The sequence below is a fragment of the Tinamus guttatus genome, unplaced genomic scaffold (assembly GCF_059628265.1).
Source record: "Tinamus guttatus ecotype Peru unplaced genomic scaffold, ASM5962826v1 Tinamus_guttatus_pri_ptg000497l, whole genome shotgun sequence".
In the NCBI taxonomy this organism is placed as follows: domain Eukaryota; kingdom Metazoa; phylum Chordata; class Aves; order Tinamiformes; family Tinamidae; genus Tinamus; species Tinamus guttatus.
The window spans coordinates 1,113,455-1,690,170 of record NW_028289031.1 but is presented as its reverse complement, the minus strand read 5'-3'; the positions used below and the strand labels follow the sequence as shown (position 1 = coordinate 1,690,170).

General features: G+C 40.2%; 3 protein-coding genes across 6 annotated transcripts in view; all 3 read right to left on the bottom strand.

Annotated features, from left to right (window-relative positions):
• The window catches only part of SOX4 (SRY-box transcription factor 4), a 1,350-nt gene extending 1,176 nt beyond the window's left edge, over positions 1-174 (bottom strand). Inside the window, exon 1 of the mRNA XM_088533370.1 lies at positions 1-174. This exon is cut by the window's left edge and continues 1,176 nt beyond it. Coding sequence (XP_088389496.1) covers positions 1-163 — 163 coding nt within the window. The 5' untranslated portion in view covers positions 164-174.
• Positions 175-141,508: 141,334 nt separating this feature from the next.
• CDKAL1 (CDKAL1 threonylcarbamoyladenosine tRNA methylthiotransferase) lies at positions 141,509-504,005 on the bottom strand. Of its 2 annotated transcripts, XM_088533392.1 has the most exons (15): positions 503,973-504,005; positions 499,706-499,873; positions 497,355-497,467; positions 444,188-444,272; positions 394,340-394,436; positions 385,167-385,215; positions 372,846-372,966; positions 347,154-347,257; positions 281,412-281,578; positions 264,405-264,550; positions 238,870-239,050; positions 224,652-224,714; positions 165,443-165,526; positions 163,924-164,088; positions 141,509-141,722 (listed from the first exon to the last, which is right to left on the bottom strand). In XM_088533392.1, the coding sequence occupies exons 2-15, from the start codon at positions 499,870-499,872 to the stop codon at positions 141,534-141,536; spliced, it is 1,731 nt and encodes a 576-aa protein (XP_088389518.1). In that variant the 5' UTR covers position 499,873; positions 503,973-504,005; the 3' UTR covers positions 141,509-141,533. The 2 variants fall into 2 exon arrangements, with proteins under 2 accessions (XP_088389518.1, XP_088389519.1); XM_088533393.1 differs by lacking the exons at positions 497,355-497,467; positions 503,973-504,005 and having other exon boundaries at positions 499,706-499,864.
• A 6,853-nt stretch (positions 504,006-510,858) lies between these two features.
• Positions 510,859-551,747, bottom strand: E2F3 (E2F transcription factor 3). Of its 3 annotated transcripts, none has more exons than XM_088533396.1 (7): positions 551,393-551,747; positions 520,857-520,968; positions 518,389-518,608; positions 517,700-517,858; positions 515,115-515,229; positions 512,207-512,345; positions 510,859-511,579 (listed from the first exon to the last, which is right to left on the bottom strand). In XM_088533396.1, exons 1-7 carry the CDS (start codon positions 551,717-551,719, stop codon positions 511,314-511,316), a joined length of 1,338 nt encoding a protein of 445 aa, XP_088389522.1. In that variant the 5' UTR covers positions 551,720-551,747; the 3' UTR covers positions 510,859-511,313. The 3 variants fall into 3 exon arrangements, with proteins under 3 accessions (XP_088389522.1, XP_088389520.1, XP_088389521.1); XM_088533394.1 differs by lacking the exon at positions 551,393-551,747 and adding an exon at positions 550,812-550,862; XM_088533395.1 differs by lacking the exon at positions 551,393-551,747 and adding an exon at positions 550,812-550,862 and having other exon boundaries at positions 512,207-512,342.
• Positions 551,748-576,716: the final 24,969 nt, after the last annotated feature.

Genomic DNA, 576,716 nt, shown 5'->3' with positions numbered 1-576,716 from the left:
TCTTGCACCAGCTCGGGTCGTCCGCCTTGCCGCCCGTCGAGGCGGTGGAGCCCGGCGTGGGCGAGGAGGCGATGCCCAGCTCGATGCCGGCCCCGGAGTCGGAGGTCTCGGCGGCGGCCAGCAGCGCCTCCGTGTTCTCCGCCGTGTTGGTCTGCTGCACCATCGCGGCGGCGGCGGCGGGCGGCTCGCCGGGGCTCAGCGCCGCTCCGGCGCGGGGCAGCGCGCGCGACTTCTCACCGCGGCACCGCGGCGGCGCCCGCGGCCGCGCCCCCGCCGCCCGCACCGCTCCGCCGTCCACCCCGGCGCCTCGTCGCCGGCCGCGCGCTCCGTTCCCCCGCGCGGCGGCGGCGCCGCGGCCGCCCGCACGCCCCCGCCGCGAGCCGCCCGGCCAAGTCTGCTCGGGGGTGGGTTTGGGGCGGGGGGGGGGTTTCTTTATCCTCCGCTCTTTGGCTTTTTCTGCCTTTTTCTTGCACGGGGGGCGGCTCGCTCGCTCGCGCCTCTCCCCCTCGGGGCTCCCCCCCTGCGGTCCAGTTCACAAACGCTTCCCGCCGGCCCCCGGCGTTTCAGGAGAGCAGCGCGCCCGGCGTGGAAAGTCTCTCAGCGCCGGGCACGGCCAGCGTGCTCAGCGAGGGGAGGAGGCGGAGGAGCAGAGCCGCCCGCAGCCCCGAAAACCCCGACTCCAGCACTCGTGGTGGCGGCGGCGGATTCAGCGCCCAGGAGTTTGTGCAGGTAGTATTTGGCGGTTGCGAGGTAATGAGCAAAAAGAAAATAAAGCAAAAAAAAAGAATAAAAAGAAAAAAAGCAAGCCCAAAGGAAAAAATAAAAAGGAAAAAAGGCGCCCGAAATAAAATGAAAACGGAAAAGCCGCTCGTGCGTTCAGTGAGTGAGTATCCCCGCGGCTGGGAGCGCGGCGCCGAGTCCCGCGCGCCGGCGCCCCGCGCGCGCGGAGCCGCCACGGGCACGGGAGCAGCAGCGGGTGCAGGAGCGGGCAGCCCCCACGCGCGCGCGCGCGCCCACCCGCAGACACGCAGGGAGTCACGCAGGGCCCCGCACCCGCCGCTGCCACTCGCGCGCGCGCCGCCGCCTCCGCCGGCCGCAGCTGAGAGCGGAGCCCGCGCCCGGGCCGCGCGCCTTTATGTCCTCGCGGCGCGCGGCGCGGCCAATGGCGCGCTGTATCCAACGCGCCCGCGCGCCAAGCGCCGCCCGCCGCCCGCCGATTGGCGCGCGCCGGGGAGCAATGAGCGGCGCCCGCGCTGACCTCATTCCCGCCGCCGCGGAGAGCGCTTTAAACGGGGACGGCGGGGAGCCCGCGGACACGCCCCCTCCCCGCGGGACACGCCCCCCCGTGGGCGGGGCCTCCCCGGGAGACACGGCCTCCGCGTGGGGGGGGTGGGGCACCCCCCCCGCCCCACGCGTGGGGGTCCGCACGCGTTGGGGGGAGGGGAGGAAAGGGGGCGTTCCGGCTGGAGGGGGAAAGTGGGGCGGCGGGTGGGAAGTCGGTCACGGGGACAGCGCGGGGGGGTGGGGAGTGGGGGGCTGGCGGCACCTGCCACCGCGCAGGAAAAAAATAAAATAAATGTGTGGTCGTGTCTGCATTGCAGGCAGCGGTACCTGTGTATGTGTGTGCGTGTGCATATGTATGTTATGTAGAGGTGCGGAGAGGAAGTAATGCGGGAAAATACGTAAAGGATGCAAAATAATCATCTATAAATAATGCAACGCATAGATATAATAATGCAAAAACACGTGTGTGTGTGTGTGTATACATACATATATGCGTGTATTTTTGCACTGTTTTGCAAAACTCGCGTTGCAACGGATTCCTCGAAACCGCCTGCCGAGGTCACTCCCCCCGCCACGCTCGCCAGCCCCGAGCGGGAGCCGCTCCCCCACGCGCGGCGGAGGCTCCGGCGGCTGCAAGGGGGGCGGGGGCGCGTGTCCGTGTGCGTGGGGAGGGGGCGGCCCGCGCGCCTCCCGCGGAGCCGCCGCCCGCGGCCCCTCGTGGTGACCCGGTGCAGGGGGCCTCGCAGGAGGACGCTTTTTAACCCCTTCTTGGGATTTTTTTCTGCCTTTTTGTTTTGTTTTCATTTTTCCGCTCACAGTGATAAATACTGAGTGAAGGGTGTACATATGTGTATATATATATATAGAGAGAGAGAGTGGTAGGGGTTGGGAAGCATTCCTTAAGGCCCTGCAGCATCATAAAATAAAATAAAATAAAATAAAATAAAATAAAATAAAATAAAATAAAATAAAATAAAATAAAATAAAATAAAATAAAATAAAAACAATCACACCACGCAGCAGCAGTAAGGCTGTGAAAGATGCAGCATGCTGCTCCCCACATAGCTATCCCTCCTCTCATCAACCACTGAGGTGCTGAGGCGGAACAGCCCTGACAATTGTGCTGCCATTGCCCATCAGTTGAAAATGCTTTTTTTTTTTTTTTTTTTTCCCCAGCCTGTTCTGGTCGGCAACACCTGAAATTTCTGAGCCTAACAGCAGCCTAACAGCGAGTTGCGGGTTTTGTGGGAAAAGTCTGCATGAGGATCCCGCAGCGACAAGTCTGAGCACCTTGAGAACCAGCTTTCAGTGATAAGGTCCCGTCCCGCACTGAGCTATGCTCAGCTCTTACAAAGCACCGAGAAAAATCCTCAGGTCTTAACATCTCCCTTCCTAGGAAACTCGCCTTACCCGGAGCATTTGCAGATATGACCCGAATTATCGTTTAGCTTGCAAAATTAGTACAGGGCCTTTTCTGTTTCAGCTTTTCTAAGCATTCTCTCCCGAAGGTAACGTCACATCTGTGGCCTCGTATACCATCCACTTCCACAGAAATCAAGAAATAAGTGTTTTTGGAACCATAAGTACTACTGGTTTTATTTACACTCTTGGCACTTACGTGTACCGTTCTCAGAGACTGTGAGCAAAAGCAGCCAGTAGCAAGCGGTGCCGCTCTGCCTTTTAGCAAGGGTATCTGAAAGGATCCCAGTGACCAGCTAGCATATTTTACATATGGGTATGAATTTGATTAAACTGCAAAGCGAGTAAAATATTCTAATGTTTCCAAAGACAGGTTAAAGCAAAACAAATACAAACCAAAGCAACAGATAGAAACAAAACCAATAAACCGATATGTAGAGACATAGAAAACACTGCTGAGAGTTTTTTTTTTCACTCACTCATGTTACAATGTGCAATGTCTTGACCACCTAGAATAAAAGTTACCTCAATGTGAGTTCATTTTTACTGTAATGAAAGCAGTCACGTCATTTAATCTTGGTTCAAAACGTGTGTACATGGCATGGATAGAGGAATATTATTTCCCAAATCGACAACTGCAAAATTTACCAAAGCACCACTTAAGACTGTTTAATAACGCAAATGTAAGAATACGATGTGAAACTCTGTAAAAGCCTTTTATTACAATTTCTTGGCTGTTCCTCTGACATTAATTGCCTCCACCCCCTAATCCTCCCAAGTGAGACTGAAAGTGCATTAAATCTCCCCAAATTTAAGCATGGGTGTAAAGTGTGAGCATTCAGCTTACATGAGAAAGGCACTTTCAGGAGCCTTGGCAAGGGACCTCTGTGTGTTACAAGTGAAAAAATAAAAAATAATAAAAAAGAAAAATAGAAACTTCATCCTATTTCTTGCAGGCCTTTTTTTTTTCCAGCCCGGAGGAGAGGGACGGGACGCGAGGTGGCAGCGCTGAGCCTCGCCTTCCAGACGTGGGAAAACGTGGCGCTGACAGCCCCGGGATTTTATTTTTTCCGTGCTCTGCTTTGTTGTTGTTGTTGTTGTTTTCCTGCTCAGCAGCACCGAGCCGTAGGTTTCTCCCCGAAAGCCGGTGGGTTTCCGCGGAAGAGCCCTCACAGCGGCAGGGCCCGCACTTCCACCTGTACTCTGCTCTAACACTTGGCCGCTGACCAAGAATCTCGTCAGGTCGCCGGGAGAAATAAAGGCCATCCCTAATAATAATAATAATAACAATAATAACGCAATTACGATGCCTACAGAGCAGAACCGAGGGTTCACTTTGCGCGTAAAGCGCCAAGAGCCTTTCCGGGGCGCTTATTTATATATTTTATTCCGCACTGGCGTGCGCGGCCCCCGCGCGGCCCCGCCGCTCCGCGAGTCCCAGCGCGGCCCGACGGGGCGGGCGCCGCGCGGGGGGCGGGAACGGGGGCGGGGAGAGCGGGGGGCAGGACGCAGCCCCGCCGCGCGGCCCTCGGGAGAAAATAAAATATAAAATAAAATAAAATAAAATAAAATAAAATAAAATAAAATAAAATAAAATAAAATAAAATAAAATAAAATAAAATAAAATAAAATATATATATACATATATATACACACATACACACACACATATATTTTATACATATATATATGTATACATATACTATACATACATATATATATATATTTTCCCTTAAAATGCTTTTAGTCCTTCTAAGGGTATTTCTGCCCGCCATTGTGATTCACCATGACAGCATAGATTTTGCCCCCACATTCTCTGCTGGATTTTAAATAGGGGCATCCTTGTGTTTTATTTTATTTTATTTTATTTTATTTTATTTTATTTTATTTTATTTTATTTTATTTTATTTTATTTTATTTTATTTTATTTTATTTTATTTTATTTTATTATTTTCCCTGCTTGGATCATAAATCATGCGCTAGAAATGGCAGGAACCAATTTTTGACCAAAGGTGTCTTGTTAAAGAGCACTTTTCCCACACCTTGCTCTTTCCTGTTTTGATGCAGAGAAAACAGAGTTTGTGATATGAGTAAAGGATGGGAGGATATAAGGGGAAGGAAGAACACTTTTTTGTTTTAAAATAACCTGCTCATAGCGTGCATCCCTGACTGAAGAAGAGCGAGGAGCAGAGGTGTAAGCTGAGCCCTCCTTACTCATGCCACCTGCAAGAAGGAAATTCCAGCCTAGAGTTGCATCACTCCCGTGCACAAAGTGCCTGTATTCAAAATGATTCACAAGCACTTTGAACTCTCTAATTTCTTTCTTAAGAAGAGCTTTTATTACTGGGAAGTGTTTAATGTAAGACGTTATTTACCTGTGCTTAGGAATGAAAGTCTTTGGCCTAAAACGGTACAGAACAGTTTGCTTCAAAGATGTGTATTCACTTACTTTTCACTTAAACACAAGGCTTCATATAGATACCCAGTACTCATTATGAGAATGAGGAAATCTTTCTAGGTCATTTAATACAGTAAATAGGTAAGAAACCATTTGCGCATACATATTTATATTAATTCAGATATTAATCACTTATATGGAAATGTTTGGTTTGGGAAGGGAGAAACACCTCCCCAGAGATTTTTAATATGAAAATATGATAATGACTTCTATCCTTTATCCACTTTGGTGACTTTCTACGTTTAAACTTGTTCTCTAAGGATAACATGAGTTCAAAAGCTCTGTTAAAAAAAAAAAGAGAAACTTGGAAGACACATTGTATTTACAGAGGGGAGAATAAGACATCTTAAGTATTTTAAATGTAACTTCATAGAAGAAAAGGTTCTACATTATTTTTAAAGCCCTTTTGGCCTTTCCTTTTTTTTTTTTTTTTTTTTTTTTTTTTTGTCCTTTTTCCTACAAAGGGAAAAGCAACATAACCATAAGGCTGAAGAATAATCACCGGGCTGCTGCATATGTATTAGCAGGTTGCATATTCATGAGATAAGGCTGCTCTTAAGGCCACGCCATGAGGACGTAGATGAGAGCCAGTGGCGGGTAACAGACCCTGCTCAGACCGGGGTGACTTTCTCCCTCCTGCGAGGTCGGGCAAGACCCTCTGGGCTGCTTTGAGCTGTTGGGCTTTTTGGACATGCTCCCCTGGGCCTCCTCTCGTGCATTTGTGCCCTTGCTCCCTGTGCACCCTCTCCTTCTGCTCCTCCATGTTCATCGCTCTCCTGCTCTCAACACTCATCTCTTCTTCTCCCATCGTCCTGACAGGCGAGTGAGCAGCTGCAAGGAGACAGTGCAGAAGCAGCCCATGTAGTAGCAAGGATGAAGTCATGTTTCCACCCACTTCCACAGTATAAGCATGTCACCCAGTTTCGAGCATCATTGATAAGATGGAGCTATAAAACCCCCTCAAAATGATTTAAATTTGATTTATATATATATATACATACTTATTTAAGATCACTTAGTGGGGTGGTGGTGGCTATTTAATTCAGTGTATGATTTGTTTCTTATATTAAACAAAAGACTGTTTATATATAGCATTCCTCAAAAGGAAGTGTTCGGTAACCACTGTGCACATAGAAAAAAAGTTTTTTCTTATAATTTAAGCACCTTAGTATTTGTTAACCTGTTTCTTGCGAGACCATTTATTGAGTGATATAATCAAGATAAGTAAATAATAATAAAAATCCTTCATAGGGTTTTGTCATGATGATTTTCTATTCTGGTAAACACTTCAGATGATTATTTGTGGATGACAATCCATAGGATCCAACCCTATGCAAACAAATTCCTTCACCATCCTCCAGACAGCTTGGGTTGTCCATATGCTCTATGAGCGGGTGGATGGAGGCATAGATGCCTTGGAATATGCACCCGGCTTTTGACTCACCAGGGGAAGAAAAGCGCTTGAGCTAATGCCAGAGCCTCCACCAGAAGAGCCTGTCACTAAAGAAACACTGTTTTCTGGTCAAAACAAAATGGTATAATTCGTAACTGTGATTATTTTAAATGTCTTGAACTTTAGTAGCTCCCAAAGGGTGGAAATAACGGTGACTAAAAACAGCCATATTGTGGTATTAAGATTGGTTTTAAGATTAGCCTATCACTTTCTGATGTGTCTGCTTCACACAGCTTTTAGTGGCTGGTGTCAGAAGATTACTCCTGGGATCAGAAATTCAAGTACCGCTGTTCAGCCCTATGGTCTCCAGAAGTAATGGATTAATTTCCGTGAAACAATTTTTCCCTTCCCTTAATTGTTCTGATTTGGCTTTGCAGTTAAAAAAAAGAGCAACAGCAGGTTGTGGTGGGAAGAGGCAAAATACACCGTAGTCTAAAATAAATGTCAGAAAAAAAGCAGTTTTATTGCTTTTCCCCTTTGTGCTCAGAATAAATGCAACAGTCTGGCTTTCTTCATGGTTTCTGTCCATATAATTGCTCCTAATGATGGTGGTGGTGGTACAATTAGTAAGTAGATTTTTTTTGTGTGTGTGTCTTTTCTGAATAGATTGTTTAATTGACAGCACTCTGCACTTGCCAGGGTTTATTTGTTGTACAGTCTCTGTCATCTACCTTGCTTATGCTGCTGTGCAGAATACTCTGCTACTTGTGCAGAATGCCGGGTTTAATATTAAATGTGAATATTTATTTTAAAAATAAACATATTTGCAAAAACTTTCTGTAAGAATTGTGTTTTTAACAGAATATCAGAAAAAATGGTAGCATTCTATACTGCTTTCTATGTAATATTGATCTAACTGTCACATTCAAGAACATATATATGACTAGTCTGAATGTGCAGGTGTGCTTAAACGAGACAGGATGTCTGAATTTGCAAATTTGCATTGCCTTATATAATCTATATTTAAGTTTTGATTAATTGCGATCAGAAATAGCAAATTATCTGGATGGAACACCAGCAAGATCAAATACTATATTTTGCTTAGCATTACAAAAAAAAAAAAAAATCAGGCATTTTTCATGTATTCTTGCAGCTTCCCTTAGCTATGGGTTTTCCCAGCCCCTTGAAGGAGCAGTGCAATTAGGTGCTAACCAAAATGCTCTAAGATGGCTTTACAACCAAAGCATCACCCAGATGAAACAAAAAGGCTCCATTTAGCCCGATTTTGCTGCAAGAGGCTGAGACTCCTTCACACGCTCATCCTGCGACACCGCTCTCTGCAGAGACAGCATGTGGTTCCCAGGGGAAAGGTTCCGCCCGAGGTGGATGTAAGCGAGGTACAACATTGAACGTCTCTTATATCGTGTGCATCTTGTGACCTGCCCTTTGCAGGTAAGATGCGTTCATACTTTGTTTGTATGACTGTCAGGAAACTGCTCTGAGGCACCGCAGCCTCTCACTAATACCAGCACAAGGATGTAACACCAACATCCTGCTCACTGTCTCCAAGGTGGCTCCAGTTTGCCGAGGCACTGCAGTAGCAGCAGGGGATGGATTTGGGATGGATTGCAGTGCAGATACATGCTGCCTATTCCCAACTTCACAACCCACCTCCCACTTACGGCCCCTCTGCTTGCAGCTCCCCTCTTCAGATTTGCTCGCAGCAAGGCAGGCGGCAGGAGATGCTCGGTTCCTTTGCACGGCTCCACCGGCCCAGAACTTGTCATGTCTCAGATTTTCTGCTTCTCTGCTCATGATCTCTGCATTCCTCTAATGTAACATCTGCACTAATTTCTTTTTAATCAGATGAAGAAAAGTGAAATAAAATTCACCCAGCACATAATTCGCTTTTGGTCCAATTTTGCAAAAGTGCACCTATGGGAAGTTCACTGATTTCATCTGCAGAATCACATGTAGCAAATGAACAGGTAAATTGTCCACCTACTCATGCAGATAAAAATCATCCACCATTTGAACTTTGCTAAGTAATCTATTTTCTTTTTTTTTTCATTTTCTTATCCCCAAAATAAAATACCATCTTTACTGCTATAAATGAAAGAAGCTGTACTGGTCATATGCTGATATATTTTGTAGACTTTAACATTTCATTTGTATATTCAAAAACTGCTTTTTTTCTTTTTTTTCAAAATGTGTCCTGAATTTTATAGTAAATTGTTAAGAGCTTAATGCTGCTTCTTGGAAAAAACTATGTGTGTAATGCCCAAATTATTATAAATTAGGGGAGCATAACTGATGTTTAGTTGCTCTTTGGATGTTCACAAATTTCTAAGCAAATATACTCATGAAAGTATTTATGATATTCAAGTATCTCCCAATTCACCTTTTTTTTTTTCTTTCTTCCTGTAATTATTCTTGGTTAGAACATAGGACAATAGCACTATATTAAGCATATATTGACATCAGTAGTAAAGTTCATTGTTTAATGAGGACTCTAATATTGCATGCATATTTAAACTGCGGCTGCATGCAAAATGCTAATACTTAAAGGAGAGACTTGCATAACTGAATGCTACTGTCATTTATAACAATGATGGATTATAATACATAGCTATATTTTCAGCAAGGGAGTAGAGCAGTTTCTCATATGTGTTTGATACAGTGCTGTATAGTATCTATTTGAAATCAAAAAAAAAAAATCCAATGACTATATTCATAAAGTTGCTGTTCACCAACCTGGTTTTCAGTTGTCCAGATCCACCCATGCACATGCAGCCATCTTACAGATTTGGGAGGTCTACCTACTCCTGGTGATCCTTCAGATGATTCTCCATCAGGAAGGCCGAGTCGCATCTTCCCACAGTAAAGAAGGGAAACCAGCAAGGCTACCCAGGCAGTGACAAGCAAGTAGAAGTGATCAGTGACTCCCCAGCTCACCCCTCTGGTAGAGGTCACCTTCCCCATGGACTTGTAGCTGGGATCTTCTCAATCCTCACCAGGTTCACCTAGCTCTTTTGCCCAAGATACCACCTCTGCAAGAGGGAGACCTTGGCAGAGGCAGCTGCTGCTGTTTTGGGGGGGATTTGCTCTCTGCCCTCTCCTTTGCAAGCCAGTGAGTGGCAAGTCCCTGTAGAGAAGCTGCTGGAAATCTTGCATATGTTGGCCTGAGCCAGTGCTGGATCATGCTGCTCTTCAGGGCCACCTGCCATCCTGGAGAGTTTTTGACTATGCTGTGCCCATAGTCAAAGCCAGCCCAGGCAGGTTGTGGAGAGTTGCCTGATTCTATGGTTCCTCCAGTCTAAAAATAAAGAGAACTGTTACTCTGGAACTGTAAATGATTCCCTTGAGGCAGGAGGGAAAGCGAGTGCTGTAGCTGTTGATATGTCAACTTATATTCCTATTGCATTTTTGCTTAAAACTGTAGAAAGGCTGGCAAGAGCTGCACGGTCCTGAAGGTAATTTCATTATGAGGTATTTATTGTCTCTCTCTTTATCTGAAACAACCATATTCTGTTGAGCTGTTCAGTCTGTGCTGGTGAGATATATTCATGTTTATTTAACTTAGTTCTTCCCTCTTGTAAAGCAGGAAAATACCAGGGCAAACTTTGTGCAAACCACAAAAAAAAAAAAAAAATCCGCTGCATGCAAGTTTTTCTTTATTATTTTCTCTATTATTTACTAAAGGAAAAAGAGAAAGTTACTCCTCATTTATCACAGTGTCTAGTATAAAGCACGTGATTCTCATGTTAAGTAGTAATCTACAGATGGCCAGGTGCAATCAACATATCTAATCTTATCGTGCATTTGTTTTATTCGCAGCTGCAACAGTTGGTGTCAGTTAATAGTTTACTAACCATGAAGTATATTTATTTCCTTTTATCCTGCTTTGAGGCTACAGAAGTGATTTGTACACTGTCCTAGCTGTTGAAATTGTGTTTAATTTCTGTGTGGGGCTTTTATTGTTACTAATTTATACCACCAAAGAAGAAAATTAGAAGACTGAGAATCCTTGTTGTTGTTGTAACTGTCTTCCATTTGATCTATTTCCCCTCCCTAGGGGTTTTAAACCTTTAAAATGGTATATTTTCTCTATGGGTTTCTAATATTCTGAAGTAGAACAAGGAGTTAGCTGTTAGGAGTATTTTTTAAGTATAATCTATTATTGATGAGGACTTAGGTTTGCCTATCAAGCCATGCAGTGGATTTGCTAACAGTCCTTCCAAATAATCAATCACGATCTGTATAAACTGAACTTTAAGCTGTAATCTTAAAAAAAAATCACAGGGATTTAATTCTCCTCTTAGCTTTATGGCTCACACTGTACACAATGGGGTGTATAGATTTATAATAGATTCATATATACCCCAGCAAACCAACAAAATATCCTTCAAGGGTCTCTGGTATTCCTCTGGTATAAAATTTAACAACCACAAATACATTTTCCTGTTTTTTTTTTTTTTTAATGGAGTGATAGTCACAGAATCACAGAATCACAGAATAGTTGAGGTTGGAAGGGACCTCTAGAGATCATCTAGTCCAACCCCCCTGCACACGCAGGGTCACCTAGAGCACGTGGCACAGGACTGCGTCCAAGCGGGTTTTGAAGGTCTCCAGAGAAGGAGACTCCACAACCTCTCTGGGCAGCCTGTTCCAGTGCTCTGTCACCCTCACAGGAAAGAAGTTCTTCCCACTTGTGTCATTTTTTGCTCTCACTTAATAAAGTCACTTTACTGTTAGATAAGTGGCAATACTGTAGTGATCCCTTCATAACTTATGTGCTTATCCATTTTTATCTGTTTTGCTTATGCATAATCTCTAAGTATGCTCTTTCTAATCATAGCAGTTTTAATAATAAAGAGTGCAGCAATTATCACACGCTTATGTGTTTATAAACAAGTTATAAACAAGTCTTCAGAAGCAATGAAGTTGTCTGTCTATGTGCTTGACAAAAAGAGAAACAAATAGAAAAAGATTTCACAGCTGAAGCTGAATACAGTCTTAAGAGTGCAAGGACTTGTACTGTCTTAGCACTGAATACATGTCTAATATTTCCCAACTGTTAAATGCATGAGTTTAATGAAACTGAGCGAATATTACAGACAACAATTTGCCTTTTCAGAGTAGCATCTTAGCGTGAACACACGATTTTCACATAGATTGGAATTCCCTCTGACTTTTCATTCCAAATGACATTCTCAATTTTTAAAGCATTTTTGCTCATGTCTGATACTTAATCCTAACACTATATTTGCATTGCTGTATAAAACATTTACAAATACAATCTTTGTTTGAATAGCCTGTTAGTAGTTGTTCTTAGATTGAGGATCTAAGCTGAAGGTTTTAAAATATTTTGTGATTTAATATAAACAGTGACTGGAGGCATGCCAATATTTTGCACAAAAGCATAACCCTTCCTTCTGGCCTGCCTTTGAAGACACTGGTGCTCACACTTCCCCTCATTCCTCATTATATCTTAGTAGATGGGAAGACTCTTCTCCAGGGCCTCATATTCATTGGTGGACATAATGCTAAAACCTTCTCAGCTCAGGTCTTCCTATACAAGTCACTCTGTCACTGAGGCTGGAGACAGGATTATCTGGATTGATTAATACATTGCAGAATGTATGCACATATAATTAGGTGAACAAGACAATAACAGCCATTTTTAAGCTTCCAGCTTAAGAAGCTGTTGTTCTTGGGAGGGGAAGCTACTGCATTACCTGGTTTGCTTGCTAAATATGAACTTTACTTTCGGAGGCTGAGTGTCTGAATAGTTCTCTGCTTATATTTGGTTAAACATGCTAATTCCAGTTTAATGTAGAAGACACTAATGCATGCATGCATGCCTACCTGCTGTAACGTTTTGTACTTCACACTGAGCTCTTTCATTTCAAGGTGGGACTGCAGGTGCATGTGAACTGTGTTGCTCACTTGGGTCTTGACCCAGCCTGGCAGTCTGCACAGGGTTCCGCGCAAGCTGCCGGGGCTGCTCCGAAATCCTTGAGCCTGTTGCACTCAGCGATTCCATCACCGGTATTGCACTTCAACGCAGCAGCACCGGGCGTTTCATTTGCAAGGCAACTAACCCTAAATCCAGACACATCAGCAGCCCAGCCCAGCGCTCCCGTTTGCCCGGGGGTGGCGGTGGTGGCAGTGCAGGCATCGGGGCTGGCGTTGCCTATTCGGCCAGGCAGCAGGCGCGCGTGCTGGAGAGGTGCCAGCAGCTCTGCTCCTTGTGAGTGGCCATCTGGCTCGTGGAGTTGTAGAGATTTGTTTCTGATGACCTGTGCAGTTACAGAATACAGTTTAAACAAACTTTAAACTGCAGTGCGTTACTGCCAATAATATATATCTTTTAACAAGGCCTTTTTTTTTTTTTTTTTTTTTTTGATTATGAGCATTTGTATGGTGGTCACAGTAACCCACGGAAGCCCAGCTGCTCATTCTGGATCCTACTGGCTGCGAGGTTTGAACTGGGTGCTTTTTGCAGCATCAGAGAAGCCCACTTTCATCAGCAACGAGGACTAGAACACACTCTTTTTTTTTTTTTTCTTTCTCTCTCCAGCGCTGTCTTTGCTGCCTGTTGATGTGATTTCAGGGTTGATATTGTTAATGCTTTTACTGCTCACCAAGGCAGAGAAGAGGAAGCAAATGAGCAGTATCCCATTTTGGGGCCATGGCAGGAGGATGTTGAGGAGATGCTGCTGGTCCCTGCCCAGGCGACTCTGCAAAGCGCTGTGCCCAAGCTAGAAAAGGGACTCACCAGGGGTTCATTCTCCAACCATAAGAGTGAAGAAGAGTTATGACTGTCAGCCAGTCAGCTCCCCCCATGAGGAGCCTATTCTTTGCTGGTGGGGTCAGGATGAGATTTTTAGGGTCTCCTGATTTTTGTGATTTCTGTTTGCTGACTCAGATTTCTGTTTGCAGCCTCTTTTACACTAAGCTCAGCGATCCACTTTTTCCTTTTTCTTCCAGAACACAGACAGCAAGAACTTTTGGGTTGTTTACTATGCAAATGCTGATACTCAGGGTGGCCTCACAAGTCCTTGGGCATTAGATCTCTATGCATGTGCTTATTGTGTCTTTATTTTTGATTGCAGAGTCTGCAGATTTATTCCCAAAAAAGCTACCGAAGAACGATTTAGTTTTAGGAGCAGCAGAAATTTCTCCTTAGATACAGAGCCAGGAGAAGACTGGAAATGGTGCAGCTTTGGAGAGGAGCACTGCTCTCCTCTCCCGACAGGTTCTGCACGCGATACAAGCCCTTAGGTACTAAATTTGGTATCAGCCAATTTGTGCCTACATGTCCTTTCGCTACCTGAACATGGGCAACTTTCTGATGTGAGCCAGTACTTTCTAAGACTACAGAGTCTGAAATATTCTCTAGGGAGTGTTTTGTTTTGCTTTTGCCTTCTACAGTGCATACAGAGCAAGGTCCGATGCCCAGTATCATCTGGGCAACCCGCATACGATTGAGGCAGTTGGCTCTGCTGCAGCGCTGACCTTGGGCTCACCTGGAGCTTCCTGTGTCATGTGCGTTTTGGCTTTTGCTCCTTTGCTGCAGGAATCTGGGGGTGTTTTAGCCCCGGGAGTTCGTCAGTTCAGATGTATCGTATTTCTTGCATAGGACTTCCAGGACCTGGATTCAGTAATCTTCTCTAGTCACTTTGCAGGTTTTCTGCAAATTCTTCAGTTTAAAGCTTCATTTTTTTTTAATAACCACAACACTATTTTAATATTTTCTCAGTCATCCTTGTAAGAATGTATCCAGCTAAGAGATTTTTAAATGCACACTCTGGCAGACGTCAGTGGCAAGCAAATATGACCGATTGTTTTACTCACCCAGAATTTTATTTTCCATGAGGAATCATTTTGCCGAGGTACAGCATGCAAATTTGATAGGTAATCTTTAGAGACTTTTATTTACTCCCTTATTTTGGGGGGCAGGTTTATGGGAAAGGGTAAGAAAACACTTCTTGTTACCCAAAGTACCTACATTTTGAGCCTTAAAAGGAGTGTTACAAGTCCCAGATACCAGTCTGAGGTGAGTGATCATGAAATCAAGCATTGGCACTAACTGCCGGCCTGGGGAGAGAAATGAGCACTGTCATTGGAAGGATGCAGCAACTTCACCTTCCAGTCTGAGACCATTCCCCTCCCACTCTGCACCATTTGGTGCCCATAGGTAATGATATACTGAAGGGACAGCAGTTATCATCGGTATTTTTGGTGCTGTTCATAATAACAAAAAGTTTTCTGAACTAGATTAGATAAGAAATCACTTCAGGCCACATCAGATCACACAGTTTCTTATACAGATGGAAATAAATAGTAAATGGGGCAAAAGCACTCTTGGTTTACGAAAGGTGTATTGTGCCTGATTAACTCAACAGCTGTATTAGATAAGATAAATGATTCCCTAGAAAGGAGAAGATTTGAGAGGTCAGTTAGGTATTTGATATGGTAACACATGGAAAATTATTAATTCAGCTGGAGAAGATAGCAATTGGCATAAAGTTTATGAGGTTGGGCAGGAATGGGATCAGAAAGATCCGCTACAGGCTGTGCTGAAAAGGGGAAGTTTGGGCCAGAGGGAAGCGAGAAATGAAGTTGTGGAAGGATGGTTCTTGATGTTTCTATTTAGCGCTCTCACTGATGATATGTAAGAGTATTGAGGAAATCTGCTAGCACAGCACTGCTGAGGCACTGCTAATGGAGAAGAAGACTGGAATTGCACCCAGGAAGAAGTGGATTGCCTTGTGAACCGAGCAGGAGAAAAGGGATGAGGAAGTACAGAGCTCAAGTCCAGGCTTTTACAGGCTGCATTTTGCTGGGAGATAAGTGTTCACTGGTTAGAAATGGCAAAGGCAGGGCGAGCAGTCGGAGGTTGCAAGTCGGTCACGGGAAGACGGTAAACCAGCAAGGTGCTGCAGCCACAGCACATCATAAATTTAATAACTTAATAAAGTCATAATGATTCTAAAATCAATTTAGATCTTTTCAGTAAATCCTGTGCAACCTATTAACACCCTTATATAAGGCCCTGCTAAGACACTAGTGACCCTGGGATACTAGTCATTCATTTTCAGGAAAGATGAATCCAAAATAGCATAGGAGTTATTATCCGAGGGAACTGAGAGAGTTAATGAATGTAAAGAAGCTAAAAAACATTGGCTTCTTTTGTTTATCAGACGTAAGGTTGAACTAGTATTTGATTTCTGCCTAACTATAATAAAGAGCAAATAGGGAAAACAGCTTAAAATAGTTAAGCTAAAGAGCAGGTTTATCACAAGAATACATGGAAATAAAATAACCATGAGCAAAATCAGAAGTCACTATTAAATTCAAAGTTCTATATAGTGAAATTCTATGGAGAAAGCAAGATTATTTAAAATATAATTAATATGTCTGCACAGCAGTCTTTAGATTACATTACTAAGGTATTCAATATATTTTAATATTAATCTTGGCACACCGTAGAAACACTTTTTGGTCTTATTTACACCAAATACATATTTTTATTATATAAGAAAAAAGACTTTTCTCTTGTTGGATAGTATGCCTCTATGCTTGTCTTTGCAGCAGCCCTTGACAGTCAGAAAGTGCAACAGAAGTACTGGTAAATGTTGCTGTCCCGAGTTGGAGCATAAGTCTTAGGCAAGTCCAGCTGTGAAGGGAGGAAACACATTCAGTCGTTCTGGAGGTAGAAGAAGCAAAGGCTGCTTGGCAGATCCTAATCTTCCAAAATGCCAACAGATAGACCTTAAACTTCTAGCGTACATAAACTCGAATATTTCAGAAACTCATAACTCAATCACATTACGGAAAATTTCCATAAAGATGCTAAGCAGCACTTCTTTGGGCTATCAGATCTCCAGCCCCTGCTTCAACAAAGCCGCTTCCCAGAAGAATGATAAAATGTGGTTGTGGTGTTAATGTGGACAACACTTGGTTTTCCTGGCTCATAATATCAACATAGGTTTAACCAAAACTTATAAATCAGTTCCAAAACTTATCTCTAGCTATAGCCACAGAAAAAAATCATTTGTGCCATGGAAAATTTTAGTCTATACAGTTTTAAGTTTTGCAAAATTAGCTAAAGAAGGAAAAGAGTTGTTAATTCATAAGTATTGATACCCCTTCTCCTTTATACAGATTCAGATTAATTTCATAATACAGTAAATAAACTTTTTTTTCATATTTTCACTGATGTATATTATGTTACATTATATTGCAGATAAAGAATTTTGAACAACAAATAAAATACATGGCATTTCTTAGACTTATTATTAAATAAATATTAACCCTGCAGCAAACTCACAGACCAAACAGCTGAGACCCATCCTGCTAGGAAGATCAAACTGGGGAAACAAAAATCCACCCGGTTTTCAAATGCTCAGAGTTCTAAATTCATGAGAATTCTGCACACAGCAAGCTGCACCTCAGAGGATATTTGATTTATGCCCATGCACCGGCCCGCACAGGACTGGGGCCTCAGCTGTAACCCTTCTGTTTCAGACATTATGAAATTAATCCATTGGTACCAGAAACAAGATCGTGTGGTTTATGAATAACAAGATGGAGAAAAGGGAATGAGCTTTCTGGAAAGTGCTTAACATAAATCAGAAAAACTTCAGTTCAGAGTGTTTTAACACATATCATTTTAAGTGTGTGTTTAAACATGTTTAAAATGAAACATGAATATAAAGATTGCACTTCTCTTGATTAAAAAAAAAAAACCCAAAAACATAAGTTAGGGCTCTGTTAGTTTTGAGGCAATTTAATTCAGTTCTTAAACTAATCCAGAAAGAAAAAGGGGATAAATTCAAAATGAATGCTAAGTGCACCTAAGAGCTCAACCAGAAGAACTGGTTGAACTTCATTTACTATTTTTTTAAATCATTCATTATATTGTTGTTTAGCATAACAGCACCTTATAGTTTCAGATAAGATCAGAGATACCCTGTATTTTGTGTGATGTTAAAGATACACAGAAACGCCGTTCCCATCCTCACAGTGTGGAGCAGAAATACTGAACATAAAATGCTGTCATGGTTAAACCAAAGGGAAAAGACATCATTCATTTTAGGGTCTCGAAAAAGAACAGGACATTTTTGTTTCCCTCAAAAAGAGGTCTGACCTTTCTTCTTTTTCTCTTTTTCTTTTCTTTTTTTTTTGTTTCTTTTTTTTTTTCTTTTAGAATTAGCTGTATCTTACATAGATAGAAAGAGAAACAACCAATTTGCAAGAGGCATATAAAACTACAGAAACTAATGAACAGAATGATGCTGAAAGTCCAAAGCAATGACGGCCATAGGCTAAGTGTGACCGTGGAGACTTTAACGTGGCTCGCGAGAGAGCTCTGGATTTCAATGTACATCTGCTACCTGAGGTGTGCTTGCTCCGTGCTTAATTTGCTTGCGTGAGCGTTCCTCTGAGTGGGTGAGAGTCCATCAAGCAGTTTCCTGTTTCCCAACAGCAGATGCCTATGAAAAGCAATGCATGAGAAACCGGGTCAGCCTGGCGTGGTATTTCCATGCGTGCATCCTCCCAGTCCCCGCAGGCAGCGCTTTGGCCATCCTGCACCCAGAGCAGTGTGTTTGCCTGCTTGCGTTTGTGTCTAGGCATAAAATGCAGATGTGTTTTTTTCCCTCAAAGAGAAGGTGGAAAGTTCCTGGGATAAGGATAAAGATAGAGAGTGGGGTCACAGGGTGCACAGTCCTTATCTGCACAGTGTTCTGTGCACTCCCGCCCACGCTTGTTTGAATTTTTACACTGTAACCCATGAAATGTGTGTGATGGACATGTCAAAAAAACATGTAGATATGTGGAAATTGATCCCCTAGAAACTACCTTCAGGCACACTTATTAAAAAAATAATTTCCTTTTAAGATTTTTAAGGAATTTAGCTGTGCAGTTCTTCTAAGATACTACATCAGTAAATAGCAAAAATTGCACAAAACATGACATTTACTTTTGAAGTTACATGGTTGTCTCAAGTGCAATTAGGATGTAATTTGCAAGGCATGCATTTGTTCTGTATACACGATAATTGCCATGTACTTACTAAGGAGTAATTGTGACCTGAAAGCAAAATACTTCCCTGAGCTGGGAAAATATTCCATTTTTGCACACTCTCTTTTCACATGGGTGCAAGACCTGCATGACTTCCCGTAAGTAGTCCACGCATTAAAGCGATCTTTCAGCTCTGCATGTCTCTACACCGCAGTAAATATTTATATTGGTAATTGTTTGACCTCTGTTTAAAGCAGATTTGCTTGAGTGCTCAGAAAATGTTTATTCTTTTTATATGGAAGCTTATGCACACCACCTTCTCATTCCTTACTCTTTAAGCATATGAAATTTAAAATTAAATGAAAGTAGTTACCTCGAGCAGCTATACTGGGGTGAGTTTTCATGACCTTAATTATTTTTAGTAATAGTACTTTATTCCATAAGTAACTACATTACCTTAGGAGACAGAACTACACTGTCTGTAGAAGTGGGATAAAACCGTGAGTACTCTCATGGTTCAACAGTAAAACAAATTACAACTCTGCCTGTAAAATGATTTCCATTTAGCAAGCGAGTGAACTAGTGATTTGGTTAATTCTAGCTAAGTGACTACGCTGCCACAGTTTCACAGATCCCAGCAGACTGAGCACGAAACCGGCCTTACACTGTGATTTATTGCTCTACTTACTCTAGAGTGTCGGGAAGATTATTTGCAGAGAGAGGCTGCTAAACCTCATTAAAAATATGCATTTCAGCATCAGGAAAGCTGACCCGTGGGGCACCTCCCTTTGCCCGCTTGGGTCTTTTCCTCTGAGGAGATGGGGATTAGCTCCTGGCAGCTGGAAGCTGCTCGTGATCCCGGATCCGCGCGCACGGGGGAGCAGGCAGCGGTGCTGCACGCTGGGGCTCGCCGGAGCCGCACGCCTGGCGGCGGGGGACGCAGAGCCCAGCGCGGCCCCGCTGGCCAAGGAAGCAGGGTCAGGGCCAGGCGCAGCCGGGCCTGAGGGCCGGGGCGCGAAGCAGCCCCGCGCGGCCACCAGCGACGCCGGGGAGGAAGGGGAGGTAAGAGGGAGGGGAAATAAAGCAGGTTTTAAAGCAGTTATTTAATGATCCGGAACAGGAGAAAAAAAAAAAAAAAAAAGGAAATAACTATGATAACTGTGCTGGATGTAGTTATGCAATGAGGGCGTTAGAAGGACAGACCCTCAGTGACCGTTTCACCGAAGCACCTCATGCTTCCTGCCTGAGCAAGGTGAGAAGGGAGGTTTTGTCTGTGGCTCTGCTCACGTTTCAGCTTGGATGCCGAGGGTACATCTGAAGCCAGTCTTTCCGGAGCCTTCATTCACGTTGCTGTATGTGTTCCCATTGCAGAGCCCTTAGAAGACGCAGACCAGATCTCTTCTGGATTAACCCGAGCTGGGAGATGTGCACCCAACATCCATCTGCAGACCAGTGCTACTACGGAGGAAAGCCCCAGAAACACATATGAGATCCTTGGTTTCCAACTGGTTGCTCTGCAACTCAGCTGCATCTCTTGCTCGACATAGTATTCTTCCATTGCAGCCTTCATTGCACGTGTAAAGAAAATACTCTAGAAATTGAGCAAGTTCCATCTCAAAGGGTTTTTAGTCCTAGTTCTTTTGACTGCAAGACTCCCCCAGGCTCTTGCTGCTCCATTGACTAGGAACACACCACCATCACCTCAGGAACCTGCTTCCTAGGGGTATATTTTGAAATTTATTGCACACTGTGTAGAAAATTAGGTTAGTAGCTCTGTTTCTTCCCATTCCTAAATGAGTGAAAGTAGAAGTCTGAAATGACTCTGAAGAAAACCACTAGTAACAGCCATCAGTCCATGACCACCCAGCAGTGGAGATTGCAGGGGAATGGAGCTGTTTTAAATCTGGAACTGATTGCATTCACTTTGGCATTTCCCTGCATGTTTGTTTCTATTTATTTGCGATCTTAATTCCAATTTTTATTTTTAGTTGAGTGTATTTTAATGGCTTAAATGTATAAATTGGGCCTTTATTCTTATTGTATGGAACATTGATTTTTGAAACCATATCTATTAGGAGCAAGGCATTCTTAAATAAAATAATTATATATCAAACACACAGAAAAATGTTCGGCCATGTAAACACTGAGCTTGAGGTTCTGGATACAGGTGTGATTTTTATTTTATTAGAGAATTAGAGTCCTGCATGTCTAAGGAGAAAATCAGGTTTCTGGGTGGGCTGTAACATACTGATGGCTTTTTATCTGCAGGCAGCTGCATTTGGTCAATACATCCAGCGTACTCACTCAGTTTTGCCCTGTTATAGAGGTTCCCCTACTTTATGCCACATTTTTTCGCTTTTCACTTCTCTGCAGGATTGTTTCCTCATTCACCCCTGGCACCATTGCAGTCTTTCTTTGCAAACAGAAATGCAAGCAGAAGCACAAAAAAAAAAAAAAAAAAAAAAGAGCTGGAAAAACAGAGGCCCCGAATGGATAATCTCATAGATTACTCCATGATTAATTATCCCAGATTTATCAAATGCCACATCCAAGGTCAAACATGTAATTGTAATGGTCCTCGGGACACATAGCTGCCCTTCTGCACAAGCCCTGATTTCTATTTCAGAAAGTTTAAGCTGACTTCTATTAATAATGATAGAAGAAGTCAATGTTGATACATTCTGAGCTGTGCACTCAACACATCAAGGAGACCATTAGTGACTGACATCCATGACATGGCACAGACAAAAAGATGTCTCTTTTGTGCCTCTCCTTTACTGACATTCCTGTCACTTTCTATTCACCAAGCTCACGCATGATTCTCTCATGCTTCGGATTAGAAATTTCCCCCATATTGTTAGTGGTTTATGTATATCACTATTTTGTTTTTTTTCACAGTTTGTTTGGTTTGTATTTTAATTTCTTGAATGGAAAAGTTTATTCATAGCATAATAATCAGCCTGCACACACACATATGCATGTATATATAAAATTTGGATGAATATCATATTTTCATCAGTTTATGAGCCCAGAGTCCCAGAGGGAGAGTCACAAATTCACATCATGTCCCTGATTTCACATCTAGATCTCCATGTTAGCTATAAATGTGTAAAACCACATACCACATGGAGGTAGTTCCTACTTACTACATATCTGAGGAGGCCCAGAGGTTTTTTTTTTTTTTTTCCCCTCTTTTCACCATATGGCTGCAGTAACTTGCACACAAGCAATTTGTTCTGATTCAGCTGTTTCAGCAGGAAGGATTTGCAGAAACAGGATTGGGAAATGCACAGGATTTTCTCTCACTTCTGTGACAAGAGTTATATTTTTAATTAGCCCTTGCTAGTCTTCCAAAGGCAGCATGTAAAGGTTTAATTCTGTATCTTAAGTTTGATCTCAGTTGATAATGCCATTTTTATGTGTATTTACGGACTAATTATGAGACCATTTTCACATTTTTAGAAAAGTTGGTTCTTTAGAAAATTCTGTTGAATAACAGTTTTAGATTCTTTTACTCCTATTAGACTTGACTTACACAAAACTTATTGCAGATATAGGGAGCAAGAGATGGAGGTGAATATTCTACTTCATTGAAATCCTAAGAGAAGCAGTTGTTGGGAAGATGTTATATATGTGTATATTATTATTTTTAATGCTTGAAGATCCAAGGTTTATACACTGGAAAAGAATAAAAAGATAGCAAACAAGGGGCAGGAAAAGCACGTAGACCAATGTACTCCCTGTCACTTGTTTACAGAATACTATCAGTAAGAGTGATCTGAAAAAGCAATTGGGTTCACTTAATATCTGAGAAGTAAAAAGAAAAATCAAAAGGCCCATTTAAAATAAATAAAACTAGAGTAAAAATTAACCAACTGAAGAAACAAATAGGAATGCCCAGAACATAAAATATAATCTCACATACTATATGGCTATGTTTGGCGATGTCTTAAAGTTCGGCTACAATACAGTATCTGTTGGGAGTGCTGTGGTTAAGAGCCTGTGTGAGAACTTCACTTTAATATCATTGGCCCTTAGATTTTCAGTTTAATATTTAAGCTGTTTCTAATTGTGTTCAGCTAAAACTTGGCATACAATTTATGGACTTGGATGCAATTTTCATTTAGTAAAAAAAACCACTAAGGGAGGGGGAGAAAAGAGGCAAAATTTGAATCATCTGCACTGTTCCCTGAGTTATAGAGTGGTATACAAGGCAAAGCTTTCACTATTTCAGTCAGTTTCCCCCATATTTTCCAAGACTATTTTCCTACTCTAAATATAATGTAATTTAATGTAATACAGTATATGCATGTGCACATGTAGCCAAGAGCTAATCAAAACAATTGAACTTTGAACCTCCTGCAGCATGCTCGAAGAAAGCCAAATCAGGATTTTGTTCATGGGGGTTGGGGTTTTACAGAGTGGAAAAGAAGCTCTTCCTACATTAGAGCAGACCACATTATCCTTTGTCAGCACTGGAAAGCTAAAGAGAAAGGTCAATGTCAGAACCAAAACGCAAAGCATTTTTTTTAGGAAAGTTCCTGCAGTTTTGTCAGTGGATATGCCCAGTCCTGTGTTTCATACGTCATTGACCCCCCCAGGGCCTGCCCACTCCTTGCACTGCTGCTGGAGCCAGCTGGCTTCCTTCACCCTTTCATCAGCAAAGATTGCAAGATATACACTCCAGCCTCGCAGAGCTTTGGGGGAATAAAATACATCTGCCTATCCCAAAAGAGACAATGGGATTACAAGAAAGAAAAAGGCTTGGGAGAAATTTTCAGCCTGTGATTGCGCTATCTGCAGCTGGCCCTGGAGAGGTGGTGGTGGTTCTGGAAGAGGAGAGAAATGCTCCTTCCCTCCTAGGCTGTCATGATTCGTGGAAATGCATTTTCTGCCATCTACAGACAAGCTTTTGCTTGGGAAGAGCTGTTAATTAAAGCCCCTGTTGGAGGAACAGCCATCCAGCTTCTCCTGAGGTCCAAAAGAGACACGAAGCACAGTCATTTCAGCCCAGGAGCTCAGCCAAAAAGGAGAATCATGACCAGATACAAAAAGCATCCCTCCTGAACACTTTTTTTTTTTTTAATCTGCATCCTCTAAGCAAACCCCGGCTTTCTGGCTTAAGCTTCTGAAAAGAATCAATACACACTGCAGGAGGTTCATTAGCACCCATTAAGAAATCACTAGTCATCCAGCAAATTCATAACAGCAGGAAAAATAGCATCCTTGGCTTGCTTTAGTCTGCCTAGACTTCATGATCTTTCCTTGCTTCTATCAGAGTTCTCAGAATAACAAATGAAAACAATATTCTTGAATATCAAGTGTTTGGCACCACGGAGACACAGCAGGTTACTGAGGAGTGCAGTTGTTTATTTGTAAAGGGAAGGAGAGAGCACAGAAATCTCTCCTTTAGACCTCTGTGCTCATTTTGCTGATTGCAGGAATAGCAGCCTTTGGGGCATTTAATAAAAAAAGATTAAGGAAGAGACAGGACTGTAGCTACATTACTTGTCCATTAACTAGATGCACATGAGAACAGACATTTCTATCCCTGAAGCAATACAGCAATGGGCATGCAGTTCCTGCATGGGTGCCCTACTCTTTGGACCGCCTAACAGAATTTCAGCTTAAGGATACCATGTAGCCTTTACCATTTTAATGGTTTTATTATAGCTTGTTGGAGTCTTGGTGCAAAGCACTGGTTTGTAACAGAATTTTGCATTATTATTTCCACTGTGATGCAATTTAGTGTGATTATGGTTATTACAGGGAATACCTGCTTAGTGTAAAATGCTTGCTTGCTTACTTGAGTGTTGCCAAATTTTAGGCAAACACTTCGTGTATTTAGTACTTTCTGAGGAAGTCACAGGATGTCTCACTGGAATGCACAGTCTGCCGCAGGAACTGTGAGGTCTGAGCCAGCAGGGCCATTCCCCTGAGATCTGTGGGAGCTCATCAATCCTAGGCCAAGGCTAATGCAATATAACGTAATATAAATCCTCCCATTAACTGGATGAAACTGCGCTAGCTTTAGGTATTATTTAAATATGTGGTGAAGTTTTTCAAGAGAGTGTGAGAAGTGCCATGAGAGAATCTCAGAGTCGCAGTGAGGCACTGGACTCCCTGACCCTGACCCACCATAGGTTCCCATATTTGTCAGCTGTAACTTCACGTTTCTCCTCCTCAGGAGGCGGCCTGTGTCTTCAGCTGTGTGAGCAACCAAGTGTTCTTGGTGAATGAAGCTGGGAGCCAACGAGTGTCACAACGAGGTCATTAGATGCCAAGCTGCAGACTTGGAAATGCATCTTTGCCAATTGAGGCTTACTTTTCAAAGGTGTTTCACCTGAGTATCTTCTCTCTCCTAGAGCAAGCCTATACTATGGGGCATTTTTTTAACCGACAAACTCTTGTAGAAATGTGGTTTGCAAGGAATACTTCCTAACTTACTTACTTATCTACTGTCATTAACAGTAACTTTCGCCATTAACTGGATATTAGCACATTACTTACTACATGGCAGAAGGAAACCTGCCCACTAAAAGACAAGTTCTGTTTTGCGCAGAAGAAGGAAAGGAGGAAGGGAAAAGACATCACTAGAGACCTGTAGACTCCTGATGAAAACAAAGTAAAAGGTACGTATCACCCCAAAATCTCTTGCAGGTGTATGTGAGCAATGCTACCCTCTCTAGCCAAGTTTTTGTATGCAAGGTCATCCTTCTGATGCTACCTTAGAAACTGGCCTTATTCTATAGAGGACATTGAATGATAACACTGCAAGTCAGCTGACTGCTGTGTCACAGAGCTGCTGCTTTCTACATTATCGCAACTGCCAGAGCTCTTAGTGCTGCAGTTTTCTAGTCGCAGTGCGGCAAAGCAGACGCAAAGAACCAGACACAGAGCAGCATAGATTTTTCATCCTCATCTTTTTTATACAAGGGGAGTTCTGCTGGTGGTAGCGTAGGAACAGACGCACAGCCTGGATGTGTTGGCTTCAGCCTGGCAGCGTTTTCAGCTGAGCAGGGGGTGCTCGGAGCTCAGATCCCCTCTGAGGAAGAACGGATGGTTTCCCACTTTGCGTACTAAGAGTTTTTCGTTTTATGCCGTGCTGCTAAACCTGCAGGAATAGGACAAAGGAGATGGCACCTGCCACTGCGTGTTGGACTGGGGCCTTGGCGGCGCTCCGCCGCCGAAGCTGGGGCAGCGTCCCAGCGTCGCAGCCATCGGTGGTGCAGATTGCCGCGATTTCTGACAACGGCTAGAGCAAAGCTCGAACAAGAAGCCAGACTCTCTGACCTAAATCAATCCCAATCCTTCCGGATGCAGGGCAGCAGTCGACGGGCAATGACACAGCCAGCCATCAAGTGGAGAGTCTCTGGGATTGCAATCGCTGTCAGATGGAGCCTGGGAGAATGAAACACCTTCCGTTATCCAGCCGCTTCTCCTTCTTCTAATATTGCGATTATTACAACTACTACTGCTACTACTATATTGCTGCTGCTGCTGCTACTACTACTTCTTTATTTTCTCGCCCGTACGGAGCTGTGGATGGTGCTGGGTCTCTGAGTGAATATCCATGTGGATTAGACTGTCTATAATGCAGCCCTTATCGGCTCTTGCTGGAAATCAGGGCACAAAGTCAGCCGGCTTTAACAGTTGTTTCTTTCTGCGTGATGCTATGCAGCTAGGACGGGTTGCACTGACAACAAAGAAGCACACACAAAGCATCACTTTATTTTCCGGACTGTTATGGGAACATAGCTCTTCTTTGAGATGACGCCCTCTTCTCTTTTCTTCTCTCTCTCTCTTTTTTTTTTTTCTTTTATTCATCTTTTTGAAGAGCCTAGCAGACACCATCGTGGATGTGGTTTTTAATGATTTGGAAAAGACAGCCTGTGGAGACTACGATTTGAGACAGCAACACATTTAGCTTATTGCCAATTTGAAATACTTGGTTTGTGAAGCACAGCCCTAAGGGACAAGCTCAGTAGCTGAGAAAGAGATTGTAGATAAAGAAATAAAAATGACAAGCGTAATGGAGGTTCTGCAAAAGAGACTGTCAGAGAATCAGTTCATGGATGGCAATTTCACCAGTCTGAATCTGAATAATTCATAGATTGAAATTACCCTGCTTTCACCTTTCCATTTAAACCGGCATGATCTGAATCTCTAATAAATTTTCAAGATAAAGTAAAATGCCAATCTGAATCTGAAGAGCTTTTAAAACCAGATGCTACACCCTGAATCTTTCGATACCTTTCACAATTATGCTGTGAGAACCGCACTTCATCACGAAGCACCACTACCAGTGAAAATTACTGTGATTACAATAGCAACAATAGAATACCATCAAATGATCTCTAATTTACCTAATTTACCAGAGCTGACTGTGTGCCCATTGTGTTTCACAACGTCTGGCATGGGATCAATATCACAGTGGAACAAAAATGCCTTAGTACACATTTCCTTTTGGTACCTTTAACTTTGACAGCACAGGAAAATCCATCTCCCGTTAAATATGTTTTTTTTACAGTCAGACAGCCTATGTGCCTGCTGTAGGATGTGATTGATTCTCCATGATTTTCCTTGGTATCGGATGTCGCTGCAGTCCTAATTTGTTTATAACGTATACTCGGGCACAAAGGCTGCAGCAAACGGGTAACAGCAGAGAGAAATCTGCGCTGCTACAGCGCTAGCAGCGCTCGCCCAGGGGAAGCCGACACGAGTTCTGCGCCTCGTGCGAGCGATCGCGGGGGTCTGAGGTAGAAACGCTTCCCAGCACCACCGGTCTCGGTTGTGCTGCACGGCAAAGGTACGCAAAAGCCACGGCCAAGGGGAACGGTGGCGTGTGACACCAGCAAGATCTCTCCTGCGTTCGGCAATTAGTACGTGATTGCGGGAGACAGCGCTGGGCTCGCTGCGCAAGCGGCTCCGTGTGGGTATATGCACATATGCATATATACATACACATATGCAAGTGTAAAGATATCATGCTTTGTGACTATGTGCTGATCTTGGAAAGTAACAACTTTTTTTTTTTTTTTTTTTCCTGACAAGCCAGGCATGGTGCTTTGCCACAATCTGCTCGGTTGTAACAAATCTCTGCTTTGGAGGTGTAAATTCTCTATAGGATGATGCCGGACTTCTGGAATAGTAAGTAGCATTTATGCAATATGTTGGTGCTTCTAGGCTACAGAACAGCATTTTAAGCATAGTTAAGTCAATCTATCATAATCATGATGGGGGAAGTGAGAAAAATGTACAGAGGGCTAGAAACAGACATTCTTCTTGGAGACGTCTGTAGCTGCTGCCTGTCTGTGTATAAGTTGGACACTTCAATTTTGTTTTTTAATTTTATAACCAGATCTACTCTGCCTTCAGGGAATATTTTCTGAGGAAGGAAGGTAAGCAGTATTTCCTCTCATTTATATGATTGTTTTCTTTCTTTTAGGGAAAATGCAGGTTTATATCATGTCGCTTTGTGTAATACAGTTCAATCTCATAACATTTTATTAGATATTTTAGCATTTGCTCATGTTAGGACTAGATAGGAAAATATATTTAAAAGTAGCTTGCTTTACTCAAAACACACTTGTAGAATGGCTGCGCAATCAGAACTAAAAATTGGTTTTGTATTCTGCTTTGACTCTTTAACATTATTATATAAGAACCTACCATATCTTTAAACCTTTATATTTTGGATAATCTGTCTTCATGATTTATTGGATTTCTAAATATCCTGCATGTGAGTGGAGACTACAGGTGTAAGAAGCAGAAGGTTTTACAGCTTAAGCTGTGATAACAAAGGGATTTGAAAGAGGCACAAGATATAGTTGCCCCAAAATCTTGAATTTTAAAATATCTGTGTGATTTAACAAACTGTTTTTCTTAGAAAACACACTCTGAAGTTACTGCACTATCTATCTGGAATTAATTAGTTCATTCAGTGCTAAATCTATTTCAAGTACTTCATATGGTATTCAAAGATCAACAAAGAAAAACCTTTGTATAGAGCAAAGACTGAAACTGGTGAAAGTGCAAAACCTACTCTATAGCACAGTAGTAATAAAACCAAAAGATTCAACCCAATTTCTTCTGAAGATGGATGTTCTGGTTTGATTGCTCTACGTTTCTGTATCCCTAAATACAAAATATACTGATAAAATTATTATATTACAAGGACCATGCAAACTGGAATTTGAATGCTTTGAAAAACACAATATCTGCTAGCGTTTATATTATTATTATTACTACCACTGTGATCTTCTAGTGTGATATCCTGCTTTGAAATCGTGGGCTATTAACCATTTTGATTCTATATAGTGTTTGCGTTCACGTTTTTTAAATCAGTCTTATCTTTGCTGGTAGTCTGTAAAGAGATGGGATGCTAGATCACAAACTGCAGAGCAGTACTGCTACAGAGATGATGTGTTCTTCACGTCATCGTCTTAGGGCAGACTCCTGTGTCTCACTCTGGAGTCTTCCCACTTACATTGCATTTGAATTATGGAATTCTCATTACATCACTGGCTTGCTTTCTCTGCTCCATATTGGCCTCCTGCTTCAAAATATGCAGTGTCGATCAGGCCTAATATTGTTTTTCCCTGTACATTGCTGCAATAGACGCCAGAGGAAGCTAGGAGAGTGCCCTCAGGAGGCGAGGTTGTCTGTGAGAATCACTCTATTATAAAGTCCTCTGAAAAGTTTGCAAACCACAGAAAGTAAACTCTGTATTTGGGCTGGCCTGTGTTTCAAAGATGGCAGGACAGAAGCTACATTGCTTGTGCAAATAGTGAAAAAGCATTAAAACATTTTCAAAGCCAGGATCCTGAAGTGAATATTAGCGGTATTTTTTCATGAAGAGCATCAAAGAACAGCCAGCTGAAGCACAGATGTATTTCCTGATATGGCAGGAACTAAACAGTTATAGCTGAAGAATTTAAGCTGTGTAATTGCATGGACTAAAATAAATGGCAGACTGTACAGCATTCGTTTTTTAACATAAAGCCACTAATTTTTAGCAATGATGATTTAACAGTTAATCTACATTATAGAATCATAGAATCATTGAATTATTGTAGTTGGAAAAGACTTCCAAGATGGAGTCCAACCATAAACCTTCAACCCCAAGCCTTCTAAACCACGTCCCTGAGTGCTTCATCCACACATTTCTTGAACACTGCCAGGGACAGTGACTCCATCACTTTCCTGGGCAGCCTGTTCCAATGCTTGACTACTTTTTCCATGTAGAAATTCTCCCTAATATCTAACCTGAACCCCTCCAGTGCAATTTGAGGCCATTTCTTCTTATCCTGTCTGTAGTTTTTATATTTCAAGATATATTAATATTTGATTTTGTACTTACACTTTTGTTGTATTATACTTGTACATAAATGAATCTGCAGTGGCAAAATAAGGCCCAAAATGCTTCTTTACATGAGGTACCAATTAAACAGAATTATTCACTTGAGTAAAATTCCCTATATGTGCTCGAGTGAAACCAACCCCTCAGCTACACTTAGACATTGATCATGATTTAGTCGCACATGGAAAAAATGCATTGGAGCCTGTTCTACTGCCACTGAAGTTAATGGCAAAACTCCCTGTGACATCAACGGCAAAAATGCATTGATTCATTTGCTTCCATTACAGACGTTTCGTGAAAGGTGTTTCTGTTTTCCCTTTACTCTAAGAGTCAGTATAGTTGCCATAATGTTAAATAGAAGATGTGTTCTCTTCACCAGGGCAGAAGCTTAAAATAGTACCTCAACAGGTACCTCAACCTTAGCCATTAAAGAGAACTTCCTGACTGTAGTTTTTCCTAGTAGTAGTTAAATGTGCTCACTAGCTTGTCAGTTCTTCATTCTTATTAACTACTGCAAAATACACCACTCTGATTTGTAATGGGCAGACCTATTTTAACAGGAGCCCTGAGAACAGAAATTGTATGTGTATGTGCATGTGTGTGTGTACAGCTTTACAGCTGCTTTGAATTAATTGTAGCTTCCTATGGGAATATGATCTCTTAATAATGTAGAAAACTGCATTATTGATAAGTATATATGCAGCATCTCTAGATTCCTCTTCCCTTTGATGCATACGAAACTCATTCCAATACTGACAGAAAAAAAAAAAAGCAAAACCATTAGGACCAAAGTAAGACTGACGTAAGTTAAAATCATAACAACAGCATTCTCAAACTAGTTTAATTAAGAATATTCACAGTTAAAATAGAAAACAAATGAAATGAAGTTTATAAAAACAATTAAAATGTCTAAACAACAGCTTACCCCTTTTTTGATGCCATGTGATAGAGGTAAACATTTTCTTCATTTCAGCTTATGTTATACAGATACTTTAAGAGAGACCTTTAGCAGTGTTTATATTGCATTTTACAGTATCATTTCTCTTTATTTGTGGACTATATACATACACCTGCTCTATGGTTTTTATCTGAATAGGTGTTACATAACCAAAAGTTCTGAAACATTTTTTTTGAACCAACAGAGAGGGCAACATGAATTCAAAAAAAGGGGGTTGTAGTGAAGGTAAGGGGTTCCACAGCTCCTGTACCAATAGAGGGATAGTGATTTTATTGGCTTTAGACTACATAACATCAGAAGAAATAAAACATCTTCTTTACCTGAATTCCTCCTTCTGTGGAGGAGTTAAGGTGAAGTGATAAAAGACAAGTGTTGTTTGTTGTGTTCGACTATGGAAAATCAAGGATTATTCAGTTCCTCAAATCAATTTCTTCAATGTCAGATTTTTGTAGACCACTGTCTAAAGAGAAGAAAAATCCTAATCAGATATTATTATCCTCCTTAAACATATCAGTGTGGCAACAGCAGCACAATATATTTTAACTAATTCACAATGGTCTCAAGACTTAAAAAAATCCTACAAAGGTGAGTGGTATTTTAGCAGACCAAGGAAATAATTACTATCCTAGCAAGGCTTTATAAAAGTTTTTCAAAAGTGGAATGATGTTTTTCAGCCTCTGTATTGAATTATCCATATTCCTTACTGAAATAGAAGCTATGCATCTGCTTGCATTAGTTACAAAAATCCTCAAATTACAGTTGTAATCACAAGAGAAGAAATGACTCCTGAGAAGTGCAGTGGCAACAGTTCGAAATGCAGACTATAAACCAACACGTCCTGGTGGACTGCTGTGTTGCCTGACCACAATTTTTCCCTCAATTTTTCACAACATCAGCTCTCCTGTTGCATCAATGCACGTGGAGGATGTGTGCCTGCATCCACCATGTGCAAGGGGCATCCTGTGGCTGGTCAAGACAGAGCGAGGGAGACATAAAAAACACAAGCACAGGGCATTACCTGCTTAGCTACATACTCCTGACTTCTGTGCAAAAATACTTAATGAACCAAACAAGACTGGGAACATTTTTAGTTTCCATGTTTTCTTGACAGATCTACTATGAACTAGCTGATTTTATACCTAGCATAAGGGTCATGTATCAAAACTCTGATTCATCCAGAAAACTTAATTTGTCAGTCAAAATATGGCTGGTGAAAAACAATTTCCACAACCCAATACACTATAATAATGACTACTCACCTACATATTCACAGTCACTGCATTACTCTTCAAAACCAATGTAAAGGCATTTTTTGCATGCAAATGTACCTACATATTCCACTGCACCTGTCATATGCATAAGCTAACCATAAATTTTGTGTGAATATAAACAACTTTGTTCCATTTCCATTATCATCCATTTAAACAACTATATTCTCTCAACTGATGAGGCTAAATTGTTATTCTTACTTTTTCTTTAACCGATATTACATGGCCTCTATTCATAGATTCAGCATGGATTATTGTAATTCCTTTGCTGAAATAGAATTATTTCCTTTAAAATCTTGTCTGTATTAAATTTATCGTTTATTTCTGTATGAGAGATGTTCTTTGCCTCTGGCAAGCTGAAAGTCTGGTCTGGCTAAGAACTGTTCACCATTTCAGTGAACCATTTCACCACTGCCCTTTCTGTTTGTTTCCTTAAATGTAGTGGATGGAGCATACGCTTTCCTCTACCACAGAACATGATGCCAGGTAAATTACTTAAAACAGATAAAATGTGCTTTCATGACATTTCTCTCGAGCAGAAAGCATCCCTCTTCCTTCTCCATCTCTACTAACTACTCCAAGAAGCACAGGCACAAGAACACTGCACTTATCTTTTTACCATGGGAAAGGCCAGAGGCTTAGAAACAACACAGCAATGATGACAGCAGCAGCAGCAACGGTAGCAACAATAGGAACAGCCAGGAAAAAATCAGCCTCATTCATACAAATGCCTGTATGGAAAACTCCACCTGACCAGATGAAGTCTGGCAGGATTGTAAACAGCAGCAAACAGAGAAAATGTTTAAGTGTTTAATGTGTGTAAATGAGAAGCAGTGAGAAAAAATAAAACAGTCCTATGTTATACAGATTTATATGTGTACATTTGCAGATGAATGGGAAAAGAGTGACTTTATGTATAGCTTTTCTGTAAGCACGTGCTAGTTCTGTGTTTGGGGGAAAACAAGGGGTTATATTGGAGAAGATGATATGGGTGAATTTTGATAAGCATCCAATACACATAGGTTATGAGATAAAATCCAAAGGATTTTACATTTCAGTGTTACTGTAGGAATGAAAGAGGCAAAAAAATATAAAGTTGTCGGGGCTATCATAAATGCGGGTAAATGGTTAGATGCTCAACTGCAATTATCACTCCTGTTTACCTACAGAGTATCATAATGTCACATAATTTGGTATAGGAACATTTCCATCCTTCCTCCTGTCTTGTTCTTGGAGAGGGCCTTTCGTCTTCTACTAGAGCAGTGACCCAGGAGCTCTAGGCAGGTAAATGCCTCTGAACAAATAGTTTATCTAATTCGTGCAGATGTGAGTGTTCTGAGTTCTTCATATTCACAACAACAGTCTGAAGAATATTTCCAACGTTACTTATTTAGTCACAGTTGCTATCAAGATTTGGCTGTCATTTTGGAAGGCATTGTATGAAGGGAAAACAAAAGATCTACAGTTTGGTGCTGTTATTTATTTGGTCGAAGAACAGACATAAAAAATTTGAGAGAGCAATGTACCATTTTGAGAAGTTCAGAGATAAAATAAAGCTATAAACTATACCCACAAGGATTCATATTATATAGGCAATTCAGTTTTCAAATGACCTTGTTACAATTCTCATCTATTTTTATAAAAAATGCAAATTTAATCAAGTGATGAATTGATTATTGCATAAAAAAAATATAAATTTGATAAAGTGTGAATCCCTCACTCTTTCAGAATAAGAATTACAGTTTCAGGCCAAATTCTTATCAGGTGTTACAAAGACTAAGGACTTAGAAAGCAGAACACCCTTCGAGCATTCTACTACATGGCTAACTATTAGAATGCAATTTAGTTTGCATATACATCATGAACAGAATCCCACCTACCAGTTTTAAAGTTCTTGCATTGGCTATAAAAATCTAAATGTTTCTCAGGCCCAGGTTGAAGTGACCCCTACAAATGAGGTAGCCAAAATTCTCCATATTTACTAGTTGTTTCTTCAGTATAATGGAAAAAGATCTTTAACGCTCATGTAGCAATCTATCATCTAGACAGAGATGCTTCTAGAGGTCAGTTTAAAAAATAACATTAAGTTACTTATTTTCATTACCTTCACAAAAACTGAATTTCACACTGAATGTTTAACGGAGACAGGTTTTCAAAGGACAGATTTTCAGATAAGAATTTTAGAAAATCAAAGAGTGTTTTCTAGAATATCATAACCAGAGAGATTTGTTGCTTTAGACAAACATATCATTGATACCACGGGAATTCATGGCTGTTCTGATTATATGTGTTTGCATTATGTTATTGAAATTGTAATCATAAAGGGATTTCTTTAAAGATGTGATTATGAATGTCATCAGAGTCATGAGCTCACTTAAATTCCCTCATAATCCAGTGTTCAGTCAGTATTGTCATGTCCGTGTTAGAAAACTGTTTAAATGAGTGAGCCGAAAGTTAGGTGAAGGCATGTGGCATTTTTTGCACAATTAGCTGTGTAAATGTCATTGACAATAAACATGTAGCTAGGCATTTTATAAGTGCATGCCACTAAGTGTCTAAATAATATCATACATTTACTGTTTTCCCCTATCTTTACAGATGAGTCATGGCTAGAATCTAAGGGACAGCCTTAGACACAGAGAATGTGAGGTTGCTGTATCAATTGTTAGAACTCCCTTTATTCTTAAAAACATATTGAAACCTTCATGCCTATAGTTGCAGTTAGTTGTTAGTTGAAAAAATGACTGACTCACCTGCTGGCTATAGCTAGCAACTTTGGGCAAGAAGGGGTTAAAAAAGAAGCTGAGAAAAAGCACTTTCATACAACGCTTAATTACTGTGAACAGAGAATTCAGTTTCATACTTTCAGTTATTTAGCATTATTTTTACTGCATCTTTACATAGTTTGGCTTTAGTCAACAGTAAAAATGGAAATATGGGAATTGCTATTACTGTTTTATTACCAACAACTCATACTGAAACCTACTCTATAGCTCTCAGTAAGGCCCATTATTTTCCAAACAAATACTTTGGTCCTTGATTGCTTGAGAAAAGATACACACTCAAATCTTCTTTGGCAAAGAAACAGGCCATTTCAATGAATAGATATGCAACATTAAACCATTGCAGATTTTTTTTTCTGAGAGAACTTGTATCACTAATCAATTTTTCATTATAAAATAATGGTGTGTATATGCATGCACATGTTTTTTCACTTGTATATCTATATTTTTTAAATTTGATTCTGTGGCCATTAGTAATGAAAAACCATTACTGTTTTTTCAACAAATGGAGTGAGGCCTCTTATAGCTGGCTCACCTAGCTGTGCTTCTCCTTGCTTAGCAGGGTCAGGAGTTTGTACGTGCAGCCAAATTCGTCCACTATCTGTTCAAGTACACTTACAAATGTGTATTTTGACATATTATCATAGTATATTTTGAAATATTTTTGTAATATTTGATGAGCAACTATCAACTAAAACCTAATAGGTATACATACTGCAGTGGATAAAACAGTTTTTGTTGTCAATTATTCAATGCAGTTTCTTCCATAATGAATCGTTTGTAAGTGGACTTTCAAAAAGAATATAAATCATAACTAATTTGTGATGAAAGTACATTTATAATTATTTACATACATGTACACATACACTTGCAAATATATCATGACTTCATAGAATCATAGAACGCTTAAGGTTGGAAGGGACCTCTAGAGGTCATCTAGTCCAACCCCCCTGCACACACAGGGTCACCTAGAGCACGTGGCACAGGACTGCATCCAAGCGGGTTTGAAAGATCTCCAGAGAAGGAGACTCCCACAACCTCTCTTGGCAGCCTGTTCCAGTGCTCTGGCACCCTCACTGTTAAGAATTTTTTCCTTAAGTTCCTGAGGAACTTTTGATGCTTCAGTTTGTGGCCATTACCTCTAGTTCTGTCAGTGGCCACCACTGAAAAGAGGCCAGCACCATCCTCCTCACTGCCTCCCTTGAGGTTCTTACAGACACTGATCAGGTCCCCTCTCAGCCTTCTCTTCTCCAGGCTGAACAGGCCCAGCTCCCTCAGCCTCTCCTCATAGGGCAGATGTTCCAGGCCCCTGATCATCCTTGTAGCCCTGCGCTGGACTCTCTCCAGCAGCTCCACATCCCTCTTGTACTGTGGGGCCCAGTACTGGACACAATACTCCAGATGTGGCCTCACCAGGGCTGAGTAGAGGGGCAGGATCCCCTCCCTCGACCTGCTGGAGACGCTCTTCTTGATGCACCCCAGGATCCCATTGGCCTCTTGGCCACGAGGGCACACTGCTGCCTCATGGTCAACTTATCATCCACCATGACACCCAGGTCTTTCTCTGCAGAGCTGCTCTCCACAAGGTCGGTCCCCAGCCTGTACTGGTGTCTGGGGTTATTCCTCCCCAGGTGCAGAACCTTGCACTTGGCCTTGTTGAATTGCATGAGGTTTTTCACCGCCCAGTTGTCCAGTCTGTCCAGGTCCCTCTGGATGGCAGCACAGCCCTCTGGGGTATCGGCTACTCCTCCCAGTTTCGTGCCATCAGCAAACTTGCTGAGGGAGCACTCCGTGCCTTCATCCAGGTCACTGATGAATAAATTGAACAGGACTGGACCAAGGCCTGACCCCTGGGGGACCCCACTAGCCACAGGCCTCCAACTAGACTCTGCACCGCTGATCACCACTCTCTGGGCCCTGCCATCCAGCCAGTTCCTAATCCATCTCACTGTGCACTCATCTATCCCACACTTCCGGAGCTTGCCCAGGAGGATGTTGTGAGGGACGGTGTCAAAAGCCTTGGTGAAGTCGAGATAGACGACATCCACCGCTCTCCCCTCGTCTATCCAGCCGGTCATTTCATCATAGAAGGCTATCAGGTTAGTCAGGCAAGATTTCCCCTTGGTGAATCCATGCTGACTACTCTTGAGCACCTTCTTATCCTCCATGTGCCTGGAGACAACGGCCAGTATGAGCCGTTCCATTACTTTTCCGGGGACGGAGGTGAGGCTGACTGGCCTGTAGTTGCCTGGGTCCTCCTTCTTGCCTTTTTTGAAGACTGGCGTGACATTGGCCTTCTTCCAGTCTTCCGGCACCTCCCCCGTTCTCCAGGATCTTTCAAAGATGATGGAGAGCGGCTTAGCTATGGCATTTGCCAGCTCCCGCAGCACTCTGGGGTGCATCCCATCAGGGCCCATGGATTTGTGGGTATCGAGGTTCCTTAGGTGCTCTCTGACCCAATCTTCCTCTACCCAGGGCAAGTCTTCCTCTCCACCAGCTTCTTCTCTTGTCTCTAGGGCCTGGGGCTCTAAAGGGCTGCCCTTGGTAAACACCGAAGCAAAGAAGGCATTGAGCAACTCTGCTTTTTCTCTGTTATTTGTAACCAAGGTGCCCATCCCGTCCTCCAGCGGACCCACGTTTTCCCTGATCTTCCTTTTGCTGTTAATGTATTTGAAGAATTTTTTTTTGTTATTTTTAACGTCCCTTGCCAGCTTGCCTTCCAGACGTGCCTTAGCTTTCCTTGTCGCATCTCTGCACTCCCTGACTACGTTCCTGTATTTCTCCCAGGGGACCTGTCCTTTTTTCCACCTTTTGTATACCGCTGCCTTCTGCTTGAGCATTGCCACAAGCTCCCGGCTCATCCACGCAGGTCGCCTGCCCCCTCTGCCTGCCTTCCTACACACAGGGATGCACCGTTGCTGGGCGTGGAGGAAGTGCCGCTTGAAAACTAACCAGCTCTCTTGGGCCCCCCTGCCTTCTAGAGCACTAGCCCATGGGATTCTACCGAGGAGGTCTCTGAAGAGGCTAAAGTTGGCCCTCCTGAAGTCCATTGTCGCAAGGCTACTTACAGCCTTGCCTCCTCCTCGTTGAATCCTGAGATTTAGTCTTTATAAATGATATGACACAGAGACTGAACATATAAAGGGCAGAAGTAGATGACTTGATTTGCACCTCTCAAGAACCCCCAGACACCCTCTGCATAGGGGTGGTCCCACAGGGGCAGGTGTGTGTGTAGGGGAAGGGGTCTCTCAGCTGCGGGACCCTGCTGGTCTCTGAGCCTGTCTGGGAGCACCGTGGAGGCACAAGTGGGCCAAGGGCATGTGCTGCCTCTCCGACAGGAGCTCTTGGCTGAGCCAGCATCACAGCAACCCCTCAGGGCCAGGAGGAGCGCTGCTGCTGTGAGGGCCTCATGGGCTGGGGGCCCATGGTGGGGGACTGGAGGTCCCTGCTGGGGGCTGAGCAGGAGCTGTGTCTGTGGCACCAGTCCCCTGAGTACAGGAAGGGCCTGTAAGAGCCGCTTCCATCCTGCTCTACCCTGGACAAGGAGGGTGGAGGAAGCCAAGCTGGGGAGACAAGCTTCAGCATGGCCCTGCACGCTGGACGCCCGGAGGCACTTTGGAGGAGGTGAGGAGCCAAGCTGCTCTCTGCTCTGCTCTGAGCACTAGCACTGGGCTGACTTTCTAGGGGAGGCTCTTCTCCTCTGGTTTTTGGGACCTTCCTTGGGAGCTCCCTCTGGACCTTCCTTGGGAGCTCCCTCTTTCTTTTGGCCAGGCCTTGTGCTTCAGGGCAAGGGGAGCAAAGTATTCCCTGCCTAAAAGAGAAAGAGAAATGTGTCCCAAAGCCTGGGTGATGCTGGTGATGGGAGGGTGAGTGGCTGTGTTGTGGCCTTTGCCTTCCTGGTGAAGATACATATGGACAGAAGGTGGCTGTGGCTTTGCAAGTGCCATGCTTGGCTGTTCCAGGGATGACAGCTGCATGTCCTGTGCAGATGTGGGCCAAGACAACTCCCCAGCTGGTCCTGGAAGTGGAGACCGTGAGCACCTCTGGGACCTGTGGCCATCCAGAGGTCCCTGTTGTGAGCCAGGCTGGCAGCTCGAGACCGGATGCTGCTAGGGAGAAAAGTTCCCACCTTCCCAGGAATAGTGAAGAGCAGGACAAAAGATGCAGCCCCAACCCTGCTGAATGCTCTTGCAGGGTGTGATGCCTAAGCCTGCACAGGGAGGATGTTGAGAAAACGGATCCTTATACAGCCCTCTGTCTTGGCCAGCAGAATGACCAGCAGAATGATTAAAGTTGGAAGGGTTCAAAACCTGAGAGGATGCAGTCCTGTGCAATGTGGTGACCCAGCTAGATGACCCTGCTTGTGCAGGGAGGGTTGGACTCAGTGATCTCCAGAGGTCACAGAATCACAGAACGATTGAGTGGCCTCTGGAGATTACCTAGCCCACCTCCCACCCTTCCCCTCACAAACAGGGTCGGTTAGAGCACGTTGCACAGAATGGTGTCTGAGCAGGTTTTGAATATCTCCAGGAAAGGGGACTGTACAACCTCTATGACCAGCCTCTTCCAGTGCTCTGTCATCCTCAGAGTAAAGAAGTTTTTCCTCATTTTCAGGTGGAACTTCCTGTGTTTGAATTTGTGCCCATTGCCTCTTCTGCTGTCGTTGATCACCACCGAAAATAGTCGGGCCCCAGCCTCTTGACACCTTCCCTTAAGGTATTTGTATGTACTGATATGATCCCCTCTCAGCCTTCTCATCTCTAGGCTGAACAGCCAGACTGAACAGGTGCAGCTCTCTCAGACTTTCCTCAGAGGAGAGGTGCTCCAGTCCCCTAATCATCTTCGTAGCCCTATGCTGGACTCTCTCCAGTAGCTCCATGTCCCTCAGCCCATCACCAGGGCTGAGTAGATGGAAGGATCACTGTCACTCAACCTGCTGAAAATGCTCTGCCTAATGCGACCCTGCATACCATTGGTCTTCTTGGCCACAAGGGCACCTTGCTGGCCCATGGTTAACTTGTTATCCACCAGGACTCCCAGGTCCTTCTCTGCAGAGCTGCCTTCCAGCAGCTCAACCCCCAACCTGTTCTGGTACATGGGATGATACCTGCCTAAGGTATAGGTCCCTGCACTTACCTTTGCTGAACATCATGAGTTTCTTCTCCAAACACTCTCCAGCCTGCCCGGGTCTCTCTGAATGGCAGCACAGCATGCTGGTGCATAAGCCACTGCTTCCAGGTTTAGGTCATGAGCAAACTCACAGAAGGTGAGCTCTGTGCCTTCATTCGGGTCACTGATGAATGAGTCAAACAAGACTGGATGCAGTATTGAGACCTGGAGGATACCTATTAGCCACAGGTCTCCAACTAGACATTGTACCACTAAAGACTGGTCTCTGAGCTTTGCCAGTTCAGCCAGTCCTCAGGCTGCTTCACTGTCCACTCACCTAACTTACACCTCCTCAGCTTTCCAATGTGGACATTATGGCAGAGAGTGTCAAAAGGCTTCCTGAAGTCAAGGTAGACAACATGCACTGCTCTGCCCTCATCTCCCCAGCCTCTCATTCCATCACAGAAGGCTCTCAGCTTCATTAGGCAGGATTTCTGCTTGGCAAAAAAAAAAAAAAAAAAAGGCAGACCACTCCACATGATGACCTTCTAGTCCTCCACATGCTTACAAGCGACATCCAGGATGAGCTAGCTGCTGCATCACTTCCCCGGGCATGGAGGCAAGGCTGACTGATCTCTAATTCCCCTGGTCCTCCTGCTTGCCCTCTTTGAAGACTGGAGTGACATTGGCCTTCTTCCAGTTCTCAGAACATCTCTCCTGTTCTCCATGAGCTTTCAGAGTTGATGGAGAGTGGCCCAGCAATAATATCCACCAGCTCCCTCAGCTCTTGTGTGTTTCAAGTCTGCCTAACTGATCTCCAACCCGATCCTCCTTAGCCAAGGGAAAGTCTGCCTTGCTCCACACTTCCTCTCCAGGGTCCAAAATTCCTGAGGGCTGACCTCAGAAGTAAAGCCTGAGGCAAAGAAGCCAGTCAGTCACTCTGATTTCTCTGCATCCTTTGTCATCAGGGCCCACACAGCCCACTGAGCATTCAGCAGACCCACATCATTCCTAGTTTTCCTTTTGCTATTCGTGTACTGGGAGAAGCCCTTCTTGTTGTCCTTCACATCCATTGCAAGATTCATTTCCCAACAGGCCTTGGCATTCCTCGTTGCATCCCTGTGCCCTCTGACAACATTCCTCTAGTCCTCCCAAGCAGCCTCTCGCTTTTTTTTGTATACTTCTTTCTTCTGTTTGAGTTTAGCCAGTTCTTTTCTCATCCATGCAGGTCTCCAGCCCCTTTGCCTGAGTTCTTACTCACAGATATGCACCAATTTTGAGCTTGGAAGAAGTAACATTTGAATCTTAACTATTTCTCTTGGACCCCTCCTTCCTTCTAGGGGCCTAACCCATGACGTTCTTCAAAGGGGCCCAAAATACACAGAGGTAAAAGGGAAGTCTGTGGATCATCTGAAAGGAAGCCGCCTCTTGGGAATGCTGAACGAGCCCAGGTCCCTCCACATCCCCTCCTGTGCCACAAAGGTGCTGCAGCACCTGAGCACCTCTGTGGCCCTGTGCTGGGCTCCGCCGGTCTGTCAGGCATCTTGGTGGCGGGGAAAGCCCAAAGCCGACACTGCAATCCAGAGAAACTCTGCCAGGTGCCAAAGAGGGAGGCAAATAAAAATCTTAGCCGTTTGAGCAAGCTAGCCCTAAGGAAGCCGTTAGGCAGGAAGGCACTCCCTGCCGGAGGCCAGCACATCTTCCTGCTGGAATGGAAGCCCTTTGCTTCTCCAGGGGAGCACAGCTCCTTCGATCGATACGGTGCTCTTATCTGTGCACCTCCAAGGAGGGCGTTGCACCATGTTCAGCCCGGCGTTAGGTAGCTGAAGAGCGAAGGAGCTGGAGACAGCTACTGCCATCCACCTTCTTGACCACCGACCGAAAACGCCCCCTCCGGGCGCTCAGAGACCTCGGCACCCCCCGCCACACTGCCCCGTCCCCGCGGCGCAGCAGCCCCAAGGGAGCCAGGGCCTCTCATCGCCTCTCCCTCGGGGCTCAGGGCTGAAGACAGGCCACGTCTTCAGGTCCCAGGAGTGCGGGGCAGGAAAGAAGGGCTCGCACAACACTCGATACTCAGGAGTTCTTTTATTTAATGTTATTTATTGGTCCATGGTGGTTGGCTGGTCTTGGTGAACAGTCTGCAGATGGCTCCTTCTGCAGCCCCTTCATCATGACGATCTGAGAAAGGGGTAGGAGAGGAGGAAAGGGGAGGGGAGGGAAGGGGGGAACCGGCTGCTGCATGCTGCGCCCATAGGTGTTCTTTGGCCACGCAGTCCCTCAGGTTGATCTTCTGCCGAGGGACTGGTGGCCGGGCGCAGCTGGGTGGCCGTAGGGGGCCCAGGCTCTCCTGGGATGCCTCTGCCGAGGTGTTTTGCGGCAGGGCATCCCAGGCGCCAGGGCCTTCATGCAGGATCCACCTCCATCGGCTCCTCGTCAGACAGAGGTGGATCCACCTCCATCTCCTCGGGGTATTCTTCGGGAGCGTCAACTTCCATGGGTTCTTCTACCATTCTCCTTGGCCACCTGCTGTTACCATGTACTATTCTCAAGATCTTATCCAAGAATTCTTTCCTTCTCGGTCTCCTCCTTTGAACACCCCTGAGGGCAGCCACCGGTTTCATCTTCCAGAAAAAGGGTATCAACCACCACGCGCTAAACCACCACCACCACCAGAGCCAGAGCCTCAGCGAGCTCGGGGCCAGCGCCAGCGCTCCCGCTTTTATAGGGGCAATGGCAGTGTTCTGGGGGTGCGTCACAATGATACGTGACGTGACATCACAGGAACCCACCTCCAGACCACCACTGTTGATGTCACGTCACGTATCATTGTGACGCACCCCCAGAACACTGCCATTGCCCCTATAAAAGCGGGAGCGCTGGCGCTGGCCCCGAGCTCGCTGAGGCTCTGGCTCTGGTGGTGGTGGTGGTTTAGCGCGTGGTGGTTGATACCCTTTTTCTGGAAGATGAAACCGGTGGCTGCCCTCAGGGGTGTTCAAAGGAGGAGACCGAGAAGGAAAGAATTCTTGGATAAGATCTTGAGAATAGTACATGGTAACAGCAGGTGGCCAAGGAGAATGGTAGAAGAACCCATGGAAGTTGACGCTCCCGAAGAATACCCCGAGGAGATGGAGGTGGATCCACCTCTGTCTGACGAGGAGCCGATGGAGGTGGATCCTGCATGAAGGCCCTGGCGCCTGGGATGCCCTGCCGCAAAACACCTCGGCAGAGGCATCCCAGGAGAGCCTGGGCCCCCTACGGCCACCCAGCTGCGCCCGGCCACCAGTCCCTCGGCAGAAGATCAACCTGAGGGACTGCGTGGCCAAAGAACACCTATGGGCGCAGCATGCAGCAGCCGGTTCCCCCCTTCCCTCCCCTCCCCTTTCCTCCTCTCCTACCCCTTTCTCAGATCGTCATGATGAAGGGGCTGCAGAAGGAGCCATCTGCAGACTGTTCACCAAGACCAGCCAACCACCATGGACCAATAAATAACATTAAATAAAAGAACTCCTGAGTATCGAGTGTTGTGCGAGCCCTTCTTTCCTGCCCCGCACTCCTGGGACCTGAAGACGTGGCCTGTCTTCAGCCCTGAGCCCCGAGGGAGAGGCGATGAGAGGCCCTGGCTCCCTTGGGGCTGCTGCGCCGCGGGGACGGGGCAGTGTGGCGGGGGGTGCCGAGGTCTCTGAGCGCCCGGAGGGGGCGTTTTCGGTCGGTGGTCAAGAAGGTGGATGGCAGTAGCTGTCTCCAGCTCCTTCGCTCTTCAGCTACCTAACGCCGGGCTGAACATGGTGCAACGCCCTCCTTGGAGGTGCACAGATAAGAGCACCGTATCGATCGAAGGAGCTGTGCTCCCCTGGAGAAGCAAAGGGCTTCCATTCCAGCAGGAAGATGTGCTGGCCTCCGGCAGGGAGTGCCTTCCTGCCTAACGGCTTCCTTAGGGCTAGCTTGCTCAAACGGCTAAGATTTTTATTTGCCTCCCTCTTTGGCACCTGGCAGAGTTTCTCTGGATTGCAGTGTCGGCTTTGGGCTTTCCCCGCCACCAAGATGCCTGACAGACCGGCGGAGCCCAGCACAGGGCCACAGAGGTGCTCAGGTGCTGCAGCACCTTTGTGGCACAGGAGGGGATGTGGAGGGACCTGGGCTCATTCAGCATTCCCAAGAGGCGGCTTCCTTTCAGATGATCCACAGAGCCTTCTCTTTTACCCCTTTGTGTTGCATTTTACAGTGTCACAGCTACAGAGAAGGATGGATGACATCAAGTGCCTTGATGGTGTTGCCAGTGCTGCGAGTACTGCCTGTCTGGTCACTGCTTTGCTTGAAGATAGACTAGGAGAGATCAGGGGAAGCAGTAATTTTTTAAAAAAAGTGGAATATCAACCGGGGGAAATGGCAGTCTCACAAAGATACTGATCTAAAGATTAGAGCTACTAGGGTGTGCGCGCAAATCCATCAAGTTGTGACCTCTACCTTTGTCACAGCTACCTTAAAGCTATTGGCTGTCATTAGACCTACCAACAATGTAAGCAATCCTTTTCTCTCTGACACATGGAAAATTGCTTTCAAATTAAAATTAAAATGCTTTAAAGATTTCTGGTTAATAAGACCGCAGAAGAGCAAAATAATTCTTTTCTTTACTGTCCCTTTTCATATGTCACTGAGAGCAACACCAGCGTTGCGTTGCTTGCAGTTACCAGATGTCCTTGCACACATAGAAAGTTGCATGTATATGGAGAGACACGCGCATGAGTGCACAGCTGGGTGCGCGCGCAGATCCATCAAGTCGTGAACTTTATCTTTGCCTCGTCTCTGGCACTATTACCTCTATTACTGCGGCTGGCGGTGAGATCTGAGAAGTTATAAGGCTTCACTGAGACTTGTGTGTGTTCACTTTCTTGTACACAATAGTCTAGTTTATAGCCTTGGAAAAGGAAAGCTTAAAATGTGCGTGATTGCTATTTAATTCTTTTCTGAACGACTGCCTCTTCTGGAAGGACCTCTTTGCGTTCTTTGCTCTTTGCGGTGAACATTTTTGTGTGGGAAATAGTGTCTTTTTCATGCAGCCCACCCTTCTGTTTCAATGTTTGTTTTTGTCAGACCAGACCACAGCTGTAAATCTCCAAGAACCTAATCTGCCACCTCCTTAGTGTCTTATTTGCAGTGGTTGATACCAATCAGACGGACAGTGTGGCATAAGTCTCCTATCTGAGCTGGATAGTTTCATAAAGCACACTTCCCTGGTCTCCTTCTGAGGCCTGGTTGTGTATGCCCACACATGGGCAATGTGGATTGAAGCAGCTCTCTTCTGTACACGAGCACCTGTCAGGGTAAGTCCGTGGAAGAGTGGTCAAGAGAGCCGCACATTGCGCAAATGCTGAACGATTGCCCTCAGCTTTGTGGAGGCATGCAGAGCAGAGGAATTGGGGCACTGAGAGCACCATTTAGCAAGAAGGTGCAGCAGTCCAAATGTCAATCCTGTCCCATATAAGCTTCCCAGAAACCTGACACCTTGTAGGTCTTAAACTGGTTTGGAAAGTCAGCAAAATCTACTGCTTGGGCTGGTAAAATAATTAGAGAAGCATGAGCAGAACTCATTGCTATTTATCCAGTTTCTATACCTCTAATATTTAGCTTGTGCTAGGGGCTGCAAGCATGAGCAGTTGGTTGTCTATAATATACCCAGTCATTCCTGAAGCAGTTCTTTACTTTTATTGGGTGTGTTTAGTATTCAGCTTAGAACAAAGGCAATTTGGTATTCAGAAAGGGATGCTTGTTGTTGTAGTAAGCCACGACAGTGCGGTTCCATGGTATTGTATAATTCACCTCTGCTGCCCTTCTCCCTTCTCTTCTTAGCAAGTCAGGTTGGCAGCCACTGCGTCTAGTGGCAAAGGGCTAGTGGTGACCAGTTTTGCAGAGAGTGTCTTGGACCTTCCTGCCTAAACAACGTGTTGGAAGGTCTCTTTGGAGTTCATCTCACCCAACTCCCAAGATAAAGCAGGGTCTGCTAGAGCAGGCAGTCCATGCCTGTGACCAGTCCAGTTTGGAATAGCTGCCAGGAGGGAGAATCCACAAGCTGTCTGGGCAAGCTGGTCCGGCCCTCAGTCCCCCTCTTCGTGAAGAAGTTTTCCCACATTCAGGCGGACCTTCCTGTGTTTCAGTTTGTGCCCAGGGCCTTTCTGCCCTGTCACTGAGCACCACTGAGAAGTGTCTGGCTCTGTTGTCTTTGCTGCCTCCCATCAGCAGGTATTTAAACACAGGGGTAAGATTGCCCCTGAGCCTTCTCTTGTGCAGGCTGAATGGGCCCCGCTCTCTCTTTCTCTCCTTGTATGAGAGATGCTCCAGTCCCTTACTCATCGTGGTGGCCTTTCTCTGGCCTTGCTCCAGGAGCACCCTGTCTTTCCCGTACTGGGGAGCCCAAACTTGCACCCAGTTTTTTTGATGTCAGATCTTTTGGACCAAGCAACCTAGAAACTGTATTATTTTGTTTAGTTTGTGTTCAAGAGCTATAGAAAGGATATTTATGTTAAAGCAGCTTGTAAAAGCAGTATTTGAAACAGCTTTTCATTTATTCCTATCTCTTCAGATTAGTAGACGATTAAAAAAAATAATAATGTTAAGAAGATTTTAAACACCTGCATTTGGATAAGATATTCTCTCAACCTGTCGTAATGTTGAAGGATGACTTACTTTGTCTGAACTGGGGTCCTGCGTATTTTGGTATGATGGAAGGTTGTCATTCCTTAACCAAGGATACCCTGGAACTGCAAGGCCATAAGGAGACATTATTGGATACATTTTTTACATGTTGCAAACTTGGCAGGAAAACCAAAGCCCATGAATCCTTAAGTGAACTCTGTTTTAATACTAAAAATCGCATCTCTAGGTCAAAAAGACCCTCACCCAGGTAAAGACTCTTCCCCTGAGCGTGTGTAACAGTGGCTATGTTGACTAAGAAGTGTGAGAACTGCATGTAAACTACTAACCAAGCAGTGCAAGAGGGATGTACTTGGAAAGATATCGAATATGAAAAGAGGAAATTGGAAGGTTGGGAGGGTGCGTTGGGACGGTGCACCCAGCGTTGTGCAGCTCCAAAATAAACGAGCAAATCACAGAATCGGAAGCGCAGAATCACAGAAGCAAAGTTTCTCGGAAGCCATTTCTGAACACGTGGAGGATAAGATGGTGGTTTGGAGGAGCAAGCATGGATTTAGCAAGGGCAAGTCATGTTTGAGCTACTTCCTTACTTTCTCTGATGAAGTGACAGGCCCTGTGGACCGGGGAAGACAGTGGATGCAGTTAGTATATCTTGCCTTTAGCAAGGCCTTGCAGCTGATGCTCCTTATTGCCAAATTAGTGAGATTTCAGCTGCCTGAGTAGACTCTAAGAGAGGTGGAAACCTAGCTGCACTGCTGTGCTTGGAGTTGTGAGGAGTGCTGCAAAGTCCCCGTGGCAGCCAGTAAGTGGGAGTGTCTCTTGGGGATCAAGGCAGGGAGCAGTTCCCAGTTGAAGGTTGTCTTTAAAGGCCTGGAAGGTAGGGTGGAGGGCTGAGTGGGCAGGTTTGCAGATGTCAGCAAGCTGAGAGGGAACAGTGTGGAGGACAGTGGCTGATGTTCAGAGGGAGCTGTGCAGGCTGGAGAAACGGGCTGAGAGGGACCTCATGAAGCTCAACCAAGGGAATGGCTGAGTCTTGTATTTGAGGTGGGATACCCTACAGGCTGCTAGGAGGCTTCTCTGTCCAAAAGGATCTGGGGATTGAGGAGGACAGGAGTCAAAGAATCATAGAATGCTTAAGGTTGGAAGGGACTTCTAGAGGTCATCTAGTCCAACCCCCCCGCACACGCCGGGTCACCTAAAGCACGTGGCACAGGACTGCGTCCAAGTGGGTTTGGAAGATCTCCAGAGAAGGAGACTCCACAACCTCTCCGGACAGCCTGTTCCAGTGCTCTGTCAGCCTCCCTGTAAGGAAATTTTTCCTTAAGTTCCTGTGGAACTTTTGGTGTTTCAGTTTGTGGCCATTACCTCTAGTTCTGTCGGTGGCTACCAGTGAAAAGAGGCCAGCACCATCCTCCTCACTGCCTCCCTTGAGGTACTTATAAACACTAATTAGATCCCCTCTCAGCCTTCTCTTCTCCAGGCTGAACAGGCCCAGCTCTCTCAGCTTCTCCTCATAGGGCAGATGTTCCAGGCCCCTGATCATCCTTGTAGCCCTGCTCTCGACTCTCTCCAGCAGCTCCACATCCCTCTTGTACTGTGGGGCCCAGTACTGGACACAATACTCCAGATGTGGCCTCACCAAGGCTGAGTGGAGGGGCAGGATCACCTCCCTCGACCTGCTGGAGACGCTCTTCTTCATGCACCCCAGGATCCCATTGGCCTTCTTGGCCACGAGGGCACACTGCTGCCTCATGGTCAACTTGTCCACCATGACGCCCACGTTCCTCTCCGCAGAGCTGCTCTCCAGAAGGTCAGTCCCCAGCCTGTGCTGGTGTCTGGGGTTATTCCTCCCCAGGTGCAGAACCTTGCACTTGGCCTTGTTGAATTGCATGAGGTTTTTCACCGCCCAGTTGTCCAGTCTGTCCAGGTCCCTCTGGATGTCAGCACAGTCCTCTGGGGTATCAGCTACTCCTCCCAGTTTGGTATCATCAGCAAACTTGCTGAGGGAGCACTCTGTGCTTTCGTCCAGGTCATTGACGAATAAATTGAACAGGACTGGACCTAGGACTGACCCCTGGGGGACCCCGCTAGCTACAGGCCTCCAACTAGACTCTAGACCGCTGATCACCACCGTCTGAGCTCTGCCATCCAGGCAGTTCCTAATCCACCTCACTGTGCACTCATCTATCCCACACTTCCGGAGCTTGCCCAGGAGGATGTTGTGAGGGATGGTGTCAAAAGCCTTGGTGAAGTCGAGATAGACGACATCTGCCGCTCTCCCCTCATCTATCCAGCTGGTCATTCCATCATAGCAGATCATCAGGTTAGTCAAACAAGATTTCCCCTTGGTGAAACCATGCTGGCTACTCTTGAGCACCTTCTTGTCCTCCATGTGCCTGGAGGCAACAGACAGTATGAGCCGTTCCATTACTTTTCCAGGGACGGAGGTGAGGCTCACTGGCCTGTAGCTGCCTGGGTCCTCCTTCTTGCCTTTTTTGAAGACTGGCGTGACATTGGCCTTCTTCCAGTCCTCCAGCACCTCACCCATTCTCCAGGATCTTTCAAAGATGATGGAGAGTGGCTTAGCTATGACCTCTGCCAGCTCCCGCAGCACTCTGGGGTGCATCCCATCAGGGCCCATGGATTTGTGGGTATCGAGTTCCCTTAGGTGCTCTCTGACCCAATCTTCCTCTACCCAGGGCGAGTCTTCTTCTCTCCAGGCTTCTTCTCTTGTCTCTGGGGCCTGGGACTCTAAAGGGCTGCCCTTGGTAAAGACCGAAGCAAAGAAGGCATTCAGCAACTCTTTTCTGTGTTATTCGTAACCAGGGTGCCCATCCCGTTTGCCGGCGGACCCACGTTTTCCCCGATCTTCCTTTTGCTGTTAATGTATTTGAAGAAGTTTTTCTTGTTATTTTCAACATCCCTTGCCAGATTGCATTCCAAAAGTGCCTTAGCTTTCCTTGTTGCATTGCTGCATTCCCTGACTACGTTCCTGTATTTCTCCCAGGGGGGCTGTCCTTTTTTCCACATTCTGTATACCGCCACCTTCTGCTTGAGCATTGCCACAGGCTCCTTGCTCATCCACGCAGGTCTCCTGCCCCCTCTGCCTGACTTCTTACACAACGGGATGCACTGGTGCTGGGCGTGGAGGAAGTGCTGCTTGAAAAGTAACCAGCGCTCTTGGGCCCCCCTGCCTTCTAGAGCTCTAGCCCATGGGATTCTTCCGAGGAGGTCTCTGAAGAGGCTAAAGTTGGCCCTCCTGAGTCCATCATTACAAGGCTACTTACAGCCCTGCCTCCTCCTCGTTGGATCCGGAACTCCACCAACTCATGGTCACTGCAGTCGAGGCTACCCGCCGCGTTCACATCTCCTACAAGTCCCTCCCTATTTGATAGCATGAGGTCCAGTAGCCCACCTCTCCTCGTTGGCTCCTCCACAACCTGTGTTAAAAAGTTATCACCGATGCTCTGCAGGAACCTCCAGGACTGCTTGTGCCTGGCTGTGTTGTCCTTCCAGTTGATGTCAGGGTAGTTGAAGTCCCCCATGAGAACCAGGTCCTGTGACCGTGAGGCAATATCCAGCTGACTATAGAAGGCCTCCTCAACCTCCTCGTCTTGGTCAGGTGGCCTGTAACAGACACCCACCACAGTGTCTCCCACATTAGCCTGCCCTTTAAGCCTTACCCACAAGATCTCAACTCGCTCATCCTCCACTCCATGCACTCCATGTTGAGCTCCATGCATTCCAGTTGCTCTCTCCAGTTGTCCTTCCTAAAGAGCACATAGCCTTCCGTGGCAGCGCTCCAGTCATGTGAGCTATCCCACCACGTCTCCGTGATTCCAATGAGATCATGATGCTGGGACTGCACACAGATCTCCGGTTCGTCCTGCTTATTCCCCATGCTTCACGCATTGGTATACAGGCATTTCAGGGAAGTAACCGAGCCTGCAGGTTTCCCAGGAGGGGTGAAAGAGGACCCTCCGTGATCATTTCCTATCCTCACTTCCCCACTAGCATACTCCTGCTGGAAGCTGAGTGAGAGTTAGCAGTATGGCCTTGCAGCAGGGAAGGCCAGTGCAGCACGGCTGTGGACACGATCCTTCCCTTGGCTTTGGCAACTGGCAGTGAAACTGCCTCTGAGTACTGTGTCCAGTCTGGGGAACCACAGAGCAAGAAAGGTATTGACGTACTGGAGCAAGGTGCAGGGCCAGCAGGATGCTCAGGAGGCTGGGGCACAACGACGTGCAGGGAGAAGAGGCTCTGTAGAGGCTGGAGCAGAGAAGGCTGAGGGGAGACGTTATTGATCTTGCCAGCTACCTGTCTGGAAGGTACAGGGAAGGTGGAGCCAGACTGTTCTTGGAAGTGCCCAGCAATGGGATGGGAGACAACAGGCAAGTTGGACAATGCGAATTCCCCAAGTTAGTCCATGGGTAATTCAGATGAGGTGTCAGCATTTCACAGAATCACAGAACGGTTGAGGCTGGAAGAAATCTTTAGAGATCATCTAGTCCAAGCCCCCCGCTCCAGCAGGGATGCCTGGAACATGTAGCATAGGGTCACATCCAGGTGGGTTCCAAGGAAGGGGACTCTATAGCCTCTCTGGGCAGCCTGTTGCAGGGCTCGGTCACTCTCATAGTAAATAAGTTCTTCCTCACATGCAGATGAAACTTCCTGTGTTTCAGTTGGTACCCATTACTCCTTGTCCTATTGCCGGCCACCACTGAGAAGAGTTTGCCCCATCCTCTTTACATCCTCTGTTCCTTTTCTCAAGAGCTCCTTGCCCATCCTTGCAAGTCTCCTACCCTTCTCGCTTAATTTCTTTCTTATAGGGATGCACTGACCCTGAACTTGCAGCAAGTGGTTCTTTTAATGTAAGCCAACTCTCCTGGAACCCCTTTCTTTCCAGGGCTCTTTCCCAGGGGATTTCTCCAAGTAGGTCCCTGAAGAGACCAAAGTTCCCTCTCCTGAAATCCAGGGTCACAATCCTACTTCTTCCCCAGCTTCCTGCTCACAAGATCTTGGACTCCAACATCTCGTGGCCACTGCAACTAAGACTGCCCTCGACCTTCACGTTTCCAACCAGACCATCTCTGCTTGTCAGTACAAGGTTGAGCAGCACCTCGTTGGCTTAGAATCATAGAATCATAGAATGCTTAGGGTTGGAAGGGACCTCTAGAGATCATCTAGTCCAACCCTCCTGCATACGCAGGGACACCTAGAGCACGTGGCACAGGACTGCATCCAAGCGGGTTTTGAAGATCTCCAGAGAAGGAGACTCTACAACCTCTCTGGGCAGCCTGTTCCAGTGCTCTGTCACCCTCACTGTTAAGAAATTTTTCCTTAAGTTCCTATGGAATTTTTGATGTTTCAGTTTCCGGCCATTTCCTCTAGTCCTATCAGTGGCCACCACTGAAAAGAGACCATCCCCGTCCTCTGCACTCCCTCCCTTGAGGTATTTATATACACTGATTAGATCCCCTCTCAGCCTTCTCTTCTCCAGGCTGAACAGGCCCAGCTCCCTCAGCCTCTCCTCATAGGGCAGATGTTCCAGGCCCCTGATCATCCTTGTGGCCCTGCGCTGGACTCTCTCCAGCAGTTCCACATCCCTCTTGCACTGTGGGGCCCAGAACTGGACACAATACTCCAGATGTGGCCTCACCAGGGCTGAGTAGAGGGGCAGGATCACCTCCCTTGACCTGCTGGAGACGCTCTTCTTAATGCACCCCAGGATCCCATTGGCCTTCTTGGCCACAAGGGCACACTGCTGCCTCATGGTCAACTGGTCGTTCACCATCATGACTTTAAAATATGACTTTAAAATATGCCTTTACAATGATTTATTTTTCTTTATATTCCTTGGCTTTGCTAATGAGAGAATGTAGCTTAGTTTTTAAACACCTAAAATTCCTCAAATGGCATAGCGATATTAGCACAGTTTTGAATTTCAAGGGCAATTACATGGTAGGTGAACTATATTTACCAGCTATTAAGAGGGAGCTATTAATTATGGGCATCAGACAAGAAAACCGTAAGCACCGCTTTAATTTTAGGTCTCTAGGTCTCTGCAGTGTCAGCAAATTCTTTCTGTTTTTGTGGAAATAGTTTCTCAACATTTTTCTTTATTTTTTTTGGACACTCTTCCCAATTTGAAGTTTTTTCTAAGTCAAATATTATTTTAAACTTGCTTCTTTCTTTCTGATATTCAGTTTCTATCTTCTCATAGTGACCACAATAATGTTTCTTTTCCTTAATACTAAAACAGTAGTTTTGGACTAACAGCACATTCTCCTCTGAAGGAGTGAGTGGCCAAATTTGGCATATTGGGATACATTAAATATAAATATAAATAGGGAGACATTATTTTCCAGTTGTCTTCCATTGCTGTCCACATGTGCTGATACAATAATTTTCTAGAACTGAAGATGAGGCAAAATAAAAATAGTAGAGAGGTACACTATAAATAAACAAGAAAATTAGCACATGACAAATTGCACCTTTCCTTTAAAAGGAATTAGCTTCTAACCACTGAAGAACAATGTGATACCTATTTATCAAGTTAAACTGTTTTCTTGTTGCAAAGCACAAACTTAATTATGGAGATCATTTACATATGGATGGCATTTGCCAAAGCAATATTTCTAACACTGCATGCATAAAGAAAATTAATTCCATTTTTTCTTACCTCTACTTTCAGAAAATAGCAAAACACAGTGCTGGAAACTATCTCATGGATCATCAAAATGCAGTTTTTTTCTTATAAAGGTAACCATGCCTATAGCATTTTCCACCATCAGCAATATTAAGTAGCTTAAGTTGTCTTTTTTTGTTTCTGCTAAGCTTAAGAAGTTGTTGGGTTTTTATTCCTGCTATTTGTATTAGAAAACTACTTTATAACTAACTACTTTATAACCTCATTGCTTCAATGGCCAGAAACCTTCTCATTTCCAGCCTAAAATTTATTCAAGGCCAAATTATACCCATTTGTTCTTGCGCCAGCATTGTCCCTTAGAGTAAATAGCTCCGTTCCCTGCCTACTGTTTATCACCCTATTGTGTTTTTGGAGAATGATTGTTTCCTGTATCAGCTTTTGTTTGTGCTAGACTAAACAAGTACAATTTTTACAGCCTTGCTCGTGAAATGACTTCCCTCCGATAATCTCGGCAGCTCTTTCCTTCACTTGCTTCACCTTCCACAACCGCGATGACAAAAAGAAAAAAAAAAAAAAAAAGACCTGTGAAATCTTCTCATGTGCCTTAAACAGCAACACAGGTACTTTCCTGTTCTAAGAAACACCTTCACTGGTTCCACCTTGGATTGCAGGATGCATCCTTGTATCCCACTGGCAAGCTAATATGTATACCTAGATTCCTCTTCTCCCTTATTTGCAACCCATAAGCTCCCAGGTTATAGCAGATTTTGATTAGTCCCTGGGTGCATGATGCCTCTCCATGGCCAACATGATATGTTTAAGAGATAGCTGAATGATGTGTTTTGAATGTGCTTTTTTTCTAAGGGCAGCACGTATTTTGGATAAGGTGATGCCAAAGACAATAGGGAAACAAAAACAAAAATGTATACTTAGCACACTAAGTGTGGCATGATGTGCGCAGGTCCTTAGGAACTTTTCTTTGTGGCTCGTATACTCATGGCTTCTTGAACATGGCATTTTGGATTGGTTGGGGAAATTTTCCGTGAAAAACGCTATGAAAGCAGCATGGGGAAATATGCAGCCCGTTACCACCTCTACACCAGAGAAGCTGTGGAAAAGAGCTGCAGGAACTGCGCTTGCTGCCCAAGCAGCCCAGCGTTTTGTTCAGTGTATAGCTGAAGCCTGGCACACAGCTAGGAGCCACTGCTTCTGCTACTGTAATGTAAAAGAAAATTACGGTGATACTGCAAGTAAAATACTGAAGTTTTGGTTTGTTTGTTTGTTTTTAGGGAAAAAAGACACTAAGACTTTCAGAAATATCTTAGCAAATTTGGATTGCAAGTTAACGAGGAATGTGGACACTTCAAATCCTTGAGAAAAACATCAGTGCTTAAATTTCCTGATTTTGTCATGGATGCCAGAAATTTATAAAATACTTTTAGTTGCCTAATTCTAGAGAGTGGAAGGCTTCTGCTTTGTTAAGCTTACTAGCAGGGTCTTCACCATTCATGAGAAAGATGAGCTAGGTTTCTGAGGGATATTTTAGAGGGAAAAAGATTAATCTTTAACAACTTGCACAATAGAACTTTTTGGCCTTTTTATTTTTTGAATAATAGTTACTTATTTTGTATAAAAGACGAGTGCTAGGATTAGAAAATTTATTCCAAAAAAGTGTCATCCACTCAGGTCTGCAGCTTTACAGAATTCTTGAAAAAATATGCCCATTTTAACTCTGATGGCAACCTGCTTATATTCAAGATTTATTAAGTTATTAAAAGGTAATTTTACTTAGTGTGTCCTCCTTGACTGTTGCTGTAATGCCTTCTTTGATGTTGCCATGGTTAACACGAGAATATTAACTTTCGGCTCATTTTTAATAACGCTTTAATTTGTTATATTCTGTTTAGGGAGTCCCTAGTGGATTTGATAGCTGTGGTCTAACGAGGTGCATGCTAAGCAGGTAAGCTCTGCACATTTTGCAATGTTAACATAATGACTTTCATCAAAGGAGGAAAAGGCCTTGACATTTTTTTTAAGCTGAGTTTGGAAGGCTTTGATTTTACAACTAATCCTCAGATCGCTGACTTATATAAATGCAACATATGCAAATAGTAGCTTAGAAAAGTGAGTGAGTTGATATTCCTGTCAGAAGAGATTAGTTCCCTTGACCTTAATTCATTACCTTTGTAGAAATATTTGAGACAAGTCCAGACAGCGGAAATCTGCAGGCCCTCACTGCAGCAGGGGGAAACCAGCTGATCTCTCTGAGCTGACAAGATTGATTTTAAAGCAATTCTCTCCACTCTGCTTTGCTGGTTGTAGTTATCAGCAATATCTGTCAAACTGTGGCAAAGCTTTGTCATTAGTATCATTAGTCTCTTCGGCTTGGACAACGATAGACTTATCGTGCTGCTAAAGGAAAGAGATTTGCAAAGTACCTTACGACGAGAAAGAAGTGTGTCACAGAAATTAAAACATACAATTCATGGTAATATTGTACTACTGATTTTAATCTGAGAAAGGTGTTAGGCTAATTAAGAAGGCATTAAACTACCCATCACAGGTGTCAGGCACGTTGCTTAATATGCTGCTGGAGAATACACAGAACCATAGGGCTGAGGGAAGGATTGCAATAACATATATAAAACAGAATATAATTGCTACCTGCAAGGGCAGTAAGTATTCAAGGTAAATCACAATTATGGTATTCTTGTTTGACAAGATTTTCTTTCTAATAGTATGATTATGTTAGCAATACAGTTTCTACATAGAAAACAGTTGTTAAACCATTTGAAATAGATTGAGGATCCTCAGTGAAGAGCAGAGTCATTTTCAACAGTTATTCATACAGGAAATTCTTGCATTATTCTTTTAACATATTCTCCTCTTATGTTGTACAATCTGGTGACATTTTAAGATGAAAATCAATAAAAAATTTCCAAGGTAAGAAAATGTGTATATTTATGCCTATCTTGCCTGCTTGATAACAAGTAAATCTAAAATAAAAATCAGTTTAACATCTATATAATAAAATTCAGCTTACCATCTATATGAAGAAGTATCCAGAAAATATTTTCTAGGCAAACTGGGGAGAGATCTTTTTCAGACATCAACTCTCTGTTTATTGCATTGCGTTCTTTTCCATTAGATTTCTTGAAGCTCTGACTCGGATCTGTTGTTGCATCAAAGAAGGTTTGTTAGTAGGGGAATGAGTAGATAGTCTTTGGTCTTCTCCACCTTCTGATACTATTTTCTTTTCTTTATATGCTCAAGTTACATAAATCTGTTAGAGCCCCTAATTAAATATCTCTATTCCCAAATATCCAGGAGATTAACCTGATTTAAGAAGACAGATAAAGGTTTTTTTGAAGAGAAAGAAATATGTGCTGCACCGCACGTACAACAGAAGGGAATGCTAAATTGCAATTTGTCCTTGTAAAGGGAGCTGTAGCAATTCGGGGACAAGAATGCCCATGCCATGGGCATGGATGGCAGTGAGGAGGGATATGGAGGCTGCTGTGTCAACCTCGTGGCAGCCTTCAGCCTCGCTGCCAGCATCTGATGCTGATGTTTGGTGAGAGCTGGAAGTACCTTGAAATACTGATACTTTCAATACAGGACCATTGGAAATTTATTCCTGAATCTCTACGGCTCTTTTGCAAGGAGAAAATGCTATTTAGAATACCCTTCTGTTGTACACGCAGTATTTTTTCCTTGTCGTTCTAGTAACTCCTTAAAACCAGAGGTTTCAGGGCATATCTCCACAGGCAACAGGGGAGCATTTTATGCAACTAGCCAGTGACTTGCGGATTAACGAAAGGTAAGGCCGCGTGAACGTCACGATGGTTTCAAATATCAGAGGTTCCTGTAATTACTAAAAAAACCCAGAAAACAAGCAAGCGGTTCCTCCCGTCGGTACGCTGCATCCAACGCAGCTGCACAACGGCGGGGCCGGGAGGAGATAAGGGCATTCGCATCCCGCGCTGGAGCGGGATGCGGGTAACTCCCTTTCAGGTGTGTGGTCTGAGCTCCGGGTGATGGGAGCGGTTCCACAGGTTTTGAAGCTTTTCTTTTTCTTCTTTATTTTTTTTTCCCATCTCCTTCTGGCATATCGCTCTGCTTTCTCAGGAGTGGTGTCATGAGCGGAGCAGCAAGCAGATGTCTCAGCAGGACTGTTTCCATTTTGCTACCACAGTATATACTTACCCCAGGTCACCGTGCTTTCCTGTGCGCTCTGTGTTTTCCCCTCTACATGAGCTTCAGCTGAGCACACTGACCTGCTGCATTCGATTTTGTTTCAGAAAAATGATACCAAAAACAAGAGAGAGCTAAAAAATCCCTATCCTTACAAATCATCCCTAACTTCACCTCCAGTTTAGAAGCTGCTGTTTCTTTTTTCCAGTCTTGCAAGTTTATTTCCAGCTTTGCTGAGCCATTGCAGGCTCTTCTAGAGTGGTGTAAAGCAGATTAGGATAAGCAAGGATAGGCTCTTAGAGGATTTCTTTGTGAGATTCCAGATTGAAAGTCCCTTTAAGAAATTTAATTGGTTTAACTAAGAAAAAAAGGAGTCTTCCAAATAACTTTGCCTTTAGTAGCCACACACACACAAATACTCAAGAAAATAACAAAAAACACTCATTACTTAAGTGTATATATCATTAATAGAAAAGGCACCGTGTAAGTAGTGTGTTTAAGTACTATATAGATGAACACTGAATGTACATTCCCTTGAAACCATCTAGTAAGGAAATAAAATAACTATTTGCATTTTTCTCTTGCACATAGGTTTATTAAGATAATGTATGTATCTTTTTGTATGCTGAGCCATTGCTTTGCCTCTGTCTCAGCCTGTTCAAGGTGTATGAATATTGACTGTTTAATGTACACCCTGTGGTGTATTATTGCTTACTTAAAGCATAATACGGCATGACCTTGTTTTTTCTGTTAATTATATTTTTCCCTTGTAGGAAAGTAAGTTTACTCATTCTGAATCATGCCAAACCACATAATCTGGAAAGGAATATTGTGGCTCTACTTGGAAAGTACTAATTGGGCTACAGCCATCACTGGGAAAGTTGTATAGTCTTTTATTATTTTAACTGGCCAAATGCCCTTTGTTCCCACATTAACAGCCTCCCTCTGGTGCCTGTAACTTTGATATTATTTTCACTTTTACGCTAAATTTCACCAGATGAAAGACACAAACCCTCCAATTCTGAAATAAAAAAAGCATGTTTTGCTAATCCCGTATTTCAGACGGAAAGCCTGTGAAAATGATAACCTATGTCTGCTGGCTAAAGTTCTGTTCAGTAAAGCCTTTTTGCCAGCTGTTCTCATTGGCAAGAGGAAACATAATATTTTGGTATCTTTAATTTCTCCATTTCAGAGCAGAAGTTTTGCTTGTGTCATCATTTAAATCATGCATGTTAACAACGGTCTGGCAAACAATACAGCACTTTGTAAGGACCCGGGGTTGGACGCTATCACTATAATGTTGCAATAAAGCTGTTCTAGAATACTAAATCCAACTTAAGTTACTTACTGACTATGAAAGATTGCAGGTGCTCTGGACTGTGTTGCTGGAAAATTGCTCTGGAAGTCCTAAAGAAGACAGTAAAGCAACGTATAGGTGCATTTTAGTCTGACACCACTGGGAGCCAAAGATGCCCAGTAACACCTTGAAAGATTGGGCTCTCTTTTGGCCACGTCTGCTGAGATGGCTGGAAAGGACCAGCAAAGAGTAGTTCTGGTCCAGCTCTTAGAGGAAGATGAGAGGCAGCCTTGGAGAAACAACATGCAGCAGGTAAGCTGAAGCCTGTGTGGTTTTGGGCATATCCGATTCCACACCTTGACAGAGAATTATTTCTGCATATATTCCAGCACTGATATCTTCTAAGGAAAAAAAAAAAAAAAGGAAAAAAAATGTTGATTCTGCAACCTTTTTTTTTTTTTTTTTGATTCCTTGAAGGTTTTAGGGATTGCTTAAAATGCTTACGGGCAGGATGGGTGAACTGAATGGCTAAAGCGAGGTTTCAAGTCTTTGCTTGTCTAGACATAAACCTCTCTCAGTAAAAAGGAGCATGGAGGAAGACAGAAAATTCTTTTAAAACAAGAATGTCATTCATTTATGCGTTATTGTAATTAAATGCTCATAATGCTTATAACCTTTCCAATAGGTTTCATATGGGCATAGTATAACCCTTCTGTTGAAACAGAACTGGGTCCTTCCATCTATTCAAGTTGTCTTAGGTGGTTCAGCTAACCCTACAGTGGCTCCCTTATTAGCCCCTGTTTTGCACATAATAGTGTAGGACACATTCCAAGGAAAACGGGAAAGTTCCTGTGTTTTGCCTATTCATCTCTGTTGGAACAGCTAGATGTAAGAGCTGATAGCAAAACAGATGGTACATTTTTGTTGCCAGGGTTGAGCCTATCAACTTTGCTAAGGATACCACAATTATACCAGGCATGCAAGTTCACTCTTCATTACGTTTTACCTGACCTCCTTGATATGTGAACTCAGAAGAAACTTTTGTCCAGGTTTTAGCTGGACTTTTCTTGATTGCTGAACTGCCAGAGCCTTTCTGAGTACATTTCAGCAGGCAAGCAAAAAGCACCGGAAAATATGTTTTAAAATGATAAATACACCTTGGTGGCATTATTAAAAGTTAGTTGCCTGGATCTGGATTGTTCAGAATAACTTGAAATATTTTAGACAATCATATAATTTTAAATAAAATGAAAAATAATTAGACAAAAAGTCATTCACACATATACTATTTGAAGTTGTCAAGAAAAGATATCATAGGTCCAGAAAAGACCTATCAATTCAGTTCTTCTCTATCAAAAAGTTGCATTGACAGTAGTGTAATGAAATTAGACTTTTATCTATACATGAGTAAACAAGAAATCCACTAGTGATCAAGTTTAAGGAAAAAAATGGTAACAGGTATCTTGAAAAAAAAATAAAAGTGACAGCCCCAAAACAAACTATTTCTCTGCAGTATGAAGCCTCAGAGAAAAAGTTTTAGTAAAAGGTGCTACAGTTGAATGGAGGGTAAAGAGGCTATAGAAAAAAAAATACATCCTGCAATAAGCTGAAGATGAAAATAGGATGTAAAACATAAACATGTCATTTACTACATATAGAGTCATTGCAGGCCATTAAAAACGTCTTTTACGGAAGCAGGAAGGTCAGTTGCACCAGTAGGTTACTAAAGGATAAAGGATTACACAGAAGAGAGAAGGGCATGACAGTAAAGCTACATGAAATTTTTACATTCCTGTTTTTTTATCAGAAAAACTTAGGAGGATCCCATTTAGATCACTGAAAATTACATGTCAGTAGTTTTATAAGAAACCGAGATACCGAACAGTAACAATTTTCCATGATTAAAAACACCTAGACCTGGGATTTCTCAGAAAAGGGAAGATAAAGAAGAGAGCTCTTTAAAATCTTGAGTATATGTCTTCCTTGAGAATGGAAGTTTTTGTATCATGAAAGACAGTGAACAAGAAGGCATCAAATCTGTGGTCAGTTCAAAACATAAAAATTGAAGCATTTTTTTCCACATACCACATTGGACTTTTGATTTCCTTGGCACTCAGTGTTGTGCTTCCCAGAATTTTACATAAATTAAAAAAAGCTCTTGGACAAAATTATCCATCAGGAGCTATTACATACAAAGACACTGCCTCTGACTTAAGAAGTCATGTCGCTGGAAACTGGGAAAGCAAGGCAAAGAGCGATCATTGAATGATTGCCATTTTATCTTATGTAGTCATTCACTTTTCACTACTCTTGGAGCCAGAATATTGGGCCAGATGGATCTTTTCTAGTCTCAACTGGGACAATCCTTCTTACATCTGTTTTTAAGTACTTCTCGTGCAAAGCCTTCTGTGAATTTATTTGCATCAACCTAAGAAACAAGAGTCAGTCTCCAAACTGAATTAAGGCTGAAAATACTAGGAAGAGTAGTGTTGTAGGGTGAGCAAGCAAAATAAAGAAAAGATAAGACAGGATTAAACCTGTATATGGTCTGTAACTCTTAAAGTAAAAAGTGGCACCACACATATGACATAACAGAAGATAATTCATCCCATCTAAGAGGAAAAATCCCTTTCTTCTCAGAGGCAGAACTAACAGAAGAATGGCAATTTGTCCTTCAACCAGAAGTAGTTTAATACTCACATAAAACTTCCTATATTAAGATAACAAAAAAAAAAAAAAAAACTTTAAATGGATGAGTAAGTAGGCACAGAAAATGGGAAATACACCAAACTATAAAAATCATAGAAACTGCTATTATCAGTTAATAATAACAATAATAATAATAATATCTAACTTAATTCCGTAGCTCCTTAATACCTAAATACAAGGGTTTTGGTCATGCCTATCCCCTGTTATGAAAATGACTGGATATAAAACCTTCTTTTCATGCTCATTATATAAATTAGATCCTCACTTGATGTGAATTGCTCCAGCCTCACTGACTTTCACTAAACTCTGGCAAGTTATAGCAGCTGAGACTCTGCCCAACACCTCTCCCAGACACCAGTACAGGCTGGGGACCGACCTTCTGGAGAGCAGTTCTGCAGAGAGGGACCTGGGTGTCATGGTGGACGACAAGTTGACCATGAGGCAGCAGTGTGCCCTTGTGGCCAAGAAGGCCAATGGGATCCGGAGGTGCATTAAGAAGAGAGTCTCCAGCAGGTCGAGGGAGGTGATCCTGCCCCTCTACTCAGCCCTGGTGAGGCCGCATCTGGAGTATTGTGTCCAGTTCTGGGCCCCACAGTACAAGAGGGATGTGGAGCTTCTGGAGAGAGTCCAGCGCAGGGCTACAAGGATGATCAGGGGCCTGGAACATCTGCCCTATGAGGAGAGGCTGAGGGAGCTGGGCCTGTTCAGCCTGGAGAAGAGAAGGCTGAGAGGGGATCTAATCAGTGTCTATAAGTACCTCAAGGGAGGCAGTGAGGAGAATGGTGCTGGCCTCTTTTCAGTGGTGGTCACTGACAGAACTAGAGGTAACGGCCAGAAACTGAAGCACCAAAAGTTCCACAGGAAGTTCAGGAAAAATTTCTTAACAGTGAGGGTGACAGAGCACTGGAGCAGGCTACCCAGAGAGGTTGTGGAGTCTCCTTCTCTGGAGATCTTCCAAACCCGCTTGGATGCAGTCCTGTGCCACGTGCTCTAGGTGACCCTGCGTGTGCAGGGGGGTTGGACTAGATGACCTCTAGAGGTCCCTTTCAACCTTAAGCATTCTATGATTCTATGTTGATTCTATGTGCACCATGTTGGCCTGACATAGCAAAACAGTAAATTCAGCCTTAAGAAAATAGTAATTTTCAGTGAGTTCATTGCACAAAAGATCGGGAACTGGCCATTAATGGAGATTTTCACACCCTGTGATCTACAGACCAAAGAGGAAGAGAAGGGAAAAGCAGTGGTACAGGGAGGTTCCTGTTTGCTGAAGCCCTTTGCTCAAAGGGGACCAAGTGAACCTGGTATGATAAAGCTGTGGTTGCAAGTCAGTGCTGCTATGGGACATGCAGCTTTCCACCTCATGGGTACCAGCACACTCCCTAACTCTACCTCCAGTGACAGGATGCTCTTGTGAAGTTCATTTGCTTCAAAATAACCAGACCTTGGATCTGTCAAAATTTTAGAGCCTTCTAAGAGGTATGGCCTCTAACCGTCTTTCTCAATTTGTCCAAGAAATTCCATCTCCTGTATAAATTCCTTGGTCAAATTTAGTAATCCTGTCAATTTCATGTCCCCATTTCCTCCATTTTACACTGGTGAAAATTTTCAAGGTGCTCTTTCCCCAAAAGAATGGAAACCTTCTGTTTGCTTTCCACGGCCGCAGGAAAATTCCCTTGCCCATACATATGATAGAAACTCTTTCTAGCACCCAGACTGTGAAGTACTTGAGCCACTTTTAAAACTGTATCTCTCTTTCAAGTTCTAGGCCTATGAATTACATTGTGTATATTTAAACTTGAAAAAGTGGTTTCAAATTTTCCACTTTATAAGTAAGAAATTGCTTCATCCCTGCAAGTGATTTGTTCTTCTGTAAAAGGTAGATCTACAAATTGTAATTTGAAAGATGACTGTGTCTAACGGTCTTGTGTTTTCTGGTTCTGCTTTGGAGGATTTTACCCAACCTTCATTGCCCAGTTTCAGAGAACTTCCCAACTAGTCAGGAAAGAGCTTTGTAGTGGTACCAGATAGAAACATTAACTACATTTTGGAACATTAAAAAGTGTTAATGGCATCAGCAGAGACTTGATTTTGCAAATTAGCGTTATTAGCACTCAGTTACCTTTGCAGGCAATAGGAAAGGAGGTGCAAAAGGCCAATGCTCCTCAGCCAGAGGAGCTTTATGAAACTGGCAGCTCAAGGGATACTTTCTGCCTGTCAGAGGGAACGCCAGCCCTCAGCTGCCCCGTGGCTGGTAGTAGTTCAGATAGACATCGACAGCACAGGAGACGTGTGAGCAGAAACAAGCGGATGGGACAAAACCTGCTCAAAGTGCTCTGGCTAGGGTCACTGAGAAGAATACTTGTCTGTTCTCAGACTGGGGCTTCAGTGACCCCCCAGCTACAGCTGGGAGGCAAAAGCTCTGCGGTACGTTCTGATATTTCAGAAATGGAAGTTGAACAAAGCCACAGATAGCTGAAAACTTAATTTGAAAAGGCTTATGTTGGGCACCTGTGACTGCATTATCCTTTAGTAGAACAAGTCATTGAGTCTCTTCTCTTTCTTCCATCAAATCCTAGACAGACCTTTTTTACTTCTCCCCTCCCCACCTCAGTAAACGCTGGATTCAGCATACAATGATAAAAGCATATAGAAACAACTAATATAAAAGGGCTGAATGAAAGGCATTTTCAAATAATCCAGAAGTACAAAAGTAAATCTTTACTTAAGAATAATTGTTTTGTTTCCTTGTCATTAGACATCTGTTTGCAGACACCACAAACATTCCCTTTTGTATCTGTGTTTAATAGTAAGAACTTTTGCAGCAATGCCTGCTTCATTCTCATTGTTTTCACTTGGTTACTAAGGCAAACAAACCCTTTTTTTTTTTTTAAGACATTTAATAAATTAAAGCTGTTCCAGGGTTAGAAGTAAATAACTTCATAATATGGAAGTTTAAGCACATCAAGCCCCAGAATGTATTAAAGGCCATTGTATGTGTAGTATCAAATTCTTTTGGACTCACTCCCTGGTAATCCTGAGGACCTCTCAGAGATGACCACGTAAAATTCAGGGCAAGACTTAACCTGAAAAATGCGTTGTTAGTTCTCCTCTTCCTCCTCTTTCCCAGTCATCTGTTAACGCCTGTAGACAACAAATAACACAGTGAATCTGAACTGTTTTGCTGGGAATGCCATCTGCATGGTGGGAGCAGGGGCAGAAGGGGAGCCGTATATACCGATGAACAGCAATAAATATGGACAGTAGGTAGAATTAAAAGCTCTGCTGGTTTCCAGTGCTTTGGATCTTTGCATGCTTCCTTCAAAGCATGATACAGCTACTCTTAAACTGCTGTCGAACATCTGGATTATTTAGCAAAAAAGCAACTTCAGCACAATGGAAAAGAGATGTCAAGCAAGCCAGTTTGGGCAAAATGCTAAGGCTACTGGAAATGCTGAAGTCATTTATGGGTAAATTCACTTTATAACATATTCCAGAATACTGGAATCAACATGAGGAAAAAAAAATCACAGAAAGTATTGTTAAAGGGAATATATCATAAATAATCCAAAATGAAAAATTAGCAAAAATCTAGTGAGAAATTTCTTGTTCACCAAAGTTAAAATTACCTTCTAGATCACTGACTACTCTTTTGGCACCTAAATTCTGGAAAGATTTTTCAGGCGTAACATTTGAATTTCCCATCGCTATTCAAAAGACTACTACCATCTGAACCCTTTCATTGCATTTCGCTGCAAATAAGATGACAGGAGAGGAAATTTTATAGATTGAAAATTTGCTCATATATCTTCATTAACAGATTGCTAACAACATGCTCTTGCACACAATCACAGAGGCTGGCCGAGACCTCTGGAAACCACCTAGTCCAACCTCATGCTCACAGCAGGGTCATCTAAAAGAGGTTGCTCAGGGTTGTATCCATTTGGGTTTGACCACTTGGGTCGGAGGATGGAGACTTCACAACTTCTTGGGGCAACCTTCTTCCAGTGGTCAACTACTCTCACAGAAACACTGTTTCATCTTATGTTCAAATGGCATTTCCTGTGTTTCAGTCTGTGCTTCTTGGCCTGTTATTGGACACCACAGAGAAGACTCTAGCTTCTTTTTTGCCTTCCATCAAATATTTGTACACACTGATAGGATATCCCCAAGGTTTTTCTTCTCAAGGCTAAGACATAACTAAATATTAATAAAATATTAATAAATGCATCTACCTATTTTGGAAGCTCTTCTGTATCTTCCCTGATTTTTCTACAGTTTCCACATTGACTACAGGTCCCAGGATGAAGAGATATGCTTTAAGCAAGTGCCATTGCTGCTAGGAGTTTCGTCTAATGCAGTGGGAAGTCTTATTTCGATATATTGAAGGTATACTTCAGTCATATATTTTAAAACCATACCTAGTCAAGTTATTTGACAAGACTTCCTTCTCTTCCTTGGAATGTGTCAAATTACAATAGACACACATTCGAACCTTCGTTATCTCCTCTCAGGGTTTGTCTAGAATTCATAAATTTTAAGAGCAATCAATCGCTGCAGGTAACATGGTTGCATCTTCATCTTTGCATCGACTTTGGCAGTCCCTTATGAACAGCCAATACTACCAGTCTTCTATGGGAAATACATCATAGTCATTGAACTAATTACTCAGGCACTAGCCTTTGTGTAGTCCTTTTGCCTGTCCTTTACACCTCACCTTAAAGTCTTTTAATTTTATTGATATCCTATTGGAATTTTTCTCGAGGAAGAACTTGGAAACACAGATCATCTTTAGTGAAAAGTCACAAGATTTTCTACCTGTCACACCGAGTAGTTCACAGAACAGCAAATAAAGTACAGACAGATTATATTATTATGATATATCAAAAACACTTAATCTCATTGTTTTATATGAACTTATGGAATGGAATTATGGAATTTGTAAAGGTGCTGAGGTAGCTTCTGAATTCTATTTAAATAAAACCAGCCTGAAAATTTTCTGTTGTTAGTCTCATGATATTTCAGATATCTTCAGATTTAAGACCTTCCTTCAGCCCCAATAAAAAGTTCAAAAGCATTCATGATAGCTGAACGTTTATCAGCCATAAGATCACACAAGAAAATGGAGAAAATCAAGTCTTGATGTTTAACTAAGGGAGAACTATTTGTGTAACTTCAACAGTGCGCATACAACTATTTGAGCAGCTTGGGGTAGAAGTGCATAAACTCCCAGTAATGAAAATGAGATCAGTGCGATGCATAAGGAACTGATTTTGATAATCCAGGACCATTTACTCCACGCTAGAGAGTTTCATCAGAGAATCAATTACCTACCTTAACTCCAAAAACAACTTCAGCATTGCAATTTCATATTTGCAGCACAGGATCTATGACAAAGAAAAATACTGTGTTAATCCTATTTTTCTTAAACTCTTCTCTGAAAAGCTTTGCTCCTCAACAGTCAGACACTTTGATAAATTTTGGTGTTTGCAGCTATTTTATTAAAGCAGGAGGTATTATACACCTGTTCTGTTCTTCAGGAATCCTGCCAATTTAGAAATGAAGCAATGGTCAAGCTGGGTGACCAGTTTAATAAAAAATGTATTTTGTAACAAAACAAGTTATGCACGTGGCCACAGAGGTTTCCATGGAAGTCCCAAAGACCTTTGGAAGTGTCTTCTCTACTTGGAGTGGAGTAACTCATGCTGGATGTCTACAGTTGAACGCCTCAGCACCACTCTTCCTGGCTTTGAACTAAGTGTGTAAAGTGCAGCCCTGTATGAACTTTTATATTAGCTGAACTTTACATACATGTGAACTTTTGTTCATCCTGCTGACACAGTTGTGTGCTGTAATTGCGAGTGCAGACAACACAGCTCACCTGTACCTGTTTTGATCCTATGTGAATAGGAAAGTGTGTATAATGTGCTAGCAGTAATTATGAAGTAGTCAAATTAGTAATGAATCATACTCTCAAAGACTGTTTTTTAAAATATCATATTCCACTGTTTAATGTGACCTGAGAAACAGGAACACCAGAAACTGGATGATACCAGAAAGTACTTCTAAGTTCAATTTATCTTCCTCAGTGGTCACAGATTACAGAGAAAGAAAATATATGTGTTGAAAGAGAAAGGATGACAGTATGAATAACAACAGCGAAAAAGACCAGCAAAAGGCAACCTGTGATTCACAGGTTTCTTTTTTTGTTGTTCTTGGGGAGCAGCCAGCCAACTCAGGCAGAGGTGCCTCAGTTTTGCCTGCTAATTAGTCTCCTCAGTTTTTCTCTATAGTGAATGCAGAGAAATAGACACAAGCAGAGCAGGAGCTGGGGTTAGATGCTCAGAGAACTCTCCAGGGAAACCCTCCTCATTGACTACTGAAGACTGGGATACTGCCTGGTTTTGTCAGCTACTTCATGTTGGGTACTCCACATTAAAAAGATTAGTTAGCATTTTAGAAAGCAGGATATCAGTGTTTGTCACAGAATAATAATTGCAGAATAATGTAAAATTCATCTTCTTTTGACTACTATCTATGAACAAAGCAATCGAGTCAGGTTTTGCATTTGCACAGTAGCCTGTGTTGGACTTCAAGTGGGACTGCTTTGTTGTAAAAAGTCCCAAATCATGACAGTTTGTTCAGATGAGATTTCAAAACTCCTTATTAGTATTCAGTTTTAGCAATACAAAAAGCAATACTGCCAAATGCTCCATAACCATTCTACTGCAGTCACTCACATCCTGATTAAAAAATTCTCATAAATACCATTTCTTATGGGTGTTGTCACTTGCACTTGAAAGATACATAATCTCTACTGTGCAACTAGTTATGTAAACATCAAAAAATGAGTTTATGATACAGAATGAAGTTTTGATAAACCCTTCTGAAGACATACCTGAAACATAGCCCAGGAGAACCTGCAGCAAATACGGATGATTTATGTATCATCTGTGGAAAGTCTCCAAATAAGCCGAGGACCTGTCAGGGGCAATGGTAATTCAGTATCTGTTTTAAAAAAGAGAATCTAAAGGAGACCATAACTGAGGAATGAGACAGTGAATCCTTCAGCTGGTGAAAGGTAAGGAGACACTAATAATTTGGGGGATTTCCAACAACGCTGTGCTTACTGATGTGTGAAAGGCAAGGAAGAAGAGCAGAACAAGAACGGTCTGGAATATAGCTGTGGAAAGCTGTGCGGCAACAGTGCTCTGCAGTTGCCTTTCTTATGTAATTTAGGCTTGACCTTCTGAGTCACAGGTCCACCTCACCCACCACATCAGCTATAGAGCTTTAGCAAGCATGACCACAGGATGTGCCTTTTGGGGCTCCACTTTTGCATCAGCTCTCCATCCACTCATTGTCTTGCTACCACTGTGGAGCGGGACCATTCCCATTGCACTCGGGACAACCCGCTGGTTCTTCTGTGGCTTCAAATTGCAGCTAAGCTGTTGTAGCAATGAGCTCCCTTAAACAGGGGCAGCCCCACGTTTCCTCTGGTGCATGTTGTCACCACCTCGGGTGCTTGGAGCTGCTTCAGGGAGCTAAGAAGCAACAAATGAAACCTACCCAAAGACAGAGCCCTCTCAGTCTGGTACTGTCCTAGCCAAGTCAGTTAAATAGCAGCATTAAATAATTAAATAGCAGCATGCACAAGCAATTAGTAAAAGCTATCTGAAGTTTTTTTTTTTTTTTTTCACATGGTGGCTGGAAAAGAAATGGGCTGTGGTATTGCTGTAGGAACCAAGAGACCCAAAATATTTGGCATTGCGAGCACTATTCTGAAACCATGATAATCTCTTATTCCTTGGAGCAAATCACTGGGTGCCTCATATTGCAAAAGAAATGCACTAAACAAACTCAAACAGTAGGTTAAGAACAGACAAACAAAGCCAACTCAGCAAAAATAAATTACGGACATCTAGTAACATAGTAAAATTTCTGGGCATTATCATCTGTTGCTTATTACAGTCTCATTTACATTGGAATTTTCTTTGTTTCCATGCAACGCTAGTGTATCCAGATAATCACAGTTGTATTACTGTATTATTTTAATCTAGTCCGTGAAGTAAACAGAAAAGTCTCTCTCTGCATTATTCTAGCCAATATTACAATCTATTACATAAGAAATGGGGATTAAATCATTTTTAATGCACCATTTTAATAAAACAACAGCCACAGTTCTAGATTGCAATTATGGAGATAATTACAATTTCATTGGTACTCCTTAAGATTAAGAATATAAAATTTACTTTGGATGAATATTTCATTATCTAAGATAAAACCAAGTTATTTTTCTTCTAAATCATATCTTTGCTTGTTTTATTTCTTAACTCTGACTGTTGAATAAAAGCATTAAGAATTTTAGAGGTAGAGCATATCAAAACAGGCTAACTGGTTCAACATCAAATTACTGTACAGTGCTTTGAGAAAAAACATGAATTTTGAAACAGCTCTGGAGGCTGAGCACACAGATTATTAAACATAAGTTTTATATATGCAGAAATATTGCTTTTGCATGAATTCACTTTTAAAATATTAATATATGCATAAGAAAATTGTGTTTCTTAATCTCTGAAGAAACACTTATCACTAAGAACCGCTTAATTCTTTTCCTGTGCTTGATTTATTAGCTTATGAAATTATGCTAATAGTTTGCATGTTAATGGTTTGGGGGCTCAAATGACCTGATTTTAATAATGAAGTAATTTATGCAGTGAGTGTAATCAGCATCTATGAATCTCACTTAAGAGAACATATCAGTGATTACCTACGCTAAAAACGCATGATTGTCGACATGTTATGTCAGAGAACTGGTATGTGATCAGCTCAGCACACTCCTTAAGCTGGTTGAGTCCTATGCCAATGAACCACACAGGACCCAAGACTCGCTTAACTGCAGATCTTCACCTGCAAAGCTTAGAGTTAACTGATTTTCCTAAATGCTTACCCTGTAAGGAGAAAGACCATGACAGGAAATAGACAACACCAAAACTGAAGTCTGACTTGGAGCCAGTAAGAGTTAATCTAGGAGCAAAGGCCCTCTGTGACGTGGGGATATCACAAACCTGGACAAAGATTGGTAGAATGGAAAGAGTCTGCTTGGAGGAGATGATATTCGTAATGCAGAAGAAAAACTGCACTTTTATTAAAGACATGCAAAAATACATCTTCGTGCATCATTTGGGAAGCCTACCTGAAACTGATCCTTCACAAGGATCCTGCGGTCCAACATCTTTATTTACAGACCTGATCAATGCCAGAATGTGCTGGAACCATGCAGCTGTTTCACTGCATCATTAGCTGTGCACTTCCCCAAGATGAGAAGAAATTCGAGATTGTGCTCTGAAAAGTAAACAAAACCTTTTCTTTGCAGGAATGCAAACTTGTGTTTTGGTAACCTGCTGAACACTGATATTCACTTCTATTAAAAAACATCAAAAATATATTACTACATGCCAAAGATGATCTAACTGTTCAAACACTCAGACAGAAGCTGAGGGAGGTCAGATTGGACATTATCCAAAATGCATAAAGCAAATGGAAGCAATCTCATTGATTTGATATAGCTGGATCACCCCCCCACAAGGAACTTAAATGGCTAAAAGACAGAATCCTCCTCCCCTTTCAAGGAGCAAAACTGAATAACTGTATTTTGTAATTAATATAATACTGTGCTTGCAGCATCTCAAGTCTATTATATAAAACTGTCTTCAGATAGCTTTTTTAGTGTTGTTGTTCATTTTACAAAGCAAAATCATGATACGTTTGGAATGTGGCTCATTTATTCCAAAATTCAGACTTACAGCTTTATGCAATTTATTTCATGATGTCACTCTACATATCAAGAGGAAAACTAGCTGAAGTCCCAGATCCCTCAGCTTTTTTATGTTTTATTCCAGTCATATATTGACTCCATGTAAATCTAGGACATATGCAGATTGTGCAAAAACACCTCATCAAAACTTGTTCAAACTCTGTTTCTTCTGTACTGTAACACAAAGGTCTTATTACATATTCTGGTGCACATCCGCCTTGGAGTAGGGCTTCTGAGATCTTCAGGAAGGGGGTCTTGACACAGAAGACAACCTAAAGCCTGGACCTGCTGCCTATACATCACTTGAGAGGACAGCCAACATGTTAGCCCGTGACTGGGGTTGCACACAGCAACAAGAAGCCCCCAAAAAAGCATCCTTGTAGAAGCTGGGACTTTTTCTGAAAGGTGTCGAGTTCCCCACTCAAGAGGAGACCTGGCTGGGCTCCATTCCAGCAGTATCACAATAAAGAGCAAAACTGGTCAAAGCTGGTGTGTTTGCTTTAGATGTGGGTGGCACACACTCTGTTACCACAGTGCCGAGACAGCTTAATGAGATGTCACCCATCAGCAGAGCTGCTTTTACCATGTGCATGCTCCCACCCTGCCTCCTTTCTCCGGAGGGACGATCTTCTGAAATCTCAGTGAGTCTCGTAAGGGATTCCTTGTCACACGAAGCTACCCAAACATCTGCGTCTCATCAACTGGGATTTATGAATGTGAAAAATGCCCGTCTCCTTTTCCACATATGGTGCCTGGAGAACACTCCTCTGACATAAGGGACCTGCTTTTGGCCGAGGCCAAGTCAGAAAGACAGACAATAAAAGGTGCATTTTTCCAAATTCACACATAGTTTTTTTGACAAACCGAAATGGCCCAAAGGACTAAGCCTCTGCCTCCTGTTTATTTGGAGGTCCTACTAGAATAACTCACCACTGATGAACGAGATGCACAGCAACCATGGGACAAAGCCACAGACCCCAGGCGCGGGCACGCTCTTCCCATCAGGCGCGCACAGCAACACTCGGGCACTGGCATCAGCATTTCGAAAGCAAACAGGAAAAGCTCGACGGGCTCTCTCTTCTTCACTTGTGGGAACCGTGGCCTCTCTGGCTGGGTCAGGACCTGGGGCCCTGTGGTTTGAGCAGCTGAGCGAGGCGAGGAAGCGCGGGAATAGCCGCCCTCCGCTCCAGGGCAAGGCCGGCTGCTGGAAAGCCGGCTGGAGCGCTGCCCACTGGCAGCCTTGCTGGCCGAGCTTCAGCGCTCGAGGTCCAAGCAAAGCACCACCACGCTAAAAACACAGTATTTGCAAATGGACTATCGTGCTCATTACCCAAATGCCACAACTCCAGAAATTAGCTTGGTAGAAGCCATTATTTTGTTTACTATTTCCATTAAAGCAAAACAGAAGCATACCATGGTGCGGATGAAATGCTGCATGACTTGAAACTATCAAATTATTTATTAGCTGACTGAAAGAACAGCATCCTGTTAGTGCTGTCATCTTCATTTCATGCTACTATTGTTTCTTATATTGTGTCTTAATTTGATATTAGGCTTGAAATACTTCTGGGAGTAGATTTGTTTCCCTATTACCCTTAGTAAGTAGGCCTCCATTCCAGCTAGTGTCTCTAGTTTCCAAAATACAATCAGCAATAATATTTATTGTGTTCTTGTGTGCCTATTCAAGAAAAGAAAATTGCTACCAGAAGAGCATCCAGCATAATAACAGGGTGTAAATATGCACCCTGTTCTTTAAAATTGCACATCTCACACTAGCATCATGCCAGTTCATGTGAGAATCTGACCAAATGGGAACCTCTGATTTGTGTCCCAGGGATCACTTCGCTGGGTTTATCACAGATCATTTATTTTGTCTCTTTTCACATGTTGGTAACCCAAAATGCTGTATCTGCACCTTTGGTGAAAAAAGTTACTGGGATTTCAAAAATGCCATGTGAAAAAAATTCACACTGCAGCTGGAAGTTGAATAAAAACATGGAATTCAATGTATTGATGACTTTCAAAAAGAAAGGAAAAAAAAAGGAAGAAAAAAAAAAGAAAATCTCCATTTCCAGTGTCACAAGAGAGCCTTTCCTGAGTCTCATCACTGTTTCATTTTTATTCCTGGAATCTCAACAGCCCGATCCCTTTCATCAGCTGGCACCCTGCAGAATACTCTGGTCCTACCTAGGAATGATTGACCACATAGATATGGGCCTTTGCAAGGTGTTCCCCTCTTTCTCTCTCTCACCTTCCCCTTCCTCTTTCCCCATGGTTTCACGGTGCTTTCCTCCTCTCCTCCGTGACCTGCCCTCAGGATCTTTGGTGGAGTTTTCTGTGACAGCACAGAGTGACAGGGAGCAGAATCTCTACGCTAGCACTTCCCTAATCAAGCAACGCTTACACCGCTTGCCCGGCTGCCCACAGGCTTCTTTCTTTAATGTGACATTGATCATCATGACATAAAATGGTCACGGATATCACTTCCTAAAATTCAGGAATGTGACAGCTAGAGACAGAATCACTATTTCATGGCCCGGAGACTATATGGATTATTCAGGTCACGATAAATCAGGATGGATATTTGCCCTACTTCCATATTCTAGCTATTAATAACGAAAAGCATGCCAGACTGTGGCTTGTTCTGTGTGACTGCACAAGGCAGCGGCGTTGCCTCCCCCACACACATGCACAAACTACAGTTTCTGGCTCCTGCTTAAAAGCCATTCGCAAACCCAGGCTTTGAGCTCACAGGCAAAGCTCAGGCAAACGCAGGCCTTCCTTCACCAGGCAAGCAAGGGCGGCCTACAGAGACTGTGGAAAGATACTGGTTCCCTGCCCCAGAAACCCTAAAGAATATAAGATGCTGTTTTCTTTAAAGCCCCAGCACAGTCAAGGAGCACCCCCTGCACAGAGCACGCTGGCCCAAAATTAGCTTCCTTCTGGAAAGACCCAGCAGAGAAGACAGTGAACACCCACATGAAGGACCCTCGTCACTCTGCCCCTAGAAAGCTCTCCATGCTGGGGAGAAGCTCATTGTGCCCATAGAGGATCTGGGGGTAGAGAAGCAGAACTGCTTCCTCAGTACTAAGACAGACATCAAGCTGCATCTTTCCCTGATCTAAAACAACAAGGGAGTTCTCCTTCATCTCAAGTCAGCCTTCACCTGACTTGAAGGATGCAAGAGAGGAACAGTAGGATCTCTTTGCAGAATATTAGGTTTCAGAGGCCATCACTACATTTTTGCAGATTAAACCTTCAGAAGCTCTTCCACTTTTAAAACAGTCCTTCAAAAGCCAGCTTTTGCTTCTGATTGCAAAGGGAAAAATGAAGATATTTTTCAGTCCACTGATGTGGAAGAAAGAACTGCCCTGAAAGCTGAGACAGCTTCCCTGAATAGGATCCCTCTGTTCTTGGGAGTTGGAAAGCTATTCTCTGTCATCCCTCTTGGGTCACTTATGCAATCTGCCTCTGCAACTGGTGCCAGTTCAGATCAGCTACAGACCAGACACCCTGGACTGCTTAAATGTCATGCCCTGAATGTGCCTGGGAACCCAGGCACTTCTCTCGACATCCATATTCGTGGCCTGTTACATAGCCATTTACAGGCCATAAAGTGGTACCAGCTTCCATTAGCTGTACTTTTAATTCTAAAAAGATAACTGCACTGCATAGCAGCTATGCAGGTAGTTGAACTCTCTTTTGTCTTTCTGGAAGCTACTTCAGAGCTTATTTATCAGATAAAAGCAAAGTAAAGCAACAATAATGAGAACAGGTTGAGTGCCAAGAACAGCATACAAGTCTCAACAACACTCATCTTCCCACTCTTGGTTCTCCTGCAGTGCTCCCTCCACTGCTGATTCTGGTTTTACTTAGTCAATGTGATGCCTCAGTGACTGCAGTTGCTAATCTCCACTTCCTTCTCCCTCTGCTGAGTGTATTGCAACAATTTCTAAACAGTTTCAGGCTGCTCCTGCTCTGGATTTGCTAGATCTCTTTATGCTCTCTGCAAAATAGCAACTAAGCTACTTCCCAAGTCCTAACTTGGGTAACTCTTCCAGAGATTCTTAAGTTTGTGGATATAAAGGTTGACTTTCTCTTTGTTTCTGAAAGAAAACCAGATATTTTCTGTTTCATTTTAATCATAATATTATCTTAGACAGAGTCATCTTCAAGCAAATGCCCATCAGAGGTTTCTTGAGGACCTGAACTGAGCGTAGGTTAATAAAATAACAGAAAGCTCACTTTAGTCTCCCTGCATTGGTTTAGGGCGCACCTAAAATAACTATACTTTTGCTTACTAAGGCACAAATGAGACCGAAGTCTTCACAGATTTCAGTAATCTGAATGTGCTAATAATTATTCAAAGCCATGCTCTGATTAACATGGGTTCCTCCATTTCCTTGAGGTTTGGAGCCTGCCCACTGAAAACAAGAAAAATTTTCATGCTTGTTATGTTAAAAGAGTAAGACGAGCAACCTGGGGAAGGGAAGAAAAAAAAGGTGTAATGCTCCTGTGCCACAAACATTATTTAAAACAGACTTTTGAGGGGTTTGGAAAATGAAAAGAATGGGCGTTTCCTTTTATACAAGATAAAGCACAGCCCTGGTAGCTGAACTTCCTAAATTCAGGTCTGAAATAGATCATTATGGATGGCAGAGAGAACGGCCTCTCAATGCAGGCATAAGCAAAAAGGTACTCACAGTCCAACGAAGCAGGTGGAGTCCAAAGGCTTTGAATGGCTAATCTATGAGAAGAGACAGAAGGTGATGAGTGGGAGATGGCTTCATTGCCTGTCAATATCACTCAAAATCTGAAGGAGGAGATTTGATGTACCCAACCCATAGCAGCCTGCAATATCTCACTAAAATAGACTGTGACTTAACAGCTATACTAGAGCCTGACACTCCCTAGACAGTGAGTTTCAAATCTATGTTGCGTGAGTGAAGAAGGAATGCTGGGCCAAAATTCTAACTGAAACAAGGAGTCAAATATTTTGGAGAGCAAATGAAGAAAAATGGGCCCATATCCACAGCTTGCTGTAGAGCTACAGCGAGCCTCAATTCACTGTAGAGGCTTTTGCTGCATTGGATCCCACATTATAATTAGCAAATGTAGCATCAGATGAGGAACATCTGATTTCGTTTGCAAACACATACATACACAAGATGATGTCTCATCATTGCAAAATACAAAGGCTTAACAAATTATGTAATTATACATTTTCAGCAGATTTTGTGATTCTTTTCATATAGTGTTTGAACATTGCTTGGCATGTTATCAGCAGCTTTTCATTATTTAAATATTTAAACAGCTGATTGCCATATTTTTTCACTATAGAGCTATGAAATTCCGTTCTCATATAAAAGATATGGGTATAAAATGGACATTGTATTTGAGGGCTTTTATCTCAAATATAGTATTGGCCTTATGAGTAACAAAATCTGTTTTCACAAATAATATTCCGATTTATTTTTATTATTCCCTGTAACACACAACATATGATAATATTTAGGGAGGCATGCTGGAGCTCTTAAGGAGTTATTTTTCCGTACCTGATGTTACCAGGGTTATTTTTCACTAAACTTATTTCAGAGAAGGACCAGTTCAATAAAAACCCTAGCTCCCAAGGGAAATTTCCTTGCAAAACACCATCCACAAGACCTGATATCAAGTAAACAAGGCTAAAAGACATTGGAGTCCATTTCCCAGACAAAACTAAACTCACCCTCTACTCAAGAAGCCAACAGCTCTCAGCCTGAAGGATGTGCAGGAGAGATGCAAATGTACTAATGCTTTTCCTGGAGGCTTACTGCAACACAAGCATCAATTTTGCAGCAGCATACGATACGCTTACCAAATATGTACACATATTGATCAGAGCAACATTAAAACAGCAGACTGCTTCTTGCACATGTCTGTGCAGCTTGTAGCACAACAGGAGCCTCTCTGGGTGTTCAGCGTCTCTGGGCACAACTCCCTGACTTGAAAAAGAAGCAACAGATTTTCCCTCCATCTCCCCTCTCGTGAGTATTTGAGATTACCAGAGGCTTGTTTGCTTTGCTAGGAAAAAAAAAAAAAAAAAGACTAAAAGTAGGTTTACAAACCCACAATTTGGTCTTTTGTTCTTACCAACAGGTAATATCTACCTCTCTAAATTTTATTTATTCATATAGCAGGAGGTAGAAAGGACTTTGGAGGAAGGACACAAAATTAAATTTGGTTTTGCAGAAGTAATCAAGAAGAGTTCTCAGAAGATGATTCAGGGCTATCAAAAGTCAGTTTAGCTCTTGGAAACAAGTTGGGTGTTCTTACAGACACACATCATCACCTAATTCCTGGGAGGATTTCATCAGCGTAAAAAACAGCAGCAGTAATCCCACTTAAAATGCCTTCCACAAAATACTGCGTTCAGTAAGGGACTGATTCCGTAGGGAAGTCTCATTTATCTAATCAGTACCAAAAGTCCAAGCCCATGCTTGTCTTTGATTAGTGTCCATAGAAGAGGTATATCTGACTTTTGCATGTGGGCACTTACTTGTTGTAACTGTCCATATTTGCCAGACCAGGAGTAATTAATATTTCCGTTAGACCAGCCAGGAAGTTGATTGATGCTACATGGAACCCAAATTGTACAACTGCTGCGGAGCAGCCTCTGGATCCTATCTGGGACATTATGCATACTTTGGCTCTTAATCATGAGCATGTTCAGGGAAGAAATTTCTTACAAGAGAGAAGAAAAAAAAATAAAAAGGATAAGACTCCTTATTAAGCATAAGTCATGTCACTTGACATGTCAGTCAAGTATTATGACAGTAACTCAACTTACAAGACTTATGTAAAATCTTCTATTTAATTATCACTGCTTCGAACTTGCAAGCAATAAAAACATTTTTCTTAAATGCACGATGACCTATTTTGGTCACAGCACGATGCCCACCAGGCAAAAATAGCTCAGACATCAACTGCCATTGTGTAGTGGAACAGTGTGTACATTCGGATTTACAAAGTGGGATGAAAGTTTGGGAGATGAAATGGAATGGAAGTTAATATCTCTGGATAGATGTCATTTTTGGTTTTGTTTTTGCTTTTTTTTTAGACCACATCAATCATCACTAGCAATTCAAGCATCGACCTTTACTGACCGAATGACTACAGATTACAAATGAGAAGCAGCAATACATTTTTGGAGACTAAATGAACACACATATGCATCTCGAAGATCAGAGATGAACAGTATACAGCAGAGAAGCTGTTTAACTGCTTTTCTATGGATAGTTCTGTCCTTTTTCAGCCCTAAAATCTCCATTTTGCCTGCCATGCAGGAGGCAAGAACAATAAAAGCTTACATCAAACTTTATAGATTAAAAGACTTTAAACTGCTTCTTCTCCCTTCTACTCTGCCCCACATGAGGTACAGTAGAGTAGAAAAAAAAGCAAATATTTACCAAACCTTCGGGTGAACAACCTCAGCCTTTGAGACTGCTGTGGCCTAGAAAAATAACATTATGCCAAGCGTGCAGATTGTCCATCCTGAGGAGACTTCTTGCATGGAGAAAGAGATCATACCTTGTACCATGAAGCCATCTCTTAAGTAGCTGAGGCTGTATATCAAATGGCCTATCATCCTGAGAGGCAAACTGGGTAATCTGAAGGGGGAGTCAGGTGTTCTTTGACCGTCATAGCCTTGTAAGTAAGGACACTCGACCTTTGGACCTCTTAAGCCCACTACACTCCAACTCCAGTGTTTCATAGTATCTAGAGATGCGGTTATGGCCCATCCATTTTACAAAGTGTAATCACACTGTCGTGGGGTTAGTTCACCATTAATCCAGTGCAGAAGGGGATAAATGGTAACAACATCCAGTATATCCATGAGAGAACTATAACAGTATCTTTTTTTTTTCCTAAAAGCTTCTTGGTCTCTACTTTAATTCCTGGAGTAACTAAAAAGAATCAGAGACACACAGGTACCTACTTAATCATATATAAACCTGCTAGGACTTTTATGTTAACACTGGATTATGGCATGCCATGTGCTAAGGGTGAAAAGTTTCAGTCTGAGCAAACAGACCCTCACGATCAAACTCAGGATGTTTTCATTGAGCAGAAAACTCCTTGCAGGAGAGAAATCTTCAGACCAGATCTGGAGATGTGATTCAAGAGAAGCCTAGACCGTGGAGTGCCAGCACGAATGATATCTCCTAAAGCTTTGGAGTGCCTGTGAGTATTTGGTGCCCAAGCCGATGTTTGGATTTTCTTCTAGAGATAAATTTTAACTGCAGATGTGAAAATTATATAGGGTCAAATATACATTGAAACAAATATGCTGGAAAGGGAATAGGGAAAAGAAGACAAAAATATGACTGGTGCACTTGAGAGCAGGGAGACAGGACACTAGAGAAAGCTCACAAGGTAGGCAGAAAGTCTCCATGGCTTCCAGCCAGGCTGAGCATCCTGGGAAGTCCTCTTCAGACCTGTTGTCTGTTCCTGGTACTCTGAACTGCAATCTCTAACAACAGAAATAATGTGAAAACCCAAACTCTCTTTCTGTATCTCTCCATTCCTGAGGTTTGGTTCAGGAGTCAAGAGTCAAACTTCCATAATTCTAGTTTTTTTAACTTGGTGCATGAAGACTGACCAATGCACTTAGTGAGGTCAGATGCCAGATTGCATCATACCATGTCCCACCAAATCAACTGTGACACAGTTTGCAGCCTCTGTCCTGCAGATATCCAAAAACAGGACAGCAGAAGCTGCAGTAGGTGTCCCAAGAGAAATGACATCTGCCGTCTCCTGTGTTAAGATAATACTAGTTACTGTCATTTCATCAGGACTAGATTACTAATTAACTTTATTACACCCACACACAAACCCAAGAAATAATAATAATAATAAAATACAAATAAAGAATGGAAAAAAAATATCTCCTGTTCACACAGTGAAGATGGAACAAGGACAAGTCTGTTAACAGACGTTTCAGTCAAATAGTACAGGAGAATTAAATAGATGGCAAGAAATTTATACGAAAAAGCCTAACTTAGGAAATGGCCTGCATAGCAGAATTCAGAGGAGTATTTTTCTATGACATATTAGCGACAAATACTGATGAAAATTGACATTGTTCACAGTGAAAGGAAAACATTGGTTCTTAGTCACTGTTTTGCCTTCAATTTAATCTTGCCTCTATATTTTAATCTAAGCCAATTTGAGATGTTAGCTGCATACAAATATGCTTTCCATATAGGCTGCCGGAGAAGGGCTTTTGAGCAAGAATTGTGGTAAGCTGATTACTTCTTTTAATTTCTTCTTATCAATACAGCATTTTTAATTGTTTGAATCTTAACAGCCAATGTAACTGTTCGGAGAGGGTCAGGGAATGCAAATGAAGACTAAGAAATTATTTCAGTATAAAATCAGAGCGCTCTCTATGCCATGGCAACTGCAATTTTTCATTAAATTACAGATTCTTCAGGGTTGCTCTCCGTATTGACAAGATCATTTCACAGGGAGAGGAGGTAAGGGAAAGGAGAGATCTTTCTGAAGAAATAGAATTATTATGATGAGCAATTAAGAACCTATATCCTAGAATGTCACAGTGGGTCTTCTCCTTTCATCCCATGAAATAGACTGATTATAAAAACACCTTCCATCTGAGCACCTCAACCCTAACACAGTTTGTGTTAGGCAGCATTTTCCCTTGGGCTGAAAAATACAGATATCAACAGGACTACCAGATGTTCAACCTAACATCACCAGCCTGAAACCCCCCTGTCCTCCCTATTTCTCAAACAGTCAAGTGAATGGCCGTCTTGCTCCAACAGAGCTAACCCATTTACATTAAGTTTGCTGTCACAGCGATTCATGCTTTTCCATTTCCTCCCACTATTTCTATTTTTCACATGCTCTTTCTTTGATCTCACCTCCTCCCTTTAAAATCCAGGCAAATCAGTTATACTCAAAAACAGAGACTTTTTCTTAACTTCATCACGTGCTGAATTGGTAGTGCCTTTCTATCTGAGCTTTGGTACAAAATGTCTTAATGGAAAACTGAATGAGTCTTTGTTATGTTCTCTCCCGTTCCAAAATCCTGAATCTGGTAGTAAAGAAGCATCCTTTACGCTAATGCTTAGAGTGAAGATTTTTCTCTTTCAGATATTCCAGAGAAAGAAACAACATTGCACGTGACATCATAGCAGAGCAGCAGGTTCTCTAAAGCAGTTAGTTGAGTCTCCTCTGAATATTAGACATAGAAACCCAAAGAAAACTGCCCAAGGTCTGGATTTGAGCATTAAGTCTGGATCCAGGCACAACTTGCCTATAAAAGCCCCAAAAGTCACATTTGCACATAGTGAAATGGTCCCCACGCCTGTGGGGATCACAGCAAGGGGCTGTTTAGCATAGGCAAGGGTTGGCCTGAAATCACAACATACCCACATGCTGAAGTAGTGAGGGATTTTAAATCTGCTGTTTCCAAATATTTAGACTTTATTAAATCTAGTTCTAAAGTTAGCTACTTCTTTCGGTACTACGCTCTCCTGACTTCTCTCACTTTAAGCCACTTCCTACCATCTCTCAGCTTTTCCCAGAAAATCTGATTGTAAATTTCTCCATCACAGTATCATAACTGTAGTACTTAGCACAACATGGCTTCTTTAACTCAAAATACTTACCTTTAAAAACAAACACACAAAGAGAATCCAACCAGACTGACCCAGTTCAGTAACCTAAATACCAGTTCAGTAACCTAAATACCAGTAAAATACCAGAAAATGCTAGCAGACTGATGTGGATATTCATTTAATCACTCTTACTTCTGTTTTGGAGTGGAAATATGAAGACACAACAATATGCTGCTGTAATTTTCCTACAAATTTCTATGAATTATGCATAGCAAGGAAAATAATGTAAATAAATCTTTCTTTCTTCCATGTGCTTTCCAACTGCAGTTCTTTCCCTCTAACTAAGTATTCAACTAAAACCAGTTTATTACCAATGCAGAATTTAGTGAGAACGTTTAGAAATTATAAATCTGTCACAGAATGAATTCCCCTCTGTGTTTTACAGCCAGTAGGTCAATTATTTTATCTGAAGGTTTCAATTGACTTCAGGAACAAGTGCACGAGAGCACAACTTGAGATGAAATACTGGCTTTGCCTCATATTATAGGTCACTTTGAGTACTTCAGCCTAACAAACACCTAAACAAAATGATATGCCTCGTTTGTGCTGTAGATTATATTTGCTCTATTTTTTCTATGCAGAGTCACTCACAAATTTCTGGAGGTATTGTTTGGTGGTTGTCTATTCTAACAGTATGTATATATTTATGTATATGTATTTATGAGCTATTTACCACATAAACCATTCTCAGGAAGGCCCACTGACTAAAATGACAAGAGCCAATAAAGCACACTGATATTTAGACAACAAAGCTGGTGGAACATTTCTCTGAAAGAGCCACTTCTAAAAACTGTTTTCCACTTTTCCAGAATGCAGTATTTTGTGCTGTTTACACTAAAGGTTGTATTTAATGCTCCAAATGCTGAACTGAGCTGGGAGCACCGACTCACCTCCACTGTGGCATAGCAGAGCTGAGAATGCCCAACATGGAAAACCAGAGCAGCAGCTCTCTTTTAGTGTGAAATCTGAAAAGCAATGAAAGAAAAAGCATAAGCCCATGCCCTTTTATAGATTTCTTCATCATGGAGAAAGGTCACTGAAAAGGGAGTGTGTATTTTTCCAGAATATTTGACATACAAAACAGGAGCCCTGTCTGCACTGGAAAATTCCATAGTATGTGGAGGCCTAGATAGGGACAACTGGTCATATCACAAGAGATTGAAAGAAGTGACTTGGGGGGAAAAGGTGCATGTTTTAATCAGATTCATTAAAGCTCACTGAACATTCAGAAGATCCTCCAGAAAAATCAGGGAAGACAGGTTTTATTTTGCCTGCTCTTTCTAAAATTCTGGATACTGCCAGCAATCCAAAAATCCAACATGTCTCTCCACCTGTCATTTATCTCCTTTCAGACACTCTCCATTCAGACACTCTTATATAACAAGCTTTTAAAAGGAAAAGTTAGAAACTTTTTAACAATTTTAAGTTGTGGACAATGATTTCAGTAAAAACTGACTGAGCTCAGCTCCTTGCAAAAATCAGTGCCTAGTCTGATCCTTCCTTTAAAAAGGCCTCTGTCCTATCCAACAGGAACAAAAACTTTCAGTGCTGGATAAAGCTATATTACTGTGGAGACAAAAGTAACCTTATAAAAAGCTTTGTGTAAAAGTAATGTATACATGCATTCAGTACTCTAATGCTTTCCATAAAACACATTTAGCATAATACATACACACGCACAACCTGTCCATGCAGAAAACATATTCATTATGGTTATTCTGAAAAGTCATTAAAAATTGCAGGGGGTGTACCACAGCCTCTAAGCCTTTTGATTGTTCCTACAATCCAGATGCTAACAGCTGGAAAAAAAATAATAATAAAAATAAAGAGCTATATAAGCATTCTGGGAAGTAGACAGAAAGCTAACCAGAGCTTCCACCTTGCTTCTAGAATAGCCCTGTTAAGAAAAAAATATACTTAAAGAGCCTTTCCAGATGTAGCTAGATAATACTGAACTCTGTTTCCACTAAGAGCTTTAGGAATAGTATTAGCTCACATGGAAATAATTTTTTAACTAGCGGGGAGTGGTTCCCTAGCAGTTCCTGAAGCTGTTCCCCCATGCCCATATCCCCTCCTCTCTGGCTCATTTTCAGAGCTACACCCAGTGTGCAACATGACCTATGCACCTAAAGAGGCATGAACTGTTTTATTCATGGAAAGAGAGGATTATCAGAACTGAGTGGTTAAAAGCACTATGAGAGCACTGTATAGTATTTATCTGATAACAAAAGTAATCTGTATTTCATGATGCTATGATAAAACACAATGACATTAACTTTACAGAGTCCCAGTACCTTATAATGTCAGAAAGCTGAGAAGATTAATAAAACAGCATGTATTTTTACACGTAAATGCTGAAGGTCCTGTTCACATGTATGAGAGTAAAAGACTGGAGGATTGTATATAAAATAGTGATGGCGTGAAGGGATTCAATTGTATTTGAACATGACAGTAAAAAATCAGTGTTTAACACTCTTAGGCTGAACCAGTAGGCTCTTTTCAGTAGAGCTTTCCCTCCTCTTCTCCTAACTTACTAGGATCCTCAACCTGTTCACTTAATCCTTTTTTTTTTTTTTTTTCTACCCTCTATCTGGGTATATTTCTGAGATGCTAGAAAATCCAAAATATCAAAGAAGCCAAAATAGATTATTCTTGGAATAGCTTAATTCTTTACAAACACTCACATAAAAAGTGTGGAAAAGGAGAGATCGAGACCTTTAAACTCAGCAGTCAAGGACAGCAGGTGCATGACAAACCTACTACTGCAAAACAGAAGAGAGATAAGGATGAGGATCATGCCAAAAGAATAATTTCCTTCCAAACAGTAAATAACTGGAGTTCTTTGCTAAGTAACCAACTACTTAATTAGATAATGTCAGTTGGGAAGAAGAGCAGAACAAATTAAAAATAATAGAAGAAAGAAAATGGGACCACATTCTCCCTTCAGTCTAAGAGCTTCTTGACTACTTTAAGACCCAAGAGGGCTCAGCTGGTCAGTCACACACCAGCCACTTTCATGTTTGTGGTTGCTTATGCAGCCATCTCCAAGCTGAAAACTCTTCCTCTACAGAAATAACTAGCTCAAATTTTTCCAGTATAATTCCCCTTATTATATTTCTATGTGAATTAAAATGTCACAAAAAAAAGTTTTTTTTTTCCAATGATCTGAAAAAGGAGTTTGCTGTTCTACCTCTTTACGAATAAACCTCCACTTTCAGGATGAATGGATGGAGAGATTCAGTCTGTGCACGTTATCAATAATTTACATTATTTTCAAAGTATGTTAAAGCTGCTCGATGCCTAGTCTGTACTCAGAAGCTAAAATAGCATATTAGATTATTTTCTTAATTTTCTGCAAGATACTGCACCAGCTTTGCATTTCAAAATGAGACTTCATTACATCCATATGTTGGTTGATTATCCTCTATCTGGACAGTGATTCCAGAAATTTCATTATTCTGTACTAACATATAGCATTAACACCTATTTAAGCCACAATTCTCAGTGCGCAAATAGAGGAGCCGACACGGTGATTTAATTGAATTTTATACATGCCAGTCTGGACTCACAGTCATTTAAATCCAACTTAGATGTGGCTGACAGTTAGAATATCACTACACTGAAAGCCAGGAAGACAAACCAGTCAACCATGGCACTGCTACCTATATGGATTTCCCATTTTGCTAATGTAATTCCCTCCAGCTTATATGACTTGCAACAATATCCTCAACTGCACGAAGAAAATACCAGATTCAAATAAAGATGACTTTGAAAGTGTAAAAACAGCTTATTTTCAGAATCATGTCTTTGAAACATCTATATTGCTTTCAGTCACTTAAAAAAACAGCCATCTGGAGAGTTAAACAGCTAAAACAAAACACGAGCTATCGCAACACTTGACAACACTGCATCTGCTACCAGCCTTCCCCCTGAGGAGAGAAGATCTTCATTCCCTTCCAGGAGCGAATTTGGTCTGTCCAGGCTTTTAGCAACAAGGCCACCAGTGTCCCCTTGCCATCGAACATGCGGGGTCCCTTGGTCACATGTCTTGGTCACATGTCCTCTTTCCCATGAAAGGGCCTGTGGGGAGAAGCTCCCTCAGAGATTGAGGCCACCGGGTGCTGTGCGGACACAAGCACCAAGCTTGGAGCGGTCAAGGGCTTGGCTGCAAGGGGCAGCGAAAAATTCTCCTCCCCACAACCTGCCGTCCTAGGTGGCATCTCCTATGGGGACCATAGGAGATCCCTGGGGCAACCAGCACAGTTACCCCTCCAGATTTCCATACTACGACAGGGCAAAGGTGTTGAAAAGTGCCTGGTGCCATCCACAAGTCCCACGAGGAAGCTGGTGGGCTGGTTACTGCAGCCTGAAGTGGGGGTCCTGCAAAGCCCTGCCAGCACCCAGTGCTGCCACTCACTCATCCCACTGTCCTTGCTGATGGGCACGTTGTGCCCAGATGGGTCCCCGTGGAACAAGGTGACAAATTAAAAAATCTGGCACTGGGTCCAACAGATACAATTTACAGAGAAACACTCTGACAGATGTGAGACCTTTATTTTATCTGGATCCACCGCTTATTTTTTTGCGACTTCCTAAAATATCCTGAGCTCCAAAGCAAACAAATACAAGTTAGTGCACCCTGCTGCCCTGTAACCATACCAGCCAGTGATTATGAGACTTGCGGATGGCTATTCTGCAGCCCCCAAAACCCAGAAAAGACTTGCCCATTTACTTTTAATTATGAAAGTGGTTTAATTATAATATTGGTCGTACTCAGTCTTTTAAAAGGACAGGTCATTCTTCGCACAAGACGGGGGAACTAACTAGTCCTTCAAATTTACGTGTGCTGGAATAACCTTAGCTGCCAGTCCTCCTTTTTCCTCCTCTCCTCCTCATTTGAGTTTCAAAAGCTCACTTTTTATTTTTATTTCAGCATATGAAACAGCTGCTTCATAGTAAGGCAAACTTGGCACATCTGAGGTATCAAAGCCTGACTCATTTTTGCAAGGTTTGCATTGATTTATAATTCCCTTTTTCTTGTATAGTACCTGGGGAAGCCAAGACAGGAAGCCTTTAGGGAACCAGGAAGCCAAAAGTCCTAGCAATAACCAGCATGAGGCAACTGGCCCAAACACATCTTTGTCAGATTTTGGTTATATCATTTTTTTTCAACTTGGAGTGATTACAGCCTATTCCTACTTTACACAGTCGGTCTGTGGCATAAGCAGTTCACAAAATGATACCAATTTAACAGATGAAAATAGATTTCTTAAAAATAAACCATTCTTATTTTAAAAATGAAACCTGGAAATAGTAACTCGCACATAAACCTGAATTCATAGGTAAAAATTCTCATTTGGAGTAGATTTTTATAGCTACTTATGTTGAGATTTACTAGCTAGTTATGTTTTATATAAAATAAGCTGACGAGTATTTATAAGAGCACTAAATTTATAAGAGCTCTTTCATTATGACACACAAAGTCCAACCCAAAAGCTAAACTTTTTGCATTCTTTTTTCTTTGCAAGAATGTCCTCGTTCATCTATTTTTTTTTGTGCTGGTCATAAGCAGCGCAAAGGAATTAGTGATCTTGGTCAAAGAGATCAAATGCTTTTTACTCTATTTCCGTATATTAAAAGAGGGCATATTTTAAACCCAAAGCCAAACAAATCAGTAGCTCCACTGCAAAAACACATTTAAAGTGACTGAAACCTGAGCTTTGAAACATGGTACTGGTTACTGTTGGCACCAGGTGACAAATTTATTTGGGAAAGTGCTGTAACTCACAGGTGTCACTCCCCCGGCTCCGCCAGGGCCAGTCTTGGCATTGATGCCCAGGGCTCCTCATCACTAGTCTAGCAGGCGCAACGTGATCCACCTTGCACACAGCATGCAGGAGGGCACCACTCGGCGTGAAAACAAATACATTAAAAGTCGTATGGAGCTGAAGCCTATTCTGAAAAATACCTGAGCACAGAAAATGGTTCATTTTCGTGCTGTCAATAGCATTCCCTGCTCTGTTGAACTGTAAAGGGTGTCGTATTGCTCAGGGAGATCTTCTTCAGTCTATCTGAAATCCCAGGATTTAATCATGGGGAGGCATGTGCAGAACTGTTCCTCACAGTCCCGCAGTCAACTCTGCAGCAAATCATTTCTTGAAATTCAGAGTGTTTGGATCGATTTTAGTGCTCTGTTTGTTTGGATTTAAGAGGCTCACTCTCTACCCAGTCCTCTCCCTTTCACTCTGATCCTTGCAGAGCTCTTGAAAAGAGCCCAATTTTCAGCTTGAGTGAGAAGAAATTTTACACTGCTGAAACAGAAATCATCAGGTTTTCTCTTTATTAGTAGCAGCTCTTAAAGTAAGCCTGCCTTACTGGTGACAAGGAGAGGGCTGGCACCTGCAAGCTGGACATTCAGGTGTGAATTAAGAGTGAGGAAAAGGGCAGCAAAAAGCTTTGGCAATTCCCAGAGAGAGCAGAGATTCACAGGAAGAAAAAAAAAGTAGATTTTGTGTGCCTGTATGGATGTCTCTACACATACCGGGATCTCAGCTGGAAAAAAATAATGATCATCTTTTAGCAGACTGAGCCTGTGCTCTGTCTCCATGGCAATGAACCGGAGACCTGGAGGAAAAGAGCTGCACCATCCACGGTGGATGCATCAACCTGAGCTGACTGTGTGAAGGCTAATGTCTAGTTTAGTGTTTCTAATTTCCATGTTACTCAGTGCTCAATAAGATCAAATTATCAACCCAAAAATCTTTATGAAACAAGCCCCTCCTAAGGTAAGAAATATTTTAAAAATAACATTTTCTATATGATGAAACTCTTTTTCTTCAGTAAAATGAATTTTCCTTAGCAACTCAGGCCTCATGGAAGAGAGAAAGTCACTAGGATGGGAAGGAAATGTAAAAATTGATCAGCAGGGGAATTGCTCTTCGGTCGTTATTTTCACTGATCTTGAATAGGGTTTTACACCTTTTCCTGCCAAACATTTTGCAGGGGATCTGGCACTACTACAATAAAGACAGCCCCTCCATTTGAACCTGCAAGAAGCGCCTGTTGAGCATGTGGGAAACAAAGAGTATATGTGTTGAATATGTATGTATGTTGAATATGTGAGAAATAAAGCCCACAAATAAAACACATGCAGCACTTGACAGGAAAAGAAAGACACTCCTTCTGTAATTTAGTTAATAATTATGAAAATAAGTAGTTAGCTTCTATATCATAAAATTATTTCTCGACTGAAGAAAAACTAAGAAAAGGAAAAATAATATATATGTATATATATAGCTAATCAAAAAAGAAAACTAGTAAAGATCAGGAAATAGGAGTTTGTTTCAATCTATTTGATGTATAAAAATTTGCGGAGGGAGAAATTAAACTAGTTGAGAGAGCCTTCAAGTCTCAGAAGAGAATTAAAAAAACATAATATATCACGTTGGAAAGATTGAGCCTTTCATTTGGTTTAGGCAAAATAAAATTTATAGCTTTGTTTGGCAGTAATAAGTATTTTTTTAAAGGATAAAATGCACACTTAGTCTTCGCATTTAAAGTTTTTGTACAAGCAAATTCCTTCTTCCATCTGATGGGAATACTTGAAGCAATAATATTGCCCTTCATCCTACAGGTACACAGACAAACATACAATTGCACTGTCAGCAGCCGCCCATTTTTCTCAGACTTATGAAACCAGAGTCATCAAAACTGCCCCACAAAACCACATAATTAAGGAACTTCTCAAAAAAATCCTCAAAAGCCAAGAAAAACAAAACTGCCCCAAAGAAAGATAAGGGCACTAACTGCAATCCTTTCTACTTTCTGTATTTGGAAGGTTCATAAAATCTCATGAATCCACCCTGTTTAAACACAATGACCTGATGTACTGATGCCAAGATTTTTTAGACCCCGACAAGAGGCAGCAGTGGCAATAATCAAATTCTGCTCTTAAATTAAGACCCCTTATAGGAGAGCAGCGTGAGGTGGACTTGGTGCAAATGAGAAGGCCAGTGAAATAAGAGACACTTTGCTATTTCTGAGCCAAATCACTGCTGAGAAGTCATCAGCAATGTGCAATAAGTGGAGAATGGTGGAAGTGGTTCTATACCTCGTATGATATACACATCTTTAATTATGTTTTCCAAGCATGAGACACGGCAGTCACTGGCTAGATACCACTGACTTCTTAATAAATATTTAAAATATTTATTTTAAATAAGAAGTCAGTGGTATCTAGCCAGTGACTGGCTATTTAAATAAACATATTTATTTAAATAAATAAGAAAAGAAGAGGCTGGCACAACTGAAGTTTGGTAACAAAGAATTTCTGCATGCCAAAAGAAAAATGCAAATTTCCTCCTAATCAGTACTGCTTGGAAATATGTTCTCTTCCACTAGGGTAAGGCTGTGGGGAGGATGAATACACTGCTCTTTTCCACAACCTTTTTCCCAATGCCATTGATCTGTGCCCCAAGATGTGAGGAATGTGTATATCTGATAGGAAGACAGATGAAAACCAAGAGGATCTGAAAAAACACTGAATTCAGACACTGGATGAACAGAAAAACATCATCTGTAAAAACAAACACATAAACAGTCCAGAACCTTGATATTTACTTTTTGTAAAATATCAAATAATGAACAAGAGGCTATTAATGAATATATACTTTCGATGAATATATACTTTTTAATGAACATTATTTTTGGCTGCAGCTTAAAATAGGACCAAGGGGTTTTTTTTTGTTTGTGCTGATAAGGAAAAACAGCTTTTTCCTTCAGTGACTTGAATGTACTCCAGCTACAGAAATCAATAGCTTCAGAGGTCAACCATTCAGAGGTGCTGAGACTGAATCCTGAGTGAAAAGGCAGCTAATACTGGAAAAATGCCAAAGCTACTCTGACATTATTGGTGGCACCCTGACCTGACCCAGCAAACAGAGTAGGAGATGTTGGTTAAGCTTTTCTGCAGTACTGGAAAAATGCACTGCAGTAGCAGGAAAAAGCAAGATATTATTAGCAGTTTCAGTCAGAATATGTTCTGTCAGGGCAATTCAGCTGCTATAGATAGATAGAAAGGGCATTGCTTTTCTTGGCTGATATGATCTTTAAAGGGGAGAAACAAGAAATATGGAGCAGTTAAGAATTATTAGCTAGAAAAAATGCAGAAAACCATCTGGGCCAAAAAGCAAACAAGCATCTCCCGTGCAAAAAAGCCTGTATTTACTCAGGAAAATTAAAAATTGGAGGAGCAGAGAAAGATGGGTAGCTGAAAAGGAGAAGTGAGGACAAAAGAAATGAATTAGAGCAAGTAGAAAAATCCTTCCTTTACTGTAGGATACCTAGACTAAGACCTTGAAAGAAAGGTGGGTCAGAGTGTGGCTATGCACCACTCCATTTCTACAGAGTCTGCAGTGGGATAAGGCTGTCCTATTCATTTGGAGTTGATTCTCTTGCTGGAAGATCCTCCCAGTGATGACTCCTTGAGGCTAACTCTCATGTCAAAATAACTGATCTGCCTTTTGGACTGGACGGACCCCTTACCTTCACTGAGAGCAGGGAGAGGGACAACGCTACAACCCTGCCCCTATGTCATGACAAATCCTGGGTGCCTGCATACGGTGGCTTTTCAATGTCCACCAGGTCACCGGCCTTCCCTGGGAAAGCTGAGTCACATGCATGCACACAGAAGCAGTGGGGCAGACAGCTTGATATCCGGAAGATGCCCAAGAAAAAGGAGAAGGACTCATCCAATTCATGTTCCTTCCCTCAGCTACCACCTTTGTAGCTGCTCCTGAGACCTCCACAGGGAATGTGAGTTTCTTCCTCTCAGCCAACATCTTTCCCAAGCTCACTTGGAGCAGCATGACTGGCTGCATGTTGCTCGAGCACTGAGCAAAGGAGTCTCTAGGAAGACGATGTTGGTTGGAGTACCTGCTGTCACTGAAACATTGCATTTAATCATGTGAGGAAGAACTTCTTTCCTGTGAGGGTGACAGAGCCCTGGAACAAGCTGCCAAGAGAGGTTGTAGAGGCTCCTTCTCTAGAGATCTTCCAAACCCGCCTGGATGCCACCCTGTGCTCTGGGTGTCCCTGCTGGAGCAGGAGGGTTGGACTAGATGATCTCTAGAGGTCCCTTCCAACCTCAACCATTCTGTGATTCTGTGTGATTCTGTGATTTGCTGTGGAAAGAAGGCCACAAGGACAGGAGGCTCACCAGGAGGCCACACTGATCACACAGGACATAAACTAGACCCGGCTGCTGTAGAAGGTGCCTGCAATTGAGAAGGAATCTTAGGAAGCTTTTGCCATCTTTTATCCATAGTTTGCTGAGTATTAGTAGACTCCTAGGTCTTGCTAGGATTTTCCTAGAAGATAGGTAATGCTTAGTATCAGAATGATGGAAAGAAAGAATTAGGATGTCTTAGTCACACAGGTTGTAATAATATTTTTGGCCACATCACAGATCAAAGCCACATTATACTAGGCACTGAACAAACTACCACAAAACAAGCCCTGTGAGCCTGCTACTTGCACATTTGCAGAAACATTGGTAAATTTTTGCTTTTATCTTAACAGAGAAAAATGTTAATAATTCCTGATTTCCTTTAAATGCATATCTCTTCAATTATTTTTTGTTGCATTGGGTTATTTTCCATTTTCAACCCAGTATTTAGTGCATTTCTTTGCCCAGCCAGGTCCTCCCTATTCTAAATTCTCTCTTTTCCTCCTCACCTCCTCTCAGAAAAACTATCTTTTATTGGGAAAATATTGTGACAATATTTGAAGTGTTCTTTCTGGTTCCCCCCACTAGCATGCACAGGGACCCCCTCAGAGCAGCTCCACTTCAGGATCTGACATTATCCCCTCCCAGATCACAGTCACAATAACTTACTTCATAGATAAAAATACTAAATTTGTCTTATATAGTATGGTACAAAGTTTGCTCTGTTTAATAAAAGAGGTATTGTTGCTACTGAATACGCAAAGGCTTATTTTCTAACTTTTAAATTCTATGTAATTAAACAGAAAGGTTAATATTGGCTTCCCAAGTAGCATAGCTCTGCTAATGTCAATTATTCTTTCTAAACACAGAATGACTTTTGATTAGTGAAACAAATCAGTTTAACCTGCACCAGGACATAAGGCTATTGTACTTTATATGACCTTGAGGTGACTGGGTGACTGACTGCATGTTCTCCCCCTTAAATTTCCCCCTCTCCGCTTCTTTTTCAGCTTTTTGATAACTACAAACTGCAGACAGTCAGTTGGAACAGTAAAAATTCCACCCCCCCACCAAAAGAAAGCAAAAAGAAAGTGCACACACAGATGGCTGTTAGCTAATGCATCATGGTCCAGCCTTCACTAAAAAAGAAAAAAATAGACTTTCCTGAAGCAAAAATCCTCAATGTCAAAGAAGAAAATTATGTATCCTCCATGCTAAGATGCAAAGTGGGAGGCAACACAGCAGAGACAACACCTGTTTGTTCTTCTCAAGCCTTCAGACTCCTTGATTATCCTCTCTGATCCTGTTCCTATTTTCCCTAGGGGAGTTGGTGCTTGATGTCTATTAAATTCATCATCATTTTCCTTGCAGAGTTTTTACTACACAAATAGGTCTTGCTGCTGAAGTGCCTTGAGCAATAGTTTGAGGTAGGTGGCTGCATCCTGGCAGTATTTTCAGCTTTACCCTACTGGGTAGGAAAGGGGCACATCCACTCTCTTTCAGAGGATATCAGAATATAGCACTATTCAACAGATATTACATGATATTATTATTATTATATTGTTATATTATTATTATATATATTATTATTACAGATATTATTTTCTAGATACATGGTCCATCAGATTTAAGAGATGCTTTTACTGAGGACATTAGCATTTTCCACACTGAGTTCCCATCAAAGCAATGCCACGCAGAGTTAGAAGAGATCTTTAGTTTGATTTTCTCCACAAAGTTCAAGGAAGAAAAAAAAAAAAGGCCTTGAAAAACAGATTAGTTTCTTTCACAGAATAGTTATATTTAAATTGGAGAAATGAAGGCCACTTGTGTGACAAAGCTTTAAAATAAGCCTGGTGCCATACCATCTGTGGCTACCTGAACTGCAATATTGTGGGACTGACTGGCTCTGCAAGATGCAGGACTGGCAAGGATACTTAATGTTTTTCAGGGGCACGTAATTTTACTGATTTTTTTCAATGTTTTATTTAGCTGATTGTATTTGAAACCTCCAGGCAAAATGGTCCAGCAATTTTTGGAAAGGTGCTGAGGAAAAATATACCAGCCTCACTGCTTTCCCAAGGGAGAGGAGCACTAAGATGGGTATGCCCCAGCCAGCTATACTGGGTCTCACCATGCACCAATACAGATATGATTCTGCTCAGGAATGGGCCCAAGGTCATACTTCCATTCGATTAGTCGCAGGACAAGGACATGTTGCAGGAGGGTAGACAGTGATGACCTGATAGTAAGGCAAGCAGTCAAAATACTAAGTCTTCAACCATTTTGAACAGATTTGAACTGCTAGCGTGGGTTCATACTATGTCACACCCTGCATTACGTGGTCGAGGCATTTTTGACCTAGAGATCTTGAAACTAGACTTACTGTCAAAACACAGATCCATATTTAACCCCTACTGCTATTTCTCTTATTGACTCTCTCTTGTTTTCTGGCTTGAAAAGGCAGGAAGGGAAGGCTTAGACATTTCTTCTGACTTTGCTGTCCACCAGTGTGCTGGACATGCAGCTGAGCCAGAGAACGGAGTTGTGCAGTTCCTCTCATCTCAACAGCTCCTTGTGCCATTGGAAATGTGTTTGACGGTGTAATTTAGTTGAAAAATGCGTGTGCACATTCACAATGCAAGTTGTGTGCACAGACTACTGCTTTGTTTCCTTCTTCACAGTCCCAGGCTACAACATTTCTGAAGCACACAGGGAAGCCAAATTAACCTGCAGGTAAATTTGGCTGAGTGACACCACAGATGAACACGGCTCAGTCTTTGCTGTTCTCTCCTCCCCTCTCCAAGCTGCTATAAAAAGCCAGCTGGGCTCAAAATGATACAGTGAGACTTTCTTGGCAAGTTTCTTTATAACATGTTCAAGAAAACTAATTATTAGAAACACAGCCCACCTGGTACATATGCTCTTGCTCACACCACAACTAGTTCAGGTATCAGGCGGAAAGGAAATAACAGTAGGATCAACTTTTGACTTACAGGTAGTAACAGCCTCATCAAAAACAAGGCAGCTAACATTACCATGGGTAATAATAGGAACTCAGGATACCCTAGTAAAAAATCACAAAACACATAAGCCATAATCTTCCTAAATATTTGTTTCCCACTGAAATAAAAGCATTTGACTTCTAAGTGGTAGTTTAAAATAAAGGCAATAATTTGTTTCCAGCTGGTACAATCGTTTAATAAAATGCCTGCTGTGTCTCCAGGAATAATATTCTCCTTTCCCTGGCAACACACATAATTGCCCTGCTTTTGGACCACCAATTTGGTCCATCCCCAAAGCGTTCCTGCTCAAAGTACAAGATAGTCAAAGACAATAACTTGCCAGATGGAAGACAAAGAATAAAAAGCCAGCCTGAAATGTGCATGTGATATGAGGAGAAAAAAATGAGCAGAAGGCTGAAGCTGCTCTACTATTATAATAATTATGCATCTAATGTTTTAATAATAAGAAAAAAAAAAGCAGTCTGTCTCTCTTCTCATCTAAATTCAAATGCCACACTTCATAGGTGTTAATCTTAGCACCTCCAAGCTGTAAGGAGGTAGGAGCAAAGACAGCCTCCCAACTGCAAGAGATGGATGAGAATGCTACCTGGAGCTGGAGTTAATTATCTTGATTATGTTAATTGACATTGTTTGTCAACAGCCAAAGAAGAATGAGGTGCTAGGTGTTGCTGAGGGGTTATTGTAGGGCTGTTCGTAAGGCTGTTTTTTTTACAAAGGTGTCATTTACATAATGTATAATAATAATTTCTCTTCTCCAGGCTCCAGTACAAATATTTGAGTAATAAAAATAAAAGTGATTATGTTGTTTTTCTTTCCCAAAGTACAAGTAAGGGAAGAAAGAGGAATAAAACTCTGTATGGCAGAACTGTCCCAGTGGTGCAATACATTTTTCAACATTTTGATGAAGCAGTTTGTTTGGACCAAATAGCGGTGCGTCTGTGAAAAATTGTTATTTAGTACTTGGGGCCTGAAACCAACATGCATTGTTCCCAAGCAATGTGATCAAGTTTGAATAGGAAAAAAAGCACACGCTTTGCTTTCCTTTTCCCCACTTGCTTTTAAAAATGAAACTTTATATCAGGAGAGATCTATTTAATGGTATTTCTTGGAAAATCAATCAACAGCAGCTTCGCAGCGGCTGACACGCAGCTGGGTGATCATAACTCAAGCACACGTGCCTGATGGAGGAAAGGGAAGGTGGGAGTAGCTGTAGGTTCTGCAATTCAATGAGACAAAAAAAATCTCAGCCTTCAACAAATGGATCCATCACTCCTCTATGAGGACGTAGCAGCAATGGGAAAGCGTTGGCAAATAAATACTCCAGGAAATTCTGTTTAGCAACAAAGAACTGTGCTGTAAAGTGACATTTATAACACCACAAAAACATATTCAAAACCCAGCTAGGAACTCATTTATTACAGATTGCTGCTTTTGCTAGAATAAATGACCATTGGCCTGCTCACAACGATAGATAAAGCTCTTGACTAAATAACAGGTCCGACTTTTTTGCCCCTCCATCAGTCAAGAAGAACAGCGACCATTTAAAAATTTGCATATGTTTTCCAAAATGAGTAATATCTAAGTTATCTAATGGTTCTCACTAGCCCCGTTAATGAGATGATACCCCTTTATAAGAGTAGCAATAATTCCCTCAGCACGTTAACACTGTGGAAAGCTACGGTTCCTGGCCTTTTTTAGCCAAGACTCACCGGGGAACACCAATATCGCTGTAGCCCTGGCAGCACAGAGCCCCTCAGCAGGTTGGGTCAGGGCAGTCCTATCCACACTACTTGAGCACATTCACTTCAAGAGGTTCAGAGCACAGAAATTCCCTCAAAATCCTGGGCAAGCTCACTGCGACCTCAGCTAAACAGATATTTATCAAAGCATCTTTCCCCCGTCCCATCCCTCCCTCCTCAATTTTAAAATTGCACTTGTAATAGACCTACATTGCTTTCTTTCTTGTCTATAGACAAGGATCCATGCATGCATCCCCTATTTCTATGTTACTGTAATTTGAACTTCCATGAATATGCAGAACTCTAAGTGATAGAACTTGGAATAACTTTTAATTTAAGATAGAAAAGTCAGCAAGAAAGCAACACTCCCACCATTCTGTTCATTCCAGTGACTTAGTGTTCACCACTAAATATAACCTGAAACCTGATCTTTAGAGTAAGGCTGGAGAAAGGGAAAATACTGATGGGACAAAACTGAAGTATGTCATGGAAATATATGCATTTTGTCTAAAAATCAGAGGATTTTTTTTATATAAAGGAATATTCTTATAAAGACCAAAAAGTTTCCTTTTGAAATTTCAGTTTAAACAACTTATGGGGGGGGCGTGGAGGGGGAATCACAGCCACTGTACTTTGTACATATAAAGATGTCATTCTTTCCCAGGGAGCTCAGAGTCCAAATGGACAAGAAATGGAGATATAACATCCAGACATAGATCTAGACTGTAATACTTTCACTGGCACTAATTTATGGCATAGATAATCCCGCTGATGCTAGGATAGCTGATGAAATACTGAGGAAGCTTCTCTGTTTATGCACTAAGCAGGCGTAGCTAGCTCCAGCCTGCCTGCCTGCTGGGCCCGGAGGCGAGCGAAATGCAGAACAGCAATAATTTAGCTCTTTAAAGAATTCTTTACACTTTCACATAGTAAGAAGGAAGCTCAAACAAGTCATAAGGCCATCATGTCACTAAGACAAATCAGCTCCTTGACTTTGCAGGTAAGTTACCAACCAATTTCCAAACGAATGCTGTTTGGGTAAGGATTTCTGTTCAGAGGAAGTAAGTATATTTATCATCAGCCTCCTTCACAGAGGTCTAGCAGCTCTAACATGGCAAACAAATGACCATAGCTGACATTCATCAAATCCAAACCTGGAACAAAAAGAGTCTTTCACATCTAAATTGCTCTTCCTCCCTGGCCAGGATTGACTGACATCAGCACTCTCTCGGGACAAGATCCCAACTCAGGTGGCTGATATTAGACATGAAATTTCTCACTGCCGTGGAGCAGAGATGTCACCCTCTGTGTTCAAAATCACAGAAACCAGCACAGTCCAAGTTAGGAGGCACTACCCAAGGTCGGCTGGTCCAGTTCGTGCTCTGAAGTCAACATAAAATCTCTGACAAACTAAAATAAAAATGGGTTGCAAGAGGCTTTTCTTCCTCAAAGAAGAAGACGCTTTCAAATTAAAGACAACCCTCTAAAGGAAATTCTGGACAAAAACCTGAAGTAGTAACCCCTTTCTATTTCTTCTCAACCTATTTATTAATACATTATATGCTATCTTCCTTTCCCCAGAAATCACTTGCTCTCTCACTGTGATACAGCCACTTTCTAAAACAGAAGTGCCACTATACATACATACATATATGGCATATATGGCATATCCTCCTGCCTCTGACACTCTCAGAAGCTGCATTTTGCCTTCAGCCCTCAGCAATCAAGATCCCCCCTCTCTGCCTGCCCAGGGCTGACTTTCATTTCTGTCCCCATATTCTTCCCTTACTCCCCCCAGAGAGCAGCTGCATCACAGCAAAGCCTAAACTGGCAGCAGATTTATTGGGCTGGCCTCTGCTCTGCTCAAAATTTCACCTCTAATATTAGCACGTCTTGCTGGTGTGCACCCATCATCGGTTGAGAGCCAAAATAAGCACAGAAATCATTCAGAATCACTCACATGAACGTGGCAGCTTTTTAAAAATTTGCTTTAAGCACAGACATTAGGGAGAGACTAAGGCATTTTATCTGTGCCTGAAGAAATTGGAGGCAAAATTTGCCTTGCCTAATCTATGCAGCACACAGGTCTCTTATCTACTGGAAAATACAAGATAAAACAAACAGCCCCCAGAAGCAATGCAGCAAAGAAACCCTCCAGTAAAATGTGCCACCAGAAACCCAGCAAGAAAAGCATTTTCTTGAAAGGTTTTTCCCTAGCTGGGGGCAAGGACAGAAGTGCACAAAACAGAGGTTGCACTTCCTTTTTTGGGAATGGTTCGCTGCGGTTTTAAAGAACAGAAAATGTGCTGTGTCAGCCATTGGCAGAGGAAAAGAGTAAGTTATACTATTTTCAGCGATAGATCTAAACCTTTGTTTGGTCTGGCTGCTTCCTCAATGAGGAAAGGGTTACTTCTTAACCTCCTGTCCTCAGCGGCATTACTCCCACCTCCTTTATTCTTACACAGTCAGGCACTTAAGAAAGCAGAACACGTCCTCCGGGTGACTCACTATGGCTCAAAAAAAAACCCTGTTCTTTTAAAAGATACCCTAAGATGCGGTTGAGTACCACCTACTGCATGCACTTGAGGAATCTCTTCTGATAAGTTATACTATATATACACATATGGCAGGAAATGCAGAGATTTTTCTGCAAAGGGCTGCAGGGTGATGCCATATTTGCACTGATTGATTTTTGAGCCCTGATGCCACTAACTTGTCACCACAAATGGCAGAAATTAGCACCTCTGATTTTTTGTATTCTCAAGCTTGGCAAGTATATTTTTAAGATATTACTGATTGTTCCACAGGAGCAAAATTGCTGCCTGTGGAAATTATAGCTAATTCCAGCCTAAACCTAAACTTTCCTCTTTGTAGGAAAATAAAAAGGAAAAACTCAATAGAGAAAATACTGCATAAAATCACCATTCTCTTGTACTCTTCCCTGTCACACACGTTCTCCTCCAGCTTTAACCATGTGCTTAGATTCTGATGACACAAAAGAGAAGAAATTCTGCTTCTTACATCTGCATGTCAATAGCACTAGTAACATTGCAGTCTCATTGCTGTCTGTCTTGTCTCACTGATGATACCAGAAGTCAGTTTTATGTGAGTATTCAGTTAAGGTTTTATATTCCACGACATTCTTATATTATTTTTTCTTTATGTTACATACATTCTCTACAAATTACTTTACCTGCTTTTATGACTGTTTTGAAGCTGTTTTTATTGCATGAGCAAAAAAGTGTTAAAGACTAGCCGCATCTAAACAAAGCAAAGCCTACAGAAGGACTTTGGCATTAACAAAGCTCCTATTACCACATTTAAGCTCTGGCGTGCGGCCTTCCCCGTGGAGCCTGCCTGGCCTCCAAGTTGCGTGCCATGCTTTGGGCCTTGGCTTTGGAACCAAACCTCCAGTCCTTTGGGAGAAAAAAACCTCTGAGAGCAATGAGTATCCTGGAGTGACTTTCTTCACCATTCCCATGGGAACCTGCTTTGAAAGATTTAGTGGTGTTGAAGTGGCAGCTCTCTCCTGCACGGCATGGTCTGGTGTTCAGCTGTTTCAGTAACAAACTGCCACCAAAAACATGGGTCCCATTTCTCAACCTTCTGCTCCTTGCACTGAGCAAGTTTCTTAGAAATGTAGGCCATCAAAAAGAGTAATTTTCTGTAAGTTTAATTCTCAGCCCTGGTTCATTGTGGAAGCAAAGGAAGTGGCAGCGAGGTAACCATCTTTTTTGAAGACAATTAGCCTTTGGATTGGTCTGACATTAACCATGAAGTGAACCCTCAGCCTTTTGTGGAGTTACTACTTTTCCTCCAGACAAGGTCCCTGGCCCAGGAAGCCTCTGCCAGGTCTAGCCGTGTGCTAGAAGAGACAGCTATCCAAAGGTGGAGCCATCCAGCTCAGAAGGGGGTTTTGTTTGCTCTTCCCTGATTTTCTAGTTCTACATTTTGAAACAGGAAATCTATTTATTCTCCATGTCCAAGTAGGAAAAAAAAAAAAAAGGGCAATTACTAAAAGCAAGGCTTTTTTATTTTTAATACCACACACCTATTTAGACCACACACTTATTTAGAGAGAGGCTTACCATCCTCCATACCTTTCCTTCTTTGCTCATTCACTTCATCCACTTAGCTGAGTATCTAGAATAGGTTCTACGTTGGCTCCAACTTCTTCCTAACCCACGGTTCACTCAGTTTCTTTAGCCTAGGCTTTTCCCTTGTCTTTCCTGCCTGCAGGGCTGGTTTCCTCGGCTGCTTCAGCAGAGCACTTTGGTGTCACGCAGGAGACAGATCCCTATCTGCCCACAGTGAAAAGGACGTGGAGAGCTTTCTGCTGCTGCCTCAACACTCTAAACCTCAGCAGCATCCTGTCCCTGTGGGACCTCCATGAAGATGACACGTAACTGGCATTCCAGACAACTTGCATTGGAGACTGCCTCCCACGGAGTGTGCTGTGAGTCAGCTTTGTGTGGCCACCATCAGAAATGATGCATGGCTCGTGTTAACATAACCACGCAGCACAAGCCAGAGTGCAGCTTCAGGCAGGCCACTTGCGATGGCAACTCTTGTGTATCTGTCTGAAAAAGTCCCTACCAGTCCTAGTTTGGAGATATTTTTTTTTCCAGGCAGAAGTAGGTTCTCTTTGGAAGGGGAAAGCTGTCAAAAGAATATACACAAACTGGATTCTAACGTTGCATAAAAAGAAGATATGATTCATAAGACCTTGGACAGTAATTCTCTGGATTACTGGAGGCACTCCTCCCTTCAGGACCAGATATCTCATGGTGTTTGGGGGAAGGTAGCCGTCATGCTGATGGACATGCATCATCTTATTAGCAAGTTTGCTGATGATACCAAACTGGGAAGAGTAGCCGATAGCCCAGAGGGCTGCGCTGCCATCCAAAGGGACCTGGACAGACTGGACAACTGGGCAGCGAGAAATCTTATGAAATTCATCCAGGCCAAGTGCAAGGTCCTGCACTTTGGAAGGAATAACCCCAGACACCAGTATGGGCTGGGGACTGACCTTCTGGAGAGCAGCTCTGCAGAGAGGGACTTGGGTGTCATGGTGGACAACAAGTTGACCATGAGGCAGCAGTGTGCCCTCGTGGCCAAGAAGGCCAATGGGATCCTGGGGTGCGTTAAGAAGAGCATCTCCAGCAGGTCGAGGGAGGTGATCCTGCCCCTCTACTCAGCCCTGGTGAGGCCGCATCTGGAGCATTGTGTCCAGTTCTGGGCTCCACAGTATAAGAGGGATGTGGAGCTTCTGGAGAGAGTCCAGGGCAGGGCCACAAGGATGATCAGGGGCCTGGAACATCTGCCCTATGAGGAGAGGCTGAGGGAGCTGGGCCTGTTCAGCCTGGAGAAGAGAAGGCTGAGAGGGGACCTGATCAGTGTCTATAAGTACCTCAAGGGAGGGAGTGAGGAGGATGGTGCTGGTCTCTTTTCAGTGGTGGCCACTGATAGAATTAGAGGAAACGGCCACAAACTGAAGCACCAAAAGTTCCACATGAACTTAAGGAAAAAATTCCTAGCAGTGAGGGAACAGGCTGCCCAGAGAGGTTGTGGAGTCTCCTTCTCTGGAGATCTTCAAAACCCGCTTAGATGCAGTCCTGTGCCATGTGCTCTAGGTGACTCTGCGTGTGCAGGGGGGTTGGACTAGATGATCTCTAGAGGTCCCTTCCAACCTTAAGCATTCTATGATTCTATGATCCTATCACTGAAAAGTGGAGCAGGGAATCTCCTTACCAGTGGGATGAGGGGTGCACCAGCAAGAATGATGTGAAACACCTCACTAACACCACCCCTGAAAGGACCTCTGCTACCATGGTCTACACCCTTGAACCACTAGTTGCACTTGAGCCTCTGCTACCATGGTGTACACCAAACGTGAACCTGATACATCCTTTACCTCCTTTGCCTATCCTCAACCCATAACGTGCTTTGCATAAACTGAGGACATGGTTGAACTTTCTGCAGTCACCAGACTAAGGCTGCATCTGCAATGAGAAGGCAGGAGGGGTATCACTATCCTGACACTGTAATAGCGGGTAGTGCATGGGGAAAGGATGGTATCTTGAAAAGGCTGGACTTCTAATCATACTGCAGTGGTGCAACCAGCACCATAGTGTATATATAATTCATTTTTATCAGCAAGAATTCAGAGTTTGATAGAAAAAAAAAGTGGTTGTTAAAAATTATGTCCATTCTCGAAGTGCCCTGGAGCACTACATGGATTCCCTCAAGGACTGTGACAAAGTGCAGCAGTGATCCTGTCCTGCGCATTAAGGCGATGACTAGCTGCTAATCTGCAAGAGACTCATCCTGGTGCCAGGGTTATCAAGTCAAGTCTCAAAGATAAAGCTGTTGAGTGGCCCTGCAGCAGCCTCACAGTACAGCAACAAACTTGGGGTAAGCAGCATGATGTGACCCAAAGGGGCAGCATGCACCTGCATACTGTGCATCTTCACTTAGTGTGGTTCAAGAAGAGGCTCTTGTCTCTCCATCTGCCTGTGTTCCTTCATCTGCTCAGCCACTCGCTCCATTCAGTCCAACTCTCTAAGTACACTTATTCGTAGAAAGACTTTGCTGTGATAATGCAATGGGAAAGGTACATCTCAGTCACAATTGACAGGAAATACACTGGACAAAACATAAGGACTGAAATCAAGACTCGGCTGAAAAATCTGCAGGATCACTCACACATTCATACTTTACTCAAGGTTAGTTTTCCCCTTCTCTGCCACCCTTTATTCATCTTCGTTTGGTTCTGGTGCTTTACAGTCTATTTACATTTTTCCAGACAGAGATGATGTTTTTCTCACTGAAAAGTGCTATTGCTATTTCACTAATCAGTTTTACCCCCTGTGCTGTACTTTCACTATCACAACAGCAGCAGCATCTCAGGTCCTGTGTGTAGACAACATATACTAACAGATTTAATGGTCTAAACTACCCCAAAGACAAAGGTTCCCTCACACAACTACCCTTTTTTAGTGTTTGTTCCATTTGCTATCCAAATGTCAGTGTTCATTGTCTGCAAAACGGCTGTTGAACCAATGATTATGATGTGGCGTATTTCCTTTGAATGACAGAGCCTGCACAATGACTTTTCTCCAGCACACTCAGCAGTCAGCATTAAATATTCTTGGCACATAGCCTGTATAATAACACACGTACTGAGACCTGCCAGCATTGGAAAGTCCCTAAGTCTCAGGAGCTAAGATTCATTGCCAGCTATTCTTAAAATTTTCTCACCACTCCACCCAGTTTCTTGGGTCTTCCCACCCACTACAATCTTAAAACTGCCTTTGTGGAGTTTCATAAAACTTCCCGAGACAGTTTTGGATGAGTGGAGAGCACTCGAACTCCCCCTTGAATTGAATGACTCTGTGGGCCAACAGAGCTCTCCTTGCCTTGGCGGATGGGGTTTGAGTGGGTACCGTTTTGCTTCTCTTTGGTACCACTTAGGTGCTCCTCCTGGGTGTGTGAGTCTCTGAGATGGGAGATGAAGGGTGCAGGAAAAGTCAGAAGAAAGAACTGCTCTAATCCACCCACTACCCCTTTTAAACCAGGGGATGAAGGCAAGTCCTGTGAGATGCTTCACATCATTAACTTCCCTTAAGTCTAAGGGAGAGGAGGGCACTTGTGCAACTTGTAACAACTACAGGCTTAGCACTTCTCAATACTAAATCCAAATTTAACTGCTGGTGGAGGAACACATAAGAAATAAGAACATCACCTACTTCTTAGCACGGATCACCCTTTTTCTCATGTCGCATTGCGCTCTGCACAACAAAGAGATTTCACAATCAGGAACCACAATTCCCTTTTCACTAAGGGCTCTGAGCATGATGAGAAACACCAGGGGAAACAACCACATGGGAAATAAGAGAGCCCCTCTTGTGGCATTTCCAACTCAAACAAAATCAGAAGGTATGAAAAATCTCACATACTTTTCACTTTGGCTCTCTACCCACAGTGGTTAGGATCAGCTTTGAAGAACCACCAGAGTGTTTGATCAAAGTTTTCTGGATAAGGCTGTTTGGCGCATTAATGCAGAATCACATTTTTTTAAATGAAAGGTGTGGGTTTTCCTTAAACAGATGCCTGTAAAGGCATCTAACTCCTGAAGGCTTGAGTATCCTGGTTTAACCAGTTTCAGTCAGTGAGTCAGTTCTAAGATAAAGCTTACTAAGAAAAACATAGTTCATTTGCTCTTTCTTAGAAGCTTTTCTCTACAGTTCCCTGGCTCACCTGTTACAACATTTAGGATTTATCTGAGGAATGAACCCTAGCAGAGGCCTCATATGAATCACCAGAAAAGATTGTTTTGTTGCCCATTTCTATTTTAGACCCTTGGCTTCAACATTCGGCCTTCAGTTCTTGCAGTGAGCATTGCCAGACTTTGGGTTTTTTTTTTCTATTAAATGGCCTTTTTCTTTTTTTTTCTTTTTTTTTTTTTTTTGTCCTCTCCCCATAGGTATATAAAAAGTACCTGCAAAACATTTCAAGCAACTGCCCATGCAAAACTTATTTCTCTAATGATTCTGCGTGTATCATTTTGCCTGCCTAACTATAGTCCTTTTGACTGTCCTTTCTTACATAGCCTGAAAAACTGCTCTATTAAAAACGAACAAGCTGCAAGCTATCATGAGGCTGAGCTCCAAAGAGTTTTCCAGCACAGTTTCCATAATGGTCTGTGTACGCAAGCAGATGTCGATCTTTATTGTTGAATTATCTGATTAAAATACAATGCCTTTTTTAAAAAACAGAAATGACTGATCCAAGGAAAAAAGAGATAGCCACCTAAACCAGTCTCTGTTGGTATTTGCTGGTGTTTATGAATACCCTATCAAAAGTACCAAACCTGCTTTCATGCTCTAACATTTTAAGCTAATGTTTTTTTTTTTTTTTCTTAAAGGAAAGAACTATCTAGAAAGAATTCCGGTTATAAGATATTATATCACCATAAATATTAAAGCAACTGGGCATTCGTTAACATGCTTTTTAGATATTCAGCTGTTAAGGTTAAGTTAAGGAAACAAATTTCTTCTTGTCTTGCAACAAACTTCAAGAATTTTACAAAAAACTACCTATGGAGATTCTTTTTAAAGTAACAGTAAAAATGATTTACAAAACATTCAGGGCTTGGAAGGCTCTCAGGTTGAAACACAGCAAAAAAAAAATTGTCAAAAGCCAACAGTGTAAGTGGAAAGTTTAAAAATAAAACACCTCAAATATTAGTGACCTGATGAAGAAGTCAAAGGTATCACAGCCGTTCAAACTACTGAGCACATTTGGGAAATTGAACACATTTCCCTAGCAAACTGATTAAATGGATGTTGTATTATCCATACCAAAATTTAATACTGTTGTGTCTATTTCCGCAACTTCTATATTTTGGAAGAGCCATCTTGGCAGTCTCCTTTCTTCTCTCCTATCCAGTTTAAGGTTTCAAGGTAGGAGTAGCACCTCCTTAATGATGGGGATCTTTAATGATGAGGATCAAAACGAAGGATACAGAAAGCTCCCAGCATCCCTTAGGCCTATCTTCACACACACTGCATAGCAACAGCCCATAACATCCACCATACATTTAAATTCATATTTCACTCTTCCCTAATGCAGAAACGCCCCTGTTGTCCCCTGCCTTGTCCTCATCTGCTGAGGAGATCAGTGGGTGCAGGAACTCACTGGGTGGTAGCAGCAGATGTGGGTACTCGCTTGAAGGCTGCATCAGCTGCCCCTTTTTTACCCTATGTGGCTGCAGCTTCTCTGCTATCTTGTGAGTTGAGCCAAGACTGTCCAATGCTGTTAAAGAGGGGAAAGAGAAATGTAAAAAAAACTATACTTCCATATTTGTACAAGCAGGGACAAAAAATTTTCTTTTGCAGTTTCATTTTAGTGGTAATTATTGTCTGTCTACTAATTACATGACAGATGTTTTCAGACCTATAGACAGAGTACATATATAGGGTCAACTGATGTATGAAACACTCATTTCACTCAAAATATCACTGTTGTCAACCATGAGTTCAGGAAACTGGGGGTCATTTCTGTAACATAAGATGAACACAGTCTTTCTTACAAAAGGAATCAAATCGAAGGCAACTTGCCACCCAGAACTCCAAGAATATGTGAAGGGAGAGGACAAAAAATGTTGTTCACATTCAGTCAGAAATAAAGAATACCACAATTACAAGCAAGGTCACCTTCTCCCTACTCAGACTCTCTGTCAGGAACACAAAGTGAGAAGAAAGTATAAGATGTTAGAGTCACTTATCCTCTGGCTCTATTTTTTTGTCTAATTAACTAAATGAGTGAAACCCAAGGAGGAGTTCAGGGCCTACATACCAGCATCATGCATTTCATAACTGCACCAAGAGAACAACTCTGAAAACCAATCACAGGATACTTATTAAAGAAGCCTTCTGATGTTGTCCCTCATAGCAAAAACCTGCTGGATGCCCCAAATTACTCTTTCACATCTCATTAAATTATATCAGCTGTTTGTTGCTAGCATATTCTCCCTGCAGCCTGATGGCTTGGTAACCAAAGCTGCTGGAAACCTGTTTAATTGCTCAATTGTTTATTTTTTTATTTTTACTTTTTTAAGAACATCTTAGGTAATGGGTGGAATATTGTAATTTGTTAGAAAAGGCGCACAGATGATTAAAACAGAAGAGGAAAAATAGCAGAAAGTACAAATCAGAAAATCAATGTTGCATTAAGGTTTTCTTCTTCTTTTTTTTTTTTTCCTAGGTTCTTTTCAGCTCCTTTTTTTTTATGTTCTTGACCAAAGACCTCTCGGGTAAGGAAATGTCCATAAGGTGTTTCCTGAACAAGTCTCCTCAATTACTTTTCTGCCTCTGCAATTCAAACACTTAGAGGATTCTTTCGAGCAGCCCCAGCAGCAGCATTAGCTGAGCAACTGGTGTGGTCTCGTTACTCTAAACCGCTTTGAAAAGTCACAGCCTGCAATCATCTCACATGCCACTGTCCACTCCGGCTTAAAGGCAGAGGGAAGGAAAAAAAAAACACCCTTGGAGAGGCCTATTAAATAAACTTGCTTTCACAACAGTAAATTCCTAATAGATTTGATTTACTAAAGCAGCGCTCCCAAACAGTCCCGTTTGTTTTCAATCACTTTTATAAGTCTCAGACTAAAAAGCCTGGCCAGGATACCTGTGGGTGTACACACATATAAATTATCGTGAGAGACTGAGTTTTTTCAGGACTTCTTGACAGCATGCAGCTTTTTTTTTTTTTTTACCTTATTTTTCACATTTCAATAAAATCTATTTGGCTGCATGTCCATTCTTAATGGCCCTCTTTTGTTAGTGTTTCTATATTACTGTGAAGACACGTGTCACTTAATAAAAGACACAGACATGAAGGGTCTTGGATCTGTATCGATGTAGATGCATGATCAGCTAGACACTCACTTTATATTTATTGCATTTGACTGGGGAAAAACAATCTCCTTTTCACTGGAAACTCCAAAAATATTCTTCGCATAAGAAGAGATCTTTAAGGCATTATTTAAAATGGATGGGCACTGAATGTGACACATTCAGTTTCTACTCTCATGCTTACCAGTCTCCAGCTAAAACATTAAACACTTAACCCTGAAGACCCCTGAAGGGATTCTGAACAACCCCTCCTCGGGGATAGAAATAATTATCTCCCAAGCTTTAGGTACCAAGGGTTTAGAAGTGGGACTCTAAAAAGAACCAATTAAATGAGAAACTGCACCAGAGCGTGGTCTGCTGAAAAGCTGACCTGGTGGGCTGCAATGCATTGCTGGGAAGGAACAGGCATGCAAAAATGAGAGTGATCACTAAAAGGTGACAGATTCATAGACCCAATCCTCAAAACCGCCAAGCTCAGGAACATATCTGCTGGATACACAGAGGGGAACTTTTGGCATGAGAAGGCCTAATTTGATGGGGTCGGGTCCAGCCCTCCCTGAAAGGTTATGCAGAGCAGCCAGGCTACAGGAAGTCTAGAAAGCTCTGCTTTGCTTTGCTAGGCTACAGCTGGCTCTTCCGAATTTGTCTTTCCCACCCTCCAGGTTAGATTAGCGCAAAGGAGACATTCACATAGTTGGGAATATATTGTTACCAAATTTATAAGTACATTTTCAATGAGGGAAAAAAGGAAAGACAGGTATTCAATAGAATGCTTTCTACATCCTCCTTCAACTCTGGCTACTGCTTGTCAAAAATTACAACATAGCACACTGAACCATATCTCTAACTCTTCAGATATATGTGTGCATGCAACATTTGTCCTTTGCTATACCTACACAGTGAGGTAATAAATGAAGGAATTTCTTTCTGCTTTACAGAATGGGCCAGATCCATAGCTGCAGCATCATGAGGCTCATTCCCACAGGCTTCAATATCCGTTCTCTACCTTTACCAAGCTTTCCAGAATCCCTGCTTTAGTGAAGCTTGACAGGCTGGAGAGAGGAAGCTTCCACTCATCAGTGCAATTGAGCGGCACACTGTTTAAGTCAATGAAAACTAAATAGAAATGAGTCTGGAATAACACAAGCCATAAATTCACTAAAGATCAGTCAGCTATCCTTAGTAAACATCTAATAGGAAGAAGCAGGGAAGGAAATAGAAGCTGAAAAAGAGAGACTTTTTTATTTACATTTAGACTTTAAGCTATTATTCATGGCAAAACTTTAAATATTTACAGAGAAGTTAAGTAATAATGCTTGAAAATTCTGAGGGGAAAACATTGCAGATAGTTACACACGCATCCTGCTAAGTAAGTATTTGAGTGGTTTTCATGTAAGATTTCTATTAAGAAAAGAATAAGAGAAAGAACGTGTTTTCAAGTATGATTCTGCATGCAGCAAGAGCTTAGGTGTTGGTAGGAGAGTCAGCATCAATCAATTTACCTTCCAGTTAGATGAAGTCCCAAAGTCAAATTTAACTAGAAGTAAATAAATTGTACTTTTACTGAAACAGTGGGCCACAGCAGTTGTGTAAAATCACACACTGAGCATACAGCTATAACAGATGCAAATAGCAATTTGCTATCAGCTGGAGAGTAGCCACGACTTTGAGTCCAAAACATTCAAAACAATTCTGTCTTCAAGGTTTCTCGGAAAGGCAAAGCACAGCAGGAAAGGCAGCTAACAACAACAGGGGTGCTACCGTTATAGTCATGTATATACGTCTTGCAAAAGGCTGCTCCCTTTTAACCTGTACATCTAAGGTTGGCCATGGACTGAATGGAAACATCGCTGTTGAAGTGGATGGTGCTCATCTCAGCAACTTGATTTATCCTCTATACTGAACCAAAGCAGCCCACCATTTGAAGACTAATTGGTGTCTATTATTTGTCTGTATGCACCTGCTTTCAGACCAATTTACTCTGCATGACATTTATGCTGTTATTTACCTCACTATCAAACAGACTTTCGGAGTTTCAAGGGTCAGCAAAAGTTTGCAGGAAGTGATTAAAAATTGTTTGACTGAAGCTGATTGCCAGCTCTCCACCCATTCAAGGCCAAACAGCTGCCAGAGTGCATGTGGTGCAGTTGTTGTGTCTTTACTTCTTTTCATCTATCTGTGCGTGAAAATTTTGCATTTTTCCTTTGCTGGAAAAAAAAAAAAAAAAAACCACCACATATGTATTCTGTCCTTCCTATCTGGCACAGTAAGTAAATATGGATAAAAGATAGTTGCCAGATTTGGGGCATGAATGTGACAAGATACCATGAATAGTTCATGCAGTGACAAAACCGTAACTCTGACCTTTCAGCTGAAACAAAAGAGGAAAGACTCTTTAGGGCAGTGTAACCACCGGCTTCTCTGAAAATGAGAAGTGTTGATTATTATCCTAGCCTTGGGGGAAAATTGCAATTCAAAAAATGCTTGTTCTTGTCACAGTAAATCTTGAACGCTTTTAATGAAAGTTTCTCTGCTTCATGAGTATCTCCTGCTAAAAAAAGAGGGCAGCACATTAATATGGTGCTTCAGATATCCTTAAAGTCAGGTTTAATTGGAGCAATTCCCTCCAGTGAATCGAAAGATGACATTCGTCTTCACCGCCTGGTTGGAATGTTAAACTGAAAGCAGGGCTGAAATGTCAAGGTAAAATAATGCTAATAATTATTCTGAATGTTACACTCCCCTTGACCTTGGAATTTAAGAGACTGAGATGGAGGCTTTGTCAAAAGTCAGGAACTCATCTGGAGATTTCATTGACATTTATGATTAATGTAATCTGCCAGCATTAGGGAGGAGATGTAGAATATGCTATTAGTTTTCAGCATGAAGGTAATTTCCTCTTATATTGTTGTGTGATCTATAGATAAAGAGTACAGAACAACATACCACCTGTAACATTGCTGTCATCTTTGGAGAGGACATGAAAAAGCTTAACATAATAACTATAAACATCTGTAAAATAAAATTAATATCAATGCCATGAAAGAGAAGAAAAAAAATCTGCATTTTTTACAAGCATGATTTCTGTTAAGACACAAAAAAATAAGGCACAAACCAGCCTGTTGCTTCACTCACTCTAACATCTTGTCATCACAGAAGATTTTCCACTTCATTTGCAACTTAACACCAGAAAGATAACTCTGTGGGACGAAGATTTTATATATTAGTGTCCTGAAGCAACTCTTACAGCCTTTATTTGCACCTCATGTGACAGAGAGAGGTCTCCCCCACTGACGGCAAATGCAAGGCAAGGAAAGCCTTAAGTCTTCTTTGGAAACGTCGGGGGAAACTCAGCACTCGCAGCTCCCATAAACAGCAGTGGAAGAGGACAGTGCTCTTTTGTGCTCCTCCTTTGATCACATCATACTCCACAGAAATGAAATGCTGCATTTGTGGACAGAGGCGAGAATGAATGCAAGTGTTGGCTACCACCCTTGCTGGCACTAGCAGAGCCAACTTTTCCTGCAAGTTCAGTCTCCTAAAGATCAAAATGATCTGTGATATCCCAAACACGTCAAGTAACTCTTTTTAAATTCACCCATCAAGTTTGACCATTTTAAGTTTATGCAGTTAGGTACCTTTAAAAGTAGAATCCTATTGAAGATTCTTATAAGAATGTCTCAAAAGCAATGATGTATCCTAAAAATGACATTGGTGTAGCTCATTCTCCATTTTGATTCAATGGTAAACATTATCTGTTGGGACTAAAAATAAGATATCAAAGCGAAAGAAAAGGCAACACACGTATTAAAACTGCAATTTTCCTAAGTTAGTTTGGTACTAAAATAATGTGAAACAGTGGAGATTCTTTGCTTTAGGGCCTGCCTAGAAAGCATTTAAAATATCAAAGCATTTTCTGTTGTTACATTTTTAATTTTGTCCCCTACAAATCATGGACACATATTTTGAACTCTTACAGATCTTAAGGTCCATTTTAGACTATTCAATAAATGTCAGAACTTTTAAGGATGGTATGACTAATTATTGCAGTCCTTAAATGGATTGTTTATAGACTTTAGCTCATTAAGTGCTTTGTGCGAGTTTCCTAAACCACATCTGAAAGTCTCATTAATAAATTTTATTAAAAGGATTTTGGAATTATTCCGGCCTATTGAGGACTTTTCCATTTAATGTATTCTTTCTGTGTTAGAAATCTTTACAGACTTCTCTTGCTAAATACTTATCTCTCTGAAAACTTCAGACTCAAACTCGTTTCTATCAAACACAAACAAAATGAGATCATAGACACAATTAGTGCCTTAACTTCGGAAACTGAATGGATGTTTAGATATCATATAACATACAGCACTCTCCAAAAAAAGAATGATAAATATTGCCTGAAACAGACAGATCAGATCTTTCAGATGAAAGGAAGCATACTGTATGGTAGGTGGCTCTCCTTTTTTAATATTCAGTCACTGTGACACATATGCACATGAAGCAGCTATTTGCATACACCAATACAGAGACAGACACTAAAAATGGCCATCTGTATCTTATACGTATCCTGTATACATGAGCAAATACGGTAATTGCCTGCTTATCCTCTGGGAATAATTGCATGATTTCTCACTTTTTTTTTCTCCAGGTGTGTAGCCACTCAGGAGGTATCTAGACAAGAGAAGGATCTAGACATAGAGTCACAGTGAGCTCCCCCTTCCAGCCTTGGGAGCCTGAGGTTTTGAAGTAGAGAAGCAGCTAACTGCACTTTCACACGTCATCCTCTAATAAAGCGAGAGAAAGCATGGGATAATGAAAAGATGAGATTAAGTGAACCTGTCCAGAAAATGCTGCAAAAGTCATTAAGCGCAGAAAAGAGCTGGCAAAATATATGAACTCCAGAGAAAACAGTCCACCCAGACCGTTCTGCTGGACATGGAAGACATCCTGGAAGCAGTGGCCGAGTTGTTTCTTAACCTTCCCATCTGGAAAACAGCCTGCAAGAGGCTATGGACAAAACCCACAGACTCATGCATTTTTTCCTTCAACAGTTACTGCTATCAGTGCAGCACTAGTGGCAGCAATGCCAGAGGCAGCAGGGACCAACGTTAGGAAGAGAGCATCTTCAACCAGCCATGTAGCATTTTGGACATGTTTGTGTGCCCCCAGCAGCCAACATACCACAGCTTGGAAACACTTAAAGCTCCAATCAAGGCTAAACAGTAGATATTTGAGCCAATAACCAGTGCAGTAACTCAACCATTGCCCTGATCAGCACTCCTTCCAAGATGTGTAGGGGAAACGAGGTGGGGAAATGAAGGTTTAGTACCAAGGGCTCCCCAGCCTGGCTCCCCCAATTACTGCCAGACACAGTGGCTAAAAGTCTCCATAATCTCAAACAACTCAGGTGTTTTGCAAAACTTGCACACAGACATCTTACTGGCAAATTGCTTCAAAACAGACAGAACAGTATCATCCCTACAGTTTGCAGGGATGAGAGAGGGAGATGAACTATGAGGTCAAGGTATTCTGTGTGGCAAGTGTGCTGGTTGGGGTTAAAATCTGAGGGTCTGAGGGTATGTGATAGAAAAGGACACCTCCTCATGTACATGGAATAAAACAGGAGTTCTTGGGAAATCACTGCTGATGGCAGTGACTGAAGAAACTAAGTTTAGGGCCTCCTGCCTTGAACTTTCACAGGCAGAAAATTTTGCACATCAACAATACTACTGAAGGTGACATTCAGAAATTTCTTTCATTTGTGAATCTTACTGAATTTCCAAAATGCATCAGGATTGTGCTCCTGTAACTAACTAATGCACCTATTTCATGGGGGTCAAAAACCCTTCAGGTATTCTCAGAACAGCAACACAAAGCAATTCAGTGAGAGATGCTGGTACTAGATCTTGAGAGCTCTGCTCACAGACATGCAATTCCAGTAGAAATAGGATATTTCTATAGCAAGCAACACGGTTAAACATCTGCAAATATGATACTGAAACAACTCAAAGATTAGTTAGGTGGCACTAGCCCTGAAAAGTGCCTGCAGCTAATAAACCATATCTCGCCTTAACACCTTCAGCTAACACAGAAAACAGCACTTATACAGAACGAAGTCAGGATTTCAAAAACTGAACTTTTTTTTCAGTGCAACCAATGTCAGAGCATGTAGACAAGCAGAAAAAAAATCAAAATAGTGTTTAGCAAAAAAATCAATGTTAACAAAGGTGTGAAATTCTAAAGAAATGTAAACCAATTTCTGAAAGACACTGCATCTTCTAAGCCATATCTATCCTAGAGGCAACCCCCTGAAACAATTAAAAGTATATGAGAAAAAAAATTCCAATGCCTGAAGGGCTTCCCTTCACATATGCCCTCTTCCATAGTCTCCTCATTTCATCTCCTCAACTTAAAAAAAAAAAAAAACACCATATCTCTTCACCAGTCCTCCTGGGAACTTCCAAGATCCTCAGTGTTTATCCACATAGGTCTGACATCATTCAGTACTTTTGTTTCTTCCCTCTGTTCTCCTGTCAAAGACCAAACACCAAAGTATTGCCTGCCTGAACTGTAAAAAGAGAACAAAGCTTCAAAGACAGAGTTTTAGAGCCATAAAGGGTCTCTATACAGAAATCTCCTTCTTCCTTAGGAAAAGAGTTAAGGAGGACCAAGCTCTTCAGACCTTTCAATAAGGTTTTCACATGGGGAAGTAGCTTCATAGCAGTTCCTTTGCCCTGATCTGAAAGACTTTTAAAATTCTTTATAGTCCTTCTGCTTTCCAATAAAAACAACACAAGCCGTTCGACTTCGTTGCTGCAGGACAGTTAATAGCTCCTGCATTGTCTCTTAATCACACTGAAATGTCTGCTGAAGGACCTATCATTGTTTCAACTTCCTGTAAGGTTTTTTCTTACACAGCCTGCCATTAGACTAAATTAACTTAATTCATATTGTAACCATAATTTACAACTTATTAAAGAGGCATGACACAGATCTTTAAAATCACGAGTGGCAGAGAAAGAAGGTGAATGCAAGAAGTATTACTCTCTCTCTTCCAAAAAGGAAGCAGAGGAACATCAAAGGAAAAGGCAGGTAGAAATTTCACACAGACAAAAGGAGACCTGACTGACCACTCTCCTCCACCCCAAAGCCCCGTCCTGGACTATTCCAGACAGAGAGCAACTCCCCACAACCATAAAGTTATCAAATTGAAGATGTACCTGGTATTAAGTTGATAAGAACAGATACTACAGTTGGTCTTGGGGCGAAGGGGTTGGAGGTAAGATAGCAAGTCGCTCTGACTCAGCTCTATCCCAGAGCATAGTCCATCCCATTCATAACAGAAATCAAAACAGTGTTTCTCTGTGGAGTAATGTGAAGACTCCAACACACAAAACACCTGTTCTACACTAAAATCTTTAGCAGTATGATATACGAGTAAAAGAAAGAAATACGTTACCTTCATTTTTCCCCTATTTTTAATTATACTGATTTGTATTTTATTTGTTGTTGTTGAATTGTTCTACCAAATCTTGTTTCTGTCCTAATTTCCAGTCCTTTATTCTCTTCTTCCTTATTTTTCCCCTAGTTCCATGACATTGCAGTATACCCACCCATGCCCACAAAGAATCTCTCTTAATTATTAAAAAACAGCTCTTCTGTAATTCCTTTAGTCTTAGAATCAACTTGGCTTAAAATATGAATATATTGAGCCTCTTGACATGCCAGTGAGATTTGAATTACTTCAACCTGACTTTATAAACAAAAAGTGTTCAACCAAGCACACTGCATCCCTTTTGGGGAAATAAATAAATAAATAAATAAAAAGTGGAAATAAAGCCCTAATTTTGAGAAACTGCTTAGAGAAATATTATGCATTTCCCAACTCCATTGGTCACAGCAATAAAATCCAGCATCTCTTTCCTACAGACCCTCCCAAATGCCCCTGCATTCTAGGTCAAGAAAAATACTCAGTTAAGGCTAGATTGACACAGAAACCAGCAGAGTCTTTACTATGCACCAGTGAAAACATGAGCCATAGTTGGCTGGCACTACAACTGCCATCCACTGAAACCCATCTTTTGGAATTTATATTATATATCTCTGTGGCCTGAGAAACCTGTGACGCAGAAAATGCTCTAATGACATCGGTTCATCTTTTCATATTTGCAGTACACACGCCACCAACTTTTGTATCAAATTTGCCTGCAAATATCACCTAGATGTCCCTTTTTGAGATTCTTCTCTACCAGACTGAGTAGGAACCATCTGCAGATGGCAGTTACACTAGAGAAATCTTCATAGGTACCAGGTATCTGTGCCATTTTAATTAACTGAGAAAAGAGAAACATCCCCTTTAAAAGAAGACTAATAACTTTTGAGAAAAAAAGGGAAGGGCTAGATGAGATGATACTATACCATATGCTTTTGTTGTGGGCAAACAGAATCCTATAGCTCAAAGTAATTATCTCACCTAGTTCCATCTCATTAGGATTGAAAGTAGACATCATAATGAACAGTGGACTAATAATCCACCAATGTGAACTTGGTTTTAGTCCAGCTTGCTATCTTTTCTGTAATATACTTGGTGGTTTCAGCTCATCATCCCCAACTTCACCGGACAAGATGACACACCTCTTCATTTTCTATTCATCAAAAGCCTATGGGTGAATTAGTAAATCAGATTAAGTTTCCTTTCCCAGTGCCAGAGGGGCACTGGGAAATTTGCATGAACTCCCTTCCCAGGACACAGCGCGGGGAAAAGAGGGAGAAGCAGGAATTGTCAGAGCAAGTTCAGTTTTGCCCCCTGGACCTTCTGCATTTTTGTGGAGGAGGGCAGAATGCAACAACACACCCTCTCTTCCACTCCATAAAGATAGCGCTCTGACGATAAGTGGGAGATCACTTCACAAATTAAAGGTGGCTATTTTGGGATATAAGGACTATTCGCAGCAGGACGATTCTGTTGCAGCAGGGAAATGGCCTGTAAAGTTTATGGAGTGATTAGTCATGCTATCACTCAGACAAAAGATTAAATCTTAATGCTGTCTTTTCCTTACCACCCTTCTCCCAGTTGTGACTTTTTCTTTCACCCCTGCACCTGTCCCCTAGATTAGATAACCCAAACACAAAAGGAAAGAAGCTTCTTGACAGCAACACAGAAATTCTCCTGTTTTGTCAAGCACTAAAATGGGAATCAGATCAGCTGAATCCTGACCTACTTACCAGACTGAAATTCCTGCTGGGAAGTATCAATAAAAAGGCCCACTGGGAGGCCATTCAGACTGGCCATGGTTCTTACGGGAACTGTGAAACAGAGGGGAGCTCTCTTACCAAAAACACATTTTGACATAGTCCTACTTCATAAGTATTTATCTATCACCTAAGGTGTGATAACTTTTCATTGCAGTCTCCCTTTAAAATAAGCTTCCAGGGCAACTTCCAATGACAATAAATAAATTGGCTCCATAAATCAGACTAGAGGATCACTTTATGGATCACTTAAAAGAAAGGGTTTCTCTGAGGGTGGCCAGGGGTCTTTACTGGGAATAAACACACAATGGTTGAAGGTCTGCAGAATCCTACCAGCTTTACCCTAATCCTTCAAACACATAAAGTGACTACAGGCTGGAGGGGAGGCAGGTGATTTTTCTGTTGTTGTTTTTAAACCCAGGTAAGGCAAAGTAAGATAATCTCAATGGAGCTTTCATGGAGAAGTTTTCAGGGTAGAAGATATCCCCCTGCCCACAGCCTCAATCGAGCACGGACGCAATGGGTAGCAGAGGTGGCAGCTCCACGCTTGGTCCTCAGCTGCAGGTTTCCACACCCAGCCTTTTCCAACAGGAGGCAAAACGGAGGAGTTTCCATGTTCCCTACAAAAGCCTGTCTGACTGGCCTGTTTCTGCTGGTTTAAAATAAGCCCCAACTGAGAAAAGTCTGTCCTACATTACATTTTTGGCAATTTCTTCAGGGTGAGGCAAGTTGTTTCTCTGCAGGCTTCTAATCCCTCCCTATCCTGACTTAATGTGAAGTAGAAACACTTTACCAGAGAGGCCCGTGATGAATTGCATGTGAAGGTCATGCTACCTTCTGCCGTCCCTTCCGTCTCCTCATTTTCCTACGAGTGTATATATCCTTTTAAATCTTAGGTCATCACTATGGTGGTGCCAACTATGATTTCAAACGCGAGCCATTTTAAATATGTGTCTATACACACACCTATGCACATACACACTTGTGTGTGTATGGAAATATATATACACGTTTTTACTTCCAGAACAAATACATCATATATGCTGAAGACAAAAATGCATAGCCTCTTAATTGTAACAAAGATTCAGGCAATTGAACACATTCAAAATCAAAATAAAAAGAATAAAATTTTAAAAAAGGAATAAATCTCTCTCCACTTTTGAAATCCAGCCCAAGGGCAGAATCAGTGGAGTTAAATTCTCCAGTCTGTGTTATGCAGAAGGTCAAACCAAATGGCTGTAATGGCCCCTCTTGGTTTTAAATACCTATGAAGAATCATGGCACAGCTCTGCCTTTGCAGCTGAAAGTAGGACATTTGCTTCATTCTTTGTGCTCGGAACCTGTGTATGAGGTCTGTCAAGATCTGTCAGAGCAACAGATATTTTTATTAGCAATTTCAGATTAAAAATATTAAACACAGCAGGCAAGAAATTCAAAGAATCATTCAGAGTTGTTTTTAAAGCCCTCATCTACGAGCTCATCCTTGCTACTAAAGCTGATGCTGTTTCCATGGCATTTTAGATTAACCAATGACCCAGCTTCTAAACTGTTTAATTTTTTATTAATGTAAATTGAAATATATGAGTGATTTACACCTTTAGCACCCACTTATGCCAACTAGAGCTTACTTAGAAGACTCTTCCATCAGTTTATTAGCTGAGGGCATTAGCTGCATGCTCTAGGCACAAAACAGCTTTCATACCTAGAAACCAGCTGTGCATATCACACATGTAAGTGCCATACACATTACAGTTTTTGTGTCACATGCTTTCTAAAAATACAAAACAGACCTAGCTGAAAATGATCCAATAGCCCCAGATAGTATTTACTTTGCTTTAAAAATCAGAATAGATATTTTATGCTATGACCAGAGGGTTATGTGATCTAGAAATACTGAGGAAAACTTCCATAAATGAAGAGCTTTTCACATGGCTCTGATGACATGAAACACTACTGCTGGCTTTTGATTTGTCATCATTATTTCTTCATTTTGAGTGATTTAAAATATATGCTAGCTAAAGTTTTATCAGTGTTTTATCAAAGATTTATAATTTTGCACCTAATTCTAAACATCCTCTTCCACTGAGCTCTGCCCCAGAGGCATAAGCATACCACATAAAGGTAAAACCAGTAAAATAGCAAGACAAAATACCACAAGACCATACAGAAACCACAAATATAAAAGATTTTTGTGCTTGGAGGGAGGAGGAAAAGGGGCAACTGATAAGACCTGCACAGGGGCCAGTTTAAAATATTTCTGTCTTACCTTTGGATTTTTAGAAGTGAGAAACAATATCCAAAGCGGATGAACGTGGCTCATGTAATTCGAGCAAAGCTATTTAAAAGCTATTATTCTTTCAAGTAGTCTTCTGAGGCACAAAGCGATGGACAACATTACTGCAATATAGTATCAGCTTGAAAGAGATGCTCTAACATACTTTTCCGTGAATCTTGGAAGATAACATATGAGTAGCTATTAATAAATGAATTTGAGGGTCAAAATTATTTAATGGCCAAGACAGACCACTTTGAGTATCTTATAATAACATATTTGCACTAGCTTTGCTTTTTGATTACATCTGTTGTCTCTTCACTACTGTCTGTGAAATAAAGCTGACAATCAGGGCAGACCTTAAAGTCATTTAATTCTCCACTTTTAACTGTATTGCCAGATCCTGGTATTCAAATGTCAGGAGAGAGTCTCTCTAAAATCATAAGGTTTTATTAAATGTGAAAAGTAATTATATTGTGGTTTTGTTTTATTTTCTGTTAATTTACTTTAAAGGAATGGAGAAAAATCTTATGTAGACACTTAGACTGCATTTCTAACTATTTCTTGGCAACAACAAGGCAAAGAAATCTGCTCGAAGAGTAATAAAATTAAGATACATTAAGAGAACATAGACTGTGACTTCGTGAAAATGTTTCTGCAGGAAAGGAAATATCATGCAGTTAACGGAAGAACATGACCACACCATTCAGCATTGCTAACACCACTTGTCTAGCAAGCACTTCGCTTTCCTTTTTTTTTTTTCTTATCCTGCCTTAGCAAACCCCAAACTCACCCCACAGGTTTTGAAACTTCTGTGCTCAAAGAAACACCCACAGTGTTGAGAGTCAAGCAAGTGGAGATGTTCCTGATCTGCCTTTCAGAAAGTTCACTCATCCTTTTAAAAAAGTATTATAATAATTTCTGGGAAATAGGAATTTAAAAATTGAGCGCATAAACCAAACCCATACGAAGCTTCTCAATTAGAAAGGTTAGCAAAGTACCTGATCTGCAAACTCATGTTTGCTAGAACAGCCCCTGAGATGGGAGAGAACAAGTGAAGACAGCAGGCTACGTTAAACCTTAGCCACTTGGCAGAGGAATAAATAATCAATGACGCTTCAGACCTGCTTATTTGGGAGGTCATAGCAGCTCTCCTGAAAGTGCAGCATATTCACACACAGGGAGCATCTTCCTTTTTCTAGTCAGACTCACTGAATTTTCTGAAGAGCCCTTCCAGAAATACCTGAGTTTTGTTTGTGTTTTCAAACTTCCACTTATTTTAACCATGTTTTAGCAGCTGAAGAGGCAGGGCAGGAAGAAAAAAAACAACAGATAGGAGCATTACAGACTGTAGTTTAGGGGTATTTTTTATTGTCATGGCTTGGTAGGTTACTTTATAATCCTGAAAAAGGTCAGTGGGCAGGCTGTTTTCCAGTTGATATTGCATATTTTATTTTAGAAAACCTCACAATGCAGCAGGGAATTTCCCCTTCACTGGGAGGTCCCACAATCCTTAAATGTAACAGGCTGCTGCTGCAGATTTTTCCCACCTCTCTGGAAGATACTGCTTCCATGAGCAGGACTTCTGCTCCCATACTGGCGGAGGTGAGGAGGCAGGGTAGGCAAATTCATTCTTTCTCTTCATTCTCTTCATTTAAGAGTTATTGGACACTGTAACTGCTGCTGCCTGTTCAGAACTACTTTTTATCCCCCCTGAACTATTAGGGAATGAAAAGTAGAGGAGGTCAGGCTATTCTTTGTTCCTAAGTTCATGGAAGAATTTGGATAACACCACTGTGAGGTTTTCAGAGGAACAAATCATGGTCTATTCTGCTCTCTGGAGAGGAGGGCTACAAGACTGAGTCACCTTTCTTGCAACAGAAATCATTCCTTTCGGATGTCAGAGGAATCTCTGCAGGAGCAATACTCCTTCATTAAGTCTAGTGTCGGCGGAATTCCCCCGGGGAAAAATGATCCATCACCAGCACCTATGTAAGACCATGAGCACTTCCTCAGTGCTGCCCTGCTGAATTAAGTAGGTGAAAAGCAGGGTTCTGCGGGGAACCTCGGCATCAACAACCAGGAGCCTTCATTTGGCAAGGGAGCAAATGAAACATGGGGATGACAATCCAAGAGGCTTCACGGCACAGGGAAGTCATTGTCAAAATGCCACAGGATAACTTTTATACTGACCATGATATGTGAGTGATTGTAAAAAATATACAAATATAAATCTTAAGGAAAAGAAGAAAAGGAGCTTTTTTAAATGATTATTTTCAGAAATCTGGTTTACAGTATTGAACCACAAACCACTAGTTCAGGTCAGCTGATGGACTGGAGGGATAGATGGAGAAAGCAGGAAATACTTTAACCCAGTTTCGCAGTCAGAGAAAGCCTTGGCTTCTTCTACAAAGAAAAGAAACATACGTCACGTCTCAGGCCAGAGAGTATGAGAAAAGACTTGAAAGTACAAATCTTTAATACTCAAAATCTAAATAAGGGCAAATCAAAAAGAAAAAAAAAGTTTCCTTTTAATGATATTTGTTTGTAATTACCCTAAAAAAAATCAATACATCCAAGCAAATTATTTCTGAACACAGAGCAATGGCACAATGTTGATTTTAAAAATAAGAAAGGAACAAAAGTAAAGTGGTGACTTTTCCCCCTTTCCTTTTGTTCTTTCTCCTTATATTCAAGACTATACCTACTTGCTAGCAGAAAAAAAAAAAAAAAAAGGAACACACACACACTCTAAACACCCCCCAAATGCCTCTCCTGTTGCATCCCCACGGCTTCCCCACAGCAGTGGGCAGCATAAGGACGTTGGGTGTGCATGTCATCTGCCAAGGACACACACTACGGTCAGTCATACCAGCCCTTGATGTGCTCTTCTTAGATATTACTCCTTCATACTCTTCTATTTGTTGATTTGGCCTACTTTTGGAGTATATACGAAGGGCCTCTGCTATATAAAGCCTGGCTCTTCTGCCAGGCCTGTTGCTCGTTTCTCCCGCCCCATGGGTTTTCGGTATTTATAACTGCAGCACTCATTTACAGTCGCAGAAGTGCAAAGTAGGGTGTCTTCCTGAGTTTTCACGCATCTGCCCACGAGAAATTACCACATTAGTGATTACCTCAGAGTCAAAACGCAGGGAACAGAGATTGCTTTTGCAACCTCCAGAATGCCTTCAGACTGCAGGAAAGGACCCATACCAGTAAAACATGTTTGCTGGAAAAGGAGGCTACCTTGATTGTTCCTTGCAAGAGCTTTATGCCCTCCACCACTTAGCAAATTAATACATGCCAGGCATTTAGTCACCTACTTTTTTTAACATATCCTGAAATATTGCATGAGTGTTTTACCTTGAGAGCAAAACATATATTTTTTAAAGTACACAGCTAAAATGATTTTAATTATTACTTTTGTCTATTCTTTTTCTCAGAGGATTTTTTTAGGCCCCAAGAAGCCTAAAGTGTTGCTATTCCACTCATGCCCAGCCTGGCTGCAGGGATTACACAGATTCTGATTTCTAACTTGCTTACACATATGCCACAGAGCAGGAATCTGAGGAGGCAGAAGTAAATAATGATTTTCCATGGTCGCAAAAGCCAGCCATAGAGGCACAGCTGGGTGTCAGATCAGGATCTCTTGGCAGTGGGACATAAAAGACGGGCAACAGAGAAAAGGCATTTCCTGTAAGGAAGCATTTGATTTTCAAAGTTGCGTGAAATGTTGGGGAAAAAAAAAAAAAAAAAAAGGAAAAGCCCACTGGAATTGGTATTTCATTAGAAACCTAAAACCTCTCGGTTTACCAAAAGGTTTGCCCGTCATAAGCATTGCCAGCTGGCCTGAGGTGATTTTTATGTTTTCTATCAAAACCAAGCACCAGCTAACAGTCTGCAGCAGTTTCGATGCAAATCGGCTTTGAAGTTCCCTTTAGAGCGACTCTAGTTGAAACTCCCCGGATAGCAGAGGGTTTTGCTCCAGCCAGCAAGAAGTCTTTTCTTGGTCTCTGCAAAAGGAAACCCAGCGTTTTCCTGGGTGCTGGTCATTACAGCAGCCGCTCCTCCTGTCCCATCTGCAACCTCTTGCCACCACCCCTTGCCAGGAGCTGCTGTCCCCAGCACAGCCCCAGGGGCTCCCTGTGCATCCCTGGGTGGTTCTGGTGAACACCCAGCACCGAGGGTTCGGACACCAAAAAAAACCTTTGAGACAGCCCAAAGGTGCTGTTATTCAAACTCGCATCCTCAGGTGCCTCCCATACATAGATGCAAGCATGGGGGTAAAGGTAGCAGCAATTTTGCTTTCTTCCTCCTCTTTGCCTGTACACTCCTACTGCAGAAGCAATTGTTATTAAAGCAGGCAGGAGCCCTTTTCTGCGTCCCCATTTGCCCTGTGGAATGGGCTGCACAAGGGCAGAACAGAATGGCATTCCCAGCCCCAAAGCATAAGCTGTTTTGCAGGTCTTCTCAGGATCTCTTTCTCCTTCCAAGGATGAAGGATATTTAGAAAAGGCACAAGGGCTCAGAGTAGGCCAGCACTGTGACTTACTACCCAGGGAAACTAGCTCTTCAGTACTGAGGAGGAAACGATGGTTGGTGAGAAGACAGTCCACGGAAAGCCCTGATGTAAAGACAAGTAGCTTAAGTTTCAGGAGAAAAGAAATGAGAAAGCCGAAAGAACGCAGTAGTCTGGGTAAGAGAAAAAGATGCAGAACGAAACTATAAGACTGGGCTGTGAGTGGAAAGCAGTGTCAAAAAGGGTGAGTCTAAAAGAAGAGCTGGCTCCATGGGCACTCTGTGCCACACAGACCATCCAGCTGGACAGCCCTGGTACCTTTGTGTCTGTGAGGACTGAATGTTCCTCTGAGATGGGGCTGTGAACCACAGATTCAAAGGACAAGACGGAGTGAATAGTGCCCAGAATGAAAGTGGGGAAGAGGAATTCTACACAGAAATAATTAGAGGCATTTTCAATCAGTTTATATTCTATTAAAATTTAAAGAAGAGAGAGGAAAGTGCACAGCACCTTGAATAGCCTATTTAAAATAGCTTGAGGAGCTTACTTAAAAGTGCTTACTTTTAAGACACGCATATATTTTTTCTTGTGATTAGAACGAACCAAGGAAAAGCAAGTGTCAAGGAGAAGGAGAAGGGCAGGGAACACCATGACACACATGAGTAGGGGCAGAGGGACACATGGAGGGGCTGTGGAGGAGAGCAGGTCAGCAGCCCACTCTCGGGCAGAGGGAGGAGGAGGAATTTCACCGGAGAGGAGCCAAACGCAACGTAGCTTCGTTACATACCTCTCAGGCAAGGGGCTCTGCAGGGAGACCCGGCTTGCAGCTCCCTGTAGGCGCCCTGTGCCTTGGGAGTTTGCCAGGGCTATGACTAATTAGGGCACTATGTACATAGGAGCCAGTTGCAGCAACATCCAGCTGAGTGCTGGGGACTTGGTTCCCTGCTAAGAAACGGGGCTTCCAGCAATTCCCCCTCTCCTGCTCCGCTGCTGCTCCTGTTTTACGATGCTCCCTGCCCAGTGCTTACTTCAACATGATCATCGCTAGAGAAAACAGAAAAGGGAGAAGAACAACAGCTTCAATGACTAAATAGTTTGGATGCAAAATAAAGAGGTTGCACAAGATTTTACCTCTTGGTTAAAAAACAAACAAACAAAAAACCCCACAAAACAAAACAAAAACTGCCTCCTCTCCCCAGCTGAAGGTCTCAAAGTTTTTATATTTTAGAAGGATTATTTCTTGACTAACCTGAAGCTGCACTGCTCTTGGACGGAGCACACGAATACCTGACAAGGTCTCACCTGCCCCTTGGCCCCTGCTTCCCCAGCAGCCAGAACTGCACCCCAGGCCCTCCTACTGCCTCCTCCAGCAAAGCCAAAGTGGCAGCAGAGGACACCTGGTTCTGCCCAAGCTGCTGCTCCTGCAGCCAAAGCCTCCTGCAGAACAAGAAATCTTTCTCTTGATTGCTATGGATTTCATTCTATTTTATTTATTTGCTGGGGTCTGAGACAGCAATCTGCCTCTGCCTGCTCGGCTCCCTGCTGTCAGGAGGCTTCTCCATCACTCGTTGTCGCTCCCCGTGGAGCTCTGCTGGCCGGGGACTCGCTCAAGCCGGTCACTGCCGCTCAGCTGCGAAGCCTCCGGTGCCACAGGGCTCCCGGGGCCCCTCTGGCACCAGCTCTGGCCTATTCCAGCAGCAGGCAGCAGCTCCTTAACTCCTCAGCACCCAAAGCTCATTATCAGTTTTATATAATTAAAACCATGCGGCTGGTTCTCCTCGCGAGGTTATCACAGCAAATTGATGGTTATTTGAAGGAGCTGCCACAATAGGAGACAAAACACTGGCAGCAGATAAAACAAAAGGATGCACAGAAAGCTCTTTAATTAAACTCCAGGAAGGGATATGAATTCTAGCAGAGATTTTAGTTACCCTGCTGAGCCTCTGTCTGATTAGCTGCAATGCATCTGCTAGGTTTCCTAGGATCCATCTGCACTGCTAAAGAGAAATTCATTCTGGCTATTCCGGCTACACAAGATGACCTCAAAGACGTCAGTTGTGGATATTCTAATGGTTTATGTATGTTGACAAAGTATTTCTAAGCTCTTCTTGCTGCGTTGACACGAAGAACTACATTCTTTATATTTAACACTGCACTTAATACACACATGCACACATATGTGTGTACACATGCACAAATAATCTTGTCAGGCTAGCATGAAGGCCAGAAGTGGCTTGAAAACTGTGAAGAAAAGGATTCTTCTTCCAAGTCCTTCAAACTCTGTATCACCACAGTCTTTTTTGGTAGCTCCTTGGAGGCGCACTCTCTGATCCCCTCTCTTCCCTTCAGCATCCAGATGCAGAAGATAGATAGACTAATGGAGGACAAGGGGAAAAGGTATACACACACATGTAGATGTATATATATTTATAGTAATTTAGGCTGTTATTTTGGCATTTGATTTTCTTCAAAAAAAAAAAAATAAAGAAAAAGAGAGAACAAAAGCCAAAAACAGATCTGTCACAGAGTTGGTAAGAGATACTGCTACAGAGCCCTCAGGGCTCTCCATTAAGATCATAAGGGATGTTTAAAATCGCATCAGTTCTTAATTAATCCACAGGTAACTGACAGCACAGCTCCCGGTGACTCACTGTGGTATATTACATCACTGTTCGTTACTATTGGAGACCTTTATCCAGTGTATTTTTAGCCACATGCAGCCGGTTGGTTCTGCACAGCCTATTGAGGCAATACAGAATTTGCACATTTATCATAATTCATCACCAGCTGACACACTAAAAATTGTTACCGCCTAGTGTCCAATTTGGAGGAATGTGTTTGGTGGAAGGAGGCCAGGCTATGTGATGCACACATACAGCTCCAAAACACTCATGAGAAACAGTTGTTCCCTGTGCTAAAGGCCATGTGGTGCAGCTTTCTGCTTTCCCCAGAGCTCTAGGAAGTTTGGTGGATGGAAGACCTCGTCCTCATTTCCTATGGAGCTCTGAAAATATCACAACCCTGGCCTAATTTAAAAACCCCCAACCTCAGGGTCCTTCCCTGTTGCCAGTGCCCCACTGTGAAGGCTCCATTAAATCTTCTGTTTATTTGTCTACCGAGGCCACCGAAGAATGTCAAAAGGTATTTCCTTTTCCAAAGGAGATTAAGCTAAACATGAAGAGGCCCTATATTATTCTAGAATAGGGGTGTGCACTCTTATTCTGCCAGGCTGTCGACAGTCCTTGGGAACTAAGTGAGCCAGAGCCCGATTCTTGGCCTCTTTACTTACAAAAGGGCAGGTAGGTGCAGATTTGTTATTTGCTACATTCATGATCTGGCTGTGTTTTACATTCAGCTTTGTAAGGTCAGATGCAAATGAACACGAAGCTCAAGACAAGTGAAAAAAAAATTATACCAAGTGTATATCTCAGACTCCGTTGTCCCACGGAGCAAGCTGAAGACTGCAGTCAGATCTTTCTAAAATTATAATTAAATTACGAACTAAAAATATACCCACACGGAGTTCCAGCACAGGGCTGGTGGTGTGATTTCATTTTAGCATTAAACAATTGGTTTACTGGTGTTGCAGGCAACGCTCCACCTCTGCTCAGCTCAGCCATCCCCAAGGAAGCTTGTCCTGAGCTACATCCAAAAAACAGCTGAACAAGTGAATCTGGCCAATAACAACTACCAGAACAGAAGATAGGACTAATATTTTCCCAATATGCAAAACAACTGAGCAGGATCTCCATTTTTTTTTAATAATCACATGCAACCCTTATCACTGAATTAAAGTTGTGTTTGTATTTAGCTCAGTCCTAGTAGGAAACAGCCCTTAACTGTAAAACTGGTAACCTGTAAAGTTGGTAACGCTTCAAAACCTAGCAATTCAATTCAGTATCGCATATATCCAGCAACTCCACCTCATCCCCAAACTCCCTAAGTGCATTTAAAGCATTTAGTTGGTTGGAGCTGGCTTTAAACCTTGCCTCCTTTGCAGTTTGTATCTCCAATTTCTTTATGTTACTTCATTCTCGCACCTCCTGCCTCATTATAGGCACAGAAGTTCAATGTCTGAAGGGGAGAATTTGGGTATTACTACTGTAAAGGCCTGGAAGTCACCATGATGAGCAGTTACTTGTATTTACTGAAAAGTGTTACTGCGTAGCATCCAGAGTCTCTTGACAGGAATCAGCATCCCATTCTACCAGACTCTGGACCTGCAAGCGGAGGGAAATCTTCTGTTGCAGACAGCTTCCAACCTTGGAAAGCTCAGCAGCTCCTCTCCAGGTTACAGCAGCCTTTTACAACGGCATGAACTCTGAGCTCGATCTTCCCACGTCAAGCAGGCTGAGGAAAACGAGCTTGCTTCTTCCTCATCTATTTTCAGTGTTAAGAAACTATCATATAGAAATAACCGATATAAAATATAAACGTACACACTCGTTAAATATGCCTGTAATCTGGAGCAGCTGAAGTGCCTGATAAAAGCATCTGATGACTTATGCATAGAAAAGTAACACAGTTGCCATTATAAACTTTAAAAACAAGCCACATCATTGCTGAAACCGGCGCAGATGACGTGTGGAACCAGGTCAGGCTGGAAGCGCGGCCTTTGCCTCACACCAACCTCATACCGCGGGCGGGTGTTGCAAAATCCCGTGAGCTCTGAAGGGCAGGAGCTGCCCCCGGTTGTGACCTCTGGTTCTGCGGGATGCTGCTAACAAGCTAAATACATTAGGGTTTGCAAACCCTGAAAAGTGGCATTGCAATATATTAGCCCGAGAGGATTTTCCAAAAGGAGGCCCGAGTGTCGCAGCGCAGTGGGATCAGAAGAGAGGGTTGACCCTGTTGTACTGAGGTTGCATGTCTTCGTAAGAGTGAAAGGAAGGGGAAAACGACATCAGAGATTATATGATATGGTTAGATTCTTCAATCTAAAGCATTCCAGGTCTGAGTACTTTAGCCAGGTGAAAGACAGCCTGAAAAAGCACTTTCAAGAAGCTTGTTCAGTAAATTGCTTTTCCATGTCTTTTTAAAGAAGAGTTCCTAACATTTCTCAAAAGTTAGCATGGAAGTCCCCAGGTACATGGATACATTTGGTATCTACAGCTGTATGCGCTATGGGAGGCTTTTTTCTTTTTTTAACTCTCTCCATAGAAAGTTGACTACCTAAGGCCACAACTGCTCTCTAGTTTGGAAACTAAGCAGACACTTCTGTCTGTGTTTACTCCTGCGGGAAAGTAATGTGACCATCATAAGGCTACCCCAGTTTAAAAAGATACTGCTTTGAATTAACAGTAAACTGAGTAGGAAAATTCCTCCTTCTGGAAATCTAGTTTTCAGCTGATTATTTATGTGTTGATATTCATTCTTTCCTAGTAAACAACGCAACAAGCAGCTCTTATGAGCCAAGTGAATCAACATTAGTGGAATGAAAATCATTCTCTTACATAATTGTTCTCCCCCTATCTCCAAAGCCTTAAAAAAGAGAAAGAAGACAACAACAACAAAAAAAACAACCAACCACCAACCTCCCCCAAAAGTCCTTTTAAAAAATTTGACAGCAATTGAAACAAAGTAAGTTAACACCATCAATGGCAGCCAAAGCAAAGACCACCAGTGCACTGGCACTGCTCTGCTTTCCTGTAACATCTGCCCAGCCTACTGTACTAGCCCTTACACCAAAAGCAACTCTTGTTTTCAGAAGAGAAATTGGCATTTTTATAGCACTGGAAAAACACAAATCTGTATGCACTCCACAGCTTGCCTTCACGCTCCCGTTAGGCTCAGCTTCTCCCAAGCTTTTGCAGAGCTGTGAAGTTCCCTGTGAAGCGTCAGAGCCCAGTGCCACACAACCCCGTGCACAGGCTCTGAGCACATGCTCTGTCCACCCTGTCTTACGCAGTCTCACGGCCCAACTCCACAATATTGCTACCAAAACTGGGAGCGATTGCCCCAGGCCTGGGCAATGTTTAAACTCTGCACAGCCTCATCCAGAGCCCTGCAAGATGGATTTGAGAGCTTGCCAGCTCCGTAACAAACTCTGCCAACAGTTCCTGCCTTCCAATGAGTAACCTCCCATCCCCTAAACTCCTGAACTCTTCTAGATCCCACTGGAAGTCTTCCTCTTTGGGATATAAGGAGCAAATCATTCGGATTTATATTGGACTGTGTTAAACTTCTATGATTTTCTGTTTCTGCTGCCACATCTGCAAATACAAACGCTGACCTCCCAGAGACTCCAGGTGCCTCCACGCACATCTGCCTGCCGGCTCCGAAGCGGAGCCTCCGCTGGCGGCGCTTCCACGCTCCCTACTCCCACACTCGGGCGCTACTGGATCGCTTACAACACACGTGGATTGCATCAGGCGGCCTTACATAATTGCTTTTCGGTACAATTTGCTAAAGCAAAGGATAGAAAGTGTTGTTAGGCTTTTAGGTTGGCCATGGAGGAAAACACAGCACCTCGCCTGGCACAAAGCCTAGTGGAAGAAACCTGACCCTTCAGTGTATTTAGTGAGTAAGTTTATAGGAGATCAGTGCCCGGTGTTCTTACTTCACCACTGAAACACGGTCAGAGCGCACACAAGTCCTATCATTACAGGCTCCTTATCTTCAAAATCACCTGCACTTATCTGACGGCAGCTCTTTCAGCAACCACCTCACCGCGTGCAACCCGGGCCGCCCAGGGCTCGTGGTATTTACACCCCAGGGAACAACGGCCCCACTTGTCTCGCGAGCGGGGAGCAGGGGAGGCAGCTGCCTCCGTCCCTGAACGGCTGCTGCAAGAAATCAAACGGCCTGAACTGCAGGGCCTTGGAACAAGACACCGTCTTGTTCCTAAAACCTTATTTCCATTCTCCTAAACCCATGCCAGCCTTCTCAAGTCACCGGCTAGAGGACGAAGACACCAACCCACCGTAATACATAGCCAGGAAATGTATATACTCACACAGGCGCATTCTAAAATAATAAGAAACTATTTCAGGGTAATACTTTGGGAAACAGAGCATTTGTAATATAGCAGGATGTCCAGAATACATGGTCAAGAATAATATTGATAAACTGCTTTTATCTAATAATTCACAGATAAATGTATAATCACTTGCTTTCTGCAGTACTCTGGGAACAGTGCACAGGCAGCCTAGCTAAGACGATTTCTATTGTCATACATTTCTGTTAAGCTCTCACTAAATGTCATTGTTTTCCTAAATTGATCCCAGAACCCTAATTTGCGTTTAATATCAAGTACAGCATTTCCTCCTTTACCCCCTCCTCCTCCCTTTTTTTAAAAAAAAAAGATGTTTTCATCAAACACACGATAGAAACTTTTGGAATGCATCCCTTGAAATTTCCCACTGAGTTTTTGGTAACAAATTTCTCGAGGGCCTTTCATGGAAGTTAACATTTTCTGCATGTGTCACACTGCAAGTCTTCAAAGCAGGAGTTTATAACAGAGTCTTAATGCGACTTTAAAGTTCCAAGTCCTTTTCTAGATATCTGCTTTATGTTTGCTGACATTGCTGAGTGCCCAGAACTTAGCTGGCTCTGACCAGATCTAAGCACAAAGGCAAACTGAAATGACGCAGAACTTACTTTTTCCTCCTTTGTACTTCCTTAACAAATAGAAATGCAGTAGCATGTGCATAAGGAAAGTAACGCAACAAAAGAAAAGAATCCCCCCAAACCACAACCAACCCAAACCGCCCACTCACATGCCAGTTGTTTTTTCAAGTGGATTCTGCAGCTAACAAAAGAGACAGATTTGGAGTCCTGAGCTATGAAGTCTGCTCTACCCACATAAACAGGACTTCCTGGGAGGCAACAGCAAGTTCTGCTTCAAGCCTGCTTTTGAAAAAAAAAAAAAAAAAAGAAAAGAAAAAAAAGTCTTATTACGTACTGTACCTCTAGAGAATCACAGCAGAGGACATCTAGGCAAATGGAGAGACAGGGTGAGGGCAGCTCTAGGTGTCCTTTCAGATCTACTCGCCCCGAGCTGATGAGGACAGACCACTGGAGCACTGTGAAACTCCCTGGTGCCGGTTGCACGGTGGGGGTGACCCACAGCTCGGCAGATCCCGAACGTGCTTTACACCAGAAGCTGCGCTGAGGTCTTCCCACAACAGCTTCATGGCTCCGCTCCAGAGCGCTTGCACAACAGCGCTGTTTTCAGTCATACATTGGACTCCCTACAGCCACAGCATGCTGCTGCAGCCCTCTAACTGGAGCAAAGGGGCAGGGAAGGACGTTTCCAGAGTCCTACCATGGAGAGGCCGTTCAGCTGCTAAGGCTCATGCTGTCCTTGTCTTTTGCCAAGTTGGTTCTCTGGTAGATTAAGCCAATGTCCACTTGCCCTTTCCTTGCCGTAATGCTCATAGTGCAGCATAGTGAGGCAGTTCAGCAACCTGATTCAGCTCCACACAAATCCCATCAAAAAAACCCCCCAAACCTTGCATTCAACCAGGTGAGGTCCCTGAACAGCCTCTGCCGGCAATCACACAGGTGAAAGCAAGAGCTGAGGATAGAAGGAGGGAGCAGCAGCAAAGGCAGCAGCCCCAGCTGAAATCAGCTGGGGCTGCTGTAACTGGAGGGTGCCATGTTGATTCTAGTTTCTGGGAAATTAGCCTCAGCCTATAGAAGCTATTGTGGCCAAAAAAGTGTTTTAATAAAAGGACCAGATGAGAGGCAGCTATTGTATTTTGAAACCCATTTCATCTGCCAAGAATTGAGGGGAAAGGAGAAGGGAGAGAAGAAAAAGAATTGTTAAAAAGAAGTGAGCAGAAGACAATATAATTGGTGTTTTCATTTTCTTAAAATGTAGCTTACTTTAAGACTATGTTGGAGGACAGAACAAGGTTGTTAATTTAAAATTCTCCCTTTCCTTGGGTCTTTGTGTTCTTTAAAGCTTTTCTCATATTGACAAATACAAAGTATTTAAAGAGCCATCTATAACATTTCTTCTCCACAAGGACATTTTTTTTAACTTACCATCCAACTCTGAAGTGCCCAAGAAAGGAGGAGGAAAGTGTTGTGCTTGTCTTTCGCCATCACACCAGCTTGCTTTTACTGCCTGAAGCATGACTAGCATGTCTAGATAACTGAATTTCAACAATTGGAAATTCAGTTCAATCAGTACACTGTCATTTTTTTTTAAGCTCAGAGACCTTGTCAATGCTACCTGTCAATTGAGTTTGGACCAGACTGTTGAAGATTTCAAGACAACAGAGAAAAACATGTTGCCTCCACAGAAACTTTCTCCCAAAGAAGGAGACTTTCAGCTCCTACTCTCCTTGCTCCTAAGTACACCGTTAGTGAATGCCAGTTGTGCAGAACCACAGAAAAAGACAGTACAAGGGACTAGACTGCATCCTATGACTGGGCTCTAACTATTCCAGGCCTTTTGCTTGAGCTACTGCTATGAACGTGAATCATTAAAATTTCAAAGTCTTATGGACTGCCTGACAGATGAGATAGTATTTATGAGTAGCCTGAGCTTTCCTACATTTGCACAAATATGAAATATGACTGGCAGCTACCCAATTCAATTATTCTTAGTTAGATGAGTCAATAAGTGTGGAAAGAGAAATGAAATGGGCAGCTAATCAACACAGAAAAATCAAACATACTGAGGCCAAGAAAGTATTTATATGCTGATGACTCAATTTTCACAACAGTGCATGCAACAAGAACGGGAAATATCGTCCTGAACCCGCTTAGGACAACGGCTCTGATGTGAAAGACTGAAGTAGATGGCTCTCCCTGCTGCAATTCCGAACGCTGTGAAGGTAATCGTGGATTTCTACAGAAAGCACTCACCGTAGCTTCCAACCTCCTTCCAGAAGAGCCTAGCATGCCACGCTTCCATGGAATACAAAAGTAAACATCTTTCCAAAATATGGAAAGGAACGTGGCTGACAAGAGCCTGGCCATGGAAATTCTGCTGTGATCTGGCGTGCCTGGGTTAAGGCTCATTCACTGCCGGAGCTCCGGACTGCTGCTGCTATTAGCAGGGAAGGAGAGGACCTCTTCCACTCTTCTGTAATGAAACAAAACTATGTTATATTGCTGTGCTTGATCATGATTTTGCTTCTTGATTTAAACCAGTAGACAGTTTGCATTGGAATAAAACTAATAGCTATTCTAGAGCAAATATTAGCAAACTGAGAAAAAAATACTATTTTTTTTTTCATAAATATTTGTATAAAGGCACAAGAAACCTGCTTAATAGCAAAGTTTAAGAACTCCTCTTTTTGGTGCTTATTTTTTCTTTTTTTTTCTTGTCTAGCAGTTCCTTGATGGTGAAAGCAACTCATAATACTGCTGCAGTGGTAATTCTACACTCATTCTGGTCTTGCCCTGCAGATTTACACTGGGGCAGGCTATGTAAACATCTGTGTGGCTGATTTTAATGTGCCCCTATAAACTGATGGTAACTGGAAATGTTCTCAATGGATTTAGATTAGTTAGCTTCAATAATTTTCAGTACGCAGCCCCCTCAATCTGTAGATACAGATAGTAAATATAGCAAGCTGACTGATGGCTAGGCTTGATTTTCTTGATAAGGCCCACTTATCACTTCTGACTTAAGTTTTAAGCAACATAAAAATCTACCCTCTCCCACCGGGAGTAGAATGTTCTTTGATCCAGGTTCAAAGGGCATGCAACAAAATCCAGGAAAAATTGACTTAAAAAAACAGATGATTTTGTTTAGTATTATTTCAGAGACATAAAGTAGAAAGTTTTCAGGAACACAAGCATATGTATACAGAGGAAAAAAAAAAGGCTAGGAAGTCTGTCCTTTTAGAGCTGAATGAGGAGAAGAGAGGGAACCCGCAGGAGGCTCAACCTTGTACCAAGTAATTTATTTCTCACTGAGCTAAAGCTGCTAACCACTGCTAGGTTCTGTGTTGTCTTTCTCCTGGAGACTATCACTCAGATTGCCCTCTCTGCCTACAGAATAATCCACACAGGATAGAAGCAAATTAAGGCTGCTGCAGCATAACCAAGCTGCTATCTCTCTTTTTTTATTTCCCTACTATTACGGTAATACTTGGAGATTAAGCTGACCCTTGAGAAAGGTCATCCTCCTCTCTGTTACTGCTTGTCTGCGTGGTTGACTTGGTAACTTGCTCACTTGTTTCCTTCTGCTGTCTTGTACTAATACTCTGCAGACCATGTCATGCATGGCCCTTTATAATCTCTTCTATAGAGATCTTGTAGTTAATGATTGCTAGATGTTGACTTTTATGGCTAATAAAGCCACTAGCGGATATCAAATTTAATATGATTGACTGACATCAATGATGTGTTTTATCTCTTGCTTTGGATTACTTAATTCTGGAGTTTGCAGTACTAAAAAGAACACAGTACAACAGGAGAGGCCTTTAAAAACTGCTTATCAGCAAACAGAGGTTTCTGATATAACCCCCAAGTTATGGCAACCAGACACCACACAGTTAGGGCAGAGACTGCAACACAAGAGCTTCCAAGCACTGTCACCTCTGGCAAATCAGCTCCATGGGAGAAGCAGCATTCCCAGGATCAGGGAGGTAGACACCTTGCTCAGACTAACATGCATTTTGAAGACACAGCATTGTCCATAAAATCAAATGAGGTGCTGATAGCTTTGGCAAAGCAGCTTGTACTGCAAGAAAGGTTAAGAGAGAAGGCTGGCTTGCAGGGAGGAAAGGGAACGGAGGTGCTCAGAATAAAAAATAGCCCAAGTCATTAAATAGTACATATTATTTACTGAATATCACTAAATCAAGGAAATTTCTTGACTGGTCACAGTTTAGTCATTTTGCCTTCCTATCCTGCCATAACAGATATAATGATTTGACCAAACAGGGTGACAGGCAATAATTATCTGTAACTTCATACAACCCTGCATGTGCCTGGGTCACAGGCACAGTGCAGATGGCCTGGACTGTTCTCATTTCCCCTTGGGGATATTGGTGTGAAGGAGCTAGCATGGTGCAATAAACTGGTCTAATGTACCACAGTAACACCCAGAGTTATGAGGAGCTGGAAAGGATGGCAGTGCAGCAAAGTATTCGAAGCGCCATAAAACAGATTTATTCTTTAGATTTTACCATAATGAGATCCTGACTACACAAAGTCAAATTTCCCACGATGTCAGGATTTCATCACATGCATTTCCCTCAGTCCTCCATTCACATCATGTGCCAAAAATTCACGGGCTCTTCCTCTGAGCACCCTATCCCCCCTAAGCTTCTCCTCTAACGCGTAGCTCATGGCCAACTAACATTTGTGCATCGGTCCCACCACCGCCACCCAGGAAGGGAGTAGACACGATATTTTATGCTCAGCTGAGTGCAACCAGCCTGTTCTCACAGCCAGCGACGGAGGGAACGTTTGGAGCACGCGAGTTGTAGGCACCAGCCTGAATCCCACTCTGCTCACCTGTATCTTATTCCGTTGCCTACAACCAGCATTCAGCAAAACATCCCAGACCATAGGAGGGATTGTCTCTACCTGCACAATTCAGTCTGCATTATTGCCGCTCTTCAGTCTGTCCTGGTGCATGCAACTTAATCACTCCAGATTCTTCAAGTGGTATTATATAAAGTGGAGTTTATTCGGAGCTATAAAACAGGGGGAGTGATTAATGATTGCTGGTGAAGAAAGAGGAGGATGCATAAGACAGACCTTAACGATCTGTTATAGGTGCTACTACAGCTCTTATGCTGCTGCACAGAAGTATCTCACGCACTTTGATCACCTAAACACCTTAATCACTAGACCACATACCCTTACCTTCCAGCTTCTTACCTTCCTTGGATCACATGGAGCTCATCTAAACATGCTACAGAACTGTTCCTATCACTCCGGACATTGATAAAGGAGATCTTGGGAGAATCTGAATGAGGAGTTGGGAAAGAGAAAAGCATCTGAGGGAGAGAATAGACAGATTTCAATGTGCACATAGCAAAAAGGCACAAGAGAGAGGTTCAGGAAAGAGAAATAAAGAGATTTGAGGATCTTTTCTGCCATCAGTTTGATACAGTTTTTGACTGAACACAGGCACTCTCATGACTTTTCAAACATCCAGCTTGTTGCAACACAGTGCTATGAGATCAACCCCATTAATGATCCAAACCAGTTTCCCAGGTGGGAGCTAAGTGACAGACATTGCAATGGAAGAACATGACGATATGTATATATTTATTTTCTATTAGTCTTCTCTAAAATTAAAATAGAATTATTTTAATTTATGGAATTATTTATAATTCTATTCCACCAGTTAGCAAAACATCTTCATTTAGTTTTAAGAAAAAAGGATTCATTTCAGTGTTAAGTATGAGCCTGCATAAAGGAAATACGTAACTAAAAAAAGACACTAAGGGATATTTGTACAAACACACTTTCCAACAATTATTCTAATTTTAATTATCTAGTGGGCAAACCCTGTCTCTGAACAAGTTGAATAGTGTTTTGCAGCTGATCTTTTGGGCTCTCTCTCTGTGGGCTCTGTCTCCTAGTCTGAATCTGCTTTGCAGCTTTCCTATTGGCATTTCTTTCAGTTCCAAGATTTCTAAATATGCTTCGTTCTTACCTATACAGTGAAACAAAGTGCACTCATAATAAAACTTGGACATAAATAATAATTGAAAATAAGATTCAATAAACTTGCAAATCATTTTTTTTTCTGCAATAAAATATTGTATGCTCAAGACTACTTAAACAAAGATTTTACAGGAAGCTCACCCAAGCAGGCACATGGCTGCTCATCCCTCCAAATTCTCCAAACTCCAGCATGAGACTTCTTTTATCTTTGTCTTAGCCCCTGAAGTTACACACATCATGAAGTTAACAAAGACAGGCTTGTTATTAACAAATGTTCATAGACATAACATCTTTATAGATATCCTCTGTGTGATCAGATCAAGTCACTCCCCATATGTATTTAAATGTACTGGAAGTCTGGAGTTTTTAAGTTGTCAGACCTGTGCATGGGTATGAGAGGCTCTATTTTCACTGCGAGCAGCGAGAGATTAGCAGCTTGAAATCACTTTGACAGTTTCAGTTACTCTATTGCATACCGCGGGGAATTTTAATTCCAACCTGTGAAATTGTAATTGCTTCTCAAGGAGAGCGGAAGGATCCTGGGTAAAGGCCACAGCCAAGCTCAGTGTCAGAGTTGCCAGTTGCTGCCACTTCAGATATTACTCGCTGTTATTCAAAAATCACTCCAGCTTTCCATACGGGAAGCTGAACCGGGGAGTGAAACTAAATTAACAGAAGCTGTCAGATGTTCAGAAATGTGCGGGCAACGATGTGACAGAGGTGGACGAACCCTCCTCAAAAGGTACTTTCTCCTCCTTTCTGGTTTTACAGAATATGCCTGACATACACAGACAATTTTTAATTTATATTTTTTTCTAAACAAGGAGACTATTAATACCATTAACAAAAAGATTAAATAACAAACTCTTCCACTGTCTAAAACCATGTATACACAGGACAAAAAATGTATGCTTAATGTTGTTCATGATGTCTTCAGTATTCAAGTGTTGCAGTTTGTAAGATTCCTCAACTCAAAGCAGTGAAAGAGGCCTCAGAGCTACCACAGATAGTAAGAAAAGTAATTGAGATTTCCTTGGTATCACAAGGAAATTAGGTTCTCCTCTGTTCTATTTTTTTTTTCAAAGAAGGCATTGATACAGGTTGCTTATTAGCTAGACACATTCTTCTTCAGTGTCCTCTTGCAGACGACTTGTCTCCCAGTCTGATGGCCTGCAGAGATACCGCACTTTGTGGTGGTAAGTCTCAAACACAACACTGCTGTAAAAATTAAAAACACCACCTGGCACATTTGCAGAGCCAAAAGGGAGCAAAAAAAAAATCACATATCAAATGTGTGCAAATCACCCTGCTCCCTACAGTACATAGAGCTACTTCATTCTTTGCTCCCCGAAGCTTCCCAGTGGTCCTCAACAGTATCCTCGAGCAGCACACGGTTGATGTTTTCCCTGAAAGTCCAGGTGAGCTGCTTGACCAGGATTAATTCCATCAGTTTTTAAAACTTTGGCTGTAGATAAATGGAAAAAAATGAATGCTCTATTTCTGTATGATACAAAAAGTTAAAAAGTCTTCTCAGAAAGTAAAGGAAGATGATAAAATACTTAATATCAAACACTTTCTACATACCAATACAAAGCTCAGTTTAAGAATAAACAGCATATGATTCATCTACAGATGAATCTTTGCCTTCTTTCTATATATTGCATTATTTCTGGGAAAATAAGTTGGTCCCATTAAAGCCAACAATGCATAGAATCTAAATCACCAGCCTCATAAATCTCTGTAACAGCTGATGCAACGAGTCTGTAATTTTTACAATGAGATAACATAGAGAGGCTGATAGCAAGACTGCTAGAGGCATGGAACATATTTGCATAGTTTATTCCCATCAAATGTAAAAATTTGGCTGAGATTTAATAATTTTGTCAGCTCACAATTTTCCTGAGGAATATGTGGTGCTTTCCTGAAAACTTCAGCTTGTGGAATCAAAAACACTTTTTTTTTTTGTTTTTTTTTGAGAATTTCCAATCTGTTAAAAATCTAAGTTACAGTTTTTTACATATTCCTAGTTCTACTGAAAAGCCTGAAAAGAAACAAAAGCAAATCAAGAGCACAAGGTCTTTAAAAAATCTCATGCATTTTGAGTTTTCATAACCTTCAGTGGTTGAAATAAGAAATATAATAAGGTCATGCCACACACAATTTCCTGAGGTAGTTTACGTTTGTTTTTATAATCTACAGCCTGTATTGCAAGCATCATGGTGGAACTTTCCCAATTAATTGTCTGTAACTATTAAAAATTCTCACCTTGTTACGTACAAAGAATCCTTCCCAAGAGAATACTTGCCTGTAGAGCCGTGTAGGGAGCTCAGATGACCCTGTGATGGGTACTACACAAAAACTGTACTAAAATGCAGTAAAAAAAGACACTCCCTGCCCTTAAGATTTTAAATTGACTTTTCAAGTGGAAGATTGGATACAGATTCAGAAAGGGGACAGGGAATGAGCAGGTGAACAATGTCATGGGGCAGCTGCAGTACAACTCGGCATGGACTCCAGCCCCTGACGGACCAGCACAATCTCAACATGTGTGGAGATCCTGCCATGACAGAAGTGGCTGCAGAAGGTAAATCGAAATACAGTGAGTAAAATGTAACTTTCCAACTAACAGAGCAGTATTCTCTTATACACGGTCTGATCCAATGCACAACTACAACAAAATTCATATTTGGCTCTCTAGCCATTAAGCCAAGTCCAAAGAGCACAGGTACTAAATCCACCTTTCAGCAGAATTCCACCAGCAGACTTCAATCTTCCCATATGGTGATAAAAACCAATACCTTTCAAATTATTTTTATGTAAAAATTATTTTTGCAGCATTAATTGAGGCTAACAACTCATTCTAATGTTGACAGAGACAAGACAGCAGGCCAAAAATTCTTTCAGACATGACAGAAAAATCAATAGCAACAAATGACAGACTTTAATGGCCCAGTCCTTGTATTTAATATCGAACTGTAACATAAAAAGACACATATCAAACCATCACACTGTATTAAGCAAAATCTTTAAGGAAGCTTTACATTTTCTGCCAATAAAATATTACTTGATGAAAAGATTCCTTAATAACTTTATGACTTTCTTATATGGATTTTTACCTGCAACAGCAGATATGAAAAGAATAAATAATACAAACACTGCACCATTTTAGAAAAAGAAGCAAGAGCAAAGATGTGGCTAACTTTTTATTTTTTTGATAGACCAAACAAAGTTTTCAAAATTGGCAGAGAGGTATCCCTAAAGCTATGAATGACCAGAAAGGCATAGGATGAATACAAATTATAGTCAAATTTATATAATTTTTCTTTTTTTATATATAAACAAGAAAGTTGTTGGTAAAAGTGTTTCCTCTGAAGACTTTAAACAGCAATTTAACTGTTTTCACAAGAAAACTTCTTCCAGTTCACAGTTCTGTTTACACCCGCCCATAGTAAAACGTAACAAGGACAGCCAGAAAAGCCAGGCTGATGGACAGTATCTTCAGCCCTTCTTGTGGCCACGGGAGCTGCCAAGGCATCCTGGAGGAGCCGGGTGTTCTCCCCGGGATCTCGGCAGAAGGGGGTGCTCCTCGGGGTGAGCCGTTCTGCGGGGCTTGTCTGCGCTCCTGTGAAGAAATGCAGACATTGAGACCGAAACTGCGCCGTGTACTTCTGCTTGCACCTACCAAATACAAATGTAACCGCCCCTTAGTATTCTGGTTCAAAACAATATCTCTTTGTATGCCTCTTGTAAGGCAATGCCTCTTGTAAGGCAAAAAGTAAACCAGCCTACAGTGCATCATCTGATTTTCATACAAAATTCCCAGCGACGCCATACAGAGTCAATCTTCCTATTGAAATGAACTGCCGAATCAGTGAAGCTGCTAGGAACAGAAACAAACCCCCAAACCTCAATGCCATCAGAGAGGTGCTTCAGGATTATTTATTTGTATGTCTGCTTTGCTGCTGTCTCCCTACTCTCCCTCCTCCTTCTTCAAAAGAAATGTCTAGCTAGTGATGAAGGGGGCCACAGAAGAACCATCCCTTGCACAGCAGGGCTCTTCCACAGTCGATCATCGACTCCAGCTGTGCCAGCTCAGCGGTGCTTGGAGATCCTCCCATGGGGCTTTCCCCTGACCCCCTGGGGGCAGCTGTGCTGAAACGCTCCCCTTCTTGTCAGGGTATTGAACCCGAGCTCCCTGCTGCGCCTGCTGTTACCGCACTCAACCCGGCTGCGAGCACCAAGGTCCCCCAGAGCGCGAGGAGCTGCAGATACTGAAATCTGCGGGTACGGGTGCTGAGCCCCTGGTCCAGCCTAAAATCCACGCAGAAAGAGGCAGAAAGCTTTCTCCTGCAACCTTCCCTGGGCACTACCACTGGAGATGTTTAAGAACATTTAGGTAAACCATACTCGACATTCACGAGAAGCATAATTGGTAAAGAAAGTACAATGATTTCATGATCTGGCATCATAAGATTCAGTATTTCAATCCTTTTTTTTTTTTTTTTCTTCCCTCTATTTCAGTATTTCCTTAGGAATTCAAATGATCACAACTGGGTTTTCAATTGGCTTGAAATCTTTCATGTAAAAAAAGGATTCTGATGGATCCATTATTTTTATTTTTTCTTTTCATGCTTTGAAAAAAACAAGCAGGGCAAAGCAGGCCACCCAAGAAGGACCTGTTTGGGAAAAATCTTGTATTTCCACACAGCAGAAACATGGCCCGGTGAAAATATAGACCAGATGCCTGCTTTACTCCTCCCCAAATGCATTTCTGGGCAAATTCCGAGAAATATAAATGTTCTGTGAAATGTGCCTGCCCTTGCGAAAGCGTGACAGCGCACTCCAAACTGTCTGTAGCTGTCTTCCATTTTCCATTTCAGGAATCAGTTCCATTATAGTAATTGCAGAAGGAAAATAATGATTACTACTGATTAGGTAAGTAAGCATCAAAAGGGGCAAATGACAGCCTGACATAAGTGCTGCTCTAACATCTGAAGTATTGTTGATTTAGATTACAAATTATACAGGTGGAGAGGAATATGACGTATGAAAGGAGGACGACTTCTTACATGCACTGCACCTAAAAGATTCCAACTGGCCCAAGAAATGAAAATTAAACAGGAAGGCAAATTGGGGTAGTTCTCTGCAGTGAAAGGCATGACAAGAAAAGGATACCAGCCGACATTGTGCAGAGCCTCACCAAAGACAGAGACAAATTGGTTCATGTTAAATAATTAGTTACAACCCATTCCTAAGGCATCTGAAATATTAGTAAATGTCCACAATTATTTTTTTCCACGAATATCAAAGCTGGTTGTTCTTTAAATGCAGAAAAAAAAGGGAAACACAGGCATCGACTATTAAGGATTTTCTATGTATGAACTCCACATGAAAATTCATCCGCATATATTATTTTTTTGAAATTTATAAAGTCATTCTTTCATTCGCAGGTTTCACAAAACTACCAAGCTAAGGCACATCATAATTTATGGTCATGAGCAATTTTTACATTCCTCTGGTGTATGTTAATGCTAAAGGCTAAGATGATTTAAAAGAACGGATAAGGCTCTAAAGATTTCGACACCACCTAAGATCGATTTCTTCTGATATTTAATTTTCACTGATTCATGACTTTTAAAATTTGGCTGACTACGCTGCTTATTAAATGCACAGTTGAGTAATCAGCAAAACTGGGAAGTCCTGAGTATTTAGTTGTACGAGATAGATTGGTTGTTACTCATTAGAAAACAGAGAAAAGGGCCAGTACCCTATGAGGGGCCTTGTCACTTTCTCCTACACAGTCCTGTTCTTGGCCTGAGTTTCTACATGCCTGTCCCTGCAAAACTGTGGATAACCAGCAAAATCAACCAAACACCTGTCACAATGCGTGTAAAGTTCAGAAAGATAATTAATTTCTATACAAACAGTTAAACATGTTAGTGTTCTCATGCATTCCTTTATGTCCCTATGCAGTAGTCCTTGGCAGTATTTTCACTGGCCCTTCATTTCTGTTTTCTTTTTTTTTCCCCAGTTTTCTAACATACAACAACATTATTTTGTTAGTATTATCTCGATTGTGAATATCTGTTCTCATTTTGTATGATAACATTTTCTCAAATTGCCATTGCAGTATGCACTGCATCACACATTATGCAGTACTGAATGTTCCTAAAAAGACAGAATGACAAGAGAAATTCCAGCAAAGCTTGTAGGGTTCTAGTGGTGATTGGATTTCCCCATGGTCAGAGCTGCCCCCAGTGGTGCTGCATCTGAATTAGGTCAGCCAACCTTCAGGTACCTCTGTTTGGTGCTAAACTGAACAAGGTGGATGTATCAGCTCAGTCAGCATTCATTCAGCAATCTTAATATTACAATGCATATATGGCTTACTGCCTCCCCTGCCAAGTTGCAAACACCATTTTCTTCTTTATTTTATCGTCATGTTTCCCATATATTGGACAATCATACTAAAACACTAAGCCCATTTTTTATTTATTTCTGTAGATAAGATTTTCTCTTCCAATATTCTCTAATGTGGAAAATTAACTGGGTTGGAGATATAACTCTGACAAATACATAATGTTTTTGTTTTCCTTCCATAATATATTTTGAACTCTGATGCATTTGTTTATACTGACAGACACATTTTCTGAAATGTTTGCACAAAGCTCTCAGATCCTATAAGAAGTTGTAAAACCCTTTAAACCAGAAGTTATTTTTCCAATAGATGCATCCACTGATTTTGATATGAAACACTGCTCCCATTACCTTGCAAATATGAATTCTTTATGAATGCCTACCAGATTTTGTTTGGTGACAAAAACATCACTATTTGCAGGATAAAATGATTCTTTTAAGATGTATTTCACAGTTTATCACTTAAAACAATACTGTATTTCTGTTTGATAACAAAAATCTCTTCAAAAAAGCCTGTTGTATAGTTTGTTCCAAGAAAGGCCATCAATGAATATTTTCATCTGATCCATAAAGTTTCATCTGACCCATAAAGTTCCACAGTACCAGCTGTGCTAATGGAAAACATAATACAAATGTTTGCATATGGGCAAAAAGCCCTAGGTTACCCTGTTCTATAAGAAACTGATTTTTAGACACATCAGTAAAGTATATAGTAAATACTGTAGCATATATTGCATGCACGCAAAATGGGGAGATGAAGGACTTAGAGCAGCTAAAACTAAAATTCTGCATTGGAAAGTAGACAAGATGTAGATTATAGCTGCTTCTATGGGCTGTCATGTGAGCTTCAAAGTTCGCAACATTGCACTGCTTCATCCGGAGCTGCTTCTCTTCCTGCCCTCCATACACTGCCCCTTGAACAACCATCCTAGACAACTTTTAAAAACATCTTTTACATTTCCTGCTTTACAGAGAATTCTCCATAGAAAAACAAGGGTTTTTTTTAAAGCAACTCTGCCATAAAATAAGCTGGATGGAGGCAAAGACCTCCTTCGCAGAGAATCAATTAGACCAACCCATTCCTCGTGCTCTCCATTTATGGAAGTATTAGTTCTGAAAAGGTCTTATATGTGCCTAAAGATAATATATTTCTATTATATTTTCTCTTCAATAAAATCCTCAAGCATTTCTGTAATATTCTGAGATAAAATTCTCTTACCTGGTGATATTTACCATACACAATCACTAGTCAGAATCCAACAGTTACTTAAGCTGCTCTCAGAAATTACACTTTTGTACCTGCAAGACCTGGGAAAATTAGCATAACATTTCAGCTCAGCAGAATTTAAAAATAAATCTCAAATTTCTCTTTTTTTTTTAATCTGAAAAATATTTGCTCCAAATATGTTTCTAAAGAAGTTTCTGCAAATACATATTTATACTATTTTGAGCCATGATATCGCAGAAAGGTTTGGTAGACTTGTTATTAATAAAGTGCACTGCTCTCATTAAAAAGGACCATGATAAAGGAAAAAGTACCCTGAGATTTAAACTTACGTACTATTAATCAAAACTGGGGGGTAAATTACCAAACTGAAATGCAAAAACAGCCACTTTGAGCTAAACATCTTGTATTTCCATGGAGGCAGCCTTACATCTTGTCTTGGCAGTTGCAAAGTAAACACAAGTCTTTGCTAATAAGGTATAAGATAAATTATTAAAGCATCCAGCGTACGATCAAATGCATTTCAGCTAATTTTTTGAATAATTCCGCCCTGACAACTGCCAAGAGTAATATATTTTGGGTACTGTCGCACAGACCCATTGACTGCTATCTTTCTGAAGCTTCAGTCTCAGGCTTACACTGCAGTGCATGAAAGAAATATATAATCATATCAAAACCTCAGCTTTGGCATCTGTCGATCACAGCCTAGCTTTTTGTAAGATCTCACTTCGTGTTAGTCAACAAAGGCATGATACCAACTCTTTAGCTCTGAGCTGAGGTTTCAACAGATTCAAAACATTCCTTACATGCAAATTTCCCCTATGGCTCAGGGGCACTGTTAGAGCTTGAAGTGTTTGCTAACTGCTGTGAAAAACTACTTAACTGTGCAGGATAAATTAGACTTCTGAATCTTTTAGCCCAACAAAGTATATGTTACATACTTGTACTACTGGGTCTAAAAATACGGACTTTACATAATCATACACAAGCGTGGGGGACAAATTAAAAGAAAACATGCTAAAATATGCATTACATACCCTACTGTGCTATTTCAAACTCTAGGCTGTTACACGTTGGAGGCATTTTTCAGATTTAAAAAACAAACAGTAACTGAAGGTCACATAGATTACACATCAGAAAAATATGTAAATGGAATTTTATTGAATAGTTCTGAAAGGCATATTGGGTTCTATAGGTATTAAGAGAGTTCTTTTGGTTTATTATTTACTAAATTCTATCCATCTCCTTCAGCAAATTTGGAATGTGTTTCTTCAAATAGAAAATAAACAGCATATAAAACATCTTTTCTAGTAAAATTACACAGTAATTCCCGTAAGAAGCATCCATGCGACCATCCTTTACAATGCATGCACGGTGCAACGCTGTTAAGAAAAAAAATGCTGTCTACAAGCATGCTTTTATCAGACAGATACTTCCTACTGCATGCCACTCCTAGGAACTTGCTGAGTTCTGAATACACAGGGAATTTGATTATTCATTTAAGGAACTGGGAAACCCTGGAAAAGAATTAAAACAGCCCGGCACTTTGGCAAGGAGAATTTCACGTTGTTTCTTCTTTTTGTGTGTGCTTATGGGATGTGTATGTTTTTATACTTTCATAAATAAGGGAGGGGAAGAAACAGAACTGGACGAAGGATAAATGAATATTTAATATTAATTGACTTGAAAACCTCTAAGGATGGAGACTGCACAGACTCTCTTGGGCTATTGCTCCACAGCTTCACTGTTCCCATGGACAAACAGTTCCTTCTTAGATCCAGCCTGAACTTCCCTTGTTCCAAATAATGTCAGTTGTTGCTCCTAACAGAGACCTCTGTCTCGATAGCCTCCTTGTAGGCACTGGTGTTGCCATTAGATCTGCCAAGGCCACCTCTTTTCCAGGCCGAACGAGCCCTAGTCCCTTAAGCCTCAGCCCACAAGGCCAAGTGCTCCAGCCCGTCCTCCCTGGCGGCCTTCTGCTGAACTCACTCCAGTTCCATCATTTAAGTTCACTCAACTTAATCCATAACTTACATTTAGATCATTACACATGACCCAATTAAGTCAGGTCAGCAATACTTCTAGCTGCTTGACCACTATCAAATACAAACATAAAAGGTATTTGATAATTGGAAGCCATGCGACTTTAAACTTGGTTGCACCCAATTTGACTTTTTTTCCCCCTATTTATCATTCTTTATGGAAATCATTTTTAAATAAGGCCTATCCTGACCTATATAACAAGTCAACAAAATCTTAATTTTTTTTTCCTATAACACTTTCATGATCCATTTGGTTACTTTGTCAACATAGCAAAAAAAAAATCTTTCCAAACCGTCTCACCTTGACCGAACCTCTCACCTTGACTACTGTTACACTCTCCTCCTTTTCTTCTCCCCATTTCCCTCCAGCATCACCTGGCATAAGCATCTTATAATAAACAAAAAGTAGGGATGATAATAGGAATACAAATGTGAAATATCATTCCACACCACAGCTTGCTGTCTGCCTCACACAGTCTCATCTCTGGAAAATCTTCTTCTTCCTCTTATGTTAACATTAAATTCAAACTCTAACAGTCCTATATAAAGTTGTAGGAAAAAAAAAAGAAAGAATTCTCTCTTTCTAATGTGGCTGCACCTGAACCTCTCTCTATTACCATAAGGCTCCATTTGTATTTTTGGTGGATATTCTTCTGCTCTCTTCCACGATGTTCTTATCTAAAAAAGTTCTTGCACACCTGCTTCTTTTTCCTCCCTCAAAATAGTCTTTAAGGATTCCCTTAATGAGACTACAAATTCATAATGTTATTAAAAGCTAGACAGAAGACTAAAGGACTGGGTTTATTAAATGACTTTAGTTGTGATCCACATTTTGAGGAAAATAACCAATTGTATGAATGAACAGAAGAAAAAGAACAACCACCACAACCAACAAGACCAGGCCAAAACACCTCCAAAATAGTTAAAGTTTTGTGCTGATTTACACTTGTTTTCACTTGTTTCATTATATTTAACTGTAAATTCCTCCAGCCAGGAGCTGAATCTCTTTTACATAATTTTATTCTACATTGCTCTTAAACTCAGTGACTCAGTATCCTCCTATCTAGATAATACATTTCAAAATAACCTGACATTCAAATTCAGAAGCTGCATTCTGAAAAATTTGCAGTGTGATGTCAGTATACTAGACTGTTTTAATGGGGTGTGGAAGTGTCAAAATGACGAGGGCCTCCCATTACAGGAAACAAGTGACAGGTAAGCAAGGGTTACAGTTAGCAATTTCAACCAGAAAAGAACTAAGAGAGCTTTTAAATGCAAAAAAGTTGTGATTCAAAATTCATGGTCATCCAAATAATGACCTGAAATGAAGAATGTTCTTGTATGTAGCACACTTTTATAAAGTAGATGGCAGGTGCTTGCTCTGGGCACTCATCTGGTAATTAGCTGGCTAAAAGACAAATCTCTTTCCTAGAGATCACCAGCACTGGCACTAGAGTGAATTGTAAGATAAATATTTACTTGTAAAATAAAATTTACTTGCAGAATACAGTTTTATCCAGAAGCTTTTTAGGTATCAGTGAGTGCATCATGGCCTGCCTTAGTAAAAATATCCTTCCTCATGACTCCAACTTACTACTTCTTTAAAATTCCACATTACACCATTGCATCTTGTGCGTATGTTCATTTAACATTTTAAGGCTTATTATTACATTACAATTACAAAAATTATTATGTTACAAAATAATAATTTTGCTGGCCTATTTTGTGCAGTAACAATTGAAAGGCAAAGATCTACCAGCATGTGAATATTCAAAGACTCTTCTACAGATGAGTTTATCAAAATGAAATATGCTCTACAATTTTATTTTATTTTATTTTATTTTATTTTATTTTATTTTATTTTATTTTATTTTATTTTATTTTATTTTTACAGCGCAAGCCTTGAGACACTATCACCTTTTAAGCTTCCTTTCAAATCTTGAGGTTATAACGACGATTACATGAAGGTCAACTGTAGCTACAGGCAAAGACACAAAAGGTTTCTATTAGAAAGAATATCCCTTTTAAAAGAATTTCTGGATTTGAAAATACACATTCTCGTCATAAGAACTGTAAATGCAAATGAATGATATTCACATATCAAAACAGTGAAATGAGTAATATTGATTTACTTGAAAGTCACCTCTGAGTCTATATTAAAACATCAAATTTTAGAATAATTTTAAACTCTCGAACCCTAGAAAACATAAAATATTAAAAGCCCGTATAACTATTGTTATTTGCAAAACACATTGTGATAAATATTCCAGAAATATCTCAAGGGACATTCTCAAAATCAGAAAGAGCTTTTAAGGTATTTCACATGAAGTAAAGTAGAATAAGCAAATATATATGCACATTCTTGACTAAGACCTTCCACTAAATCCTGGAATCATAATCCTGAATTTATGGCATTTTCTTTTATTCCCGCAGAACTGTGAATTACAAACTGAAGATTCTGAGCAGACTTCAAGATTGTGTTAAAAGGCAATAATGAGGTCCAAGGACCCAGCTCTTCTTATGCTCCAATCTCATGGATAATATACTTTGTATAAAGTGAGTGTTATTAACATTTGTAAATCATATTAGTTTCTAATGTTTTAGATTCTGTACAAATACATAGCTGTGGGAATCTATGTGCTTCCCTCATTTTACAAGTAGAGAAACAAACATGGAAGATTAAAATATCTGCAGTGCCATAAAGCAAGGCAGGAAATTAAGTTTCTATAATTCCTGTCTTAAATGCCAGTTGTCACCAGAAGGCGACAGAGCCTCTAAGCCTTTACAGCTCTTGACAACTTTAAGTTTAAAATCTATTTTCTTAAAGCTAAGCGATGCCCTAGTATACAGTACATGGATTTTCACGGATTTTTCTGCCCATGCTTGAACACTTCCAAGTCCTGGTACTGCAGGTGCTCATCAAAAGCAGCTGGAATCAGTCTTTGATGGAAAGAAGTATTTAATGAAAGTTTGACATTTAATAGTTAACAAAGTGTGACTGATCTCAACCAACTTTGTGGGTTCAGTGATAGTACAAAGGTTTTCTTTTCATACTGTCAAGGGCTCTTTCCTTTAAGTATACTAACCTGCTTTATGAGGTCTCCCACAGTACCAGTTCGCATACTTTGGAGCACCTGAGGGAATGTCTTGAAATCTGAGTCTCCTTTTTTAATTTCACACTCAGCCAAGTTCAACTGCAGTTAATGGAGGCTCTCTCATGGAAACATCAAACAATAGCTAGTTACTTTCTGTGATTAGCAAGCCCAACTTCTCTCAGAGAGTCTCTGTATCGCAAGTTTCTACAAACGATTCGTCAGCCCTTCTCCACAAAAAAGATTGCATGAGAAAAACCTTTCTTGGCTTGCTGTGTATTTTACGCTAGATAATCATGATAGCGCCTCGGTGCTCTGAGACATCAAAGAACAGTAAGTATCCAATCTACAGGCTGTAACGAATACCTACCCTCAGGAGAGTATTTCTGCCTTTCAGAGGGTGGTCTGACTAGACACCCAACTTCTGTATCTCTAAAGGATTGAAGTGTATAAGCATGAACTTGCACTCTGTCGTGCGCGAATACTGGCAACATGGATCCCAGCTGAAAGCCTCCTCCACTGGATGCACCAGATTTGTCTTCTCTCACACAGGTTTTACATGAGGTGCTCAAAGTGGTTATAACTGATAGCCCCTAGTATTATTAGTTGACTAGAATTGACTCCAAAACGACCCGTCTCACGAATTCCATTTCTTTATCTCTGCCCTCCTAATAACTTTTGGGCCTATTCACCCGTTGCAGCAGAGGCATAAATGTCAGAGGCAAGTAGAAGAGAGAGACATAAATCAGTGATCCCTCTGAGGGAAAATACGAAATATGAAGAGATACATTAACCTTTTTTTTTTTTCCCCCCGGGTACTCCAGCGCGGAGGGATCTGATTTCAGTCTACCATTTTACAGCAATGTAGGATATTAGTGATTTTACACATATGAAACTATGTCAGAGTTATTTCTTCTCCTTTTGAGTTTGCCATGTGAGGCCTAAGTTAAAATAGTATTAGTTTCTACTGATAACGACGTCAGTCATCTTAGGCCACTTCTTTATAAAAGAGGAAAATGTAAGGTTCTTCTGACAGATTCATAACCTTTGTAAAGAACTTCATTTACCTCTAAATCATTTCACCTACTTCTGAAACCCAGAAAATCTTTCCTAAGATTAGGTACCACTGAAACACATTCCTTTCAGGAAAAGAAAGGAATAGTATCTGAGAAAAACATAAATAAAACACATAACAGTCTGAAAATGGCAAAGATATAAAGGTGCCTATGATGGGGAAACACACAGAATGATAACTATGAAATTTGATTTATTCTTTAAGATATTGATGGGTTTCGATTTCAGAAAGCTTGACAATTCCATACTAAGCCTTAGCAGCACTAGAACGGTTTCTTTTTACCACACAAGGTACCCTCCCAAGCATAACTGTATAATTCATTCTTTTCCAATGAGTAAGAGCTACACACCTGGCTTTCCCCTGTGGTCCTATGACAAAATTGGATTATGCTATGGAATCTTAAGCAGTCCTCCCCAAAAAAAAAAAATGAATAGATGTTTCTTTGGACAAAGATGCATGATGAATAGTTCAAAGAGGAAAAGAATCCTTGCCATACTAAACACTACTTGCATTCCTTAACCAAATTAAAATTAGTATATTTAGAAAAAAAAACCCATCAGTCTCTGACGGGTAGACTTTCACAGATATCCCTTCTGTAGGACAATTATACTACCTGCATTTATTAAAGATAAATGCAAAATTTATCTATGCAAAATAGTGTGCATACAGAGTGACTAAAATGACTTGCAATCATATAGGATATCATATAAAAACAAGGATGAGGCTAAAAAAACAAAACTCCTGATAAGCCCATTATCTTCAAGACCAGAAATCCATCTGATTACTTAGGTATTTTTCCTAGCTCTATCTCTAATATTTTGACAAAAGGAAGAGATGTAAGTAAGTCATTTAATTAATGTCATATATTATATTCTTTCCAGGAACTCGTAGGCTAAAGGGAAAGAATATTAATTTCCATGGGGCCAATCATTTTCTATTTGTCTCACTATTTATCAATCACATATCTGTCTTATGTTGTGGTATACGGGCGGACAACCCTTTCTGACAAACCACATTAATCTACTACAGGTCTTATACTTCTGCGCCTTGCTCACGTGATTCATAACTAAAAACTCTTCAGCACACATCACATACGCTCTCACACATACGACTCTGTCCAGGTAGCCCTTGGAACAGAAGGCATTGGATAGTATCTAGCGAGCCAGTCAACTGTTCTGGTTCAGCTCGTGAAATGACAACATGCTCTTGCATCTCTTGAGAGGACTTCTTCACAGACCAAGTTCCAAAAAAGCAGTTTCTAATGGTAAGGTCAGGTAAAAAGGCAAAAAGAAGAGTGTTGAACATGAGAAGAAGCTGATGACACAGTAATATTAACATTCTTTTAAGGCACTTAGAGTCTTTTTTAAGTAGATGGGAAATAACTATTTACTTATGAAATGTTAAGCGAGGGAGGTCAAATAAGCCCTTCAGGCCATTAATTGTTCTAGGTGATTATCATCACCCAAAACAATTGTAAGTGCGTGTTCCTGTTTAAGAAATGTTTATCACTGAAATTTCCTCAACTTCTTTTTTTTTTACAAATTACTTGTCAGCCCTTCTCCACAAGAAAGATTACATGCAGAAAACCCTTGTCATCTCTTGTGTATCTTGATGGTTCAGATGGCCATGTAGTTCAACCTTGATTTTGACTTTATGCTAGTGTATCTTAATTAAAAATTACATCATGCCAGTGCTTGCCAACTAAACAATAAAAAGTTAAAGCACTACTGAGGCACAATATTCTTGCTTCCTGTAAATTCAAAGTCTCACATTTTTGACTGAACCTGGGAAGAAAGAAAAAAGTTTTTGTTTTCTCAAAATCGTAATTTTATTGTTACATTAAACCTGAGCTGTAGTTCCTCACACCAGTAAAAGAAATGAAAGAGAAGTAAGTCTTAATTGAAGCCTTAGCATGTTTTTGGATTAAGTTGCGAACACAGGAAAACTATGTTTGACACCCTGTGACTCTTCTGGAACCTGAAAACATGCCCTGTTTTAGCTGTACCTCTGAGAACCTGCAGAGAACAAACTCCCAATTAAAAGGCACAAAAGCTACGAAAAAGCTTTGAAATCCTTTTTGGTGAAATAGAAAGGCACAATATCCAAAGGACCACGCGAGCAGACAGAATGCTAATTTTACTTTAGTGGGGATGTACGCTAGTGCTGGGCTATATATACAAATCATCTTGTCACACCAACATCACAACCCTTCAAACTAGATTGACTAGAACTTCGAGTTCAAGATTCCTCCCTCCCAGCTCCTCATTAGATAATTATATCAAATCCAATTACACTTTCTGGATTTTAACTAATAGGAGTTACTTAGCCTGTCATCAGAATAACTCAGGAAAAACCTTTCTGCATCTTTAAGCAGGGTGCTAACATCTGAGAGCATAAATTAGAGTTATGGGGGGAATCTTTTAAGTCGTTTAAATACATAATGAGAGGTAGTCAGGGGAAGGTTATCAAGATTGGTGTTCTGCACACTAACCACAAGTAAAGCTGTTTTCTCTAATGAAGTGCTTAAATAATTAGTTACTTTTCTAGCTGTTTCTTTTATTTAGCAGTCTTTGATAAAACCCACAAAACAGCTCACTCGCACTGAAACTTGTTAGGAACAAGAGCTGAACCTGAAGTTAAATAAATCTAAGTATCAGGCCTCCTGAAAACCTCCAGTACAACAGGCGATGAGCCAGCTTGCTTAGAGGCAGAACAGAAACTTGTAAAGCGAATATCCCCACTTGAAGTTTGAGAGGGATTCTTTGAAAATTCTAAATATTCTTCAATACTAAGAGAGCAAGAATTTATTTCTGCTGTCCAGTAAACAAATCTGCAACAACATGCTTTAATGGCTGGTGGCATGATCAAAACTGATCTGATTACACGACCAAGTATCTAGAGTGAATGTTAAACTTGATACCATACACAGCAGGTCTAAATACAAAGATAGTGTGTGTAATCTTTCAAGAAGCACTAGTTTACTAATTTTACTTAGATATGATATCTTCCTGTGGCTTGAAGTATGTGGTTGTTCTAATCCATTCAACAGGGTCACGTTAAGCTCTTTGGATATTCGACCACAAATAGAAGTATATTTTTGTTGGACTAGATTTAGGAATCTAAATTCCACTGTCCCTACACTGAAGCATGGCATTTTGATGACCCTGATATTTTAAGAAACACTTTCTCTGGTGCCACCATGAAACAACAACTCATTATTTGACCGTAATTTGATTTTAGTTATCAAAGATACAGCCATTGTAAATTCGCCCTTGCATTTTTATATGCAGACATAAATGTAAACAAAATGCTGAGGATTCCTGTATTCATTTAAAAAAATGAATCTACAACTGTTACAGCTTAAAAATCTTCTTTTTTTCTGGCTGAAAAGGTATTTCATTTTTCTTTTCATCATACCATTAACACCACAAAAATCTTTAATGTTACAGGCAACTATATTCAAAATATCAACATAAATCACTATATACATATGCTATCAAAGTCTGAGTGGAAAAATCTATGGCTGTGAATGGATCTCAGTATTCTCCCACAACTCTCAATTAATTCTAATATTACAGGACCAGATCAACAACACTTTAATAGCTTTGTCACAGTGAAAAATGTCACTTGTATGATATATTCACACATATCATACTAAATGCTTGTTATCATAACAGGAATCAACAAGAACATAAAGGATGTATTTTAAAGATTATTATAAAATCAGCAATCTACTGAGAATCTAATAAAAGTTTTTGAAGGCCTAATAATATTAAAGGAAAGAACATACTGATTTGCTTTTAACATGGTTTGCTGAGTTCTTTGAAGTTAGATACAGTTTTTCCAACAGCTTTAAGTTAAAAAGTAGCTTAATCTCCTGACCGTAATTTTCATTTGCTTTCAAAACAATCTCAAAATTAACAAATGCCCTCACTCAAAGGTTTTGGCAACAAACGCAGTTTCAAGAGGCAGAAGTTCAACATTCCAATAACCTGTACGAATACAAGGAAATTTACTTGAATCTTCTGTTTGGTGATGGAGAAAGCTGTCCAACCCTTCCAAACCTGCTTCCTCTCGACAGCTTCATGTGCCTCTTTCATATTGCCCTACTTAAGGCAGTATCGCAGAACGACAACCAGGGTTACAGCTGCGAAAGAGGAGAACCAGATAGAAAAACCAGGCATCCTGTAATGCTTCTTCTTAAAGCAATGAAGGATGTAAATGTCCTGTGCTGTATGGAAGGAAAAGCACAGGAGAAGGACAGAGCCCACATGAACGTTTCCTGCTGATTAAAGAGCAGTGATGAAAAGGAAACGGGAACGCTCAGCAATACGAGCTATCTGTCTTTGTCTCACCCTGGCATTAATCTCCACTGTGAGGTACATAAGTCAAATCTATAGTGACTTGCTGGCACAATCAGTTGGAAATAAATGACCTTCGAAAGGACAGATTTAGAAAACTAGTGGCTGTCACATTTTTCTTTTTCTTTCTGAAGACCAATTGACACTTAGGGAATTTAGAAAATGGCATTTTAAATAGCAAAATGTTAGTAAAAACTAATGCCTTGTGATCCTCTCCAAAGAGGCTGCTGGTTAAAACTCAGATTGCAATATAAAAAAACATTTTAAAAAGAATTCCTGATTATTACAGGGAGTGTCAAGGAGTCGTTAAAATCACCATGGAGACACTTCTAATTTTTCTCAATATCAGGAGGGCAGACCCTGCCCTTCCATCTGGAAGGTCACAGTGTAGCTGGAGCAGGTCAGGCATTAGAAATAATAGATGAAAATGGCAAAACTGTTTAGCACCTGGAGTCCTACCTCTGGAAGCAGGAGGGGTGGTTCCCTGTTCTGTTTAATCACTCCTTCTCCAGAAAATGATTTACAGTTGAATCATCACAGTCATTTTTATTTCTATTTATTGCAAACACTGCACAGGATTAGCATAATTATGTAATTTAAAGTGATTAGACAGTGACATTCAGCCAAATAACATTGTCCTTTGAGGAAATGGAAAGCAAATAAACCAGAGTTCATATCTTTTCACCTGAATGGACTTAAGAGCACAATTGTTTGAAAAATGGCAATGTAAAGCCTTTAAAATAGCTGAGATCTGATCGCGGTAGCTGCAATTCAGTCCCGTCAAAGGGATGGGAAGAAAGGCTATATCTCCTTTAAATCAAAGACCTCAGAATAAATCTACTCGGTAAAGGAGTCTTGTGCTGGCTTTTGCACTGGACGCATTCAGCTTATTTTGCTGCCTTAAATCATGTGTATTTATTTCACCCCTCTATGCACTGCTGGGAATTGTTCTGGATTGGCAAATTGTACTCCATTCCAGGTTGCTTGTTATGCAGATAACTGCTGGCTAAATTATCAGATCCATAGAAGTACAGAAAACAGGGCTGGAAACAAAACTTGAGAGGTCACCCAGACCCTGTGCAAGACCCAAAGCAGATAATCTGTCTCTAAAGCTTTTCTCACAGGTATTTGCCAAGCATGTTCTTAAAGAATAGCATCGATACCAATTCCACAGTCTCCACCAGCACTTGCCTCAACTCACAAGAAAAATCCATTCAGCCGGCGAGAAGGCATCCTGCCTGAATTTCAGGTCTTAGGCTGAGCAATCCTGGGCTTTCAAGGAGAGGAAAACCTCAAATCAACACAAAGCACAGACAGTGTGTAGAACATGAAAAGCAGAATATAAGAAACAGCGCATTACACATTTTTGTCATTTTTTTTCCAGGAAAAAGCAACACTTTTAAAGGTCCTTTTTAAAAGCAACCATAAATGGCTTTAGGCTCCACTATTTTGGAAGGAAATTTCCCTTTTCTTACATTAACTTCAGAGTGACCTCAGTGAAATAACTGAAGAAACCATGAGACGAACGATTCATTAATTAGAATGCAACACCACGTTACATGACCCCTATTTACAACCAGCAGGGAACACGAGTAACACCTTGAACAAAGCTGATTAATGCCTGTAAAAGCAGTAACCAGTTGCACGCCCTGTACCACAATCAGTTGCTTTCGAGGAAAACAGAGAGAGAACAACTGAGCTAACAAAAATGTGCTCCTACACCTACCAATGCAGAAGCATTAAATATTGCACCATATTTTCATGAAATACGGTATCACCTCAAAAACTGCCATTTTACAAAGAAAATCTTGCTTCATACTAACTTCAATAGAAAACTCCCCACATTTCTCAGACTGCTCGTTTTTGGACATTGTGCTGCAAAAGCTTTGCAAAGTAACATTCTAATAGAAGTAAATGGTGTATTTTATTTCTTTTTTCTGCTTTGTAAATTCCTATCTTTCATGAGCATTTCTCTTACTTTCTGTAACCCTGTTTCCAGAATATTATGACAGATTTTTTTCCTTGCACCTCTTTGCTATTTTTTACACGCATAATTCGCTTTTTCGTTCTTTTTTCCCTTACTCATTAATCTCTAGCTCTTGTTCAGGATCCAGGTCTTCAACCACTCATCATCTTATTTAAAATTTGTGCTTAATAATTATTTCAGTTTTACACACACCTTCCATATGTCTTTCCAAGTCCTTGAAGGAAGCTTCCAATATAGAGATCTTAATTCTGCTATGATTTCTTTCACTTCTGTTGCAACAGAAGATACCTTCTTCCCCCTTCTCCATTTCACTTTGCCCGCGAGTGAAGCACTCTTTCTTCCTAAGATCAGAGAGTTCCCTCTAAGCTACACTTTGTTGATTCTTCTTTCTGGCAGCCTATAAAGAAGTGTTTGATTATATGTAGTGTTTGATTATATGTAGCTTTCCTGTTTTCTAACATCAGAAAAAAAGGGCTGAGTAAAGTTTAGAGATCATCTTTGGCTAATGTTAGTAGAAAATATTTGGGGCTAACTGAGAGATGGGGAGTATCTAGAGTCTTCAGAAATAACCAGAAGCAAAATGCTATTGCAGGGAAAAAATAGAAGGAAGGATGAAGAGAAGAAGGCAAGATTGCTTGCTGCCTGAAAATCAGTGCCTTGCTCTTCCTTTCCTCTTAAGATCCCAACAATGTGATGGTCCCAACATACTCATGAGCCCATCAGTATTCATATTCCTATGTATGCATATTCCTATGGACTCCTGTGGAGTGTATATGTGGACCCAAATCCCAGAATCACAAGAGGAGATACAGTAAAGGGGAACTGCCAGGAGTACTAGTTCATGAGGAAAATGTTAACATGGAGCACATAATCACATAGAACAGTTGAAAAGTGGTAACTGAGCAAAAGACGTGCCTATATTAGTTTCAAAAGAAAGTCAAACTGTAGATGTGTCATGGAAACAGGAGTTATGAACATAAAATACGCATGAATATATAATTAAATAATCAGTTAAAATATTTTTGTTGTCTTACTTTCCTATCTGATTAAAATTTCCCACCAAAGACTCCCAGGACTATAGAGCTTTGATTCTGGCAATGCATTACAATTTTGACAGATAGCCAGCTTTTTATTTTCATCCCCTAGTCCTTCGGTCTCTTCTTTATATATTTCTCATCTTACAGTATAATTATTTTAATCATATTCCTCTTGCTCCAAAACATATGTAAACAAGTAAAATTATTTTTGGACTACAAAAGCAAAATACACTCTATTTCAGATTCTAACAACAGATCATGCTACTTTCTTTGAATGATTAAGTTTGGGTAAGCATTTATTTCTGTGAAAAGGATATATTTATTAGGAATTTAACATTTTGCTGCTGAAAAATTATAAAGATCCGTACACACGGCCAAATAAAATTAATATAAATAAACAAAATAAAACGCTATTTTAAAACTAAATTACATTCAAACCATTGACACAAAGTGTTGATATTTTCAAAAACGTTACTACACAGTGATAATGAACTCAGTACTCCTCGCATTATAGACCCACCTCCAAAATTTCAAGCAATAGTTCATCTAAACATTTCAAGACATAGCTGACATGCTAAAATGCTCTACTGAATCTTTAAATTACTAGTTAGATCCTTAATTCTTTGTTAAATCCTAGCCTCACTCCATGAGAATGTATCACATCCTCACATTGTACTTTCCTGCTTTCTGAGAATCTTAGCAGAACTAACGCTTAATCAAAGGTTTGAGATATTTACTTACAGACAGTTATTTTTAATTGTGGGTACAAACTCATGACACATTTATTTTGTCATAATGACCATTTTTAAGAGCTTTCAATGTTCAATGTTCAGTGTCTGTCAACACTCTCAGTGACGCCCATCCCAAATTCTGTTAAAGTTACTGAAACTAAATTCAGAAAAACTCTTATGCACAGGCTCGTGTTTTATTTGACTTCTACTTGCACCTAAGCCTGACATGAAAAAGTATAAATGTTCTTCCTATACACCCTCTAAACATTGTCTTGTTGGTTGCTGAATCAGTAAGTGCACATTGCAAACCCAAAGAAATCTAAATATAGCAGATTTACATTTCTGAGTTGACTGAAATTTCTACCCGTTTTTGCTCCAAAATCTGATCTTCCTGGAACACTGCAATGTAAGACATGGTTTACTTTTGAGCGGCTTCTATCAAAAATTCATGTTGAACTGAAAAGTTAACTCTGGTAAACAGCTGTGCTTTGCATTTTAATGCATAATGTGTCCACAACAATCAGAAAGTCTGATTGTTTTGCCTGATTTTTAAGCTGAGACACTGATCCAAAAACATTCCTTCTCCCTTCTTGTTCCAGTTTTAGAGTTCTGCCACAGAGTGTCATTTCATTGAATACCAGAACCTCTTCCTTAGCCTTTCTACTTAGTTATACTTTTTTTTCCCACTTGGATAATACAGTAACTAAAAGGAACTTAATATCCATTAATGGATGTATATTAGGTGTGCTTTATACATATTGAAAAAGTAGCATAAAAAGATAATTCTTGAAAAATTCTTGAAAGAGTTTTCATTACTTCTGCTTTGGCACACACAATGCATGAATGTTTTATGGAATTTGTAAAACCTTTCATTTTTTGTGTGTGACATTCTACTATCTCTTTTTTTGTCTTCTTTTTTTTTCCCAATCCAATCTGCTGATTCCAGTTGGAGGCCTATATGTTCTATTTCTCAGGGCCAGTTTGCTAGCCCAGTCACGGAGTCAAGAACAGATACCAAAACCTACAATCTCCCCTTCAGACACACCACGTGATTTTGGTGCTGTGCTGAACTAATCATAAAAAGGTATCGAGGCACATGTAGCAGGTCAGAGGGAGAACACACAATTTCAGAAAGTCGGATAGACTGATCCTTCTCCTCAAAGCACGTGTGTGTGCTGAACTGTAAGGTGTGTCCTGCAGCCCCAGCTATGCACGTGGTCACGAGGAAAGAGCCAAGCGCCTTGTTGACCGGGAGCGGACGGAAGCATGGAAATGTTCAGGCCATTATCACATGCTTCGCTCCGGATTACCTCACGCAAAGTTTAAATTCGCATGCCTCTCTGCACTAGCTCTCATCAGGACCACCAAGCAGAAAGAAGAGGAATTTGCAGAATGCAGGGTGAGACCAAGGGTCTCGCACTGGAACTCCCCGGGCTCTGCGGATAGCGTGTCTGCTGCAGGTGCTGCTTGGGGCCTAAAAGAGCTTCGGCCCAGAGAACAGGCATGCTGCAAAACGTGTGTCTCTCCCGAGAAGAACCACCTGGCAGCTGCCTGCCCGCTGTTTTAGTGTTTGGAATTAGGCCCTGACTCTTGTTCATTTGTGTGTTAAGTGGGAAGGAGACAGTGAAGAAGGCCACGTGCTTTTATTTCTTGCTTTTGAATCCTGCTTTGGGTAATTCTTCCTCCTCTCCACCCTGCAGTTAGATAGCTTGACTCAACAGAAAAGCTCATCGAAGGTTTTAGTTCTGTATGCTATAGTTTAAAAAAAACCTCTTGGATCCTCCCTGGATCTTGCTGAAGACCCGAGATCTTTGGCTTTTTTTTTTCTCCTTTGTGGCACTATCTGAATACACACGTTCCAAGCTGTTTCATTCCTCTCCCCCCACCACCTGCCAAGTGTGCATATAGCAAGCTATATAAAGGAGCATATGACATGTGTCGTCCCTGTCCCCGTCTTTACATGAAATGGGGTCACTTGCTGTGGTTTTAACATAAACCTTGCACACTGACATTTTAGCTTAGAATTAAATGTCTCAAGCTCATCTAGCAGGAAGTATTTCCCAGCAGTCCAATAACAGAAAAAAAAAACCCACAAAGATGACAGTCTTTCACTCAGGTAGAATCAACAGTGACTTATTTGACAAAATGCCACATTTTTTTTTTCCCAGGCAATTAAATACCTTTAAGTTTCTGATTTGCCACCTACATATTATTTGTCAGGAGGAACCTCCCACTAACAGTTGCAGTTCATGTGACATGTGTTGTACAGAGGCTGACCATGACTGACAGCATCCAGTTGAGGCTTCCTAGTATGATATAGGACACGTTCCACTTACTGAACTGCTAAGACTGTAGTTTTTTTTTCCACAAAATGAAAGTTCCTAACACGTCCAGTGGACAAAACATAAATAAGATGCTTCCTAGAAGGAGTAGCAGCAGCCACTAAAATTACTAAAATTACTAAAAGCAATTTGTTATATCGTTCCCTCGCTATACTCCTTTATTTAGGCATTCCCTGTGGTTGGTTATCTCTAGTCAGAAGGCAGGAGCAGGATGCTATACCTTACATGCATGTGATTTCTTATGGAAATTATCAGTCATCTTGGTCATCATTTTATCTCTCATTTTGAACATGGGAAATTTCAGTCAACTTTCTTCTTGCTCGTTCCCATGCTACAAGCTTTTGGCAGGACAAACTCCCTTAATGACAGACTTGGTTCTGTTCCAGTGGATTATTAAAAAAAAAAATGTTCTGATGAAAAAAGCAGCTGTGTCTAAATAGCTACAAATCCAATCAGAAAATTTAAGGTTTTGGGCGTTTTTTTCCTCCTACAGTCCCTTATCAGGCAAATATAGACATACACGCAGACACTATTCAAAGCAGAGTTTAGCCCTGTGTTGTTGCTTAAGTTTCACAATCTGCCAAACACATTATTCTTGCTCTGTTTCTATGTCCAGTCTTATTCAAGATGCCAAATAGCTTAACTTTAACACTAGTTCCATGAGTTATACAGTCTTTTTTTTTTTAATGTGACCACCTATAACTTTAACAAAGATTTTTTTTTAATACTCGTCAACAATTTACTGCTAAAACAGTAAGGTGACTTATAAACTGTCAGTTATCTTTTTTCCATGTGCTAAATTATTGCTACATATTTTTGGAGCTCCTAACAACAGTGCTGGAGGAAGGACATGAAATGATGCTTAGAAATGTGATACACATTTTCATTTCACACTCCATCAGTTTTTACAACTAGAGCTCCATGAAATGTATGAGAATACTTGGCTAACAGCCATACCTACTGAGGTGTAAAATAAGGATCAGATACCTTTTTAAAAGGATTTTCTTTTTTTTTATATGACTAAATCAGATGTTGACCTTCTACTAAAATATACTGAAAATAATCAATACCTCTATTCCTCAATGAATTTTGAACCTCTGGACCCAATTTTGAACCTTCTTAACAAACATGCAATCAATGAATATTTTTAAAACAGCTTTGTAAATAGAATAAACAAACAGATTCATCCTTACACTAAACCAGGACCAAAATACATTCAACTATATAATTTCGTGTGTTAAATCTTTCCTTTCTAATAAGTTCCTTACGGATCTCACATCATGGAACAAGAAACAAGTTAATCATTGCCTTTACAGTCAGCAAAGTAAAGCTACAGCATCAGCAAAAAAAAAAATCTTTTAAATTCAGATTTCAATCTGTCAGAAAAGATTAAAGCTTCATGCATATATAAAAGGAAAACTATAAAATGATAACAGATACATAGCCTGGAATCATTATGCTTGGACAGTTGCTGTTTTAGGAGTGTAGTAAAGCAGAAAATATCTTTTACTCACCTCTGTTAAGCCAGAAACTTCTCCTTTTGCTAATGGTCTGGTGATAGATGCAGTGTAAACTCTGGCATCTGACACTGGCTGCCCCTTCATAAAATGTTTTCCAGCTTCATAAATATTCACTTCTACCATCTTACCCATTAACAGAGGATCCTTTGGCACAAGAACCTTTCAAATAAAGACACAGACAAAGATAGTTACTGAATAACACAGAAGGAATCAGTGTTTCCAACCAACCAGTGGCTCTCCGGGGGCTTCAGGGGTTAGGTGCCCCACTTGGAGGAAATCATTATGAAGGAATTCAACGTTTTTTTCCTCAGAGTCTCGAGGTGTTCGTGACTGTAGGAGTTTCCAGGTTTTAGGCTTCTGCTGAGCCTCCTGATAATCTTTTAAGACAAGGCAACAACTCTGGTTTATAGAGATGAGAAAACAGAGGCAAACTGGAACTAAGTGGCAAACATAAAGCCATGACCGTAATGCTGAGTTAGGATTACAGTGCAACTCAATTGCAGTTCTTTCCACGCAGATCTCTTTGGGCTAATTTAAATTAGGGAAATTAGGTAATTACCTATCACTAGGCCTGTGATCTCTGTAAATCTTGGTATCCTCATATTTGAAATGTTAGTAACAGCATTAAATAGAAAACCCCAAGGACACAGATGCGGATGATGATTACCACTTCAGAAGAAGGCAGAAATTAAGTGAAAATATCTGGGAGGTACTGTAAACAACCCAGCCGCCAGGCCAGGCTACATTCGAATGTTCACTGGGGGAAAAGAAAAAAAAAAAGAAAAAAGAAAGAAAGAAAGAAAAAAGAAAGAAAAGAACTACTTAGCAGTACATACTGCTTTTGTCAAGAAAACCCCCATGCCCAACTATGGATCTGGCAAAGTGTTCTTTGGTCAATGTTGCCTACTCTGTTCAATGAAGTAGTTTAAGCTGTATCACCAAAACCTCTGACAAATTTAAGTTTCATCTCCACCAGGAAATCTGCCAGTATATCTTTAGTGGTGTTTACTGGACAACCTTTTAAACATCAAAAAGCTTCAATGAAGAGAGAATTTTTTGTTAACAGAACACGACATCAGGACTCCGAACTTCCGTTTCTAAAGTATGATACTATATTTAGTCACTCCAGAGTGACTACTCCACTTTCGTCATATAATATTAGAGGCAATCACTTAGCACCCAGCCTTGTGCTTACCTGGGTGAGCAGAAGGATATTCCCAAATTGCCTTGCCAAACTTATCGCTTCCAGGGTTTTAGGGAAAAGATAAGCATTTGATAATGGAAAGCAACGTTTCCATCACAAAATTTAAAAATCCTACCTAAGTTATTATTTATCTTTACACAGAAAGACACAACATTTCTCCCAGGTAAGTCCAGATGGTGACACTTTTCTTGGAAAGGGCGTCTCTTTTTGTTCGCTTGCCTTTGCACTGTGGCACACTGTGCTGCTGAGGCAGCAGATCAGAAAGTGAAGACAAAGCCAAGAGAGGTTATTTTGTTCATTTTCCAGTACCTGCTCATAGAAACGATTGTGAGCGACATAGTAATTGGAATCAAAGGATTCTTCTGTTACCAGCACCCTCTGTCTCTCACCAACCTGGAAAACAAAGGAGAGATGTCTGAGAAGACAAAACCCACGGATCACAGTCTGAAGAGAACTGCACCCACAAACAGGCACACTTAGCAGAAACAAACACAGTGTCTTAGGAAATTCAGTGTCAGCAGGGGAATGGGGTGGAGAAAGTCTTGTTTCACTTTAAAACTGACGGAGAGAGAATACAGTTAAGGGCTAGAACTGCAGTACTGTAGTGCCTTAACGTGCAAAGCCAGTTCAGACCTGTAAATTGACTTTTATAAACACAATAACAGAAAGAAAAATGTTAGATGTGCACGTGTTTCATCACTGTTTAATCCAATTAATCAAAAAACTCCCTGTCAGCATCAGATTCTGCAACAAATCATAGTACAGGTTAAACTAAAATAGAATAAAAAACACGACAACAGTAAGCAGGTAGCAGTAACACTGCTAGAAACCATCAAACTAACCCATCTTAGCTTTTATTTTATATTTTATTTTATTTTTCCCTAAAGATACAACTACTATGCAGTAGGATAGGGTATCTTTTTATCCCATCTTAGTAATATCCTAAGCTGTACTCATGACATCACATTAATACCCACGCCAGCACAATCAACCCAGAAATTTCTACTGTATATTAAAAAGACTCAGTGGACAAGCAACTTTTAAACAACTCACAGACACAATAATATTAGCCTTCAGTATATTACTTACATGTCCCAACTTCTACGTGCATTAATACAGTTCAAAGAAGGCATCAATTTTATTTTACAATTCCATCAAACGAAAGAGTACAAGGAAAATCTGTGCCAGTTAGTTGCCATGTAGAATCTCTGTCAAAAAAATGAAATAATCTGCACTACACCTTTTATTTCACCCATTAGTGAGTTGTGTAATGAAGTTTAGCTCTTGATTTCTGCAAAGCTTGAAGGCATATTTAGCTCACATTTTCAGTCTGAACCCATCTCCAGTTGTTTCCTCTAAATGCACCCTGGATTTTTTCCAAGCTATTTGACAAATGTATTCTTCAAATTACAACTGTCTAGCGAGCTAAGTTAATTTACTGCTTTTATTACTGTCACTATCTCAAGAATCAACAACATGTTTTCATATTTTACGCCAGACTTTCAATATCGATGAACAAAAATTGAATTCAAGACCCCTCTTGGAAAAACTATATCCTAGAGGTGGCTGTTATGCAGAAGATTAAAGACTTTATCATAAGGTCCTCGTGAGTTAGCAAGGAGATGCAGATGAGATAAGGATGGCTTCAAGTAAAAAGCAGCAAAAGTAACATATGAGATTTTCATGATTTTCTCTGCATGTTAATGACTAAAGGAAGAAGAGGTAGAAATTAAGACAGCAACGTCACATGGAGAATCTCATATGGGACCTACTGCCCCTATCCACACATGTGGGATCTTTCCAAAGAAAGCCCTGGAGAATAGGGAGGGATGGGGAGCACGCAGGCCCTCTCCCAAGCTGCAGTTAAAATAAATTCCTGGGACCGCAACTGTGGGGTACACAGCAGAAGGGGCACAAACAGAACTAGCGACAAAATCCTCATAGTAAAAACCAAAAATATATATGTATGTACTGCACTCTTCTAAGAGGTGTTTAAGAGCATAATTAAAATGTATATCAAAGTTTCTCTGGGAAGCTTGTAATTACAATTAACAATTCACACAGTGTATTCAGATTTTACTAATGTAAATCCAGTGTAAACACCTACCATCCTCCTAAATGCTCAGGTAATTTTTTCTTTCAAGAAACAGCTATTCACTCCAAATCCCCAAAGGAGTTTTGCAAATGCGTGTCAAGAAGGTGCTGGAAATAAGTATGTCGGTAATAAGATTACAGGGAGCATTTCCCCCGAATGGAGAGGTTTGGTGTTTTCTGTGATGTTTCAGGCCATAGCTTTTAAAAACACAATCCATATGGCACTGCAGTGCTGCAACAGGAAGGCTGAGCAGTTGTGCAACGTTGTGACAAGGAGGAGCAGGAGGACATGTTAGTGCAGCAATACTCATCCTTGGGGAAACACGCTGTCTGGCCTGAAAAATCACCAAAGACAACCAGCTAGTCAGATCTCACATTATTTATCACTACCACAACGTAGCAAAACCAGCAGAAAGCAACACTAGGTCTGTAAGTCGTCCACAGTGGTCTAGTGGTTCCCTAGTTCTCTCTGGTCATCATATTCTCCCTCCTGCCTCCATCCTCTCCAGGAATCCCACCTGTGTGATACCCCAAGCTACCTGTGTTACCTTCATACTTTCAGATGACAGTGGAAAGGTATGTTATGGCATTAAAAAAAAATCGAGGGGAAGAGGAGAAGAACACCTATGTCTGATCATTTGATACACACAGTGGTCTCTTCAGATGCACATTGCCAATCTTTCTGATCTCTTTCTCCGTGAGTGCCGGGGCACAGACGGGTCTCCATGTCCCTGGAGGCTCCGCAGCAACTTCTGTGCTCGGAAGGTCTTGGGAAGGGGTAGAAAGCGGGAGGAATGAACTCACCACATCGCAGCCACCCTGTGGCACTGACATCAAGCACCAGAAGCACAAAGGAGCAGAGCAGCCTATTCCCAACCCCAGCACACGCACGTGGACACTCACACCTACCCCCAGGAGAACGGCTGTGCCCACCGCGATGGGCGCAGCGAGCCCCGCGCTGCTTCAGGGACTGGGCTTGTAGCGTTGGCCAAGGCCGGCCTCGCCGGCAAAGACCGTGTCGGGATATCTGAAGGCTCTTTCACCATCATGGCAGAAAAGGAAAGTTCTGTTTTATGTGTTAGGCCCCTGGGTATTTGTGATCTACCACACTAGCTGGCTACAAACATTTGTAAGACAGAAAAGAGTTATCTAGCTTGCCTGCATCCAAACAGAATTAAGAAGAACAGCAAGCGCGCAGAATGCAGCTTTGGTATTGAAATTTGTTCAAGAAGAGGAATATATGTCATCATTCCTGCAATTATTCCCCTGGGATCTCTAAGTGCCTAAGTTTCACCTCTCTGAGAAAGAATTTAAATATGCAGAAATCAAACACGATATCTAATAACAGTCATAATTATAATAACCTTTGATGATTTTTTTCAGGCATGTACCAGCAAAAGCAATTCAGTATCTTATTTTTATTCCTATTCTTTCATCTGCTTCCACAGGTATGCATGAGTTTTGAAGCTCAGGGAAGGGCAATTCCAACAAGGCTTTTAGGACAGAACAAAGTCAGTGCTGGCACCTTCGCTTTAGGTTTTCGTTCTTTTTGGAGGACAGCGTGAAAACAATGAGGAATGACACTGAAAGACTTGCCTCTCCCAACCCGAGACAAAGCTGCTGTGGAGGGTGTGCAAAGAGAGTTTGTTTTCACTGAAAATAACACAACAGGCACTACTAGTCCTATCACCTCCCAGACTGTAGGTAGTTTGCCAGGTAGTTTGTAAATCTCCTGATTTGTAACCTGCATTTATGAACGTGCATTTCATTTTTGTTATCCTACGGGAAATTTTGACCTGATAATTCTATAACTCAGATTCTCCTTTACTGAGCATCATAAAGTACTTTTTTTTTTTTTTTTTTTAGCTGGCTGGATTTCTAAAGTGAATAAATGCTAGAAAAGCATCAAACCTCTTTCTGGGCTTCAGTCAAAACAGGCTGGTTCTTTAGCTTTCCCTCACCCATCTCCTTTTTTTAAAAATACCCCAAAGCTGACTGAACCATGCACAACACCACCGGGCTGATGTTAAATTCTACAGTGCTACAACCCTCCAACTGACCCTATTTGCATGTTTTGACTGAACACAGCAATGTAAAATTTACTGTGGCCTACTATAATTATACTCTGATAACATATATTCATAATCTCTTTTTTAATAATGAGAACTCTAACCGTTCAAGATCAACTCATCACTTATTACGACAAAGCATGATTTTCCTCACTGTTTATAAATTATTCTTATCTCTTTCTACATCATATTTTGTATATAAAGAAGTGCTAGAAAAGAATAATATTAATTTTTAGGGTCCTGCAGCTTTTACATCATGCAAGCATTTATCAGATTAATGTTTACAACATGAGTCTGGCCCATTTTACACCTGAGGGAAGCAGCAAGAGCCTGACGCTTTTAGCAGTGCAGGGTGAGTGGTGGAACTTGCCACATAGATTTCCGAAATTCCTGCTTCCCCTTCCCAATTCCTGACTTCTGGGTAATGCTGCCTCAGTACTAGCATGAGAGTAATTAGTGAGGAAAAGAGAGCCCTGTTTCTCTTGCACAGATCTAGGTATGAATTACAAAGGAAACTGTTAAAAGATAGTGGATTATACTGGCCTCATCACGCAAACCAGATTTTTGTGCAATTAATCCAATGTGACTGTACTTTGCTATTTCATATCTGCTATGAGCTGGTGGTTTTTGCTTACTTAAAAGCATTCAGCAAAGAATGATCTTCAGTATGAAAGTACTTAGCATCTACTAGGCAACTCCAGAATACCAAGCAAAAGGTATCCAGCACTTATGAAGGTGTCTCATTTCAACCAATACAGGTGACTTTTTCAAATCGCCATTTATTATCCTGTCCATCTCTAAGCAGAACTTAAAGCAGGAATTTTATTTTAAAAGAACTACATGAAATACGTGATTTATAATATATAAACTGTTTCTGTGCTTTTTTTTTTTGTGCACTTCTGTTTCTGAACACAAGGTTCTGACATCCTGCTCTTTCCACAGCATCATTCAACGACTCGAGATGGACCCAGGCAACAGATGCCCGCAGGATAAACTCTTTCAACCCTTGGCCAGCCTGCCTCTAGGCCGTGCAAGCAGGAAGGATTAGGTATAAACTAAAGGCAGCCGGCTCTAATGCTGCATAATCTTCATAACAAGCAAAGGTGCTTCTGTCCTTCAGCAGTGGGCAATGCATCTCATCAAAACAACTATTTATTTGGTCCCCTCCTGAACTGGTGGGCGCATGGGCAGAGAAGGGGGAGCAGGCAGTGAGGGACGGGGGAGGCCTGGGCCTGCCTCTGCTTTCTTGGCCCCCTGCTCACGCTGCAGGGTAAACAGATCCTTTGTGCTGCTGTGCACCTGCCGCCGCCGGCTCCGCTCTGATTTGGTCCCCTGCTGTGAAAATGCAGCTTCTTCGAGCACATACAAGCCCTGCCATGCAGCTCAGAGGAAAATTACATCCAGAGATGTGAGCGCTGACCTAAAAACGACAACCGGTCCTCAAAGTATCTGATTCCTTTTAAATTCTCTAAGTTTTATGTTTTGCTTCTCTCTCTCCTATTCATTGCTCCGCTTGTCTAGAAAAAGGGTAATAAAAGTAGATTGTTGACAACTCTGTCACACTACCCCCCTGAATTATATTAACTGTGTACAGCATCATAAAAGGAAAATCAGTTTACAGAAATGGGAGCTAGATGCTGCCTCTCAACGCCATCCCTCCCACGTTCAGCTCTTTCTGCTGGAAACCCGGCCTTGAGCAGCAAAAGCCTGAGGTCAGGTAGCAGAACAGGCCTCCATGCTGGATCTGGCACAGCTTTGCTATGGGACTCTGGATATTGCTTCATCCTCTCTCAAACTCCATTTCCACATGTGCAAAATCTAATTCTAATATTTACACAACTCCCAGAGTAGTGACAAGAAAATCGGGGATGCTGCTATAGCAATATAAAATTTTATATGTAGAAGTGGTATTTGAAACTATCATGTTGCATGGACGCTTGAGCAAGTGCCTTAGCATAACACTGGCAAAAGCCACTTATTACAAGTTATCTAACAAACTGCATAAAACCACGTGCAACACACTGCAGACAAAGTCTGAATTAAATGATCTGTTCAACATAGAAAAGGGAAATATTTGGATAGGTAAAGTATTTTTAAGTTTCCTCCTCCTTGCATACCCATCCTGATTCACAAACCAAACCAAAAATTGGGCAAAAAGTCTGGCCTAGAGAAAACGTGACGTTTTAAACAAAGTGTAAGTATAGGAAACCAAGCATTAATGCTGATCTTCTGGGGGAGAAGATGGAGTTTAAAGGAATCCGTATCACACAGATTCCAGGCGCATTGCATAAACATGCACTGGGTGTTTTTTTAGCTATCCCATGGTAAAATGAGGCTACTGAGCTTAAAAAATATGGTGTTTTTTAGAAAATGATATCCTTTCCACTTCCTCTGTGAAATTATTTAAAATTACTTCAGATTGGCTGTTATTGTTGGAAGCAATTCCTTAAGATGCTCTGCATATTTCCAAGTGCTTTGAGCACAATCTGAAGTGGCAGTTGCTAAGGTAACAATATGCAATTCCTGCTTTAGTGATTTCTTTTAACAGCTGCAGAAACCCAGACAAGTAGTAGTTATAGGAGAATTTACAAATATTCATCTTGGTAAATACCGTATCAAATACCTTGTCCAGAGCTTGCAATAGAAAACTGTTGTTTTCTCAGGCTAGTCTTGTCTACCCTACCTAGAGAAATGACTGACGACAGAAGTCTTCAGCAGGGGCTCTTTTGAAAGGTTTCTGGTGTAGCACAGATTAATGTAATAAAGCTTTTCTGAATAGATTTGGCCTTATCAAAGGCTGGAAAAAATGATCAGCAAGGATAAAATGTCCGAACGCGGGTATCGCTTCAGTGCACCACAGGCAGAACAAGGCGTTGAGACCTCATAGACAGCAAAAAGCAGGAAAGACCGGGGAGTAGGTGAGTACCCTGTCTTGGGTACAAGACAGGTCTCAGTGGGAAAAAGGCATTGACTGAGCTCAACAGTCAGTACTGCAAGAACGGCAATCTTTAGCCTGATATTTCTGAACTAAATACATCAAAAAGACTCCTCCAAGAGATTGGGCTTCTTTCCATAACTTCAATGGGTTTTTTTTTTTTTTTGTATTTTGTATTTTTTTTTCTCTGTTCCTGCATCTAAAGCCAGTATTTCCCATTCATGTCACTTGAGAACAAAGGAAGAGCAGATGGGACAAAATGGAAAAACTAGAAGTCCAAAATGACTCCTCTCCCCAAATCCCCCAAAGGCAACTCCTGCCTAGAACGATCCACTAAAAGCTCTATCAATATATTTAAGAAAGCATAAATAAATAGCAGATAACTTTGCTAGATATTATTTTAGTAACTTAAAAATACAAAACGACAGCACTACCTGAAAGAGTTAAAAAAACCATGAATATGTATCAGCTTTCCTTTCAAAAGAATAATAAAATTCCTTTTGCATATACAAATCACAGCCTGCTGACACAAGCATCTGAACATGGTCCGAGGCTGATAAAGTTAATGAGGACAGGACAATGACATTATTTTATTTTGAAGATAGCCAATATATGATAAAAAGCTACACACTTCAGGGTTTGGGTTTTTTTTTTTTTCCTTCTATTTAGGGTAAGGCAAGGCACTAGAGAGACTGAAACTTCTAGTTGCACTACGCTGAATGACAGGAATATCATCAAGGGCTTACAGTGCAAACAAAGTGAACGAATCATTAAAGAGTGATAAATGTGATATGACTGAATATGTTGTTTTGCATTTAATATTCCCTACCATCAAACTAGCTGCCATGCATTTTAATATCCTTTAAAAGTATGTCAAATAGCTATTTGCATATAAAATAGTTAATGAAGAGGAGCATGTCTTCATTACTTGCTGGAATAATAATTCTGGCCAATTCTTTTATTATCCATTGAAGGAAGTTAATAGAGAACAGTTCAGTAAAATCATAAAACATATCATCTCTATTCTGTTATTCGAGAAAGAAGAAATAAAATGATAATGGACTAAGTCATTTTTCTAACATCTTGGTGTTTAAATTTACTTAACTCTCACGCCTACCCATACAGTTATCACAGAAATCTCAACAATTTGCTCTTGTATTGTTGTAAATGTCTCAGCATATTATTATTTATAAAGCTGCTAAAAGAAAAGAAAAAGTTATCTGAAATCAGAAGTAAATATGCCAAATCAAAGGCCTGGCTACTTTGTAAATAAGTTCACTTTAGCACACTGCATTCAATATTGTCTTTAGAAGTGTCCTTAGTTACAAAGACAATAAAATATACACTAAAAATTGGAAGGGATGAGGGAAGGGTTTCTCAAACCAAAATGCCAAATCCTAATTTGCAGTTTAATTTTTAGCACGGCAAAAAGAATAAGAAGATGTAATTTTTTAACTGGAAAGGCAATTCATTGTTGAGATGGATTCAACAAGGGACATGTTCTAATCTGTAATGCAGGTTTTAAAACTACAATTCTTTTTAACTAGTTGTATCAAAAAATATGGAAAATGACAACCTCTGGCCTGCAGCTCTGTAGGTTCACCACATCACTAATCAGACTGGATGGATATTAGGTTCTCACTCGGCAAGTTTCAAATTCCAATTCCAAACCCAGTATATTGGTTACATGACCAATAAAACAGAGTGGTTGGTACATTAAGCAATACCATAGCTTCACTTAACTCCTCCTGGTGCCAAGAATTTGTAAGCAGAAAAACAAGAACGAGTTTCTTCAGAGGAACAGACCTTTTTAGCTCTCTGTGTGGGTATTGTAAGAGAAACCAATAAAAACTAGATTGCAAAGTACATGAAAATAATAGTTCTAAGGATTTTTTACACATTGCTCAAGAGTGTTCAATAGTCAGGAAGGGAGTGGATCTATCTGGCTCTAAAGCCTTCCCCAACTTCCTTAAGAAGTGCACTAGTTGTGAAAAGGGCCTCCAGAATAAAAGATTTTCTTACACCTCTGGGAGAAAAGCATGCACTGGTAAACACAATTCGACTGAGCAAGTCTGCAAAGAAAAATAAAGGGAACTTATATTTATGGTCATTCTCTTTTGTAAGTAATCTGTACTTAATCGTAGTTAAGGTACAATACAAAATCAGAGCCATAGGAAACAAATTATGCCAGGCAGAAATCACTGTTACATTTCCATAGCTGCTACCAATATTGTATTCTAATTTCTCAATACCTGACACATAAATGTTCCAGAAGTAGAAGGAAATACTTGATACATGCATTTGTTTTTGCTGTTTGCATTCATTCAATCTTGGATCCCATCAGGAGGTCTGTGGTATGAGGTGTTTTATCTTCCTACCCCTTCCTTTCTACTCTTCTGCTTTTCCTTTTTTTCAGAGTACTATTTTGCCATATCCGATAAGTACATAAAAGAAAATCCAAATAATACTAAACAGTAATTCCCTGCACCCACCCCTACTACCAAGAAAAAAACTCATTAGCAACCTTAGATTAATAAACTCAGGGAGCAGGGGAGGTTTTCTCCTCCCACCTACATCTCAACGAGTTACCCAGCTCCTAAATGTATTATATTCCTCTACCACATCTGGGCTAAGGTGATTGCTCTTTTTATTTTTCTTTTTATTTTGCTCTGCTCTCGAAGGGACACTACTAATACACTGCACAGGTGCAAGGAGAAGCAAAAAAGACTGTCCTAGTTCCATCCATACGGAGCTGTTCCAAGCGATGCTAGGTTTTCCCTTTTCACACCTCTCTGCTACATGCCCATAAAGGCAATAGGACACTAAGCAGCTCGTTTTCAAAGGCACAAGGCTAGTAACTAGCTGTAATTTGCCTTTTAAACAACTGAGATTTGCCATGAAACGGGCCAGTCCGAAGACTTTTTAATCACTTTCACAGTTCAGCAACTAACTATGAAATTTCTGAAGCTGTGCATCATAATCAGCCAGTTGCCACTGGTATTTTATCTATCCACATGAAAAGCTACAGGAAGAGCAAAACCTAATTTCTCTAAGGTGAACACATCGAAACAGGCATGCCAGACAGGAGAAAAGAATAACACTATTCGGATTTCACGTAGTGTTTCCAAACAGATCGTGGCCTGGCATAATAGCTCTGTGGGGCTGTGCTCATGTAGGCTTACTATAGGGCAACCAGAAAAGAATGCCAAAAGCCCATCACAGGTCCAGAGTTTTGTCAGAAATCACTAAAAAAAGAAAAAGGGAATGAAACCTTCTGTTTCTAAATAAGAAGGCTACAGTTGTAAGCAATTTTAAGATGCTTTTGTTATGTTAAGGACAAGATAGAAATAGCACGACAGTTCAGTTTCACATCACAATATATACATCAGACCTTTACAAAAACTCATTATTTTGATTAGTTGTAACTAATATAAGATTTTATCTGGTATCTCCTGCATCTAGCTAGCTCTACATGTAACTGTGCTGGAGTCCCTCTGACTTTTCTTGATAAAATGGCAAAAATGGGTGGCACTCACATTCCTAATGTCCTAGAAAGATGACAGGGATTAGGATAAATACAGTGATATGTGATGAAAAATTACGCACAAATTTAATTTGTAACTACTGGAAAAATCTGTTTAAATCTTCATAATTGCAGAACTCTGAAAAAAAGGGCAACAGGCCAATACATTTTTTTTTCCTCTTGATATTTCTCTAGTGTTTTTTTAAGTTACTCCATTTTTTCATCAACAGTTGCCGAATCCTGGAAGACACATTTTCTTCTTATTTATGCTTGGACAAAGTTGCTATTCTCAGAACTGAGATTCTGATTCAAGATTTTAGGATGCAGTTGCATTACAAGCACAGCACACTGCAGACTTGCTTAGTGGCTGGAGCCAAGTGACGACAATAACAATAAAGCAACCTCAAGTCTCCGCATCAGTTTTGTGCAAATAAAGGGACAATATCATTGCACCCCCACTCCATTTTATTAATAGGTCAGTTCTACTGCTGCTGCCTCAGCAAGCCCACCTAAGACCTCAGCTGCAGCAGCAACACCTTCCCTGTTATTCGCATCTGAAAAATCCGTTGCTTTGGCTATGGTACAACTTTTTGCAACTTTGATCCACTGCATATAAGGAGGGCAAGCTCAGCTTTCTCCCTAGGTCTCCTCTTTCCTGTGTCATTACTTAAATTATTTCGGCAAGCACACAGGAGTATTTACTCCTTATACATATGGTATTATCAATAAACGTGTCTATCATCACAAGTCTTACAGAATGCAGTATTTATAGAAAATAGATTATGGCTTGCACATTTCTAGCCTTTTTGTGCTATTTCTAGCACATTGCTGCAATTCTAATTCAGTGTGAATAGTGTAATGGCTATCTCACTTCTCCTGACATTCTTGGTCCAAAACCTATTATGAAATGAAAAGTGACTCCTTACCTAAAACAAGTCATGGAATCAAAATCTTTGTCTGAGCAAACAAAAACCCCAGCCAACTTTTAAACTAATACTTCAGTTTAACTTTGATTATCAGCAGCATAATGAATGCCAACAAGATGCTGGGCATATTCTCGTATTTATTATATTCTTATATTTATTATATTCCTTTTTTTTTTAACAGGGTGTAGTCTTTCTCAAGAACATAGATTGAAAAAGATTACAAATATATTGTCAAAAAAGAAAAAAATCAGAGGACTCTGATATGTTCCATTACATTTGGATGTCACTAGAGAGAGTGCATTCAGTTTTAGTCATGCTTTCTAGAGGAATTTTGTTAAATTTAATCTCTACAGAACACGTCCGGTAAAGGAACTATATGTCCTTTTACTTTTTATACACATTCAAGGACAGAATTTAATCAGGTATTATGAGATAACTGGTGCATGAAAAACAAGGTCACATTTTTATTTGAAGCGCCTCTAAAATAAATTCTTCAAGCTTTGTTATAAAAATTCTGACCGTTTCGTAAAAATATGTCAGCATTTCTCCATACGCCTTTAAGCTACAGCGCAGTGAAATAAGCTAGAGCACGAGCCACTAGTGACATGAAGCCCCTTCGAGAGGCACGGGAGATGCTCCCCAACAAAGCCCACCTCATTCACCCCAGTGAGGGCTGTTCTCTCTCATCAGGCCCAGCTGGAAAGGCAAGAGATATAAAAGGCCATGACTGCTGGCTCATGGCAGTCATCCCATCCTCTCGCTTTAGGAGCTCATCTCTAATTGAAGTCCTGTATATACAAATGGCCCTACAAAATGGATTAATTTAACGATTAAATTTAAAAGACTCAGGACTACAAAGAAGATGAGGTGACCTCCGATTTCTGTGTCATACAAACCCATGCCACACATGCTAAGAGGAGGCCTTTAGGTATCAAAGGTATAAATTCTGGGGTGGTTGCTACAGTCGTACTTGCTCATAGCTGATATTCCCGCTGCTCCAAGGCTGGAGAAGAGGCGATGCCTCACCTTGTAGGAAATTATTCATGACCCAGCTTGAGCGACGAGGAGGTCAGCCCAGCAGGGAGGCTGCCATGGGCTGCGGGAGCCAAACTCAGGAGAGCATGAAATAAATGCAGGACCTGGGAGGGGGGATATGCCCCTTCATTCATACGAGGAGCAAGGGAAGAAAGAGGCAACAAAAAATCTCTTTGAGAAATGGATTGAGTAGAACAGACTATCTGGGAGTTTTCCTTGCAAAACAGAGATCAAATAGCATTTTCTGCTCACACCTCAGGTTTCTCAGTGCATCAACTATACATTATGGCACGGAAGAGAACATCCTTTCAGACTCTGTTTATTGAAGAGCGTCAGGAAAACAGGGAGCTGCACAGCACTCAGATGGAATCAGCTTTAGGCCTTGTCACATCAATGATTTATAGGGTGACACTAGGGAAATCAATTAAGTTCTCTATGCGCCCCAGTTTTCCCATCTGTAAAACAGGGGCAATCTGTTATTCAAGCAGAGTGCTCTTCCATTTTACAGCCTTTCTTGTATGTTTGGATGCTCATTATTTTGCTTCTACACCAGCAAAAGTGATTACAAGTCGGTCTTATGTAAATAAAATTTTTATTTTGGCATCAGGATGCACCCTTTCTTGATTCATTTCAACTGTTTTGATTTTATATAACTTCATCATACTGTATTTTTAGCTGAGAGCATTGAAAAGATGGCACTCAATGTGAAGAAAGTGTGTATTTTCCCTGAAACACAAATCCTTGAAAAAGCTATTAAGAAAATCTCATTTTGGGCGTAGATAGAAAAGTCAAAGATAATGAAGTTAGGGAGCTTTGCAAAATTGCTAGGTATTTTCAGTTTAAATTGTTTTAACAATCTTGCTATAGTTTAGCATTTCAGTATCTAATGACTATTTAAGGAACCTGCTTAGAAAAAAAATGATTTGCCATAATACAACCTACTCCTCCAAGGCACCAAGGTTGTACTTGGGCTACTTGTTTCATGGATTTTCTCTGCTTATTCTCCAGTTTGCAGAGAGTAGGAAATGCAGGAACCCCTAGTAGAGGTTTATTAATGGAAAAAGAAAAGTATTTCTGGGGAAGGAGGGCAATGGTGCTCCTCTCCCTGTTAATGTGGTAAGACTTAAAACACCCAGGTTGTTTGGTAACACGCACACCGCGGTTGCTTGCCTCATTATATTACAATACGCCGCCTTAAAATGGAGTAAAGGATGAAAAAAAAGTGAAGTAGTTCAGGAACACAAAGATTCAGAATGTTTCAGGAGGGCTTATATTTATGCTTTTTTTGGGCTGTATTAGATCTGCCTTTTGCTTTTATTGGGAAACAACACATTTGACTTGTAAACCAGGATATAAACAGCTAACAAAATGTTTTCAAACTCCGTTTTCTGCTTCAGCATTGAATGCTGTGCGGCCTTCTTAGGGGGAAGCTAGCAAAAATGAGATTGGCAGATACAGTAATAAGGATTTTTTTTCCATCTCTGCCACCTGAGCCCTCGCTTACACTGTGACTTGCATGAAGGATAATGATATAACAGCTAGGCCAGCACAGAGTCTGATCCCAGTCCTTCCACATTTTTAAAATTCTCCAGCAGGCAGCAAAATTCTTCAATTATGGCAGGACTGGGAGATTAATTTAATGTGTTTAGATACTTGTCTTGCCATTGCAAGTGTAATCTTCTTACTCAGGACTCACCAGCTGCTTTGGGCATTAGAAGGAAAATGATTATTCTGCCATGCATGGAATGGTGCACAGGATATGGGCTGAAAATAAAGAGAAATGATGGTAAAGCAAACATCAGTTTCTGGTTGTCTTGAATCCTCAGCAAATGGCAGACGACTCTGAACTGGCAAATCCTTTTATCGTTGCAGGTTTCCCAGTGATCTCAAATCTCTCCTTTATCTGCTTGTTTGTGGCTTGTTTAACACAGAGACTGATGAGCAGTGAAGCAAAAGATTTAGTTTGAAGGTGTCAGCTAATATCTACAACAGAGCTGCCACTGCTCTTCAAACTGGCTTTACAGATAAGAGCTGGCTGCCCACTGGGTGGCCACAACAGTATTATTTGGGAAAATATCCAAAATAAAGTGTTCAAAATGGCAATGGGGCACCAATATGCCATATTCATGTCCAGAAATGTTATCTAAAGTCACTGGGAGGCTAACAGTACATATACATTTTTCTATATACCAGGTATGCCATGAAAACACTGATGTTGTGTGGTCTGATTTAAGCAAAACAAATCCAGCCATTTATCACTTTTTTTTTGTCCCTACACAGATAATCGCTTCAGTTCTGTTGCATACAAGCTACTTTCCGTTTTTAATCCCACGATGATATATTTTGAAAGAAAAATAATAGGTATCTGGCCTCTGCAGACCTCAATTTAATGGATTTAGTCTGCTCGATGGGAGGCCTCCTACCACAGGTTGCTTTTTTCGTGCCTTGCTGTGGGTCAGCACCTCAGTTCCAAAATGCCCTTGCAGTAGATTTGCCCGGGATAGTTTTACTTACACGAGCTGTACAAGACAAACGAAGTTGCTCTGGAGCAAATTCTGGTGGTTGTAAATTGCTGGCCAGGTGACATTAAGCTCTTGGTTGCAGCAGCACCTTAGAGCAATCCCGAGTGCTCGAAGGGAACCAGCTCTGCCCAGACACCCCCACTAAGGGTCTCCAGGCAGCTCCAAGCTTGCTGCTAACTGCAAACCTTCAAAATACGGTAGTATTATCCTTGAGAACATTACTGAAAGAACAGAAGACACAGTAAAACTGAGCTCACTTCAGCTATTTAAGTTTCAAGAACATGTTTGTCTTTTGGGATAAGGTATCGCAAGTAACAGCAGCCAGATTTGCACAAAACCAGCCTGGATCCAGATCAAAGCAGCAGCTACTTGTTTTCTTGTTGTTGGAAACTGATTTCTATTTCTATTTCTTGTGCATTCACTTGAGGCTCTTAAAAATAAATGATCAGTTTAAATAAACCGGTTGAAGAGAAAAACAGGTAGGAACTCAAAATTCAGCACTTCAGTATACTCCTAGAGGAAGGTAAATAAATATGTAATAGAAAGAAAACAAAAGTTTAATTTCATGAGAGACTGATGAAAAGTTTAGCCACCTCCCTGAGAATTATTTTATTTAAAGACCATAAGTCTCCTAAAAAGGTGTAAGATACACAAGAGATAGATATGATATACAAAATTTTCACTAGCAAATACGAAGATCAGGGTTGGAAAACTCTTGTGTCTTTCATTATTTCCTATTCCATACACTTGACTTTCTGACTTTTCAACAGATAATTCACCATCTAAATTTTGATTTTATGAACCTCCTGAAAAGGAATCTATTTGAAGACAGACAGACAATCTAGGCAGTTATTTGATTTTCAGAATGTAAGAATTCTCAATCTTACAGGTAAGTGCCCTGGAACCTCACATAAGCTTTACATATGGATGTAATTGCAATAAATCAGACACAGAAAGCTGACATTCTTAAATAGACAGATTGCTTCTTTACAAAATGCAATGCCACATATTTCCTCGCTTTCTTAGAATTTCATTGACAACTTAAAGCTTTTAAAATAATGGTTTTCACACCTTGAACACATGCCACAGAAGGCAGAGGGAGGCACTGCACACAATTCATTATATAGACTGGAAACCTAAACATTTGGTTGCATCGTATGAAAGAAACACATGTTCAGCAGATCCATCTGACATTTTCACACATATTTCAAAAGATAGCTCTCTTCAAGTTGCTGATGATTTCAGTCTACATTTAGTTCATTACTAAGTCCTGCAATTGCAGAACTAAAATTAATCAGAATCCCATTTAGTTTCTGAAGAGCACTCAAAAGTCTATGATTTCAAATTAATTTATGCAAAGAGAAAAGCTCTTGTCTTTGTGAGTGTACTTCCAAGCTGTATAAATCCAAGTAAAGCTTTAAACCTGTAATGACCCCTTTTCCATCCAGTCTTAAATGGAATAATTAAGCGATAACTTCAATTCCATCTAAGTACATGAAGCAGTGATGGGTGTCTGCTTGCTGAGTAAACCCTGAAGCATTTAATTGACCTGTGGGAGCTGATTATTGCAAGCACAGTCATATGGCATAGAATCTAACTGTACTTTGCTAAAAGAAGTCTTTCAAGGTAATTAATAATTTGGGTGATTTAAAAATATTAGGCATAGCTATTCATTATTAAGAGACTTGAGCTGTACTCAGCCAGCCTATTCTGGATTTTTAAGCAGTATAAGATTTTTAGGAGTACTCATGTGAGATGTTAATTTGTCTCTTCAATGCAGTAGAACAGACAGGAGTCACCAGCCAAGGGCCCAGTTTAGGAGTTCTGAATTATCCTTAGCTTTTCCTGGAGAGACCTATGACAAACCCCCACTTCCTGAGTCTCCTACAATCTGATATTTGCTGTTTATACCCTAGTGGCGGTATCAAGAATCTTGCTAGGCAAGCTGGGTAGGCAAAACCGAAGTAATACAATTGCAAAGAGAACACAAGCTCCTTCAGATGCTCCTCAGAGCTGCATGTAGCCTTACTCTACCTGAGACATCACTGGGGTTGTGGAGAAGGTACCAAACGCTATTGGAGTGGGCAGTCGCCCTGAGGCACGAGCCTGCTGAATGTATGGTGAGACTGTGCTCTTCACATAACCAAATGCAAATGCATTTGCCTTGGTGAACTCCAGCGCTCGCCACCTCCTTCAGACTCAAATTGGAGGAATAATTGTTGCAAAATGCTGAAAAGAAACCCTTCTCTGCTAAAAAATCACAACATGCCTGACATGAATGAACTTAGGAGATAATTGCTTGTAAGTTCTCTTTTGTTTAAGTGTCAGAAAAATAAATTCATTTTAAGTACTGTATCCATGGCTAATGATGAACAGATATTGCCTCTGGAATTCAGGAATCAAAAACAATCAAATAATTTGTTAGCATCTCAATGTTCAGGTGAAATGCACAGAAATGCACATTAATTAGACATTTAAAAACAACTAAGAAAAATATTAAAGGGATTGAACCTATAGAATTAATGGATATTCTATATGGAAAACTGTCCTGCAAGAATATGCAAAAATTTCACAATTAAAGCACCCAGTCACAATCACAAAGTGATCAGCACCTTAGAAAATGAATTTATTACTTAGTTTTCTACATAATACTGCACTAAAAATTATGGGATTCTGAAACATCTAGGAAGAGAGGAGAAAATTTAATAGTAATTTTTGAAAGAAAAGAAAGCAGCTCCCTTAATCAGAACTTTTTTCCTTAAAATAACTGCAAAAAAGATCCAAAGGTCATTAACAGAGAACACAGCTCAGCTGTCCGGCACATTGTCTATCCCTTGTGACTCGTGCAGACCTTTGGATGCTTGGAAGCAGATCATCAGAAGCGGCGAGTTAACAGCACCCACTGACCACGAGCACTTGCTGGAGTCCAAACTGGAGCCTTGCAACAGTGAACATGCTCCATTAGAAAAATGGAGCATGTTTCATTTGACTGCTGGGAAAGATCTGGTTGCTCACCTTTCGAAAACTAGGGTCTAAGAGAAAAGCCACAGGACACTGAAGTGGTGTTGCTAAAGCACGACATGCAGTACTGCCTAACATATCCTTGAATAAGATCTCCAGTAAAAAATATGGACTGGGACAAGAGTATTGGCATGTGTTAAAAGTTGAAGGAAAGTTGTTTACAAGAGACAAGCTGCAATATCTCAAGTCTGTAGGAACTGTCAGGTGGAAAACTTCAGTTATCAGTCATTAATCTGTCTTTATCTAACATATTCATACATGACATGAAAAAGAGAAAAATTAATACAGTATTGTGATTCATGGAGAAAATTAAAACAGAGCAGAGAAGCAAAAACTAGGAAAAAAACCAAATTGAACTATGTGTAGAAAATAACAAAAACAAGATTCCCATTCTGAAAACATTAACTAACCTATTTGGTAAGATATGATTTTAAATACAGATACTCTCTGTGCAACTTGGAAAGCAGCAATGCTGAAGGAGGATTGCTGGGAGAACGGAGTACTCGACGTGAATTTGTAACACGATACAGTAGCAGGAAAACAGAGGCCTTTTTTCAGGCAAAATATGCATAGCATTTATATCAGGAATATGGCTCTGAGCCCTTAAGCCTAAACATTCCCTTCTGGGCCCTGGAAAAATGCGATTTGTATCTTCTTACTCTCCAAATCAAAATTAATGCTGCTATCTCACCCTTCGCCTCCCCTTTTTAAGTTTTATTAATAAACCTACGCTAAACTTCAAGGTTTATTCTGCCTCAAAAAGGCCATATTAGAAAGAACAAAATGCACAGAGAAATGCACAATCAATCAGCTGTGTGCAGCGTTCTGCCTTGTTGTTGCTAGACTTGGGCTAATGCTTTCCATTCTAGACATATAATTAAAGAAAGATTTTGAATTCCGAGACGAACGATTAACATCAGAAATCGGAAGATGACAACTAAAGACAAAAAGACCACAAGGCTGATATGAAGAAAAAAATAGTAATAAGAATTAAATAGGCTGCATATTTTCTTAGGAAGATACGTTAGGGTGAAACCATCTGTCAAGGAATCGCAGTAAATGGATCAGTTCAAACTAGACCGATCAAAATATTAGAAAAAAAATCTGTACAGCATGAGCCTTCATTACTGCAAGATGCTCCAAATGAAAATAATTTTTTTCCATCTGCAGCTTCATCTTAGGACTGTTTAATTTGAAAAGCAATGGCATTTCAAAAACAAAAGCCCTTCAAAGCATATATTCTAAAATTTCTTAGAATTACCACTCTTTTGGCCAACGAACACCCCTGAGAAAGAACAGTCGCTTTCATCTTGAAAGTTATGAATCCGGATTAAGCCTCACTTTAAAGGAAACATTTTAACGTTTTTCCTCTCTCTTTTCAGTGCCATCAACTTCAACTATGCTGCTCAGGATTTGAAGCCTGCCTGCCATTCTTTCTGCCTGCACTGGCAGTCCACTTGTCACATTTTTTATTTTTTATTTAATCGAAGTAACTTTTTTCACATGTAAGAAACGCTAGATACAGGAGTCTTCAGCCAGTTTTGAGTACGTGTAACAACAAACTGAGAGCTGCAGAAAACACCAGCAAGCTGTCTCATCGGTCGGTTGTCTGGCCCATTGAGTTAAATACAAGTGGAGTGGTAAATGTCAAAAACATACACTATTAGGCAAAAATAAAGAGCAGTGGTGGGGTTTTTTTTACAGCTCAAGAAAAGGAGGAAGGTTTGTGAGCATAAAGCAGCAATGAGAGGGAAAGTCAAAGTGGTCTGCACTGACTTTTAAAGACCCATCCTTTAACAGCAACACTTTTCTCCCTTTTAACCAGAACTTCCAAAAGAATAATCATAGACTAAGCTTGTTCTGAGTTTGCATTAGACACACAGTTTTTCAGGCAGTAGTGATTCATATTCTCTGATGCGCTCTGAATACACTACTGAATGACTGGAGCTTTTAAAGATGTCAATCAACCAAATGATTCCAACTTTTAGATTATATACCCATTCAGCTGCTTAGATTATACTAAGATAATAAATATTTAGTAGTGGAAGAAATATGTGTCTGTATTTCTAACGCTAATTTGCTCATTTGCAGCTGCAGAGCTTTCTGGATTTGGGAGTAAGGCAAAATTTGGTCTAATACTATTTTCTTACCTATCACTAGCCAGCATTCAATGAAACATTTAAGTTCTCTAGTATCTAGAATTGCACTTTACATTCATTCAAATCAAAGTGTCTGACCCAACTGACAACCCAACTGTATCCCCAAGATATATTCTTTTTTTTATGCTTTGGGGAATAGCTAACAGTAATCTTTACCCACTAAATAAATAAATACATGAATAAATAGTGGTTCCTGAAAAATTATTTAAGACGCAGTTGGCTGTGGCACTCGCCAGGTCTACATTCACAGACCACTAGCCCAGAATAAAAACGAACAATTAAAGTATTTAAAATCAGGTGCTAGAACGAGGAAATATCACTACTAGGTTGCCATTTCTTTCATCTTACGTATGGAAAAGCTGAGAAACACAGGTTGAAAACAAACAACTAAGACTGAAGAAAGAAATCACAGATTTCTTTCCTCCTCCAATTTTTTGACACCAAAACAGTGTTGAACAGGGTGGTCTTTCCTCTGCAAGAAAGGACATTTGTCCCTTTGCTGTGTCATGACTGTACCTTATAAAATCATATAGTGGTTTGCCACTTTGAAATACTGAATTATTTCTGAGTCTAACTGCCCAAAATGTGCCCTATACAAGCCTCTTAAAGATAAACCTATCCTTAAATACCAAATGCCTTTAGTCTATTTAATCCCAAAGTAGAATGACTAAAAAGAGTTACACTTTTAAGAGTAATCTGATATATGACGCAAACCATAGTAAATAATCCATTTACTTTGAGGGCGCTGAAAAAAACATAAAACTAGGAAAGAAACATAGTAATAAGAAATCACTTTAATGTGTTTGATTTCTCTTTCAATTAAGTTTCTTAATGATCATGCTACAGATAGCTTTAGGGTGCCTATTGGAATGACAAGGTCATGTAGGTATAATAAAATCAGCAAGTCCAACATACGGAAATATTAAATCTCTTGAACCATACCCACACATTTCAATTTAGATTGTGCCTAAACAAGAAATGCCCCTGTCAGATTATGTTCATATTTCATCCTCATGTTTAACCTTAAACTCTTAACAGGGTTGGATAGCCTTTCTTGCAAGTCAACATCTATTTTGCTGGATTGATCTGACCTCTGCCTTCAATAAAACCCAGTGGCAGCTGGTATCAAACTACTTGAAATGCTAGAGATCAAAATTTGACGAACCTCTGCCATTCTCCCAAAGCATTAAAATCTGTGAAGAATGTAACTCCTTAAGTTCAGATTTCAGAAACAGAGCAAATGAAACCAACACAGATTTGTTCCTCACAAAACCATCCCAAGCCTATACGGATCGCTCGATCCGGCATTTGCAGCTAAAGCAAATAGATGGTTCCTCCTCCAGCTGACAAAGTGGACAGACATCCTGGCCACAGTTCGATTTGTCAGGGTCCGCCAGGCTACTGGACTCCTAACGGAAAGAAATTGCTGGAAATTACTTTCTACTGATGGGATAACATAGCTAGCATGTGGCTCTGGAGAGCAATATCCTGGAGTAGATTCAAATTGCACATATATCTGTGAACAGTTGTGTGCCCTTCTAAATTATCCCTCAATACATGGAAAAGCGACATACTGGCATAAACCACATACAGTAATTGGAGGTTTTCTCTTGTTCATTCCCCAAGCTTTCCTGCGACAAATATAATCTTAAACTCAGTTGGAGCCTGACGCTCTTTAACATTCTGTCTTTCAGCAGTGCTCAATATGTGACGGGGTTTTCTTAATATTTGCCAGATTACCCTTCCTCATTCAGTAGGAAACATCTACTACCTATCTTGACTGTAAACCAACTAGCCAAATGCACGACTGTCAGGCCTGCCCCCCAAAACAGAGTGTGAACCAGCCTCCTCCCCACATTAGAGCCCTTGCAGGGAAGAAGAACACACCGTAATGAATCCATGCAAACAATTCCCATCTCACATATTAGAAGCTTTGTGGTAGGCAAAATGGAGATTTTCATCTTCATGTGTTCAAATAGTGAAAAATGAAATCAAAGACTCCTCCTTTCAACTGTAAAATCAAGCCCTTTCTTCACTACATAGGCAGCTTTTACCGTATGATGACAACAAATAGCAGTCCTTTGAGATTTAAAACGTGAAAATCAAATCATCAAGCCTTAATAGAAACCAATAAATTCTTCCAAGTGATATATTACATTATCTAATTAAGAAGCATAAAAGGTAATATCAAATTTGCATTTTTTAAGTGCTAAATTTAAATGACTCTTTTACTAACGTCTTTCTGTCCTTAGTGATTACCTTTTTGCCATGTTAAAACACATGCATCTATATTTATCCAACCAGCCGTAATTTAATTTTGCACACATGTGCTCTAAATCCCACCCAAATGTATAACTCTCGATGATCTCCATTTATTTATGATATGGTCCTGGAACACTAACTTCTCTCCCAGATAATTCACATACCACATGCAATCTTCGGTGAGCAAAAAAGAATAAAAACAAACAAAAAAAGCCATGAAAAAGCACGTTGTTGTTTAAGGATCCGCTTATAGAAAGCCGGAAAAGAAGAAATAGGAGGATCATTTCTTTGCATGCTGAAAATTATGTAGGGACTTCTCCCTTTTCTGCTCACTGTGAGGATTCAGTCACCTTAGCAGAAGCAGGGAATAGATGAGCACCAGATCCCTCTTCCTACACGGAGAGGATTAAAAAGCAAAGAAAAGAAAAAAAAAAAGAAAAGAAAAACAAAACCCACAACACCATACGCCCAGGTTAGTGGACTCCTCTCTAAATACTTCTTCTCCTTGCAACAAATTTAACATGACTAGTAAGTAAGTTGGACACAGCAAATCTGCAGGAGCATCTGTCTTTCATAAGCAGAGTGCCTGAGGTGCTGGGTGCTCTACAGAGCAGGCTTTGGGTGAATTTTTTATTCTTTACACTGATTTCTTCCATCAAAGAATGAGGGCTCATGCCATGTGACACTTAAGATCCTGGTTTCTTTACATGTTATGGGGTGAATTTCTTTGTTTTTTCTTACTTGCTTGTAAGTTTAAATGTATTCTTGTTTTACTACTGTGCTGTGTTTTGACTTAGATATGGAACAGGTTTCCTGGCTAGGATTCCTGAAAAGATAAAAAGCAGCAAAAGCAAATACTACCATATAAGTTTTGGCAGGAAAGAGCTTCTAGCTCAGCATTTTCTGCTTGGAGAGATACAAGCAGTGTAATTCTTATTCAGAATATAAAATATTTCTGAATATCAAAAAGTAACACGCTAACTGTGCTTTTTTGCCTGGTGTCATCTGATAGCCCCCAAATTTTCACAATAAAAGAAAAGGTTAATGTTAATGAATGCAGAAAGAAAAGAGAATTCCTAGTATATGTCAAATTTACTTAGCTACTTTTTGGAGTCCCGAATCACATTTAACTGTGAAACGTAACCTTCCTCTGCGCTCTCCCATCCAATTACTTAGATTTCTGGAACCTCAGAATTAATATACAAAACATTATATTTGTCCTGTCGTTGTATGCATAATGCATTTCCCACATTAATGAGGTCTAAGGCATCGTGCAAATGGAGCACACAGTGAGAAAGGTATCTTTGCTACTTCTAAAACTGTTGCGCTAATGAGATAGCCCCACACAAATTCATAAGAGAACCTCTAATTCTAAACTCTGGTCATGGATCTCCAAATCAACTTGCAGTTATGCAGTAAATCACCCTCTATAGAAAAAATGACGACAGTGACAAAAAAAAAAAAAAAAAAAAAACCCTTTTCATCCTTTTAAAAGTGTTCAGCATATAAGCTTAATACCTTTATCAGGCCCTACAGTCATATTGTTCACTGTCAAAGCAATTTTAAGGTAATCCTTTACATTCTGGTTTCCTAATACAACTTTACTGTTCTGCATAGATAATTACAGTACAGTATGGCGTCTTACAGATATCACCCGCAGAAAGAGTCCTTTTAACAGTTTAACAACACGGCACCTTCCTAAACTAATCTACGCCCTAAACTAATAGTATTATCGGTGCTTAGTTGTTTTCATGCAAAGAAACAGTCTGCCAGACAACAAAACAAGCACAGGTTTGGTTCAAATCCTGCTGACACTTATCCAGGTACAATATGATCCACTGAGCCTGAGCAACACAGGAAGACTTCAAATTCAGCCTCGCCGCCCCCATTTGCAGAACCCACTAAATCCCCAGAGCCGCCAGTCATTGACAGGCAGGGAAGCGAAACGGGTCCCCATCCAGGAGGCTCTCCGGGACGCGGCGCCCCACGGCACCTGGCAAGGCCCGCGCGCACACGCTGCCGGACGGGCCCGCGGCCGCTCCAGCCCTCACCTCAGGCCGCAGCGAAGCGGGGCCTGGGTGTGAGCGCCCTGCGCGGCCAGCGGAGGGAGGCTGAGGCAGAGGAGCCGAGCTGAGAGCCCCAAGGAGGTGGGGAGCCACAAGCCTGGGCTTTTAGAGGGTGCTTGAAGGCATTAACGCCTTCCTTTTCAGGCCTTTTTTATAACACAACGCCTACACGCTGAGGGAGCTATCTAGATAAAACTGGCCAAATGCATATGTGCGAATACTGCGCATATGTAAATGACAGTACTTTAAAAATATCTACGCCCATAATATTTTTCTTTACTTTAAAAGCTACGCTGATGGAGACATTCATGGCAATGCTGTGAATTCCCACTGCTGGGTATCAGCTTTAAGGACAGACATTTCAACTCATTTCTTTTGCTAAAAATGAAAAAGGTAGAATAGGGAAATAGGACAAAATGCAATAAACACTTCAGAAGTGAGAGAATTCTGTTTTCAGTTTTCAACCCCAAAGTTTCTCTACAGCTCTCCTACCACGTACAAAAACAGCTTAATGTTAAGAAGGTGAAACCACTAGGTAAAGCTGTAAGCAGAGAAGCGAAGCAATACTGTTATACCGTTGGCAAAACCATGAAGTTTAAAGCTATCATAAGTTGGAACATTTCTGTAAAAAAGGAACAGGAGTGCAAAAAAAAAGAAAGAGAAGATCAGTGAGGTGAGAAATGAGAAGGCTCAGGAAGGCGGGAAAGGGGCAGAGCGGCCGAGCAGGGCACGATGCGGCTCCTGACGGGAGGCAGCAGCCCCGGCGCCCGCGGTGGGACGTCTGCCCCGCGGGGGCAGCGTCTCCGAGCCCTGCAGGTGCTGCGAGCTGAAGGCAACGAGAAAGGGAAGCTTTGGCGCTCTGTCATAGAGATGGCAGGGCAGAATGGCCTGCAGTGAACAACAGTCCGAGCAGGATAATGCGATGCATTGAGTTCTTAAGCTTCTCCAGATGCTGGACTCAGCTTGGGATGCGAGATAAGGGGACAGCAATTACTTCATTGAATAGAGTGCGGTTGTGTAGAAACCAAGAAAAAGGAACCTGTCTACGAATTCAGTAGAAGAAATAATCCAACTGCTCTCTCTTTTTTTTTCTTAAAATAAAAAAACATCCCAGTCATCAGCACTTAAGCCAATTTTCATGCAGGTCTCATGCTCTGCAGACTGGAATAATCAATGTTTCCAATCACTTTTTAACCATATTATGTTACATTGTTGCACTCCCGCTCCAAAACAAAATGAAAACTTCAAATCAAAAACACCAAAGATACATGAAAATCAGATTTACAGAAGTATCTTCTTAGCTTTTGTATGTGGTTTTAAAAAATCATAAAACCTCAAATGCATTTATCACTGTGGCAGTTCAGCATCTCTATATCCAGAAATATATGAACAGACTTTGCTTCCTATAGAAATTGTCCCTTTTATTGGCATATAGATCGTTTCAGTAGACGACTAGGCTGCTAGGCTACTCTCCATAAATAACAACTTGCTTACTCAGGCACATTGGGGCCAGTTCATCCTTTTTAAGGGGTTATTTTATGATACTCCACATGCAGGGAAGCTGGAGGTCAACCTGCTGTAGTTACCCTTCTGTGATCTCAACGACAGAAAATTCGGGAGCTCCAGATTGGGAGCATAAAGAGCATTGTGGCTGATTTCAGAGATGAAACAAATGATTTCCATAACTCTGACAGGATTTTCTATTCTCCAGAAAACACAGAGCCAAATGGCAAGGATCATTTTGTCCAATACCTGTAGTGTGACTCTTGCATACAGCAGTTGATATATAAAATACTCACTGACGTTGGTTTAAATTTTCTCTTGTGATATACATTTTAAAATTGTTTTCTTCTAGTTAAACATACTAATCTTAACAATATTTCCTATTATGAATTTTGTTGCAAAGGCTCTCCAAATGCTTTTTACAAGAAGGGAAACATTTTACAATTCACATTTTGTGAAATAGCGCTATCCCTCTCTAAAAAAGAGTATCAAATGGTTAACCCTATATTGTCATACTGCAGAAAAAAATTAGAACAAGAAACAAGCTTATTTTCAAGCACTTACTTTCATGAATTTAGGGAAATTAGAATTGGTGCCAATTGTTGCCAAAGCTTCCACATTTAAAATGCAACAACGTACCATAGGATCAACCCCACAAGCTCTAAAGCCAGCTCTGCCTGTAGACAGCACCACTCATACTTTAGCCTTCATTAGAGATCATACCAGATAAACACCCAACTACAACCAGAAAGCTGGAAAATCGGTGAACGAAAAACTCCAGAATTGCTTTTTGAATGATGTCTAAATGGATGAGCTCCTCATTTTCTGACTGAAAAGCATGCTAGCAATAAAGCTTCCCAAAAAGTTCCCCCCAAAAACATGTTATCCACTCTTTGCAGAAGAAGCCTGCCAGAATTTTCATATTTCAGCACCTGATTTAATGTCAAAGCAAGATAGTCAGGGAGACGAAATATTTAGCAGTCTGAGCAGAATCGTACTTGACAATAGATTTAACATTTCATTTGTGAAAACCTTGAGATTTGGTCACCACGAGAGGAATTATTTTCTATAGTATTATTTTCATCCCTCCCTGTAATTGTTAGGAAGTTCTAGTGTAATTTTGCAGAATTGCCAACCTTTTAAATGTCCTGCCTGTGTCCTGTATTAAAAAAATCAGTAAAGTAAGACCTTCATGGATATTTCAAAAGCAGTATACATTTAGTATAAGTAATAGAGCAAGGAGTTAAGCCTGTTTGGTCAGGGTTGGTCATTAGTTCTCAGTACCTCTGATGCCCTGAAAGTGAAACTATTTTACTATTTCACAAACCATGAAGATCCATCTGTTAGTGTTTGTACGCAACACAGCATACTAAGTATCATACAGAAGTCTCAAAGGAATTCTGTAGTCAGTGCCAGATTTGCGTGGTGTTCTTTAAAGTTAGGCAGGAGACCATATATTGAATAAGGAAGCTTTCACGAACCACTTCCTCATTCAACTACTGTAGGGGAGTAAACGATCCCAATTTGTAGTATATACTGCTATACATACTATGTGTATGGTACATGGCCGCGTAACCAAAACACAGTATCATATTGCAATTGTACATGGGCACAGACTTAAAGCTTCTCAGGCAATGACAAATTTGGTCCTGTGGATTCATGGCCATGTATAGAATCCAGCTGAGGATACGATCGTTGCTGCCTCAGCAAACACCCGAGCCAGGAACACGCTCTCGGGGCTGTTTTAGGTATCTCCCCTCAAACGGAGCTCGCTAAGCCCTCCAGGCTCCCCATTTCAAGTGGCAGCTTGGTGAAACAGTGGGAAGGTGGAAGAGCTTGAGCTTGCCTGAAGAGGAGGAAGTCTTGAGGTATTGGACTACACTTAAAAGCAGAAAAAAGCCTACGTGCTGAATCCCATAGCTCAAGGGGCCCAGGAGACTTAAAAAGAATGCCTGAGAACTAGAAGAGAGAAATGAAGTTTCGGCAAAGGAGGGGAAGAAAGGGTCATACTTTCTCGGCAGAGGTGTCTAATCTACCTGCAGCATCAAATAAAGAAGAGAGCCACTGCTTGAATTTGGAGGAGAAAACAACATCCCCCACAACACGAAGAACAACGAACATGTGGGACAGGAGACTCAGAGTCCAGTAATTGGATTCTTCCCTCAATTGTTGTGAAGAAAATGAAGCAGTGAAATGCCTCCAGCCATGTATTATTTTGTCTAGGCTTGTATATTACTTGTAGTAGCAAAAATAAAGGGTCCAGCACTTGGAACCTCTACAATGTCCACATGCTTGTTAGATTCAAACATCATTCAGCCCTGAAGAAACAAATTTTAACAAGAAGCGCCACACAGCTGTGCAACATGAGCATTTTGGAGCAACTGGTTTTATGGCACAACAAAAGGCTGGTGACATGTATTTCTAAAAACAAAAATACGTTCAGATTTATATACATTTTGTCAACTTTTTTTTTTTGACAGAAGGAAAGAGAAAACACATATGTTTATCTCAGTCAATCTCATTATACACATGAGAACAACTCTATATTTTCCATTTTTCCTGTAAGTTCTCTCCGTAACATTTTCCGGTCTGAAACTTAGGGAATTATTTCTGTTCTTCCTTTTTACCAGAAATGACATGCAATCTGCTTTTACCTCAACACTTTTCATTCAACTCTGCTATGCCAAAAAAAAAAAGTTTGGACACCCCTACCCACATTATTTTATTTTCTTCTATTCTTTTGTTTGCTTCTCTTCCAGGGAAGCACCATTACAAAAAACATCTGAAATAATGAATGGAAGTGAGCTGAGGCAGTTATTCTACCAGAAAATATTAATGACACATATTCCAGGAAAGGTGAAAGCTTTCGATGCACAAATGACATGTTAGGGGTGTTGGGAAGCTTTCTGAGCACACTTCTTCAAGCCATGAGGGTGTTAATAGGTGCTATCAATCAGCTCTTTCCTCTATAGACAACTATAGATGTGAGATGTTTATCTGCTAATTAGTATCAGTAGTTCAATATGTTCCATCTTTTCCCACTCAGTTTTGACTGAAGGAATAAGGTTCTGTTCTCTGAAGCCTAAGAGGTTGCTTAAAATCCGGGATAAGAACAGACAGCACCTTGTAAGTTGTTTTTTATATCCAAGAGTCTGAACAGAGAAATGGCATCACATTACACACATGCTTGGCCAGTTACAACCTATATCCACTTCATATACTACTGCTGGCATGACCCTTACTTTACCCATTTGTCTTTTACGAGATTTGTAACTACTAGTTGGCCTCCTTGGATTAACCTGCCAGCTTTACCTAAATCACATCTCCTAGAATCATGATGCTTTGTTCACGTTCAAGGAGACAGTAGCTATGATGGCACCTGAACTGTCCCACAATAGACTTAGATGGGAGTGGAGATATATCTTGCTAAGAGGTTCACGCTACTCTTTGATCTCTTTGAATAAGTCTGGAATGTCTGTAACTCCATGATAAATACAGTTTGTGAGCAATTAAAATTTCATACTACACTCAGAGGGAGTATTCACCTTGTTTTGTACTATGAGCACCTGGTACAGCTGTATGATAAGAAGGCAGAATTAATCATAGCAAAGCAAACAAAAATATCCTTCTACAGTTGCCTGTAAGATCTATTTTAGCCATCATAACACAAACATTTTTTTGTCTCTCTTTGCCTAACAGCAACAACACTCTTAACCTTGCCTCTGGGTCTTGTGTCTTTTGCTTGAACATCTTGTTCAGCTATGCTATAAAAGAGTCTGTTAAAGAGTAAATAGACTTTGAAAAGTGGGGTGATACATTAGCAAAAGCTGGTGAAAAGATGGAATTGGTCATATTGTGAACTATCTAAGGAGTACAAACTGAGACTGCTTTTCACCTTAGCAGCCAGCTCTCCTTGTTGCTAACAAGTTTCTGCAGTTCTGTAACTGGGAAAATAAGTTTTAGCAGTCCTTGTCACATCAAAACATCGAGCTTTTGGAAGAGAAAAATTCATGTGATCCTGCCCATGACAGTTCTTAAAGATTTTTGGGGGGGGCATTTACTAGTGCAGTATATTTTAGGGGAGAAAAGTACTATCCAATTACCCAGATGTTTGTCTTGATGGACAAGAAAGATGGAGAAAAACAATTCCTTCATAAAGCAGCTTTCTCCATGAGTTACAAACACAACCAATTCACTTCCACTATAGAAAACTGTATTTTAGCTGAATCTTTATTAACAAATTTATGTTTGAAATCTTTACTTTTTTTTTTCTTGAGAGTAGAGAAAAACTGTACCTTTATGTTAAGAACAAAATCACTTTTTAAGTTTTTGTTAAGTATACCTCACTGCACAATGCTAAAATGCCTGTTTGTGCATGCTTTTACCAAAAATGTCAGCACAACTTTGACAACAGAGGAAGAAATTCATTTTGGTGTACTTTGGTCCTATATACTGTATGGCAAATCATCACGAACTGCTTATTGCGATTTAATTGCTTATTTATGCCATAAATTTACTTTATATCACCATTTACCCTCTTGCCAGACAAGATTTTTTTGAAGATGTAGCCACTTTTTATAATCTGATTATTGCTCATCTATCATAAAACCATTTTGAAATCTATGCTGAGAACTTCAGGGGTGTAATTATAAAGCCTGGAATTGACCACATGGAAACATCTTTGAAGCAAGGCCTGTGGCTGAGGTGTCCAAGGTGCCAAGGCCTGTCCCTGTCTGTTTTCACTCAGGTGAATCAACGGAGCAAACTGAAGCAAAGCAAAACCTTCACATGGAGCTTGGACTTTGAAGGAGAATTTCCATATTCCATCGTAAATATGAAGAAATCTGAACAGTCACGATCATTCACAGTTTCACTTGACAGGTTATGGAAACTGCTAAGTGACTGTCTGTCACCCTACTATATGCTGTCAGTTTGCTAGAGGAACCAAGATTGCTGACATTTACCTTTTGAACCCTGGAATTTTTTACGTAGTAGGCTCTCTCCAAGAACTACAGAAGGCAATCTCCACCAGGACCGACTGAAAGGCACACAAGTCCTTAGACATTACTTAGACATGCAATTCTTAGACATGCAAGAACAAGAACAACTTTGCTGCCAGGACAGATCAAGCTTTTAACTGTGAAGCAACAGAAACAGAATATCCCAGACTACAAGTGAAAAGGAGCACAGTTCATATTCAGAAGCTCAGTGGACTGCCTTGAAATATTTACATTAAAACCTTGGTTTTCCATTGCTGATGAGCTAAAACAACAGGCAAAAAAAAAAAAAAAAAAGTGCATTTCTCCTATTTCCTACTGCCATTATTAATAAAATAGCTCTAATTCTGAAATAACAAAAAGACCAGAATGCGTAACTTAGTTACAAGATTCTTATTTTTTTTTCTGTGTTTTCCTGAATATCTTAATCTAAAAAATCACTTAGCTTGAAACAATGAACCAAGCTGCTCTATCAGATTTTGCATTTAAAAATGTAAAGATAACAGTCATCATGTCTTATTAGACACAATGGCATAATTTCAAGGCTGTCCTATCAACTTCATCCTGACAGCTTTTCTATTTCCCACAGCTGCCTTGCTCAGTTATTCTTCAGCACACAGAAATAAAAGTATAAATCCAAGTAATGAAAACAGTCAAGCTGCTCATAAAATGTCATATTACTCTGAGACTTCACATCACTTCCCAAATAGTATCCTGTCAGTCACATGCTCTTTCTTTAAGTGACAGAAGCACTAGCCTGAAACATGGTTGGGGAAAAAAATCTGCTCCAAAACAAACAAACAAACAAAAAGCTCTCATCAGTAAAATGTAAGTTTTCCCCTTAATCTCATACTGTATAAGATATCAAATATTATATGAAAATATTTTTAAAAAACACTTGCAAATGCAAGTTGCAATTGCAAAATGCTGAGGAGAAAAGGTGACAAAATATCACTGTGCTTATTGTGTCCCTGACAAATCAACAGCTATGAGATGTGAGGATAGGGAATTACAGCATTTTTAGGACTATGAAGGAGGAGAATATTACGCTTTTAACAAATGTCATTGTATTTCTTCAGTAGAAATTTATTCCATCAACTGCAGAGTTTAAATCCTTAGGAAAACAAAGTTACAAGTATAGAACTGCTGTGACTGATCAGCAAGCTTGTGATTAACATCCCAAGGTACTTAATGGCCCTGAAAAGATTTAGCTTCCTTGTACATACTCGAAAGTTGTAGTTTTATTTCTAAATATGACCTTTAAAAACACATTTGAAAAAAAAATACATACCTCTCAGAATACACACACATCTGGCTGCATAGAAAAGCACTCTGGAAACTTTTAAGATTTATGAACTACTTTTGAATGTACGGACTGGCCAGTATAGCCTATTACACCTTTTCCTGAAGTTAGAGAAGCAAACTCGCTCCTTATCCACGGAGCATGGAGCACCTGCAGAGGCAGCAAGCAGCTCAGGTGCCGCAGTGTTACCTCAATGTATGCCTAACAACATCTTGGTTTTACACTGACGTGCACTGTCCAGATTTTGCTTTGCTGTTTTATTGTAAAGTTGCACCACATTAATAGAAGTAACTCAAAGTAAGGATCGATTCTCAAGGCAGCTTCATGCAATTGAAATTTAGAGTTTCAATTCACACAGTGAGTGAAAGAAAATGAAAGGGTAGAGACTCCAAAGCACCATTTGACAAAACCAAGAAGCTTCAGAGACTGGAGTAATGGTCCTGTATTTTGTCAAGCTTGTTAATCTTAAAAATATTCCTATGACTATTGATGTCTGTGAAGTTTTGATGCACATGATCTATCACAGGAAAAAAAATCTGCTGATCCTTGTTTATTATGTGGTTTATATCATGTGCATTAGCCTTCTTAATACAGCAAAAAAAAAAATCTGGAATTCTAGTTCTGGAATTCTTTTGCAGACCTGTTTTCCTACCATTTATACTGCATTAATTAACACCTTTTACACTTATGCAATTAAATCCAAGCTATTAAGTCCCTGGCCTCTTCTGCTGCACAGCAGTTATGCAAAGCATTGTGGAAAGGCACTGGTAATTACCCTAGATTTCATCTCAACGATCTGACTTGACACTATCCTACAACAGAACAGTAGAAAACAGCCCCAAAAAGCATGACTACAGGTGAGGAAATGAAACACACTGCTGCCCACTAAGCCAAAGCAACTTTAATGCCAAATGGCAGTGTATGGAAATCTGTTTGTTTTGATTTTAGAAGGAAGAAGAAAATCGAGGCTGTTAAGATGTAGCTTTTTCACGCAGACCTAGGGGCCTCAGCTCAACAGTTAAAGGAAACAATCCTATGATTACCTAAAAGGCTTCAATATTCTTGAAAATTGAGAGCTGCTAGACAAAATGGATGCAAGTATGTGGCTTATATTATTCAGCCATCTTTACTTTGTTAAATACTAACATCAGTTAAAGTTTCAGCAATAATGCCCAAACATGCTCTCAGGAATGGATTCATGAAGATATTCACACACTTACTGCTACTTAAATGCCTCGTCTTCACTGGAATTTGAAGTGGACGAAGGAATATCTTTGAGGACCTTAACATTCACAACACAGATGCTACCACTCTTCCACCTTCCACTGAGCTTTGTCTAGCACAGTGTCTTCCCACTAGCCCTTATCTGCATGGCATCTCTTGGTAGTCTTGTGGATAGAGGTACTTAAGAGTCAAAGCTATTAGTGTAAGGTAGAAGAAGATATAAATATGAAAGAATACTTTTGGTGAAGGGCAACTTTTATCAGGAAGAATCCCTACTGCCCTGGACATGCTGTCTATGTTGTTCAAGAAAGCGTAAAATATAAATAAATGTATGTAAGTATGTCATAGGTCTGTAGTTATTTTCAAAACTATTTATATTTTAACTGCTCTGCTATATGAAAGAATCCTTTGGTCAGCAATACATGTAACTTTTACAATAGCAAAGCAACGATGTTTCTCTCTCTCTTTTTTTTTTTTTTTACACAGTGGTTACTACCTATTGCAAAAGCCACTGGGAGATGCTGGCATATTACTTTTGCTTTTGCTTAGTATTCCCTAGCTAACCTGCTGATGTACTGTGAACATGCTAGGAATTTGGACTAAGTAAAGCCACCAACAGAGCAGCAGCACATGGAAGTGTGAGCCTCCTAACTAAAAAAGCTCCACTGTCTCCAATTCCAGATATTCTGGCATCACATAAAATATCCGAGTTCCTCAGGATAACAGTACAATTTCACTGAGACACATAACTTCTGATTAGAATCTGCAGAAAAAAGCTGCACAGAAGTGAATAAATATTAAATACATGTAAGCAAATAAAATGAAAAGATTATATACAAAACATTATACAGCAGCCCAACAAAATATTAACATGCTTAAAGGATCTTGATATTACCTAACGTTCAGAATCTATATTGCCCATATCTGTCATGGAAATTAAATAAAATTCCTGGAACACACCTGAAAAATGTTTTCCTCATTTACTAGTGCTTAGTATAATACATAATAGTGCTTTTACACACTTACACATGTGAAAATGCCTATCTGTTGTACTTTCTTTGCATATAGTCTACGCTTGTATTTCATTACTGTTTATACATTTGTGTTCCCTCAGTGCTCCCTCACTGACAGCATCTTTTGCAGAAGGTTACCATTGGGCCTTAATACAGTTGCTTACTTTATCATTTTCATTCCTACCCCAGTAAGTTGTTAATATAAAATCTACAGTCAACAGCTGACACTAAACTCTTAGCACATCAGTGACTAATGCTACTGCATAATCTCTCTGATCCTACTTGATTCTAAGCTCTAATAGATGGTCTGAATTGCTAAATGTCTTGTAAATTGGGCTACAGAGCACAGATGCACAGCCAGTGGTTTCCCAATAGATGCAGCAATTTATAGAAGATCAGAGCACAGGGACAAAGCCTTTATTTTGGACAGTATTTAAATTAAAAAAAATAAAGTGGTAGTTGGAAGAAAAGCAGACAGAGATAGGAGTAAACCATTTCCATTGCACTCTTCCTCAAGCTACTGTAAATTAACTCGATTAGTTTAAGAATATTTTCCCCCTCAATTCATACATCTCCCTAGATCAAAATAGAAAACATTTATTAACTGATGCTTCCAACTGTGACAGAAATTACAGTCATTTCTGTAGTACAGATGGTGTAAAAATGCAATCTAAAAATATGATTAAAAGCTCAAAAGCTAAGTAACCCAAGTTCATCTTAGAAATGGCTGTTTGGATGCTGCTAAAGAGATGTATTTGGAGTTAATTAGTTTCTTTTTATCTGTTCTCAGCTAAGAAGAACTTCTTACTCCCGCTTAATCATGAAACAGCCATTAAATTTAATAGAGCTGTCTGGATGACCTTACATAAAAGAATAAATTAGTTGAACACTATTCTTAAAAAAATTAGAATGAGTTTATTGAAAAAAAATGATATTAGCAGTGTTCTATTCTTCTAGACTTGTATTAAGCCTACTCCACAGATGACATTTTCAAATGCTACCTACAACATGGCTTCAGTCTCATAAAATGAGTGTTTTGGAATGCAATGTTTATTCCTGTCTTTCCAGAGGATGTATTCATTCTTTTCACCCTTCAGAAAAATATGAAAACAAGCGCCAATTCCTAGAAAATAAGAAAGCATGTGGACCCTGAAAAACATAGCTTTTAAGTTATTAATACTGGATTGCAAACAATTAACATAATAGGAAAAAAAATCTGGAAGATCTGGTTAGAACATTTGTCTATATACAAAAGAAAGACTCATCCCCTCAGTGTACTTCCTTTGAAACCTCTGTGTTGGGATGGCTTTTGCCACCAACATCTTCATGTGTCAGAGCAGTCCCTTTAGGAAGCCATTTCAAATCCCTGGACAGTATCTTTTTTCCCTGTGTAAAAATAATACCCATGCAGAGATGCAAAGCTCTGCAGTACTACATACAGATACACGCTATTTTATGATACTATTTTAAAATTATTTCTTTTTTCAAAGGGTAGATAAATCATGACAGCAGATCCACTATGGCAGCCTCATTTTCTCCACAATTAATTCACTTGATTAGCAGCTGAAATACTGTGTTCATGCTTTAATCTTAAATTGCAAAAAGGGCAATCTTTTTTTAAGTTAAAGAGATGATTTTTTTCTCAGACCTCAGAACTTTACACACACACATACACATGTGTTGCTGTATCCTAGCTTTGCTAAAAATGATGAAAATATTTTGTCATAAGCATAGAATCACACTCTCAGCTATGCTACGAGGATGGTGGCAATGGGAGGAAAAAAAAGTATCGCCAGCCTGAACAAAACCCAACTTTACCTAACAAATGATTAAACAGCAGCTTTACTAGCATGGCACAAAAAGGCTGAGACATCCCAGACAGGAGGTCTGAAAAAAATAAGGATATCTCCATCTACCTATTTTGTATATTACATACAGGCCTTCATCTGTTCACTAACCAGAAGTAAACTACTCTACTGAAAGTAGCAATTTAAGAGTTGCTCAGAATGAAGAAAGTTAAAAACAGTTTAATAGAGCAAGAAAATAAACTTCCAAGCACACAGAAAAAAAGAAAGCGGCACACTTGAAAGAATAAGGCCTCTTAGGAGCACTGGCACTTGCAACAACTTGGATCATGAACCCAATTTGATCATGCTGTAAAATAAGATTATTTTTACATGTCCTCCAAAAGAAATCTGTTAAATACAGATGAGAAATGAACTGCCCTTTTAGGACTGAGGTGAAACGAGAGAAGAGTATGTTGAGATTTTTACTGTGGCTGCCTGACCTCAAAGGTAACTGGGAAGTCCCATCTCCCCTACTGTCAGGCCTGTATTATTACAGAAACAAAAGTATCAAGGAAGAGAAAGCAAACAAGGCATGCTATGTAGCCTTAAGATTTTCACATATTAAATATCCTGCTGATGCTGCAAATAAAAAAGCAATAGTGTTGGTCGCCTCAGAAGAAATGAGCATATTGTGCAGCTGCAAATGTAACCATGCCATGCATTACAGATTCATACTGCATTTGCTTTCAGGCTAAGAGACAACCACTTTAATGGTTCTTAGACTCATTTCACAACAGGCCAGCACTGTTAGTTAACAACGTAATTCCTGAATGTGTACGATAATAATGAGGTCAGATTTAGCAACCTGAGTTAAAACCTTAAGAAGATAACTTTCTGTGGCCAGGGACCTTAAGAGATAAAATGTGTAAATCTGCCTCAACTCCAAGGGTTCACATGGTCTTGGGTGGGAAAATATTGCTGGGCAACCAATGCTAATCTGAGCTATAAGGCAATGTACATAACTCTTAAGAAATATGATTTGAAACAGCGTAGTACTCTTCTATACCTTACCACCACACTGCTAATAATGACGATATCATTAATAATGATTTCCAAACAAAAGGAAACTACCAGGGGTGTTATTATTGGTGCTGTCATTATTATTTTAAACAAACATAAAATAACCTGAAAACACCTGGACCCTATGGTGCTTACAAATTCCAGCAGTTCTATGGAATCTACCTCACTCTTTACTCCTGGCATAAACACCTGACCAAGAAAACAGGGATGAGGAGCTGAGGTCAAATTTAATTCTTTCTTGAGCCTTGCAAGAACTGACTGGACACAATGTCTCCTTATCTTTTTCAAAAGATACTGGCAGCAACAAATAGAGACTGTTCATAAGGGAAGTAAAGGTGCAAGAATGCAAAAAAAAAAAAAAAAGACTCCTATCTCTAAACAGACCAGTGCTGGGGTCTAAGCCTGAAGCCTCCCAGGTTTTGGCCCGGAGAGGATCCGGTAGCTTAAGTTCAGCAGTACTTTATTTTAAGTAATTTTCTGATGGTGAATTTTACTCAGGATTCTGGCTCTCTCTTTTCACTTTCTCACTGTGTTCATCCCACTCCTTTTTTTCCTCTTCCTCACTCTAAGAAGCTTCAGAAGAAGCTCTAAAAGCTTCAGGAGAAGCTTTTCAGAAGTAGATGAAAGATACAGGAATCTTAAAGGAAGAATCCAGCCTCTGGCAGAGAAGATCATGGGATTCTATCCCACATTGCTCTCTTGATGGGAATGTAGAGCACAAAAAATGAGCTAAGTTAGTAGAATACTTGGAGAAATGTGGTAATTTTTGGAAAAGTAAAGGGGAAAACAGTACATATCCATTATACATATTCAAGGACAAGTCCCTCCTCCACCTGTTTTTTTAACATTTCTAATCTGATCTGACTAAAAATCTCTTTGAAATCCAGGCTAAAACACTGGAAATATATTCTAAACATTCACCCTAAATGGTCACCTTTAAGCTTCAGATGTTGCCATGTAAGAGAAAACACACTGAAGATAAAATATATGTATTTTATTCCAAGAAAAAGGTAAATCAAGCCCAGTTGTTTCCATATTTTTCAATATAATTTAAATAACAGACCTGGTTTCCAGCCCTGGACATATGCTCAAATACACATGGTAGTATCATTTCTAAACTAAGGGGAATGGGGTAGGATATAGTTTAGAAACTCCAATCTCTACCATCCATTCTTTCTTTCAGAGTTTCTACCTTCTTTGACCAAAATCCAACATGATAATTTCACATAAAACAGGAGTGTAGGAGGTTATTACTGGCATTAAAGCATGGGAATAACCTGAGGGAAGAAAAATATTTTTCCTATTCTTTCCTTAAACAAATCTTCTGAAAATAAAAGTCTCCAAAGAAATGTATTTTTTAGCAGAAATGGCAGAAGAGGGTAGATGAGAACTAAGAAAGCATGGAAGGAATAAAAAGCATACAAATGAATACTTGGAGAAAGGAATTTTATACAATATTTAAATAAACCAGAGGTTATTTTTTTTCCTTCTTTACCTGTAGCACTTGAAATAGACGGCCGGTTGCATGTGGAGAGGAGAGGATGCATGTGGTGGAGGAGAGGGATGCATAGTTGCAGTAGGTGAATGGGGATCATGGAAATGCAGCAGAAAAAAGAGGGCAATGAACAGTAGGGCAGGACACTTGTGCTGCCTGGAAAATGCCCTTCAGCCCAGGCACTCTGTGCTCATGGGCAAGCAGGCCCCTCAGCTCGGTAATGACGGCTCGGTGAAAAGGCAGTCCCTCCAATTCCACCTGCTGATAAAAGATGAGTTGAGGTACAGCTGAATGTTCTTCATTTTGTTCCTTCACTCTTTCATATTTGCTTCCACTAACGCCTAAAAGCAGAGCAAGCAGGAGCAGGAAATGGTGATAAAAAATAATAAGGAATTGTGGAAGCGGAACACCGACCTTGTTCTCATGTGCCACATGGTCTCCGATTTCTGTGCTTCATCACCTGCACATAGCCGCCATCTTACAGCCTACCCACCTGCATACATTTCTTCAACAGATAGAGTCCAGCATTGGCAGGGTGGTCAGGACTTTTCCTCCAAAATGCCATGCCATGGCAGAAATAGACACTTTGCCAGAAGTCTGGAAGAAGACTGCTAAACCTAAGCAAGACTCCTCAGGGGTCTCAGCTTTCAGAATACTACCTGCATATTTATACTATTCTTTCTTTTCCACGTATTTTCCTGGGAGGAAAAGTTCCTATGCAAAAACACAGGGAGGTTTCCTTGCTCAAATATGATTTTTTTTTTCATGTAGAGTAGCATCTGGTCTAATGTGTGAGTTTTAATTAAATGCAATCATTTGTCGTTCTGAAAACATATACAAAGGCCACACTGAATCAACATAACTGCAGTCAGTGACATCTATATTCCACAATAAAACAATAAATATTCCACAATAGTATAGTTTTAAGATTAAAAAAGGGGGAAGTCATTTCAATGAATTATGATCTGTGGTTCTCGTTGCTATTTAAAAAAAATTATATGTCCTTTGATCTTTGTTACAAAGAACAAACAATGCTTGTGCTGCAATGCAAAGAAAACCTGAATTTCTACTCTGCTACATCTGTATTCATTTCTTAAAGATGGAAAACGTGACTGCATGCAAACCAATGCCATAAATCATCCCAGTGATTTAGAACTATGCCACCTACTTACATGTATCTCTTAGAACCGTATGCAAAACATTAATGTACTCATGGAGGGAGAATAATTCAAATACTGCTCTAGCCTAGCAAGACAGACCCCTCCTGTCTACTTGAATAAGGTCACACAACTTTATAATATGTAAATTTGAGACCAGTTTTATCGTATTTGATTGCAGGATATGGTATGTATGGTGACAGTTGAAGTTCCTCCTATTTAGAAAAAAATTACAGCTGCAAAAGCTGCTTCTACAGAACAAAGTACTTACCAAATCTAAATATCCATCCGATAAAATACCAAATTAAAATTTGTTTTCCTAGAGTTTGTCTCCGTTTGCTTCCAACGTTTTCCTCTGATTATGTCACCTTTTTTTTTAATTAACTGAGCCCTTGCCCAGCTTCAGCCTTCCACAATTTATGCACTCCTGTTTTCCTCGTACTCAGCAACAAATGTTGCAGCTCATCCTTTCACTACCAAAAAGCTCAAATATCATCCTGAAGTTGATTGTATAAGCAGTACCGTACTTCATGAAACTGATACTGTCAAGAAAGCATCAAGATAGCAATCAGAGCATTCTTCTCTCTCCTCTAAAACAGTTTGGTCTACCTTATGATACACAATACCTCAGATAATCCAACATGGCTCAGAAAATCAAAGCAAATGCATTGGCTAACAATAGCCTAACCCTCTCTAAATTAATAACAGGTGTTGTGGTTGCAGCTACAGTGGTTTAAGAATACAAGAGAAGCGAAGATTGTGGGATGATCAGTTGATACAGCTGAAAAAGACAGACATTCAATGGTCTGGGAGTTTGCCTGTTCTCTTCTTTCTTTCTTTAACAATTGCACTTTGTCTAATAAAAGATATTACTTCATACTTCATCTCAAGGTGATGACTCAAACTGTCTTAAAGCCAGTTTATCCCTGAAGAGCTTTCCAGAACAGTATAAAGCATGCACGACATGGCTGGAATGAGGTTGATATACTAGTAGTTCTACAAATACAGACTTCATTGGCTTTGACTTTCCCATATTCTCCATCTAAAATTTTATTTCTAAAATGTGTGCAGCAAGTCCACTGTGTCCAGGAAATTGTGTGACTTCTGCATGTGTGCTCCACAGCGATCAGTATCACTGCATCATGGCATTTATGTGGGGTTTTCAAACAATGTTGATTTAAGTCAGAACTATTGCTTTGACCTGTATATTCAACATTTGGCACATGACTTCAATGAACTTACTCTACCATGAATCTGCATTTCTGAAAACAATCAGGGCTATGTTATATTCATATGTTCTTTATACAAACTTTATGAAAGATCAGTGAACTATTTTTGGCATTTCTGATGCATTACAATTTTGACTGTGCATTTAAATATAGAAAAAGATACTACAGATCTTGTTGGACAAGATGCTACAGATCAGAAAAAAAAGGGGCTTTTATGGAAGATTTATATAAAAAGACTAAAAATAAAGTCACGTCTTGAAAAATGTTCTTGTTCAGGATTCTTTGCAAGCAAAACTGCATATTGCATTAGTCCTAATGCAATAGGACTCATTATCTCATTCTGGAACACAAAAATAAAATCTTTGTGCATCCAAAAGGTGGCCTTATATTTGACTTTGCCTTACAAATACAAAAACCAAGCAACTTTACAACTTTACCTCATCCTGTAGTTAACAATCTAATTTTTATTTCAGGAGGGACAAATTACAATGGCTTAACTCTCTGATAAGGCAGAAATAAAAAACCAAAAATAAAATAAACATGGCATTTCTTCTACAAAAACGCATGCAGAGAGAAAGTTGAAGGTGGTGACAGAAGTATTATAAACTTGTGCAAACTCCCTGTTATGGCTTTAAGTCAATAAAATGCATACCCAGCAGGAAATATTTCTTTAATTATCTTAATGTAGCATGTCAGAAAAGTTTTAACTGTTTTCTATTGTTTTGCACAGGTAAAGGTTAGGTAAATGCAAACATGGGAGGAGATAACTCAGAACAACTGAAATATGCCTATAGAAGTATCTGAACTAAATAAGAGGTAGAGATATCTTTTCAAACAGCATTCAAATGGCATTCAATGTATTTTTTGCCTTTAGGATTAAGCAGAAGAGGTCATTTATCTACTTATTCTGCTTGTTTTAGATTAAGGAACCATAAAGATTTATAGTTGCTACATCCACTGAATGTTTTTTGGTGTTATATGGCAAACGGTATTTATGTCTTTCCTCTAAATGCTCTCTGGCAGAATTGTGTTTTTTCATTTTTTGATGTTATTTTGAAAGTGCTTTCTCTTCATACACTTTTTTTTTCCCCTAAATATGTCTCTTGAATTTTATCTGCAGACACCTCCAAATTGGTGTTCATAATAAAGTTTATAAGGACCATGTCACTTACTTGACACAGGCATTACACTTGATATTACACCAGCTACACCATTTGGAGGAGAGGGACCAGGCATTAAAGAGTCATGCTTCATATTGACTATAGACATTCTTTTTAAATCTGATTACAAGTTAAAATGGTTCTTTTAAGCTTTCCATACATGAAATATTTCATTGGGAGCAGACATATCTTACATTCATAGGCACATGTTGCAGAAAACTTTAAAGGAAAAGCAGTTTCACAGAATCACAGAATCACTGAGGTTGGAAGGGACCCCTAGAGATCATCTAGTCCAAATCTCCTGCTACAGAAGGGACACCTAAAGTACGTGGCACAAGGTGGCATCCAGACAGGTTTGGAAGATCTCCAGATCACTCTTTACCCTCACCCTGCTCCCGCTCAGTAGATATTCAGGGGAATACGTGGCAAGATCACTTACAGTTTGACTTTGTGTGCCTTCTACACATCAAAATACTGCTTAAGACAAATGTTTTGGATACTTAAAACAATTCAAACATAATTAAAACAAGAAAAATCAAACACCAGTACTTTGGAGTGGGCCTGCATGCTTTGTTTCCTTTCTGAGATAAACTGATGGAATTCCATAAACTGATGGAATGAGAGAGTTGAATCGAGAAAAATACACTGAAAAGCAGTGGGAGGAGAACAAGCGGGAATAAATACAGAGGTGAAGGCACCAAGGCAGGGCCCTGCTCGCAGCTATTATCACGAAACACAGAAAACCATGTTTAGACAGACCCTGAGGACAGACATCTCGATGATATTGACAGAAATGACCTTGCTAGGAAGCGGGGACAGAAACAGCTCTCAAATACTGTAGGAAATGTCCTACAAAAGGACCATGATTACCTTCTGATTTCATACCTCATAAAATTCTACCTCCTTTCAATAATATTTCAAAAAATATAGAAAATGTTTTGGGGAAACGTAAAGCACATTAAGGGCATTTCTTTGTAACCTCCAAGACTTTAAACAATGAACGAGATTCTGATAATTTTATCACTTCTAACCTGCCTTTTAAACTTCCCTTTACCATCAGGACAACTGCCCCTGTTTACCCTCAGTCCTACTCCCCATGTTTACCCTCGGTCCTACTCCCTCTGTTCACTCACAGGCCTACTCCCCCATGTTTACTCTCGGGTCTACTCCCTCTGTTTACCCTCGGTCCTACTTCTCTTGTTTACCCTCAGGTTTACTCCCCCTGTTTACTCTCAGACCTAAACCCCCTGTTTTCCCTCTATCCTATTCCCCCTGTTTACCCTCAGGCCTACTACCGCTGTTTACCCTCAGGCCTACTGCCACTGGTTACCCTCAGGCCTACTCCCCCTGTTTACCCTCAGTCCTACTCCCTCTGTTTGCTCTCTGGCTTACTCCCCCTGTTTGCCCTCGGACCTACAACCTCTGTTTACCATCAATCCTACTCCCTCTGTTTACCCTGGGGCCTATTCCCTCTGTTTACCCTCAGGCTTACTACTGCTGTTTACCCTCAGGCCTACTCTTCCTGTTTACCCTTGATCCTACTCCCCCTGTTTACCCTCGGGCATACTCTCCCATTTTTACCCTCGGGCCTACTCCCTCTGTTTATCCTCAGGCCTACGCGACCCGTTTACCCTCGGTCGTACTATCCCTGCTCACCCTCGGTCCTACTCCCCCTGTTTACCCTCGATCCTACTCCCCGTTTACCCTCGGGCCTACTCCCCCTGTTAACTCTCAGGCATACTCCCTCTCTTTACTTCTGCCTTTTTTTTCTCTTTATCTTTGCCTTTGAAGAACGAAAGAAAGAAAGAAACAGTGGCAAGACCTCTTGTATCTTTCTACATAGGAGATCTAGGTGTGTTAAAGGAGCTGTATATCTACAGTTTTATTATTTTCCTACCTATTGTAGCTACACAGAGTATGCGGAGCCTATAAATTATTTCTAATAGTATACTTTCTGTCCTCTGAAAGTGCTCCTTCAGCAAATATTGTAATAAATTCTACTTACCTATTTCAAAATGGTTAAAATCAATGAAGAACGCCTTTCACTTGTGTAATTAAAATGTTTAATTATGCGAGAGACAAACATTTTCAAAAATAAAAAGTGTGCACTATAAAATGACCAAAATTCCAAATTGCTGAAAAAAGTAATGATGCCCCACCTTGTGTATCTGTGGCACTACGAAAGCTCTCCTTGCCATGGTTAAATAGGAATCTAATTTCACATGAAATATGAAAATTTCAAACTTTTCAGTTGTTAGATACTGTTTGCTTTCACTTGGTACATAAAATCAAGCACCATACAGTTGGGATTCATAGCTTCACATACTGTGCCTTTCTTATACAAGCTTACTGTGCCTTTCTTATACAAGCTTACTGTGAACAGTTTCACTTTCTTAAAGTGCTTAAAAATAATTATTTTTCTTTGGAGGTCACCTTCTTTCAAGATACAATGTACTCTTCTATAATGTTGTATTTCTGACACAAAGGCTTTATAAAAATGCAAAAATCATTAGCAAAGCAGGTGCTTCAAGTTTCTGTAGGGATATATGCTGTTTGGTTACAACTTTTAAGAGTCTATCATTGTAGGAAAAAGCACTAAACAGATCCAGTTGGCATTGCAGTACTCCTGTTGCTGTCCAATGCATTGGAATTTGAAAGTAGTGCATGGGAAGGTTATTCCAAGGGTTGAAACTGTGAGTACAGTTAACACCAACAAAACTGAAGATAGAGAAAATGTTCGAGAGTGGAGAAAGGAGCAGTGAGACAGTCAGAAAAACAACAACTTCACTGAACATTCTCGGAAAGAGAAATCTTCCCTAAAATGGTCTTGTTTATACGGAAGAAAAAAAGCAGGTTGCATTTGAAAGAATTTCAAATAAGTAGCAATTTCAAATATGGCCATTTAATTCTGAAAGTAACGTAAAAAATATCTAAATACACTGTCTACAAAATAATACCAAGGAAGAGGAGTTCAAAAGCATAAATACTGAAATAAATGAACATCCACATTGATCCAAAGAAACACCATCACTAGATGGTTAAAGTTGTATGCATTTAAATTAAGAAAACTTTACTTTAGATACAAATTACTGTGATTGTTAAAAAAGATCTTTTGTTGTATAGTATGTTTGCATACAGATTTGTATTTACAGCATGGCACAGCATACATAGCAATAAATCTGTAATATTTATATACACACACTTAGGTGTAAGCCTAAATTTACACCCCCAGAGACAAGGGACATCACTACTAACAGAGGCTGACTTGGAATTTATCCAACTTTAGAGCTGTATATTAAGTACTATTTTTTTTTCTTAGATAAATAAGGTAATAATTTATCAAATTCAGGCAAGAACAGAATGACAGAGTTCACAAGACAGATGGTGCATCAGTACCACAGCAGTTGTCACTTTGTTGTTCACTGCTGAGGAAATACAGTCGAACAATGACTTCTGACTGATATTTGACTTACACACACAAGTCCACATCAAGCAACTTAGCCAAACATTCGTATATATTTGCATGCTGTATTTATCCTATGGAGTGCAAATCCCTTTTCCCCAAGAAATAAACTGCCAGTGATTTTTTCTTTCTGGATAATTTAGAGCCTTTAGCTCAGAAGCCAAATATGATCTTACTCTTAAGAAGAAAACTTGCTGATAACTTAAATATTTTTGTAAGATTCTTAAAGAGGAGACTGTTCCTCAAAAAACAAAAACAAACAGAAACAAACAAAAAAAAATCACCACAAAAACATATATACACCCATTCACCCGTATTTACATTCTCACTTTTTTTTTTTTAATGGAAGCAAGCTTTCAGAACTACACTAGGCTATGAGGAAATAAGAATACATCAGAAAATCTTTTTCAGAAGATATCTCTAAAATTGACTGACATAGATTTCAAGAAGGTAATTCATTAAACCTACATAGACTAAGATATGGTTGATGAGAGCACTTCATTTGAAAAGCATGGGGAGACCTTGGATTTCAGAAAAGTTTCTTCACACTGAGCTGCTTTCTGAAAAGAGCTTATGAAAATACCACTAGCCTGTCTCCTATCCATGGATAATAAGCTGTTGTGAGCAATTTTCTGAGGCCTTTACTTTGGGAAGAGAAGAAAGAAGGTCCACAGTATAAACATTTTCATAGGACTTTCTACTGCCTCCCTGAACTCTCACTGTGTCCCAGTGTTTAACTGACAATTACTAGTGATCTTTAAATTCATAGGAAAATGCTCCCAAATGTGTTTTACATTCTGCTCCACGTTTTAAAATGTAACACAGGACTGAATACATCATATTTGTGGTTTACAAAGGTCAGGGGATTCTTTGAAGCACGTTACTATTAACTGATTTTCATTTTCAGTGAAGACCTACACAGGGTATCTGAGTGCTCCAGAGGTCTGTACAGTGCCACTGCTATTTGAAGTTCAAAGCTAGATAAGGAGCATGTTTCCTGAAGGCTTCTTCAGAGCTTGAGGAACCCTAATTTTACGGATAACCAACAGGAAGCTTAGGAAAAGCTAGAAGGCTAGGATTATCCCTCTTGGTCAGATTTTACCTTTTTAACTTCCATATCATATCTGAGGCAAATTGCTTTTGTAATGATTTAGGCAAAACAGGCCTGGGAAGAGTAAGGCAAAATTAATCAAAATTGGTCATGAATTTACTAAGCCTTATGTTCCATCCTAGGCCCAGGCTGGCAGATAATGCACCCATGAGGACTTCTCTCAGAAAATAAATGAAGATAGTGCTTTTGAAATAATGATTAAGCAGGTTTTGTTTACCCTATTTTCAGCTTCTATAATTAATTTAACATAGATTATTGAGAAAATCATGATTCTCTTAACCACAAGTACCTGTTTTCAAAAGTCATGGGACTGCAAACACACAAATAAGCCTTGTCTTGAGTGTAAGAGTATAAGAAAATTTCCATGTGGTAGGTAAAGACAACAGGAAAAGCAAAGTTTTGCAGAAGAAAATTGGAGAAAAACAAATGTGAGGCAGAAAAAAAGTCTCAGCACCAGCAGAGTGTTAGACTTTAAGAAGTTTTATTTCTTTGTTTACTGTAAGTATTGAATTTTCTAAGATCTTCCTCAAGAACTCTGCCTTCCTGTATTATACCCAACAACTTCCTAACACGCCACTAATTCCAAAACCCCCAGTACAGTAGTGTATAGGTATAAAAAACTCATGCAAAACATCTCAGATATTCACTCCAAAGAGGCATCATCAAGCTTGGCAAAATTAAAATCAGAACAGGAAGTTTTGGTTTAGTTGGTGGGTATATACCTCTACCTTCTTGCTAAGTTTTACCGAGAATTCTTCTGTATCTCATTCTTATTGTTTTTCCCATGGGCAAAGCAGACGAGATAATTTAAAAAATTCAAAATACCTACAATCCTTAATAATTAAATTATTAGAGATTATGAAGTGTGTGAAAGGTTGGTTGCTATGGTGCTTCCACACCATTTGAATGCTGAGGAATACTTAGGGAGCAGTGGCATGCTGCACTGGGGATACAGCAAATGGGCTTTACTGGATTTCACACCCAGAGTTTTAAGTATTGTCCGTTCTACCATTTTATGGAGCACTGTATCCATAGCAGAACAGGTGGACAGAAATACAGGGCAGCTCCTCAATCATTATAATTGCTATTAGATAAAAAAAGAATTTGCTCCTTGAAACAAAACGGTGAAGGTTAAGTAGTTTCTAAAACCTCACATCTAACTCACTGCTTCACTTTGACAGGGTTGGCACAGGAAAATTATTTCTCTTAAGTCACATTGTAAAGAGTCACAAGAAGGAAGTAAACTAATGAGAAGGAGTAGGGACAGCTGTTTGTAAATGAGAAACCCTAATAAAAATTTGCACATTCTACCACTGAATGCTGGCTGATTCATTCCTGTTTATTGGGAGATTGTAGAGACACTCTGTTATTTTTGCGAATCCAACAAGTGTAACACCTTTAATGTACTATTAACAGATTTAATTAGAAGCCCTCAACATGGCAGACTACTGACTTCTGTACAAGTGTGTATAATTCAAACTTCCCAGGATGTGAATTTAAATGTGACTTTTAAAAAATATTCTAAATGTGTAGGATTTAAGATCAAATCCGATGACATTCTGTTAGTGGAACAATCTTTCAGGAACTGTTATCTCAAGCTATGTTTATAAAAGAAGCAAGAAATTTGAGCTTATCACCAAAGCAGCAGAAAGAGACATTCTAAGACATGCTTAAAAGCAGTGGAGATGCAAGCATGCTTTAGTTGAGACCACTACTCACAACAGAAAACAGTGTCATCATATGGCAGCAAATATAAATGGCTGATAGAAAGCAAAATACTAAAGCAGTAAGAATCAAAATGAAATACAGGTACTCATAAGGAGAGATCCATTCGTCTTAACACAAACTACATGGAAGTATTATGGTTCTCTTTTGTAGGACTGGAATCTATAGGAATACAAATATATATATATACATATATACACACACAGGTTTTGTTCTTCTACACATACATATACTTACTAAACAATCATGTCTAAACTTTCTTAGTTCAGCGTATGATTAATGCAGCCTATCCGAAGCCAGATGGTGCAAAACCAAAACCATCAATCAAAATGAAAAGACCACTGAGTGCTATCTACACTGATGTGCTCGCAAATGGAATTTGTGTTCACAGACCCTCACACATAATCTGCAGAGGAAGCCATAAACAGGGCTGCGTTGCCCCCGAGGAGCTGGCACAAACAGATCCTGCTTTGTTAGGCAAAAACCTGGAGAAGCAACTCTCGCTGCTGTAGGCTCTCGTTGCAAAAGACTCAGCAAGGCAAACGTATGTACTTTGGACACAAAAATTAAAAGCAAGCTCTCTACCGACTTTAATAATCCTTGCACCGATGACAGTATCTGTCAAACTGTCCATTTGATTTAATATGGGATAGTGCCATACATTAACAAAGCAGCTGCCACTGTCTGTCTGACACGTGAATTGGTATTTAATGCCTGCGCCTGCACAGCACTTGCAAATGGTTCACATTTTTTGCTTTATATTGTGCATTTGCTGCAAATGGTCTATGGAAAATAAGGTTGCGGTCTGCAATGCAAAATAATGAGGTCTTATGCTTGGTAAGTATTTGCATCAAGCAGGGCTTTTATATATTAAAAAAAAACTTTTTAAAACAAAAGGCATTTGCTACGCACGAGCCTCATAAACAATGTCAAGATCATTACAGGAGATGTGAAAACCAACAGCACTAAAAACACATAAGGTATTCTTGCCTGGAAAAAGTATGAAAATATGAAATAAAGAATTAAAGGATTTGCTAACATGACTACTTGCATCTGCAGCCATAAGTGCTTTACCACACCACCTCTCCTATATGTGCTGAGTATATCAAATTACAGAAGTGTAAATGTAGAAAAAATTGCTGTGGAATGCTTTAAAGAGCTTCTTCAACCACTTCTTTTAAAGCTAGATGACTAGGTCATGATTGACTCTCATGATTGTATATGTAAAGAGTTAAAAAGAAAATAAATCGAATATATTTAAATACTTGAAAAGCAGTATTTCATGAATTAAAATGTCATCTTTAAAGATCAACACATTAGTCACTTTCAGTGATACTGGAAAATGCCACATTTATCAAGAGGAAACTGTACAACCTCAGTTCCTTTAAGGAGATGCAAAGCTTCCATTATTGACCTGATAGATCTTGAGATGGTGAACCTTACCCTTGCCTTTGGCCCCACATATCCCTTTTAGACTTTAGATAAGTCGAACAGCAGTAATCTCTCAGAATTTCAGGAAGAAGCTATATATTCAGGGAAGAGTGGTTTTTTTTTTTTTTTTTTAAGTTGAAACTTCTTCAGAATTCGAAATGTCAGAGTAAATTCTAAAGGTGGCTGCCAGACGCTCCTCTCAAGCTGGAACCAGAAATGAATAGAAGGATGGATGATTTAATATTTGTTAGATGAGAGGTGTTTCATGTTCATAATAGAATAGGAGGAAAAACAATACAAATAACAAGCCATATTAAAGGAAAGAAGAACAGGTTGTTGGGTTGTTTTTGTAGCAAAACCTAGGTTTACACCTCTCTTGGTACTTACAGTATAGATTCTTCCCAGAGACACTTCCAAGAATGGCTAGAAACTGAAGAATCCATTTGAGATGTTTCCTTCTGCCCTCAGCTGGGACCTAAATCTCAGCGACATTTTTACACTGCAGAGTTAATGCAAAGTCTACTAACCCTGAGCCTTGAACTAGGTTTGAAGTTATTTCAAGCCTACTGTCATTTACCTAGAGTATTTTAGCATCAGGATACTAACTCACAGAATCACAGAATGGTTGAGGTTGGAAGGGGCCTCTAGAGGTCATCTAGTCCAACCCCCTGCTCAAGCACGGGGGCACAGGGTGGCATCCAGGTGGGTTTGGAAGATCTCCAGAGAAGGAGATTCCACAACCTCTCTGGGCAGCCTGTAACTCAGACGAAAACATGCCAGTTTTCTTGCAAAGTTCCACACTACATCACCAGATCTGTGACAGTTCTTCAATGTATCTCTCTCAATTCCCAGGAAAGACGAGCAATTGATAAAACCTGCAGGACGTTTTTCTAGTTATATCTGAATACAAACACTGGCTTTTGCCCAAGTCCATTAGTTCTACCCTCAGGAAGTTAGATTGGGCACACAAACAGTGAGAACATGTTACAAGAACCCTAAATTTCACGTACACCTAATACAGATACTTTGATTCAGGGGGCAATCACCTAAATTAACCATGCAGAATCCCCGTGGCTTGTTATTCTCATACTATTTTTCAACTGTCTTTGAAAGCGGGAGCATCTGAGACCAGATTGCACTAAGCGAGTGCATGAAGTGAAATGTGCTGGTTGAAGGTAGTAGAACAAGTTTTCCTGCACAGAGCAATCTAAAGACAAGTCTCAATCAATAGTTTATCACAGCCACTTTAGCAGAATTTGTGTTTTTTACTGTATGATAACTAGCCTTTCTTCCCCTTTTTAAATGGCATAGAGTACAGAGAGAAATTTATGACAAAGTAGGAATAGAAAGAGTGCACCTAAGGCCAAGAATTGAAATGACATCAGTAGAAGGTGTAATCACAGTCAATGCTGACTTTTTATTAATTGGCAAAAACATTTTTATCGATTTACCTGAAATAGATCAGATTCTTCCTGGATGAAATCCTACGAAATCCTGTCACAGCATAATTGAAATCAGTCTCAACACTTTTGTTCCTAGCAGTTTTTGCACGCTACCCTCACAAAAGACTATAGTGTAAGGCTTGTATGCACTACATTTGCATACCTGTGTAAAGGTGATTTAATAGACAATTGTTTATCAGAATTTTTAGATTTTTTTCCTATAAAATAATCTGTTTATCCTAAAAAAGTAACAGCTTCCCCTCCTAGTGATAATTGAGATCACAATCCCAAACAATTAAATGAGCAGTGGATACAGTTTGTGATTTTAAATATCCTATGACAGCAAAAGTTACTAGCACTGAATAATGTTTTAACCACAACGTTAAGTAGATATATATTAGCTGTTTGCATACATTTGTGTTCCACCAGTGTTTTAAAACTAGAAACAAGCAAACAAATCACTGGTTTTACATATATATACACATATATATATATATATACACACACACACACACACACATATATTTAATTTAGGCTTAATTAAAGACATACTTCAAATAAGATCACAAGGTTTTTGTTTTGTTTTGTTTTTTTGTTTGTTTGTTTGTTTTTGTTCTTGTTCTTTTTTTCCACTAAGCAAACTATTCACCAGGCCAATAAGCCCCTCCATTGCAGTGTTTTTCTTTTTTCTTCTCCCATTCTGTACAAAGCCCTGAAATAATACCCAGTATTTGAACATCTATTTCTAAACTGTCTATATATTAGTTCTCTTGGTGTTACAGGTATAAACTTGAATACAGCTAAGAGTTAAGTCAAGCAAAAGCAGCAGCTTTTAAGACTATTAGATTTCCTTCACTATTATGAAGTAATGGTCAAGTGTGCTGTTAGCACAAGGCCATTGCATGGCTCTTCCAAACACAAATTGCTTTTCTCTTTGAGTAGTCTTCTTTGAAGCCTTACATCTTACCAAGAGCACAAAACAGCTTTATGTAACCTCCTCCAAAAAGCAGTTCTGAGCATGAGAGAAGGGAAAAGAAAAGAATTAATGTAGGTTACAATAAGAACACTTTCATAAAATGTGGTCATATCTGACATCTGGGCTATTAAATTAAACCTGAAATCTGTTTTGAGGCAGGAGATAGCAAAAGGCTCTTTCTCTTTTCAGCATTAACCCAGAAACCCTTTTCATCATACAGACGAGCAATTCATAGCACCTGCTTTAGCAAATGCAAACTATGGCTTACATCATAAGCACGACAACACCACAGTAGTCTTATGATTTAGTACAATGCTGTTTCTGGAATAAATGGAAATGAGAAAGAAAGGAATCTTGTTATTTTCCAGAATCACATCCCCAAGCCACTAACTGAGAAATCCGAAGAATGGGACAGTATCTCAGAAGACTTTATTTTCTTCTGTTTCCAAAAATGCAACTTATACATTCACCGCACTGCCATTGCACACGTACATCTTAAAAACCACACAATTAATACTTGACAAACATTATTGTCCTTAGGAAAAATAACAAGAATTTCCTGCGGTTTTCCATTCTTCTGAAATTGCTTGCCTCCATATTCTCAAAAATACCCAAACATGATTTGCTTAGGCAAGTTAGCAGCTTTTCTTCATATGTAAATGTAGGCACTTTCTAAAGCCAGGGGCTACCAAATGCCCATGATCAACACAGAGGTAGAAGACAGAGAAACCTGGCAATGCCTGACCTACCAGAAAGGGAGGAGCGGTGATTACTGATGATGACAGCTCTAAATTCCGTCTGCCAGACACATTTAATTCTGCAGCTACATTTAAATCTTCTACTACTTTATTTCCAAAAAATAACTCCCAACGCAAGGCATTCAGCTATGCCAACTGTACAAGACTTCACACAATTGAGTCCTACCACAGTGCAGACATGCTGATGAAACATCTTCAAGAAACAAATATTTGAGCATCTAGAGAACAGAGCACTATAGTGATGCCTCCAGTTAGAAATCAGCCAGCACTGAGGCAATTTAAAGAGCTGTTCCTTTCAACAGAGCTCAGAGGTTCTTCTGTTCAGTTTGGCTTATTTTTGAGGAACAGGTGGAGAGCCCTGAACACAGGAGGAAACCGAAAGGAGACAGGCTCACCTGTAGGAAAGCTCTGCTGACAGAAACCCTTAACGTCCTGCATCGCTTTTTGGACTGTTTAGTTAGGCATTTTCACCAGGGAGAAACCGTTCCAGAAGCTCCTCCTGCCACCACACAGCTTTGCAGCTTTGGCTTGGAGAAGCTCAGAGCCTCCCTTCCCTCTCCCTCGGACCCTGCTCACCTCAGACCTGCCTGCTGCTCTTGACTAATTTAGGTGCCCACATCGATCTCCAGGCAACGGCACCACACTGGACATGGGAATTATTAATCTTTTGTCAGTGAAATCCCCTTGGAGCATCTGGATAAGCTTCCAGAAGCAGTGCCAAATCGGATCCTGCCATGGGCCATTGCTTTAGGATCACAAATGAAGATTCTTCCCTAGCTTACTTATATGCTTTTGCAATGTTTAGTATTAGTAATTTTGAACTTTTCCATCATACAAATGCCTCAAAACTTTCCAGTGGAGCTGCAGAGCCAAGGGATGGCCTGGAACTGCAAGTTTAAAGTTGTTGACATTAGATTTCTTATTTTTAGTTGAAATTAACTAAGGAAGACTCCGTGGATTATTGAAACAACTGGTTGAAAAAAAATCTCATGGTAAGTCTATAAGTCATGGCAGCCAGTGGTACTTTTCACATCTAGCTATGTTTGATTTTGATATTAGATGTATTCCTCAAAAGTAGCTATGTACATAATTGCATTAACACAGCAAAAGTAATCGAGGGATTTTTTTTTTTTTCAGGAGACTTTATTCTAGCTGTGGCTTAATGCAATGCTCCATCTAACTTGCCAAGGACAAGGGCATTATCAAATGGGGATTTTGTTTTCCTTTTTTTTTTTTTTAACATTTATATGATACGTTGTTAAATAACATTTTTAAGCAAGGAAAATACGAAATTTGTATAATAATTTCATTTGCATTGCATCAATCAGAGCTCATTTCCTGAAACGGCTCTTTTTTAAATCTAAAGCAGTTTGAAATGGGAAAAAACAAACCTCAGTAGAAGCACTCTGAAACCACATGAATATTGACTTTATTTCTTATTTGGTTGGATCTAGCATATGCTAAAATAAAGCACTAATGTGATAATACATGACCTTATTTCCTTATAGATCATACCTTGTTCTTGAGCAAAAATTGCAGGTTGCAAAAGAAATTGATAGCTTTTTCAGGCCAGCTCTTGGGGGATTTCTCACTGGAAGAGCAGGATGCTCTTCTGTACGTGCTGGTAGAGGCTCGTACAGACATGTCCTAGGACATTAAGGAGGCCAGAGCAGCCAAATGAATAGATGAACAGCAGTTCTGCTATACTGTGCTTATTATAAGTAAAACAACAACAACAAAACCTGTCTTTGGATGGCAGAAATTAAGGAGTTTAGCTTGAAACAACTGTTCTAGGGCTAGATTGAACAGCAAGCAACTAGAAGAAAGGAACTACATTCTGTGGTGCTAAATTTGGACACTTTTTGCATATTGGATCCCGAAGATCACACTAAGGTCCTCAATTTTAAGTTCTTTTGGCCAAGAAACCCATTATTACAACTGATTTCCTGTATTATTTTTTAACAAAATATGTCACTATTTTTGTAGGGCAAACATCATTCATTATGGAGAAAGATACTATGAAAGTTAAGCATCTTTTACAGACAGAATGAAATTCCTGCTCTGTGCAAGGAGGGACCACACGGCACACACACAAAAAGAGGTTCAGTAAGAAGTATCTGTTTGCAGACAGAACCTTTGGTTTAATGATGTATTAAAAAACTGCCTGAGTATTGCTAAGGGTAAAAATAGCATTCCCTCTCAAGTATATTCTCTTTGATTTTAGTTTAATAAAACCATTGCTCACCTGTATAATTCTAAGAGGATATTTTAAAAATATTTTTCTGATGGTGTTATGGAAAGATAAACTGGACATAAAATTAGAAGAGCTGTTCTACTGCTTATTTGAAAAACATCACACAAAAGTCAGAATATCATTCTCAAGAAAGCTGGTCTATACTTATAACAACTCTAAATAAACACAGGAAAAAAACAAGTATTTTCAGAACAAGGAATGGCTTTGTCTGCAAATAGAACTCTATGTATCTTTGCACATACAAACTGAAATAAGTTTGAACACACGGCAACCACTCACCTGGAGTAGCTCTTAATACTCAACGTATGTATCAATTAATTATTTGGTCCTGGAAAATGTGTGTTTTAGAAGGTTTTATTTATTTTAATAAAAAGATCCTGGGGAAAAAACCAAAACCAACTTTACGTGCATGCCGGACTTAAAGAGTTCAGTGAATTTCCCAGGCGCCCCAGGCTGCTCTTGCTGCCCGCTTGGTGGGTGCTCCGCGGCTGCAGGCGTCGTGAGCGCCGGGACGGAGCAGGAGCAAATCCCAGGGGGAAGCACGCAACCCCGGGCACGTGTTTCGGGATTTGTATCAGGTGGCTTCATCTGAGCAATACACAGCACACACAAAGAGTAAATGATTCGGTTTATAGACATTAGCTAATAGAGGAGCTTAGCTAGGCTTCCTCTGCTATCAGCAGAGGCAGAACATCTCCTGCTTTTCCATGGCTCTTGTATAGGACAATTTAAAAGCCCTGCTCACTCCTGTGCTTAATTAAGATGCACTGGTTACAAGACAGAGACATGCAAGATAAAGGCTTCATACTTGAAAGGGGAAGAAAACATTTTTTGCTTGTCTCCTCTTTAACAAAACTAACTTTTTACTTGACCATCAGAAGCCATGGACATGTAAAATGTCCTTTAGAGTGCAGTAATTTGCCACAGATAGATAGACATATACATTTGAGGTAAAACTGACAAGGAATCATTGCTTTCTTTAATATACATTGGTCTCCTGATCAAGTATAAACAATAGCAACATTAGCAAAGTTAGTGTGGTCGCTCATTCAAAACATCTATGTATGAATACTGAAGCATCAGCTTTGAAGAATTAACATTTTTTAGGTTATTTTTTTCTCTTTTCTATGGGATGGAAATGAGAAAAACTTGCTTCAGCCACTGTCACTAATGAGCTTCTTTGCTATATCTACTTCAACCACTGTTTCACTACTACGAACAATCTCCAACCTATTCTTTAGGGTTATCCCTTCTCTACTTCTCAAATAAAAACCTTTTGATCAATGAATAATCCTGAAAGATCAATGAATAATGCTCAAATCAAAGTGATTTGAGTCATTTGCACCAGGATCCTGCATCACCAACACTTTCACAAAACCATCATAAAAGCTCTTTACCTTCTTTTTATATTGATAGAAAATAATCTACAAAAGCGAAGAACAAGAACAAACAGAAGCCCAAGCTCAACCTTCTTACATGCAAATGAGACAAAATAGAATAAAACTAATACAGACATCTACCCAAAACAATGATATTGTCAACTAATGTTGATTACTGTTAGATTTAGGATAGAAATTAATTAAAAGCCCTGCCCTGGACTGTAAAAACTGTGAAATATTGGCAGTTAAGGTGGAAAACAACAGCACAAAGCTAGAAATCTTCAGTGAACTCACTGTAACCCTTGCAAATAGGAAGTGGTTATCAGAAAGAAAACCTTCACTGTCAAATGTAATATAAGGAAAGAACATCTATTTTATAAACTTATTCGGTCTTTTGCTTTTCCCTTTTGCTCTCAGACATGTAGGTAGAGGGTGCTTGGAAGCACCAAAAGAGTGGAGCTTCAAAAGTCATCAAACAATTGTGCTACTTTTAATAATTTATTAAAGGTCCTAAAACAAAGATCAAAAGGGATTATATCTAAGCATTTATATTCAATTCCACAGTGCCTGATGACTAATTTGTAAAGAGCGCATAAGTCTTCACAACTGAAGCCAAAATCATTTGAGGATACTTTGATATAATGCCACAAAGGATATGAACAGGAAGGTAGCAGGAGCTGCAAATGGCCAAGCTCTATTAAGAGTGCTAATAAAAGAATAATGGAATTTCCTTGTACTATGAATAAAAAGTGTTTAGCACAGGAGAATTTGGACACAGAGAAGAATATCAAAGCTTCTCGTTTGCCAGTTGCTTCTCCATATTAGATCTTAATTGATTGACTATGATGTTTACCTTAAACTGCTTCAATTTAAAAAAAGCAATATTCCAGTTGGAAATCTTGTCACATTAATTTCCTTTATTCTTTACGTTTACCAATTTTCACAGGCCCCTAACATCTACTTTTCCAGACTTTATAGAAAATGCAAGTCTCTGTATAAAAAAAATACTTCAAAGTGATGGATTTACCTTGAAATCATATATAATTATCAAAATTACAGAACGTATCTACTTTCTGTTAATGATTTTCTGAGCTGTAAATGTTCAGGCAGCTGGTAACTATGGAACTCTCATAGCAACAACCTACCTGACTCCATCTATTTTATAAATTTTTTGTCCCCTCTTTTTTTTTTTTTTTAACCTTTGCGCTCAGACAGGCAGCTAGAGTGTTTTTGGAAGGACCACAAGAATGGAACTTCAATCCACAAATATTTACAAACACTGTATTTCTCACTCATACATATATGTATATTTACATATGCACCTTTTTCCTATAACATAGGTGTACACTTTGACTCCTTCTTCCCACAAACATAAAAGCTATTTTTTTCCCCCATGTATATTTTTTTAGTGTATGGCTCATGAAAGCAACAAGAAAGTTTAATTTCTTTTCTGTTGAAATATCTGAACAAAAAAGGTTTCAAACCTTTTTTTTTTAAAAAAATGTATACTTGCAAAATCACACATGCTTTGCAAAACAGAGCAGCAGAGATGATCTCGTACTATTGACAAATTGTTAAAGGATCTGGTACAGTTACTTTAAAAAACACCCTCTGAGGCATCCAAAATTGGGAGAACTCCCTGAAAACATTTACAAATCTAACTTAATTCTCTTTCAGTCTGCTGCCTAATGCCCTCTTTTGCATAATGTTTATGATGAAACCCATGACAAATACTTGCACCACAGAAATGCTGTGATCATTTCTTTTGACCCCATTTTTTAGTGACTCTGCCTCTTGGTACTCCAAAATCTTTCTTTAACCACCTTATTTTGTCTTTTTATCTTGCATTGCAAGGTCTTTGAGGAAGTGCTTTTCTTTTTCTCTTTTACCTATAAGGATTTTGACCAGACTTTACAAATCAGAGACAAGTAATACTGATTTGTGTTTTTAATTCTACCCCAAACACTTGGCATCAATTGGTTAATAAAGAGGTCCCTTCCAACGATGCTTCCAGAATCAATAGATAATTCATTAGTATCATGTATCTCAGGGCCTAATCAACACAACAGGTTAAGCAACATACTCAAGGGTAACACACTTTCTAAACAGAGCAGGGAAAAAAGGGGAATTAGATAACCTGTAAAGGCCACTTCATAGGATTTAGTGTCAATCCATAAATTATATTTATGGGAGGTTAATGCAAGTCATTGATTTCACAAATCAGAAAATGTAGCTTTTCAAGCATGGCTTGAAGAAACAAAAATACATTTTATAAGATAGCCTAATTGAATTAGCATGAATAAACCCTAAGACCTTCAAATATTTTAATCATTTTCTTTTGTTTTTACATTAAACTTAAAATATATCACACAAATGTTTGGAATTACTTAACAAAAATGCACATAGAGTATTTTCTTACCTTGTGATCATATGGATTGTACGAATGAAATAGCTGGGACAGGTCCTTTGTTCTTTGTTTTTTCTGAGAAGAAATATTAATAAATAACATTTATTAGAAAAGTTAAAGGAAAGAGACCAAAGGTTTAAAAAACCATGTGCAGGTACAAACACATTCTTTCCTCACTTTGTTAATGCAACTGTAGATATAGAGAGTACTGTATGCAGATTAAGGATATTAAATATCACATGAAATAATTAGCATATATATTAACAATGTTAAGAACAAATCCTTAATAAATAAATTCCAAACTATAACATCAACGGAATGTGAAGATAGCTCAGATTTGTTTAATTTCTGTACAATAAATCACAAATGTCTTGGAATACAGATAACACTTGAAAATTAGGCTTCAATCTTGCAAGGACTTGTTCAGTATTCTAGTATCTACTTGCAGTCTTGCTTTATAGTAGATTAGGTTTAAAGGAAGTTCGTCTAAAGGAGGCTCATTTTTTTTCTATTGCTTTTTATACTAATACTCTCATTGCCTTGATTGTGGAAAATTAATAGGTGGTATGCCATTGAATGCCAAGACAAAGAAGAAGAACCTCCTCTGTAAAGCACAAAGTTCAGAGACAATAACTCCTTCCTCCCGCTTTGGGTGAAATCCCTGAAAGACTCCAGTGATTTCAATAGCTGCTGAACAGAAGGTCCCAGCTGCAGCCTATGGCACAGGGTGGACAGGATTTAAAAAAAAAAAAAAAAAAACCTTCATCTTTAATACAAGGGTGAGTCACAGATAAATTTAAAGCTTCATTATGTCAAAATACATGTTGACTTATCTCAAAGATCATAAAAGTGGATCATCCAGCCTAGAAAACGCATAAGGAGGAGACACCTACAATGATTCTCTACTAGTACTTTGTACTGTAGTTGTATTTTAGCCATCATTTCTGTTGAAGAAGTTTTCCAACTAATTGATAGGATCTTTTCCTGTTTCCAGCTAAATGGGAACTAAACGGTAAAAGCTGACATCTGCATGACTGCAGTATCTATTTTGACTTCTAGAAGGGACTGGACAATTTAATTATTTTTGATTATGCAAAAGGAACTATATATTTTCCTTCTTTGCACAGTTTTTATTTTCAATGAAATGTTCAAATGTGGCCACTCTGTCACACACGCTCTAACTCTAGGTATTAGCACGAATTTCCAACAGTTATTTTTTCTGTGTCAGTAGAGGTATCAGGTAATATCACTGACTCCATAAGATCAGGAACTATGTTTTCGTCATGACCACTAAAGAGTCAAGGAAATAATGGTTTACTTGCTGACCATCTTCAAATAAGAATGGTGAATTCTGTTTTCAATATGAGAGAGAGATTTGTTTGTGAGATAGACTCAATTACAATGAGCAATACCTAAAGAGAGTTCTTTCTCAGAGTTTACTAATTGGTTTTCTACCAGTAAGAGAACTGATATTTAAAATGACATCTCCGTTATTATAGACAGACTCCCCCAGCAATAGAACACACCTTTGCTAAATAAAAGATCTCCCTTATTAGGGGAACCTTGACCCTCTAACCCATTACTACCCATTTCCAATGGAAAAACAATATTCTAGTGAAGACGCCAGGTAGCTTAACTCAAATTCTATAACATTATAATGGCCTCTTTCCTGTTAGTTACGCACACAGGAAGTACTTGAAATATCATAAAAATATATTTGGAGAAATGCCATGAAAAACTGAAAAGACAAAAAGATAGGAAATGATTACTAAATGATTATTAAAAAGATTATTTGAAAAAATCAATTATATGTATAACCATGCAAGAAGTTATATGTATAACCATGCAAGAAGTAGACAAAAATATTTTAGTTTGGGCTCTGGATACCAAACTTTCCAGGGAAAATACAGTATTCAGAAAAAAAGTATAATTTTATTTTTTCTTAGTGAAGATTATGTCCTTTATTTCCCCCTCCTATATATTTTGATTGCTCAAAAATACTTTTGATTTGTAAAAGCAACTGATTTTTGATATCAATGCATTTGTGAAAGTCGGCAAAGTGCAATGCAGCTGCTGGAGATGCCTATGAAGACATCGCCCTGGAAAAAATCCTAGGATACCTATATGCTCAGCTGATCTAAATCCAAACAGCATCTGACTGGTTTGTGGGAACTGAACACACTGAGACAGAAATGTTTTAAACACAGTCACGGCTGCCATGTCTTTCTAGAACACTGAATCCAGCTTAATTCAAATCTCTAAAAAACAGAATTAAAAAAAAATATATTTCAAACAGAACATGGAATTTATGCTGGCAAAGAGCAATCCCTTCAATTCCTAGAACAGGAATGCCGACCCCTAAACCTCTCCTCCTTTTAGCCTGAGCTCTGACTTGCCGGCCACTTCCATGCATCTCCCCACCCGCTCTCCTCGAGGTACCTTCCGACTCCAACTTCTCCTTCCTCAGCTCACATGAAGCACTACTGCTCCTCCATTCCCTTTCTTGACCATCACCACTTGCTTGACCATCGCTTCTGCAAACGCACCGTGCTGTCACCATGGTCCAGGTGCCCCAGCAGTGCAGTATTGCTCGTGAATGGTCTCACAGAATTGCACAGGATATATTTGAATTTTATATCTTACAGAAAAAAAAAAAAAAGAGAGAGAGAGAGAGAGAAAGAGAGACTTCCCAAAGTTACCATGCAAATGGCCACAGGAATTCCACAATTTCAGTAGCTCTCTCAGCCTTGCTAGGTACTGATGCAGTGTATATTCAGTGACCACAGGACACTGTCTCAAACCAAAGTCCTCCTGGCAGAGGGTTACCAGCAACATCCATCTAGTCGCGTTTTTGCTGCAAAAGCAGTTGACATATTGACCCAAAACGCTGACCCAAAGAATTCTCCAGCCCACAGACTTTTCCTCTGAAACCTTTTTCCAGTATCAGTTTCCGAGGAGCCATGTGCTGCTCATGACAAGGGTGTTGCAGGAGCACAGATTTTCTTAGGTTATGAGATCCCGACGACTCAGTCATGGACTGATTTAAATTCTAAGCACTTGGAGGAACAACTGTAGGGAGCTGAGGCAAACTCCATTTGCCTTTTCAACCTTAGATACGCACAGATATTCAGACACTATGATAATGAGGGCCATTTAAGAGCAAACGCATGTGCCTATGCAAGCAATTCTTCACTTTTCTGTTTCAGTAAGTTTTTAAAATGTCACATTAGATACAGCAGTTGCATCGGAAATATATTGTATTGCTGTGTTTAATTGGAAAATCATGTAAAACCTTGGTGCAGAATAGATGAAAGTGCTGCTGCAGGACTGAGTTAAATACTGTAAAATCATGTATGTTATGCAGAAGTATGCCAAGATAGAAAGGTTTTCCTATGTAAAGGAAAGCTATCGTAAATAAATTTATTATTTCAAGCTTGTTACTATGCTAAAGCACAATGAAGTAATTACATCAAAGCAATCAAACACTTCTCAAAAGACAGGTAGTGCTGAACATACAGTTATAAAACTAGCAAGAACCACAAGTCAATGGGAAATAACAATCTTTCTTATGACAACACACATAGACTACTACACTACTACATAGACAATGACACCAATTTCACCTTTTTTCCCTATAAGCTTGTGTGCAATTAATACATACATGGCTCTAAATATGTTATTTCTACATGTTATCTGGCAGTTTAGATTTTTGGAGGTCTTCACCTATTCAGCAACAACAAAGGAAAGATCCTTTTAATCCCATTCATAGCTAAAAACCAATAAAGCAAAGAGTTACGGAGCTTCCTGGGGTTTTTACTTTTTTCATGTACATTGATTTTTAGCAACAGTGAAAAAATGTATACTTTCTTTTTCTATAAGTCCACTGATTATTAAACATGATAGAGTCCCACAGATATACCATGCTTCTCTTATGAACCCTCCCTTCTTACAGAGCTGTAATGATCTGTTCTTCAGATGATATTATTGTTGCCTCATTTGTTCATATTTATTTTAAGCATGGTATACTAGGTCTATTTTCTTATTTGCTATAAGATCTTGCAATGCTTTTATCACAGGTTAGTTAGAAGTATATAACAGAAATGCAGTATTCTCCATTTTTCTCTAGGGATAAACGAGCAAAGATTAATCTCCAATATGAAGTTATCACTAGGTTTGCTTTAGATTTAACCTTCAGCTTTAACACTGATTTTTCTACCTTCACAGTACTTAGTAATTCCAATACCACTAAAGATCTTCAGACTCTACTAGTGCTGCTGAACATGTCAGTCCCCCTGTAGCCTGGTAAAGTTCTCCTGCTTTTGTCTTTCTGCTTCCATCACTTACAATCCCTCCAGTGTATTTTCATACAAATATTCCCCTTTTCCCTCATGATCACAGTGAATAGTAACATATGTCATGGCAACCGGATAAATGACAAATTTCAGTTCTCTTCCCTAGCCTTCTATTTTCTCTCAATTTTTCTCTTTTACATAGTACTGATCAGGATTAAAATGAACCGCTATTTTACCTCAGGGACTTGATTTAATTCAGAACTTAAAAACCACCTGACACACTTAAGCATACTAACAAGCAAAACCAGCATTTGTTTTTATTTTTTTTCAAATAGGCTTGAGAAAACAATCTATTTGCATAGTATAGGTTTAGATAATTTATAGCTACAACCAAGTTAAACTTTGTGGCCTATGGTAGAATTTAACAACAATATGAATTAAACACGCATGGGAAGTTTTGTATAAATATTTCTTCTAACTTATAATTTCTAGAACCTTAATTTATGGTTCAAGACCCAACAGAAATGGCAAATAAAAACAAAAAGGACAAAAAAAAGAAAAAAAGCAGGATCCAGCTCACCAAACACTAGCGGCAAGAACACAGATACGGTGGGATATTATGGCAGAACAGTATTACATGTACACAGGTAGTCATCTTGATCGTGCAAATACAATTGTTAACTAACGTTTTCTAGGCACCAAGTCAAAAAGAGTTTTCACAGAAGATGTTGGGAGAAGGAAGTACTTTCTAAGTATCTTCCTGGCTTTCTTCTAGTAATGAAAGTGTGGGAAGTTCCTTGTGCAATAGGCACCTCTCTTGCAAGAGCAATCATGGATGTAGGAACTCTGTTCTCAAAAAGTAGCTCCAACATCTTTTGTGTTACGGCATTCTCCGACTTTGATAACTTGATTTTTCTGAGGCACAATGAAGCTGTATCTCTCTCGCTTTTTTTCCACCCCACCCCCAAGTTAATTCTGTAATTCACACTTACAAATCCCTTAGGCAGTTCCAAACTCCAAAAGTTTATGGGACTGAATGAAGTTTGAAGTTGCTTGGAATGCCTTACCAAAGGACACTGATTGGCCTAACTTAAACCTCTAGACAGTTATTTCACAAAACAGCATAGAGAGATGTAGAAACTACTCTAACCAAGATACACTTAAAAGTCTTGCTTGGAGATTCACATCACAGTATCTTAAATCTTTGCACCTATAGCCACTCTGCAGTATGAACCAAGCCACTGAAATAGACAAGTTACCAAAGCTTACAGATTGCCTTTTGTTCTGCAAAAGCATTTTTAAAATATGTTCAGAAACCAGTGAACCATTCTCTTCAACCCTGAGTTACTCAGCGCATCACCCCCTTAGAAATGAGCCTGAAAAATGTTGTGCCCCAGTCACATTCCTTGATAAAATTGTTATTGTTTATTATGCTCGTGTGCCTGCTCCTTGTGAGGTCTGAAAGGGCAGAAATGAAAAGGGAGGCTTGGCAAGTTTCCTACTCCCCATAGCTAATTTATTTCTCCTGTCTTTCTGATCACACCCATAATCAAGCACAGAAAAACCCTTTGGGGCCAGCTAGTTTTCCTGACCTAACTCATCTGAATTACCATGTCAAAAATAAACTTATTGTTCTGGTTTATACCTACTGACATACATGCATTTCATTATTTATCATGGTGTGAGAGAATACTCAGACAAAAATCAAGTTTTTATTGTTTTTGGAAACATGGAGAAGGCCACTTAGTGTTCATTGTATTATATGCAGCAGTATACCTTAATTTTCCAGGATGATGGACATTTTTGGAGGTCAGATGAACACCACCAGTTATACATTCATCATTTATATTTTGTACATCCTAAAGTCTTTATAAACACAATGATTCTTTAAAAAAAATCAAAACAAAGCTTTTCATGAGCCCATGATCTTTTTTGAGAAAATACATGTAATCTCTATACACCTTTACAAATCAGATTAATCTAGCAATTTATCACAAATATTAAAATGCCTTCATGATTATGGTAGCACAAATTGTTACAGCTAAGCCTGATTTGATTTTAGGTAGAGAATCTTATGTATGAAAAACACAAACAGTCACAAAAAAAACAATATAAGATCTTCAAAAGAGCATCAGTCAACCAATTTGAAAACAATTTATGGAAGGATCCATTTTCAATTAAAATAAGGGCAATGGAATTTCCTTCTGATTTTACATATAATCTCAGCTATTTAGTTCAGGTTTTTCTAACTCACATATTTTTACAAATCTTACTGAATCCTCCTGCTTCGGGCATATAGGTCAAGATTAATGCCTGTTATTTCTATTGTTTTTCATAACGAAATCTGCCTCTTAGCAGAGGACTAGCTATGTAAAAGTTACTCTGAAGGTTTTCATAAAGAAATGCTTTGTTTCAGGAAAAGCCTCATTGGCTTTAAATTTTAGGACTTTAAATGGACCTTAAATTTTAGCTGCCTTCACTGAGTATAGCTTGTAGAGAATAGTCTGTCTCACCTCTTCTAGATCATTATGCCTCAAATTCATTCTCAAATTTTGATTACATACCTTAGCCTACAGGTACTTTCTAAAGATGTCACTGTATAGGAAGATTTTCTATTTCCACTCAAAAAGATTTTTCAGGTTAAAGGTGTCTGACGGTTAGCAGAGTTTTGGATATTAGTGGATATTGGATACACTCCAAATTAGATGCTGAGTCAGAAATGAGGGACAGATTGGCTTTGAGTATATATTCAAACATATACTGCACCCAGATTTGCAATAAAAGACAGAACTGAATGAATTGCAAACTACATTTTGTTACTGAAATGTCACTGGTATGCATGTTATCTAAGCCCAGGACTGAGCTGGCTATTACCTTCCCCTCCCCACTTCCCATTTTCCAGCAGTTTCAAATCCTGCATGGATTTTTAGCAGGCTGAATTGAGACGCACAGGCAGGAGCCAAAACAGCAGAAGACACCAAAGTTCCAGAGCATTCGGTGACCTGATTGACTGTGATGGCTATGAAGGACTGTGTTTGGATTGTCAAAGACAGGTAAGTTCAGGAAAGGGTCACTGAGAACCTACCTTCAGGAAACTTCAATGTCACCCTTTTCTACCAAATGTAACATGATTGGCAAATGATGGACAAACTTCGTCACCTCCATGACATGAAACAAACATAACCAAATTCACATTAAAAAGTTCCTGCATTTTAAAGGTGGACTGCAGGTTTAAAAAAACGTAAGGGAAATGTATTACAAAGTCTGTATTTTTTTAAAAAAAAATTACTGGACTTAAAATAAACAGGACTTAAAATAATGGCCAAGTCTATTCCTAGAGTCTAAAATAAGAGTTATGGGTAGACACAAAGCTAGTACACTTAACCAAAATGTGCTTATGCTGCACATCAAAGGCATTTAAGTAGTAAAGCTTAACTCATTTCAGTAATGTTATCAATATCAGACCTGGATAGATTCTTAATTTGCTACCTGTTTTAAGTCACAAGCTATTAAATCTAAACTATGCTCTCACTCGAAGCTCAGAACTGCCAAAACATAGAGATTTTACTGAAGCAAATAGATGCTATTGTTATGATGTATACATACAATTCCAGGGATTATGGTAAGCACTCTCTGATGACTTGGAAAGGTAGCATGTGAAAGGAAGGATAAGCCCTGGAGCCTGCAGTCCTGCTGAATTTGCAAGAACTGAAACAGTCAGGACAACAAGAGCCTGTTGAATCTGCCCAAGGCTGCTGGCACCAAGGGCAGGGGGTGCCACGGGGACCACACGCAAGAGGGGGATAACTGCTACTTCAGGATGAGGCCTGCAGGATGCAAACCCGCCTGATTGAGCCAAGATCCCTCTGAGGAACTTGCCAAACACCTGCCTTGAGGCACCTGGTGTGACCCCCTGCACCTGAGCTGGCAGCTTGGGCCAACCTTCTACCCACTCCACTCAAGCAGGTGACCAGGAACTGGGAGAGCGGATATATAACTGTGTTATATAAAAAGTTACCTGCTTTTAGCAATAACAGCTTGCTTTTATTACTAATAGCAGCTTAATGAATAAAAGGTGTTCAAAGAAATTTCGGTTGCATCTTCCTCTTTTCCTCAAATCCTCTCTCAGGGAAGAGGGAATCCAAAACACATTCCTTGTACTTTTTGTAATACTCTGACCTGCAGACCCAGATCAGCACACATGGTCATACCCACTGGCAAAACAGAAAGATGCTCAGAAATATCTCTAGCTTTTACTGTTGACATGATGCCTGTTTTACAGCTCCGATTTGTGTAATTAACAGCAGAGGCTGTTACATACACCCCATGCTTGTGTGTATTCACGCAGTTTGCAGTATAAGTACAATTATCTTTTGAAGAACAAGGTTATGATAAATTTTGTCAGGAAATGCAGAAAAATGACATCACTTTCTGCCTTTTTTAATATGCAAAATGGTGGAGAGTAGGTGATAAACCATAAAAAGCATACAAAAAAGAACACATTTGGAAACCACTGAAGCCTGGTTTCAAAAAACTACATTTCTGTTTTTGACTTCTTAATTCTCGTGAGAAAAAGAATTGTACCGAAAGGAGAAATTTACCTGAAATGTTGATATTATTTAAGCTTCCTTGCTGAAATCTCATAATCCAGCAACATTCCAGGATGGACTAAAAAGGTGAAAGGAGGATGGAAAATGAATGTTCATGAACACGGGAAATGAGTGTGCACGAAGGGATGCCAGATCTCACAGGATTACACTTTCATAAAAGCATTTTTTTATATTGGACAGACAGTCAACATGTGTACTCTATTTGTCTGCAAGTAGCAACCTGCACAACTATACCACATTCATGGTGTTTCACAATTCTTGCAGAACCTTTAAGTATTTTTGGTTTGACAGAGATATTTAAAAAGAATGTTGCCTCTGTCTCTTCCTCTGTGTATATATTCTCCGTGTTTTATTTTCCAGGGTCCTGTTATTTCTTTTTCTTAAGAAAATGGCCTGGTCTGAATCTGTAACTGTACATTTACTTTGAAATGCTCAAATTTTCAAACTGAATTTGTGTAAAGGTTAGGAGGACATTATTGGCAATTTTCATTCTAATCTGTTTCTGCAGTAAGAACAAAGCTGAACTCAAAACTGGAATATTTGGGTTTCCCAGGTTTTTTTTCCCAGTTTAGCTTTGAATTTTGACTTGCTTTTTCAAGCAGGACAGTCACACTCCTCAAAAGTCTAAGACTCCCATGCTACTGGGAGGCACCAGGCAGGATTTAGGAGACAGGGCTCCTGGCGCTACAGTCAAAACATTCTTGTCCCTTCCCCTTAGTCTGACTCCGCACACTCCAGACTGTGGAATTTAACTCATTCTTCCAATTCTGCTGCGAGCTGAATTCACAGCAACTCCATGGCCAGATCATTTAGAGCTCTCGGAAGCAATCTGTCTGGCAGGTAACATTGACAAGGTGCATGTGGCACTAGATGATAAACTCTCAACACATTAAGTACTGTTCCTAGAAGTGATAAAAACAGCAACAGCTTTAAATGATGCTGTGATAATACAGGGAGATGCAATTTCTGAGCATGGATTTTTTTCTAGCAGTGATGGGACTACTCAACAGATAATGTGTCCAGTATCCCAGCAGAGGAAGAATGATATTCAGGAGGAGTTTTGTCCAGATGAAACCTTTGGGGATGGCACAACTTGCATGCAAAACATCAGCACCACGACCGGATGCACACAGCCAAGCCCCACTAGGTAAAAACATAGTTAGGGCTGTCAGTCCTCAAACTGCAAGTCAGGGCTGGCCCAGAGCAGGTTCTGCTTGAGAGGAGTCTGCACTGCTTGGTGGAGACTGAGCTTTGGGAAAGCAGGGAGAGACTTTTAGGATAAGTTAGCAAGGTCTCTTACCTCTGCCCACTGAGGGTGCTTCATGTATTGAAAGACTTGTAGCCTTCCCCTGCCTGCTATGTACTGAAGAAGAAAACGTCCAACTTCTACCTCTCTTTCTGAGGCAAATGATTTTTGAGATTAAAGACCAGCTCAGGTATGAGATATTTAATTTAGTTATTCAGCACAGTAAGCACAGTGTTTAATACAACTGATGCAGAGAGAAAATCAAGGAGTCACTCCAGAGAAATTAAAGGAAAGGCTCATATTGACATGAAAGTTTCTAGCTGGAAGCAAGATAATTATTTGAGGAATACGTACATAAAGAGGGAGAGGAAGAGATTGAGAGATAAAGCAAATACATAGTCTTTCATCTAGACAGACCACAATGCTTCCTTGAAAAATCTAATAATCATGCAAACTGCTTTGAAACACAAATGGCCTAATCTATTGCAAATATTGTATATAGCAAGGCTGGAATCTAGCCACACTGCAGATGAGGGCAGTGTGATCATGAAGCTGCAGCCACATCACTTCTCTCAGAACAGCTGCCATCTCATATTCGCACTGGAGAGGAAACAAATCGAGCCTTAGTACTACACTTATTTTCAAAATATCCTCACTTTGATTCCACGTGATAGAAGCCAAGCTGATTCTAAGATGACCGTGTGGCCTGACGCTTTCAGGACTTGTTTGGGACCAAATCTGAAGGACAGAGAGGGGACCCTCTGCCCACTCCTTCCTCAGCTTCCAGACAAGCAACTGCTATGGCAAGAAAAGTAAAGGACAGGGCAATTGAAATTAGCACATATACAAAATGCAGCAGATTCCTTGATTTTGGAGAAAAATAGGAAATTGTCCATTTACACTTAAAACATTCTGAGGCTTCGCTATGCAGCTAAATATGAAATCTCCACTAGAATATCTAAATCCTGACTTCTTACTTTGCTTACTAACATATATACGCAACTAGAACACACTTGAGTCACAATATTGTTACCAGTATCACTTTTACTGTTGAATGTAGGAGGGAAAGGAAGTAAGGCAGATCCACAGTTTTAATAACTACCTGCAAACTAGCATTTCATACTTAACACACTTCATAGGGAGAATTCTCAGCAGCCCACTGGAGATAAAGAGCATCCAAACTCACACCTGAAGCACTGTATTTGGAGGTAGGTGGATAAAGTGTGTTGGTGGGGCAGGAAGGACACCCCGCCTGAATTTGGGAGTAGTAGCAAAGATTGTGATTCATTTTCCATGTATATGACTCTGTGAATCATAGCAAACACAAAAAGCATTAAAACATGGTCATATCTGGTTTTGCTTTACTGTGCTGTAGTTTTTCTCTAAACTGAAAAACAGTATTTATGGTAAGCATGACCCATAAGCATGACCATTTAGACAGATGTCTGAACCTCCACGGATGATTTTTTTCTTCAGGAGAAACAAGAAAGGCCTGCAGCCTTAACAGTCTTTTCTGAATTTATGGTGGCAGATCTGTCCTTCTGGATTAGTGTCATCTGCCCTTTTAGAAAAAGATCAGCGCCTCAAAGGCTTTCAAAGATAAATTATCTATGTGAAAGAAAGATACCATGTTGACCTACTGAATATTTTCTACTAAGAAAAAGACAAATTAAAATTTCCTCCTCCTCTTCCTCCAAAAAAAAAAAAAAAAAAAAAAAAGACTTACATTTACCACTTCCAACAAAATTGTCCTCCCAAAATAAGAAAGCACTAAATACTTAGCACTTTCCAGATTGTCCCTACAAGATGTAAGGTCATTGTGTAGAAAGCTAACTTACAGGGAGCTGACAAGGCAAATACATTATTACAGCTGTGGTACTTGGGCAGAATCACTGAAGCTGTCTTGAGCAGGACTTGGAGAACAGGGTCTCAAATGAAGGGCAGTAGAGTGCAAACAGCGGTATGTCTCTATTGCAGAAAATCTGCAAAGTTGAAATAATACAGCAAACACGTCCAGAGGAAAAAGACAAGAACTACAATTGTCAAAAAACCTTCATCACTGCTTCGTCACCTATATGTGAATAACATAGCCGAGATTCTTTTCATATGAAGAGATCCTACCAATAGAAACATGCACTCACCATAGAGAGGATGTTAAGACCTAGCTCGTGACCTTCGGCTGGCAACGGAAGGCACCACGTGTGCAGCCAGGCACGTGCACATAACACTCTCATATAATTTTACATGCTATTTTTCCCTATGCAAATGCAATAACGTCAGTTCATTAACAGTAAGATGACATGAATAATTTTTTAAAAAGATGACGGAGTAAGAGTGTATAATGTAGATAGTCACTTTCTTTTCCTAGCCAAGAAACTTACTCAGTTATAAGTAACTCCAGACAAGGAATGCATATGGAAGTGCCTATACATCCTTGGCAATGCAGGGAAGACCCTTAGCTTCTGTCTAGAGGCCATACGAATACAAAATGCAAGAGAGCAGCACAAGCTCTTCCTGCCCCAGTTGATTGGTTACTTTGGGTTTCTAGAAATAAACAAAAGAATAAAGGATCTTATAACTTTTTTTTTTTCCCCAAGGACTACAGAGAAAAAGGGAAAAAGTGAGAAAAAAATCCATTAATTACAGATTTTCATCAGCCCTGGATTAGAGGCCTGATTTTCTTTGAAGGTTCTAATTCACAGAAAGCAATATGTGCTAGAAATAAGAACAAAGAAAGAATTTAAAACTTGCTAAAATGACATTCCCATTTTCCCGGGTTCCCCTTCTCCCCAGCCACAAAACAGCCAGTGTTGTTATTTTAATAACTTAGCTCTTCACATACTGTCTTCCCTCTGGTACACAGTTAAAGAGAAGAGGGCCAATTAACCCAGTTCTTTCTACCTCGCATAGAAATAATGGGCTTACAAACTTGTGAATGGAAAACTGCAAGAATAGAAACAACAACCAGTGTTTTCACTTTTAACCCTCCTGATAAAAATTATGTTTCTACATTTTTTTCATTCATGACTTTGTAAAAAGCATTCTAACTCAGAACTATCAGAATGAGTTGGTTACGCTACATAGGCTATTTTAACAGCAGCTATTTATATCTGAACATTCAGAATCTTCTGCTATGAAATGGCCTACAATAAGTGAGCAATCACTGCTCAAGCTGTACGTCTCTAAACAAGAGACTGGAGATGCCAAATATAACCGCATTTTATGCCTTCAGCAGCTGACACCTCAGAGAATTCATGGTATATACTGACAGTAAGCAGAGATTCTAGCTTTCGGATATATAAGTGAAGAGGTACGAGTACTGATTTGGCTTCATGTTAGTGTATCAGGATACATGGATCACAAGATTTTTTTTTTAAGTGATTTACATTATTGGCTGACTATTTATATCAAGCAATACAGTCAAGAGCCCCCTGCCTTCTGTACTAAAAGCTGCTGCATTTGTTCTCTTGGGAAATTGAGGTAAGAATGTTGGTAGCTGAGAAGTGCTGCACTACTCAGCCAAAAAGAGAAAGTAAGAGAGTAGCTGAAAGCCAGAAGATTAAATCCAAATTTCACCAATAACCTTAAACATGCAGGTAGAAGGCGCGTATAAACAGTGTATAAGGAGTTCTCGTGGAAGTAGTTACAGTCACATTTGATGTTTAATGATTAAATTGAAGATTATTATTGCTCTCTTCGTAATACTTGCATAATTATTCACAATTTGGTGGAGACAGCAGCACTCGCACAAGAGTTCAACTGGTGGGGGGAAGGGAGAAAGGGCAATGAATCAGCTACCACTCCTGGTAGTCATTCAGGCAAAACCTGGTAGGAAGAATTCATGACCTCAGTTTAACCACTGTTCTGCCTTTCCTAACCGTCTGAGCAGTAACTTACATGTGGAAATGCACCCAGTGATCTAAAGGCAATTCAACAGCCATTGCACTTTCCAGATTTCTATAAAACTCTAACTGAGTTGTAGCATAAGTCTGCAGGAAGTGCTGCATTTTCACGTGCATGCTTTTTATATTTAAAATCACCAGAGCACACGGTGTATAGCACTATAAGGAAACATATCTTACCACCGCAGCTGGAACTTGATGCATTTTTGCAGCAGGGGTTCCTGGGCGTGGATAAAATTGATTAATGAATAAGCTGGGAAACCTGTACTGGTCTACAAGCTTCATCGTTTCTTGAAAATCTTCATCCGTCTCCCCGGGAAAACCACAGATGATGTCTGTAGCAATGGTTATTCCAGGCACTCTGTAAGGCAAGCAGAAGGGAATACTGAACTTAGTACGTAAAAAAGTCTTGCTCCTTTAAGAGTTAGGGTACACAGACATATAATCCTTCAACTTTATCCACAGAAATTGAGATCTACAGTAAACGGGGGAAAAACAAAAGAGAGATTTTAACATTATTATTTGGAAATGCACTTGGTATTCAGCTGAGAGCACAAGGAATAGAAAAAAGACACGGTGCACTAAATATTGATTTTGAATTTTAACAGGAGGAGGAAAATGTTCTGAACCAACTCTTCCTTCATTTAAAGGTTATCAGCAGAACCAGTGAATTTCTTGAATTCTGATTAGGTAATCTACACAGTTTATAAGTTCTGATACTTAACCACTGGAGTTCGTAAAATATTTGACGTATTATATCACTTCTATCAAAGTAGAATGGGATATCTAAAACAGGAGACTGATGCCCCATAGAACCTAGCAATCTCAGACAAAAAATTGGTTTTGGAGCCAAGAAAGCAACTTTTAGTCACAATTTAATTTCTAACTCAGCACTCCATAAAATTGGATTATTCGTTGCTTTAAAATAGTAATTGAAAAAATCCTTAAACGTTATGTTTAGAAATGCATAGGCACCTTTTTATTTAGCAAGGTCGGCATTTCCCAGCTGTTCCCTTTGGACTGAATATGCAGAACTCTTAAGCACCAGAAAGATGGGACCTTCACCCAGGAGATTGCTGCCTGGCATTTACAGAGCTCTGGATGATCCCGGGAGGCATCAGTGCAGCCTTCCAGGTCTGCCCTGTGGATGGACAAATGTCTCCTGCGTGGAGGTGGGAATGCCTAGCTCAGAAGTGCTCCCTACTGACCCACATGCGACGGCTTCAGCAACGCGGAGCCGACACGACCCCCTTCCAAGCAAAATTACTCTGGAGTTGCTTCAAGTTGCCGGTGACAGTAACACCGTTGATCCCAGTTCTCTCAGGGATGAACAGCACAAAGGGTCAGCATCCCAAGCAGTGGGGAAGCACACGGTGCTGGTTTTAATGACTGCATTAGGAGAGATAGTAGAGCTCATCCCCTCGACAAAAAAAGAAAAAAAAAAAGCATAAAATAAAATTACTGTGGCCTTGATACAAAGACTATAGGGCTATAAAAATATTTTAAGATAATTTCTTTTTTGACTTGAAAGAAACTGAATTTTTGTTTAAATACCAGCAATGAGACTGTATTAAACCAAATCCCTTGGCCTCCTTTTCACATATACCTGTACATATAGCTAGCTGTACAGGAATTTATTAGACTCTGTATTGCTAGAATCTTCTCTCTGCTTTTCCTTAAGAAAAAAAAATACAAAAGAACCAACTAGATTCTCTCAATTCGTTTTCTGACTTCATGAATTCAGACTCTAACATTTGAGGGTGAAGTTAAAACATGTAATTTGAATGCCAAACTGAAAATGGCATAAAACCAGACATTTTCAAGAAGGAGTTGATACAAGAAGTATAAGTGGGAAAACACAAGCTTTACATTACACAGAACAGCAAAAGTCCCAAATACTGTTGGCTAAAAATCCTTAATTTCCATTTTTTTAAAGCCTGAAAAGCTGTAAGATATAAATTTCTACTTGAAATCAAGTAACAATAAAATTTTTGGATTTAATGATGGAGAAGAACAGTGCATCCTGCAATATGACTTTGTTCACATTGCCAATATTCTTGTGCTGTAATAGTAAGCTTACAAAGGACAAAAAATATTACTTTATAAATCAGTATCACATAACATTGACTGCCGTTTCTCAGAACATTAACAGAACATTAAATAAGTCTGACAAAACTGCTATAACGCAGTTATTTTAGCCATTTTAATGGTGCTGTTGGCAATAGTCAAGGCATTTATTACCAACTGCACTAGTAATACCACCCCTTATAAAGCTTTGGCTGTTTCTATAGCGACATGAATTATAAGGTCCAATCCAGCTAGATCTGCTCAAATTCACTCTTTTTCTCCATAACACCAGTTGTCATTCAGTTACAAGGAAATTACATATTTTTAAAAATCATAAACTGTACAAATGTCTGAACTCCATTTGATGATAAAGTGTTAATTATCTTAGTAATTAGATTTCTTTCTAGACGGTATTATTACACACAAAGAAAAACTAAGCTATGGAGTGAGAATAAGGATACCAGTCTATTTAGAAACAGCAATTAATTACAAGTTCAATCCAGCCTGCCCAAAATATGACATTGCATTGTGAATTTTTCTATCACTGTGGATTATGTCATTAAAAAAGAGTGGTTGTAAAGGGGAGAAAAATATATGAGACTTAACTCAGGATAAAAGTCAGTTACTGAAAAAAACAAGCTCTCAGTTTTCCTCAAAACATGCACAAGCAAAAATGAGTACAATTAGTTCCACACATACACAATCATTTCTCAAAAAAAAAAAAAATTAAATTGAAAATTAAGGTAGCTGTGGCCATGACACTCTAAAACAAACCAGAACCACGTTCTCTACAGTGTTGACTTAATGTCTAAAAAATGGTCCCAACTGAAAAATATGCTGCAAAATTACACAAGAACCGATTACTGGTGCATCAACCAATATTAAATTGTTTTTAAAAATGAAATGACAATTTGTCTGTTCTGAAGTAAACTAAGAATAAACATCCTGAACAACCCTGGTAAGCACTTGGTATCGTTCAGTACAGAAACGCGCTTCCAGGAAGCTTCGAAAAACTCATCAGCAATAAATGTTTCCTAGGGTCAGTTGAGAAGCTCTAGAACACTTTGTTCGGTGATCCAAGAGCACACGGTGCTCCTTATGAAAGATTTATTTTTTAAAATGATTTTTAAAAAGCAGAAAGTCATTTCAATTGCTGGATGCCTCATATGCCCTAATGGTGGGGGCAGGTACATTTCAATAGCGCTAAGCGCAAGGTGAGCTAAACTTTGCAGCCTTTTTGAACCCTCTTCACCCTGACAAGCACCGAGGAACACTGCGCAGGACCGATTTATCTGGCAGTCACAAACTTTGCAAGATTTTGCCCAAGAACCTCTGCTATTGTCTCTATTCACTCAACTTTAGAAACCAGGGGAAAAAAAAAGTGTCCCACAAAGGTTCTCTGTTGGAATATTTTAAAATAAAATTGTGAAATTTTAGAAAAAGATAATCTTAAGGAATAAGCAATACCATCTATAACATGGCACAGTGTAGCAGGGTTCCTTAATAGATCCTCTCCACCTTTTCATGTAGCTTTAGTCACAAAGAAACTTCTCCTTTAACAGTAGCCATTACAAATCAAATTTATGCTCAGGCAAGAAATCAAGTAAAGGGAAAGGAGGTAAAAGGCAAATCTTTAGCACCTTCATCTTCTCCTGTGATCCCCCAAAACTCCTTTGCATGACCACATGCTCTTCTCCCTTGCTTTTCAGCAATTAGGACTTATATTTACCATTGACTTAAAGCCACCAATTGGTTCTTAAACAAGACCCCTCCTTCTCCCCACCCTGCTCCAGTATAACAAAAACACTGGATTAGAATAAATAGCTATGTGAACAAATTTAAAACATTGCACATTCTTACAGAATGTAAGGAGGGGTACAAAAATGACATGGGCAAAAGATTTGTGAGAAATTCACACTGAAAGATATTAGAAAAAAAAAGATAAATTGTTATGAAAATAAACACTGTTCTCTGAAAGGTCAGCATTTCTGATCTCATTTTACATTCTGAAGCCTTACGCAGGGTATGGCCCTTTAGGAACTTTACTTATGTTTTTACGTTACTACTTTAGGGAACATACAAATGAAGAGGAGATAACAGACTAAATAACTGGAAGGTATCTGAGAGCTGCCCTCTGAAGCACAGTTTCAGAGCCGGCCGCACGGCCGGGTGCCGTCCTGTGTCCCAGCTGAAAGCCGTGGTCCATGGTTGCATCTCCTAAACCACTGCCCTGCAGAAGGGTGGTTTTGTTGTTGTTGTTGTTGTTGTTTGTATTTCTGTTTTTGAGGAGGATTTGGGGGTTTCTTACATGAGGTATAAGGTCTCTTATATTTAGTATTGATATCTTCAACTTAGAGCATCACACAAGTTTGAGGGACCCTATATTTTGCTTCTATCAAACTGTCCCTGAGATCTAGCCAATTGAAGATAAAAGTTCACTACCCTTTGACTGAATTTCTATTAGTGTATTGGAAAAAGTGTATTGAAAAAAAAATAAAGCATAGAGAACATCTAGTATTTTCAGATAGAATGGCATACAAGGAGAAGGAGGTGAAATTTGTGTCCCCTCTCTAAATAGAAAAGCTGTTGATAATCAGTAGCAAGAAAAAGGTTAGAATAAACTCTTACACTTAAACATTATTGTTTTAAATGCTGTTAAATATTAATTATTCAGACACTTTTGTTTTGATTACTTTTAGCAAATTTAACTTTGTACATGATGATCATATTTCTATTAGATTTATTAGCATGAGATTCTACCCTGGCAGGACACCTGACAGCATCTTTTACTCATGTACATGTTCCTACTGCAAAGCAATTATATTATTTCAAATATTTTAAAATGTTTTCTATTACTGCCTAACACAACCCCAGGCTGCCTCACAAATCAGTTTTCCTTCATCTCACAGTCTGCCTGCATTAAAATAAGGATAACTATATGTTACCTTTTTTTTTATAGAAGTCTATAATGATCTAATTTTCAAGTAAACTCACTTGTTTAGCTTCACCTAACTACTGAAATATTGAACACTCCCAAACTTCTAAGTAAATGCATACTTGTAAGACGTGTATTTATTTTTATTATTATTATTGTTGCCAATTCTCTCTCTCCAAATTTATGCCTAAGACAGGACAAACCAGACAAGGAAATAGAAGCGTCAAACCCTTTCTACATTTATATATTAAAACAAACAAAACACGAGACTCAGGCATGACCACAGAACACTCCTCAATGTAGTTCTTTCAAAGAACCTTGCAGTTTCCCCTGAAGCAAGGTATACGCACATAAATGGATGGGTGAATTATCAGCAAACCCTTAAATCCCATCATCATTTCGGCGGTGATTCACAGCTGAACCCGTCAGATTCCAGGGAGCCCGGCAGCTCCGGAACCACAACCTGCAGCCTCCCCTTGGCGCTCTCCGCTTCCCGCAGCGCCCAAGGCTGCCGGTTGCTCACGGGGTGATTCCTGCCAGGAACGCTTTGCACCTGAGCTTTGTGACCTGCAGCAACTTCCGAGCCATTTGCACGGGCAGCTTCGGAGGTTGTTTTGGAACTTTGCAGCCATGAATGGTTTCGATGCAATCGCCCCGGAAAAGTTACAATAGTCACCTTACAACTGTAGCTCTGCCAGGCTACACAAATGGAGGGTCTAACTTCTTTCAGAGCTTAACTGAGAAGGGGTATTTTACGTGTCTGTTCTTTTCCAGCTCTTCTTCCCATCCCCTCCAAAAGCTCTTTCAAAAATGGGGCTAACTGACACTTGGGAGCAAGCAGAAAGCCAGATTTCCAGGGCAAACCCTGATGAGGGAGGAGGTAAGGAGGAGTCTGTGCACGTAGGGCCCGAGACTGTCCAAGTTGCTGGGCAATAGTGACCTGGAAAAAATGTGTATTTCCTAATCAATGCAGCTCACTGCCTGAGGACAAAAGAGCACACACAGCTTTGCTCCCGTTACTCCCATTTGCCCTCACAACCATACACAGAGTTGCTAGAGTTCTTGTTAGATACAATTCAAATGTATTCCAAAGAGGCATTATAATACTTAATTTCTTAAAGGCACGGCTAAGGCTTGGACTAACTTTATTCATCAATAAGCTGTTCTACTCTTCCCATAGAAATGAAACATTTTACAGAACTTCATTACAGATTTATAACTTCAGATCATTATTGTTTTATGATTTTAAAATGAGCAACTTAAGACAAAAAGCTCAACATCCTTAAACTTCATTTTCATTCAATCTCTAATAAATACCATCTGCTGTGTACTTTAGGGATATAATACCCGTCAAAAACTCAGCCGTATTATGAGAACCGGCACCAAGTTGATCTGAAATGCATGTTTGAACAGATGTGTTTAAATTACATCTCCGTCTATCCACACGCATAAATTCAGAATAAGCGTGTGTTGATTTAAAATGCATAAAAAAGGGATTTGGAGATGCATCAAAAGTGAACAGCATCTCAATGGATCAAGGCTCACATTACTAAAGGTCATTACTAAAAATAAAGTTTGAATTTATTAAGAGTTGCACGAGGGAACTGTTCATGGGAACTGACTTAATGACTGCTGCACTAAAGCAGCCTTTGAAATTACACTGATTTTCTATGACCCTTTGCTGTTTAACATTAGAGCTGTCAGGCATGGTCAGAAATAATCGCATCTCAGTCAGGAGTAGCTGAGAACATTATACACTTTTTCCTCAAATCTGACACAACGCTCATCACCAACCCTATCCGGGGCTCTAAGGACCTATCCACGTCTGCTTCAGTGCCAGCCATTTAGCTCTTCACTCTGACATAGAAATCAGGCACGTAACAGAGAATGATTATTATGTCTTTTTGGCATGATGAAATCAGCTGAAAAAACTGCGAGCAGTTCTCCATTAGCAAATATCAGTAAGAAAACCGCAGTCTTTCTGACTTTGAGTTTTTGTTGTTGTTGTTTGCTTGCTTTGCCATAGTCTCTAATGCTTATGATGTTTCAGGGACTTTGAAGGCAAACCAAATGAGACCAAAGGTCCAACTAGACCAAATGATCTCAGCTTTTGCCAGAGAGAGGGTGTTTTTGTACCTAGCAGTCTGTGATGGATTCCTCTTCTATGAACTTGTTCGGTCTCCCCTTGAATCCAAACCCTTCCATACCTTAACTACTTGTAAGAATAGCATTTCTGCTTGATCTGGGCCCGCCATCTGCGAGTTTCAGTTGATGCCCCTAATTCTTACTCTGGGGCAGACAAGTACCAAATAACTCTACTCACCTTCTCACGCTACTCAGGATTTTGCAGACCTCTATTATAGCCCTTTGGCAATAGCTTTTCCAGACCACAGAGTCCTTAATTTCCTTTGTGTGACAGAGCCCTCACACCTCCGATAATGTCTATTAGTCCTTTCTGTAACATTTCCAATTGCAGCATCTCCTTTTTGATGAGGGTGTTGACAACATTGAAAATGCTGACAGAACAGGATCACAAACTCTGAAATTATTTCCAGAATTCCAGAATTAAGGTTAAAGGCTCTGCTTTTTCTTTTTATGAAAAGACATAACTGATTAATATTCCATAACTACAGAAATGTTACACCCCAAATGTCATTACAACACTCTACTTTTTAAGATAGCCAGGTTCTGAAGTTTACTTTGAGAGACAACAGACTGGCAAACATTGCTTACCAGTGTGATTGGCATTAGCATTCAGAGGAGAACTCATTCTACTGTCAGATACAATAGAAAAACAAGCCAGAAATTGCTAGATAGAACAGATTATAACATTTTCTGCTCCACTGAGAAACAAATGACACAGTGAGGTTGCTTTACCTGTTTCATATGCTTCATATGTGGGGTTATCAGTATATCTGCACCTTCTTCAAAATACAGAAACATTTACTTCTTGCTGAAGTATTCAGAATTCAGGAAAACATAACTACCTTTAAGAACAAATGCTTGAAGAACACAAATATGTGACCATCAGAAATATAATGCTGAGCAGAGACTCTGTGAAAAGCAGAGACTCTGTGAAAAGCACACTATGCAGCTGACTTCAGCCAAGTATCAAAAGCTGGGAAGCGATAGCTCTCTCCTTATTAAGATTTCCCCTTAAGCTAAGAAGCTGATATCAATGAATAGCTTTCTGCAGAAAGGTATGGGCTGGGCAAAAGTTTGTAACATAAATAAGCTAGAAGAAGACAAAGATGTAACAAAAAGAAGGTTACGTAGGTTTTCAAAGAGTGACCAAGGACAGAAATGGAGAGCGGGGGTAGGGAACAGACAAAGAATGCAAAGGAGAAGCAGTGTAACAAGTTGGAAGAGTTTAACAGAGAATTACGATCTTCAGTTGAAGCAGAACAGAGAACGGACAAAGGCAGAAAGCTGAGAACTACCACTGGGCCAAATATTTTATTCCAAGATTTTGGTTCAAGCCCATTTACATTAAGAACCCCTGCAGCACAGGGAAAGAGAGAATAACAACTCCTGGCAAAGCAGGTATTAAAGCACAGCAGATTTTAAGGGAAACACACGCAGCTCAAGAAAGTTACCCAAAATAGCTGGCAGATTCAGAGTCATAGTTCTTTCACTTCGCAAGCTATGCAAACAATTTGGCTGGATTTTTTTTGCTTTTGCTTTGTGAGAAATCACAACACAAAATGTTTGCCATTTGCAAACAGCTCAATGGGAAAGATCAAGGTTGCGAAGGGAACAACACTTCACAACACATGCATGATACACACTAAATTCAGCATAATCTCCACTCCATTCTCAAAGCACACAAAGAAATCAACAGTCAATTATCCAAAACACATCAGCTTATACCGCATACATTACAAAATAAATTGCTAAAATTGAATACCAGAACCATTGCTTTGAGACAGAGAGATAAAAATGTAATGCCTGGATAAGCTTTTTAATAGTAATTAATAGTTTCCCTGAATGTTAGCCAGAGGAACTTAAAAGACCATTCATGCACAAGTATGGTAACTAAAAAGCACTTCAGTTTTATACCAGCCAGTTCCTGTGGTACATTGATATGCACTCGTAACTGTGAATTTTCGCATACAGTGCTCCACATGAAATGCTAACAGTCTCATTTTCAGAGATATTTTCCTTTTACAAGCACATTACTGCAGACTTAACACCCGTGCCCAGGTAACTTTCAGGGCTAACAGCTGCAAGCAGCAGGCAGGGGACTGGGCAATGTTCCTGCATAGACTTCATGGGATTTAAGGCCTTATACAAGGAAAATCTGACAGATCAAAAAACTTCTGCTATTATTGCTCTAACGGTTTTTCTTTGCTAAAAAGCAATAATCTTCAAGAAACTTAGGGGAAAAGATCGTATAGGGAATTACTGGTTCTCTGAGTAGCAGGAAGAGCAGATCTGAATAATAAATTTGTCAGTTTTAAGAGTAAGTGAAATACTTTGAGTAAAACCACACACATGCATCCACCCCTCTCCCATAAAGATTCAAAGCTCTAATCATACAAAGCTTTTGCTCTCTCTATAGATACATATATATATATACATAGTATCTTAATAGTATAAAGTTTTCAGTTTTATTCCATGCTACACAGCCAAGGTGGCAATACAGTCTTCAACCTTTAGAGCAAAGTGTAACACAAGAACATTGTGATGTGTTCAAAGCTGTATTTAAATTTGGAATTAAATTTTCAGAGATAATACTGCAGACTCAGAAACAACACTGTTTCCTCATTAAGTCAAAACCCATGAGCTTAACTTGAAGGAAATCTGATGTGCTTTACTAAAGAAAGTGTGGTAAGACATTGTAAATTATGTCCCCAATTAACGCAATGCAATAAAATTTGGATCACTAGGAAACAGAGAATTTACTTTGAAACTATTTTAAGAAATTATGAGGCAAATTTTGCAAAGCAAGTGCATGTAAAAAATCATTAATTTGCATAAATGTAAAATAGAATGATATACTGAAAGAGTTTGGCATAAGTTAATGGGCATCGCTGGAGCACTGTTGTATTTTTTTTAGGAATTTTCAGTGACGACCATTTAGATGGAGCAGGATTAAGCCAGAGAGTGCCTAAGATGAATAAACTCCTAGGCACAAAGATTTTCCTCTATTAGAGCCAATTGAAGACATTCTCTGATCTCCTACTAATTATTTCTAACTCCTCCTTGGGACAGTTCATTTCATCCTCCGCTACATTCTTTTGTTTGCTGGACTACACTGAAAAATAAAAATGATTCTATATACAAATTCTAGAGGATTCAATGCACTGATATCCATATAAGAAGTAATACTTATTTTTCTCAAAATGGGTGTTGTAAACTAGCTGTAAAAGGTCAATATAGATCTTGAAGTTGTTAATATTATAGTTTTCTTGATGAACTTTGTCTTTAGAGCATCTCTTGAAACAAATGACAGCTGAGAGATTTGTTTTTGTAAGAAAGGCTAAAATACTTCTCTAAAGGAGACAATCAGGGAGGGAAAAGAAGGAGAAAAACAGAAAAGAAAGAGCAGAAAAAGAGGAAGGAATCACTTTGCCCATGTAGCATGTGAGGCTTTGGTAGCCATACATGTATGTTGTCATATGCACATTGAAGAAAGGGCGAATCAAGACTGGCTAATGTGAATTAACTCAGATTTTACCTCAAGTCATAACCTGGAGTTTGAAACTTCTAGGGAAGCCTCAAGAGTGAGACTGTAGCTGCCAAATGAAGAAGAAAACTGAGTTACCTCGTTGTCACAACGCTTCAAGGCTGTTGGCTAACCCGGGTTTGCCAAATTCATGGCCGAACGTACAGCACGAGCTTTGATCAATATGTCCTTGAGCTAGGAAACCATTGCTTAATTTCATTCTTTACACTAAAACAAAATAAAACATTTTGTTACCAGTGCTTCCACCTTGCAAGTCTCCTGCTACTTCTGAATTCTGCTTTTGGTGCAGGTGCAAAATACCAGTGAATGGGATAGAAGGTATCTTCAGGGCAGTTGTCCTCTCACACAAGCAAGCTGAAGATCTGCCATCGCACTACGTCTTCCCCATTCCCCAAAACAGAAGTGCAATGCTGTTACAGTTTACAATTTGTAAAAAAGTCTCTGAAGTTTGTTCCTCACTTATGAAATTTAATAGGAATTGATGCAGTCTTTGATGACAACTTGAATGAAAATGAATGGAAAAGAATGCAAAGAGGGAGGTAGACTAGGACACTGATGGGGAGAATTAGAAGTCTATTCCCCAGGTAGGAGCACGTTTTGGTATTGCTTTACACATCTATTCACAAGAAAGCACTGTGGCACCACAAGAACAGTACTTGCAAACTGATAGATTTTGGGAAACAGTTAAGTTTAAAAAAAAACAGTATGCAAAATGAAGCATGTACAAGGCGTTGAAGGCTCCACCTACAGTTGTTCAATCTGAATCATCTTGCCAAATGTTTGGTGCTTTTCTTTGTTGTTGCTACAGCATACATATTATCCAATGTTTGCTGCTGAAACTATAACCTACGTCTCTAACTAAAGAGAAGAGGAAGCTCTTATAGCTGCTGTCTCTCAACCGGCTGCAGTAACAGGGGTCAATGGAATGGCTGAACACGAACCAACCCTCATGTGAAGGGGCTGTGGACCGGGATGAAGGCACAGAGTGCTCCCTCGGCAAGTTTGCTGATGATACCAAACTGGGAGGAGTAGCTGATACCCCAGAGAACTGCGCTGCCATCCAGAGGGACCTGGACAGACTGGACAACTGGGCGGTGAAAAACCTCATGCAATTCAACAAGGCCAAGTGCAAGGTCCTGCACCTGGGGAGGAATAACCCCAGACACCAGTACAGGCTGGGGACCGACCTTGTGGAGAGCAGCTCTGCGGAGAGGGACCTGGGTGTCATGGTGGATGACAAGTTGACCATGAGGCAGCAGTGTGCTCTTGTGGCCAAGAAGGCCAATGGGATCCGGGGGTGCATTAAGAAGAGAGTCTCCAGCAGGTCGAGGGAGGTGATCCTGCCCCTCTACTCAGCCCTGGTGAGGCCGCATCTGGAGTATTGTGTCCAGTTCTGGGCTCCACAGTACAAGAGGGATGTGGAGCTGCTGGAGAGAGTCCAGCGCAGGGCCACAAGGATGATCAGGGGCCTGGAACATCTGCCCTACGAGGAGAGGTTGAGGGAGCTGGGCCTGTTCAGCCTGGAGAAGAGAAGGCTGAAACGGGATCTAAACAGTGTCTATAAGTACCTCAAGGGAGGTACTTATAACCATAAGTACCTCAAGTGAGAGGGTTGGTGCTGGCCTCTTTTCAGTGGTGGCCACCGACGGAATGAGAGGAAACCGTTGGAAACTGAAACACCAAAAGTTTCACAGGAACTAGAGGAAAGATTTCTTAACAGTGAGGGTGACAGAGCACTGGAACAGGCTGCCCAGAGAGGTTGTGGAGTCTCCTTCTCTGGAGATCTTCCAAACCCGCTTGGACACAGTCCTGTGCCACGTGCTCTAGGTGACCCTGCGTGTGCAGGGGGGTTGGACTAGATGATCTCTAGAGGTCCCTTCCACCCTTAAGCATTCTATTCAAACAAAAACATACACACAAAAATATATACATAGGATACTGATCATCAACCACACTTCAAAACATTGGGAAGAGGAAAAAAGATGATAGTGGAAATCTAGATGGTTAGTTTGTCAGTAATTACAGGTACTAGATGAATGGAAAGTTAAAAATATATATAAACTTACGAGAAGTAGTTGCTTCAGGCATGTTTCTACCTATTTTGCTCTGTTGTGCATTTCAGTGAACTGCTTCACTTTAAATGCTTCACTGAGTTACAGATATCTCTAAAAATAGAGTTAATATAGGTAAAAATGTGGTTACATTTCTATACATACAGTATATTTTGTCTTTATCAAAAGTTTAAATAAAACAAAGGACTGTTATAATGTAGAGGCTCAGTGTTTTTTTTTTTTTTCCTTCTTTTTTTAAAGGGCCTTTCTATGACTTTGGCAGGCTCTATGTAGCTACAACTCTAAAAGCCATTCAAGCAGTAGAGTCTTCTCGCCCAAAGGTGGTCTCCTAAACTGGACAAGCCAGACTGCTTTAGACAAACTTAAGAAGGATGCTGCCCCTCAATCTCAGGTGAGGTAACAGCTGATTGTTTGCTTTCCTATGATAAGCAAAGCCATTCATAAACTCCCAACAGTTTTTAGATGTTTGGAAAAGATAAATCATCGCAGCAACTCAAACAGAAGACAGGAAAGTTGTCACATATTCTGGGCTTATGTGTATCAGATATCATCTGTTAGACAGTGGAACAGACACATTTTAAATGTGTAACCCATATTTTTCAGAAATAATATAAACAGAAGATGACTTTAAAGCTAGCAAATCACCGTGGAGCAATGATCATTATGCATGATACCAGTAAAGGTTTCCAGGTATGATGAATTCCAATTACTGATTTGACTTGACCAAATCTGTAATCAAAGACCAAAAAAGAGCCAGCATAAAATTTAAAATATACTGTTATCATTGAAGAAAATGGAAGATGGACTTAAAAATATGTTTTATGGAGAATTCAAAGATATGACAGCATTCCAGTTACAGTACTAAAGCTCTCTGGCATGACTAAAATGTTAAAATTGGAATAGATGATGTGTGAATATTATATTTAGGGAATAAATCTTTGAAGGTAAATTTAATATCAATGGAAAGAGACTAATTTCATCACATCTAAAGAGATAGTTGAGAAGAATAACATTTTCTCATAAGAATATATATAATTAGGTAAGAGATACCTGAGGTAAGAGATCACTACCCATTTGAGTTACCATCTGGATTTAAAGCACACAAGTAATATCAGAAGACTGAGGAAAACAGATTGTCTTGTACCTTTAAAAACTGATGGTAAGAGAGGAAGACCTGGTGCATGCAGTCAGAGATCAGGAACAGCATGTCCCAGAATTAGAACATTAGGCATGATATTACTAATGAAAAAGAGATGAGAATCAGCATGCAGTAAGGCAACTGCTCAAAAACTGACATCAGTCTTATATTAAGGAAAATGATAAAGTTTAGGAAAGTCTCCAAAAATTGATAGGAAGAACAATACTTAGGCATTTCTACACAGAGGATGGAACAGAATTTAAATTTTAGTAAAAGGACATCAGTGAGTACAAACATACCAAACCAGACAGACCAAATGGGTACCAAACATAACTGTTCTGATAAAGGAAAAAATGGAAATCTTTTATTACCAAAAACACAATTGTAGAAACAGGAAGAGATTACTTCGACTGACAGACAGGAATAACAAAAGACATTTCTGAGCTTCTCAACGTTTGCTCACAGAATCATGCCAGAATTTTCAGGGAAAGTGACAGAGTGCATCCGCGGCAAGTTTGCTGAGGATACAAAACTCGGAGGAGCAACTGACACACCAGAGGACTGTGCTGTGTATAGAGGGACCTTGGCAGGCTGGTGTGTTAGGAGGAGAAGAACCTCATGAAGTTCAGCAAAGGCAAGTGCAGAGCCCTGCACCTAGGCAGGAATGACCGCAGGCACCAGTACAGGCTGGGGTGCAGCTGTAGGAGAAGGAGAAGGAGTTGGGAGTCCTGATGGAGAACAACTTGACCCTGGGCCAGCAACACGACCCCGTGGCCAAGAAGGCCAGTGGCATCCGGGGGTGCATTAGGAGGAGCGTCGCCAGAAGGTGAGAGCGATGATCCATCCCCTCCAGTCAGCCCCAGTGAGGCCGCCTCTGGAGCGCTGGGTGCAGCTCCCCAGTACGAGGGAGACATGGAGCTACAAGAGCAAATCCAGAAGAGGGCTGAGATGGTGAAAGGAATGGAGCATCTCTCATAAGAGGAGAGGCTGGGAATGTATTAACTTCCTGTGACCAATATGAACAATAGCTGGAAATCACTCGGGAAAAGGACCTTGGGAATGCAATGCATCTCACATCCTTTCAGCTGATAAGCCATTTTTATGGACAAGCATGGCAGTGAACTCCAAATTATACTGAAGGATGACAAACCCATTCGACCTGTAGATAGATGGAAAAAATGTGCAAAATTTTACAGCAGAGTCATTGCTAATCATTTCTTTGGGGAAAAGACCGAAGTTTCCACTATCTACAGCACATCGTAGTGTCCAACAAAGGGATCTTGGTACATCCATGGGCTTGAAGGATCTTAAAACTCCTTAAGATACCATTTCTCATTGCCAAAAAAAAAAAAAAAAAAAAACGGGGGTAGGGGCATTCCTCAAGTCTCAGAAACCTGACAAAAAGCCATACAAGAAAAACACAAGCTCTTGTGCCTTGGGGCTGCTCTTCACCAAAGCCCTCACGCTGGCGTCCTGTGGAGCTAATGCTGGTGCAAGTGGAATACTCCAGACCTCCATGAGTGATATTGCTGACAGAATAATGCAGGGAGTGTGAAATAACTTTTTGTGACACTATAAATACAAAAGAAAGCAAGAGGCTCTAGTGCAAGCAGAAGTGAAAGAAAAAAACAACTCCTGTTCAAACTCTATGCAAGACACAGGAAGCTCACAGCACATCCCACGTACATGCCACAGGAAAAATGAAATTCTCCAGCTAACACTGTTGCATATCCATAATCATAATTTAAATGCACATTTAGTTAATCAATGAAACATTTTGTGTTCTAAAGTATCAGCTGAGCATCCTCCATGGGGAAAATGTTTATTTGCATTATTACTGAAAACATGGAAAGATTATCTCACTTAATGTGATAATTACTATACTTCATATTAATTCTGTCAAATAAAAGCAAATTTTGTGAAAACATATGCTGAAAGATAGACTTAAACTTCTGCTATTCCTACAATAATGAAAGCCCTCAACATACCTCAAATAACTCTTTTGCATTCTATCAGCAGTATGGCTAAGTAATCCTAGGAAGCCAATAGCATAAAATTGTCATATGACTTATTAATCTGCAGCTCCACAGCACACTTAGGACATCAGGAATCAGGAATGTAAATCTTAATATAATAATCAGCCTAGCCTTATATTAAGTTAAAGCACTTTGAAGGCACAAAACACAGGCACTCAGACATCCACAGGAACCTAAGGAAAATTTTCTTAACAGCGAGGGTGACAGAGCACTGGAACAGGCTGCCCAGAGAGGTTGTGGAGTCTCCTTCTCTGGAGATCTTCCAAACCCACTTGGACGCAGTCCTGTGCCACGTGCTCTAGGTGACCCTGCGTGTGCAGGGGGTTGGACTAGATGACCTCTAGAGGTCCCTTCCAACCTTAAGCATCTGTGATTCCATGATTCTCTTTGCGCAGCACTATGGAATATTCTGGCAAGGCATTAACTATTCACGGAAGAGCAAAGTAGTTACAATGAACGGCAAAAAGGACATTTTTGCTACAGAAAAGACGTGTGCTACATCATACATTCAGAGTGATCAGGAAAGGAAACAATTCAGTTAATAAGGGTCAAAATGCATCATCTGCTATAACATTTTTTTTGTCTACTATGTCCATTGGATTTTGATTTAAGCCACATATGTTCTATTCACTACAGATAACATTTTCCATACATCCATATTTCATATATTTATCATGAATATACACAAAAAGCAGTTTGAGAACTGCTTCATTTTGAATAATTTTAATGCTTGTAGCTCTCTTTTTTTTTTCTTATTGATGTAGAGTGACCCCACATCAAGTTACAAACCCAATGTAATATTCAGAAAAGCTGATACAACACTAACCAACTGGCAGGTAGGACGCTATTCCCCTTTTCTGAGCAGATGGGCTGAATCAGACAGGCCCTGAATGGAATCACAGTCCTGTTGCAGTATCAGCTTGTATTCAGATTTAGGTCTGTCCAGCTTTTTAATACAGAGAAAAGATAGGGAAAATTAAACAGTAGAGCTTTAATTATGGTCTTTTTAGGTGGCACGTGCTGAGAAGGTTTATTATAAAGTCACCTGTAAAAGATAAATAAGTAGTTATATTTCAACAAAATGTTTCAAAGTAACTAGCACAATGATTTTGAAAAAGTACGAATAAAATCTCATACTAATTTTAGGTAAAAGCTTAACAAGAATTTGATGGTCATTTACCGTCATAAAGAGGTAAAGGAAATAATGCAAACAAGTGGCAGTTGGTTTTCAGTTTTTCTTTCATCTTAAATTTTTGCTGCAGGGCAATCATCCTCCGGGGGAAGCAGTTGCTACCTGCTAATTTCCAATTAATGCAAAGTGTCCAGGGATCACAGGCATACACCCATGGGAGAATACAAGGTTAAAATTACCTTCTGCTATGCGAGACACAGAGTTCCTCTCAGTAACGACAGTCTCCCAGGTTGTCACTCTACACACACACACAACTACGCAAACCCTGAGATAAAGGCTAAGGGTATCAGCACACACTGCTATGCATTAAAACACATAAAGAAAGTCTGCAAAAAAAAAAGAAGGGGAGAAAAAAATTAAGTTAGTTTTCTTGTTCTGTGTCATGCGGGATGATCGAGGTGGGGATGACTCATTAAGGTATCTGCCTCCAACTACACCAAGCAGTCAGTGCTGTAATAGCACTCTGCTCCACAACAGAGTGCAACGCAGACTGAGGCTAGAACATGTCTGCTCTTGTTTGAAAGACACCGAAAACCACTTTGGGTGGCAGGTCTCTTTCAGAGATTTAATTATACCCTAGCACCTCAACTATCTTTTAACGTTCTCTTACAGGAGCTTATGGATTGAACTTTTAAGATCAGATTTCCAAAGCACATTCCCTTTCTAGTCTTAGAAGGGCTTTGGGTATAGTTAATATGACTGCAGTGCTTGAATTAATAGGTGTTGGCCACAGACAATATTTAAATAACATTAATGGAATCTGTAATATTGCATACATGTAAGTCTAGGCTGAAGGAAGTCTCAAAATCATGCCCATAATTTAGATTAGTTTCTTAGTCTACAACCTTTGTTTATGAATCACGGGAAACACACTTCTACTCACATTTTTTACAAGTTAAAGAAAACTTCTCTCTCACAATATTTAAACTATACTTCACTGCTTCAACCAAAATATGAACCAAAATGTTCATTTTATACACTACAGCATGTGAAAAAAAAATAAGGTATATCTATCACACTAAATTCAGCTGCAGACAATACGCATTTTCCACGCTGATTTGGTGTACTTAAATCACAATTTTCCTTTGCTTGTGTTCTCTCACCTATTCTAATTCTCACATAAGATCATCACAAACTACTGTGGAAATAAGCGTCAGGCTCAGGTTTGTACGGAGAGCCCAGGAGCTGGGACAAGGCTGTGGCACAAGCCCCAGCCATGGTTCTTAACCAAGTGTAAAGGACACTGAGCTCCACAGCGCTTACACATTAGCACTACAAGACACATTTAAAGAAAGATATTAGATAGGTAAGGAACTGGGAGGGAAGCAGAGATTAAAAAGGAGACAACATAGAAGCTGTATTTGCTTGATGTGGTTTTGGAACAATAAACATTTTAAAATATCATACAATTAAAAAGAGCCATTTCTACTGTTTCCTTTCTTTAACAACTGTTATGACTTTAGAGATACAGTTCTAAGAAATAATGACAAAGGAAAGCCAGAAACTCCAGGAGGTACATCCCTCCACAGCAACGGCCCGCTTGCATCCTTAAACGCTATAAGTAACAGCCAAGGAAAGCCTGGGTTTTTATTTTCCTTCAAAGCATTTTCCTTCAATCCCAAAGTTACCCTGGGAATTGGATGTGTACTACTTATTCCCACAGTTAATTTCTACAATCCCTGGGTTTTGCTGATAGATATTTTATCCAGATTTTAGAAGAAATGGAGACACTTTGGCTTTATAGTCTCCTATGTCTAGTGCTTGGACTCTGTGACTTAACTCTCCAGCTTGAAATTCATCAGAACTACAAGTTCCTACAAAGTAGATTAAAACAAGTTTACATTTCACCTTGAATCTTTACATAGCACCACATTTGCATAACCTTCATGTTATAATGTCACTTAGTGGCTGTATTTCGGCAATTTCTTCCCCCAAGCAAAAGGAGGGTTTGAGGCCATGAAGAGAAGCAAAATAAAGACAAATGAAAGAACTTCAAATGCAAGTGAGATTCAGCTGTGGATAACACAACTTCAGCTGATGCAGCCACTGCTCCTTTGCACAAGCCTTTGCCCACACACACAAAAGAACGTGGGTTTTGTTGTTATTGTGCAATCTAACAAACAAGTCTATTACCATAAATTTCACTCTCATTACATACAGAAGAAATCACCAACTCATGAGTAGCAGAAACAATTTAAACAATTTACAGACCAATGTATGACTCATACGAGTGCAAAACGGAGCTTCCCCTAAGTAATCTGTAGTAGGGTTAATCTACAAAGGAGGCTTGCTTAGCAGAAAAATCATTGTCCCACAACAATGGGGGTTTAAATTGTATAGTTGCCTTCCAAATGAGGTATAACAACTTTTGTACATTTACACATCCAAGCTTTTAGTTTTCTCGACTCTAGAATTTAGGGTTCAAGAAAATAACCTTTTAATGTTGAGCTCTAGAAATTTTTAATTATTTTAATCCTTCTTTCTAACACATCTCCCCTGAAATTTTTACAAAATCAGTTTCAAATAGTACTTGGCAGTTTCAACAGCTATCACTCTGGTCGAAGGGCGACATTTTCATGAAAAAAATATATATATATATATACACACACATATATATATGTATTCAAAATAACATGGCTGGACCTACAAAATTCATTCATATAATATTACTCCAAACAACTGAAAAATAACCACATGTAAGGGAACAAATCTATAACAATTATTTATGTGTCTAAAACACAATTTTAATACCAACATCAGAATTTTCATGGCCGAACTCTGTAAGGTGTATACTTGATGCCTACTGGAATTGTGTTACTAGTACTAACAGGCTAACACAATAAATACTAAGGTATGTCAACATACATTTGAATACACTTAAACTCAAGAGCAATTTACAACTAAAATTACATGCCAAATTAGTCTGTTATTAAGGAGAGAAACATGAAGTTAAACAAAAAAGTTAAACTCTCTCCTCCACCAAAGTTTCAATGTAGTACAGACTTCTGAGCCTGACATTGAAACTCAAAGACAATATTTTTACAGAGAAGTTGTGAAATTATTTCAGTGATCATGCTTTAAAATATTAGAGAAATATATAAATTAAATGCAGGCACTTCTAAATCACAAAATATTAAAGAGATGTTTTATGTGTTTTTCTAAGACTGTGATGCTTACAATTTCCTCCTTTTAACACCTTCAGGTGTTAGACTGCATTGATTTGGAAGATTACCACTTCCAAAAAAGCACATTCACATGCCCCCAAGGGAGGAGGAAAAAGAAAAAACGGTATCTTGTTACACGATAGAAACTGGGAATTAGATGTGTATTACTTATTCCTATTCTATCACCTAGCAATAATCCAATCAGGGTTTTGCAGAAGAAAACTTCACATAAGACTGCCCAGAGAAAGGAAAGCTTAACCGTAACTAGATGCAGAAACCATCTCTCCAAACTACCTTCCTAATTATGTTTAGCTTAAGTAGCAGTAGCATCTGCTGAGAAATGGGGGAAAAACACCACAGCACACAAGTCGAACCGAAAGCCTGCCCATCTGAACTGACATTCATCCTGGCTGTAATATTATTACAGGAAAGGTATCCTGGAAAACCTAATGCTTCTCTATCCCAAATCCACGCCGATGCAAAAGATACTTAAATTTCGATAGTTGCACACTACAAATTTAAAATATCTTCATGAAATAAATGGATCTGCAAATGATCAACACCTTTGAAATCTCACCTACTTAGACCCCTTTTTAAGACTTTATGAATAAAATTTAAGACAGAAAGACTTACAAATTTAGCTTTAAATTTGGGCTTTATGTAAGCCCAAACTTAACTTTCAAGGGACCGAAAGAGCTAAATCCTGTGGTAAGAGGAGCTTGTAGGATCAAGTCTGGATACGACATGGATATTTCTGTGCTGTTCAGTGAAAAAAAAACAACAGCAACAAAGGAGTTTTACAAACACTAAGTTAATTTTAAGCAATAAAAGGAGAGACATTCGATAAAGTGAGTAGTTCAAAACTCAAAACTGTACACAGAAGACAGACTAAAGAGAAGAGTCTGAAATATAAAATTACAGATAAGTAACAAATACACTCAGCAATTTCTTAACTGAAAACGTCATAAGGATTTTTAAAGAGATGACATTTGCATTTGCAGCAGTTAGAATGACAGAACAGATGTACTAAAACCCATTAGAAAAAGCCTCAATCTAAAAGACTTGTCACGGTTTGTTGGCTTCACAATCTGCAAATCTGCAAAATGGGCTCTCCAGTGGCCTCCTCAGAGAATCAAAAGTGCATTTTCAGAAACACATTCACACTGCAAAAAATGAGGGAGTTGTTACAGTCTACTGTATAATTAACTGCATTTTGTAAGTAAATGAAAACACCAGAAACATTTATATAAAAAAAGGTAAATGGATACTTATGTCTTTAAATGTCTCCACCGCTTGTCTTCGGTTTCAGCAGGATAATAAAATAAAAACAATACTACTAGTATTACTGTCACAAGCATTAGGATATTTTTAAAATAACAGCATGCCTGGAATAGCTTCAGATTTGACGAGGACTGAGTTGGCCACTCTATCTTTTCAACGAAGATTTAATAATATGTAGGAGTTTACTGTGCGATCTTCTCTCAGACGAAAATTATCTACATAGTTATTTATAGTTTTCAGAACTTACTTAATCACCCAAGTAATAGCTACAGTACTTCAGTCCTTCACAACAAGCTTTGGGGAAGATTTTCGCCCTCATTTCAGCTACAGTAGTCTAAAATTAACTACAAAAAAACACCAAAAAAAAAAGACTTCTAGACAACAAAATATATGCACGCAGCAAAAACACAGAGAGAGAGAGACTGTGTGATCAAAGGACTGATTGCTGATAGAAGATTTTATAATAACGTGTTACTGTGCCCAGAAACTGGGAAACAAACTACTGCTTGTGAAATTGCTCCTGCGCAAGGCCAGAGGAGCCCTACTGCAACACCCTGGATAAAAGCACATTGAGAACAGAGTCTACAAAGAGGTTTGTTCAGACACACGAATATTGCTAGAAAAACTCCTATCAATGTAGATAACGAGCAAGAGATGGCCTAGAAAACTGCTTGATGTTGCTGCTATTTGGCATACCTCCTTGGCAAGGAGGTGCCTGCCAGAAGCCAGTGATCCCAGAGGCCTATGTAATATCCTCAGATATTATACAAAATATATAGGATCTCAACAGTGGGCAGTATGATCAGTTTCTTCAGACCTAGAGCAACTATCTATAGCAGACTGGCGGATGCTTGTTTACACGTAGGTGATTAACCTCCTTCTAAGCCATCACTTCTCTCCATTACCTTCTTTTTCCATCTGCATATAAATCTATGTCTACATATGCTGAAAAATCACACTTGGATTTCTATTAAAAGCAAGCGAGGTGAGGACAGACTTTGGAGCAGTTCTCCGATTGCCACGGCGAACACGGGAACGGGGCAGGAGAGGACACGACTGTGTCTGATGGAGCCTTGACTCTCCCCTCCAGTGGCAGCCCACGTTTACCAGCCTTCACCATGTGCTACACAGCTTTGGTGCATCCACTATGTGGATGTGTGAGGCAGTTTTGAGAGAACGGCAGCAGCCACACGCGTTAACGTTATGCTAAGACACCAAAAACACAACAGCAAACACACTGGGAAGCTTTCCCTCTGTGTTTTGCTATTTCCTGAAACACAGGGGTAGGGCATTTCATCTTCACTCTGTATTTCCCTACTTTATTTTTATTCTTTTCTTTATTTCTTTATTCTCTTCTTTCACGAAGGGGCAATGACGAGGAAGATTAATACACCCTTTGATTAAGACTCCAATCTCACCCATCGGAGAGGCAGGAGAGCAGAGCCCAGCGAACAACGCAGGACAAGGCATTTGCAAGAACACCACCAGCCTACGGATCCTTCTACCCATGCAGATTCACACTGCCGATGATTCACGTAATTACAGAAAATGACACTCAGTCTCAGACAATTCTTTAACTAAAATTTATCCAACTGTTTGCTTTTAGCAGCAAAAGTAAATTTCAGGGGATTAAGTTGCACAATTTGAGATAATTAAAGCAGACTTTTTTAGTAACTACCACCAACACCCTTCAGAAATACAATTTATCTGAATCTTGCAAGTTAGATTACTTAAAGAAAGAAAAAATGTCACAGTTTGATACAATGAAACCCCAGTAAACAGAATTTCTGACATTAAATGTGGCCCTGGATTAAATTTATGAACCAGCAACGTGGATGTCAATATGTTATTGTTTGACTGTTAGTGTAATATTAATATGAACACATCTTGAATATTGTTGCAAACACTTTGAAATTAGTATCTCATCTGTGGATCAATCGTGAGACCACTTCCACCAGATGCACAGGTATCAGCCAGAATATACACGGTACTCCTGCAAAAACCCTCATCAAAGGCTACGCTGCACAGGGCTACCTTCTAGGCTAGGTCAGCGCATCCGCGTTTCCTTCGTGCTCTTGCTCTCCAGAGCAGCTTACAAAGAAATCTGCCGTAAAGGAAGAAGTATCTGTAGATCACCTGCTGACACATATGTACTATGCAACTGCATTTTTTTTCTGAATATTACAATTCGCTGAAATTTAAGTGTATAAAAAGGAGTGTGAAATATCAAAGATGACATTTCTGAAAAAAAAAGTACAAAATAAAGCTCCTTTAATGTAGTTTTTCAGACTGATATATTTGTGTTTCTGGCACTTCACTGATAACCATGTAACTCCTGTATATGTGGCTGTACTTTTTCAGTACATCAGCCTAGACTGGTATAGTGGAGTTTCAAGTGACAGTCAGAGCAGCGGTCACATTTTAGAGATGAAGGTGCCCTTTGGAATCTACTGACAAGATCCTACATGTGATGTATGGGAAGTTTCTACATGACTTCATAGCCCCAGGAATAGAGTAAGAAGATACAGGGGGTGTTACTTGTGCTTTATTTTATTTTTCCTTTTTGTTAAATGGAAATAATCCTGTTTGGCTATTAAAGTAGTTCAAACACATATTTAATTTTAGCTGTTCTGGCTCTGGGCTCTGGAGCTGTCTGCAGTAATGCTACGTCCTGGCAAACTTTGTGCTGAGAGATCTTTATGGGAACATCTATATGGGAATGTAATAGCTGGCTGCTGCTATAAGAGCAGAGACTACAAATGAAGACACCATGCTCTTAAGCGCAAAAGCAAAAACAACAGCAAAAAAGTTTTACAGATGTTCAAATATCCAAAACACTTTCCTGTCTTTACATAGCTTCCTCCTCCTGCTGCCATATGTTAAGAAGAATTTTCCATCTGAGCATTTGAAGACTATTTTCTAATTGGAACTACTAGACAAGCTGGTAGTTTTTTTTTAATAAAGTAGGATGTTTATTATTACTTAAAAAAACAAGGGATCTAAACCTTTATTTCCTCCTCATTAACTACTAAAAAGTCTGTGGAAAATGACGTATGTCATAGATTACTGTATAGTCAATGACCAGCTGTTTTAAGTTTGGATATTAAGTAATTCACGCTTTTCTGTGTGCAAGAGCTGAATGATTTAATAAATGCCCATATGCCCTTACGTGTGCCAGCTATACTAGGGTATCTGAAATCCAGCTGCTGTTACGATAATAGCTGCCAATGTTAAAACTACTGAAGAGAATAATGAATCAGCTTCAAGGCAACGAGGATATAAACTGACATAGTTCCTCCTTAAGACTTGTGTCAATATACCAGTCAATTTTTTTAAAAAAGAAAAACTCATAGCTACATGAAAATGTGCCAAAACATATGTGCATTGTTTAGGATGAAAAATTAATATCCACTCTACATGTAAAGATGATAAAAGTTCTAAATATATCAGAACATTCTGGCAACTAAACATAATGTCTACAGAAAAAGATTCTGTTGTTCTGCAATTTGCTTTTCTTATTTTTACACATCACAATTTTCAGGGAGTAGTTACAAGAGATTTTCAGGTTAATTTAACTTTTGTCTTGAGATTTGCATAAATGCAACATTACATGATACACATCAGTTATCCAAATTAATTCCACTCTTAAGGAAAATAATTTGGAAATTATAAATCATCAGTCCTATAAGCAAGGTTAGAGTATTACTATAATGATTTAAATGCACACCAGCTATAGGATATAAAATATTTACTTAAAAAAATACCCATTTATGTTAGTTGGAGCTGGATCATCTCCAGTACACAAAGTACACAATGCTGAAAAGCCACATTAAAGAAGAGTCCAATAATTTGAACTTCAAGTAGTCTATATATAGCAGTTTAAACATAAAACATATTATTTGAAAAAGATTAGGAATATATTGACAAATGAAAAGCATGTCATGCAGAGATTTAAGATACTTACAAGAGCTCAAGCAAAGGGGCAAACCACATCAATGGGCTTACAGAAACTCAGAGACTTTGAAAGCTAAAGAAGCTCTTTTTTCATACCTTAATTATAAAATAGCAGTAGTTGTTTTCAAGCACATGTTCTTAACATTGAGAAAAAAAATGCTATTTTCTTGAATATTAATAGACTTACTTTTCTTTAAGGAAATCCACTACTTGTTTGAAGTCTGCCACACAGTATTCTCTTTTCATGTCCATGAGCACGCTGTCAGATGCAGACTGGACTGGTATGTGCAGAAAAGCATACACTCTTGGATGGTTGAGAATCTTTGCCATTTCCTAAGAGTTTTCAAAAGTAAAAAGGTATTAATTTTCAATGGCTCACTCTTGAAAGAGTACAAGCGGGTGAAAATACTTGCATGACATTTTGTTTTAAAAAAAAAAAAAAGTAGCTATGGGATTATACTCTGAGATAAAAACAAACTAAATAGTATCCACTAAATAGTATCCCTTATTGATTTAAGGGAGAACTTCAGAAGTATGTGAAACTCACTCCCATATCATTAAAGCCTTGACCAGTGCTTTCAGATAGTGGTCGTTTTACATTCCAGGAGATGGCAAGAATTAGCTGCTCTCCTGCCAGAGTCCTCAGCTACCAATACACAAGGGCCTCTGATTTGAGTATCCTTAAGACTGGCTATTTGCTAAATCAGGTAGATCTGATCATTTGCAACTCTGTCTGAAATCTGTTACCCGCGATATTCCAGAAGTTATCTAGAAATTAAAAGCAGTTTCTGTGTGATGCAATAGATAGGACTAATTAGTGGGCAGTTAAGAGCATTGTGTTAAGAGCTTGAAAGGAGGCAAAGGACGTTATACATCATGTACAAATACAGAAAGACGGAAAAAATGCACAAACACAGGAAAACGAATAAAAACCAAACCAAATCCATTTGCAGAATGACACTTAGCAGGGTTATTTCCAATTTCACTAAAGTTTTTTCCTTCACTGAAGACTTCCCACTTTCTTCCCGGGCAGGGAGCACAGGGCACAGGAGCAGGGGCTGCCGCTGCCCCACACGCTCCAGCCAGGCTCCCCCGGCCCCGCGCTCCTCTCAACGGTGCCAGCACAGACAGCCTGGCTGCCACAGCACACAGTGCTGCCAGCTCTGCCCGTTTAGTTGCAATTATTTACAAATTCTTTCCTGGCCATTAATCGGCAAAGTGTTTAGTCACGCACCTAGCATCTTCTCTCAGCATTTATAGGATGTTGGCCTGGACTGGTCCAAGAAAAGGTAAAAACCACCGTCCCTTTCAGGTACCTGCCTTTTGAATCTCTGCCAAGAATCCTACTACCTCAGTGCGAGACACGCAGCTATGCCATTCACTGGAGCATCTACTCTGTCTCAGGTATGTGAACTAAATATACCAACAGTAACAGATGTGTGAGCCAATATATCAGTAGTAACAGATATGTGAGCTAAATCTACCAGTAATAACTACAGTGATAACGGCAGGAGCCCGATTTGATGACAGTGAGGTGTGTGGAGCTGGCTCTGGCTCTTGATGCAAGTCGGAGGCCGGTCGACTGTGCTCCTGAAGGACTGAAGAAAACACCAAGATGCCTCCTACAAAGTTGATCTTCTCAACCGGTTTCCATTTTAAACAGAGCCAGCTATTTATATTCTTATTGGTTTTAGATGTTCGTCTAGAAAATACATATTTTCAAACTGAAACACTATCAAAAAAAGCTCTGCAAAATGAAGCAAATGACACAGACTTCTTTCTCTCTCAGGCTTTAGAAAATAGAGTAAATGCAGTTTATGTGAAGCTTTTGAGCAACTACTCGTGATTTCCTGCTTTTCAGTAACAAAGTATGTTCTTGCTTCTAAAATCTCAGAAATGGCAAAAGTGCTGGAACCTGAGCTATGCACCTCAAATCTATTACTTCACTCAAAAACAGATTTATGGCATAAGAAATCAATGAAAGTCAAGTTTCAAAAAATGTTTCTGAATCTGCCAAGTTCTTAAAAAAAGCGCACACTGCAAAACAAAGAATTAGTTCTTCACTCTTCTTAAATTTAGCATCCTTTGAATAAGTCTGTTCTGTATGTGATCACTTTGTGAATTCTTTTTTAAGCTCATAAGCTATTTTTAGATGTTTTCACCTTCTAATATAAGTGTTATTCTAACCAAGCTTTTGTAAGGCTGAACACCATCTCATATGAAAGCGATAGCTTGCTTCAAAATCAGGAAATATTGTGTTAAAATATTTAAGAAGATTTTGTCCTTTCCACTTTCCATACACACTAAGAACTCATTTTAATGGTGTTTTTTTTGTTGTTTGTTTTGGTTTTTGTACCTTAAGATAGAGTTTAATTCTTTCTCATAATAGGAGCTACTTTCAAATTTCAGACAAAATTAGCTGTGCATTGCAGGCCAGAAGAAAATAAATAAAGGAATATAAATAACTAACATTTCATTTAAATTTATCTCCCTCCATTTCACTCTGCTACACCATTTTGTACCAGAAAGCAGTAAGTTCTGTTGAGGGTATTCGTGTATTTTCAGGTATAGACCTGTATCTAAGGCCCCACTGAAAAGGTGACTTCCCACCAGCCACTTTGGACTTGGTGGCTTTAACAGAACACAAACTATTAACAAAACATAAATGAAACAAATATGAGAAAGAAATATGTGATAAGCCACTCTCTATTGTCATTCACTTCTAAGTAACAAAAGTTTCTGTTTTTCTTTGACTCAAAAAGGAAACAGCTTAACGAACTAAATAAATGTTTCGCTTTATTACTCAAGAAGTCTGAAGAAAACAATCTTCGAAAAATTTTAAATGTTCAGATAGAAATAGAGCAGTCCATTCCAAAACTTTAACTGCAAGTCTTATCCAGCCTATATCTGAAACTCCGCTAAAGTACCATGCCACACAGGTTTCACTGAAATAGAACTATGCACCGAACCATCATACTAACTTCATTCTGATGCACTGCACAAAGAATACTAGATCTCATCACTTAATAAAGCTATTAGTTAATATCCCAGAGAGAACTTGAAGGGCATCATGGGCTAAACATATAATTGTACTTTATAGTGTCTTCACATTGTAAGCTTAACATCTGGTTCCTGTTTATAGGCTTTTTTTTTTCTTTTTTTGTTTTTTTAAACAAAGTGCTTTGCATTATTAGATATAATTACATATTTCAGCTAGTAGGAAAAAATGCAATATAGAATTTATTTTATTTCCATCTGGAAATAATAAAAGAACTCATTTGAAATTACAAGACTGCAAAAGAAAACTTCTGTCTTTAATCAGGACTGAAACAGCTGATTGCCTCTTTCCCCCTTTGCTGGGCAATCTACTAACTATACAAATGAATAGTAGGACTACATGAAGAAGAGATTTCATGTAAACAAAAAGGTCAAAGAGTACCTCAATTTGTTTTAAGCTGAATTCACAAAATGAAAAGCTGCCTTAAACTTGGAATCTAGAAATACATGGTCAGAATACTGACCGTATAGGAAGTAATTTTTTTTTCAGTTTTTAGCAGCTGCAAGGCATCAGAACACAAGGAACACTGCCAGAAAGATTTTTATCTAGTCAGTATAATTTATCGCAACAATTACAACACTCAGCTTTAACTACCTAACCGGAAAAATCAATCCTTCTATTTGTAATGACATCATGCACAACTACAGGGAATCACCAAGGTAATAAAAATCAATATTCGTGCATCTTTGTCAGATCAGCAAGCTTCCCAGGCAGGGGTTTTTTCCCCCCCTAACCCTCAAGTAGGCAAAACTCCAATATTTGACTTCTGTCTCATATTTGAGACACGACGATCTGAATAACTTGTTTCCTAGCAAAAGGGTTGTGCTCTCTGCCAGCGGAGAAACCCAAGGCAATGCTCTTGCACATGGAAACGTGACAACACGGCTTTGCCTCCACATTCCTTCCCCCGGCAGCTGCTGGGCCGGGTTACGTAACGAGGGGGCTCTGGCGGCACCGGCAGCCCAAGCTGGTGCCAACGGTCAGCGGCTGCGGCCTGCTCCACGACGGCTGCTGCCGCGCACGGCGGGATCCCGTGTGCTCCACCGGCGCAGGCCTGGCTGCGGCGACACGGCACCGGTGCGCCTCGGAAGCCCGTAAGAGTTTATTGAGATTAATGAAGAGGAGATGCCCCTCTCACATCGCATGCGGGATGAGTGTCTTCGAAAGGACGACCGTATAGGACATGCAAGCACAGAGCTCCCAGCGGGCGCTCGTTGGAAGGCAGGGCCTCACCCTCACCTCTACGGGGAGCAGGATGGGAGTAGCAAAGCCAGAGGCTGCACAAGGGGAGCCACGTTGTAGAGACAGGCACGAGGGGAGCCACGTTGTACAGACAGGACCTAAGGACAGCTCCAAGCAGCCCGCGAAGAGGAGGCAGGTCCCGCTAGAGCAGTCAGAAGCCCTCGCAACCCTGACCAGTGTAATCTGAACCCTAAAATCAAATCTGCCAGATGGAGCGCAACAAATTCTATTTTGTCATATGGGAAAAAAACGCCTTCCAGATTACTAACCCAAAAGCTAGTATTCGTTCAGGCCACCTTTGGAAAGGGATACAAACCAGACTGAAAGTCATGATTTGCTGGTAGACAACCAGCACTAAGCACCATATGCTCAGCCCTATCTATTCCCAGTTGTTTTTCTAGCTGTAGAACCTCTTTTTTTTTTTTTTTAAACTTCATAAAAGAAGCAACTTCAGCTAGTTAAGTAATTGGGGGAGGTGGGGAGGGAAGGGGGAAAGGGAGGCAAGGGAGAAGATTACATATTATACCTAATCTCTTAAAAAACACCAAACAAAAAACAAATTATAAGCCTTCAAAATCTTGCTGTATCTACTTGACGGGAGCTAACAACAGTTCTTACAATAACAAATAAATACTGTATTTCATAGTCAAAAGGTTCAGCTGAGTTTTGTTTTATCTCCTCCCACAAGGCATTACATAAACGAGGATAAATACAGTGGCAAACACTAGCTATCTGACTTCTGAATTTTAAGTACAGGAAAAACCAAGAACTGTACTACAAATGTTTCTCTCCAAAAATTAGTGTTAACCTGGTGGTATTGCTTGTGTATATATATAAAGAATAGAAAGAGACTCTTTGTGGAATATGGTTTTTATACTTATCCAGGAGAAAAACAGTAATTCTCAGCATAGATATCACGCCCTGGGCTCCTGCAATGCTTCATGATGAGAAAATTGGCCTCCCTGCCAGAGCCCCTCTTCCACCATCCAAGACCAGCACGCTAAGCATTTGCATGGGGTCAGCGCTGACTGCGGCTCCCTTGGCCAGTCTGCAGTGGTGAGAGCAGCTGAAACACCCCAGTCCCCGCAAGGGTATCACCAAAATACAACCAATTCAGTGAGACATTCAGCACTTATGTTTTCAAATTGATTACCTCAAGGTTTTGGGACCTTCAATTCCCATTTGAAGTGGTTCAAGTTGTGTGGCTGGAAACATGCAGGTAACGGTCCAGTGCTTACAAAGATGAAACTCATACTGCTGGTACTGCCACCCTCATTACAACTGGAAAGAGGCTTTACGCAATTTTGGAGCACTGTTTGTCCACCTCCAGCAATTGGAATCGCTAATGTAAAACGCATATTTCAAGTAGGTGGCTAGAATGATGGCTTAAGACAGCCAATCGAATGGTTAATTCCTTCTGAACTGATCAATTCTGATGTGCAGGAAAATACCCACCTTTTTTTTCCTCCCCACCTCTAATTTCTCTTCATAATACTGCGCCCTAAATATTTTTATATGTGTAAATCAGTGCTCCCTTTTTGCAATATCCGTTAGAAACCCATATATTGGGAAGTTCCCTAAAGGGCAGTGCTATTGCAGTGCTACTTTAAATATGCTTGTCTCTCAATCTTATTTTATGTTACCTAATAAAAATCTCAAAAATAATTGAAATGTAAAGAAAGAGACATATTTACAACAGATGAGAAGGCAGGACTGTGACACAATCCCTATGCGACACTTTACCTATAACGTGTCCAACCCCCTTATGGCCTCGAGGCGCCAAGAAGCATGAAACAGACTTGCTAACGTCATCCATACTATATGTTTGCTCACTACCTCAATAAGCAAGAATCTCTTCTGATATAAAAAATGATCATTTCTGCTCAGGAGGAAATCACAGAGGGGTGACACTCCCCACCATCACTCAGCCGCACTGAGGCAGGTCCCTTCTTGTTTCCCCCTTGATTTCCAATGGGCATGTACAACACATAAGAAAGCATCTGCTTTAGCAGGATCTGCTTTAGCAGGTTACATTGAAATTAAAATAGTGGAACATCATAAGCTAAACCTGACCCCTTTAGCCAAGCGTTATCAGATTCTATCCTTTGTAGATACCCAAGGTTTATACGACAGAATTTAGGTTCTTCAGTGGCTCATCTACATTTGACATAACTAAATTAATTGAATTCAAAGACAGGAGAGGTTTTATAATGTCTGTTCCCCTATTACAATGGTACAGATGCCCAGAACCAGTATTCTTGTGTAGTTTCATTCAAATTTCTAGAATACATTAATTTTCTTTTTCTCATTTTTAAATCAAAGAATAATCACCTAAAATCATACATTTTTAAACAAATGCCGAGGCCCCATGAAGCAAGCAGTCTTACTGAAGATTATGCAGATGATGTTGCAATCATTGAGTGAGTGTGACAGCTCATCTATCAAAGAAAACAAAGGATTTTATGCATCTAAACTAAATAGAAGCTTTTAGAAGAGCATGGAGAGCAGTTGGTAGAACTTTACTTATAATATAAATAACTAGAAAAATAAGATCTCGTTTAGTTCTAATGTAAGCACAAATATTAAAACAAGATGGCACAGTTTGTTATGCAAGATACATATCAGGTATTCATTTCTGCCCTCCTGTCCTGAAGCCCATGACGACTGCTAAAATACTCATTTTTTTGGCAAACATACAGTTTCCCATACACATAATACCTGTTCCTTGAGCAAAATGTTCGGATAAGGATGATTTTTATTTTTTGCTAGTAATCTACCAATGAAGTAAGTCTCAGCTCCAAAGGTCTGCTCAGAGCAGACAGCATTACCAATGACTGACAGACACCCCGACACTAAACACAAAGCTGTGAGCAGATCTGTCTGCATTTTAATTCCCTTTGCTGTTTTGATACCTAAGAAGCAAGAGGAACGCTCATATGAGCAAATCATAGTTCAGCTGCAGTTAATGTCCACAGCTCTCATAGAATCATAGAATGCTCAAGGTTGGAAGGGACCTCTAGAGATCATCTAGTCCAACCCCCCTGCACACGCAGGGTCACCTAGAGCACGTGGCACAGGACTGCGTCCAAGCGGGTTTGGAAGATCTCCAGAGATCACTTTAACCAGTGAAGCAGCATAACTCACTGTTAACTCAAATTTTTATGCACAGATCCTTAAATACTGCAGAACACTAGATAAACGCAAAGATGAAGTGAATATTGAAGGTGAGGTGAATATACCACAAAACCAGCTCTTTCTCTGAGGTGTTTCTCAACTCTGAATGTTTCCTAGTACTGGTGTAAAGCAAAGCAGAAGCTTCAATCCCACTAACCCAAATGTTAGTTTCTACATCACTCAGAGGCAACCATTATGGCTTATCAAAGTTCTCAGTACAGGGATATTTCTAAAGCTTTAAGGGACATCAAAGACTTACAAATACAACATGCAACCTTTAATAAGAATATGGCAGATTCTTATTTTGGCTAACCTAAACACGTTCCTACCAGCTTAGAGGACACGTTCCTCCTATCACCAGTCATTATGGACATGAGGACTGGCTGAGTTCGAGAACTCAAAATTCTAGATTAGACAAAACAAGTGTGACCTGATATTCATCCTTTACCTATTCCCATAATACCCAAATACGTACTCATTTTGGGGTGGGCTCATTCCTGAAAAAGTCTCCACAATACAAGTGCTTTGTATTAAGCACTTTGCAAGTGCTTTAAGGAGCAATTGCAAGGAATTATGCTATATCTGGAAACTCAAAAGTGTAAGAATGTGTTAAGAAGAATATAAACATACTATTTAAAAAAAAAACACAGAAGAAACATCAGTACGCAAAGATATATGCACAGCCCCCCATACATACAAGCATTTAACATAATAACAAAGTCAAAAAAGTACATTATTTTCTTTTTCACAAGCTTGGTTGCAACCATCTATTAATGTAGTCCCTAATCTCTCTCTTCCCCGATATCTGAAATTTCTTTCAATTCTACTGCTAGGAAGAAAAACACAGTTTGAGTAGAGACAACTATGTAATTACAGACAGGGAAAGTTGCATGGTCCACCGACTACAAAACACTACAGAATTTACAGTAATAAGAGGTCAATGGTTTAACTATTCATTTATTTAAATGTATGCGACAGTTTTCACTTTTTTCTGGTCAAATCAACAGATTTTAATTGGAGCTTTCAAATGCAGCAGTCTATGAAAATGACAAAAATAGCACTAGAATCAAGCAAACACTGCCCTAAAGGCCTTTTAATTCTTGAAATCATGTTGCCTTCTTATTTGCTGTTGAGGAGTGTGTGTTTTAAATGCATTTCAGACCAGCTTAAACTCTAGCTTACTGAAAACTTCATCTTACGAACAAGACTCAAAAGTGGTCAGTGCACTCTCTAGAAGAGGAATGAAAAATATGGGAGAAGGGAAAAAAAAAACGTGAATTAGTAATTGCACCGTGATACATAACCCTGTGCTGTGCCAGGGCATGCCTGCGAAAGCCTTCTGTAGGATATCAGCTTCAGCGAGGGGAGAAAACGTCAGCACGGAGCTGACATGGAAAGTCAGAGAGCCAAGAAACCCTCGGGCGCTTCTCCCTGCGCTTGGAGCTTTACAGGCACCGCTGCCCTCATCTCCAGGGCTCGGGCACCACTAAAGCGGCCCGAATCAGCACCGCGGATAAAGCCTACAGATGGCACACGGGGTGGCTTCAGATAGACTCATTTTGACGGGTGACAAGGAAGGTTGCTCAACTCGTCACGTGGAATTAAGCACTTGGAGGCACAGCAGGCATCAGCTGCCTTCTCCGTACAGCTTTCGAGGAGCCCGTCCCTCCCAGCCGGTGCTTAACTCACCTCCCGGCATCGGGGCTGGTGTGACACCAGCCAGGGAGATGAACACAACATGAACGTGTGAGGTCACGAGAGGCCCACTGTGAGGTCGCCCATTGTGAGGTCGCCCATTGTGAGGTCGCCCATTGTGAGGTCGTCCACTGTGAGGTCACGAGAGGCCCATTGGGAGGTCGTCCATTGGGAGGTCGTTCACTGGGAGGTCACGAGAGGCCCATCGTGAGGTCCTCCATTGTGAGGTCACGAGAGGCCCATCGTGAGGTCCTCCATTGTGAGGTCACGAGAGGCCCATCGTGAGGTCATCCACTGTGAGGTCACGAGAGGCCCATTGTGAGGTCGTCCATGGTAAGGTCGCCCATTGTGAGGTCACGAGAGGCCCATTGTGAGGTCGTCCATTGTGAGGTCGTCCATTGTGAGGTCGTCCATTGTGAGGTCACGAGAGGCCCATTGTGAGGTCCTCCATTGTGAGGTCACGAGAGGTCCATTGGGAGGTCATCTATTGTGAGGTCGTCCATTGTGAGATCATCCACTGAGAGGTCACGAGAGGCCCGTTGTGAGGTCGTCCATTGTGAGGTCACAAGAGAGCCATTGTGAAGTCGTCCATTGTGAGGTCGCCCATTGTGAGGTCACGAGAGGCCCATTGTGAGGTCGTCCATTGTGAGGTCGTCCATTGTGAGGTCGTCCATTGTGAGGTCACGAGAGGCCCGTTGTGAGATCGTCCATTGTGAGGTCACGAGAGGTCCATTGGGAGGTCGTCTATTGTGAGGTCGCCCATTGTGAGATCGTCCACTGTGAGGTCACGAGAGGCCCGTTGTGAGGTCGTCCATTGTGAGGTCACAAGAGAGCCATTGTGAGGTCGTCCATTGTGAAGTCGTCCATTGTGAGGTCACGAGAGGCCCATTGTGAGGTCGCCCATTGTGACGTCACGAGAGGCCCATTGTGAGGTCGTCCATTTTGAGGTCGTCCATTGTGAGGTCACGAGAGGCCCGTTGTGAGGTCGTCCATTGTGAGGTCACGAGAGGCCCATTGTGAGGTCGCCCATTGTGAGGTCGCCCATTGTGACGTCACGAGAGGCCCATTGTGAGGTCGTCCATTTTGAGGTTGTCCATTGTGAGGTCACGAGAGGCCCGTTGTGAGGTCGTCCATTGTGAGGTCACGAGAGGCCCATTGTGAGGTCGCCCATTGTGAGGTCACGAGACGCCCACTGTGAGGTCGTTCACTGCGAAGTCGTCCATTGTGAGGTCACGAGACGCCCACTGTGAGGTCGTTCACTGCGAGGTCGTCCATTGTGAGGTCACGAGAGACCCATTGTGAGGTCCTTCACTGTGAGGTCGTCCATTGTGAGGTCACGAGAGGCCCATTGTGAGGTCGTTCATTGTGAGGTCGCCCATTGGGAGGTCGCCCTTTTGTGAGGTCATCCATTGTGAGGTCGTCCATTGTGAGGTCACGAGAGGCCCGTTGGGGTGTCGTCCATTGTGAGGTCGTCCATTGTGAGGTCACGAGAGGCCCATTGTGAGGTCGCCCATTGTGAGGTCGCCCATTGTGAGGTCGCCCATTGTGAGGTCACGAGAGGCCCATTGTGAGGTCATCCATTGTGAGGTCATCCATTGTGAGGTCACAAGAGAGCCATTGTGAGGTCGTCCATTGTGAAGTCATCCATTGTGAGGTCACGAGAGGCCCATTGTGAGGTCGCCCATTGTGAGGTCACGAGAAGCCCATTGTGAGGTCCTCCATTGTGAGGTCGCCCATTGTGAGGTCACGAGAGGCCCATTGTGAGGTCGTCCATTGTGAGGTCACGAGAGGCCCATTGTGAGGTCACCCATTGTGTGGTCGCCCATTGTGAGGTCACGAGAGGCCCGTTGTGAGGTCATCCATTGTGAGGTTGTCCACTGTGAGGTCACAAGAGGCCCATTGTGAGGTCGCCCATTGTGAGGTCGCCCACTGTGAGGTCACGAGAGGCCCATTGTGAGGTTGTTCACTGTGAGGTGGTCCATTGGGAGGTCACGAGAGGCCCATTGGGAGGTCGTTCACTGTGAGGTCGTCCATTGTAAGGTCGCGAGAGGCCCATTGGGAGGTCGCCCATTGGGAGGTTGCCCATTGGGAGGTCATGAGAGGCCCATTGGGAGGTCATCCATTGGGAGGTCGACCTCACAATGGGCCTCACGAACACGGCATGAACGGGACGAACACGGCATGAACCGGACGAACACAGGCTGGAGGGCAACCCCTGCCCTCGGACAGCCCCCCTCCTCCCTGATTTGCCTGGGGCCCTAGGTACTGAGCTAGAAAACAAACTTAGAAACCTAAGGAAAACAATATACATATATCCAAGGCAAAAAAAAAAAAAAAACCCTCCACTAACATTAACTTCTTTCAATCAGCTCTGAATTTGCCCCTGTTTTTGACTTCTCTGACTCCCAGTCACCTTTTACCACTTTTTTAATGGAGTTTTCCCATCCCTCCCTCTCCATCAGTCCCTTTGATGGAGATGGATGTAAAACAAACTCTCACCAGGGCACTGGCCAATAATTTGGTAATACGACTGCAGAATGAAACACTGAAGGCTACTTCTCAAGCAGGGTGTATCACTTATGCCAGCTTTGGTATATGTTGACGCTACAGGATGCCGGTAGCATCGGCACCTGGGAGGCTGTAGAACTTGAACTGTAGCTCTGCGCAGTTGCATACTGGCCCCTGTACGTATGTGCATTCATTACAGGTATAGCTAGTGCTGTAAAATGGAGCCTCAAATTGTCCTTTTCCTTCACCCTTATTTTTTTACGAATGTGAAAGTTTACAAGCTAATGCATTTTGTCCTGACCGAATCTCCTGTCTGTTTACTAACAAACTTTCTGCCATGCAGATATAAACTCAAGCTTTTCCTCACTGCTCACGGCCATGTTAAGAGAGAGCAGACATTAGAATAAGGCACAAATCTCAAAATCTTGATTTGAGGTGAAGCTTAAAAAAAGAAAACTATGCACTTCGTAACGTATATACCCATAATTCATGATGTACACAGACTGCTAAGACTGTCAGAAAGAACATTGGAAAATGTATTCCTATATCCACTGGCTGGCCAGATTTTTTCTGAGACAAAAGCTGAATGTCTTGTTCAGCTAAACTGCAAACTCCACCAACTTCTTCCATGTCTTACTACCAAAGTGAAACAAAACACAATTTTGGTGCATTCTGAGTTCTTTCAGTTTTGTTTTGTTTTTAAACACAGCAAATAACCTTCTCTACAACACCGATAAGTCTCACAAGGCAAAAATCTTAGTATCATTGGCTGTGTTTTGTTTCAAAGCAGCAGTGAAATTCTGAAGCAAAATCTCCAACAATTCCTTCTGAGCCTCTGCACAGTGATTTGGACATGTCCAAACTGGATTTGTTTCACAGGAGACCAGAGCAGTGGCTGTTCTCCAGGCTAACACTGAATACGCTCCAACCTCTTGGTGGGAACTCAGAGATTCAAACCAATGATCAGTCTTTCCAAAGTTTGATGGAGGGATTTAAATTTAGTTTGAGGCAAAAATACAAAATGCACATAATGTAGATATAATGGCTTCGGTACCAACTCCTTCTATTTCCTCATCTGGTCCTATTGCTCCAAGCTATTTACTAATGTAAACACAGACATCATCGGCCCCTGAAGAAAACAGCAGATTAAAAAAAAAATAGTTTTTTAGATTCCACAGTGATTAATGTGATGAAGGATCTTTTTTTCTGATAATTTAGATGTGCATGCAGCACACCAAAAAACATTTAATGCTTTGAATCACTGCATAACACTGAACGGTTTCCCATCACGCCAGCTTTAAAATAACAAGCAGGCCCAACTGAACTCAGAATTTATTATTTCAAAACATGTGGTTGCTTCTCATCCTCAAATCGCTAATGCATGTGTAAGCACATAAGGCGCCGTTACCGTCACATTTACTGAATCAAAAGCTAAAAGTACTGAACTATGTCAAAACGAACCACCCGAGCACAGCGATGTGGCTCATGAGATTAACAGCCTCCCTCCTAATGGGAAACATCTTCGAGGACAGGGCTGCATTTACCTTACAATAATATCTGAAGGCACAGGCTATGCTCCACATTTTAAATTATTATAAAAACTTCAACTCTCTCCCTATTTATACTGCCAAAGGCAATTCCCCCTTCCTCTGTGCTATTCCTGCCCTTCCTGCTCCACCTGTTCTTCCTTTCAGCATCCTCGGGAAGAGCGGAGCTACTGCCCCTCACTAAGGGACCATCTCCCAGATGCAGAGCCAGACAAAGCACTCCTGGGCTGAGCAGCATTTTCCGTTCCTCACTTTTTCTTTTTAAGGAAAATACATGCACAGTATTGAAGAGTCAAAAGACTCACAGAGTCTAAACCCAGCAGCAAACTTGCGCAATGGGAAGGTTGCAGCTTTCTTTGAACCAAAGAGGAACGTCAGGATTATCTCCCAGAAACCAGCCTAGATGGATCTCTAATCATAATCCCACGCACTGTACTGTTCTGGAGCAAACATGATATATTTTTGCATGTGTGTGTGAAAATGAATAACCTGTAAATACCTTCTGGCAGTGGCAAACCAATGTCAATCCATCAGTAGGTTATCCAACAGCTTTACAAAAGGTGGTCCTAATATCTTTTAATGAAGGAAAAGCCTTCATGTTAGTTTAGTCACGGATAAGGTCTATTTTCTTTAGAATCATCAAGACACGCATTAATGTATCATTAAAGTGCCTCATGTCTAAGTAAAGTTTAATGACCCATCAAAGCAACAAGTCTGCTGGGCATCTCTGAAAGGACCTGGGTGGAAGGGGAACAAAAATCAACACTCAGAGCAACTCCTCTCTCCTCCACACTTAAGGTACTGGAACAGTGTGCTCAGTTTATCATTCCATTGCTTAGGGAGCCTCCATTTTAAAATTTTAGTTCTTTACTCAGTTATCAGTCCTATTATTGAGACGCAACTTTTTTCTTTTTCGCATAATTGAAGATATTAGCATTAGCAGAGAGGTGTAAGAAACTGTACTGCAGTCGTGCCTTTTACAATCCAAAAAGTAATACTAACCTATAGGATCCCTATTCTTCTTAGTTGTAATCTCCTTCTATTCTGAGAAGGCACAGAAATGCCAGCCAGGAGCTGAAGAAATCCATGAGTTTCAGCCACATGATTTAGGCAGTGAACTCATGCTTTTAAGTAGCAGAGATTAAAAACCATGACTATTTGAAGGGAGAGAGATATATTTGTAAAATGCTCCAAAATTTATACTTATGTACAAAAATGGTTAAAATGATGCTGTTTATGCAACACGTCAAGTTAAGATTTGAAAATTTAAATAAGCACTTATATAATTAATATTTTAAAGCATTTAACTTTGACCCAAGTTTTAAAACATAAAGCAAAATTCAGTGTTATTGGAAAAAAATGAATTCATAGGAGTTTTGTTATTGCTTTTACAGTACGAAGAATAAAACAGACATAAAACTAGCAAAACCTTTTACCTGCAGCTGAGCTCCAATATATATACATATGGCTAAAACTGCAAACGAAGCTAAACGGTTGCTTTTAGGCTGAGTCCCTAGGGAAGCTCTGTCCAGGTCTGAAACCTAATTCCTGCTTTTACATGACCGCTCCTGCTCTATACCACTTATCAGACATGTTTCTTCAGTAAGGTGAAAAAACCCTCCTTGCCTTGCAGTTGCATGTGTACAACTGTGAAAACACAATTTTCTGATTTTAAGAGATACACACAAGACTGGAACAATTTTTTAAGTTTGATATACAAAATGACATTTTTAGTATATTTCCCCATGTATACTTCATAGAAAGCCAAATGCTAACCCAGTTAGCAATGGCATATCTAACCAAATAAATTAATCAAATGCATCACCCTTAAAGAAAGTTAATGAGAGTTGTTTGCAACCAGTAATACATGTTATAGTTTTCTTCAGAGATAACAGTGCTATGTCTGGATTTTATCCTAATCAGCTGACATGAAGGTTAATCAACTTCTCATTTTGTTTCTTTTGTTTTTTAAACAAATCACAGTGTTAGCCTTCCCTCAACTGGAAAGTTAAAAGCACTTGCTCCATAAAAAGTTTATTTTGTCTGGTGAAAATGTATACAGGAGACTGCCAGCATTCCCCAATGATCTTCCACAGATACAACCTGCTAAGTTTGCAAGAGGAGAGTAGACAAAAAAGCAAAAGATTTAAAATAATAATAATTTGCAAATTTCATCTGACAAACCATCAGAATTGTTTCACCGAATTACAAACTCAGAAATTCTCGCTCACACATGAAAGAAAAACACCATATAAAGTGGCAACCACAAGAAACACTGAAGAGGGAAAGCACCAACAGATGCAGTTGCTCTTAAAAAAGGACCGGCGTGCTCTTCACGGCAACTCAAGCACACATTTTCAAGAGGCCTACGTGGATTCCTCTGGCTCTGCCACCACGCTTAAAGATCCGTTTTGACGAGGCTAGAGGGCATTCCTGAACGTGAGTCAGGCACAGAGAGCACTTCAAGGAGAGTCCTGCTAGCAGCACTCTGTAGGATATTTGAAAGGAGAAAGACTAGAGACTATAAATCAAAAGCATTCCCAGATTACAGAGCTGGCATGCGCACACTCACTCAGATGGCTGCTGACTGAAGGAAAGCAAAAATACCCTCTCACCTTCCTCAGATTATATCAAATGGAGAAGACCACAGTGTCATGTAGCTGGCATGTGCCTATTTCCAGAAGCTGATTTTAAAAATCCCTTTTGGAATACTCCTAAGGTGAGCAGCAGGGATAGAAGCATCAGTGTATGCCAAAACACTTGTTATTCTAGGAGTTAAAAATGAAAGCAAAGACAATGACTGTCAAAACTGCTAGAAGCCTGATTTGCTGTCCTATAGGATGCCAAAAATTTTAAAATGGACAAAAAGAGGGTAAACTAGTGACAGAGAGTTCAAGGTAAACCACAAAGTGCTAAGAACCCCAACCAAACCATTCCCTACTCCATCCTGCCTAAGTGTGCTAAACCAAAGAATAAAAGAGCAGCCTAGGAAATTTATTGGAATTTTTGCGGCTTGTGTCCAGTAGCTGGTGAAGTGAAAAACCGGGCATTCTTAGCAAGAACTCCTCTTCCCCACACGCTTCGGTAAGGAAAGAAGCAGTGTCACTATCGTAGCAGAAGAGGACTCCACTCAGAAAAAGACTGCCCTCAGCATCTCGAGAGATCGTAAGTGAAACTATTAATTCTATATCTTCCTAGGGAAAGCAGCACGGACACCAGCTATTTATCTGGTATACATGACTACAAAATTTATCTGAAGCTATAAGATTCCCTGCTGTTTTATTGTCCTTAAATTTAGAATCTTTCCACGTTCCCATGAATTTCAGTAAATTCATTTGGTGACAGAATCCAAGCAAAACAACTGATGTTTGAAACAAAGCTCTCATATCCTGCTTCTCGTACACACAATATTCTTTTAAATTTCCAAGTACATATAGTTAATTCTAATTCCATTTAACTATTTGTATAAAAAAAATTCCTAGAGAGATCCACAGCTAAAATTCTCATTTCTTGTCATGAAAGCTCTATGTACTCTCTGAACAGCATTTGACATCAAATATGAACACAATGTTGAGTGAGACCGGAATAAACTGTTTCTGGAAATATTTATCTGAGGAACAAAAAAGAAGATGGTTTCAATTCCCTAGTCCATTGCCTGCTAACAGCATTTCCTTCAGTTCTTGAAATTACTGGACATGTGGACAAAACCCAATCTCTACAGTCAACATCTACGGGTCAGAGACCTCAATATTATCATCATTCCAAAATGATTTGAATATCTTTTTAATGGGATAGCTTGCTGTGTCAGGCAAATGGCTGGACACCATTAGTCTAATTCTATAAATTCATGTGCAGCCTATTTCTTAAGCTCCTGCTTTAAATGAAATGTGCTATACGCAGGGTTCCACGCTGACTCAATCACTGAAGGTCTAGCCCAGCATATAAATGATTCCCTTTTTAACTTCCTTACCTCCAGATGCTCTAAAATATAGGGAGGGTTTGTCATGCCAAGCCTCAGCATAGCTCCCTCAGGGATAGCTTCAACCAGCTTCCACAGCAGCGTCGGGAGGTCGGTGCCAATGTCTCTGCCATAAGCCCCTGTGTCTTCACTGGTCAGCCATATCTCACAAACACCCTCTGTGAATGAGAGAGAGAGATAATTAACAAATCTGTTTTAGAGCTGTTTATTTTATCATACAGCTGCTCACTCTCTTTAATGCAGTATTTCACAAGGCTATTATGCAGCCAGACCGGGTATTCAATTGCAAGGGGGAGGAATGAAGGGGGAGGCCTATCCCAAGGGTAGCAGTGGGTTATTAAGTTCATTTTACGAGCACAAGAGTGCTACAACAATGCTGTAAATTATCATTGCTGTGGAGTGATTAACATTCACAGCCAATGACTAACTCTGTGCTCCCTCTATGGCAAGTCAGTCAAGTCTGGTGCTCCGCTCTATTTTTTAAACCTAATTCATTAAACACTGCAAGCAACATTACCCAAGCAAAGCGTTTGCATTAGTGGTCATTACTAGCAGTTAACTTATTAACCGGTAAGCTTCCAATAAGGAAAAAAGAGTTCTAAAGCATAGTGATTAACATTCCTTCTGGAAAAACTATTAAAAACGGGCGTTCTTTAACAATACAACTAGCAATGCGGTATTAAGGCTGTATTGAAAAGGTGAGTGACAACTGCATAACTAAGTGATAGTGTCGGAAACCCTGTTTCCTGGTAGTTAATACTTCATTTTTCCATCAATCAGGCCTGAGGAAATAGCCTACTTGATTTGCAGTGTAAAGTGTATTGACCTTGAACACTGCAATCTGGCAACAACGTCCTCCTGCTGCAAGCGGGGGAAGATCGCACCACCCTTTCGTAGGAGCCAAGAGCAACGCGGTGCTACGCGCCCGCTCCCAGCAGCCTGTCCAGCTTCCATCCTGTCTACAACGCAATCCACCTCCTCCCGCTTCCACTCTGAAGCGGGAAAGAAGGCATTGGAAACTGGAAAGCTGGGAGGTAGACCCCTGTGACTACCGGCTACATAAGACACCATCAACTCAGCCAAGAGCTAAATTTCTACTACAGATGATGAATCAATACAACATCCAGCCACAAGAAAGTGCACATCTGAAAGCATGCTTCAGACCAGCAGAGAAGGAGGTATCACAAAACATAAATGTTTAGACGTGTATGAGATTAGGAAAACGCAAACTACATTAAATCACATGAAGTGATAAAACTAGAGAAACAAAAGCAATGGGAACTCAGGACTGCTGCTCTTAAACTTGCACTGTAACAACGAAGGAGGAGAACAGATCATGTGGAATGTCAAAACCAATTCTATTTGTTTGGAAAGGTTTTCAAGTTTTTTTCAAGATCATACTATTTAGAATTAAATGCTTTAAAATTAAAAGCGAACCAAAAAGTGTCTTACTACTTAAGTTTTGCTTCAAGAATAGTTTAGCGAGTTGTATATTGTGTTTTCATAAAAGGACCCAGGGAAAGCATTCTTGAAACAGTGCTCTTCTTTGGTTACCAAACTTCCAGCCAGGGCTTTGCAATCTCCTTCAAACAGGGCTCCCTGCCACTAGACCAGGTGTGGGGAATTTACTTGCAGCCTATACCCCCACTTTCGCCTCCACAGCATTTGCTAATGTCTTTAGAAACGCATCCCATGGCAGGGGCAGGCAGTAGGATGCTATAAAACTTATTCTGAAGTTTGCTGCCCGTCTTATGTTTCCTGAGATATGAAAAAAAATGAATCACATGATAGCTGCATTCTAAAAGAAAAACATAAAGGATATAACTAATGGCTCACGCGCTGGTTTTTTGCCATTTTCAGTAGTAATCAAAACGCTGCGCAATTAATTTACTTACTGTCTTTCAACAGAAACAGAGTAATTCTCCTTTATTTTTTTCCTTTTTTTCTTTTTGGTCTGAATGGTTCCAGGTTTTTTTTCCTGCATGGAAATGGCTCGGGGAACACTGCTTCACAGTTACCAGAAGAACGTGAAGGGGAAAAAAATAAATAAATCACTGCCTAGGAATGGAAATAATATTCCAGTGGAAAACAACAGCGAGCTTTTAAAGCTGCCTAGGTGGAGACCATTAGCCCCCTGGTGGGCTGAAACTTCAAATTAAATCACATGAAGAGGAAGCAGCTGTAACAGCAAATCAGCAACAACAGGAATAACTGTCTCATCTGCTCTCCGATCAGGGTGTTGAACAACAAGCAACGGGAATACTCCAAGCGGAGGGAGGCAAGGACTCATAAGAGAGGGAGGGAAACAAAAAATCAGAGCTTTAGGAGAACGTTCACTTCCCGGTTTCGGGCTGACAAAATGGGCCCTCGGATCCTCAAGGCTGTTACAAGCGCTCCCTCTTGGTCAACAGGGTAAACCAAGCAAGTGCTCATCCCTGCTGCTGCAGGCCTGGCAGCAATTCAAACGCACACTGTGGTTGGGTTTTTCTAGCTCTCTGCACTCTGAATGTAGGAGTCTTTACTTAACCTCAGTAAGAGCAGAAAACAACACGTCTGCAACAGTCGTCTTACTAGAGCCAACCAAGCAAAGTCAGAAATGCCATCACTTCGTACACACAGTTCTTACACTTCCCTTTTTTTCCTCGATTCTGCCCACCCAAACTCTTACCCTAGGCGGCATGTTATTTAAATCCACGGTCTAATCAGATACAGCAACTCTTTCATCTCTTTTGCAGGGAACGCTCCTCTCCAGATCACTCCGCACACGCTGTTACTGGATAATTTTGATTCCAGTAGATTTCCTAACCAAAAAAATCACCCAAACTGCCAAGTTTGCCTGTGCAAACTCATTGCATGTGTTTCAGGACCAAGCTCCATTAGCTGTAAATGGCAGCAAGTACAAATGAGCCTTTGGCCACAGCGCTGCTATCACCACCCCACACACAGTAACCTCAACAGCCGGGCCCTGCTCTCTGCTCCAGCGTCACTGGAGATGACTGAGAACGGAAAATGTTGGAAAGAAAAAGGTTCCAAGCAAACGGAAGAGGTTTTGTACCCAGCAAAACATCTCATTATAAAGAATACTCATTGCCAATGATCTGATATGGGTTTCTTTTCTCATTATAAAGAATACTCATTGCCAATGATCTGATATGGGTTTCTCTTCTCTTCAACAGTCTAAACAACCCTTGTCACAAAAGAAGAAATTCTCCAGCTGCCACTTTTACGAGATATGGACAGTTCTGTTTTAGAGCCACTCAAGATGATTAATTTCTTTAATGAAGGTCTTCTAGAGCTTAATATTTTGCTTCATTTCATGACACTGTTGCAAACACAGATCTTATTAATTATGAAGGGGAATCCACTCCAGTTCTCTAATTCCACCTGAAGCTGCTAAAATATCAGTCAACTAGTTCTGCTGAAACTCCTCTTTTTCATCAGCTTCCTCTACTTTGTGCAAACGACATTCAATTGAATTTAACTGGATATCTTTATTAAAGTAAAGCAGAACAACAAAATCCAGTGAGGCTGACATGGAAATAACTATTAAAATGAGAAATTTTAGGGAAAAAAGAGATTTTTGAAAAAATATCAAAAAGTCCAGTAAACCCCGATTTTTTCTTCCTTTCCCTGCTTTTTTTCTCTTATCTGAAAGACTTTCACATGTGAACCGCAGGGGTTTCTCCCACGGTGCAGTTCCCTGCAGGCGCCGCAGCGGGAGACTCCCAATTCCGACCTTCCCAGTAGCCCACGTACACTCGGCAGGAACTGCCCGACTCCCTGCCAGGCCTTCTCCAGCAGCGAATCCTTACGGGAGCCTGCAGTGCTGCACGGAGCACAGAAATTCCTCTCCCACTGTCCTTGCTGGAAGACCCTCTGCACAGGGGCCGTCTGACGTAGGTGTTGGCTAAAACCTGCCTGCAGACTCAAGGGCAATCAACCTGCTGCTGGTCCTCACCACACCTCTAGAATCACAAAGATTTAAAGCCTAAAATAAGGAAAAAGGAGGGGAAAAAAATCACTTCAAATCTGCTCATTTTTCAGCATGAGCTTGCCCAAAATAAACTCCTTCAAGCACCAGGGTTCCTCATTAGTTACACAGCAGAAATTTTAAAAGGAAAAGGACTGGCTACATATATGGCATGCTAGAGTGCTTTGCACCTTAATTCAGAAACCATGAAGATATCTGAAATATCTATTGCCATATCAACCTGAAGGTAACGCTAGTTTTAACACAAACTGAGGTCTGGAGGAACAGATTTCCTCCTGCACTTGCAGACTACTCTGTACACACCGGTTTCCTGTGCAGTCCAGGCCTCTTCTCAGTCAGTCAGTTCTACCACACGGATCGCTTCTGAAAGATCCCATTGCTGGGAAATCCTAAAAGATGAGGTCAAACCGGGAGTAACCACTGGTGCCAACTGGTCTAGAAGGGTTCGTTTCTTTAAGATCACCAATAAATTCATAGTTGACATGGACAAGAGGGAGCTTTACAGGAGAGAAGGTAGTTACACACACACACACACACACACACAGACACAAATCCTGTCCAAATACACAATGTCTAGTGCTCAAAAAGGATGAGAAACTGCAGAATATCCTACAAGCAGATGACAAAAGGAGGAGACTGAAGCAAAAACTCCAGTTTGGGTACAAACCTGGTGAAATAGCCCAGCTGTTGAGCTGCGACCCAGTGCATCAATATTTTTGCCATACTTAGGAAAGTGTGCATCAGCTTAGGATTCAGTGATATCTCATATCTAGGCCAATACAGTACTAGTGGTCTGCTCATGAGCCATCACCCTCAACTAGTCTCATTTTATTTTGGGGAGTCAAAGCTCTAGGAAAATACCTCATAGCCTAACTTTCTACAGATCCTTGTTACGGCCAGCCATATTTCCTCTTTTCAGAGATGACTGTTTTTCACCCTTGTGGGCGCTGTTAAACAAGGGGAAGACAATTGTCCACTCCTGTTTTCCTAATGCTTACCATGTAGAGCAGAACAAGATCTGGATGGATGGTGCCATGAAAACTGGTTGATCTATTGGAAATGCAATGGTTACATCCCTGAAATTCCTGTTAAAGATTAAGCCTAACAGAACAAAAAACAACTGGCTTATCCCTCACCCCACAACACAGAAGTGAGCAATGGCTAATTGAATGGCCAGGAAAGTCCGTTCAGTGTTAACATATTTGAAACAAGCATGAGAAAATATTTCTCTGAAATTTTATTCTTAGACTCTTAATCAACAGTTTACTAATATCTCTTTAATAACATGAATTTCTTGGAAGAGTTAGCTAGTATTATATACAGTCCTACTATAGACTTTATATACTTTATATAAAAGCCTAAACAAATTCCTTTTCATTTAGTCATCAGGGAAGCCAGAAAATAGACATTTCTATACGTACGGCTTTTTCTTTCTAAGGCAGAACAAATCTTCACACGATGGACCACCACCCTTTAAGCCACACAGTCCGGCTAATCAAAGAATCCCCCTTCCCTCATCCATGCCTTATCTATCTGCAAAAACACGATAGGAGGCTACATTGCAGGCCTTGCTAAATGCAAGGTGAAAGAAAATGACCAACCAAACAGAAAAACACAACAACAACAAAGACAGCTTCCCTCTCATCCGCACGGCCAGACATGTCGTCACCGAAGGCAGTCGCGTTGCTCAGGCACAATTTGCCCCCGGTAAATCGATGCTGTTCCCAATCACCTTCTTGTCCTTAACGTGCCCTAAAGCGGCACATTGATTTTGTGCCATATTCCTCTCAGGTCAAGCTGACTGGCTTGTCATTCCCTCGGTCCTCCTCCTTGCCTTTCCTGAAGGGCGGCATGACATTCCCCTTTCCCTTGGCATCAGGAACGGATAACCCCACACCTTTGCAGATCAGAGAGAACAGCCTCAAAACGACACCAACCGGCTATTGCCGAGCACTTGGATCAGCCCCACTGCAGGATAATTTCCATCACCTCTGCATGCCTGCTGCAATTACAAAAACCGCAGTCTGGTTTCACTAGTGAGGCCTTCAAAGCCGCTGTGGTTTCTGCCACCCACAGAATGACACACACGTTAGAGAATTTAGGAAATGAAAACATTAACTTTTATAATGCATGAATTTTTTAAAACAACTGTTTTGGGAAAGCACTACTAAAGTGAAACTCTATAGCACAGTAGAGAAAGAACCCAATCATTCATCCTGCTACACATAGACACCATTTCTCTACGTAGTCTGATATCTTGCAAGGATATATTCTACCAAACTTATTAACAGAATTCAAGAAATTATTTACTTTTTCCTTGCCAAGATATTTATGTAAATGTTTAAGTTCTAACTAGAAATTACATATTTGTATGCTTGCTATACATTAATATATATTCATGGTATGAAGTTATCAAGCAACTTGAAGACGTAACTCAAATTCGATTTAAGAATCATTTACCACACACGTGACCTAGGTACTTAAAACAACATTTTGATTCTATCTTCTGGCAAAGAAGTTTGGATAATATTGTAAAGTTCCTCCAGGTGGCAAGAGCTAATTTTGTGAAACCACAGTAGTATATAAGTACAACACAACACCTTAAGGATTTCAGATATTAGACTTGAGGATTACATTTTGTCTGTAAATACTAATATTTCATTAAGTCTGCACTCCTCAATCGACCTCTATCCTAAGTGCTACTTATGATAAAGTATTCAAAATAAATAAAAAACTATCTCATTTAAATGAAAAATTTTAAACAGACAAAGGAGAGAGATATAAGCTGTAAGCATATTTGTATTTTCTGACAAGAGGTGTCATATTTTTAATTTCATTTAGATGCTTTTTCTTATCCTAATATTCCATTTTTATGTTGGTATGTCTTTTTTTTTATTAATTTATTTCTGCTATATTTTACAACAGTGTTTCTGTCATGAAAGACAACTGATAAGTTCGGAGGGTTTCTGTAACCCCCAGTTTTATCTGAATTACCACCTGCACCTGAAGTTGCATGTTTATTTAGGGAAGTCTGAAATCTGCTTATGACAATGGATATATAATAAATTCTCACTTGGGGTTTCATTTTGATTAAATTTGCATACCAGTGATCATTCTTGCCCAATTAAAGACAGCAAGGTAACAAATTCCACATCTTTGGTGAGTTGAGAAATGCCCATTAAAAAACAGAAAAATTAACCACAGCTTAGATGCCTTTAACTCTTCTAGCAATTGTTTTTTCAAAAGTATAAAGTCTAACCAAAGTCAGAGTTAAGTCATCTTTCCTGAAAGATATTGCAATTAAAATGCATTAATATCTTAAAAACTTCATGCTTCATAAATTTCTTCAATGCATTTAGACTTGCTGTATAACTTTATGTAACTTACAAAGCTAAATCACAGCTGGACTGAAGTAAAAAATACCAAACATTAAGCATGATCTGTAACAACTTTTCTTAATCAGTTTAAATTCATAAGAACTCTGATTTTTCTGAAAAGTTTTTTTTTTTAAAAAAAAGCCATTCACCAAAAAGAACTTAGTCCCTGCTTCCACATACAACAAAATCATATCGACACACATCTACCACCACTTTTTGCATTAATTTTTAGCTTTATTGTGTGGATTTTAGCAAAACAGCTACATATTGCAATTAAGAGGTTTGGCCTAGCTGCCTATTTAATTCTTAATATCAACCTGTCCAAATTTAACAGTAAGGATATTCTATCACCTCTTTCTATTTAGACAGATGTGCAGTCTGATAAAAGAATCTAATAGCCATCTGCCTAATGGTACCTTCCTCTTTTATCTTCTGTGGTTGCAGAAATGCAAGTTAAAAAGAGAGAAATTTATTCAGCTTTTGCTTTCTAAAATTCATACATCTGAAAGATGAAGCTGCTGAGAACAAGTTCACTGACCCTGCCAGTTTATTTAAACTCATCACATTTGGAACAGCCACAATTTTCTTGTCGAAGTATTAGAGATAGAAGAGGGTACCAAGAGTCTGAGGACTCATATTTAAAAGCACAGCTCCTTTGCAAAAAAAATGCTCCACCATCAAGGCATTTATAAAACAAGCTTACTACCTGTAATTATTGTAGCCTTCAGCAAAAAAGCTGAAGCTGACCCTTTTACACATACCCTTTCTTCTGCTTGCTCATTTCTGCGCCTACAGTGATGAGCAAAACAAAATCATTTTGATTCAAGGACCTTAACACCTGAAATAGTTACCATTTAACAAGCAGGCAGTTCAGTCCCACGTGCAATCAAGCAAGGAATAAGACTGTCTGCGACGGTAGTACAAGTTTAGTTAAAATTGTTTTTCTTGTGAAATTCAGAACAAAAATAATCAGAACAAGAGGGCCAATTGGTCCTTAAATACCAAATGGAGGATAAGAAGTTGCTCTCTCCCACAGAGCCTACCCTTGTACCTTCTTATAAGGGACATCATTTGAATCCTGCAGGGATCTCTGTTCCTAACAGCCTTCTGCTGACGTGTAAAGTAGCAGCCCGTTCCTGCCCAGCTGTAATGTTTTAGGAAAGAGGAGGGTTGGGGAGAGGAAAGGGAACAGAATAACGGGCCACTTGCTGCTGCAGATAGAGTGACACCTAAACTGGCGCTGGGCCAGTCCCACTGTCCTGCAAGGAGAGGGAAAGGGCAGCCGGGCAGGCCTCGGAGGCGGCCCCGTGCCGGCGCTGCAGCGTTACGCATCCCGCTCCCAAGGAGTGTTAGTGACATCGGGCATCACGATGATGAACTGGCTGTTGTAGACGGCTTGAAGGGAAAGGGCAGCGAAAGATTCCAGGAAAATTGCGGAGGAAAACGTAGCTGAACTTCATGAGCCGGTCCAAATTCTCTAGTTGAGGGAGGAGGGAGCTGTCCTTGAAGAGGGGTCTTTGCTTGTCCCTTTGGCCTTAAGCAAAGGGAGATCCCCGACCCGCCGGAGCTGCCAGTGCAGCACCCTGCACCGACACGGCTCAGCGGTTGAAAAGAGAGAGAGTAAACAGGTATTCCAGGTATACTTTTAGCTGTAGCAAGTTAGTAACTATTTCTGTTGCAAGTTAATTTCAAACACCTCAGGAGTGCATTTGCCCCAATTTCTCCTATACCATTTATTCTACATTTCCACAATTACGGTTTCTACCTACGTAAAGCAAGATCCAATCTCTGGTTTACCGCATATTGCAACATCCCCCGTTTGAGAAGTATAGTCAGTTCTAGGGCATAACTTACATAAAAAAGTATAAGTTAATTACATTTAAAAAGTTTTTCCTAGGCTCTGAGAGGAACCTAGTTTACTAACAACTAAAATCATAGAAAGACAGAAAAATAAAGAATATTCCATATGTTATATAACTGGAATGCTTTCAGCACTTTTCATTTATATATTTATTTATTTTTAATTTGCTGTTAAATTTAAGTCCGGTATCCCTTAATCACTCGTAACAACCATATAATCTCAGGAAACAATTTTATGTGTTTCGACATGAATTTTACCTGCAGCTTCCAGAAAAAGTAAAATGGAAGGGAATGTCCTCATAACATTTAATATTCATTCCAGAGCCCTAAATAAAAGTAGCCCAGCAACTTCACTAAAAATCAAAAGCAAGCTTTCCATAAATGTAAAAATATATTTTAAAAAATCTGAAATATATTATTATTATGCCTCTTTTTGAAACATCAAATAAGAGATCTGCTTTAAACACTGCATACAAAGTGATGGAGATGAGAAATCTTGTTTATGACTTAGGAATTCACTGGGAAAAAAAAAGGGTAATATGTCACTGATCATAACATATGCTCTCTGTTTCAAAACCAAAACACAGGCTATCGGTTTATTGTGGATGAAACATCAGATGCAAAGGGTCACCCACGGCACAAATTCAGGGAAATGGTCATGAGCTGTAGGCATATTACAGGATGCAGTGCTAATTAATGGAGGCTTTTTACTGAATATCCATCTCTGTAGTGCTAATGAGTTTGGATTAATTTAAACAACATGTTTTTGTGGAAACTGATTAATTCCTGGAAAGTAACATTCCATACCAGGTTTCAACCTTTAAAAATAATCACAGCCAAGCTAAATAACGCTCAGGATCTGGGTTTAGAAAGAGAAAAAACTACAGATTTCGGCTATAGAAGCCTGAATACAATGTCATCAAAAAAAGAAGAAAATGTTTTTTGTTTTATTTTGACAAGAATGAATAGGTAATCTCTGTTACCTACACCTAGATTAGGGGAAGAAAAAATCTTTTGGAATCTGTTATATGTTCTGATCACACAAAAGCATAAACAAGAAGGTGGTACTTTTACAAGTGACACATTCAAAAATAGCAAATGTTGCATATGTATTAAGTTATGAAGCAAGATACAATAGTGTAGATTTCAAACAACAACGCATAACAAATATTTTAATTTTTAAAAGTTTCTTAATAATTCCTTACATCGCAGTCACAGAAGTGTTGAATTCTAAGGACAATAATGAACGTTAATTGTGATTATTCTTTGTGCAGAGGGAGAGAACGGCCGGAGATTCAAGTCAACTGATAAATGGGGAAATCAAGAAGGTAATAAAAAGAAGGGAAAAGAGAAGGAGCATCTGCAAGGCTAGGAAGGGAATGCACTCACAGGGCCACGGTTCCACGAGCAGAGCAGCGATGGGCAAACACGGTTTCGAGCTTGAAAGTCTTATCTAGAGTTACCTCCCTACAACAGTGCACATAACACCATCAGCTCATCAGGGAGAACCTCACCTGTATCTGTAGGTACGAGCGTTGCTTTGCTGCTGCATCTGGCTACAAGCTAAAACGTCCCAGTGAGAAGCAAAGAAAATGTATGTTACATTTTTTCCTGATTTCAGGAGGAAGCCACCTCTAATATTCACTATTACCTTAAAAATATTCTGAAATGGATGGCATAAGCTTTGCAACTCCAAATGCATTAATTTGAAAAAAAAAAAGAACACACTTGTATAGTTTAACTGATGTGGTTTCCCTAATTCTTGATACTGCAACCGTTTAAATACATCTTTTGTATTCTCACTGAGCACATGACATCCTTCCCTAAATTTATTTAGGATATTTAGTGATAAACCTCCAAAATCAAAATGCAATTAAGATCTAGAGGGGATCCACAGGGAGGTCCAAGGGAAATCATTTAGGGGTTTTAGAGCATATTAATGCATTTTTCTCTTACAAATTAATGCCATTAATGTCTCATTTGAAGCAATAATTTAGTTTTTGATGAACTAATTATTCATCAGTATAGGAACATGAATTAACTCAAAATTAAGAGATGAGCTTCTCCTCAGGAGTCTTCATCAAAAGAACATCCCAAGTGCAATTACTTGATCTGTCCAAGACGAGAATTCCAACAACAATCTAGTCACCCAAATAATACTTCACTACTCTGTTCATAAAGAAACACTAAGCATATACTGAAGTTAAAAAGTGTATTGAAATAATGGCATAATATCCTTATTTGCTAAATACTGTTTCTTCAAGCACTTAATAAAAGTATGGCAGTATTAGGGAAGTTTACCTGTGTCTTCATTAAAAAAAAATCTTCAATGTTTTTCTTATGCCTATTACCAACAGCTCTATTTCATGCAATTAGCTCTGAAAGATAAAATCGTAACTGAGCAAAACCAATTTTTTTATATTCTCATTCGCATCACTTGAGAAAAGAACAGATAAAGGTACCCATCTCTACAACTTTGCAGCAGCTGCTGACCTGCATTGCAACCGCTAGAAATACATCATTAGGGAAAACATGACAAAAAGTAACACACTTGCCTTAAAAGCTTCCCTTAAAGAGCTATCCCTAACACTAAGAGGTCCCATTGGCCTTCGAGACACGCAGCTGCCCTTCCAACACTCCTCCCTGCACAGCAGTTTTAGTAGTGGAGGATCAGCTTTACGGCTGCTCACACTTCTGCTTCCCGAGTGGGCTGGTCAGCCAGGAGCACCTTTCACCACTTCCCACAGAACTCGCTGTCAGGAGACTCATCCAGCCTGCAGCGGCCACACCAAATCCCCACTTCATCGGTGCCTAAAGAGAGCGTGTCTAGTTGTGCTTTAAAAGGAGAGGGGAGGCAGGAGAAGGCTGGGCTCCGTGTCCGGACAGACAGATGCACATTGCACAGGAACGCCGGGAACTCGCTGCTCTCTCCAGTGACCTTTGCTTACCAGGTGTCTCAAGGGACACAGGAAAAGCAGTCTGGAGAAAAATCCTTCCAGGCACCAGCAGTTTAGTCAATCTCACATAAAATCCCCACAAGTCAAGCAGATAAATCTCAGAAATATCCTCTGAACAACCTCCCAGCCAGGTAGGTCTGTTCTGAACGAGCGCGAATATTTTGTGAATTCTGTTACTAATAAATGCCATTCACACTGCATGATTTTGTTCAGTTTGGCAGGTTGCAGGTAGCAGTGATGCTGGAAAAACGGTTCACTGGAAATAAGTCTCAGGCTGAAGAGTCAGAAATATTGAGTGAGGTTTCTATTCTGTTGTCACTATTATGTTTAGGCTTAAGAAACAATATCAAAGTTCAGCATGTTCAGCCTTCCAACACTTCCAACAGCAATATAAGCACAGCATTTCAATGACTAATCCACTTAAAATTAGCATTGCAATCAAGTACTAGTAATATCCAGCTTCAGACCCCCATAAATTATCTTCAGAGGAACTTAATCAGTTTCCTTCAGGACACTATAACCCATAAAAATTAATTTCAATTTAAACTTCATTGAGGAATCACAAATCAAACACAAATGCCATTCAAAAATAGTCTTATTTTTTTCTGAAGGGAATATAATTTAATGGCTAAAGGGGTGTATTTTTGTATATGTAGGTATATATATATACATATAAAATAATGATACATTGTTAAATGGGAAATTTTGTATAGCAGTTTTAATAAAAATCCCAACATGCATATCCCACGTTCACACTTCTGACATCACACGCTGTGTCAGAGAAAGAAAAAAGTGCATAGAATAGCCCACAAAGTCAAATATCTAACCCAAAGCATGTCTTTAACAAATTCATACGATCATATGCTCCCTGCTGCAGAGGAAATATGCTCCATGTACATATGCCATTTGTCATTTTTATGCACTGAAATAAGCTTTAATGATGTTAGAATCAACAAGAAATCCAACAGAAAATCTGCTCTGAGTATTTCTTCTATTGCATGCGCTGACTGCTACTTATCCCCTGATAACAGTATGAGTATTCAACCAGGGACACGTGCTGTAATTTACAAATAGTCTAAAAGAGGCTTTCTACAACGTGTTAAGTCATAGTATAACCTTCCTTCTTGTCCCTACTCAACAGCAACAATGTGGCTACAACTGAGAATACCCTAATATAAGGATACACCTTTGCATTTTCAAGTGAAATACTTCATTGATAAAGATAGGATGATTGAAGTAGATTTTCGTGTTCACTGTATCTTCAGTAAGATTTCCTCTTAGTATTCTTGGATGTCTATCTTCTAGTAAAATATAAAAAGCAATGATCTAGGTCAACTTCTGCCTCAAAGGAAAATTAAAGGGATGCGGTCAATTCCAAATAAGGATCATAGAAATGCTGTGAAAAAATGTAATTTTAAAAACAAAAAGAACATAGGATGAAAAAACTTCCCTGAAACCTACAGGTCTCTAGACAAGCCTGCAGAATCTCAATTCGTACACCGTGTGTTTGAGGCTCAGCCATGGGAAAGCAGTCTTTTAAGAATGTACTTTAACACGTGAATACAAACAGAAACTGGAAAAATGAGCAAAACTGACCGTGTTAAATAACACCACACTATTAACTACAGATTGGCACAGGAAAAATAAACTGAAGCCTTTTAAAAGAAATCTTTTCATAGGATTACAATGAGGTTTCCTCTCATTTATTTAGATTTAGAGGTATTACTCAAAAAAGGCTTTTGATGCTAGTCTTACTTATAAAGTATTAAACTTTATTCAATAGTTTGGTACGAATAGAGAAGACCAGACAAATTATGAGTTAATTTTTTTTAGAAAAGTATGCTTTGCATTTACCAAGAATCAGGTTACTAGATCCCAATACTGATAACTGAGCCCTCCTATTTAATTCTCTAATGTAGAATCAGATTTCTTAAGACCACTTATTAAAAAAAAAAAAAACACTTTTTAAACAGGATGTGACAGGACAAGAGGTAATGGCCACAAACTGAAGCACCAGAAGTTCCACAGGAACTTAAAGAAAAATTTCTTAACAGTGAGGGTGACAGAGCACTGGAACAGGCTGCCCAGAGAGGTTGTGGAGTCTCCTTCTCTGGAGATCTTCAAAACCCGCTTGGACGCAGTCCTGTGCCACGTGCTCTAGGTGACCCTGCGTGTGCAGGGGGGTTGGACTAGATGATCTCTAGAGGTCCCTTCCAACCCTAAGCATTCTATGAGGCCTATGGAAGCAAACCTTACATGATTGTGCTGTGCAACCATCATTGTACCCTTAAAACATTTGACCCGCCGGCCAACTTTTTTGAATTTGACAACAAGCTAAAAGTCTCCACAATATGAAGTTCTCACAAGTTTCACACACATCAGTATGCAATTAAAGGCAAACTGCCCAAACTGGGGTCTCACTTAAGGCAAAGCAAGCCCGGGCCACGATTCAGCTCATTTGGCTGCAGGCACCAGATCCTCACCAGCAGGTTCACGTGCAAGGGGATCAAGAGCAATTCTTTCTCCACGGGGACTTCCTACATTGCAGAAGGAAGGAAATGAGGTTCATAGCGGTGGAGAACCATAGCAGTGTTGCAGGGCACCAAACATCAAGCAAGCAGCCTATTACTGTGTCATGAAAGAGCTGCTCTTTACATATAGCAAGTATTGCGTGAGTAAAACCGCACACCCACAAGAATGTGCAACTTGGACCTACAATTACTTGTCCAAACAGTTTAGTCTGGCTCTCCTGATAACTAAGGAGTAGTATGTGACAATAATCAATAGTACTGGACAGCTAAATGATTCTCCTGCTTTAGGCAGTTAATATTCTTTATCACTAGGCCTCCAAGCAATTCATCACACCATATGCTTCACTGCGTGCCACTGGAGCAATAGTTTTTCTGCATATTCTCTCTGTGTACGTTTCTATGCATGAAAGAACAAATATTGAGACTATCTGACAGTCTCCATTTTATTTTACAGGTCTGTTCCAACACATTTAACCACAATGCATATCTCCTCTCTCGCCTCTCCTTCAACCTGCCCTGTCAATGACCTTAAAACCAATCTCAATGAACCAGCCCTTGCCAGTAATGGGCAATAATTCTGCCTCAATGACGGTTTGTTAAATCTTCTCTTATGAAAGAAATCACAGACATCTCTGGAATTGTTTTGAGCCATACGAGAACTTCTGGACTTCAAACCTCATCCAGCAGTGACCTTTAGGAGACTGAATTTAAGTCAAAGTCGGAAGCAAAATCATGTATTTGGTTTGATATTCAGCCCTTAATTATAAATTTAACGTAGAAGAACCATAACCTGAGGAATTTCTATGCTGCAGTTTGAGAATGACTGAGTTATGTTGCTCTCCAAGATGGAGAAGAATTTAATAACTCTCCCCTTGACCTGAACACCATTTCTGCCCACAGTCTCAACCTGTAGATTAGCAGACACAGTACACAAATTTAACAGCACAACTTTGCCAAAGTGACACATGAAATTTACCTGTGAATAAGTCCAATATAAATACTTAATATCAATCTTTTAAGTACTTTTATTTCATTACAACCAGACCCATAAGTGAACCCAGATTCCCAGCTCCCGCTTATTTCCTACAGCACTAATCTTCAGTTTGCAAAAGTATTTAGACACCTACGGGCTTATTTTCTGGATATACAAACGGGGAGCCGGGTTAGTACGCTCTAAGTACAGTTTGAGTCTCTAAGTCTTCTTTTACCTCACATGAGAGCTTCTGGTATCTTTTGTCTTTATTCTAATACTTGAAACACAGCTATATGACAGACTGAATTTCTGGATGAGAGACAAAAAAATAAACAAAAAATGGACTCCACTTTAATCTGGATAAACAATTTAACATGCAACTAATGCAATATTAAACTGTTATTGATTTAGAGAAGGAGACTTCATACAGAAGCGCCTGCCTCAATAAAACCAGGCATATAAAACAAAAAGCTCTGTGCTGCTAGACATGAACTGTATTGTGTCTTGCAGGAGTGTCAAGTCTTGGCAAACATCCAGTCACAGAAACACTGCCAGGCACATCACATATATTTTAATGAAGGATAATCTGTAAGAAAAGCATTCTTTTATAAATATTTTTTTCTTTGTAAAACCATCAATCAACTTCCTAGCTGAGCACCATGTGGCTGAGCATAAGAGATCCTCAAAAGTGCTTCAGTGTCTCCACAGCACCGACCTCTTCCGCAGGCCTGGCGCCGTTCAGCGCCCGCCGTCCCAAGCACTTGCTCAGGTTATTTACCCAGCTCTGAGCAGCCACCTCGGAAACCTGCAGCAGGGGGTTGCTCCAACCTCACTTGGGCCAACCTCGGCATCAGTGCCAAGGTGCCTGTAAAGAATTTTTCACAGTTCATGCTGTTTTCTAGGAATAGTGGGAACATATAGGACAACCTAAGTGTCTGTCAGATAAAAATAGAATAACACAGGCATCTTGTTATATAGCCCACCACAAACTCCATTGAAAAGACAACAAAATGATACATATTTTTGTTCAAAAGTTGGGCCTTCCAAGAAAGATAAACACCTAACCAATACAAGTTGACTTGCATTAGAGGAGACAGAAATTGTAAAAATAAAATGAATTGCAGAGTTTCCAGGAGACTCTTAAAACAGTAATTTTAGATTAATTATAAAGATTGAGTATTTGACTGCCGAGTAATATATATATACACATATAAAAAGAATGATTAACCTTATTTCTACGTATTAAAGGAGCTCTACTGACATTCTGTGGAGCCTGTAGATTCTATCTCCAAGTGTTAACCCCTGGAGGATTCCCATGTATTCAATAGGAAATTGCTGCTTTACTTAAGCATCGGATCGACAGAAGCACAAATGCCTCTGGAGACTATTCCAAAGCAGTCTGATGTCATTACTCAAAATGTATGTCCTGCTTTTATAATATATAGTAAAGCAATATATTATTTCCACATAATTTCACAATAGCCAAGATGAGGGTCTTAGCATTCATTAAATCAATGGGAGAAAATATAAACAAATTTTCTTCTCTATCTGAATCTGCAGGATGAATTTCTTGCAGTCAAGTGCAGGGTGCCTGGGGGATTGCATGGCTCCAGGTAATGGCAATAATGCATTTCACCTCAGAGTCAGCAGTTCAAATTCCGTCCAATTTAGAGGTGACTGTAAAGACCTAGGAGATTTTTGATGGCCTGAACATTGCCTATTTGCTCTCTGGATCAAGTTCTAAACGAAGTGCTAGTTTAGAGGAGCAATAAGGACCCAGAGGATATGTACTGTACACTGTACTGTACACATAAGCTGGCTTGAGGCAGAGATCCCAAGCATCTATAGGAGGATAACACCAAAGGCAGGAACTCAACAGAAACCAGCTACCTTTCTATCAGGACACAGGCATAATATTCTCTATCTGGAAAAAAATTCTGGTGATCTGAATTCTCGTGGTGGTAGTAGTAGAAAGGAAAACTTATCTCAACCTAAACTGTGTACATCTACATGAGCCACTAGCACAGCTGTGAATGTAGCATGGTCATAGAATGCTTAAGGTTGGAAGGGACCTCTAGGGTCATCTAGTCCAACCCCCCTGCACATATTTAGTTTTCTTTAAAACCTGTTCTTTAAAAAAAGTCATGTCACACAACATTATTTGTTGATGCCTGAATGATCTCGGTGAATAATATGTGTCTTATCCTGAGAAGAGCACTTAATTAGCACTCTTCCAAATTGCAAACACTCCATGGCTATGTCACCCATTGGAGATATGCTTCCTATTTCAAATAATGAATGCGTTTTAGAAACAAGAAAATAAAGTGTTTTTAAAAGAGTGCACTTGATCTTTTTTCTGTTTCTACAACTAAAAAGTCAGCAGATGAGTTTTCCTCCTACCCTAATTGCTTCTGATATGTTAAGAATGCATTTGATAAGTCTACCTAGTGCAAGCCACTCTTCATAAACATCCACCCAAGGCATCTTTGCTAAAAATCTCACACTCAAGTCATCATTTTGAACACTGGAAATGAAAAGCATGTAAATGTTAAGTTTTGACAGACACATTACTCTCAACTAGGTATTCTATGAGAGATTTCTCCTTTTCCATGACTGAAATGTTGACACACAACTCTCAACTGCTTTGCTCTAAGGAGAGTCAGCAGACACCCCTTTATCCATCCCCAGGTCTCCTTCGCAAACAGAGCCTAATAACCAAGCCTAGTTTCACAGGCCACAGCCAAGTCCTTTCTGCTGCTTCAAGCCCTCGCGTTGCTGCTAAGGGCGCTGCCCCCCAGCAGCTTGAGGATACCTAGTACGGGTCTACAAAGGTCCTGCTCTCCCACCTACCTGCTGCGCATCTATCTTACGTTGGCGCTAAAGCAAACAGCCAGCGAAGGCAGCTGAGTGCTTATTTTGTTAGTAGCATTAGCTTTCTGTTGAGAAGCCACACTCTGAGGCGGGCTTCTGTTTGGCTGCACAACAAGCAGGGCCACCTGAAAAGGCGGCTGGAAGGAAGGGCACGTGGCAATGGACAGGCCTGCGGCTGCTCCATGCCAGCCGGCGGGGATGAGCACCCTTAGGAAGGAGGGCGGCCACACGGTGTGTCATTTTAGGGGGCAAGGCAGCACAGGACTAGCACAGCACCAGGAGAAGCAGCAGGAGAAGACTGAGGCTGCTTTGAGCACAGTGCTGGATGCTGCTATAGGATAAAGACTTAGTCTTGCCAGTTATTTTTTAAAGTTTCTTTTCACCTTAGCTCAACTACAAATTATCCCAGATTAGGTCATTATTTACTTGACAAATATGGCTATAGTGTCCCATTTGAAGGCTCAAAAATTTCAACTGTCATGGCATTTTTAGAGTAATTCTAATTATACACAGGAACAGAAAAAGAACTAGTAAAACTTCTCTAGCAACTGCAGTGCAAAGTGCAAACATAGGATGGTGCAAATCAAATCAAGTGGGTACTATAGCAAAAGATGCGAATCACTGAACTTTTCCATTTCTGGTATAAAAGCCTATGAAATTTCAGTGAGGTCTCTTTTAATAATTGATTTGCTGCAAAAAACACCCTGAATAAAGGATGTATCTATTAAGTATTTAAAGTGCTTGAAATTAAGTATTTAAATAGACTATGAAGGTTTTAAAATGTGGGAGATTAAATACATTTGAGACCAAATTGCAAGTGTTACATGTAGGTGTATTTTATATTTTATTCTGGTTCCATTCTACCTACATTCTTAACGAAATTCTCTTCAATGTTTGTGTAAACTTGTATTGAGATTTTGTCCACGTTAATTACATTTACTTCGGCCTATGTGAACTCAAACATCCATTACAGTTCTTTGAAAAATTCAGTCAGGACATGGATAAGGGCAATTTAGGCAAAACCGTGGGCACAGATATTTGAAAAGGTTCAAGTGTTCTTCACCAAGACTATTCAGAGAAAGAACTCCAGGACAGACCTCTTGTGGGTTATCTTGCTGCAGGCAGGCAGCCAGCGTTAGAAATAATGTGTCATTTTTCACAATAGAGAGAAGCTACTAGATTTGTAGTAGGATGGTGTCTTCATCAGTTAAATTGTGTGGAAAAAAAAAAAGTGTGGAAGAAAAGCAACACAAGAAAATACGAAATTATCCCTGGTAAGTCAAAGCTAAATTCACTGTGAAGAGTCGCAGAAATTATATAGAAGGAGCAAGTGATAATGCAGCCAATGAAATGATATGCAGATAAAAACAAAATTACACACCAAAAGATAAATAACCTCCTAACAAATAGGCTCTAAAAGATGCACTACAGCCTAGAAATCCAATCTGTCATTCTTTTATTAAAAATAACATAAGAAAATAATGATTAAATTGACATAGGAGAAGAAACTAAGTAGTAGAGGGAAAACTCTTCAGCTTGAAAGAAAAAGGGGTGAAGGAGAATACAACAAAGTTTCATGAAAGCACAAACATTCAGAAAACAGGAAAATGATCACGTAGTTATAGCTTCACTGTTCAGAAATCAGAAATACTATTTAACCAATGAATCGCGCAGCCAGTCGGCATAAACAAAAGGAGAAGTTTTCACACAAAACATGATTCAAATATGAAACTCTGCTTCAGGCTGCTGCAGACATTAGAGTAAGTAACAGTAATAGTCAGTACGTACATGTATGGAAGGGACATTAAATGTGGTCTTAGTGCTGCAACCACAGATGCGCAAGGGCACTAGAAGCTGGGAGGTGGTTTAAGGGGATGGTTTCACCCTGAGTTTACTTGCCTCTTCACTTGCATATTCATCTTAGTTGCTTGACCCAATATAGCAAGTCTTGGTCAATTTACATGCTTCAGATGTAAACAAAGCAAGAGAAAATAGAGTTAACTGATTACAGTTTTTGTTTTGTTTTGATTTTGAGTCCTTGGTTTTACTGAATAGCATTTCCAAAGGCAGCTACAGTTTTGATATCCAAGTTACTCCATGTTTCTGTCCCGATTAAAGGAAACTTTCCGCTTAGATAAAATAAGCCAGGGAATCCTCTCTAATCGCTAAATTCAGGTGTCCGTATGGAGTTAGGATTATCTCAAACGCCTTCTCAGCTTCAAAATAGAAATCAAGTTAAAGGGAAGTGTCACATTAGGAAAACAATTAAGTGAGGTCTAACTAAGCGCATATTAATTAAGACTTATCTAAGCTACACCACTTTTACTAACAAAAGGAAATCTTTCTTTTTCAGGTATTAAAATATTTGCATTTGAAAAGCTAGGGCATACAAAGACATGCAATTAGGATGCTCGAATGCTGGTGTTTGAATTCAGTCTGGTGACTGGGATTCTGGCGTATCAGAATACGGTTTGGCACCTAGGCAGAGCAGGGACATGCAAAACCAATGCGAATAGCGTGCCACAAAGTCTTAAATGGCACAAGGCTGGGGAGAACACAAACAGTGGGTGCAGACAGCTGGGCCACCTGCATTCACAGAATAAGGTGACCAACCGGCGCTTTGTTTACTGTATTCGAGTAAAAGGACCTGCCAAAAACTAAGAGGTCTGGGCTTGCTGGAAAAAAATCTCATCCAACTGGGATGATTTTAGATGAAAGAAAATAGGAACTGTGCAATTATATACACTTACCTTGACAAATAGAAAGCAATCTGTGATTAGAACATAGTAATTAGTTACAAAATGCTTCCCATGGATTTAATTACCCATCAGTCTACATGTTTCTTAATTACTTTTATCTCATTGCATCAGTAAAAAATTCTGCCTCAGGCAACTGCCACTCACTCAGTTACACAGCTTCTAGATTTTACAGTGAATATATTATAGCAACATGGCCAAATAATGCTAGAATTGCAGTTGAAATATTTTTTACATGGAATTTCTCAACAATTTGCGAACAGTTTTCTTAGGTTTGAACTCAGCCCTAACTTTATTTTCTCCATATGTGTGCTCAGGAAGTTTTAAAATACCTAATATGTCACTTAAAAGAAACCCAAAGCAAATTCACAGGTTAAAGAAAACAAAATTCACATAAATGAAAAAATAATTCATTGTAAAGCTAGAGTATGGGCATTGACTTCTCAACAAAACATGAAAGTTTTCTACTTTTGCATCAAATCCTAAGAAATAAGAAACTCTGAGTAAAAGAGATTCAAGAGGATATTTATGTTCATTGTTTACATACAAATTAAGCAGCAGACCATCTTTCTATTAAAACAAAACAGAACAGAAAAACAGACTAAGTTATCAGCAACCATTTTCTATTTCTATTACCAGTAACAGCCTACTCCTCTTTGGCACCAGCATTAGTTAAGGCCAAAAGAGAAGATTAAGCCACCTAACCTGCAAAGAGTAGGAAGCTGTTCCAAATCACATGCACAGAGAATGACAGAATAATTAAAAAAAAAAAAAGAAAGAAAGAAACCAAAACAATGATTGAGTACATTTAAATTTTGTATTTGAAGCTCCTAAAGGTGGATAATTTATGTTTTGAGGGTTGTTTTTTTTTCCTGTACAGGTATTTTGGCTGAGGTTTCATGCATCCTGCCCTGACAGTAGACTCTCCGCAGCTAGACATTTCTCTTTTTGCCTATCCATGGAACGTTGGCTACCCTGTTCCCAATACTATAGAATAGTTATTCAATATGTATATAAACTTAAAAAAAAAAAAAAACCTGAAAATGCTTAACATGACAGAATTCATTTTTCTCAAACTTTTCAAAATTTACAAATCTCTGAGGTATAAAGACAGTTTGAACAGAAAATGTCAAAATGATAAAAATAATGATATTTTGCACAGGAAAATAGAGAAAATATAGACTTATTCTAGCTAAGGACAAAAGCAAAACCCAGGCTCCTCTAGGAGACAGCAACACATTTAGTTACCATATTTTTCCCCAAAGAAATCGTCCAGTTTCCTAAATGCCATACCGCAGCCCTGAAGCTCCATTAAAACAACACTTTCTACAATGAAGCTTTTTTTTTTTTTTTTTTTTTTTTGGTGTGTGTGTGATGAGCATACCCTCGTGGGCTTTATGTGCAAAATGTTTCTCAGTATGCCAATGCCTTTATTATTTTTCTTCCACCTTATTCTTTCAGGTAACATATTTTTTGCAGGTTTAATGCAAGGTTTTTGCAGGAATAAATGAATAGAATGAAAAGGTTAAATACAGGTCCAGAGATACTATCTTGCGTGTACTTTCTTAAATGTTTCTCTGTCATTTTAACAGTTTGCATATTTAAAAAAAAATAATGTTGTCAACAAAAGACAATGCCAAATACCTTTATTAATGGAGATTCAAATTTCTGTAAAAAAAAACCTATCATATTGTCTGTCTTTTGTGTTTAAAAAGTAACAGAACAGTTTGGATTGATTGGCTTAAATAGAGGTATTGAAAAGATCTCTCCGATTATAAGAGGAAATCTGGCCAAGTAGAAGCTTCCAGAAAGAGTAAAACCCAGTTTATGGTTTTGCAGCCATCACTGAAAGCAGCTCATGATCAAAGACAACGCAAAACAAGGAAAAATCTCACAAATGTTATTTTGACACCAATTGACAAATAAACATTTAACATCTAACATTCTCCAAGTGTTATTTTGACATCGAGTCATTTGAACTAAAAATCATGAGCTACTCTATTTGATAAACTAGCGAAATTCAACCATTAAAAATGACACACGTTCCCAACCAGTCCCTACACTTCCGCAGAGCCGCCCACCATGGTTTTTTTGGATACAGCCATACTGACCAGGAAGGTCAGCGAAGCAGCGAGAAGGAGGGCACGTGTCCTCTCCTTTGAAGGCCTGGTGCCCCATGCCTGCCCTCCTGCCTTGCTCCTAGCCAAAATCCCCAATTCCTGGCGCGAGGCTCGATGCTCGTGCCCCAACTGGACTGCCATCCAAAGGCAGATTTGCCACTTCTGCTCTGGTAGTTCAAAATCAGTGAGTAAAGCCCTCTGACTGGGCAAAAGTTGCAGGGCTCTTGAATTATTAATAAGCAATACAACTGCAAATGCTTCTGTTCAGGGGCTGCCGCCGCGGCGCTTGCAAATGACTTCAGAAGGAAAGGTGCTGGAGCATGAAGATTGCAGCAGCCACTGCTTTTGGAAATCACAGGGCAGGGAATTGGTGGAATTCGTGCCTGCTTGGGTTATAATCAGACACCGTGAACTTTCCTTGAAAGCAGACTTCAAATTCACAGGGGTCCCCGGCCTTCAATCAAGACGATGCTCGAAACGACCTCCATCTGCCATTTTAATGTATTCTTCCCAAAGACTCCCATAAATATTTAATATAAGAAAGGCACTGTTTAAACACAACGAATAGCTTGCGAAATTAAAGTTGGCCGACGGATTACACGACGTAATACATAGTAAACAACGGTAGAGAAACCACAGGCAGAGCCACGCGCTCCTTCCTCCCCTGCTCTTCAGCTGAACGGACCCGAAAGGAGCGCGAGGGAAAATATCACCCTCGTGGGCACGGAGCAAGTTCCTGCGGCCTCCACAAGGGCAGGTGGCCCCCGAGCCGCGTGCCCGGCCACACGGCAGGCACCGGCGGTAAGGGCAAGCGCGGCGGGCGCAGGCCGAGGCCTGCGGCCTCCCCGGAGAGCACCACAGGTAACGCAGGCGACCACGTGTATCGTGCGCGCCCCGCGCCCTCCTCTCTGCGTCTTAGGATTAAGGATTAGGATCCTTGACTCCAGGGTAAAACAGAGTGCTGGTTTGTCGGTAGCTAACAAATGAACATGCGATAAACAGATCTTAAAAGACAATCCCGCCCTTGGCAGAAAAAAATTATAAAAAAAAAAAAGACAGGCTCAGGAAAGGCCAGAAAATTCTCAAATCTAAATGGAAATTTAATTCTGGATAAGATCTTCTCTAAGAAGAGAGAAATGCTGGAAGTAGCTGAAGATACAAAGCCTAACTTTATATCCATGTAAGTTTCTGAGACAAATAAATGCACATAATTTTGAAAATGATTCAAAATTTGTCACTTTGTAATTCTGTGAGGACACCACTAAAAACATACATATCATAGTTAAACAGCTATAAACTTCATCTATAATTTTTATAGGAGCCTTACATATTCCTTTTTGAAATGGGCCAAAATTCAGTTTTAAAGCATGTGAAATTTTGGATTTTAAATTCTTTTATCAGATGCCAATTATGTTTTGTGTGTGTGTGTGTGCATTTTTATAACAATTTTTATTTCCATTTGGCTACAAGAACAAGAGGAGGCCTATTTTCCATTTTTTAAAACTCAAAACATTAATGCCATTTGAAAAAGCAGATTTTACAAAAAAGAAATCCAACTTGTACCTAAGCATTGCCAAACCCAAGTCTTCCTAGCCCAGCTGTCAAGATTTAAATACTTGAAGTAATAATTAATTATAAAAATCGGATACATTTCTAAATATCAGAACTACGTTTCACTTTGTATACAGGAAAAGAAAAAGACCACACTTCACAAAAGCTTCCTTCACTCTTCCCCACTCTGTTCCAGGACACGTTATACAGGTCTGCTTTAAAAATGTTCAGTTGCTGAGATTATTGCTCCATAAATTCCTATAGTATACATACATACTATATGTTATATAGCAAATCACCATCTTGGAAACCGCACAGGTCATATGAACAAGGTTCTTCATTGCTCCTGTTTCAAAGGTGCAAGAAGAAACAGAAAATCATAGTCTGAAGACGTTTCCTAGTTCTTTCTTACACTCATTTCTGTACACAACATAAATGTGTGTATCTATGACATGATACAACTTTAATAGAAAGTGGTTCCTGGGATGGAGATGAGTGTGTCAGGGTCCAGGATGATACCCTACGGAGCACTGTAGGAACCTTTCCAGACCTCTGTCAACCAGAAGCAGGAGCATGTTCCAGTACGGCGGGCAGTTCACAGAAAGGTTTGTGAGGGTCTGTTCCTTGCAGCTTTAATTACAGGAACATATTGACGGTTGTTGGTCAAAAAGGGCAGATGGGAAGAAAGGGAAGAGTTCGTATCAGTATTTCAAAGAGGGAGGGCAAGAAAGAGTAACTCAGAAAAGGCAGAAAACTTGAGAAGAGACAGCCCAGGAGGAATGCGGACGGCACAGAGGAATAACAGAGGTTGTGATTCTGGTGTGTCACACTGGCCCACAGTACTAAATTTGATTTTACTGTTGGCCCTGGAGAGTAAAAACATTCTCCAGTTGCTCAGAGTCATCAAGCAGATCATAAAAATTAAGATCTATAGAGATGCCCCTGCACAGAGGGGCAACTGCTCTTTATCATCTTTCATTGCAATTAATTCAAAATACTTAAAGAAGTCCATTAACTAGGAAATTACTGCTTTCAAGAAAAGATTACAATATTAGATAGCACCACCTTAATTTGCATCGCTGACAAGAAAATCTTGAAAACTCATTAATTTTACAAGAGAATCATCTACAGCTCCTTATTTCATTACCTTGCTAAAATCTTTCCTGCTTAATACTGTTGTTCGGGAAAAGAAGCCTTGCTTTTCTACTCTAAAAACCGAATGATCTGGCCCAACAAAAAGCTGGGGATGAAGCTCCTACAAGCCCACAAGGAATAACTGGTTAGCTACAAACACCAGCATACTGGTGATCAAAAAATACGCAAGTTTTAATAGCAAAGAATATTACTGATACAGACATCTTGGAAAGGAAGTAAAGTAAGACAGCTAAAAGTTTTAAGTGCCAGAAAAGACCAAGTTATGTATCTCAAAAGAAGTTACGTTGTCAAGATACTTATTTACTGTTTGTTCCTTGTAAGAAACATATTTAAACATCCCCTTAGAGAATTAAGCGATTAAAATCTTTACAAGATTAACAGGCAAATCCAAAGAAAACTCCCAAACAACTGGCTGCTGCTAAACTGGAAAGCAACTTGGTTTTCTGGCTGGTAGAGATGGAGAGCGATGGAGTCAAGGGCTCTCGCTGCCCACAGTGAAGGCCAGGGACAGAAGTGGTGCTCGGCAGTGACCCCACTAAAGCAGCAGGGCCCACACATGGGATTTACAGGAAAAAAAAAGCAGTGCTTAACCTCTAAACTGTGTTTGGCAGTATTATGATGATCCAAAACGCAGAACAATTGGAAAAATACTTATTTCGAAACCATTTTTGCCTCTGAATAAAAGTATCTATTAAATTTTACTGACATATGACTCAAAATCTATCTTTTCCTTTCGGATCAATATCCAGCACACAAATCCTTTAGACATCCTCCATCTGGCATTTGAAGTAGCGGAGCTCCTCCACGGACCTCTAACTTCACAGTACCTTGAAATGGAATATTCTGAAAGGAAAAGTGATGTTAATAAAATCAAATTCCCAAGATATTTGGGGAAAAAATGATGATAAATGCAATTAAAGCACACTGACTTCAGAAAAAAAAATATTAATAAAGTTGCCACTGAATAACTTGTTGGCTTCTCTCTGATAAATCCTAGCGTATTCCTGAGCAAATGGTCTCCCCCCCCCACCTTTTTAATTTGCTTGCAATTTTGGAAAAGGGGCCCTGTTATTACTCAGCATCTCCCTCTGATGGTAGGATTTTCTGTTTAATTAGAAGCAATTGCAGGACCCAGATTATTCTTCCCTCTTTTAAAGTATCCCTCTTTAAAATTTCCTTTCCTCTTTTAAAATTTCTTCCCTCTTTTAAATTTCCATCATATTTCCATCTCATCCTTCTTTCACTCGGCTTCTCATAACTAAAACTGCCTGACACCACTCGCTTTCTCCCATTTCTCTGGCCTTCAGCTATAACCACGAAAATTTGTCAGCTTGGTAAAACAGAGAATTAAGCAGAGAAACTCTGTTCAGACCTACATATCTCAAACATTCACCCTCTAACACACTGTATTTCTTCAAATATCTGTGGTACCTTGTTTGCCCTCCCACTAATGTGTCTTACTGAGAATAACAAGTATCCGGATTGCGGGCACTCAAGTAGTCAAAGAGCATGAAGACCAAACTTACGTAGGTGGGGAAAAAAACCACGGGTCTGCCACAGATGTGCCATTTTGCTAAAGATGGCAGTAAGGAAAGGTGTCACAGGGAGCAGCTGGCAAAGGACTGTCGAGCCGGTGGCACTGCTCAGATCTCTAAAGGATGACACCGTGTTTACTCGTCTGATACACAGGCACACACACTCCTGTAACGCAACGTGGAAACCTGCACACACGCGGAAATCCTACTCTTGTAACAAATAAAAAAACTGAATCATGCACGTGACTATCAGGTTTGCCACATATCACATTTCCCTGTCTTTTATATATTTGTATATATACTTATACATATATGTGTGTATCTACATTTTGCCCCTATGGTAGCCATTTTCCTGCCATTATTTTTCACACATGCAGAGTCCAAACAACTTCTGATGCTTTTTGCACTTGAGAGGAATAACGCCAGAGTAGCAACGGACACAGAGTAAATTTTGAGAGCCTCCTTACTACCAATGTACTTCTAGTTATTAATGGCATGGCAGCTTATACCAGTAGCAATGTCTATGAACACCTCTTCCAGTATGCCATTTTCCTGAACTTGGTTTCCTAATACACACCAATAGCACTGAAGATTCACTTCACATATATTAAACAATCCCTCAGAGGCTCAAGACTGGACAGGTTACTTCAGCTCAACTAAGAAATATTAGACAGTGGAAAATTAGGGCATTCCAAGCTTTCGAAAGCTATGGTAAACAAAAATAAAACTCTAATAGAAATTACTAGACAACCTCCTTCCAAATGTTATGCAATGTTAGCACCATTCCCCACATCCTCGGGGCTCCCGAGATGCATGTCAGTGTGCCAGGATGCATCAATCATTGAACAGCAGCTAAACATAAAGCCTTGCAAAAGGTAGGGTGGGCTTTCTCCCAGGAAAAATGTCAGATTTATTAAAAAAAAAAAAAGAAAAAGAAAAAACAAAGAACAACACACACACAAAATACAACCCACACACAACAGAAACAGACCAGGAAAACTCCTCCACCCTCTAAAAATAATAAAGTGCAAAGCCACAAAACTTTCCAGCCCAGAAAATAATGTCTAACAAAAAAACGCTCATTTCCAGGGGCACTAAGTAACAGCTTAGATTAAAAATGTTGGATCATAAATATTGCAAGCATAATTACATTTGCAAGCAGAAATTCCTGCTTTTAGCATTGATCAGCAAGGAAAAGGAAGTCATATTTTAATAATGACGCTTAATGCCATGAGATTAATTATATGTGCAATTTTCAGTGTCTAAAAACCTAAAAGAGTTAGTTTTGTCATGTCCAGAAACCTGTAAATTGAATGTAATCAACACTATAATTAAGGTTTCAAAATAAATTCAACTGTAGTAGTTTGTCTTCAGTAATTAATTACTTTCCAGGAAAAATCTTCTTTGGGGATTAATTAACCATATCGTCTAGCAAACAATTGTGAGGGTTTTTTGTTTTTTTTAAGTAAGTTTACATATTCTGTGTAGAAAACAAATTTCTGCTCAAAGTTATTTTTAGATTGAAAAGCGTAAAATTCCTTAGAAGCATATGAATACAAATACTAATTTTTAAGAAGTCGTTCACAGTTTCCTCGAAAGAAAACACACTGCTGAACAGAAACCTGGAATCTGAGCAGTCCGTTCTAGAAAGTTCAGCTATTCTTAAAAACAAAACCAAAGTGATTGGAAATCCAAGTCAAAGCACATTTTTTCAACAAGGTGCAAATTCTTCTGTGCAACTCTTTCGAAGTTCTACTATTTTATGCAAAGTCAAGACTTGCCCTTGGGGTTTTAGCCAAATTAGATGATTGTCAGAACTTGTGAGTGGACTTTTCAGGCAGCTATCAGCTCTGGACATAGAAAAATAACATTTTTTGAAACCTCAGAAGGAGGAATTCTCTATGACTTCTGCATGCTAAGAAGCAGCTAGAAATCCAATTGCTGTTTTGACATCCATATTTTAATGAAGGCATTGAAATAAGTGGCTAATGAACTAGAAGAGTAAAAATAACCTTACAGAAGCCCTGTTTCAAAAATCTATAGATTAAATCTACTATTGCCTGTTAAGCATTTACAGCACCTTGGAAAATATTTCCCCCTAAATACCTTCCCCCAGAAAACAAATCGAGCTATTAGCTCTTGAATTTGCAAAAATTTATTTTCCTAAAACTAGAATGCAAATAGAGATGCATACTTTAAAAAAAGGCAAATGAAATGTTTCTATCACAAATGTGTTGTCCTTGTTTCAAGGTTTAGCAAATAAGAATCAAAATGAACTAAGTTAAACAGGACATAGATACTTACCCAGTAATGAATCACATTTCACTATTTAAAAAATAATGGCCATTAGAGGTCTCAAAGCTATGCTAGTTTTAAATGTATTTGGAAATCATATTAAACAATAATGATATCCTAGAACAACTTTTTTTTTTTTTTCCTCTATGACAAAGCTATTTTCATCGCAGGGCTGTTGAAAGGCCCCGGCAATCTCGTCGAAGCCCTGCTCCAGGATGGTATCAGGAACCTGGACCTCAGGGAGCAGCTGCATACAAGCAGGTACCCAAACGCCTCCACCTCAGACACTGGCGTTTTCCTAAACCCATGCAAGCAGGTACCCAAACGCCTCCACCGCAGACACTGGCGTTTTCCTAAACCCATGCAAGCAGGTATCCAAACGCCTCCACCTCAGACACTGGCGTTTTCCTAAACCCAGCGAGGCCGATTTCTGCATCCCAAAGGTGCAGAACATGCTGGAAGCAGTTAACAGAGACAGGAGAAATAACTAAAAATGCCAGGTGAGTTGTGCCTAGGACAGCACGTTTTCTCTTTGCCAGTCCGAGCTCTGAGGCATGAACCATTAACTTAAAGCTCTGCTAAGTTAAGTTTAATTCTTAAATGTAAGACTACATTTTATTTACATAGCGCCTGCCTAGTGGTTGGTCTTATCTCGACTGCAGTTACCCTGATATCTCAGGGTAATCATCATAAAATTCTGATTTATTCCAATAACTACAGTAGTATCAGAAATACCTCAGAGGATCAGAGGATTGAAGTCTTCTTGTGACTTACGTTTGTACTCTTTTGAAGATGAAGATTTTTCTTGCCATTTTTCCTGTTTTATCAAAATTATGTTTGTATATTTTTAATATCAATAGTGTTTTTTTTTAAACACTGAAATCATTGGAATTTAATTCCCCTTTAACTTTTGTAAAACTTCTATCTATTGTGTCTTGTTATAAGCTGAACATCTTTCTTATCTGTTTGCTGCACCCCAACACAATAACTCTTCTTTTTATTTATTTATTTTTAAACAGGCTGAACATCCCCTTGACTGCAACATCAGTCCAAAAGACACAATAAAATCTTTAAGAGGCAGGTAACAAAAGACTATCTCTGGAGATTCAGAATACTACACTGCAAACCTATTAGCCCCTAAGAAGACTATCCTAGGGAAGAGAAATAGAAAAAAAAAAGGGAAAAACAAACAAAAAAAGAAACATCATGAACATAAGACTAGAGCCTGTTGTCTTGTAGAGTTTCTTGATTCTCTTGGCCAAAGATATCACCTGCAAGTAAACATCTTTGTAAACACCGTTCAATATGAAAACCTGAAAAAATGATTAGCTAAACATCATTTTAGATATTAAATGCCTTTAAACAGCTTAAAGTATGAACCTTGGTACATAAAATAAAAATATCTTAGTTTTGCTGCAAGGACTTTTAAAGCAAGGTAAATGGTGATGTCTTTTGGTAAAGAAGCACTAAAAACTGCTTTTGCAAATTGCAGCTGCTTTCACTACACTCATCAATCACGATGAAAAATTACACGGTAAAGAATCTTTCCATTGCCATATACATGTCACTACAGTAAAAAGGCCTGTATTAGATCCTCTCCAAGCAGCAATTTACATATGATCAGAAAGAGTCTGCCACACTGAAAATACAAAAAAAAAAAAAATTTAGCCAAGGTCTAAAGATAACAAATTCAGAGAATTCAGTGGCCGGGACCAACAAAACAAAAACCACCAGCAAAAGCCATGTGACCTACACCAGTCAGTGAGCTACTCGTAACTTACCTTATGAGCAGCAAATAAAAAAAAAAAACGATTTAAATGACTGCAGTCTAAGACAGCAATGATGAGAACTGACCACCTATATCCTTCCCAGGAGGTACAGGATGCAACTGTATATGCCATTCAATACAGTGAAATGCAGCACGGGCTCAACAATTCCCTGCCTTGTATTAGACAGCGTGCAGGATTCTTGGGAAACCTAGTACATTTTAGAGTCGGAATAAAATAAATTCACGCCTACAAATGGCTTGTTTTAGATGCTAAGCCTTGCAGCTACCCCCAACAAACACCTCGCAGGGGGTTTTCGCATTTGCCTGGGGAGATTATCACAGTACGCTCCCCGCCACAGCGCTGCCCCCGGGGCTCACAAACAAAACGTGCCTTCCCCGGCTCCCCAGGGGTGTGCTGCATTCGGAACCATTAGCGAGCGCAACTCCATTACAGGGGAAGGAAGCGGGAAATAATTGTGCTCCGCAGGTGTTCAAAAATACATTTTCACTAAGGGAGCAGATGCTTGAAAAGGAATGGTTCGAGTAAGCACATGGCACCATGATTAGTCTTACTACTGTATGTGAAAGCAACCACCTTCCTCTCAAATATATGAGTTACTTGGTTTTGGCATCACATGTATTTATTGCACCTGCAAGTGCTTGAATGTGTTACACTTCCACGGATTTTTTTTTTTTTTTTTTTTTTTTACATTTCTTTTTAAAGCCACAGGACACTGAAGATGATGACAGGGCATTGATGAGCAAATCACAACCCTCATCACATTAAACCTGGAAACTTCATTTGCCACACAGAGTGTCATCTAAAATTTATTTTAGTTCTTTAGGGGCAATAATATATATAAAATAGAGTGTAATGAATTGTGATTACTTTCATTTGAGATGCTTCTGCCACCATACACATTATACATGGCCAATGCTTTCCTGTTACTATATTCTGCACAGGCAGAAAATCCATTATTATAAAACTTGCTATTTCAATTTATCTTGAAGAAGAAACCAAAGTCTATCTATTTCTTCACAAACAAGCCTAAGGAAAAATAATGTTTTCCACTGAAGATGGAAGGCCAGCGAACACAACATCCTGGCCCGCACAAAAGAGACGTCCCTCAAACAGAAAGTCTGAAACAAAAAGTGATTGAATCACTGAAGTGATTGAATTTTATTAACTTCAGTACTGTTTTCTTTTACATGTTGAAGGGAATGAAAGTGTAAAGGAAGAGACTACACCTGATCACTGCTTTTGATACTGCTGTTGTATTTCATATTCTTCTGAATACCAGATTTTTGAAGACTTCTGAATAAGGCATTAATTAAGACTCTCTTACCAGATCCTCAGCAAGTGTAAAGGCAGCATAAGATCCTTCTGATTTATACAAGCTAATGATCTGACACTGGGACATTAAGAACTGAACAGGACAGGAGGCCAGACAGGAGATTCTGCCCTTTCCAATATGGCCTTGCCAGGGACAGCGGAGGATATGAGAGCACCAGGACAAGCCTGTGTTACTGTCTCTTGTCATCCTGAACCCATAGTTAAAAAGAGATGCCAACCTCCAACGTTTTTTTTCTTATAATTCTCAGGAACACCAAACTTTATGGATTAACTACCTTAAAAAAAAAACTGTGATTAACATTTTACTCTTGGTAAATTAAATATTTTCTGTGCCAGCATATATGTAGCTTCTTTACTTGAAAAAAAGAAAAAAAAATCCTCATTGACACTATGCCAAATATGGGCATATACTCTATGCACCTGCCTTTATGCTAATAAAAATCAATGTTAACTTCAAACAGTTCCTCCTTCCTTTTCTACTCTGACCAACTAAAGAAGCCCAAATGGAAAGTTCAACTTCCTCATCCTTCACTTTCACTTTTTTTCTGGTTCTCTTGGGACTCCCTCTCCATCGCGGCTGTTTCGTAGAGCAAAAGAGAAGCGGTGTAAAAGCAGTTCTTTCCTTCATCTATCTGAATCTCTCAAAGATCCTAATACATTTTTGCCATACACCAATGGCTCAGATCTGTGTCCAACATGCCTACAAATAAGGCTGCCGACGCTGAGAGCAATAACTGCCTTCTCTTTTCCAGCCTGCTGGGCTATTCAGTGCATGTTGTGGGATCCCGTCCGATTTGCAGGAAGTTCCAGCCGTATGTCAACGGTGCTAACACCATGAAATGTCCGTACTCTAATTTCAGGGACTGCCGTTTCACATTTCTGGGTAGTTCTTTGGTTTTCCAGATTAGAGCTCTGACGCATCTGGGTTTTTACTGCATCTGTTGCTAGTGTGCACCCCACGCGGCACCGCTGGTGTTGCCCATAGGCGAGAGCTGCCCACCAAGGGCAGCTTGAAGGCTCCAGGCCATTCCCACTCGGTCGTTTTAAAATCCTTAATTTACAAAAGACAGACCCATGATGTTTTCACTTTCATTTGTGGTTGCTATGGCTAACTACGGTAATACCTTCTTTACCAAATTGGTGGCGCATAAAAAGAGTCGCAACGATTCAAAAACAAAAGAAATCATAAAGATTGAAGAGTAACGAGTTCCTCAGCGCTCTATCTGCTCTCTCCACTTGACTCTTCCCTAAACACTACTGTTTATATATAAACATTCTGTACACAACCATTCCTTAAAAAAAAAAAAGTTATAGAAAGAGGGCGCCCTTTAAAAGTAAACATTTACTATGCCACAGGACTAACCTACAGAGCTATTTCCTATACTTAGTGCAAATACTGCAATGATGTATTTATATCTCAAACTTTCCACTGTAAATATTTATCATTAGTGGACTTCTGTTTCATAAGGGAAGGTAACAGCAAGGAAGTCTCCTTCCATAACTGGGTATTGATAACGTAGCGATCATGGTCCCATATTAAAACAGTAGAGCAGTATTAATTTCAAACCTGTTCTCTTTATCCTTCGGCTTATTGCTAGCCGGCAGCGCACCGTGCAAAGAAGTTAATGTTTTCCAAGTTAGAAAACGTGCCGCCCGCTTATCGGAAAACTTAAAACGCGGCGCGACTTGGAGCTCCCTTGCAGCGAGCAAAGTGCCTAGCAACCCCCCGAAATGCGAGCGCTCGCGGCGCGCGGAGCAGCGCCAGGACTGCCAGACGCTGCCCTGCTCCCTCCCCTGCCTCCTCGCCAACCCAGCTTTGAAACGGCTCTCACAGCCAAGCCGCGCATGCAAGAAAAGAGAAGGGAAATAAAAAAAAAAAGGCGCGTTCCTGGGCCCCGTCCAGGCCCACCCGCCGGATAACGCCGGCTCACGCGCGGCAGCTGTTCACACTCACCTGGGCACAGCAGGTGCAGGGCAGGAGGCAGCAGCACCTGCCGCCCACGGCCCCGCGACACCTCCCCGCGCCCCAGGTGCAGGGGGCTGGCGGGGCCGACAGTGCCACCTGCCCCGGCCTTGCCGCTGCCGCGGGACCAGCGGCCGAGGAGCGGCGAGGAGCCACGGGCAACGCTGCTGCCGCGGGACCAGCGGCGGAGGAGCGGCGAGGAGCCACGGGCGACGCCGCTGCCGCGGGACCAGCGGGCCCAGGAGCGGCGAGGAGCCACGGGCGTCGGGCGACGAGCGGGCCGGGAGGGCGGGCCTTGGGCTGCGGCTGTGAGGAGCAGCCCTGCTGAGCCGTCCATGCCATGGGCACCGGGGCGGGCAGCGAGGCTCCGCAGTGCCCAGGAGCTACCAAACGCCAGCTGCTGGTGTGCAGGAATACCCCGTGGCGCCCAGGGAGAAGGGAGAGGAGAAGTGTTCTCGCTTTACCACACCATTCTCACAAATGTCCTCAAGGAAAACATAGGTTAGAGGATGGCGGTCAGGACAGGCTGCCCACGGCTCGTTCAAAGGGAAACCTGTCCAGCATCTCCACCAAGGCTGTGCTCGCCTTGGTGCCTCTTCAGTGCTCGGGGCTCTTCTCACATTCAACACTCCTGCTAATGCTGCCCCAGAGCCGTGTTTCCAGGCAGCCGTGATCAAATGCACACAGCTTACAAGCTTTTTTCTCCTTTCACAAGTAAAGCATAAGCAGTGTGCAGGAAGGAAGAAGTGAAGAGGAAGAAAATAGGCAAACGAACGCCCAAGCCTAACCCCTGCCCAGAGCCAGTGTGGTGCGGTGGAGGGAACAGAGAGAGCTGGTGGGGGCAGCTTCTATTCACGTTATTTAATGAACCAACTTATAATTCTGAACATTGTTTGCTGGTTTTAAAGTACATGAGCTTATTTCTTGTGCCTGTAGTTGAACAAAGCCCTCCTTTTCTACAGGGAAACCACAGCGCAAGTTTCTCCACAGTAAGAAGCAGAATCCAAGATCCTTTGATGTAGTATCACACACTTCCATCATCCGAGCAGTCAAACAAAATGCTGCTGGCCTTTAAGCATAAAAGCTAGAAACCAAAAACAAAAGAAAAATCCCCCAAGCCCCATACACCGCCAGAATTATCTCTAAGTTTTGAGAAGGGATGTGCAGCAATTACTGTTTACATCTGGAGGTCACGCAGTGCACATCACCTGAGAGGCACTGGGTTAAGAAACAGATTGTAAACCCGGCCCACCCTGAAGTGCATGTGGCCAAATTCTCAGTTATCCCACTTATAAACAGAATAAATTTCAGTTATTCTCTTCTTGTCTAAAAGACAAGAGTATGTCACTGCAAAATTCATGTTTGGAAATATGCAGAAAGAAACAAGAGAAAACACATGGAAGCAGAAGAGCACTGTGGAAAAAAATCAATGGTAAATAAGGCTCACTTAAGCACACAGAAAGACTTCTACTGTTAACAGGCTATTAATCAGGTCCTATATAAACACACTCAGAACACAAGGAGAGACAGCTTTTGCAGCATGATGTTAAAAATACAACACCTACATGTTTCTAGAACACAGCTAAGTCCAATCAGTGCAGTCAGTAATAATACAAAATTGGCAAGCCAGCTATTTTAAGTATCACATATAAGATTCAGTATTTATATAATATATAATAGATGTAGCACAGACAAAATTACATTAACAATTGTTAATGAGTAGGTAACCAAGATGAGCTGATAGGACACATTCTAATCAAACTAAACTCAAATTGTGCTTGCCACAGAGTGCCTTACATAATAAACCGAATTTTATCCATCCCTGCAGTGGGAAAAGAGGATCAAAATGTCCCGCAATATTTGATACTGAAACTATGAAATGCAAGAGAACACAGAACCCCTCGTATCTGAAAAGAAAATCAGAAGCCATCTTACAATTAAACCTGAATAATTCATTCAGCAGTCACCTAGAAGCAGGAGGTCTCTAGAAGCAGGATTATGTAAATCAGGTTGGTGTTTATGTATCTAATTTACAAGACATTTCATAAGTTGTAACATCTAGGCTTTGCTTAACACCACAGTGTAATACAATCTGGAGAAACAGTCTCTCACTAATCCCCTTCTCCCGCTTAATAATATTAAATTCACCGTAATTTATAAATTTCTGTGGTTTTTGTTTTCAGGGTTTCTTCCTTTCTTTCTGTGTCCTACAAGATACTTCTCATGACTGAAACGCCTAACAGGCTTTGCAACCTGGACTGAAAGTAAAAAGTTAAGACGTGGTTAGATCAAGGGAAAATGAAAAAACTTAGCACGGAAAGACAGCATGGAGAAAATTCTTCTGGCTTCCATCAAAAAAAATACAATATCAGCTCAGGTGCTATATTATTTGAATTTTAGCCAGATGCTACAGAGGTAAAAAGCACTGTATGTATTTTCATCTGTAAATTAAGCTAAGAGAATGTTCTGACACTTTGGGGAAGAAGATTTACTCGCATTGATTTTAAGAATCTAATTCAGGTGCCTAAATAAGGAAATTATATCCGTAGATATTCAGTGGAAACTGAACTTTAACTCCTGCACATTCTTGCTAGTTAACACATCAAGTGAACCTAAGAAGTGTACTCTTCTTTCCTGGGACAACTAGCTTTTTTGGTCACTTATTTATTTATTTTTAATGAAACTATGCAGAAAAAAATCCCAAGATATTTGAAATCCTGTTTCCTTTGGGCATCTTTTTTTCTGTCAAGTTTGCCTAAAAGCTTAAAAAAGTCTAAAACGTATGGACTTACAAACATCAAGTAGAAGTTGTTCAATTCCATACCTAAAGTCAAATAAATACATTTTTAAAACTGAAGTCTGTGGTATCAGGTGAAGCCTAATTACATTATCTTGCTTTCCCCAAATCATTTGAGATAGCTCATCGGCAAGAATGCTAACATGCACCTTTGGTTCAGAATAAAATGCACTATATCTTCAGTGGAAAAGCAACATTCAGAGAACAGCAGAAACATTTATGTGAGTCTTGCTGGGATTTTGTAGAATTTAATTACAAGCTGTATCCAAACTTATGGATATGTCTTTCTAAAAGAATTCATGCCTGTGGCATGCGATAACATATGAGACTGTAGTCACTCAATAGCTCCTTGTATTTGTGCCCAGTTTGTCCTGCTATGCATGTGCGACAGTTAATGTTAAGTAATTTCATTTCTAGTGGGTTGCTGGGTTGGAGGAGGGATGCAGTCACTGGGAGGCACTTGCGTTGTGACCCTGGCACATATTTCTGCATTCTGCCACCTTGCTCACACTGGCAGATTAGGACTAGAAATTCTCCAGGAGTAATCATGAGAATGACTGTAACATAACTAATGTACCTCAGACACCCTTAAACCATACTGCCACCTTAATATATTTAAAGATTTCTTGATCCATAAACTTCCTGCCTTAGTCATGGCTTAGTCAAGACTGACAAAGCTTCTCAAGGCCTGTCTAGCCAGCCAGCAGCACAGACAGTTACACATACCCAAGCTAGAGAAGACTTTACTTCCCAAGGAAAGGTGTTTTTACTTCTTTATTCATGCCCAAGAGTGACTATCACATATCATGATACTTAACAGTGTCATGTAGGTACGCGTCGTGCACCATGGCCAGGAAACCATTAGCCATACTAACCAGGATATAGCCTGGCTTTAAATCAGTGTATGAGGAAAAGTCCTCTAGTGTGTTCAGATAGTGAGTCAGCTTCTAAAACCAGAAGAGAAGCAGATAATAGAAATGAAATGCTAATTCTTTCCCAGATGGTGAAACAACAGCCTCCTCTCTGTATTTCAATTCTTTTGTAACATGTGAACATTTGTGGATCCTGGAAGAGTGATTTTTGCTATTCCGTTCCTGTCTGAAAGATCACTGTGAAAAGAGAAGTTTCAAACCTAACATTGCCATAAGAGAACCCTCCATGCCCACACATCACTAATGCCACAAAAATAGCTCCAGTTATTCTTCAGATGATCCCTCAGCACCAAAATCAGCAGTGCAAATTGCTTTGCCTGTCTTCTCTCCCTGTCACTTACAGAATTATAACAGCACTTCTGAGTGCCAAGAAGCAGCTCTGTTCTATAAGAAGAATATGCAGAGCCTTACCTTCTTCAGCAGACCTATTTTCCTGTACTTATGGAGAATACAGCAAAACCATTCTTCTCCCCTTATGCTACCTGTTAGAATATACACCAAACAGACAACACACCATATTTTCCTGCAACTGATACATGATCACAACTATCAACTAAATTTCAGTTCTTCATACCCAGGGACTAACTCAGATTTCATATAGACCCCAAGACATTCTATACGGAAGTATTTCACATTAACTGATAGCCTCTAGTGCATTTACACAACATACTACAGTTTCTAAAGCTATATCTTAGTAACAGTATGGTTGTTAAAATACAACACCATATATTTGCCCAACATGATTTATTGCTTATAACACGTAACTCAAAAGAGTATTCAGCTTGATACTCCCTAAAACTAATGACAGATACAACTAAAACAAAAGATTTTGAAGAATCACTTAGAGACAGATATAGTAAAACCAGAAATCATCAAAACATCGTAACATTAATTTTCATTTTAGAAACACACTTTAAAGAAAATAATCTGCAGGTTCTCTGCATATGCTTCCTTAAGTTAATAAATTTGGCAGAAAGAAGCTGCTCAAATAAATATTATTGAAATAATAACCAGTGCAATGGTATTAACAGACTTTTTTCATGCTACTTATCTTAAAGTCTGTCTAGGAAATTAGCAGAACACATACATGTGACTTACTGGCAAAACAGAAAAGGGAAGATAATGGAGCCCAAATTATTTTTTATGGCATTGCTGCCCTCTTCTGGTTTAAAATCTCTAATCCTCGATACTTCAAATATTAACCAATTCATTTCAACTAATCACATTATAGTTGCACTAAATATGCTTAGAATAAATAAATTGGTCTAATTCACAAGCAATTCTAGCATGCTATGAATCATGTATACCTTTAACCTGTGGATTAAAATCTATCATTAAATTGATCGCTAGTATTCATTTTACAAATATTCTATTGATCTAAAGTATAGAAAGCGAGTTTCATGTCATGACAAATGACAAGTTAAGCATCCTAAGAATAAAAGTTAGAACAGTGACAGAAGAATTCAGAAGCATTTGTTCAAAAAAGCTGTGGGGAGAAGATAGAGCCAAGTTTTATGAATATTTTCACCTCTCCTGTTACAAAATACGTTCAACAAAAGCAGTAAAAGCAAATTATAAACCCAACAATTAAAAGAGCACTGTGTTATTGTGAATTAAGAAAAATACACTTAAAAAAAAAGCTAAGATCCAATAAAACAGGCAAACATAAGATCTACCTTTCCTCTCCTACCAATATTCAAAACATTTCAGTACTAAATTCCCAAACAAAGCACTCAATAGAAGTTCATGCACTGTTCAAGGGCTTGAGCAACTCAGCACGTTCCTTCTTCATGAAGAACCATTCCCTGACCATTCCCTCCCCTGCTCCCACTCCCATCTTGCCTCCCTCTAATTTGGCAAGCACACCTCAACCCCCCAGCACTTACTGATGACGAGTAACTGCTGATGTCCCCACAGCACATCATAAGGGTTCAGCCCGTTCATGTTGTGTCCAGCTGCAAACTCACTTCTGAAGTCCTACACTTCAGAATTAATGTCTCTTTTCTAAATACATCTCTCCTCTAAACAGATGACAAAAGTTGTATTTGTTATTGGTAAAACATTTCATGAGCCGTGGAGAGCACAGTTTATGTAATTATTCTGTTAAGAAAAGCAAAATATAAATGTATCCTCATATACACATTTTTTCTAACCTTCCTGATTTCCCAATACTACCACGTACTGATAGCAAATCAGACAAATAACACAAGTGCAAGTCACGATGGTTCACACTGAAATTTTGTGTAGAACTGGCCGAGGTTTGTTTTGTTGTTGTTTATATTCATTCTGTCATCAGCTTTTATAGAATTAAAGGATTTATCTTGATCATTAAGAATGGAGCACGTATATTTTGGAAGATGGAAAAGGGAGAGATTGATCTCCGGGATGTGAGAGCTGCTCTTTTCATCTGACTTGGGAACTTCACTGCTACTGACAGTTGCACCTCATATGAGAGGCAAAGCAAAGGCCAACAGAAACAGCACCAGAGGCTTCTGCCTGCCCAGACAAAACAAGTTCCCCCTCCAAAGACACGTGCCTCTCTAGGCAAGTATGTCAGACAGGGTTGAGACAGAAGCAGAACTGTGTTTAAAAAGCAAGCAAAACAAATATTGAAATGGTGCAAGCTAGGATCTTGGCTGAGACCAATGTGCTGCTTTTTTCCCCCTCTGTCTATATTCGTAGTGAGCTTCCTATGATTTGGGCCAGAAACAGGATTTTTTTTGACCTACTAAGTAGTACTTTCCTAGAAAGTGTTTTTTTTTTTTTTTACATTAGATCTGCTTAGATTAAAAAAAAAAATCAAACCTCCCACCCCCTACACCTCCAAGCTCTCAAGCTGTGCTTGATGTACTTAACGTGATGCTTAGGTCTCCCTAGGAACATGGGCAGGACGAGGCTCTGACAAGGGCACACTGCACACATAAGAGCTTCATTTTATCTAGAAGATTCTACATCAAGGGTCACAGGTTGTTATCAAGAATGGCTTAATGTGTTTTAGCATGTTCAGGGAGAGCATTTTGGATCAGGGAGAGGCTAGAGATGTTGGTATGTGCTAGGGAAATTCTCTACTGTGGAATACATACTGGAATATATGTTGGTGGAACATATGTCCAGCACAGACGAATAGCCTCTACAGCAGTTAAGATCTGCTCTCTTTTAGTCTTTCCTGGTATGCTAAACATATATCAAAGACAGCAAAACGATATCCCTTTTGCTTTGTGAAGCGAAATAAAGGAGCAACACCAGAAGCATTGCCCCTGGGCTCTGCAAAGATACACTTTCTAAGTTGCGATTCCTAAAGAGAAGGCACTTTGTATTTCTTACTAGGTCTGTAAAAGCCAGAAAGGAGGAAGAAAAGCTAAATGGACACTGAGTCCACTTCAAACACTCAAATTTACTACTTCAAGTGTATCTTGTGATGTTTGAGTAACAATATACATAAGCTACGCTGGTCAACAGACTCCACAGTTTTTATGAGAATATTTGTTGTGCGCTTGCATGTTACAGTATCACGAACTCTAAAATCTAACTAAATCGACTAAACCATGGAAGCAGAATATCTGTGCCTTGCTTGCTCTCAGAGAAAGAAACAGAGACTTGCAAACAACTTTTGAGTCACCTTGGACAAGATACCCAGAGACACAGAAAGGAACACTCGTGGTGGAAATAACAGTATTTACTTCAGTATTATGAAACTCGTCACCTTAGTAAGATGAATACTTCAGTATTCTGTCAAAAGAACTAGCTCAAATACATCCAGGGAAGTACGTTCGAAAGCTGCACAGTTTCTCAGGCCCAAGGCTGCAGAGGTAACTCATCCAAGGCCTCAGAAACCATCCAATAAAGGACTGTCACCAAGGCCATTCTAAAGAAGGGATTCTTCATGCTTTCATTTAGCAAGGGTTCCCAAAAGTGACACAAAGGTCTTAACAGTCTTCGGAGTTGACTGGTTTTGGTCAAGCTGATAAACCTAAATGGCTTTGCTGCTCAAAAATAAGATAAAGCACACTTTTTATACCAAGACCGTACGCACACAAACAAACCTTGAACTACTACAGAGTGACATGCCTGAATTAAAACTTGTCTGCTTTACTAAACCTTGGCACCAGCTGCCCCAGGCATTACTGCGCTGCGTTCAGGGCAGTTACCCCATGTATGAATCTGTTCCTGACCAGCACCATCATCTTCTTTCCTCCACCGAAATCAAATTCCACTGTATTTCCAATACTGCATTCCAATTCCAATGTTGTATTCCATTAGCCATTTACGAGAAATACGTATAAACAACGAATATATGCAAGGAAAACTGAAAATACAATGAGAACAGAATTTACTGTGAGCCATTTGAGTGAAGGTTAAAAGGAAGCATGCAACACATGAAAAGAGGTTTATTAGCACATTCTACTTACAAGAGCTGCTGTATCACATCACATCAGCTCCACTGTTTGGGTCTATCCCAAACTAAAAGGAGAGAAGCGAATGAAGAGACAAAATGCTGTTCAAAGTCCACGCAGCCCAGGCTTGGGGGATAGAGCAACTAATGGGAAAACGAGAAAGTAGCAGATGGTGCTGCAGTACTTGCTGCATACCCGCCACCTCGAGCGGTTCCTATCCACACAAGGCCCCGGGCCCCGGCTGGGAGCGGTGCGATGGCCCTAAACATGCACTGGTGCTTCACTCCACCTCGGGCGCCACGACGCGCGCCGACGGCGAGGGCCGGCCGCCTCAGCGCCCGCACGGCTCCAACGCGGCCCACGCCGCCAAACGGCGGCGGGAAGTTATTATCCAGCCTGCGGGGTGGCGCGGGGGGCTGGAAGGGTGACATCATTGCCACCCCACCAGGAACAATGCCGCTAACGAGCACAGGCAATCAGCGAGCCGCGGGGCTGGGGCGCGCGGCGGCAGGTGCAGCGCATTTCTATGCTGCGAGCCAGCCAGCGCGAGCTTCCAGCCCGAGCGCAGAACTATCCCTTTCATCGTAATGGTAAGCAGAAGTTGGCTTCCATAAGGCACTGCAGCTGCCGTTGCTGCTTCTACAGATGCTTTCATTAATTTTATCAAGGACATATTGCAGTAAGTGCTTGTTCAGCACAATGGCTATTTAGGAACAGCTGGAGAAGTAATATCATTTACTTAAAGGGACTACACAAGCCCCATATGCAAATTCAAATAATTAAATATCAAAAAATACACTAAAGTACATTTAAGAATCAAGCAAAAATCTTTAGAAAGCAAGAGTTAAGAGTTTCCTATCGGAAGAGAGAGGGACCAAGAAAAAGAAAAAAAGAAAAAAAAAGATAGCTTCACAGCTCTATCTTTATTATGTTTAAATAAAATTATTGTAATCCATACAACTACCCATGTCAAAATAAACTTTAATACAAAAACACATACCTCATGCTTAGATGCTTGCAAAATTAAATTATGATGGAGGATCTTGCACATTATAATAACCACGCATGAAAGACTGAAACCTAACAGAACTTCTGTTTTATTATTTGCTGTGGGGATGTTTTGTGGTAACAGAATACTAAAAATGCAAACACGTTATTGCTTTTATTACAATATTATTTCTTGGAACCTTTAAAGGACCAGACACTGTACTTAATACATAAGACACAAATTATGTCCTATTTATCGGTCTTCAAAAAAGAACTCAACAGTGGGAGCCAACAAAGCATTTTAAAAAACCCATTTGCCTGCTGCTCCTTATTCCAAACCTCACAGATAAGCAAACGCTGGCATTTGGTTGATTGCACCTCAAGGGAAATATTGATCCCCATGGTTGCAAAGAACCAAATGGAGTAGCTGAGAAGTTTCATCTTCCTGCTTCTACAAGTTCATCTCTCATTGCTCTGCCACTGCTGGGAAAAATGAGAAAAATGCAAGTACTGGTATACTAACAAAAGAAGAAAAATGGGAACAGTAAAAAGGAGAAGAGTAAAATGGTAGAGAACACCCTTCCTCTCTTCACAGCTAATAGAAGACCTCAACTTCTCGCTGCTGTGCTGGAGGTCCTCTGGATTACTGCACTGGATCCAGCCTAGAAGAAGGGAGGGTGCCAGCCAGAGATGTGGCAGACTAGCCCCGGTGCTGGGGGCTGCTTCAGACTCGGATGTGCCACGGCTGCTGCAGCAGCAGCAGCCACCACAGGAATCACTGCTGTGATGCTGTGAGCAAGCTTGGCCCGGATTCACCGCTTGCGTCTTTTTGCTTTAGACACCAAAGAGCGGTAAAAACTTTCTTCTTGTATGGAAGACAGAAAAATAAATAAAATATTAAATGGTAAGTTATAATATGATACAAAAATAATGTAAAAAATAATACATAGTATATTAAATAGATCATGTATGATATTATAAAATACTAAAAGTATTAAAATGAAAATATTTTAAAATACAAAACAATAAAATACTACTCGCAAAACCAGAAAGCATTGAAGGAGGGGGAAAAAATAAATCTACTTCACCTATTCCAGTAACTAAGTATACTTGGTAGGATTCAGCAGAAGGTGTATTTATCTTCAGTATTTAAATGAAAGAGAAGGTCTGCAAGCACATTTCTCCATAACACATAAAATATGCCCAGATAGATTACCTATATATTCTATTAAAATCACAGATTTTGAGTGAAATTTTTTCTTCGGTCAGGTAAAATGGGAACATCTGAACTTCTCTGCTGACACTGAACATTAAATTACCTTGAATTAGCTTTTTAGCATTAGCTTTTTCTCTTTCATATACACCCACTAGAAGCTCTGGTTATTAAGTCTTGCTTTCACAAAATGTGTTATACACAAAATTCTGTTAATGTCATCGCTACTTCAATAGTGCAGTTACAGTAGAATCAAAATGTGATAAAATATTAACTTGTGTGAATAATCCAGGCCACACAAATTTTATTCCAAGGACACACGCATAATTCATACTAAGGTAATTCATATTACAGGTAGTTCATCCTTAGCACTTATTTGAAGGGCATTACATATCACTTGCATTATTCACATTAAATCAACACTACATCATTTTATTTCTTCCAGCAATATTCTTCAGGCTAAAAACTACATTTTTACAAAAGTGTTATTGCTAATGTCTATTTCTTGCTTGGAAGTATGTCCAGCTTATTGTTTGCTCCCAGACAATAAAGTCCTGCTCTGTAACGAATAGGGTCCCTACTATGTAACCGGGAAGGGTTTAGAAAAAAAATGAAAGCCAGGAAAACCAGATTTTCCTGTTCTCTGGAGTATTTGTACAGTTTAAAAACCATACTATATGTTTTTAACAGCAATCTGTTTTGACAGTATAAATATATACACCTAGTTTTATTTTGAAACTGCTCAGCAATTTGAAATTTATTCCCCCAAAAGACCACTACCTATGGATGCAAAAGACAAGGCCCATGTAAGACTGTGGTAAAACTGTAAAACAAAACAAAAACAACAGAAAAACAAGACAAAAAGGCAGCAGAATGACACAGGATGTTAAATATACATTAAAATCACCTAGCCCCTTCTCTTGCACTGAGAGAAGCATTCAGAAACCCATGTACTGTATGATGCCCTTCCCTTGATGTAAGGAGAACCATGCACCCCTCTGTGGTCTGGAGTACTTGTTTCCTCCTCGTAACTTTGGGTGGTGAAAAACCTCATGCAATTCAACAAGGCCAAGTGCAAGGTCCTGCACCTGGGGAGGAATAACCCCAGACACCAGTACAGGCTGGGGACCGACCTCCTGGAGAGCAGCTCTGCAGAGAGGGACCTGGGTGTCATGGTGGATGATAAGTTGACCATGAGGCAGCAGTGTGCCCTTGTGGCCAAGAAGGCCAATGGGATCCTGGGGCGCATTAAGAAGAGCGTCTCCAGCAGGTCGAGGGAGGTGATCCTGCCCCTCTACTCAGCCCTGGTGAGGCCACATCTGGAGTATTGTGTCCAGTTCTGGGTCCCACAGTACAAGGGGAATGTGGAGCTGCTGGAGAGAGTCCAGCGCAGGGCTACAAGGATGATCAGGGGCCTGGAACATCTGCCCTATGAGGGAGCTGGGCCTGTTCAGCCTGGAGAAGAGAAGTCTGAGAGGGGATCTGATCAGTGTATATAAGTACCTCAAGGGAGGGAGTGCAGAGGACGGTGATGGTCTCTTTTCAGTGGTGGCCACTGATAGGACTAGAGGAAATGGCCGGAAACTGAAACACCAAAAATTCCATAGGAACTTAAAGAAAAATTTCTTAACAGTGAGGGTGACAGAGCACTGGAACAGGCTGCCCAGAGAGGTTGTGGAGTCTCCTTCTCTGGAGATCTTCAAAACCCGCTTGGATGCAGTCCTGTGCCACGTGCTCTAGGTGACCCTGCGTGTGCGGGGGGGTTGGACTAGATGACCTCTAGAGGTCCCTTCCAACCCTAAGAAAAAAAAAAAAAAAAACTGTTTCATGAATCTCACTACTAGCTGCTACCCTGAAAACACATACCCCATGAGAAAATAGGAAGAGAGGATCCCATAATGCAAAACACAACCTGCAGTGTCACTCAGCTGCTTTTCATATCATACCCAAGTTGTGCACAAACATTATCCTGACACTGCACATAAAAGGTTAGGCCAAACAAAATGCCCTTCGCCAGCAAAGCCAAGGATGGCTTGATACTGTGAACTATCAAGTGATTCACTAAAGCTTAACAAAAACTGCTGAAGCAGCAGCCAGAAATGCATGTGAAGCTAAATGGCATTGGCAGGAGTCAACTCAAATAATTTGAACCATCTAGTACACTGTAGTTATCCATTCCATGAATTAAAATGCATCGCACGTTGTAATATGAAGACCCACTGACTGAGTTTTATGAGCAAGCCAATAAGCACATAAATGAAGGGAAAATGTAGCTGGCTTTTCAGAAAGCCTTTGACAAAACTCCATATAAAAGGTTATTAGAGGAACTGAGTTGCCACAGTTGTTGGAAGAAAGGTTCTTCCTTGGCTAGAAGCAGGTTAAAGGATAGGGAGCAATGGTTAGGAGACTTAAGTGTTACTTTTCAAGACGGAGTTGGCAGCGGGCCCTGCAAATGACCTAAGTCAGAACTAGTCTTATTCAACATCTGCACCACTGCTGAGGCAGTGGGAGTGTGCACCACAGTCTCCAGGACTGGGGATGACAGCAATTCAGAAAGCTTTGTCAAACACCATGCTATGGCAGCGATACCCAAACTGACTAAGTGAGCAAAAAGCTGCTAAGTGAGCCTAAGCATAGAAAAATGCATGATAATGTAGACAAATTTAAGATACTGCTAGTCATGCCTACACAATGCTCAATGCAGAACTGACAGCTCCAAATCAGAAAGATCTCAGAGATGTCAGTGACAGCTCTTGGAAATCACAGACAGCATGGAGCAGCATTCCAGGAAAAGCCACCCAAATGTTGGAGAACGTTGTCAGGAAGGCGCTCAAGAACAAGACAGGAGGCATTATTTTGTGAACACACAGAGCTTTGCTGTGATCCCATCCCAAGCGCTGTGGGCATCAGCACGCTCCATGTCTCAAGGAGAATATGCAATTTAGAGAATGGGGAGAAATGACTGAGGACATGGAGCAGCCACCCTACAAGGGGAGGCAGAAAAGTCTGTTTGCACAGGTTAGGGCCGGGATGAAAGTAAACTTGTGGTTCACAAAAATCACCCAGTTGTTGGATAACCTTAATGTGAAATTGTTGTTCACCAAATCCTACAATAAGAACCAAGGGCACAAGACACAACTAACAGGCAAGTTTTGAGAAGGACTGGGGTGGGGGAGAAAAAAAAAAGGCAAACAAAATTCTTTACATGGTGGTAGTTAATTGATTGAAAATACTGCTGGGAAACATACAGAGACAGATATTTTCAGGATATTCAAAAGGTGTTAGGCAAATGTATGGCCAATGTTTCTGTAAACGATTCTATAATGACTCGGCAGGGAAGAGCCCTGGTTCTTGAAGAGACACATGTGAAATACAGCACAGCACTGCAACCTTGAAACAACAAAAGGAGATTAACTATTGTAAGATCCATTTAGGAGAGAAAGCAATGGCCGTACTTCCCTAAAAATGAAAGCAAGCTTGTTGGTCCATGGCAGCCATGGTCATCTCAAGATCTAACATGATGTTAACTTTCACATCAGTGTCCAGTGGCATTCAAAGTTCCATGCAAAGGAAACCAAGAAGAAATTTGCTATCTTTGATCATTTCAGGAAATTATACTGTTACCGTGCCATCATATACTCAAAATTAACTGGAAAAAAAGAGTCGGGCTTTGAAGTTTGGCTATCTTGAGGTAGGGGAAGGTCCCCTCTTCTCCCATTGCCTCCTTCATCACTGCACTTCTCACTCCACCACAATTTGATAGGCAATGGGTCTGGCAAACTTCCCCCAGACCTACTTTTCAAGGAGACCACTAAACTAATCTCTTGTCAATAAAGACGTATATACAAATAAAGCAAAGATGTGTTTTCATACTTCTTCCTCTTTGCTCTGACATCAGCATACAAACACTTACGAGCAGCTTTGGAAGTTCAAGAAACCAAACATAAAACAGACATATTTAGGCTGCTCCCAAGAGAGGCCCAGAGAGCTGAACTCATGTCCATTTTACAATGAATTTCAATGCTAAAGGGCAGAAGTTCATGCACACACAGGTAAGATGGCAATTGATGCAACGTATCGTATCAGGCTCCTGAAACATTTCAGTAAAAATGTGCCTCTGGTTACATGAACTCTGCTTTTGCTTACCTGCCACACATAAGAGCTGAACTAATATTTAAACCCATCTCAATTTGTACTTTAGCATCACTTCCTCATTTTGAAAATAATTTCAAAAAGGGAACAAAAGTAATATCCAGATACCACAAACAGTATCAACTACAGTCTCCTATAAATAAGGACATCTTTTCTGTAGCCTTTGTATTTCTCTACATCAGTGATAGATAAGCCATGACCTATTTTCACAGGAGTCAACAGCATGATAGTTTCTGTGAAGCTAGCTTCACAGTCTGGTACAAAAACACAATGTCTCTGCTAAGAGGTTGGAAGTCAACTGAGAAGAAATGAAAATGGATCTGAAAGATAATACTTTCCAGATAACCTGAAAAATCTGTGCAACTACAGAAGCACATAAATTTGCTAACCTACTATATACACACTTTTTTTTCCAAAGTCCTACAAAGTCAAAGCAACAATCTACCTACAGTTTAATCACTATCATCCTTCAGTACAGATGCCTGTAAGACCCATAGCAAAATCCATTGTTTTTATTAGCATAAACTTTCATATATTTTTATTAAAACAGCCCAAAAAAGAAATTGGTCTTGAAATATGTGAATGCATGAAAATATGCATTGACCTACAAGACAAAATAAGTCATTTGCACATTCAATGTAAAGTACAAAAAAATCAAGGTTCTTGCATATTGTACGTTAGATCCTTACCTTTTGATTTGACAAATCTTAGTTTTATGAAGAACTTGAGGTGGAAAAAAAAACAAACTTACCCACCACGCCTAGCAGCATGGCTGGCCATACAGTACATTGCACTTCCAACACTTTCCACTTTTGAATATCTGTGATATTTGACAGCTATATGAGCACTTGAACATCATTTATCATGTTTACTTTTAATAGCTCTCCCTTGGCACAGCTGCTTTGAATGCCAATCTTCTTTTCTTTTGCCTCCTGTAAATATTTGAAACAGCTATTCATTAACAGTTGCACATTTATTCAGCACGGTTGTCCTGCCTGCAAACTGGAAATAGCTTTTATTTTTCTCTCCCTATCTTTTGGCTGATCAGGAAAAAGCCCGCTGTTTAGGTGCAATCTGACAAATCTCAAATGACACTCCAGCTGAGACCTAATCAAGGGTATTTTACCTGGTTTACAAATAAACTATGAGTAAAAGTGTTGTGACTTTTTTTTTTTTTTTTTTTTTGGCCTCCTGCCCTTTGGGGCATTGCATCCATGTCTGAAAGGAAACCATGAGTAGGGTCACAAATACCCTAGCTTAAATTAAAGCAGGCACAACCTGCTTTCAGAAGAAAACCAGACTTATTCCCAAAGACTCTGGAGTATCAGGAACCTTCAGTGACATTTTTTAGATCTAGATTGCATGCAAGATTTGCATTTCAAATTTTGGTACTTTTAACACAACCTCCACAGCATTAAAAAGGCACAAGTCAAAGCAATCAGGACAAGCTGGTGTGCACATCAGGAGTCCCACATATCTATACAAATCATAAGTCTTTTTTTCATGGGCTGATGTAACAGAATTTTTTTTTGTGTCACTCAACATGATTACTACTTATCTATACCTGCACCTTTGTCTAAAGTCTGAAATTTCCAAATTGCACAAAACTCTTACATGAGTTTTTCCAATCAAACTACTTCCTTTTTAAGGAATATTTGTTCAGATTTTAGAATAGAGAGGATGGAGAGCCCCTTAACATGTGCCCGTGTAAATTATAAATAAATTGAAAGGTCTATAATATTTTAAAGACAAGATTAAGTTTTTGAATGATCAGACACTTGTTCATGTGAAATAGTTTAAGACAAACAAAATCATATTTCCTCGAATAAAAAGATGGATCTATACAATATGACTAGTTTCCCACAGAAGAATATTAGAGGCTACCTTGTACATTTAAAAAAAGGTGTTGACTGACCAGTTCAGCTTTGTATTAAATTTCATTAAAAATGCCAAATAATGTTACTGAACTGTTATTTCACAGTCACAACCACTAAAATTGCTTACGAAATACTTAAACTTTTATCAACTTTTTTTTTGATCTTACCATAATAACAAACACTTGAGGGAATGTTTACAAAAAAAAAAAAAAAAAGAAGGAGGGACAATAGCTAACTATGACAAATGTCTAGGCCCAAACATGTAAATTTATTTTTTCAGAAGATATATTTAGTATAATTTCAGCAACTTCTCACTATCACAACTGGGCCTGTCACCACACCGGTTTTGCTCTCACTTATGACTTCAGTGAACGAGGCACGCAAGATGAGACAATTTCTTTTTATAATTTAGGGATTGTTTACACTTGGCGTTTGCTGTGATTTTCTTGATGAAGTGACTTGCTTCTGTAAATTACACCTTTTTCACTTAAAAACCTAACACTTTAAAGCACTTTGGAATAAAGTTAACTTAGTCCTGATCAGATGAGCTCTTAGTTTCCTGTTAAAGGAATTTAGAAAGCTTCCATTTTATACCAGCATTAGATATGGAGAGGACAGATACCAGAGCCAAGAGGATATTGCACAAGAGGAGTTTGAAAATACAGCACTACTACAAATCATATTGCAACATAACAATAGTGGTATCAACACTGCAAAAAACCAACTACATACTGCAGGTGGGCCTTTATTACACGAAGTGGTAAAGAACAATATTAAAAGGCTCATATATATGTTAGGTGATTAAAATGGGTGAGAATTACACATTCACTGCTCAACAAACTTAAGAACAGGCATAAGAAGCAAGACTGAATGTCAGTTTAGGCTCTCTCCAAAGACTGTCTATAGTGGATGCCTAATGAAAAATATAAATACAGGCATCACAAAGTGCTATTTCCCCTATTTGCTGAGTATTCAGCAAACTGCAGCAGTTCAGGCCTGCTAGTACTTAAGGAAAATGTACTCTTCTCCTGTGCATTTGTCCTATCTCTTCTGAACATATGTAAACTTTCAAGATAGCCTTGTCGTGTGCAGTCCTGGAGCCCAGATCCAATGTCCTGGCGTGTGTCAGGTTTAACCGCATTATGAGATTAAGTGCACCCTTTTAATTTGCTGTGAACCTAGGCCTGCTAGTCTCATTTAATTATTTGAATCCGTTTATGGGATAAGGTACCCAACATTACTCATCATTCTTGTAAATAGCAAGAGTTAAGCCAACAAACGGAAGTGCAGAAAGGCAGCGTGTAAACTTCATGCTAAGAGATTCTTGATCGGGCACGCACATTCCCACGGCAAAGAAAGAGAAGTTAGCAGAGGACATTAGCTGGAGCAGATTTTTGAGCAGGACATTTCACCCGTGCAGAAGGGCTAGCACTCATGGAGGCTAAACTCTCCCTGAGGAGACCGCTTGACAACAGATAAAATAATCCTTGCAATATGCTGATGAAGGAGCTTTGGACATGATGATGATGACCTGTTCTGTGCTTAGCAATGACTGGTGCAGAGTGCATCCAATTTGTTAATTAATAATTGAGACTCTGGTCAGCAAATCTTTTTTTTTCATGGTAGGAATTGCTGGTGGCATTTTCACAGGGGCAATGGAGAGTTCTGAGGAGTTGAGTGCAGTATAATATGCAAGGTCGGTTGTGGTAACAGTCTTATAATGTTTTGGAAATACTTCTAGTCAAGGTTTTACAGAAACAGAAGCAAAGGACAGAGCAAACAAGTAAACAAAGAAACAGAACAAGTTCCAATAACTGAACAAATATTTACAAGGAGATTAAGAATAGTGGAAAAACTCCAATACCCCTGTGGCTAAGAAACCACATAAAACCAAGTTTTTATTTTCAAACAAAATTAAAGATAAGGGGTTTTTTTTCTCCCCCCGAAAGAAAGATCAATTAAGAAGATACACTGTGCTGTAATTTGAATTGCTGGTACTTTCGATACTCAACACAAAAAAAGCAGCTTAATCTCTCTGGTAAAGACTTCATCTGCTGCCTGTGAGCAGTGCTGGTGCAGAACTTCATGTTTCACAGTTCAAATAATCAAACTCAAATAAAATTAACAAGCACGCTATACATTACCCAGCTTTTCTCTCCTGGTTGAATATGCACGGAAGGAATATAATAAACACTACTTTGTCACAAAACAAACAAGATTTTCAAAAACATTTTCAAACAGCATCATTTTCCAAGGAAGTTTCAAGTTAGCTAAATAATCTATGAGAAGGTATTAAGAATCCTCCTCTGTTCTGCTACCAACCTTCTATAGCTTTGAACTTTCTACTCCTTTTCTTAGAAAGTCTGCTAAACACAGTCAATTATATTTTCAAGGCATTGCAATTCAGAGCAGAAGTCAAAGCAACACAAAACTGGTCAAGAACATTTCAAAAGAAATGTAAGTAATGGGCAAAAACTACAGGGGACATGCTCATACTGACAAGAGGGTGGTTTTAAGTAAAACCATAATAATCATTTGCTAATTTGCATTTGTGAAATTTTCCACACACCACCAACCTCACTGGGTGCCTGTTCTTCCACAATAATATAACTATGAATAGTAACTGTCACCTTTCCTCCTTTGCATTGAACACCAACATTCATTAATATGGTTTGAAAGTAAATTGAAGATATTGTTCATAATCTTAAAATAACTAACAATATTAAACAGCAAAAAGACCTTCTTTACTGGGGCATCTCTACCAAAATAACTCCACCTGCTCATTACTTTCCTGTTATTCTATGCATAAGATTTATGAGCTTTGCTTTGCACAGGGGATTTAGGCATGGTGCCTTTGTACTTTAATTAAGTAACCTTTTCAGAAGAGCACAGATGACTTGCACTTGAATGTTTATTTTGTTTTTGTTAAAAATTGCTTTTAAAATTTGTAATTTTAGCAGCAAATCTAACAGCTCCTTGTTGGGTGAAAATATTGAAAAGAGTCTTTTCAATAACTTAGTGAAAATACAGACAGAAATTAAGAAAGTTTATATTTTGAGCAAGCTTGTTTTGCGATGGAGTCGTAAAATGTTTCCCTTTACACAAGTTATTTTACTTGAAAAGGACTGAATATGATTTTGAATGGTGTACAAAATCTTACTGCTTTACTCTATAGTGAAATGACATCTGATTCAGTAATTGATGAAGAAAACAATAAACTACTTTTAAAAGTCAAAAAATTACTTTAGCTTTCACAATGTATATATGTTTGTAATATTAAGCAAGCACAGTAGAAAATTACGTAGCTTTTGACCTATGATTAACATATATCAAGTGAGAATAGCCCAAAGTCACCAGTCAGTCGGTTTCTTACGGTCATGCTCAGGATGTTATTCCCAGAAACACAGGCTTTCAGTTTGGCTGAAGAGCCTACAAACTGCAGCGCCAGCCAATAAATGGGTTTGTTTCTTCTTCCTATAGCCAAATAGCTGAAAAAATTCATAACAAGTTTGCCAAATGTGCTCTTTTGGGACAGCTTGACATGAAAGTTCTTCTCCTACCAAGTGTCCTATGCAAAAGCAGCTCTTCAGCTTGCCCAACTCCGGCCTTTATGAGGAGGCATTTGCCTCAAGAAGGTCTAGTTAGGGAACTTCAAAGGGTTACCACACTGGAATCCAGGGCTTCGCAAATCCCAGGGCTGCTTGGGAGTAGAGTACTGAATCTTTAGCAAGGATTGTAAAATTACAGATAAGACTTGCACAAGTTTTCCTCAGAGACGCCAAGCAGAGAGCCACTATTGTAGCATCAGTCCAACTCTAATATACACAACACCAAACTGTGTATATCAATACGATACCCATATTACTCCAGAACAGAAAGTCCTTGCGTCCTCTCTTTCTCTGCCCTTAGCAGTAGAGCCTAATGTGAGTTTGCTGGGCCTTTCTTTCCCCTTGCCACAGTATCTGCAAATCTCTGCTGCGGTGTTTGGAGGGGCTGCAGGCAGGCCACGCTGCCCTCTCCTCAGCCAGCCCTTCTCTCCATTAAAGCACCAGGAGGCTGTGGTGAGGCTGTGCACCTACAGCCTGTGGAAATCTCGGCCTTCCAGAAAAAGCTGCTGAAGGGAAGAGCAAAGCTGGAAGAGGCAACTCATGCCCTTGGGGAATGAGCGAGGAGAGAAGGTACCCCAACGTGACCAATATCGGGAGAAGACCTGTAAGGACAGATGAGATGAGCTTGAGTAGGAAACAGTGGCGCAGTAATGGGAGAGGAGAGGCTGGATGGACCCTCACACCACCTTCTCCTCCCAAACTTCCAATCCCCGGCTCAACAGGCCCAACAGCACCGGGCCCCGCAGAACGGTGGCACCGCTACCACGTCACTAGCCACAAAGATGCAGACCGCACCGCTTAGTACCGCCCCACTTTGAGAAATGTCTTTACCCTCTTGCTGTTTCTGAAAATAAATAAATAACAAGCATAAACTCAGACTCCTTCCTGCTTTCTATTTGCAGGACATTTCACTTTAAGCCATAACAAAATTACATTCTGAAAAAAAAAAAAAAAAGAAAAAAAGAAAAAGGAAAGAAAAAGGAAAAAAAAAGAAAAAAAGAAAAAAGGAAAAAAGGAAAAGAACAAAAAAAATAAAAAAATAAATATCATTCAAGCTAGAATGACAGATTCTGGCATCCCTAATCTCAAAGGTATGTGCAAGGCATATATGCCTTACAAGAGGAAACATGCACAACTTTGCACCTTTTTCCGGAACAAGATCTAATCATTCTCTCGAGCCAGTTTCACTCACACTTTTCAACCAGCAGAAGCCAACACTGCTGATGAAAGGGGCAATCCCATCTTCCTGTGTCCTCAGTTGCTTATTCCCTACTTTACATACGCTGGTGTTGTTTCTACTGGGCTGACCCAAGAGTTTGAGCGGTCACGAAGTTGAACCAGACTGGAGAACTAAAGCAGATTAAAACAGGAGGCGTTTGGGGAGAGGTTATTTGTTGAAGGGATTACGGGGTATGTGGGAAACTCAGTGTTTCCCCCAATCCATTCTCCAGCTTACTTCATACAAGGAACTGATTGAGAGAAAGAAAACAGACAGCCTGAGGCAAGGGAGGGAGAAAAGGGGCCAAGATGGCAAAGAAATAAAATGCTTCTTTTAGTTACAGTGTTTGCTTAAAGCACAGCTGAACCTATAGCTTAAGGCTGAAGGCGAAGTAGCATTTTTAATTACGAGTGCATCTGCTTTGGATCTTTTATTTTAAACTTTTATATCAAACCATTTTTTTTCATTAAAATATAAAAATTAAAAGGATTTATTGTCCCTGAAGGAGTTAAATAAGACACATGCAAATATTGGGGTAAGAATAGGAAAAGAAACAGGAAGACTAAAATGCTGAATTATAAATAGAAAATGTGACCGACGCTTACTCTTTTTTGACCTGAAAGAAGCAAAAAAGACAACCTTTGTTAAACAGACTTCTCAGGTTCTTTAGACTGCCAAAGACAGACATTAGTGGAGTCTTGTTGTCTGCAGGAGTCTTAGGCATGCAACATAAGCATCCATATACATTTTATATTCCTCTTACCAACACTGTATGCTAGAGAAACCCAAGCGCAGTGAGAGACACTTTAAATAATGAAAGCACCCCCGCTAGACAGGCTTGACAGAGACAAAACGTAATCTGTTCGTGCTCAGAAATATTTTGGCAACAGCACCAACACATCTGGCAAGCTCTCCTCTGAACAATGCCTACTTGCTGCTGACAACAACGTAGTCAAAATACAGCATCCTAAACTGACGATACTCTGAAAATCCAAAAAACTTCCATTAATGAAATGTATACGCTGGAACAGACAACCGTGACATGAACACCATTGCAAAGCATCCAAGGAATCCACTGAAAGTTATTCAAACTTCCTTGAATCACCCTTTACAGAAGAGAGCAGTATTTTAAGAAATGTAACCCAGCGCATACAGACTTTGACTCATGGTGAAAATCTACGGAGGAACACAAATTTTAGTTTCTTAGCAGCATAGCTTCTCCCCAAATCAATGGCCATTCTTTGCTACTACACCATCTTTCTTCCTGCCCTTTCTAAATTTTTATCTATACCCTTTGCTCTACCGTGCCATGTAAGACTGTGGACAATGTCCAGGCACTAAATACATGGACCAATTGCTTATTATCCTTAATGAAATTACATACACTATTCTACCATACTTCTCTCTAAATATTTACTTTACAAGCTCTCTGGGGCCACATCCAGCCATTCTTTTTAAGGTACATGGCACCTAAACAGTGGGATTCAATTTATACAAACAGCAAAGAGGGCTCAAGTGGTTCTCCTTGTAGGGCAGGGGTCCCTAGCTAGTTTTGCACGCTATACTGCATATTTGCAAAATGTAGTCTGATTCACTTGCATCTTAAATGTGGCGCAGATAAGTTTTTTGGGAAAATTAACTAACGTATCACACATTTGTTAGACAGGACTGCAACAGGGAACAGAAAGCACCAAGTTCTCCACAGCTGGGTTTTAAAACTATCAAATGTAATCCCATGTTACTCCCAATGTGAGATGATACTTTCAATAGCATTGCGCATGAACTGATAAGGAATCATATCAGGCCATTTTAGAGTGTGACTTCAAGTCTAACTGCAAAGTTCAAACAAAAACACATGAAGTAATGATTTTTTTTAATGTAACTGTTATTAAATAAGAAGTAGCCTCAGAGCCCCCCCAAAATGAAATCAATGAGGGAAACTATTTCTTCGCTAATATTAGACTTCCAATCTTCTTACTCAAATGAAGCTTGAAAATAACTGCATCATTTTAAAAAGCTACTGAAAAGACAGCATTTATTCCTTTATTTATCTCTTTGCTATAGGATTGTGATTTTGTGTGTTCAAGTTTTTGCCAATTTTTTAGCATTTCGTTCATCTGAAGTCCTTCTCTAAACATTAGTGAAGCAATGTAAACATACACTTTTCTTACAGGTTAATTAAAAGCATTATATGTGGCAACAAAAAATTAACTGATTTTGCTACCCTATATAAGTAGGAAATAAGAAGCTGGTACCAAAATATTTATCTTGGCTCAAATATGCTGTGCATTAGCTAAGTGAGCAGCCAAAACTTAAACATTCACAACACACAGAAGACAATACAGAAAGAATTTTAATAAATTTAACAACAAAAACAAAAACCTAGCTCTTTAGCTAGAGCCAAAAAGCACAACAGAAGACAGACAAGTTGTTTATCAAAGTGCCTCAAATACAGCAACTCAAGCTCACTGGAATGCAACTTCAAATTAGAGTCAAAAAAGTCAAATTAGACTTCAAAAGCAGTTTCAGAAGGTGGCCTACTCTGCCCAGAAGTCTGCAAAAAGGCTGACAGAAGGGAAGTTTCTCTTAGAAAAACTGCCCATTCTCTTCCTCCCACCAAAATAAGCAAGGGAGTGGGAAACAGCCTGCCTAGCAGAGCTGGCTAGGACCCAGATTTAGGTGTGATATGGAAAATTCTACTATCACAGAAGTGTGAGAGAAAATTTGAAAAATGAAATTGACTCTTTTTAAAGGGGAGAGTAGTTCATTGAAAAATATTTTGATATATAATTTTTTCTTTTTTTATAAATGTTGTAGTCAATGAATAAGAAAATACAGAGGCAAAAGCATTTTGACAGAAAAAGATTCAAGAATTACATTTTACAGTGCTAAATGTACATTCATTTTTTCAGCTAAGTGGTGTTATTCTTGAAATGAGTATGTTTCTGTCAAAAAAAAATTTGCATGTAGAGTATTTGTCTAGTCTGACAGTCTGATTAAGAAAGTTTTCAACCAATTATAATTCTAAAATACAGACATGGACTTTCTTCTCTAATATCATCCTTGCTGCTAAAAGGCAGTAATTATCAGTTGATAGAAGCAAATATATTTGGATATTAAGTGTTTTTTCTGCTGAAGCTTTTATGGGGTAAATACTGTGCGACTTAATTATAGGAGAACTCCAGAATCAATGAACCAGCATCAAAGTTTCATGTTTCTTTATTACATGTCCCTTATAAGAAAATTTTATTTGGCTTTTCCACCCCTTCTGGAGTTTGAAGTTGTTTAAAGTGTAATAACATTTGACTTTTCACTAAAAATCTAAATAGCAAAATATGGTCTGCATTTACAGGTAAAATGTGCCTTTACCTTTGCCTCCTTTCTGTTACCAAGGACACAACATTAAAAAGTGCCCTGAGCTAAATGTTCTTACTTTTACATGTGACTCTGTTATACTGCTTCAGGTACTAATATGCTTTTCTAAGCTGTTTTTGCTGAACTAAAACAGACACTTGCCAAAATACAGCCTATTGCTTTGGGGGAATGAAGATTGTTTCCATAATGAAATCAGCAAACTTTCAAAAGGAAATGCAATTGAAAACTTAATAACATTTTAGAACGGGTGCTCTAAGAATGAAACAAAACATCCAACTCAAATTGATGTGAATAACCTAAATCCAAAATGAAACATAATCTTTTATTGTGGGGATAAAGCAAACAAACAAGCACACTTCGATCATATGCAAAGCAGATTTCCCAATCTTTTCAACCGACAAGTGAATTTCAAAAAAAAAAAAACCCACTGATCATAAAAAGCAAACAACTAACTCTTCTCACTGATTAGTTGTCTGCCATTAATAGTTAGCTATTCTACATATATATCAACATACACACAAAGAAGAGTTTATTTTTCTTTCCCTTTCTTTCCCACATAAAACACACCACCACAGTCTACCCTGGCTGAAAGTCTTTGACTATAGTCCTTGAATTACATAGTCCAGGCTCAATTTCAGGGAATTTCCAAGCATTTTCCAGCACAACTCTGATAAAAAGCAATGCAGAGCCACAAAAATCAACATTAAGTTTATCTGAACAGAAATTAAGATCTCTGGGATATCAGTGTGTAACACCCGTGTGTTTTTTTGGCATTAAATTTGCTATCCAACAGGTTTTTAGCAAAGCGCTAGTGTAGGAGAAGAGTTAGTTTTCTTTTTGGAGTGTTGCAGAAATTGCTGAATAAAATTTAGGATAAAATAGCGTGAGAAAATATTATGATAATGCTACTAGGCCACAAAAGGAAAAATACAGGTATGGGTAGAACACGTACATATACTTAACTAGGTGGAAAACCAGCCTTGAAAGCACTGGAAGGCCAAAACGTCACTGAACATAAACTTAAAACTAACTCCTTAGGAAGGCGCCCCGTTCCTTGGTTAAGAGTTAAGAGACTTGGTCCAGGTAAGAGACTGGATCCACGGCTTCAAGGACATATCCTGGCCATTCTAACTCGGTGCACATGGGAATCACAAAACATAGCCAAGACTTAATATTTGCCCTTGCGTGAACAGAAGCTGCTCCGAAAAACACACACATACAGAACTGGGTGCTAATGGAGTTGGGAATCAGGAAAGACGGTCTTGGCAACACCTCGTCAGATCTGCGACAGACAGACAGACTGAGCTAGGCTCGCAGCACTCTGAAAAGCTCTGAAAAGCAGTCACATTACACAAAATTAAACCTTATCATTATGCAGAAACAGCTATTTATAGTGATAATTGCAGTGAAAGAAATATTTAACATTAGTCTCCTTCAAACTCTCAACACTTCAAAATCTACAAGATAAGGATAATTGCTAGAGACTACCGATGAAAGAAAGTTGAAACTCAGCATCTTCCTTTAGAAAGCTCCTACTTTGCACTGCTGCATTTTCTCCTAAGATTTCATGAACAGAAGCATTATTCAGGATTCAGCACCACACATGCCAGGGAACCATCATGTAAATAATGGAACAAAAATAAATGGTATTTTATCCCTGCAATTATTCATCCAAAAGCAACTGCTCCACATAGCTTGAGGATATAAATATGATGTTTCACAACAGGACCTGACTTTCATTTGAGCTCCCTGGTTGCTACCATAAAATAAGCTAATATGGTAGTAATTACACACCATGTACTTTAATAGCAGTATATTCCCTGCCATTTGGGACAGGAAGGTAATGCTAGCGAAGGATAATTTTGTACTGATACAAGCAGGAGATTTTCATTCTAAGCTCGGATGAAAAAGAAAAAAAAAAGCTAATTCCATAAAACTATTTCTATTTTTAAGTTAGTCTGCTGAGCCAGCAAAAAATGTTGGCAACACAAAGTACTGTCTTTGCCCAGAAAGTCCCTCTGAAAAGGTCAGTTTTACAAACCACCAGGTAGCAATATCAGATATGCATCTTTCCATGGTTAATAAAATCCCATTTAAAAGAAAAAAAAATCCCCAAAAGCAAAGCAAAGTCTTGCAGCTTCGCCAGGGCCGTCCCAGGACGGCGCTCAGCGCAGCACTCGAAGCACAAGCCGCGCTTGACTTGGGTGTCTCTTGGAAGCGGCTCCGCACCGCGGCCGCTCCAGGCTGCCCCTTCCCGAGCCGAGGGGAAACGCGCTGGCAGGCACAACGCGTCTGGAGGAAGGGAAGAGCGCTCTCCCAACGGCGAGCAGGATTCCCTGAAACACAGTGCTGAACACGATATCGCCAATCTTGAAAAAATACAGCACTAAATCGATGCCACAAAGCAAGCGCTGTGCTTCAGCTGCAGCAAGCCTCTCTGCACAAGCACTCTCACAAAAGGCGCTTGTTCCTCACTCAAAGATCACTCTTTTTAGGAATACTTTCTTTATCACTGGCTCTCCTTACAGAACCCTGCTATACAATTCCATTTGACAAGGCTGCCCAAGGGGGAGGGGGGGGGAAAATACCACTATTAAAAGTTCGATATTCGATAGAAACTTATTTCAAAACATTATTAAAGTATGTAGCATGTACTAGAAACCTGTAACACATTTCTTGCTCACATGATTATACTGAATTTACAATGCAGGAGTAAAATACAGAAATTAACCTTATTCTGAAGGCTGAAAATAACCTGACACATACTCAGGCATGATGGTTCCAACTCTCTCCTTTTAATCAATGGATTTAAATCAAGTCTAGGCTTGTAAACTAATTTGAGCATGCCTGTAAATTGCAACAGCTTTGGTTTTCTTAATAGCCTTCTCATCTCTTGTCATCTGGTTATCACTCTCAGCAGAGTATTAAATGCTGTTTTCAAAAGAAAAAAAAAAAAAGAGACCTGTAACATAGACCCTAAAAATAAAGATTTGGACTGTAAAATACATCTAAACAAATACCTAGTTATCTATGTAAATTATGTAAAATTTCAAAGACATGCATCTAAATAAAGCCACAGAATTAAATTTCAATTAAAAAAAAACACTATAGAGTTGCAAAAATCTTCAGAAAAGGTCTTGGGGTCAACCACCAAGAAAAAGGAGGCCTGCAAAGCACCACCCTTATCAGCTGCCATCACTCACGTATCATTATCAGCATTGATATTCTGCTAATATATTGTTAACAGGCATTAGAGGGGGCCACAGCCCGTGGACAAGGAAGGCTGCGTGCTGCACGGCTTGGCGGGCTCTGCAGTGCTCTGGGGGCAGGAAAACCGGAGCGGTTGAGCACACTGAGGCCTCAACTGGCACCACACCATGATGAGTACTGCTCTGAAACCAACCGCAGTCCTGTCCGCCTCGGGTAACATCAAGCATTTTAGAGGGTTTCCTTCTTGTGTCGAGAGACAAAAAAACCCTTTAACAAAACATCCCACAATACAGCTCTCAAACATTTTCAGCCTGCTCTGCAACTGAAGCATCCCACCTTGGGTGCCTATCGAGTTGTGCACTGCGAGGCTATAGCCGTACAAAGCACTGCAAATGACACTAATTTCCCTTTTCTTGCATGACTCGATCATGCAATTATGCAAAATCATCATACACTGTGTAGCTGTTGTTCTTCTAAGACACTTTAGTTCTCCCATGAATAATTCCAAAGTGGAAACACTTTTCATCACACATCTGCACCTCTATTATTTTTACTCGAGCTTCAGCAACACATTTCTTTTGGAGAAAACAGAGCGATTGTGGGAGATGGTTGTGCAGTAACTCCGCACAACTTTCCTAATGAAATGGAATTGCTCTGTCTTTCACGGGATTGATGAAGAGTTTCTGAAGCCCAGCTGCAGCAAGCTGACAGTAATAAATTTTCCATACACTGCAAGCTCAGTATCGGCCTATTTCATGACTGTTACTAAATATGTGAAAGCTGGAGGCAAAGCCTGCAATTTTACAGCTCAATACTTGCTTCTTTCCTCATTTCCTCTAACAAAGGTATTAGTGTAAGGCCAAATAAGAATAGCACTCCCTAGAGATGCCTGCTGTGAGACGCGTCACAGTATTTCTTGAAAAAATTTAAAAACAATAGCTCAAGGGCAAGTTTTTCCATCAGAAATCAAGTTATTTTAAGAGAGTCAATATTTATAATAAGTGCCACAGTACAACAGATGAATTGAATTATTGAACTTTCAAACAAGAAGTACAACACTGGAAGTTCAGAATGCCTACCAAAATTTCATTTCTGCAAACACACAAAGGAGTTTTCTTTCTTGCTGTACCATGCAAATACATCTTTATGTTAACTTAATGTAGATGTCATGTGCACAAAAGTAAAACTGTAAAAAGACAAATCTGTTTTTTTTTTCCATTTTAGAAAATTCAAATCAAATTCAAATAGTTAACTTGTATAAGGCCATGATCTTGACTGCATTAGCCACATTTTCTTTTCCTTTTCTGATCTAACTATGTTTATAATGTTTCTACAGGCATACATTAATACCATAATATCTAAGTACTTTAGACTTATACTTGTATGAAAGGATAACGGCGTAGTTCCTCTTTTACCTATATATCTCAATATTACCAGGAACTATTGTTTTCTGATCATCATAATCAAGTGAAAGCTTTTATTCTGCATATTTACCAATTTCAAAATCAACTACCTCATACTATTGAAAACTCATAACATTGAAAAAGATGTTCCGGCAACTGTGCCCCACCAAAGTAGTAAGTGTATTTATACACCTTGTATTTCAGTTACAGTAGTTATAGATATAAAGGTGTCAGAAGCCTGCTCTATTAAAGAGAAAAAAAAAAAAAACACAAGAAGGAATTCTGAGACATGACAAGATTTCTGCCTATCACAACAGACAGCCAAAATTCACAGGAATAACAGCGCTAATTCTACAAATCTAAGCAGTGGAAGGAATTTTGTGTTGATTATTGATAAGTGTCACAGAAGAAAGAGAAGTGTGGATTAAAGGACAAGGTTCTAACAAAAATAAAATTTACAACCTTAAGTGAGGAGTTTGCATGGATAATGTAAAACAGAATTTGCAAATGAGTGCTTTGAATCAGATAATCAAAAGAATTCTTTTTTGCATACTCCTGAAAGGAACAGCTTGAAATTCATCATGGGCTTGAATGTGGTTTATCCTGGGTCCCTAAACAGGGATTTTAAAAAAGGCTGAAATGCTGGAAACCTTTTGCTAGGAAAGTTGCAACATTCTCAGATCTATAAATAAGACCGCATGTGCCTCCTGTACACACCACAGATGGGGGGACATCACACACTGTATCTATTCCTACAAGTTTAGTTCAAAGTATTTGATTCCAAGGTGGAAGAAGATGCTATACCTGATTTTCTTTTCTTTAGTATATGCATAGTCTTTCAACGTGGCAAACACATGAACCTATTCTCATTCCTTAATGGAGACTGCACCGGCAATGAAAACAAGCAATATTTGAAAATTGTAGCTTTCAAAGAAGGCAAAATTTAGATGCAAGGAACAAATATTAAGGTAAATAAAGCTGTCCTAACTCCACACATGCACAGGCACTGTAGGCAGAGTACTAGCTCTGTTTCAGCACTCTATAGGCAGAGTACTGCAGTGCATGAAAAGGTTTTAATGTTTGTTTGGATCCATGCAACAACATATTCTACTGAAGTTAAAGCAGATAAGCCATAATCTGTTATAAAGGAAAATCTGAGTACCATGTGGGTGATAAAAGCTAGTGCTCTCCTTTTTAAGAAAGTGGGCATAGAGGAAAATGACCATCTATTACAGTATTCCTATCATTATGACAAACACTCCGATGAAACTTCATTTGAACAAGATTAAAATCAAAATGCAGTCCTACTTTGGTAGATGACCTTTTGTAAACAGCGGAATGTGATCGAATCCAAGCACGGTTTTTGGCCATAGAGGCAAAACCAGACAGTCATGACATGCTAAGAACAGCAAAATGGTAATAGAGCCATAGTGCGAGATGATGACATATGGAAATAAGGCATAGTACAATTTCAGAGCTGATTTTTATTGTAGTGATAAAAACACTCACCTTGAAAAGACTGTTTGGCTCTATCCACCAGCTCTTCAATGGGATAACTTGCTAGATCTCCTCTGGCATGCTTGGTTTTGCAGTAGGTACAGGCATTGAGACATCTATTTGGAAATTGAAAACACTTTGATTTCTACTCAAGAAAAACTTAACATGCACAGCTATACTCATTAAATACATTTGGAAAAATGAACTTTTATATTTATGGCAGAAACACAGAATTATTTCATTTTTAAATCAGTATGCTACTTAAAATTGCTCTGTAGCGCATTTTGCCCTCCTCCCTTCCTAAAGTATCCTTCATGTCTACACACATGTTGAAATGAGTTAATTTTTCCTTCCCTCATTTGGCTGTATAAACAAAATAAACAATGAATACTTTCAATTTACCTGACAGTGTAGTAAAGACAGATTTGTTCAATATAAGAGGACGGAAAGAGAAAAAAGAAAAAGAAGGAAGGAAAAAAGATATATGCCACTAAGTGCAAGCTTTTCCTGAACTCATCTTCGGATCATGGCTGTGCTATGAATGCAATAAGCAAAATTTCCAAGACAGCCTTTCCCCCTCCTCTTTCTACCTCCTTAAAGCTCATATTGCCCTAAACCATTTTCATTTCCACCATCAAAAAGATACAGTTTCAATTTAATAAGGCGGCTTGGTGTCAGAAAAGGGTTAAAGCTCAAACTACGGCAGTATTATTACAGACATTTTAAAACAAAAATGAAAAGGCATTATGCCCTATGGTTTCTGAAGTCACCAGTTACAAGACCACCTCTACTGGCTGAACATAAGGTCTTATCTTCTTTTACCACCCCCGGCAGCTCCATGATGATGTAATTACTGTTTTGCAACCCCTAAAGGTTTTCCTTCGCAAAAGGCCCCTTCACAGCTTGCATCTTGCTGGCACAACTAGTAGCTCCAGGAGGGCAGGACACGGGGCAGACCTCCTGCCCCTACGCATCAGCTTTGCCCTCAAGCGCTCTCCAACTAGCTCTGCCTTCGGTCAGTGCACATCGAGAACACTCCTGAGTCTCCTCGCTAGACTGCACGTCACCAGTATGCTCAGTATTGCCTTATTTATGTAAAACACTGTGCTTGCTTGCCAGAAGAACCCTTTCTTGCAGCAAAAGAACCTGTTTTGGATCATAAAACTGAAAAGATACTGCTTGGTGATAGCAATAAGATCCAGAATTGAAAATAGTTTTAAAAAAGGTTAACAACAACAACAACAAAAACAATACTCAACCCGCACCAAATCTGATCCTTTGCACTCTACTTCAAGGAAGCGATTCCCCACTCAGAGACGCCGTATTCCTCACTTGTCACATCATTTTACATATCTTACTGTTCCTCTACAAAGCAAAAGTCTTTTATAAAGCAACATTTAAAACATATTCAATAGAACAGCATTTGAATAGAGAGCACATAAGCAGTAAGTGGCTTCTGCTAGATCTATTTAACCTATTTAACAACCTGCTAAAATAGTAGCTCTTTCACATAGGCTCACCCTATATGACAGAGTTGGCCTTCTCTAGCTCTTTTTAGTTTTTTCAGTTCTGCTTTCACTTAAAGGTAATCTCACATGCATGATAGATGTGTCTGCTCTTCTACAACCAACATGCAGAAGTCTGATGTATGCACTAATAGTTTGATATTTGTACTAATTCTTGTTTTACTCAAGTAAAATCACTTTCCCAGTTATCATATTTATCAAGTCAAGAGCAGATTTACCTCAGAACAACTCTGTCCCATGACAACGACAGTGACTTCTACTTTCGATTTTTAATTATATCCTAAGAAAGCCAGAAAAGTCCCATTTAACATTCTGGGTCTGGTATCGCAAACAGAAGGCTGGCACACTAACCAGACTTTGCTCCCCCCTCCACAGAAGCTTTAAAGAAATTTCATATTCCCCATAACTCACTAGCTTTTCCCCTACTATGAAAATAAACAGGTCTTTATTAACACAGACCATTTTATCCACGAAGCTTATTTTTTCCATTTCTTACTGTCTCTTCTCTCTTTAATCCGGTATCTAGAAGCAGAAGAAAAAATCCACTATCTAGCTTTATTTATAGGAAGGAAGTCTCTCCTATATCTTCAGAGATGCTTCCTGGGCAAATACTTAGAAATATCCTCTGCAAAATCCTATCTGCGGCCTACTTCTTAATTCTACCCTGGAAAAAACAAATCTTTCGGGCTACAGCTGACTAACACATGCAGATATTAAATACTCCTTGTAAAAATGCTGAACTAATCACTTTTCACAGATTTGGGAACTATCTATCCTTGAAGACATACATTTAAACGAAACCACAAGCAGAATAAAGCATCTGTAGTTTTCTTTCCCCCTTAGCAAGCCAACCTCGCTTCTACTTTTCCAGCAGACGAAGTTACGGATGCCCAGGCTGCCACACGTGCAGACCCCAGGCAACCAAGTGCCAAACGGCTGTTGGGAACCTGGAGAAAATGAGGAAGGGGAATTCATTGCTCTAAAAGCAGCCTGGTGTGTGAATCTCCTCTTAAACGCCAGTCTCCATCACGTCTGAAGATCAAGCACACATGGAACCAAAAAGGCAATACGGCAACACCCATGAAAATGGTGTTTTACTTTGTGTTAAATGGCAGACCTTCACATTTGTAAAGTTGGTTTGTAAACACAGATTTGTCTTAACACAGGATAAGAGTGTTAGTGCACAAAGATAATAAAGGCATTAATGGAAACATGGTCATTACTGCTGCAACCATCAACATGTTTTGGATATTTTTTTTGGTGATTTTAGAACACAAAACACTAAAGTTTTGTTTTCCAACACACTAAGTTTACTAAAGCCATTTGAATTACTAAACTTTCACTTTGAATTACTAACCCCTCATCAGCTATGTGCCCAACATCCAGAACTACTTCACAGAATAAAATAATATCCATAGATAAAATACTACTATGTGGCTACATGTTACCAAACTGAACACCATCAACATTCTGGACAACTGCCTGAAATTTCATTGTGGACAGAAAACAGCAGTCTTCACACTGATCAGCAAGAAGGTCCTCAAACAGATCACTGAGACTCTCCATTTTCAAAATAGCAATATTTCCCACAAAATAAACACTTAACATGGAAGGCCAACCCTTACGGATGTACATAATTATGAATAAGAACACTTATGGCGTTGCAGCCAAGTCATTACTTCCCTTCAGTGAGACTCATCAGTGGCCTTCAGCAGCAGAAGAGAATTCGAGTACAGACACTGGGACAAAATCCTGGTTCCTCTTAAATCAATGAGTTGTGCCTCTAACTTCAACAAAGGCAGGGCTGCACCCTCAGATACTGAAAGTACAATACATCTTTCTTTCAAGGATCAGAAAACAGCTCTATTACAGACTGTGAAGTGTAATTAGGGTGCTACTGATTCACATTTAATGCGATTTAAAGTGCTTGACCAAGGTCAGACATCTGCGAGCAAGACGGGAGAGCTGCATAACTACAACAGTGTCGTATGACACAACGCCCCTGCTGCTCCGCGCGGGATTCATTCGGGGCCAGGGATATTGCCCCCTTCATTTCCTGAGTAACCCAGTGAATTCTTTCGTGGTACCAACCCAATGAGCCAGTAGAAACAGGAACTCACATCTGAGACTACATTTTTTTCCCAAAAACAAATTAGATGCTGCAAGAATAAAGTAAAACAATAGTGATCATAAGTTAGTCAAAACAGTTGCTAATGCCTGCCCTTAAGAGATCTGACTGGTTATGTAAATAAAAGATTTTATGAAGCTTGCCTGTTTTTTTTCTTTTTTAAAAAAAAGGACAGCCAGCAGTGCAGCACCCCCGGGACACCCTTCAGTACAAATGCAGAACGACTGAGGCCTGCCTGGAACAAACCCCAGCCCCAACTTGCTGCTTCGACCCTAAGGCCTCCTTAGGCCTCATTAATTATCCATTTCTCCTGCAGTGATTTTTCGCCGTGGGATACTCAGTTTTGCATTCGTATCAATAGCACTACTTTTACAGTTATGCTATGTTTACAGGGTTAAATGTGATGAATATTTAACAGCTAGAAATTCCACTTTGCACTTCCAGAATTCCTAATTCTCATCAGACTTAATGGCAGTGGATGGGGGAAAATAGTAATTATGCAAGAAAAAACAAGTCTAATATTTCTGACCTATCTTCAGGATTCTTTTATTCTTGAATTTGGCCATTTTATAGTAAAGCTTTTCAATCCACTATGATGGGGATTTTACAGATTTTGGGAGGTTTTTTGTTTTCATGTAAAAAAGATTCAGGAATTCAGGATTTTAAGTACTTTTGAAACAGTGAAAAACTAATTCCCAGCAAGACTAATTAGTCTAACCAACAAACCACATTATTGCAGAAATGTTGTTTCTAGTACCCAGGCTTATTTGGAGGGAGATTGGACATTTCTAGTTGCTGTGCTACACTGACTTACCCCGTGTTACAATAATATTTTCCTACTGAGAAAAAAAGATATGTGATGCAAGCAAGGCTTCCCTCAAATTATCTTTGTAGTCAAATATTTTAGAAAATAATCTGAAGTGACAGTATCTCCTTAAAAAACAAAACAAAACCCTGTCCAACATTTTAGAAGAAAAAAAGGATGAATCCTCAAGACACACTATGCATATAAGACTACACACATTATTCTCAAAATTACAATGCAACTGTTGGATGCTGTCTTTGAACTCTATAACCCTTTCTATGCCAAATAAAATGGAACCTGTATGCATTAAAACTTTATTCCTCCAAAGAATTCTGAAGTCAGCATCTTATAATACCTCACCGAAATAACTTGCATTTTGTGAAACTGAATTTCTACGTTCAAGCGCAGGTGATTCAAAGGTCTCATCTACATAGGGATACACATGCAGTTTTCTTATTTTAAGGACAATGATTTAACATTAGCAAAATTAAGTGTAATGTCACTTTATAAGGCTCGTCTAAAGAACTTTCTTGGATAATTGCTTTGTTCACGCATTGTGCAATTGCTTGAATTAAATCCTGAGGCCCTGTAGGTTGCTATTAAAAAGTAAAACGTTCCATTGCTAAGCTATGAGTGTCCCACCCCATAACAGGGCATTGCTAGACGCTTACTGGAAACTGCAAAGATTTTGTCCCTGCAATTCAGACTAAAGCTCTGTGGTTGCGAGTGTGTTTCCAAATAGCTGCTGGGCTTCGGGGATAAATCATGACAGTCATTCAAATCACAAAAATGACTCCGCTGGAACAGCACAGGTAAATTCTGTGGTTACAAAGAGCAGAAGATTCTATGGAATTACAAGTACTTAATTATTTCCACAGTTAATATGGAGCACCAATATTTAGAGAAGCATGACTCCTCCATCCAATGGAAGCAATGAAAGTGATAGAAATAAAGTGTTATGACAGAAAAACCTTAAACAGAAAGGATCTTTTCTAAGAAATCTGCTCACAGCTAATTCCAGAACCCTAAAAGCATTACTTCAGCATGCAGAGCTGCTCCTTCTCTCTGTTCACTCCTAATGAGTTGCAGAAATCAGAAAATGACCTCTAAAGAGAGGCATCTTGGAGGCTTGCTTTAATTCGCCAAGTTTTGGAGACCTGTGATTTCACAGTTGCCTTCATATTTATATCATCAAACAGAATGATCTTATTAAAGCAGCAGACTCTACCGGGTCCAGGGGACTTAGCCTACACAATGTGCTGCAACATCTAGAGTGGCCTAAAGCTGAAGATTCATATGCTTTAAAAATTCAGCTTTCAAAGCTTACTCCATTTGTTTTATATTCTAAAAGAATATAAAAAGTAAGCATCAAAAGAAGCCATGATTTCTAAATAAGGGAGCAGAGTCAACAAGTACATTTTAAGTTCTGCTTCACAGAGAGTCTCAGCTGATCTCCACAAATGGAAGGAGAAAGGGAAGGAGAGGGGCAAGGTGGGTAAAGCTGCTTCCTACAAGCAATGCAGTTCATTTGCCATGCATCTTCACCAGATTAGCAGCTCCTGAATCACCCATACAGAAAACACGGTTGAAAAGTAGACCCCTGCCTGTGATAAGAGCTATTGTTCTTACTTCCTGAATGGCTTTTGGGACAGAACCTTTCAGAGTGCTAAAATCTCTCAGGAAACATTAGCCTGCAGTTAATTCTGTAACATGCAGCAGGTACCACAGAGATTCTTGGGATAAAAGGTATTGTTTTTGTGCTGGTCAAAACATCCTGTGGGGAAGAAAGTTATATTTCAGCAGCTCTGAAACTCAAAGGCTTAATTTAGAATTTATCTTTAATCACCATCAGAACAATTTCCAAAAAAGTATTTGTAAAATGTCTGTGGGAAAGTGGATCTGAATTGTTTGGGTAATATAATGGCAGAAATAAGTGTGTAATAAAAATAAACTCACCATTTATAATCAAGAAATAAGCCCTCCCCAGGAATTGTGCCTACAGAAAGCTTTTTGCCCAAAAATGTCCTTCCAGCTGTGCAATAGTAAAAATCATAGAAGCTCCAGCATGGACAAGCATCTAAACACTATTCACAATTACCACTATGTGATGACTCTCAAATGTCATGTCTGTGTCTTGTGATAAACTGGTTTGTCCTGACTGAGGAAAAAAAAAAAAAAGTGCAGTTCTGTAAAGACAGATAAACACGCTTTAGGTATGCACTCTCCATTATGAAACACTTTATCAACTTAAAATGAAAGAAGACTGCACATCTCAACACAGTTGCCCACTTTGGACTCAGCTGTCTGAGATTTTCCAGGCAGTTTCATGCCTAGCTATGCCTGCAACAACCCAGTGACTGACTTTTTGTAAACCAGGACCTTTACAACTGCATTTAAAAATCTGCACAATGATTTTCGAAAGGAAACTAATCCCCCTTTCGGAGTTATACATCTAAACCAATCTCATTAATGGACATATCCTATCCAGTGTCTAACTACCCCTTACGGACAGGGGTACATGCTAATGAAAAAAAGCATAAAGTTTCAAACAACAATTTTTTTTTTGTTATTTTATAGCATTACTCTTTGAAGTCTTCTTAAATGGGCTTGCAGATACTAAAAGCATAACGACAATGAGACAACGAGGGAACAGTAGCCTGTAGTCACTAAATAACTAACGATCTGCAACTTCTTCATCTGCCTTACTTAAGTTCTCCTTATGATTCCTCAGCTGTCTTTTCTTCTATTTTACTCCTTTTTTCCCTTCAGTTTTCCTCTTAATTTTTTTTCTTGTTGTCTTACATTTAGTAACCATGGTGCCTGCAACTCTCCTGTGGTGTCCTCATGTCCCAGTGACTGGAACGGTCTGACTTTATTCCAAGCTAGTTGGCCGGTATTCGCGTGCTTTGATTTCCTCTTTAACCACTCATCTGTGGTGAGCCTGAAACTCTTCCAGCACAACAGCTGCCAGCTCTGACAGAAACCATAACTTGCTAGCTTTCTTCTCTTTTCCAACAAGAACAAGGACATCTAGTTTATCTGTTTGGACTCAGAGAATGCTCTTTTGATGTTTTTAATGTCACCTTCATTACAATTTGCTGAGTTACGTTGGGTCAGTCATTTGAAAGAAATTCAGGAAGACCAGGAATAAAGCACTTGGTGCACAAATGAGAGCACTAAAAACAGTTCAGAGGGGCCCTTGGGGATTCAGGATCTAAATAGTCTTCTAGACATTACAGTCTGGAAAACACAGAAGAGGCAGCAAAGGCAAAACCTAACAAAAAAAAAAAAAAAAAAGGGGCGGACAGACAAAACACCAAATAGCTCAGCAATTCAGTTGTTTACAGGCCTTAGTCAACGCTTAGATAAATGGAAGGATTCTTTCTTTCTTTTAAATAGATCCACAGCTACATTTGGCTACAGCAATATTGTCCTTGCAGTGCCTGACATTAAAGTGCTTCGCAGCTTTAAGAGGCTTCTTAAAAAGGCCCAGCCTTTTGGAGGGAAGGAGTTCTGCACCACCAGCTTCAGCAAGAGCGGCTCCTCGGCACAAGGCAGCGGGACGAGGAGCGTTCCCGGCTTGTCCGGCAAGCGCGGCAGCACGGCCTTGCAGAGGCAACCAACGCTCTCCCCATCAGCAGGTCCCTGCACTCTATGGGGATGCCGGGTCTGGCAGAGCTTTGGCCATTCCCAGGTCAGCCACCGCTGCTGCCTCACCAGCTCGGCTTTAGGCAGGGCGGGTAGGGCATGGGAAGACCTTATGAACCTACTTTAAACCGGAGCAGTTGCTTTTACAGGTCCACCGCACAGAGCGGTCACCTTCCACACACCCACACCCCTTCACAACGCCGATGACATCCTAGCACAGGACATTCGCTTGCCTGTATAAACTTGAATCAAAATGAAGCTTTCCTTGCGAGGCTGCACTGGCTGAAGCACCACAGGCGATCTGACCTTGCCTTCTGTGGACTGACTGTGGGAAACAGGAGGGCACTGGCTGTCACACACCTCGACTTGAGCTGGGCCTACGACACAATCTCCTATAGTATCCTTAAAGAAAATTGCTGTGATATGAACAGCATCCATGGACAACAAGGTGGGAAAAACTACCAGGTTCAAAAGGTTGTGGTTGCCAGTATGAAGTCTAACTGGTGGCCAGTTACTTACAGCCTTCCCAAGGGATGGGGAACGTCTCCACTAACAACGTGAGTGAGGGCAAGTCACAACTACCACCATGTGGGCTCACTGTCAGGGGGGCCTCGAGAGCCTAGAGAAACAGCCTAATGGGAATGGGAAAGAGCCTCAGGAAGTTTGACAAGGGGAAGTGGGAAGTCCTGAGATTAGGATGGAATTGCCCCTTGCAAAAGTACAGGCTGAGGGGCTAAGAGACTAGAAAATGGCTTTGCCAATAAGGGCAAAAAAAAAAAAAAAAAAAAGGGCCCAGGCAGGCAACAAACTGGGACCTGTTAGCAGTGTATCCTTACAGAGAAGATGATCAACCATTTCCTGGACTGAGCAAGAGATGGTAAGTGCCCTCTATCTGGCACTTTAAAGACCACATCTGCAGTGCTGTGCTCAGTTTGCGGCTCCCTAGGACAAGACAGACGCTGACACACTTGAGCAAGTCAAGTGGAGGGCCACCAAGATGATTATGGAGCTCGAGTACATGACACATGAGAAGAGGCCAAGAGAACTGGGCTGCTTAGTCTTAGGACTATCCTTGGAAGTGCATGGTGATAGCATGAGAAGTAACAGACAAGTTAACACAGAAAATTCCCATCAGACACTAAGAAAAATATTTTTTTTCTGACAGTGGTCAAGTATTGAAACAAGTTGCACCACAGCTGATCTAACATCTTGGAGATGCTGGAACCCAGTACCAATGCTATCTGTTCTTGGCACCCCCCAGCTTGCTCCAGCATCATTTGTGTCTGCATATATGTGTGCACAGACACACACACACACACACAGACAGCAGGGAAGGAGAGCACGCTTCCAACCCCAGGAAGCAATGCTTCAACTATAGAGATAAGAGGAACCAGATGATATGAAACTGAAGAAGAAAAAGCCAAGTCCAGGTTGCACAACGAAAACTAGAGAAAAGCATGAGACAAAATATACCACAGGCAGTATTAACGCCTCTGGTACACGTTGGTACAGTTTGTTATCATGCACACTTAGAATGTGATACTAACACGATGGCCACACACTGTCTGCACGTATGACACGACGATTTGATGGCTCACATTAATACAAGAGCAGGTAAGGAGCTCACCTAGCAAGACTGTTAGAGCAGAGAGCCAATAATCGGACATCAGTAAAATGCTCCCCAGAATGGTATGGATGATTTAGATGAGAGTCCACAGAAGAAAGCACAAGAACTTTGTGAATGTAAAGGTGACAGGGATACCCAATTCCGTGCAAACAAGGCCGGTACCATCCCCACACTCCTGCCGCAGAACAAACAACACAGGACACTGTAGAGGGGCACTGTATCCGTATGCTGGACATGGAGAATGTGAGTGCACATGGAAATGGATTCTTCCCTGTTTACGCAATGAAATCCCACTTTGCTTTCTGCCTTTCTTTACTTTTGTGTAACATTAACCAATATTCCTCTAAGCTTCATATAATCATACATATATACTATGTAAAGCCAATAAAATTCTGGGCTTTCAGCTCCCTTAAACCAGTATATTTGCACATCTCCATAATCCTTTGGAAATGCTCATGCCAACCCAAACTGTAAATAAGTCTTATAAAAAAATGGTGAAACTTTGTCAGCTTTGTTATGACTTATATTTGGCTTCATTTAAACTTTTAAATGCACTTAAACTTGAATTCACTTAAGAATCCTAAACTCCCTTTAGCCTGCTGCAAACAAACCTACATCGCAAGCATAAAACAAATCGACACGAAAAAGAAAATCTGAATGCACTACACAAACAGCCCAAGAAAGAAGCCCTTCAACAAGCACACAGGACAGTGCATTGTGCATCTCTTCATGTCTGAGGCAGTTCATACAGTGCTAGAGCCTGAGTTTTCAGTCTCAGCACAATTGACAGAGACAGGTTTGTCTCATTGTGCTTTACTTTTCAGAAGAGCATTATTCCAGTTGGAAAATGTAGTCATTTCAGCTGATTTAGACAGACACAAAAAAGCCACTGTATTTACTGAGTATTTATGGTATTACTTGCACAATTTCATTTCAAAAGGGAACACTACCTTTATCCACATGTTATTTCCATAAGAAAACTATTCAAAATAAAACAAGGTATACATTATTCAAATATAACCCAGGACAGCAGATACCAGAGTAGCAAGTAAACAATTACCTGTATCATATTACTTATATGATACATTAATTAACACTTAATTAACAGAAAATCCTTCTTAAAAGGATATGCATAAATAATATAAAAGCAGGTAAACATATATCATTTTGCCAGGAATATTTTTCCCATCTGAGTGTCTTGTAATCTTTTTATATTAAATGGATTTTATTAAAATCATAAAGAATACCAAGTCTTATTCTGCTTTTGCTGAAGGTTCATAAACCGAGCCAACATATGCAGCACAATACCCTAAAAGGAAAATAGCATTGTTATACACACAGGCACCCAAGATTTCTGAAACATTGCTAAAGAAACAAAAGCAGTTTGCACTGAAAAACTCATTCTCAGTATTTTAATAACTGATGGAGCAAGTCCTATGCCCTTGTAACAATGTAATGTCTCCCCCACCAACCAAAAATAGAGCAAACATGCAGATCTACTTTGGTTTCTTGTATTTCATCACTGTTTTCATACAATGTACCAGGGAGAGCTGAAGCCTACACATCATTTCTCAGCAAGAACATCCTTGTTTTTGAACAATTTTAAATTCATTTGGCAGGTTGGGGGCATTTTTCCAACCACAAATATTTTGGGGGCATTTTTTGAACAATGTATATTCAAAAAATGTTTGTAGCTACAAAATCCTAATTAGAATATATTTATTTTGCCTTTCCTAATCATATATTCAAATGCTTATCTAGTCTAACCTCCCCCCCAAAATACATAACATTTTTGACATTAAGACAGTTGCATAAAAAATGTTGTGGTTAAACTAATTGTATTTAGACAAGGGACAAGATGATGAACTCTAACCCATGACTATCAAGTTCCAGAGAAGAGACTATGAACTGTGAAAGAAGAAGAAGAAACTATGGAATAAGAATAGAAAAAACATTAAATCACAATCCTCAGACTGTGCTTTCTGTTATGACAGGAACCCAGCACCTTAAAAACATAGTAAATATCCTGGCTTCATCTCATTTGCTATTTTTGAAAATCATTTCATAGCATATCTCACACAATGATATTTTAGTTAACTGTTACTATTTTATTAAAATCCATGTTCACTCTCATATTTGATTTTAAGTCTACAAACTATGCCACCTCACTCTATTTCCACGCAATGAAACGGCACCTATAAAACAAATAAGCTGCCAGAATGCACAGCCAGTAGAGAAACAGGGTCAGATTTAAATTTAATGATTAAAAATCTCATAGTAGTCTCCAAGGTAAGTTCTGCAGCTGTTTGAATTGCAAAAAAACTCATATGTTAGATGTTAGCTGCTTGAAAAGCACCTGGAAAATGCAATTTGCACTAACCCAGCTTTCAGGAGGGGTTCAAGGGATACATACCTAGTTCATAAAGAGAGAAGGGAACATACATAGAATCATGTTTGGGAAATACCTTCAAGATTATCAAGTCCATCTGTAAACCCATTACCACCCTGCCTGCTAAACCATGTCCTTAAGCACATGTATATAAATATATAACTACATATAAACATTAAATACCAGGGCTAAGATACAGACTCAGATCAGAAGTTCTTAATTCTTCTCTGCATTCAAAAGATTTTTATGCTAATCAGAAGGCACTTGAAGTTTACAATACCAGCAGACAGAGTTATTTGGATGCACACTCTTATCAACAGGCAACTCTTCCTAACACCTGACTATGACTGGCTTTCACTTGCATATCCTCCAACTGAAATAAATTAATAACAACCAAAAAAAAAAAAAGAAAAGAAAACTCACATACATAAGACACAAAATGAGTGATATAGAACCGAGTACAAGTTTTACATCAGTTATGTGACTTTTTTATATACAGGTATTTCTACTTTTAGAATGGCCTGTTGCCACACAAAAGTAGCCGACGTTATCCAGGGATGCACTTGGAAAGGCACTGCCAGCAGGTGGAGGGATGCGAACAACCCTCTGCCCAGCCCTGCTGAGGCCACATCTGCAGTGCAGTGTCCGGTGCCGGGACCCAGGACCAGGGAGACATGGAGCTACTGAAGAGAGTCCAGCAAAGGGCTAGTAAAATTATCAAAGGAGCTGAGAGTCTTCAGCCTGGAGAAGAGCAGGGTGAGGGGGATCTTACCCAAGTATCCACCAGGAGGGTGTAAAGAGGGCCCAGACTCTTCTTGGTGGTGCCCAGTGACAGGACAAGAAGCAACAGGTACAAACCGAAAAACAGGCAGTTCCGTTTGAACACGAGGAAAAATTTATTTACTGGGAGAGTGACAGAGCACTGCAACAAGTTGCCCACAGAGGTTGTGGAGTCTTCATCCTTGGGCAGATTCAAAAGTTGTCTGGACACAGTTCGGGGCAATTCTGCTCTGCGTGACCTTGCTTGAGCAGGAGGATTGGACTAGGTGGTCTCCAGAGGTCCCTGGCAACCTCAACCATTCTGTGAAACACTGCTGAACATCAAATAGAGAAACAGCAGAATTTCTCTGCATTTCCCTGCAAACTGCAGGCACAAACCAGAACAGCAAGCACAGCACTAACTTGTGCCTGCTGTTCAAGCAGAATGGAGACAGACTGGAGACAGACTTTAGTCTGAATTCAAAGGTTATTTACATGGTTAGAGCGTGCATGGCGAACAGATGTCAACTTTATTATTGTGAATTACTGAAATGTAATTATAGAATTACAGAAATGATTCATTCAGCAATGCTCAACTATAAATCTAAACTTTCCTGAAGATGTTGATATTTACATAAATAGACTGTTAACTTGTAAGCACATGTTCCCCTCGGTTACTTACAACTTCCACCTAGACTATTTCGCGTTTAAGTGGTATAATTATGACCAAAATCTCAAAGTTATTACACTGCAATATAATAAAGAAATATTTCTAAAATAGAAGACAAAATTTCAGTACGTGTCTGAGTAGTCAAATTAAAACAATGGTATTTTACTTTTCTAAACAACAGATATAGGTCCATGATCTATAGCCTGGGAAAAGAAATGCTCTTAAGCACAAACAAACCCAAAAACTAATTCAAAGGAAAAAATAATCCATTAGTTAAGTGAGTTTTTCTTTAAACTTTTTAACAAAGATCCAAAACACAGACTGCTGGAACAAAGGAACATAGATGACTAAACAAATCCTTCAAGTAAACATTTCCCTAGCTGCAGTTTTAAGCTTAGTGTCATTCTAAAATGTGGAGACTTATGCTACCTTCTGCAAAATGATTCAACATTTTATGATATACATGACTTACAAACACACTTACTAAAAACAAATACATTTGAGGAGACATTTATCTCCTAAAAACAAAAAAAAAGACACTATGTCTGGCACCAGTCTGCAATGCAAGAAAGACCATGTGATAGTTAGACACTTGTGTATTAGTTTAAAAATAAGTTAGATAAGCATGTGATGAGTGACAATTTTGTACTTGACCTTTGCTTAAATAGCTCCTTTTCATAAAGTATACACACATCAACCAAATTCCTAAAAAATGCTAGAACGCTATTTCTCTTCCAAGAGATAAACTCTAAAAACAAAAGTTATGCATGGTTACTTTAGGAAAAATAGAAAACATATGTTTTACAGCAGGAATTAAGGAAAGAAAAAAGAGAAAAACATTGAAGTCTTGCTGTAAATCAAGCTGATGAAATTCAGCATGTTAAGTTACAGAGACAGAAGCTCGGGCCTGGGTATTTCCAATGGGAATATTTCACTCTGCCTAGCAGGATAGGAATTTGGAAATAGAGTTCCTCTTTCCTGAGACTAAATAGGCTTACAGCATCAAAAAGGAAATGTGTTCAAGTCAGGAAATGGGGATACATCCTGCACAGAATGGGGAACCCATCGCTCAGAGTAATTCCCTCTGAGGTGTCACATCCCAACAGTTGCCTCTGAGTGATGGCCTCCCCCAGCACAAAGCAACTGCACGGTCCCACACAGTGTTTGTCTTTCCCAGAGAATCCTGGGTGGGTTTTCCCCTTGCTGTTTACATTATTTCAATATCACACAATCACAAAAGTCCCCAAGCCATGCCACAGTTACAGATTTGAAAAAATCCCTGCAAAAGGGGAAGGCAGATGTAAATCTCAAAACCATAGAGGACCACTGTAACCAGTTATGACCAGGGGAAGTTAAAGTGAAATTCAATTTTCATTCCTTATCAAGATCTCTCCATTCTACCACGAACCTTTATTATTTTCCCTGAAGCCAAAAGCAGAGCTTCAGAGCAACAGAGCTATGGCAGAGAAAGTTTTTCTCTCCCTCAGTGAAGGATAACTAAATTCCATGGCCAAGGATAAATTCTATTCTAACTAATCACGACAAAATCCCAGCAAGAGAACAAGCTGGTTTCTAGACTCCCTGGCAGCACCACGCAAAAGGGGAAAAAGCAGGCAGCCTTTGCAAGCTTCTGTGTTTGCTAGCAGGGACACCAACAAATGAGGAGGAAGCTCCCTGCCGCCGCGTCCCACAGAGCACACTGCACTTTTTCTAACAGAAACACATGCTTGAGTTTTGGGGTGCATCTCATCTTAATTCATGTTTTTGTTAGGTAGACAACCAGGGCGGGTCCCTGAAGAAGGAGATAAAGGCAAAGGAGAAAGGAACAGATTAAACAGAGGTCTAAAGAACGCCCGTCTTGACATGACCATATACAGGAGATAATATTAGGTTAGCAACTGTCATATTTAGATTCAATCCATTAAGATCTTGCCTGTTTGCAAAGGTGTTTTATTTAATGACAGGAGTCAAAAGCTCTTTATCAAACTTATGAAAGGGAACTTCAAGGACAGTGCTTGAGATACGGCATGCGAGCGGCTTGTACTTTCACAAGTGCTATAGAAGGCTATCACCCGGCTACCTACAGACACAGACACTTAAAGCTATCACTATTCATCAGAGGGAAACATACTATATTTGTATAAGCTTCAGCCTCCAACAGAATATAATAGGTATTAGCATTCTTTAAAAAAATAAACACAAATTCTTTCTTGTAGCCTAAGTAGGGATCCAACACCTTATCTTACCACCACTTTTTCCTTCTTCTCAAACCTGGACTTACGACAAGCAAGGATATCAACTGCTTGCTTAAGAAAACTCAGAGTTACTCTCTAAAAAAAAAAAAAAAAAAAAAAAAAAGAGGAAATCTGTGAAATACTTTCACTAGTGACTGTGGTACACTGCATTGATCTAGTTCTTCAAGAGATTTTAAATACAACTTAGGAATCAGTCAGAGAAAAAAACATCTCCACCCACTTTTCAAATGGCCCTCTTCTTTATTGGGCCATGCTACTCAAGAATACTTTATAAATAAAAAGGCACATGCAGACACGGATCTCCTGTACCATCACACAGAGGTACCAACTTGGTGAAGGAAGGAATTACCTTTTGTCTTGCAATCTTTCTCATGGTTTTTTTGGTTGCTTGGTTGGATGGGTCTTTTCCCTCCATTTAGTGAAGAAATATTGCACCATAATCTCCAGTATAAGTCTGCAGACACCTCAGCATCTACCTATTCAGTGACTTCAGTTCCTCAAGCTGCAACTTGCAGATATCCCTGAAACCTCAAGGGACCAGAAACACAGGAGTTTTGTCTCTTTTGTGCTAGCAGGTATTAACACTCATTTGGGTACTGGAGAAGATTTGTCTTGGTACAACAGAAAGGTTAAAGCAAAAACACAAGAGAAAAGTCAAAAACATTATTCCCACAGTTTTTTTAGTAAGTTGTCTTGCTGGAGAAAAAGTCGTGTTTCCAGGCAAAATTTACTGTTTTACTGCCTAAATTGCAAAGTGGGGGGAGGTGGGGAACAGGATGGCAATGGGGACTTAAACTGCCTCTTTGAAATGTATCCATGATATAAATACTACTACTATTTTTCACGCATCTTGAAGTAAAAGCTATAGCAAGAGAAGTGCAGAAATTTGTCCTAGGCATTTTCTTTTTTTGTATTAAACTATTTGAAGAACAAGTAAAACCATTGCTCAATTCAGTATGGCGGTGAATAGGTTGCTTTTACATTTAGGAATCTGAAAAAAAGAAAAATTAAACTATCTTGCATTTCAAGGATGAGGATCAAGAATAATAATGTAAAAATATGCAACTTTTTAAAGTTTTTTTTTTGATCAGTGGAAAATTTCATCCCACCAAAAAAATCCACATTTTGAATTTCCAATAAGAACAGATCCAAGAGAACATGGTGTAATTAGCATAGACATGCTATAAAGTGCCTTAAAATTAATGACTTAAGATGAGAGATTAAAAAAAACACTATAAAAATCAGCAAGACTGTCATAAAACATACATTCAGATAATGCAAAATCTAAAACTTTTGGAGCCCACCCTTTGTAGGAGGAAGTTTTTTCATTAAAATGTAAGTCAATCTAAGACCAAACCCAACCACAGTATGTTTCAGATACCAAGTCACTCAATTCCAGTTTCTCTTTGTGCACATCCCTTATGACATTTGCCTCAAAAAGGCCTCAAAAAAGAAAATCCATCTTGACCTAATGAGACTGAATGGATATTTCATATAGACTGTTTGGACAAGAACAGAGAGGTCAGATCAAAACTGAGCAACCATAACTATGCAGAGTTACTGAAAATACTGAAATAACTGCACTTGCCCAACGTACATGACTAAAGCTCCTCCGTGATGCTGGACCCGTCGACTCACAGCCGTGGAGCAATGTTCCTTGTTGGTTGGAGCTAGGACAATTCTGCTGTTTATCATTGTCATTTTAGTTGACATGTAAGAAGTTTTCCCAGTGCTAACAAAAGAGGTTGTCAGTATTAGGCAACTGAAGTTACCCGACTCAGCTGAGGAGCAGTAAAGACATAGGCACTTAACTTTAAACTCTCAAGCTGTACAACAGTGTTTAAAATAGGCCAAGAAAAGAAAAGAAAATCCCCAGTGAAGAGTATTTAAAAAAGCACAGACATTTCTTGTACTAACTTACATTCAGAATAACAGAATGTTTTTTTTCAAAGGAATGCCTACTCCGGTGCTCATTTTTTTGTTTTAGTTACGAATTTTTTAATGTGGATAGCTAGGAGACAACACAGTATCAATTGGTATTATTAAATATGAGGTTACTTCTCAGTATCTACTGGAATCTGAGAAATGAAAAAAATATATATATTTCTTGGGATTCTGCCCAGATGTCCCTTAGGAAATACATACGTGGGCGTTAAGAGAAGGGATGCAAACGAAGACTTTTCTCAACATGGAGGAATTTATCTCCAACCTCAGAAAAAATACTGGGGTCAGAATTAAGGACATACAATAGGTATTGCAAGGAACTTCAAACACAGCTTTCCTCATTCAAGCAGACTAGCACATTCTGTGATCCAAACTGGCAGCTGGATGTCATCATCTGTCAAACAGAAGGGCAGGAAGCCCCACGAAAACATTCTGTGCTAACCTGTACACAGATACCAAATATGATAAAGCTGTCTGCTTTCTGCATTACAGCTTGAAATAATCAGGAATACAGTAGCAAAAAGAATCATTTGGAACTGCTGAAATCTTTATAGCACAGTTGCACTAAAGGAAATCAAGGTCGCTCCCCTTCCTCCCGTCCTACCCAAGTAGCCCAACTTAAAAACTGTGAATAGTCTTAAAATTTTGGTCATCTTCCTTTTGGGTTAACACGAGTGCAGAGTGTGGGAAGCCACCTAGTGACGAAGCAGCACAAATATGCCCAAAGCAGCCCAAAGCTTTATGAGATGACGCAGTGAGAGCATGTGAGTTTTGCTGTTTTTCTCACTGCCTTGAAGAGCTGTGGGGTACTGTAGTTCATGGGATTCCTCAGCAATTTTTGGCAACTTTTATAAGCCTCCCTGCATTTCTTAAGAGAATTGTGAAATAGCAAGTTTTTCCTGAAGATGAGACACACAAGAGCAAAAAGACAAATAACAGAATGCATAAGCAGCAGGCTGATGCAATTTTTAATCACGATGGTGGCATATGCAGAAAACTAAAATTTGTGAGGCTGGAAAAAAAAACCTTTATAAGAGAGGAAGCCAATGTGCAAAAATGGAAACAATCAAAACAAACAATTTTATTCCAACTCAGTGGAGAAGTTTTCCAGTAGATCCAAAAGAAATCCAATAGTTGCATTTATGAGTACTTCAATAAAGAATCCTGGTAACACAGGAAATCCTTAAGTTGATAGCTCAAAAAATTATATGAGCACTAAATACTTCACAGCAAGAACTGAAGACCAGGAATGTTTGTTGTGTACAAACAATATTTTGTAATGGTTTTTGCCTATGGCAACTTTACCAACACACACCTCCTGACTACACCAAGAACACCTCACTGCATGTAAACAGCATATGACTGAACTACAGAAAGAGCCAAACGGATAATGCAGACTAGGCACCAATTCACTTTGATATGTCCCCCAACTGCACCACTGAAGAACCAGGTGCAAAATCCCTCATTATAAGAACAGGAGAGTAAAAATATATTATATATATACATATTTTTGGCAGTACTCATAGATATTATGAAATTGCCATTGCATATCATCTTGAATAGCAGAGTGATGCCAAAGGAACCACTATTTACTGGAAGAACTCTTACGTGTCACACGTCAGCAGGCTTAATGAAGGACTGGCTGAACACTCTTTGGAACAGGAGACACAGCTTGTTGTTCATAAAAATAAACACTCATCTTAGAGGCATTCAAACAGCATCTGACACCACCAACAAGGAACACAATCAAAAAAAAATTATTACTAATCTTGAAATTATACCACAAATAATGTCACAACTGCAGGTTATCTGATGTACTAAGGAACACATCCTTTTACTCAAAACCACTCTTGGGAAGGGGTCACGCTCTAGCCCACATATGGGAAGGGAAGAAGCTCCAGTTCAGGATAACTTGGCCACTGAACAGGCAGCATGGACTGAGACAAATTCAGATGTCACAGCAAAAGGGTTAGCAAGTTCTATATTTAAAAGTCCATGGACGGAAATGAGCATGGTTTGAGTTCAAAGATGTGAGTGGTAAGTTCAAAAAAGTGAGTAGTGAAGACACCAAAAATGAGGAAGGAGTAAGACAGTAGGGTAACGATGACACAAATTAAGAGATGTGCCATAAAGATAACACTGATAAAGCATAAGGAAAAAAAAAAAGATAATTTCAGGCAAATCATTAGTGAAAAGTTTATGCCCTTATTATAAAATAGTAAGGCAGTAGACCTAAAAGAGAAGACAGTAAACATTTGATGTATAGCCACCTTACTGAAGGATGATCTCAAATTCAGGGTCATCCTTTGAGCTCAGCATGCTAAAAGAGTTATTTACTCCAAAAGAACCTGCAGAAGGTTTCCTTCACATCCACCACACCTACATTTCAAAGCCATCTTCAGGAACAGAGATGACAAAACAACCATGTGCAACAGTGAGAGAAATCAAAGACTCCAATGACCACCTACAGGAGAAAGGGATTTATTATTCTAAACTTCAGATATTCCAACAAAATTGACCATGCCCGAGGAACCCAGAGGGCTTTAGCAGTCTCCACGATCTCTGGTCTCCATATGACCAGAGGTGTAACTCCTGCTCTCAGCTCTTGATTTCAGTGTATGAGCAGTTCCCATTAACGGGATACCAAAGGTGCTGGTTTGGACACTGAAAACAGCACACACCTACCCTACGAAATCATCTGTGACTGATCTCTGGCATTTGGAGGAAGACAGAAGCCAAGCTACATAACAGGAAAGATGATGATGATCATTCCTACCCCCAACCCAACAACCTTTTCCTTCTCAATTTATTCTCTTACACCAACCAATAAAATAAACGAACTAGTGGAGCACAGTCCTTCCCGCTCCCCAGGAAGCGTAGGTGAACAGGGCACGTCCTCAGTAATGAGGACACAAAACAGAGAGTTTGCTCACCCTGCAATGTAGAAATTGCTAAAGCAACACAACTGCAAGAGCAGAATGTAACCCACACCCATATATCACTTCTTCCTGACAATTTCTGGTAATTGTTTTTTGTTTTTTTCCCCCCCGCTTTTGAATGTACTTGATGAAATTGTTACTGTGTAGCACAATCTAGCACAGTGCTTCAAATAAATGCAATACTGCAATACTTTTATACTCCTTTCTTTAAATGTGAATTATTAAAGTTGCAAGAAATTAGCAATAACTGAGAAAGAGCAATCTTTCAGAGGCCATCATCAATACCCTATTTAAATATACTAATTAGGAAATAATGACCCTGGATGTGACTTACAGTAAGCTGCAGTGGAAAGAGACCTTAGGCAAAAAAATAAAAAAAAAAGTAGGCTTTTAAAAAACTTTCTGTTGTAAACAACTCTTTCTTCTTCCCTCTGTTACAGCAGTGTGGTTTCTGCAACTTTTGGAATACCAACTTTTCAGATGGTATGCTAAAAATTAAAACGCCTTCCAGATACAAACAGTTATGTATTTTCATTACATATTCAAACATTTCACACATTTTTATTACATAAATTATTCTGTGAGCTGCTATGTCAAACCAAAAAGATTGGTTATACTGTACACAACTAGTTAAATACGTCTAGTATATAGTACAGTCGGAAGCAAAAATTATGTTCATGCAAAACACTGATTAAAGTGAAAAAATAAATAAATATCCACAGTTTTGGTGGAAAGGTGACCTTTTGTGAGACTATAGGCTTTCCAGGATTACTAGCCCTGTTTTCTGAGACTAAATTGCTTGATATGCTCTGGAATGGCATCATGTTTGAGCTCAATAGTGACTGTTTGACATTATATTATCCATATGATATGATAGCTCAGATAGGGTCAAAGTAATTACATCACTGAAGTATACTGCAAATATCCATAAATACATTTATAGCATTATATAATAAGTATAATACTATTATCAACAGAAGAACTATTTTGCCTCTACATGCACAAAGTTGAATGTGAGTCAAAAGATACATAGATCTTTTATTCTTAAATCAAAATCCTCTGGTAATTGCACTAAATCACTTGCAGAGTATCTTGAAAAGTTAAGCATTAAAACATAGAAAAATTGCATGCTATTTATGAACAAGGTAAAAATCTATTTAAGACATGAAACCCAATCTGTAGGTATTTAGTCTTTTTTTTGTTACAGAATAGGAAGTAATTTGTAGTTCAAATTAAGTATTCACTCAAGATGGGGACAGTAATGTTTTAGAAGATGGAAGTTGTTGACAACATTGTGGGATAGTTGGATAGATACGTCTATGAGCTTGCCAAAAAACAAGTTTATCACTGTCAAACAGCAGGTAATTCATTTTTTTCACACAATAGAAGGATTATTATTATTATTATTATTTTTAACCTAGAGATCATATCATGCTAGGGGAGAGAATTGAGTGCACATCAGAAAATACAGAAAGCCAAAACAGCAATAACTTTTTCATTGAGCTGATGAGTCTTTGACTGAAATATCTTACCACCTTCAGCAGAGGGGGGCAAAAAAGTCATCCCAAAGGCTATAAAGGAGTCAGAGGTCAAAGCAATTTAGCAGATAGTCTCATAAGTGCGGCTGATGTTTGCTAAATATCACAAAAAGGTAAGAAGCTAGCTCAGCCAGTCCAATTAGCCAAAAATCTGGACAACATGGTTATATCCCTGAGTTTCTGTAGTGGGTCATCAGAAGCAGGGGTTCTTTTTATGACAATTACCAACTTCTAATTTACTCCTCTACTTAGAAAAATTCTGGTGCATGCTAATTGATACCTAAACAATTTTGGTATATGCTCACTTTAAGTAAGAGGCCATCGCTCTACAGCCAGGCAGAACCATGGCATATATGGGGTCTAGACCATGGGGTCTAGCACACAGCGACCACCACGGATCAGCACATAGGGGCCAGCTGCTTTATAATCCATGTCTGTCTTGTTTATGACCATGTTCCCATTTCTCATGAGAGCTATGCAGTACAGAGCTGCAGTTACTCTGGTCCCTGTGGGACACTTGTCTCGTATGAAAGTTGTATTGTAATAGGAAGAGCTGAGCCTGCTTCTGGAGAAGACACATGCTGTGAAATGGTACAGCAGGAACAGAATATAGAGGGACTGAAACTACAAGCCCAAACTACTGCTAAAACAAAACAAAACAAAAAAAAACACACAAAAAAAATCTTCATAAACACCACCCCTCCTCCCCCCCGCCCCCAATTTCTGCTCATCTGGGTGCCATCTTAGGTAGAAAGTCTATGATATTTCTTGTTCATCAGACATCGAGATCGGCTGCACTGAAGAGGTCTATGATTCACTTTTAATACTGAAAAGCTAGTCAGGCAGGGGTATTAACCTATGCATGCCATTAAAGTATTTCCAGACTTCTTACAAGCATTATTACTATGTTATCTAACACCTTATGGGAATCCAGCCATCAAAAGTAAATAGAAAAACATTTAGCACTGGTAAGTTTTAGACTGGGACAAAAGTTAACAAAATCAAATACATTTTCTTCAAATGTCCACATTAAAAAAACAGAGAGTTGAAAGTTTTAAGTTTCTTGGCCATATAGGTCCACTTGCATTTTACAGACTTGATCTTAAACAAATGCTGAAATGCAATATATAGAGAGAATATTCTGTGACCTCATATAAAATTAAAATGCAGCTCTTGAAAAAATTTGATCTTCGTATTCCCTAACTTGCCATAAAACTGAAAAACTGCTTGAGATGGAAAAATGATGAAAGAACAGAATTTCAAGCTTGCACAACACATAAGATATTCATGTTCCTGGAGAGGGAGATGGGGCTGACACAAGCCATCAAGGACTCTAATGCTCTGGGGCTGTGGGATACACATGTTCAAGCAATGTAGCTTTCCCCCTGCAGAGCTACAGTAGAAGCCAAGAGTTCATTAAGACCCCATTTATAAAATGGCTTACACACCACAGGGCCTTCGTGGCCTTTACCTAGCACAACTGGGGCCTGCACAGAGCCCTGCAGGCCAGGATCCCAGCTTGGCTCTAGAGTCTGAGCTTAACTGGTGTGTCCATGCCCAGGCCTATCTCCAGTCACAGCCTAAAGAGGCCTCAGCAACACCCGGGCAGAAAGGCCAGGGAAAAGCAACAACCTGTATCGCGGGACAGGCAGTGCGCCTTGAGGGAGCAACGTAACACACAGCACGGCCCTGATTAGTCAGCCACCATATTCAACCAACCTGCGAGAGGATTTTGAAGCACTTTGGTATTCTCTGCCCTAGGCTGCAGGAAATAAATACTTTGTTGTAGTTCCTGGTATTCTTAGACATTCCAAACGTGTAAAATACACCTTGTGTTTACTTAAAGCGAATAATAACTGCTAATCAAAGTAATGAGTTTTTATCAACTGTCAGGTCCCAGATAAAAAGGCTTTCCTGGGCCACCATCTTAGGAAGACGTTAATTGCCTATAATTTGGTCAGTTTGAAAAATATTTTTGGAAAGGAAAGTATTTATTTTCAGAATAAGAAAAGTCTGTAAAGATAGGCTGCCACTGATCAGCTGTGTGGTGGTGTTTATACCGTGTAGTAGCCTCTTGCTGATACATCTATCGTTAGCCTAGTAAAAATCTATTACTATAAATAACAATGCATTTTACTATCTTAAATGATATTACAAATTAGAAGATATGTAAAAAAACAGCCTAAATCAGTTTACATTCCTGACAACAGCACATTATTACAAATGTTTGTGACTCGTATTGATAGAATTTTTTTTTTTAACCATCTGAAACCTACAAATAACCAAATTAAAAAGAAAACTTTGCGTATTTTTAATCACAAATAAAAAGGATTTTGATTACATAGGCACAGACAAGATGCCAATGGGAAAGACAATAGAGAAAGAACTCATAGCTCACTTATTTTAAGTGCACCAAAGAGGGCTTAAAAAACAAAGAAAGAAAGAAAACCAAATATTACACGAAGCTGCAGTTTTAAAAGTATTATAACTCAGCAATATGACAACTTGTCATCCACATATTTATGTTAGAGGAAGAAAAATAACCACACAATCTTGAACTAGCACTCTGATCTAAATAGCACACCAGCTACTACAGCAAAATATGAACAAAAGAATACCTAAAGATATGAAAGTAAATGCAGGACAGTATGTTATAAATTATATTATGAAACATTTACAAAAGTGCTAGACTTAAATAAAAATGAAGAAAGCCAAGATATACTGTAATGTTTCTTCTAGGAAGTGTTCATCTACCTGGAGTGCCTGGAACAAAGCATTTTATATTTCACCACTTGGGAAATTACTACATCGGAGGAGACGGATAGAAAAAAATCAGAAGAGGACTTGTTTTTTTAGCGGGGAGATATAGACCCAATGGGAAATGACTGAGCAGAGATGACTAAATGCAGTCTGGAAAAGGAAGGTATCAGCTGAGGGGGGATTACAAATGCAATCCCTCAAAGTAAAACACAAAACAGGAAAATGTTCACAGTCTTACAGATGAGAAATGGCAATCTTGATAGACAGACCTGAAGCCAAGGCCGAAATTTGAATCTGATAACTCTTTATAAATGTATCAAAGGGGTAAACAGCAATAAAAGAATGAACATGTCTAATCTGGCCATTAATACATCTAGACAGATAATGAAATATTTACAGATCTTAGCAGTAAGAATGATGTTCAAGAACTGCCTTCCAAAAAACTCGAAAGAGCAAAATAGACAAAAATAATCCCCTCCCCATCAAATTTTCCTTTTTAAGAAGCTAGATACAAGGACCAGAAGCAGCACAAGTTTTGCACCAAATAAGCAGGGATTTATTTTGCAGAAAGAAAGCATGCCAAAAAAATATATAATTTCAAGTGGTCATCCTTCCTCTTTCTGTAAACTTTAGGAGTTGTAAGCCAAGCCTGCAGAAAATGATGAACTGAAATGCTCAGTAGTAATAAATATTATGTAATTTCAGAAGTTTCTTACCCTGTATTGACGGATATGATTTCTATAAGTGGATTCTTCCTGATTTTTGGCAAATCCAGTCGTGCTCCTCCCAAACGTTTTCCATTATCCTTTTTCTGACCCAGTAACCTCACAGAATGACCTTCAAATGAAACAGAAAAACAGAGACAATACTAAACACAAGTCCCATCACATTTGTTTTGAATCATTTTTCTTCGCAAGGAGTATCTACACCTAAGGAGTGAAAATGGGAAGACGACAATACCTTATTTCTACATTATTTATATATATATTTATATATTTATTTTTACCTGGCAGGTAAGTCCTACTAAAATACACAAATTATTTCATCCAATTAGCTTTTCATACTTTGACATTTTCTGGTCTCTTCAATTGAAATAATCTAAACAGTTTCATTTTCAGATTCTCAAGCAAAGATCAACATGGCAATATTTAAATGACTCACATGGCTGGAATAAAAGTTTGTGTTGTTTTTCCCCACTTTTTATTCAAGTTTAAATTTGTAGGTAATAAACGACCCTTGAATATTTTTAACCTAATTACATGGAGAATCGGCATATTTGAATTGAACTAACTTGAGCATTTAGTCTGAGCAAAACTGTTGTAGAGCGTATCCCAATAACATGCTCATGGCTAAACAAGATTTATGGTCTGGATTGGCTTCTCCGGTCCAATTCTACCAAGTCCCAAGAAATACTTTCTTGGCAAGAAAATGGTTTTTTTTTGTTTGGGGAGCAGAGGTGATTTGTTCATTTGACCTCTATCCTCTGATTACCTGGGACTTTAATCTGCAAATTCCTTGCCGTCTACAATGACATAGATGCTCTCCTTCCTTGCCGTCTACAATGACATAGATGCTCTCCTCCCGTGACACATTGTATTGACAACTCTGATCTTTTCCTACCAAACTTCTATTCCTGACAGGAGACCAAGAGGAAGCTGTTGCCCACCAAGCAGGCAAACACACAGGGAGGAGCTATGTCAAGACCCTGCTAAATTAGGGTAAGAAATCAGCTGGTTTTCCTGAAGAGAGTGATGTTCAGAGAGTAAAGCAAGCACCATCACCAGTACACCAGGGACACCAGTCCAAGTCTTTGATTTAAGGAGCACAGAAAGCAGGTTTCACTTACATTTGGAAGCAAAGTGTAGCCACAAGAAATGAAGGCAATTAATCATATATTACAGAAAGAGCTAGAGTAAAACATTCTCAAGTCATTGAAAACACTGTAGCATTTATAACATAAAGCGAAATCTAATGATAGATACCCAATGGAGGTGGATAGCAGCTACTACCTGGAGTTGAAGAAAGGCACAAACGGGAATTACCCCAAAGTTAGACATCTCCTTGCTAATAAATGAAACTGTGATCTGTCAGGTATTTCCTAAAATCTTTAAGACAAGAGAAAAGTTATCCTATAAAAGGAAAGGGGAAGGGGGGAGGAGCATGAAGCAATGAAATCACATCTTGCACATCAAATTGGATTTCAAATTTGGAGCAAGTTAAATCAATGGTCAACCAAATCTGCTAACCTACACTACACCAGCAGCGATTTACAAAACCAACTCATCTGTCAAAGTCTTTCTTCTTTATTAAGAATGTCTGAATGAGACATTAATTAATTCAAAAGTAAATCTAAATCTAACTTACACTCCGATTTTTTTATGTTTTATGGAAACAAGACCTCAGAGATTTAGCATACCATGTTTTTCAGTTTTTTGTTTGTTTTTTTTTTGTTTTAAGGTAGAGAAAACTTCTCAATCAAAAATTTCATAGTCTGAAGAAGTAAGACTGACCTGATATCACAGTGGTTAATACTTGAAAGAGATGTTGTAAATTCAGCAACAGTTGAAAGATATATTATTTTTCCATTTGACAAAAATTTCATTCCATCCTACTATTAATTCAGTAATACACTGCTTGTGCTATTAAGATTTGCTAAATTATTAATTTCTACCTTTCCAAGAAAATACCAGCAGCATCTTTGTCTCATGGTACAGCCAGTTATTTTCCAATCTAATGGTTCATTGAGGAGTCACAGGCATGATACCATTTTATTTTACTTTTATAACAAAAGTAATTGCATTATGGCAGGCATAAAAAATAAACTAGAAGCAGGGAACATTCCTTTTTGCATTTCCTCATACTGTGGTTTCTTTGGAAGAAAACAGTTTCTCTATTTTTTATATATTCAATTGCCTTACCAAACTACTACTATTATTTGAGTTTATAGCTGAAAATACAGCATTCTTATTTTAACAGCACTCTTAGAACAGGAAGGTTGAAAAATATAACAACAAACCACCACCATTTAAAATTCATACATTAGAATTAAGGCCCAATCAGCATTCTGAAGTGTAGAACAACAAGTAATATCTCACAGAGCAGAATCAGTGAAGCTTGATCTCCTTTGAATTTGTATCCTGACAGTGAAGAGCTAAGTGAATTATTGTTGCCTAATAGCTCATGTCTCTGTCATTCCCATCCTGGGAACATTAATCGGAGAGACAAACATCTTCATGGAACTGTGGGAGAACAAGTATGCTTTTAGACTTCACTATTTGTCTTAATTCTCTTTGAGATTTGCCAAAGGACTAAAAAACAGTAAGGGCAGAGGGACATGGAGATGAGGACAAACCAGTGCAGTAAGCACAACTTCATAATCCATGTTTTCTTCAGAAAACAGAGAGAAGCAGCAAAAAGAAACACTACAAGAGTCTGGAAAGTCTTGTTAACTGGGAGTATGTCTCCAAATCTCCTAGAACTCCTTGCAATGTCTTTCAGATGCTGGGCAGGCTACCGCAGACACTGGAAAAAAATGACCCAGTGCACTTGCCTGTAAAATATAACTCACTAGGGAGCCTAAGGCATAACCTCTCTTAAACTTGAGAGTTTCTTAATACAGGAAAGAAACCCCATCTCTCTTGTTATCTCCCCCACGAACCACTGTGCAGCTCCCAGCTGCATCCTGCCTATCACCACGTCGGCCTCCCTGGCCACCTTCAAACCGGCACATACTCCTTCCTGAGCTTGCACGCGCACTGTTGCAAGGTCAAAAAAAATCACATTTGGCAGCTTATTTTCACATGAAATATGCCTACGTTTTTTTTTCCACATTGCTATTGATTTACACTAAAAGGCAAGTTAATACAAATGTATGACAAAGGTGCCTGAAAAAAAATAAAACAAAAAATCTGTGTAGCCCTCAAAGTTATACCCCTGTACTTATGACTTCAAACAACAGAGGATTAAAAAAGAACGGGAGTTGAGTTCCTAAAGAAAATTTACTACTTCCAGAATGCAAGCATCATTATATATTCAGCTACAGTATGCTGCATTACAGGCACAATAAATTTTAAAACGCATATTTTTGAAAATTTAGTTGCAGTATTCTTGACCTTAAATACTTCTTCCCCTGCTCAGTACAAGGACTATTTTGTTGCATTTTAAGTAATCACTAAAGCATCTGTTTACACTATTGTTGCTATTAATAAAACATAGCTTGATAAACACTGAATCATACTTTTTCATATGCTGTAGATCTTTCTTTCCCCATACTTCTTTCAAGAAAACTTAAAAATAAGTATTTTGTCATATTCAGTAAGGAAAAGGCAAAAGAATTTTTCATGGGCTCATTCTAAAGCAGTTTATCTAAGTTAAATACCCTCTGACTTTGCTGGATGGCTAATGCCCATAAGCATAAAAACTAGGCCCACTAAACCTAAAAGTAGCCCTCCTTTTTTAACACTTGGCACAAAAACATTTTTGAAAACTAAGTTAATGGAAGTTCAACTTCCACACTGACAAGTGTCCTACTCAAGCCATCAAATAAAAATCTTTTGCTTTTGATGGTTTACCATCACGGACCAGATGACAAGATTCACCAGAAGTGTGGGCTCTGTAACACAGCTTAGTGATGAACAGATGATGGGTTATATTTGAGAGCCTTGCTTTAGGATACTTGCTAGTCCTAAAAGTTTCTTCTACAATGAAGATAATCTACTTGCATATAGTTTACCAACAAATAAAATTCTATTCAAAAGAAAAAAAGTGAAAAGTTTCATTAATGGTTCAGGCCACACTTCAGAGCAGCTATTCACTAATTACTTCAGAACAATACAGGCATAGCACTAATCAAGTGTAGTGAGGAAGCTCGTAGAGCAGAACCACTCATAGCGAGTGTAAATGGGATCAGGCTAGAAACAATTCCAAATGAACCAGAGGTCTGATTTCCAGAACTGTTTAAGATGAACTCCACTTTTACATACAAGTCAGTAGCCACTATCAGTATTACTTTGGCACTGTTTACACAGAGGATGAGGCTGGAATGAACTAAGCAGGATAAGGTCTACAGTTAACCTAAATAAGGGCTTTTAAATGGGTCCGTTTGATCAGTATGCAAAATGAAAGTACTTTCAAAGCATTCCTTTTCTTTTGTTAAAAAGGATACAAAAAGCAAATAATATCCTTTATCTGTAGATGTATGCGTGTCAGGAGTCTGACAGAGAACATACGAAATACAGATATGCAAAGGAAACTGGTAGTAGAACTCTACCAACCAGTAGAACCGGGAGTAGAAGTGGTAGTAGTAAAACTAAGTCAAAACTTTGCTTTAAGAGTTAAAAAATACTAAATGTGCTGTGGAGCTCAGACTACATTCAGACCCTACGACCTAGACACACAGAGGTTGCCCATATTAAAGACATTCAAAAGCTGACTGGGATTCTGCCAGTCTGACACAAGGGTAAGTCAGGGAGAGGGGGTTAACTCTGGGAAGTTTAGTTAAACTAAATAGCTGCCAATCTGTGTTGCAAATACGGAACAGACAAGGACAGAGCTAACGTGCCTCTAAAACAGCTTAAGAAACGCTACTTTCAAGAGGAATCCTCAAAGGTGCAGGAAACCTCGGCCTTGGCAACAGTAACTTCCACCGTGCCACTGGCTTGTTCCCTCCGCCAGCCTTTTCCTCCCCCAGTTGCATCACTTCAGCTTAGAGGTTATTGCCCATTTCCTAAAGACACTTCTTCCCTTCAGGAGGCTGCTGATGTGCTATTCCACACAGCCCAGCTGCCTCTCACCAACCTGTTTGATCTTCTCCTGCATCTTCAAGGAACAGGAATTAAACACTATTTCATGTACTCTTGCACATATTTCCTTCCACCACTATTTTTTAATAAATACAGAGCTTCCTTTCCTTTATGCTAACACTGAGGGGGGAAAAAGCACATAGGCGCAGTGCCACTAAGGAAGGCAAAGCCATACGAAAAATAAGTCAAGAGAGGAAAGTTCTTTGAAGAAATTCTAAAGGAAGACGTGTAAGGAAGCGAACAAAAGCAGTGCTAAGGGGCTGAAAGATGCGATCGATCAAGTAAATTGCTGAAAGGAATGAGCACACAGTGACAGTAACAATGGCATATTATAGATGCCAATGCATAAGAGCAGACTTAAAACATAAATGTAAAGGAAACCAGGAGGTATTACAAAACTAATTTTGGAATAAAGTTTTATCTACAGAGTGGTGTTCTAGATGTGCATCTACAGGCTATAAACGACCTCCCAGAGAGGTGATTTTGCATCTTTCCACAGACAAAGTAGCATCTGGGATGCAAAGATGTAACAAGCGGCCTAACACATTGCACAGCTAAGCTGGACTGCTGCTCCTTTTCGACCCAAATGTCTCCATCAGACTTGGAGGCGCTTCAAAGCCAGGCTGGAGGGGCTAGCAGCGCGCAGCCAGGCTAGGCCCCAAGCCCGGGCCCAGCCCTGAAGGGGACGGGCCCACGTGCAGCAAGAGAGACCACGAGCGTCTCTCCCACCCCAGGCAGGACGCAGCCTCCTGAAGGAAACCAAGCCCAGAGCAGGTAGAACATGCCCTGCTCTTGCGGAGCAGCCGATTTAGATGTTCTTCCTCCCCTCAATCAGCACAGGCGGGAGCGCTGTGCAAGAGAGTCCAGCTCTTCCCTCAGTCAACGCTAGGAGGAATTAGCTTGATTATAAGACAGAGAAAAAGCGAGCAGCGCGGTCAGAACCGCTTACCTGGTCTAGTCTCCATCTGCAGATCAGGGCCCCCCAAGGAAGCCACGTGTCCTGGACAGCATGAAGGGTCTCGTCAGGCTGCTCACAGACATGGAGGTCAGCCCAGCCCCTGCTCTTTGGATCGCTCTGCTCTCCCTAAAAGACCATGTTCTGGGCTACACTGGCCCTCAGGAAGCTTCGGGGAACGCCACAGATACTAATGAGCATCAGGCCCATTTAAAGTTGGCTTCAAATAACTACATTTCCTAAGCTCTGCCCTTGGAGCAGATCAGCATGCAGCAACTCTGTTTTGGAAGAATCCAGAATATGGTCATCACATGAGTGGAGACAGAGGCTTTATAAAACTTGCCTGAAATAATTTCAAAAATAATACAGTAAAATACAGTGAGGCAATTTGCCAACTACTGAAAAGCTCTGCAGGTAGCCCAGACTGCTAAAATTCACACCTCACTTTCTCTCCTTTAAGCATACAGCAATTTATTTTTAGCATTCCTGCAGTGTATCATTCAATAACCAAAACAATTCCTGTGAATATATAAGTACTAAAACTATAAATATATAAGAATAGGATAGTAAAGGAGCTATACATTAATAACAAAACACAGTCATATACAAATTTCATAGAATGAAATATAGATAGATATAATAAGAGAAAAAAAAAAAGAAAAAAAAATCATGTGATGTTGTTTTCCTGAAAAAAAAAAACAAACAAAAAGACTTCAAGTTAAATCTGCTGTGAACTGAGAATGCTGGTTACCAAATTCAAATGGACAATATTAAAATCAGCTACAGGCTGACTTCCCCTGCCCACCTCTTTGGGAAGAAATGCAGTTAATCAGGATCAAAGGCATTCCCCAAAACTTAAGGAGATTTAGAAGTGAAATCTTTCAAGGAAACAAAATTTTGAGTCAAATGAAACAGACTGTGTTCTCGGGAAGAAAAAAAAGAATGGACATATAGGTGTAAAAGACATCTTTTCCATGCACATTATGGATTCATGTAGCAATGGCAATGCTGAGCAATGAGTTTTGCTATTAAGGTTTTCCACTTATTTTCTTCTTTTCTCTCCCATGCAGTTTTTGTAAACTATTTACAAAATAAAGCCATCATTGTAACAGCAATCACTGTAACAGCAATTGTTCTTATGGTTTTGCAAACCAAATCAATGCAATAACTACATTGGGAAAAATAATTTTAAAATCCACTTAAGATTTTGGATCATCTTTCATACCCAGCAGTCAAATGCTTTTGAAGAGACATAGCAAAGAGGGCATTCAACTTTGGTAACAGAACAGAAACAAATTACTTGGGAAGAAAGTCTCTGGCCCCATGAGACAAACCTTTTATTTTAAGCTGCATCATTAACCTATGGTTTGCAGAGCAACTGAAATGTACCTTTGCAGAAGTAGTCTCCCCATTATTTCTGTATATTCTTGATCACACTCTATCGTTTTCTTTAAATTACACTCTATAAAACTAAACTGCCTGAACTGATATCGATGCAGACAATCAAATCACCATTTCAAACTCATCTTCCAGTGGTAGAACCACTCTGTGTTATTTAATACTCATCTGTCAATATGTCGTATCTTTCCTAAGCAGCTAGAAACGTGAAATCAAAACTTGAACCAGTCACTTAGGGACGTGGTTTAGCAGGCCTGGTGTTGAAGGGTTTACGGTTGGACTCGATGATCTTAAAGGTCTTACCCAAACATACTGACTCTACGATTCTTGAAGCGCTCAGCTGACTGTATGCGCCTTCCTTCAAAAACCATGAGACAGGAGAGATGCAAATGTTTCCTGAGTCAATGTTCATTACCAAAGCAGTTCTCAAAATCGACAGCAGATTAAATGCTACTTGTCCCTGTAATGACACTCTGCCTACGCATAAAGCTGATTTCTTAGATAACAGGAACAAGCAAACAAACAAACAAAAAATCTACAATTATTTATTTAATCCAGGGACAACCATTTTGAGATTTGAGATTTACAGTACTGTGCTGTTTACCTCAGCTATTAATGCATAAAGACAGGGGATTCTGAATCTTTTAAACATTCATTTGTCACTTCAGTAATTCATCTTCGAACTATAATGTTATTATTTATCCTCTTGAAAACACTTCTCTGACCTCCACACACCTTTTTTGTCTGTCAAATATAGACCCCTTGCACAAATTCAGCACCTAGTACCGTTACTTATTAATATGATTAAATTTAAAAAGGCAACTGTACTAGCTAGAAATACAATTGCAGATGTAATAGTAAGATATTTACACATTTTGCCCACCCTTTCAGAAATGACTCCCCTCCTCCCCCAGTTTTCGAAGGATATAACAACAGAAACAGGGACTCAGAGAGGCCACGACCCTCCCCCTGACCCGACTCAAGCTGCAGGTCAGGCACAAATAGTTTCCTGACAGGAAGACAAATAAATACCTTTCCTTAAGCCCAACTCCTACATTTTTTTTTTCTTTTGCTCCTCACCAGCTCAAGTCAAAGCTACCCCAAAGTTACAGAAACTGAAAAGAGCAGATTGCAATGAAATTAAAGTGCACATGCAAATCCTGCTCACTATGCTGCTGCATACATGTGAATGCTACTACATACAGCCTATATAATGTGAATGCTACTACATACAGCCTATATAATATGGCACCAGTTCCCCACTTACTTTTGCATTAGCTACCACTAGTATCAATGGCCCATAATTACTATCCCCACGAGGGCAATTTTAACAGTGGTTAAACTTTAAACTGGGAATGGATGGGCAGCTTCGCCACACAGGTCAGCATGACTGAAAAGTGGAAGGTCTATGCGAGGTATGAAGGCTGAACCCTGAAGTAATTTCCTTTGGTTGTTTTCTACCATCAAGTCTAATGCTCCATTGTAAAACTGTGTTTGGTGCAGAAGTCAGATGGACAATACAGACTAAGCCCCATTCAACTTGTGCCCCTCATGTCCCTAAGGCCTACGCTAAAAACAGCTCTGCAGGAATGTCCTGCCGGTCCATTCCCCTTTCCCCGGGGAGCTTCCGTGGCAAAGACACTGGAGAGCTAAAGCCTAGGGGGAAGGGGCACAGGGAAAAGTCCTAAATGTCTAAAGCCATAGATTCAAAAATAAAGAAGAATTTCCACATTAAACCTTTTCAGAATTTGCCCTGTAATTAAGAAATTTCAAAGTTCCTTCAGACATTGAGATAATAAAAGTCAAAGTGATATAAAAGTAATGCTTCGCAGGGCCTCTTAAACACTTGGGTTCTTTCAACTGTAGTGTGATTAGCATGCACATCTTTCTTTTCCATCTTTTAACAGAAGATGGGTGCAAAAGTAAAGCCACATAAAACATGTTCGTTGTAGAATTGAGAAAATCGATGTGGACAGTTCAAAATGGGCAATTACGCTGGTTTAAACTTATGAGCTAAAGATCACTGAAAACGATCTACTTTTTGAGTCAGCAGAAAGACACTGCTCTCAACAGATATTTGTTGACAATGCCTTGAAAGCTGAGAAATTAAACTAGAAAATAACTCTTACATTTCACAGAAAGAGACCAAAATAATTCCAAGAAAGCAGTTTTCTTTGCAGGTAATTAGGGTTTCAACCAAATCAAATAAGGGTAAACTGCTTCTTGAAGAAACAGAACCATTAGACAAAACGGGTGAGGTGGCTTAATTCTTCCAAGTTAACCTTTTCTTCAGCTGTTCACTGAAAAAAGACACTTAAATGGTTGAAAAAAAATCAAAGATATACCTTAAGAAAGGAGAACATAAAGAAAACCAGTTTCAGTGCTCTGACCTGAAAACTGGCAAACAGGACAGTAACGCTGGAATCCGCACAGAAAGCCCAGACAACTCTGCCAGGCAGCCTGATCCCCAGAGAGAGCTGTCCTGCAGAGCATGGATGCTACGTGGTGCATAATTAGTTAATTTAAATACCCAGTCCAAATGTTTATTTGGGACTCAGTAAGCATACAGACACAAGAGCACCCCCAACAATGCAGTCTTTTACTTTATTTTTCAAGACAATAGAAGTCCATAGTACACTTTTATCAAAAATCCAACTGAAAAATTACTAAACTGGCAGGCAGTCCAGAACGTGGATTTAATCCCCTGCCCCACATACCATCTCTGTCCTCTAAACCACTCGAGGTTCCAAAAGTTCTAACAAAGGACATAGACTTAACGTGACAGAAGGCTTAAATTTCATCTTGGTTTACACACAAAACTTAAACTTCTACCATATATTTACTTTAAGTTTAAATTATTTTTAACCACCAATGTTGTTATTTTTTAGTGTTTCGTTTAAGTTGGAAAATGAAAGTTCTTGGTTTTCACTATGCTTCATGAAAGACTCTAAAGAGCACCACACTCTTCCTTCTCCACTAGTGGAACATGATTCCCAAATATATAAATTAATTCACCATCCTTTCTAAAAATACATAATTAAAATAATTTTGTCAAATAAAAACTCCTATTTTTATGGTTGGCTTTTTCAAAAGCCAAGTTATCATCATCTATGACACCTATCGATTTGATTATTATTATTTAAAATTTATTTTTATTTCCTCCCACAACTTCAGAAATACTGTGTTCCATTACCTTCTGAAGAATTCCTAAATAAACTGGCACTGTGTATGAAATTCAGTAGCCCACTTACTCCTTTTTATTCAAATTACTTACAGTCATGAGAAAGGAACTAAAATCTCTCTCAAAATTTAGACTTTTTACAAAGTTTGAATGTATGTGATTTTTTTTTTTTTACCATGCTACTTTCCAATATTGCATTGGCATGCAAAATACAACCTTAAAACATCATTTCAACAATTGGCATTAAGCTGTTTGCCTGTTTTTCCAGTCACACAATATTCAATATCCAGAAAAAACGTTATCAAAAAACAGCAATGCTCTGAGTCAGTGTAACAACTATAAAGCCCGTTCCTGCAAAGGGAGGGCATACTGACCCAGGTTATTGTTTTATGCTCTTAAAAATAGCTAAAACGCATAAAAACGAGATAGGGATTTGAATTCTGTGCTGTTGTAAAAATCTTGATGTAACTCATCTCCAACACATTGCCATGAACACTGTGAAGTTTCTGAGGCAATAATTTGGCTCATTTAATAGCAAAAATTAATATTTCTTCCTTGTTACTATAGCTCAGTAGGTTGTAGGAAGGAAAAAAAAAATCCCACAAGGTTGAAGTTGGCATTACTCCTTTCTTCAGACCTGATCCCACCTTACTTATTCCCATTAGACAGCAGTTTCCTTCATGGAATTGTTCTCATAATCTCAGAAATACTCTAGAGCATGTTGACTTCAGTGAGAGTGAGTCATGAATGAAGATGCAAGCCCGAATTAAGTACAAGAAACAAGTTCTGCTTTTTTTTTTCCTTATTAAATAAATCATCAATATCTTTTTATAAACACCACCTTCTTGTACCAAAAAAATATATATACATATAGTACTCAGAGTAATACAAAGTCTTATAAAGGCAGTCAAACTAGAGGCCGTAAAAGCCATAAACTATACTATATAGTTTTACTCCTCAGTGCCGTTTCCCACATTTTCCTGCTGTACAAAAAACATACTCCAGCATTAAAGTTAGAGGCAGGATCTTGTGGACCAGACACTTGTTTATATTGAAAGTGCAGCCAATTAAACTAAACCTTGTAATCCGAAGCTTCACAGAGCAGTAATTTTTATGACCTGATAAGTAACGGAGACAAACTCAGGTAACCCCAGAAGAACCAGACAAATATATTTATTTAACAGCAAATGTTTACTAGGCAGACTGAAGAAACAAGCCTGTCTTTGCTGCACTGCATTGGAAAGCACAGTGAGCGCATGCACATACGAACTCGTTGAGACAGAACAAGGAACATGGTTACAGGAGAACATTAAACCAGCGGGTAATTTATCTGTCATGTTGAGGAAAGCTCAGGGAAGTGATCCAAAGCAGATGAAAGCAAGAAAACACGAGTGCTAAACATAAGAAAATGGAGCTAGGGCAATGAGTAAATACAGAGCAGAACCTCAATCAACACAGCTAACTGATTTCTGAAGTCTCCTCAAGATCTTTTACCTATGAAACCAAAAGTCCCCAGAGTTCCTGCCAAAGACAATCTTTGGAATCATTCCTTACACCGAGCACACATGGTAAATTATGACATTGCTTAAACATAGAGCTCTAGGAGTAAATGTGTAGGTTGATCAGAAACGAAGCAGCACTCCTGTTAGAAAATGCTAACATCTTTCAAGCTGGCTGCAATTACTTCAAGTGCAATGCTTACCTTTAATAGTTTCCTCCACAACTTCTACTACACGATCTATTTGCTGAACCTAAAAAAAGTCAGAAGGTCAATAACTAAGCAGTCAAAAACTGGACATATTTTAAACAACTCTTCCTTCAAAAGTGCATTCTTCAGGACGAAGGGGAGTAAGGGGGTTGGGGCTCTATTTTTAGATTTTGCTTTTCAGTGTATCTTTGCTTATCTGTCAAAGACCCTGTAGTCACTTTAAAATTCACCATCTAACTTCAGCTAAATGCTGTCCTCAAAAGTAGTTAAGTTCTCATAAGGTTAGCAGCAAACACTAACAGGAGGGCCCCTATTCTTAGGGCCACCAGTGCGAGAAGGGCAGAGAGAGAGAGGAGGCCTCAGCTCCTGCACGTGGCTGCTGGGTAGCCAAGGGACAGTGGTCACCTGGGCAGGCCACACATGTGGCTGTGTATTTTTTATCTTTTTTTTTAATATTGAAAAGAATCAAAAACTGCAAAACTCAACACAAATTCTTGAAGTCGAGATTCTTCCTACAACTCTCATCCAGCCTATGCACTGTCTGCTATACACGCACACACACGTCTACACATAATGCAGGAAAACAAAATACAGAAACACTACATTGCACACTTAGATTAGTTTACTTTTTTGCCACAAGTAGGCTTCTAAATGCCCACTAGGCTGTATATGATTTTTGCAGCCAATTCCTTGGTGACTGTTTGTTTTGTTTCAAAAACAAACACAAAGGCACAAGTCGTACAGGCTGCAAGAGCAGAACCTGGTCTGCAACCAAGTGGCTTGCAACTCGGATCACTTGCATCAAAGCTATTAAGTCTCCATGCCCTTAAACCACTGGGTTTGTCATTTCCTGTAAACAAACGTCTGCACAATCATCTGTATTTCACATTCATTTTCCAATCAGCTAAAAAAAAGTTAATCCAAAGTCGGTGTCTGATCTAGAGCTCCTCATTAAATTCAAGTGCAGTCTGTTCTTCTTGTCTGGGTGCTGGATTCAGTCCATGCTAACCTCTGCATTTTCCAAAATCTTCTCCAAAAAAACAAATCTCTGACACTTCACATGTCTACATATAGGATATTAAATACGAATCCTAGAAATTCAGTTATTTGAAGTAGCACTAACTTTGGCATTTTAGTAATTTCATAAGAGACATTCATTTAAATCCTTTTCTGAGATGAAAGTGCATATTTTCAATATGTCTGTATAGCAATCTATTTAGTATATAAAGTACACACACATTCAGATCGAACACATGCACCTATTTTATATATAGACACACACATACTTACATATTGTCATCTAAGATGCTTATAGATGGCCTTTCTACTTAATTCAAAATATTCTAATAAAAAGTCACCTAAAGGCAGACGTGTTGGCATTTATTACTACAAATATAGGCATGGAACACAGTCTGTGCCAAATGTTGCCTAAAATACTGTTGCTATATACCTCAGTATTGAACTTAGCTGCATAAGCATTTAAAAACAAAAGAAGGCTCTTTGCTTTAGAGCCTGAGGCAATGACTTAATCCCCTGCATTTGAGATCTAGGGATTTTCATACAGCTTCGAATCTCCTATTAAATAAATGCATGAAAAAACAAACAGTACACTATATTTTCATGTTACTGGAAAAATATTTCTGAGTCTATCTTTCAAGATGATGCTTGATGCAAGTAATTACAGTTGAACCACCAAGAGAGGATAAGAACTGCAACTAGAACAGAGGCTAGGAATGGATAAATATTCTACCTTAATATGTTATATTAAGTACCTTAATATGTTACATTAAGTACTTCTATTTGAAATTAACAGAAATTGTTTGGCTAAAATCCAAACCATTGAAGAAGAAAATACTGATTGCTCCAATTTTCAGTTATGATGGTAAAAATATATAAGCAAAACTGGAACCTGGAATGAGACGAGGGAAGGGTTATTTGGATTCCTATTCAGAAGGAAAGGAAAATAATAAGAAGGGGGGGAAAAAAGACAGAAATAAAACCACAATTCTTAGCTATGCTGAGCCATACAGGACTCCTTTCACCATATCTCCCCTTATGGATAATTCTGTTGAGGAGAAGTTGCCAGCAGGGACATCACTACTAGACATACTTGACACGCTATACTTAGCTCCACTGATGTTGGGTGATCCTGTTTCCTAGTATAAACATGTACATGCTAGACTCGCTGTCCAGTACAAATGGTTCTCCGCTACATCTTGGGTGAAACAGCAGGAAGATGAGCAGAGGAGGAGGGGAAAGAAAAAAAAAAAAAGCACACAACTAATCAAGGCTGATGCAGAAATCTCCACTGAGACTGATACAGGACAGAAGCAGGGCCTAAGTTGACACAAAGACCAGGAGAAACCTTTACAAACCTTCTTGTTGTGCTCTCATAAGGCGTAAGTGCTACCAGAGATCCCTCTCGCACAAGCACAAGGGAAGCATGAGGCGATCTGTGCTGGGGCTACAGCCGTAGATCACCTCTGCACGCGTAAGTGCAAGTTCCTCACGCTGGATCCCCAAGATCCCCAGCACCTCCCTGAGAGACACAAGCACCGAGGTTTCTGCCTGAGCCCCAGTTACAGAAGCCATGGGATCAGGAAGAGGCCTTGCCATGTCACCAACGGAGAAAGCCTCCCTGTTCCTTTTACAGTGCCATTATCACATTCAGCAGATGACGGCGAGATGTAAACAGCCCACAGACCCACTTGTAACGTGTTAGGTCTGCACTCTTGGTTTGAGTGCAGACATGCACGTGAGGATGGTCACACAAGTTCTTCCCAGCGCTCAGACATGACCTGAGCTGTCTCAGGAGCAGAACTAGCATCCAAAAACACTTCTGCATAAGCAAAACTCTGGAAGAAAGAAAACCTCTAAGAGAAGCCCTAGAAATTCTGAATGTTTAAAGATAATTGAGAGGTTGCATATTTACTCTGAGATGTTTGTACTCCACGGGGCTCAGCGAGCCTCAGAACACTTAAGCAAGCTAGATAAGTCCATGTATAAACTTATAAAGGTAAGAGTAAGCTCTTTTGAAGTGTCTCTTCAGGGCAGTGCCAAGATCTCTGGGAAAAGTCTGTTGACTTATGAGAAGTCAAAATGGTAGAATTTTGTAGCAGATTTAGTCCTGATTCACAGTGAAATACTGGTATTTTATAGGAGTTTCATGTGTCCGCTGAAGTATGGACAGACGTGTTTTCCAGGTCAACAGATCTCAGCTGATCTCCTCCTGAAACAATTGGAGCAGATGTCCCATGCAACGAAAGCTGGGAAATGAGAAGAGTTAAACTTCAGAAAAAGCTAATAATTAACTCCTTTTAGTGAAGATATCCCCTTTTCTGAAGGAGAAGCCTGCCCTTCTGCATGCTCCTCTCTGTGGCCGCAGCAGTGTCAAGAAAACAGACTGCGGCTACGAAAACAGAAGGTGGCTGTAAAATACGCAATTCAGGGCTGATTTAATCATGTATTGCAATAGATGAGAATAAGGCTTTTTGGTCACCTACGCGACAAAAGAAAAAGTAAGAGTTTTCTCTCCTCTTAACAGAGCACGGAACTATTTTTAGATGGAGTCAGCTGCAGAAAGCACATTTACACCAGAGGCACCTTGTCCTTTGCCAGCTGTTGAGGTGCTTGTGGTTTTTGGAGTTATGCCAGTGCCTGTTACACAGGGACTTCATTCTTGTCCTCTTATCTGAGGAGGATTAAATCCTACAAAATAAGCATTTCAGTTCCTTCAGAAAAAAATACCTCCCTGCATTGTAACTTCAAGTTTCTTTATTTCAGAACAGAGTGGCTATCAGGTGATAAAAGAAATAACTACAGTAGGAGTTGGAAACATGTTGATGTTCAAGTAGGCAGCTTGTCTGAAATTAGGTTTGTATTCTTAGTGTGGCTATATATCAACTTGGGAGTATAGAATGCACATTTACCTTATGCTATTTGATGCGTCCAAATCACAAGGTCTGTGATACGCTGCATCTGATGCATCATTTCTTGAAAATGGCTGCAAAGCTTGCACACCACCAGGCTGAGGAATCTTGCTTCTGCTACAACTGCTGGGATTGACTTGGTAGAATCAGCAACCAGAGCCAAAGCCTGAGCTCTGGCACCTGCCATCAGCAACTGCCTTTTGGACCACCAAATTGTGGTTTCATGTTCTGATGAAGCTCAGCTCTCACAAGTATTGACAAAGTTACCAAGGCTGTTAGAAATAGCAGGTATGACCCCTTTAATAATGATCTCAGGGTCTTCCCCCGAAGTGAATGAAGCTCTTTTTTTTTTTATAAAAAAAAAAAAAACACAGAGCCTGCTTCCCTTCTGCATGAAGAGGATCCTTTCTAGCATAGAAGATCTTAACACAGAATTCATTAGAGTTTTCCTGATTTTGGTACGACAGATTAGAACTCTCTTTACAAAGTATGTCCTGAGTTTGCACCAAAGGTCCTTCCTCCGACTCCTCTACCGAATGTCCTGGAGATGCAAATTTCTCCAGGATAACATAGGCAATGAAGAAGCTCAAACATTGGAAAGTGACTATCAAGAGAAGTTCTTGAAGCCAGTGATGGGCTGAAAGTCATTTGAAGAAAGAAAGGACTAGAAATATCGGAGATTTACAAGTCCGAGAAAGAGAAAACTGGCAAAACAGCAGAAGTCCAAGCCAGGGAGACTCCTAGCTGAGAGAACAGGAGGGCACAGCACCTGGGATACAGCAAAGGAGTAACACCTTCCCTGCACAAACAGAGGCTGCTACTGAAGCAAAAGCTGGGTGGACTTCCCTGCTTGCGAATACCTTGACAGTGAAGGTATGTATACAGCAACTACTTGAACATAACTGAGTATATACATATATCATAACTACTTGAAGTAAAACAAACTTTTCTTTCCCTCAAAAAAAAAAAAACCCTATCTTTAATTTTCATTCATGGACATAAGAAATAAATCATTTGCCACACAGATAAAAATCTTGAGTAAAAAGATTTCAAATTCAATTCACCAATTGTTTCATCCCACATCATTTAGGCATCTCAGCTGGATATCAAGGATTAAAAGTCTGCTCAGCTTCTGCTCCCTCCAAAGTCTAAACCTGCTTCAAAAGCCAAATCAAACCTTCTAAGATGTGAATTATCTTTGAGATAACTATCTTCATTGACCATAAAGGGAGTCGAGCAACAAAGGCTCTCGAATTACACCACCTTAGTTAGGCCACATAAATACAGGCCTTTATACACAACTTGTCAGTTGTGTGTAAGTGACCAGATGCTTTTACTTCAGTGGGATAACATCTATGTTCAAAATGTTTGCTCAATTAGAGTATCACTGACAATTATATTGGTATCATGACATGATAATGGACAAAACCCTGAATTAAGAAGTTATCTTGACAGCAGACTGTACAGAAACATTAAAGGGAAGCAGAAAGTTGGCTATTATTACTACTTTGATACAGTTTAAATAAAATATTAATGCAAGATAATTCCTATACCTTTTGATTCATAGGACTGGATATAACTGCTGTAGAAAACAACAGTTTCTATTTACATACCAAACTTCCAGTTTAAGAGCTTGCACTTAAATGCAATCCCTTCCTGACTTCCCAGGCTCACATATCACATCTGAATAAGTAACAACAGTTAGACAAAAGCCAAAGCTGAGTAGTTTGCTTAGCTCTGACTAAACTAGAATTGAACTAGAATTTTGACTGATTTCTTGCCCATAAGTTACAAAAGGACAGCCTGCACCTGCTCCACAGGTCCTTAGCAAGCCCTCTGAGAATTCTGCCAATTCAAACCAGTCAATATAAAATTCCAATCAGCTTTGTCTTTTATGAAATATACAGTGGACAACAACATTTTTAGAAGACTCTAGCTTTTAAGGGCAGCAGAGAGGTTTGCAATCATTAAGGCAGTCTAGCCTTAAAAACAACTCAAGGTAGGGAAGTATCACTATATCTGCTTTGCTAATGTCATTGAAATTGTATAGCCTGACCAGTTTTAAATGACATTAAAAAATAAAACCAGATATTATCCTGATCTAGGACGCTGTAGCAGTAGGAATGTACATGCACTTGACATTTTGGTAAGATTACACTGACTTTCATTCACAATAGCTCTCTCAAGACAATTCACTGAGCACAGCGACTGAGGAACATGAAATTTCAAGTCTATTCTAGCTTTTGTACAGCTTCAAAAGCCAAGTGCCTAGTCTTTTTTTTTTTTTTTTTTTCAAAGCATACTTAGCATTTTATAATAAGCGATCCATCTTATAGAAGTGCTGGTAGCAAAGGGCCTTGCTACTGGGAGTGTTTAACACCCCCACAAATTATATTCCAGAACTTCAAAGTAGATATTTAAACATAAAAAGCATCTAAGAGTAGAGCAGATATGGAAAAGGGTTGTTAGGAGGGTATACAAGGAGCCCTTGCACAGAGATTTAAATGATTGCAGTATACTTTTCCAGAAAGCAGCTCCTCCAGGCTCGAAAAGCCTACACTAAATCAGAGTTACTCCTTCTGACTGTGTGTGACAGCAGAGGTGGGATGAAGGGGTTGTTCAAACTGAACACACTTCTTGTAGACAGGAGAACGGGGTGAAACTCTTGCCTTCGGAAATGGGCTGATGGCCAAAGGAAGATGACAACAGGGCTATGATACTAAGTCATCACAGGAAGCAGGATGTAGAGCTGACATCCTTTTTCAGGGCGAGGGGATTCACACATTTGCAGAGCTAACTACTGCTTGCATCTTTCCACCTGTATTACAGGGAGCCTTCTTCACTGCAAGTCAGACTGAAGTCCAGAAAATGTGCAACTTTATAATACAGGTAAAATGTTTCTGAAAGTATTCAGATCTCCCAAGAATTTTGTTTCAAACTCTGCAAGATCAGACTCCCATGCCATGCATTTCAGCTCCTGCTCACTGCCTGTAGGACTCTAGCAGACACTCCAGGGTGATGAGTTTTTGCAGTTTGTTATGTGGAAGGAGAAGAACAAGAACAGAGCAGCACAACCTCAATTACACTGTCAAGCATGTCCCTTGACCTTCCTTGCTTAGCTTTCCCTCCTGGAGCCAGGAGCTCTCATCTTCCAGCTAAGTACCTAAATTCACATGCTCTGAGTTTATTCCTCCTACAAAGAGCTTCCCCTTCTCTGGGAACAAGTTTTCTTCATGTTTGCTGTGTATGCTATGGCAATACAGCCTAGGCCTATTTCCCAACCCACATTGTTTTTAAAGAGCTGGTAAAGGCTTTAGAGAAACAGAAAAGCACAGTAAGATCACAAACGACAAATCTCTGTTTTCAGAGATACGAAGTTGTCCTTCCTTCCCTTCTCCCCAATCCAACAACGCAAGTTCAGCACTGCCCTTTCCAAACGAAGAGCAAAACAAGCCCTGGGTTACGAGAATTTTGCTGGTGGTTACAGTGCAACTTCCTCCTCCGTCGGATCCAGATGAGCAAGAGCGCTCTGACACAGTTTGCCTTTAAAAAGCCATCCCAAAGGAGTTCTAATTGTTAGCAATAGTAAATAACCACATTCTCAGACAACACTGTTCAAAAAACAGAACGAAGTTTACATAATCAACAATAAATGAACCATCTGTTAGCCAAGACAAAAAAATGAGACCAACCTGGTGGTAAAGCAAGATTTTCACAACTGTTGTCTTAATGTTTATGATTTTAGAGCTTAATCAGTATCCAGCTGCCAACAGAATATTTCCTCTTTCCCAGTTCTGTCAAAACTGCCTTTCAAAAATATTTTAAGTGTAGTAAGATATTAATTCTTTAAAATGGTCATCCCTCACACACAGTCTTGTAAAATAAGAGGCAAATCCTACATATACAAGCCGGAAAGGCAGGCAGTAAATGCAGGAGCAGACTCCCAGCTTTGCTTTTGTTAACAGTTATGCCTAAAGATCAAGACCTCTTTGAGCCTAAACATCCTTTACCTACAGCACAGAAAAGTTTATAACCATAAAATGACAATTAACAGACAGTATGCTTATTGGGAAGATAAATGTTTCAATGCTTTCAAGTCCAAATTACAGTACTTAGAACACTGCACTAATGGTCTTACTAAATGCCAAACACAAATCCGTTGGTTACAAACTCAGAACAGCAGCAAGAATTTGAGTAAAGCAGTTAGTGAAGCCATCTCCTACCTCATTGAAGTATGACTTCACTTCTAAATCAGTTTGTTCAACTGCATCATGTATGCAACTTCTAAACACGATAAAAGTGTCTTGTTTTTTTTTTTTTGTTCCTTTAAAGTCTTAGTTTTGATCTTAATTAATCACACTGCAATGAATACATGTTGACTTTTCTACATTTTGAATATCAGAAAGATGCTGCACAGTCACCTGCTCCAGCTTGCATAATACAGGACAATTTTACCCTGTAATTCACACACACTGAATCCCATAAGTGTTTCAACTCACATGTGCCTTTTATAAATTCATTTAGTTTCAAGGTAAAGGCTCAAATGATGAAGAATCTTTGTTAGCTTGTGCTGGGACAATGTGTCCCCGATTTTCATTACAATTTTACAAAGCTGATTCAATTATACAGTATTATTTAATCCCAAAGGATCCTGAAAGCACTTTACTAGCTGAATTATGCCAAAAGCTCTCTGGCTACATTCAAGGTGAAGCTTGGTAACTGTTTAACAGTTCATTTTCAGACAAATTAACTCTTCAGGCTGCCTCAGATTTCAGCAAAATAATCATCCCCACTTGCCTTTCTGCTTAATAGCATGAGCTAAAAAATAAGGCCTCAGCTGGGTTGGTGTAAGTAGGTCTGTGTGCCCCAGCCTTTTACGCTTCTTTCACCAAATTGAGCAAAGTATTTATTTCTTTGTTGCAATGCAAATTAACTGTGATACAACACAGAGCTATTCTTTCACCCTATCTTCAAGCTACACAGAGCTCTGAAACTAAAGTCTGATACCAGCACCCCTCTCCTTCTCCCCTCGCCCTCCCTATCAATATAAATGTCCAGGGATGCAACAAGGCTTTAAGTACAGTGCAGCAAACATTAACACAGGTATCAAACTATCCACTGCCTTTTCCAAGAGAAAGGCAGCAAAGCCACCTATTGACATTGGAAACCTTACAAAAATTTCTGATTTCTGGCCTCTTCCCAAGCTTTATACAGATTCTGGTTGATGAAGATACATACCCCTATAATACTAAGGCCTTTTAGATAGTCCTGCCGAGGTTGAGCTTGAGGAACACAGCCTGCTAGAACCACCTTCTTGTTACCTTCTTGGGCTTTCCTAAAACAAACAAGCAAACAAACAAACAAACAGAAAGTTAATATTTTCTTTTCAAAATTCATCATTTTTTCTTCTATTTCAGAGGGCCATACTCAACACATTACGTTCCAAAATCAACTTGTAGATGTTTGAACTTCAGATACAAAATAAACTAATACAAACAAAAATCTGTGGGATAGTTTCTTTTTTGGACAAAAGCACAGACTTGAAAGCTCAGTCAAATTCAGTTAATCTTTATTTGACACAGTGATGGCAGAGAATCTGGTCAGAGAACATGGGACACAGACTGTAATCAAGACCCAAGAGGGCTCATAAGGAATATAAGGCATGTCCTATGCAAATAGGAACCATTAAGTCTGAACATAAGCATTTATTTAATACCAGCAATGAGCAATTACCAGTAATGAGCAATTACACAGTTTTCATTCTGTAATGATGAAATGGAGAATTTTGTTTATAAATTACAGCTGAAATCAAAAGACTATCTGATCTGTCCTTCAAGTAACACAGGAATTTTAATGTTACAGGAGACCAAAGGCCACCTAAGCATGTATTGAGAAGGAAGAGATTAAATATCTTATTATAGGAGAATGCATTATGCTTACTACATTATATCTAAGAGAAACATCCTCACAAAATTTTCGGTCTTCTTTTGATGGGAATTTTTGGAAGTCTTCAGGCATTCATCCTACAGAGGCTCACTTATCCTCTACTTGCAGGCTAAAGTATATAGTGCACATGCAAATCATTTCTTCTCTTCCTTAATAAAACTGTTATGAATAAAGAACTCTGATGAAGTGCTAATTTAGCACTTTTCTTAAGCAGCGACTGAAAACAGCACCACATTCCTCAAATCAGCAATGCTTTTTCTTTCGGTGGTGAATACTTGAGATTTTTGCAACCTATTTCTCCATAACCAACTACGAAAATCAATTCAATATATTCCCTATAATTATCACACACTGCCACACTAACTCAAAGCACAGAAGTCACCACCTCCACTAAGAGGCTCAGCCTGATGCCCCAAGGCAAGGCAGCGAGCCCTGTCTCCAGCAAGCAGAGCACGTGTCCCCAGGCAGCGGCGCAGCTGCTATAACCCGCTCTGAGCAACAGCCTTCTCCAGCTACGTGAAAACCTGCAAGAACTACGGAGGAAAAGGCTTTTATTCAAGGCTTTTTATCTGAGGGAAAAATAAAATAAACAAACTTTCCCTTGACACATTAAATGGCATTTTAATGTTATTTCATAGCTTTAACATTTTGCTGGATCTTCCGGGATTATAACTGGAGCTAGAGGGAGGAAAAAAAAAAAAAAAAAAGTTAAACTGAATATTCTTCATAATAAGTGTTGGCTTCATTTAACTTTTTTAATGTTGTACAGGTCTCTATGGAATAAAGAATTTTGTACACTGAGATTTTTCGCTTTAAACAGAAATTAAGCAGAAATGTCAGAACTAAATATTCAATCACAGTTGATTTTTAATAGCATCCATAATACAGTGTACACTTCATGAAATCCACCATAAATGAAAAACCTTTGTAAGGTTTTTTTTTTTTTTCTTTTTGCCTCATTTTTCAAGAAACTCCTTCTGAAAATACATACTACAGTACTATATTGTTACCTCCTTTTAATATGGTTTAATGAGTCCCGCTCAGATTAACAAAAGCCTATAAAAGTGGTTCTTCAGAAATCTAGTTAGTATAGCAACTCTATTAAAAAAGCAAAAGCTTTTATCCTTCAAAAATATGAATAGCAATGGGAATAATGCCTCACGGAAGCTAACAGTGCCATGATAAATACATCCTCCTCTTTTTTTTTTCCCCATTTTTTTCCCCAATTGTATGAACCTTACCTTGAACTTCCATTTTAATTGTATCAGGACACCTTTTCTCATAAAACATTACTTTCTAAAAACGCCTTGGAAGATATACACCTGAATAGAAATTTAATTAGAGTAATTCTCTTTAAAATAAAAGAATTATTCAAGCTACCTCCTAAATAATAGTTAGGAAGAGAGGAGAAAAAAAAAGAGAGGAAAAAAAAAAGGACACTTTACAGAAGGACTTTGTGGAAAAAAAAGTCAGTAGCAAGGCCATATAGGCTGCGTATGTTGCACTTGAAGAAATATTTCCCACATATTCTGCTTCTAACAACACAAACTGGAAGATACAACTTCTACTTTGCTTTTAATGGCTTCCACTTACGTTATTAAGAACCTGCCTATCCTGGAGCTTCCTGCTCAAGATTTTATGCATTGTATTTATGTATTCTTTTCTTCAAAGCTGAAGGAAGATGCGCTGGGTCGGATGGCGCGGACAAGGCAGCGCTCGGCCTGCCCCCCAAGTGCTCCCCACAACTGGGTGTCACATCCGTGCTGCAGACACGGCCGCCCTGCGGGAGATGCTTCACGGCCGCTGCCCTGCAGGGAGCTGCAAGACTTCCTCAAGACTCATCCTGCTCCTCATAGCAAGGAAAAAAAAAACATGGGGACCTTTCAAAAAAGCAGGAGATGCGCTAAGCTCAGTGGAAGGCAACCACCCAAAGTGACTGATAACTTCCTTTCTGCAGAGAGGACAGATAGGAGGAGCTCACTCGTTACTGATTCCCTGCTCCTGTCTGCACACAAGATTGTCTCCTGCCAGCTTAGAGCCCACGGCCTCCTAAGCAAGAGGTTCTTGGCTGTCGGGGAGCCATCACCATGACGTACCACCATATCGCAGATGCACAGGACTGCACGGCCAAAATCTGGAGTTAGAAGCAGTCTGTTCTACAGGGAGCAAACTACACACAGCTTCTTCATGAAACGACCCATCTCCAAACCGCTGCCCTTATACCAGTTCCATGAAACCAAGCACCACCTTACTCTGGAGCTACGTGCTGAAGCCACCATTTCGGGGCCATTAACAAAGTTAACAGGACTTGCCAATCTCCACACAACACAAACTAGAAATGGCATGGACGTGGAACCAAATAAAAACCAAACCGCAGGTTTTCTCCCCCAAAATACCTTGCTGGTAAAATTTAATAATGAAAATGATGAATAATGAGCAGATGGTAGCTTGTCACCTAAGTACTCAGTACCAGTCAAATACAAGAGAAGAAATTTCAGTAAAAGCAAAGAGATTAGCGAAAAAGAGTGCTTTGCAGTAAAATCATGAGGATTTTTCATTGATGACAATTATAAAATATTCATCTAACAATAAAAGCAGAAAAATTTCAGTGATAAAGATATTTCCTCTTGGCTTTTACCTAAAAAGAAACTGGAAAGCAAGTTAATCAAACTTGATCCTACCTAGGGAGATGGCGATCGACTCTATCATAGACATTTTTGTGTCAATTAACTATTTCTATAAAACAGGGCCCCAAACACACACACACACACACACTCACTGTTGTAGCTGAACAATTTTTAACATGTTGTCATTAAATAAAACTACACACTGCACTAGATAGTTTACTCATGTCATTCTCATGACCTACTATTACTCAAAAAAAAAAAAAAATCACCCCAGACCACTTCTTCTTACCGAGCATTTTAGAAAGCTGTGAAGCCATAACTTAACAGGAGGCTTGTGCCTAGAGCCCCCACTAAGAACCACTCGTATATGTGAAAAACTTTTGCTACGGCAGCCCTGCATTTCTACAGTATGATCTGGGTATATGATGAGATCAGTCTGCCAACGGCTATGAACAGTAAAACTGCGGGGAATGCTGCTTCCCAGGCCGTAGAAATGATGTTGTGATGTCTCCGGAGAAAAACAAAAGCTACTTGGCTAAATGTTCAAACGTGTGAAAGATCATGGAACTGCCTCATCTGCTGAATTAATCAGCAGGAACTCACAAGTTTGCTCCAAAGTGCGGCATCCCTGGAATAAAACCATGACGCCCGGATGGCATCTGCAAAAAATTCCTCCAAGCCCATAAAATCACAGAGATCTCTTCTGTTTAAAAGAATCACAAATGGTGACTTAGCTCATGGTTTCATGAACCTGGAGCCATTTCGATGTCTCATTACATACCCAGGGGCTATTTGCCATCGTCCTTGCCTGCTGCTATCGCTGTTCCTACCTTTCTCCATCCTCCAAGCCTCTTCCTCCTCATTTCTGCCCGTCTGCTGTCACTCCTCCTTTGCTCCAAGCTCTGCAGCTCACTGGACCCATGGCCCCATGGGACTATTGCCCCATTTAACTCACTGACATAGAAAATTATTCAGCTGAGTTTAGGGTTTTTTCTTTTTATTTCTTTTTTTATTTCCCCAGTTTTATTGGGTTAAATTAGCACACAGGAGACAGGCAGCTTTAGAGCATGAAAAAAATGGTATAGGAAAAACAGAAAAAGAGAAGGCATGGGAACTCTTCATTTCACCTGTGGTGAACATCTACTGGTTACTATTATGAATTAGAGAAATGTTACTATTTCTCGGCAGAACTGCTTGAATCTCTGTAGGTCTCTCAGCTTCCTTTTACACTTCTATGGCCCTCGAAGGATTACTACGCTTTGCTTGTGCAGCATGTGAAGACCTAAAACTCATTAGAGAAGGCTGACACTAATTATTAGAGTTTATAAAACTGTTCTTTAAGAAACAATCTCAAGAAAAGGAGCCCTCAAATTACCATGCTGCTGCCTCTGAACTTGTCTCCCCTGGCAAAAGCCATCAGCTTACATGTAAACTCTCTAAGGAAAAATAAGTTACACATTATCTCCTCCTGACAGGAGCAGGCATGTCTTGTTTTGTTGTTTGTTTGTTTGTTTGTTTTTCCCTCAAAATATTTCAAAAATACACTTAAATGCTTACTTCAAACTGAAAATTGAGATTCTGAAAATCCATTCCAAGCAAAACAACAACAGAAAATCAACCACCATAGAGTTTTTTAGAGTAAAATGATTGTCACTCTGAGAAGAATGTCAGGTTTGACACCAAGACCTGTATGCCATGTACCAAAATATTCTCTAAGCAGCTGAGGATAGGCACCAGAGGAAGAAAAACGCATTCTTCCTACTCTGTCTACTAACTATCTCTGTGAGGAAGCTTTATGCTTCCGTTCTACAGAAGCAGAACGGAGCGTCCAACCTCTTCAGGAAGCCTTTTGCTTCCATTGCAATCCTCAAGGAGGGGTCAGTAGCTACTTCTAAACTACAGGGAGGCTCCTCAACCCACCTTATTACCCCTGTGTCTTGCTTTGAACATGGAAGAAATTTCATTTTGACTAAGTCAGATCCATGCTGGAGTTTTACTCAGAATTTCTCCAAGTGCAACTCTCTGAAGAGCAAATGGTGCAACAGTTTTCCTTGTGCAAGCATTATTCACACAAATAATCCATCTTAGTAATAGATGAAGGCCTTTATGATGGTTTTTCTTCCAGCAAGACTTTAGAAGTAACAGTGAAAAGATTTTATCACACTGAGAAGTCAGATGTTTTCATGAAACCAGCATGTTTTCAGGAACAGGATGGGATCAGGAAACAAATCCTAAATCTCATCTTGCCTCTTCTGATTTTTTTGTAGTGCCAGAGAAGGCTGAATTAACCCCTATCACAGTGGGAAGTTCCTTCCACAAGAACAGATCTATTAAGTTGGCCTTTGGGCAGGCTAGGTTAGAACAAATCTAGGCCAGCTGCTATCCCTCCAGACTTGACATGAATTAAGAAAAACCTTTTAAATCAATTGTGCCTTAAAAGCAAATTTGAAAAACCACCATGTAGGTTTGACAGACTTAAAACAACAATTTAATGACTTAAAGAAGCACATGTAATTACTGACAATCTATCTACTAAATTCACCTTGGCTGGTGATGAATAGACTTTTATGTTACTGCCTAAAAAGCCTATATATAAAGAAGCGCAGGAAGACCAGCATCAAGCTGGAAGTTAGGGATCCCACGCAAGTGATATCTCTGATATAAACACACAGTAAGGTCAACAGTTGTTGCTACATCTCTCTGTGCTATAGCTACATCCTTTCAGGTTATTAGACCACCTGGACCTGGCAGTCTTCAAAGTACAGATGCAAAAACTCAGAAGAGTCAAATATGCCCATTCTCTTGCTGAAACAAAGCTCTGCTGAGCATGAAGCGAACAGTGCAGTCTCCCAAGATGTACCCTACACCATCAAATTTTCACAAGTTAAACAGATACTTCATCCACAAGTGACATGTAAGAAAGCTTGTATGAAATATTTGCCTCAATAGTTAAGAGTAAATTTATTTCAACAACATTTTGTAGCAGTTTGGGCTTTTCCCTGCTCTTCCTCAAATGGAATAGTGATGTTTCTTTTTGCTGCTTTGCATATATTCATTTATATAAACTTTTTCTTCAAACACATCATTGGTAGGATAACACTGTATGCTCATGAGATCCCTCCAGTGGATCTTCTAGTTTTTACTCCTTTGGAAGAAAATATCAGTACTGGCTTAAAAATTTCTAGGTTAGCTTGATCTAGTTTCATGTTAGTCTTCTTCCAGCAAGGATCTAAAGAAATCAGTGTGGGGATTGTTTTCAGAAGAAGTAGAAATAGTCCAAACCTACAGTAGTAATATTGTCACTTCTCTACCTTTTGCCACTACTTTTCTCTTTCCAGATGAAAGCATTTTAACTCTTTCCACTATTTTAAAACAGCAAGTCCTCATTTCCCCCCTTCCAACTCGAGAGTTTAACTCCTAAACTGTAGTTATTTTTGCGTATACAGATGGGCTGTTAAATCAGATATACTTTTCTCAAAGCTGGTAGAAGAAAAGCTTCTGTAAATTCACTTGGAGAGGTACGTTAAACTTCTGATTCACAGATTAAAGAAATGGAAATCATTGCAATTAACTCTCATATAACTCGCTTAGATCTTCAATATCTATTTCTTTGTTCTTTCTACACATATTCCTGTAGGAAATATAATATTCTGTTCTAGTATTTGTGACATCTCTCTCCTTTATGTTTTGTCAACTCTCCATTTGTACTGCTTTACCAATTCTCCTAACTCTTCATCTCTTGCAACATAAAAGAAATGCAGCATATTACTATTCTATTTAATTTAGCTGTAAAATGCTATACTGGCCCTCAGGTTCAAAGTCCAGGCAGGCTTCAAGTTATGTAGATACATGGCCAGTAGTTGGAATATAAAATTACATCAATATAATGGCTTAAAAAAAAAATGAATTACTGACTAAAAAAAAAATTCTTTTTCCCCAGAGATATTGTATGCTTCTCAATAACAAACTACAAAGGAAATTAAGAAAGGATTAACAAGAAAAAAACTTGAACGTATTTTATAATTACTTACAAAGACAAGTGTACTCATAATAGCTTCTAATAAGCAAATTGACTACAAGTATAAAAATACCAAGCACTTCTTTCCATCAACACATTTTCTTTCAAATACCTTCAGGGTAGCAAAGGAAAAAAAATAACAGTCTCAAAGGGGAAAAAGAAATTCTGACCAAAGTGTTTAGTTACCCAGAACCAGGTAGCTATTACTACCACACAAAGGAAAAGATAAAACTGTTCTCAAGAGCCACTAAATACAGTTTTCAAAAGACATACATAAAAGCTATCAGAAATCTTCTACCTCTTTGTTGTTGTTAATTCCTTAAACTCTCACAGGAAAACCTAACAAACTTCTGGTTAGGATGGGTTTATTTAATTCTTATTTATGAGAGTAATTAAACAGCGATAGCAGTAAACTGCACCTCCCACCTTGTGTTTAACATTCTTTCCAGAGACTTAGGGCAATGCAGGCTCAAAGGGACTTCTACAGGTCACCCAGCTCCGCTTCCTCCTCAGAGGTGCACGACTGTCAACACCAAGGTGGCCCCTGCTTTTCCTAGCCAAGGCTGGGAAGCTTTCAAGGATGGAGACTCCAAAATCTCTCTGTGTAGCTTGCTGCAGTGCTGCATTATCCGCCCCCCAGGGATTTTTCCCTGCCTGCAGCCTCCAATACAAACCTCCCAGGCCACAAAACGGGGCTCCTGACACTTCTTGTTCTCTTCCGCTCCATCAAGAGCCACTTGGCTCCAAAATCCCTGCAATTACCTTGCAAGTAACTGCGAGCTGCTCTTAGAGTATCTATTACCCTCCTCTTTGCAGACTCGCACCAGCCTTCATCTCAGTAGCCCTCTGACAGGCCCTTCCTGCATCTCTCTCAGCAGTCCCCATTCCCCCAAACGAGGCCCAGGTGCAGCCTCATCAGCACCAAGAGAAGAGGAATAAGGTCTTCCCTCCGGCTCCCAGCCATGTTCTTCCTGACGGTGATGTGCCACCTCCCAAGGCCCTGGAGGTGGTTGGCCTGGTTCTCAAATGAGCACAAACAACTGGCTCATGTTCGCCATCCATTCCAGCAGCAATTCAGCAGGCAGCTCTTTAACTCACAGACTCATCTCCACAGATTATGATGTTCACTAACTCTTCATTAAAATCTTTAATTCCTTGTTATTTTATATTGCTCTTAACATAATGGCAAAGATCCAAACAATTCTCCATAATACACTTTAGAAGGGTATGAAGGATATGTTTATTGTGTAGAAAATGTGGTTTCTATATTTCTACACTCCCACAAACTCATCAGAGTTTCTGGAAGCAATAGATTTCTACAATAACTCAAAAATGTACAGTTATTTTATCGATTCTGCTTACAAAAGAGAAATATATTTTTCTCTTTTTCTACTCAAGCATTTTTAACTGCATTATCAAAACCAAAACACAACTGAAATTCCCAGCTGACTTGCACGAGGATTGCACTTTGCTTTTCCCTGCACACAGCTGGAAAATTCTCAACTCAGTTGCTGTCACTGATGCTTAAGCATGGAAGGGGAGAAGATGCCATTAGAAACCACGAAGCTTAAAAGTGCATGAGGCAGCGTAAGGGCTTTAGTGCACTCACACTGCGAACTGGGACTCTCAGCAGAGTGGCTGCATCTGCTCAAGTCACCAGCAGTTCACGCAGCACTCTGGATTCCTTTCTATTTTAGACTTTTTAGTGTATACGATTTGGGAAAACATTCACCGAGAGAAGGAGACCCTACAAGTAGCTCGGAGAAATTACCATCCGCTTCATCATCTACAGCTTGCACAAAATGTAACTTACAAAGCTACAAAATAAGTTACAAAATTGTACTTTTTACTGCAGTAAAAGGAGTAATTTCTATAGACATATTAGCTTTCCTAAGAACATCTGCTAAAGTAACAGTGACAATATTCCATAAGGTTTTGCAATAGATTATGTTCTGCAAGTTTAATCTTCTATCAGGCATTTCAGCAGGATGTAACAAAAAGCGCTTCAGCTCTTGCAAGTTTTAGGTCACTCGTGCACATCTGAAGAGTCAGTACAATTTAAACAATTCATGCAATAAATAGTAACTCCTGTGTGTGTTAGCTAGCACTAAACGTTTCTAATAAACAGTAATCCAATATAGCTCGATTTAAATTTAAAAATATGACAACTCCCAGCAGTTATTCTATTTCCCGTTTTTTTCAGATTTTCTCTTAAACTACAATTCTCACAGACTAATACTGCCATATTTACAGCACCTCTTTAGCTGTACAATGGTGAAGAAGTAATCTGCATCTGACGTCCCTGTCTCCTGGCACTTTAGACACATACTCAATTCACACAACATTTGCAGCATTCTGGTTTCTCTGCAACATGCAAACAGCCTCAAAAATCAACATTCAAATACTCTTAAGAAATATTTACTGCTCAAAAAAACATTCCCTGTGTAACAGCTTCATATTTTTCAGATAATTTATTTCTGTTTTTAATTCAGTTTTAATTCTTCAGACTCCAATACAACTTACACAAGGAAACTATATGAGATAACACAAGTCTCTATATTAAGTCTACTTTATGGCCTCAGCTTTCTACTGCATTTTATTGCAAATTAGCATCCTTTTGTGAAACTTTAGATAAGAAATCCACTTGCTCCTTCAAGGACTCTCAAACTATGTTGTACAATTCTAAAACACTGAAGGATTTGAGAAGATGGTAGAATCACTAACTGCACCATTTATGCCTCTGAAATTTGCTACAAAAGAATCGCTTGGAGATTTTCCTTCCAGATTTCTCTCAAGTACCCTCAAGTACACTTTTCAGACTCTGGTCTGAAACACTACGTGCAAAATACGATTTCTTGAAGTACTATTTCATAACAAACATGACTTCTTTCCCACTCTAGCCTATATGCAGAGATGCGAAGTACTCAACAGCTAATCCTCACAGTGAATTAGCCGTGATTCTGAACAGTCTATGCACAGAGAGACCAGCACCAAGTAGAAGTCTATGCTTACAGATTGCACTGAGGTTTTTTTATGGTATTTTTTGATTGTTTTGTTTTTTTTACAGGAATTGGAGGGAGTTAGAACAGAAATTTTAATAAAATTCAGCACCTCAATCCTTGAAAGTTCCTTTCAAAATCTAAGCTCCACGGATCAACCTTAAGCATTTACCTTCCTTTTAAAACAATATTGCCCAGATTTCTCTATTAACTGAGGTGGTGTAAAGGAAGTTTTAACCTTATTTGAGGCAATGAAAACCCATAATCTATAAGGTAGGGATCTACCTAAATTAGAAAAAGGCAGTTTAAAGTTCTTAAAGTTCTGTTAAGGAGGCAATAAGCTTATATTTAAGTATTGCATGTATGCTTATTATCAAAACATGCTACAGAATTATAAAAAGGTTCTGCACTGTTACTATTAGGACCTTAACTTCATCAAATGAAAAGGCATCCTAGCTGTAACTAAATAAAACAGTAAGGAGATCACAGCTTAGGTTGTTTGCCTGATTTTAATCTCTTTCCACTGAGCTACAGAGTGCTGCAATGTTCATGTGACTTGAAAAGTTTATCTTTCCTTTTTTTTAAGTTTCACCCCATTCTGTGACCTGATCATGGGCTAACTGAAGGCCATTCCTACCCACCCTGATGATTTCAGAATACTCCTGACTCTTCACTCTTGATGCACTTTCCTTAAAAAAATGTTAAATTGCAATAGCTACGATCTCCCTTTCTACTCCCTTAAGTGTACTGAAAATGACTCTTACTTTCTGCCTTCGTTCACAATATACATATACTGAACATACACAAACTGTATGATTTCTGGCACACCATATCACATTCCAAAAATGCTGTCAAATGTTGTCTTGTAAGAGTGGCTTTTCTACAACAGGAATTTGGCAGGCTGAGACAGGATTTAATTCATGTAAAGCAAGGTTATCTTAAAGAGATTTTGTACAATCATTCTTATTTGCTAAACGATTTCCCTCTCTTTGTTCCCTCTCTAGTTTCTTTTAAAATAACTCCAAGATGGATAAACTGTGTTTCCACTCAGTTTGAAATGTCTTCAGTATAATAAAATCACAATGACGGTAACGTAGCTCTAGCTCCCAAATTAGAAAATTAGAAAACACAGAAATATAGAAAAATGTTATTTGCAACAGCAAGCTTAACTATTTTGCACGGACTGCTTGCAAAAACATATACCAAGTCATATACCAATAATTTAGAAAATTAACACTCAGACACTATAGCCCACATGAAGTGTTGAGCCATATTCTTCCAAAATTTACCCAAACAACGTACACTTCACTTCCACAGAACGTGCTCTGAAAGCCCATAGGCCGTTTCCCCCTGCTCTTGGCCTGCCCAGCTACGCTCCTTCTTCCTCCCTGAACACACCACCACATCCACCACATGATTTCTGGCCGCTAATTCTGGAAGATATTGGACTGAAAATTACGTTCAGGCCCAAATAACACACCGGATAATTTTTCCATGACTTTCAACAACATTTTCCAAGATGGTCTATCAATTACACCCCCTAACTTTTGTCTTCTATACTGTTCTCTTTTGGACAAAGAAAGCCTCTTACTAAATTAACAGACTAAATTATGAAGCTTTGCTGCTGTTCTTTTTGTATTAATTGAGCATTTTTTTCATGTGATGGGATTTCAGCAGTATCCCAAGATTTATTTAAAGTTAGCATCACTGAATTGCTAGACCTGTCTATGGAGTTTAGAATGCTAGCAAATTTATACACAGGTTTTGGTGACACTGCAAAATTGTTGGGATTTGCCTTGCAACTGCACATAACTGTCCCCTCACTATCCACACTCCCAGTCATAGGCATTCCCTTAATAACATTGGCTTCCTTTTGTCAAACACCTACCTGTTTTACAATATTCATTTTCTAATACTCTTTTGCTTCTTCCCCATTTATGTGTAGCCAAAAAATAAAAAGCCTGCTCCAGCTAGCGTACCCGTAGCACAACACATAAAGAATTGTTCTTATTAGAAGCCTTTATGTCCCAGCTTTTCTTCCCAGATCATCTGACCCACACTCTGCTTAGCTTTGGTTCTCTGGAAACATCAAACACCCAATTTGCTGAGACAGTGCCACAGTGAGAAGGCTCATCATCATCATCATCAATCCTTAACCTAGGAGTGGTTTCAAATCGACTCATGAATTCATCCTTCCCCACTAAAGGGGCATTTCAAAAACCAAGACCACCTCCTTTTGGGGGGAAAGATGTTTGTGGTGAACATTTGCAGCCTGAGAGGTTTAGAGCTTCCTGGAAAGCCCAGTTTGTTTCGGACACCAGCTGCCCAGCCCAAGTGGGTCGCAGGACCCACGCGTGGTGTAGGAAGCACCTTGTTATACAGCCTGGAGGAGAAGCGACGGAGAAGTCCTGTGGACAGCGGCTCGTCCGCGTGGAGAGCGGGAGCGGAGGAGGGAGGCAAGGAGCGCTGCCCAGCAGGACTGAGCGCTGCTGCCTGGGGGCTGGCGATCGCACACGAATCTGGATTTTCTTTCCATTTGGAGGGGAAGTTTGGAGGCTAAATACACCCAACCGCTTCCAGTGCAAGCGCACGTTGGGCGTTTTGTCTAACAACCAACGTCACTCTTTACTACATATTCATATACGTATACATACTCACGGATTTCATATGAAAAATACAAACACTTGTTTAAGTTGTAAGTATTTTTACAGTATCTGAAGAAATTAGAAAAAACAGTAACAAATTTTATAGTTATCTGCATTAAAAATATATATATATATAGATCAAGTGGTCATATGTAGTAAGTCCTATTTGGGAAAGTTCATCTTAAATTTTGGTCACTTCTGTTGTCTCAGGCTAGATTTCAAATCAATTATTTAATATACTAGAAAGGCCTCCCAAAACACGTGTTACTTCAGTGCTCTGCAGAACCGAGGAGCCCCCGCAGGACATGGCGAGTTACAAACCCTATCAACCCAGCCCGCAGCGCTCTCCCCTTCGCAGCGAGCGGGAATTATCCGTGCAGGACCTCACGCAGCAGCATCTCCCCACGGGCTGCTGCTCGAGGGACCTGACTGCAAGGGGGGGCAGTAAAGGCTGGCGAACCCCCCGCGGGCACCACGGGGCTCTGCCCCGCGCGCAGCCGCCCTGCCTGCCCTCCGCAGCGTTCACACCAAGCTCCGCGGGGTGAAGAGCCTGATGGCTGAGGACAGGCGCAAAACCGTCTTGAACCGCAGTTACCTTCACCATGGGATCTCCAGCTCTCCTGTTGGGAAACGTCCTTACCAAAACAAAAGCTCCCAAGTACCAAAACGATGTGCTAAAGGGTAATGTCCACCAAACAAAAATTAAACTTACTGCTGGAAATCCAGAGGAGCATAAAAACACCTAAAACCACCCAAAACATGTACCACCTAGAACATTCCATAGGTTACGAAGTGTTTTTTTAAAGTTTCAGTTATGAAAAATACCAGATGCTACAATATCTTCTTTTTGCATTACTTATTATGTACCCAATTTTCCCTCTAGTGTAAACAGTGGAAAAAGTGAGCAACTCTTTTATCAGCCTACAGATAAACTAAGAATAAACTTACTATCTAGGAGTAAAAAGTACTTGGTAAAATGTTGTATTGAAATGGAACAAATGGCTACCCTTCAGACCTTCAGATAAGCTCTCCCATACCCATACTCATATAGCAGTACATCACTTAAAAAAAAGTTTGTAAAAAAAAAAACGAAGAAAGAGGCCCTTTCAGCAAGCATTTGCATACTCAGTATGTTACTATGCCAATTTATCATCCTGCTAGTCAACTTCAAGAAACCTTGACTTCTAGCACTAATTAGGGGCACCTGTTTCTTCCTATGTCTTCTCTTTCTCCTTGGGGAAAATAAAATAAAATAAAATAAAATAAAATAAAATAAAATAAAATAAAATAAAATAAAATAAAATAAAATAAAATAAAATAAAATAAAATAAAATAAAATAAAATAAAATAAAATAAAATAAAATAAAATAAAATAAGGTCTGAAGTACTCTTCAGCAGTTTGAGGAATGGCTGATAACAAACAAACAAACTCTCCTTGGGTGGATAGGCTTTTGTATCTCTGTGTACAAAAGTGCATTTACAGGTACCCAGCTACTCTAGCCACCAAAGATCATCCCTAATGGTGTATTTTGTACCACCAGCATCCTAAATTAGGGGAAAAATATAACAAACAAACAAACAAGCCATTAAAACATTCACTTTCCAGTAGCAGCTGAGTATGTTTAGCATTAGGCTATGTAATGCCTTTCATTTAAGATTTCTGAGGCATATCTGTCTTGTTAGCTTTTATCCACTTTTTACAGCACATATATCTAGATAGAGATTGATGCTGACAGGACAAGAAGAATTAATACACTGTTAATCTTTTCATCTACTTAGTTAATAGTGTTTTCTCTTAAACACATCTGATCTCCACCATAAGCCTTGAAATATCTCATCCTCTGAAAATATTTCATTCACTGAAGAAAAGAAGGAAGGGGAAAAAAGATAAAAAACTTCCAAAGAAAGTATTACTCACAATTAACCAAAAAATACTGATATAAACCTTGACATATCATTGTAGCACAGAAAAACACCTACCTATAATGGGATGAAAGACCACTTAAATCACTTATACTAATGAAGGTGTTTGCTATTCTGATTCCAAAATAATGATGCAAAGAGTACAAATCTCCTTAACATATTAAATAAAAGCTTAAATTCAAGGGGCACTTTCTATTCGATCATCCTCCATGAAAAAACTGTATTTAAAATATTTGAGCAATTAAAGTCACTCATCTTGGCGACCTTCCCTCTTTGTTCCCCCTTCCAGCAGCAGATATTCTAAGGGCATTTCTAAGGAAACATTCAAAGAATATTTCAGACTTTTGCAGCACGTTCAACATTTTACACTTTTACTTCTGAGAAGCTTTAGAGAGCCGGCACTCCAGCCCCAAAACGACGCAGCTCCGAGCGAACTGTAAATAAGTACGAGACGATGAGCAGATGCCCAATGAGGAATGCTACTGCAGGGAGATCACCAAGTTGTGAAAACCCCAAGAAAGAGTGGCTGGAAATGTTTGCTTTGGACCCCAGGGGCAGAGCGCCCACCTGTGGAAACCAAAGATTTTGATTCATTTTTTTTTTAAACTTGGATAAGAAAACTCTGCATTTCTCTAATGTCTAACCTCTCTCTGTCACACATTTGCCTTCTGCTATTTCCTCCCTCACACTTCGAACTCACCAAAATTAATAGCAATTTCTTTTATTTTAGAAATGAAAGGAGCTGGATCGCAGTTGTAATATGCACTACTGGAGCTTATGCCAAACAGAAGTTTCCAGTAGAGCTGGCTGTTGCAAGTTATACCCAGGATCGACAATTTTCAAATAGATCTTTTATATTCGTTTTATATTTGTGCTACTTGAAAACAAACACATAAAAAAGAATTAAGGTAGAAAGGCTAACTAGTCATCCCACTCCAAATATCTATGACTAATCCATCAATTTGTAAGTGATTGAATTTTATTTTGTCTTAATTTAAATTTTATCTTGCAGGTTTGAAAAGCTGCCCTTAGTAGTTCTAAATTTGGGAAATTTGTTGTTCATCATTAAGGAGAAAGCACATGACAGAAAAACAAGTTTGTAAAATTACTTCCATAAAGTCAGATGTTCATTTCCAGGAGGTCAGCTAACCAAATAAACAGGAGAACAAAAAAACAACACACAAACATAAAAAATACAGTGGAAGGATGTGTGTGAAATAGAGTAGAATCCCTTTTTTGCCCCTGAGTAATTCTGGCTTGCAAAACATAGAGGAACAAACAGAGCAGTGGTCCACTCACAAATCTGGTTACGTGTGGGGGTCATCTCCAGGATACATTCACATGCTGCAGTAACAGTCAAGGTGAAATTCAAGTCTGTTCAAAAATCCCCTTTTGGATTGGTCCTCCTTATTATCCATAAGTTTATTCAAAATTTTAGCGAAAACTCTGCAACCTGGTAAGTGTTATTAGTGAGCAAAGGGCACACTAATTGCAGCAATTTAAAACACACACAATAGTTCAGAGTAGAAGTTTATATGCAGAGTCATTACTGCAGTCCCAGCTTTCATCAAACCTATTCTACACATAAAGAAAATGCATGTACATGATCTTGATACAGAGGTCATTTAATCTTGACTTTCTCTGTTCCGTTTGATAGCTTGGCATACAGTTATACCAATGGAAGGTATGAACGCTTTATTTTGGAGCAGTTAACAAATTGAAATTTGAATGTTGGTGAGACAGATGGGCAAACCACTACACTGATATAAAATTGCATATTTCAAAGGTTTTTTTCTGACATGATAACAAAAAAAGATAAATCTGCTAGAAACCATGCCAAGGGGAAGTGGAAATATAACCAAGCCAGTGCCTGAAAGGCCCATATTCTGAAGGGTATTTTCTCTTTTCCCAAACAAACAACTACAATTACCTGCTTTACTACCTACAGCATGTCATTAAGTTGCACGAATTTCGAAGTCTGCAAAGTAGTTAACTGCTGCACTTTTAACGACAGTCTACCGCCTCTTTTCTAACTGAACATCATCACCACCACAGCAAGCGCTCCCAAATCCACCACCTCTTGAAATGTCCCTTGACATTTCATGCTCTCTGGGCACAACCTGCTTCTCTTTGGGCTCAGGAAGATCCCTACGCAAAAGGCTCCATTTCCATAGCAAAACCCTTCCTTGGAATTGAGCTTGATAAACACGTACAGCAGACAGGTGTTCTAGTACGTCATGATATTTTAGAACTATCCCATTTCACACCAGAACAATCAGAGAATCCTGCTCATTATACATATAAAGAAAGACTCAGAATAATGCTACTTGGCATTTTACATATCACTTCTCATCCAAGAAGCAGATAGTCTTTATTTTGCCTATGAATCATTTTCTAAGCTCATATCCACCACCCTCTTCATCATGGTATTACAAACCGAAACAGTAAGAGGTGATTTGCTCAGTGTCACTCACACAATGAAACCAAAGGTGAGTTCTGAAGCCCAGACCGTTATCCTGTACTCTGCTGTCAACACGTGGCAGCCTTTGCATGGTGGGGAACCAGACAGGCTGGCTACAAGCTTTCGAGTCCAACGGGTAAAGCATTCCCCACAAGCACGTTACAACACTGGAGCTGCTGGAGCCAAAAAACTGCCAGGCGTAAGATGAACCACATGGAGACTTTCACTACCTAAGTGTTGCACAAAGCCTCAACCCTGGAGAATGCTGGCAAACATCCAAAGTGATGATTAAGGCAATTTTCCTTAATATGCAATTTCTGATACAGGGTACAGAGCAAACGAAAGTTTTTGCATTTCAGAGTTTCTTTTCTAAATAACTTGGATTTCAGCTCACCAAACAGGACTGACTTAACTACGTAGGGTTAAATCAAATGAATCTTCTAAGAAAGAACACGGTGGCAAGGGATAGTTTCTCTTCCACAGAAGACACCAAAAATTGTTATGGGAACAATGCAGGAGTCACCTCATCTGGCTCCAGCCGAGGTGGCAAACTTGCACTCTCAAGGTCGAGCTCTGAGTTCAAGCGATTTGAGAAGGAAGAGCTAGTAACAACTGGAGAAAAACTGTGGAGCAGAGCTCACAAAGCACCATGGCACAGTCTCCTTGCCCAGATCCACACATGGGAGAAGCTCCATGAATCTTAGTATAACGTTTATAACCCCCAAAAGGTTTATCTGAGCTAGCTGTGTTGCTTAACTCTTTTCTTAGCTGACCAAACGCTCCCCAAAGTGTTTTTAGATAAATTTACTCAACCAAGGACCACAGATTCTAAGGATAACCGACCTGAAAAGTGCTGACCATACATTATATAGAGTGTTCTCATATACACTGCTCCAGTGAAAATCATTTTATTCCTAAGAATTTGCCAAGAAAAAAGTTTTTGAGCTTCAGTGCATTTAACTTAAGCATTTACAAGATGTCTTTTTTTTTCCCCAAAAGCAAAAAATTTTCACCACTTGACTTCACTCACTGCTTTCATCCCATTAGAGAACTGTGGACGCAGCTGGAGGACGGATGAGGGATAAAATCTGTTCTAAAGTTAAACTAACAAATGCAATACGTCCAAACCTTTAAAACGTGATTTATAAAATATTTTCATATGACATATAAGTCTAAAATATTATTTCTTTATAGAATATCACAGCTGAAGGATATTTAAACCTTTACCACCTCAATGCAGACAGAATTGACTCAAATCAAGCAGATTCCAGGATATGGCAAACAAATTTGGAAACAGGAATACAAAGGGCCAAATATTTGTTGTCATTTAACAAGCTGATACAAGAATGCATTTTTGACACTTGCTCAACATTTCACTGTTCTTAAGTACCTTATTTTAGACTGTTTAAGCAAGAACTCCTATAAAAAAAAAGAAAAACAAAACAAAACACTAGTTTTGCTATTGGATTTTAGAATTCCAAGAATCAGTCAATAATAAACTTTAACTTCTATTTAAAAACAAAATAGGCAAGTGCATAAAAAAATCTGAAATTATAATAGTGGTGTATACTGTATTGCCCTCCTTTTTCCCTCTGCCTTTCACTTTCCCGGAAAAGGATATAAACCTCAAAAGTAAAAATTGCATTGCTTTTGTAATTAAAAAGAGCTCAAATGAAGAAGATGCATTTCAGATTATCAGGATTATTCAGATTAAATGGAGGCTACAAAATACTGCAAACATACATCAAAACCAGAATATTAGGTGACTAATGATGGTGATAGTTACTGTAATGTGAAAATTTCCAGCGCCTGTGGTTTCTCTTCCAGTGCTTATTTTGCAAGCAATGTTCTCTGTTCCCATTCTTACAATAAATTGAAATAAGACCACCCTACATCTAGTGGTTTCTGATAATGTTTACAGCAAGTGGCACCATCAGTTGCTCCTTCCCACCATTCGTTGACTTTCTAACAAGTCCTCAACCCAAAAAGCACATTGATTTGATGAAGAAAAAAAAACCCTAATATAATAGCAAATAAATTACAGACCTATTAAGTTCAAGATAATCCCCATGCTCATTTTACTTGACATATAACTGGGAGCACCCAAACCTGCCAGGAAGCTGCGGGTCTACACCAGCAGACCCAGCAGAGCCCAGCTGCCATCTAGCAGAACCTGAACCCACGATCTGCCCTGACCATTTCAGCCCTCAACAAAATCCAAATGATCCCATGGAGACCTCAGTGCCACTTGCTTTCTCTGAAGAATATACCCAGAATATGCTGATAATGGTGGGTAGGGGACTAGTATCACAAGCCACATCTTGCCCAGAGCTCAGCTACCTCTGGCACCTGTGAATTGAAAGTGGCTATTTCTGCATCACCCTATAATCAAGACAGAATTAGTACAGGGGGTACAAGATACAAGTGCTGGTACAGCATTAGTAAGCCTGTAGTCCTTCATTTTAAAGATTTGCAAAGGAAATTAAGCCTCTGATGAAGCTACAGTTTATATGTATGTGATATTAACACAGTAAAGCATATTTTGATTATTAAAAATACATATTTAATCATCACAATTTATATTATATATAAATACATACAGGTTATTTTTTGCATTCAGGCACCTAGTAGCCAAGCAGTCCGTCAGTCTAGGCTGGATTTGACAGTTGGCAGCTCTCTCAGATGCTGCCAAATACACCCGACACATAAAAGCACCAAAACAGCCCGGCCACTTGCCAGATTGCCACAAGAACAAAAGTGCAGCAGGTGGCCATCCGCAGCTCCAAATTAAATCATACCCTGCTCAGAACTTTATACCAGGCGTTGCATAACCTTCTAGTTGTTTAATGTTAACGCCTCGTATTCAATCTTCAATCGCTTTTAATGACACATGAACCACACCAGGAGATGAGAGTGATCCAACTGTATTATCCAGCACTCAGTAACACCGAGGAAAAACCCTTGCCTCCTTTTTTTTTTTTTTTTTTTTTGAACTCCTCTGTTACACCATTTTTTTTTCCCTTCGATATTTATTAAGTAAACCAGTGCTTATCTGGAATAAATCCTTCGGCTCAATGAAACACCAGGTGGTGGATTGGGGTAGTTTTTCTAGCAACAGATGGCTCACCCTTTTATGACAAACCGACGGAGGACGGTTGCTGGCAAGGCCCTCCCTGGGCCGCCGCTTTACACGAGCGCACGAGCTCGCTCACCCCTCGCGGCCTGTCCCGGCGCCTCACCTGAGAGGCCGGCCCCGCCGCTGCGGCCTCCTGGGACAACCGGCGCTTCGCCCCTTTCCACGCAGACTTTATAGCTGCAGCTGATAACAGAGACCGGGAGAAAATCCAGAAGTTGCCCTTTCGGATCAGAAACCCGGGAAACCCAAGCTCCAGAGAAAAGCGAGTTGCTTGTATTTATAGCTGAGCTCCAAAACGCAGCACGCGCCTCACGCAGTAGATACACTATTGCCTCACACAGTAAATACATTATATTTTAACTAGTTTTACATGTTTTGTTTGCCCTGAGAAGTCAAAGCAACTACATTTAATTTTAAATAGGACATGAGTTTTATGGCTTTCGCTTGCTGCTCTACATCCTTTGGTTTTGGGTTAGTTGGTCAGTCGGCAACCGGCAGTTACAACTAGGGCAGTCTTACTAAAAAGCAAAGTTCACTCTCCGTTATTTCACTGCATCGCTCACTGGCGATCAGCTCTAACACGCTTCCTTCCACAACACGCATGCGATGGCCAAGTGGGTCAAGGGAGCTAGTGGCAGCTCACAGGCCCCTCTGCATTTAGGGTTATTACTATTAAGACATTCTTGGGAGTTCTCAAGCAATGACTCAAAAAAATATCTTTCCAACTTCAGACTGTTCTTCTTTCAAATCTGAAATCCTGTTTTTCATTCACTTTGTTATGGCTAATATTATTTCCTTTTTTTCTTTTTTTTAATGATATCACATGGTCGCATTGATGTGACAAAAATCAGATATATTAATGAAACACTAACGCTAAAAAGTTAACTGTGTAAGAGCAATAGCTAAAGGATGGAAGAGGAAGAAATTTCAACTCTTTTTACATCTGTGAAAATATATTCATATATTTTTTCCTAAAATAATTCCAGTAGTCTGAGAGCAAACTCACTTCATGTGCAGACACAAAAATAATATGTAAATTACATCTGAATGAAACACAAAACCATGATCTTATATAGTCTCCGCAACACTATGTATATATGTTTAGTGCATGTGCATGTTACCACCAATTTGCATTATTTCTGGTGTCTTCAACTGCTGCTTAACTATTAGGAGCAAATTTCATTCCACTTACTGTAGCAGCTACTTACCACAGCAGAAAAAGCATCAAACCAGAAAGATAATTAGAAAGTTAAATACTGTTGCATATTTAATAAATAGTAATACCCAGTGCATAAGGGCTATTGAAGTAATAAATCCTTGTGCTCTGCCAGATTATATTCTCCAGTTCCTCACCTGCTCCAGATAAAATATTTATATAAATTTCAAATGTTGTATTAGTCAGTAAGAAATATGCATGCCCATTTTGGCATTCAGACACACGCATTTTTAACAGTGCAATGTAATACGACTGAATGATATAAACTGTTTGCTGCATTGAGACAATATAATGCTCATCTGATTGGATACACAAGACAAATTCAAGAAAACGACCATTATTATTTCAACTCAAACAGCACATTTTTTTCTTTAATGCAAAAAAGAAGAAAAAGACTACCCAATGCCCTTTTCCTTTTCTTGTCAAGAAATTCAGTATTGATGTTGATGTACTACATTGCATGTTACATCTGTGATTGATAGGTGCACAACAATTCCTGGCAATTATTGCCAGCGGATAGAGAGAAAGTAGATGGGAGAGTTTTTAATATTAGGATGATGAGAGCTATGTGGGAATGAAAGGCCATACTTTGGCAATGCAAACTAGGCACACGTGTAACAGACCCAGCGCTCTCCTTCTCCTGAGAGCTGGACAGACACAGGGTGATGGAGCAAGAAGCTTCAGTGAGAAGAGCCTCCTCCTCAAGCCTCTGGGACCCCACTGCTTAGCCAAGGTCCAGGAGGGAGGGCACGGGTAGGTCTGCCAGCAGCCACTAGCATCAATGTGCCCACGTTTTTGGCTTTTTTCTTGCACTCATCTCAGTGTCACCAATCTAATGCAGAAAAGTAGAATGGCCACATCTCTGTGAAGCTAATAGTAACACCAACAGACCCTCGGCATTGCCTGTGTGTAGCATTTAACACAAGCAAGCTACACAATTTGTGTATTTCTTAAACTATAACAAGGGTAATCTCTCCCCAAGATCATTAATCTGGGTAATGGTAGTAAAATGAGAGTAAATTAATGATAGTAACAAACTCCCATTGTGATGAGGTATGCACTACAGTTTAGTCAGTGCAGCTTTTTTATCAGCCCTACATGGGGGTGAGTTTTTAGGAAAAGTCATCCCCATCGTGAGAAAAAAAAAAAAAAAAAAAAAAAAGCCTCTTTCTTGCAGTGCTGAAACAGTCTGCTCACGTGGTATTTGTAGTATAACATGTTTAATGCTACTTTAATGTAGTTTTCCAGTAAAAACAAATACTTCAGGGAGTGACGGGCTCAGATTGCAGCAAACAGAGAGAGCAAATCTCATGTTTGCTCACCTGTGCAGATTCAGCCAAGCACCGTCCTCCATCGTTCGGAGCTGTACGTCTAGAAACACACTAGAAACGTGACACGAACAGGGGGCCACCAGCTTGCAACACGTGGAGTTTAAAACTGCTTGAGCAGACAGCGAGGTGTGTGCAACCTCATCTTCATGAGATTCTGAGGAAAAAGGGCTTTTTAAGTTGTCTTTTGGAAATACGCTTTAAGAATGGTCTTTTTCTTCCAGCCTCGGGTCAAGCCCGTCAGCCACTCGATGCTTTAAATCATTAAGTGCCTGTCAGATCAGATCAGCTGCCTGGCCTTGAGGGCTGAATACACAAGCGTACACCGGCTTCCTTCTTTTTAAGTCTTATTTTTAATAGCAAAAATTGAGAGTGAACAGATAAATTAAAGCTGCTCCTGCATAAACCTCTACCTTACATCAGTCTGTAACACTGCATGCAATACTAATAGTCAATACACTAATTTGAGACAATACTGAAAGGCTTTGGAGATACACAAGGACTAAACGTAACATTACAGCCCCTTATCCAAAAAGTAGCTGGAAAATTTTAAATGTTGGAATAATTCACAAGGAGAGGGAGAGAGGGAGAAAAGAGGAAGAGAGGGCGAGCAGAGGGATGGAGGGAGGAGAGGAGAGAATCTCAATTTCTCGTTTATTAAGACTTGGTTAATTGCAGCTCAGTAGTGTTCAGCTTTCTCCCTTGATGGGCCAACATGGAGCTCCCTAACTTTCCCCCTGCAACTGTCAGATCTGAATCATAACCACAAGTATTTTGACAGCACCAAGAAGAAAAAGCAGATTCTCAAGGATCTATTGGAAAAATACAAATTAGAATATTATCATCCTATGAGATTTCAAACAGTTGATACAGACAAGCATCATGCTCCCATTCGGAAGAAATGTGATCTTTCTAGAAAAGGTTAGAGACGAATTATATATTTCATTTGCCCACCTTGGAGCTACTACTGTCTCTTTGTGATACAAAGATGGAAAGCACTTAAACATTTAAGGTAAAAAAAAAAAAAAAAAAAAGCTGTATTTAGTTGACAAATTGCTCTTTGAAATTCCCGGTTATTTAGAAAGGATTGCATAATTCCATTTTAGAAATTACACTTCCAGGAAGAAAATGTCTCAGAACAGCTAATAATTATGTTATTTACTAATTTCACTCCTTGCTTTTGCTTCCTTCTTTCAATTTTACCACAGTGCCTCCTAGCCAGCAATACCAACCGTGCACCCCGGCTGGACAGCACTGGTGTTGGAAAGGGTCTATGCCTTTAGCTGCCACCTTCCCTTCCTAGGAAAAGGGCAATATTTACAAACACCTGGACTTTAGAACAAAAAAAAACAAGCAGTATTTCAGACAAGAAGTGCGAGCAAACAAGCAATTTGCCATAGAGAGTACTGCTGCTCATATGAGCATTGCTCTTCTTGGCTCTGCTCTCTAACACCAGGAAAAACAAACCAAAAAGCCCTCTCCCGTTCAGTCAATTGTGTTATTCCTCCCCACATAACTTGAAAGGACGCATAAAATCCATATGCTCCATAGCAAGATTGGCACATGCTCTCCTGTCTGTACATACTTTCCTGTCCTCAGAGGCAAAGCTTTTAGTTTAGTGGCACAGGAAAGGCTAACGCAGTCCTATAAAAGAAGTTTTCAAGAATTCTCCATTAACAAGCCAATTATAGAGAATCACGCAAAAAAAAAAATAGGTTGGAAGGGGCGGTTCTAGAGGCCATTTTGTTCAAATCCCTGCTTCAGGTGAGGCTAACTTCAAAGCTGCCCAAATGAGTTTTGAGTATATCCAAGAACGGAGACTCTGCAAACTCTATGGGTTACCTGTTTTTACTACTGAAGTATTCTCTCTGTGGCCATTCTTTTTTCCCCTTATAACCACTCAGAAATTCCCTTAGTGCAACAAGACCATTGCCTCCGGCGTTCACATTGCAGCAACAAGATCTTGTTGCAAGATTGCTGTCTCTTGCCCTATCCCTATGCTCCTCGGAGAGAATTCGAGCTACTCATGAGGCAATGAAGATGACAAAGATCTTTCCTTTGCCTTCTCCAGCCTGAACAAACCCAGATGTCCCATCTTCTCCTTTTACATCATCTCCAGCCCTCTGATTATCTTGGTGACCATTTGCTCAGCTCTCTCCAGTGTGTTGAGATGTGTTTTGTCTTCAGGAGTCCAAAACTGGATGCAGTTTCCCAGCTGCGGTCTCACATATGGCAGTGAAGGAAATAATCACTCCCACCAGCTTGCCGGTGAGGCTTCTGCTAACGCAGCCTCGCGTGCAGTCGGCCCTCACTGCTGACCCTCAACCTTTTTTGGCTGCTGCTCCACAGAGAGCCAGCCCATTCTGCTGCACGGGGTTATCCTGCCCAAGGTGGGTCGTCTTCCCTGAACTCCAGGAGCTTCTGCTGAGCCCCTCCGCCAGCTTGCTGAGTTCCCCTGGAATCACAGCCTGCTGACTTGCCAACCAGGGCCAGCACGGTGTCATGTGAAAAGGATGTCCCCGTCCCACCATCTGCTGCCAGGGACAAAGATGGGAAATGGTACCAGCCCCAGCTGCACCCCAGGGCACTCGGGTACCCAGGTAAATGGATACGTCCATTTGAACCCCGGGTCTTCACTGAAAAGCAACTCAGCTGCAGAGGAGCGGCCGGACTGTCACTGTTAATTAACAGACTGGCAAAGCAGGGAGCATTTACAGTATACAGTATGTATGTATTTGGCTAAGTGCACACAGTTGGAAGGTCCTATACTATTGCAAGACAAATGATTAAGGCTATTTGATTATTATGTTAAAAATTATATTTAAACTCAAGTATCAAACAGCCACACATGAAGTGCTCAAAACCATAATTTCAAAATTACTAACTTCTATTACTAATATTTATTATATACATTTATGAAAATCATGGGGTAATGCAGTAAGAACATTCAGTATTCAGAGAAAGCTGCCCTCTTATTACTGTAAGACAGGAAGGTGCATGCAGCACCACATGGAACCAGAAGGAGGACTACGAAGAAAAAATCTCATCCTGTCTGCCCAAAAGTGTGGCCACAGACCTAGCTAAACAGCCAGATAGCAAGTGTAGAAGGAAAGAGTATAGTGTGGGCTCATGTTAATTTTCATAACATAACATGATGACAAAACCAAACCAAAACAAAACAAAAACCAAAGATGATGAGCAGATAAACAGCGATGTGGCTTCACATCTCATTTTATTGTGCTGAGATGAAGGGGAAGAGCAACAATGCGGACTCAACTATGCTTGAAACCACCAAACTGTATCGAAACACAAGGTCCCAATCTCACATACAGTATTGTGGAAAGAAAAGAGAGAACTGATTTAAAACAGCAAGAAGGCACAGAAGGTGAAGGAATCGGCACCCACAGGAGCATTATTATTGTAAGGCACTGACAATACCAAAGGCAGTTAAGTACATCCGCACATTTTTGTTTCTAGAGGCCTCATGCAAATCTATCATCATTATCTGTATCTTTAAAACTCACGCTAACTTCAAAGGTAAACCAGGCTATGGAATACATCCCTTGGAAGTCTACTAGGCAAAGCTACAGCAAGACAGCCAAGCAGAATACTGGTGATTTAGGTCCTGAACATTTCCCAAATCACCTAAAGCTGTAGATTACTTGCATCTGAAACACAGGTGCCTTTTTCCTTATGCTCCATCAGAACAGTTGAAATTCACTCTTTCCTCTTCCATCCATTCTAGAAATTAAGACTTTCCAAGGTAAGACAGTAAGAAATTCCATGCAACTTCTGGTTCTCAAACTGACAGAGAAACAGAGAAACTTCTGGAAATCACACAAACCTTTCTACTGGCAAAATGGTCACTCGATGCATGCAAACTCCAGGGCCTACGCTTTTTTTTTTTTTTTTTTTTTTTTTTTGGCTTCTTTCTGAACTGCTGAATAAGAGACTCTAGTAACATGGTGCCACATGCCTAATGAATCTCACCAAAAACACAGGAGCCAATTAATGTCTACAAAGACTTCTGGTCAAACTGTTCTCTCCTTCCTGCTATATGATAGCAAGACAACATGTAATTTTTACGTCTTACTTTATTACTGCGGTGGGAGATTACAACTTTTAGATAAAGATGGAAACTAGGAGGGGGACTGTGGGGGAAGGCTCTTCGATTAGACCAGTCAAGATGGCTGGAAAACTGCTCTGAGCACCATAAAAGTCAAACTACACTGAGGACAGAAGCTCCTTCCCTACCCCACTTGAGCGCAAATCTTTCTTGCAGCGTGCTTGGCTACACTCTCCAGGAGAAAACAGCACCCCTGGATCCATGCTTTTTCCGTCCACTAAAACAAACCTCTACTTTGCACACCAAAAACTCCATGTTCCTCAAGCTGCCTGGCCCAGGTATCTGAACCTGCCTGAGAAGCCAAGCGTGGCAGCTGCTGCACAACTAACATTTTGGTTTTTCCTTTCAAACAGTGATTATTTGCAGCCCTTGACAGGTGCAAAGCTCAGAAAACCTCCTTTGTTTCTGCTGGTCTGCAGACAGTTAATCTTCTCTGTTTAAACTTTAACTTCTGAAAGATGAGATAGATTTTCTTTCATTGTTTGAGATCAGTGAGCGTTCAACACATACATGTAAATGAAGCGGAAAAAGACCAAAATGCATTAAATGTTGTACTTATAACTAATGAGATAAATGCAGAGAGAAGTAGGCAGTTTTTCTGATTAAAATGGAGCCAGAGTTGTCAGCTCAGTTTAAAAAGTTGCAGCAATATCGAGTTCTTACCCCATGTCATTCTTAAAATAATATAATGGTTTTAAAAGTTCAAGGAGAAAACAAAAACTAGCAAGGCTTTCTTAACCATTTCGTAAACCAGAAGGAGCCACAGCAATTAGCTCTGCAAGCAAACTCAAAATCACTGTGGTCAAAGTAGTTATTGAGCAACAAGAATTAGCCGGCCTATTACTCAGTCACAGCGAAGCCGGCGTTCACAAATCCAATTTGCTGAGCGTTAGCTAGTCCACTCAGTTGTGAAACTCCAGGCCAGAAGGCACGGAATTATTTCCCTAAGAAACCATTAACAGTTGGTAAATAAAGTGTATCTGGTAACTGTACCTCCATCTGCGGGAAAGCACATAACTATGATCATCTTCCTACACCACCTGTCAAGCAGTTTGGTTCAAAATTCACTGGGCTGGAGGTGAAAGGCAAGACAGGAGGCTGGAGGGAATGCTTCCAGTCCCTGCACTACTCAGCACGACATCTGCTTGAAGGAGGTATTGGCTAGAATGACACATCCTGCACATCCAACTGCTTTTTGCTCAGTGACACCTTCTGCAATTGGCCTAAAAAAGCTTGGAGCTTGCTAAATAAAATAAGTCTGAGCCTAAGCTAGCAAAATATCCACAGAGAATTTACTTTTCTTTTTTTCCATCATTTGCCTTATAGTTTATTTTTTTGAGCCTAAATTACGGAATAATAGATTTTTCCTTCTGTTTCTGCTCCAAATTTCCTCTATAGTTCTACGAAGATATTTACTTAGATTTAATTATACCTTCCTTTCTTTGGGAATACCTGACTCTCATTGTGCTACATTAAAAGTAGCCATCTCCAGGAGTTAATGAACATGGAAGTTTAGAGCCATAGCTCAGGTTCCAGAAGGATCAAGCCTTTCTGAGACACATAAGGGGTACCCAAGTCTTCAGATGCTCTGTTCCCACTTTCTAAGTTTCAGTCGTAATTCAGAAAAATGGAATACCATGAAGCTCTGACCACAGCATTCAATGAAAATAAATTAATCCATTTGTGGAAAATACTTGCGTATTATAGTGATGAGAAGCACAGCAAAGCCATAAAGAAATAAATAAATCTGCCCTTGGAGCAGGGTTTGCAAGTTTTAAGAAGCGCTAATTAACAGTACCCCAGAACACATAATGAAAATTGTATCAAAGGGCTGAATAAACAACTATTCACCACGGTGCTGTACACTGAATGAAGCAGTAACCTTCTGGAAAAGAAAAGCAGGATGCAATGATTTAATAAAAACTACCAAAAGATTTTTTTAAAAGGCTGCATAGACTTTCTTCACTTTAATGCTTCATTTCTTAGTATTTTATTTTTCGGATTCAGTAATATTCTATATTTACACACACGGGAAAGTATGTGACACAAAGTCAAAGCTCTGCAGAGAGAGCTACTGATCAAAGCTTAAAGTTTGAAATTATTAGACTACCTAGAACTTGGGATGTGAAGGCTTACGTGCTGAACTTAGCCCTTCAACTCTGCAAACAACTTTTCTTCCTCATTAAGTTATACCGAGGAGTTTTAAGGAAGACTACAGAACTAGTTGAATGAACTGAGGAAAACCCTAATAAATTTTAACACGGACATTAAAGATCGCCACATCTATCGCTTAGTCCAAGCTAACGAGTGTGATGAGTGCCCATGTGGACACCGAAGCCGCCTGAGGGCCGCGTTTCGGACGGGGCGGGAGGAGGCCGCGCGTCACCACGGCGCCGGCGCCATCTCCTCAGCCAAGCCGCACAAGGCGCCCTGCAAACACCCTAACGGCCCCGTCCATCCACAGGGCTCCTCACGGCCTACAGCAGAGACCAAGCTAAAGCACCGACTTCACCGTGAAAAAGCTGGACGCTTTTTGTCCTGCTACTCCTGCTGGAGAAGCAATAACGTTCAGTCCACAAGCAGCGGCACCTTAAACCAGCAGAGATATTTTTGATGGGCAAGGGGTTCGCATTATATATAGGAGGCCATTAGCTCAACAGACTGCTAGCGAAATACTTGTGTTATCATAAAACACTTTAAAAATACTTGTTTTTTTTTCCTCTCCCCTTCAGTCAGGCTATAGTAACAAAGTAGCCATCAACACTCCTATCCTGATTTCACTACCCTGTTGTTATATGTCAGCCTTCAAATGGCTTAAATAATTTTCTTATGACACAAAACACATGAAATACAAAGGTAAAATAAATGTTCTACTAAAACGTTTGTCCTTTTTTTAAAAAAAAAAAAGAACTGTTAAATATTTAGTTAGAAGTCATTTACTGTTAAAACTTGCATCTGAAACACAATATATGGGAACAGATACAAGAAAATTACCAGCTCCAAAATAGATGGATCTGTGATGCTTATGGCATGTCATGCTTGGAAACTTCACTGATACATCTTTTACCAATCCATCAGCAGTAGAAAAGTGCTTTCATTGTGATATCCATCTGTTTTAACGCAGAGACTGACACAAGCGACTCCATAAATTTTATAAATGTAGCGCTTTCTAGATGAAACAGAAGAAAGTCTATCCTCTTTTCTGCAAATAATATAAGGAAGGACGGACACAAGTTTTAAAATAAAATGTGATACTTGTCAAAATAATCAGTACAAGCAGAAGTCATTATTGCAACCTGCTTCAGATTTCTTTTAAAATCCATGTTTTAAAACTGCTTTTTTAAAAAAAAAATAAAATAAAATAACTCAATGTCAGTAAAGAACTCTGCAAGCCATAGAGATCTGACATTTCCTACATAAATCTGTCCCCTGTGATCATCTGACACCTAACATGCTGGCATGAGCTAAACGTTTTTTTAGCAAGGGTGCTTATTTCACCTTCCACAAAACAGAAATTGTTTCTGCTTTTAATCTGACAAGACAGTTTAGACCACTTTGGCTAATGATTCTGAATTTGTAACAACCCTAAGAACGTAAAACGTCTGCGGTGAAACTTTTATGTTTATGCCTTTTGGGAAATTTTATCTTGAGATTGGAGCTGAGTTCTAAGCTCTGGAAATAAAGTTGTTACATAAAAGAGGTTTAGCCCTCGAGACCACTTAAATCAGCAACTGATTTCATATCAAACTTAGCAGGCTTCCTAATAGGTGACTGAATCGGGATTTTTAAAGTCTTGCATAAAAGCTAAAAATTCTGTAATTTTTCATGTCTTTATTACAAAACATAAATAAACTACTTGGGTAATTTTTTTCAGTAAGTGAGCAAATAGGATAGTGGCAGTTAAATAGCAAGAAATCTCATTTGTGACTTTCAAACACTGATAATATCTAAGCTTAGCTGAACAAACATTAACAACTTTGATTCAGTTGCAGGACACGGTTTTAGTACTTTCTATTGAATATTATATACCTTACCAATATCCTCCCATTTTTGAGTAAGATTTCTTTTCTTTCAGTTTTGGAAGTCGAGCAAGAATATTTATTTTAAATCTTTCAAAGTGGCAACCCCTAACCAACAGAAAATGTACATGTGTTTATGGCAAAATATTTTGAGTATTCAACTACCTGTAATTTATGATTCATCCATGACTTCCTCTGGAAATTGCCATAACAAAATGATAATCATAATCAGTGACATATCTATGTTTGGGGTGGGGTGGGGGGGTTGTTTGTTTTCCTGTGGGGACTCCTATCACCTGAAAACATAGTTTGGTAAGGCAGCCTGATACAGCACAATGGAAAACTAATTCTCTCCTAAGTAATGTTTCCTTTTTGAATGGGAAGGCCATGTTCAAAATAAAACTTTGCATTTCATCCTGATTACAGCCAGAATTATGATCTTGCAGTTCTCATGGAATAAGGCACAATGCACAAAACGGAGCAGGATGTGAGCTCCTCAGGACTTATCTTAGCCCAAATAAGCAAGACAGGCAAGAACAGCATAGGAATGACTGATAAATAACTTGAGTTGGAATTCCAGTTCCATATTTAATTCAGCAATCTGCATGGAGGCTCATATCTACGAACAACATAATTTAACACAAGTATGCAAACTATTAGAAGGATAAATAATTTTTTTTTCAATCCACTTTAAAGAAACAGATAAATACCTCAAGAATGCAAAGCAAAGCAATTTATTTAAAAAGCACAGAAAGCTTTGGCTGTAAGCTGTTTAAAAACTGTCCTCTTTATCATTCAGGATATTCATTCTCTACAACACAGATTTAACCAAGCCTCCCCGTTACCCACTGCACAGTACCTTACTAAAACCTTGAGAACGCTGAGAAACAAAATACCAGAAACCACATTCGGATATTCAATTACATCCCATGCAGTTGCCATTTAGCTTCACACATTCTCAGCCCTATGCTCAGTCATAAGGACAGGTTATCCAGGCTGAAGGAGCACGGCTTGTGAAAAAACTTGGTAGAAGTGGTAGGAGCAGATGTGGAACTGCTCAGCTCCAGATGTGAGGAGCTCTCTTAATTGAACACAGTGGCTTGATTTCAGCATCTGTCTCCTATAATGTTGGCGACAAACACACAGACATGCGCATCTTCTCCACTGCCATGCTTGAGTTGAGTAGCCTCAGACAACACACACTCACTTGTCTTTCCACGGGCAAAGACATCCTAAAAAATAGGGTCGAGGAGGGGAAAACATACAGGATGGAAGCGTAACAGCTGGCCTAAGCAGGGAAACGGAGAGCACCTGGTGACCCGGGAGCAACGCAGGGTATCATGAAAGTTGTCCCAGAGGCACCTTTAATTTCAAAATTATGACACTCATCAGGAAACATACAATTTTAAGCAAAAGTAGACAAATGAATAGCTCCAATAAAATTACAAGAAAAACAGCTAAAATTTACTTTTTTTTTTCTCCTCTTCAGTTTCTAAGTATTAGAAGGAGAAGACAGCAAGCAGAATTTAATAATAGAAGCCTCAAAGGCAAACCCAATGGGATTTGATTTGAAGGCATTACTCATTACTCCCAAACAAAAATAATGAGTTTTGCTTGCTGACATTTTTGAAAAAGAATAAGAAAATACCAGAATGTTATTCCGAAATTAATCTCATGGCAGTAGCAATAGTTTATCACTAAAGGTAAACAGATGATAGAGAAGACTGAATATAAGCTACCAGATAACAGTTTCTCTTCTAAAATACAGCTCTAAAAAAATTATCTTGCAAGATATCTGCCATCAGCCAGTACTGATTCAACTGACAAAAAATAAGGTTCCCTCTTATTTTATCTCATTTACAGAAACTTAGAGGATCAGCTACAGAAAAATTTGAAAATGAAGATACTCCACAAAAACAAGAGTCTTGACTAGGTAACTGCAGTGAATTGATTGATTTCTACATTCTAACTCTGAAGTAGCCTATCCTGTAGAAAATCTCTCGTTAATTCACAAAAGATATTTTTAATTAATATGTAAATTTTAAATACAGTTATAAAAAACCATTTATATTAAGGTTAAAACATACCAATTCTTAGTCGAGCATTAACTTACTACAGCCTGTTGTTGAACTCTGCAATAAAAATGTTAAGACTAGCATGACTAGTGCATGCATGGGATTACACGAGTGCAGGAGCTTCACAAGAGGCAGAAGATGACAGGACATAAGAACAGTTAAGTGTTGACAGCACACAAATTAGCCAGTTATTAGGACCACGGCACAACTATATGCAGCTTCTCAACATACCAGGGTGAGAAAACAAGGGTCAGGTTGTAGTAAGGTACAGTCTACATCCACACTAAAACAAAAGCTCAAGCTACTAAGAGATGATGGCAGAAAGATGAAGAACACAGCTGAAGTTCTAAGATGCACTGGATAAAATGACAAAACACTGAATTGATCTTAATGCTTGAAGAGATGGCACTTAACAGTGAGGGTGACAGAGCACTGGAACAGGTTGCCAAGAGAGGTTGTGGAGTCTCCTTCTCTGGAGATCTTCAAAACCCGCTTGGACACAGTCCTGTGCCACGTGCTCTAGGTGAGGGGCTTGGACTAGATGACCTGTAGAGGTCCCTTCCAATCTTAAGCATTCTGTGATTCCATGTTCCGGATCTGCTATCTACTCTACAGAATGCAAAAGGCACATTGAATATGAGCAGATGGTCAAGACCTAAGAAGCATGGAGACGTTCTCCGTGTCATCCCATGAAGTCCCATCAGATCTCTGCAAAACACACGTCATGGCACCTGAGCACCTGGACATGTGTCATTTTGCTTGAGAGTATGCAAGAGCGAAACTGTCTGAGTAGAACCAGTTTGGGTTTAAAATAAAATTACTTTCTTTTATAAGATCTGTCATTAAGCTCTGTGCACTATTGCTACAGTACTGCATTGTGATTTCTTAGATCACATCCAGTGTATTGTTCAAAAATAAAGTGGAATTACATATCTAAGGAGAAGTTCTGCAACTACTCTCAACCAAATATTCAGAACCAATCCCTCTCTTAAAAGCAGACACTGTGAGGAACATGATAACTCTGTGAAAGACCAGCTTGCAATGCAGATTTGTCATGTCCCTTTTCTGTACACACTTGCATACCAATATACAATTTTCCTTTTACAAGCCAAGTCTACAATTCGTATACATCCAGGCATGGATATGTTAATAGGTTTAAGATCTAGCTACTCTAAACTTAGCCAAATCTTTGCCATTTAAAGCACAAAAGGTGAGCGATGTTTCTTGGGAAACGTACAAATCTACAGCACTACCACCTGACTAGTCATTGGTACGGGACAGGGCGAAACAACTGAAATTTTCAATTCATGAGAATTTCAGAACAAGCCATTGGCATTACTAATCTCAAAACTAACATTTCTTTTTGCCTGATGAAGTACCTCCCAGTTCTCACTTGTTTATACCTGGGTGCATGCAGCGAGAGGAGGAGTAGAAAAGCTTCAGCAACAGAATAAGGGAACAGAATAAGAACTAAACTTTCAGGTACACACCTAATTCCTCTCTCAAGATTTGGTAACAGAACTGTATTATTAAAGTAAAACTAACCTGTCCAAAGTATGATACCACAGCACAGCTGCTTAAGAAAAAATAAAGCTTTATCTATTCAGGCTATTTACTTATATAGCACCCAGGCATGTACCGGTAGTCTCATATATGTGAGCAAACACTGTCCACAAAGTCAAGGGGGAGAATCTGTGACATCTCTTGGCGAGAGCATATTCCCTGTTCACAGGCAAGAAACGAATGGATGGGAGGTTCTTTTACTCCCTTTCATATTTTGTGCCCTGGGATAGAAGTTACAGTGAGTCCCGAGCACTGGAGACAGTAAGAGAGAGCTCAACACAACTCCAGTACCATGAAAGTAAGCCCATAATTGCCACAGACAATCAAAATGAAGAGCAAAAACATTTTGGTGGCATTATGCCAAACCCAAAGACATGCAGGGTATATGGTCTTCCCTTAGCTATGAAAAGTACTCAGGGTAAGGCCAGGCAGCCTGCACATGTCAACAGTGCAAAGCAGATGAGCACAGTCTCTAAAAGAAAAGCAAACCCTACACTGGCTCTTCCTGCAGAGAAACGGAAACTGAATCCCTGTGCAGCTGAATAAAGATGGCCAATAGTCCTTACTAATTTTTATGGGTTGTCTCAATGTCTCAGTGCATATAAGCAATTCCAAGAGATAAGCTGCGGTTCCTTAAAAAACACATCTGTGCACACGCACACACAAATATATATATATATATACACACATGCAGATATATAAATAAGAAATTTACTGTGGGTCAGTAACATAACACCTTATTGTGCAACTTCAAATCTTGACATTGCAAAAAAGGATAATCTTAAAACATACTAGAAGGTTCTCAATTCAAGTGAGGCAAATTAGGCGAAAAAAAGTCATCCCATTGAGAAGGTTTGCCTCTCCCTACTATAAACAGCTCAAAATTAGAAACCAGGAAAAAGGAGGAGGAAAAGTGCTAAAACTCAGCACTGAAGAAGTAAACAAGACCCATACGTGTTGCTGCAACCATTTCCTAGTCCTGCTTCGAGCATCTGGAGCAGATGCCCCGAATCCCCCCGAGAGTCGGCAAAGGTTATCCAAAGAGCACAAAAGCTGCGCGACTCCAGCGGCTCGTCCCGGTGGAGGTGGAGAGAAGGGCAGGAGAGGAAGATGCTACACGGTCCAAAACTCGAGACCTTTTGCGGAGAGGAAAGCAAAGCTGCGCTCCCTCAGCGGCCCCCTGCTCCTGCAGCCGCCGAGCGGCGCGGGCTGCGGGGCCGATGGCGGCGCCGTGCGCACGGTCCCGGCTGCGGGGAGCAAGGCCGCAACTCGATCTGTTTTCCCTCGCCTCCCATGGAAATACTGCACCAAGTAACAGACTCCAGCTGGAAGCCTCATTATGTAAGTAATATGATTTAGGATACTAGAGGAAGTCGGTTGCAGCTCATCTGGCCCATAAAAACCCGCTCACTGACGAGTTTCTTAGAACACGACCCCGTCGGCATGGCATGTGGCTGCACAGCAACAGGCACGAGGAATTCAATCCCTGTGCTCCGCATCCTCCCCGCAGCATCAGCGGAGAGGGGCAGCCCCAGAGTACCCAAATCCTGCCTAGCGTGAATTAAACATCCTTCCCCCAGTCATTGCGAGAAGTTGAGGAGCTTTTCACAACAGCTTGGCTTAAAAATTTTGTAACAAACATGTTTAACTGATATCTTTTTTTGAAACAGCAATGGAAACCACAAACTGAAGAACATCCACTGGTTGCTATAAAACTGCAAATTGTTGACTTAGAAAACACGTTGCCTAAGAGCTATTTTAACACTGTATTTAATTCTTATTATGCCATAAACACTGGAAAATGATATATTTCAAATCTGAAGCAAACAATCCCCCTCCCTCACAAGCACAGCAGTTAGTGGAACAGAGAAATGAAGCCAGTGAAAATTAAGCTGTCAATTCAAATACTATATGATAAAAAATACCCAACATATTAAGAACACGAGACATGAGACTGAGACATGTTTTCTTTTTTTCCTTAATGCCTACACATTATGGTCTTCTTGTCTTATGGATCTTTAGAGATCAGAATTTAATTTATGCCAACAAGCTCCTACTTTCATGGCTGCATAGGATTTCCATAATAAATCCTAGGAATCTTTTTCAATTTCCATAAAAATAACATTTAGAGACAACATTAACAATGCCTATGAAAATGCACATATTTCACCTGTTTCCTGTAATGTTTTTGTATAGGTATAATGCATCCACACACTACCAAATTAACCATCCACAAATGTACAAGTGCAAATGCAAAAGGATCATAAGAAGCCACATGACTTTCACAAGCATATAAATAAAAATAACAACAGTTTCCATTTCCCATATAAAAACTCAGCTATCACAATTTACTTTTCACAGATCCTTGAATTTATGGTCTTTAGTTTCAGAGAGCTCCCTGTATCGAATGTCTGTGCTGGTTAACTCCAACACAGTGCACCTAATTAAACTAGCAAATGTGCCCAATCCCAGCTAAACAGGATATCTTCTATTAATATCAAGCAATAAAGTAAACAAGGAGGAAGTCTAAGGAAGAATAGCTTTAAGAAGGCCTGAAAACAAAGCTTAAAGTAACAGGGCCTGATATTAAGAACCACCAGAAGTCAGGATTTCATTTTCTGCTGCTTTCCTTGTATAAGAAAGTTACACACACTGATTCAGGCTTCAAGTTAAACATGACACATAGATATTTTGAGAATAACCTGAAAGGGAAGCTTTAAATGTAGTTAAGATACGAACATGGTTGCATCTTTTTTGACTGAATAAAATTTGTGACTTTTTTATTTATAGGTATTACAGTCAACAGCTCCACAAACAGACAAAAGTTTCTTGTCTGGGACATGGCATAAGGCAAGTGCAAACAAGTTAAAAGCCTGTTACAGAAACAGGCTGCATTAAGGATATTGTTCTTATAAAGAAAATATACAGGAAAGATGAAACAAAGACTAGGGATTTTGGGTTTTTTTTATGCTAAGCATTACGATAAGTAGTAATCGCAAACTGCTTCAACAAATAATTCTGCTACCTTTTCAACAGTTTTATTTAACACTGTCCTTCTCTTTAAAAACAATGACAAAAAAAAAAAAAGCACATAAACCTCTGCATCTTCAATACTAAATTTCCCTTGAGATCATACTAATAAACTACAATATGGGCAAGAAAGAGAACAGCCTTTTCCTGTTTAGTGTAAATGTGTACACAGCTCTAAGAACAATATATGAAAAAAAAAGGTTATTTTTCAGCCTGCTATAAGCGGTTATCAGACATTAACCTTCATTATCATTATGAGGTTAACTACCATCATTAGAGGATGCTCGTTCCCCTGATGCCAGAAGTGCACCCAGGGGGCAGGACAGCAGCTGAGGTATTGAACCCTGACTACAGTATTTCACTGACCTTACCCCAACACTCCTTGACTAAATATATCAAAATACATATCATCGTATCGCAGCAATTACTAAGGATGCGCATCAGACAATGACACACAAAATAAATCATTCTGCAAGAAGAAGCAGCATTTTTTTGAATGGAAGACAAAACAAAACTCCCCAGCATATTTTTGCCCTTCCCAGGCTCGCTTCTAACAGAGCCCCAAGACACCTGCAAGAGTATGAAAGAAGAGGCTTTTCCTGCTTAAGCACACCCAGGCAAGCAAGCATTTTCTGTTTTAGGACAAACACTCATTAAGTATTGGTAGATGGTCTTTTGAACCCAAAACAAACAGAAAACACACTTGTCGGTAAGGACAAGTTTAGATCGTGTCGACTTCTGCATTAAACCTGCTACGGCAAGTCTCCGCATGCTTTCCCGTGCTCTGCGCCTAGTTAAACCCAGGCCTGCTAGGACAACAGCCAACATGCATTCAATTTGATAAATATGCAAAGCTATCAACCACCTGCTTCGGGCACTCAAGACATTAACCTGTTCTGCTCAACTCCTCTGGCTTGAATTGGTAAAAACAAAGCACCTGTTAGCACTGAAAAGGTGACACATAATATGCAAACCACTGATTTTTATGAAGCTCATATAACACATCTTAACACTAGCAAGAAATAGCTCCTGGGAAGAAAAAACACAGACAAAGAAACAAAACCCCCACCCAACAACAGCCTTCTTGATCTTCAAATTAGTGAACCACAAATTTTAGTATTATAATCCTATTCCACCATCTACTTTTTTAATATCCATGCAGGAGTAAAAAAAAAAAAAAAAAAAAAAAAAGATTTTTCCACAACTTAATGACAATTCTCAGTAGTGTACTTCCTTTATTTTCTACTAGGACTTTTAGAATGAAATTTTAAAGATTGTGCATGTAGTGCAGAAATTTTTATTTTTTAACACTTGCCCCATTTGGAAAGTAAAACATGAGACTTGTTGGAATTAAAAATCCTTTTTCAAGGGGAAACAAGATCAAATTGCTGTTCTCTTAGTAAACAACTTGTTGAAAATGTTCTTATCTACTAGATATGCATGCAGAAAACCAACCAAGCAAGCAATGCCAAAGCCTTTCTAACCTCTTATAACCCTAGTTCCTGTACACATGCAAACCAAACCAACAGAGCCCAATTCCAATTCTGCCCCATTTCATTTCCAGGATATTCAGGCAGCATTTTGCCCTTTTTCAACGTGGCTTTTAAGCTTCAGCTAAGTCTAAAATGTCTAAGTTTCTTATGCAGTGTCCAGTGATAGCACCAATTGACTCAGGTAGGCCCCAAGAGAGAAGAAAAATAAAAAAGCCCATGACTCAATGGCACTGAACGTCAGGTGGAAGAGGGGGGAAGAGCATTGAAGTGCACATCGTCAAATGAACTGCAATCTAGAAATATCTGGTAGAGCAACAGATTGCTGGCCTCATTCTGCTTGGAGAAATCTCATATTTTTTCAGAGGAAAAGAAAGTAAATCTACTGTTTAAATGCAAGGTATATCTCAAACTGCTCCTTTTTCAGTAATCCTTCATTATTTTATTAATGCATAACCCAAAAGTTCTGAAAGGATCTTCAACAGTTCTCTTTGCATAAGCATTTTCTATCTGTGACTACACTATTCTACAAGTTACTAATATGCTCATTTTATTGCACTGTTTGCATTAACACACGCCGAGGTAGATTTTAGTCTTATCCATACCATGCTCCAGACAAACAAGATTTTTTCTTCCATTTCAGAGCCTATTTTTGAATGATGAACAGAAAACATCCTGAGCAGTGAAAGCAAATCAGAGGTTAAACTGCTAATCTGAAGTGAGAGTTTACTTGGGAGGGGTGGAGGAAGCTCTAAGCACCAGCACACTAAGATCAGGATCTTTTTGGCGAAGGGAGATAATTTCATCCTGCTAAAACACTTCCTAACAGGTTTTAACTTGCATTTTGTGTAAATGCCAACAATATCAGGGCAAGCACACTTTTGCTCAACCTATTCCCCTCCCCCAAAAAGCATCTTCTTGGAAGTCTTCTTCAATTAAGTAACATAACAAACCTGAAACTTTTAGCTCAAAATGGTACTAGAATCTTCTTCATTGTTTCTACTAAATCTATATGTGGTCTAGAAAAAAAAGGAGCAGTCAGCACTAGAAGACAAACACTTTGTGTCCCAGAAGCAAACATATGGAGAAAAATTTACTTTTGCTGAATTTGTTAAACCTGTGTGGTCGCAGAGGATTCGTAAAATTATGCTACTCTAATAAACTACGGCAAAAGGGGAGGGAAGAAAAGGCTCATCTTAAAACAGCCCTCTAATGGCTATATATTCATGCAAGTTCTTGTTCTAAAACATTAAAATAAGAATTTACAGTATAGTTCCATGCTCATTTTGACTGCTAAGGGGATGGGTAGAAGTCTTACTGCATAAATCACAGAGATTTGTCCTTCCCAAATCAGTAGCCTGCCTTGTTCACCCATAGCCCTGAACTGTGATGGACTTGCATTTGTTGTCAAAGAGAAGTTCATATGTACGGTAACAAACTTCTCCAAAATTCAGTGCCTGTAAATGACGTTTGGAACACATTAGCACACCAAGAACCTACATAGCTAAGAACCTACATCAATAGCTCAAATCAAAGGTTTGAAATTTATCAAATTTCAAAATTTGATAACTTTGAAAACTTTATCAAAATAAAAACATATGAAGTCATGAAACAGGGCTGTCATCATGCCCAGGTATTTTTCTTTTTTACAAGTATCAAATAAAAATACATCGGTCCCTAATGACCTGTCTGGAGTTGATAAAGGATATCTAAAATCTAACATAGGCTTTTTTGCATATTAAGCATTCAAGGATTAATGTACAATGTGGAACTAAGGCCACTGTGCTATTCAATGTCTCAAAGATCATTAACTCATCAATTACCCTGAGTACTTAAAACCAACCCGAAAGTGTTCACGTTAAAGTCAAAAACGTTTTCCAGAATACTGTTTAAAATTTGATTATAACAGGCCCTGTTCCTGTAGTGGCTTTTACCTTGTTCAATATTAAACTAAAGTTCACCCAAGCTTAGACCAGGCTCACCCAGGCTTCTGCAGATCTCCTCTGCAAAATACAGCCCTTAACTATAAGCAATCCACAACCCTTTTATCTTTACCACTACACAAGGAGAAAACATATGGTTCACGAGAGCTTTTCTTGATTGCTTTCAAAGTATTCCCTACATTTTGCAACATAACCTCAAGCAACATTTTACATGCTCTTTTGTAGTAGAGATGGGTATAAGAAAGAAAGGGAAAGCTTTAAAATGAAATGGAAAAGTACTTCTAAAACAAATAGTTTTGAGCCACAGAATACTTCTAAAACTGTTCCACCAACCAAATGCAAAAAAAAGAAAAAAAAAAAAGTCACAGATGACAATATTCTCAAAGTTTAAGAAGTAATTTAAGAAATCTGCTCTCCAGAGTTCCTTTCTTTAGATACACTTTAACATATGGCTCCAGTTTCTTGTTCATCAGTGGCCATTTCTTACTTTACATGTAAAACCATTTAAGGGAATCTAGGCTCTGTGGAGTGGACTTTTTTTAAATCAGTTTGCTTTCGAGCTGCAATAACCTATGTATAAGAATCAGTTACTAAAATTTTAACTATACACACTTCACGGATTTCATGTTCTAAATATTTTACTCTTCATTAAGATCATGTGAGAAAGCTTAAAGTGACAAATAATTACGCACCTTGTAACCACAAAGAGAGACAGGGTTGATCGTCACCTCTCCATGCCCTGTTTCACCTGGCCTGAGAAGTACCCTGCTCTTGTTTGTCTTTCACACTCTCCAAAACGCCTCAACCTCAAACTTCCCTACAGTATAGCTGAAAGGTTCCAGATCAGTAAGTTCTTAACAAAGACTTCCAGTTAAATGATTTTTTTCTAAGCAAAAAAATACCTTCACATCATTTGTAAGCTAGAGAGCATGACACCCAGTGAAACTGGGCTATATAAATGTAAACTGGGCTTAATAAAAGTAACTAGCAAAACAAACATAAACATAAAGTGTTTTGCCGTATGGATGAACATAGTTATTCAAAAAAAAAAAAAAAAGTCTTGTATGCTTTAGTAGCAAACTAAGTTTTTGTAACAGGAAAAAACTGAACCACAAAACAATCTATCCATTAAACTCAAGGAAGTACTTAAAGTTTTTGACTAGCTAACGCATACACAAATCATACTAAGGTTTACAGAGCGTGGTTGTTTTGTATTTGTTTTAGCTTTGCCTGCTTTTTTTAAAGAACGGAATTATGAGCTACGTTACACCATAAACCTAATTGCAAATGCAATTCTGGTTCATTTTGTGGGTCGGCTGACATCTTTACGGGTTGCTCACAGCTGTAAGAACATAAGCCCTGTGCGTAAATGTACCCGGTCAAGGCTTTCATGAAGTCACAGGACTGTAAGCCATCTTCAGGTGTTATTGGGGGGGAGGGAAATCATCATCATCATCTAGTGAATAGATTTACAACCTCCCCTCAAAACTAAGTAACTCCTAATAGTTGGGGAAGACTCTTTTTTTTTTTTTTTTTTTTTTTTGCAGGGAATAGAGCATACATCTTGAATATAAGGTTTTCCTGAATCTCTGAGCACATGCATCCCTCATAATGGTGAGCAACTCACAGATTTTTCAGTGTGTTCTGGACTAATAAAAGGAATATTTAAAAAAAAAAAGAAAAACACTCAAATACGAAGTTTCCTGCTACCCCTTACAGCTTGTTCCACAAGTTGTTTTTTTTTTTTTTTTTTTTTTTTTTTTAACTTCAGCAAAATTAAACTTTTCTCTAAGTATCTTCAAATATACACAGTGGAAAAAATGGCAGTACTCCTAACTACAATATTCCTCGAGCTGCCGCGTTAAGCATTTTTCAGTCAGAGATATTTCACACCAACTAACAATCTCTGCAAAATGCAATGAACAACAAGACTACGACGCTCATCCCAGAAAAGCAATGGAAAATTATCTTCTTGTGCTAGCAGGTTCTGTAAAATAAATAGCACTGAAATATTTGTGCTTCCTCTTCCAGGGGTGCTTTGCTATTTAATATTTACTGTATAAACAAGTATTTATAGTAGAAACAAGTGTAAGTCACAATCTACTTTTATGCTGGAAATGCGATGGTAAATGCAAAAGGCTTAAAGTTTCTTTAAAGAAAGTGATAAAATTGTTTTAATTTAGTGGTGAATTCTCTTTTTTTTGATCACAGAAGTAACAGTTAGATTTGACAAGGGGTATCACATGAATTGCATTTCCAAATGTCAACAAATAAAGAAGAAAAAAGCCTTCTTCCAGAGTTATTTTCATTTGTAAATAGGCAACAGAATGTTGTTTGCGTCTGTTCTCTCTGCTCAAGCGTTTGTATTTCTTAAAAGTTTAAAGAAAATTTTCAAGTCTTTTACTCATCCTTTTAAACCACTGGAAGAGCCTTAAAAATATGACTTAAAAATAAATACTCAAAATCCAATTTACAAAAGAAAAAAAATCCCTTGAAAGACAAATGCAGGTATGCAATGATTCTATAAGCATGCGTTGTGGGAGGCAGTGTCAGAGGCCTTACCGAGGTCAAGGTAGACAACATCCACTGCTCTCCCCCCACCTGCCCTGCCAATCACCCCTTCGGAGAAGACTATCAGGTGGGTTAAGCTTGTGAAGCCACGCTGACTGCCTCTGGTCACCTCTCACCCTTCACACGCTTAGAGATGGTGTTCAGGATGAGCTGCCCCATCACTTTTCCAGGGATGGACGTGAGGCTGACTGGCTTGATATCCGAGTCCTCTTTCTTGCCCTTTTTGAAGACTGTAGCAACACCAACTTTCTTCTAGTCCTTAGATACCTCTCCTATCCTCCAGCAACAGTTCTCCAGCAGTGACTTTGGCCAGCTCCCTCAGCCCTTGTGGGTGCTTCCCATCACAGTCCATGGACCTGTGGGCCGCTATTTGCCTACATGATCTCTAACCCAATCTCCTCAAGCAACAGAAGGTCTGCCATTCGCCAGACTTTCTCTGTTGCTCTGTTGCGTCTTGGACTCCTAAGGGCTGGCCCAGGCGATGAAGACTGAAGCAAAGGCGACACTGCATCCCTCTGCCTTTCCTCTATCATCCATCTGCAAGGCCCCTGCTCCATTCAGCAGCAGGCACACATTTCCCCTTTGTTATTGGTGTGTTTAAAGAAGTTCTTCTTCCTGTCCTTGACATCCCTTGACAGATTCAATTTCCAACAGGTCTTGGCCTTCCTAGTCCCATCCCTGCATACCCAGATGATGTACCTACATTCCTCCCATGAGGCCTGTCTGTTCTCCCACCTTCTGTACATCTCCTTCTGTTTGGATTTTGCTCATCATTGCAGGTCTCTTGCTTTCTTTATTCAACTTCTTGCTCATTGGGATACATCGCTCCCGACCTTGGAGAAAGTGATCCTTGGATACTAATCATATTTTTTGGACCCCAGAGCTCTGTAATCCTCTTTGATACAAGACTTAAAACCAAAGTCCTACTAAATTGCCACTTCAATACATTCTGCAGTATTTATGCTTCTTCCAGCATAAGAGTGAGCTTCTCCATAGCATCCACTCGTGAATTTGTAAAAACTGACGCAAACACACAACTGGAAGCATTGCAGTGCTATTACACTCCTGAACACCTTTACACTTCTGTCACAACTCATAGCTATCAGAAAGAAAAGGGATGAAGACAGACTGGAGCATGCCTTTAAGTGAGTGCAATAACATACATTTACCTGAATGCGTGACATATTAATTGTATCAGTTAAATACAACAACATATTGGCAGTTATACTGGACAAGCTAGTTTCTATAAGAGACAAGCTATGGACACCTCCTCAACAGCATAATCACATCAGAGTTGAAGTACCCTCCTTTCAGTTATTTCACCAAGACAAATAGTGCATTCCTATAGACTACTTCAACCAGTATGAAAACGCAATAGGAAAAGCCAAAGTCTCTAAATGCACCTGTAGCTTACAACAACACAAAATGGGTCAAACAAGACAGAAGATGCTTAGTCAGAAATGTAGAGCAAATTCTTTGTGTTTTGGTTTTTTTCAGAGGTTATTAGAAGGGGGTTAGACATCTAAGACAAACATTTAAGATAAAGTGCAAGAGCACAAACAGATCTATGAAACAAGAGGAACTTCTGAGACCAAAGCATGAAGTAATTTTATTTATTTTAAGCAAGGTGAACTCTTCAGAACATGCTCTCAGGGAAGTAATGAACACTGCTTAATTCTCTTCCTCAAACAGCCTTAACAGATTTACTGTGGTTTACAAAAGTTAAAGTTAATAACTTACTTATTGAATGTTTACTCTTGTGATGTTTACAGCTACAGTTTAGGAAACATATTTTAAGAAATAAATTACAACAGAAAACATTACTTGACAACTACAGAGAGATACAGCCTGCAAATGGTGGACTAACCCTTTTTATTATTTTAGTGGGAACAATACTGAAAGTAAGCTTTGAATTTTCCAAGATTAATTCAAAAGACAAATTATTTTTAAGAACGCTTTAAGCATTCAAGTTATCACAGAACTGCCCAATGGCTCAAAGAAAAGAAATACAATAAAGACCATCTAGAAGAGATATTAACAACATATTTAATTCTCTAGTATTTACTTATATTATTTACTTACAAAACATCTATATACATATACATTTTGCTTCTATAAGTTCGTTAAACTGATAGGAGATGAGATCATATCCAAATATTAACAATAGAAAAAGGATGATTACTTTTAAAATACAGATTGTAGATTATCTTTAAATATTTATTTAAATTCTAAGGCAAATTAATTTACTTCGTAAAATGTTAAAATCAAGTATTTAAAATATTTTTCAAGTCAATTCAGTGTTATTGCATGCTATTCTACAATGCTTCAAAACAGAGTAATATTGTAGAGGTGTCTGTCTCAACCATAAAGCCCATTCTGAACAAAAACCACTCTAAAAAGGATAAGGTTTCCAAGGCAAGGCTATCCTTTAAGAACCCTCTCAGTTAGAAAGTATCTCAGGCTCTTTGCTGCCTTTATTTCAGGAATGCAATCATCCAAAACATATGTGGCTAAGCTTTATTACAGATTTTTTTTTTTTAAAGTAACACCATCATCTATTTCTGTTTATTTAGTTAACTAATCCAGGCAGAAACCATGCAGCAACTGAGAGAAGAAAGTATGTACCACTATTAAAAGTAATAATGTGAAAGAGAAAACAATCTCCTTTCCATAAAATAGCTTTCATTTCTAATTAACTGAGCTACAGGATAAAAAATCTCAGCACCAGATGTGGTAAAAAGCAGAAATTCTGCATATATTTATGGAGATGTTTGACAGCTTTTAGAATGACATGTGAAGACTTATTCAGAGTGTAAAGTCTATTCATATCTCCAGGATAAACAGAATAAAAAAAAGTCACTTTTTTCCTCCAGAAAACTTAAAAATAAGTGAAGGTCTTTGACAGCTATTACAAAGACTTTTGGCATTCATTCTCCTAACACAGCCTTTCCAGAGCTGTCTGATTCTAAATAAGGTGAAGTACCTATCTGAATACACTTAAAACACACAATGCACATACTGTCTTTAAGATACAGTGTCAATACAGCCTTTAAGAACCTCATTCTTATCAATATGACACCTTGAATGATGCACTTTCTGGAACGTTTTCCATTTAAATAGTATATGAAATACACTAAATTCTTAGTTAACAATTTGTATAACTTTTCTTGAACTACAACTTAAAAGTCTATTTTTTTTCTGCTAGCATGGACTCAATCAAAGATTTACCAAAAATATAACTTTCTTTTCCCACATATTACACTGCAGGCAGAACTGCCCATCTTGTTTTTTAAAATAATACAGTACAAAAACACAAACTGACAGGCAAAGCATACCAGATTGATTCACAAGAATCACCTAATTCATAAGCAAAAAAACTGCCCAAGTCCCACTGCATAGGCTGTGTTTCAGTGTAGTATTTCTTGCATCACTTCTCCTGCTTTTATTAAGAGTATTTTCTTCCTTTTATCTTATTTCTTTGTACGTGTTTGAGAAGATTCTTTTTCTGTGTCCAACTACTTGCTTTTCACAGTTATTTCAATCTTCATAACTTCCATCACACAACTCATTTATCCGATTTACTTGATATTCTTTACTTTCTGCTTTTCTTGAATCAACCTTCCTTTCTGAAGGATATATTTTAAAAAACTCTACCGACTGAACCAACTCCATTATACTGTGCATTCTTTATCACTATTGCCTACCTCTGACTGTAACTTTACCGTAAGTTTAACCAGAGAATAAAATCTGCCCAAGAAAGCTCTCAATTCTCATTCAAGAGTTAATGATCTTTATGGAACTCTTTGCCCTCTGTATATTTTCCCCAGGTCAATACCTTTAACTTTGTCAATGCTAGACAAGAGCAGAATAGCTCTAAAAAGTAAGCAAAAAGTCACCAACATTATGTTGTCAATGGGCTTGTACTGCTATAAAAACATCAGAGCCATCAATGAAAAGGGTGATTTGCATGTATTAAAAATACATATATATTATATATATATATATATATATATATAAATTCAAAAGGCATTGAAACTACAGAACCTTTTAAGTTCTTCTACAGTCATTGGCATGCAGCATTAGTGAGAAATCAGGTTCTGAGACAGTCATTCTTCTGGTGTGGTTACTACCACTAGTTGAAATGGTGGGGTTGAGAGTCAAAGTAACATGCAAAAACATCATGAGGAGAATTTGTTGCAAGGGTTAAGGAATAAGCTGAATTGAAATAATTCTCATAATATCATCATGTTATGATGATATTTATAATGCTATGCAACACTTTCAGACTGAAGAATTTTTCATTTGACAGAAGAATCTTATTGGGCTGCATATTAAATTTTCCACTTAAAATTTGTTTGCTTTGACAGCCCACAGGCTGAGTGTTGTTCAGCTTGCTACTCAGCTCAGAAAAACAAAATCTCTATGGCTACAAACAAACAAATATGACAGGACACAATGGCAATTAGCTTTGCATCATCCAAATTTCACACTTTCGGTTTGCTGCTGTAATAAATTAAGGTGTATTTAAGAAACGTTTTGTTGTTTTCAGACAAACTCATAACTGAATCATCCCCTTATTGCAAAATCCAAATATAGAACTAGTCCATACAACTACTATACAACTACAACACAACCTGTCCTCCTTCATAATAAGGAAATACCAAAAAAACAAATTATGCCTCCTATACGAAGGGAGTAACTCTCAAAGAGAAGAAAAGGAGAATGACCAAAAAAGAAAGATTATAAGAAAAAACAAGAGAAGAGAAGAAAAAAAAAAAGAAAAGAAAAAAAGCCAAGACACTAAAGCTACAAATAACATCAGGCTCATTAACGGAGTGACAACAGAAACATGAAAGTTCAAGGAAATATTTTTGGTCATTTGCTTTTAGTTAGCCCCTCTTTCTTAACCAACTTTATTCTGCTGGGTAAAGGACACACACCACACCACATCGATTTTGGCATATTAGTAAAGTAGAAAGATAGCCACAATTAGAATGGAAAAGATCTTGTCATCAGATCTGTTGACCACCACATACTAACTGCAACTATTCTGGGAAAAAGGATGGGAGGTGTCGGGGGTGGAAGAGCAGGAAGAAACCCAAAAGCTCCTCTCACCAAATGCAATTCTAGCAGCCAGGAACTAAAGCCCTCTGCAGAAGGAAACTTAAATTGCTCTGCCTACTGTGGGGAAACTGTTTCTGCTTCAGGTTACAGCCCTAGCAGACTGTTACTAACTTGTGAGTTACAAGCAGCCAGGTTACGATTGCATAAATAACCATAGTTACTTACTAAAGGTAAAAATCTACAAACAACATACCACAGTATATATTTGCATTGAAACAAAACACAATCGTAACCATATGGTTTTCTGTTTACTCTCACCGTAGTAATACTTCTGTAGAAGTCAGAGGTAGAAATCACCACCCTGTAGTGTTTTACAGCATCATCATTGAGATGCTACAATAAAATAAAATATTCTTCAGAAGACTACTGTTGATTACCCACAAATTAGTTCACCTTTTAAGAAAACATATAGTAAATTGCTTAGCTTAAGTCTGTACTTTCAGTAAGAAGGGCCTGATTGTATATAAATGTAAGTAGAGGAAAAAGTGGCAGCCTAACAAGTCTACTACTTAAAAAAAAAAAAACACTCTTTGGATCAATAGTTAGATCAACAGCATTTTCTTCAAAAACTCATACAGAAGTCTCTAACACATTAGCAGCTCTTCCAAGAGAGTGTATTGATAGCAATTTACAAGTTACCAATACTATCCAACACACTTTACATTGTGTAATGCATTCTAGATAGAGGAGTCACCCTTATAGCATTCAGACTCATCCTGGTTTGCTGCTCTAAAAAACAAAATTTCTACTGAATTGAAAATATGAAGCTTTTAAAGCTAAAAACAAAGCAAAACAAAATTCATTGATAAATACGTCTTTATTTTGTAAACAAATGTATTAACTTACTTAATTGAGTTTCTGAAGTGGTCTTCAGCTGGGTTTTTTACTGTACAACTATTCAGCAGCCATAAATCTGCTTCAGCAGAGTTCTCTAGGAGACAAAGACAGTAAGCCATATTAAAGAACTATTCGAACTGTGAACTCATGATTTATACCATATAAAAAAAGACCAAACCTATGAAAAAGGCCAACAAGTTGATTATTCACAAAAATGACTTTATAGTCAACATATTAAACAACTATGTTTTTGGAAGTTGCATACTTATTAAAATGAAAAGAGGAGGAGGAAAATAAGAACACACTTCCATGAGAGCTTATTTTTTGCAAAAGAGGAATGAACTGGTGTCCCACTTATGGGCTGAGAATCCTCTAGGTTACATCTCACAGAAGCAAACTTCAGAAAAAATGGTTGCTCCTCCGGAAAATGTTCTTCCCTAGAAAGATCTGGCCTACACACAAAGGCAGAAGGATCACAAAAACACATAAAGGTGCTTTGAAAAGAAGTTAAGCAAGTGGTCAAAAGAAGCTGGTTTCACTAACAAAATGCAATCAGTGCCTCAGCCCCGCAAAAGCAGCAAGCCAGAATTTGCAAAGCATGACCATCTACTAAAGAAGCAAGTCAAAGTGGTATATTTGGAAAAAAAAATATGCCTATTTTCTTTATAATTCTATCTTAATTACGTTATAATCAGAGCAATCTTTAGAAAAAAAGGTATTCACAATGAATACCTGCCTCTACTCAGGTAAGAATATAATTTGCATCCAGAACCAAGCATTTTTGTAGATTCAAAATCTTGTGATATCTGAATATATTAACAGATTCTGGTCATAGATTTATCTTCAGAAGTTTTCCTATAAACTCTAATCCTATAAAACACAACTATGTTACAGAATTAGTAAGATCAACATTTTTCTTCTGAAGCAAAAATTTAGTGGAATTAAGATAGTCCATCTCATACTGAAGTGCTCTAGCATTCATCAGAAGAGCTTATGCTAGTTGTATTAATAAAAAAAAAAAACACACTTCTGTCGCTATTGGTATTATTCAGAATCTCTTGAGTATTAAAGCATTGAATGAGGTATTTTAAATAATATAAACCCAGGAACAATGAATAAGGCAAAAACATCATTTTTAGAATGCCTTATTTGAACTGACATCCTGCTAAAGCAGAAAAAAAGTTTGCAAAGATTTAAGCCCACTTACATATGTGTTCATCATGAATTTATCCACATAAGCAAGAATAAATATCCTTTTCCTCCCATACAAATACTTACAATTCTAAATACTAAAAATGAAAAATCACTTGACCTAGGAAGCACCAAAAATGCAAATAACACATGAAATAGGAACCGAAGGACATTTATGTTAAACAAGAGAAAACGTTTATAAGTTTTCTAATCTTTGTTGATCAAAATTCCACCATTAACTTGCTGGATCAAGCACCAGCCCCTTCTGCACAAACAAAGGTTACAGATAAAGGAATAGTCAACAGCAGCACTCAGGCCTTCAGCTATTTTTAATCCTATAGAGATCATTCCAAGATCTGATTCTGCCTCTTGACAAGCTGGAAGAGAGGGACAATTTCAATTTTACTCTATCCTGAGGTCAACACATAAAGTGAACAAGCCAAAGAATTTCTCCTGAAACCCAGACTGCAGCAAAACAATTTGGTACGTTCAGACTAATGAACATGAGTCACTGTTGGAAAGGTAAACATCGGTGAAAATTTGATTAGGAATGACGTATGGGAAGGCAAGAGAAGGTACGGTTTCGAAATCAGAAAAAAGATGAATTCTTGGCTCAAAACAAAGCCACCACAGGGCACATCAAATGCATTTTCAAAACACCGTTTTCTAATAATGCTGCCAAAACTTTGCATTTCGTATTGTTTCCAGCCTCATCGAACATTTATAAACATAGACTCAAGAACCACGGGGGTGCTTTGCAACAAGTGGGTGACAGGGTAAGTATCCTGCCAGGAGGCTGTGGATGCACTCAGGGGAAAACAGAAGAGCTCAGTACTACTAGTACATCATGTATACCATGACAGTTTTCAAGGTATGGAGAGATACCTATTCCAACAAAAGATGGCTTAATTTCTGTCCCTACCACAATCCCTCTGTATGTCAATACTTCTCCCCTCAAACCAGAGGAAAAGCCTTTACTTCAAAACAGTTTTGGAAGAACGCACACTTTGGTGCTCAGAAAGACACTCCCCACTAACACAACGGGAACCATCTCTGGTCACTTGGATTTGGGGCTATTAACCTATTATCTCCTTGGAACCTATGGGACAACTGCAACACTTCCCAAATACACCTCACTCCATTCCTTTATGGGTTTCAGCCTCTGCAATACAGAATAAAATCTTCTGAGCAGTTCAAGCAAAAAAAAAGATCTAAAATATATATCTAAAAATAATATATGCAAAACAAAACTGTTACAGTGGGTTGCTCTCTTGTTATAGCAAAGTCACTCATCACCCCTAGTTGCTCTATTGCCATGTTTATTTTTAATCTATCTCTTTTCTTATTAACTGTTATTATCTCTTACATGGTTGTATTGATATACTAGTTTTGATTTACTTGTATATACAATATTCATATGTGAATGGTACCTCCTTATTCAGAACAGTTCATACTATAGTTTTCAAAAAGATCTCTAGTCCTCTACTGTTCTGTATGTACCTATGAAAGATATTACATGCACTGGCATGGATTTACTATGGTCCACTGTGTATTTTCAACCTCCCATAAATTTTGGTTTCAAAAATTGAACTCATGAATAGGATATGAGGTTGCAGGAAAACACATTCGTTCAGGAGATCAGGGAGGAGGGACTAGTTACATATCACTTCTTGCTTTCTGAACATCTGATGCCACTTACGCTAAACCCAAGGCCTTGATGGACATGCTGAAACATGGAACAAAACCTCAGCTCAGCCTTGGATGGCAGGACACAAGGCGGATCACAGAGCCCTCTTGAATTCCAGCTACCACCCTCCGAGATCGCAGTGCAGCTGCAGTTAATTCATTCAGCAGTCTGGTGCCACCTTCCTCAGAAAACTCTGTAAGTCAAAATTTCAGCCCAGAACAGAAGAGGTCTTGGCTGAAGACCAGACAGGTCCAAGACCAGAGGATCTTACCTCTCGGTGAGATCCTCACTGATCTTACCCAAGTGGGCCATGGACCTGTCCCAGAAGGCTCTTCTAGTACGTTGTACATACCTGGATGTCCAACATTGAAGCAAGAACCATAACAGTGACTATGTGAAGTATGGGTGCCCTTTTCTATACTCTGCAACAGAGCTGTTTTTTCAAAATAGATCTTTCTGCAACTTTGTTTTCTTCCTACATATTCAGTCTAACAACAATTTTTAAATGACAGCATATGGCTGCTGACCATTTATTTGATACTAAGTTACACTTTCCCAGCTTCCTATATATTAGGACTTAAAGTTAGGACTTAAACTTAAAAGTTAGGACTAACCAGCCTTAAACTAACTTCTGAAAAACACAACTCAAAACCATGGCTTTTTTGCATTGTGACATCTTTTCCGTGAAAGAAAAGCTACACTGGGAATAAACCACAAAGTCTATCGTACTCTCTGCAAAACAACATAGACTACAAAGAAACCTAAAGGTCATGGAAACTTCTGAACACTTAACTTAATTGGAAAGCTCTGGAAAATAAGAATTGACTGCATTATGCCTAAGAAGGCAAAAGTCTGAATCATCATTATACCTACAGAGGAACACATAAATCAGGATAACTTCTTGTTAAGCCTGCAGAAACACTATCAGTTGAAAATTAAACATTTGATTTGGTTTTTACTTGGTGTTTGGGTTTTTCTTTCTTTTTTTTCTTTTCTTCCCAAAAACTGTTTTCTTCCAACTCCCCTCCTCTGCAAACCACATGTACATAAAAATCAAAACACGCACAGAGCACTGCAGTGAAAGAAACAAGCACAGTGAAAATAACAGCCCTTCATTATCCTCTTCAGCACCTCCTTCATCTTTGCATTGAAACCACTACCAGATTCATTTAGCAATGCTTGTTGAAAAGGCAGAAAATGTAATTTGTGTGACACCCTTTTAAATCCTGCAAATCAACCAGCATAACTCAGTAAGATATTTCCCTGTAATCATACAAGTCTTTCCTGGGGCATTTTCCTCCATGTCTTACCCTGTTCTCAAGGCCTTTGCAAGTCTTTCTCCTCACTGTTTCCAGTTTCCTTTTCTTCTAACTCCTGCTCACTTAACGTATTCTCTATTTCCTCTATTTCTAGCTTCTCTATTTCCATGTTCTATAGCCTCTGTCTTCCCACTTTACGTTCTAGAGCAAGACCCAATGGCATCCCAGCTCTAAGTGTGGAGCACACACTCACAGTTGCAATCCATGTGAATAACCTCCCTTAAAAGGCAAAACAATGTAGGCAATACGGATTTCTCTCTCAGCCGGTTACCAAAGTCATCCAGGACTTTGACTGGAACAAAGTCAGCAAGTTTATTTTCTTATTTTCTTTCACTAGCCCTACTTCTTAGGGGCCCACTCTTAAAGCCTCAGTTACTGAAATTAGGCATTTGTTAACTTAATATCTCCTGAGCCAATGGCATCAAAAGATCTCAGAAAATATTGGGTAAGAAGCCCTTTCATAAATATTAGCTCAGAAATGCCCTGAGGCATCAATGCTAGATATGTCTTCCGCGTCTCACCTATTTACTTCTAGATAATAGGTTTTGTTTGACTGGGAGGGAGATGGCCCATAGGGATGGGAACAAGGGAAGAAGGAGAATTCTTCTTTCCTTTTTTTCCTTCTAGCCCTTTCCTCAGCACACAGAATATTCTTGCCATCATTTGCTAGTTCTCCAAACTCCATACTGCATATAGCAACCACAAAATTTTCAGTGACATGTTTGTCTTAAGATTGCAAGCAAGCACTTTCCTCTTGCCTGCTCCCTCAACCACAACTAAGAATCAAACCCCAAAGCTATCAGGAACTTCCAGATGGCATTTGTTTGAAATCTGAAAGCCACAATTGCAGTTGCCACCTCAGAAAACCTACCACACATTTACCAATTACACTCAACACACAGACAAAAATATGCCGGAAATATTAACTTTTCAGACTGCAAATGTCTTTCAAAACAGCCTCGCTCTCATCTGTGGTATTAAGATATAAAATTAGAGGGTCAACTTGATTACAACATGATTTTTTTTTTCTCATTGGTTTTCCAAAGTACTCTGTTCATAACAAATTACTCTGTCCACATTTAATGAAAACATTACGGCCTGGTTCATCCTGCAAGAGTTATTTAAAGACCCGATCCCACAGAGAAAGCCTGGTTGTTTATCAAGCCAAGAAATATAGCACACCTGTTCAGTAAAGAAATGCTGCTTCCCCTAATGTAAACTGCAGATATGCAAAGCTGCTCTTTTTTATTCTCCATTAGCACTTTCCATGTGCAATTAATTGCACAGGTAAACTTTTCTGTTTTCTTCTGTTTTGAAGAAACTGAGTATTTCCAATAATTACATTCTCAAGTGGCGAGACAGCTGAGGCACAACTGCAGGATTACTGATAAGTTTTCCAAAGCCTTCCAAAGCAGGATGATGTTTTCTGTACAAAAAAAAAAAAAAAAAAAAAGAGATTTTTTTTTCCCTTTGCCCAGCACTGAACACTGAACCCAGTACCCGCTGTGCTGCTCTTAACCCGTGCCAGAACAGTAGCCCTGCTGCACCACCCTAGCCAAGCAAGCTGCTCCACAGTCGCTGAGGGCTAGGGCCAGCTGAGCAGCTCACGACGCTCTGCTGCTGCCTGCAGAACTAAGAGAAAATTTGAGATTACCCAGAGGACATATTGCAAATAGGGCTTGGGAAACACACTAGCTGAGCTAACACTTCTATAAGTAAAAGAAGTGCAGAGAAAGGAATCCGCACCTCAGAGCGCGCACACCAGCACGAGCCTTGCACACGCGTGCGCAACACGGCGCAAAACAGAGGAAAAGGCACGCGGGAGAACAAACCTTTCAAATCAGCCAGTGACTAACATAAACCTTACATTTCCCTTCCACTATATGACCATACGTATCATCTATCAATGCCTTGGCTGCTTGCTATCCCTGCTGATCAGAACAAAATACAATAGTCCAGTTATGGAATTTTCGAGCTCTGGCTACTGTGCCATAAACATCTTTGGATTTTTCTTTTTATTCCACAGTTTCATTTGTCTTCTAGTTATTTATTTTAACGGAAAACTTCCCCATTTATCAGTATAAGAATATGACCTCCTTCCAGACTAAACTTGTTTTTACAGCATGATATAAGCTTATGGGCTTGGGAAAGACCTTTTTCCGAATAAATCTTCAGTCGAATAGTCAAAGACTTCTCCACGCATGGTATTATACACCAAGTGTGAAAAGAAGGCCTGAATTTCAATCAGTTCCTCCAAAATAGACTTCATTACTTTTTACAGAACGAATCATGCAACTACTCCTTAAAACAAACAAGCAAACAAAAAGAAAGGAGCCAATGAAGGAGACAAAAAATAGCAAATGAAGGGGAGAACTGGCAGAGAGCCACTCATACAATCACTCTGTTCAGCACAGTGCAAGGCAGAGGCATCCAGATTCCCTTGGGCAGCAGCACATGGTAGGTGCCACACTTAGGGCACCAAGCCCAAAGGTGGGCATTTTATCCTGCTCTTAGGTACACGGAATTTTCGTACGTACCAAGAGCCATCTGCTTCTTTCACTCGCTGAGAACCTGCCATCATTGTTAATAATTTAAATGTGAACACTGCTAATATGAGCAGTTTATCCTACAACATTAGAACCAAGCTCAAACAATCTACTTTAGCCAATCTACAATACAATGATGTGCAAATAAGGTCAGCAACTCATTCAGATGATCAACGCGGGTAGAATTTGTTTTGTAGACAAAATTTGGAAAAATCCCAGTAACTCCTCCTCCCCCTCTACTCCTAAGCCTACTTGATCTTCCAAAAATAGTACATGCAGTATGATTCAGGGCTTTTTTTGGGTTTGTGTATTCCCTACATGGAGCCTCATACACAAAACAAAGTCGTTCAAATTAGCAAAAACAGACTGATAGCTTCTATCTCAGTCTCTAGCAGGCAGAAGCCAAAGATCCAAAAACAGAGCTTTGCACAAGACTGTCCAACTAAAAGTTTCAAAACACATTATAAATATTAAGAAATTTACCTTTGATACCCATAGAGTAAGGATGGGTTGACTGTGATCTGTCCCCCAAGGAAGATCATTCTAACCTCCTTCCAGTGCAACAGGCATGAAGCCTCACTTCAACAGGCACTTCTGCCTTCACAGTTATCAAATGTTACTGGCTGTGGCTGGTCGGTGTGTGAGGGGGCGACGGCCGCCCAGTCCTACCATGTACCCGTGGTACACCAGCCTGCAGCCCCAACCAGGGCACACAGAAACCAAGGGCCTTTCCTGTCTATCTACATATAGATAGATGCCTCTCTCTCTCTCTTCATACATATATATATATACACACACACAGACATATATATATATATATGTATACAAATTATCCACTCACTTCTAATCCATGCAAACAATAAGATGCAACAAAAGCAGTGAAGCAATAAAGTGGACCATCCCAAGGAGAGTAAAAAAACCAAAGAAAATCAGAAAGAAAACTCTGGTTCCAGATAAATAACACCACAAATACATAACTTTAAAAGCATTTAAATACCAGAGATGTATTCTATAGTATACTTGAAATGAAGTGGCTTTACTCCACAGGTTTCGTATCTTTTCAGTACAACTGTTCTGTACAAACGGGCTTACAAAGCATAACTTCCTGAGCATAATTTCCTTATATTCTTTTTCACAAGAGCCAGGTTCAGGTCTGTGCTGTAGTCTGTAAGTTAAAGCTTAATTTTAGTTCTATATCTGTTTCACAATCTTCTTTTCCCCTCTAAATTTGTCAGCATTAATTTGTACCTAGAAGCAATTTATTGATTTCAAATGCTTTGCTTCCACATATTTCTCCTGATATCTAATACCACAGGGAATATGGATTTAAGTTCCACCTATCGCTTTTAAGAGAAAGTTAAAATATATAAGCTATTCGAGCTAGATATGCCCAAACACTTATTAAATTGTAGCTTCAAGCTATTTATTGACTTTCTCAGAACTACCTTCACACCTCATCTATTTGTTACTTTATCAGTTTTCTGAAATGCCAGAGATAAGAGCTTAAGGTACCATACCCAGCAGCCAGCTAAATCTTTGCTGTGTTTAATTCCCATCCCTCATCCCTAGTCTGTATTATCAGCAGAATTTGGAGTTTGCGAAGGCTCCAGACTGAGCGCACCGGAAATTAAAGGTTACTGTTTATATGTGTAATAGAGGGATGCAGCACAGGAAGCAGCAGCGCAAGCTCCTCCGCCAAATCCCACCAACACGTTTGATTACACTTTGCTCGCAAACCTTCAAGGCAAAATAACATTTCTATTTCTGTGCCCTTCTGCCGCCAGAATAGAAAGGAAGTTTGTTCAAGGGAGAAGGGAAAAGCAAAGGTGCGCTATGAAAGAAGAGTGAAGACTGGGCAGGCAGATGTGAAAATTAAGGCTGGGTACAGTAAGACAAAACCTACTTTGAAACCTGTGACAACATGTGCAATCACCAAAATGTTCAGCAGGCCAGTTTTGTGCGGAGAATTCCTGCTTTATGGTCCCCGAGCGATCCGTTCAATCTTGCCCAAGCAGGGGGAACACCCATTCGAGACACCACACATCCGATGGAGCAGCAGTTTCCAAGAATAAAAACAAGGTCACGTACACAAACAAGAGAAGGTGGGTGTTAGGATCCAACTCAAAATTTCAAGCACAATCTCTATGTAAAATCGCAGGAAAAATCATTGCATATTACAGCAAAGAAAACTGCACTTTGAGTGGACAACTTTGCTTAAGGCTTCTCTATTTCTTTCAAAGAAAAGGCTCGGCGTGTCCAATGGGGCAAAGACATAAGAAGGAAGAGCTATGGGTATTGGTTTTCCCCCTGCCTCCACTTTGGCTCCGCACTGGGAGTAACCTTCCTTGGGAGGATTTACCTTCGTCTTTCCCCCTCTTGAACTCCGGGTAAGAAACAAGCCTCCATTTCATTTCATTTTATTTCAGATATACAGTTATTTGGCCTAGGTGAATTAACACAAGAACAAGACATCATCAGTTCAATAAGAATCCACCTAACCAAATGCCACACACTCTGCATTTGTGTGTGTGCACTGGGGAAGGATCTAGTTTCCAAATAAAATGCAGAGCTCTCCATTTTGCACCATTTCCAGGTTCTGGGGAGAAGAGTTGGAACTTGTGAACTCCCATTTCCAAAGAATTTAAGGATAAATTTTACAAATCTTACATTGATAATAGATCTGGAATTTCAGATAATGCTCGGCAACAAATAAAATGCAATAAATAATTACAGATTGGGTCCCATAAACAGCTCTGTATGTGATACAATTGGTTTGAATGAATCTCTAAGAGCACAGAACTGCCAAAAGACAGTACATGCCCACACACAGAAAACCCTCCCAGCAACATTTAACCAGGCTCTCACGGGCAGTTAACACAAGGCTGCCTTCTTCAAATTCATTAGGATGAAATATAACTGCACTACACATCTCAAACTTACACGCTCAACTCATTTTCCCTAGCCTGTATGTTAGAACAGCGACCATAATTAATACCATAATTTCTCAACAATCAAGATATTTCCAAAGCAATTTTCACCTTACTAATAGATAGAAGATACTTCATTGTCTTTTAGAGCTCAAGGTCTGTATTTATCTACAATTTATTTTACATCCTCTGTTGAGAGAATGATAACACGAATCCCTCTTTTCATGCTGAGAGCTGAAGTTTAATCTAGCATCTCCTATGATCACTATCTCACTTTGTATTATTTATATCTTATGACCTCAAAGTATTCACAGCTGTTTTCACTTAGCTCATGTTGTGTGATTTACCTTTTTTTTTTTTTTTTTTTTTTTTTTTTGCTTTCAGAGACAAATTTTAAAATAGCACATCAAGTTCCTGCAAGTCATATACTTACCACAGCAGGCCAAATACATTTTCTGCTTGCAACTGTCTCATACCAAAAATTATTATTATTTGTTTGAAAGCTTCTAGTGAATTCTACCAACAAATCTTCAACCAAAAAACCCAGCCCTCCTTCATGTCCCTCATCGACATGGTTTTAGAGTTTTATTACACAAAAGTAATAATGCTTTTAGTCAAAATAAGCCTTTGCTAAAGTGTAATCATGTCTTCCAGCGGGAGAAGACATTAGCTCTTTGCCATCACACCCGCGGTTTTCTCAACACTTCAGAAGAGGGAAGCCTAATGGAAAGCAATAAAACATTGTCAGTGATAAGGGAAGCAGCACAAAGGCAACACGGGATTCCATGACATTACAAACCTACCTTAAGTTCACAAAGTTACAAGATGTTAGTTTGTAAACAGTCTTATCTCTTTTGACCGGCCTTGAGACAGTAACCTAAAGAAAACAGCTCTTCCTACAAGTGCATTAAGAGAGCTCTTTAGATAAGGAGGAAAAAAAAAAAAATGTCATCTGTGAGTGACAGTATCAGGATGTGTCCAGCATGGCACACATATACAGGTATCTTCACAGCTTCAGGGCCAATATCCACAGCTAAGCAGCCAGTAGCTGCTTATTTTATTCAAACGAAAATTCAAACTGGTGATTCGGAAGGCAAAGCTAGCGCCAAGCACATGAGGAAAGCCCAGCAGCTCGACAGCACGGTGTCATACACAGGGATGCCGCAAATCCAACCACCGAGTCCTCCTGCAAGCGTAGACAGAGCAGAGAACCTCGCATCTTCACAACTCCCCATCTGCAAGTGCCAAGTTAGCCCCTGATTTCAGAGCCATCCCATAGCACCATTTCCTAGACAGAGATGCTGCTTCAGCTTCCATATTGCTTGCAGAGGAAAACTGGGAACACCGCTTTTGCCCCAGGCTGGTCCAAACCAAATAGATTCCTTTCACATTTCTTACAAACAGGAAATGATCTGTGCCAGGTCTACTGTCAAGCTAGCACAGCACGACAAACACTCATTTTGGTGACTTACTACGTTCTGATTTAAAAGGAACAGAATTTTATTTGCATTCCTGGTTGTGAGCCACATACCTTGCCACATTCGGTATCATCACATCCTTAAATTCCGAACAGACCCAGCATCACCAAAATAAGTACTACGGTTCCTCTATCAGATTTTAAACTGCACACACAGTCCAACCCACCCAACAAATGCGATTACTTACACACATCGAATACAATTAAATCCTTGGGACCGAAACAAACACTCAAGATGACTGGCATAATATTCATGGAAAATATCCTGCCCCAAAGCATATAAATTATTCACAAGTTGTCTGACATTTTTAAATAGAAACAGAATCACTCTACAGCAGATAGATTTTTAAAACACTATTTTCTGAATACCGTGTAAAAAGTTAAATGTTATTAGCTCCTTACAGAGTCCAGATTTTCAGACATGGATGGCATATGCTTTTCCATCTCAGTTTTTCCCATGTGAGATAAGGATGATATTTATTTTCAAAACAAAAGTTCACCATTTGCACATAAATTAGACTTTTTTAAAGTCCTGAGTACGTCCTTCTGCCCTAACTGTCATTTTGAAGCATGATACATGCCTAGCCTTTTTTCCCCTAAAAATAAAACATTAATATTAAAAGACAGAGCATTATTTAGTAGTAAATTAAACGGCTAATTCACTTATTCTTCCATTTTCTGATACACAGGCTAATTTTTTGCACTGCCACAAAGCAATTTTCAAAGAAGCATCCCTGGCATTTTAAAACATTATCTCTGGTGCTTCACGGCTCATTAAGAGATTTAGCTGTTCTAACACAGCTCATTGAGGGCTCCCATTGATAGAGGCAGGTTTTGGGCTACTCAGAAAGGTTACAGACCTTTGTAGTCACACTCAGGCTGAAGATTCAAACCGAAGTGGACAGCAACTGTGTGCATCATGAAAGATGATCAACAAACAAATCACTAAATGGCTTCTGGGATTTCCCAAAGTCTGAGTTCCTAAGCACACACACCAAATGTACGAAACAAACAGAAGGCTATACTCTTCTCAACATAGTATTGCTGTCCCCAATAAGATCCATACTAACTAGGATTAGCAAATGTGCCAGTATAGTATACAGCATAAATGAGCACACTTACTACCCTACCCACGTAAAACAAATAACGATCGGTGAAACACATAACTATAAGGCAAAATGTAATAGGTTAAATTAATTTACTAAGGCTAAAGGCTTTTACTAAGGTAAAAGCTAAGCATAACTGTCCTTTCTCACTGCCACACAGCAGGTTGAGGTATGAAGAGCTGTGTATTTTTTAGTAAACTGAAACTCCCCCAAATCACTGTCAGCTTCAGACACATTTTCCATCACACCACTGACTCACAGAAAGATTCCAGTCTCAACAAGCCTATTTAAGTGGTTTCTGTCACACTGAAAAAGCAAATTTGAGATAGACTATTATGAAAACTACCTCAAATAGGAAATATTTACCACAGCTCTTCCAAGCATTTGTACATTTAACTTTGACGCTTTAAGAACAAAATGTGTATTGTTCATTGAAAAGGTCACCACTCGTAAACTGTCTCATCTTACTGATGCACTGCAAATAATAAGATATTTAAGTTTTTCATTTGCTTTTGGTTCCCTACTGGGTAATTATATATCCAACATCAACACATCATGCACAAAAATACTAAAAGTTACTCTCCTAGCAAAAGTAATTCTACTCAGCAATTGTTAAGTATTATCCATCTATAGAAAAATAAAATTATTTGAATTCAAGTAGTAAACACTTATACTAAACTAAATACCACAGTGTTTAATTACGATATCTTTTTTTTAAACTCACCCCCAAAGAAACCGATACTACATTTAAGAGAAAAATTCCATAGAAAGTCCTTAAAGTCTTCATTTCTATAATGCATATATTGCTGAAATATAGACCGTGCTTAGCTTGAGTATTGTCTTCAATTTTTTTGTTTTATGTTATTTTTGAAGCATTAAAAATATAAAAAGATTATTAAAAATATGTGCATCCTATATTTTTATGGTGCAGTTTTTCCTAAAGGTGAGTGTATCTAAACACACCGTAACACAAAGCACTAGCAAATACACTTCACAGAGCTCAACATTGCAAACAGACAGGCAACTAGAGCCTTGCTGAAGGGACAGTTTCTCTGTGTGGGTAAGAACTAATGATGCAAAACTCCAAGACTTCCACTGAACTTGACTCAAGGAATAAACAGATGTGCAAATCGGTATTGCTGTCGAGAAGGGATGAAGAAAGGCAGAATGCCCCGTAAAACAATGATAAGCTAGTCGGGCTTTGCCCACCAGAACTTTCAATAAATAGAAGAAACACAGGCAGGCTAATACAAAAACGTATGTGTTTCCCAAATGGAGTATTATTGTATTAGGAAGAATATTACACAGATGAATGACAAAATACAGATAACTAAAACATACTCAAAATAGTATAGGATGTCAAAGAAAAAAAACACATTGCAAGGATTCCTTTAGAAAGCCAACAAGTCTGACAGCCCTTTAATAAAAAGCAAGTAACTACAAAGACTGGCAGACTTTTCCACCAGTCCTTAAAACTTTACTTGTTCCGCACACTGAGCTATCTAGTATCCGGCAATATTTCCAGACCTTTAAAGCAGAGCTATCGACTGATGATGCTCATCTAACAGAGTATTCTGGTACACATCAAAAAAAGCAATATGAGCCACCTCACTAAGCTACCTCATCAGCCTGAGGAGCCTGTATAGATATCATGCACAACACAGAAAAACAAGCCCCCCAGCCCCTGCAACCTTCTCTCTGGATAAAGTCGTGAACCTAAAATCATCATCTAGGAGACACAGACTAGTCTCTCTCCTTCCCCAGAAAAGATCATTTTATCACCATTATCACTAACCAGACCACAAGTACCAGCTCCTTTTTCCTTCAGAGATGTCTGATAGACACATACCTAATAAAGCCCTGAGCAACAGTTCTCAACTTGTACTTACCTTTGAAGTCAAATGTTTCCATTTCAGAGCTTAAGTTGGCATATCCAAAAGCACATCTACCTTTTCGACTTCACTTCAGAGTCTAATAAAATACTATCCTTACCTATAAATGCTGTATAGATTAGAAAGACTATTCCAGGCTGTATTTTCCAAATCCATTATCAGCACTCCACTGCTATTCTGTCATTTGATATTAGTATTTAAGATGCTACAAAGTTGCTGAGCTTTGAGCATGCAGTTTGGCCAATTAATGAACTATCTCATGCATTTGCTCTAGATAATCATTTCTCTGTCCCCGAAATATCTGATGCTACATCCGGTCATACTATATCACATAATATTATGTTACACGAGTCAAGAACCTACCAGCCACATAGCACATCACGTAACAACTGGATATTGCTTCCGACAATATGAATAGGTTCTCGAATCCTACAGCAAGTATTTGCATTTCTGTCTCAACAAATAGGAAAGGTAATAGAGAAGAGAGAATAAACATGCCCTCAGTTTAAATGAAAATATTTCTAAGTCATATATACAGAGTTTGTGTCATATAAACGCTAATCAACTCTAAACTAAACTGCAAAAAAGTAAATTCCTAGATGCAGACCTAACTACAGTGAATGCTGAAATTCCAATTTCCTTTTGCTACATAAACATTCTTCACCATTCCTATTCCTTTCTTTTCTGTAATAGCACACAGATACTGCATTCCTATTTTATATACTTATCAAAGATTCCAGATTGCTAGACTTAGCAAACAAAAACACAGCAAAAAGCACTAGTAGTTAGTTAAGAGTCTCCCTACTAATTAAGGTTCCTTCGTGGGAAAAGACAAAATGTGCTTCCACATGTATCCTATGAGGAGGATTGCCATGTTACGCAGACGTGACTGCACTCTGCTACAATGAGAGCATCGAAGGGGTTAAGGAACCAACAACTGTCAGGAGAAACTTGAGCAATACAAGAAACTGAGACCTGCCACTGACTGGCTCTTAAGCACTGCTCCAGTACAGACTGCTCCAAAATAGAACAGAAACTGCAAAATGCACATTTTTATGGAGTGCATTAAAATACATAGGTTTTTAAAACCTCACTACAGAACAAGATCAAGAAACTTAAAATTTACAATAATAGGGGAACCTAACAAAAATCCTGCCAGCAATAAGATTTAGAAGAAAGAGCTGAAGTGTGAAATGCTGCTAAAATAGTTCATATGCTTCCATGCCTGTCTGCACCAGCCATCATCTCTTATGCTGGTATTTTTTCAGGTCTGTGCCCCTGCTGGGATGCTGAGCCCCCAAAGAACTATTTGCTTCTCTTTGTAGGAGCAGTTTTGTGCCTGCTTGGTGCTCGGAGCAGGCTCAGTGATCAGCGCAGGAGCCAAGGGAGGGAACTCGCACCTGGGGGAACACAGCGGGGGAACTCCCTGTCAAACCGGCCTTAGATCACTATGGAAAATGAGCCTACCATGCAGACCTCGTCACAGACCCAAGTTAGAAAGCAGAGGCAGAAACAGATGAGACAGCATAACCAAAAACAGATGGCACAACCACAGACAGGTACACCTAACAGAAAAGAGTAAGAAGATGAAAGTGCTTTAGCCTACTCAGCAACGTACAGCTAGAGCACGACCAACTCTAACACACTCAAGTAGTAGAAACTAACCTCATCGGTAGATGAAGTGATGCTACCTCAACTACACCTTAAAATCCACATGAGCAGTTTGTCAGTTTAAAATAAGGATCACTATCTATAAACCATAGGTGTTATTAGCATAACTGGATAGAGTAATAATTAAGCAGATAGAGAAATTATTGTTGCTTTCAGTCAACAATAAAAAATAAGCCTTAAATGAAAAAGCCACTGGTTAAAAGATAGTTGTAATCATATACCTATAATGAAAAAAAAATCAGCTATTTAGTCGCAAGTAACAGATGTGAAACATCACACACACACACGCACACAAAAAAAAGGCCAGTCACAGTCTGACTCATGCAGAATAACTTAATACTGAGACAGCTTTCAAAGGTACTATTACCCTGCTCCCGCAGAGTGGACGTCCAAGTTGTTGCAACAACTGTTTAAAGCAAGCCAAAAGTAGTTTGCCCTTGCTGTCACATTACAGCTATCAGCCATAATCTAGATACTCTGAAGGTGCTTGTAATACAAAGCAGTGTTCAACCATGACAGAAAACAGGAGGTGACTTCGTATCTTCTTCACTATACAACAGAAATGAACTATGAGGTGAAAGTGTGTACTACATGTGTGGTCTATGCAGAAAAGGTGAAGTCACCTACATGATTATCTTAGAATCTCTGTTCGGGTTCTCCTTCAGCAGATTTAAAATGCTACACAGTGCAATTGAACAAAGGAGAGACAAATTAGGGAGTCAAAGTGTAGGCACTAGGCCTTCCGCATTTTCTAAAACCACAGGCTTAATGCCTGGGACAGGAATCATAAAAGAAGCTTCAGGGATAGATTTATAGGGCCCTTCTTTATTGCCCTCTGTTGATAGTGCCACTGGAGAAGAAATAATCCAAGAAGCAGGAATGACAAGAGGACAGCATATACAAGCAAGCATGGATCAGCAGCAAAGACATTACCTGATTCCAGACCTTGTCCTAACAATATATTTTGTGTTTAAAGCCTATGGATATAACAACAGGCACCTGAAGAACAGGCATTTAAATGAAGGACTATTCCTTTTTGTACCCCTTGTCACTACTTGTCACTACAAAGGATGAAATTTTGTGCTTACAATAATCTACTGTTCTCAAATTTTGCCTTCAATTACATTATTCAATCTGACTCTATTTAAAAGGATTGTGTAAATCCCATTCTCTCAAACTAAGCAAATTATTCTGCCAAATGAACAGAATCCAGCTCTTCCACGTATGCCCTCTCATGCTAACAAAATGGAAAGCAAAGGAGTTTAGCCAATAGAAGCACCAAAGCAAACCTTTACACAGTCACTTTTTATTATTATTATTATTATTTAATAACACAACAGAAATTCAGTTCTACATGCAGATTATTATTTTATTCATGCTGCCTACCTCAAGGAGTTAGTCTTCTCGTTGGAAAAAAAAATAACCATTAGCTTTCTGCTCTGCTCTGACAATGGAAATGTTATAGCTGCTTGTGTTTAAAACTGAAGGTTACTAAAAGGTATTAATTGAGGAAAAACAGAACAAAAATTAGAGCATATTTCTTAAAGAAAACGTATATGTATCTATTTTGTAATAAGTTTTGAAAGTTAAACTATGAAGCTAAACCAAACAACTAAATAACATATTTTTTCTTGTTGGATCTGCAGAATTACAGCTGCTTTGAATTTCTGATGTTGATACAGTGGTGACATCTACCAAAATTTTAATTTTTCTCTATTAATCAAGTAAAACAGCAAGATAAATCCATAACATTTAAAAATCAGCATGTAATAATAATATAATTTACTTCCTTTGAACTGTATTTTATAAACTCCAGCTACATTTTAAAGGCAAAATACATAAACAGGAGTCAACACACAGGGTTGCAAATACTGCTTATTGTTCTCTCCAATACAGTGCATTATGCTAAAGAAACATGAAGCCCTAACCAAGAGTAGTAAATCATTTGGAAAAACAAGCAATTTCATTAATTGCAGAAGATTTCCAGTCCCATTCTGGTAGCCCAGTATCTGTTTGCCAGCACTGGCCTAGCTGTGGCCAAGTCACAGCGAATACGTTTACAGAATGGCTTTACAAAACTTCCCTTGTACTCCCAGCAATAAAAGCTTAGGCAGCCTTCCTTTCCCTCCCTCCCATCTCCTTACTGATATGACACAACTGTTTATTTGGCTGCAGGATTAACCAGATAATGGAAGCAGCCTGAGATTAAAAAAAAAAAAAAATCTGTTTTGGTACAGAACTGATCCATGCAGTATGAGAAAACAACAAGGCAACTGTTTGCACTGGTCCATCTGAGGCCTGGTAGCAGAAACACAATGCAGGCTGCTTTAGCAGCTACCATCTCCAGATACAGTGCTCTTGAAGTTAAGTTTCAACTGTTTTAAAGAAGCTCTCATGCTGTAAATAGACATTTTATTTGCACATTTTAATGACTTCAGTTTAGTTTTTGTTATGTACAATGGAATTGAAAAGATTTTTTAACCAATGCAGACAAAATGTACAAGGCTCCCCAAAATGGCTACATAGAAAATCTACAACTGTTGGCCCTAGATAATACAAGGTCAAAGGGATGGCAACTGCAGACTTCAACTGTCTTGTACCATTTAAACACAGCCTAAGTCTGAATTACCATTTCCATGCAAAGTCAAGACTCAATCAATTTATCACAGTACAGGGCTTGGGCTGCCTGCAGAATTACTTTTTTTGAGAAAAAAATCAAATCGTCAACATTGTAACCTAAACACTTAAGCTTTCCTTTTGAGCAGCACTTTAGAAAATTCCAACATGCAACTTTCTGCTGTTGTGTTATTTGCAGATCTGTCTTTTTTCTAAACTCACTTTTCTCATAAGACTGGGATGCGAACAGGTAAGCGGCTGTCTTCAAAGAAAATAAAAATAAATAAATAAATGACTAAAATAAATTAAAAGGTCACATAGGCCTTAACGTGGTGCAAGAAGCTCCCGACATCTTCACCACTTTCAGCAGGTCCTTTTCGCATACCAAACTGATGCACCATTGCTCACAGCAACCTACAGTGACTTGAGGACAGGAAAGACTTTGCATTCTCTTCCCTGTAGGAGGATGGAGAAGGTGGGGAAACTAATTCCTAGGACAAAACAGGCAGGCCCTATGAGGAAGGAACATACTTGCCTCACCATCAGAAAGAATGCAACCTTCGAATTACAGAGCAGGTAACACTAATCCTTCTTCTTCTCGTAAACACAAGCAGAGAGGATGAATAGAGCTCAACAATGGAGAAGAACACAGAAATACAGTTCATTCAGACTTGGAGGCATTCATGGTTTCAGGCAGATTGACATGTGAGTCTGGATCTCAAGCAGGAACATAGGGCAAGTGGGCTGCCTGTGTCTTCACTGTTCACGGTGGACTCTAGGCCAAAGGCCTCTCACAGATGACCTCGGTGAGTCAGCCAGCCAGCCAGCCACTTTCTTTTGCAAATAATCAACACAGGTGTGAGGAGAAGGTATTTGAATTTCCACTCCTGGAAACTACCAGTCATTTTATCTCTTCCCAGCACCCTTGCATTGACACTCTCTCTCTGATCACAGTTACATAAGTGCCCAAAGCTGCGGAAATCTCTTTTCAGTGCCAGAAGATGGGAAAAGGCAGTACAGCCTATCGAAATAGTGAAATCAGTTGGTCAACTGTCACATGCCACTGTGACAACAGGTAACTAACTAACATTAAACAAGTGTACTTGGAACAACTAAAGTAATAAAGTTACTACAATTTACAGCTTACAATGTCCTAAAAGCAATTCCGGCTCAAAACATAGCTAGCAATATGTGCTAAAACCAATCATAGAACTTTAAGTTTTCAAAAATTTCAGTAATCTAAATTCAAGCCTACAGACCTGAAAGAATAATGAATATTTGTTAGGCTTCAAAAGGAAACCAAAATTAACATACTAAGAAACATACTGTCCACAAATCGCAATTTACTGTGAGGAATGCACACACAAAAACAAATCTAGCAGCTCATACTACCAGTCATTTCAAATGGCAACAAAACATCATACCAAGATACATAATATTTTTGTGTAAACATGTAAAACGTAAAAATATTCTTCTTTCACAGTAACCTGGAAGAGTAAAAGAACTGTCAGGAAAAAAAAAAGCAATATATCCCCTATAGCTCTTTTTTGCTGCTGCTATGAAGAATAAGCTTCGAATGCAAGTCTTTCGCACAGTGAAGATGTTTCATTATATTTGGAAAAATGCCATCCAGCATATGCACGTGCTATTGAAAGGTCACGCTTACTACAACTTGCCTTCTAAACCTTGTGTCTGCTCTAGCACACTACGAAACACAACATTTTTGAAGTGCCTTCTACCCCATAATTGATCATGTATAAAAGGAGCTGATACACTGAACTTGGTGTAACACTTGTTTCAATAAACAGAAAGTAAATGACATGCAAATTTCCTAACTGCAAGTACGGGGTAGGGTTAACAAGCACAAGAATGCTCCACTATGCAAAAGCCATGCAAATATCTGGGAAAGGTTTTAACCTTGGACCATTCAGTATGCAAAATGCGTGGAGATAACTATGAGGGATTTGAACCTGGGAACACTGCTTGTCACAGTGCCTTTATTTTGTGCACATTGTGGTGTTTTTTATACCTATAACATCTGCACTCCTGACAAAACAAACTACTACGTGAGTCAAACCATTAGGCAAATTATTAAAAATGCTTTTTAAAAAAATCAAATAAAAATAAAGGAGGACCTATTTATATAACACATTGTCTGTTTGCATATGAACATAAGTTTGCATGGGTTGAGTCAAATGGAAACAATCAGAAAGGAGAGTTATTCCACGAGAATGTATTTATGCTGACATCAAGAGACAGGTTTGTCAGACTGCTTTTAATAAACAGATATTTTACCAAAATGAAGTACTTGTAATATCACCTCCTGATGTCCTTGTAAGCTAGGCAACTTGGGCACACAAACCAAAGAGAAAAAACAGTACAAGACAGCCTAAGAAAAAAAAAAACTATTTCCAAAATTCTGTGCAAGTCTCCAATAAAAAGGCTTAGTGCTGCACAAGTAGCATTGTAGAGTTGACAAAACACCAGAAAATGAATCATTTTCTGAAGTAGTGCAACTTTTTAGATAAAGTAAAAATATCTATAAAAATGGTTTCAGTCACCAATTTTCTTTATTATGCATTTAGTATCAGAGTGCTTATATATTCATGAGACTCAACATATATGAACACTCTCCCCTTCAAAAAAAAGGAGACAGCTGCCACCCTATGGTTATTAAAGCAGTGGATTTAGTTTAATTAGCTTTCTGTATCCAAAAAGCTTGTTTTAGAAATGCAGATGGTGATTTCTAATTCTTCCTTACTGCTCCCTATTCTCATCTTCATCAGTATGATACAGTTGCCTGCCACTGTCATTAACTCAATCTCAAAAAACTGGCAGTACTAATGTTTAGCATTTAAGAGAAGAAAGAAAATGTATTAAATAAAACTTAAAATTTGCGGAACTATGAAATCTTAAAATTCAAAAAGATTTGTATACAAATCATCTGGAACAAATACAAACTTAAGAAGCCATGCATTTTCTATTGAAGGTTTCTTACACATCTCAAATTCACTTTATGTTTGTCTGCACCCGTAACACGGGTTTTCTGTCACTGCTGACTTTTGTTTTGCCAAAATGAGTTATGCAGTCAATGCTATTAAGCTATAAATAATGTAGGCTGCAAGTGTATAGCTGTTTTTAAACTGATGACCTACTTTTAGTCACTGGTGTAAAGATCATGAAAGCTAATATGAAGCATGTTATGGTGAAGTTTCAGTGCAGAGGCAAATACTGGCCTCTGGAAAAATGCACTGGACTGTAAAGCTCTTAAGCAAAGCTGGTACTTAACTGTCCTGTAACATACGACTCAAAGAGCCTCCTCTTCCTGCGTCCTCCTTCATTGCATTTTTGCACTGCTCTTGCTAGACACCTGCAATCCAGAACTCAAGCACCTTATCTTTAATCATCTTGTTGCTAATGAGTGCTGTCACAAAATAAAGTAAAATTAATTTGTTTTCAGGATGCCGTAGGCATACACTGTGTTTGTCTACCTATTACTGACTATCAAATAGTTATGAACACCCATATAGCTTTTCTTAGTTTATTGCAAACACACTTGATGTGTGCAGAACTGTTTGGGTTTGTTTGTGCTTGTTTTTTTTCTAAACAGCTTCCAGTCCCGACCTCCATAAAACTAATTAAGTTTTGAACATTTTTCATTCTTCTTATTTGATAACCAAGAGTCCCAAGAATCAAAACCCTGTGGTGCTTCACACAAAATTTGGTCATGTCACAGTAAGAAAAGCCTAAATAGTGCCTTCAAACACACACAAAATTTTCAATATACTTTCAGTCACCCACACCCACCTGTACCTGGATACTTTCCTGATATGAGGCATGAGATGCGTAAAAGAAAACACTCCTGAATAAATTGCCTGCTATGCACTTTCAAACAAATATTTAAAATAAGTAAAAGAAAGCCTTCATCTGTCAGTCACTACTAAATCACGTACTGAAAAGACAACAATATTCTCACAAAAGTCCTAGAAGTAGCAAGCAAGATCGGTTTAGCCCTCAGCTTTCCCTATGAGCAGTAACTATATTTACAAAAAACAGGATTTAGAATTAAAAAAAAAAATACTGCTGTCATTAAAGTTGCCAGAAAGAATGGTTTATCTTAGTTTTCTCAATATATTTTAGCAATCTGGACTCACTCAGCAGCACCAGGTCAGAAAGCAGTCACAAAAACTGCCATCCTATAGCTGCCCCAGTCACCAAGCAGCGTAGGCGACGATGAACGCAATTAAGTGGACACTCCTGTTTAGAGGAGTGAGGGCTCGCTCCTAAGCCACTACACCACATTTCTGCCCTCTTCAGCTCTTTTTACTTCACGAGAAGGTACCTTGCCCTCAAAGGAGACTTTTTCATCATTGTTGAAAGCTGGCTGGATTTCCTAACATTTCTGCAGCGAATCTGTCTCGCTATGAATAACCAGGAGACTGAAATCCTTTAGTATGAGGAAATATATTTGTCCACTAAATGAGATACATTTGTGAAAAAAACCTAAGGTAAAAAGAATAGTTTCCATTATAACAGTATGAATAGAAGCCTGTTTCTTTAGTCCAGCAGCTTGCTAAGTGGAAACCCTATCACTTATTAAGAAACTGGAGTAAATCCAACGTCCATTCTAACATCAAGTGCAAAGGCAACGTCAAGCCAGGAGTAAAACCTTGGAGGTAACTGCAGAGCCCCGCTCCCGAGTTCCTGAGGGTTCCTCTCACCTCAGCGCCATCCGCAAAGAGGAGCTGGAGCAAAGCTGGATTCCTGGCCATGGAGCTGCACGCCAGTGGTGACAGCGGGGGCACGGGCTCAGCCAGGGCGCCATCGTGTCACAGTTTGAGCCACTGCCTTTTAAACACGTTTGTGGCCGGCAAATGCCGCATATTCCTGTAGCTCAGCTTCCACCGGGAAGCCATTAAACCAAGGTAACTCTAGCAGACCTTTTGGTTCAGAACTGCCCAGTAGATCAGATGGCAGAATAAGCACTCCAGGCAAATTACTACCGCGTTTGCAACATGGCACTTACTAAAAAAAAAAAAAAAAAAAAAAAAAAAAAAAAAATCTTAATATGCTTCCCTTTCCCCTTTCAATGCAGTGTTAGCATATTTCAAGTGTAACAAAATTGAAGCTCCACAAAACAGTTATCTTCTATCTGGGAAAAAAAATACAACTACTAAAAAAAAAAATTTATTTTGCTGAAATTTTACTTCACAAAAAAAAAGCAAAAATGATCCTTACAGTGTCAGAAATGCTCCTTTTCTCCCCGCTTTCTAAAGGAAGCATTTTCTTTCCCCTTTATGTCATAGGCAGTATAAAATGTTCAAGATATCTTCATCAAATGTATGTGGAGGGTTTCAACTTACTATTTTATTTTGAAGAATTTTTCTTTCTACATTCTTTTCAACTGGAATGATCAACGTGGCTATCTCCAATTCCAGTCTGAACATACTGATAATTTGATGCAACATGCGAGGCAACAAGTTGCAGAACAAGCTGCTTCCACACCCTACAGGTAATTCAGGAGATGTGAAGACTTTTATCCTGCTTAAAAACTTCATTTTAGTATCTAGTACTCCAGATCGTTCTGCTATTTATGAACCTACAATTCATTCCTGAGTCTTTAGGCTGCAAGACACCTGAAACAATGAATGTCATGAACTCAGTTTGCAGAACATACAAAAAAGTTCTATTTTACATGTTAGCTCCTCATCTTTCAATCTTAGCTGCTTGTCATAAAACAGGATAACATTTCTTTCAATGTTTCTACAGTAGTATGAGGGGAAAACCTCATATTGAGCATTTTGTCACTGAGCAGTCTCTACAGCTAACCACCTCCTTTCCCCAGCTTCCTTCATTATCTGTGTCTACCTAGGAACTGCCCAGCAATAACAAGGAGACACACACACAAAGTAATAAGAAGAATTGGACCTTCCAATGCCAAAAAGACTAAATCACCCCTCACCAAAAGTGAGCCAAGCCACATGTACTAACCTGCAACAGGACGGAAGGAAGCAAACTACAAAGGCAAGTAACTAGGCACAAACTGCCATACTGCTAAAACACAACAACAACTCTTTTAAAAAAAATAATTATTTTAAAAGCTTCAAACTTCAGGTATTTTACTGAGAATTTAGCTACAGCAAACTAAAATGCAACTATTCCTGAGCGCCCCGCAGCAGAAGACGCCCGTTCCCACAGCAAGCGCCCAGCCATGCAACGGGGCAGCTGGCGGGCACGGAGGGCAAGCAGGGGCCAGCAACGCTCCCGCTGTCACTGCCTGGTGGTTGGGTGCTTTAACCACGAAGAAAGGGCACGTTTTTACCAGGTTGCCTCAGGGTTTATTAGTCCAGAGGAAAATAAACCAAGTCAAACTCTCCCTCGTGGTTAGAGGACCTTGCAGGATAAACCCTGCGGGGAGCTACAGTTTTGTTGAATAACAAAGAATTTGGCAAATAATGGCAAATAAAAATTATTCGCTTACAACAGAATAAATGGTGGACTTTTTTATTTTAGGTGCAAAACTTGTACTACTTTAGAATTGAATGGACTTAGCGCAGCAACATAAAACTGTTTTGTGCCAACCTCCTGAAAGCAAGTATCCACACTAAAATTTGTAATGTAAACACTTAACACATTTGGAATTACTGAGGATATTGGCTATTCAGCAATGAAAACATTTGCCCTTTTACTTGACATAAACAGAGGAAACCCAGCCAGCCAGAAAATCCCAAGATCTGCACATCTCCAAGAACATTAAACACTTCAAAAATCATGGAATAGGCAGAATTTATTCAGTCATGAATAACTTCGGCAGTTTAACACTACTGAAAATTTTGAAATATAATGCAATAAGTCTAAGAAATATCTAACCAAATTTTCAACCAGACTGGCCTTTACGTGATTAATCTTTAAGAAAATGTGCTCAACATCACCCCAATTCAAGCAGCAAAAGCCTTAAAGTGGAAAATTTAGGACAAAAAAATCATAAGAGAACAGTTGTCCTCTGATTTTGAGCCATTTGTTATTTAGCTATTCAACAGTAAAGTTCAGACAACATGCTCTAAAAATGAACTTTCCAAAATAATAAGTTCCTCCAATGCTGCTTCATTATTTAAGTAATGGTATCTTTCAAACTAAGGAGGTTAATTTATTATACATTTATGAAAATCACATTTAATCCTTTGCATAGAATTGTTATAGAAAGACTCCCCACTAAGCTGCCTAAGGCATTAACTGGAAAGAAGCAAATCCTGTGGCATAATCTAGGGTTTGGCACATAATTGATAAAAACTGCAATTTCAAAAGACACTTGTCATATATTATATACGAAGACATGAGTACGAGCTTTAAAACTGAAGTCTCTTCTTCTAAACAGCAATGCTCAGCTCCTGCAATAACTGCCAGTTCTCAGTAAGATCCCAGACCTCAAGAAAATTTATCAGTACTACACTGGGTTTTTTTTTGTGGATATTTTAAATGTTGTTGTTGTTATTATTATTTAGTTTTGGATTCCAGTAAGGACGGGCTTGTGTGGCTTGCCTTTTTTTTGCTTTGATTTTTAAATTGGAGCTGATATCAGCCAGAACTTGACACACGTGTCACTAAGAGTTAGCAATAAAACATAAGATGTGCATAGATTTTACCCCCAAAATGCCTACCAATCTATAGTTTCATCATTGAAAGAAACCCCACTGCAAGAGCACTGAACAAGGCTTTTTTTTTTTCCTCCTGTCTTTTAGTTACTATTCCAGAAAAACAGAGAAAATCACTACTTGATTACTGATATCACGACCTGCCCACAACGCAGCCCATAGGTTTCAAAGAGTTCAAAAGAGGAGCTTCCTGCATACGGGCCTTAGGAGCTCACACAAGGCTAGACACTTTATATATCCATCAGATACATCTAATCTAACTATATCAGCACAGGGTCCTGACTTTGTGACACTGCCATAGCCCTGCAGCAGGGCAAGTGTGCGCAAGGCACACGTCTCATTTAAGCTCTCACACCTCACAATGTTATGTCTGATACTATTGTTAAGTACTTAGGTATTACTTTCTAATTACAAACTATAAAACTGCATTTCAGAATATAGAGCTATGTCACCTGTCTTTAAAGCGAGGCGCAGAATAATCTATTTAAAAAGGACCAGAAGGGAATTCGCAAAGTAAATAACTGACTTCTCTCCACTGCGGGTTTAGTGTCAAACACTTAAAGCACTTTTAAATCATTATCCAAGCACTGTTCAGAATTAAATTACAAATGTGACATATGGCATGAAATGAAAGATCCGCACCACAGACCTGTCGTTACCGTTAAAAAAAAACTGTATCACTCAATTTTAGTACATCAGTTATGCCACAAAATTATATAATAGTTTCTGCCTTATAGAGGTGGTAGGCTCTGAAAAAGGAGCATCCAAAGGTATGGCTTTGGACATCAGGCAGCTCACTAACAGTTTAAGTGAAGTCCCTGTGTGCCCGCTGCAGAACTGCACTGGCCCTCTCACTTCAGCAGTCCACAAAATTCTTCAAGTTTATACTAAAAACTCAAGTTGTGCCACCATGAAGAAAAAAAAAGTGTCTCTCTGACAATTAGTACCTCCTTTAAATCCCAGTATAAATGGAAACTGAAAGCCTGTAATTTGGAACATGACTAAAGGGAAGCTACAACCACACATTCTCATTGCCTGATCACTTTTGTTCTTCTATTTTGTTCTTCATCCTGTACTAGACACATGCCACTTGCATCGGACACATGGACATCAAAATCACCTGGAACGTCAGTCTGCTTCCAAGTGAAGAGGACTTTTCAGTTTGATGATCATTCCTCCTTTAAGTTGTCTTTCCATGCATAAAAGCTACTTTAGTCTATCTACTTCATTAAAAAAGTCAAGGGATTACATTTTGTCACGCATTTCAGATAGCACTTTTGCAAGTCAACAGAAATAAAAGATGACTCAAAATGGGAAAGAATATGAAAAAGAAAAAAAAGTGCAGTCCTAATGATTGTTTCCCCATGGATTTTCATTCCCCTCTGTTTGCAGACCTCTCCAGCAGGCAGTTCAGACACGAGCATGTGGCTCTCCTCCAGAGAGTTCATCTTTAGGACAACTTACACTATCACATCATCCCAGATAAACAAAAGCGAGCGCAAGCAAAGCTTTCCACTTATTTGGAAGTGGTTTTCAATGGAAAGTGAATTAATCAGCTGTAAAAACAAAACAAAAAAAATCAACTCTTCACATTTTGATTAAGGTTTTATTACTTGGAGCAACCAATCTCAGAACAACTGAAGAAACATTTCATGCGCTGAAGAAAGAGCAAAGAGAACGCTGAATGCAACTTAATCTTTGAACTGTTTGGAGGTCTCAGACAGATTAAATAATGCCTAGAAAGGTTATCTTTATTGCTTTGATTGAAAAAAAACATTCAAACAAAAGAACAAAACACATAAGCTTGAGCACAGATTTGGGGCTAATACGTTAATTTTCAGATATTTTCTTTCAAAACATTAAAAGAACGCAATATTATTAGGATAGATGTGTTCAAAATTTAAACAAGTGTCTAATGCATGCTGTGGAAGGTAAATAGACTTTCGAACTCACCAATAAGATTTCAATTAAATAATATAAGGCAATGATAAGTAGAATTATAGTGAAAGAAATACTAGAAAATACATGCAGTAAAAGCAGGCACAATTTGTAAAATACAGATTGCAAATGCTTTATATAAGTCAACCAAATTGTTTCAAATTAAACCATTATTACTAATTAAAACAGTAAAACATCCATAAATATTTATATGTCATTAATGCAGAATCTAAAGAATTTAAAGATGTTTTTTAAATGTCCTATGGTGCTTTTTGTATCATACCAGATGTTTGCTGAAAAGGAAAAAATCATTCTGAATGAGGGTTTTAAGCAAAATGTAGAAATACATTCAACATAACTCATCTTGATCAATTGACACAAAGGTATACATTTAAATTCTGTATCACGTGTTCCCCAGCTGATCCAACTCTACACTTTTCAATGGGGTATCTGCTAGTATTTGTTGTAGGTACAGTATAGGAGAGACAGACTGTTTATTTTTTCTGCTTGCCACATGCAAGAAGGACCAGCAATTTCTACTACCTAGCAAGAGCCCAATTAATTTGTACCAGCACCCTGCGTGGAGAACTTCACATATGAAACTCCTTCTGCAGAGTATTATCAATTCTCTGCTTGGTGAAGGGCTAAAATACACCAAGGCCCCAACAATAATGAAAGCCCTTGGGGAAGGAAGAAAAAAAGGCTGTCAGGAAAAGGGAAAAATCTTCACAGATTGAAAACCTTATAAAAGAATCATCAATTAGTTTAATAAAAATAAAGTATTTCATTCAGAGTGTTGAAATCTTATTTCTAAGTAGTACTTCACGTACACTTTGAGTTCTTTTTTGGTCCTCAGCAATATATTATACCTAATCAATATTTCAGCCTGAACTGAAACAGGAAAAATATTTGAGGTAACAATAAACATCCAAAAAATGCTCCCAACAAGCCTCTAATTTACAAACTTTTGCCCATAGTTTTCACTGTAAGAATTCATTATAAGAATTTCATTATTAGAAATAGTACTTGAGACTATGACTGAGACAAAACAGCTTGGTAAACAACAACAAAATACACCACACAACCCTGATAGAAAATAGAAACCGCGTTAGTGTAGAACTCATCTTCAGAATTACCCAGGAAGGAGTTACAAAACATGGGACAGAAGGAAGATGAGATTCTCCTTGGAAATCTCCCACTTCCCATTAAAGCAAGCAAATCTCACTCTCTCTCCCCTCTACAAAAGGGGTAAGATATCCTGTCAAACTCTAGCAACATAAATGCAGATCCAGGCAGAAAAACAATGAGGGCAGAAACAGATTTCAACAACAATTTTTCCTTTCTTTCTTTGTCCTGAAGAAAAAAACAGACTCAAATGACTTTAAATAACAAAGAAAAAATCTTTTTTTCTTGCTCATTGTCCTCCTCTCTCTTACTAAGAACAGCTCCTGCAGCCTACAGTTCTGTGTGAAACCATGTACCCCTGAGCCTCAGAATAGCTGAGGATGGCAGGGACCTCTGGAAATCACCTATTCCAAGCCCTTGCTCATAGCACGGTCAGCTAGAGCACATTGCTCAGGGCTGGGTCCAGTCAAGTTCTGAGTGTCTCCAAGAAGAGAGATCCCACCACCCTTACGGCAAACAAACAAACAAAAACTTATTTTCAAATAGAATTTCTTCTATTTCTGTGCCTATCACCTCTTGTCTTGTCACTGGATGCTTCTGAGGAGAGTTGCACACAAATCCTATCACACACTGGCAATGTTTACTTGTATGCACGGTAGGGACATCGGTCACGCACAGCAAAGAAAGGTCTAAGAGCATGTATTGGAGAAAAGAGCATGTATATTCTGAATACTTGCTCCATAGGTTGTAATCCGGCTGCAAGACTCCGAAGTTGGAAAAATATTACAATACGCTGTCAGTGTCTCACTAAAAAGCAACATGAATAGTCACATCTCAAAGTCATTGGAAAGCAATCAGACCAGGTAGGGCAACCTCAAGCTTTTTCTGAATTCGGCTTTTTTGACTTGGCTCTTTTCTATAGCAGCTTGAGAGGCCCTACCTCCAATTTTCCTTCCACATATTGAGCCCTGGTCTGTTCCAGACCTCTGCACCTCAAACTCCAGACTCTCAATCCCCTCATAGAGTATAGCAATAGTTCACAGTAAGTATTCCTTGTCAGAGGAACAGTATCACACACCCACGGGCCAACACTCCCTCAATTAAGGCTACCTTATCAATACTTCAGGAGAAGAAGGTAGCTTTCAGGTTCCTCATATCATCACTGACTGAAAGAAATCATTATTGTCTCGATACAGCTACTGGAGAGGAGAGTTTAAACGACAGAAAGGAATATGATCCTGAACATGGGCCAGGAGACGAGAAGGGATTTTCAGGCGGTTTGACATATACTTTTTCACCCAGAGCATTGTTTTGTTTTCCAAGGAACTGGTTGCCAATTGCTGTTACAGATAGCTACCAGAAGCTTTATGGCAAGAATCTCACAGCATTAACAACAAAGCCAACTGTGTGTGCATTTTCCAAAAATCACTATTGTAAGTATCTAGAAGTTGACTGATGAGAAGTTTTGTTTTCCATGCTGACCTCCTCGTGATCTTCCAGTACTTCAGTCATCGCACGCGCAGACCTCAAAACATCAGCGACCCCAAAACATAAATCTACACTTGAATGGACTACTTAGAGAAGTTTTAGCAACAGATGCCTGTCCTGATCCAGGCAAACAGGTCTGAGTCGGGTTCACAGGCGCACCACGCTCAACAGCCGCGGATGGACTCGCAGCCAGAGCCACCACACGCGCGTGCAGCCCACACTGCCTCGGCCAGCACCCAGGGCACAGCTGCAACGGGAGCCTCAGAGCTCCCCTTCCACCGCAGGGGGCAGCCTGCTTGTTTCCATCGCCCGTCCTTCCCCGAAATCTAAGATATTAGTGGCCAATTAAGACTGGTTATGTACACCTGCAGCCAGGCAAAGGGTCAGCGTTTCAACAGTTACTGTCCATAGGCGCCTGCTTATCACGCCAAGCGACCACTTCTTCTCCCCACCAAGATGAAATATCTAATACCTACATGTCACACGTGCTTCAAGTTGTTATCTATTTTTTTGCTGATTAAGCACTAATTAAAACATCTAGCGAGGGGCTCTGCAGCAGGAAGAAGGGGTGGGTATTACAGCAATCTGGGGGAATTCGCACAGATCTGGTGTTTGTAGGAGTTCCAGCAAGCCAGAAGCAGGCCACAGAACCTGCTCCAAAGGCAGGCTCAGGCTAATAAGCTACATCTGGAGTTGCAGATTAAGTACCGCACTCCTCTGCCTCACAGACTTTGCCTCAAAGTCCCCCGACTTTCTGAGGCTGTTATCAACCCAAATCCAAATCGTACTCCCCCCCGCCAACGGGGCCTGCCTTTTTTGTGCTACCACTGTTTACACAGCTTATCCCTTATCACACTGACAGCACTGGGAACCGCAGCAGATGGTCCCTTCAAACATAATTCTAACAGGTTTTCCCCACCTCCCCTGTTCCTTTTTTTCTTTTTCTTTTTTTTTTTTTTTTGTGCAAACAACTGATAACGAAGGCTGCTGCAATGATTTACTGATATCTGAAGTTGAAAATTGACAAAATGTAAACTGTTTGGGGTTTTTTTTTCCCTCCTATGAACTGCTTAACCTTTTAACTCCTCAACAAGTTAGACAAAGAGTGCTAATAATAAACGTAAGGCCACAGGACAAACCATGCGGTCTGAGCAGTCCCAAATACTTACATATTGGTTGAAGATCATTACTACCTTCCAAGGTTATCCCAGTCACAGCACCCCACCTGCTACTGCTGGAGAAGAATATTGAGATGGTCCCCTGTCTGTTTAAAGAATACACCCCACTGGTTTCAGAAATGCTTTTGAATTACGCTCAATATCATTTATAAGAGCAGATTCTTAAACAGAATTCAGAATAAAGACTGGACATTTCTTATACAATTGTACATTTACATGTTTCTTGGCCTAATAACCCAGAGGGACGTCAATTCGGTAAATAAAGGCCAAAAGAATCCCAATACCACTTTCAGAAATGCATAAAGATTCTTAAAACTGCACTATAGATGATTTGTCATGAGCAAGTCTGGCTCCACAATTCCTCTGACTTCTGCTGACCATGAATTTACAAACCACTCTACCAAAATGTTCCAAAAACCCTAGAGGTTGGCAAAAGCATCTCAACAAAACATCTACAAAGAGGCATCTGCAAGCAGACGGTAATGAACCAGACAGACCCAGAGGGCTCTTTTAAATGTAGGTCATGCCTGTCAGACCAAGGCAAAAGGTACAGTACCATTTGCTGTATAGAACCCCCAGTTATTATTGTGCATAAAATTTTGCTCAGTAGGCAAACAGTAATAATTACTTATTTGTAGTGAGCATTATCTGAAGTGTAAGAAGAAGAAGAAGAAGGAAAACTTGTACAGAAAGGAGTTGAACTAAATTTGAAAATTCAGATACACCTTTCTTCAACACTATTCACATCTTACATGCTTTTCCATTACTGAAGAAAAATTTCTGTTTAAATATGATGGAAAAAATGTATGCAAAAGGTTTGGTTCTGAAACAGTAATTTCTGCTGATTCATGTAAATAATCAGTAAACTGATGACTTTAACTAGCTAGTTGCCGAGATGAAAAAACAGTTAAAACCTTGTATATTGCCACTCCTGATACTCCTGCAGAGTTCCATTTCGTTGGTTCACCTTTTCAGTCTGCAATCTGGATTTTTTTTTCTGTTAGAACAAAAAAAAAAGAAAAAATCCCATAGAAAAAGGCTATCTAATAGGGTAAATCTTGATACAGAAGGCCACGAGAGAGCATAATGCAAGTCCTCAAATCAATAGCCTAATGTGTGCAGGGAGAAGTGGAAGGGAAGGTTCCCTGGTTTGGTTTTGCTGGTTTGGTGGGTTTTCGCAGCAACAGAGATCAGAGGAACTTAACCAGAGCTTCTCACAAAGAGAAGGGTCAGCAGATTAGAAGGGTGTTTTGCATTTCACCTGAAGACCTAAAAATTATACAGTCTGAAAATAAACATTTTGAAGCATAAGACAACGAAAAGGAGATTAATCCAAAATCTTAGCTCTGCTTTTTCACATTTGCATCTCATGCTGTAAAATCCTAATGGAGACAAGACTTACGATCTTTTCTAAATGCAGATAAATCAAAAGAAAACAAAAGTGAAGAATTTCTTTTTATCCTGCAGACAGGTAAAAATAGAGTCTTAGTAAACACGAAACAAGAAAAAGTGCTGTAAGATTCCCTTGGCTGAATCTTCCTGGAAAAAAGGAATCAAATAAACCCATAAACGCTATGACAGGATATAACACAAAGATAGGGAACATGCAACTTCCTACTAAACCTCCTATTCATGAAATTTTACTTCTAGGCAGTAAAACTGGAAGCAAGCTTGAAAGGTATCTAAAGACAAAATAAGATTAAGAAGTACAGGAACTGCTTACTCTTTGCCTACCCAGCTGTCATCAGTTACTTATTCAAAAGAACAAAAAGAGATTTTTCATTGGTTAGCATCAAAATGCCACATTCAGAACAGCCTGGTAGAGTTCACAATTCTTGCTGCATTTGTACTAGATACTTACCAACAAAACACAGTGCAAACTCCTTCAGATCCGAACAGACCACAAGCAGGTGCAGTTATGCTAGCCAAAACATTTTTATCCTTGCATATAATTCTATACAAATCCTACAAAAATACATCCTGGAAAAAAAAAGCTTTAAACAAATAATAAAAAAACACAAAACCAAAAACAAAACAGCAATCCTCTTACCTTAATTACTTAGACCTGAACACGGTTTGCATATGGATAACAGCATTGGGCCTAGGTTCACGTTAGTCTTTCCTTTAGAAGCAGGATAGATGATGCATCATCATTGGAGTTCTCAGTTTTATAATCAGTGAATATGCGACCTCAAAAAGTATCATACTTATTTAACAATCTTTAACAAACAAAAAGAGCAGGAACGGAGAAGATTTTCTGTCATCATGCTACAGCAAAAATTCATTGACATAGCAACATATCAAAAATATTTGCCACTGAGCTTTCTGCCATTATCATTATGGGGAACATACATAGGAGCCCCACTGTTACCGCTGCATTTTACAGATCCATATCGTCAACTAAGCAGTAGTTCCTCAGCACTTCAACTTTACTTGTAATCAAGCAAAAATTAGTATTAGAATGCTTGTGATGGTGATGGCAGCTGCCTATAAGACTGTGCTATTTTAAATACGTGAGTTAAAATTCTTCTGCTCAAGCGTAGAGAGGGTTAGAGGGAGCAGCAGCATTTTTGCTTGCTATTTCCTGCTGCGAGTTCTAAGCACAGGTTGAACTAAGGGAAGGGGCACTGTGCTCAGAGTCAGAACTGTGAAAGATCATACATGGTGTTGAGGATTTAGAAACATTTCTTCTAAGACACAATGGCAGTCTTCTGGCTGACCACAAAACCCACAGTGACTTAGGCCTTCCTGTAACAAATTAGTCTGTAAGAATGATTACATATGTATACAAAATTAGCAAATATAAAACTGAAATCAGTTGTTCAGGATGCATGAAAACACACCACGCAAGTTGGACCATGCAAAATCTGAACCCGATAACTGAACCATTTTAAACCCTTTCACCAAATACCATTCACAAATGGGAGGAAAACAAGGCGATATAATTAACTTATCCACTGACACTGCAAGTTTTACTTGTACCTACAGTAAAAAAAAAAATTTTTTTAAAAAAGCTAAGTATTTCATTTAAATTTCATTTAAACTAGTCTGAAGATAATTACAAATGCACAGTCTGGCTGAACTTCAAGCATTCAGGTTTTAAACATTAATTTACTTTGACTATGTGCATGTCAAAATGAAAGATTGCTGTCTGGATCCAGACATGCAGTATTAATACTGAAAACGTGCACTCATTTCAGGTCAGAAGACATTTCAACTCGACTTCAGCAGGTGGTAGGAATAATGTACTAATTAAAATGTGTATATAAAAAAGATTCACCACGGGTTATCTACTAAAGACTGCTCCTATACAGAAAAAACACTGCAACCTGAGCCCTAGTTATATTCTAGACCACCTGTAAGTCTGAAGAAAACCAAACTTCCCTTCAAGCTAGCCACCAATTATTATGTCCATTTCTGAAAACTTTTCACTTCTCCCAACATGCTTGCAAGGCCACCCATTTTACCCACTTTCGATAGCTGCATTTTTTGTTTATAGGCAATATCTACTAAACTCTTTAGGTAGTAGATTCACAGTTTTCAATACTAAATAAACTGACTTTCATCACCTAGAAAATGCTTTGGCTAAAGGAATAATGTTTCTTGCACTGGACAGTGCTAGCATGGCATGCAAAAGTCATTTTCTAGCCATGGCACCTCCTTCCTGCTGCTGAATAAGATCCAGTTCTGTAGCCAGGTTATTTGTTTGCAAAAGCTTGCACGTTATAGCAACTGGAACAAAAACTAACTGGGCAGGGAAATACTCAAGAACCCCAAAACAGTCTATTTAAACCACACTCCTCAACAATAAGCACACTTTGTCCCTGAAATGAAATTTGTAATGACATTAAGCGTATTAATAAAGAAAACAGGGATATGAGTCTCAGTTTGTGATCCAGAGACACCTAGTTCCTTTTCTTCTTGCAACTCAGAAGAGCATGCTGACAGGGTGAGAACTCTTGCATTTCTGATAGCAGGAACAGAACCACTGAGTTCATTATTTGTTCACTTGAATGCACTGAACTCTCCCACAGGGAGCATGAAGAAGATGCCATCTTCAAAACCCTCCTTCTCCTGCCTTGGAGACCGCCTGCTCCTCTGCACTCACACTCAGGCTCCATGAAGGGAGTTTCGAAATGCTGCCTGGCATTTCTCGTTTGAAGCCACCCTTAGGCCTCTTCCACTCCATTCCCACACAAGATTAGTCAAAGGGATGCACACTCTTCCCAAACATAGAGAATGTTATAACACACATAAAATTTATTACACTTAATGAACACCAAGTGTACCTTTGGTGTAAGTTTGGCTCAGAAGAGCCAGACAAAACAGGATGCCACCTTGATAAAAGGTGCTGCTTTAGAAATCTAAATTAAACTACTATAAATAACAATAACACCTGAGATTAAGCTTCTCCTGGAACAGCTGCTCATCTTCAAACTCCAGTCATTTTTCAGTACCCACAGAAGTGAGTCTTAGCAAGTGTAATCCAAAGTAAATAAGCATTTTGCTTCCTTGGAGGCAGTATCTTGTTTTCCTCATGTGTGGCATTATACTGACATAACTTCTCTTCATTGTAAGCAAACTAGGTCAGATAGCTAGAATGCAAGTATATCCATTCCACTGCAAAGCTAAAAACATATCCAAGTATACTATTTTGTACTTTTATCCTAGTAACATATAATCTTATCATACACTCATATTTTAAATCATTTTAGTACCTGTTCGGAAATATCCATGGCTAAAAACATTAAAAAATCTAAATATAACAACTTAATAAACATCACACTGAATTTTTGGTAAAAAAAAACCAGCACATTTATCTTTGTCTGGCACTTATCCTACCAGAATTCAGTCAAAATATCTCCTAATACACAAGAACATCATCAAGAATATCTTGTTTGTCATATTAGGGAAAGTTTCAATAGAAATACTCTTTTTTTATAAGATTCAAAAAGCAAAGAGATGTGAATTTTGTCACCCTATGTTGAAGTCAGTGATGAACGGAGCGCTTTCTTGCTGATCGCGTTCGGAACTCCACACATAGCATCGTCATACGGGACATGGGGCTAGGGCCTCTCCACCAAGGGTTCCTGAAAACTTGTTTTGTTTCCTCTCAGGAAAAAAGGGACGCTGCTCAGTCTGTCAACAGCAGCACAGAACTCTAGTGAATCTCTCCCCTTCTGGACGGGGCACTTCAATAGCAGCTGGCACGAAAGTCAAAGACGTGGCTACCACCTACGATCAGAGGAATGGTCAATTTTGCAGCATCGAAGAAGAAACACTGAAGAGCAGTACAGCTGTCTTAATCTCCCTTTAAAAGACACTATTCTATTTTGAAGAGGGAACTACAAAATATTTGGGAAACAACATTAGAGAAAGTAATAGGTGCCAAAATCAGTACACTCTGTAAAGGCTGAAAACTACAACCTAGGACATTTTAAAAAAAAAAAGGGCGGGAGGGCGGTAAGGACTTCCATTTAAATCCACCTCACTCATTAGCCTTTCAAACTCTCATTTCAGGAAATAGCTTATTGGAAATACAATTTCCAATGAGTGGCATGTGTGTTTTGAATACTGAAATGTCTCTCAAGCAACTGTGTACAACGTGGTATCAAACACCCCAGGAAGTTTGTCTCTTAAATGACACATTCACATGTTAGTGACACATTAACTAGTTCCACATTTTTAATGCACCAAAGCATATTCTTGACTTAGTTCCTGGTATGTAAAGTAGGTACTGGTCTCTAGGAAGAAAGAAAAATGGTCCAGGTTCTTCTCTGGAAGGAATAGGAACCAACAGATCAGTTCAGACCAAAAGCTTTGTTTTCAGTGTTGAACCATGTTCCTGCAGAATCATATTAACCCAGACATAGATAATGAAAAATACATATAAATATCCAGTTGAATCAACTATATGTTACTAATTAATCCTAGAAGCTAATTGCTTCAAACCAAAGGCTGTGAACACCTGCAAGAGTAAAAACAACAAAAATAAAACTATATTAAGCTACTTATTTTACATTTCTAACTGAAGTATAACAACTTCAGAATCACTAGATCAATATTCAGGGATGAGCAGTTCTGATCACACCATAGTCATGCATTGCTTTCTAAACTGAGGAAATGTTCACCTAAAACACCAGATTTCCTAAGCTTTCCATTTTTCACGGATATGAACATCTTGCTTCTGCCATCCAGCCTCACATAACAAATGAACTCAGTTTGGTGCGGCTTCGTGTCTTGGGTATTACATATTGCTATAAACCATTCCCTGCTTCTTTCCAGGTTATAATATCTGTAGGAACAGTTCTTCAACACAAATGAAGTAGTCAAAAACATACTTTTTTCACTGAGGTTTTTCCATAAAGCTTTTTAGCTATAAAAAGCAACAGCCATTATCCAATATATCTTCAGAAACTTCCCATTGGAAAAGTCCTTATGTCAAGATCTGTTAATAAATTTTTGAAAGAATCAACACCAAAAGCTTGAAGTTTCAACTTCAAGTATTTGTGTCTTTTTAAGCCTTTTTTTTTTTAAAAAAAAGAAAGTTACCTTTCAATAGACGGCATTTAGCTACCCTAAAGTGATTTCCTATAGTGCCAGCAAGGTGAGTTAAACTTAAAATGTACTGTATACTACAATGCAAGAAAAAAAAAAAAAACACTAGCACAGGTATAAACAAATACACTAGCAAACAAGATTTAAGTAAATAAATAAAGACTACGTGCTAACTTCCATAAGTAAATCCAAGCAACCATTACGTTAACACAAAACTACATCATTTAGTAACCACATAAATGTTCCGTCTTCCCGCAAACCAGTAAAATGCACCTAACGATGACAAGAAAAAACAAACTCAGGAAAACATGTAGTCCAGTAAAATAAGTGCCACTTTTGCACTGCACAGACCCTTTGGAGATTTTTTTTAATGATACATAGCACAAGTTGTAGTGAGTTTTCTTCATTTGATGGAAGAATCTTTGAGAGATGCAAACCTTCTCCAATGAGCGTACCTGAGAGCTGCGAAAATCTGCCTTGACAACAACTCTAAAATGTTTTTAATCAACCCAGCAAGTAAAAACAGATTGCGTAGTATATCGTGCTTCCAGCACACCAGCGCAAACCACTTGCTGGATCATTATGGAAAAAAAAAATAAAGAAAAAATCTTACCCCGTTCCGACTGGGCACAGAGAGCCCGGGCTGCATCACCCCGCGCGCGTCCTGCTACCATGGCCAGCAGCTTGATTTGGATATGAGCTTTTTCATGAACGAACAATCACCGCGCTTAGAATAGCATGGCACTGCCACTCCGAAGCCAGAAGTCTGATTTTTATATAAAGAAAAAGTTACCACAACTTTAAGCTTTACTAGGCAAGATTCTGAAAAAAAAAGCACTCGCGTAACCAGCACGAGGAAACACAGTTAGAAATAAAATCACATAAATACCTCTGCTCTCAAAAGGCATTCATGCTAGTCCCTGGTTCATTGCCTTTGTGACCATATTTGAACTGACAATGTATGTACTTCTTTTAAATAATCTTCCAGGATACTTATGCAAGCCTAATTTATTAATAACGCAGAGGCATTGCATACTAGTGTGGGAAACACTTTTACCTCACTTGCTGCCTCTGAACTTCCGAGTCTTTTTCAGACAATGCAAACTAAGTCTCCGAGCCAAGAGATCAATTGTAGTGGGATCTATTAAGCGACTAAATTGAAAATAAAATTTAATAAAATGCCATTTTTAGCCCAAATGTTAAACTGTTCTCAAAAGCAGAGTCCAATGGCCACAGGGAACGCAGTCACCCAGTGCCATCTAGCGGGGCGTGATCACACCGGCATTCCTGTGCCGCTGCAGTTAACGCATGGAACACAAATTGCTTGTACAGCCCTTACTCAAACGAGCAAATCCAAAGAAACCAGCAGGACAACCCATGCAGGTGCTGCAAGCAAGCCCTAAAGCTGAAGCTTTACAGACTGAATCTGCACTGACTGCTATGATTCCCTTCCCCTTGACCTAAGCTCCAGCCTTGTGAAAAAGGCTGGGGGGAAAAGGGGTTTAAATCACCTTTCGCTTGTACCTTATTTCTTTTGCTATCATGTGCAGTGATGTTAGACCAACAGTAAAAAGCTCTCTGTAAAAGTCCTGGAGAAGATAAGTAATACTAAACAGTCTGCCAATGTTCACAGATGCCCTGCATGGCTACTATATCAGGTTTGACACCAAAATTAAATTTTCATTTGACATTTCTCCAAATTGATTTCTTCACTGCATTTAGGGGGCCAATATTTGTTTCCCTGCTTGCCATTACTCTAAAACTGTTCAGACAGGGACACAGTGAGATGCTAAATGGAAGCTGAGTCACCTCTTACAGACTCTGCCCTGTTCATGTTCTGGCCTCTTTCTTTCTCAGTGTTCCTAAAGGACCTGCAAAGATACTTCCAAATATTTGGGCAAATCAAGTCATGGAACTGATCTGGCTCTAAACTAACACGGACAAGAACAAAATAAAACAAATGGTGGCAACCGTCATCATGACCAGCAACACTACCTTCAAGCTAATTAGAAAAAGCAAATTCTTAAAGAGAATGTGAAGTCCTACAAATCAGTGCTATTCAGCTAAGTCATAGGAAGAGGATTCTTGCAGAGAAGCAAGGTACTTTGTTCAAAAGAGTATACAAGTCAGAAAGTATATTGATGGAAAAATTATGGGAGATGGTTTACAATAAAGCTATTCAAAATGGGTATGGTCCAGGTCCCTAGGTACTTCAGTATTTCCAAGTGTCAGTTATGAAAATTATTCTCTGTTGAGAGAGAATAATGTTTAAGGTCCCAGCTATCCTGGGACTTGAATTTGAAGGTTTCACAAAGCACATTTGAGCAGCACATTAAACACACACATACACATCTACTACTACCCATTTATCAGCACTGCACTAGATAAACAGACTTAATGCATTGCAGGGGCGATGTAAATAACTGGAGGGTATCTAGAGGAAAGGAACAAGAGAGGTCAGAGGTCCAGAGAACATGACCTATGAGAAAAGCTTTTAGGAATTACCTCTATTTAGCCTACACAAAAGAATCTCGGCAGAGAAATGATAACAGTGCTCAAATATGTGAAAGGTTGCCATGAAGAAGAAAAGAATCACGTCCCCCATGTCTACGAAAGAAAACAGGCAGCAGCGGCCAGGCTGCGCTGAAAGACTTTGGTTTCGCATTTGGAAACGCGCTGTAACCAGAAGGGCAGTTCATCACCCACAGGAGGTTACGGTTTCTCCCTCTGACAAGCAGTTAAAGCGACGTCAGCTGGTTGTCCAGCCGGGATGGACGGCCCCGCCGCGCAGGTGCCTTTCGGCCTGTGATCCCCGGCAGACGGCAGCGACCCCAGCGAAGGCCGGTCGAGCCCTCCGCACCAAGCTCAGAGCCTCCCCCCTGCAGGTGGCCAGGAAAAACAATCCTAATTAAAATTCCTCTCCCAGCCCTCCTCTGCACATGTTCCCACCACAGAAATAGCTGCACTTCCACTAGTTGGGCTGTCCCCAAACAGACGAGCAACATCAAGCAGAGGCGCTGTCATCGAACTTCCCCTGAACTCTCTGAACGGCGGAAGGGGAACGTTGCAGAGTCACCTCCGTTTGAGGGTACTTCTGCCTCGCTCGAGATGAGAATCACTAGCAGCACTGAAGAGCTAGAGCGGGCAGTGAAGCTGTCGGCCACGTACAGAAGACAGTGCTGCCTCTGCTGCGCCGAGCTGGGATTCAGAAGATCATGGACAGGCCTAAAGACAATTTGTGAAATACATTAGCTTTCCAGCAAGCCACTTTTGGACAAAAGAACATAAAAGGTAAAGGAAAGCAGTTTGTGGAGAAAACCCTGCCTCTCAAGTTTCCATTATAGATTTTTTTTTAAGAGCACGCATTTGACAAAAACCTTTTTTCCTTTAATTAAAAATTCTAACAAGTTTTTATAATCTGTCGTTAGGCCAGTTATATCAAGGTGACTGTCTCACACACAAACTTTGAGCTTTCTGATTAGAAGACTTCTGAAGAATATCAAATGGATATTCTGCTTTCATCACTGACACTCCTAAGATTCAACCTTGGAAGACGTTGGATGCTCAAATTTCCTACCAGCTGATGATCTGCAGCTTTACTTTTGTAATGCAAGATTAACGTTTACCACTGGTAAGTGAATTTTTCCAAGTACGACAAAGACCACAAGTAAATCCCAACCCATAAACATGCAATAGCATTTCAAAAGTCAACTATCACTTGGGGAATCAATTATAAACAAGCACACTTTTACCCTTACAGCCCAGCCAACAAAAACTGAGGGTCCAGAATGTCTAATAAAATCTGCAGCCAACTGATCTGTCTTCTATTAAATAGCAAGCCAAAAAGGCTCACTTCTCTATACACCAGTGTTTTGTACCAATCAGCAGCAATTCAGTTTTGGCTCGATCGAGTCAGAGTCTATTTATAGTCATCCAAAACAAAGTTTCTGCTCAGCTTCTTTCTGTAAGCAAATTCCAAGGCCGGGGAGCTGACACGAGACAAACATTAGTGTCTTCTGCTTAAAAAGACGAAGCCTCTTGCCCAGCACCAACGCTTCACAATAACCCCAGCTGGTAGCAAAGAAACATCAGGGAGATTCAGAGCCATGTGTTTCTGCAGACACGGCCTCGCACTGCTGCCGAGGGCTACTCTAAAGGCAGATCAGACAGTTGGGGTTCTCCATGGTCGCCAGGCTGGTCACAGCATCTATTCTACTTCCCACTGATGTCTGCAACGAGCACAAACAAAACAAGTCACACAAACCGGACTGCATGAGAATTAAGGAATTTCCCAAGATGAAACACCTTCTAAAACACAGTTTTATGACACTGTATGATGGAGGCATTGGATAGAACTGACCTTATGACAACAGTAACAATCTAGCTGAATTGCTACCATTAAACCGTAAAATAATTCATTACCCATCTCCAAACTGAACCCAATCCACCTTTGCACCATCAGCTGATTTCAGGGTTTTAACAGAGAGCACTTTTCCAGCAGTCTCTACAGTTTTCAGCATCTCAGAAAGTTGTCATGAGATCACTAAAATTAAAATCATTCCTTGATGTGCATCCTTCCTGTTTATTTCTTGATAAGCATGGGGTTATATTGATCATTATATGCAAAATCCACCCTGAATGCTCCAAATAAAAAAATCTTACAAATAAATTAAACTAATTAAACTAACTCCCTCAAACCAACAAACATCAAGCAGTTTCCAAATGGAACAGTTCCTTAAAAAAAAAAAAAAAAAAGGTGAGTTTAACGAGTTTTAGGAATCCCAAACCCAAAATAACCATTCACTACTGGAACTAGAACTGATGAGCTCTAACACAGCTAATTGTTCACACATAAAGATCAAAATAGCAAGACAAGCAAATAATTTAAATTAGAACAAATGTTATTGAATGAACATTTTAAATTTAATAATAATAATTATTAATAATAATACTAGTAATGTAGTCCTAAATTAAGTCAGGAGTCGATGTCAGTGGCAATTAAAAGGTTAAGAGCTACCAAGGCACAGAAATTCTGTAGGCAGTGACACCCACCCAGACCTGCATTATTTATCCAAGGCTGCCATCTGTTGGCTCCCAGTGATAGAGCATTAACCCTCCCTCAAAACATTTGCAACTTTTGCATCGACCAGCCCTGAATTTTGAATTGACTTCAGCCGAAAAACCGGCAAATGTGTGAGCTATTTCACACACTACCAAGTCCTTAACTTTTATTATGCGACTACTGCAGAAGAGCAAAATATTGCGATAATAAGAAATCAAAAGGATACGTCTGACATTACTCCAAGCCAACCAGGCCTTGAGAAGGAGCTTGTATACGCGGCATCCTAAGAAACGGCAGAAAGCACACATGAAGGGCAGGAAGAAGATGGCAGGGAACGCTCAGCAGGACAGTATCCAACAGCATCCCCAGAGACGCCGTGCTCTGCTCGCAGCCCCTGCGGCGACGGGCCAGGAGCGCCCCGGCGAGGCCGCCCGGCCTACCTCGAGTAAGGAGGAGCAGGAGCGACGCGCGGCCAGGGCCTCGCGCGGCAACGGCCGGCGAGCGCCATCCCACGCTCACCGACGGCGCCTTCGCGCGAGAGCTGCACAGGCCCGTCTGTTCACAGCAAGTTCACAGAACTCTGCACTAATGCGTCATTTCTTAAAAATAGGGAACGCGCAGCTAAACTGCTAGCAAATGAAACTGTAATCAAGTTTATCGCGAACCTACAGGAAACATTAACTACCCTCCATTAGCCCTGAATCACCAATAATTAAAAAAGCAAGTCTTTTTCAGGCGCTCCTACAAATACTATTGTCAAAGTATGATCTTGCTCCCACCTCTTTGAAAATATAGTATTAAGAATACCTTTAAGCCATAAAAAACTATTTCACACTAGCTTTTTTAGGTCTACTCTAAATTAAAACTTATGTATGGAGAGCCATGAGATACACAGCACTACTACACTCTACCAAGCTCATCACCTGTACAACTATACTGAACTCACTTTATCAGTGCTGCTTATGTTTCATTTACTGATTGACTACGTATGTACATGGGGGAAACCTTCCAGTTACAAGGATGGAAGTTACCAGAAATTGAGGTTTACTTTTCAAGGTTCAATCCTTTCCAAAATCCTTCTGTATGATAAGAAGATCAGCCCTGCTAGAAAGAGATCCTGTTGCACCAAGAGTCTGCAGCCATTGCTTTGCCAATAAGAGAATTAACCCTAAACACATACACATGCTAAAATTTACCTATAATCAAGTGTAAATAGTTATACTGAGCATATCAGCATCTTAGGTGTGCTCTCAACTTTCAGATTCCAGATCTATGTGACTGAGAAAGAAACAAACACTAAGAAAAAGAAAAAAATAAGTTCATTTTAGGTGGAATGCAGAACAGGCACCCCATTCGGAATTTTTCTGGGATAAGGAAAACAGCACACGCTTATCCAATGAGCTAGAGGGCAGTGATACAGGAAACTGTTACGAGAAAAACAGGTCAGTTATTTCTACTTGCCAATGAACAGAAAAGAATATATTTCCCAGTTTGAGAACCAGAGGAGGAATTCTACCCTGTAACAACACGGAGAACATTCTCAAAGCTACAAACTTGCTTAATGGGAGTAGGATGCTGATGGTGAGGAGACCAGAGTAAGAAAAACTCCTTGCAAAGAGGCAGTATATCTTGCACTGCACTTGGTGCCAGAGGTGCTCAGTAACAAAGCAGTAGCCTCACACATACTAAAAGGCTTAGGAAATACAGGATCAGCAATACACAGCCGTCAAAAGCACAGCTACACATTAGCCTATAGAGACTGAGGGAAAAATACTGATGAAGAGCAGAATCACGGAATGATGTTGCACCAACAAGAGATATTCCCACACTGAAATAAAGCACTTGGAGAAGCCCAGACGCACCATCCCGCTCTCCACTTTACAGCACACTTTTCCCTGCACTGGAGAATAGCTATGTTCCTTCCAAGGAACTGCGATCCTGAGTCCCTACACATCTGCAGTCCCCTCGGTGTCATCCCAGGATCACCATCTTGCATTTCTTTTCTCTGTATTCCATTCTATCATCTCTCCTCAATCCGTCCACCATCTCACCATGAAAATTTCTAATTCTGAACACGTAGCCAGTGTTCATTCTTCTCCATGGAAGGGGCTGCTTCCAAGGAGGACAACTGTAACAATTACCTCAGTAGAAATGAAGCAACTGAGAAATGCAACCAGGACCTCTGCCCCCACCGCTCCACTGCCCCCAAAAAGGGCAGCCCAGGTACTCACAGAGCACTGCACACAGCAGCAGGATTTTCAGGCCCAGGCACAATGAAGAATAACCCAAAGTAAACCTGCGACAAGGAGGAGCAACCCCAGAGCTTCTGAAAGCAGGAGACCGTATTGCTGGAACTGTAAGGGAGCTTCAACATGGCGGATACCAAACAAGTTAATTACTACCTCTTTCAGCATCAAAACACCAAAAGCTCTAAACTCCAGATTTGCAGTCAGTTTGAATCTGCAAAAGGTACCTCTTACAGAAGCGGCGAGGCAGGTGTAAGACATGCAGCATCGTGCAAGACTCCAACTCTGCACATTAGGGACAGTAGGAGATTCTTCTGCAGAGAAGTGACACAAGAGAGGATTTACCTCTTGGCTCCACTTTTCCCCACTGCTTAGCTGGTTCACAGGGTCAGCTTTATAACTGCACCATTGTCAACAGTGCCAGAAGTGGTTCTCATCTCTAGGAATGTAATTTGGGTTTTTCAGACTGCAACTTTTTGGGGGGAAAAACACACATTTATTTTTCCCACAGGGGACAGCAACTGCAACCATCTGAAAAAAATATGAATCTAAAAGCTAGGAATTAACCTTAATTCTCTGACTGATCAAGTTACATATCAAGCACTTAACGAGCAGCCAATAAAGATTCCTCTGTTGGTTTAAGAGGAGAATACTAGAAATGCCTTATGGCGAGGATGGCTCACACGACACCAGAACTCCGCAGCAGTTGCTACAGGTCTTCATTCATAATTCTTGTGAAATAATCTGTTATAAGCAGGTTGGAGAGGGAAAAAGGGAAAGACCATCTCGTGATTCTGACCGACTGAAAGCATACACCAGGAAACGGCTGAAGCCACAGTCAAAATGCAACCTCATGAATGACTACACACACCACAGAGTTTATTTTAAGTTAACAAAAGAACAGAACACAATATTCTCTTCAAGAAGGGATTCTCTACCTTAGGAAAATAGAGAAAAAAAAAAAAAAAAAAAACTAAGAATTAAAAAAAAAGACTTGCAATGCAATAAGAAAGCTATTTTGAAACAACCCTTCCATGCTCCAAGCCAAGATGTTCCATACCAAATAGTGGCATCTCACCTGGTGAGACTCTACTTCATTTTACATCTTTCTTCTTTTCGACATCGGTTCTTAGGCAGATGAGAAAATTTGCTCCTCCTTGTCATTTTCCTTCTTTCTTCCACTCATGCTCAGTGTTGCAGCAGCTGGAGGGCCACTCTTAAGGATAGCCCGTCTTAAGGATAGCCCAGCGATATGAACTAGCAAATACACCTGACAACTAATTCAACATTTAACAAGCAGGACAAAAACAAACAAACAAACAAAAAAAAAAACTAAGTTTTTTTTTATTTAATAGCATCTCTAAATACTACTTCAGACTTGCTCTTAGGAAATACAGAAATTCTCTACACAGTGAATTTCAGAGCTGTAAGGCATATACGATGACCTGGAAATATTAAACTTCAACAGAAATTGGAAAATAGCACCAAAACAAGTTCTGTCAACAAGTAGCTAAATCCTGGAAATGGGGCAAATTCCTTAATGCACTTAATGCACAGAAAGGAATGCATGGAAAACAGGCTGCCTTTCCACCCAACAAACTTCCAGAGAAATCGTGTCAGGTCGTGAGAAGGAGGTCTGAACAAAGTTCCATCTGAAATGGCACAAGTAGAGCTAAGGAGCTGTAGTAACCTAGGTTACCCACTGAATTATCAACCAAACAACCCCACTCCTTTTTGCTTCAGGAGTCCCAAGCTACAGGAGGAAAAATGTTCCGTGCACATATTGAATTATATTTCTCTTTGGAAAAAAGCCATGTAGCCTAGATAAGCATCTACTCCTTTAATTTTACTGAATGCATATTAGTATCAGTTGTTGCTTCTTCCTCATAATTCTTCTAGTATTTGTAGTACATAAACGATACTTTCATTGGTTAGTTTTTAGCAAACAGGAAGGAATGCTTCGGACCTGAATCACCTCAAGCCAAAAAGCAATGATCACAAGATAACAAGTACCTCCAACTCCCTGATCCTTTGAAGTTAGGTCAAAAACCCATTCCCCAAAATCACTACTGATGCCAACAAATGCTGTTAAGAGCAGCGGCTTCAGAAGGCAGGTCCTTCCAGGTCTGCTTCCACGTGCTCAGTTGCAGTTTTCAGAGAAGTACCGTGAAGTGACACATCCACCAAATGCCCTTCCCCCACAAACACCTGGCTCTGAGCCTCGCCAGTCTCCCAGCTCCTCTTCATCAGGCCTGAGCTGTCTGTAGCATGAGGGTTTCTCCCTTGAGGGCCTAGCTCACAGGCAGCATGCTGGGGGTGCTGCAGGCATTTCTAAACTATGGATATGCTCTAGCTCATTCTAAATGTGACATGGGTCATGCTGCCGAGGAACCAAAACCAGCGGCAGGACCCATAAAGACACTAGTAACTCTTTCCTGAATGTGAGCAAGGACCAGGATCCTGCTGCATGCCCTCTGTCCAGCACATCCACACAGCTCTGCATAGCTCAGACTAACATAAAGGAACTGCACATCCCCACAGACTAGTACATGTATGTCCAGGTGCCTGCTCTCACATTGTAAAAATGGATATAGAATTAGGTTCGGCTCTTCCTCTGGTTTCCCTCTGCCTTTTGTAAGGCTGACACAGTTACTGGTACTAATCAGTACTGAGGCCTGTATACTGTAGATTTACCCTGTCTCTCTGGGACAGGGTTCCTGTTCTGCTGTGAAAAAAAAATATAGCAGGATCCAGTTTTCATGTGTCAATAAAGCCACTGCCCACTGCTCCAACAGGGTGCTTGCAAAACATGGACATTTGCTAAACAGATGAAATTACCAAGAAAACTTCTGCATCCCCTGAGCAAATTTCCAATCAAAAACAGAACAGAATCCAGACAACAAAGGGAAAGGAATAGTACTGGAACAAGACTTTTGCAACATTTCATAGAAATTTATTATTATTTCTATAATCAGAAGACATCATTGTATCAATGATTTCACCAGCTTTGAACCAAGCCAACTTATGAAGCAAGTTGTGCTAGAGCAACTTCCATTTAGCAACAGAGGTCTATCTGATACTGCTTTTCTTCTCATGCTTGCAACTCTTCAATTCGTGCAAATCGAAGGCACTAGATACACTGCTTGACCATATTCCTTTACAAAGAAGCAAAAATTGCAAGTAAAGGTCACATTTTATTTCCCAGAAGACAGTTTATTTCAGCAAATTTTATTAAACAAGCATTGTTAACTCAAAAGCTCAGGGACAGACAGGGAACATATGCTAATCAATACGTACTTCTTTATTTTAAATAATAACTCTACAGGACACTGACATCTATTACATATCTGTCTCCTTACTGAATATTTTCCCAGATTTCTAGCCCTTTTACACTAAACGGATACAAATTCCATCAGTAAACTGAGGCACTGACTCTTCAAAATCAACTCTTAAAAGGCTTTTTTAAAAATTGCATATTTTTTCTGTGGTTCAAGACTTGTCCTTTAAGACACAACCTACCAAAAAGCAGCTACAAGTTCTGTCTGCAAAAACTGCTGAAAAATTCAGCTGTGGAGTTTGCGCAAGGAAAGTTGTGCCAAAAATTACTCAGTCCAGTGGTTTCACCCCCTCAGCCATAGTTAATAATTTCCTATCTAGGCTCAATCAAAGCCTATAATGAGCTACACAAGCTTATGGATATGCAAGGCCTATTGTGTAAATTATGTATCAAAAAGTTCCAAACTATAAAAAAAAAAAATCAGGAAGACGCCTACATAAGAAAACGTTTTTATCTTTCTTAAAGAACTGTATACTACATTATCAATACAAAGGAACACTATAAAAAGTGTCTGCATATTTGGATTATGTTAAGCAATATTCATTATTATTATTACTACTACTGAATAACTTCTTCCCTGTGCAGGACAGTAACAGGCTAAATCTCTTCATCTTAACAGTCTAGCTTTTATTAAAAAAAAAAATAGAACTAATATGCTCCATTAAGAACAGATAGTACAGAGAAATGTTGGGAAATATGCTATATTGGAATCCCCTCTATTATAGGAACAATAGCTCAAGGCAGACGTTATGCACCAAATGCTGAAATCCTAACTGTCACTTTAACAAGACCACAAGTCAGTTGTCTTGTCTCACTGTGCACCTTTGAAAAGGAATTAACTTCATTTTCTCCATATCCTCCCATTAGGCATTGCTATCTGTAGCTAGGATGTATCATTAGGCTTCTCTTCTTAAGGAAGAAGAAATCCCATTCTTTCTGTCTCTCCTTATGCTTCATGGGCTCCACCTCCCAAACCTAACCATCCTGCTGCTCGTTCCTCCACTGGGCTCACTCCAGCAAACGAGTGCCTTTCCTTTCCTGGGGAAACTAGAAGCAGACACAGGCTGATGCGGGGCTGCAGCACTCCAGACGTGGCCTCGCAAGGACCCAGTCAAAGGAATCGTTCCCCTGCACCTGCTGGCAAATTTATTGCTAACAGAGCCCTGGACACAGTTACCTTTGCTGAAAGGGCACACTGCTGACTCGTGTTCAACTTCGTGCTTACCTGGACATGAAGGTCTTTTTCTGGAAAAAGATGCTTTCTGGCTAGTCTGCCTGCCCCCACCTTTAACACCACCTAGGGTTATTCCATCCCAGATGCAGCCTTTTGCATTCATTTTTACTGAATATCATGTGGTCTGTTAGCCCTGCTTTCCAGCCTGCTGGGGTCCCTCAGAACAGCAGCACTAAGCTTCCAGCCCACCAACCACTTTCTCCAGGTGAGCATTAACTAGCTGAGAAACATCACACAGCTCTATGAAACGGCATCAGTCTTAGTATCAAACCCTGAGGGACGTTACCAGTAATCCAAAGAGTAATGGAGCAGACACTGTTTCTTACAGATTTGTCACCCGAAGCATCACTATTTTCAGCAAAGGCAATTGCTTTCTTCACTGCCTCACTTTCTCACATACAGCTATTACACTCGCAACACTTGTAATCTGTTCCAGCTTCATTAACGGCCTATGAAGATGAAAAAGAACATTAAGGAGGATTCTTGAAAATATACTTCGGTCAAGATTTGTAATTTTTTTTTGTTCTTTTGGACAAAAGCACAATTAAATGTCAGCCTTTAAAAATGTCAGCTTAACACAGAGCTTCATAATTTAATAAAAGGAAAACTAAACTGAATAACTTTTGGCTTACCACTTTAGCACTATACTATGCATGTTATAGACATAAAATAAAATACACACACATATACATATAAATACAGAGAGGCTAAATTAGAGATCAGTTTAGTAATGACCAGAACACAGCAGTCAATCTTCATACACTACTGCCAGAATTTACTCTTGAGGTACTCTTGTCCCAGCTGCAGCAATTTCTATTAAGTTTTCAGTTTGCATACTGAGATGCTACATGTGCATCTATATCTGTTTCAAAGCCATAAATAATTTTCAAATAAGAGCAGGTAGAAAAAAAAAAAAAGATCAGGGAATTCCTCCTCCATCCTTCTTGCAATGCTCCCAGGCAAATTCCAACAGAGCAGAATAGGCAGCTAAAGCCTGACAAGCAGGCAGAGATACAAGCAGTTTCTGGAACACTGTGAGTCTTACTCCAAGACAGCCATAACAAGGTAAAGTAGTAACTCAAGTGTAGCCTTACAGAAATAGCTACCATAAACACGCATTTCTGGACCACTACTCTACTTGTCTGCAAAAACAGCTTACCTACTTCAGACCTAAACCAGCAATTCAAACATCACCCTGCTCCGCTAAAACAATTCAATCCTCAAAAAATTCATCATCTCATTTCTGGATGAAATAGTTTTTAGAAAAATACAGAAAGAACAACTGCAACAAAAGGAAAATTGGATGCTGCTGCTGAAGGATAACATTGAATTCTTCAAGGAAAAATAACATTTTATAAATTCAAGAATAAAACATTTCCAGGGAAAACAGCACCAGAAAAGACAACTTCATACTCTTTCCTTAAGTCAGGCAGCAAATTAAACACAAGACACAAAACCTTAAAGTAATAAATAAAATTAGATTTATATTTAGTTTCTGACTAGTCATAAGCTGTACAAAGGTAGTCAGATAATAATTCCCTGTCAAAATATGTCATGAATTTGCGTTCGCAGTTTTCTACACACAGCTTTTCTTTCGATATTTTTTGCATTCAGAAAAAAATAACATGACCAGCATAATGGCAAGTCTTTCTTTTTTTCCTTTGTGGGGGTGACAGGAGAAAGGTTGGAGGAAGAGAAACATTTTAAACTCTTCATATAAAAGGAGAAATACTATTTTCAGCTCCTTGGAATCCATACAACAATGCTATACCATTCCACCTCCACCATACTCACCATCCCTTCAAAAACAAATGAGCTAGTCAAGCGGAGCGATTCAACTCTGCTCCAGCAGCAAAAGCCGCATTAAATGACAACAAACTTCCTTCTCTATCCACTTGGGTTCCATTGACAAGGCCGGATCGCCAGCTAGATTCTGCCTTCACTCTCAAACATTTCAGTTAAGTTCAACATGCAGAAGTCCCACCAAAGGCACCACATTCTACACGAAACGTATTAGATGGCTGCCCCACCAGAACAGCGCAGCTGTTCCAAAACCACCCATCTTCTAAACTAGCATTTTACTTAGTCCCAGGAAAACAGTTCTCTTCCTTAATCTCAAATCAGAAGGATCATAATACACAATGGTGACAGGATACCATTTTTCTTCAGCAAAGACAGAAAAGGACTCCCTTTTTGGGTCTTAAGTTGTCAAAGCAGCAGCACAACTTGGTAAGAAACAAGGTTTTCTTTTTGTTCCTGAAGAAGAGATCGCCGTTTACATATCACAGAGTAACTGTCAGCTCAGTTAAAAAAAGAGGGAAACAAGTAATAATCCCAAAGTTCATCAACCACATCATCCCCTCCTGCCACATTCTGATTTGCTGCAAGCCATTTTTTCAATACTATAGATGGTAGTGTCTGGAAGAAGTTTCCTGCATATGGATTTTAAAAGAGAAACACATGCAAATGTTCATTTTAAAACTTGCCTTTGAAGATTTCAGAGGAAATGTGTTTTCTCTGATATGTGCAAAACTTAAAAAATAAGCCAAGAATTTATTAATGATTTAAATTGTCAAAAGATGCAAAAGACCCAAATAATATACAAGTGTAGCTTAGCTTTTAGAACTGCATTAAAATTCACTTCAATTTAAGAAGTCATACTAGAACCGATTAAGTTTATCCATAGGTATCAACTGGACATCTTCGACCAGAAGCGCATCATGGTTTCTGTCCGTATGCTCCTTTCACAATACTAAATAACTTGTAAAAATATTTTCTGTTTAAAACTAAACTAACATGCAGAGAAAGAGATTGAGTGAAGATTTAACAAAATGTAATTTAAAGTATTAAAAAAATTATGAGAGCTTGAAAGTTCTGAACATTCCTCCAACAGAACTGAATTATGTAACTTAGCTGATACTATTACCTGTAATTTTGTATCCATAGGCAGCTAGCTGTCCAGCCATATATTCACCATCTGAATTATTGTGAGAACATCCCCACGTACGAATCCAGATTTTCTGAGCACCAGGAATAATGCTGTTGAGTAAAATGAATTAAGAAGGCAAATGAAAGACAAACAAGCTTTGCCTTTAGGCCCACTGGACAAACCCAATTAATTGTAATTCTTCAGACACATTAATAGTCAATACAAACAGTAATAACCCCAAAACAGCTAGATAAGGAAGATGTTATAATATAGTGGTTAAAAAAAAAAAAGCTTTAGAAGGGGAAGGTACAATGACAGCAGAGTAAGAGAAGAACTCTGTACGCTGTAGTTATATATCTATATATACACACACACACACGCATATAAATACTAAAACTCTAGTTTTCAGAAAATTATGGTATCATTAATAAATGATTTTCATGTGACTACACTGAGACAAAGCTATCTGCAAACACAGTGTCAAAGCTAAACCAAAACCTTCTGATATTATTGCACCCCTTCAGTGCTCCCATTGCTCCCTCCTTACATGCATATGTTATAAATCCTTAACAAAAGCCAGTCACCAATGGCAGCAACACCTCAAAGCCCACACTACAGGGCTACAGAGGCAGCACAGCAGATTTGTACCATTGAACTAGAGGACAGAACCATCGAAAAACAAGCCAAAAAAAAAAAAAAAAAAAAAGAAGAGTATTTGACAAGGAACTCCCATTGAAACTTCCTGAATAACCAGGCCAACGAGCTAAATATGCCAGTAAAAGAATGCCAAACCTGGCAATTTTTTTTGCCCAGCCCACCTGTTTTTTTATTTTAAAGGATATTTGCCCTAGCCAGAAATTAGAATCTGTTGACAGAAGACTAAGACTAGACTGTTAAACAGATGTGTGTAAACACGCAGCATTTAGGTCTTCTCTTGCCTAAATGACACACATTCAGTGCTTTTTTCCTTGGAGGAAAAAACTGTTAAAAAACAGCCAATGCATTTAGGGTCTGTCTTATGAGGAGTCACAGTTCCAATGAAAATAATTCTATGGAGACTTCATAATACAAAAGTTTTTTGCACATAAAAGATCTCTTTTAAATGCCAATGAAACTCCAAATTTGAACGTTTCTGTGCATTCCATACTTTTTTCTCTCCCTCTAATGAGGGAAAATTTTATGTACCAACTTGAAATTAACAGGAAACAAATAAAAAAACAGATCTCTGAAGAACAGTAGAAACCAGAATCAGTCACAGTTCATCTATACTACTTACTCAATTCCACTGCAGCAAGAAGTAGATTATGTTCATCACACACACACACTCTCTCAAAAATGGAACCAGGGAACATTACTGCATATTATTGCCACCAAAGGAAAACAATTATTTCAGAAGAAGTTCACTACAGCACTTTCAGCATGTACTAACAAGAAGTATTGCTTCATTACTGTTGTCAACTCCTTCGCAACTCTCTCCAATTTTTTTCAGGTATTACAAGTTTTGGGCTTAAAGGAAGGAGGGATTTTCAATTTTAAAGATGACAAGAGGATGCTTGTTTTATTTCACCTCTTATTTACGGTGATTATTCTGAATTACAGCAGACCTTTGGTAAAAGACTGAAGCTCAAGTTTACAGTTTGCATAATACCCACCTCCTCCAAGATACCACATTTTAGGCCTTTTCTTAAATTTGGGCTTGAATAAACAGGTAAGTCTCAGAATGAACCTTGTACCCACTTGAAGTGATACAAAGTATCTATTCTCACTACATTCAAGTTCCCAATGCAACACAGTTTCAATTTTAATGCTAACAGACTCCATTACTTCCTGGATCCCCTCTCTTCCCAGAGGAAAGAGGGGAGGGGAGAAAAAACAAAAACAAAACAAAAAAATAGTCTCAATAAGTACTGTGGTTCTGGCATCAATATCCTCATTCTCAGAATTTTGTTTTTATTTCTCATCCCACACCTCCAAAAAGGCACTTTGTGACTTGATTTTGAAGAGCTCAGCTTCCACTTATCTACTAAAGATGAAGCACACAATTTTTCCTAAGTGCTTTACACTTAGGAGATTTTTCTTAAAAGTAACAGAAGCCATTTGTCCAGTCTGATTACTTCATTAATCAATATCAGTCATAAGTTATGTCTAAAAAATGTTTGTCTACAATTTTTTTTATTATTTTTATTACTCAGTCATCATTACATTTTCAAAACACTATTTTAGCAATTTTTAACTTCTTTCAGATTTTACATTATGAGGTAATAAGAAGCTCCACCTTGCTTTTAGAAGCTGGTAGCACACAAAAGATTTGAGAAGGAAAGCTAGAACAGGCTGATGGAAGAATTTACCTGTCACTTGGGGGATCATCATCTGTCTGAGTATTTTTGTGTGAGCTGCGTTTTCGCACTTTTGGAAAAATATTCTTTCTCACAGACTGCCGCTCATGTGGTTTCAAGTCTTGTGCAGACACAATATCCTCAATATCTTCAAGCACTGGCTCACAGGCAGCAGGCATCCTGAAGAAGCATTAGAAAAGACTGATGTTAGCAAGCACTGGAATAATCAGATACAACTCAGAATCAAGCATGTTTCTACATATACCTGCAGTATATCATACACAGGAGGAACATGCAGCATATAGAGACACACAACTGTCTACAGTATTTCCTAATAGTCTCTCTTTCCCTAAGATCCCTCAAACACAGATAGAGGGCTACAAATCCTACAGATTTTTTCAGCTCATCTGCATCTTGCCAGCCTCCAATGGGGAGATCCTGTGGCTTCTCTGGCACCACACACTGAAGATACAAGTCTTCTTTATCTTAAAAAGGCATCGTAGTGAAATAGTAAGTTTACGTTATGAGATGGATATAATACTAGTTACATTTCAGGAGAAGAATTGGAAATAGAGCATTCAAGAGCCTACACTGGAGGCTGCACAGCTCTTTTATCTATGTGCCTGAAACAGATACAGAGGAGGTCACTGTGCCAAAGTCCATATGAACACAAAATATACTATTCCTAGAATTCCTGAAGCCACAGTACTTGCGTGTTATTTCATCCACCAGGACAGCAAAATCAGAATTTCTATACTTGGGTACAAAATATTAAATGACTATACCTAGCTAGTACTGCCATCTAGTTAATGTACCATACAAGAAGAACATTCAAACCCAATCCTGCTTTCCTGAGGAGGACAAGTAAGAACTTGGATGTATTTTTCCTCATCTGTAAAGACTTACCTTTATTCTCACACATACACACCCCAACATAGACAACCCACGTACAGCGATATACAGACCTCCTCCCCCCCACAACCACCCCTATGTGCACAGACATAGGCCCGCACCCACATGCCAAACCCATCGCCTAAAAACTCACCCCCTGCACACTCTCAACTACAGGCTCACGTACCTTTACACACAGACACTCAAATTCACATCCCACTACACCCCTACCCAGCCATGTCCATACATATCTACAGGACGCACGTACACACCTACTCTCTCACAGGCATGCTCCAACAGGAAGCATGGGCACCCTCTTGTAAACTCTCCTGCCACACTGTGGAAGAATTGTTTGTAGAAGAATTGTTTGAAAGCAGGAACTGAGAGGAAAACTAGGGCCTACCCAAAGTTTTGGCATTACAGAAGCTTGCTCGGGGTGATACACAGTTGTCACTCCCAGGATGGTTGATATGCACAGACTCAGCTCCGCCACAGTTCCCTGGGCAACATAATCTGCCCTCCTGGCAGCTGCAAAGGGGAGTAACAGAGGATGGAGCGGAGTGAAGACACCACGGCCAAACTTTGTTGCACTCCCTGTGCTGGGCTGCTAATAAGCCGCACAGTAGCTGCCTAATGGGAAATATACAATAACATGCCCAGTGTTGAGCCAGCGAGGGTGGCAAATCACTCCTTTTGGATGAACTTTACTTGAACTTTGCTCATTATAATGTCAAAACCACACCTCCATCCCAAAGCTACCCGCCTCCAAAGTAATGACCACTCCTCACTGAGCATGCACTCTAGATTTTCGGTTGACTGTACCTTTAAATGACAGCGAGAAACCTTTTCACCAACCAATAACAATATTAAGCATGACTCTAGTCACTCAAGCTCCATCTGAATGTAAAGAAAAGTATAAAAGGTGAACTAAGGATTAAAAGGTTGGCGGGGGGGAAGAAACCATCGTAACTCCTGGGTCAGTCGATGGGCTGAGCTCTCTTCCCTCCCCTCAGGTCGGGACACTGCCTGAGGAGACTAAGAAGTGAGGAGGGAAGAATCCATTGTAACTCTTGGGTCAGTTGACGGGCTGATCCCCCTTTCCTCCCCTCGGACTGGAACGCCACCTGAGGAGACTCGAGACTGAGAGCCCTCTCTCATCTTCTGGGTGAGTGATGATTGCACATTCGTACATCAGAGCTAGCGAAAAAGCCCACGCTGTAGTAGAGAATTTCCTGTATTGACATCCGAAACCTGCTTTGTAAATGCTGCATTTGAATAAATCGTACTGTTTGTGAACTTGACTACTTGTCTGGGGGAATGCGATTGGACCTACAGTTGACGGACTGTTCGTGAATCCGATACTGCCAGAGTCAAACTTATAGTTGATCACACTATTTGGGAACTCGATTCGCTCCTAGGAAGGCGATCAGACCTACAGTCCATAGACTGTTTGTGAATCCAATACTGATTTGATATCTCCTTTCCTCCCGTCGCCACCACTACGGCCTTCAAACTGCAACATTTCACAACACAGTACCCACAAACACACGAGCACACTACCCCCATACAGCAAGCCACATCCTCACCTGCCCCTACAGCCCCCCACCTACACATACCTATGGCCTTCGCACACCCTCAGCCCACCTTTACCCAAGAGCACAGGCACTCACACATCCCCCATGCATCCAGACACTGACACCCATGCAGCCTCACACACTCACCCTGCACACACCAACACACACACAGAAACTCGCACACACACCCCATACAGACACATGCCCACTAAACACCCCCACAGGCGTGTGCACCCCCACACGTGTCATTGCGAACTTGTTTCAGAATATAGCTCAGGGTAAACAAGTTTACCTGGGAAATCATTCAAAAACATTTCTCTAAGTTTAGAGAGACAAAAAAAAATTTACTATTCTAGCTTAACAAGAAGAACAAAACAAACACGATCTTAATTTCTTTAAGGGTCATACTTCAGGAACAGGCAATTCATGCTGCTAGCCTACAATATACATTCAGATGTTGCACTTGAAATATTTAAAAATGTAAGAAGTCAAACACATGTTCATTCCTCCAGTATGAATGCCTCTGACGATTTTGCAAAATATGCATCAACATAAGACTTCAGACAACTTGATATATGTATATATGTCTTATTTTTTATATATATAAAAAACTATAAAATGATGTGAAAAAACAGGCGTTTTTGACATTAAAATATTTAAGTATTTAGTCTTCTTCTAGATAAAAAAAAACCTTGAGATCCTAAAAAACATAGCAAAGAATGAACAAAGAAAGCTCCTAGAAGTCTAGTCATAAAGAAGCTGAAATATTGGAATAAGTAGTTACTGTAGAAGTTCACACACAAGAAATCCCAACTACAACAGTGCAGAAATTTAATGACCTAATGTTATTGAGTCTTTTGTGTTACAGTTGTCATTAAAAACAGGCATTTAGCTGAAGGAAACAGCTATTATTTTGAGCTATAAGAAAGAATGTTTTCCAGGACAGAAGTTTAACAAAACCACCCCCCCCACACAAAAAAACTTTGTAAGAGAGGGTACTATAAAGGCTTCAGCTGTGGTAAAAACAATATAGATTAAGAATTTGAGTGCTATATTTAATCAATTTGAGGGGGTACATTATATATGACAAACGCTAAAGAAGAGTACAACTTAATTTTGACAGACAGCAGCCTCAACATTGAATTTCTTTGATTTTGATATTTAAGACTTTAAAAGTCTTACTTGACTCTTAAAACAAGCAGAATTGTTTTAAGAAGGATTTGAAATAAACATTTCCTTTTAAAGGCTATTTCCTCTATGGTGCAGTCTTTTTTACATCTGAAAATTCACAATAATTTCCATTTCTGGGCATACAGAGAGTCATTTTTCAATTTCAGGTAAACATACACACTTCCAGTCCTTACACGAGGCTCATTTAACCAAACTATTACCAGCATTGCACTCCCTAAATAAATTATGAAATTATTTTGCTGGGTAGATGATCCCCACAGCAGCAAAACAATCCATCACATAACATAATTTGTACAAGTGAGAGAAAAAAAAAAAAGAAAAAAGAGAAGGAAAAGCAGGTGGAGAGGGAAATAAAAAAAGGAAAGCACAATAGCAGGATCCCTCACTAAAGAATTTGGAATCCCAAAAATCTGAATTAAGATCTCATTTTCTTCTTACTGGTTCACAGTGTAAAAATGACATATGAACTCGCTCTACAAACTAAGCGAGGTTTTGGTTGGTGGTGTTATTGTTTCGCTTTTTTTTTGGAAACATATCTGACATAGTGAAGAAAATAGCAAAATAGGCAAGCTACATTGATTGCAGTGCCCCATAAAAGAAAAAGCACAAACCAGAAGCCATACCTTTTTGTGTTTGGCTTAAATCCTCTCAGACAATGATTCTGGAAAAAGAAAACATGGCATGAACAAACAGAAGTAGCAGACAGACTGTCCTGCAAGTGCTCTTCATTCTTTAGCAGAAATCTCAGTTTTCTACTTTGGCCTGCATGAAACCTCCAGACAATGCTACACACACAGTGACTTGCTGGCAAGGCTGAACAATAGCCAAATATCTCCTATCCATTCCTGAGCAGATGGACTGAGTCTCCTTCCTTAACAGTCACATTTTTTCTCTCTCTCTCCCCCCCCCTTTTTTTTTTTTTATTTAAATTACTTGAGACTTCTCTTCTTCCAGATTTCAAAATCTTCCATCAGGATTTTACAATTTCTAACAAAGCAAAAAGAATGACCGACAATACAACCGAGGAAACAACTGCCTAGGCTTCCTTTTCTGGAAAAGCCTAAGTAACAGTAAGAACTTCCTAAACTTTCAAAACATTTTCTACAAGCACCATATTGTCTTCTTAGAAGATGTAACACACAGAAATACTGCATATAGGAAGTTACATACGAGATCCCATCTTCACTAGCAGGCACATACAGACTCCAGTACATACTCTAACTTAAGTACCTGGACTTTAAGACTGAAAGAGGAGAGGCAAAGGGCAAGTTCAGTTAACTCATTCACTGCACTTATGCTGTCAAGCTTTTACCCACAAAACCTTATGCTCCTAGTTCAAATAATAAAGAAGTATTTTGGTAAATAAAAAGCACTGACGGTGTCTCCACGGAAAGGAAACGCTTCGTGCCCCAGGCTGCGCCACCCCTCTCTCCCTGACCTCCTCACGCGGAGCAACAGGGCCCCGCTTCGCCCCAGAAGGCTCCCGTGCGAGGGAGCGCGCTGCACGGGAGCCCTGCGCAGCAGCCTCCGCCTCACAGCGCACAGGAAGACCCCGGCGCTAAAGCGAAACCCTCCGTCTCGGGAGAGCGTGAGAAGGCCCCGCCGCGGCCTCGCTCCGCACCCGCGCAGGCCCGCAGGGCGCCCAGGCCGTTACTGCCGCTCAACGCCCGCTGGGGGAGGCGCGGGGGGGCCGCGGAAGGCTTGCGGGGGGACCGAGGAGCGCGAGGCCCCGCGAAAGAAGAAGAAAGAGGAGGAGGAGGGAGTCCCACGGCGCTCACCTCAACTGCGTCCCGCCATCATGGCCGCACCGCCCCTCCCCGCGCCGCGCGCGCACGCGCACATCAGCGCGTCAACGACGGCGCCGCGGAGCGGACAAAACTGTTCGGCGGAGGGCGGGAGGCGCAGCGCCCTGCGCGTGGGGGGCCTGCGGCAAGGGAGGCCGAGGCCGCGCGGGTGAAGTGTTTGAAATAACCAAAAATAGCCAGAAATGAGTGTTTAAATGACGTGGTTAAAAACACGAGCGTGCCCGGTGGGTTTGGCGATGTTGGTTTGAGTCCCCATGGCTGCGTGAGGAGCGCTCGCCGCGCCGTAAGGCTGTTCCTCCAAAACTCCACAAATGCTTCCAGGAGCACGAGAGCTGGATTTGCCTGTAACCAGGTGCTCACCTTGCCCTTGGTGTCCTGGAAAGACCAGTGCTATGGGGTGAAAGGTGAAGCACGGGGTGGGAAGCAACAGAATTCCCTCGGTGGGTATCCAGGGACATCCTGGAAACGGGAAGGACCCCGCGTGCCTTGGCACGTGCTGAGGTGCAAACCCAGCCCCCAGCCACGTGCTGCTGTTCCAGTTGTAACAGATGGATCCGGATCTGACCCAAGTGAATGTTGACCTATTCGTTCCTATCATGGCCACAACATGTTGGTTTGGGGTTTGGTGGTCATGGTTTTATTTTATTTTATTTTATTTTATTTTATTTTATTTTATTTCATTTCATTTCATTTCATTTCATTTTAATTTTATCTTTTCCCCATTCATTTCTTTTTCTGGAAATACAGAGGTAGTAACTACTTTTCAAGTTAATCAGATGGGGGACATTGGCCAAAATATTTAACCTTGGATGACTAGCGTTTCTAGCATTGATTTTATCAAATGCTGAGCGAATAGCAGCTTTTCTGGTTAATTGTTTTGGAAGTTGTTGGTGTGAATGTTTAAATTTGGCTGGCTAAGGTTAGGGGTCAAAGCAACCATATTGCTAAGTGTGTAGTCTCCTTGTAGGCAGTGATACAAAGGATGAGCATAATGTTATTGTTTTGCTTTTAATATATGCGGTTTACCTCAGCAGTTTACCTCAAAATATAAGTTATATGGCACCTTTAACATATTTATTTATTTATTTTGGAGTAGCCTACTTCAGATCACTATTTCTTGTAATTATATTTTGAACAATAAGCTAGTCTCTTTAGGAGGAGTTTGGGGATTAATATTTTACTTTTTAAATAGTATGGTCCCACTTGGGCAAGGGAGAAAGTGAAAGAAAGCTCAGAGTATATTCCAAAATATTGGTCTACAAGCAGATAAAACTTGCTAACTTCTACCTCTGAATATCATATCCCCTTCCTCTCATTTTTCTTAAAAATGATCCTTTTTTATGCCACACTTACCTGATAAGGTTCACAGGCAAAAGAAAGGATAACTATGAAAACAAAGTAATGGGAGAGATTTGAAAAGGAAAACTGGGGCAGAAAGAAGCAAGCACTTCAGTTAAGTCAGTCATTAAGAACAAATAATTCTACGCAGGACCGAGCACTATTAATATCACCCTGGCCTGGTGATAAGAATCATTGTTACAGCTTAAGATAGATTTGCATTTGTGATTGGCCTTTATTTAAACACACAAATACTTTTCAGAGTCACAGTGAGTGAGACACAGTGACATGTGCAATTTAGCACTTCTGCAGCGTTTCTAGTCCAGAAGAGACTGGAAGGAAACATCTTGTAAAAAAAAAAAAAAAAAAAAAAAAACAGTATTTGTATTAATCTATTTAAAACACCCACTTTCATAATATTGTGTAAGTCGTCGTAATATTGTGTATTGTCGTAAGTCAGTAAATGGCAACCTACGTGTATTACAGACGTTAGTAGTCTAACTGCTACCTTTTCAGGCTGCTCCTTTCCCTACTCTTTTCGGTCTCCCGCGCGCGGTTACCTCGACGAGTGAAACGCCTGCCTGAAGGGAACCGGGCAGACACCCGCGGTGGTTCGTGGCTGACTAAAGAGCAGAGCGCGCGTAACCTGCCAGGCGGGCTCCGGGTCCCCCCATGGCATTTGCAGCGCGTGGTTTCCCAAGGCTCCGGCTGCAGGGAGCAGCTCCCGGGCAGGAATAACAGCCGTGCTCCCTGTGTCCCGTCCCTGGTGACATAAATAAATAAGGCACGCTGATCAGTTTCAGCATGATCCGGCTGCGGCCTTTCTTTGTCCCACTGCCAGGAATTTGCAGGAATCGAGCAGCACCAGCACGGCGCTCTTCAGGCCTAGGATGTAGCCCCAGCACGGGAGCGCTCTTTAACTGCTTTGGAAGCTCCTAAAGGCGAATTCTTTGGTAGGATATTCATAGAAACCAGCCAGGCTGCACGCAGACTGCTGGCAGTGCCCCAGCAGGTAGCAAGGGAGGCAGATGACTGCAGGAGGAGAGCGTGTCCATACCCACCCGGGGAAACTGCTTTTAAGGGACAGCCGCTGGCAGCATTAGTATAATATTGGTCTTCTGTAGACTGGAAAATGCACATGTTGCAGGCCTTGAACTCCTGAAGAACAGCTTCAGGTTGGACCCCTTCCAAACTGTCTGCACACCTCACTTCTTGCTGTCGAGTGGCCGCTTCTGGGGTGATAAACTCAAAGCCCCCAGCCTTGAGTTACCAGCTCAAGTCATTAGAGGTTTCGCAGGAATAGGTACAGAGCTAGGAACTTCACCAACTACTAGGAAAACTTTTTTTTTTTTTTTTAATCCCTCAGTTTTAGTTTGTGGTTATTTGAAAGCACATCCTCAGTTGTTTTAGAGTATCTCACCTAAACCTTCACGGAAAGGAAACAGCTAAGGAAGCACGTGCCCATTTTTTATTTGCAAACCTTAGCCTGTGGTAAATAGTTGCTAGGAATGAAATCATCTCCAAGCGTAAAGGAGTGTGTAGCTGCCCAGTCAGCCCTACTTTGACACGTTTCTCAGAACCCGTTTTGCATCTGTTGGCACCCAAGAAATGCAGCAAATATAGGCCAGGATAAAGCCTACCTGAAATTAATGCTAGCATCTTAGGTGAAGTCCAGGCACGCTGTGCTAGTTCATGGAAGCCGAATAATCAACAGCCTGTACTGCACTTACTAAACTAAATATTTTAGCTGGCTGTTTTTCTTCCTGCAACCAGACATGTCTCAAGTTCGCAAGGCAGGTACAGAAAGAGAGAGAAGAGGAGAGAAAAATGACAAGAAAAATGTCTGTGGACTTCATAGCTAAGCAGAAAGTGCTTATGGCAGTCAATAGAAGAGAGAAACTGGTAACAGGGCAGGGAACAGTGACAAAAGGACATGAGCTGTCATCTCCGCTTCCCCGTGCTCAGAAAGCTGTCCTCTACCCCTCTCTCATTCTCTGTCAGGAATACGGAAGAACAGAAGATTTTCTCTGTGATCTTCCTTTCGGTACTGCTATGTGCTCAAGTTAAGAGTACAGTCAGGTACATAATGAGAGAAAATAGTCGCTTTGCCAGTTACTGGGATTTCTTCTCTGGAGATCTTCAAAACCCGCTTGGACGCAGTCCTGTGCCACGTGCTCTAGGTGACCCTGCGTGTGCAGGGGACTTGGACTAGATGACCTCTAGAGGTCCCTTCCAACCTTAAGCATTCTATGATTCTACGATTTTATCATCCCACTGCCCTCTCCTTATTTGCCATACATTTGAGAAGGTGCAACAGCAAGACTAGAAAGGGGGAATAGATTCAGAAGTGCATATCTAGGAGTAGGAGACTGTTGGAGATTACTCACGGGCAAACAGACCTTGTTTTCAATGATGCTACTGAAACACACAGCAGGAGGTCCAGTAGGAACATTAAATCAATCCTCACCAATTTCTCTTACGTCTTTTAATACTAGAATAACCAAATTAGTATGAATTTTGCAAGAAGCCCGTTCATAATTCATACAGGAATCAATGAAAGCAGACCATCGCTATCCTCACCTCCAGGTCTCCTGCTCTGCCTCTTCACACGTGGGTTTTTGTTGTACCGATTTCGCTCTGGCTTTAAAGCCATTGAACGTACTGCCAAAAGACCAAGAAAAATGAAGTATAGAAGACGTGCAGTGAGGGGACAGCACTAATGGTAAAAATGTTCACAGTGAGGTTCCAGGAAGACGCATTCTGGGCACCAAGTGCAACAAGAATTCTGAAAGCCATATACAAATCTAAACTCTTTAAAAAAATGTTTTTATTGATTCATTACCATACAAAATTTATTCAAATTACATCCATTTGAAGTGGTAAGATCACAGCTAGAGAACAGGTCATCCTTTAATAAATCTATTTACAAAACTCACCATAAAAGCTTTTTTTTGTTGTTTTTTTACAGTATTTTACAGAGTTTTTTTTCAACTAGCATACAATGCAAAGCTAAATTAGATTAGTATTTTGCCCACGCACACTGGGACAAGTGTTTAATTTGTACAAAAAGATGATCTCCATTAGTCTTCATTTTCTCTTTCCCCACAAAGTGCCCCTTTGTCTCACAAATCTTCATGCTCACATAACTTTTACTTTCCTCTTCCACAGACTAAAACTTTAAATACTACAATTTTATTTACAGATCCACATCTAAAAAAACTTTAAAAAATTACAAACGAGCTAGAAAATATTCTGGCAGTGTTTACAAATTAATTCTATTGTACAAAACTGCTAGATAACTAAAGTGTGAGTTAAGAACATATATCAACTTAAATACAACCGCTGAATGATCTATGCACACGTTTGTACATATAAACACACACTTAACACTGTTTAACAGTTCTTAATGTGTTGCCCTTTATACATCTGTTATATTCCAAAACTCACACAGTCATACAGTTTTCCTGTTAGTACTGTGACTTCTTGCCATTTCATGTGTGAGCTTTTATAGCAGCAACTCAATGGTACCAGAAAACCTGCATACATAATATTCTACTACAGTACAAATAGTACTAATTTTCTGAGTATGTCAGATAAGCACAACAGTAATGCAAACAAAAGGATTATACGGGCATCATCTAATCAACATACATTAATTTAGCCCAGACCATGGCAACATATTTTACACTCAAAAAAAAATATTTAAGACTTCTTAGAATTCCTCTCACTTTCAAAAAATAAATATTGGTACTATACTATACTACCAAAGATTTTCAAAAAATAAATGCAATTCAGTTGATGTGGTACTTACAGTTATGTACTTTGGAAAAAAAAAAAGTTAGTTCTATTTCGCTGGCGAGGAGAATTATAAAAAGCTGTAAGCAGAGGAAGCTAACCCACTGAGATAAATATGATATATTGAACAAACAAAGCTTGGCGTGTTTTCCATAGAGGGAAAAACCCACAGTGCATCTCTAGTAGGCACTTAGCACAAAGCCCCACTTAGTACCACAAAAATTTATGTACCAGTTCTAATGCACACTGGGGGCAGTAAAATTGAACTGTGCATCTTCGTCCTAGTTAAAAAAAAAAAAAAAGAAAAACAAAAAGAACTACTTTCACACACACACATACACACACACATTTACACAAGCATTTTTAAAAATCTGTGGTTACTACGAGAAGTGGCAGAACATTATACTTTTCAATATTTGCAATATACACTACATTTACAGTGTATTTTTATTAAAAGCTTTTAAGGACATAAGTATTTGACCTCATAGTGAGACATATACACAGCTCAAAATGAGCCTTATGACAGCAATTTAAACATTCCCACAAATAGCTGAAGAATCCCGTTTCACACTCCCGCTTTACTTCATATTTTCGTTTACCGCAGGTACGATCCATGTTGTGAGACTCGAAAGACATGCATTCTCTGCAGAAGGCACGACCTGAAATACTATTATAAAATTGTTATTTATGACTAAACCAGTTCATTGAGCCCTTCTCCATAAGCTCACTTGTCAGGGTAAGCAGAGACTGGGGAGTGTAAAAAGAAAATATTTATGGTCACTCACTTGCACTTGCTGACTCACCAGGCGCTGGAGCTTAGGGTCAAGGAGGAGGCTTTCTTGCAAAAGCCTTCAGCTGCTTTCTTGTGGTATCTTAGGGAGCATTTAATTAAAATATCAGCACTGTTCAGGAGCCTGGACTATTTAATAATGCTATTTTATAGTAAGGAGGGGGCTACTCAATGATGGCAGGTGTTCCATTTCTAGTAAAAACATGATTTAAATATGGACATCTCATTTAGGAGAATCAGCTGTATATAAATTCATCTACCAATGAAGGAAGCTTCTCTAAATCATAGGCATCAAAAAGGTCACTGATGCCTTCTTCATCCCCAAGACTCAGCAAATAATCTTCCTGAAGCAGAGGAGGCAGCAAATTCACAAATGGTCCTTCAAAGTTTGAGGGAATTTGGTCCTCGGTCTGCTGGAGAAGGTTGGCTGGAGAAGCCAGTGGAGAGAGAGTTGCCATATTCACTGAGCAGTCACCTTGTCCTGAGTTACCAGAAGCCACTTCTGGAAGGAGAGGAAGGAGGGAAACACAGAGATACATTTAATCCCATTAGAAATGTTTGACATGGACGAAAAAAAAAATTAACTACTGTATAATGAACCCCTCGCAAAGCAACGTTTAAACAAAAATCTAGTTCAGAAAATTTCTAAACAGTTTTCGATATGTTGCAAATAGCTTCTTAAAAATACCGATGTTGCTGTTTCCACTAGCTTTTCAATAAACGATTATTTTATAAGGTTTAAGCAATTACTGAAAAAAAAAATTGCAGGGGAAGATACCCTTTCTTCATGGGAACTCACAATCCTAAATACTTCAAGACAAAGATTTTCTATCTAATAAATGTCCTCAGAGACACCAAGTAGCTCCATACGTCAACATACACAGATTTCTGCCTTTGCTTCAAGACAAATCTTTGCTGTTTATCCAATTACTGAAATTTACTTATTGAAAGTTATTTTAGCCAACTGATGCAAAGGAAAATATGTTGTTTTTTCCCCAACATACAAAATCTCAGGTTTTTGCTGCAAGGAAAAATAAAGACAAAAGGTAAGAGATCTGTATATGAATTCAGAACGGCATCTGAAAGCAGAAAGGAAGGCTGCTAAAGTATGGCAGAGAAAGAAACTTACCTTTGGAAATGGTCTTGGAAATATTTCCATTGTGGTCCTGACTATAGGTTTTCATTGGACTGAGAGCATCGGTTTCCTCTGGGCATAGATAAACTTCAATAGGTCCTTGAGTACTAGATAAATGTATCAATGCACTCTGCTGAGAAAACAGATGTCAGCAGGATTTTAAAATAATGAACACAACAGAATATTGACAAGAGCTAGCATGTTCTTGCTGGAGCAATGTTTGTAAAAATTAACAGAATTAAAAATCCCCCAGGCATTTCATTTTTGTGAGTAGGTGAAAGGCTTGGCTGCTATGAACATGAAGAGAACATAAAAGACTTTCCCAATGTTGAAGCCCATCATATGAAGCCCATCATACTGCATGTTGTATCATAACCAGAGGTATATAAAAAATCAAAACCCTAACATCTGCTTATGTAGTCTCATGGAATGAAACTATGGTGTGCAAGTCATAGGTTTTATTAATAACAAAAAATATTGGATATGTTTGTGTAAATGTTTCTTCTGTAAAACAAAGCCAAAACATCCTTCCCATTTCTCGCAACATTCTCCTTCAGTATTCCGGTTCACGCTGAACTCAAAAAGCTGTATATAGATTCAACCATTTAACATGATTCTTTTCCAATTAGATAGACAAAAAAAGTTGTCCTTTACTCAGCCAAACTTTTTCATTTAAGTCCTTCCCTCCCTCGCCCAAGGAGGCTACTCTAATTCTCAAGGTGTCATTCCAGAATGAGGAGAATTTTGAATTCATCTCAAGAAGGCAGGTTTCCTAGCTTTCATATATTGGTGCAATAAAGCTAGTGACATATACAGACAGATAAAACATCTGAAACGTTATTCTTCAGGTTATGATGGAGAATCATAAATGATTCCAGTTAAAAATAAACCTGCTACAGCTGTATTACATTACATTTAAAAAGCACGAATACAGCCATTATAGCTCTTGGTAGACTTGGTTCCATGCTTTTAATTGTGCCCTTTGACACAAAGTTCCTCCCCTTGTTTATATTCTGACAATTTATAGCAGGACATGGCACTCACTGTTTTACAAATACAGAGAACAACAGGGATAGGCACAGAAAACATTAAGGGTATTTAAGGAGAGGTCCAGGAAACGAGGCTGTAGGTCAGTAGAAAAGAGGAGACACACAGAGAGATGAAGAACAACCTGTAGAAAAGCTGATAAATGCAAAATAGACATGGCCATGTGATTGTGAATGAGAGAAAGAAATTGTTCTACTGCCCAAATCTTAAAACCAAATGAGTAAGTAAGTTGTGTATAAAGGATAAGGGAATTTCAGGCAATACTTTAATTGATCGTGTGTTCTCTAATCTACCTGCTTTAATTCACTGAATTAAAAATCAGAGCATAACAAAAATCAGACCTAGGGAAAAAGAAAACAATAACTATCCGTATTTATGGATATTGATAGAAGATTCCCCCTCCCCACTGCAGGAAAAAGACGTATTCTTCCAAAACCCTGCACTCATGATCAAAGATGAAATTAAGGACAACAGCAGAGGAGGAAGGACAATTCAATGGGCCTAAAGCAATTACAGAAGACAGAATTTGGAAGAATCTGTTACTGCCCCACCCTGGCATAGGTAGAGCCCAGTTCAGTGGAACCAACTCAACATTAATAATGAAGGAATAATGTACGAACACAGCAGATGATTTTTTTTGGGGGGGACGGGGGGGTGGCTTGTCTTTAGTTTTTCATGGATTGAAGAAATAAGGTGCGCTTTTTGAATGTCTAAAGCAATGGCTATTTGCAAATCTGCAAATGGTTTACATTTGTCCAATATTCTCGGGTTTGCTATATTAACTGGGAATTATAAAGCTGAAGGTTTTGCCACCAAGAGATAAAAATCACAGCAGTAGCTGACTTACGTGGTCCAAAACCTTGGGAGATATGAAGAAAAGTAAAGCTACTCCCTGAGGACATCTTCAAAGAAAAGTCACCTGAACCATTTTCCTCTGTAATTGCCACAGCAGGTAGAGGAAGTACGAAGGAGCTAATTTACCCTAGACATCTACCTGAGATGAGGAAAAGAAACAAAACTGGGACAGAAGAATGAGGACCAGGCATCTCTGTACAAAAGCTGGCACTGGCGGCGTGTGGCTTCCGTAGCAAAGGTGATGGAAGCGAGATGTCGATGAACACTGAGAGCGTCGGGAATAGAAGTACTTATAATGAAAGCAGGAAAGGAAATCAGCATCCCATCTACACACATCACAGTGGCAAACAAGGAGGGGCACAAAGGGAGTGCAGTACGAGGCTCTACACAGGAGGGTAGAATCAGTGTCAGTGAAGCAAAGATGATAAAGGAAGAAGAAAGGGTCAGAATAGATTATACGAAAAAAAAAGTTGCTACAATGACTTCAATACTTGAAAAAATCCCACATGAAAACAAATATCTCAGTAAGTTAGAATATCAGTAATGTGAGTTATCAAGATGTTTATGGGGAAAAATTTGGACTAAACTGTATAAAAACTAGAGGGATAAGAGCTGAATCTCTTAAAAGAAATATTTTACAGTCTTATAAACGGGAACATTCAAATATTAAGGAAGAATTCTTAATATAAAGTATGGCAAGGGAGAATAATTTACAAAATGTGTGGATTATTTTGAAGAAAAAGCTAGAATTCAGAGAAAAGGAGTGAAACGAAATGGTAGAATTTCAGGATTGCAGAGAGGAGAATAATGAGTGCCTTATGCAAATGACTTTTTTTTGAGATTCCTCTTAAAAATAGCTCTGAAGTTTTTAAGAAGAATGAATATAGAATGGTATGCCAATACAACCCAACTTGGACATCGGTTACCACAGTAAAATTCACAGCACACTTTATCTGTAGAAAAATGATATATGGGGCAGGAAAAGTCAGTCTCTTCTTACCTCCACTGGGTCAGGCACTTCAAGTCTTGTTTCTGGAGGAGCTTTCACAACTATAACAGTTTGGTCTTTAAGGCCACTAATTTTTCGAATGTCTTGATATGTCACATAAGCTAATGTAATCAGCATTAAGGAATTTTCCAGCCCATGTTACAATATATTCATGCTATTAGAAAAGACATAATTCTTTGAATTATTTTTCCATTTTCTCATGGCTACATCCGTTTTTCCTCAGCCCTGTTTTAAGTTTCCTATTCTCTGCGCTCAAAGTCATGCTTCACAGCCCTACTCTGACAAAAGGCTGGTTGTGATTGTAATCAGAGCGTGTGAGAACTTCTGTGTGATACAGTAGCTGGGGCTGCCTCTGAGTGACAAGAAGAATTTTCTGAATACTTTCCTCTCTTGTCTTTTATGTGTGTAAGAGTACATGAACTAACCCCCCCTCCAACCTGCCCTTACTCAGTATGAGGGAAAAAATTTATATGCTTGCAAACAAGATGCAAAGAACTGGACACATCAGGAAAAAACATAATGGAAGATACAGATATATATTTTAGATGCTTATATGCAATATTTCTGAAGTTTTCAATAAAACTATAATTTCAATTTGCTTTGGGGGATTTTATTTTAGTAACCAGCTATCAAGGAAGCCCAACAATTTTTTATTTGTATATCACCTGGTAATTTGTGGTTAGACTTTTGGAAAAGGTTGGGAGTGGGGTGGAGTGGTGGGAACTGTGACCTGTTTTAGTAAACATATACTGTTACTTCACACTACAACAAAACAAACTGCCCAAGCTCAAAACACAAACGAACAAGTGCCCGGTGGGCTTTCATGTAAATTCCAGGCTTTACCAGTCCTTTACCAAGGTCTGCAAAGGCAGAGTGCAATTTACAGTAACAGTGTCTGCCAGAACCTGCAAAGACAGGAATGGACTGTATCTTTTGGAAATTAAGCAACAGTAGTCTTCCTCTCTAATAGATCTGGCTTGAAATTGGTGCAAAAATGTGACAGGCCATGTCCATTAGACAACCCATCAGATCCGACTACTGTATCAAATTACCCTTCAGACAAACCACCTCATTTCTCTTCCTATTTTTGACAAAGTTCTTGAAATTCTGCAGCTTAGCTAGCTGACAAAGTGAAACCTTCACTTTCCTTTGCTGTAGCCAAAAACTGCCCGAGCTGATAATGGTCGTATTTCAAACCATTGACAGTGATGATGAGTTATTTTCTGATTCTACTTATAGGAAAGATTAGAAACATTTCAGCCAGGGCATAAGTGATTCTTGGGCACTGCTAATCATCAGAAAAGAAACAGTTCTAAAAACAACAGCTTTGTCTTCCAAGACTAAGGGAAGGAAGAAGCTTCTCAGTCCCATCAATATTCAAAGGGCACCTCTTGACAGACTTCAGTGAAATAAGTAGAAAACTGTATGAGGACGCAAGGAGATTTATCCCCTGGTTTAGCACTGCTGCACTCCTACCTCAATAATCAGTAGTATTATCAGCAAATGCTCAGCACACTGCTTGTGGTGATGCCCTCTTTGCCCACTGCTGAGAGAACCAGTGAACTCAGGGCAGGGAGTTCTGCCATGGCAATCAGTATGTGGAAAAAACCATAATGCACAGTTTTGCTTTGCTTAAATCTCATGGATCTAGCTCTTAGTATAAGGCAGTGCTGGCCCTTTGCCACTTGGTCATCTATTTCCACAGGCATTTTGAAATGTAAGTATATTCAAAAGGAAATACTTATATAGTTCAGAGTTATTTCATACCCTTTCAAACACAGAATAAGTCCAGTTTCTTATATATTCTTTGAACTACCTTTGAACATTTTAAAGCAAAAAAAGTTTTCACACCAGCATTTAATAAAACACTCTTCTGTTGCTAGAGGATGGAATATCTCATAAGGAACATAAGAATTGCTTAATTGTAAGAGATGGTAGCTATTGAAATACCAATACTATGCATTTGAGTACTGTTACTAGATTAAATGATTTATTTTAAAATAGGCATTTTGAGAGATCATAAAACATTCATCTATGATATTCTGTTAAAATCTGTTGCAAGTTTCAAACTGAAATGAATCCCAACTTTCTTTTCTGCTCTATGCCTGCAATTTATATATACATTACTTTAATGCAATATGTATTAAGTATTCATTATACACACAGAATTATTTGTTACCTTTACAAAGACTTTGTATGTCATTTTAATTTCTGCACACATGAAAATTGGGTTTGCTGTAAGCTCTAAAATAGTCTAGAAAGACTATTTTAGAAAGAGCAGCTCTTTTGAAAGATCAGCTTTGCTTTGACGTTGTCGCTCATTAATCAGCTGATTTCTTGGTTCTACTCTATGCAAACATGGATGTTCAGGACTACTTCATATATCTTTTTTTTAATACATTCCAGAAGCAAGACCCAAATAGCTTAAGTGACTTCTTAAATCCACCTGCATTAAAACCAGTCAGCCACCTTGTAGGAATCCATACGGATCTACAGAGCACATTGCTTTGAAGGACTCGGTATCAGAGGCCTTGCAAGGAGACAAACCAGCTTTAAGATTTTGGCAAAAAGGATATCTCTGATTCTCTGAGTCCTCAGTTAGCAACTTGAGGTCCAGGGTGCAGCTTTGGATTAGCTCATCCAGTTTCTTCTCTTCCTGAGTCAATTCTGTGACCTCCTTCGTGAGGCCTTGGCGCTGTGCCAACATGCCGCCGTCCTCCGAGAGGCTGCAGCCCCTACGGGTCCAAAGAACAGAGACACCTCAAACATTTGTAAAACCTGAGAAAAATGCTACAAGCAAGAGCATTTAATTTATCCATTTCTTATCCTCTTTTCCCTAACCTGACCAAAGCACGTGAACATTAACTATGTTTTTTTGTTTGTTTGTTTGTTTTTCTTAATACAATGTGTGACCTATGGCCGTCGATACAAAAGAGAGAAATATTTCTAAGCATTTATGAAATCCTACTTCTAAATTCCCTCTACTATAAACAGACCCTGAAAAAGCAACTGAGGAAAAAAGCAGGTAGAGAGGCGTCCATAAAAAACAAACTCCATTTACAGAGACAAATTAATTAATCCAATATTCTGGTTTTAAATTCTGATAGAAAATGCTATTTATACACTGCAACACTATCCTGATAGAAGGCATTTTGCATGGTTGCTCAGAGCAAGGTGTTAACATGGAAGCTGAGGAGAAAAAACGTGGCTACTTTGTAACAGTGAAATCAGCCAGGAGGAATGGAAAAGGATGATAAATACTCACATCCACTGAATGTTGTTTTTGGATTTTTTCTTGATGAGATGGATGCCTTCCAGTACATTGGTGATATCGTAAATCCTCCTTTTTTGCACCTTGAGTACTTCTGCCGCTCTGTTCAAGTCTAAGACCCCATCAGGAGATTGGCTCAGCAACTGAATGAACTTCTTTGTAAGAAGGCCAAGTGATGTATCATACCGAGTCTTTTCTGAAGGAGATTTTGGGGCTTGGAAAAAGAAAGAATATCCCCAAATAAGTCGGTTTTCTCATTTTGGTTCTGAAAACAGCATCCAGAAATGAAAAGATACGTATTACAGGTATTTCTTTCATTTTTTTACTGAAGAAAATTCTCCCACTCTTGCATTAAGACGCAACTTACCACTGGATATTTATTTGGATTTCAAGATGTACTTTCCAAATATCACAGGTACACGAGCAAATACGTATATTTTTTAAACACAAATATTTCCATTAGTCTGACAGTTACATATAGCAATATTCTACCTAGGCTTTCACTATGTGAATTCTTAACAGTATTTTTAGTATCTATTTATCCTGGCACTCTCCATCAGGCTGATAGCCAACTTTCATCAGGGCTTGATTTTCCCTACTTGTAAGATAACTGTTTCACATGCAGTTAACCAGAACTTAGGTGTACTTAGTTAGGACGGATAGTGGATGAACTAAATGACAGATTCCATCAGTACCTTAATCCATGATTTACAGAAAACTCTGGTTAATTAGATGAGACTGACATAAAATATATCATTTCTCCATAACCAAACCAGGTTCAAACTGGGCAAGAGTATCCAATTATTTTACATTGAAAATTCTACAGCCTGGACCCTATACATTTTGGTGTTTCCACAAATTTAGTGTCTATATAGTGAATAGATTAGATTTAAGAACTTAACTATGCAGATCAAAATAATTTTGTATTATATATATGTTCGATCAAGGCCTTTGTGACAGGAGACACAAGCCAGCCACTAACATAAGTCTGCTGGGTTGAAAGTTTCCCTGTGGGAAGGACACCATCACCATTAGCAAAGCCTTTGCTGTGCTTCTCAAACCTTCATTTACCTCCGGTTAGGGAAACTATCACGAAGGATGGATTTCGGATTGATCTAGGAGTGATTTTTATGTTTTCAAATCTAAAGTCCCACACAATTGCAGAAGTCAGTCTAAACTGAAATCATATCTGTTTGCAAACCTTTAGAATGCCCTGAAATACTTGAAAGAATATGATGACTTTTCAATGAAAACCAAATCATTGCCTGCTTAAAAGAGAACCAGCTGCCCCTTATTCTTTGGTAGATTCAAGGCCTGACTGCACTGGGAAATGGAGGAAAATTCATGCCAGACTTGGTGAATTTAAAGTATTTTTTTATTATTATTTAATTTGGTTTTGGGAGAGGATAAGAGGATCAGATTGAGAAGGGAAAGAGTATCCTTGCCTCAGACCTAAAAAGGCACAGACCAGGCTTGCACAACAAGGGAATCTGTACAGCCTTAGCAACACTGCAGCACAGCATCACTTGCAAACGGTTCTGAACTTCTAGAAGATACTTGAATTTAAAACAGACTTCATTTAGTTCAATGAAGTTCAGTTTAATTAAAACAACATGGTGATTTAACTTATCTGCTTTAAGTTCACATCTTTAGCTAATTTGGCTTAATTTTTCTTGCAAGTCCCATAGAGACAAGATTTAGGCTCGTGGAGAGGGGCAAGTCCTTTATTGTCTCTTGCCCTCCCTTCACCACCACTGCTAACCCAGTCCCTCCCTTTCCTCCCTTCTTCTACGGCACATCCTCCACCCTGCAAGCCCTCAGCCTAATTCTCCTACAGAAATCCCCACAGAGGATGCCAAGGCTACACCCCCCAGCTCCTATTGCGCAGAACACACTTCCCAAAGCAATACAGATGTGTGATAATTGAAGCTGGTAACAACCGAGCAGCGACAGTGCATAATCCAGCACAAAGAAGATGGATCAGACTCCACAAAAAAGCATTTTGCATGCAACACTCTTGAGGCACAGCCACTAGTCTTTGCCAGCCCTTGCCAGAGGAACAAACACTACCTGCTCCAACTCCTAAAGGACAGCAGAAGCTGGACTGATTAGTCCTGCCAATAACCAGGCCTTTGGCCTTGTATTCCAGCTCCCCAGCATCTATCTTCTAATTTTGCCCAGGTTTGCACGCGTGGCTGCAGGAGTGACCTGGGAGCGGAGACCTTGCAGGCTGCCCAGCACGCGGAGGCAAGGCCTGCAGACATGTGTGCAGCCTCCCCGCTGCTCGCGGCCGGGAGCGCGGCCTGGGAGCAGTGCTCGAGCCGATCCCAGCGCATCCGGAGGAGAGCAGCGGGAAACACGCGCTGTTGGCTAAGCAACGGGGTACCGTAGTGGTTACCTCTGATCCCCAGCTGATAAAACCGAAAACTCTACGACACAGAGCACAATAGAAGCTCCCTTACTTTTTGGGCTGTCCGGACTTCTTGTTGCAGCTCTGCCTTTCCCTTTTGGAGTTTTTAGTCCTTCGGCAAGATACTGGTGACCACTTTCTCCTAGCTCCAGCCTTCGCTTTGCCTGTTAAAAAGAAGAAGAAGAAAAAAAGTTAACAGGGTGTCATGGAGCATATTTCACTTTATCAAACAGATTTGGGGGCTGTAGGAAAGGTGGGCAGCAGTGAACATTTCACAGCAATGTACTATATCTGTCCAGGTTCTTTCTCCATGCTCACGACCAGGAAATCTGATTATCTCCTAGAATATGCAAGTGGACTTAAATATTTCACTCTCAAAGGCTAGGTTGATGGTTACATTTGAGAGGCAAAAAAAAAAAAAGTGATTTTTAGATTATAAAGATAACCAAGTTAGACTTGTATGACCTGCCTTAGCAAGGTCAGGATACCATATAGATGATACCACATGTGTGAAACATTTCTGCACTTAGATCACTTGAGAATGCTTCAATTAAGAAAACTAACAGTCTCTCTGACAGGCACCCATGCATGTACACACAAAACTCTGTTTTTACTGAAAACCTCTTTTTATCCCTATAAGCATGAGCACAGGTAACATTCATACAAATCAATTTTTTCCTCCCCTGTTTCAATAGGCGGCTTTATGAGAGGATCAGTAAGTTCCTGCACAATAAATTTTCCAGCAATGCAGCCCCAGGCATTGTATCAAGAGCAACACTGGATAACTGTTCCCTTCTGCTTGTCAACAGTTTGTCTTTGCTGAAAGCACAGCCGCTAAATTTATTTCACATGAAGTACAATATTTGTGTTAGGGCTGCCTACGTAAAAACAAGATGGAGGAATTGGAGCAGAAATGCTATTAGAAAGAAGAGGCCTGAAAACTGAGCTCAGCTCAGGGCAAGGCTTTGTAGGACATTTTGAGTAAGAAAAATACTGACTAAACTGTTGGTGTGACACATGGACAAACGGCATTGAAAACTGCCATCAATATAAATTTTGTTCCTAGACAGAAACATGACTTACTAACTTTGGAAACAATTCTATGCTGTGTCATGCAATTCAATTTAATGAAATTTCATTTCAGGATATTTGTTATCCTAACAATAGAAAGAGTGTTACCTGGCAAGATACAAAAAAAAGAGAAGAGAAAGAAGGTTTGTGTCTAAGGAAAATTACCCACATAACTGTTTTTGAAGAACATTGATTACTCAACTAGGCTGAATCATTCAGAGTATTTTATTCGCTTGCTCTTTAGCCTTGCTCCAATAAGTTGCATCATACTCTGCTCCTCAGAGAACCAAGGTAAAATAATATGTTCTGCTATAAACTTGTAGATAGATGTTTCTGTGCCGCAGATTTAGCTCATGTGTCTTATTTTGGGTCTGTGACCCACAAAGGCTCTAAATACATTCATTCATATCTATTTATTTTTGGAAAGCTAACATCTCAGAGCTGGACTCCATTCGCAAACCTCAAGCTTATTAACAGGAGAGTTAAAGCACACAAAATTCATACAGACCAACACTCTACCAACATCTGCAAAGTGCCCAAGCCACTTTTCTCACTGTTTCGTGCAGAGGAGCCAGGCATTACCTCCTGGATGGCAGAGCAAAACCTGACCTGACTGCACCCTGCTAACCAGCAGGCACGTGAGGCCTCTGCGGCCTGATGTCTAGAGGCAGGAAATGTCTCTGGGCCTCTCCACACAGCAGCAGCTCTGTAATCCAAGGGCATAGACTTGGAAAAGGACAAAAGCACCCAGCTAATATGTTTAGCCAACATAATTGGATTAAATTAAGATTAATGCTATTCTATAGAGAGAAACACATTTCACACTTGCTTGAAAAGTGCTTTTTCCACCTTCAGAACTCAGAGAGCAGGAAGGATGGGTGAAAAGGAAAATTCAGGGCATGGGAGAACTAGGCCAAAGGAATATAACTAAAGACAGAGGCGAATCTCAAAAACAGGTGTGAGAAGGAAAAGAAAAGCTAAAGACATAAAATCCAGAGATTTGCAGTGGCTCTGTCCATCAGAAGAGAAATGAAGGCAGAGACTGCACATCTAAACTTTTTGCCTGAACTTGCCTGTAGCGTCCCAACAACGCTATTTTTCCCCGGCTTTTGTGGTTAAACACTTACAGCCTTCCCCTGTGAACTTCAGATAAGCAGGTTTGGTGGCTACCAACCATAAACAGCATCCTTTGGCTGCACACAGTTGTGCAAGTGAGTCTGGCTGTGTTTGGGAGTGTCAGGAACAACACGATCTTCCCGGTTGCTTTAATTACTAATCAGAGCACTGTACATACAGGCAGTGTAAGATCATTGACTTCTGGAAAAATACCAGGTGACAGAAACTCTGCTACAGTAAAGTTATTTTGTAGGACACAGAAAACCTAAGAAGGAGATACAAAACAAAATATTTCAGAAGAGATTAGAAATAGATTAACAAAGCTATAGAGAGGCAATTTTGGAATATTTAATTGCTGGCCAGACTTTATACATCACTCAGCAACTGATTCTTCTCCCCTTCCTTTTAATATACATACTTCATAAATGAGGAGACTCAGGATTGAAAGAATATGCTCTCACTTTCTTCTCTGTGACGTTTATGGCTCGAAAGGTTTTTTTTCTGTGTGCAAGAGATTCTGGATGACTCACGTTTTCTCTCCCCCTCTGAAGTTATTTGAGGACTTTCTGATCTCAGATGTCTCTTGAGAAATCTCAAGATCTGCTTTGAGCGATTGACAGAATCGATAGCCCTTTAATCTTAATCTCAATTTGCAAACCTCTCTGCTAGAGCACTGTATTCACTATTTGCACTATTTGTTCAAATTTGTGTTGTTTTTATATCACTTGATTGATCATAGCACACAAAAACTTCTGACATAATATGTGGGACTCGATAAGATGTACCAAGCCCAAGGATACCCTTCTAAAGCATCCCAATCCTGTAGAAGTAGTGGAAACTTTTCAGTGACGTGAAACTTGAACACAATAAATGGAACAAATCACATTACAGATTAGTGAGGATCATAAAAAGATGGAGCAAGCACATGGGACAGTCAGAGAGGTAAAGGCACCAACTCATACATCTAGAAAGAGACATAAAAGTCATAGGAAAGCAACCTATTAATCTGAACCGGCCACCTATCCAACCCATTTGTGGGGACACAAAAAAAGGGCATCAACTCTTTGGACTTCCTTTTCTCTTGCAATACTGTGAGCAAATGCAGATGTGCATCACTATTCAGTGTGGACCCTTGGCAACAGGTGGCACTTAGGAGTTTTATGCACTTTTCACTTTAACTCAGTTCTTAATAACTAAGCTTAACACCACTGAATAGCTGCTGCAATTAATGTCAGAGGCACAATTGCACTCACGGTAGGGTCTTCATAGAAAGACTTGTCTTTATAGAAAAATAGTTCAAAAAAATCCTCGGATACATTAAATTTGGGGTTTCGTGTCTTGCTGCACTAAGCCTCACTCCTGGGGAAGGGAATTGGCGCCAATTTAGTAAGAATTAATAAATAAATGAACTAATTAAACACACATACACAAAAGAGCAGAGTGTTACCTTGCAAGAATGTAAGTGATAGCAGATTGGAAAGGAGAAGCTAACAGGCAGCAACAGCTAGCCAAGGGGGGGAATGGAGCAGTGGGTAAGAGCCTACTCATTTTGCTCATGACTGAGCCATGTCAGACGAAAGCCTCATTTTCTGCATGAAAGTTTGAGGGAAGAAGCAGTAAAATTCCCTCTAATTCTTTCCAATGATAAAACCATGGAGCATAAAGTTGCCAAACTATGCTAACCAATTTTTTTCCCGCTAGATGACTCCCTCAGCTTTAATATTGGACATGAAACAGTTCTGCTGTTTGCAAGAGACAGGCCTAAGAAAAAATACATTTCCCATAGATCCTTCTCAAAACCCCGGAATTTGACATATCCCTGCACCTATTCTGCTTTCGAGCAGGAACAGGATATTTGACAGGAGGATGCTTAGAGCTAGGCATATACCTTTGCTAGCCCCTCAAAACCACAGGTTTAAAAACACTCCAAAAAGGGTAGCCGGTATATTTTCAATCTAAATATTAGCAGCCAGATTCCACGTCAGATGGCAAGCGCCGCAGCTCTTGGGCCTGGCCAGGCTACGCACATGCCATCGGTTGGGAGGGCTGGACTCTGCTCCAGCGCAGAGCGAGACAGATCCGATTCCCGCGATTCCTCGCAGGCGCTCAGGGCGCGCTAAGGGAGCAGCAGCGGCTCATATAAACACAGAGGAACAGGCGCCGATCCCCGAGCAAACCAGGACAAAGTCTGCCGAGACGGAGCCAGAAGAGAGAAATCACTTACACCAAGAAACTGCAGCGAGGAGCTGGAAAAAAACTCCGGCCCGAGCGAGCACAGCGAAGCGGGAGGGCTGGAGTGACCACGCAGAGCAAGGAATAGCTGGCGCATCGCGCGCGGTGGCTGCTGCCAGAGCAGGGAACAAGCCGGAGCAGGGGACGAGCGGGAGCAGCGCGTGGCAGCGCTCGGCGGTGCCTCCGTCGCGGTGCAGGTTCGGGGAGGGCAGATGACTAAGCCTCGTGTAGGCCCTCGGAGATATTACAATTGCTCGGACCAGATAAAATGACAACTTTTCTGGATGGTGCCATGGCGCTGATATTGCCGGGGAGGGGATCCGAGTCTAGCCAGAGAGCACAGATAAATTCTGACTGGGTTGCGGAAACCGTAGCGCAGGCACAGTGACAAGACAAGCACGCTTTGCATAAACCTCCCCTCGCGTCTCCAAAATTCAGCGAACGTCTATAAATGCAACGATGAAATAGAAGGTCTGAGGCACGAATCCTAGAAAACTGCCCCGGAGGTCAACAGCGGCAGAGAAGAAAGCCAACATTGCACGGGAAAGGCTAAAAAAAGGCACCTTGGTGAGAATTTGCAAGGTAGGACTATTTCTGTACCAGGTGAGGCCATATGGGCTATGCCCTTTGGACCCATTCAAATGAACCCAAAAAACTCTGCAGAGCAGTTCACACACACAATGATGCTCAGGGTTGGCAAAAACATGCAACATGACTACGGAAGCACTGCCATCGCACTCCTAGGGACAGCTCCTATCCTGGTTCTTCTGCTGAGGAATTATGAGGTTAATTTGCACTCCAAACACCTGGAAGAGAGAGGAATTTCAGTTTCCCATGGAAATATATCTACTTCTGCACTCTCTACAGAGTTACCAATGACTTGGCACCATATTACCCCCAGTTTCAGTGGTTAATGCTGGTAATATTAAACCTTATCAAGGTGGTTTAAGAAAAAAAAAAAAAAAAAAAAGGCAGGAATACCATCGGCTAAACTCCTTTCACGTGTAAAAACACAAATTAATTAGTCCTGAAAAGGGAGCTCTGAATGTTCTCTCAAATCTTCACCAAAAAAATATTACTTATCTGTCAAAAGTGCGCTTTCCACTGATAGACTACACAGAGGAAAAAAAACAGGAATGGCACTTTAATGGAAGCATTGCCATAGAATCTTATTTTACACAGAGCCCATTCAGTAGACCGAGGTATAAAGTATATAAAAGCATACACAAAAATAGTGCCTTCAAAATGGAATACACTGCAAAACCAACACCAGTCTGTAATATCACCGTGTGTTAGTCAGGATTACTAGGTGAATGACAAGTAGTTAGTGTTCAAAGTAACAGTTGAAGAAATATTTTAAAGAAAATGAAGTATATGATACAAAAATCGTTCTAATTGGCCCACTCTAACATAAAAGTCCCATATTTTCTTCCTAGAAAATGACAGCTGTAGCAAAAAGGTAAAAAAATTAATCCTTTCCAGTACACCAAGTTGTGTTTCCCAAGCTATCAGCTTACTTTTCAGCTTACCAATTATCAGCACGTTACAGTTTTGACCGAGATAAATACTTCCCTAGCTCCCATACTGAAATTGTTCGTTCAGCTTCACAGTCATTTTTTTTATTATTTTTATGTGAATGGATATTATGAGAAAGTCCCCTTTGGGTGTCTTAACTGAGTTTATAATCCAACAAAAAGCTACCTCGTATAGCTATCAAATTAAGCTACATTCTGACTATCTGCAGCCCATCCTTGTGTTAGGTCCTCAGAGCTGAAGGTCAATATTGGCACGCCAATGCTTAATAAGACACCAGTCTTATTAAATCATCCCATTTCCATCGATCTTCCATTCTCATGATTCCCTCAGAAGTATTGGGAGAGTCAAGGAAGCCATGAACTGTAAGTGCTTAGGTGTCTAACCATAAGACTTGCATTTAGCTTAGAAAATTCAAATGCATGCGGCTAAGTTTCAACTACAGATTTTTGCTTGAAAATGGGATACGAGCCAGAGAGGCCTAGCAATGGCTTTCAGCTCTCAGGTTGAAAGTGCAAAGGTTGCTGTTAGATGAAGAAGTAACAGCTAATGTCTCTCAGTTATTATTGCGGGACATCATGCAATACCATTTTAAGACCACTAAAATATATTAGCTTTCAGATATTATCAACAGTTACAATACAGATGCTTCTATTAGCTCACCATCAGGCTCACCCTGGTGTGGAGCACACACATCTCACCCAGGTCAGAAGAGAAGAATATTGTCAAACATGTTTAAAATAGAAAAAACTATCTCAAGCAAACCAAGAGAGAAGTCAAACATAGCAATGGAAAACATGCTTTTTCTTGACCTACAGCTGATCATTTTCTGCAGGAGATGTATTCTCAGGGTACCAATGCCCTCTGATTTTCTCATATGTCTTGTGGGTAGCTGACGTGCCGGGAGTTCCAAGTATATTACATTAACTAATATTAATGTAACTCAGATCCTGATGTAAGCAGACAACCCATTTGAAGTTGCTCTATTTTCTGCTGGTCAGTCTAGTCGGGTGCTCACAGGATCAGCCTGCATCCTGCCAGCCTTGTGTTCTGTATATCAGTCCTGCTCAAATGTGCAGTTTATCTCATTCCCCAGTAATGGTGCAACAGTGTATGTTTTCTTTGCACTAGAATGGGAAGGACAAGACAGAATATGGTTGTGCAAGAAATAAACCAAAGTATAAACCATGCTCCAAGCCCCAAACCAACAGAATTACACCTATGCTGCATAGGAAATGAATCATCTGAAATCTTTCTATTGCAATTTTTTCCACCAAATATGAAACAATTGCTTCTTACTGGAAGCATTTCACTGTACTAAGCTTGAAGGCTTCACTAACCACTCCGTGTTGAAATATGAAAAGTTATTTTCAGGAAACTGCACCCAGTTTTCATCTCAACTGCTCAACTGCCCAAGGTAGACAGCACACATGTCTCTGAGTAATCCTGAAAACAGCTTGATGCAAAAACTACTTCTTAATCCCAACAGCTGCTAGAAACTAAGTTGTATTTGCTTAAAGTAGAAGCTCTATAGATAAAACTGCCAGGAAAAGTACCAACGAACAGCAAAAACTTGTACAGAGGTGGACACGGGTGAGCCAGTACCTTGCTAGGGATCCTGACTGCAGGTTTTTTGGGATGGAGGGACTGGGATGCAGTACGACTGTATTTCCCTCTACTTTCCCTTGGAGCACAGCTGAAGATGGGCATGGTGGCAGGGCAACCCATGGGCCTCCATCAGGCTTCACCTTGAACACGAGCCTACACACTGGTATCGGGGCTACCTGCAGTCTGTGGACTCCTGTGGCAATAGCTGCTGCTTCGGCAAGACTGAGGCTCCAGCTTTTTATTTGCAGTTCACGTCCATAATTTGCCAGCACAGACATCACCCTTTGGAAATGCCATAAAACAGAGCTGGCATTGAACTGGCAAACTGATTAACTGATTGCAGGTTTGCAAGGCGGAAGAGCAGCATCATAAAAAGGCTTGTGGTTTAATTTTTTGATTGTACATATATGTAACAATTTGTCAGAGATAGCCTGCTTTGAACATTGCCCATCAAGATGAAAGCAAACCAAATCAGAAAGCAATAGTTTAAATCTACATAGCGTCTGGACATGAAAATATGGTGATATTTTCATTTGGCTGAATAGCTATTTGCAGCATTTCAACCCTTCACATTGCCCAGAGCTTTCCAAGTGGTGAAAACAGAATGGTACTGGAACAAGGGAAATAAATCTAATATGTAATTTTAATGTTTTCCCAAAGAAAAATAATTAGAGGCAGTGGGTCTCAAAGTATATTCTGTATTATTTTTTCTTTTGTATTTAAGATATATATATTTTTCTTTTAAAGTCATTGACTTCAAAATAAAGTTGTGATTGAATTAGTTCTGTTGAGTGATTTTCAATCTATTTGTAAAAACTGGCACATCATTAAAACAATCTTTCAAATGTTATCAGTTGTCTATCAAATTATCTGCTAAGTAATAAAATCCTTGGAAGGGGGAAGAAAGGACATTAAGACGACTGGAGAATAGAGTAAACCTGCTTGGAAGAAATTCCAATAAATGCCATTAAGTATCAAATCACAGGTAATACCCATAGCTATGCATATATAGGGCATATATATGGAAATAGTAATGAACCGAGCTACTCTTTACTTACTTACAAAACATTGGTTGGTGGAAGAATATAGTCATAAAAATCTTTATGAAGATACAGTTAACACTGTTTAATACTTTAAAAAGTGAGAAGGCTCCGTGCTCCCCAGGAAGAAGAGGGAGGAGCACTCGCGTAGCAGCAGCGGGGCTAACTCGCAGCATCGACGCGCTGCAATGATGCAAGATTGGGCTTGCATCACCAAATTGCAACAAAAGCCACAGCTTCTTGGGCCTTGTTTTTCATGGAAAGGAAAGGATTGTATCTGCCCAATTACACCAAAGAGGCTCTTGGAATACAGGTTTTCATGCTCACACAGGTCTGCAGTTGGAGAGATCCTGCACGCCAACCCACCAAACCTTCCTGCGCTCCAAGGGAAAGACACTGAGCTCTAATGAGGCTGTGTTCAGCGACCACATTGATTTCCTCAGTGAGGTTAGATGCACCGATTATTTACATGGAACCAACTAATTTTTTCTTTAACTTCTGAAAGATCTTGCAAGGGGATCAGTATACAAATACTCAGAAACTATAGCAAAGAGCTACGAACCAGATGGAGCTAAGTTGTAAATACTCAGATGTTAATCAGCATTGGTTTTGTATATCATGCCCCTAAACAAGGGGAAATCTTAGAAAAACAGCTGATAGCAACCATGACTGAGTATTTGTCATTCACTGTCAGAGACATGATATTCTTGCATCTAACTACTTGCTCTACTAGTGTAATTAGTTATGAGAAGTCAGCTCTATGGTGGTATAATCTTTTATTTTGAACTACTTCCTTAACCTAGGCCCATACAAGTGCAAAAAATACAACTGGACTCAAAAGTAATAAAGGTACTTTGAATCCAGTTAGGGTAATAAAAATATATAGATTCCAAAGGACATTGGGAAAGCTGACAAAATCTTTCAGGAGGCAACCAGACCTACAAAAGATGAAAAGATACTTAAGCTATAGAGCTAAACAGGAGCAAAAATATACAGTTCTAATCACTCGCTATAATACAGCTCAGCCTGTTAGATAAACTGGGGCTATTTTTTAGCTTACTTATATGCTTATATTAATGCTATCACTTAGCATTATAAATTAACCCCAAGAAGTTATATTTGTACCTACAGTAACCACACTGCTGTGCTTGCAAGGAGATCTGTAACATCTTCAAAATTTGATCAGGGATTTTAAAATTGAGTGATTTGCGTAAAAAAAAAATCTCTAAGTAACCTTTAAGAAGTTAACACAATAACCTCTTCCACATACCAAACCTCAGAGTAACAAAAATAAATAACAATTGCCCATGAAACAGGAAACATGGTTTACATAGCCAAAACAAACCATTCCTAGAAGCAGCCAAAAAGAGCCTCCATTAAACAACAGAAAGTCACAAGAACAGAAAAAAGCCTATATTAAATAAATAAATAAATAAAATCATGTATTAAAAATAATAAAATAAAATAAAATAAAGAGAGAAAGAATCACAGATAGCTGGAACCTACAGAGTCAAGACGGAGACCACCACCTTCCATTTGGATTGGGAGTAGATGTTCCTCTCAAAAGATTTCTTCATAGGATATTTCTTTGTTTATCAAGTCAACTTCATTTTTACTTAGCCTGGATTGCTAAACTCTGAGGACCATGTCGAAAATTCTTCCTCCCTCCACCCCATCTTTGTGTCAAAATACACAGCTGTTGTCCATACTCTTGTCTCACTAATCTGTTTGGCTGTAGACAGCTTATATTGCTGAAATGATACAAAGATAACCAAGTTCTTCGTGTTTTAAATTCCTTATAATGCCACAGAGAACAAAATACTGCATCTAGCTTTCATGGCCATGCATGTTGTATCATCAATGGCAAGGAGCTGAATGACTGGAGAATGCTGGCAAAATGAAGAAAAACGATCCAAACAGCAGGATTTGCTTTATTCCCAGTGACAGAAGCAGAGAGCAAGACAAGACAAACAGCAGTCTGAGAGAGAAGTGAGTCACCACTTACCAGCCTAGATCATTTTCTTTCACATCTGGGTATATTCTGTTATACTAAAGACAGGACAATCTAAAAAACTGTTGTGATAGTCTAATTTAAAAGACAATATCCAAACTAGAGGTGTCATCACAGAGAATAAACTTCTAAGGGAAAGGTTGACATGTATTTGAAAAAATATCCCTTTTCACTACAGGGTGAAGGAAGACATCACAGGTCAGAGAGTCAAGCAAAGACCTGTAAAAGTTTGACTCACCCCAGACAAAATCTATCCCTTCTATGTTCTTCTATGTATGACTTCTTCAGAAAAATGAGTATCCCCTTTAAGTCTTAATTTCTTAAATGAAGCAAATGTTGCATTTTCTAACCCACCCTTTGGTCAAAGAAAAGAACCTGACCTTCTAATATGACCTCTTACATATCACCAGATTTCCCTTAGTTACAAAGTAATTAAAAACATTTAACTCCTAGCTAGAAAAGCAAATGTCTGACTGACGTTCAGACCTTGGAATCTCAACAGCAAGAATCTCAACTGTAAGAAAGAAAGGGATGGCCAGGCGAGCGCTTGCCGGGAAGGACTGCACACACCATCGCTCCCACCACATGTCACATAGAGGGACTTGCTCACCCCTCAGGTCTGTTCAGCACTGAAACCACAATGCAAAGCTCTCAGCAAGGAGCCTCTTCTGTCACACGTTAAACGTCTGTGAATATTTCCCCCTCACTGAAAATGTCTGACTTCCAGGTGGAATTTGCTGTGCTTCAGTTTCCAGGAATGAGTTTGGATGTGCCCAATTTCAACAATTTAAAATAAAATAAAATAAAATAAAATAAAATAAAATAAAATAAAATAAAATAAAATAAAATAAAATAAAATAAAATAAAATAAAATAAAATAAAATAAAATAAAATAAAATAAAAAGATAGAGACTCCACACTGTCTCTGGACAATCTGCTACAGTGCTTGACCATCCTAGCATTTAAGATGCTATTTCTTATGTTCAAATGGAATTTCCTGTACCCATTGCCTCTCATCCTGTCACTGAGCTCCACTGAGAAGGATCCATCTTCTTTATTCCTCCCCTCATGTTTATCTGCTTTGTTAAGAATCCCCTGGGCCTTCTCTCTCTCTCTATCTATCTCCCCAAGCTAAACAGTCCCTGCTCTCTCAGTCTTGCTTCATATGACAGATATTCCAAACTCTTAATCATCCTCATGGCCCTTCCCTGAACCCACTGCGCTAGGTCCCTGCCCTTCGTGTACTGAGGAGCCCAGTGCTGGACCCAGCCCCACCACGTGTCTCGGCAGGACTGAGCGGAGGGGCAGCATCACCTCCTCCACCTGGGCCCCTGCTGCCTCCTGGTCACCCTGGGGCCACCAGGACCCTCAGGGCCTTCTCTGCCCAGCTGCTCTGCAGCCGCTCGGGCCCCAGCCCATCCTGGTGCTGGGGGCTGCTCATCCCTGCCTGGGGGCCGGGCCTTTCCCTGGGCTGGCCTTGAGGAGGTTGCTCTGTGCCCATCATCCCATGTTGTCAAGGTTCCTCTAATCAGAGCACAACCTCTGGTGTATCACCCACTCCTCCCACTTCTCCGTCTCGTATACTAGTCAAGTCATCCCTTAATATTATTTTGAACAAGCAAAACATTGCTTAAATAAGTTGCACTGTATGGTATTTCCTTCAGACCTCAAATAATTTTTGCTGACCTATTTAACATCTTTAATTTTTAACATTTTCTTTTCAAAAACTCAAGGATTGAATTGTGTATGTTATTCTAGTATCAGCTGCTGCCAGAACTGTTTGCAGAGGCAGAAGTCTCCTTCTCCTCCTCTCCCCGTTCTACATGCCAGGACACAAGCCCCAGTGCCATCACTCCTCAGCATTGCACTGGAAGCTCCTGCTAGTTGCTTGTCAACCCACTTTTCAGAAATACTGCTTTCCAGGAGACAGGCCTTCTTTCATAAAGCCTTGCCTGCATTCCCTGCCTTGCCTTTGGCTATATTAAAGGCACAGTTTGTTTGAATGTGCCTACAGAGCAAATTATGAGAGTATGATTAGCATTTACTGTTCTGCTAGCAATTAGTATCAAAAACAGTTTGTCTACTTTTAGGACACCGACAAAAGTATTATGTAGTGCAGATATTAGTAGAAATAATTCACTGAAGTCAATGAAAAGGACCCGTTTCCAGATCTGTCACTTAGCCAATTTTCCATCCCAAACCATACTGACAGTGTTTGTTTGTTTGTTGGGGGGGGCGGAAAGGAGGAGATTCCTTGAGTTTGTTTTTTTCTGTTTTAATCTAAACACTTGCTTTGTAAAGTTGAAGAGCCTTGCTATCAATCTCATTTCCATGTCAGACAGCTACATCTTGTCTATCTTTTCACATTTTGGCAGTGGGGAGGAATGTCTGGAAAAGAAGGGTGAAGGTGGGAAGAACCAACATTTGGATGCTGGTAACAAATATTTTGAGACAAAAAACAAGCACTTCTTTTGTGTTGCATACAGGACAACTCTGCCTTCCAATTGCATACTGCTTAAACCCTACAAAAAATAAAATAAAAAAGAAGTTTTATTTCAAGACTATTGGACATCCCCAAGGAAGACAGAAAATTTTAGGAATCCCAGAGCAAGTCTAGAAGAGCACAGCATTAACAGAGAAGTGAGAGGCAGAGTTTGAAAGAACAAACTCAAGCGTTTGCTGAAAAGCATAAAGCTGAATCCATTGCAGACTCAAGTTCAGAGAAAACCCATTTGGCTGCTTGCGCTAGTGCCTTCCTTTTTCCCTTTCTATTACCTGCCTTGCTGTATAACTGTTAGGGCAATGGACAGCTGAACAGGATTTTCCTGGAGAAGTCTTTCATTGGAACTACACACATAAATATCACCTATTAAATGCTGCACTAAGAAATCCTTTATTTAAACAAGACTTCTTCTTTCTTTAGAAAACTTCTATTCAGTTCAGACTCATAGGTTCTTCCCCAAATGTGCTTTAATCTGTTCAGAAGCTAAACAACCACATGATTTAATTGTGTCTTTCTCACAAAACGGAACTTTCCTATGATCAGTCCCCCTTGATCCTTTTCTTTCTAAAATGCAGCTTCATTTATGAGTCATCATTCCCTCCTCCCCCACTCCACCTTTTTCAGTCTCTCCTCATTTTATCCTTTTTCTTCCCCTCCCCTCCCCTTCTCACCTTGATTTAGTAGAAGTTGTAAGTTTAGCAAACTAAAATAGCAAGTTTCACAACTGGACATGAGATATTCTTAAATTTAGACCAAATGACCCCTTCCAAAGTATATGGGATCTTTCTATCCAGAGAGATTTACAGAAGCTTCATATAATTATGGAAAGGGATAGGATTAAAAATAGTCTGTTTGATGGCCTTTCTCTACAGTATGTGGCTGGAAAGGAGAGGAAGGACAGATTTATTCTCTCAGCAGCATGACAGAGAACTCAGGACAGTTATTTGAAGCTTGTAGGCTTCTAGCTTCCTAAAAAGCCTACAGTTTGGTAATTTTCCAATTACCAAAGAGAGAGAGAGAGAAAAAAAAAAGTCCACATTTTCTACAGCAATTATTTTTGCAGATTTTTCAGATCTATACCAAATAACATAATACCAAACAATATCAAACAGTAGAGCAAAAATTACCCAGGAAAACTGGACTACAATTGCACTGTTTGAGATGACAAATTCTTACTTAGTCTGAAGCAGGAAAATTTTAATGATAGTCTTGGAAAAATGCTGCCTTGCCAGTCATCAGCAACCTATCTTGAAAGTATAAAACTCGCAAGAATTTTCTGCTTGCCTCGACATCCCTAGCTCCAGCCCTTTCAGCCAAGCATCTGTCAGGGACAGCAGTAAGACAGTGTTCTTGCTCAAGGCTCCCCTCCTACACCTCGCACTGGCAAGTCCCCTGCGTTCTGCGCTAACTTGGAACCGAGTCCTGCGGCGCGGCCCTCTGCTTTCCAAAGTAAACTGGAAATTTTTTGTCCTCTTCAGGTAAATACGTTTTATTGAATTAAATATAAAAAAGTAAATATGGTGAAGTTACAGTGTTCCTTGTGTAAAAAGTGGATTCCAAAATAAATAAGAATGCCACATAGCTTTCACATTATAATATTCTGTGAGCTTTTCAATGCACAGTGGTGCTAAAGAAAGTATCAGGAGGAAGATGGGAATTTTGGCAGTTGCCCTGGGGAGAGCTGAGGCTTCTGGCACTGGCTAATTTGTGGAAGGACTGAGGGGATAAACACATCTCAACGGTTGAGCTGAAGTAATCAATAATGATACATTTATTGTTAGAGATTCTTTCCAGAGTTAACACTGCATCAGTAGACTTATTATTTGGAGGTTCTTACATACATAGTGATATATGTCCTTTTACCATTAATTTGAAGTTAAATTTGGAGGCATGTTTTGGTAAGAAGAGCTGAAGCCTGCAACAACATGGAACAAGCAGGGTTGTGGGTGGTATCAAAGGCACCCGTGGGTGCAGGCAGGCTTCACCTATAAGGCTGAGATGAAGAGGGGAGACCCTGTCAGGCATGCAGACACAAAACTCAATTTTCTGTGATGAACTTCCCATATGACTGGCATTTGTCACAGCTAATCTGACCAGTAGCCCTAGGAGCCCTCCCATCTTCATGATCCATGTGACATAAACCCCTCGGCTGAGACTGAAGATACCAGCAGTAAAAACCATCCTAACTGTTATCTCCAGGGATGCCACGACCACTTGTGAAAGACCACAATGCCTTCACCTTCACCTGTTAGGAGTCAGGCTAGCTAAAGCCCTGCTTAGGTAGCTACATCTCTCAGAGCAACTCAGACACTCTTTCCTGCAAAGACATTGCCTGATAAATTTCAAAACATGCCTCCATATTGCAGGCTTGCACTAATACATAACTCATAGGCACAAGTTATGTTTATATCCTCACCTATTTTCCTGCCTAGCCATCAGGCTGTAATTATATTAAATGTAGCCCGTGAATCCCAGCTGCGGACGGGAAGCCAAGTGCCGATGACACAGCACAAGCGCAGAGGTGGCCAACAGCGGGCGCTCCTCGGATTCCCATGGATTTCCACTGCAAATTCAAGGAGTTTCAAGCAATGATTTCTCCACCTGCTCACAGAACTCCTGGACTTCCCCCAGATGCCTAAAAGCTCAACACTGGAGACGGACAATATCCGCGAAATGGTTTCAGTCCCTGGGCCCTCGCGGCCAGGCCCCGGCAGCTGCGCGCAGGGTGATCTGAGCGGCAGGTCCTGGCAGGAACGCTGCTGATTCCCCAGCACAGCCACCTGCCAGGCGCTCGCTACGCACAGCCCCGCGTGTCCTGGGGAGATGCTGGGCCCACGTGCGCGGTTTAGTCCGGAGCCTCAACTCCGTGTCCGCAACGTGGCAGCAGCCCCACGCACCGAGGACGACAAGCGGGGCAGCCCACGGGGCCCTCTGTCCCCAGGGACGCCCCGCCAGCCGGCGCAGGGAGCTTACGGGGCTGAAAACTAATCGCTGGCGCCGTGTTAGCTTTCAGCTGGACGGGCCGCCCTCGCCGGGTGCCCGCGCTCTGCCGGCACGCCGGAGAGGCAGGAATACTCGAGCCTGGAGGGAGGGCGAGATGACCCCTGGCAGCAGCGGCCCGAACCCAGCTCACTTCGAGCTGTTTGTGAAACCGCATCCTTACAACAAGCCCCAGTATCAGGCCAGGAAATCCTTTCCGCCATGGGAAACCTTCCCAGTAGTACAGATCCGATCTTCAATTCATCTTTTCCTTCCTACCCCAAGGAGCAATTAAGTTTACCCTGACTATGAGAGGATTATATTTCATTTCCTAGAACACGAAGATAGGAAGCAGGAGGATATTTTAGTTTCCAAGACAAACAGCCATTCCCTTGTTGCTAAACTAGGCAGTGCTAATATCTTGGTGGGGGATAAGATGGCGAGTAACACCACAAATACCTTTGCTACACACTCACCTACTGCAGCAATGTCGCAAATGAACTACTTAATATTTCAGCCCCAGCATGAAACTAGTGACCACCTGAAGACACTTGCCATAGTAATTAATCCTCTTCTGTACATTATTTTTTTCCAATGCGGAATAATTTACCAAGAAGCATAGCCGTTTAATAATCACAAGTAGCTATTGAATTTAATATGCTGAAAACAAGCCTTCTTATTTCTCTCCCAAATTCAAAGTGTCACAATGAAGAAATTGTAGACAACGGCCACTATTATTATCACTGTGCTATTATGGCTGGAGTTGAGTCCATTAGATATACTTAAGAAAACAAGGAGAACAAAACTAATCAAATACTACCACCTCTCTTCCCCCGTTACTGCCTCTTCTAAGATTGACCACATTTGTGGTTAAATACAAGGAGTCAAACTTCCTATAAGCAGTGCTGCTAAGGTTCCAGATTTCCACTGTGGTTCAGCCATATCACAGCTCTGGAAATATATACTGGTTTACACATAAACCACTGTATTATGTCTTTACATTAAGGAAAAAAAAAAGTCCATACTGCAACTATAAAACTTGCCAGAATCATCATGCTGCCCTAGGCCTATCTCCTTCATCTAAGGAAACAGATGCATAATACAGAACTTCACAAGATAAGTACACTGTCGAAATCACTAGTCTGGATAAAAACACTTTGCCAAAGAACCAACATGAATTTGCTGTGCCAGAGGAGAAGCAAACAAACATTTAAGGAGAAGAAACAGACTCAGTAGGAACCATAGCCCAAATTTCATTCTGGTGCTCCCGAGAAGGACTCGAGTTCTGTGGTCACAAGCACGAGACTATACACATATCCTAGCTACACATATCCCATGCCTGCATGGGGAACATAACCTGCCCCACAAGGCTGAACAAAAGCCCTCACCAGTGCTTTTATGCTTTTGTTTGTTTGTTTTGTGGTCTGCATCACTGAGACCAGCAGCCCAAGCCCAGCCGTAGCTGAGATGCTGAATGCAGCTGGCTTGTCCACTTGCAGGACTAGCAGCTTATCCCCTCAGAGACTGTCGAGAAGTGACAGGCACAAACAAGGCACAAACTCCACAAAGCCACACACATGCCAAGGTGATTGAAGGTCCTCATGAGAGAAGAGCCTGAGTTCATCTCTTAGAAAAGATCAGCTCCTTGAAAACTGAATGGAAAAAAGGTGTGCTGGGTTTTGGACCATTTTTCTGAAAGGGAAAAATCAGATTAACACACCACAGCCAACTATCACAGTGATAGCTGAAGTAGACCCAGGCTTTCAACTCTAACAGTACAAGTAAACTAAGTGAAGGCTGAAGTTTCTTTACTCTATGCAGTAATACGCAAGAACAAGGAAGCAGCTACTCTTGACACTGATATTACTATCAAAAAAATTTGCAGTCTTAAATGCATGAGGTGCATATTTGCTACGAGAAGGATCATGCGACACATACACAAAGACCTCCCCCACATAAGTTTGCAGCCACATCAGTCCTGACCTGCACTCCTACTTAATTCAGACTAAAACATACACTAAGCTGCTCTCCACATTTTTACTCGGAGAAGAACAGACTATGTAGCTTCCCACAGTTGTCAAGATAAGTGTCAAGATACTTTGGATTCAAGAATCTAACTCGGAAGATGACTGCGTTTGTCCCGTGCCAGGACTCACACCCTGCAGCTCCATGATTGCATGGAGGAGACCTCAAAAGCACAGCTGAGCAATAAAGACAAAAAGCAGAAACCCTGCTGTTCAGGAAGAGCTATCTCTTTGGAGGAGGTGCTCAGCATTACTTTGCAGCACCAGAATGATACATTTTTTTGCATTATTTGTGTAAAATGATCAAAGAAGTCTGGGGTTGGATACTTTGAAACAAAGTATCTGGTAGCAATACTAAAGGCAAGTCTCGTAGGACTGTGCAGCTCCTCCCATGCATAGAGTACCTAAACCTCCTAGGCACACCACACTTGGAAGAGCCAGGGAGAAAACTGGGGCGGTGTTCACGGACAAGAATGTTTGCTTGGATCTTTATGCCACAGTTCATATTGTACTTTCATGGAAAGTTCACTTCTATGGAAAGTTCAAGAAGTTTTAGACTATTTGAGCTCAGGTATTTTTTTTTCCAATTCAATGAGGCATCGTCACTGAACAATTCAATGGGGAAGCTCAAGTATCTGATATTTTTAGTTAGATATAGTTTAACACCTCACAGATGCCTAGACTTTTCTCGCTGTAAGTTCTTAAGGAGATTCGTTCCTTTTCAGTTGCTGGTTGAACAGCGAGCAGAGCGTGGGGGCTGCTTTTCACATGTTGAAACAACCAAGCTCTTAAAATGGCTGAAAGCCACATTTCTCCACTTCAAATGAAGTAATAGCAATAGATATAATGCTTGTCCTATACAATTTGTGCTCTTTACCTTAGAGAAAGTAGGGAAATGCCATTTTGAACTCATTGTGGCTGTCAAAAGAACAAAAAGAGAGTGAAGAAAAACAAAACAAAACAACAACAACAAAAAAAAAACTCTAGGTAAATCTGAGGGGAAAAGATAAAAAGGCTGAAATTCATTTCTTCCCAAACACTGTGGGTACAGTAATTCCTAGTTCACTTTGAGGCAGATTTTGACCCTAAATGAATAGTTTGTCTTAGTCTCTGCATTGTAAGTGAGAACAGTCAATTTTTTCTTGATTTGGCTTATCACTAAATTGATCATTCTCCAAGCCAGGGGAGGTGGAAATGACTGTAATCACCTGTATAAAGTTCTTTCAGGTGAAAGAATTGACTGCATCTTACTTCTTCTAGCAACCCTCTTTCCTAACTCTGAAGCAAATAAACCACACTAAGGATAGTATTCTGAACATATGGCTTTCTCAGAATATGGGGAATTCGCCTGCCTACAAGCTTTTTTTTTTTAAAAAAAAAAAAAAAAAGAAAGAAAAAAGAAAAAAAAAAAAGAAAAAAGCAGCTTTGTAAGTATTAACTTATTTTTGTCCACAGAAGGCTGTACTTGATCTTACTATCTAGACAACCCCATGCAACCAGTTCCTGAGGGCTGCATTCATTTGCCACATATTCTGCAAAAGCCTGATGTAATTAAGACAAGAAAAGGGAAGAACTTCAGTGCCTCAGCCCAGCAACATAAAGACCAGCAACCTTCTTTAGAGAAAGAGTCAAGAGCAGATGATCTCAGAGGTCTCCAGTGGAGCTTGCACCTTCCCTTGCCACCTTTCCAGCAAATCTCTCTGAAGCACATGGCTCCATGTGGGACATCTTAGGCAATGTGTTTTTGCCCTTTCCTCTCCCTCAACAAGACACCGTATTTTGCATGGGCCGCACTTCAAATCTGTCCTGACCTTTGTGTAGAGCATGCAAAATGGAGGAACATCCAAAGGGATGCATTGGACTCTCTGCAGAAGCCTAGCAAACTTCAAAGTTGCAAAGGGGTGGTTTTGAGGGTCTTGAGAAAGGGAAGATATCAGCTAGAGTTTCTCCCTACTCTGCCTACCATCCAGGAGGACAGCTGGTGGCAAAGAATGGAAGGCAATCACTGAGAAAAATGCCAAGAGGAATAAAAGGATAGCTAGAATGTCAAAAGACAAGGGTATGCACTCTATTTAAATGAAGTGATAAATAAACAAACAAGCAACAACAAAATTGTAAATAGCAATTGAAGCCAGAGAAGAATTTGATTTAAGGAAGCGTGAACCTAAATCAGACCAAAAGCCACCTCAGCTTTTAAGAGAATGCTGTATGCAATTTCTCTTGTTCACTTATATCATCTTTGCCGTGTTGGTTTTCAGGAGAACAATTCTCAGCTCAGTACAAGAGAACAGTAATACTGGTGGGCATGTAGAACATTAACATGTTATAAATAAATTGCTAATTTGAGGTGGGAAAAATTGTCAAGGCAGCTCTCATGATTAAGAACTCAAGGAAGAAAACGAGCAATTTGCTTACGCTTCCAAGATACTATTTTTGCAAACAGAACTTTCTAACCCCCAGGTCCTGAAAATAAAATCCTAGCACCAGAGAAATAACCCACTGCTGTGACAAAGTAGCCAGGAAAAATGCTATTATAATTCTTACAGTCCTCCCTGCCTCCAACCTTGAGTAGTAAGTTGCCTTTTCTCCTGGCTCAAGAGGTTTGTACTGAAAAGAGTACTACATCAGAGCTGTGAAGTCTCAGCTTCCTCTCATCTGACTCGCAGTTTTACATAACTCGTAAGAGACGTTTTCAGGCTAAAGATACTGCATAACCAAAAAAAGAATAGGTACTGAACTATTATACAGCAATGTGCAACTGGGTTATTTGGAGCTGCTTGATAAAAGTCTTACTACGGAAAGTACAACTTTATTCTGCTGCATTGCCGCCCGGGATTATTCCCGTTTCTGATAGGAGCCATCGCCACCGTCCGTCTGTTCCGAAACGGGTCCCCTTCCCCAGTGTGCAATTAGAGATAACGGCCTGCTGCCATCCCGGGTATTATTTTGGTATCATTCAAGCATTGTCGCTCTTCAGCAGAATGCCACTTACTAAGCAGTGTTATAAAAATGACTGTGGATATCTATGCTCACCATAAGCAAGGATAATGGCCTCATTGCGCTGGTCTCGATAAAAGTGGCATGTTCGAACAAGACAGCTTTCAGGCAGGGCAGAACAAAAGCCCACTGTGAGAGCCGTAACCAACATCAATTCCCACTATGTGGGGACATTAGAGCAAGTGTGAACTAGCTTACACGACGGGGACAAAAAACTGACTGTCGATGTGCAGGGCCAACACTGTCTAAAACACTACACTGGCACGTCAGAATGAAAGCCACAGATATACATGGCGAGGGCCGTTTCGTTCCAGAGTCAGCAGCGGAAGAAAACAGTAGGGAAGGGCATATTGGGTTACTACCATCACCCAAGACATTATTACTCCATATACTTCCATTTCTAGCATCTTGGCTTGTGAAAAATAACCTTAAAGCCAGCAGACAGACACACCAAAAGACCCCAACCAAAGAGCAAAATGGAACCCAAGTTTCTTTAAGGACACAGATGGAGTTTAATATCAATTCCTTAAAACACTTATTTTCCAATATAAAGTTTAACAATGAACAGTAACACACAGGAGCTGCCATTTCAGTTGAGGTACTAGACCCGTCCTGCCTGGATGTCACTATATTTGGTTTTTTTTTTCCCTTCATACATTTATCTACTTAAACTATGGTAGCATCCCATAAGCCAAAAGCCTACCATCAAAATAAATGTGCTATACTAATATGAATATTGGATCCAGAGGTTACTGTTTTAACTTTCAGACCTGAAAACATTTCTTCAGTGGTAATCCAGAAAGATGTGCTGTAAACAAGCCTATATATCATTTTGTTTCTGAACAATATGAAATGCAAGTTTTAAAGATTTTAAGTTTTAGAGAGAGACTGGTATATGTGCTGTACTGAGCTTCCCCCTGAAAAAAAGTGGCATCTGTACTTTCAAATGTGCAAAACTCACAAAATCCTACAGTGCAGATTCAGTGGTTTGCAGGAGGGAAAAAAAATGTCGTATTGACTATGGTATTTCAATTTTGTAACAAACTTGAAGAATCAAAATTAAGAGGAAAAATATATTTAGAGAGAAATAGTAGAGTGGATCAATAAGCCTGATATATTAAAATTAGACTCTTGCACTGCATGGTCACAGCCACCATTGGGCCTAAAAAAAGACAAATGTCTCCGTTATTCCTAAACTTGGGAGTTTTTAAGTCACGTTCATTAACTAGGAAGGAAGTTTGACAATGCATTTCTTTTTCCACCTCCTTTCTAAGGACAAGTTAAGCAACACACAATAACCTTTGAAACAATAGTGGCATGACATAAATAAAAAAATAAATAAAGGAATGCATTGTAAAGAAGAGAAAGTATTTGAAGAAGTTCATTAGAATCTATGCGTTTATTAATGAACGCACACATACCACAACTAAAGGGTAGGCACTTTGAAGCTGAAGAAATCAAGGGTAAGCAGACACCTTGTTATCTAGTTTCCCAATACAGTTTATTTTGCCAAGAATCATCGTTCAGGCATTTTCTGCAAGTTTTCACACAGCTTTCCAAAACAACCGATGGCTTACAACACATATATGATAGGACCAATTTAAAGATCTCAAAATGAAAGCAAAAAGCAAAAACTGCTTTGTTTTAATAGTGGTCTCTTCCCATACAACTTGAGTTTGTAAAGTGCCAGGTTGTTTTTATTTATTTATTTAAGTACTTTAACTGAACATCACAGGAACCGTAAGCAGCCAATATCTTTCTGGAAAAACAGGTCCTAAATCTTTTGAAATGGAGCTCCTGAGGTTTCAAGTAACCTGAGGTAACGGACATTTCTAAACCTAGATGTAGCCATGCACAAATTGGATGAAATCTTGAAAGCATATGCAGGTGGTCCGACTTGGTCTCCTCCTTAAACCAAGTTAATGGCGAGTATGCTCCTAAGGCAAAAGAGGTTCAACAGAAAGGCCTGAAAGCTGCAGAGCAAGCACATGCAAGAGCGATACGAATAATGTGCTAGTTTCCACATTACACTTTCACGCTGGTCTGGGCAACAACTGCTCCTGTTCATACGTAGGACAAGAGAAACAAAACACGTGTCACTACCTGTAGGCAAGTTCTGTTTGTAAACAATTAGCAAAGCATATGGGATGAATTTGTATAAGCACAAAAGGAAGGCTATAAATACCTGAAATAGCAGCTCCTGCACACAAGAGAGGCCATTTTGAACATGCTCTGGCTCCACCAACATCTAGTCAAAGCCAGGTCTTCTCTCTTTATGTGACTTGCAAATGGAAATATTTACTACAATTCTTGTTGAAGCAAAAAGCCCTTAAGAACTCCATGAACGCCATGAGATCCAGCAAGTAATAGCACCATCCAAGTAGAAAGTATGATACTTCAAAACACATCCATGCCAGGCATAGCACTTCCAAGCGTGGTTTTGGACCAGCTTACTTGAGGAAAAGAGAAGTGAAATAGTTCCCTTTTAAAGATGTGATAAATTGGGCAATTTTGCCAAGTCTGTCTTCAGAGAGAAGACAGAACTGAAATTAAAACCAAGTCCAAATACTTCAGCAGCACCTCATGCCCCCAATCCTTAAAGCAGTCTCCCTTACATCACTCACCAGTGGGTGCACTGTAGCACTGGTTGAAACTTTGTTTTCTTCTCCCTAGAGCAGCAAGCAAAACGCTGCTCCCAAGAAATAAGCAGGAAGCTATTAACTCTGCCAGCCAAAATAAAAGCCTGAAGTCAAAATTAGTCATTTGTAAGTCTGATAGTTGCCACCGTATACTTGGCATTGCCAGCCATAAATGAGATTATTTGCAGAGACTGTAAGACCTGGAGGTTTCGTTGCGCTAAGGAGAGCTTTCCATCTGCTGAAGCCTCGCTGCGGGCACAGCTGGCAGGAAGTCACCACCACCGGGACAAGAAGCTGACCTGAACCAAGTCCATGGTCTCTGATGCCTCCTTAGCGGGCAGCTTCTCCATGCCCCCTGGCTGCCCCTGCACGGCTCGAAAGCCCGGAGCACTGGCCATGCCCACTGGCATGGAGGGTTTTAAAGCGTAAGCTAAGGTCACCCCCAGACCTGCTTAATTTAGTATATTACTGATTCAGCTCTCCTCCATCAGTTCTCAGACCACAGGGTGACAGCATGTTAGGGTATTCCCGGTAAGAGAGGGCTTCTCTTTGGGAAAACTGACTGGAAAATAATTTCTGCCAGGGAGAACGCTACATTAGCGAGGCCCCATTCAGGAGACCGTCAGTAGTGAAATCCAGAGGTTTGAGAAGAGTCATATTTGAACTACTGCTACCAAAAAAAACGCATCTTCATTTCTTACCTGATGCCCCCGTTCTGTGCTCTGAGCAGGAGGGAAGGGCTGGATTCCCCTCCCACACGCACCCAGCCCAGCCACACAAGCCAAGGGGCTCCAGGCGTACTTCATTTGCCTTTTTTTCAACCTGCCGCTCCATACTGAGGCTTTCTAATGAGTCTATTACCATAGCAGTTAGGCCCAATCAACCCCCTCAGCTCCACATGCCCTGCGTTCCCGCAGGGTGAGGTTTGAGACCTGGTGAAACAAGTTAGCTCCACCTGGGTCTCTAGCTCCTGCCCAGCCCACCATCCCGCTCTCCTGGGCCTCGAAGCTCCCCTCATTGACCGCGACCGTCAAGCCCCCACGCAGGACCAGGCCATGAAAGCTCCCAAGCAGAGGTTCCCAACTAAGAGGGACACCTCTATTTTAAAAATGAATGGCTTTCACTTCAGGAGAAACTGAGTAGTCCAGAACTCTTTACCTCGGAGAAGGGAACCAGGGACGGATGATAATGTGTTATCATGAGGTGCATGGAGAAGCAGGTATGAGAAAATCACTTTCCCCCCTTAACACAATACAGGGAGCACTCAGTAACACCATAGAACAAAAAAGAAAAAGGCCAGAAACAAAGCAAATTATCTTTTCTTTCCACACAAGATAATTAAATCATAGAGCATTTTGTTACATAAGTTTAGAACAACTACTAGCTTCATACATGGATTAGACAAAAAAAAAAAAAAAAAAAAAAAAAGTCGCAGACCACTGGTAGCTATTAAACTCGCTACGACCTGTGAGGAAGCGAATGCTAGCGGCGGGTTTCCAGGAGGAGAAGGCCTGCTCTGTGCACATGCCATCCTTCATGTGTTCTCCCTGTGAACCTCTCCTACAGCCACAGTCAGGGACACCAAATAGGAGAACTTCCGATCTTGCAAAATACAGTGGTTCCTAAGGTTAAAGATTTTTTTTCTTCTCGCACATACTCAACAAACAAGAGTGCTGTGAAAATTAGCACAGTAACACCAACGTGCCTGGAACAAAATGAAGGGAAAGGGAATGCCTTTAATTGTTCCATCCACTGGAGCAAGCTCTATGGGAAAATAAACCATCCTAAAACAAACCATACCCTTGGCAAGCAGGCCAAGGTGGCACAAGGAAGAGCTCCTCATGGTGAGAGGAGGAAAGGCCAAATTTTGAAAGCAGAGGCCCAGTGAGCCCATTTAACACCCTGACAGCACCCAAAGGAAGAACTGTTTCCTTCCTTCAGCTCACTCCTCCCCTATTGGGCCACACATTGCCATTGCTCACTGCATACCACATCTAATGCTCCTCAGAACATCTTACCTCCTTAAACCAACAGAAAACCAAACAGCAACCAGATGCAGAGGGAAGAGCACTGCTGGCCAGGGCAGAGCGAAGGAGAGGATGAAGAGGGGACCTCAGAGGGGGAGAAGCAGCTTCTTCCAGCAGCATTAAAGCCTCGAGCGGTTCATCTGCTTGTGGAAAGCAGCCAGAAGGGCTTATCATCGCAGGGAAATAAACCCCCGGTACTCCAGTGGCTTTGGTGCAGACAGCGCCACACCAGCACAGCTGGATTTTGCGTCAGGATAGCAAAGGCACCATCAGCAAAGCAAAACAAGCCACAGGCTGCTCCAGTACGGTCTTCCTAGGGCACCTGCTTTCCGCTAGGTGCTTCTTGGCACAGTTAGGGCACGCAGGATTTATACCTGTCCAAACTCCTCCTGCACATGGTCCTGTGCCAAAGCATCACGTGCTGCCTCCTTGGGCTCCAAAGCAGACTGTCCCTGAAGAAGATGCACTTAAACTAAACGTACTCCAGACATTATTCAAAAACCTAAGGCCCTAGACTCATGCTAGCTGTCATTCCTAATCGCAGAAACTATCAGGCAAAGGAATATGAAGATGGGGCTGAATATGAAAACACCCATGACTTCCCCATGAACAAAGTTTTTTTTTTTTCCCCCTACAAAAAAAAGAAAAGCTACAAATAGAGTAACTGGCACTTCCTTTATGCAATTTCTAGGCTTTTCTCCCATGCCTTACATCATTGTTTAGTCCATATGTCCTATTTATCCAGCTCCTTTACCTAGCATCTAGAGGGAAGATTAAGCATTTTCCCCCTTTTCTACCATTCCAGCTGTGACTTGCTGAGAAGGAGGCAGGAAGAGGTGCTTTCTAAACCACCAGAAAAGGAAAGAGGTGCTAAGTATTCAGTTTGGAAATGTAAATCCTTCCAGCCCCTTCTGAAGTATGCGGAACCAGCCTCTCCAAAGCTCATGTCATCTAAAGGCCACAAGAGTTCTCTAAAGATATTCTTGTTAAGAGGATTTAGCCCCTTTTAAAAAGGACTTAACATGTGGGTGGTGTCTCCATTTAAGTATTTTCTCATGGCTAAGAAAATGGCCCTCTTCTTAGAGGCTTATCTTTATAACCCAAAGACAGTAAGAAATTCTCCACTATTCGAATTAGAAATATTTTTGAGCAGCTTTCCTTTTTAGTAGCTTAATTTTTAAAGACTGGGATTTGCAGATGGTAGTGACTTTCTCACACCAAGCAAGAAGCCAACACCAGAGAGAATGCACCTGATATAGCTTTAAAATAATTTCTCTCACATTGGCCCCAGTTTCATGAGGAGCTCCATTGACTTACAAGCTTGCTAGCATCAAAACGAGATGGCCTCAACACTCCTCTCCCTTCCCCTCCTCCTCCTGTCCTCTTCTCACCTTCCCTTGGTGGTCCCTGGCACTTAAGACTTTCCATTAGCTGGTTCAGCCTGCTAACTCAGGTCGGAAGACATTTTTTCCCTTTGGTCAGGGTTAGCTTTCCACCAAGCTGGTGAGTTGTACCGGTTCCTCGGAAGGCTGGTGAGGTCCATGGCAAGGAGGGAGCTGAAGGATAGGGAAGAAGCAGGACTCACTGCCCCCGTATAGTCAGAGAAGCTTGTCCTGTCTTTTGAGGTAGGAGTTTGGGCTTTCCCGGTTGCTATTGAACATATTATTGTTGGCATTTCACCACCCTAGCGCTCAGTTCTGCCTGGTAACGGACCAGCCGCTATTAAGCTCATGGGAATCAAGAAGCAGGTCCTCAAGTAAGCTGAAGGGCCCCATTTCCAAAGGCACCAGAGCTCCCAGCAAATTCACCATGCAATCTGGGTCACAGCCTCCGAAAGCCTCTTCCCAGTCCACCGGCACACAGAAGCACTGGGGACAACCCTTGGTCACAGGCGCTGTCATGGCACGGGAGTGACACAGCATGGAATAGACTTTGGATGGCATCAAGAAGCCTGTTTGGAGATGAGGCAGCGTGCAAATTCTCATCTCTCTAGGGCAGAGGCCACATGTTAAGGGCTAGCCTACCTTTTCAAGGGTGGTTACACTTGCAAAATTACTAATAAAGTAACTAACAAATTCCCAGGGAGGAAACCGCTTATTATGGTAAAAGAAACTTTTTTTCTTTTGAAAAAAGAAGCTAACACCTTCCTGAGCAGCCTAAACTATATAGCCATACATACTCTTTTCCATTCATACCATAATTTACATTTGTAAGTGGCCGGTTGGTTGCCAGCACAGTTGCATCTGCAAAAATAGAGCATTTTTATGCCACTAACAAGTGCAGGTGCGCTGGCCAAACTTTAGAGGATCCATAGGATGTTTTGCATAGTGGGGACCTGATTTCAGCTGCAAGGATCTCTGTGCACTCCTCCTAACTCAGCTCACTAAGTGCTAAATTTATATTGGTGCAGCTTGCCTGAGCTTCCTTCCTCTACTATCCAGTGTGGTCTCACTCCTCTCATGGGTTTCTCAAAATGGCTTATCTAGAAAGCATCAGGAAAACACCCCTACTTCCCAGGCCCACCGATTCACCGGTACATTTGAAGGAAAAATAGCCAGGAGTCAGAGAACCACTGAAAGGCTCTGATGTCTCCTAGCCTGTCCTCAAGGACCAATGGGCATCAGCCCTCGCTGGCGGAGCAGAAAGGAAAAGGAGAGCACCGGGATGCTCCAGCCTGACTTTTGGAAAGTTGGGTCCTGCAGCAAACCAGCTCCAGCAGAGCTGGATCATGATGCGTGGCCCCTTTCCCAGCATGTGCTTTGAGCTCTCATCACCCCAGGATGGGGCCAGCCAGGCTGCAGGCACCACAGCTTCCTCCCTCATCGCTGCCCAAAGCAAACACAGGGTCTGAGGGCAGCTCACGAACTGGCTTAGCCCTCGAGAAGGGACTTTTTGGGGAGCAGTGCTCAGAAATGCCTTTCGTCTTCCAAACTTATAGATGGGAAAGAGGGGGGAAGATCTCATGGCAAGGTGTTCTTCCCATTACAGATGTGAATGCTGCAGGGAAATATCGCGCTAAACTCATGCTTGGAAGCCTCCTGGCAGCCCATTGAAGGAGAAATTTTAGAAGCCACCTATGACACCAATGCCCCTTCCACAAGGCAGGGACACCCATGCGATTCTCCCTCAGAATCGCCACGTTACACAGGCTTCTCCCTAACATCATGCGGGAATCGAACCCATAGCATGGGACAGCCAGACATTGACCAAGCAGCCTGAAGCAGCCTGTTGGACACAAATCCCCCCTAACGAGGACTGAAGGCCCCAGGCAGCAAGGGATCAGTTAACTGTTACAGCGAAGATGCTGGGCTATTTGATTTTTTTCCCCTAGCTTGGGATAGGATTTGGGCGAGCCTAACCCCCACCGCTCTCAAACTCCCACGGCTGCTTCAGCAACAAACACCTGCAGAAACAGACAAGCAGGGAAGCTCCTGTCACCCACAGGGGTGACACGAGGGACACAGGGCACTGCGATACCAAGTGCCCCAAGGGACAAGGGCTGCCAAGCACCTCCTGCGACCCCCCCGCCGGTCTGGCCAGGACGCACATGGGCCGGGCCGGGCCCCTCGGAACCGGGTCCCCGGGGCGGGGGGGCCGCGCTACCCCCCCAGCGGCCCCGCGGGGCCCTCGTGCCGCATGGGGCCGCCCAAAGCGGCGGGCGGGCGGGCGAGCGGGCGAGCGCCGCGCGCGGCGCCGGCAGCCGCGGCCGGGCCAGGCCCCGATGCCAGCAGGTAGCCCGGCGCCCCCCCCACCCACTGCCGGGTCCCCCACGGGCGGCGGTGGCGGCAGGTGACCTCCGAGCGCGACACTACGGGGGGAGGGGGGGTTCGCCCTCCCCCTCATCCTCAAATGGGGGGTGCAGAATTAAATAAGGGGGGGGCACTGAGGCCACGGGGGGGTATCGGGGCGATGGGGCTGGGGGGTCCCCCCCATCTCGGCGGCGCCGTTTCGCCGCCTCCCCCCCAAACTTTGGGAAGCGGCAGCGGGGCCCGGCGCGCACCCGAAAACGCGCAGGACAAAGAAACCCCCGCACGCCGCGGGGGGGAGGCGGGGGGGCTGCCACCCCGGGCCGAGCAGAGAGGCTTGGGGGCCGGGGCGGGGGGGGAGGCAGCGGCCCCGCACCGGGTGTGTGGGGGGGGTAGTTTTGGGGGGCACCCCCCCCCCCCCCATTTGCGGGCTGTGCGGTGGGAAGCGGGGGGCCAGGCCCGGGGCGGGGGTGGCACTAACCTGCTGCAGGGGCATTTCCGAGGGGGGGCGGGCGGCGGCGGCGCCGGGCGGGCACGGGCCGTCCCAGGGCAGCGGCGGCAGGAGGAAGCGGCGTCCCCCCTCCCCCCGCTCGGATCAGCGGCCCCCCCCCCCGCCGCCCGCCCGCCTCCCAGTCACAGCCGCGGCCTCCGCGCACGTGTGCGAGACGTCACGGGCGGCCCCGCGGGCGAAGCGGAGACACCGGCGGCGCCGCGGCCCGGCCCGGCCCTCCGCCCCCCGGCCCGGCGCAGCGGCGGCGGCGGCGCGGGAAGGAGCCCTCTCCTTTCCTTGCTTCCCACACACCCCCCCCCCCTTTTTTTTTTTTTTTTTTTTTTTTTTTTTTTTTCCCGGGCAGACGCGGGGGCTGGGGGAACGGCGGGAAGGAGCCAGGAAAGTTTATGGCAACAAAGCAGCGTCTCCGCCTTTCCTGCCTCCCCCCGCCGGCCGCACAAACGCACGCACCCCGCGCCCGTCGCGGGAGCCGCTGGCAGAGAGCGGGGCTGCCCCGGCGCTCACCCCACACCGTCCCCTTCACCCTCGCGCTGGGACGGAGGGAAAATTACCGGAGGGCGGCCCCCGCCTCCGGCGAGCGCGGGCTGCAGCAGCGCCGTCCTGCCGGCGGGTCCGTGGGGGGTGCAGTACAGCGAGCTGCCGGCCGCCGGGCCCCCGTCCGCCGCCGGGCCAGAGGCACCGGGAGCCTGGGAAGCGGCCGAGGAGGAGGAGGAGACAACACAGGGCGCCGCCGCGCCGCCGCCGCCGCCGCTGCTGCAGATCTGGATGAAGGTGCCGGCGGCAAAGTGGGCTGGGAAGGCGACGGGGGCCACTCTGGAGTCCGAGGACGGTGCGGGCGGCTGCGCTGCCGGGGCCGTCGGCTGGAGTCCCCTTCTCATCCTTCCCTCCGGCTCTGCGCCCGCAGCCGCGTCTCCTCCTCCTCCTCCTCCTCCTCCCCCTGGCCGTCCCTCCCTCCCCCCCCGGCCTTCCCAGCTCCTTTTCTCCTCGATGCCGGGGCCCCGCGCAAAATACTGGGGGCTGCGGGTGCCGGGGGGGCCCCGGCTGCAGGATGCGGGGTGCCGGGGGGGGACGGAGCCGGCGGGGCGGGCAGATGCGGCGGATGGAGCGGGGCCGCTCCCGCTGTGTGGGGCCGGCTGGAAAATGGCTCCAGGAAGCGGCGGCTGCTGACAATGAATGAAGGGAAAGGAGACGGGTTACGCGCCAAGGGCCTCCCGCGAAACTCGGATTTCCCGCCCTCTTTTCAAACCAAATTTGCATAGCCCCTCCCCCGGGGCGCGCCCCGCCCGCGCCGCCTCCTCATTGGGCCCGGCCGCCCCGCCCGCCGTCCAACGGGGCGCCCGCTCGCCGCCCTGCGACGCTCCCATTGGCGCGCGGCGGCGGCGGCGATTTGCATGCGGCGCGCCCATTGGCCGCGGGGGCGAGGCTGGGGGATTCCCCCTCGGCGCGGCCGGGATCCCGGTTCGCCGCCGCGCTGACACTGACAGCTGGCGCCGGCGCGACGGGCACGCGCCGCCGGGGGGCGGGGCCGCGGGGGGCGGGGCCAGGCGAGCCCGCGCGCGCGCCCCGCCCGCCCCGCCCCGCCGCGGGACCCGCTGCAGCCGGGGAGGTAGCGAGCGCCTTCCCCGCTCTCCCGCGTCTCCGAACCAGCCTCTCTCTGGGTTTCTGGGACATTTCCTTCCTTTTTTATTTTTTTTTTAAATTTTATATATTTTTAAAATATTCCTCTCACGGTCGCTCTGAGCCCCAGAGTGTAAAGCAACACGCCGAGGCCTGCAAGCTCTTCCCGGCTTTCTAACTTACTAAATGCCTCGCCCTATATAGGGCCGCAGCTGCAAGTCCAGAGGAAAAGCAGTAACGATGAACCAGAGTTGGAGGGAAAATACTTAAAAAAAAAAAAAAAGATGTCCTGCCTCAAAGGTTGGGGTGGGAAGTGGGGGAAGAAGGGGTCTTCTGATAAAAAACAACAACAACAACAACAAAAACCCACCCTTCTGCAATAGATGAAGCTGAATTGTCTCGTGGAGGTAACATGAGCTTGAGCTGTGTAGTATCCACGTGTCTTCCATGTTTAAGGAGTCTCGATTATGGTCCTTCCAGCCCAGGCAGGAGCAGGGCTGGAAAAAATCATGTTATTCTGCAGAATTGCTTGAATTCTGGCATTGCTTAAAGCTTTAAATAAACCCATGGTGCTGCAGAGCGCTCCTAAGGAGGCAGCAAATGATGTGGAACATGGCGCCCTGTGCTCAGCGCGATGCCACTGGGAGACGAGCTCAGCAAGTCCCCGCCGTGGTGGCACCTTGCTGCCCTGGTGAGGTCTTACCAGAGCAGCAGCCACAGCAGAGAGAAGCCCATGTGTCCCCGTGCTGCAGGTGCCCACCATCCCAGGTACTGTTCTTGACTTCATTCACCAGCCCTGAAAGAATTAGACCCAAAACTTGGAAAACAGTTGCTTCCTTCCTGCTCTGTCCATATCAAGTTATGCCTCTTCCTGGAAGAAGGGACTTCTTGTTCTTGGGGCTTTCTGTTGGTGTCTTGTCCTAATTTTCCTCTCTCATGCTCCTTGCCATCTTCAGCAGGGCAGTCCTACACCAGGAGTCGCTGCCTCTCAGCAGAGAGGCTTGTCAGGGTATATCCAAGGACCCAAAGGGGAGCAAGGTGCTGAGGAGGGAAGACAGTGGGTGAGCAGGGAGGGAAATGACCAGAAAGAGGAAAGTGTGTTTGTGGGAACAGGGCTGTAGGCTTGCTTAGAGTCCAGAATACAAAGACTTTTTTCCATGTATGGAAATGGTAACACTACATTCTTCTTAGGCATCCAAGAGGAAAGGGAATGCAAAGAACAGTAGGCAGCTGTGGGCAGCTGTGGACAGAGTAATGAGAAAGAACAGAGAGAAGCAGAGAAAAAAAATCTAGGAAACAATTTGGATAGAGACAACAGTAAGAAGAACGGAAGGAAATAGTCAGGGATTCTGCAGGATGAAGAGAAGAAAGATGGCCCAAGCCGAGGAAGTTACATAATAAATAAATAAATAAGAAAGAAACATAATGAAAGTGCAAACATAACAAAGTAACAAGCAAAAATGAGAGTCCTTAGAATAGACTCAAGAAAAAATCAAGAAAAAAGAGAAAGACTAACGTATAAAAAGAGACATCTAGCTAAGCTTGAAATAGTTAGGATGCCAGAAGTCATAATACAGTCAAAGAAGGAGCAAAAATACATGGGCACAGTCCACTTCTCACTTCAGTTTCATCTATCTTTTTTTTTTTTTTTTTTCAGGAGAGGATGGGAGGATCTAATGGAAGAAAAGTTGAAAGTAAATATATAGTGCCAACAATAAAAATGTACAAAAATCTGCATAAAGAACCTCTGCTGGTCTATATAAAATGAGTCTATGTCTTCTTCACTGCAATGTCCTTGGCTGTCATCAACGACGTACATATTGCAGTGAAAATACCCTACAGAACTCAAAGGCCTAGGAGATATTGTAATTAAGACTGATGTGCAGCTGTAATTTATTTCTTTCCTTGTCAGTATGTACTATGATACTGTCTTTATCTGTATGATTACATGCCATTTTGCTCTGCAGAGTCTCATTTAGAGAAAAGGCTGTGTTTGCCCTGAAAGCAGGCAGAACTGTGTAATGAAGGCTATTTTCTCTGTGCTTGAGACTTTGTTTGTCACAGGTTGTGGAAACAACAACAGAGATTAAAATCTGCCTCTCTTAAGATGGCTAAAAGCTGCCTTGGAGACTTGGATTCTAACATGACTTCTCCCATGTAGGCTTTATTCCTCCTTGCATGTGCAATCCTAAAGAAGTAATTTAAACCAATTTCTGCAGGAAGTCAATAGCTGTATAATTATTCTTTTCTAAATGTCCGGTACAAGACCATACTGCCTAAATGCTGAACTGCAGAGCACTCTCATTTATGAGTGAAGTTAAAAGGAAAAACATTTTTATACTAAAAACAGAAATAACAAATCTCTGGCACCTCGCATTGTATGCCCCAAACTGAGTAATTCTTATAGCATTAAAGTCTTTTCTTCTTACTTGACATTTCCTCACCTCAAATGACTATTGCAAAAATTGAAAATTTGAAGATTTTGAACAATGCAAAAATGAAGACTGCAGAAAGCTTCTGAGTTAAAAAATATATATAAGTAAGGTTTGCATAGTAAAAGAGAGTAAATACGCTTTAGGCCTGCCTATGGAACAAATATGGGAACAGAGAATGCTGAATAGCTGCTTACTACATGAGACCTGCTCGTCCTACAAAATGATTGAAGAAATATGCAGAAATGATGTTCACTCCTGGTTTTGTATCATATGGAAACTTACTGAGGGTGCTCTCTGTTCCATTGGCCATGATATTAATGGAGAATTTAAACAGGACTGGACCCAGTATCAACTCCTCGTGTGCACCACTAGTGACAAGCCTCTAGCTGGACTTTGTGCCATTGATCACAGCCGTTTGAGGCTGGCAGCTCAGCCGGTTTTCAACCCACTTCACTGCCCTTTCATCTAGCCAGATTGAACTTCATGAGTTTGTCAGTGAGGATGGTATGGGAAATGTTGTCCAAAGTCCAACTAAAGTCAAGATAAGCAGCATCCACTGCTCTCCCTTCACCTGTTGAGCCAGCCATCTCACCATAGAAAGCTATTGCGTTGCTCAGGTATAATTCCCTCTTCAGTAAACCATGCCAACTACCCCATCACCTTTGTATGTTTAGAAATATTTTCCAGGAGGATTTGCTCCATCACTCTGCAAGGGACTGGAGTGATGCTGACTGGCCTGAAGTACTTTGGGTTCTCCTTCTTGAAGGGAGGAGTGACATTTGTTCTCTTCCATCCCTCAGGAACCTCCCCCAGGCAGCCACTTTCAAAATAATCAAGGGTGGTCTTACAATGACACCAGCCAGCTCCGCCAGCACTTGTGACTATCCCGTCTGAGTCCGTGAACCTATTCCCTTACCCAATCCTCCTTCACCAAGGGCAAGTCTTCCTTACTCTAGCCTTTCTCATTGACATTCCTGAAGTTGGCTTCCTGCATGTCAGATTGGGCCATTCTGGAGTTTGGACGAGATGGTCCTTGATCAACAGGAAGCTCTTCTACGCTCCTCTTTTTTCCAGGCCCGTATCCCATGTGATACTTCCAAAGTCTGCTCTCCTGAAGTCCAAGGCTATGATCCTGCTTTTTGCCTTGCTCTCTTTTCTCTTCAGGATTGACTTCTGAAGCTGCAGCTACTGAGCATTAGTGAATCTCTGCTCAGCAACCGCAAGGTATGATGTTTAATATGTTGCACCTGGATGCATTTTCAGAGAAAACATGACAAAGTTGAAGTAAAGTAGCAGCAGATTCTGCTTTTGTGCATGAGTCTACATCTTTAGGACATTACCAGAAATAATCTGTGATTCTGTAGTGTTTGAAAATATTTTTTGTAGTTAGTGTCTTTTCTTCTTAGTGGGATTCCCACTTACTCTAACACAACTGAGGACACAAAACAAACAAACATCCAACCAGGCAATGAAAAAAATGAATACTAGTTAGGTAAATGCCTAAAAACTGGACAAAGTCCATAAGTATGTTTCCACTTAGAAAAATTATTGGGATTGTAGTACATATGCCAGCATAGAGACCAAATAATAATAATAATTTCAAAAAAGGTCAAGAAAACAAACTTTCCTATTCTGAAACTGATAATTTATACTATGAAGGTGATCTGAGACTTTAGGAGTGAGATGATTCCTCTGAGCAGTGTGTGATAGAGTTACTTGATGTATTTACTTAATAGCTTCTGGAAACATTTATGGGACTATCATCCCTTAATTTTTAAAATGCATCAACCTTGAAATGTCACTTTGCTTAAAAAAAATGATGTGCACAAGTTTTCTTACTAAGGAGCCATCTCTCCTATTTTGGTGGTCTCAGGGAAAATAGCAGGACACTTAGAATGAGGGCAAATGCTAAACCATCTCATTTAAGTGTGAGAGAAGCATTGCTTTCAGAGATGAGGAGCATTGCTCACATATAGTTCTGAGTGAAGAAGCAATACGGTGAAGTTGTGGGAGCTTCATTTGGTGGCATCTTTTCAGCGTGCTTCTGCAACACCTTAGTTATCAAAAGAAGTGTGTGATGCAGAAATGATTGTTTAGTTCATATGAGCATATTTTTCAGGATTAATGATTTTTGTAACAGCTGGCAGCTTCATCAAACTCTGCGAATGTTCAGTAAGAATCTCAATTCATTGCGTGTTCCCAGGCATTTGTGTTTAAGAAACCCTTCAGTGTATATTTATAAACTTTTTGGTCTTCTGTTTTTAAACTTCATCATCCACATACATTAGTAAAAACATCATTTTGATTTGCAACAAACAAGACTCAAGAAAATGCAACAAAAATCATGTATGTATTTATAAATTCTCTACATCGGGATAGTTCTGCTTTATGGAGGATTTAAGGAGCAAAAGGCCTGACTATTGACTTGAAGAGATGGATGGGAACTATGCTCCAGTCATGGAAAGACGAAATTCATAATCTTGACTTTAGGCACACTACTAATTTGAAGCCTCCGTATTTTGCAGAATTAAGGGATAGGCTCCTTGCTGAACTGCTGGTCCTTCTGTTACATTTTCCTGGCTTTCCTCTTGCATTATGACAATAAACCGCACAGTTCTCACACAGAGACCATGGCTTAGCACAAGGGTCTCGTTAGGAGGGAGAAGGGACATGGGGACCATTCTTGTAGGAGGGTTCTGATGCCTTTTATCAATCTATTCTGATCTTAAAAAATGTACCATCCATAGCAGCCTCCTGCACAGAGCAATCAAACGACATCACTATCATCTGCAAAAAGTGTTATTTAAAACACATTAAGCAACCTAAAGTGAAGTTCCTTTCAGGCTTTCTAAACCTCCTAAGTCTTCTACTCAAAGTTTCAGTCTCTGTTTAAACACTTCTAGCCTTTATATAACTTAACTGACTGCCTTCCAACAGATTGTATGGTCCCTTTCTAAAAATCAGGCCTAAATTATCTGTAAAGGGCCTTTGCATCCTTAGGGGACTGCCAGACCTTGGCCCCTGCCTTTGGGGAATGTGGATGGCTGTGAAACAGCTGTCTGGCAGGGCCTGAACTTCACATGCTCTTAATACAGGAGAAGAACTGGCTTCAAAAGATAGTTGAGATTAGATGACAGTGCATATGCCATAGTGTAGATGATCCAGGTTTTGTTCACCTTTGTGTATTTTTACATTAAGGATTTTCTTTTAAAAAAATGCTTCGTCTAGGGACTTTTGGGCATCACAGACTAGTTCTAACAGATTCTAGTTCTAGTGGCCCTGGTGCTAGTGAACAAATGTGGAAGGAAAACACCCAAAAGCACTACATGATGCTTAGCAGTCCCAGCAGTCAGGTCCTGGCTACAGTGGGCATTGTCAGGTGTCTACTGGCAAAGTTAGACTTTAGAGTTTTCTCCTTGCCAACCAAACAAGGACTGAACTCCAGGTATCTTGACTGAATGTTAGAAATCTCTTGCCAAGGAGTTAATCTCGCAGTGCCTTGCTTGGCCTAACAATGCAGTATGAACAGAGGAAAGCATAATCAGAAAGTGCCCTCAGCCAGGACGCTCTCCTAGGACACCAGAGACACACGTTCAAATCCCATTTCCAAGCAAGGCAGAAAACAAAACGGAGTCCAGGTCTCCAATCTCCACATGAACGTCTTGGCTGCTGTGGGCAAATGAGGAGAGAAAATCCCAATTCCGTCCCAATAAGGCTGTGAGGAGCTAGGTTAAGGTCTCCTCTTTGTTCTCAGCATTTCTCATTGACAAGTTTCATTCTGCTCATTTTGATTTTTTTTTCCTTTTTTTTTGGGAGGGAGGGAGTACAGATCTTTATCTTGGATGCTTATTTTGCTCTACACACTGAATAGGAAGAGCCAGGGTGCTGGTTCAGACCTACAGATTTCTCTAGCCAGTGCAGGAACGGCTCTTGCATGTGCAGCTCAGGGTCCTGCGGCCTGCAGCGAGCTGGGAAGCCCGTCCACTGCTGAGTGCCATTGGGGACTGCTTCCTCTCTCGGATCTTGAGTAATGCCCCACAGTGTCGAGTTCACATCCCCTCCCTGAATCCTGTTTGCAATCACCTTCTGTTAGAGGAGATAGGAGCGAGACTACTTTACTCCGGCTCTGTCTTCTCTTCTGCACCTTTTCAAGCATATTTTCAACTCTGTGTACACAAGGTCTCCTTTATCCTTCCTTAACTAGGGGCTTGTTGTAGAAGAGCTGTATTAGTGGAATGTCTTAATTTGATCCAGGTTGTTAGGTTTCTTTTCCACATTCATCCAGATCAGATAAACCCCATGCTGTATTTACTTTTTTGAATGCTTGCCTAAAGAGTCTATGCACTGAGCCTGTTTCTCATAATGCGCTGACTTTTGGAACCAATTTTTTATTTACAGGCTTTGGCAAAATGGTTAGATTTATTATTTATTAACCAGAAAACCAACAGCCTTTTCTTTTAGAAAGGTACAGAGTTGCACAAAGGTATATTCTACTATGATAATTACCTTTTTTTCTGGATTCGTTCATAATTCCTGTTATCTGTGGTTTGATATGTACAGGCATTACCACTTTGGGAAAATGAAATTCATTTTTTTCCATCATTTTCCCTTCCAAACTTTCCTCACCATTCTTGAACTCTTGCTGCATTTAGAGATTTTTTAAGAGATTTTGTTTTGAGATCATATTTAGATTTTACTGTCTTTTCTTTGGCCCCCCAAAAACCCATTTTTAACTGTGATTTATTCATTTGTCTAGTAAATCCAGGCTTACAAACATTCATCTCACAGCAGGTTTCAGTTTGTGGAATGGCCTGAATATGGGATACAGAAAGAGCAGTCCAAAATCATCCATAGCTCATTCAAACTTGAGCACTGGCCCTAAGAGCCTCTCTCTTTAGGCGAAAACTGCATGCTCAACTGGCAGAAACTGTTACTGCCACCAGAAGACGCAGTCCTGCCCTACACTTATCATTAGTTCTCATCCCTGTGCTGCCCCTCCCTTTGCTGGTGGCTGGGGAACTGATCTGAGTTAAAGCCAACTTTGTTGGGCTGGGTTAGTCTTAACTTGCATCTGTTCCCTGATCTGTTTTGCTGCAGGGCTGCACAGAATTTTTTTTTTTTTGATGTCAGCACAAGGGAAGGGACAGTGTGGGGACACGGATGAGCAGGCAGGTACCTGAAGAGAAGGGAAGTGGGAGCGCCAGCAGCTCCAAGAGGCCCTGATAGTCCAGCCTTTGTGCCTTGCAGTTCACTTAATGATGTCACTTGAAATTTTGCCATGTTTTGCAATGTTTCTCTTCCATCACTGCATGATAATGAGTAATCCAAATTACTTCCCACTCCTCTGGCTTCTTTGCCATTCCTGCTTTCCGAGGTGGGAGATTGGGTGCACTGAGCAAAGCGAAGATGTGCTGCCACGGCTGCCTGCTTCCCAGGCAGGACAGTGGAGTCTGGCGGCCAGAGAGGAAATTACAAACAATAGGGTCCAAACCCATGGCCTATAAGATGTTCAGGGAGCAGCCTTGTCTTTAAAGCTTCTGCTCCACCTTCCCAACAGTCCTGCACAAGCTTTCTCTTGACTGAAGCACAAATGAACGAACTGCCTAATCATGCAGCTGCATGCTTCTGTTGTGGCATTTGCTTTGTAGGAGTGCAACTACAGACCCGAGTTTCCCCAGAGCTGGTGGCAAGGGATGATGCAGTAGAGGCCAGATGGAGCCAACACGCTCTCCAGGAACCCCTGCACAAATATCACACAGGGGAGATACGCTCTGTCCCCAAACTCTGAGAAGAAAGAGCTGCAGGTGCAACTGGGGCAACAACTGCTGTTCATGAGCCTCTTTCTCTCCGTTTTAGTGAATGCCTGTCCTTGCAAAGTTCCGCTTTGCCCCTTGCCTGGTTATTTGCTAGGGTTAGCCTTTCCTAAGCTGCTCCCCAGAACTTCCTCCCATGAAACCATGCCACTTCCTGCCACTACTTCAGAGCAGTTGACTTCGCTTTCATCTTACCACACCTTTTCTCTTTAAAATAAAAACAACCCCATTTCACAAGCACCATTCCAGTGTGCAGCATTACAAACACTAGAGTAATGGGGTGGTAAGTTGTGGTGGTGAGGTGGGAAGGATCCCAAGGGCAATTACAAAGATGAGCGTATCTTGCTTACTGCTTCCACAGAGCTTCCTTGTGCAGAAGTTGCAGTGCTATAGTGTGGAAGCAGGAGTCTTGGAAAATGATGAAACATGTGGAAGGCATCTCTGTGAGATAAGACCCTAATGTAGCTCACACTGCATTTCTACTAGGGTATAATGTCTGTCCTGATGCAATTCTTGCCCGCAAGAAAAACCTCTTGTCAAATTTTCTTATGCCTGTGTGTCCCTGGGTTTGAGCACAATCTGGTCACACATAAGGATGTTAGGATCTGATTCTAAAACTGTTTTGTCTTGTTATGCCTTTTTTACAAAAAGTCCATGGAAATCCTCATTAGCCAGACATCAATATTCCTAAGCTAATGAGAGTAGCTGTTGAAAGAAGCAGATACTTGCAAAGAATATTGTTTATCAAGGTTAACAGAAGGGAAATGTTTCCCTGACAAAATTCTTTTTTTTTTTTTTTTTTAGTTTTGCATTAAATATCTCTGTCTTATTGTAGTCAGAAGAGAGATCATTCATATCTCAGATTTGAACTCCAAGCATACCGAAGCAAAAAGAGAGGCTTGTGCCCTATTTTTTCATAACCACTTAGCATCTAATTCTCAGAAAATGGATAATGCAAGTAGAATTAGCTATGCTGGGTATAAATTTGTTCTTGTTTTGGTCATCAATTCATTTTTATGTCCAGCTCATCTTTGAAGAACTTGTCTTTTTTTAGGAAAGAGATGGCAATTGAATCATACGGGAAAGAGGAAACCTGTTAATTTCTTCAGACCAGATGTTCATCTGTTTTTTTAGTGTACGCTTTCTAAGCTTTTGAGACAGATGGGAAGCCTCAGGAGCATGGAGGCCTCAGTGACTAGTGAGATGTTTGTGACCTAGTCAACAACTTCATCAATGTCATATCAAATGTTATGTCTCTTTGCATTTCAGGAAACACTGTGGGTGAGTATTCAGTCTCTTATAAATGAAAAAAAAAATCTCTTTTTGGTGGCTAAAGGGCAGCAATGACAAGAGGATAATGACATATTCCTTTTTTATCCGATGGAGCAGCATTACTGAGATAGAAAAAGCACAAGGAGCAGTATAAAATGAGCTGCCTGAAGTAGAGTGAAGATTGCTTTCTTGATCTAAGGACTGCCAGAGGCCTCTGAAACAGAGTCCTGCTACAGAACAGGGAGTTACGGAACTTGTGTCTGTACTTGGCAACTTCACATGCTGCTGACAGACGATACTGGAGTTCATCTAGCAGGGCAGTAGAGGAGCACAGAAATGTCGGCTGCTGGGACCTCTGGAGGTTGTGCAGGCCGGCCTCTTCCTTGAAGCAGGACTGTGGCCTACATCAGGTCAGGCACGACTTTTTAAAAGCAATGTCTTGGAAGGCAGCAAAAATAACTTTCTAATTATCAGCTTTCCGATAACAAATAATAATTTTTATTTTTCTTGCAGACACTCTGGTCACGACCTTATCCACAAACGCTTCCCCAGTTCTCTATTAACACTCTATCCACTCCCAATTTATGAAAGCATTACTCACCTACCCAATAAAAAATGACAAATAGCAACAAAGAGACAGATACAGCCACACTTCTTGGCTGCTACTTAGGATCCTTTTCCACTCTGCCAGTCTATGATCATTTTAAAATTATTATGTTTCTGAGGAACAAAGATTGCTACTAGGAAAATACTTACAAGCATAATAACTAAATGCACCCAAGCTTTTTTAATAGCTAACCTTTCTTGCTGTTATCTACTCAAGATGATTGTTATTTAAGGTTGCAAATATCACCAGTGCTAGCACAAGTATGAGGTCAGTGAGTAATTCAGTGAATACTGATTTCACTGTGATGCTAGCTGAGTATGTTGAGAAAAACACAGAGCAGTACAGCTTGCTTCCATCTGCAGTCGAGGTTCCTAGTTTAAAATAGGCCTGTTTCAAGACTATATTCGTGCTCATTTAAATTATAAGAACCACCACTTAAATTGTTATTGCACTTTCTCATTCCAAGGTATATGAAGATACTCTCCTACAATGCTAAAATGAAAACTCATGCTTTCCTCAAAAGTTGATTTGCTACATTAAACTAATTGTTTAATGTTTAACAACTTTAAACTGGAATGTAAGTGAAGGAAATGGTAGGACTAAGCCTGGTGTTAGTAGGCGGGGAAGGGAGTGCAGGATAAGCAACAAAGATCTTCCTCTCTTTCTGAGTTTTCGTATTTCCTCACCTTTTGTTTCAGCAAGGGCCGCATGGTTTTAGCTGCTGGATGCCTTGAGCCCTGTGGCAGCAGGTGTGCCGGTGTAGCCTGCTTAGTAGGGAGCTCTGTGGTACAAATTAGAAAAAGAAAAAAAAAAAAAAAAGCAGGAATAGGAGCCTTTTAGGAAGGAGGGAGTAAAAGAAGGGGATGAGGGAGATTTGTCTGTGGAGGACTGGCTGGTGATTGTCTCAGGGCTGGAAAAGATGGGAGAATGGCTAATTCAGTGTCCTATGCTCATAGGTTTTTCTGCTGAGTAATTTTCTCCTCTGATTTCCATCTAATTTATAGAGTTCCTGGGGAAAAGTGTTATTTTCTTGTGTTTTGAGTTGCATAATATTGCACATTAGTTCTCCAATGGCTTATCTGTGACTCTTTTTTTCTTGTCTTAAAAATAGAAAGAAACAATTGAAGAAACTTATATGCAAGCCCTAAGTGAGATAAACATTTCATACAGGTATCTGGACAGAGATTTTTTTATTTAATTGTAACTTAATTATTAGAACAATCTGTAATGTACTTCTGGCCCAGGTAATGCCATTCTCCTTCCTGGAGCCACTGCTGTCCATTTGACAGTCCCTCATGATGTAGGGATGATGCCATTCTTGTGCAATTACATACTTGAGTAAAACTTGTTTGAAAATGTCCAGGCCTTCCTAGGGAGACTGGTCTCTCTGTACAGGTGTGCCATCCTTGTCATTAACTCTTAATGGACAAATCTGTGTTGTCTGCAAATATTAAGGAATTTTATACTAACAACCCGCTAACAGCTTTGTTGTTCTTATTTGATAGCAACCAATAATATAATAAAAATATCAGACTAACAAAAACTATAAGGGAAAAATATTCTTTATCGACAGAAACTCATTGACTTCAATTTCCTGGTATCTTTTTGCATTTTTTTTATTAGAATAAAAAATAGATAGGTGGCTATCTGTTTCTCCATTCCCTGTTCATTAAATATTTATTTCTTGAATACATGTTATGGAGAATATGTCGGGGAGGTTTTTATGTTGTTTGTTTGTTTTTTGCTGTTTTAGTTTTTTAAAAAATCCCTATTCATCTTCATATTTTAAGGAGCCTCTATAAATCAGATGCTGAATGTTGACATCCAGACGTCAGGATCATACTCTTTGGGACAGATTTCTGTAAATGTGGAGTAGTTTCTCAGGCTCGAGAATGTCTTAGGAGGGAAATATGCTCGACTAGTTTCGCTGTCTGAACTGAAAGGGAGCAATGCCAAGGTGGAGCTAGTTGGAAAAGAAAGCAATATTTGAAAATGCAAATGGTATTGTATTGTGGAGACTTTTCTGCCTGAGCATTTTGTGTGCTCTTGCCAAAATCCTTTAAAATGCGTCCATCTAATCTTAAAATGCGTTAGAGGAAGAAAACAGTTTAATCTGAATAGAAGTTGGTGAACATGACTGATTGTAACGTCCTCTACTTGGTAGAAGTAATACTTTTGTCTCTATCTGCTCTCTCAGATCCCAGAGCACGGCCTTCTCTGAAGCGAAAAGTTCTCAAGGTTTCCTAGGGCCACAGACTGTATATATAATTTATAAAGTTGTAATAAACAGTGCACACAGAGACACACATCATCTGTTTCTATTTGTCATTAGTCTGCCTGGCTGGTTGATTGTATATTTATCAGCATGTCTGATAATCTTCTAGAGCAATTTCTACTTCCATGCTCCTGACTGTGTAAAACATAATGTTCACTTATAACTGTTTATAATATACTTTCCTCTTTACACATCAGCTGTTAAATAGGCTTTTGAAGTATATGCTTAGAGAAGTAAGTATTTTCAAGTATGTAGTTTCTTGCTGCTTCTATTCATAGTTTTGAATTAAAAAATGAACTTGCTATGCTAAAAGTTATTCAGTTTTATATTTCAGCAGTAATAATGCACTTCTCCCAAGCTCATGGCATTAGAAAAAGAGAGAATGAAGTCTACCCGCTCTTGATCTTTTGAAAGAAAAAGGAAGGGGAAGGACTAACACTTTTTTTTTTTTTTAATGTAACTGAATACAGAAAATCACTTTTGAAATTCCATGTTTTTCCTCTCAGTCTTTCTTATGTTTCTCTTTCTGGAGAACATTTAGTACTGTGTTGTAGGTTATGAACAATAACATGATGCTCAAGGTGGGTGAAGTAGTTTATGAAATGAACGTACCATGGACACAGCTTGCCTTGTTTGCAAGAAGAAACTGTCAGTTAGCAATTCTCATCATTTTAGTTTATCATCTAGTAGACAGAGCATTGCACTATATATAAAGTAAGCTGAACACCAATCTTAAGGCAGGTACTCAGGAAAGAAAATGCTGGAATTTCCTTGTAGCTATGAACTAGTAGCTGAGTGTTGTTATGTTCATCTCTCTCAGGCTGAGAGATCCTATAGAAGGTGTCAGGAATGTGAACGCTTCTCACTGATGCACGAGGCATCTTCAGCACTGAAGGTCTCCCACAAGGAATATTCCTTACAGGAAAATTATTGCTCCTTGCACATGGTGACAACAATATGGTCTAACTCGGTGGAGGGATCTTAAGTACTCTTAGTCACAGGGTGCTTTTTGGATCTATAACTTGTTTGGAAGGCTGAGTATGCTGGAATGACTTAATGTCACGGCAAATCTTTGGGTTGTTTGGTGGTGTTGTTTTTCATTTTCTTTCTTAATATTACTTTAGGAATATTTGTATTATCTGTGTTTTGCAGACTTTGCCATATGAAGAGGTGAAGGTGGATGCAGGGACCCTAAAACAACCCATTTGGACTTGGGAATAAAAGTTCTTATTTTCAAGATTCCAGCATGTGTGAGGAACCAAAGGAGCAGTTTGAGCAAGCAGTCTGCTCTCAATCTGTTCAGGCAGCTCATTTAAGCAAACTAGAGCAAGAATGGAAACATTAGATCATGCTTTATGTTCCTCTAAAACCTAGGCTAGCTTTAGCCTTCTAAAGGTCGAATGTAAAACACTGGCACTCTGCTGCCAACCTGCCCTTCCTCTTTGACCCACAGAGTACATGCAGGAGGAAAATCACTGTGTAAGCTATGGCTTGCCAATATGTAGAGGTGAATAGCCTTGCTCATCCTCTCCTCCCCCAGTGACATTTCTACTGTGTAGGGCTATGTGGACAGTGCGGACAAATGCAATAGAAATGAGAAGTAGGAACTACTGCAGAGTTGATGCATTTTGGCAAATTTCACTCCCCATTGCACACTATTGTATTCTTCTGTGCCTCACTTGTGTCAGAGGATATTGTAAGGACAGCATGGTCATCAACCAAGCCCTTCTGCAGTGAGTAGGGAGAGGACTTTGCCTATGCACATAAACCTTGGGACTGCAGTACCGAGTAACCTTTTTTTTTTTTTTTTTCCCAGATACTGTCCGGATGTCTTTGCATTTCACTAGTCTCACAGCCCAAGTTGGAAGAAGACTTTCTGTTGATAGCTATAGTGGAGCAACAGAGTTGGAACTCTAATTTTTTATGAAAGGAAAAACATTGGATTCCTTCTTCTGTTGACATGGCAGGCATGCACTGCTCTCCTCTTAGATGAATTCCACTGCTTGGCTTTAAGACATCAGGGACAACAATGTTTTGCTTTCCCTGAAAATTGTTCAGACCAAGCCCCTAAAATTAGTAGCCACATCTGAAAAAAGCCCATAGCTTATATTACATTTCACCTATAGTAGCCCTAAGCAGCAAGATAAAGCAGCAATCTATAAGACATATCTACAGTTTTGCAGACAAATTTAAACTAGCAGCCTGAAGCTTTCCTTACAGGGAGAACTCCAGAAAGCAGCAGACTTCAGTAGAAGTTGCAGGAGTTCTGTTCCGCTGGTCAAGGAGGAGTGGGTTAGGGATTATTTGGGCAAAGAGGACACCCATAAATCTATGGGCCCAGGTGGGATGCACCCAAGAGTGCTGAGGGAACTGGCGGGGGTAATTGCTCAGCTGCTCTCCACCATCTTTGAGAGGTCATGGAGAGACGGGGAGGTACTGGAGGACTGGAAGAAACCAACGTCACTCCAATCTTCAAAAAAGGCAAGAGGGAGGACCCGGGAAACTACAGGCCAGTCAGCCTCACCTCCGTCCCTGGAAAGGTGGTGGAACAGCTCATCCAAGAGACCATCTCTAGGTATGTCAAGGAAAAGAAGGTGATCAGGAGTAGTCAGTATGGATTCACCAAGGGGAAGTCATGTTTGATGAACCTCATAGCCTTCTACGATGAGGTGACTGGCTGGATGGACAATGGGAGAGCTGTGGATGTTGTCTACCTTGATTTCAGCAAGGCTTTTGACACAGTATCCCATAACATCCTCATAGGGAAGCTCAAGAAGTGTGAACTGGACAAGTGGACAGTGAGGTGGATTGAGGACTGGCTGGATGGCAGAGCCCAGAGGGTGGTGATAAATGAGGCCGAGTCTGGTTGGAGGCCTGTGGCCAGTGGTGTCCCACAGGGTCAGTACTGGGTCCGGTGCTCTTCAACTTGTTCATCAATTACTTGGACGAGGCCACAGAGTGCCCTCAGCAAGTTTGCAGATGACACCAAACTGTGAGGAGTGGCTAACGCTGCTGAGGACTGTGCTGCCATTCAGAGGGACCTAGACAGGATGGAGAGTGGGGCAGAGAGGAACCTCATGAGGTTCAACAAGGACAAGTGCAGGGTCCTGCACCTGGGGAGGAATAACCCCAGGCACCATTACAGATTAGGCATTGACCTACTGGAAAGCAGCTCCACAGACAGGGATTTGGGCATCCTGGTTGACCACAAGTTAACCATGAGTCACCAATGTTCCCTCATGGCCAAGAAGGCCAATGGGCTCCTAGCCCTCATCTGGAGAAGTGTTGCCAGCAGGTTGAGGGAGGGGATCCTGCCCCTCTGCCCAGCTCTGGTGAGGCTGCACCTGGAGTACTGGGTGCAGTTCTGGGCTCCCCAGGATGAGAGAGGGTCATGGAGCTTCTAGAGAGGGTCCAGCGGAGAGTGAAGGGACTGGAGCATCTATCATAGGAGGAAAGACTAAGCGAGCTGGGCCGATTTAGCCTGGAGAAGAGAAGACTGAGAGGAGATTTGATCAAGATGCTCAAGTATCTGAGGGGCGATTGTAGGGAGAATGGGGCAGGCTCTTCTCCATGGTGGCCAGTGACAGGACAAGGCATAACAAGTGTAAGTTGAAACACGGGAAATTCCATCTCCATATGAGGAAGAACTTCTTTACTGTGGGGGTGGCAGAGCCCTGGAATAGTCTGCCCAGAGAGGCTGTGGAGTCTCCTTCTCTGGAGATCTTCAAACCTGGCTTGAATGCCACCCTGTGCCACGTGCTCTAGGTGTCCCTGCTGGAGCAGGGGGGTTGGACTAGATGATCTCTAGAGGTCCCTTCCAACCTTAAGCATTCTGTGATTCTGTGAACTTTATGTGATCACAGCCATCCTTATTGTCTATCCTAGGCAATGCATGATATGAAGGAGATCTTTCATTAACTATATAGGAGGCTATTATGATGCTGGATCTGTGTTGTACCCTCTCAAGTAGAAAGCTGTATGTCAATTCCTATGTAGCAAATCATGATGATATACATTTTAAACCATGTTTGCAAGTAGTCATCTGGCAAGGTTCTGTGCACTGGCCCATCTCTTTCCCAAGTAACTGGGTCAGCCACTACAGAAGAAACTGTTTGGCCCCTGCAGTGACAGAAGCCATGACCTCATGTGAAGAAAGTCTATATCTGACTGTGGATTTTAGCACTGAGCTAGAGGGAGAAAAGTGTTATTATGGAACCAGCTGGAACTGGCAGACCCCTGTCAGCCACCTTTACAACTTGATTTGTGGAGCAATGCTGACTGCTTGTCAGAAATGATGGTGAACGAGAACTAGGGAAGAGGATCTGAATGTTGCTGTTACAGATCTGATGCATCCCACCTAAAGAGATTGCAGCTAGGAGATGCTGCCTTCTTAGTCAGCTCTATCACTTGCCTGCTCTAGCATCCCTCTGTTAACACCAGTTACTGTCCACGTGGGAAAAATGCTACTGGGAAGGTGCCAATATATTAGGAAGTTTTATGGTGGCTGTTTTAGTTTGGTGTTTCTGTCTTCAAGAAGAACTGATAACAGTACTATCTCTTCTTTCAGAGATATTTGGTTACAAAAAAGGCAATCCACTACAGCTTAACTAGGATTATAACTCTTCCTTATCCCTAGCAATTTTAAAAGATAGAGCCTAACTAGCAAAGTTAGGCTCTAGTCTGAATAAGAAATTACTTTGTCACAAAAATGCTACCTAATCAGAATAGATATTTATCTTTAACTTCTGAGCCTTTTTGTTTTTCTCTTCTTCGACAGGCACCATTACAAGCTGTACAGAATGAGTTCCCAAGAGTTTAGATGTCTCTGGTGTCTTTACCATCTCTGCAGTACAAAACCAGGTGCATGTTTTTTGTAGTGATGCTCTATAGCTTCCTCAGAGATGGTATGTAAAAACTGAGCAAAACTTTCTCTCAAATGTAAAGAGATTAACTAGAGTTTAAGCATCAGAAATAAATAACGTTTTCAGAATGAATTCCAAAAAGTGGGAAGACAAAAGGAAAGCTGAAACTGTTCAATGTAAATTTTAATACCTTGTGCTTTCCTGATAGTCAAGGCTTTATGACCACAGAGTCACTTCTGGTCTTGCAGCCAGCGAATCATCAGTGCAAAGGAATGTGTGAATGAAATTGTCACCTACATCAGCTATTTCCATCACTTCTTTCATAGAGGACTGTTAAAATCCCTAAAGTGTTTAACAGAATTATCACATTTACTAGACAACAGTGACTGAAACTTGCTGAAGTTTAGCTTAATCGAGCAGCCTACATCTCTGCTGAACTTCCCTTTCTCAGACAAGCCTGTAAAATACGCAGTGAATGAGGCCCAGGAGAGACACACTCATCAGGTTTCTGTTGGCTTGGGCAAAGGGAGGGTCCTTTGGTACTGCAGGTGAAGGAGCTGACTTTTGAAAGAGTTGCTAAATGACATCATTTAGTTGAGATGATGTTCAAGCATCTTTTTAATATGAGGATCGTATTATTCACATAACGTAGCTTCTTTGGGCTTCGTGTCCTTTTCTGCTGCGTTGTCCAAAGGGCTCACGGAGGCCACTTGCCCAGTTACCTCACACCTCTCCCACCTTGTGGTGAAGGCGTGCTGTGTGATATGAGACTGGTCTAGGTGAAACACTAAAACCAAACAATTGGGCCCAAAGCCTTATAGACATGCAATTCTTATTTTTTCTGTGCTGCTGAAAACTGTGGAATTTGTGTAGGTGCAGCCATTTATTATTTCAGGCATGGTACTTTCTCTCTGAGCAGCTGCTAAAGCAGATGATGCTCAACATGATCTAAAGTGGTTGTCTTAAACCAAGTATCCTTTTTCTTGCAGAAGTAGCCACACTCTTGGGCAACAGCTAGAGGTTGTGTCAGCCTATGCCATAAGTCTATAAAATATCTTCTGACAGATGTGATTGACAGGAGACTTTGAAGGTGAAGGTCCCAGCTTCTCTTTCGTGTAGTATCCACAGTTTTCCTTTGATGATCTTGGCTTGAGGCAGTGACATGAATTGTTCCACCCAGGAGGGTCTGTTAAGTGGCTCCCTTTAAAACAAACATCATCAATGTTTTACAGATCAGCCAGCAGGGGTCCTGCCTTTGCCGGTGATGAAAATATCCTTAACGGTCGTGCTGCTAATTGGGTCATGTTCTTTCTGGTGGAGCTTATTGGACATTGAATGCAGCCCTCTCCCCAATGCCTGTAAATATTGCACTCACAATAATAATCACAGCAGTAATGCATTTACTGTGTTTATTATCACAGTGCCTAGCAGCTTTATCCATGGAAGAAGACTCTGTTTCGCTGGATGTCACACAAGCACGGAATAAAGCAGCCAGCCCTGGCTGAAGGAGCTCATGATCTGAGTAGGAGACAGGATCCAAAGCTGGATAGAAACCAGCTGGCAGAGGAGGCCAAGGAGACAATAAGAAAGCACTAATCAGTGGATATGCTGTGATTGTAGCAAAACTTGTAGCGAAACAACTCTCTCTTGTCAAGATTTCAGTAGAAAAGCTTTTATTTTTTTTTCCCTGAAACAATAAAGAAAAAAAAAAGTTTTGTGGAAGAATTAAAATGAAGATAGTACATTAATTTTGCATATTTATTCGGGTCAATTCCTAAAAGGGCAAGCTCAGGAGAATAACTAAGAGTGCTTGTCTGAATTGAACACAAGGGCTGAAGCTTGTCTTAGTGTGGGGGGATAGACAAGGGGGAAGTTAAGAAAGGAAGAATGATACAAGAGAGCGCTCCAAAAAAGAGCTACGCAAAGAGATGGGTGACATGGCCCAAGTGGTGAGTTCAGGAACTGGTCTTTTGCAGCAACATTCTAAGTGAACTAGGTTAAACTAGCCCAGCCTGCAGAAGCGAAAAAACACGTTTTGGGTATTAAACAAAAGACGACGAGAGCCTGAGCTGAGTTTGCATTCATTAAAGCTCTCAAACAGAACCAATTTAAAATAGAACTTGGCAATTTCTATCAAAAAGTAGATTAGGAAATTCTTTAAAACCAGCATTTCTTGATGTTACATAGTTAATATACTGCTCATTTTCAATCACACACATTTTCTTCAAACCATATTTCTATTTTTTTTCCTTTGGACTGTATTTGAAAAAGTCATGAGTAGCCATTACTAATTAGACCTCCTAAACTGTGAACTGTGGACCAGAGCAACCATGCTACCAGATCCTTTATTTGGGTTATACCTATTGCAAAACAGTAGGATTAGGTAACAGTGTTATCAGATAGCATTACTGTGCAAAAATTTATAGAGCTTGACTTTCTAAATCCATGCCCCAGTATTGAATGATTTTTGCAATGTAATATGATCTTTGTCATGAGATTTTTAACTACCCAGTTCAAAGGACTTGTGTATACTATTTTTAAAAAAAAATCTTTTTAATACAAAAGTAGAGTATAATGCCTACAGCATTAAAAACACTATAATAGATTTCCTAAAACTCTAAGTCTTGTATCATTTCAAGATCTTTTTTTTTTTTCTGCCTATTGCTCTTGGTGTTAAAATGATCTCTGGAAAACAACATTACCAAAAAAAAAAAAAAAAAAGAAAGAAAGAAAAAGAAAAAGAAAAGAAAAAAGAAATCCTTATATCTTGATTTACACTAGGACTTGACTCTCATGCATATACTACAAATATATTTTTCTCTGTTCATTGCTTTTTTAAAAATTAAAAATAATGTAAGGATTTGGAACTATTTCACTATCTAACTTTTTGACAAAGTTAAAAGGGTTTTTTTAGGTGCTGTGCAGTTTCCCCTCTAGATGGTAGAAGAGAACAAATTCTAAGGTTCTTCCTTTGTGAAGGCTGGGATGATATTAAAAGAAAAAAAAACCATTGCCTGTGAAAGTACAACATGAAGCTGAAAAGTTGTGCTAATTAAATGATTTCTGTGCTCTGTTTTCACTTAATATGCATAAAAATAATTGTGTTGAATACACTGACGTTTCCTAATAATCTTAGAAGTGGAATTTTAAAGGAATGTAACCATTAGAAGAGCATACTGGAAATCCTTTGTGAATATAAACATAATCATTTAAATATAAATTGTTTTTAATGTAAAAAGTTATTTCAACATATCTACACAACTTCAGTTTTCTCTATAAAATCCATCTTCTGATTTCCTTTAGTTGAACTGAAACCTGCAGTTATCCAATAGTTGTTGCCTTGGTCCAGATCTATTTCCATGCATCTTTACCTATTTCATATATTTCATAGCCAGGAGTAACTCTTGCTAACTTTTTTTTTTTTTTTTTTTTTGCCATTTTTCACTTTTATAAATCACAAAACGCACTACTAGGTTTTTAGTTTCAAGCTCTATTACATGCAGACTCTGCTACACCTCAGAATGTTCCCGAATAGAGAGTTGTACCTTTTACCAACACATCAAATATAAATCTTTTCAATTACCTATTAAGTGGGGAAAATATCTTTCCCTGCTTGCGTTCATTGCTTGTGACTACTGGTTTTATTAAAGATCAAGAAATTCCTCTCAGCAGCGGAGAAAAAAAAAAAAAAACAGCTTGCAAAATTATCTCATGTCTAGGCAAAAAGGCCTCATGCTGGTAGAATGAGTCACAAGGTTGGAAGTGTATGTAATCTTTTGCTTGCTTCTGTTACCTTCGCTTTTTATCATTAGATTCTAATTCTAATTTTCTGTTATTTGAAAATGTTCAAAATCATTATTCTGTAGGCTTTGAAGGAGAATAAATGACCAGGTAACATTCTCTTCTGGTAACGGTGAAGGACATGAATACTAGGACTTTGCACCCATGCAAATACATTGATGTGATCTAGAAAAAAAAAAAAAAAAAGCCCAACCACTTCCTCTCTTGGTTTTTCAGCTTTATTACTGGCAATTTTGTAAAGCTTCTAGACCTGCAGCTCATCTGTAGGCCACAGTGGTTCCTATGCCCGAGTTTCTTGTGTCAAAAAGAATCAGACTTTGACAACAAAAACTTTCTCCTTCATCCTAAAGAAAAGAGAACAATAATAATTTTTAGGTCGTCTTTCATGCGTGTAAGAAAGACACTTTGTGGTGCTTTCACATCATTATCTTCTTAACCATAGAATTAAATTCTTGCTTCCCTTCAACACTGCTGCTTCTTCCAACCTTTCTCATTCTCAGAATTACTGTGATACTGGTTGCAGACAACTGTGAGAAGGTAAGAGGGATTTTTAGAGACAGACTAGCATTTTTCTTGATGAGAACATTATAGGCATCTTACAAGACAGCTAAATTGTGTTGGATGCTACACGCAGGCAACCTTAATTCCTCCATTTTCTAACTACTAAGTGACCGTCTTTGCAGCTTCTCTATGTTCTTCAGTTGCCTTTTACTGCTTAACTCGTAAAACAAAAGCTTCCCCTGAAAGGCAGTGCTCACCACAAAGAACCAAATCAACCAGGAAGGGTCCAGAGAATTGCAGACAAGCACAACTTGCTCATGTGCAAATTGATAGAAACTGTATAATGAAAGATGGAATGAACAGACACCCTGATAGCTGTCATACAGTGTGGGAAAATACAGCAACTGTAAAAAGTTACATATCGCAAATCTATTAGTGGTCCCGAAGAAGGAGTAATAAAGGTGATTCTGTCAAGAAAAATAAAAATACATTTGTATTTCCAGGATTTTTGGGGCAAGGTTTCTCATCTATAGAAATTAAATAATCACAGATTACAAGGGACATGGATTAATAGCTGTTTAAAAGGTAATGAATTTAGGACTGGGGTATATGCTGAGTTAAAAGGATGGAAGCTGCGCTGCTGAGCACACACATTTTTGGAAAATAAATGACAAAGCTAGGGAGAACATCAAACAACTTAGGATGGTCAGAGCTTGTCTATAAAGACTTCCAAAAAGTTTTCACAGTATTGCATTGTGGGGCAATATAAGGACTGCTAACGTTTAATGCTGATAAATGCAAGCAGGAAAAATCAACTCTTGATTGCACATTGGCATGATAGGCTTTAAATTACCTTTAAGAGGAGAGATGATGAAGTCATTGGGGATGATTTTCCACTAGAAATCAAGAAGTGTTAGGAACTCCTGCAAAGTAGAAGGGGTTATAGAACAAAACACTCTGCTACCACAGCATAGTCTCTCCATTTCAAAAATAGATTGAAAAAAGTCTGGAAAGGAAGAATAACGATATCAATAACTTCCGTATAATGAGAGATTGAAGAGACTCTTCAGGGAGGACAAGACAACTCAGAATATATGAAGTTATGAATAGCAGGGAGGAGGTGATTAAGCAATGATTATTCACTTATTTCTCACAGTGCAAGAGCAAGGGGGCGCCCAATGAAATTATGAGACAGCTGCTTTAAAACAAAAGGAAGTTCTTTTTCATACAGCACATAATTAAATAGCGAACTCACAGAATACTGTGAAGATCAAAATATAAGTGAATTCAGAAATATTAGACGTGTAACATAGGCCCATCGGTGGCTATTTTAATATCACTGTAACACATGATATTCCAGATGCAGTTTCCAACTGGGGAAGTTCCTACAGCCCTGAGGGCTAGAAGCTGGCAGAGTAAAACTGAAAGGACTGCTCTGTACTAGGCATGTTTCTCGTATACCTTGTCTAAGCATCCTCAATTGTCAGTGTCAAAGACGAGATACCTAAATAAACTTACGGGCTGACACATTATGGCTACGTTTACAACTCTTAGGTGATCCTTCCAGTAGAGAAGGGGGCAATAAGACAGTGACATATAGTTTCCATGAGCAGCTTGCTCAGTTTATAAACCAAATGCGAACACAGCACAGAGATACTCTAGCTGGGTTCATTCAAGCTCGTTCACGTGTAGGAGACTCTGCTAGTCTAAGGACCGTGTAGTGTAGAAGTACCTTTCCTGAGCTGGTTTTGGTCCAGGACTGTGCTCTCACTTGGATGCATCCCTGCGGGATGTCCCTTGGCTCTTTGCAGTGCCAGTTCACGCGTCTCTTACAGCAGAGCTTCTCTTTCAGAGGCACTTAATAGCAACAGGCCTGGGAATGCCCTGCTGGCTCCACACATTCATATGAGCCCATAAACGAACTAATGAGGCTCCCCTAAGAGGACACACACCGAGGACTGTCCTGCAGAGGCATCAAGCCAAGCTCTGCTGGTGATGACCCAAGTTTAGAGGCAGAACCTGCCTTTTTCTCTTACGGGCTTGAGCCAGCCTTCCCAGAGTTCAAGTTGAAGAGCTGACAAGTACTTCACTGATGTGTTTCAAACCTATTAGCCAGACAAGAAAAGGGTCACTGATATCAGGAGTCTTAGTTTTTTAATAGCAATAAATTGTCTAATAATAATTCCATCTCTCTTGACTGTCCCTTGCTTCACTTTCAGCTCCTCCTGTCTCCCTTCCCAGTGCTGTCATCCCACTATCTTGCCTTCCTGCCCAAACTTCCCCCATCCCTTTCTGGCTGACACATTTCCACATCCGATCCCATTCTCCAAACCCTAACTGCCTCTGTTTCTGCTCCTTCGTATCTTTAGCCAACTTCACTTTACTTCCCCTCAATGAAACTTCTTGTGCTAACCCACTTATCATCCCATTTCATATGTTTTTGCTCCTGGCTTTTTCCGTCCTCCTATGTTTACATATAAATATATATATGTATTTATATGTATATATACGTGTGTGTGTGTATATATGTATATATGTATGTATATGTATATATATGTGTGTGTGTGTGTTTTAATTCCTGCTAAAGCCATCCGCTAAAGCTCCTGCTCCTTCTCTTTTTTCCTCTCCCTCAGCCCTTAACTAGAAGAAGTCACTCTTTCCCCCGAGCACGCGTGTCAGCTAGGGTCTCCGG

What these genes read in the sequence shown, in the direction of transcription:
- CDKAL1 (XM_088533392.1), bottom strand. Translation starts at nt 499,872, where the DNA reads ATGCCTGCTGCCTGTGAGCCAGTGCTTGAAGATATTGAGGATATTGTG. An exon ending in CTATGGATACAAAATTACAG is followed by an intron (nt 444,273 to 497,354) that starts GTAATAGTATCA and finishes TTTGTCTCCTAG; the next exon opens with AGAACTCTGCTGAAGCAGAT. An exon ending in ATCAAGTTCCAGCTGCGGTG is followed by an intron (nt 224,715 to 238,869) that starts GTAAGATATGTT and finishes ATTTCTTCTCAG; the next exon opens with AAAAAACAAAGAACAAAGGA.
- E2F3 (XM_088533396.1), bottom strand. Translation starts at nt 551,719, where the DNA reads ATGAGAAGGGGACTCCAGCCGACGGCCCCGGCAGCGCAGCCGCCCGCA. An exon ending in AAAAACAACATTCAGTGGAT is followed by an intron (nt 517,859 to 518,388) that starts GTGAGTATTTAT and finishes TTGGACCCGTAG; the next exon opens with GGGCTGCAGCCTCTCGGAGG. An exon ending in GAGGACTCAGAGAATCAGAG is followed by an intron (nt 515,230 to 517,699) that starts ATATCCTTTTTG and finishes AATGCTGATTAC; the next exon opens with ATTAGCTTATGTGACATATC.